Source organism: Phyllobates terribilis, unplaced genomic scaffold (genome assembly GCF_046119375.1).
Source record: "Phyllobates terribilis strain yellow unplaced genomic scaffold, ASM4611937v1 Scaffold_9__5_contigs__length_417890890, whole genome shotgun sequence".
NCBI lineage: Eukaryota > Metazoa > Chordata > Amphibia > Anura > Dendrobatidae > Phyllobates > Phyllobates terribilis.
The window spans coordinates 345,612,045-346,188,760 of NW_027362769.1; the positions used below are offsets into that span (position 1 = coordinate 345,612,045).

The 576,716-nt window shown below is 45.8% G+C and overlaps 7 protein-coding genes across 15 annotated transcripts in view; 5 read left to right on the forward strand and 2 right to left on the reverse strand.

Annotated features, from left to right (window-relative positions):
- Window positions 1-45,369: 45,369 nt before the first annotated feature.
- Window positions 45,370-83,728, forward strand: LOC141162214 (cytochrome P450 2W1-like). 3 transcript variants are annotated; one of them, XM_073648070.1, is made up of 10 exons: window positions 45,370-45,682; window positions 63,973-64,135; window positions 75,098-75,247; window positions 76,732-76,889; window positions 78,194-78,367; window positions 79,054-79,195; window positions 79,592-79,776; window positions 80,828-80,860; window positions 81,286-81,427; window positions 83,162-83,728. In XM_073648070.1, the coding sequence occupies exons 1-10, from the start codon at window positions 45,479-45,481 to the stop codon at window positions 83,347-83,349; spliced, it is 1,539 nt and encodes a 512-aa protein (XP_073504171.1). In that variant the 5' UTR covers window positions 45,370-45,478; the 3' UTR covers window positions 83,350-83,728. The 3 variants fall into 3 exon arrangements, with proteins under 3 accessions (XP_073504171.1, XP_073504172.1, XP_073504173.1); XM_073648071.1 differs by lacking the exon at window positions 80,828-80,860 and having other exon boundaries at window positions 45,372-45,682; window positions 83,162-83,706; XM_073648072.1 differs by lacking the exons at window positions 80,828-80,860; window positions 81,286-81,427 and having other exon boundaries at window positions 45,374-45,682; window positions 83,162-83,707.
- A 72,630-nt stretch (window positions 83,729-156,358) lies between these two features.
- CHLSN (cholesin) lies at window positions 156,359-435,691 on the reverse strand. 3 transcript variants are annotated; one of them, XM_073648081.1, is made up of 6 exons: window positions 435,573-435,691; window positions 434,465-434,558; window positions 329,273-329,305; window positions 201,875-202,068; window positions 179,843-179,924; window positions 156,359-157,673 (listed from the first exon to the last, which is right to left on the reverse strand). In XM_073648081.1, exons 2-6 carry the CDS (start codon window positions 434,555-434,557, stop codon window positions 157,491-157,493), a joined length of 585 nt encoding a protein of 194 aa, XP_073504182.1. In that variant the 5' UTR covers window position 434,558; window positions 435,573-435,691; the 3' UTR covers window positions 156,359-157,490. The 3 variants fall into 3 exon arrangements, with proteins under 3 accessions (XP_073504182.1, XP_073504181.1, XP_073504180.1); XM_073648080.1 differs by having other exon boundaries at window positions 435,563-435,678; XM_073648079.1 differs by having other exon boundaries at window positions 435,536-435,649.
- On the forward strand, window positions 239,248-285,919 carry GPR146 (G protein-coupled receptor 146). 3 transcript variants are annotated; one of them, XM_073648075.1, is made up of 2 exons: window positions 239,248-239,910; window positions 281,078-285,917. In XM_073648075.1, exon 2 carries the CDS (start codon window positions 281,120-281,122, stop codon window positions 282,119-282,121), a length of 1,002 nt encoding a protein of 333 aa, XP_073504176.1. In that variant the 5' UTR covers window positions 239,248-239,910; window positions 281,078-281,119; the 3' UTR covers window positions 282,122-285,917. The 3 variants fall into 3 exon arrangements, with proteins under 3 accessions (XP_073504176.1, XP_073504177.1, XP_073504175.1); XM_073648076.1 differs by lacking the exon at window positions 239,248-239,910 and adding an exon at window positions 265,456-265,622 and having other exon boundaries at window positions 281,078-285,919; XM_073648074.1 differs by lacking the exon at window positions 239,248-239,910 and adding an exon at window positions 275,930-276,153 and having other exon boundaries at window positions 281,078-285,915.
- On the forward strand, window positions 309,899-336,084 carry LOC141162217 (uncharacterized). Of its 2 annotated transcripts, XM_073648078.1 has the most exons (3): window positions 309,899-310,174; window positions 310,903-310,987; window positions 331,702-336,084. In XM_073648078.1, the coding sequence occupies exon 3, from the start codon at window positions 331,740-331,742 to the stop codon at window positions 332,700-332,702; it is 963 nt and encodes a 320-aa protein (XP_073504179.1). In that variant the 5' UTR covers window positions 309,899-310,174; window positions 310,903-310,987; window positions 331,702-331,739; the 3' UTR covers window positions 332,703-336,084. The 2 variants fall into 2 exon arrangements, with proteins under 2 accessions (XP_073504179.1, XP_073504178.1); XM_073648077.1 differs by lacking the exon at window positions 310,903-310,987 and having other exon boundaries at window positions 309,901-310,174.
- On the forward strand, window positions 367,281-389,510 carry GPER1 (G protein-coupled estrogen receptor 1). Its single transcript, XM_073648073.1, has 2 exons — window positions 367,281-367,589; window positions 384,115-389,510. Exon 2 carries the CDS (start codon window positions 384,420-384,422, stop codon window positions 385,500-385,502), a length of 1,083 nt encoding a protein of 360 aa, XP_073504174.1. The 5' UTR covers window positions 367,281-367,589; window positions 384,115-384,419; the 3' UTR covers window positions 385,503-389,510.
- Window positions 435,692-508,313: 72,622 nt separating the features above from the next.
- On the reverse strand, window positions 508,314-514,673 carry LOC141162220 (histone H3.3A). The gene is made up of 4 exons (XM_073648082.1): window positions 514,556-514,673; window positions 511,254-511,397; window positions 509,803-509,956; window positions 508,314-509,720 (listed from the first exon to the last, which is right to left on the reverse strand). The coding sequence occupies exons 2-4, from the start codon at window positions 511,379-511,381 to the stop codon at window positions 509,592-509,594; spliced, it is 411 nt and encodes a 136-aa protein (XP_073504183.1). The 5' UTR covers window positions 511,382-511,397; window positions 514,556-514,673; the 3' UTR covers window positions 508,314-509,591.
- A 13,390-nt stretch (window positions 514,674-528,063) lies between these two features.
- Window positions 528,064-576,716, forward strand: part of UNKL (unk like zinc finger) — a 79,165-nt gene continuing 30,512 nt past the window's right edge. The window contains exons 1-11 of one of the 2 annotated variants that reach the window (XM_073648084.1): window positions 528,064-528,205; window positions 530,727-530,936; window positions 554,373-554,549; window positions 555,034-555,164; window positions 556,701-556,836; window positions 557,091-557,208; window positions 558,183-558,267; window positions 558,367-558,533; window positions 561,475-561,648; window positions 571,861-571,926; window positions 575,241-575,418. In XM_073648084.1, the coding sequence (XP_073504185.1) occupies window positions 528,141-528,205; window positions 530,727-530,936; window positions 554,373-554,549; window positions 555,034-555,164; window positions 556,701-556,836; window positions 557,091-557,208; window positions 558,183-558,267; window positions 558,367-558,533; window positions 561,475-561,648; window positions 571,861-571,926; window positions 575,241-575,418 (1,507 nt within the window). In that variant the 5' untranslated portion in view covers window positions 528,064-528,140. The remainder of the gene's footprint in view (window positions 528,206-530,726; window positions 530,937-554,372; window positions 554,550-555,033; window positions 555,165-556,700; window positions 556,837-557,090; window positions 557,209-558,182; window positions 558,268-558,366; window positions 558,534-561,474; window positions 561,649-571,860; window positions 571,927-575,240; window positions 575,419-576,716) is intronic. The other variant, XM_073648085.1, reaches the window with a different exon arrangement.

Here is a 576,716-nt window from a genome sequence, read left to right on the forward strand (position 1 = left end):
CTGGCAGCTGGAGAGCTCGCCCTGATTGAAGAGTTACCACCGGACCCGGAGTCCGAGGCTGTGGGGACTAATCCTTACCCAGCAGCAGAAACCGACCGGCAGGGGATTTCAGGTCCTCTGGCCAAGAAACCCGAAGGCACGGTCACACGCGTGGGACCAGCACCGCCGTCGTGGAGCGGAAGCCACTAGAAGGCCCCGAGTCACCGGCCATACGGGTGAGCACCACACGGTACACTCAGGGACGTGGGCTACTTTTACCCGCCTCTAGCAAGGTAGCCAGAAGAGTACAATTAGTTGGGGAGGCCTACAACTCCGCCGGGCCAGGGGAAATCCCATCTGCTCAAAGACTGACCAGGCCCCGATCGCTAGCCAGTACTCCGGGAGGGTCTATCTATATCACCAGTAAAGACCCTGAACTACACCGCATCGTCTCTGAGTGGTTCCTGCTACCCCCATCATCCACGTCGGCTGCCCTGAGGCCATACCCCTCCCGTTGGGGGTTATACCATCCACGCTGCACAATCCTTCCACCGGCCTCAGCGGTCTGCCCTGCAGCGGCAGCTCCATAGCTACATTCAACGGGTGGCGTAGTCGTCCAACATCTACTGCTACTACTCAGCCACACAGTTTGACTCCCTGGGCACGGACCGGGTCACCGCCACGAGACTACTACCCCCAACAGGCCCGGCTCCGGGTAGTCCCCGCGTGCGCAACGCTACACCAAGTAGGCCCAGGGGCGCGTCACTAGAAGGCCAAATATTTTTTCAGAGCTAGATGCAGAAAAAAATTATATTCAATTTGCAACCTGATGGAGGTCAGTATAGATGGACTAATAGACCAAGTCCCACACACCGCTAGAAGGCCAAATATTTTTTCAGAGCTAGATGCAGAAAAAAAATATATTTAATATGCAACCTGATGGAGGTCAGTATAGATGGACTAATAGAACAAGTCCCACACACTGCTAGAAGGCCAAATATTTTTTCAGAGCTAGATGCAGAAAAAAATTATATTCAATTTGCAACCTGATGGAGGTCAGTATAGATGGACTAGTAGAACAAGTCCCACACACTGCTAGAAGCCCAAATATTTTTTCAGAGCTAGATGCAGAAAAAAATTATATTCAATTTGCAACCTGCTGGAGGTCAGTATAGATCGACTAATAGAACAAGTCCCACACACTGCTAGAAGGCCAAAAAATTTTTCAGAGCTAGATGCAGAAAAAAATTATATTCAATTTGCAACCTGATGGAGGTCAGTATAGATGGACTAATAGACCAAGTCCCACACACTGCTACAAGCCCAAATATTTTTTCAGAGCTAGATGCAGAAAAAAATTATATTCAATTTGCAACCTGATGGAGGTCAGTATAGATGGACTAATAGACCAAGTCCCACACACTGCTAGAAGCCCAAATATTTTTTCAGAGCTAGATGCAGAAAAAAATTATATTCAATTTGCAACCTGATGGAGGTCAGTATAGATGGACTAATAGAACAAGTCCCACACACTGCTAGAAGCCCAAATATTTTTTCAGAGCTAGATGCAGAAAAAAATTATATTCAATTTGCAACCTGATGGAGGTCAGTATAGATGGACTAATAGAACAAGTCCCACACACTGCTAGAAGGCCAAATATTTTTTCAGAGCTAGATGCAGAAAAAAATTATATTCAATTTGCAACCTGATGGAGGTCAGTATAGATGGACTAATAGAACAAGTCCCACACACTGCTAGAAGCCCAAATATTTTTTCAGAGCTAGATGCAGAAAAAAATTATATTCAATTTGCAACCTGATGGAGGTCAGTATAGATGGACTAATAGAACAAGTCCCACACACTGCTAGAAGCCCAAATATTTTTTCAGAGCTAGATGCAGAAAAAAATTATATTCAATTTGCAACCTGATGGAGGTCAGTATAGATGGACTAATAGAACAAGTCCCACACACTGCTAGAAGCCCAAATATTTTTTCAGAGCTAGATGCAGAAAAAAATTATATTCAATTTGCAACCTGATGGAGGTCAGTATAGATGGACTAATAGACCAAGTCCCACACACTGCTAGAAGGACAAATATTTTTTCAGCGTTAGATGCAGAAAAAAATTATATTCAATTTGCAACCTGATGGAGGTCAGTATAGATGGACTAATAGACCAAGTCCCACACACTGATAGAAGCCCAAATATTTTTTCAGAGCTAGATGCAGAAAAAAATTATATTCAATTTGCAACCTGATGGAGGTCAGTATAGATGGACTAATAGACCAAGTCCCACACACTGATAGAAGCCCAAATATTTTTTCAGAGCTAGATGCAGAAAAAAATTATATTCAATTTGCAACCTGATGGAGGTCAGTATAGATGGACTAATAGAACAAGTCCCACACACAGCTAGAAGCCCAAATATTTTTTCAGAGCTAGATGCAGAAAAAAATTATGTTCAATTTGCAACCTGATGGAGGTCAGTATAGATGGACTAATAGAACAAGTCCCACACACTGCTAGAAGCCCAAATATTTTTTCAGAGCTAGATGCAGAAAAAAATTATATTCAATTTGCAACCTGATGGAGGTCAGTATAGATGGACTAATAGAACAAGTCCCACACACTGCTAGAAGCCCAAATATTTTTTCAGAGCTAGATGCAGAAATTTTTTTTATTCAATTGGCAACTTGATGGAGGTCAGTATAGATGGACTAATAGAACAAGTCCCACACACTGCTAGAAGGCCAAATATTTTTTCAGCGTTAGATGCAGAAAAATATTATATTCAATTTGCAACCTGATGGAGGTCAGTATAGATGGACTAATAGACCAAGTCCCACACACTGATAGAAGCCCAAATATTTTTTCAGAGCTAGATGCAGAAAAAAATTATATTCAATTTGCAACCTGATGGAGGTCAGTATAGATGGACTAATAGAACAAGTCCCACACACAGCTAGAAGCCCAAATATTTTTTCAGAGCTAGATGCAGAAAAAAATTATGTTCAATTTGCAACCTGATGGAGGTCAGTATAGATGGACTAATAGAACAAGTCCCACACACTGCTAGAAGCCCAAATATTTTTTCAGAGCTAGATGCAGAAAAAAATTATATTCAATTTGCAACCTGATGGAGGTCAGTATAGATGGACTAATAGAACAACTCCCACAAACTGCTAGAAGCCCAAATATTTTTTCAGAGCTAGATGCAGAAAAAAATTATATTCAATTTGCTACCTGATGGAGGTCAGTATAGATGGACTAATAGAACAAGTCCCACAAACTGCTAGAAGCCCAAATATTTTTTCAGAGCTAGATGCAGAAAAAAATTATATTCAATTTGCAACCTGATGGAGGTCAGTATAGATGGACTAATAGAACAAGTCCCACAAACTGCTAGAAGCCCAAATATTTTTTAACAGCTAGATGCAGAAAAAAATTATATTCAATTTGCAACCTGATGGAGGTCAGTATAGATGGACTAATAGACCAAGTCCCACACACTGCTAGAAGGCCAAATATTTTTTCAGAGCTAGATGCAGAAAAAAATTATATTCAATTTGCTACCTGATGGAGGTCAGTATAGATGGACTAATAGACCAAGTCCCACACACTGCTAGAAGCCCAAATATTTTTTCAGAGCTAGATGCAGAAAAAAAATGTATTCAATATGCAACCTGATGGAGGTCAGTATAGATGGACTAATAGAACAAGTCCCACACACTGCTAGAAGCCCAAATATTTTTTCATAGCTAGATGCAGAAAAAAATTATATTCAATTTGCAACCTGATGGAGGTCAGTATAGATGGACTAATAGAACAAGTCCCACACACTGCTAGAAGCCCAAATATTTTTTCAGAGCTAGATGCAGAAAAAAATTATATTCAATTTGCAACCTGCTGGAGGTCAGTATAGATGGACTAATAGAACAAGTCCCACACACTGCTAGAAGCCCAAATATTTTTTCTGAGCTAGATGCAGAAAAAAATAATATTCAATTTGCAACCTGGTGGAGGTCAGTATAGATGGACTAATAGAATGATGCTATGCCCAACAGGTTTTACTTCACTAGGTGCAGTAAAAAAATTGGTATTCTATACACAGGTGGTGTAGCTTGCAACATAGATAGGCTACTCCACTGACTAACACACTCTGCAATAGGCCAAAAAGGATTAGCTTTGCTAGATTTAGCCAAATGCTGTGAAAAAAACATGCACAGCACTGGCAGAGACCTGCCTGGCAAAAACTGATAGGAACTGATCTAACTTAGTCCTGAAAAGGACTGCAATTACAATTAGTCTTTACTCCCAACCTATCTATTTAAGAGCACAGACCTGCCTGATAAAAGTCGTAGGAAATGCTGTAACTTAGTCCTTAAAAGGACTGCAATCACAACTATTCCCTACTCCCAAGCTATCTGTAGATTTGTGCGAAAATTGGCTTTAAATTAACAAGGTATAGCGCACACAGCAACAGCGGTGCCGTCTAACACGCAGCTGCAGCAGTGAGAAAATGGTGGCGACGGGGAAAATGGCTTGGTCTTATAGGGCAAGGACATGTGACATACACTGCCAATGACACATGCCCTTGCTTGTGTGAAAAAAAGCACTTCGCTCCGTGTGTGCGCTGCTGATAGGCTGACAGATTGCACCTCCCCTCTGTAAATGCGGGAAAGAGAAAAAAAAAATGGAGATCTTCATTATTCCTGCAGAGATCCATCCCCTGCCCCTCCCCCCGCCCCGCTGTACACTCAAACTGCGTATTAACATTAATTTTCAGCATTACTGAGAAAAAATCCAGTTATGATTTTGGTGCACGAACAGTTATCGAACATAACATCGAACAGCCGAATTTTTTTCAAATTGTTCGTGTTCGCCGAACGGCTCGAACACCGCCCAAAACAGCTCGAATTTGAGATTGGCGAACAGTTCGAGTCGAACAACGCTCATCTCTAGTAGCAATCATATAGTAAGGAGGGCTAGGTTCGGGGTCACCATACTTTGCTGGGTGGGTACAGTAGGGTCATCATATTGTGCATCTAGAGGGTGCTGTGTAGGAATTCACTGTGTGTGAATCATACTGAGTTGGGGGGCCCTTTTGTTGGCATCATACTTTATGGGGTCAATGAAAAAGGAATCTAGGGCTTCTGACTCACCCCCTGGGCGGTGGGCTACTCGGTAGACGTGCCGGTCGTTGCTAGGGGAGATGTCACAGTGGCGGTGACCCGGTCCATGACCCAGGGTGGTCAATAAAAGGGGATTGATAGAAAAGGATTATAGTCTTTATGTTTAGTGTTCGTGACGCCACCTGTGGTATGCAGCTATATGGAGCCACCTCTGCGGTGCAGATCTCTGGAGCTGTTGGTAATGCAGCAGAGTTGGTTCTGCTCTCCACAGGTAGAGCTAAGCTCCAGGGCGTTGCTGTGATGATTATAGATGAGGTAGATGTTGTTGTGCAGTGTAGTGCAAGGGATGATGGCGCAGCAATAATTCACAGAGACAGTGGGGTGCAGTCTTCAGGGATTACTCATGATTATCACGTTGCTCCTGGTTACAACTGCAGATTAAAACCACCCACGTCGTCCTGCATTCACCACAGGAGGGGTTCAGCAATCCCTCAGGAATTTCAAGAGCACTTAACGGAACCCCTTTCTGTGTGCCTTTCTCAGTCGTCTTCCTGCGCTGGCTCTCACCCTCCTGCCCTGCGCCTCGCAAACAGTGTCCCAAGCCGGTAACCTCAGATCTTAGCGGGCAACCTGGAGTTCCCTGGATCCTGTGTGGCTACCTTTTTGGTGATTAATTGCGGCTGTGGCAACTACACCCTGGAAATGTAGAAGCCTTCAGTTTCTAGCTGAATATTGCAATTCCCACTAGTTAGGGGCCGGTCCCCTCTGTGGCTTGATCCCTCCACGTCCTGGTAGATCCGAGTGTACGGGTGGCCTCCAGCACTTCCCATACCCCTAGGATCCCCTCTTTCTTTCTGGAGCCTTCCTTTCTGCTCCTCTCCTCAGTCTCACCTCCTGGGCCTCTCTCACTCAGGCCCCCTCCTCCTGAGCACAGCTCCTGCACAGCTCCTGCTCCTCTCACTGTCCTCCTCTCTGTTCTCTGCTCTGTTCTGTTCTCACCACACCCAAGATGGCTGCCCTTTTTATACTACTCCTGAAGTGCTCCCCTGTACCTTTTCCTCTACCCACACCCACTACAAGGTTCCGCCCTCCAGCCAGGGACCAAGGACTGTGCTCTCCCTTAGGAGCAATCTCGCCCTGCCCTCTGAAGTGGAGTGTAATGTATGTGTGTCACCCTGGCCTGGATGCCACAAGTGTAATTAAAGCTGTGTCTGAGAGCAAGGGGGAGGTTCTCTAGTCAGGGGAACATTAGCATGCAGTACCTCCTGTCTCAGGCCAGTAGGGGGAGCTGGCTGCCCCTATAAAAGCTGGTACTGAGGGCAAGGTTAGAGAGAACTGGATGGCCTGTCTCAGCACTGAGACGTGTCCCAGAGCAGAGCAGGGACAGACAGTTGTACTGCACCTAAGAGGAAGTGTGGCAGGAGGAGAGCCACAAGCCAGAGACAAGAGGCGAAGAGAGCCTGTCTTGGCATATAACGGACTTAACTTTACCAGACTTTGGTGTCTGAGGCTGGGATGATTCCACATCCTACAGCAGATAACCAGTCCGCAGGGGACTGTATATTCCTTGGCCTAAGATGCCTGGAGGCCCTGCCACAACCGAAGGGACCAGTAAAGCCGTACAAGGCTGGGAGCAGAAAGGAACCCACGTCGCAGGCCATACAGGCGAGAATACATGGAAAGCTCGGAAACGTGGGCTGTTACCCTATAAGGAGGAGATAGTCAGAAGGAGCACAGAAAGCACGGTAGGCCTACACCCTCACCCTGACCAGGGCCAATTTCCCCCTTGCTCTCAGACATCCAGGTCCCCTCCTAGCTGGGACTGTTTATGGGTCAGTTTACCTGTTTCAGTAAAGACCCTGGACTGCAACCTATTGTCTGTGTGCTCCTTCGCGCCTCCAGCACTACCGGCACTGGGACACTCACCACCATCACTCCCACCATCCACTACACTGCCCTGGGGCCGCACTCTTCCCGTGGGGAGTCACACCATCCCAGCTGCACACATCATCAGCCCCAGCGGTCTGCCTTGCAGCGGCGGTACCTAATGACCGCAAATCCACGGGTGGCGTAGTCAGACATAATCAACAACACATAACGGACTACCACTAGCCTGACCACCCTGAGCCATGGAACCGGGTTGCCACTACTACTCCCATCGTTCCCCCTATTGCCCGGATCCGAGTGCCCCACGGCCCAGGGGGTGAGTCATATGCAAGTGGTTGGGTCCCGGGCAGTACTCCATCCTCACCTGAGAGTGAGATACCACACCTCTGGATGAGATGCAGTACCTCTGTGGCCACTGAACCCGCAGGGGCGCCACACTTCAATAGGAGGAAATTTACTCTGTAAGGGCTGCAAAGTTGTGAGCTATGCTCTTCTGTGCCCACCGAATATTCTTTTTTTGGGGGAAGAGGGGTGGGCATTAGAATTTCTCCATGCTCTTGGGTAGTTCGTTCTGTAGATTACAAGATACACGATCTGAGAGATTGGACTTTATCCATAACAAACCATTTACCTGTGAAATCATTACATTATCAGGATAAGTTGAACATCCCATAATTTCCCACAGGACATGGCATGCATATTTCCGGATAAATCAATGGATAAAAGGAATATCACATTTATTTTTGTATTTTTCAGAGAAAGTTCAAGATGAAATTGAAAATGTGATTGGGCTTGAACGTCCTCCAAGATGGGATGACCAGAAAGTCCTTCCATACTGCTTGGCCGTAGTCCATGAAATTCAGCGGTTAGGAAACATCTTCTCGTATTTCCCACATTCAACATCCACCGATGTCCATTTCAGAGACTATTTTATCCCGAAGGTAATTCTTTATTTGACAGTAAATATAAATGTTGCAAAACACCATAAAACGTGTTCCAAATAGGTAATCAAGATTATAAATTATTCATCTCAATATGATGCCCTTGATGGCACTATTCTATACCATATTATACTCTGTACTCTCTACATCTCTTACACTTTTATTATCAGCACAAGATGTAACGTCACCTATTTACACTGCACAACATATTCAATGTTTGCATAAATCTTTGCTCATGGAGTATGCTGCTGCACTCTTTAGTATGAACTAGAGAAGGGGGTCTGTGCTTAGTATTGCTGTCTCTTGAGGTCCATTGGCATCAGGGGCATGGCTATAGGGAAGGGAGTGAACTTCTATTCCATTCTATGTGGGTGCCGACTGTCAGAACACTGATATATTTGGCTGTGTTCTGATGGTTTATACTTTGCAGCCATTACAAAGTCATTTTCCTCCTATTGAAGCCCCTCGATTTCCCTTTCATTGTCCCCATAAAGTATGATGCCAATTATAGTGTCCCCCTGAAACACAGTATGCCCCCACAGTGAATTTTTTCACAGTACCCTCCACATACAGTATGATGACCGCAACACAGTATGAAGCCCCAACTGTGATCGCCACAAATCCCTCCATACAATATTATACTGAATGGGCCTCCATAAAGTATAATGTGCCTCCATACAGTATAATGTCCCCCACACTCCTCCACTCAATATGATGGCCCCAATGCAACCATCCACACTGTATAATGGCCCATACTAGCCCTCCAAATAGTATAATGGTCCCTATCCCAGCCCTCCAAACAGCATACTGACCCCCACACAGCCTTCTACACAGTATTATGGACCCCACAAAAACCTTCACACTGTATAATTGCTTACATACAGTATAATGGTCTCCACACAGCCCTCCAAACAGTATAACAGTCCCCTTATCGCCCTTCAAACAGTATAACGGTCTCCACACAACCCTCCAAACAGTATAACAGTCCCCTTATAGCCCTCCAAACAGTATAATGGTCTCCACATAGCCTTCCAAACAGTAAAATGGACCTCGACATAGCCCTGTAAACAGTATAATGCTCCCCCCCACAGAGACATGCAAGCAGTATAATGACCCGCAACCAGGATGCCGATACAGTTGAAAGTACAATGTGGGGGGGGGGTGCCGACACTGGCACTGGGCCCCCCCAACTGACGGGCCCCATAGCAGATGCATGGTCTGCCGCTATTGGTGGTATGCCACTGCATGTGTGTAGTATAGGGTATCCTAGTGATGAAGCCAAAAGAGCAGATTTTACCAGAATTCCCCCAAAATAGTGTTTTTATGTTCAATATTGAGGGAGGGACTGAGTCCTTGGTGATAAAGTGTGTAGAGATGGTAAGCACCCCATTATACATGTGATATAATAATAATCTTTATTTATTTATATAGCGCCAACATATTCCGCAGCGCTTTACAATTCAGAGGTTCATATACAACAGTCATAAGTAATATAGCTAAAGATAGTACAATAATTACAGCAAAAATGATGACGACCCTGCTCGTAAGAGCTTGCAATCTATAAGTACATATGACGCGCCCCCTGGGCCTGTGTTGTGCAGGGGAACCCGGAACCGGGCCTGTTGTAGAATGCTGGGGGTTGTAGTTCTCCGTGGCGGTGACCCGGTCCGTGCCCAGGGTGGTCAAACCAGTGGCAGTCTATTTGTATTGGAATAAGTGTCCGACTACGCCACCCGTGGATTGCGGTCAGTGGGGACCGCCGCTGCGCTGCAGACCGCTGAGGCTGATGTTGTTTGTGCAGCTGAGTATGGGATGACTCCCCACGGGAGGAGTATTGCCTCAGGGCAGCTACTGTGGATAATGATGGGAGTGATGGTGTGAGTGTCCCAGTACTGATGGTGCTGGTGCGGCGATGAAACACAGAGACTTGTAATTGCAGTTTCCAAAGCTTTACTCACGGTTGTTATTCAGGTCAATGCTGCAGGCGATGACTGCCCAAGCCGTGCTGCGTCCACCAGGTGAGGGACTCGGTCAACTCCCAGGCAATTCCAGAGTGTGGTTCAGAGCTCCCTTCTCTTCCTTTCTACTGGCCGTCCCCACCAGTGACCCACCTTTGTCCAGCTTCCTCGGGCCTTCTGTTGGTGAAACCTCTCTCCGGTTTCCCTGACCCTATGCGGTATGCCTTTCTGGTGGATGTAGTGAGGGGTCGCACCAAGATGCGGTGACAACCTCCGGTTTTGGCTGAGGATTAGTCGCCTCCACCAATTTGGGTTCCGGTACCCTGCTCTGCCAACCCTTCACCCTGTATCTCCTGGGCATATGGGGTTCCTTCTGCCTTCGTGTCTCTGGGCCTTTCTCTGTGTTCCTTGCCTCCTTTCTCCTCCGTTTCAGTTCCTTTCTTACTCTCCTTGCTGTTCCTTCTCTTCTCTCCCTCTCTGCTGTCTGAGGCCTCTTCTCCAGGCCTGGCTCTGGAGCTGGGCCCAGACTGAGCCACAGCTCCCTGTCAGCCCTCTCTGGCTGAGCTCCTCTCTTCTTCTCCTCCTCCCTGAACTGGCTCCTGATCTAAGATGGTGCCCACCTTATATACCTCCCTCTATGTGTGAGCCCAGGTGACTAGCAACCAATGGGCTCCTACCTATGCCCAGAAACCCACCCCTATCTGCTCCTACACCACTGGGTTTTCCTCCCCACTCCAGCCAGGAACAGAAGCTGTCGTGCCTGCACTCTGTCTAGTGGGAGCACCGTTGGTCTGTTCCTCGGAAATGGGGTGTGTGTGGTGCATGCAGCCTACTGAGCCCCGGTCCACACTCCATCCTTACCCGGGAGTGGAATACCACACCTCTGGTTCGAGGTGCAATACCCCTGTAGCAGCCGAGCCCTCGGGGTGCTACATTCTCCCCTGGTAAATCACAGCACGTCCTCGGGCTGGAAAAGAGCAAAGACAATTTAAAACATACAAATTTTTTAAAGTGCACTCATATATAAGACATTAACTTTTCACTCATCCCTTTATGGGAGGTACTCTTCTCTCTTTAACGTTACTGGTATAAAACATTTTTATAAAACATTCTACTAATGCCACCGGAACTCTTTTTGCAAAACACCATATAAAACTTTTTGGCATTACTATTTTAGCAGCACATAAACTTTTCACATTAAGGCAGTTTCAAGTAAAACACTTTCAGAACATTTTCTTGAGTTCTGGCCGCTGTGCAACTTGCGACCAGGTAAAGGTGCAACAGTCCATTTTAATCCGCCTTGAGGTAGACGTTGCGGTTCTTGTATAAAACCAGTAGGGGGCGCTTTAAGAAGCGCAACTATGTACAAGGGTATGGCCGCTCTCAGTCCTCGGCCAGTGGGAATAGGGGAATGGCTGCTCACAGTCCTCAGCCTGGTTAGGGATTAGGGGCACACAGGTAACAGTTCACACGGTCGACAATTTTACAACAGTTCTTGTACCAGTTCTTTTACCCTGACGGGTAACTATTTACAGTTCCACTTTACCGTTCACTGGTAACGGTGTCCTCCTGATGCTTCCTCCTTGTACTCTTCAGACCCGTCCGGATCCTCAGGGTAGTATGTGTCTGGGCGATACCGCAGCTCCTCCTCAGTCAGACGGTGTACATGGAGGGCGTACAGTCCTTTGGCACCCGGGGAGTTCAGGCCTTGCGACCGGGCCTGGAGAGGGTCGCCGTTGATGACGCCCGGGGTCAGAGGGTGCGAATTTGGGCCTGGGCGCGGGCTGGTGGTGGCGGTGCCCAGGGCTGGAGGGCTCGGCTGCAGGGCTTGTTGCGGGGTCTGGAGCAGGTCGGTGTCTGCAGCGCCCGGGAGTGGCGGCTCCACCAGGGGGCCCGGAAGCAGGCTGACGCTGGGAGCATCCGGGATAGGGAGACTCCTCTTACCTGCTCCCACGACCGCTCCTGCATCTTCTCCTGGCGCTGGTCGGGGCCCGCGACGGCTGGGGTACTGCCGATGCTGGGCAGCTTAGTCTGCTGCCGGTCCGCCATCTTGCTGTCCGTTCCTGGTGTCCTCCTCCCCCCTGGTGGACCGTGGCCTACCTTGCGATGATCTTCCTCCGTAGACCGCGGCTCCGCAGCCGATCGTCGGGGTTGAGGACCTTGCGTCGCGCTCCTGTGATGTCAGCGTCGCTCCCTCTCCCTTCCAGGACCTTACGCAGCGTCAGTGCGTGGGGCGGAGCTTCAGATCTCGCGCGCTTTCGGCGTCCACGCCCCTCTTCTTCCCGCTCGGCGTCCCGAAGATGGCGTCCGATGGCGGGAAACGACCCAAGATGGCGTCCGATGGCGGGAATCGACTCCGGATAGCGGGAAACGACTCCGGACGCGGGAAACTTCTGGAAATGGCGGGAGACTTCTTTTCCAGGTACATGTACAATTTTCTTCAGGCACGCAATACCCGCTTGTGGCGGGTTGGTAAAGATCCTGCCGACTACGCCAAAGTTGACGCGCCCCCTGGGCCTGTGTTGTGCAGGGGAACCCGGAACCGGGCCTGTTGTAGAATGCTGGGGGTTGTAGTTCTCCGTGGCGGTGACCCGGTCCGTGCCCAGGGTGGTCAAACCAGTGGCAGTCTATTTGTATTGGAATAAGTGTCCGACTACGCCACCCGTGGATTGCGGTCAGTGGGGACCGCCGCTGCGCTGCAGACCGCTGAGGCTGATGTTGTTTGTGCAGCTGAGTATGGGATGACTCCCCACGGGAGGAGTATTGCCTCAGGGCAGCTACTGTGGATAATGATGGGAGTGATGGTGTGAGTGTCCCAGTACTGATGGTGCTGGTGCGGCGATGAAACACAGAAACTTGTAATTGCAGTTTCCAAAGCTTTACTCACGGTTGTTATTCAGGTCAATGCTGCAGGCGATGACTGCCCAAGCCGTGCTGCGTCCACCAGGTGAGGGACTCGGTCAACTCCCAGGCAATTCCAGAGTGTGGTTCAGAGCTCCCTTCTCTTCCTTTCTACTGGCCGTCCCCACCAGTGACCCACCTTTGTCCAGCTTCCTCGGGCCTTCTGTTGGTGAAACCTCTCTCCGGTTTCCCTGACCCTATGCGGTATGCCTTTCTGGTGGATGTAGTGAGGGGTCGCACCAAGATGTGGTGACAACCTCCGGTTTTGGCTGAGGATTAGTCGCCTCCACCAATTTGGGTTCCGGTACCCTGCTCTGCCAACCCTTCACCCTGTATCTCCTGGGCATATGGGGTTCCTTCTGCCTTCGTGTCTCTGGGCCTTTCTCGGTGTTCCTTGCCTCCTTTCTCCTCCGTTTCAGTTCCTTTCTTACTCTCCTTGCTGTTCCTTCTCTTCTCTCCCTCTCTGCTGTCTGAGGCCTCTTCTCCAGGCCTGGCTCTGGAGCTGGGCCCAGACTGAGCCACAGCTCCCTGTCAGCCCTCTCTGGCTGAGCTCCTCTCTTCTTCTCCTCCTCCCTGAACTGGCTCCTGATCTAAGATGGTGCCCACCTTATATACCTCCCTCTATGTGTGAGCCCAGGTGACTAGCAACCAATGGGCTCCTACCTATGCCCAGAAACCCACCCCTATCTGCTCCTACACCACTGGGTTTTCCTCCCCCTCCCCACTCCAGCCAGGAACAGAAGCTGTCGTGCCTGCACTCTGTCTAGTGGGAGCACCGTTGGTCTGTTCCTCGGAAATGGGGTGTGTGTGGTGCATGCAGCTTACTGAGCCCTGGTCCACACTCCATCCTTACCCGGGAGTGGAATATCACACCTCTGGTTCGAGGTGCAATACCCCTGTAGCAGCCGAGCCCTCGGGGTGCTACACATATACTTGTAATATCTGTAAAGCTTTGGCACATGTAACACGTCTGTCTTTATACATATATTAGGGAACAATAGTGATTCCACTCTTCATATCTGTTCACTATGATGAAACCCAATGGGCCACTCCCAGACAGTTTAACCCCAATCATTTCTTGGATGCTGATGGAAAGTTTTTGAAGAATGATGCCTTCTTTGCATTTTCCAAAGGTGAGTAGATTGTACTAATTTATTACTATCACCACTAAAGTCAATAGGAATTTTTGTTTTAATAGGGTAAAACACTTTTAGCAAATATGGCTTCAAGATATTTGTTCCATGTAATAATTTAGATAAAGCACTGCACTAAGTACATTGAATTAAAGCATAGACCGGGGATCAGCCACCTGGGGGACTCCAGCTATTGTGAAACTAGGACTTGGAACATTCCCTGACATCCACGAGCTGTCAGGTGGCAGTATGGACATGTTGTTAGTGCTGACGGTTGCTGATTCCTGACATAGACTTTACTATTCATTGTTTGACAGCCTTTACAGCACAGCTGTATTAATTTGCCACGACCCAGTGCCTGAAGATTCCCGTTTAAAGAAAATCTGTCAGCAAGTTTTTGCTTTGTAATCTGAAAGCAGCATGATTTAGGGGCTGAGATTCTGTTTCCAGTGATATATCACTTGCAAGGCCGTGTGTTATTTCAATAATAATAAGTGTTTTTCAACAGGAGGTTATCACTAGAGGACTAGGTGTCTCGTGCCTCTTAGTCCAACCAAGTCCAACCACTGATTAGTAGCTTTCTGTCAATATACAGAGTACACAGAAAGCAGCCAATCAGTGATATGGGCGGGGTTATACAGGGCTCAGCATTTAGAGCACTGCTAGATCTGCAGCAGAGAAAATTGTAACTTTATCAGAACTGCTGCTGCAACCACTAAAATAAGTGATACATTTCTGAAATCAGGGTCTCTGCCCATACATCATGCTGCTGTTAGATTACGTAACAAAAACCTGCTGACGGATTCCCTTTAAGGTGTTCTTCCACATGATCGCTGCTGGCACCCGAAGATTAAATTTGCTTAGACCCTCAGAGTGAACAATGGCCAGTTTTTACATTCTAGAAAAAAAAGTTCTCCTACACCTCTAGAAAAGTTTGCCTGCTACACCGCCAGAAAAAAAACAGTTCTTCTGCTTACACCCATTGCACATTAGCACATTTTATCTTCATAGAGGATTATAGACTATGTTGATGATCTTGATAAATGTTAGGACCATCTCCAATCTTGAGAACAGGGCTCTGTAGTGCCCCCTTTACATGGAATGATAGTCTTGCTCAGTGCTTCTTTGGACACCATGTCATATTTAGGTCCAAAAGTCTGTGCTGGCTTATTTCTTAATATATTTTTTTAGCAGTCAAAACTCTTTTTTTCTGTTACAGTTCTACAAATCCCCTTTCTGCATACTGATTGTACATTGAACTCAATAATAACTCTGTGTAAAGTAATGTCAGCATAGTGGTTGAAGCAGTTCTGTTGTGTTTTTTTTAGTATTAATTACAACCCCATAAGGTGACTATTTTCTGTATACACAGGGCGCAGGGTGTGTGCTGGAGAAAGCCTTGCCAGAATGGAGCTATTTATTTTCATCACTGGATTGCTGCAGAAGTTCACATTCACACCTCCTCCAGGAATGAGTACGGATGACTTGGACCTCACTCCAGAAGTGGCCTTCACCATGAGGCCTAAAAGTTACAAACTTTGTGCAACTCCCAGGCAGTAAGCAGTGTATAATATATTGCCAATATATTCCACTTACCGTATATACCGTGAGTGTGTTTAAGAAGGTCCCCCGTCCCCGCTCCATGAAGACCGCTGGGACCTCAGTGCTCCACCACTGGAGACTTAGCAGCTTTTAACATATGCTTCATCCTCTATGTTGAAGCTAATTAGGCAAATGTAAGTCTATTAACCCCTTCACGACCTTGGGATCTTCCCTTTTTGTTTTTTGCTCCCCTTCTTCCCAGAGTCATAACTTTATTTTTCTGTCAATATGGCCATGTGAAGACGAGTTGTGCTTTTGAACGACACCATTGATTTTACCATATAGTGTACTGGGAAATGGGAAAAAAATTCCAAGTGCCGTGAAATTGCAAAAAAAAGTGCAATTGCACAATTGTTTTTTTGGGTTTGTTTTTACTATGTTTAATAAATGCTAAAACTGACCTGACATTATGATTCTCCAGCTCATTACGAGTTTGTAGACACCAAACATGTATAGGTTCTTTTTTATTTAACTGTTGAAAAAAATCCCAAATTTGTAAAAAAAAAAAAAAAAAAAAAGACATTTTCCAAGATCGGTAGCGTCTCCATTTTTCGTGATCTGGGGCTGGGTGATGGTTTATTTTTTTGTGCCCTGAGCTGACGTTTTATTGATACCATTTTGGGGTAGATACAATGTTTTGATCGCCTCTTATTGCATTTTATTGCAATGTTGCGGTGACCAAAAAAAACGTAATTTTGGCTTTTTTATTTTTTTCTCGTTGCGCCGTTTGCTGGTCGGATTAATTCTTTTTATATTTTGATAAACCAGGCATTTCTGAACACGGCGATAACAAATATGTGTATATTTTATTGTTTTATTTTAAATGGGGCAAAAAGGGGGATTTTAACTTTTGTTTTTTTTTTATATATATTTTTTAAAACTTTTTTTTTTCTACTTTTTACTTGCTTCAATAGTCTCCTTAGGAGCCTTGCAGCTGCAATCTCCTGATGTCTTGTGCTACACACAGCAGCTTCAGCCCTGCTATGTGTAGCGGAAATCATCATCTCCTATGAACACCGGCCACAAGCCGGCGTTCATAGAGGATCTGCAATGACAAGCATGGGGGTCTTCTGCAGACCCCTGGTTGTAATGCCAACCCATCGGCGCCAATGGGCGGGGATTGTGACGCGCATCCAGTTTGAGTGAGTTAAATTCCGCTGTCAGAGATTGACTGCTGCATTTAACATGTTGACAGCCTTAGGTGGATCAAATCAGCTGTCATGTGCCTGAAAGGTGCGGGCTCAGTGCCGGAGCCTGCACCAAAGGGAGGTGACTCGCCCCCTGGGCCGTGGGGCACCCGGAACCGGGCTTCAGTGCGATGATGGGGGTAGTAGTGGCAACCCGATCCCGTGGCTCAGGGTGGTCAGACCAAATGCTGTGGCAGTCTATTTATAGATTTAGGAATTTCCGACTACGCCACCCGTGGATTGCGGTCAGGGATGACCGCCGCTGCAGGGCAGTCCGCTGAGGCTGATGTTGGTGAGCAGCACAGGGATAGGATAACTCCCCACGGGAAGAGTGTAGCCTCAGGGCAGCGTATGTGAATGCTGGGGGTGGTAGTGCAGGCCGCAATAATAAGGGTTCAGAGTCTGCTTCAAACAGTCCAGGGTCTTTATTGTAGGTAGAACTAATGACCCAACAGGAGTACTGGGTAGGAATGGGCCTGGGTGTCTGAGAACATTCGGGCGAGCCCCACTGGTCAGGGTGAGTGTGAAGGCCTACACGTTCTCTCTCTGCCCTTGCTGACTATCCCCCTTTTCGTGGTGTGATAGCCCACGTCCCTGAGCTGGCCATGCACTTTGCCTGTATGGCTTGCGACTCGGGCCTTAGGTACCTGTTGCTTCTCTGTGCTGTACTGGTCCCTCTGTGTGGCGGAGCCTCCAGGCTTCTTAGGCGAAGGGACCTGAAATCCCTCGTGGGTTGGTTCTCTGCTGCCGGGCTTGCAACCCTGACAGCCTCGGATCCCAGTGTCCGGTTATGTAGTTCTCTCTCTGCCAGGACCGGCTCTCGTCGCCTCTGTCCCTGGCTCGCAGCTGCTCCTCTGCCTCCCAGACTCCTCAGCTGCTGCTGACATGTCCCTCTTCTCTGGGAACCCTTCTGGATGCTTCAGAAGTGGGTCCTGGTCTCCCTAACCCTGCCCCAGTTCCAGCTTTTATAGGGGCAGCCTGCTCCCCCTACTGGCCTGGGACTGGAGGTGCTGCATGCTAATGGTCCCTGACCAGGGAACCTCCCTCCTGCTCTCAGACGCAGCCTTTAAAATTTGTGGCATCCAGGCCTGGGGTGACACATTCCCCCCTAGTAAAATTTAGCACTCCGGGACTAAACAGGAAACACAAATGCAGGGTATAAATGCATGACCATAAACACAACAGGGAAGGAAATAATAAACAACATCACATATTGAGTTCTTTAGGTCACAGTGTGGTCTGTGACCGGGTGTCCATATCACCAACAAAAGGAGTGGGTCACAGTATGATCCGTGACCGGGTGTCCATTTCACCAACACAACGAGAGCCTTAATCAGGTGGGGGTCTGTCCTTGCCCCGAGTCCTTGACAGTCTTTATTCATTCCTTTAGTTAGGCTCCGAACATATTTACAAGGAAGTCCCGGTTACTGAAAAGTTCATAACCTGTTAGTCCATATATCTAGAAAAACTGGGAAAACAGTATTAATAACCAGGGTACAAACATAAAACATTAAATATATACATTGTGCATTTAGATCTTCCAGCGAGCTGGTACTTGACCCCTAGTGCTCCGGGTTGACCTGCGTAACCCACTGTCTGGTGGTGGTCTAACCTGGCTTTTCCCACTAGTATTAAGGGCACAGCTACTAGCTGGGTTTACAGGCAGGGCAGGCTGCTGTCTGCGGGTCCTTTGGCTTACCGCAGGCATGGCAGACTCACTGTCAGCAGAGAGTTGACTCTCCTGGGCTGCTGGCATGGGTTCTTCTGCCTCCGGGGCTGCTTGTTCCTCTTGTTCTTCCTGCTCTCCTGTAGGCTCCTGCTGGGTAGGTTGAAGGAAGTGTAGGACGTGTACCACTATCGCATAATTTATCCGAGTCCAGCTCCGGGGGAACTCTCAGAGAACGGTGCTGACCATTTCTTCCTTGTCTTCTGCGGGTTCAAGGTCATCTTGTTCTTCACTTGGACTCAGCAGTTGCTCTGGGCACCGTTTTAGGTGGTCTCTGGAGACGGTGCTAGTGGTTTCTCCTCCGTCCTTGGTAATCACACATACCTTCGGGTTGTTGTGGTCGGACTGCAGTACTGTGTACGGCTCTCTCTCCTACTGGTCGTCCAGCTTGTGAAGCCTTCTCTTCCGCTTCAGGACCTGCTCACCAGGTTCCAGGGGACCAGCAGGGGCGTGTTGGTTGAAGTGCCTCTCCTGCTTTTCTCTCGCTTGAGCCAGACTCCTCTCCACACTCTCCTGTACCTTCTTGTACTGTAGCCGCCGTTCCGTATCCTAGTCTGCATCTGGGGAGGTGTCATCGGGTGTCAGGACTCCCATCTCCAGGTCTATAGGCAGCTTACCTGGTCTTCCTCGCATCAGGTAAGCCGGGGTGCAATTTGTAGCATTCACCGGGATATGGTTGTCAGTCAGGTCTGGTAGCTTCTCCCGCCACAGGCTGCGTTCTTCCAGGGGCAATGTTTTGAGGAGATCAATGACGATATTATTCATTTTCTCACACAGCCCGTTGGTTTGCGGGTGGTAAGGCGTTGTCCGAATCTTCCTACAGCCGTAGAGGTTGCAGAACTCCTGGAATACTTCAGCCTCAAATGCTGGACCTTGATCTGTCAAGATCTGTTCCGGATACCCGTGTGGATAGCAGAAGTGTTGCTGGAAGGCTCTGGCCGCTGTTTGGGCTGTCAGGTCTTTAACAGGAACCACCACCAGGAACCAGGAGTAATGGTCCACAATTGTGAGGGCATAGATGTAGCCGGACCGGCTTGAAGCCAACTTCACATGGTCCAGAGCTACCAGCTCAAGAGGCTGCCTGGTGACGATGGGCCTCAAGGGTGTTTTCTGGCTGGTACGGTCCTTCCTTCTGAGGTGGTATGGGCCGCAGTCCCTTCTCCACTTCTCTATGGCCCCTCTCATACCGACCCAGTAGAACCGCTCTCTCAGTAGGAACTCCAGTTTCTTCCACCCGAAGTGTCCCGCTCTGTCATGGTAGGCCTCCAGGACCATTGCCACATCTCGCCTTGGGACCACTACCTGCCAGGTCAGCTCGTGCGTCCGGTGGTTGACAAGCCTTCTGCACAGCTTACCCTCGTAGAGGAATAGCCTGCTTTTCTCCTTCCACAACTGCTTGGCTTCCTCTGGAGCGTCCGGGCCAGGGCTAGCGTCCACCTGGGTTAACAGGTCTTTCACCAGGCGGATTGCAGGGTAACTATCTTGCGTTTCGGCCCAGCCGTGGTGGGGTAAGGGATTGAACATGACGGTGGTTAGGTCTCTGTCTCTTACCCGGTGAGAATACTGAGTGGCCCCATACCGGTGGAACGCAGGGAGCTCTACTTCCTCTAGCTCTTCCGAGTCGTCTTCTCCTTCAGGTAGGTGGGGCATTTTCGATAGGGCGTCTGCGTTGGCGTTGGTTCTGCCTGCCCGGTATTTGATGGTGAAGTCATAATTGGATAGCCGGGCCATCCACCGCTGTACTATGGCACCTAGTCTTGCATTGTCCTGGTGTGTCAGCGGGTTGTTGTCCGTGTACACAGTGAACTTTGCGGAGGCCAGGTAATGCTTAAACCATTCTGTGATGTCCCACACCACTGCCAAGAATTCTAGCTTGAAGGAGCTGTAATTCTCTGGGTTTCTTTCAGTGGGCCTCAGCTTCCGGCTGGCGTACGCGATCACCCTTTCTCTGCCCTGTTCTGTGACAGTACGGCTCCCAGCCCCACATTGCTGGTGTCTGTGTGGAGAATGAAAGGCTGGCCATAATCGGGGTAGGCCATGATCTCATCCCCCGTGAGGGTCATCTTCAACTGGCGGAAGGACTCCTCTTCCAGCTGGTCCCACTTGAAGGGTGGCTTGTGACTTCTGTATTTAGACTGGCCTATCAGGAGATCCTGCATTGGCGCCGCCATCTTTGTGAACCCGGGGATGAACCTTCGGTAGTAGCCTACCAACCCGAGGAACTGCCTCACTTCTTTGATGTTTGAGGGGCTTGGCCAGCTCTTGATTACTGTGACCTTGTCGGGGTCGGGGGCTACTCCTTCTAGACTCACCACGTGTCCCAGGTACTGTACCTTCGGTTTTAACAGGTGACACTTTGAGGGTTTCACCTTCAGGCCATAGCCTGCCAGGGCTTCGAACACCTCGGCCAGGTGCTTTAGATGGTCCTCGTAGGTCTTCGAATAGACAATAACATCGTCCAGATAGAGTAGGACCGTCTCGAAGTTTCGGTGCCCTAGACAGCATTCCATCAGCATACAGTTGAACTCGCTTAATCCCATCGGGGTGGTGAAGGCGGTCTTCTCCTTGTCAGCCTCTGCCACAGGAATCTGCCAGTACCCGCTAGTAAGATCCAAAGTAGAGAAGAAGTTAGCTGATTTTAGTGCGGCTAAAGACTCCTCTATCCTAGGTAATGGGTACGCATCTTTATGGGTGATATGATTGATCTTTCTATAGTCCACGCACATTCTCATGGTACCGTCTTTCTTTTTTACCAAAACTAAGGGAGCTGCCCAGGGGTTACAGCTATCTCTAATGACCCCAGCTTCTTTCATTTCTCTCAGCATGCCCTTTGCGTTCTGATAATGTGCAGGGGGTACAGGTATGTGTCTCTCTTTTATTGGTGGGTGGCTCCCCGTGGGAATGTGGTGTTCTACTCCCTTTACTCGGCCGAAGTCTAGCGGGTGCTTACTAAAGATTCTCTTGTACTCCTGAACCACCCGGTAGACTCCTTGTTTTTGGTGCAGGGGAGTAGAGTCAGCACCCACATGGAGTTTCTGGCACCAGTCCTCCTTGTGTTTCTGGGAGCTATTACCCTCCACCGGGGGAGATGGAGGCAAGGGTTCCACAACCCTGATAGCATTGTGTTCGACGGCAAACAATTTGGCTAGTATAGTGTACCGGGGCAAGTGTACTTCCCTTTCCCCAATGTTTAAGATCCGGACGGGCACCCTTCCATGGCGGACATCAACCACCCCCCGGGCTGTCAAAATGGTGGGCCTGCTGTCTGAGTACACGGGTTCTACCGTGGCTTGGTAGTCTCTCCCTCTTAACCCGATTGCAGTCCGACACCAGATCATCATTTCGCTTTTGGGAGGCATGGCAATGGGGAACGGGTCGCTCATCCTCACACTACCGATCTCACCACCAGACAGTTCTACCTGTTGCTGTCTCATCAGGGCTCTTATCTCTTTCTGGAGGACCCTCTGTGGGCTGGAGCTCGCATTCATCGCCACCTGCTGCAAAATCACAATTACTTCTGAAAGACAGTTTTCAATCACATTAGTACCCAAGGTTATTTTAGGGTGACTTTCACGACGGTCAATGTCCACAATGATCACTCCCTGTGCCGGCAGTTCAACCTTACCAATCTTGATGGTCATCTCTCTGAACCCTACCTGCGGCACGGGTTGGCCATTGCTGGCGATGATGCTTAAGTTATCGTCTGGATAGCGCGTTATGTCAGCGTCACTCCAGTACCGCTTGAAAAATACGTAGGGGATGGTAGTCACTTGACACCCGGTGTTCAGCAGTGCACTCATGGGGATACCGTCCAGCACTACGGGTAAGACCGGGCATCCCCCCACGTACTTATGGCGCCAATTAGACGGGCCTGATGACCTTATGCCTGGAGGTCGGACCCATTTAAAGTACAGTACCTGGCTATGTGTCCTGGCTGGCTGCAACGGCGGCAAATCGGCTGTCCATCCTCAGTGTAACGGTCAGCCGGCCTCCCTCTGAACGATGGGATCCTCCTCTGTCGACACCACGGGACATCCTCCGGACTGGAAGCCAGCTTGATTGGTCTTGACGGTTCCACCTGCAATGACTGTACGGTCCTGGTCAATGCAGCCACACTCTTTGTTAGCTCTTGGACCTGATGGTGCAGGTTTGCAGGCTGGGATGGATTTAGGGCCTGTGCATCAGCCCCCACAAGGTCTGCGGGGTAGGGCGCCACCCCCTGGTGGTAAGTGATGGCAGGGAGCCGGGAAGCTACAGCGCCACCTGGTGCGGAATCTCGGAGCACCCGGATGGCCCTATCTTTGAACTGCGCAAAAGTCAAATCGGGGTTCTGTAGGGCCATGAGGCGCAGCTGGGTTCCGCGGGCGCTGGACAGCAGACCTTCTATGAACTGGTCAGTCAACACTTTATCGGTGTCCTGCACGCTTCCAGGGTCAGCTTGTTTAATTGCTCCCAGAGCTTCTTGCAGGTTCAAGGCATAGTCTCTGATACTATCTTGGACTTGCTGCTTACAGCCATAGAACCGCATTTTGATTTCTGCTGAGGTACGGGTATCAAAGGTACTCCGCAGCCAGGTCAGAATGTCCTTTACAGTCCTTTTCTCCTCATCTGACCATGACTTCACTTCCCGCTGGGCTGCACCGGTTAGCTGCCCCGTCAGAATGCTCACTTTCTGTTCTTCTGTCAGGGGATAAACTTTAAATAAACTGTGCAGCCTTTCCTTAAAGTCAGTTAATGTATGGGATTCCCCTGAGTATTGGGGCAGCCAGGCTGTTCCGGGGATGTAGGGCATGGAGAACGGCATCACCGCTGCTGCAGCCACGCTGGTGGTAGACGGTCCCTCCGCGTCCGTCATCTCCCCCCCCCCTAGTTAACCGTGGCCTACCTTCCGTTGATCCTCTTCCGTAGGCCGCGGCTCCGCTGTTGCTGCTCTGGGTGAGGACCTTGCGTCGCATCCTGGTGATGTCAGCGTCGCTCTCTCTCCTTCCAGGACCTTGCGCAGCGTCGGTGCGTAGGGCAGGGCTTCAGGTCTCGCACGGTTTGGACGTCCACTCCCCTCTTCTTCCCACGCGGCGTCCCGAAGATGGCGCCCGTTGGCGGGAAAACGGCTGAAGAAGGCAGGAAAACGGCTGAAGATGGCGGGAAATGGCTCTGGATGGTGGGAAACTTCACTCAGGTAAGTACAAAGTCTTTTTCAGGCACGCAATACCCGTTTGTGGCGAGTTGGTCACAATCCTGCCGACTACGCCAAAGCTGACTCGCCCCCTGGGCCGTGGGGCACCCGGAACCGGGCTTCAGTGTGATGATGGGGGTAGTAGTGGTAACCCGATCCCGTGGCTCAGGGTGGTCAGACCAAATGCTGTGGCAGTCTATTTATAGATTTAGGAATGTCCGACTACGCTACCCGTGGATTGCGGTCAGGGATGACCGCCGCTGCAGGGCAGACCGCTGAGGCTGATGTTGGTGAGCAGCACAGGGATAGGATAACTCCCCACGGGAAGAGTGTAGCCTCTGGGTAGCGTATGTGAATGCTGGGGGTGGTAGTGCAGGCCGCAATAATAAGGGTTCAGAGTCTGCTTCAAACAGTCCAGGGTCTTTATTGTAGGTAGAACTAATGACCCAACAGGAGTACTGGGTAGGAGTGGGCCTGGGTGTCTGAGAACATTCGGGCGAGCCCCACTGGTCAGGGTGAGTGTGAAGGCCTACCGTTCTCTCTCTGCCCTTGCTAACTATCCCCCTTTTCATGGTGTGATAGCTCACGTCCCTGAGCTGGCCGTGCACTTCGCCTGTATGGCTTGCGACTCGGGCCTTAGGTACATGTTGTTTCTCTGTGCTGTACTGGTCCCTCTGTGTGGAGGAGCCTCCAGACTTCTTAGGCGAAGGGACCTGAAATCCCTCGCGGGTTGGTTCTCTGCTGCCGGGCTTGCAACCCTGACAGCCTCGGATTCCAGTGTCCGGTTATGTAGTTCTCTCTCAGCCAGGACCGGCTCTCGTCGCCTCTGTCCCTGGCTCGCAGCTGCTCCTCTGCCTCCCAGACTCCTCAGCTGCTGCTGACCTGTCCCTCTTCTCTGGCAACCCTTCTGGATGCTTCAGAAGTGGGTCCTGGCCTCCCTAACCCTGCCCCAGTTCCAGCTTTTATAGGGGCAGCCTGCTCCCCCCTTCTGGCCTGGGACAGGAGGTGCTGCATGCTAATGGTCTCTGATCAGGGAACCTCCCTCCTGCTCTCAGAAACAGCCTTTAATATTTGTGGCATCCAGGCCTGGGGTGACACAGAGGGACACGATCCATGATGTACCTATACGTCATAGGTCGTGAAGGGGTGGGATTTTAATCTTTTGTAACATGGATTTACAAAAAGTAAGTGCAATTGCATTATTTGCAATGTGCAAAATGCGTTGTGTATATGAATGCATCTACTGTACTTCTGATATTACCACAAGGCTTTTAAACTGCGTGAAAATATTCATCTTCAAATTGTAATTTTTGAGCAGCCTGGCTATGGCCTAAAGATTTATTCATAAACCAAGTATGTCTGTCTAAAAATAGGGAAAAAAACTGCTATACAGGGTATAAAGCTATTTTTATTACGTATAGTAATTGTACATTATGTTTATAGCTCTGTATAGACTATATAGGTAAGATTATAATACAGCTTTAAAAATTGCACAAATGTTAATGTTGCTTCTGATTTAATGAAGACATAAGCTATAGTAATAGTACAAGTGTTTTTTACACTATAAATATGAGCTTTACATCACTATTCTGAATCTGTCTTTATTAACATATCATGTTGATAGAAAATAATTCCATATAAATTTTATTAGGAGAAATTTATAAAAATTCTCCGAAAAAATAAAGCTTGACAGGTATAGTACGTCATATGCAGGTGTCGGTTATACCCATCATGACGTTAAGCTATCACTGTGTGAAAACACATATTGACAGCTCTGTGCCGTCAGCGGTCACTGACCGCTGAGCGGCATGGCTAGAGATGCAGGGATCCATTTCAGCGGTCCCTGCTATCTCATTGGTCAGTCAAAATTCTGGTAAAATCACCCAAATTCTGGGCATTGTTCTGCTATAATGACCCCCGGTGTAATGTCCTACATCCTGGGCCCCTGCCTTGTATAATTCCCTCCTATCCTGGACCACTTCATTGTGTAATTCTACCTATTCTGGGCCCCTTCCCTATATAATGCCCCCATCCTGTGTCCCCTCCTTTTATAATGCCCCCCATCCTGGGCCCTTTACATTTATAATGCTCCCCATCCTGTCCCCCTTCCTTGTATAATGTTCCCCATCCTGGGCCCCTTCCTTGTATAATGCTTCCACCCTGTCCCCTTTCCTTGTATAATGCTCCCCATCCTGGGCCCCTTCCTTGTATAATGCTCTTCATTTTGGGCCCCTTCCATATATAATGGTCCCCATCCTGGGCCCCTTCTTTGTATAATGCTCCCCATCTTGGGCCCCTTCTTTGTAAAATGCCGCCTCTTCCTGGTATAATAATGCTCCCCATCCTGGGCCCCTTTCCTTGTATAATGCTCCTCATCCTGGGCCCCTTCCTTGTGTAATGCTCCCCATCCTCGGCCCCTTCCCTATATAATGCCCCCCATCCTGTGTCCCGTCCTTGTATAATGACCCACATCCTAGGCCCCTTCTTATTGTAATGCTCCCCATCTTGGACCCCTTCATTGTATAATGCTTCCCATCCTGTCCCCCTTCCTTGTATAATGCACCCCATCCTGGGCCCCTTACATTTATAATGCTCCCCATCCTGTCCCCCTTCCTCGTATAATGTTCCCCATCCTGGGCCCCTTCCATGTATAATGCTCCCATCCTGTCCCCTTTCCTTGTATAATGATACCCATCCTGGGCCCCTTCCTTGTATAATGCTCTTCATTCTGGGCCCCTTCCATATATAATGCTCCCCATCCTGGGTCCCTTCTTTGCATAATGCTCCCCATCTTGGGCCCCTTCTTTGTAAAATGCTCCCCATCCTGGGCCCCTTTCTGGTATAATAATGCTCCCCATCCTGGGCCCCTTTCCTTGTACAATGCTCCCCATCCTGGGCCCATTCCTTGTATAATGCTCCTCATCCTGGGCCCATTCTTTGTGTAATGCTCCGCATCCTGGGCCCATTCCTTATATAATTCTCCGCATCCTGGGCCCCTTTCTTGTATAATGATCCCCATCCAGGGCCCCTTCCGTGTATAATGCTTCCCATCCCAGGGCCCTTCCTTGTATAATGCTCCCCATCCTGGGCCCCTTCTTTGTAAAATGCCGCCTCTTCCTGGTATAATAATGCTCCCCATCCTGGGCCCCTTTCCTTGTATAATGCTCCTCATCCTGGGCCCCTTCCTTGTGTAATGCTCCCCATCTTCGGCCCCTTCCCTATATAATGCCCCCCATCCTGTGTCCCGTCCTTGTATAATGACCCACATCCTAGGCCCCTTCTTATTGTAATGCTCCCCATCTTGGACCCCTTCATTGTATAATGCTTCCCATCCTGTCCCCCTTCCTTGTATAATGCACCCCATCCTGGGCCCCTTACATTTATAATGCTCCCCATCCTGTCCCCCTTCCTCATATAATGTTCCCCATCCTGGGCCCCTTCCATGTATAATGCTCCCATCCTGTCCCCTTTCCTTGTATAATGATACCCATCCTGGGCCCCTTCCTTGTATAATGCTCTTCATTCTGGGCCCCTTCCATATATAATGCTCCCCATCCTGGGTCCCTTCTTTGTATAATGCTCCCCATCTTGGGCCCCTTCTTTGTAAAATGCTCCCCATCCTGGGCCCCTTCCTGGTATAATAATGCTCCCCATCCTGGGCCCCTTTCCTTGTATAATGCTCCCCATCCTGGGCCCATTCCTTGTATAATGCTCCTCATCCTGGGCCCATTCTTTGTATAATGATCCGCATCCTGGGCCCATTCCTTATATAATTCTCCGCATCCTGGGCCCCTTTCTTGTATAATGATCCCCATCCAGGGCCCCTTCCGTGTATAATGCTTCCCATCCCAGGGCCCTTCCTTGTATAATGCTCCCCATCCTGGGCCCCTTCCTTGTATAATGCTCCGCATCCTGGGCCCCTAGCTTCTATAATGCTCTCCATCCTGGACCCCTTCCTTGTATAATGCTCCTCATCCTGGGCACCTTCCTTGTATAATGCTCCCCATCCTGTGCCTTTTTCTTGTATAATGCTCCCCATCCTGGCCCCTTCCTTGTATAATGTGCCCCATCCTGGGCCCCTTCCTTGTATAATGCTCCCCATCTGTGGCCCCTTCCTGGTATAATGTCTCCCATCCTGAGCTCCTTCCTGGTATAATGCTCCCCTTCCTGGGTCCCATCTTTGTATAATGCTCCCCATTCTGGGCCCCTTCCTTGTATAATGCTCCCCATCCGGGGCCCCTTCCTGGTATAATGTCTCCCATCCTGGGCCCCTTCCTGGTATAATGTTCCCCTCCCTGGGTCCCTTCTTTGTATAATGCTCCCCTTCCTTGGCTCTTTCCTTGTATAATGCTCCCCATCCTGGGCCCCTTCCTTGTATAATGCTCCCCGTCCTTGGCTCTTTCCTTGTATAATGCTCCTCATCCTGGACCCCTTACTGGTATAATATTCTGCTGCTCATTTCCAACAACACATTAAAAAAAAAAGATTCTTCTCGCTTTCCTCCACTGAAAAGAAGTGCGGCGTCCTCTTCTGTAGCTGAGTTCATAGTGCCGGCACAGGCAGTGCATGATGTCACTGCCATGCGCCACTCATGACTGGCAAGCCGATGTCAGCTGCCGGTCCCTGGCAGAGAGCCGGCGGGTCCTGCCCTGCAATACACTTCAGCTGAATGTGCGTCCTGTAGTCCACCATAATTGGGTGTGCCAAACAAATACTAATAAAATTTAAAAAATATCAAATACCTCAGCTCAAATCCTGGCGAGTGTGCTGGCAGACAGGGGGTGGACCACCATGGTGAATCACATCAGGGCACGCACAGGATGTCAGAATCCCTGCTCAATTACGTCATTTTGTCCTACTCATCCAATGAGTCAACTTGCTATTTTGTAGACCACAAACCTAAAGGGACCTGTGGCCCACTGAACGGAGAGCGTTAATGCAGCGAGACCATGTACAGTTAAGGGTTGTGATTGCCCCAGGTGAGCCCCTCCTGCTGCCCCCGGTAGCTACCCCACTGCCTGCACATCTTCCATTCATACACCGTCTGATGCACTGAATGCAACGTGCTGTAGGTAAAGATCTATGATGATACCCAGTTGTCATTTCATTAATACATTTTACAGAAAATAATTATTCATGAAATTATTATTAGTTGCCCAATTAGGAAACTGAATGAAAGAGTTCAATAAAAGATTTACATCACATCATCTCTATAATATGTGACGACAGTAGAAATGATGCAGTAAGCCGGACTGGAATTTATCATTAATTTATTTACTCCAAAAACAACTAAATCATTGTAAAACCCACACATGGCCCGGATAAGGATCGTGGTGAAGAATATTCCACAACGTAGTAAGGACTTCTCGGTAAGTTTCCATATTACAATGCCAGGAAAGGAGTTGTCTTTTTAGCAGGGTAACTTGTATTTTATCACTGTAGGTAACTCACAGTATCACCTCCGCCTTGCATCTCAACCGCATCCGAGCTGGGAACTCACTGGCTTCTCAACTGCATCCGAGCTGGGGACTCACTGGTATCTCAACCGCATCCGAGCTGGGGACTCACTGGCTTCTCAACTGCATCCGGGCTGGGGACTCACTGGCATCTCAACCGCATCCGGGCTGGGGACTCACTGGCATCTCAGCCTCGCTTCATCTATGGCATGAAGAGCAGCCGATACTAGGCATACTTGCTGATAGATGGAGATGTTTTTGTTAGGCTGGTATCTGATGATGGTGATGATGATGGTAATGACAACTGCGGATATCTGATGATAGGTGGGATTTCTCACAGTTGTTTAGGGCACTTGGAGAAGACGTCTTCCTCACATGGGTGGATGGTGATGAAATTGGTAATTTGGCAGATGAAATAGGACATGAAGAGCTGCTTCCACGTCGCTATCCATGCAGGCCACATCACTGAGGACTTCCAGGAATTCATTCTTCTTTCGGTTATACTCTTCTCGGTGCCTCTTTACTTTGTCTCTATATTCCTGGTTATTAATGAGGCTTTTAAGCTTCATCAGGATATACTCTAAAGAAATGTCAATGGATGACTTAAGGATATACCTTTCCAACCAGAACATTTTTGTATCCAAAATGTAATCCAAAAAAACGCAGTCAGTTGTAAGATCCAACCAACCAAATCACTCGCTGTGCAGAAAGTGACTGTAGAACCTTGATGGAAAAGAACCTTGAGAACTCTCAGCAGTGACATCACAATGTGGGTGACATCACAATGCGGGTGACATTACAGAGACAGAAACCAAATACAGAAAAATCATATTATTTAGTAAATATGGAAACTTACCTGATCCCCAACAATATATTATAATTTTCTGTAGTTTGCCACTCTCCTGATTTTATCTCAAAAGAATACGGAGAGTCGCAGTTTCCAGCCACTATAGGATTGTTATTAAAGATGACCTGCCAACAGGTCATAAGTGGCCAGTTTTTGCTATCACTTGATCCCTGCTGATCCCCTGACTAATCAGTTTTTTATTTTTTTGTTTGTTTCCAAAGATATGGACCTTTTTTTTAAGTGCTAATTTTTATGATCTTTTTCAAGGAGGCGTGACTCATAGGCTAATAATGCAGAGTAACCTTAAAACACGCCCATAGAGATACCTGGAAGCCACGCCCTCTTGGTAAAGACCATAAAAATCAGCTCTAAATAAAAAAGCCCAAATCTCTGGACCTTCATGGTGGAAATAAAAAAAAACAACGAATAATATAAGAATAATATAAGAGTAAAAAATTGGCACTTCTGACCTAGTGACTGATTGTCTTTAGCTTTTTAGTTCAGAAAAGCATAGCAGCGATTCCTCTGTTCCTTCCAGCATGCTAAATCTTTTATCAAATGAACCAATATTAATAATAAAGCGCCAAACTTTTCTTCAAATTAGGACAAGGGCAGAGGGACAACAGAAGGCAAATGGAGGGCACCCGATAGGGTGACTATACATGAGAAATGCATAGTCACTTTTCAGTCCCAGGATGAAGGTTTACTAATTAAAGTGGATTTGTTGGGATGTAATAGTCCCCCGTCAGCTAAACTTCGCCCACTTTTCAAAAAGTTGGTGGTTGCCAACTGTTGGCACACTATGAATTGTAGAGAAGTTGCAGTCTTTTTCTCCCAAAATGTGCTTGATGAATTAACCCCATTGAGATTCATATAGTGTCAGACTGTGCTGGCATAAAAATGGCAGATAACGCCATACTTTGCTAACACAGACATGGTGCTGAGTACTGGTCAGAGTGCCAAATTTTGCGCATGTATAACTCACAAAGCAAAAAAATAGCGCACATAGAGTGCAAAAAAATTGGCCACGTACTATATTATAGTGCAAATTTATTAATTGTGTCCACATTTCCCTTATCATGGCTCAGACACCGCTTACCTCCTTCCTGCTATGACTGAACTTACTTTCCTTGTTTCACTGATATTACTATTATTATTGTACTGCTGATTTACAAGTCCCAAAGTTCTGGTAACTGTCATGATCCAATGGGATGATGAAGATAATCCTTAGCACGATGTAGGACCCACCCCCTTATAAAAACTATGATAGGTAATAAAATTTATAATACACAACTCATATAAAAATGTCACGCAAAGATTCTCACCTGGGGAGGTAAATTCTCCAACCCGTAGGTCTGGATTAGCAACATAGCCTGTAGGTGATGGTGTAGTGAAGCAGCTCTTGACGGACGACACAAGGATCAGAAAGGACTATGACAGCAAGATGGCAGACAAGCAAGGAGAGCAGATAGTACAGAAGAAGAGCTTGGTGTTCGAATACACACAAGAACAGTAAATGCATAGGAGTTTGGTATTTTCCAGCAGGTATACAGTTAATCCTTGGCATGCAGCCTGGCATCTTCCAGAAGGGCAATGGTTAATCACAGGTATAACAGAGAAATAAATTCAATCTGGTATCTTCCAGCAGGGAACTGGGACTTGTAGAGAGGAAATAGTTATATAGGATAGCAGTATAGTACAGGCAAATTGTAGATTTGCTTGAAGAGGTGTATTACCTTGATTGCAGAGGCCAGGTGTTAATAGAAGGAAAACAGTTGGAAGTAGTTTTGCTGAGCGGTAGGTGTGAACAATGCCTAGTAAACAGGACAAGAACAAGTCTGTGAGGGATTAGATGGAGACAGAAGGATTTGCACAAGCCCACATCCACAGAAGATCTGTATTTAGTTCTCCAAGATGTTTGGAACAACTGTCGGGTTCATTGAAAAACTGTGTGCAAGTGTATGTAGAAGAACTGATGCATGCTTTGATGTTATTCTGAAAGCAAAGGGCTGTCACACTAAATATTGATTTGATTTAGATGTCTCTTTTGCTCAATCATTTAGCATTTTGTTTATTGTTAAAAATAAAATATTCCTAGTTTTGAAAGCATTTTTAATTTACAGCATGTTTTCCACACCTCCCTAAATTGTTTACACCGTACTTTGGAGAAATGGCCGTACCTGGTTCCACACGCTGTTAGTGTATCTGGAATGAGGACTATAAGGAGCTGGCTACCAAGCATTATGCTACCATACACAATAATCCGTGAAAAAGGACCGGTGTGACTTTTCCTCTGTACGATCTTTTCATGGCATTGCCAGTGTGATCTCCAGGCCAATCTCAGGTTATCATCACATCCACAACAAAAGTGGGACTCATCGCTGAAGAGGATAGACCTCCATTCCAGCCTACAATGCTTGCTCTGCACTATGATAATCTTTAAGAGCAGTGGTGAAACACTTGCAGCTGGACGTCTGGTTGTAGCCCAATGTCGAACCGGCACCTTCTGATTGTTTGTGTAGACACTGTTTGACTTCTTAGGCTGAATATGTGACATCTAATTTCACTTGCAGTACACAATGGATCAATCGTTGAACGATTGATTTGGCCATTTCTCCAAAGTGTCCCAGGAGCCGTTTTTCAGCACAACAACATCAGGCCGTTTGCTCCTCGTGCTACTGTGAGCACACTGCGTAGCCTAAATGTGCTACCATGGCCTGCGGCTTCTCCTGACTTGCCTCCCATGGAGCACAAGTGTGACGTCATTAGTCAGAAATTGCAAAGACAGCTGCCAACATCTTGATGATTTGTCCAAGTGCATTCAGCATGGTAGAACATCCCACAGGCAACCAATAATAACCTAATTTATAGCAGCCGAGGCTGTAAGTGCGGGGATTCCTGCACAGGGTGCTCACACTCGATAGTGAATACATCCAAAGGTTTCGAAAATTTTGTTTCCACTTCACCATCGTTTGCATATTAGTAACGTCTATCCATCCTGTGATTTCCATAATGCCACAACTTTTCCTTCTGAGTGTTGCAATTTCAATGTTGAGAGTAGTGTACATACAGTATGTTCAGACTAAACAAGTCAGAACATCAACCAATCTTAAGAACAGAACAGGCAAGATAAGAGATGACTAAAGCCCCCGTCTCACATAGCGAGATCGCTAGCGAGATCGCTGCTGTGTCACGGTTTTGGAGACGCAACAGCGACCTCACCAGCGATGTCGCTATGTGTGACACTTTGCAGCGATCAGGCCCCTGCTGTGAGGTCGCTGATCGTTGCAAAGTGTCCTGGACCATTTTTTGGTCGTTGCTCTCCCGCTGGTCAGCCCACATCGCTGTGTGTGACCAGCGGGAGCAGCGATCAGGCTGGTAACCATGGTAAACATCGGGTTACTAGGGGCACACGCGCACCTAGTAACCCGCTGTTTATCATGGTTACGAGCCTGCTAAAGTGAGCGGTAACCTCCCGCTCACTGTAGCAGAGTGGTAACCATGATAAACAAAGGGTTACTAGGAACGCGTGTGCCCCTAGTAACCCGATGTTTACCATGGTTACCAGCCTGCTCCTGCTTCTTTCCACGATGTCGCTGCTCCCCTGATCGTTGGTGAGCCTGCCTGTTTGACAGCTCACCAGCGACCACATAATGACGCAGCAAAGATCCCTGACAGGTCGTATCGTTGTCGGGATCGTTGCAGTGTCGCTAAGTGTGACGGGGCCTTTACTTCCACACCTTGCACAGTGCACATGTACTCCTGGCCACCGAACAACTGCTTTACTGTGATTATAGTAGAGAAGAGAACCATCAGATTAAAAATCAATAAATCTTTATTGGAAAACCTATTAAAATATAATTAAAAATGACAGAGTGGGGACACCACAATATCCAGGATGATAAGTGATCAATCGCTATATTATTAAAGATGTAACACTCAAGACAATGGGATGCTTGTTTAAGATAAAGTCGAGTGACTTCCCATATAGATTTATCATATAAGTCAAAAAGATGGAATACTCAATGAATTCATTTAAAAAAGGTATGCATTAGAAAGATCTATCCAAAATGTGAAAGGTGAATAGAACACAAAATATAGCAGTATTAACTGACACAATAAACCTGCCTCTGGTATAACAGGTAAAAAAAATGTGCAAGTGGAACTAGTAATATCAAATGGCTTAATACCAATATAATGATATGAGCCCACAGACTCTAAAGAAAGTAATTATAGTCATAATGACAATCCTCATAAGATAAATTGTCCACCTAAACAGCATGCTTTTATTCAAATGCTAATAAGTATAAGGTACAGACCATATCTCAAAGATAAAGATGCAATAAATAGTATAATACCTGTTAAGAGTGATAGCAGAAGAGCAGGAACAGACAAGATGGGTAGAGTAGCACCCCCCTCCGGACCCTGACGCGCGTTTCACCTCTTGCTTCTTCCCAGGGCATGTCAGGGTGAGTGGTGACTGCCCTTTTAAGTGATGCATCTACCAATGGATAGTGAGAAGTGACCTGCTCTCCTGCTATCACCCTTAACAGGTATTATACTATTTATTGCATCTTTATCTTTAAGATATGGTCTGTACCTTATACTTATTAGCATTTCAATATCAGCATGTTGTTTAGATAGATGATTTATCTTATGAGGATTGCCATTATGACTATAATTGCTTTCTTTAGAGTCTGTGTGCTCATATCATTATATTGGTATTAAGCCATTTGATATTAATAGTTGCACATGGACATTTTTTACCTGTTATATTTTGTGTTTTATTCACTTTTTACATTGGATAGATCTTTCTAATGCATACCTTTTAAAATTAATTCATTGAGTATTCCATCTTTTTGACTTATATGATAAATCTATATGGGAAGTCACTCGACCTTATCTTACACAAGCATCCCATTGTCTTGAGTGTTACATCTTTAATAATACAGCGATTGATCACTTATCATCCTGGATATTGTGGTGTCCTCGAGTCCTGACTGGGCACTCTGTGATTGATTTTTTATTATATTTTAATAGGTTCTCCAATAAAGATTTATTGATTTTTAATCTGATAGTTCTCTTCTTTACTCCGTATGATTACTTTCTACCTGAGCATGTGTTAATTGTATTGTTCAAAGTGCCATTGACTTATTTCTTTTGGACACATTTTGATAATTAGTATCTTATTTATGTCTGGCCGCTCACTACTTATAAGTTTGTTCCTAATATTTATTAGTAGACTCATGAATTGCTGGACTTCAGGACTAGAGACCAAATTTATGGGTTAAAAGGAATCTGTGAGTACGTAAGATCAACCTCCCTAATCCAGTTATATGGGCATGGAGTTCACAGAAAGTTGACACCGTAGTAACGTCCGCCTTTCATTTACAATAAGTTCTGGAGGCAGATTCTCAGAGAGATCTATGTCCGGCCCATAGATCTTAACAGCTCATTTACATAATAAGAAAATCATGGATTTCTCTGGAATAAAACATCAGACCACAGATATCAAGGTATCATTTTATTCAGCTTCCTATGACCTACATGCCCATATAGATGCCTTAGGAGGATTGATCCTACTGACAGATTCAGAGCAGAAGGGGTAGTTGTGCCATTCAGCCCAAAGTAAAAAGTAATGAAGGCATACATATGCAGTGTCAATACTTTGTAGGACCACCTTTCATTTCAATTACTGCTGCAAGTCTTTTGGGGTATGTCTCTACCAGCTTTGCACATCTGACATTTTTGCCTATTCTTTGCAAACTAGCTGTACCTCAGTGAGATTGGATGGAGGTGTCTGTGAACATCAATTTTCAAGTCTTGCCGCAGATTCTCAATGGGATTTTCGTCTGGACTGTGACTGGTTCTGGTTCATTCACACACATGAATATGCTTTGCTCTAACCCATCGCATTGTAACTCTGGCAGTATGTTTAGGGTCGTTGTCCTGCTGGAAGATAAACCTACACCACAGACTAAAGTCTTTTGCAGCCCCTAACAGGTTTTCCTCCTGGATTGCTCTGCATTTAGCTCCTTACAACTTCCCATCTATTCTTACCATTTTCCCTGTCCCTGCTGAAGAAAAGCATCCCCACAGCATGATGCTGCCACCACCATGCTTGACGTTGGACATGGTGTTTTCAGGGTGTTGTGCAGTGTTAATTTTCCACCACACATAGCATTTTACATTTAGCCCAAAAAGTTCCAGTTTGGTCTCATCTGATCAGAGCACCTTCTTCCACATGCTAGCTGTGTCCTCTACATGGCGTTTTGCTAACTGCAAATAGGACTTCTTATGGCTTGCTTTCAAAAATAGTTTTCTTCTTGCCTCTCTTCCATAGAGACCAGATTAGTTGAGTATATGACTAATAATTGTCCTGAAAATTTCCCTGTAGACAGATTCTCCCACCTGAGTTGTGGATCTCTGAGTCTGGGCTATTTTTCATAATCCAACCCAGCTTTATTCTTCTCCACAACTTTATCCCTGACCTGTCTGATGTGTTCCTTGGTTTTCATGATGCAGTTTGATCCCTAGTGTTCTCAAACAAACTTCCGAGGCCTTCACAGAACAGCTGTAGTTAAACTGAGAATAAATTAGACACAGGTGGACTGAATTTACTAATTATGTGACTTCTGGAGGTAATAGGTCACTCGGGACCGCAGGGGGACTGAATACAAATGCATGTCACAATTTTCATATTTATATTTTTTAAATATTTTAAAAACCATGTATCATTTTCTTTACACTTCACAAATACTTGGTATTTAGTGTTGGTAGAGCACATAAAACCCCAATAATATACATTTAAGTCTGTAGGAGTAATGTGAAAAAATGTGGAAAAGTTCACAGGGTATGAATACTTTTTAGTATACATCTAAAGTAATTTTGCATAGAAAGCAATAGCTCTGCTTACTGTAGCCACATTGTCATGTTTATGTATCTAACCTTGACATAGCAAAGGTTATCTTTAGTAATGTTCTGTACATGACCTTTTTAATGTACATAATGGCCAAGCACAGTAATGTACTTTTCACAAAAACCTTTAAAAACATAGGTAATTCCTCTGATAAGCATTTTACATTTGCTATATTTAGTGTTTTTGCTTGGAAAGAGGTAGCTTATATCCCCATGAGTCTAGTTGCAAACTAATTACCTCGTTTTAATGTCAAGTGAATAAAATATCCGTTTCCCCATAACTAGTGAAGATACAATACAAAGTCACCTAAAGTTACATAGGTAGGTTCGGTAGGTTACTTAGGGAGTAGCAGACATATGGCTTTTAATCTGGCAGTATTTCTAATACCTGTTATCCAATATGTTGTAGGCAGTGTCAGACTGGGTTGGCAAAGGCCCACCAGTATCATTGATTCTTGGGGCCCACTATTCAGCTACATGCAAAAATATCCTCACCCTATTACGCAAATTTACTTTCCCTTGTATGTAATATTAACTTGACTAGCTTGTTTAATGAATTATTAAATTTTACCTTTTTCTGCAAATTGTGAATCAAGTGACTGCCCATTAGCACTCCATCACAGGGGCCTACCGGAGAATTCTCCTGTTCTCCTGTGGGCCAGTCCGAGTCTGGTTGTGGGTAAGGTAGGAAGGTGTCCAGAGGAGTTAACTGGTGGTCATAGAAGTAGGTATTTTGCATGATAGCTATTATGGAGGACATAATGGTAGTTATGTGGAAGTAACCCGGGTACTTACTGTCTTTTATACACATTATGTTGATTGAAAGATGTAAGGGACAAATAAAAGGAAGTGTGATTTCAAGATCAGACTACAAAGAGTTTGTTGCCTGTCGCCACTGAATCACAGATAGGACTGCATATTAACTGGAGACACCAAAAAGCTAGGAAATTTTTAATCTAGATTCATTGCAAAGGTTAAAGACGCTGTCCGGTCTAAAATGAAAAGTCTGCAGTCACACTGTGTGACTGCAGACTTTGGAACCCTACCAGACCACGCACCGTGTGCTGCAACGATTCACCACTCTCTGCCCTGGGAATGGTTGTCAGGTATACGATATGCATACTCCCAGCCAGAACCCGTCTAGCGGGCATGGTGTCTCTCAATAGTCGATTGAGCTAGGTCGTGCCCACTAGACGGGATCTGTCAAGGAGTGCATTGAGTAAGGCGATGCCCACTAGATGGGTTCTGTCCAGGAGTGTATTGAGTGAGGCCATGCCCACTAGACGGGTTCTGTCCAGGAGTGTATTGAGCGAGACCATGCCCAGTAGATGGGTTCTGTCCAGGAGTGTATTGAGCGAGGCCGTGCCCACTAGATGGGTTCTATCCAGGAGTGTATTGAGCGAGGCCGTACCCACTAGACGGGTTCTATCCAGGAGTGTATTGAGCGAGGCCATGCCCCCTAGACGGGTTCTGTCCAGGAGTGTATTGAGTGAGGCCATGCCCACTAGACGGGTTCTGTCCAGGAGTGTATTGAGCGAGGCCGTGCACACTAGATGGGTTCTGTCCAGGAGTGTATTGAGAGAGGCTGTGCCCACTAGACGGGTTCTGTCCAGGAGTGCATTGAGCGAGGCCGTGCACACTAGATGGGTTCTGTCCAGGAGTGTATTGAATGAGGCCGTGCCCACTAGACGGGTTCTGGCCGGGAGTATGCATATCGCATACCTGACCACCTTTCCCAGGGCAGAGAATAGCGAATCCTCGCAACGCACTCTGCGTGCACTGGGAGAATTCAGGAATCTACAGTCACACAGAGAGACCGCAGACTTTAGTCTAAAAGTCGTGCGCCGCTACCAATGGCTGTGGCGGGCATTTTGACTATGGAGGGATATATAAGGAGACAGGAGACTTCATACATACCACACCGCCCCCCGAGGAAGCCCACCACGCGAAACGCGCATCGGGGCGCGATCACAGCGGACATATATGGGTAAGCCTGACCTAACAGTGAGCGCATAGATATATCTATAGACCATTTGTTAGATTGACACTGGTAATTATACATATGGCAGTGGTACTGCCTTATGAGTTCATGCACGTTTGTGCCTTTAACTGTGAATACTGTCATTTTCTGCGTTGATCTATATAGAGGACTTCTCATGCAGTGCTTATTGAGCCCCTATGTCCCTCTGTGATCTTCTTTTTCATGTGTTTCTCACCTCATACCTATTGACCTTCTTTTTATACTTTTGTAGTGTTTCTTGTTTTTAATATACCCAAATAAAATATATACCTTTTAATTCACCTGTTTGCACTATTGTATTCTTTGGGGTGCACCATTCTTTCTTATAGGTTTATATACATTATAATATGGTGAAAAATCCCCTCTTTTCCCATGAATGGGATAATATGTGAGTTAATCACCCGCTGCGTAGGTATTATGCATATATTCATTATACTGTGTATTTTCACAGCTATCCAACCTGAACGCATGGACTATAAGGCACGTGAGAAAACGTGGCTTACTAAACTAGATGAGGTATTTGGTAGGCTCAGGCTCGGGACCTGTCAGATCGATTCTTTGAACGTGGATATAGTAGGAGAGCCGTTAAACGGGGATACCATCGTGCCAAAAAAACACCTAGAGATTTGCTATTGGTGAATAAAAGCAAAAACTGTAAGAAAGATCCTCCTTTGAGATTTATCTCAACTTTTAACAACCAATGGCTGAGAATGAGACAAATACTACAAAAACATTGGCCAATACTCACCTCAGAACCTACTTTAAGGAAAATTCTTTCTGACCACCCATTAATTACTGCAAGGAAGAGTAAAAACTTGAGAGACATCCTAGTAAGGAGCCACTATGTGGCAAATCCTCCGAATCCGTTCGGTGCTGGTCTACAGAGATGGGGCTGCTTTCCATGTGGATCCTGCATGGCATGCAGAAACATCACTAGAGCCACCAACTTTGCATCTTCTGATTGGGGTAGGGACTATCGGATTACTCACTACATTTCATGTGGTACGAGTTATATTATCTACCGGGCCACCTGCACCTGCAACCTCCACTATGTGGGACTCACGTCTCATGAGTTCCGCATACGAGTGAGGGAGCATATTAGAGACATTAAAGCTGCGAGTACAGCTGAGGATGTTTCTACATTAAAAACCATCCCAAAACATTTTAGGTTACATCACAAGTGCAATACCGATGAAATCAAATTTATTGGAATAGACAGAGTATTGTGTGGTATCAGGGGAGGTGACAGAAGGAAAATTTTAGCCCAACGAGAATGTCGTTGGATTCACATTCTGGACACCATGTCCCCATTAGGGCTTAATGAAAAACTATCATTTTCATCTTTTCTATAGAAACCAATCCGTGTTCCTCTACACCTCTCTCTCCAACTTGTTTTTTTAATTTGTATGTTGTTCTTTTAATTAATTAATTTTTTTATATATATGTTTCTCTTTCACACTTTATAGTTGGATACGTGTTATATTTGATGTCTCTATCTATATGCCCTACCTATTGATGGACGTGACCTCAACTCTATAAACCCCTATGGGATCTTGTGAGAAATGGAGCGTATATGGAGAAAAATACAGCCATACATTTGGAAACGCAGAGGAAATACAGGATTGTTTCCCTTGGGACCACATATGCTGATATATATTTTTGAGTGATGTCCCACATAATGAGAGTTACCCCTCTCCCATATGAACTGTGACTGTTTTGCTGGTTGCTCTTTTACGCTCCTCTCCGGGTTCCCTGGTTTTAAATATTTCCCACATGACATGAATTTAATATTGGCTTTCAAAGAGAGAGTAGTGAGTCCTGCCCTTCACTTTTGCCCATAAGAAAGATGGCCAATTGGATGTGCGCATGCGCAGTGAGTCCCTATAGTACCATCATCACCAAAGGCATCCGTATGATGCGACGCGGGAAGTGACGTCACAGGAAACACTTTCCTGACCCGCGCCGTCATCAGGATAGCCGGAAGTGATTCATGGACACCGGGACCTCGCTAGCGTGCGCCGCTACCAATGGCTGTGGCGAGCATTTTGACTATGGAGGGATATATAAGGAGACAGGAGACTTCATACATACCACACCGCCCCCCGAGGAAGCCCACCACGCGAAACGTGCGTCAAGGCGCGATCACAGCGGACATATATGGGTAAGCCTGACCTAACAGTGAGCGCATAGATATATCTATAGACCATTTGTTAGATTGACACTGGTAATTATACATATGGCAGTGGTACTGCCTTATGAGTTCATGCACGTTTGTGCCTTTAACTGTGAATACTGTCATTTTCTGCGTTGATCTATATAGAGGACTTCTCATGCAGTGCTTATTGAGCCCCTATGTCCCTCTGTGATCTTATTTTTCATGTGTTTCTCACCTCATACATATTGACCTTCTTTTTATACTTTTGTAGTGTTTCCTGTTTTTAATATACCCAAATAAAATATATACCTTTTAATTCACCTGTTTGCACTATTGTATTCTTTGGGGTGCACCATTCTTTCTTATAGGTTTATATAAAAGTCTAATGTGTATGGGAGCCACAGACAATTGATTGTCGGGGGAGATTAGGATCCAGCATGTCTGATTTTGTACTGACAATCCTTTTGTTCTCTTTGAGATAAGATGCCACCAGACGGGTCTTTAAGTGGCTCTCTCTGCCAAAAAAACTCAGCTCCTACTTATTCTCTCCCCTCCTATGTGCCATCAATAATATATCTGCTTGCTCTCCGCTCCCCAAAGACGCATTATCTGCCAACATTACGGTTATGCATAAAGTAGGTAAAGACCCTGCCCAGTGCTCCAGTTATCGCCCAATATGTTTACTTAATGTAGACTTGAAACTCTTTACCAAGATTCTAGCAACCAGACTAGCACCATTACTCGGAGACATTATTCTCCCTGACCAGGCGGGCTTTATGCCCGGTAGAGAAGTGAGGGACAACACCACCAAGGCCTTGAATCTTATTTATAGGGCCAAATTGGATGGCACCCCTTTGATGCTCTTATCCACAGATGCCGAAAAGGCCTTTGACCGGGTCAACTGGGTGTTCATAGAGGAGGTGTTGAAATTTATCGGGTTGCAGAGCTCCATGCTAAAGTGGATTGGTTCTCTTTACAGCACTCCCTCTGCCTGTGTGCGGGTGAATGGTGTTTTCTCCGAGAGATTTCCCATTTCAAATAGCACCTCGCTGGGCTGCCCCCTCAACCCCCTAATCTTTATCCTCACTCTTGAGCCCTTCCTTCGGTGGATCCGGTCCAACCCAGATATTATGGATCTAAAGATTCAAAATATCTCTTACAAAATTGCAGCCTATGCGGATGATCTGTTATTCTTCATGACTAACCCGATTGTATCTCTCCCTAGCTTGATGTTTGAATTTAAAAAATATGCATTTTTATCTAATTTTAAAATCAACTTAACTAAGTCGGAGGCTTTGAATATAAATCGCCCTTTGAAATTAGTTTTTCTCATTACAGAATTCATTGAAATTTTGTTGGTCAGTCCCAGAAGTATTGAGGCATTCTCCTCTCCGCTGATTAATTTCATCTTCAAACTTAATTTCTTACCATTGCTCCAGAACATTAAAGTTGATTGTTCAAAATGTTCTAAAATTTACTTTACTTGGTTTGGCAGATGTGAAATTCTTAAAATGAATATCCTCCCTCGCAAATTATATCTCTTTCTAACTCTTCCCATTAAAATCCCTAGCTCCTTTTTTAAATCTATTGTGTCCTTGCAAATAGGTTTCAAGTAGGTTTCATATGGGCTAACAAACCAGCTAGACTCCAGCGATCCCATCTATATAGACCAAAAAGTCAGGGAGACTTGGGCCTTCTGGATGTAAAAACATACTATTTATCTGCTCATATGTCTACAGTTATAGATTGGTGTAGGCATGCCTTGGCGAAGCCATGGGTACAAATAGAACAAAGCTTCTCAGAGGCCACTTTAGCTGTTCTGCCCTAGGTACCCTTCATTTTCCAATCTTCACTGAAGTCTCATCCCACAATTAGTGCTACACTCTACTGCTGCTCCAGACCAGAGATACGCAAACTTCTTCTTCCCATTCCATCTCCTTTATCGCCTATTATCTTCTCTCCGGACTTCTCCCCTGGTTTGTCAGATCCTGTCTTTAGACTTTGGATCTCTCAGGGAAGCTTTAGGCTTTCCAAATTGGCGTAGATAATGATTGGCCTTCTTTAGAGGCACTTCAAGCTATTACTGATCCCGTATCACTGGGCACATGGCGCTCTCTCCAGCTCCATCACTTTGTTCGCTCCCTTCCAAATTACGCTCAATATACACGAACCCCTTCCGCATTTGAAAATCTTTGCATGGGTAAGGGGGTGATTTGTCATGCACTTTCCTCCGTATACTCAATGCTAACTAACCCAGTGGATCAGCCTCCTCCCAGATTTTTAACACAATGGGAAGAGGACTTGGGTTTCACTCTCTCCATGGAACAAAGGAAAAAAGTGCTGTCCTTAGCACATAAATCTTCCATAAGTTCTCGGCTTCAGGAAGTGAATTTCAAACTCCTTTCAAGGTGGTACAGGGTCCCGGTTAAGTTAAATAAAATGTTCCCCTCTATTGACCCTAAGTGTTGGAGATGTGGATCAGGCGAGGGAGATTTCCTTCATATCTTCTGGTCGTGTCCGGTTTTACAACCCTTCTGCACTAAAGTGAAAAGCATTATCAGGTTGATTACAGGCATTTCATCTGAAATGGGTCCTGAACTGTTCCTTCTACAGCTTTGTGAGACTTCTGTTTCCTCCTTCAAACGGTCCCTATTAAGATTTTGGTGTTGGCTGCCAGAACTTGTATTCCGTTGTTATGGAAGAAAGTTAATCTACCTAGCCCATTCCTCTGGATTTCTAAGGTCAATGATTTAATGTACATGGAGGATTTGACAGCTTCTCTCTACAGTAGATATGAGGTCTTTTATAAAACGTGGTTCTATTGGATGGAATTTAATCAGATGAATATGGAAGCCTTGTGCAGCTCGACTCTCAGACTTGATTGCCATCGGGGGATTTTTGTTCGAACGGCTGTCTGGCCTGGGGTGTAGTTTTTTTTTTATTTTTTTTTATTTTTTTCTCCCCCTTCCCAACATCCCCCCTCAACTTTTCTCTTTTAGTCCCTTCCTTTTTGCCTGAAGTTCTTCTCCTTTCTCTCTGCTCTTCTTCTTCTTCCGGTCTTAATATGAAAAATTTGGACGAAACTAAAGTCACAATGTGGATTCTTGATTACATTGCAGATGTTTATTATATTATATTTATATTAATTGACTGTTCTGTGATACTTTTGTATTCTACTGTATTACTCTGCCAAAAATATGTTTAGCGTATGGATTTATCTATATACTGTACTTGCTGTGTTTTGTGTTTCGTTCCTAAATAAAAAAAAAAATGTAAAAAGTGTCTCTCTCGGCCAAGCAAGCGGCTCTTTGTATGGGAGAGATGGCCAAGATGCCGCCGGTCGAACATTCTTCCGACAGTCATCTGATGTTTGGGTGGAGGAGGCATCAAGATGGTCATACACTTTAGACAGCTATTCCTTAGGACAGCTCCCACCTCAGCTCTGTTTCCTTAACAGAGTGAAGGAAATAAGCTGCTGCAGACACCACTTCCAATAGTAATAAAGAATTAGGTAACCTTAAATCCAAACTGGCTAATTCTTCTTTCTCGTTACATCAGTTGTTGAGGAAATGTCAAGACACCCTTGTGTACAAGGTCCTGTAGTCCTGTCAAAATTGACACCTTCATTGAATTTGTATGTACACTATACACCTAGATAAAGCTCTAGGCAACTTTTCTCCCTTCTCCTGGCCTCTGGGGAAGGGACTGTACACCACATATTTGTAGAGTCTAACAACCAATAAAATCCTTCTGCCAGTTAACTCCCATTTATTGCAGCTGCCATAAAGCACTTTATAGCAATGTGTATACAATGTTCTTAAAGCGGTTTTCCAAGCCTCAGATATTAGATTATTGGTGGTCCGATGCAACCTCAACGAGCAGCTGATTTCAGCTCTGGTGACAGTGAATGGAGTCAGAACAACTTAGAAAACCAATCTAAAAGATTAAGCTAAAATGATTAATTACCTGTATTGTTAGGCCAGGTAATATTGATGACGTTCTTATACTTAGGATAGGAGCTGATCAGTAGTTCTCGACAATGACATCAATAGTATATGCCCACAGAACCCCTTTAATTATGAACCAGTATTTAAAAAAATATGTATTGATACATTTAACACTTGGCATGAATGGGAACATGGAGTGTAACCGCCTAAACTAGAACTAAAAATCTGTGTATTATTGCTTTATAAAAGTGAAGCGTAATATAAGCTATGGAAAGAGAGTGACTGCTGCCAAGTTTAAGGCTGCAAAGTCTAAATAGAGTTACTCATTAACTTCCTCATTGCCCTCCTGTAAAATCTTATGCAATATGAATTCATATATCATTATTGTATTGTGTCATATTTGTTCAGAAATGAATCTCCTCCTCCTCCTCCTTCTTCTTAATCCCTATATAAACCCATCAAATGTATCAAAGCCTAGACCAGCACCGATCATAAGGAGACTCAATAGCTAAAATGGCCAACTTCTTCTACTTCATAACAGATTCTGTCTCCATAAGTCTGACGCTGAGTACGTTACTAATACTGTTATTCCTGATGCACTTTATTACAAGAAGTAAGAAGACACCATATAACTTTCCTCCAGGTCCAGCACCACTACCTCTGATTGGAAATTTGCACCTGCTAGACATCAGACGACAGGACCTCTCTCTGTTGAAGGTAAAGTCAACATTTTCCAAACATTTCAAAGTTCTTTTTTTTTGCAAGGATGCAAAAATTGTTCAAAATCTCCCTGTGCCATACAGCATGACCAATACAAAATTAATTCCTCTGCCTAGAACAGTGTAAAACAAATTGCATATGTGCATATACTCTTCTGTACAGTGCAAGTGTGAGATTTCAAGCAACTTGTGGATGTAGGGGACATCATCCATATCTATCAAAGTAAGAAGGGTTGGCTTTATGGAATCCACAATCGGATAGTCCAGACAAGACCATCGGACTGTTTTAAGCTGATTAGCATGAAGTATTGCTTTTTCCAAGGTGGCACTAATAGATATAATTTTGGGAATGTATTTTTAGGCAGAATACATGGTTTACAAGGGTGATACTTGTTTGCACATTCCCCACAATTATATTTAATTTTTTTTTTATTATTATAAAACAACTTTAGGCTGTGTTCACACGTTGCTTCTTTTGTTGCTTTTATTGCAACCAAAACGCTGCAGACAAAAAGCAGGTTTTTCTGATTTTTTTTGCTGCGTTTTTCAGGATCCCAAAGTTCAGCTTTGCTTCCACCATACAAGCATGAACAATGCAAGGTGTCAGGGCACCAATGCAAGACATATGTGAAACCAGAAAACATTTTTGGAAAGAAGGGCAAATTGATCAAATTATTTAGTGTAAAAAAGATCTTTATGATTTTTATGAAAAAATAGTGAGTATTCTGAACCAAAAAGGTCATGAAAAAAATACATAATTACAAATGTAAGAACAGTACATTGGTCGGGAATAGTTTACCTAAGACACTGGCAGAGCATTTTGTAGGGCAGACACTGTTTACTCTTGAGTTGGTCAGGCATTGTTGAATTTCACACATTGGTCAGGAATTCTTCCACACATTGGTCTGCAATTGAACTGCTCATGCAATTGTTTACTTTAACACATCACTAATTTAATTAAATTGTACTAATCCTAACTGCCATTTTCAGGTGAGAACACCAAGACATTTTGGTTGAAACTTCAGAAAATCACAAAAAAAATGGATTTCACATCCTGCTGTACCTGCGTTTTTCAATAAAAACACAACAAAAACTGATGGCAATGTTTTTTGCTGCATTTTTGCTTCTTTTTTGCACTTATTCATTGCTTTCTATGGGTGAAAAAATGCTGCAAAAAACACTGAAAGAAGTGACATGCTGCAGTTTTCAAAAAAGTAGCAGTTTTCCAATTCTGTCAGGGAAAAAAAAACAATGTGTATGCATGAGATTTGTGAACTCTCATAGCTTTTGCTGGATCTGTAAAATGCGGCTTTTAATTTGCATAAAAAACCGCAGCAAAAACGCAACATAGCCTTACAAGCGAAGATAGGAAACTTATCTTAGTAGAGAAAAAAATACCTATTTTCCCAATTATCAGTCACTTTTCTGCTGCAATGATCATTCACACTCAAAATCTGCTCAAATCTGTCTTCAGTAGTGTTGAGCCACCCCCGTAGTGTTCGAGTTCGGTTCGGTTCGTCGAACACCCGTGTGTTCGCCGAACTGTTCGTCGAACTGTTCGTCGAACACCTTCGAACACCGTTAAAACCAATGGCAGGCAAACAAAAACACATAGAAACACATAGAAAACACCTTCAAAGGTGTCCAAAAGCTGACAAACTGCTCAGAAGACACAACTAACACATGGAAAAGTGACAAGTACATATAGTCATGCGAAAAGAAAAGAGGTGGAGGAGTAAAAGGAGGGGTAGACACAGATATAGGCATGTCATGCCCTTCTAAAATCCAAAAAGTGAGAAGCCGACACGTTCAGTCCGCTCCTGCCCGTGCCACCTCCGTGTCGCCGGGTTTGTGCCAGAGCCGCGGTGAACCCTGACGGCCAGCCCCCCTCTCCCAATACTGGTGCCTGTCCGCTGGTGGGTCGAGCGAGCCCCCCTGTGGTGGAGGCAGCTCTAAGCTTTTTAATTTAAATTGTCTCTCTAATTTGAATAAATACACTTTAATAAATACACTTTAAATCCATTTACAAGGATCTATTGGAGGGCAAGTCTCATGCCAGCAGCCGCGTAATTCCAGCTCCAGTAGCGTCCACTAAAGCTGCTGCAGTTAAAAAGCTTTTATAAGGATCGAGCTCGGCTGTCCACCGCAAGGCATCCTACTGCCAGTCCGAGCCCCTATGCCTTGGGGTGCCTCCTGAGGCTCTTCACTGAGTATCCCGTGGTCCCGAAGCATTTCCTTTGAAAAAATGAAGTGTCCAAACTACAGGTGGTGTAGCTTGCTTAACAGCCGGGATAATCCGCTGACTAGCAGACCCTGCTACTAGGCACAAAGTATTTCCTGGGCTAGATGCAGTTAAAAATTTGTAATTAGATACTCTCGTTGGATGCTGAGAAAGCATTCCATAGAGTCTCCTGGCACGCCATATATTATTCTCTTAAAAAGCTTGGGGTAGGGGTCTAGGGGACCCTTTTATAGCCAAAATCACCGTCCTGTATCGCAATACGTCACCTAGGCTGAAGATAAATGGAACTGTAGCACCCTGAGGGCTCGGTTGCTACAGAGGTATTGCACCTCACCCAGAGGTGTGATATCTCACTCTCAAGTAAGGATGTAGTGTGGATCAGGACCCGACACCTGCATGCATTACACCACATTGCCGTGGGGCAGGGCGACCAATATGCCCCTGAGATGGGCACGACAGTCCCTGTCCCTGGCTGGAGTGGGGGGAGGGAACACTGAGGAAGGGGAACCCTGTAGTGCAGGAGCAGGGAGGAAGCAGTTCCTGGGTGCATTGAGAAGGGAGTATAAAAGGTGGGCACCATCTTAGTTCAGTGCAGAGAAGTCTGAGCAGAAGTGGCAGGGAGCAGGGGCTCTGCATGAGCTCTGCTCCGGAGGCGGGCCTAGTAACAGAGGCCCAGGCCTGGAAGAGGGAGAAGGAAGGAAGAGGAGCGGAGAAGGCTCCAGGAACGAGGAACGAAGGGATCTCAGGGGTGCGGACGGGCGAGTCGCCACCGCACGCCCGAATCCACCTGCGTGGAGGGGTCAGGCCAAAGGGGGAGACCGGTCCCCGAAACTAGTGGAGGCAGGAAACGACGCTCAGCTAGAAACAGGAGGCTGTGACATTTTATGTGGCGCAGCCCCTCGCTACACCCGCTAGGAAGGCACCACATAGGGTCAGGGAAACTGGCGCCAAGTTTACCAAGAGGAGGCCCGAGGCAGCCGGACAGAAGGGTTGGTAAGAAAGGCCAGACAAAGGACACACAAAGGGGGTCCTGTGAAGCACTCCAAAGTTATCTGGGAGTTGTCTGAGCCCCTCACCTGGTGAGCACAGTACGACGTGGGCAGCCATTACCTGCAGACGTGGTCTGGATAATAAGAACTGTGAGTAAAGGCCCTGGACTGCATCACTGACTCCGTGTCATTACTGCTGCTGCCCTGCACCATCACCCCCATCCTCCGCATACACTGCCCTGAGGCTATACTCCTCCCGTGGGGAGTTATGCTACGCTCTGCTGCACCCACAACACCAGCCTCAGCGGTCTGCCCTGGAGCGGCGGTTCACTCTGACCGCAATCCACGGGTGGCGTAGTTGGACATTTAAACATCAAAACCACATAAATAGTTCCGCCACTGGTTTGACCGCCCTGAGCCACGGAACCAGGTTGCCGCCACGGAGACTACAACCACCAGCATCCACCAAAAAGGGTCCGGCTCCGGGTGTCCCAAGGCCCAGGGGGCGCGTCAGAACATTTTCATCACCTTTCACAATCACCAATGGGACAAGGCAGGGATGTTCTCTGTCCCCTCTCTTATACATCCTAGTGACGGAGCACCTGCTCTCATCAATTCGCCATAACCCCAATATTAGGTGGATTGAGGTGGGAGGCACCGAGTACAAGTGCTCTCTATTTGCTGATGATGTCCTAGTATATATCACTCAATCACATATATCCATCCATGCTGTTATGGCTGAAATAGATCAATTTGTTACATGGTCAAATTTTAAAATCAATGCAGCGAAGTCTGAGGCCCTCGATGTCTCCCTCCCCAAATCCATATAGGATTCCATCCAGTCCAACTTTCCCTTTGCCTGGCCCTCACAGGGTATCAAATACTTAGGAATTCCTATTCATAGAGACCTCTCCCATCTATGTTATCTTAATTTTGGGCCCTTTATTGAACAACTCCATACAGACCACGGTTGGCAAGTTAGAACTGTAAGATTCACTATGTGAACCACTGGTGTTTTGTGGAAAAGCACATGTACACTGTGTTCCAAATTATTATGCAAAAAGTGTTTAGGAGTGATAAGGGAAGAATTTGTTTGTTTGTCAGTTAAACTCATTGATGGTGATGTGTGTCAGGGCTCTTTATATCACTGTAAGCAATTGCAGACACCTGTGCTAATTAGTTTGGCAGGTGTGTCCAATGAAAGGCAAGACTACTTAAGAAGGCTGTCTCACATTATTAAGCAGCCTACATGTTCTGCCAAAATGGGAAAGAAAAAGGATGTGTCGGCTGCTGAGAAGCAACAAATTGTGGAGTGTTTAGGTCAAGGCATGACTACAATCAACATTGTGCGATGATCAGGATGAAGTGTCTTGGCAATCAAGAAGTATGTAGCTGATTCACAGTACACACGTGTGCGTGCTGATAAGGGCAAATTGAGGACTCTTTCCTACAGGCAATTACGTCAGGTTGAAAGAGCAGCGGCAAAAAAGCCTTGTCATAGCAGCAGACAAGTTTTTGAAGCTGCTTGTGCCTCCAACGTCCCCCGAACAACAAGATGCAGGGTCCTTCAGAGGTTTGCAGCTGTGCATACGCCATTCTGTCGACCTCCTCTATCCACTTCACACAAGCAGAAACGGCTCCAGTGGGCCAAACATTACATGAAGACTGATTTCAAAACTGTTTTGTTCACGGATGAGTGCCGTGCAGCGCTCGATGGTCCAGATGGATGGAGTGGAGGATGGTTGGTTGATGGACACCCCACGCAAACACGGCTACAGCGCCAACAAGGAGGAGGTGGAGTAATGTTTTGGGCTGGAATCATGGGGAGAGAGATTGTCGGCCCCTTTAGGATCCCTGAAGGCGCTAAAGATGAACTCCATAATGTATGTGGATTTTCTCAAACAGCACTTCCTGCCATGGTTCAAGAAGAAGAACCGTGTATTTCACAGCAAGATCATTTTTCTGCATGATAATGCACCATCTCATGCTGCACATAAAACATCTGCATCTCTGGCTGATATGGGCATAAAAGGGGACAAACTTATGGTGTGACCCCCATGCTCCCCTGACCTCTACCCCATTCAGAACCTTTGGAGCATCATTAAAAGGAGTGTCTATGATGGCGGGAGGCAGTTCACATCTAAGCAACAGCTCTGGGAGGGTATTCTGTCCTCATGCAAAACAATTGAAGCAGAAACCATCCAAAACCTGACAAATTCAATGGACGAGAGAGTTCAGAAGCTCCTTTCGAACAAGGGGTCCTATGTGAAAATGTAACATCACCTAGAATAAAGTTTTGAGTTGAAAACTGTTTGATTTCAGTTTCTAACAACCTGCTAATGCTTATAATTTCAAAAATGACCATTTTTTTGGTCTTTATTAAAATGAAAAGGTTGATCGAAAAGTTTGGGGGATCTAAGAGTGTGGCAACCCAGTAGTCATGATTACTTCGAATTCTGACAATATGAGGGTCATGCTGCAGGTAGTGCAGCAAGAAGGCACTTATGTGTCTTGCGCATCTCGGAGCCCCAAAATTATTTTCCGGGCTAGATGCAGCTAAAAATTATTATTAATTTTAAATCTGGTGAAGCTTTAGTATAGATGGCCTAATAGGATCAGTGCTGCACACTGCTACAAAGCCCAAATTATTTTCCAGTCAAGATACAGATAAACATGATTAGTAATTTTAAATCTGGTGGAGCTTATTATAGATGGCCTAATAGAATCAGTGCTGCACACTGCTACAAAGCCCAAATTATTTTCCAGCCAAGATACAGATAAACATGATTAGTAATTTGAAAGCTTAAAACGGTTGGTAGGGTGATTTTAACCAATCATCAAGCTTTTACTCTCCCCAGGATGACACAGGGGTAGAATAGTCATTTCGGATCCATGATTTGTTCATCTTTATGAACATGAGTCTGTCTACATTATCAGTGGAGAGCCGCGTGCGCTTATCTGTCAGCACACCACCAGCAGCGCTGAACACACGTTCAGACAGAACGCTGGCTGCGGGGCATGACAAGATCTCCAAGGCGTAAGTGGCTAGCTCTGGCCATTTATCCAGATTGGAAGCCCAAAAAGAGCAAGGGTCCAGTGACACAGTCGTGGCTTCAATGTTTACTTGGAGATACTCCTGTACCATCGTCTCTAGGCGTTGACTATGTGTCAGACTTCTTGTCTCCTGTGGCCTTGCAAAGGATGGGCTAAAAAAGTGGTGAAATGATTCCGCAATTCGAGGGTCATGTTGCAGGTAGTGCAGCAAGAAGGCACTCATGTGTGTTGCGCATCCAGGAGCACCAAGTCCCTGTTGTGTTGGTGGCGAGGTAACAATCATGCTTCCTTCCTCTGTCCTCTCCCCCCAACCTCGCACAACAGAAATGTGATCAAGGTCTCCCTCATCTGATGAGTCTTCCATCAGTTCGTCCTCCACTTCTTCCTGGGCTCCTGCACCTTCCTCACTAGTTTGGCTGCTACCATGCGCCCTGGTAAAACCATCCCCCCCACCCTCACATGCCTGCCGCCTTGGTGCTGCCGACCGTCTGGACCTTGCAGATGTTAGCCCTTCCGCATACAACTCCTCCTCCTCTACTTCCTCCACCTCCTCTTGTGCCACCACCTGACTCCGAATTCTGTTTAACATGTGCTCCAGCATGTAAATCACCGGAATAGTCATGCTGATAATGGCATCGTCAGCACTAAACATTTTCGTCGCCATTTCAAAACTGTGCAGAAGGGTGCATAGGTCCCTGATCTGAGACCACTCCTCCAGCGTGATTTGCCCCACCTCTGGATCTCGTTGGCCCAGGCTATACGTCAGAACGTATTGCACCAGGGCTTGTCGGTGCTGCCACAGTCGCTGCAACATGTGCAGAGTTGAATTCCACCGGGTAGGCACATCGCATTTTAGCCGGTGAAGTGGCAGGCCCAACGACTTCTGTAGAGATGTAAGTCGCTGAGCTGCGGGATGCGAACGGCGGAAGTGAGCACACAGCGACCGTGCCCTCTGCAGAAGGCCATCTAGTCTGGGATAGTGGGCTAAAAATTGCTGGACAACCAGGTTCAACACGTGAGCCATACAAGGCACGTGTGTGACATTGCCCCGGCGAAGGGCCGCACCCAGGTTTGCAGCATTGTCGCACACGGCCTTCCCTGGTTTCAGGTCCAGTGGAGACAACCATTCATGAAATTGGTTCTCCAGAGCTGACCACAACTCCTCAGCTGTGTGACTCACATTTCCCAGACATTTCAATGTAAAAACCGCCTGATGACGTTGAGCCCTACTGCCAGCATAGTAAGGAGGTGTGCAGGATCCCTTCTGCGCAGTTAGAAAGCTTGTGGCATGACCAGACAGGCTTTGGGTGCAGGTGGAAGACCAAGAGGAGGTTGAGGAGGCAGAAGCAGTGGAGGAACTTTGACATAAAGAGGATTGACGCACAACTCGTGGGGACGGCAAGACTTGGACAGCAGCCCCTTGTCCTGCTGTCACCATAGTTATCCAGTGCCCAGTCAGCGACATGTAACGCCCCTGTCCATGCCTACTCGTCCAAGTGTCTGTGGTGAAATGCACCCTGTCACACACAGAGTTTCTCAAAGAAGCGGTGATGTTGTGTGCGACATGCTGGTGGAGCGCAGGCACACCTTTCTTTGAGAAGTAGTGCCGACTGGGCATCTGGTACTGGGGCACTGCGACGGACATAAGATCTCGAAAATCCTCTGTGTCCACCAGGCGGAAAGGCAGCATTTCTGTAGCCAAGAATTTGCAGATGGTGAAATTCAACCTCTTAGCTTTCTCATGGCTAGGAGGAAATGGTCTTTTACTTGTCCACATCTGAGGGACCGAGGGCTGGCTATTGTGCTTAGACGGGGTTGATAAGGGTGTCCCCGGCAAACTGCCGGTCTGTGAGGAAGATGCAGGCGGACATGTTAGGTTGCCTTGATCCAAAGGTGGTGCTATCGATGTCGGACAGCGCTCAACACCAGCTGGTGTTACCACCTCCAAAGAAAATGATGACCTGCCAATCACGCTGGCTGTTGCGGGTAAAGAGGTGGCAGGTCTGCGCCCCAAAACAGGTGTGACTGCTGTCCCCCCAGTCACAGAGGATGAAGAGGCCGCGGATGCACAAGATATGGCAGACGGTGGTTGGCCCGGCCGGCTAAGCCGCATTGTAGCACACTGAGCTTCCCACTGCAACTTATGCTTCATGTCCATGTGCCGGTTCATGCATGAAGTACTCAAACTATGTATTTTTTGGCCTCTACTTAGCTTTTGCTGACAAATGTTACAGATAACACGAGTTGGGTCATCTTTATCGATCTGAAAAAATGCCCAGGCTATGCAAGGCTTAGCACCCATGCGACCTGAAGAGCCACCACGACTTGTGGTGAGAGGCAGAGTTGTGTTTGAGGATGCAGTTGTTGACGTGCTTCCAGTACTACGTCTCTGTCCAGGAAGGCGCAACCTGACCTCGTCGTCACTAGCATCTTCCTCCACCTCCTCTGCTGACCTCATCTCTTGGCTGACTGTGGGTTGACAGTAAGTGGGATCTCCAACCTCATCATCATCACCCTGTGCGTTATCACACCCGTCGTCCTCAGAGCCAACCTGTTCCTGCCCTGACAAAAAACTAAAGTTGTCGCTCCAATCAGGTATTTGAGTCTTATCATCGTCTTCCTCATTGTCTCCACCAACAGGAGTTACAGTTTGGGAATGAGGGTCTACATTATGGTCAGAACCTTCTGCGTCTGGTCCTGGATCCGACTCATAAAGATTCTGGGCATCAGTGCAGATCATTTCCTCGTCTGGATTCACAGAAGCGCTGGAGTCGACCTCTGATTCCCAGGCTATAGTATGAGTAAACAGCTCTGCAGACTCAACCATCTGTTCTACCTCATACTCAGACGGGCAGCTGGAGATTTGGGAGCTGTGAGGAAGCAAGTGCGATTGGGGTGACACCTTTGAGGACTGGAGTATTTGTGATGTTGAAGTTGATGTGGAGGAGAGCCCACTTAAAGGAGCACTTGATATCCGTTGAAGCACCTGCTGTTTTTGTGCCTCATCTGGAATTTGTAGCGATTGGCGTGGCCGTAAGAAAGGGATCTTATCACATTGTCCGCTAAAAGAAGTAGACATTTTAGTTTGGCTGGAAGATGGTCTTTCTTCTGCAGATGTTACTGTTGCTTTAACACCTACCCCACGGACACAACCTTTTTTCCCCTTCCCAACACGCCTATTCCCCTTTCCACCAGCAGCAGGCCTTTTTCCACTCATTTTGGTGGTTAACTAATTAACAACTCTGGAGTTGTTTGCACAAAAAAATAATGGATGGGAACCGAGCAGAGCTGAGTGGCCAAACTGTGGTATTAGGCCAAAACTATTGGCTGGGTTAGATGCAGAAAAAAATTATATTCAATTTGCAACCTGATGGAGGTCAGTATAGATGGACTAATAGAGAAAGTCCCACACACTGCTAGAAGGCCAAATATTTTTTCAGAGCTAGATGCAGATAAAAATTATTTTTAATTTGCAACCTGATGGAGGTCAGTATAGATGGACTAATAGAGAAAGTCCCACACACTGCTAGAAGGCCAAATATTTTTTCAGAGCTAGATACAGATAAAAATTATTTTTAATTTGCAACCTGATGGAGGTCAGTATAGATGGACTAATAGAGAAAGTCCCACACACTGCTAGAAGGCCAAATATTTTTTCAGAGGTAGATGCAGAAAAAAATATATTCAGTTTGCAACCTGATGGAGGTCTGTATAGATGGATTAATAGAACAAGTCCCACACACAGCTAGAAGCCCAATATTTTTTCAGAGGTAGATGTGTAGCACCCTGAGGATTCGGCTGCTACAGGGGTATTGCACCTCAACCCAGAGGTGTGATATTCCACTCCCGGGTAAGGATGGAGTGTGGAACTGAGCTCAGTTAGCTGCATGCACTACACACATCCCATTTCCGAGGAACAGACCGACGGTACTCCCACCAGTTTATGTGCAGGTACGACAGTGTCTGTTCCTGGCTGGAGTGGGAGGGGGGTGGAACATCCCAGTAGTGTAGGGGCAGATAGGGGGAGCAGTCTGGGTAGTGCTAGGAGCTCATTGGGTGCTGGTCACCTGAGCTCACACATAGAGGGAGTATATAAGGTGGGCACCATCTTAGGACAGGGTCAGTCTGTCAGAGCTTAGTCAGAGGAGCAGAGCAGAGAAGCTCAGCCAGAAGGGCTGACAGGGAGTTGTGGTTCCGGCTGGGCCCAGCTCCAAGGCCAAGAGAGAGAGAGGAGTCAGAAGGACCCAGAGAAAACAAGCAGGAACCCCAAGACCCCAGAATACAAACAACAGGGTGAAGGGTTGGCACCTAGGGTACCGGATCCCAAGCTGGCAGAGAGAAAAGCACACCTTAGCCAGAGACCGGAGGTCGTGGGCAGGATCTGCCACGACCCTCACCAAATCCACCAGGAAGGCAGACCAAGTATAGGGTCAGGGAACCCAGAGGAGGTGTACCCACCAAGAGACCCGAGGGAGCCGGACATAGGTGGATCCCTGGTGAGAACGGCCAGAAGAGAGGGAAAGTCAGACAGGAGCTCAGGACCACGCTCCAGAACTGCCTGGGGGTTAGCCGAGTCCAGGACCTGGTGGACGCAGCACGGCTCGGGTGGTCGCTTCAGGCCAGAGTGACCATAAGAACACCCGTAAGTAAAAACCCCTGAACTGCACAGCCCGACTCTGAGTCTTCTTGCTGATTCATCCTGCACCTTCACAACCACCATCCTCTACATCTGACCCCCTGAGGCTATACCCCTCCCGTTGGGGGTTATACTACCAAAGCTGCACACATACCAACAGCCTCAGCGGACCCTGCTGCAGCGGCGGCCTTTTGACCGCAAATCAACGGGTGGCGTAGTCGACACAAAGAACTCTAATAACATCTGTAGGACTGCCACACACTGAGTTTGACACCCTGGGCACGGACCGGGTCACAGCCACTCAGAGACTACAACCCCCATCTGATCCGGCTCCGGGTATCCCTAACAACATGGCCCAGGGGGCGCGTCAACTTTGGCGTAGTCGGCAGGATAACGTGCCCGCAACAACCGGGTACTGCGTGCCTGAAGAAAAGTTCACCGTTACCTCAAAAAGAAGTCTCCTGCCGGTTCCGGAGGGTCCCCGCCAACGGACCCCATCACAGGTCGTTTCCCGCCGGTTGTCCGCCATTTGCAGCTTTTTCCCGCCATCCATGGAGTTTCCCGCCACTGGGAGACGATTCCCGCCATTTCCGAAGATTTCCCGCCTTGGGGGAGCGGACGCCATTATGGGCGTGCCAGAGGGTGGCAAAAGGCCACCTCCCATCGTGGGCCAGGTCGAAGAATGGTGCCAAAAGCGGAAACCGCGCCCACCAACAGAGACTGTGATGCTGGAAGTGTCCATCAGCATGAGAGAACTGCCCCTGGAACTGAAGTTGCCCCGGGACCACCCTCGATGTGGGCGGAGACAGAACAAGAGAACGAAGATGGGTGCAGCCTGGAGGAGTCTGGAGAGAGCGCACCCGGAGACAAGACGTCTGGAGGAGAGTCCAGAGAGAGCATACCCGGAGATGGAGGGAGAGACAGGCAGCACCGACCCAGTGGTCAGGAGCCTGCTGCAAGCAACAACCCCACTAGGCTTAGTGGAGATCCTAGCACAGCTCCCCCGAGACCGGGAGTGTGCACAGACCGCGCTGGAGGGCCTCGCACGGAGGATGGCCCAGGTGCAGCAAGACACGCTGACGGAGTGGAGCCGTGAGATGGCCCAGCAGACCGGAACCCATCAGCGGAGCACGCCGCCCGAGACGAGGAGACAGACCGCCTCTGAGGATGGCGCAGGAGGAATGAAGGCAGGAGACGGCGCCGAGAAGGGAGCTGAACGGACGGAGGCAGGTAAAGGGGACGTCTCTACCCCGAGCCGGGAAACCGCGCGCCTGCCCCAGCTCCCCGTCGCAGAGCCCGAAGTTCCCCCTGCCGTGCCCGTCGCTGCATCGTCACCGTGCCAGACTAGGCCTCAAGTAGAAGCCGCGGCCGCGACCCCTGTGACGTCACACGCCTCGACCCTGAGCGCGACCAAACAGGAAATACCATCGGCCTGGTCGCAAGGCCTAGTACCCCCGGGCGCCGCTATTCCAACAGCGCCCCCTACCTCCGCGGAGCCACCGGCCTGGTCGCAGGGCCGAGTAACCCAGGGCGCCGCCGTTCTTACGGTGCCCTTTGCCTTTAGGGTGCCCCAAGCCTGGTCGCAAGGCCTGGTCGACCCGGGCGCAGCTACCATCAACGCGCCCTCAACATCTAGAGTGCCGCACCTGGGTGAAGACCTGTTCGCCCAGCATACGTGCCCGGATGGGCAGCCCTTTGTATGGCCCCAGGAGTATATTCAGCTGGAACTCCAGAGAGCAAGGCCCATGTGCGAGCCCCTGATTCCGGCTCCGAAGCCCGTAAGGAGGACCTCGCCCCCACTGGAGGAGATCCAGTTCGAGTGGGACCCCACCGGAGAAGACCTCATGGGGTTCACTCAGGAGACTCGGGCGGCCGCAGCGGAGCGTGCAGAGTGCTGCCGGCAGCAGCTCGAGGTCTTCAAGAGGGAGCGGAGAGAGAGGCGGGTCCGGGAACAGCAAATGCAGATAAGGAGCGCGGAGCAGAAGAGCCGGACCAGGAGGAAACCCCGTGCAGCTCATGGTCCCCGTGCCACCGGGACTGTGATAAAATTCAATATGCAGCACGGATGGGGCTTTATTAGAGACCATCAGACCCCCGGCGACGTCTTTGTAACCCGCAGAGACGTAGAAAGCCATCTGCCGGAGGGACACAGAGGTCGTGACCTGTATGTAGGGGACGAGGTCACCTTCACCCGGCACAAGTGTGCCAAAGGACCCTACGCCCTCCATGTGCATCGCCTGACGGAGGAGGAGCTGCGGTGTGAGGAGGAGCAAGAGGACCCGGACGGGTCTGAAGAATCTCAAGAAGGAGCAGGAGGACGCCGTCGTTGAAGTACGGTAGAGAGAGACTGTACATAGTTACCCGTCAGGGTATAAGAACTGTTCTAGTTAAAATATAGTCCCCGTTGGGACCAGCCAATTGAACTGAATCCCGTGTGTCCCTATTCCCACTGACCGAGGACTGAGAGCGGTCATTCCTCCCTAATACCTGGCCGAGGACTGAGAGCGGCCATATTCCCCTTGTATATAGTTGCGCTTTTTAAAGCGCCCCCTACCGGTTTTATAGGAAACTGTTTTCTTCCAAAAGAGACTGTCGCACTTTACCCGGTCACAAGTTGCACCGTGGCCGGAGGAACAAGAATGTTTCCAATGAAGAGTTTTATATGAAAAGTTTTATAATATATATATATTGTTCTATATATATATGATGTTTTATATGTTGATGTTTATGAGAAAAAAAAAAAATTGTATGTTTTGATGTTTTGTATCTTACAGCCCGAGGACGTGCTGTGGTTTACCAGGGGGGAATGTAGCACCCTGAGGATTCGGCTGCTACAGGGGTATTGCACCTCAACCCAGAGGTGTGATATTCCACTCCCGGGTAAGGATGGAGTGTGGAACTGAGCTCAGTTAGCTGCATGCACTACACACATCCCATTTCCGAGGAACAGACCGACGGTACTCCCACCAGTTTATGTGCAGGTACGACAGTGTCTGTTCCTGGCTGGAGTGGGAGGGGGGTGGAACATCCCAGTAGTGTAGGGGCAGATAGGGGGAGCAGTCTGGGTAGTGCTAGGAGCTCATTGGGTGCTGGTCACCTGAGCTCACACATAGAGGGAGTATATAAGGTGGGCACCATCTTAGGACAGGGTCAGTCTGTCAGAGCTTAGTCAGAGGAGCAGAGCAGAGAAGCTCAGCCAGAAGGGCTGACAGGGAGTTGTGGTTCCGGCTGGGCCCAGCTCCAAGGCCAAGAGAGAGAGAGGAGTCAGAAGGACCCAGAGAAAACAAGCAGGAACCCCAAGACCCCAGAATACAAACAACAGGGTGAAGGGTTGGCACCTAGGGTACCGGATCCCAAGCTGGCAGAGAGAAAAGCACACCTTAGCCAGAGACCGGAGGTCGTGGGCAGGATCTTCCACGACCCTCACCAAATCCACCAGGAAGGCAGACCAAGTATAGGGTCAGGGAACCCAGAGGAGGTGTACCCACCAAGAGACCCGAGGGAGCCGGACATAGGTGGATCCCTGGTGAGAACGGCCAGAAGAGAGGGAAAGTCAGACAGGAGCTCAGGACCACGCTCCAGAACTGCCTGGGGGTTAGCCGAGTCCAGGACCTGGTGGACGCAGCACGGCTCGGGTGGTCGCTTCAGGCCAGAGTGACCATAAGAACACCCGTAAGTAAAAACCCCTGAACTGCACAGCCCGACTCTGAGTCTTCTTGCTGATTCATCCTGCACCTTCACAACCACCATCCTCTACATCTGACCCCCTGAGGCTATACCCCTCCCGTTGGGGGTTATACTACCAAAGCTGCACACATACCAACAGCCTCAGCGGACCCTGCTGCAGCGGCGGCCTTTTGACCGCAAATCAACGGGTGGCGTAGTCGACACAAAGAACTCTAATAACATCTGTAGGACTGCCACACACTGAGTTTGACACCCTGGGCACGGACCGGGTCACAGCCACTCGGAGACTACAACCCCCATCTGATCCGGCTCCGGGTATCCCTAACAACATGGCCCAGGGGGCGCGTCAGATGCAGAAAAAAATATATTCAGTTTGCAACCTGATGGAGGTCAGCATAGATGGACTAATACAACAAGTCCCACACACTGCTAGAAGCCCAATATTTTTTCAGAGGTAGATGCAGAAAAAAATATATTCAGTTTGCAACCTGATGGAGGTCTGTATAGATGGATTAATAGAACAAGTCCCACACACAGCTAGAAGCCCAATATTTTTTCAGAGGTAGATGCAGAAAAAAATATATTCAGTTTGCAACCTGATGGAGGTCAGTATAGATGGACTAATACAACAAGTCCCACACACAGCTAGAAGCCCAATATTTTTTCAGAGGTAGATGCAGAAAAAAATATATTCAGTTTGCAACCTGATGGAGGTCTGTATAGATGGATTAATAGAACAAGTCCCACACACAGCTAGAAGCCCAATATTTTTTCAGAGGTAGATGCAGAAAAAAATATATTCAGTTTGCAACCTGATGGAGGTCAGTATAGATGGACTAATACAACAAGTCCCACACACAGCTAGAAGCCCAATATTTTTTCAGAGGTAGATGCAGAAAAAAATATATTCAGTTTGCAACCTGATGGAGGTCTGTATAGATGGATTAATAGAACAAGTCCCACACACAGCTAGATGCCCAATATTTTTTCAGAGGTAGATGCAGAAAAAAATATATTCAGTTTGCAACCTGATGGAGGTCAGTATAGATGGACTAATACAACAAGTCCCACACACAGCTAGAAGCCCAATATTTTTTCAGAGGTAGATGCAGAAAAAAATATATTCAGTTTGCAACCTGATGGAGGTCTGTATAGATGGACTAATACAACAAGTCCCACACACAGCTAGAAGCCCAATATTTTTTCAGAGGTAGATGCAGAAAAAAATATATTCAGTTTGCAACCTGATGGAGGTCAGTATAGATGGACTAATAGAATGATGCTATGCCCAAAAGATTTTACTTCACTAGGTGCAGTAAAAAAATTGGTATTCTATACACAGGTGGTATATCTTGCAACACAGATAGGCTACTCCACTGACTAACACACTCTGCAATAGGCCAAAAAGGATTAGCTTTGCTAGATTCAGCCAAATGCTGTGAAAAAAACTTGCACAGCACTGGCACAGACCTGCCTGGCAAAAACTGATAGGAACTGATGTAACCTAGTCCTGAAAAGGACTCCAATTACAATTAGTCTTTACTCCCACAATCTATCTATTTAAGAGCACAGACCTGCCTGATAAAAGTCGTAGGAAATGCTGTAACCTAGTCCTTAAAAGGACTGCAATCACAACTATTCCCTACTCCCAAGCTATCTGTAGATTTGTGCGAAAATTGGCTTGAAATTAACAAGGTATAGCGCACACAGCAACAGCGGTGCCGTCTAACACGCAGCTGCAGCAGTGAGAAAATGGTGGCAACGGGGAAAATGGCTTGGTCTTATAGGGCAAGGACATGTGACATACACTGCCAATGACACATGCCCTTGCTTGTGTGAAAAAAAGCACTTCGCTCCGTGTGTGCGCTGCTGATAGGCTGACAGATTGCACCTCCCCACTGTAAATGCGGGAAAGAGAAAAAAAAAATGGAGATCTTCATTGTTCCTGCAGAGATCCATCCCCTGCCCCTCCCCCCACCCCGCTGTATTTTGGTGCATGAACAGTTATCGAACATAACCTCGAACAGCCGAATTTTTCTCAAATTGTTCGTGTTCGCCGAACGGCTCGAACACCGCCCAAAACAGCTCGAATTTGAGATTGGCGAACAGTTCGAGTAGAACAACGCTCATCTCTAGTCTTCAGTTCTGTCTTTATTGGGAGAGATAAAATTAAAAGTTGCTGCCTATTAAAGTGTATGGAGAGGGGAGGAGAAGACGCTGGAGGGAGAGAAGGCAGAATACACAAGAAACAGTTGTGGGATCTTCCTGTGTAAGAATTGAAATGCTGTGTTTTATTTTAATGAATCACTTTTGTGCTTTTAATTGTATTATATTACTTGGTATAAATGTTAAAGGGGATTTATTTTTTTATAGAAATATATCATCTCTATTTATCATATATTATGTGTATCAATTCCTGTAAACTTTTGTCTCACTTTTTTATATGTTATAGGCACTTTAATTCTGTGCAGATCAGTGGGATTTGGGTTAATGAGACCCCCACTAATCGCTCAAAAGACCTAGAAGTGAGCAATTTAGGAGGTAGGAGCGCAGGAGCCCACAGCTCCTATCTGAGAGCTTGAACAGAGCGGACTATGGATTCAATGGCAAGTCATAATCTCGTCTAAGAGGTCTTTTGATCAGTTGGAGCCTCAGGGCCGAACCTCCACCAACCTATACAGAATTAAAGGGTGTACGACATATAAAAAATATTATTTAGTTAGATATTTGCTGTCAGTAAATTAAGAGCCAACAAAAGTTATATTCACTTTTCCTTCCAACTCTAACATTCTAGGACTCTGTAAGTATCACATCATCAAGAATGTTCATAATCCCGATTACTATATGGAACATTTACCATAGCATTTTTGCATCACTTTCTGGCCTAAAAAAGTTGCCATTTATGGACATAATTTGCAGTTTTTTAAATTCCCACCCACTCTGCATACCGCACTTTTCTGAAAAAGTGAGAGGAACTTTGCGGAAGAGGCCTGGTCACAAAAAGCAGGACAAATTTACTAAAAATTAGCGAGAAAGTTGCAAAAATTAAAGTGCAAATTTATACCAGGTTTGATTTTTTTGCGAGGATGCATGCACATCACGTGATGTACCAGATGTATTAAGGAAGAGGCGGGTATCTCTTAATAAATTTGGAAAATTTTACGCCAACAAGCTTTTTATCAAAACCAATGTAAATGGTCTTAATACATTTCCCAGTTTGTGTTCAAAATTATATAAAAAAAAATAAAGCCCTATCTGTCATTAAAAAAGTTATTCTGCATAAAGAAATTATACTCATTTATTTAACAAAAACAAGTAGAAAATGGCTAAAAATGTCCAGATTATTGAAGCTGGGATCCAGGCTGGGACTGGCTCACAGGAGAACAGGAGAATCCTCCGGTAGACCGCCCCAGTGAAGAAGTGCTAATTGTTTGAGGCTTGATTCACAATCTGCAGGATTACACAAGCTATCCAAATGAATATTACAGGTAATTTTTGCATGTAGCTGAAGAGTGAGCGCCAAGAATCAATGTTACTGGTGGGTCTTTGTCAACCCGGTCCGACACTGCTGGTATCAAGGGGTTATATATGGAAGTTTATGTTATTGCATGTCCTTTGATGTCTGTTATATGAGTTGTGCTATGTGTCTTTCATTTTTTGTGTTATATATTGTGTTCTAGCTTTCAGAGAAATATGGTCCAATATTCACTATTCACCTGGGTACGAATAAAGCCATAGTGCTCACCGGACTGGAGACAATAAAGGAAGCCCTTGTGGAGGGTGCAGATGTGTTCTCCGACAGAGCTTTTCTCCCTATATTTCATGCTATCCAAAGAGGAAATGGTATAGTAACTTTTTTTTTCTTTATTATTTTTTATAACTTTTCTGTATTGTACTTACGAATGAATAGGAGATGATCTGCAGTACCAAGCAGCAACCACTAAACAGTGTGATGGAGTGGTAGTGTTATGCTCCCTCCAATGCTTACATTTGGCCATTGCCAGAGCTGATCACAGATGATTGATGGTGGTGCTGAGAGTCAGACCCAGGGCCGGCGTCAGCACCCGGCGCACCCGGGCGAATGCCGGGGCCCTGAGCAGGCAGAGGGGCCCACTGGCGGTCGCGCACCCCGCTGGGCTATGGGCGGAGGAGAGCGGTGTCAGCACCCGCCCTTCTCCGCCGCTTGCTCAGGGCCCCAGCAGCCCGATACTTACCTCTCCCCGTGCCTCCGCAGATCCGCTGTCTTCCTGCTCTGCGCTCCCTGTGACGTCTCAGGTCAGAGGGCGCGGTGACGTCTTTTCACCGCGCCCTCCCCTGAGCCGTCACAGGGAGCTCTGAGCTGGAAGACACCGACAACGCTGGAGTTCGGAGCTGAGCAGCGGGCAGCGGGCAGCGGCAGCAGGTGAGGAGAAGGGAGGTGAGTATTTGATTTTTTTTTTTAATGTATGGAGGTATGGGGCATTATATAGAGGGGGGGCAGCCTGCATGGGGCATTATATAGAGGGGGGGCAGCCTGCATGGGGCATTATATAGAGGGGGGGGCAGCCTGCATGGGGCATTATATAGAGGGGGGGGCAGCCTGAATGGGGCATTATATAGAGGGGGGGGGACAGCCTGCATGGGGCATTATATAGAGGGGGGGGCAGCCTGCATGGGGCATTATATAGAGGGGGGGGCAGCCTGAATGGGGCATTATATAGAGGGGGGGGGACAGCCTGCATGGGGCATTATATAGAGGGGGGGGCAGCCTGCATGGGGCATTATATAGAGGGGGGGGCAGCCTGCATGGGGCATTATATAGAGGGGGGGGCAGCCTGCATGGGGCATTATATAGAGGGGGGGGACAGCCTGCATGGGGCATTATATAGAGGGGGGGGCAGCCTGCATGGGGCATTATATAGAGGGGGGGGACAGCCTGCATGGGGCATTATATAGAGGGGGGGGGACAGCCTGCATGGGGCATTATATAGAGGGGGGGCAGCCTGCATGGGGCATTATATAGAGGGGGGGCAGCCTGCATGGGGCATTATATAGAGGGGGGGGGACATCCTGCATGGGGCATTATATAGAGGGGGGGGACAGCCTGCATAGGGCATTATAAAGAGAAGGGGGGGGCATCCTTCATGGGGCATTATAAAGGGGGGGGGACATCCTGCATGGGGCATTATATAGAGGAGGGGGGGGAACAGCCTGCATGGGGCATTATAAAGAGAAGGGGGGGGCATCCTGCATGGGGCATTATATAGAGGGGGGGGCAGCCTGCATGGGGCATTATATAGAGGGGGGGGACAGCCTGCATGGGGCATTATATAGAGGGGGGGGACATCCTGCATGGGGCATTATAAAGAGAAGGGGGGGGGCATCCTGCATGGGGCATTATATAGAGGGGGGGCAGCCTGCATGGGGCATTATATAGAGGGGGGGCAGCCTGCATGGGGCATTATATAGAGGGGGGGGGACAGCCTGCATGGGGCATTATATAGAGGGGGGGGGACATCCTGCATGGGGCATTATATAGAGGGGGGGGGACAGCCTGCATGGGGCATTATAAAGAGAAGGGGGGGGCATCCTGCATGGGGCATTATAAAGGGGGGGGGGCATCCTGCATGGGGCATTATATAGAGGAGGGGGGGGGGCAGCCTGCATGGGGCATTATAAAGAGAAGGGGGGGCATCCTGCATGGGGCATTATAAAGGGGGGGGGACATCCTGCATGGGGCATTATATAGAGGAGGGGGGGGAACAGCCTGCATGGGGCATTATAAAGAGAAGGGGGGGCATCCTGCATGGGGCATTATAAAGAGAGGGGGGGACATCCTGCATGGGGCATAATAAAGGGGGGGACGACATCCTGCATGGGGCATTATAAAGGGGGGGTAGCCTGCATAGTGCATTATGTGGGGGGGAACAGCCTGCATGGAACATTATAAGGGGGGGCTGCCTGTATGGGGCATTATGTGGGGGGTAACAGCCTGCATGGAGCATTAAAAGGGGGGGGCCTGTGTGACACCCCAGGGGTCTGGTTGCCACAGTGATAGAGATATTACGTCTGAGAGCAGGTGGGAGGTCTCTTGGTCAGGAATCCTGTGCATGCCACACCTCCTGCCAAGACCTGGGAGGGGAAGAACTTCCCCTATATAAAACTGGGGCTGAGGCAGGGTTAGTTAGTTAAGAAGAGGAGCAGCTATAGGAAAGAGAGATCAGGAGCTCAGTGGGAGCAGTGCTACAAGGAATCAGGGGCTGGCAGCTGTAGAGCTCGCCCTGATTGAAGAATTATCACCGGACCCGGAGTCCGAGGCTGTGGGGACTAATCCTTACCCAGCAGCAGAAACCGACCGGCAGGGGATTTCAGGTCCTCTGGCCAAGAAACCCGAAGGCACGGTCACACGCGTGGGACCAGCACCGCCGTCGTGGAGCGGAAGCCACTAGAAGGCCCCGAGTCACCGGCCATACGGGTGAGCACCACACGGTACACTCAGGGACGTGGGCTACTTTTACCCGCCTCTAGCAAGGTAGCCAGAAGAGTACAATTAGTTGGGGAGGCCTACAACTCCGCCTGGCCAGGGGAGATCCCATCTGCTCAAGGACTGACCAGGCCCCAATCGCTAGCCAGTAGTCCGGGAGGGTCTATCTTTGTCACCAGTAAAGACCCTGAACTACACCGCATCGTCTCTGAGTGGTTCCTGCTACCCCCATCATCCACGTCGGCTGCCCTGAGGCCATACCCCTCCCGTTGGGGGTTATACCATCTACGCTGCACAATCGTACCACCGGCCTCAGCGGTCTGCCCTGCAGCGGCAGCTCCATAGCTGCATTCAACGGGTGGCGTAGTCGTCCAACATCTACTGCTAATACTAAGCCACACAGTTTGACTCCCTGGGCACGGACCGGGTCACCGCCACGAGACTACTACCCCCAACAGGCCCGGCTCCGGGTAGTCCCCGCGTGCGCAACGCTACATCAAGTAGGCCCAGGGGCGCGTCAACTTTTGGCGTAGTCGGCAGGATTTCGTGCCCGCAACCACCGGGTACTGCGTGCCTGAAAGAGACTGTTCAAACTTACCAGTGGTGAAGATTCCCGCCATCCGGCGCCATCTTCTACCTTCTTCCCGCCATCCGCGAAGTTTTTCCCGCCATCCGGCGCCATCTTCTACCTTCTTCCCGCCATCCGTGGAGTTTTCCCGCCGTTGGACGCCATCTTGAAGATGCCGCGCGGGAAGAAGAGGGGCGTGGACTCCGAAAGCGCGCGAGAACTGAAGCCCCGCCTCACGTCCGGACGTTGCGTAAGGTCCTGGAAGGAGCCCAGCAGACGCCGACGTCACAGGAGCGCGACGGAAGGTCCTCAACCCTGACGATCCACTGCGGAGCCGCGGCCTATGGAAGAGGATCATCGCAAGGTAGGCCACGGTCCACTAGGGGGGGAGAAAGATGTCGGATACGGAGGAGAGCTTCACTGCCTCAACCCCTGCCAGCGCCACCGCTGCTGCAGTCATGCCTTTCACCATGCCCTATATCCCGGGAGCAGCCTGGCTACCCCAGTACTCAGGGGAGTCACATACCCTGAATGACTTTAAAGAAAAGCTGGATAGCCTCTTCCAGGTGTACCCCCTCACAGAAGAGCAAAAAGTGAGCATCCTGGTGGCCCAACTAACCGGGGCAGCCCAAAGGGAGGTAAAGTCCTGGCCACCTGGGAGGAGGACTGTCGCAGGGATACTAACCCGGCTGAGGGACACCTTTGATACCCGCACCTCAGCCGAGATTAAGCTTAGATTCTATGGGTGCAAGCAGCGAGCACATGAGAGTATAAGGGACTATGCACTAAACCTACAAGAGGCCCTGAGAGCCATTAAGCAGACCGACCCTGACAGCGTGGGAAACGAGGACAGGCTGTTGACCGAGCAATTTATAGAGGGACTATATTGCAATGTCCACCGAACCCAGTTGCGGGCCATAGCCTTACAGGATCCTCATCTGGACTTTGCACAGTTCAAGGACAGAGCCATCCGGGTGCTCCGAGAACCGGCACCGGGTGGCGTTGTGACCCACAGGCGCCCTACTACCGCTTACCACCAGGAGGCGGCGCCCTTGTCGGTAGGGCCTGTGGGAGCTGACGCGCAGGCTTTGAACAATGACTCGGCTCCAGACCTGCACCATCAGGTCCAAGAGCTAGCTAAAAGCGTTGCTGCGCTAACCCGAACTGTGCAGTCTTTACAGGTTTCCACTCCAGGGAAGATCCAGCTGGCATCCGGACCGGAGGACATCCCGTGGCGTCGACCAAGGAGGACCCCACCGGCCAGAGGAAGACCCAGCGACCGGTACAACGAGGACGGACAACCCATCTGCCGCCGCTGCAATCAACCCGGACATATGGCAAGGTACTGTCCTTTAAACTGGCACAACCTGGGGTAGAGGGCCAACCCCCAGGAAAAAGATCACCAGGCCCATCGAACTGGCGCGACAAATATGTGGGAGGACGTCCAGTCTTGCCTGTGGTACTGGATGGCATCCCTATGAGTGCCCTACTGGACACCGGGTCACAGGTCACCACCATCCCGTACGTGCTCTTCAAGCAGTACTGGAATGACTCGGATATAACCCGCTATCCAGACGACGACTTGAGTATCATCGCCAGTAATGGTCAGCCCGTGCCACAGATCGGATTTAAAGAAATGACCATTAAAATCGGTAGAGTCGAACTGGCAGCACAGGGACTGATCATTGTAGACATTGACAAGCGCGAGAGTCACCCAAAGATAACTCTAGGAACTAATGTGATTGAAAATTGTCTTGCAGAGGTGATTTTCATTTTACAGCAGGTTGCCAAGAACGCTAGCTCCGGCCAGCAGCGAGTGCTCCAGAAAGAGATCCGGGCACTGATGCGACGGCAACAGGTGGAACTCTCTGGTGGTGAGATTGGTAGCGTAAGAATGTGTGACCCTTTCCCTATTGCCATGCCCCCGAAAAGTGAAATGATGATTTGGTGCCGGGCAGCTATTGGTCTGAGAGGTAGAGATTACCAGGCCATGGTAGAACCAGTCTACTCAGACAGTAGGCCCACCATTTTGACAGCACGGGGGGTAGTTGATGTACGCCATGGGAGGGTGCCCGTTCGTATAATAAATATCGGGAAAAGGGAAGTATACCTGCCCCGTTATGCTACGCTAGCCAAATTACATACTATCAACCAAAATTCTATACAGTCTGTGGAACCCTTGCCTCCATCTCACCCGGAGGAAGGTAACGGCTCTACGAAAATAATGGAGGATTGGTGTCAGCAACTACATTTGGGTACTGACTCCACTCCCTCCCACCAGAAACAGGGAGTCTACCGGGTGGTTCGAGAGTACGAGAGAGTGTTTAGTAAACACCCGTTAGACTTCGGGCGAGTCAAGGGGGTAGAACACCACATCCCCACGGGAGACCATCCTCCCATAAAAGAGTGGTATCGACCCGTACCCCCTGCACACTACCAACACGCCAAGGGGATGCTTAGAGACATGAAGGAGGCTGGGGTAATCAGGGATAGCTGTAGCCCCTGGGCAGCTCCACTAGTCTTGGTCAAAAAGAAAGACAACACCATGAGAATGTGTGTAGATTACCGGAAAATTAACCGTATCACACACAAAGATGCGTACCCCTTACCAAGAATAGAGGAGTCTTTGGCTGCTTTAAAATCTGCTAACTTCTTCTCCACCTTGGATCTCACTAGCGGGTACTGGCAGGTTCCTGTAGCAGAGGCGGACCGGGAGAAGACCGCATTCACCACCCCGATGGGACTTAGCGAGTTTACCTGCATGCCGTTCGGACTCTGCAACGCACCAGGAACCTTCCAGCGATTGATGGAATGCTGTCTGGGACACCGAAACTTTGAGACGGTCCTGTTATACCTGGACGATGTCATCGTCTATTCCAAGACCTACGAGGACCACCTGAAACACCTGGCGGAAGTGTTCGAAGCTCTGGCAAGTTACGGCCTAAAGGTGAAACCCTCCAAGTGTCACCTCCTGAAGCCAAAGGTGCAGTACCTGGGACACGTGGTGAGTGCTGACGGAGTGGCTCCCGACCCTGATAAGATCACCGCAATTAAGGAATGGCCAAGCCCCTCCAGCGTAAAGGAAGTGAGGCAGTTCCTCGGGTTGGTAGGCTACTACCGAAGGTTCATTCCCGGTTTCACCAAAAAGGCAGCTCCTATGCAGGACCTCCTGATAGGCCAGTCCAGGAAGGCCAAGAACCAGAAGCCACCCTTCAGATGGGAGAAGCTGGAAGAAGAGTCCTTCCGCCAGCTGAAGATGGCCCTCACGGGGGATGAAATCCTGGCGTACCCTGATTATAGCCAGCCCTTTATCCTCTACACCGACGCCAGTAACATCGGGCTAGGAGCCGTACTGTTCCAGATCCAGCAGGGGAAGGAACGGGTAATTGCTTACGCCAGCCGAAAACTGCGACCCACCGAAAGAAACCCTGAGAATTACAGCTCATTTAAGCTAGAGTTCCTGGCAGTGGTGTGGGCAGTCACCGAACGCTTTAAGCACTACCTCGCTGCTTCCCGGTTCACCGTGTACACGGATAACAACCCGTTGACACACCTGGACACTGCAAGACTCGGTGCCCTAGAGCAGAGATGGATGGCCCGCTTGTCCAACTATGAGTTTACAATCAAATACCGGGCAGGACGCTCCAATACCAACGCGGACGCCCTGTCCAGGATGCCGAACTTACCGGACGTAGGGGAAGATTCAGAGGAACTGGAAGAAGTTGAACTCCCCGCGTTCCACCGTCATGGGACTATCCAGTATTCCCACCGTGTAAGGAGTAAGCAATCCGCTACGTTCAACCCATTACCTCATTACAACTGGGCAGAGACGCAAGACAGTGACCCTGCCGTCCGACTGGTAAAGGAGATGCTGACTCGGCCAGATGCACGCCTTGACCCGGACGCTCCGGAGGAAGCCAAGCAACTGTGGGCTGAGAAGAGTCGACTGTTCCTTTACAAGGGGAAGTTGTGCCGCAGAATGGTTAACTCCCGGACGCATGAACTAATCTGGCAAGTAGTGGTGCCAAGAAGAGACGCAGCTATGGTGATGGAGGCATACCACGACGGAGCTGGGCACTTCGGATGGAAGAAGCTGGAGTTCCTCCTGCGCGGGCGGTTCCATTGGGTAGGCATGAGAGGAACCATCGAGAGGTGGTGCAGAGACTGTGGCCCATGCAACCTAAGAAGGAGGGACCGTGCCAGCCAGAAGACTCCCCTGCAGTCCATCATTACCAGACAGCCGTTGGAACTGGTAGCCTTGGATCATGTAAAACTGACCCCAAGCAGAAGTGGCTACGTCTACGCGTTAACCATCGTGGATCACTACTCCCGGTTCTTGGTTGTCGTCCCTGTCAAGGACTTAACGGCTCAAACAGCAGCTAGAGCCTTCCAGCAGCACTTCTGCCGCCCGCACGGATACCCGGAGCAGGTGCTGATGGACCAGGGGCCTGCCTTTGAAGCGGAAGTCTTCCAGGAGTTCTGCACCCTGTATGGCTGCCGGAAGATAAGAACAACACCCTATCACCCGCAAACTAATGGACTTTGTGAGAAAATGAACCAGGTGGTGATAGATCTTCTGAAAACATTGCCCCTGGAAGAACGTAGTCTGTGGCCTGAAAAGCTGCCCGACCTGGTGGACCTATACAACCACATCCCTGTAGGTTCCACCAACTGTACCCCGGCTTACCTAATGAGGGCAAGACCTGGTAAGCTTCCTGTTGATCTGGAGATGGGAGTCCTGACACCCGAGGACACTTCACCAGAAGCAGACTGGGACACAGAGAGGCAGCAGCAGTACCGGAAAGTACAGGAGAGCGTGGAGCGAAGTCTCTGTCAAGCTAGGGAAAGACAAGAGAAAACTTACAACCAGTATGCTCCCGCTGTTCCCCTGGTGCCCGGAGAGCAGGTCTTGAAGAGGAAAAGACGGCTCCACAAGTTGGACGACCAGTGGGAGAAGGACCCGTACACCGTACTGCCCTCAAGCCACGACAACCCAAAGATCTGTACAATCAGTAAAGACGGAGGGGAAACCACAGCCATTGTATCCCGGGATCACCTGAAGAAGTGTCCCGAACAGCTACGGAACCCTGAAGAGGAACAAGAAGACCCTCGACCCGTAGAGGAAAGGGAAGATATGGTTAGTACTGTGCTCAGAGACTTCCCTCGGTCTTGGACTCAAGTCAATGGTGCTGTTGTGGTACCCGTCCTCACGTTCCTCCAACCAGCATCCCAAGTGCCTACGGAGACACAGGTAGAGCTGGAAGAACAGCCGGTTCAGGAGGCAGAAGACCCCACACAAGCAGACCAGGAGAATCAACCCTCTGCTTATAGTGAGCCTGCCATACCCCTAGTGAGCCAAAGAGTCTGTAGACGGCTGCCCAGTTTACCCTTGACAGCTCCTATACCCTGTAGCTCAGGACCAGTCAGCCAGCTCCATAGGTCCACTAGGGTCACTAGAGGCCAGTTGCCCGTACGGTGGAGGATCTAAATGTTCAAGCTATTTTATTAATGTTTACCTGTTTGTTGTTGCTTGTGTATAATTATGTGTTTCTAGTTGTTTGTAGGAGTCTTTGGTGGATTTACCGGGAATCCTTTGTACATATGTTGGAGCGTAACCCAGGATGGACTAAAAGACTGTTAAGGACTCGGGGCAGGACAGACCCCTACCTGGTTACGTCTCCCTGTTTTGGTGAAATGGACACCTTGTTTTCTTCAAAGACTGCACCCGGTTGCGGACATGCCGTGACCATCCTTATGTGTTTTTCTTTATTGTACTGTTTCTGTTTTTACTTGTTATGTTTTACAAAAATATGTTTAGTCCCGGAGTACTAAATTTCACTAGGGGGGAATGTGACACCCCAGGGGTCTGGTTGCCACAGTGATAGAGATATTACGTCTGAGAGCAGGTGGGAGGTCTCTTGGTCAGGAATCCTGTGCATGCCACACCTCCTGCCCAGTCCTGGGAGGGGAAGAACTTCCCCTATATAAAACTGGGGCTGAGGCAGGGTTAGTTAGTTAAGAAGAGGAGCAGCTATAGGAAAGAGAGATCAGGAGCTCAGTGGGAGCAGTGCTACAAGGAATCAGGGGCTGGCAGCTGTAGAGCTCGCCCTGATTGAAGAATTATCACCGGACCCGGAGTCCGAGGCTGTGGGGACTAATCCTTACCCAGCAGCAGAAACCGACCGGCAGGGGATTTCAGGTCCTCTGGCCAAGAAACCCGAAGGCACGGTCACACGCGTGGGACCAGCACCGCCGTCGTGGAGCGGAAGCCACTAGAAGGCCCCGAGTCACCGGCCATACGGGTGAGCACCACACGGTACACTCAGGGACGTGGGCTACTTTTACCCGCCTCTAGCAAGGTAGCCAGAAGAGTACAATTAGTTGGGGAGGCCTACAACTCCGCCTGGCCAGGGGAGATCCCATCTGCTCAAGGACTGACCAGGCCCCAATCGCTAGCCAGTACTCCGGGAGGGTCTATCTTTGTCACCAGTAAAGACCCTGAACTACACCGCATCGTCTCTGAGTGGTTCCTGCTACCCCCATCATCCACGTCGGCTGCCCTGAGGCCATACCCCTCCCGTTGGGGGTTATACCATCTACGCTGCACAATCGTACCACCGGCCTCAGTGGTCTGCCCTGCAGCGGCAGCTCCATAGCTGCATTCAACGGGTGGCGTAGTCGTCCAACATCTACTGCTAATACTAAGCCACACAGTTTGACTCCCTGGGCACGGACCGGGTCACCGCCACGAGACTACTACCCCCAACAGGCCCGGCTCCGGGTAGTCCCCGCGTGCGCAACGCTACATCAAGTAAGCCCAGGGGCGCGTCACCTGTATGGGGCATTATGTGGGGGGTAAGAGCCTGCATGGAGCATTAAAAGGGGGGGGGCCTGTATGGGGCATTATGTGGGGGATAACAGCCTGCATGGAGCATTATAAGGGGGGGACAGCCTGTATGGGGCATTATGTGGGGGGTAACAGCCTGCATGCAGCATTATATGGGGGCCAGTATCCTGTATGGAGAGTTATAAGGGGACCGGTATCCTGTATGGAGCGTTATAAGGGGACCGGTATCCTGTATGGAGCGTTATATGGGGGCCAGTATCCTGTATGGAGTTTTATAAGGGGACCAGTATCCTGTATGGAGCGTTATATGGGGGCCAGTATCCTGTATGGAGCTTTATAAGGGGACCAGTATCCTGTATGGAGCGTTATATGGGGGCCAGTATTCTGTGTGGAGCGTTATATGGGGGCCAGTATCCTGTATGAAGCGTTATATGAGGGCCAGTATTCCGTATGGAGCCTTATATGGGGGCCAGTATTCTGTGTGGAGCGATTCACCGGTTTCTGAGCTATTGTGGAATTTACAATAGATATCACTCATGTAATGTAAGAAGTGAAATCTTTGCATTGTACTATATATATATATATATATATATATATATATATATATTTCTCCGCTGTATCTCTGCATCATGAATCGTGGTATGTGTTAAAGGGGCCCACTGAGACTCTTTCGCCCGGGGCCCAGAAAAACCTGGAGCCGGCCCTGGTCAGACCTTTGCGTCACCGGAATCATATCTACTGTACACACACGAAAATGAAAATCCCTACATACCTCTAAAGATGGAAAAAAGTAATTGTCCCATGAGCAACCATGACTGTATATTTTACATTCTGTATCTCCATCCAGTTTGATAATGCCATTGATAAATCCTTCATGTTGATGATACAAAAAAAAAGGTTCTAACTGATATTTGCTGCTTTTTTTAGGTGTGTTTTTTGCATCTGGAGAAATGTGGAGGACAACCAGACGGTTTACAATGTCCAGTATGAGGAATCTGGGCATGGGCAAGAAACATATAGAAGACAAAATCATAGAGGAACTTCAGTTCCTAACGAGCAAGGTTGAGTCTTATGAAGGTGAGATCTGTGATTATGACAACATTCATATTATCAGTTTTGCAAAAGTGTCCAAAATCAGAAATTATCCTTTATCCATAGGAACTTGCTGATCACTTTGGATCTGTCTGATAGGACACTCAGATCATCCAAGAATAAGACTATAGATCTCTGTTTTGAAAGGTGCTGTGATGCGTATGCTTGACCTCCTCTCCATTAATTGTCAATAGGACAGACGGAAATGGCTAAGCACTGTCACAACCAATGGCATAATAGTATGGCACTGGCAGGACCAGTTTTGATGCCTGGTCACTGTGAATGCACCATCATCAGCAGGACCACAAATTTCGTCAGTTGAATCCCTTAGATTCTGCAATCAATAACAAGTAGGCGACCTCTGTCAGAGCGGGCTCAGCAACTGTGCATGCACCATCAATTGTGGATCCATGCTGTATTACACAGCTGACAACCTGCTCTAATGGCGGGATCAGAGATAACACCAATCTCAGATGTTTACCCCTTAGATTCCACAGTTAATGTTGACCCCAACATCTAAGTGGTTAGAGAAAGGGAGGGAGCCCCAGATTACAATCTTGGGTTGCCACTGGGCGTCAATAGATTGCCATAGGTTAATAATGAATAAATCTAGATGTGGGGAACAGAGCGCACAATAGGGTGGCACTCTATGGAGGCAGAGCGGGTAAGTGCTGGTTATGCTCACCTGGTTGAGTTATGACTGGCACAAACCCTATGTAGGAATGAAGTAAAACAGCAGCTGCGGCCCCGTGGCTGGTGAATAAATCTTGGATCAAGTTGGATGAAACACGTAATATGGGCTGTGCTGCTCGAGTAAATTGATTCTTCAACAATTGATGATAATAATAAGGTTTTTTTTTATTCACAACGCGTTTCAATCCAGACCGGCAGCTTTATCAAGTGAAAAGAACAAATGACAGATTTATGGTAATAAACAATACACTGGAGTACAAAAGTAATGCGGCATATTATATCAGCGATCAGAGTATTGCATGTTAATATTCCCTACTGGAATCTTGGGAAGTCCAAAAAAAGCATTTACAGTAATATAAAACCTATGCAAAAAACACGTTTTGCATTTAAAATAAATACATTTTCTATGTAGAAAGAAATTAAAAAAAATACATAAATGGCATTACTGCATCTATAACAACCCGTACAATATTATGAGCACATTATTTATTTCACACAGTGGGTACTGGAAAAAATGGGCCTTTGAAAGCAGAAACACAAAAACAAATTTGATTAAAAACATTTGGAAAAAATGGAAAAACTAAAGCAAATTCAATATACAAAATATTTTATTATTTTAAATAATATTTCTATAATGGATATATTTTTTTACAATTTTGTAATCTGTCATTGTAACGATCTGCAACATAATGTTATGGTTAATATGACTTAATAAATGAACTTAAATGATTCAAGTCAAAGAAAAGTAAACACATTTCACATAATCTCTGTTGTAGGTCAACAGTTTAAACTCAGAGAATTTGCCTGCGGCCCAACAAATATCACCTTTGCCATGTTATTTGGCAATAGATTTGACTATAATGATCCAATCTACATGAAATTACTGGATCTGATTGATGAAATTGTCATTTTGCTTGGCTCGCCCTATTTACAGGTCGGTAATTTCTTGTTATACTTTTAGCTTTGTAAAGACCAATACTATTAGGATCTAGAGGACATAAATTAGACTGTAAACGAGAAGATGATTTATAAATTATCAAGAAAAGGGTTCATAAAAGTGGCGCCCAAAAGATTGCATAGTTGTAAAATAACAAGTACGGATAATATTTACCCTCCTAGGGTCCCGCACCGGCTCTCCACCTCTTCTCCGGTCTCTGTGTTTTTCTACAATGGTAACATTATGACTACAGCGCACTTCACCGATGATTGACTAATCACTGAGCTCAGTGGTTTAGGCATCTACATCAGCAGAGTTTCTAAGCTTATTGATTGGCTGCAGCGGTGATTTACACTCTAGTCAAGAAGTCACCACTGCAACCAAAATACAGAGACAGTAGAAGCGTGGGAGTTTGTTTTTTTACCAATGTGCAATCCTTTGGGCACCACTTTGGTGAAAGTGGAAAAACTCCTTAAGTTTGGCATAAGACCAAGTATCCATGTAGCTCAGGTCATAATATGTGTCTTTCTAGAACAGGGCTGGACTGTTGTGTTCGGGTCTCATCAGGGCAAACAATTCTGTGAACCATCTGTCAAAGGCGTACACACAGGTCGAATCACTATTAAATTGGCAATTAGTTAATTAGCTAGAAGTAATTAGTTCTCAATCAACCCATTAGAATTATTCGAAGCTGTAAATGATGGGCTTATAATCACCTTTGAATAGGGTTATCTCCTACTTTGCCCTTGATGTCCACCTAAGGTTCCCCTGCAGGGCAACCAGAAGAAATATCATTGAGTAATTCATAGTGAGAGGCCAATAAAAGTTTTTTTACAAGTCAATATTTCTGCAACATATGGTATAAGGTATGGGCCCATCCTGCCGTAGGAACCTCAGAACAAGGTCAATGCCCCCGAGAGTGAGAAACACATTCAGCAACCAGCCATTGTCTGCTCCAAAAGTCCAGAGCGTAGGTTGGAGAATTGTCATTGGCAAATCACAAACTATGCTCACTTTTTATCCTTGTTCATGATTGATTTTCAGCGGCAAATTGCACCAAACTGCCAAGTGCAAACACACTCTACACCAGGGTGGTAGTTTAGGAGACAACAAGCCATGTTCCAGAATCAGACCTTGGCCATCAACTCATCTTCAGGGCAGATGTTCTGGATGAGACATTTTAAGATGGAACATAACATCATCTCTTCATTAATTACTAGTATTATTAGATACTAATTTTTACATAAAATTGCGTGTTCCTTCCAGTCTGTCTTTAACAGGAACGTGACTTTGTTTTCCAGGTGTTCAACCTGTACCCAATGTTTTCAATATTTTTGAAGACTCACAAAATCATACTGGAAAAGATTGATGAAATTTGCAAGGTGCTAAAAACGGATATTCAGGCCAAAAGGGGAAAAATAGATGTCAACTGCCTGTACACGTTCATCGAAACGATAGTTGCCAAGCAAGAAGAGGTCATTATAATGTCTGTTCTAATAGCTGGGTCTTGTGGGAATAAGAAATCATTAGAATGATTGGCTGATTGGGATATATCCTCATTTTCTCTTCTTGAAGATATTAAAAAACTATACAGCCACATAAATAATGCCTACCAGAGAGTACCCCATAAGACATTAATGTACCACCATAAACAATATCAGAAAGAGACTGCCCCTAAAATTAGTATCCACCAAAGAGTACCCATAACACAGTGCCTTCAAGAGAGGACCTCCATGATGGTTTCCATACACTTTACATAATTGTCTGCTACCAATTTTCATGGGACGAGATGACCATCTAATGTGCATAGGAGTGACCTGACTATACCCAGACTGTAGATGTCAGGAGAAAGATGGATCAAGCATCTTGCTGTTGCAGATGGTGGCTTATTACTCTCTTCCCCATTGGGAACATATTCACTTGTATAGGAGAGAACATGTAATAACTTTCACAGCTCCTACACAATGTTTGGAGCTGTGCTTAACCCTTAAATCAGCTTATCATGGTGATCCTGGCAGTCAAGCACCTTTCAATCAGATATTAATGGCCTATCCTAAAAATGGGTCATTAATATGAAAGTCTCAAAGAAACCATTTAATTTCTAATTGTACTAATACAAATAAAAGTACCCTACCCAACTAAAACATTGTATGTGGTCTAGGAACGGACAAACAAAGATACCCTCTTCCATGAAGATAACGTGCTAGCTACTGTACTGGATCTGGTTATGGCCGGCACAGAGACCACCTCTACGACAGTGCAATGGGGGATCTTACTGATGATGAAATATCCTGAAGTACAGAGTAAGTTCAGTTAGTAATTTAGTTTGTTTTACTGTACCTTAATATGACAGTCCATGCACATAAGATTTTTATTCTTCTCCATGGCAGTAGTCTCCAGGAGTGTTGACCACAACTCAGCTTGCCTTGACGCCACCACCAGAAAATTTAGTTTCAGCTTGAGACCCACAGGTTGAAGAGCACTGCTCCATGGCTGTCTTTACTGTTAATTATTATGAATTATTCTTAAAACAAATCCCAAAAGATTCTATCAACAGGGTCAGCTTTTTTTGTTTGTTTTTACCAGGTAATATGGCACCGATAGTGATGTCTGTAGCTTTGTGATGAACATGAACTCTACCGTAAATCTGTGGTCAAAGACGGAAACCAAACAGTAATCTGTGTATTTTACATTTACAGAAAAAGTTCAAAAAGAAATCCATTCGGTTCTTGAATCTGGACGTCTCCCAAGATTTGAGGACAGAAATGCGATGCCCTATACCAACGCTGTGATACATGAAGTTCAGAGATTTGCCAACCTCATTCCCCATATTCCACATGCCACATCTACAGACACGAATTTCAAAGGTTACCACATCCCTAAAGTAAGTTGTCAGAGCAGAGTTTGGGTCATACACAGTTTTGGGTCATAGGAAAAAGGCAAGTTCTTTTTTAGGGCAATAGATATCGTGATTCCTGCCTTCAATCTGCAGTTGTGATGGGTTGGAGGTCTGTAGGTCTAGCCTGCTGTTTGAGGGTACATGACTGTTGGATGGAGAACACAGAGTCCAGGTGAGGAGTTTCAGTTTTTGTGGCAATTTTTGATGTAGTTTTAAGGCCACTAACCAAGATCAGCTCCTGCTTATATGAACTTCCAACGCTCGAATGTTACATGGTCGTCCATTCATTTGAATGACTAGTTAACTAAAAAGATTGCATGTTATTACAAAAAATAAAAACCATGGTTGCTTCCTTCCAAAACAATACCACTTTAGCAATACCAAAAACATACCATGGACAGGCATAACCCTTATATTTTCTAACTCTACGTAATCTTTTTAAAGAACATTTTTCGCCAGATGTCACAATACACATGTATTAGTTAATAAATCTCTTGGACCTGATAAAGCTGATGTACTTAATGTAAAAATCCATGTCAGATTAGCTGTATAATACTTTTTTAAATTTACACTCAATCTCCACCCGCTTAGCCTGAATGACAGTTACATAGTTACATAGTTTATAAGGCCGAAAAAAGACAAGCGTCCATCCAGTTCAGCCTATTTCTTGTGCACTGCAGCTATTCCGCAGCGTTGATCCAGGGGAAGGCAAAAAAAAACCATGCGGTATAGGCCAATTTACATCATTGAGGAAAAATTCACTTCCCGACTCCAATCTGGCAGTCAGATTAAATCCCTGGATTAATTAACTATCACTAAGCATAAGATGTAATTTTATTGTTCTCAAGAAAGGCGTCCAAGCCTCTCTTGAACTCATTAAGTGAGTTGGACAGTTCCTCAGCGTGCCTCCTCCCGCTGCTGAGATCTCACACTGCTCAGCACAAGCTGCAGCTGTCAGTCAGACTGAGCAGGCCGATACTAAACACACTTGAATTCATGAACTCTCTCACTACTACTGGACTCATTTTATTAATAGGTCTATACAGCCATGCTGACATGGATTTTCACAGTAAGTACACCAGACTCATCCGGTATCACAAATCTATTTAATAATGTATGCCATTTAAATTTTGAAATTTGACAGATCCGATTTAAAAATACATTCATAGAGGGCAGATTTGTTTTAACTTAAAATCAGTTTTGGAAATGGATTTGCACTCAGATGTCACCCAAGTGCAGTCCAATGGCTCCCACAGACTCATTGACTTGCATGGCTGAGTGCGATCTGAATGTTGGATCAAATTCAGGCATGCACAGATTTTTTTCCTCTGACATGTGCACAGCCCCCTAGACTAACATTGGACTCAGTGCAATCCGATGTTTTGTCGGATCACACTCAGACTGAAAATACGGCCATGTGCAAGAGGCCATATTGTGGAACCTCCGTAAAAATAAAAAAGTATACTTAATTTTTTTTTACGTATTCATTCCCAGGGAACAACTGTGATCCCACTGCTTACATCTGTGCTGTTCGACAAACGTCACTGGGAGACGCCATTCCAATTTAATCCCAACCACTTTTTAGATTGGGAGGGGAGATTTGTAAAGAAAGAAGCTTTTGTGCCCTTCTCCGCAGGTAACTCACTCCTGACTGAAGCATTATAAGAGCCAGCTACAGAGGGGGACACATCTCACCATGTTGCCCTAGTCAAAGACTTCACTTAGCCGAATGAGCTGCTTGCTTCATACAAAGAAATATATACCGAACAGTATACATTTCTTTTACATGAGGGCCTATAGGTGACACATGATGCCAGGGAGTATCATTAAAATTGATTAGGCCGCAGGCTGGCACTCAGTGGCGTAACTAAAGTGCGATGGGCCCCAGTGCAAAATTTGGACCTGGGACCCCACCTGCATGTTGGTCAGATGTATGGACCCTTATAGCGTTCTAGATCCTATAAAGACACGTGTGTTTGCTCCCATGTAATAATGTTCCCCTCCTGTCTCCTTGTAATAATCTCCCCCTTCCTAGGCCTCTTCCAATAATAATGTCCTTATTCAGGTCCCTTCTAGTAATAATGCCCCCCATCCTGGGCCACATGCCATAATACTTTCCCCCATCCTGTGCCCCTTCCTGGTATAATGTTCCCCATACTAAAATAATGTCCCCATTCTAGTATAATGCTCTCATTCTGGTATAATGTCCCCATCTTTGTATAATGTCCCCATCCTAGTATAATGCCCTCATCATTGTATATTGTTCCTATTCTGGTATAATGTCCCCCATCCTGGTATATTGTCCCTCTTCTGGTATTATGTCCTCCATCCTGGTATATTGTCTTCATCCTGATATAATGCCCTCATTCTGGTGTATTCTCCCCATTCTGGTATAATGTCCTCTATCCTGGTATATTGTCCCCATTCTGGTATAATGTCCTCCATCCTGGTATATTGTTCCCATTCTGGTATAATGCCCCCATCCTGGTATATTGTCCCCATTCTGGAATAATGTCCTCCATCCTGGTATATTGTCCCATTCTGGTATAATGCCCCCATCCTGGTATATTGTCCCCATTCTGGAATAATGTCCCCATTCAGGTATAATGCCCCCATCCTGGTATATTGTCCCCATTCTGGAATAATGTCCTCCATCCTGGTTTATTGTCCTCCATCCTGGTATATTGTCCCCATTCTGGAATAATGTCCTCCATCTGGTTATATTGTCCCCATTCTGGTATAATGCCCCCATCCTGGTATATTGTCCCCATTCTGGTATAATGTCCTCCATCCTGGTATATTGTCCCCATTCTGGAATAATGTCCTCCATCTGGTTATATTGTCCCCATTCTGGTATAATGTCCCCATTCTGGTATAATGTCCTCCATCCTGGTATATTGTTCCCATTCTGGTATAATGCCCCCATCCTGGTATATTGTCCCCATTCTGGAATAATGTCCTCCATCCTGGTATATTGTCCACATTCTGGTATAATGCCCCCATCTGGTTATATTGTCCCCATTCTGGTATAATGTCCTCCATTCGGGTATATTGTCCCCATTCTGATATAATGTTCCCCATCCTGATATAATGCCCTCATTCTGGTACATTGTTCCCATTCTGGTATAATGTTCCCATTATTTTCTCGCTGGTCTTGATGAGGGGGCGAGTTGAAATCAGACGCCCCTAATTCATTAAAACTGACCAAACACTAATCAAAAAATGACAAAAATCAGATTTAAAACGTTGATGAAGATCGGTCTGTTTTTCACATACACACAAAGCAAACAACGAATGTCTAACTGAGGCCTAACTTTTTCAGTTTTTGTCATAAATCCTACCCATAACATTTTTGTCTTTCTCCCTGTAGGACGCAGACTTTGTTTGGGAGAAAGTCTTGCAAAGATGGAGCTGTTCATATTTTTCACTGGATTACTTCAAAAGTTCACGTTTACCCCTCCAGATGGTATAAAGGAATGTCAATTAGACATTGATGCTGACCCCTGCTTCACATTAAGGCCTCAGCCTCACCTGGAGTGTTGTGCTAACCTAAAATAATTTCTCGGCAGAAGGCCTGAACTTTATCTTTGGACTTCAGAAAGCATCAGTTGTGGTCCCTGAATTCTGGCACCCTACTGATTGAAGAAAAGTCACCTGTTACCTAATTTTTGCTTACTTTTCAACTGGCTGACCGTGGCCTCATGTATAGGGAATGGAAGTAGGCAGTAGCTCCCTAGGATTTCGTTGTAGGGAGTCTTTGAAGGAGAAAATGTTGACGCTCCTGTTGGTTCTATAATTACTGAAACATCTCTAACTTAGTGTCGTATGTATTAATGGAAAAGGAGAGAACTCATTGTGCTATTATCAATAAAGACTTGTTTGTACATTATTCTGGAGAGTGCTGTGAACCTAAATTGGATGATACTCGAACCTATGTAAGCCCCACTCTTCACATATGTGACCATGAAGAGCATGGGGTCTTTTACAACTGAGCTATGAACCAACAGCTGTAATGTGTATATGGGGCACTATATTCTTCACTACTAAATCTTCCATGATGAGAAAAATAATAGGTAATAATTAGTGTTGAGCGAGCACTAAAATGCTCGGGTGCTCGAAGCTCGGGCCGAGCTCACCATGATACTCGGGTGCTCGTCCCAAGCAACGAGCCCAATGTTCGTCTATGGGAGACCTGAGAATTTTTGCAGCGGCACCCCCGGCAGTCTGTATAAAGCCTAAAAAGAGCCCAAAACGATAGTGACAGTGCTCAAATGACATGGGGACTGCATGGGGATCGCCCCAGGAAGCATTTCTGACCCCCAGGTCACTGCTGTCAACAACGTGGTCAGAGGTATTAAGCCACTTTTACGGGCTCACAATAAAATGTTCAAAAACGAAACTGAAACTGCTTTCCTGTAGAATATGTTAAGGAACTTCCTTTCCAGGGTAAAGACTTGTGTATAAGGTAAAATAAATAACCAAAAACAAAAATACTCCTCCACACCTTGGGCTATGTTCACAAGTAGCATTTTTTATGCGTTTTTGCACTTTTGTATTGCTTTCAACCGTGACAAATGCATTCACCGAGAAATGTCATTTTAACATTTTACAATCTTATCTGGCCATGTGCTGTGTGACACATGCATACAGTGCTGAAAAGACATGGGGACAGCATGGGGAAGACCCCTGGAAGCATCTTTGACACCCAGGTCACTGCCTAAAAGTGTGCCCATCAGAAGTGATCCTTGCTGCATCAGAAGATGCAGACTTGCAACTATCCCCGTCCAAGTCTTTGTCCCGGGCAGTGTTCAATTGTACCTCCCCCATTCCTTGCAATGCAAGCGCAAGTATGCAGCCTGCCAGCCACCCACCCCCAGGCTGCAATACCATACTGCTTGCTTGCTTGCACTTGAAATTGGGCCTTTTAGGCATGTGGAGGCGGAATCTGGCCACCACGTCATGGCTGCGTCGGCGGCCTGGTATCCATACTCAGCCCCCAGCCACCCGGCGGCCGGGTGTCCATACTCGGTCCCCAGTCGCCCCGCGGCCAGGTGCCCACACACGGTCCCCAGCCGCCTGGGGGCGGCCGGGTGTCCATAAACAGTCCCCAGCCGCCCCTATTTGAAGGACAGCCTAACCACAAACACATGGACAAGTGAATGTGGCCAGGAATGGTCCATCTGACTGACGCCTTCACACTGGGTTAATATTGTGGAAGCCAGGACACAGTTGGACACTGGGATGCAACACGTCCTCCAGACATAGAGGATTTCGGGTCCTGGGTCAATCAGGCTTCAACACAAAGTTCAGAAGGTAGACAGCAGCAGTGGTCGGCCTCTTACACAATGAGTAAATTATTCATGATCATGAGGCCATCCATCTCCTTAGATTTTTGTTCCATGGAATGCAAGCGCATGTATGTAGTAGCAGCTAGGCCTGAGGTGGTCAGCGTTTTGGCGCATATCCTACCTCCTCCGAGGATTGCTGGATGTTTTCCTGCTACTATCCCAGTTCTATGACTCACGTTAAAACAAAGCTTCTGGTGATGAATGATAGATGAGGTGGTGGCAAAGGAGAAAGAGCAGGAGGAACAGGGACCATTCACATCAATATCAAGCCAGTCAACCACACATGTCTTATAGGATATGTTTCTGTACCAAAAAGAGCGGTTCGGCTACACAGTTATAGGGAATACAGTGAGTGCAGTGCCTACCAAAAATTTCGAGGCACTCCAATGCCCCTTGGAAGTGACATGGAGGTCAGAGGGCCTTAACTATACCGTTTTTTCCATTTATAGCAACTGGGTCTCCTGTACTCTGTTGGCCTAAGCAGTGAATGGAAGGTTTTCCAAAAATTATGAGGAACTGCAATGCCCCTTGAAACAGACGTGGATTACAGCGTACTAAAAGCCTTGTACCCATTATTGGGGAGTGGGTCTCCCTTAGTGTTCGCCTATGCATTGAAAAGCAAAAGCTGACTAAAATTAGGAGGAAATGCAATGCCCGTTGGAAGAGTCGTGATGGTTAGAGTTAATTAAAAACAACATTTCAATGCCCCCTGGAAGAGCTGTGGAGTTCAGAGTCGTTTAACAAGACGCTTTTAATGCCCCTTGGAAGAGACGTGGAGGTCAGAGTTGTTTAACAAGACGGTTTTAATGCCCCTTGGAAGAGACGTGGAGGTCACAGTAGCTTAACAAGACAGTTTTAATGCCCCTTTGAAGACAGGTTGAGGTCACAGTAGCTTAACAAGACAGTTTTAATGCCCCTTGGAAGAGTGGTGGAGGTCACAGTAGCTTAACAAGGCAGTATTAATGCCCCTTGGAAGAGTGGTGGAGGTCACAGTAGCTTAACAAGACGGTTTTAATGCCCCTTGGAAGAGACGTGGAGGTCACAGTAGCTTAACAAGACAGTTTTAATGCCCCTTGGAAGAGACGTGGAGGTCACAGTAGCTTAACAAGACAGTTTTAATGCCCCTTGGAAGAGTGGTGGAGGTCACAGTAGCTTAACAAGACAGTTTTAATGCCCCTTGGAAGAGACGTGGAGGTCACAGTAGCTTAACAAGACAGTTTTAATGCCCCTTGGAAGGGTGGTGGAGGTCAAAGTAGCTTAAAAAGACGGTTTTAATGACCCTTGGGAGAGTGGTGGAGGTCACAGTAGCTTAACAAGATGGTTTTAATGCCACTTGGAAGAGACATGGAGGTCACAGTAGCTTAACAAGACAGTTTTAATGCCCCTTGGAAGAGTGGTGGAGGTCACAGTAGCTTAACAAGACGGTTTTAATGCCCCTTGGAAGAGTGGTGGAGGTCACAGTAGCTTAACAAGACAGTTTTAATGCCCCTTGGAAGAGAAATGTAGGTCACAGTAACTTAACAAGACAGTTTTAATGCCCCTTGGAAGAGATGTGGAGGTCACAGTAGCTTAACAAGACGGTTTTAATGCCCCTTGGAAGAGTGGTGGAGGTCACAGTAGCTTAACAAGACAGTTTTAATGCCCCTTGGAAGAGTGGTGGAGATCGCAGTGGAATAAAAAGACAATATCAATGCCCCTTCAAAGAGTGGTAGAGGTCACAGTAGCTTAACAAGATGGTTTTAGTGCCCCTTGGAAGAGTGGTGGAGGTCACAGTAGCTTAACAAGACAGTTTTAATGCCCCTTGGAAGAGACGTGGAGGTCAAAGTAGCTTAACAAGACAGTTTTAATGCCCCTTGGAAGAGTGGTGGCGGTCACAGTAGCTTAACAAGATGGTTTTAATGCCCCATGGAAGAGACGTGGAGGTCAGAGGTCACAGTAGCTTAACAAGATGGTTTAATGCCCCTCGGAAGAGACGTAGAGGTCACAGTAGCTTAACAAGACAGTTTTAATGCCCCTTGGAAGAGTGGTGGAGGTCACAGTAGCTTAACAAGACAGTTTTAATGCCCCTTGGAAGAGTGGTGGAGGTCACAGTAGCTTAACAAGACAGGTTTAATGCCCCTTGGCAGAGACGTGGAGGTCACAGTAGCTTAACAAGACAATTTTAATGCCCCTTGGAAGAGTGGTGGAGGTCACAGTAGCTTAACAAGACGGTTTTAATGCCCCTTGGAAGAGTGGTGGAGGTCACAGTAGCTTAACAAGACAGTTTTAATGCCCCTTGGAAGAGTGGTGGAGGTCACAGTGGAATAAAAAGACAATATCAATGCCCCTTCGAAGAGTGGTAGAGGTCACAGTAGCTTAACAAGACAGTTTTAACGCCCCTTGGAAAAGTGGTGGAGGTCACAGTAGCTTAACAAGACGGTTTTAATGCCCCTTGGCAGAGACGTTGGGTTCACAGTAGCTTAACAAGATGGTTTTAATGCCCCTTGGAAGAGTGGTGGAGGTCACAGTAGCTTAACAAGACAGTTTTAATGCCCCTTGGAAGAGTGGTGGAGGTCGCAGTGGAATAAAAAGACAATATCAATGCCCCTTCGAAAAGTGGTAGAGGTCACAGTAGCTTAACAAGATGGTTTTACTGCCCCTTGGAAGAGTGGTGGAGATCACAGTAGCTTAACAAGACAGTTTTAATGCCCCTTGGAAGAGACGTGGAGGTCAAAGTAGCTTAACAAGACAGTTTTAATGCCCCTTGGAAGAGTGGTGGCGGTCACAGTAGCTTAACAAGATGGTTTTAATGCCCCATGGAAGAGACGTGGAGGTCAGAGGTCACAGTAGCTTAACAAGATGGTTTAATGCCCCTCGGAAGAGACGTAGAGTTCACAGTAGCTTAACAAGACAGTTTTAATGCCCCTTGGAAGAGTGGTGGAGGTCACAGTAGCTTAACAAGACAATTTTAATGCCCCTTGGAAGAGTGGTGGAGGTCACAGTAGCTTAACAAGACAGGTTTAATGCCCCTTGGCAGAGACGTGGAGGTCACAGTAGCTTAACAAGACAATTTTAATGCCCCTTGGAAGAGTGGTGGAGGTCACAGTAGCTTAACAAGACGGTTTTAATGCCCCTTGGAAGAGTGGTGGAGGTCACAGTAGCTTAACAAGACAGTTTTAATGCCCCTTGGAAGAGTGGTGGAGGTCGCAGTGGAATAAAAAGACAATATCAATGCCCCTTCGAAGAGTGGTAGAGGTCACAGTAGCTTAGCAAGACAGTTTTAACGCCCCTTGGAAAAGTGGTGGAGGTCACAGTAGCTTAACAAGACGCTTTTAATGCCCCTTGGCAGAGACGTGGAGGTCACAGTAGCTTAACAAGACGGTTTTAATGCCCCTTGGAAGAGTGGTGGAGGTCACAGTAGCTTAACAAGACAGTTTTAATGCCCCTTGGAAGAGTGGTGGAGGTCGCAGTGGAATAAAAAGACAATATCAATGCCCCTTCGAAGAGTGGTAGAGGTCACAGTAGCTTAACAAGATGGTTTTAGTGCCCCTTGGAAGAGTGGTGGAGGTCACAGTAGCTTAACAAGACAGTTTTAATGCCCCTTGGAAGAGACGTGGAGGTCAAAGTAGCTTAACAAGACAGTTTTAATGCCCCTTGGAAGAGTGGTGGCGGTCACAGTAGCTTAACAAGATGGTTTTAATGCCCCTTGGAAGAGACGTGGAGGTGAGAGGTCACAGTAGCTTAACAAGATGGTTTAATGCCCCTTGGAAGAGACGTGGAGGTCACAGTAGCTTAACAAGACAGTTTTAATGCCCCTTGGAAGAGACGTGGAGGTCACAGTAGCTTAACAAGACAGTTTTAATGCCCCTTGGAAGAGTGGTGGAGGTCACAATAGCTTAACAAGACAGTTTTAATGCCCCTTGGAAGAGTGGTGGAGGTCACAGTAGCTTAACAAGATGGTTTTAATGCCCCTTGGAAGAGACGTGGAGGTCACAGTAGCTTAACAAGACAGTTTTAATGCCCCTTGGAAGAGTGGTGGAGGTCGCAGTGGAATAAAAAGACAATATCAATGCCCCTTCGAAGAGTGGTAGAGGTCACAGTAGCTTAACAAGACAGTTTTAATGCCCCTTGGAAGAGTGGTGGAGGTCACAGTAGCTTAACAAGACAGTTTTAATGCCCCTTGGAAGAGTGGTGGAGGTCACAGTAGCTTAACAAGACAGGTTTAATGCCCCTTGGCAGAGACGTGGAGGTCACAGTAGCTTAACAATACAATTTTAATGCCCCTTGGAAGAGTGGTGGAGGTCACAGTAGCTTAACAAGACGGTTTTAATGCCCCTTGGAAGAGTGGTGGAGGTCACAGTAGCTTAACAAGACGGTTTTAATGCCCCTTGGAAGAGTGGTGGAGGTCGCAGTGGAATAAAAAGACAATATCAATGCCCCTTCGAAGAGTGGTAGAGGTCACAGTAGCTTAGCAAGACAGTTTTAACGCCCCTTGGAAAAGTGGTGGTGGTCACAGTAGCTTAACAAGACGGTTTTAATGCCCCTTGGCAGAGACGTGGAGGTCACAGTAGCTTAACAAGACGGTTTTAATGCCCCTTGGAAGAGTGGTGGAGGTCACAGTAGCTTAACAAGACAGTTTTAATGCCCCTTGGAAGAGTGGTGGAGGTCGCAGTGGAATAAAAAGACAATATCAATGCCCCTTCGAAGAGTGGTAGAGGTCACAGTAGCTTAACAAGATGGTTTTAGTGCCCCTTGGAAGAGTGGTGGAGGTCACAGTAGCTTAACAAGACAGTTTTAATGCCCCTTGGAAGAGACGTGGAGGTCAAAGTAGCTTAACAAGACAGTTTTAATGCCCCTTGGAAGAGTGGTGGCGGTCACAGTAGCTTAACAAGATGGTTTTAATGCCCCTTGGAAGAGACGTGGAGGTGAGAGGTCACAGTAGCTTAACAAGATGGTTTAATGCCCCTTGGAAGAGACGTGGAGGTCACAGTAGCTTAACAAGACAGTTTTAATGCCCCTTGGAAGAGACGTGGAGGTCACAGTAGCTTAACAAGACAGTTTTAATGCCCCTTGGAAGAGTGGTGGAGGTCACAATAGCTTAACAAGACAGTTTTAATGCCCCTTGGAAGAGTGGTGGAGGTCACAGTAGCTTAACAAGATGGTTTTAATGCCCCTTGGAAGAGATGTGGAGGTCACAGTAGCTTAACAAGACAGTTTTAATGCCCCTTGGAAGAGTGGTGGAGGTCGCAGTGGAATAAAAAGACAATATCAATGCCCCTTCGAAGAGTGGTAGAGGTCACAGTAGCTTAACAAGACAGTTTTAATGCCCCTTGGAAGAGACGTGGAGGTTACAGTAGCTGAACAAGACAGTTTTAATGCCCCTTGGAAAAGTGGTGGAGGTCACAGTAGCTTAACAAGACGGTTTTAATGCCCCTTGGCAAAGACGTGGAGGTCACAGTAGCTTAACAAGACAGTTTTAATGCCCCTTGGAAGAGACGTGGAGGTCACAGTAGCATAACAAGACAGTTTTAATGCCCCTTGGAAGAGACGTGGAGGTCACAGTAGCTTAACAAGACAGTTTTAGTGTCCCATGGAAAAGTGGTGGAGGTCACAGTAGCTTAACAAGAGGATCTTAATGCCCCTTAGAAGAGTGGTGGAGGTCACAGTAGCTTAACAAGACGGTTTTAATGCCCCTTACAAGAGCCATGCAGTACAGCATATTAAAAACATTATTCCCATCATTGGGGAGTGGGTCTCCCATAGTCTTCGCCTATGCCTTCCAAGCAAAAGCTGCCAAAAATTAGGACGGAGGAACTTGAAATGCTGGCAACATGGACCAAGGTCACTCTGGTGGTATAGTGGTGGTGGAAGCTGAGGATAAGGAGAAGAGCAAAAAACAGCCGAAATGAGGAAGCGTATACCCATGTGTGGGTGTGAAGCGGTGCATGGGAATACACCCCCGAAATAACACAGTGGATTTGACTTTATGTTACTCTGCTGTCATTTGGTGGTGATGAGAAGTCTGACCCAATCCAGCCCTTGTTCATTTTGATAAGGGTCAGCTTGTCAGCATTGTCAGTTGACAGGCGAGTGCTCTTATCAGTTATAATTCCCCCAGCGGCACTAAAAACACGCGCCGATAACACGCTAGCGGCAGGGCAGGCCAGGACCTCCAAGGCGTACAGAGCCAGTTCATTCCAAGTGTCCAGCTTGGATACCCAATAATTAAAAGGCACAGAGGAATCACGGAGGACGCTGGTACGGTCGGCAAGGTACTCCCTCACCATCTTTTGAAACTTTCCACTCCTTGTGAGAGTACCCCGCGCCTCAGGGCCTGTAAGCTGGGCGGGTCTCATAAAACGGTCCCAGAATGTTGGCTGTGTTCCCCTGCCTCTGCTGGATTGGAGTTGCGCCTCTCTCACCTGTACGCCTTGGTTGGTCAACGAACTGTGACCTCTGCCGCTAGCGTGTTCATATGGGAATTTTTTTAACAGTTCTGCAGCAAGGGCCTTCTGGTACTGCCACATTTTTGTAGACCTCTCCACCTCAGGAATAAGAGAGTGAAAGTTCTCCTTGTAGCGGGGGTCTAAAAGTGTCACCAACCAGTAATGACTGTCACCCAACATTTTGACAACACGAGGGTCACGGTTAAGGCTTCGTAACATAAAGTCAGCCATGCGTGCCAGACTGGTAACGGGCAAGACTTCCGTGTCCTCACCAAGATGACGACTGACCATGCTCTCCTCCTCCTCCTCCTCCCCCCTGTCCTCAGGCCACCCACGCTGAACCGACGGTATGACAGTTGTACAGGTACTACCGTCTACAGCACATGATACCAGCTCCTGTTCTTCCTCCTCCTCCTCTCCCTCATTGTCCCCCAATGCACGTTGGGATGAGATGAGGTTGGGCTGTGTGTAATCGCCCACTACGGCTTCTTGATCCATCTCATCATACTCTGGCTCCAATGCCTCCTCTTTAATTCTCTGCAGAGAGCGTTGCAAAAGACAGACAAGTGGGATGCTGATGCTAATGATGGCGTCATCACCACTCACCATCTTGGTGGACTCTGACCTGAATATCGACGGCCTTGTTGCAGCTGGTACTCCACAAACTGCTCTCTTCTGCTCACAAATCCTTTGCAACATGTCGATGGTAGAGTTCCAAAATGTGGGGACATCACACATCAGTTGGTGTGCCGGAAGCTGCAAACGCTGCTGCAACACAGGAAGGGCGGCGGAAGCTGTAGCTGACTTGCGAAAATGAGCTGACAGGCGGCGTACTTTGACGAGCAGATCTGGCAACTCGGGGTACGATTTAAGAAACCGCTGAACCACGAGGTTAAGCACATGAGCCAGGCATGGTACATGTGTGATCTCGCCTCGCCTCAGAGCCGCCACCAGGTTACGGCCATTGTCACACACGACCATGCCTGGATGTAGGTTCAGCGGTCTCAGCCACAGATCTGCCTGCTCTTTCACAGCTGTCCACAACTCACAAGCAGTGTGAGGTTTATCACCTAAGCTTATGAGTTTCAGCACAGCCTGTTGCCGCTTGGCTGAGGCAGTACTGCAGTGCTTCCAGCTTGTAACTGATGTGGTGATATCTGAGATGGAGGCTGAACATGAGGAGGAGGAGGATAATGCGCAGGAGCTGTACGCTGTGGGGGCAACTCTGACTGACATAGGGCCCGCAATCCTCAGTGTGGGGAGGATGTGTTCCATCCCAAGGTCCGACAGGGTCCCGGCTTCCACTATTTTTACCCAGTGTTCCGTTAGGGAGATGTACCGTCTCTGGCCACAAGCACTTGTCCACGTGTCCTTTGTCAGGTGGACTCTCCCAGTAACTACGTTGTTGAGGGCACAGCAGATGTTTTGTGACACGTGCTTATGTAGTGCGGGGATGGCACACCGGGCAAAATAGTGTCGGCTGGGGACCGAGTACCGAGGGACGGCCACCGCCATAAGGTTGTGGAAGGATTCCGTCTCCACCAGCCTAAAAGGCAGCATTTCCAACGCAAGCAGTCGTGAAATGTGTGAATTTAGTACTGTGGCCTGTGGGGCGTTGGCTGCAAATTTGCGCTTTCGTTCAAAGCTCTGGATTATGGACAATTGAACGCTGTGGTGGGACGTGGACGTGGACGTTGATGCTGTTTCTTGAGAAACTGCCATAACAAATGAAGACTGAGAGGAGGGGGCATCTTTGCATGCAGTATGGACAGGGGATTGCCTTGCACGCACAACAGGGGGTTCTCTTACACGAACAACAGCGGAAGAAGCAGTGGTGATACCTGCTGACACTGGTCGTGGACCCTAGGGTTCGCCCCACAAAGTCGGGTGCTTTGCTGACATGTGCCTGATCATGCTGGAGGCGGTCAGGCTGATAGTTTTGTCACCCCTGCTGATGCTGGCATGGCAGGTGGTACAAATAGCCTTTTTGGGGTTATCAGCAGAGTCTTTAAAAAAATTCCAGACTCTGGAAGACCTACCGGTTGTACTGGCAACGTCCCTCGTGTTGGTGTTAAGGGGAACTGTTGCCCGCCTTCTGTGTGCGGCCACCACACTGCTTCTTCCTGCCTGTTGGGGTACTCTGCTTCCCTCCCCCTGTGTGCTGCTGGCCTCACTCTGCGTGTCCTCCTGCCACGTTGGGCCAGTTACTAGATCATCCACCACCTCCTCCTCTTCCACTTGCGCACCACGATCCTCCTCCTCACTTCGTGGCAATTGTGTCTCGTCATCGTCCACCTCTTTTGACAAAAGTGCCAGTGTCGACTTCCTCTGGCCGTGGCTGTTCAAATATTTGGGCATCGCTACATGGGATCTCCTCTTCCACCACTTCAAGCGGAGCAAGCGAGGGGCACAAATATGGAAATGGACCAGTGAACAGCTCTTCAGAGTGTCCAAGTGTGGGATCAGTTGCTGTCTGACGACACTCTGCATGGTGGGAGGAAGGAGCATCAGGGTGAAGAGGAGTATGCGGTCGAGACTCACGGCTACTAAATCTTGACCGTGTGGAAGACAGACCGGAGGTGGTGGTGCCCAGGTAACTGGAAGTATTATCTGCTATCCAATTAATAACCTGTTCACACTGATCAGTTTGCAATACTGGTGTTGTAGTGTGCTTCCCTAGTAATTCGGTCAAGAAGTGGGAGAAAGAAGATGTGGCTGCTGGTTGTGGCACATTTTCACCTTGGCCACGGCCCCGTCCTCTACACGCACCATCACCAGTACGTCCAGTTCCACGTCCCTTGCCACGCGCCTTGCCCATTGTAAATGAAGTAAAATAGCTTACACTCGCACTATCAATGGAAAAAGGGTAATAAAAAGGAGATTAGAACCGTGGAAGAGGAAAACCACAGTTTTATTTCTCTGGCTTACATCAGCATCATTTATACAGATATATTTGTGTGTGAACACTGAGCGAGACACTCAATTTTTTTAATTTTTTACGGAAAAAATGGCAAAAAGGTGGATAATACAGAGATTTGTACAGTGGAACTGCAAAACCACAGTTCTAGTTATTTGGCCTACACCAGACTATTTTAAACAGATATATTTGTGTCTTAACAGTCAGAGAGACACTATTACTGTTTTTTTTACGGAAAAAATGCCAAAAGCAGGATAATACAGAGATTTGACCTGTGGAACTGCAAAACCAAAGTGCTAGTTATCTGGCCTACACCAGACTCTTTTAAACAGATATATTGGTGTCTGAACAGTCACAGACACACTCAATTTTATTGGGGGGGTGCAAATACCAAAAGGTTAATAAGACGCGTATTTGTACAGTCTGACTGAGGAAAAAAAAAATATAGGATTTAGATGAAAAAAAAAAAGGATTTTTCCTGGCCTCTGAGACCGGGCAATAAGTCTATCAATTTGACCAGCAGGAGCACACAGGACTGTAATGCAGCGTTTGCTGGTATAACCACTGCGTCTCCTATACAGCCTGCCTGCCTGCCTGATATCTGGGATGGATATTAGTCCTGAGAAGGACTGTTTGTTTGATCTGGCAGCCTTTACAGACCCTACACTAACTATTTCGGAGTATAAATCTCTCCCTAGCTCAGCAGCACTGACCCTACACTGGCTGATCCGGAGCAACTGTGTCCAAGATGGCGGGGCCCGGTTTTAAATACTCGAGGTGACGCTGTGCGGCCAGCCAATCACTGTAATGCCCACAACCAACATGGCTGCGGCATTACAGTGACTGGCTGGCAATCCCTGCATGTTCATTGGCTCTGTAAAGAGCGCCAAACATGCAGGGTGGAGACCCGAGCTCCCGCCCGAGTAACCCGGAAATGCTCGGTGCTCGCCGAACATCCCGAGTAGTGATGACGCGCCCCTGGGCCTGTGTCGCGCACGCGGGAGCTTACCCGGAGCCGGATCTCTTGAGGGTTGTAGTCTCGTGGCGGTGACCCGGTCCGTGCCCAGGGAGTCAAACTGAGCGGCGATGTAACAGTGGTAGATGTAGGACGACTACGCCACCCGTTGAATGCAGCTATGGAGCTGCCGCTGCAGGACAGTCCGCTGAGGCCGGTGGATGGATGGTGCAGCGTAGATGGTATAACCCCCAACGGGAGGGGTATGGCCTCAGGGCAGCAGATGTGGATGATGGGGGTAGCAGGAACCACTCAGAGACGGTGCGGTGTAATTCAGGGTCTTTACTGGTAACAACGATAGACCCTCCCGGAGTACTTGCTAGTGAACGGGGCCTGGTCAGTCCTTGAGCAGATGGGATCTCCCCTGGCCAGGCGGAGTTGTAGGCCTCCCAAACTGACTGTACTCTTCTGGCTACCTTGCTAGAAGCGGATATAAGTAGCCCACGTCCCTGAGTGTACCGTGTGGTGCTCACCCGTATGGCCGGTGACTCGGGGCCTTCTAATGGCTTCCGCTCCACGATGGCGGTGCTGGTCCCACGCGTGTGACCGTGCCTTCGGGTTTCTGGGCCTGAGGACCTGAAATCCCCTGCCGGTCGGCTTCTGCTGCTGGGTAAGAGTCAGTCCCCACAGCCTCGGACGCCGGGTCCGGTAAGAAAGCTTCTCAGTCAGGGCGAGCTCTGCAGCTGCCAGCCCCTGACTCGTAGTAGTATTGCTTCTACTGAGCTCCAGCTGTTTCTTCCTATGACTGTCTCTTGTCTCTACTCTCCTTGACTGACTAACCCTGCCTCAGCCCAGGGTTTATACAGGGGAAGTTCTTCCCCTCCCAAGACTGGGCAGGAGGTGTGGCATGCACAGGATCCCTGACCAAAAGACCTCCCACCTGCTCTCAGACATAACATTACATTACTGTGGAAAACCAGACCCCTGGGGTGCCACATTCCCCCCTAGTGAAATTTAGTACTCCGGGACTAAACATATTTTAGAAAAAACATAACAAGGTATAACAACAATAATAGTACAATAAGAAGAAACACATAAAGGTGGTCACGGCATGTCCGTAACCGGGTGTAGTCTTTGAAGAAAGCAAGGTGTCCATTTCACCAAAACAGGGAGACGTAACCAGGTAGGGGTCTGTCCTACCCCGAGTCCTTAACAGTCTCTAGTCCATCCTGGGTTACGCTCCAACTATGTACAAGGATTCCCGGTAAATCCACCAAGGATTCCTAAAAATAACTGGAAACACAAAATTATACACAAGCAACAATACACAGATAAACATAAATAAAACAATTTATACACTTCAAATCCTCCAGCGTGCGGGTAACTGGCCTCTAGTGGCCCTAGTGGACCTACGGAGCTGACTGTCTGGCCCTGAACTACAGGGTGTAGGAGCTGTCAAGGGTAAACTGGGCAGCTGTCTACCGGCTCTTTGTCTCACTAGGGGTACGGCAGGCTCACTATAAGCAGAGGGTTGATCCTCCTGTTCTGCTTGTGTGGAGTCTTCTGCCTCCTGGACCGGCTGTTCTTCCAGCTCTACCTGTTGCTCCGTAGGTGCTTGGGATGCTGGTTGGAGGAAGGTGAGTACGGGTACCACAACTGCACCATTGACTTGAGTCCAAGACCGAGGGAAGTCCCCGAGCACAGTACTAACCATATCTTCCCTTTCCTCTACGGGTCGATGGTCTTCTTGTTCCTCTTCAGGGTTCCTCAGTTGTTCGGGACACTTCTTCAGGTGGTCCCGGGATACAATGGCTGTGGTTTCCCCTCCGTCTTTACTGATGGTACAAACCTTCGGGTTCTCGTGGCTTGAGGGCAGTACGGTGTACGGGTCCTTCTCCCACTGGTCATCCAACTTGTGGAGCCGTCTCTTCCTCTTCAAGACCTGCTCTCCGGGTACCAGGGGAACAGCGGGAGCATACTGGTTGTAAGTTTTCTCTTGTCTTTCCCTAGCCTGACAGAGACTTCGCTCCACGCTCTCCTGTACTCTCCGGTACTGCTGCTGCCTCTCTGTGTCCCAGTCTGTTTCTGGTGAAGTGTCCTCGGGTGTCAGGACTCCCATTTCCAGGTCAACAGGTAACTTACCAGGTCTTGCCCTCATTAGGTAAGCCGGGGTACAATTGGTGGAACCTACCGGGATGTGGTTGTATAGGTCCACCAGATCGGGCAACTTCTCAGGCCACAGACTGCGTTCTTCCAGGGGCAACGTTTTTAGAAGATCCATTACCACCTGGTTCATTTTCTCACAAAGTCCATTAGTTTGCGGATGGTAGGGTGTCGTCCTTATCTTCCGGCAGCCATACAGATTGCAGAATTCCTGGAAGACCTCCGCTTCAAAGGCAGGTCCCTGGTCCGTCAGCACTTGGTCCGGGTACCCGTGTGGACGGCAAAAGTGCTGCTGGAAGGCTCTAGCTGCTGTTTGAGCCGTTAAATCCTTGACGGGGACGACAACCAGAAACCGGGAGTAATGATCCACGATGGTTAACGCGTAGACGTAGCCACTTCTGCTTGGGGTCAGTTTTACATGATCCAAGGCTACCAGTTCCAACGGTTGCCGGGTGACGATGGACTGCTGGGGAGTCTTCTGGCTGGCACGGTCCTTCCTTCTCAGGTTGCACGGGCCACAGTCTCTGCACCACTTCTCAATGGTTCCCCTCATGCCTACCCAGTGGAACCGCTCGCGCAGCAGGAACTCCAGCTTCTTCCACCCGAAGTGCCCAGCTCCGTCGTGGTATGCCTCCATCACCATGGCTGCGTCCCTTCGTGGCACCACTACTTGCCAGAGTAATTCATGCGTCCGGGAGTTAACCATTCTGCGGCACAACTTCCCTTTGTAAAGGAACAGTCGACTCTTCTCTGCCCATAGTTGTTTGGCTTCCTCCGGAGCATCTGGTTCAAGGCGAGCCTCTGGCCGAGTCAGCATCTCCTTCACCAGTCGGACGGCAGGGTCGCTGTCTTGCGTTTCCGCCCAGTTGTAGTGGGGTAAGGGGTTCAACGTAGCAGCCTGCTTACTCCTTACCCGGTGGGAATACTGGATAGTCCCATGACGGTGGAATGCAGGGAGTTCAACTTCTTCCAGTCCCTCCGGATCTTCTCCTCCGTCCGGCAGGTTGGGCATCCTGGACAGGGCATCCGCGTTGGTATTGGAGCGTCCTGCCCGGTATTTGATTGTGAACTCGTAGTTGGACAGACGGGCCATCCACCTCTGCTCCAGGGCACCGAGTCTTGCCGTGTCCAGGTGTGTCAACGGGTTGTTATCCGTGTACACGGTGAACCGAGAAGAAGCGAGGTAATGCTTAAAGCGCTCGGTGACTGCCCATACTACGGCCAGGAACTCTAACTTAAATGAGCTGTAATTCTCGGGGTTCCTTTCGGTGGGTCGCAGTTTTCGGCTGGCGTAGGCAATTACTCGTTCCTTCCCCTGCTGGATCTGGGACAGTACGGCTCCTAGCCCGATGTTACTGGCGTCGGTGTAGAGGATAAAGGGCTGGCTATAATCCGGGTACGCCAGGATTTCGTCCCCCGTGAGGGCCATCTTCAGCTGGCGGAAGGACTCTTCTTCCAGCTCCTCCCATTTGAAGGGCGGCTTCTGGTTCTTGGCCTTCCGGGACTGGCCTATCAGGAGGTCCTGCATAGGTGCTGCCTTTTTGGTGAAACCGGGAATAAACCTTCGGTAGTAGCCTACCAACCCGAGGAACTGCCGCACTTCTTTTACGCTGGAGGGGCTTGGCCATTCCTTAATTGCGGTGATCTTATCAGGGTCGGGAGCCACTCCGTCAGCGCTCACCACGTGTCCCAGGTACTGCACCTTTGGTTTCAGGAGGTGACACTTGGAAGGTTTCACCTTTAGGCCGTAACTTGCCAGAGCTTCGAACACTTCCGCCAGGTGTTTCAGGTGGTCCTCATACGTCTTGGAATATACGATGACATCGTCCAGGTACAACAGGACCGTCTCGAAGTTTCTGTGGCCCAGACAACACTCCATTAGTCGTTGGAAGGTTCCCGGTGCGTTGCAGAGTCCGAACGGCATGCAGGTGAACTCGCTAAGTCCCATCGGGGTGGTGAATGCGGTCTTCTCCCGGTCCGCCTCTGCTACAGGAACCTGCCAGTACCCGCTAGTGAGATCCAAGGTAGAGAAGAAGTTAGCAGATCTTAAAGCAGCCAAAGACTCCTCTATCCTTGGTAAGGGGTACGCATCCTTGTGTGTGATACGGTTGATTTTCCGGTAATCTACACACATCCTCATGGTGTTGTCTTTCTTTTTGACTAAGACTAGTGGAGCTGCCCAGGGGCTACAGCTATCCCTGATCACCCCAGCCTCCTTCATGTCCCTAAGCATCCCCTTGGCGTGTTGGTAGTGTGCAGGGGGTACGGGTCGATACCTCTCTTTTATGGGAAGATGGTCTCCCGTGGGGATGCGGTGTTCTACCCCCTTGACTCGCCCGAAGTCTAACGGGTGTTTACTAAACACTCTCTCGTACTCTTGAACCACCCGATAGACTCCTTGTTTCTGGTGGGCGGGAGTGGAGTCAGTACCCAGATGTAGTTGCTGACACCAGTCCTCCATGTTTTTCTTAGAGCCGTTACCTTCCTCCGGGTGAGATGGAGGCAAGGGTTCCACAGATTGTATAGAATTTTGGTTAATGGTATATAATTTGGCTAGCGTGGCATACCGGGGCAGGTACACTTCCCTCTCCCCGATATTTATTATGCGAACGGGCACCCTCCCATGGCGTACATCAACCACCCCCCGTGCTGTCAAAATGGTGGGCCTACTGTCCGAGTAAACTGGTTCTACCATTGCCTGGTAATCTCTACCTCTCAGACCAATAGCTGCCCGGCACCAAATCATCATTTCACTTTTTGGGGGCATGGCAATAGGAAAAGGGTCACACATTCTTACGCTACCAATCTCACCGCCGGAGAGTTCCACCTGTTGCCGTCGCATCAGTGCCCGGATCTCTTTCTGGAGCACCCGCTGCTCGCCGGAGCTGGCGTTCTTGGCAACCTGCTGTAAAAGGAAAATCACCTCTGCAAGACAATTTTCAATTACATTAGTTCCTAGAGTTATTTTTGGGTGACTCTCATGTTTGTCAATATCTACAATGATCAGTCCCTGTGCTGCCAGTTCGACTCTACCGATTTTGATGGTCACCTCTTTAAATCCGATCTGTGGCACGGGCTGGCCATTGCTGGCGATGATACTCAAGTCGTCGTCAGGGTAGCGGGTAATATCCGAGTCATTCCAGTACTGCTTAAAGAGCACGTACGGGATGGTGGTGACCTGTGACCCGGTGTCCAGTAGGGCACTCATGGGAATGCCATCCAGTACCACAGGCAAGACTGGACGTCCTCCCACATATCTGTCGCGCCAGTTCGATGGGCCTGGTGATCTTTTTCCTGGGGGTTGGCCCTCTACCCCAGGTTGTGCCCGTTTAAAGAACAGTACCTTGCCATATGTCCAGGTTGATTGCAGCGGCGGCAGATGGGTCGTCCGTCCTCGCTGTATCGGTCACTGGGTCTTCCTCTGGCCGGTGGGGTCCTCCTTGGTCGACGCCACGGGATGTCCTCCGGTCCGGATGCCAGCTGGATCTTCCCTGGGGTGGAAGCCTGTAAAGACTGCACAGTTCGGGTTAGCGCAGCAACGCTCTTAGCTAGCTCTTGGACCTGATGGTGTAGGTCTGGAGCCGGGTCATTGTCCAAAGCCTGCGCATCAGCTCCCACAGGCCCTGCCGACAAGGGCGCCGCCTCCTGGTGGTAAGTGATAGCAGGGCGCTTGTGGGTCACAACGCCACCCGGTGCCGGTTCTCGGAGCACCCGGATGGCTCTGTCCTTGAACTGTGCAAAGCCCAGATGGGGATCCTGTAAGGCCATTGCCCGCAACTGGGTTCGGTGGGTATTACAATACAGTCCCTCTATAAACTGTTCGGTCAACAGCCTGTCCTCATTTCCCACTCCATCAGGGTCGGTCTGCTTAATGGCCCTCAGGGCCTCTTGTAGGTTTAGTGCATAGTCCCTTATACTCTCATGCGCTCGCTGCTTGCACCCGTAGAATCTAAGCTTAATCTCGGCTGAGGTGCGGGTATCAAAGGTGTCCTTCAGCCGGGTTAGTATCCCTGCGACAGTCTTCCTCCCAGGTGGCCAGGATTTTACTTCCCTTTTGGCTGCCCCGGTTAGTTGGGCCACCAGGATGCTCACTTTTTGCTCTTCTGTGAGGGGGTACACCTGGAAGAGGCTATCCAGCTTTTCTCTAAAGTCATGCAGGGTATGTGACTCCCCTGAGTACTGGGGTAGCCAAGCTGCTCCCGGGATATAGGGCATGGTGAAGGGCATAACTGCAGCAGCGGTAGCGCTGGCGGGGGTTGAGGCAGTGAAGCTCTCCTCCGTATCCGACATCTTCCTCCCCCCTAGTGGACCGTGGCCTACCTTGCGATGATCCTGTTCCGTAGGCCGCGGCTCCGCAGTGGATCGTCAGGGTTGAGGACCTTCCGTCGCGCTCCTGTGACGTCGGCGTCTGCTGGGCTCCTTCCAGGACCTTACGCAACGTCCGGACGTGAGGCGGGGCTTCAGTTCTCGCGCGCTTTCGGAGTCCACCCCCCTCTTCTTCCCGCGCGGCGTCCTCAAGATGGCGTCCAATGGCGGGAAAACTCCACGGATTGCGGGAAGAAGGCAGAAGATGGCGCCGGATGGCGGGAAACTTCACCGATGGCGGGAAGAAGGCTGAAGATGGCGCCGGATGGCGGGAATCTTCACCACAGGTAAGTTTGAAAAGTCTCTTTTTCAGGCACGCAGTACCCGAAGGTTGCGGGCACGAAATCCTGCCGACTACGCCAAAGTTGACGCGCCCCTGGGCCTGTGTCGCGCACGCGGGAGCTTACCCGGAGCCGGATCTCTTGAGGGTTGTAGTCTCGTGGCGGTGACCCGGTCCGTGCCCAGGGAGTCAAACTGAGCGGCGATGTAACAGTGGTAGATGTAGGACGACTACGCCACCCGTTGAATGCAGCTATGGAGCTGCCGCTGCAGGACAGTCCGCTGAGGCCGGTGGATGGATGGTGCAGCGTAGATGGTATAACCCCCAACGGGAGGGGTATGGCCTCAGGGCAGCAGATGTGGATGATGGGGGTAGCAGGAACCACTCAGAGACGGTGCGGTGTAATTCAGGGTCTTTACTGGTAACAACGATAGACCCTCCCGGAGTACTTGCTAGTGAACGGGGCCTGGTCAGTCCTTGAGCAGATGGGATCTCCCCTGGCCAGGCGGAGTTGTAGGCCTCCCAAACTGACTGTACTCTTCTGGCTACCTTGCTAGAAGCGGATATAAGTAGCCCACGTCCCTGAGTGTACCGTGTGGTGCTCACCCGTATGGCCGATGACTCGGGGCCTTCTAATGGCTTCCGCTCCACGATGGCGGTGCTGGTCCCACGCGTGTGACCGTGCCTTCGGGTTTCTGGGCCTGAGGACCTGAAATCCCCTGCCGGTCGGCTTCTGCTGCTGGGTAAGAGTCAGTCCCCACAGCCTCGGACGCCGGGTCCGGTAAGAAAGCTTCTCAGTCAGGGCGAGCTCTGCAGCTGCCAGCCCCTGACTCGTAGTAGTATTGCTTCTACTGAGCTCCAGCTGTTTCTTCCTATGACTGTCTCTTGTCTCTACTCTCCTTGACTGACTAACCCTGCCTCAGCCCAGGGTTTATACAGGGGAAGTTCTTCCCCTCCCAAGACTGGGCAGGAGGTGTGGCATGCACAGGATCCCTGACCAAAGGACCTCCCACCTGCTCTCAGACATAACATTACATTACTGTGGAAAACCAGACCCCTGGGGTGCCACAGTGAGAAGCTCGGGCGAGTAACGAGCAGTGTCGAGCATGCTCGCTCAACACTAGTAATAATACCAGGTGTATCTGGGCCATCAATACAACATGGATCCGATCTGGCCATCTGCATGAGGCCTTAGTGAAATACAATTTCAGAGCACATCATTACAAAATGCAAACAGTAAGTTGGAAATGTGGTGCCAATGCCATTGTCATGGCAGGACTGGTGCCTACTGAAGACCGCATGTCTGCCATATTTGTACATCTACAAAGCCTATAGCTGGGTTTTATAGGAAATCAGTAATTTTATAATACATTGCAATATTACAGTATAGCAACGTATTGTACAAGTGATCACAGTTTCAAGTCCCCTGGACGGACTAATGAAAAATGAAAAAAAAAAAAATATATAAAAATATATCAAAGCTTAAATCACCCTCCTTTTTTCCAAAACATTAATAAAATCTAAAAAACAATGGAATATTTAACATTGCCAAACTGTCAAAACTAATATTGTAATATTTATCCCATACAAACAAATCCTAAGATAGCAACAAAATGAACATATTTCCTGCTATAAGTACCATAAGTAAAAAGCAATAGTGCATATAAATAACATAGGGTACTTGGTAAACACTGTTTTTGTTAAAAAAAAAAAAAAAGCGTAAAAGCCATCCCACCAACGCCAAGGTGAACCCAGTTGGGACAGCCCTAAATTCTACCCTTGCGTGCACTGAGCGCAAAAACCTAAAGCAAAACCGAAAGAAATGAGCTGTAGTATATACGTTGGTATACATGCTACATGTAGGAGTATGTTCACACTGGCCACTAAACAGACAAAACCGAAGATAAAAACAAAATGAACATATACCCGGCTATAAGTAAGTAAAAAGCAATATTATTATTTATTTATATAGCACCATTGATTCCATGGTGCTGTACATAAGGGGTTACATACCAAATACAGATATCATTTACAGTAACAAACTAACAATGAGAGACCGGTACAGAGGGAGGAGGACCCTGCCCTTGCGGGCTTATATTCTACAGGCATGGGGGAGGAGACAGTAGGTTGGGGGGTTGCAGCAGCTCTGGTGGTGGTGAGGTGGCAGCGGGGTCATTGCAGGTTTTAAGCTTTCTTGAAGAGATGGGTTTTCAGGTTCCGTCTGAAGGATGCGAATGTGGTGGATAATCGGACATATTGAGTCACAGAATTCCAGAGAATGGGGGATATTCGGGAGAAGTTTTGGATGCGATTGGGTGAGGAACGAATAACTGTGAAGGAAAGAAGAAGGTCTTGGGAGGACCAGAGATTACGTGAGGGAAGATATCGGGAGATTAGTTTGGAGATGTACAGAGGAGAAAGGTTGTGGATGTCTTTGTAGGTCAGTGTTAGTAGTTTGAACTGGATACGCTGGGGAAATGGGAGCCAATGAAGGGATTTGCAAAGGGGGGAAGCAGAGGATTAGCATGGAGAGAGATGAACTAATCGGGCAGCAGAGTTAAGTACGGACTGGAGAGGTGCGAGAGTGTTAGCGGGTAGGCCACAGAGGAGGATGTTGCAGTAGTCAAGGCGAGAGATGATAAGGGCATGTGACGCGCCCCTGGGCCTGTGTCGCGCTGCGTTGCGCACGCGGGAGCTTACCCGGAGCCGGATCTCTTGAGGGTTGTAGTCTCGTGGCGGCGACCCGGTCCGTGCCCAGGGAGTCAAACTGAGCGGCGATGTATCGGCGGTAGATGTTGTACGACTACGCCACCCGTTGAATGCAGCTATGGAGCTGCCGCTGCAGGGCAGACCGCTGAGGCCGGTGGAAGGATGGTGCAGCGTGGATGGTATAACCCCCAACGGGAGGGGTATGGCCTCAGGGCAGCCGACGTGGATGATGGGGGTAGCAGGAACCACTCAGAGACGGTGCGGTGTAGTTCAGGGTCTTTACTGGTGACAAAGATAGACCCTCCCGGAGTACTTGCTAGTGATAGGGGCCTGGTCAGTCCTTGAGCAGATGGGATCTCCCCTGGCCAGGCGGAGTTGTAGGCCTTCCCAACTAACTGTACTCTTCTGGCTACCTTGCTAGAGGCGGGAATAAGTAGCCCACGTCCCTGAGTGTACCGTGTGGTGCTCACCCGTATGGCCGGTGACTCGGGGCCTTCTAATGGCTTCCGCTCCACGATGGCGGTGCTGGTCCCACGCGTGTGACTGTGCCTTCGGGCTTCTGGGCCAGAGGACCTGAAATCCTCTGCCGGACAGTTTCTGCTGCTGGGTAGGAGTTAGTCCCCACAGCCTCGGACTCCGGGTCCGGTAAGAAATCTTCTCAGTCAGGGCAAGCTCTGCAGCTGCCAGCCCCTGACTCGTTGTAACACTGCTCCCCACAGAGCTCCTGATGTTTCTTGCTATGCTGCTTCTCTTCTCTACTCTTGTTCTGTCTTCTTTCTCACTAACCCTGCCTCAGCCCCGGGTTTATATAGGGGAAGTCCTTCCCCTCCCAAGACTGGGCAGGAGGTGTGGCATGCACAGGATCCCTGACCAAAGGACCTCCCACCTGCTCTCAGACGTAATATCTCTATCACTGTGGCAACCAGACCCCTGGGGTGTCACATTCCCCCCTAGTGAAATTTAGTACTCCGGGACTAAACATATTTTTTTAGAAAAACATAACAAGGTATAACAATAACAATACAATAAGAAAAACACATAAGATGGTTACGGCGTGTCCGCAACCGGGTGCAGTTTTGAAAAGCAAGGTGTCCATTTCACCAAAACAGGGAGACGTAACCAGGTAGGGGCCTGTCCTGCCCCGAGTCCTTAACAGTCTTTAGTCCATCCTGGGTTACGCTCCAACTATGTACAAGGATTCCCGGTAAATCCACCAAGGACTCCTAAAAATAACTAGAAACACAAAATTATACACAAGCAACTATAAACAAGTAAACATTATAAGATAGCTTAAACATTTAGATCCTCCAACGTGCGGGTAGCTGGCCTCTAGTGGCCCTAGTGGACCTACGGAGCTGACTGTCTGGCCCTGAACTACAGGGTGTAGGAGCTGTCAAGGGTAAACTGGGCAGCTGTCTATGGGCCCTCTGGCTCACTAGGGGTATGGCAGGCTCACTATAAGCAGAGGGTTGATTTTCCGGGTCTGCTTGTGTAGAGTCTTCTGCCTCCTGGACCGGCTGTTCTTCCAGCTCTACCGGTTGCTCCGTAGGTTCTTGGGATGATGGTTGGAGGAAGGTGAGTACGGGTACCACAACTGCACCATTGACTTGAGTCCAAGACCGAGGGAAGTCCCCGAGCACGGTACTAACCATATCTTCCCTTTCCTCTACGGGTCGATGGTCTTCTTGTTCCTCTTCAGGGTTCCTCAGTTGTTCGGGACACTTCTTCAGGTGGTCCCGGGATACAATGGCTGTGGTTTCCCCTCCGTCTTTACTGATGGTACAGACCTTCGGGTTTTCGTGGCTTGAGGGCAGTACGGTGTACGGGTCCTTCTCCCACTGGTCGTCCAACTTGTGGAGCCGTCTCTTCCTCTTCAAGACCTGCTCTCCGGGTACCAGGGGAACAGCGGGAGCATACTGGTTGTAAGTTTTCTCTTGTCTTTCCCTAGCCTGACAGAGACTTCGCTCCACGCTCTCCTGTACTCTCCGGTACTGCTGCTGCCTCTCTGTGTCCCAGTCTGTTTCTGGTGAAGTGTCCTCGGGTGTCAGGACTCCCATTTCCAGGTCAACAGGTAACTTACCAGGTCTTGCCCTCATTAGGTAAGCCGGGGTACAGTTGGTGGAACCTACCGGGATGTGGTTGTATAGGTCCACCAGATCGGGCAACTTTTCAGGCCACAGACTGCGTTCTTCCAGGGGCAACGTTTTTAGAAGATCCATTACCACCTGGTTCATTTTTTCACAAAGTCCATTAGTCTGCGGATGGTAGGGTGTCGTCCGTCCTCGCTGTATCGGTCACTGGGTCTTCCTCTGGCCGGTGGGGTCCTCCTTGGTCGACGCCACGGGATGTCCTCCGGTCCGGATGCCAGCTGGATCTTCCCTGGGGTGGAAACCTGTAAAGACTGCACAGTTCGGGTTAGCGCAGCAACGCTTCTAGCTAGCTCTTGGACCTGATGGCGTAGGTCTGGAGCCGGGTCATTGTCCAAAGCCTGCGCATCAGCTCCCACAGGCCCTGCCGACAAGGGCGCCGCCTCCTGGTGGTAAGTGATAGCTGGGCGCCTGTGGGTCACAACGCCACCCGGTGCCGGTTCTCGGAGCACCCGGATGGCTCTGTCCTTGAACTGTGCAAAGTCCAGATGGGGATCCTGTAAGGCCATTGCCCGCAACTGGGTTCGGTGGGCATTGCAATATAAACCCTCTATAAATTGTTCAGTCAACAGCCTGTCCTCGTTTCCCACCCCATCAGGGTCGGTCTGCTTTATGGCCCTCAGGGCCTCTTGTAGGTTTAGTGCATAGTCCCTTATACTCTCATGCGCTCGCTGCTTGCACCCGTAAAATCTAAGCTTAATCTCGGCTGAGGTGCGGGTATCAAAGGTGTCCTTCAGCCGGGTTAGTATCCCTGCGACAGTCTTCCTCCCAGGTGGCCAGGATTTTACTTCCCTTTTGGCTGCCCCGGTTAGTTGGGCCACCAGGATGCTCACTTTTTGCTCTTCTGTGAGGGGGTACACCTGGAAGAGGCTATCCAGCTTTTCTCTAAAGTCATGCAGGGTATGTGACTCCCCTGAGTACTGGGGTAGCCAAGCTGCTCCCGGGATATAGGGCATGGTGAAGGGCATAACTGCAGCAGCGGTGGCGCTGGCGGGGGTTGAGGCAGTGAAGCTCTCCTCCGTATCCGACATCTTCCTCCCCCCTAGTGGACCGTGGCCTACCTTGCGATGATCCTGTTCCGTAGGCCGCGGCTCCGCAGTGGATCGTCAGGGTTGAGGACCTTCCGTCGCGCTCCGGTGACGTCGGCGTCTGCTGGGCTCCTTCCAGGACCTTACGCAACGTCCGGACGTGAGGCGGGGCTTCAGTTCTCGCGCGCTTTCGGAGTCCACGCCCCTCTTCTTCCCGCGCGGCGTCCTCAAGATGGCGTCCAATGGCGGGAAAACTCCACGGATGGCGGGAAGAAGGTCGAAGATGGCGCCGGATGGCGGGAAAACTTCGCGGATGGCGGGAAGAAGGTAGAAGATGGCGCCGGATGGCGGGAAACCTCCACGGATAGCGGGAATCTTCACCACTGGTAAGTTTGAACAGTCTTTGCTTTTCAGGCACGCAGTACCCGGTGGTTGCGGGCACGAAATCCTGCCGACTACGCCAAAGTTGACGCGCCCCTGGGCCTGTGTCGCGCTGCGTTGCGCACGCGGGAGCTTACCCGGAGCCGGATCTCTTGAGGGTTGTAGTCTCGTGGCGGCGACCCGGTCCGTGCCCAGGGAGTCAAACTGAGCGGCGATGTATCGGCGGTAGATGTTGTACGACTACGCCACCCGTTGAATGCAGCTATGGAGCTGCCGCTGCAGGGCAGACCGCTGAGGCCGGTGGAAGGATGGTGCAGCGTGGATGGTATAACCCCCAACGGGAGGGGTATGGCCTCAGGGCAGCCGACGTGGATGATGGGGGTAGCAGGAACCACTCAGAGACGGTGCGGTGTAGTTCAGGGTCTTTACTGGTGACAAAGATAGACCCTCCCGGAGTACTTGCTAGTGATAGGGGCCTGGTCAGTCCTTGAGCAGATGGGATCTCCCCTGGCCAGGCGGAGTTGTAGGCCTTCCCAACTAACTGTACTCTTCTGGCTACCTTGCTAGAGGCGGGAATAAGTAGCCCACGTCCCTGAGTGTACCGTGTGGTGCTCACCCGTATGGCCGGTGACTCGGGGCCTTCTAATGGCTTCCGCTCCACGATGGCGGTGCTGGTCCCACGCGTGTGACTGTGCCTTCGGGCTTCTGGGCCAGAGGACCTGAAATCCTCTGCCGGACGGTTTCTGCTGCTGGGTAGGAGTTAGTCCCCACAGCCTCGGACTCCGGGTCCGGTAAGAAATCTTCTCAGTCAGGGCAAGCTCTGCAGCTGCCAGCCCCTGACTCGTTGTAACACTGCTCCCCACAGAGCTCCTGATGTTTCTTGCTATGCTGCTTCTCTTCTCTACTCTTGTTCTGTCTTCTTTCTCACTAACCCTGCCTCAGCCCCGGGTTTATATAGGGGAAGTCCTTCCCCTCCCAAGACTGGGCAGGAGGTGTGGCATGCACAGGATCCCTGACCAAAGGACCTCCCACCTGCTCTCAGACGTAATATCTCTATCACTGTGGCAACCAGACCCCTGGGGTGTCACACATGCATGAGCATTTTTGTAGTTTAAGGGTTGAGGAAAGGACGGATTCTGGAAATATTTTTGAGTTGGAGGCGACAGGAGGTGTGAGAGCTTGAATGTGCAGTTTGAAGGACAGGACAGAGTCAAGAGTTACTCTGAGGCAGCGGATTTTCGGTACAGGGGAAAGTGTGATGTCATTTATTGTGATAAATAGATCAGGTAGGGAAAATACGTGGGATGGAGGCAAGCTAATGAGTTTAGATTTGTCCACATTGAGCTTGAGGAAGTGAGAGGGGAATAAGGAGGATATGGCTGATAGACTCTCTTGAATTCTGGATAGCAGAGAGGTGACATCTGAGCCAGAGAGGTAGATCTGAGTGTCATCATCGTATAGGTGGAACTGGAAGCCATGAAACTTTATGAGTTGTCCCAGGCCAAGAGTATAGATGGAGAAGAGTAGGGGTCCAAGGACAGAGCCTTGAGGGACTCCAACAGAGGGAGGACGAGATCAAAAGGTAGTGTGGGAGTGGGAGACGCTAAATGTGTGGTTGGAAAGGTATGAGATGATCCAGGATAGAGCAAGGACTTTAAAGACAAAGGAGGAGAGGATGTGTAATAGGAGGCAGTGGTCAAATGTGTCAAAGGCAGAGGACCTGTCTAGAAGAAGGAGTATAAAGAATTGTCTGGTGTCTTTCGCTGTAAGTCGTCAGTGATGTTAGTCAGGACAGTTTCAGTGGAATGGTAGGGACGGAAGCCAGATTATAGGTTGTTGAAGAGTGAGTTAGATGAGAGGTGAGAGGTAAGTTCAACATGATGATGTTGCTCGAAGAGTTTGGAAGCAAGTGGGAGAAACTATATGGGGCGATAGCTGGACATAGCGGTTGGGTCGAGGGATGGCTTTTTGAGGATGTGGCATGTTTGAAAGCAGAAGGGAAAGTACCAGAAGTTAGTGATAGGTTGAAGACATGGGTCAGGGATGGGATAAGTGTGGTGGTGAGGTTGCGGAGGAGGTGGGATGGGATGGGGTCAAGTGCACAAGTTGTGAGGAGACAAGTGAGCTCTCCTTCACTGATGATGGAGAGAAGTTTGTTTGAGAAGGGCAATGGTCGGTATACAAATTGGTTGTGGTGGTCAAACAATAAAGACTTGCCTTGTTTGGTCAATCTTATTTTTGAAATGTGTGGCAAAGTCCTCAGCAGAGATTAAGGAGGTCGAAGGAGGCAGTGGAGGGTGGAGGAGGGTGTTAAAAGTTTTGAATAACTGTTTGGGGTTGTAGGATGAGAAAGATATGAGGGTTGTGAAGTAGACCTGTTTAGCTGAGGTGAGGGCTGATTTGAATGCGAGTGCTGCTTGTTTGAATGCGGTGAAGTCATCTTGCAAATGTGTTTTCTTCCAATGCCACTCCACAACTGTGGACACTAGGCAAAGCTTTTTAGTGAGGATATTGTGCTATTGATTCATGCACGAGAGGGGCGACCGCGTCAACAGCTGATGCGAGAGTGGCATTGCTGAAAGCAGTGGCGCTGTCTGTGTCGTGGAGTGAATATATGGATGCCAGTGGTAGAATAGTGCACATCAATAACATAGGGTACTTAGTAAAGACTGTTTTTGATTAAAAAAAAAAGCGTAAAAACCATCCCACCAGCACCAAGGTGTACTCAGTTTATTCATCCCATACAATAAACATCAAAAGAAATAAAAAATACAAATGATAGGATCACTGTGGTTTTTTAGTCACCCTGCCTCTCCAAAAAATGAATTAAAAAGAAATCGGAATATGGATCCCAAACTAGTACCAATAAAAACTAAAGTTCGTATTGACATATAAAAAGTTATAGCTCTTAGAAGGAGAAGAGGAAAAATAATCGAAAGCAAAGAGGAGCCCATTGGGACTCTGTCATCCAAGGGCTTGTATAAACCTGGAACCACTCCTGGATTGTATGAGATTTATAAAATAATGAAATGGGGAAAATTTATAAAAAACAAGTTTTTGCTTTGTCCACATTGATACATTTTCCCATTGTATTTCTTATGTCAAATATCCATGATAAGTAGTGTTGAGCGATACCTTCCGATATCGGGAAATATCGGATCGGATTGGATCGGACCGATACCGAAAAAGTATCGGATATCGCCGATTCCGATACCGGAAACCAATGCAAGTCAATGGGACATAAATATCGGAATGAAAATAAACCCTTTCTTTCCTTGTAGGTTAATTCTACATGAAGTAAAACAACTAAGAATAATGTAGAATGTATTGGGGGAGGTGGGGGAGACAATAAAGGCATAGAGGTTTAGCCCAATCAAATGGAATAGCAGGAATTAATTTTTTTTTTAAGACGTTCTGAGTTATGGAAATATTGACTATGTTAAGTATTTTTATATTTTGTCAGATATTTATGTTTCACTACTTCCATGCTCTTCACCTTCTTTTTTACTTCTCCCACACTTTCTCCTTCATCATCCTCAGCATCTTTTTCATCCACTTCTTCTTCACCTTCTTCATCTTCTTCTTCTTCACCTTCTTCATATTATTCTTTTTTTTTACATTCTTCATATTCTACTTCTTCATCTTCTTCATATTCTTCTTCTTCATCATATTCTTATTTGTGGCAGGCATTCCTGTAGTTGTTATCTATAAAAGGTTGGACATTACACCTTTCGTTCTGCCCGTCACAAAAGATTTACAACAGGATTTGTCCGCGTTCAGTTTGGCCTGCAGCAGCAGGTCTTTTCCAGGGGCACCACGAGGAGGAACGGACTCACCCCCATACACTGCTTAGTCATCTTCTGCTTATAATTTAGATATTATCTTTTGCTCTGATTTTTAGTCTTATGCTTAATGTTCTTCCGCTTTTTGTTCTGCAGCTTCTTGTATTTCTGCTTCTTGGTTTTCTGTCTCTTGTTCTTCTGTATCTTGGTGCTTGCCTTCTCTTCTTTGTCCTCTTGGTCAACTTCTTCAGGGTCATCTTCTTGGTCTTCTTCGGGGTGGTCTTCAGGGTCGTCGTCTTCGGGGGTCCTCGTCTTCGGGGTCCTCGTCTTCTTCGGGGTGGTCTTCAGGGTCCTCGCCTTCTTCGGGGTGGTCTTCAGGGTCATCGTCTTCAGGGTCGTCGTCTTCGGGGTCCTCGTCTTCTTAGGGTTGGTCTTCAGGGTCCTCGTCTTCAGGGTCCTCGTCAGGGAGATCTAGAGTGATTACCAAGAACCATTTCAAAAAGCTTGAACTTGGAAATGTAGCAGAAGGTACAAGAAAGCTGAGGAACTACCGAGGACCAGCTGACGGTACTGAAACCCGGATGGGTAGCAGAAGGTACAAGAGCCAATGGAACTGCCGAAGACCAGCTGACGGTACTGGAACTCGGTTACTAAGCAGGAGGTACCTGTGCCAGAAAGCACTACCAAGGACCAGCAGACGTTGGTGGAACTTGGATACCGAGAAGGAGGCACCTAATCCAAAGGCACTGCCGAGAACCAGCTGGCGGTGCTGGAACCCAGGGTAAATACTAAAAACAGAGTGGAGCCAGAGGTGTAATTGGAGCAAGTTTTAAATCAGTAGTACAGTGGATGTGGACAAAGCAGGAGAATTTGCCGGACACACAGCAGGGGAACAGCTGACGTTACTGAACCCCAATAACACTGGAGCAAGCGTTGACTGTGCAGACGGCACTTCTGAGCAGCAACTAGCGGTATTGGAGCCCAGGGTAAATACTAAAAACAGAGGAGCCAGAGGTGTAATTGGAGCAACTTTAAAATCTGTAGTAGTGAGAATGTGGACAGAGCAGGAGAAATTGCCGTCCGCACAGCAGGGGAACAGCTGACGTTACTGAACCCCAATGACACGGCAGCAAGTGTTGACTGTGCAGACGGCACTTCCGAGCGCCAACTGGCGGTGTTGGAGCTCAGGGATAATACTGAAAACAGAGGAGCCAGAGGTGTAATTGGAGCAACTTTAAAATCTGTAGTAGTGAGAATGTGGACAGAGCAGGAGAAATTGCCGTCCGCACAGCAGGGGAACAGCTGACGTTACTAAACCCCAATGACACGGCAGCAAGTGTTGACTGTGCAGACGGCACTTCCGAGCGCCAACTGGCGGTGTTGGAGCTCAGGAATAATACTGAAAACAGAGGAGCCAGAGGTGTATTTGGAGGAGGTTTTAAATCAGTAGTACAGTGGATGTGGACAGAGCAGGAGAAATTGCCGTCCGCACAGCAGGGGAACAGCTGACGTTACCGAACCCCAATAACACGGCAGCAAGTGTTGACTGTGCAGACGGCACTTCCGAGCGCCAACTGGCGGTGTTGGAGCTCAGGGATAATACTGAAAACAGAGGAGCCAGAGGTGTATTTGGAGGAGGTTTTAAATTAGTAGTACAGTGGATGTGGACAGAGCAGGAGAAATTGCCGTCCGCACAGCAGGGGAACAGCTGACGTTACTGAACCACAATAACACGGCAGCAAGTGTTGACTGTGCAGACGGCACTTCCGAGCGCCAACTGGCGGTGTTGGAGCTCAGGGATAATACTGAAAACAGAGGAGCCAGAGGTGTATTTGGAGGAGGTTTTAAATCAGTAGTACAGTGGATGTGGACAGAGCAGGAGAAATTGCCGTCCGCACAGCAGGGGAACAGCTGACGTTACTGAACCCCAATAACACGGCAGCAAGTGTTGACTGTGCAGACGGCACTTCCGAGCGCCAACTGGCGGTGTTGGAGCTCAGGGATAATACTGAAAACAGAGGAGCCAGAGATGTAATTGGAGCTACTTTAAAATCTGTAGTAGTGAGAATGTGGACAGAGCAGGAGAAATTGCCGTCCGCACAGCAGGGGAACAGCTGACGTTACTGAACCCCAATGACACGGCAGCAAGTGTTGAATGTGCAGACGGCACTTCCGAGCGCCAACTGGCGGTGTTGGAGCTCAGGGATAATACTGAAAACAGAGGAGCCAGAGGTGTAATTGGAGCAACTTTAAAATCTGTAGTAGTGAGAATGTGGACAGAGCAGGAGAAATTGCCGTCCGCACAGCAGGGGAACAGCTGAGGTTACTGAACTCCAATAACATGGCAGCAAGTGTTGACTGTGCAGACGGCACTTCCGAGCGCCAACTGGTGGTGTTGGAGCTCAGGGATAATACTGAAAACAGAGGAGCCAGAGGTGTATTTGGAGGAGGTTTTAAATCAGTAGTACAGTGGATGTGGACAGAGCAGGAGAAATTGCCGTCCGCACAGCAGGGGAACAGCTGACATTACCGAACCCCAATAACACGGCAGCAAGTGTTGACTGTGCAGACGGCACTTCCGAGCGCCAACTGGCGGTGTTGGAGCTCAGGGATAATACTGAAAACAGAGGAGCCAGAGGTGTATTTGGAGGAGGTTTTAAATCAGCAGTACAGTGGATGTGGACAGAGCAGGAGAAATTGCCGTCCGCAAAGCAGGGGAACAGCTGACGTTACTGAACCCCAATAACATGGCAGCAAGTGTTGACTGTGCAGACGGCACTTCCGAGCACCAACTGGCGGTGTTGGAGCTCAGGGATAATACTGAAAACAGAGGAGCCAGAGGTGTAATTGGAGCAACTTTAAAATCTGTAGTAGTGAGAATGTGGACAGAGCAGGAGAAATTGCCGTCCGCACAGCAGGGAAACAGCTGACGTTACTGAACCCCAATGACACGGCAGCAAGTGTTGACTGTGCAGACGGCACTTCCGAGCGCCAACTGGCAGTGTTGGAGCTCAGGGATAATACTGAAAACAGAGGAGCCAGAGGTGTAATTGGAGCAACTTTAAAATCTGTAGTAGTGAGAATGTGGACAGAGCAGGAGAAATTGCCGTCCGCACAGCAGGAGAACAGCTGACGTTACTGAACCCCAATAACACGGCAGCAAGTGTTGACTGTGCAGACGGCACTTCCGAGCGCCAACTGGCGGTGTTGGAGCTCAGGGATTACAGTTCAGGTGGTAGAAACATGAACAGAACAGGAGACCTGGATACTGTTGCCAACCAATTATTTATTCTGGAAGAGGACTGGCAAATTCATCCGTCGTTATCGGAGGACGCGTTCTGATAATACACTAGCAGTAGGGCAAGCTAGCACCTCCAATGCATACTGACTAAGCTCTGGCCATGTATCCAGCTTACAGACCCAAAACTTGAAGGGAGAAGAGCCGTCTGGGAGTACACTAAGAGGGCAAGACATGTAGTCTGTCACCATCTGACGGAAACGTTGCCTCCTGCTGACTGGAGCCGTCTGTGATGGTGTAGACATTTGTGGCGGCGGGGACACAAAACTTTGCCACATTTCGGCCATACTAGTCTTGCCTTGTGCTGAGGCGCTGCTTCTGCTCCCTCTTTGTGCAGAGCTTCCTCCACTGCCTCGACGCACTGAGCTGCTTTGTAAAGCACTAGCAGCACTTCTCTCGGTTGGAATGGAGAACATGATGGAATGCACCAGTGCGTCTTGGTACTCCCGCATTTTACGCTCCCGGTTCAACGGTGTTATGAGGCTTTGTAAGTTGTCCCGGTAGCGAGGATCTAGGAGGGTGGACACCCAATAATCAGCCGTGTTGAGAATGTGGGCGATGCGGCGGTCGTTTCTCAGGCACTGCAGCATGAAATCAACCATGTGCTGCAGACTGCCAACTGGCCAAGAAACGCTGTCCCCTGTATGAGGCGTGATCTCTGCCTGCTCTGCATCACCCCACCCTCGCTCTAGATACTGACTACTAGAGCATTGTGTACCTCCCTCCTCTGGACAGATGTCTTCCTCATCCATTGACTCCTCCTCATCCTCCTCACAAAGTGTCCCCTGCCTAGGCCTTTGTGAGGAACCACGTTGCGCAGACTGTAGAGAAGCAGATGGCATTTGTGACTCCTCATCCTCTACCTCTTCCAAAACCTCATCCCTTAGTGCTTGCAGTGTTTTTTCAAGCAGGCAGATAAGGGGGATAGTCATGCTGACTAGTGCATCATCTGCACTCGCCATCCGCGTGGAATAATCGAAGGCACGCAAAACGTGGCAAATGTCCTTCATAGAGGCCCACTCAGTGGTGGTGAAGTGTGAACTGCACGCACTGCGACTTGTTTGCGCCTGCTGCAGCTGGTACTCCATTACTGCTGCCTGCTGCTCACACAACCTCTCCAACATATGTAACGTTGAATTCCACCTGGTGGGTAGGTCACATATGATGCGATGTTCCGGAAGACGTAATCGGCGCTGCAGAGCTGCAATGCGTGATCTTGCATTGCTGGAACGCCGCAAGTGAGCGCACTCTATGCGGACCTTGTGAAGCAGTGCATCAAGATCTGGATAGTCCCTCAAAAAACTCTGCACGACCAAGTTGAGCACATGTGCCAGACATGGGATGTGAGTGAGGTTGCCTAGGCCCAGAGCTGCCACCAGATTTCGGCCATTGTCACACACTACCATGCCTGGCTGGAGATTCGCTGGCACAAACCACACGTCGCTCTGCTGCTTGATGGCATTCCAGAGCTCCTGCGCTGTGTGGCTTCAATTCCCCAAAGAAATTAATTTTAATACGGCCTGTTGACATTTGGCCACGGCTGTGCTCATATCGGTCATCATAACAGGTAACCGTTCACGGGTCGATGTGGAGGTAGACCGTGACGGCTCCTGCAGCGCTGATTCAGAGGAACTGGAGTATGAGGAGGAGTCAATGTTTACAGACTGGATTCCTGCAATCCTTGGAGTTGGCAGAACACGTACAGCGCCACTCTCAAGATTTGTACCCAGCTCCACATTTACCCAATGGGCAGTGAGGGAAAGGTATCGTCCCTGTCCATGCTTACTGGTCCACGCATCGGTGGTCAGGTGGACCTTGCTACTGACGGCGTTTTGTAGCGCATGCTTAATTTTTCCCTCCACATGATGTTGCAGGGCAGGGACGGCTTGCCTGCTGAAATAAAAGCGGCTGGGCACGTTGTATTGTGGGACTGCCAATGCCATAAAGTTACGGAATGTGTCAGTCTCCACCAGCCTGAATGATCGAATTTCAAGGGCCAGTAGTTTAGCAATGCCAGCATTCAGAGCCTGTGCTCGGGGGTGGTTTGCCGAGTATGGACGCCTTTTCTCCCATGCCTGTGCTAACGATGGCTGTAGACTGGCCTGGGAGTGTGAGGATGACTGGGAAAGTGGTGCTGTGGGTGGAATTACACTGTGTCTCTGTACAACAGTGCCAGAGATTCTTCCATGGCGATCCTGTGAGGAAGCCGAACCAGCTGTGTGTGAGCTGGAGGAAGAGGCTACAACACGAGCTGAAGAGGTGGTAGGTGGCGCTGTAGGTTGGCCTAGGTCTTCAGTGTGTTTTTGTAACTCCACCACGTGCTTGGTCCGCACATGTTTCCACATATTTGTGGTATTGAGGTTGCTGACACTTTTCCCTCTTTTCACCTTCTGATTACACAGCTTGCATTTGACAAAGCAAATGTCATCTGTAACTGTGTCAAAAAAGGACCAGGCACTGCAAGTCTTGGGAGCGCCCGCTTTGGATTTTGGAAGAGCCATGCTCCTAATGGGTGCCGAAGTGGAGGCTACAGGCAACCAAGTCTGCCCCCTCCCTCTCCCTCCTTTTTGGGCTGTTCGGGGAATCTCTTCCTCAGAGCTGCTCCCACCACCTTCCTGTCCCTCACGCCATGATGGGTCAAGGACCTCATCATCTACACCACCCTCTTCAAACAACTGCTTCTCCTGGGTAGTCTCGACAGCACAGTACGCACCAGAAAGTGGCACCTGAGTCTCATCATCAGATGTGTACTGAGGTGTGCTGCTGACCATAGGCACTGGCCCACCCGCCTCTTCAGATTCAGAGAGTCAAAACGGTTGCGCATCACTGCATACTACCTCTTCTTTAAATTCTCGAATTCTGCTTGGCTGGCCCCCACTTTCCAAGCCAAGAGATTCAGAGAACAGAAGTAGAGATGGCTCCTGTCCAGGGCTCTCTGACTGCCTGGGCAATTTGGCAGGTGGTGAAGAGACAGATGGGTGCTCTTCAGTGCTCAGGACCTGAGAGGATCTGGAACTAATTGAAGTCGATGCGTTAGCTGCCATCCATCCGACAACGGCTTCAATTTGGTCCTCCCGCAACAGTGGGGTACGGCTAGCTCCTACAAAGCTGCGCATAAAGGACTGTTCCCTGGTAAAACTGGGGGATGCTGAGTCACTGGTGCCCGCAGCAGGCACAGAATCCCCACATCCTCTCCCTGCAGGCACAGAATCCTCACGTCCTCTCCCTGCAGAAACTCCACGCCCACGACCACATGCCTTACTCCCTGCCTTCTTCATCTTGGTAGACTGATAAAGATAGGCAGAAAAGTACTAAGAGCTTAGTGTGCTTATTCCTGAACAGCTGCTAACAGGTATAAGAAACACTAATTTTATAAAGTGTGGACTAGACTTTAATATGAGCTAATGTGGCCTACACAACTGTAAAGTGGAGTGTTTGGTGAACTTTATTTAGGTTTTTTTTGTCACAAAAAGACACTGGATGTGCCTAAAGATGTAATAACGATAGTATCACAAACTTTTTGTAACTATTACAATGTAGGAAGGTAACCTACAATGCAATAGATGAGGCTACAAAAAATAGGCTAATACTAATCTGGCTGGGGCTGCAGGGCCCAATGCTGCAGAAAGGCTCCTCTAACTACTCCTATATAGTGTGTTTGGAACCAATTTAGCTGAATACGGATGGAACCACCACACTAATAGGAGAAATCAGGAAAAATTATGAATTGGCAAAAAAGGACAATGTATGAGGCAGTGACACACACTGAGTGCACTACAACCAGACGTGGTTGAAGCACACACTACAGGGTGAGCTGCACTCACACACCAGACCTTGCAGATAGCGGTGAACAGTACAGATGCAGAGCACTGTGCACTAGCGCTGCAAGACCAAAAAAATTCTCTATCTACTCCTATATAGTGTGTTTGGAACCAATTTAGCTGAATACGGATGGAACCACCACACTAATAGGAGATATCAGGAAAAATTATGAATTGGCAAAAAAGGACAATGTATGAGGCAGTGACACACACTGAGTGCACTACAACCAGACGTGGCTGAAGCACACACTACAGGGTGAGCTGCACTCACACACAGAGACCTTGCAGAAAGCGGTGAACAGCACAGAGAACTGTGCACTAGCACTGCAAGGCACAGCGATTTATAAAGTAGCTTGGGTAAAGCAGAATAGACCAAATAGGTAGCTAAAACTGTCCCTCAGAACAACAGCGTCCTATCCCTAACTGAATTCACAGCAGAGTGAGCTCAAAATGGCGGCGGCGGCTTTTATAGTGCATCATGACATCATTTCAGCAGCCAATCACAGCCATGCCATTAGTTAAGATGCCTACATGCCTAACAGGATGTGCCCACACTTCTTAGGATCCTCATTGGCTGAATAAAATGAAAATGGCTCATTGCATTATGGGAACTTCCGATTCCGATATACGATATTGCAAAAGTATCGGAATTAAGTATCGGAATTCCGATACCGCGAATATCGGCCGATACCAGATATTTCAGTATCGGAATGCTCAACACTAATGATAAGTACAATAATACAAAACTGCAAATTCTAGAAAAGCAAAGTAAGGCTCTGTATATATTACGTTCAAGCTTAACGTTGCATGTGTAAGTCCGTCGGAGACCTGGTACAGAGTGTCACCCGTCACCCCTAGGAACCCATTGTAAAAAATACATACTTTTTTTGTGGAGGCACTCTCAATAGGAAATCAAAGTCTGCTTTCCTATACAGATAACTGTTTGGACTCCGTCTGGTGTATTGGCTCCTACGACAACTATAACATGCACACCAAGAGATTTTCCTGAGTTTTGCTAAGTGTCAGTCAGTCAATGTCATTAAGAAAATGTATACCACGCTTTAAAAATCATGAATATTTATAAAAATGTAAATCATGTAAATTTTACATTTTGTAATCACTTGGTGAAGGGGACGGATCGTCCCTGAAACACGTTGAGTGCTGAATAAATCAACCTTATCTTTTATCTGACCTGGGTGGTTCCTGACTCACAGCATGGGTGCCCTGTGGATATCCACCGCCCACCCTTTGACGTTTTTTTACTGAGTCCTGGGAGTGATAATACAGCCCCCCCATCATGATGTCAGCACAATCCTATCTGCATCCATGGAAGGTCAGTGGTTAGTTCTCCCAGATGTTTGGAACAACCTGCCTGCTGAGTTCCTTCAAAAACTGTGAGCAAGAACCTAAAAAAAAATTGATGCTCTTTAGAAGGCAAAGGGTGGTCCCTCCAAAACTTGGCTAGATTTAGATTTTTCTTTCCTTCTTTCCTGTTAATTGATAAAAATAAACTATTAGCACTTCTATTTTTTTAAAGCATTCTACCTTTTCAGCATTTTTTACACCAGGACTGTAGAAATGGAACGTTCTGCATGTCCTCATCCTAAAACAAGTGATTCACTCCTCAATTCCTTCACTTTGGATCATGGATATGGGTGATTTCCGACTTTGTTCTGTATGAAATATGGAAAGTCGAGGTGCGAAAATCCTTTGTGAAATAGCCTTGGATCAGTATACAGTGATATTTTTGGCTCTGTGTTACGGGTCCATATGGTGGAACCACTGTGCCGTGGTACAAGGAGGGGCCGGAGGAGCGTAACTAGGAACCTACCCTGGACCGATCTTGTTTATACGGCGGCTTAGTCGACTCTGTGAACCAAGGAAGGACTGGGAAGATGGACCAGGTGCTACTCCAGGATTGACCTCGTGTGAGAGCAGATGACTCCCATGGGACTGGCAACAGGCACAGACTGGCATGGCAGATAGGCACGGCTGGTGGGCAGGCAGGTGGGAATGGCTGGTAGGCAGGCAAGCGGGCACATCTGGTAGACAGGCTGGCGGGCACGGCTGGTAGACAGGCAGGTGGGCACGGCTGGTAGACAGGCAGGTGGGCACGGCTGGTAGACAGGCAGGCGGGCAGCACTGGGACCTAAGGGCTGACAAGCATGTTAAACACAAACTAACAACATTGCTTAGGCACCTCCATGTTGGGGGAGGAGCCTTATATAATAGATGCCCTCCGGCCATTGGCCGGGGACATCTTAGGACGGCATGCACACGGTGCCTTTAAGAGACAGGGAGCGCGCACGCGCCCTAAGCACAGTGCCCCGGGATCTGCGCCCCGGGCAGAGCCTGCGAGAGAAGCTGCTGGGAGAGCGGCGGGCAGAGGACCAGGGCCGTAGCAGTAAGGGGGTTGGAGTTTCAGCCGGGGGAGGGGGACGGAAGACAGAGACGCCGGAGCTACACTCTGTACCAGGTTTGTACAAAACCCACTCAGGGCACACACTGATGAAAACTTTTGTACCAAAGTTCATCTCTAGGAACATAAACATTTAAAATCCTAATGAAATCCAGTTAACATTTAACAGGCCCTATTACTGAAATATGGATCATATAAAATCTCTAAATAATAAACTTTCCATCTGTACACACTTCTATGAAGTCAGATTCTTATGATCTACGTGCATACTGTAGACGCGTGAGAGCACTTGAAATTTCAAAATTCCTGATCATCTTCAGTGCCAAAAGCAGAGGAAGTTAATAAAAAAGAGTTAATAGCTAGGGCAATCAAGAAGTGGGTTATTTAAACACCGCAACCAGATTCCAGACCAGTTTTTTGTCTAGTGCAGATTAAAATTTAAATGGATGCATCTAAATGATTGCTATAAGAACCAGCTTTGGAGGGGAAAGGTAGCATTACAGGGCGACCATTCTGATCAATAGCTGTTCATATTTTACATGGAAGACTCAAGTTCTTCAGGACAGTGCTTATCTCCCACTCATTGAGGAGAGGAATCAAACATAGTACCCCTCTATGATATCTACTTCCTAAATAGTGTATATAGATAAGGGGGAATGTGGCACCCCATGGGTGTGGTTTCCACAGTGACACTGCCTCCCTCACAAGAGGTGATGCCATGCCTGGAAGCAAGCAGGGGTCCTCTAGTCAGGTATACTAGCATACAACACTTTCCTGGCTCCAGACCAGCAAGGGGAGCTCCTCCCCTTAGCAACTGGAATCTGGAGGCGGGGTTAGTTAGAGTTAATGAGAGGAGTTGAAGTCAGGACTGCGAAGAGGAAAGACCTGGGGAGTGGAGCTGCACGGCAGCTCACCCCAGAGAGGAGCGTAGAAGAACTGGACACTGGAGTCCGAGGTTGTGGGGCACTGAAGGCCCAGCAGCAGAAACCGGAGGGCAGTAGACTGCAGGTCTCCTGGCCCCATCAGACGTCCAGTGGCTCCGCAGCACATAGGGCCCAGTACTGCCATGTGGGAGCGACACTCCAGGAAGGCCCGAGCTGCCTGCCATACGGGTGAGCACAAAAACGTTTTACTCAGGGACGAGGGCCGCAGTACAGCTACAAGCAGCAGGGCCAAAGAGATTAGCGCAAAGGGAAGGCCTCCAATTTCACCTGGCAAGGTGGATTCCCAATTTGCTTCCAGGCCGCCCGGACCTCTACTACCAGCTAGTACCCATGCCCTGGTCTGCCTAACCACCGCAAGTAAAGATAAGAGGAAACCGCCATTAAGTTGTGGACTGGTTATTATCTGCGCTATCCCCTGCATTACACTGCACAGCAACATCTATAACATCACCACTTCCTACCCTGTGGCTAAGCTCTGCCTGTGGAGAGTTGTCCCAACTCTGCTGCGTCACCATCAGCAGCAGAGGATCTGTACCTCAGCGGCGGCTCCATATAGCAGCATACCACAGGTGGCATCACGAACATTAAACTACAGTTATATGAAAAAGTTTGGGCACCTGTCACCCTAACTCGGCGTACAGGAGGTCAGGAGCCTATGCTGACCCTACACTGAGGCCCTGCCTAAACCCTCAACCTGGAGGTACTGTTGATGGTACAGAGGTCCAGGCCGCCAGCGTAAACCTACCTCCTGCGAATCCCTGAACCTCAGTAATCTAGTCCTGAGAAGGACCCTGATCACAACAATTGGGGACAGGATCGTATATGCCAAACACAGTACAAGACGAACGAGACAGTACAAGGGGCAAACCCAAAAACCACCTCGCATACAAAAACTTACACCACTACAACGGAGGGAACACCAACGGGTAAGGGGATAAAGAATAAAGCGAGGAAGGGAAAAAACCACACCGAGTACACTTAGCTCTTAACTCCACAATACCACTTATCGCTCTGATAGTCTGCATGAGAAGCTTTCACCGACAACTACCCTATCAGAACGGCAGGTATTTGAAGGAGTCCCCATACTGCAGAATTAACTGCAGCTGGGCGAGGCTGGGCCTCGTCTAGCACAGAGAGAGAGAATTAACTCCCTCCCTGCCGAAAAACACCAAGCACCAAAAACTCAGCTGCGAGAAGTCAGGCTGTGTAATCAAGACGATCTTCGTAGCGACACACCCGTGACAGCACCCCTATTAATCTTAAGCTTAATTTTTTATAAAAATTGGTGCTTTTGCAACAGCTATTTCAGTTTGATATATGTAATAACTGTTGTACACAGTAATGTTTCTGCCTTGAAATGAGGTTTATTGTACTAACAGAAAATGTTCAATCTGCATTCAAACAAAATTTGACAGAAGGGAGGAACAGCGATCGATACGACTAGGACGGACAACCCATCTACCACCGCTGTCAAAAGGCGGGGCACTACGCAAGATTCTGTAATTTAAACAAGCAACCCCTGGGGCAAAGGGCCAACCCCCCGGAGTAAGACGACCAGGCCCACAAAACTGGCGAGACAAGTACGTGGGAGGACGACCGGTCCTACCTGTCATGCTTGATGGCATCCCGATGAACTCGTTACTGGACACTGGGTACCCGGTGACAGCGATGCCATATATCCTTTATAAACAATACTGGACTGATTCAGACATTACCCACAGTCCAGATGAACATCTTAGCATCTATGCCAGTGTGACACCCCAGGGGTCTGGTTGCCACAGTGATAGAGATATTACGTCTGAGAGCAGGTGGGAGGTCTCTTGGTCAGGGATCCTATGCATGCCACACCTCCTGCCCAGTCCTGGGAGGGGAAGAACTTCCCCTATATAAAACTGGGGCTGAGGCAGGGTTAGAGTAGAGAAGAAGTAGAGACAGAGAAGAGAAGCAGATAGAGGAAAAGAACATCAGGAGCTCTGTGGGAGCAGTGCTATAAGGAGTCAGGGGCTGGCAGCTGCAGAGCTCGCCCTGACTGAGAAGCTATCACCGGACCCGGAGTCCGAGGCTGTGGGGACTAATCTTTACCCAGCAGCAGAAACCGCCCGGCAGGGGATTTCAGGTCCTCTGGTCAAGAAACCCGAAGGCACGGTCACACGCGTGGGACCAGCACCGCCGTCGTGGAGCGGACGCCACAAGAAGGCCCCGAGTCACCGGCCATACGGGTGAGCACCACACGGTACACTCAGGGACGTGGGCTACTTTTACCCGCCTATAGCAAGGTAGCCAGAAGAGTACAATTAGTTGGGGAGGCCTACAACTCCGCCTGGCCAGGGGAAATCCCATCTGCTCGAAGACTGACCAGGCCCCGATCGCTAGCCAGTACTCCGGGAGGGTCTATCTTTATCACCAGTAAAGACCCTGAACTACACCGCATCGTCTCTGAGTGATTCCTGCTTCCCCCATCAGCCACGTCGGCTGCCCTGAGGCCATACCCCTCCCGTTGGGGGTGATACTATCACGCTGCACAATCCTACCACCGGCCTCAGCGGTCTGCCCTGCAGCGGCAGCTCCTTCGCTGCATTCAACGGGTGGCGTAGTCGTCCAACATCTACCGCTAATACATCGCCGCTCAGTTTGACTCCCTGGGCACGGACCGGGTCACCGCCACGAGACTACAACCCTCAATAGATCCGGCTCCGGGTAAGCTCCCGTGCGCGCGATGCCGTGCGACGAAGGCCCAGGGGCGCGTCAACTTTTGGCGTAGTCGGCAGGATTTCGTGCCCGCAACCACCGGGTACTGCGTGCCTGAAAAAGACTGTTCAAACTTACCTGTGGTGAAGATTCCCGCCATCCAGCGCTATCTCCCGCTTCCTTCCCGCCATCGGTGGAGTTTTCCCGCCATCCGGCGCCATCTTCAGCCTTCTTCCCGCCATACGTGGAGTTTTCCCGCCATTGGACGCCATCTTGAGGACGCCGCGCGGGAAGAAGAGGGGCGTGGACTCCGAAAGCGCGCGAGAACTGAAGCCCCGCCTCACGTCCGGACGTTGCGTAAGGTCCTGGAAGGAGCCCAGCAGACGCCGACGTCACAGGAGCGCGACGGAAGGTCCTCAACCCTGACGATCCACTGCGGAGCCGCGGCCTACGGAAGAAGATCATCGCAAGGTAGGCCACGGTCCACTAGGGGGGAGAAGGATGTCGGATACGGAGGAGAGCTTCACCGCTTCAACCCCCGCCAGCGCCACCGCTGTGGCGGTCATGCCTTTCACCATGCCCTATATCCCGGGGGCAGCCTGGCTACCCCAGTACTCGGGGGAGTCACATACCCTGCATGACTTTAGAGAAAAGCTGGATAGCCTCTTCCAGGTGTACCCCCTCACAGAGGAGCAAAAAGTGAGCATCCTGGTGGCCCAATTAACCGGGGCAGCCCAAAGGGAGGTAAAGTCCTGGCCACCTGGGGGGAGGACTGTCGCAGGGATACTAACCCGGCTGAGGGACACCTTTGATACCCGCACCTCAGCCGAGATCAAGCTTAGATTCTACGGGTGCAAACAGCGGGCACATGAGAGTATAAGGGACTATGCCCTAAACCTACAAGAGGCCCTGAGAGCCATTAAGCAGACCGACCCTGACGGCGTGGGAGACGAGGACAGGCTGTTGACTGAACAATTTATAGAGGGTTTATATTGCAATGCCCACCGAACTCAGTTGCGGGCAATGGCCTTACAGGACCCTCATCTGGGATTTGCACAGTTCAAGGACAGAGCCATCCGGGTGCTTCGAGAACCGGCACCAGGTGGCGTTGTGACCCACAGACGCCCCACTACCACTTACCACCAGGAGGCGGCGCCCTTGTCGGCAGGGCCTGTGGGAGCTGATGCGCAGGCTTTGAACAATGACCCGGCTCCAGACCTGCACCATCAGGTCCAAGAGCTAGCTAAAAGCGTTGCTGCGCTAACCCGAACTGTGCAGTCTTTACAGGTTTCCACTCCAGGGAAGATCCAGCTGGCATCCGGACCGGAGGACATCCCGTGGCGTCGACCAAGGAGGACCCCACCGGCCAGAGGAAGACCCAGCGACCGATACAACGAGGACGGACGACCCATCTGCCGCCGCTGCAATCAACCCGGACATATGGCAAGGTACTGTCCTTTAAACTGGCACAACCTGGGGTAGAGGGCCAACCCCCAGGAAAAAGATCACCAGGCCCATCGAACTGGCGCGACAAATATGTGGAAGGACGTCCAGTCTTACCCGTGGTACTGGATGGCATTCCTATGAGTGCCCTGCTGGACACCGGGTCACAGGTCACCACCATCCCGTACGTGCTCTTCAAGCAGTACTGGAATGACTCGGATATCACCCGCTACCCTGACGACGACTTGAGTATCATCGCCAGCAATGGTCAGCCCGTGCCACAGATTGGATTTAAAGAGGTGACCATTAAAATCGGTAGAGTCGAATTGGCAGCACAGGGACTGATCATTGTAGACATTGACAAACACGAGAGTCACCCAAAGATAACTCTAGGAACTAATGTAATTGAAAATTGTCTTGCAGAGGTGATTTTCCTTTTACAGCAGGTTGCCAAGAACGCCAGCTCCGGCCAGCAGCGAGTGCTCCAGAAAGAGATCCGGGCACTGATGCGACGGCAACAGCTAGAACTCTCCGGTGGTGAGATTGGTAGCGTGCGAATGTGTGACCCTTTCCCTATTGCCATGCCCCGAAAAAGTGAAATGATGATTTGGTGCCGGGCAGCTATTGGTCTGAGAGGTAGAGATTACCAGGCAATGGTAGAACCAGTTTACTCAGACAGTAGGCCCACCATTTTGACAGCACGGGGGGTGGTCAATGTACACCATGGGAGGGTGCCCGTTCGCATAATAAATATCGGGAAGAGGGAAGTGTACCTGCCCCGGTATGCCACGCTAGCCAAATTGTATACCATCAATCAAAATTCCATACAGTCCGTAGAACCCTTGCCTCCATCTTCCCCGGAGGAAGGTAACGGCTCTAAGAAAACGATGGAGGACTGGTGTCAGCAACTACATTTGGGTACTGACTCCACTCCCTCACACCAGAAACAGGGAGTCTATCGGGTGGTTCAAGAGTACGAGAGAGTGTTTAGTAAACACCCGTTAGACTTCGGGCGAGTCAAGGGGGTAGAACACCACATCCCCACGGGAGACCATCCTCCCATAAAAGAGAGGTATCGACCCGTACCCCCTGCACACTACCAACACGCCAAGGGGATGCTTAGAGACATGAAGGAGGCTGGGGTGATCAGGGATAGCTGTAGCCCCTGGGCAGCTCCACTAGTCTTAGTCAAAAAGAAAGACAGCACCATGAGGATGTGTGTGGATTACCGGAAAATCAACCGTATCACACACAAGGATGCGTACCCCTTACCAAGGATAGAGGAGTCTTTGGCTGCTTTAAGATCTGCTAACTTCTTCTCTACCTTGGATCTCACTAGTGGGTACTGGCAGGTTCCTGTAGCAGAGGCGGACCGGGAGAAGACCGCATTCACCACCCCGATGGGACTTAGCGAGTTTACCTGCATGCCGTTCGGACTCTGCAACGCACCAGGAACCTTCCAACGATTAATGGAGTGCTGTCTGGGCCACAGAAACTTCGAGACGGTCTTGTTGTACCTGGACGATGTCATCGTATATTCCAAGACGTATGAGGACCACCTGAAACACCTGGCGGAAGTGTTCGAAGCTCTGGCAAGCTACGGCCTAAAGGTGAAACCCTCCAAGTGTCACCTCCTGAAACCAAAGGTGCAGTACCTGGGACACGTTTGTGAGCGCTGACGGAGTGGCTCCCGACCCTGATAAGATCACCGCAATTAAGGAATGGCCAAGTCCCTCCAGTGTAAAAGAAGTGCGGCAGTTCCTCGGGTTGGTAGGCTATTACCGCAGATTCATCCCCGGTTTCACCAAAAAGGCAGCTCCTATGCAGGACCTCCTGATAGGCCAGTCCCGGAAGGCCAAGAACCAGAAGCCACCCTTCAGATGGGAGAAGTTAGAAGAAGAGTCCTTCCGCCAGCTGAAGATGGCCCTCACGGGGGATGAAATCCTGGCGTACCCTGATTACAGCCAGCCCTTTATCCTCTACACCGACGCAAGTAACATCGGGCTAGGAGCCGTGCTGTCCCAGATCCAGCAGGGGAAAGAACGAGTAATCGCTTACGCCAGCCGAAAACTGCGACCCACCGAGAGAAACCCTGAGAATTACAGCTCATTTAAGCTAGAGTTCCTGGCAGTGGTGTGGGCAGTCACCGAACGCTTTAAGCACTACCTCGCTTCTTCCCGGTTCATCGTGTACACGGATAACAACCCGTTGACACACCTGGACACGGCAAGACTCGGTGCCCTAGAGCAGAGATGGATGGCCCGTCTGTCCAACTACGAGTTCACAATCAAATACCGGGCAGGACGCTCCAATACCAATGCGGACGCCCTGTCCAGGATGCCAAACCTACCGGACGTAGGAGAAGATCCAGAGGGACTGGAAGAAGTTGAACTCCCTGCGTTCCACCGTCATGGGACTATCCAGTATTCCCATCGGGTAAAGAGTAAGCAAGCCGCTACGTTTAACCCCTTGCCTCACTATAACTGGGAGGAAACGCAAGACAGTGACCCTGCCGTCCGACTGGTGAAGGAGATGCTGACTCGGCCAGAGGCTCGCCTTGACCCAGACGCTCCGGAGGAAGCCAAGCAACTATGGGCTGAGAAGAGTCGACTGTTCCTTTACAAGGGGAAGTTGTGCCGCAGAATGGTTAACTCCCGGACGCATGAACTAATCTAGCAAGTAGTGGTGCCACGAAGAGACGCAGCCATGGTGATGGAGGCATACCACGACGGGGCTGGACACTTCGGATGGAAGAAGCTGGAGTTCCTGCTGCGCGAGCGGTTCCACTGGGTAGGCATGAGGGGAACCATCGAGAGGTGGTGCAGAGACTGTGGCCCGTGCAACCTAAGAAGGAAGGACCGTGCCAGCCAGAAGACTCCCCTGCAGTCCATCGTCACCCGGCAGCCGTTGGAACTGGTAGCCTTGGATCATGTAAAACTGACCCCAAGCAGAAGTGGCTACGTCTACGCACTAACCATCGTGGATCACTACTCCCGGTTCTTGGTTGTCGTCCCCGTCAAGGACTTAACAGCTCGAACAGCAGCTAGAGCCTTCAAGCAGCATTTCTGCCGTCCACACGGGAACCCGGACCAAGTGTTGACAGACCAGGGACCTGCCTTTGAAGCGGAGGTCTTCCAAGAATTCTGCACTCTGTATGGCTGCCGGAAGATAAGGACAACACCCTATCATCCGCAAACTAATGGACTTTGTGAGAAAATGAACCAGGTGGTAATGGATCTTCTGAAAACGTTGCCCCTGGAAGAACGCAGTCTGTGGCCTGAGAAGCTGCCCGATCTGGTGGACCTATACAACCACATCCCGGTAGGTTCCACCAACTGTACCCCGGCTTACCTAATGAGGGCGAGACCTGGTAAGTTACCTGTTGACCTGGAAATGGGAGTCCTGACACCCGAGGACACTTCACCAGAAGCAGACTGGGACACAGAGAGGCAGCAGCAGTACCGGAGAGTACAGGAGAGCGTGGAGCGAAGTCTCTGTCAGGCTAGGGAAAGACAAGAGAAAACGTACAACCAGTATGCTCCCGCTGTTCCCCTGGTACCCGGAGAGCAGGTCTTGAAGAGAAAAAGACGGCTCCACAAGTTGGACGACCAGTGGGAGAAGGACCCGTACACCGTACTGCCCTCAAGTCACGACAACCCAAAGGTCTGTACCATCAGTAAAGACGGAGGGGAAACCACGACCATTGTATCCCGGGATCACCTGAAGAAGTGTCCCGAACAGCTACGGAACCCTGAAGAGGAACGAGAAGACCCTCGACCCGTAGAGGAAAGGGAAGACATGGTTAGTACTGTGCTCGGAGACTTCCCTCGGTCTTGGACTCAAGTCAATGGCGCAGTTGTGGTACCCGTACTCACCTTCCTCCAACCAGCATCCCAAGCACCTACGGAGCGACAGGTAGAGCTGGAAGAGCAGCCGGTCCAGGAGGCAGAAGACTCCACACAAGCAGAACAGGAGGATCAACCCTCTGCTTATAGTGAGCCTGCCGTACCCCTAGTGAGCCAAGGAGCCGGTAGACAGCTGCCCAGTTTACCCTTGACAGCTCCTACACCCTGTAGTTCAGGGCTAGACAGTCAGCTCCGTAGGTCCACTAGGGCCACTAGAGGCCAGTTACCCGCACGTTGGAGGATTTGAAGTGTATAAATTGTTTTATTTGTGGTTACCTGTTTTTCTTGTTGCTTGTGTATAATTATGTGTTTCTAGTTGTTTATAGGAGTCTTTGGTGGATTTACCGGGAATCCTGTGTACATAGTTGGAGCGTAACCCAGGACGGACTAAAGACTGTTAAGGACTCGGGGCAGGACAGACCCCTACCTGGTTACGTCTCCCTGTTTTGGTGAAATGGACACCTTGCTTTTCTTCAAAGACTGCACCCGGTTACGGACATGCCGTGACCACCTTTATGTGTTTTTCTTATTGTATCATTATTGTTATACCTTGTTATGTTTTTCCAAAAATATGTTTAGTCCCGGAGTACTAAATTTCACTAGGGGGGAATGTGACACCCCAGGGGTCTGGTTGCCACAGTGATAGAGATATTACGTCTGAGAGCAGGTGGGAGGTCTCTTGGTCAGGGATCCTATGCATGCCACACCTCCTGCCCAGTCCTGGGAGGGGAAGAACTTCCCCTATATAAAACTGGGGCTGAGGCAGGGTTAGAGTAGAGAAGAAGTAGAGACAGAGAAGAGAAGCAGATATAGGAAAAGAACATCAGGAGCTCTGTGGGAGCAGTGCTATAAGGAGTCAGGGGCTGGCAGCTGCAGAGCTCGCCCTGACTGAGAAGCTATCACCGGACCCGGAGTCCGAGGCTGTGGGGACTAATCTTTACCCAGCAGCAGAAACCGCCCGGCAGGGGATTTCAGGTCCTCTGGTCAAGAAACCCGAAGGCACGGTCACACGCGTGGGACCAGCACCGCCGTCGTGGAGCGGACGCCACAAGAAGGCCCCGAGTCACCGGCCATACGGGTGAGCACCACACGGTACACTCAGGGACGTGGGCTACTTTTACCCGCCTCTAGCAAGGTAGCCAGAAGAGTACAATTAGTTGGGGAGGCCTACAACTCCGCCTGGCCAGGGGAAATCCCATCTGCTCGAAGACTGACCAGGCCCCGATCGCTAGCCAGTACTCCGGAAGGGTCTATCTTTATCACCAGTAAAGACCCTGAACTACACCGCATCGTCTCTGAGTGATTCCTGCTTCCCCCATCAGCCACGTCGGCTGCCCTGAGGCCATACCCCTCCCGTTGGGGGTGATACTATCACGCTGCACAATCCTACCACCGGCCTCAGCGGTCTGCCCTGCAGCGGCAGCTCCTTCGCTGCATTCAACGGGTGGCGTAGTCGTCCAACATCTACCGCTAATACATCGCCGCTCAGTTTGACTCCCTGGGCACGGACCGGGTCACCGCCACGAGACTACAACCCTCAATAGATCCGGCTCCGGGTAAGCTCCCGTGCGCGCGATGCCGTGCGACGAAGGCCCAGGGGCGCGTCACCAGCAATGGTCAGCCCTTGCCTCAAGTGGGGTATAAAGAGGTGACCATAAAAGTTGGCTGAGTAGAACTGCCATCACAAGGAATGATTATTCTTGATTTTGATCGCCGAGAAAGTCATCCTATGATAACTATAGGCACCAATGTGATAGAGAATTGTCTTGGGGAAATTATTCTTTTGTTGCAACAGGTCACAGAAACTGCCAGTTCCAGTCAGCAGCGAGTTATGCAGAAGGAGATAAGAGCCCTGATGAAAAGACAACAGGTAGAGCTGTCTGGTGGAGAAGTTGGCAGTGTCAGAATAAGTGATCCATTCCCCATTGCAAAGCCCCCTATGAGTGAAATGTTAATATGGTGTCGGGCAGCAATCGGTCTCAGGGGTCAAGATTATCAGGCCCTGGTAGAACCCGTGTACTCTGATAGTAGGCCCACCATCTTGACAGCCAGGGGGGTAGTCGATGTCTGAAAGGGGAGAGTACCGATACGCATCCTGAATTATGAGGAGAAAGAGGTCCATTTACCCCGGCATGCTACCCTTGCTAAGCTATTCACTGTCAGTAACAACGTAATAAAGACAGTGGAACCGTTGCCTCCATCCAAACCGGCGGAGGATAATGGCTCCAAGGGGCAGATGGAGGATTGGTGTCAGAAGCTACAAGTGGGCACTGACTCCACCCCTTTGCACCAAAAGCATGGAGTATACCAAGTGGTCCAAGAATATGAGCAAGTCTTCAGCAAACACCCACTAAATTTTGGGCAGGTAAAAGGGGTCCAACACCATATCTCCAAGGGAGATCATCCGCCTATTAAAGAGAGTTACCGGCCTGTACCCCCAGCTCACTATCAATGTGCCAAAGGAATGTTACGGGAGATGAAGGAGGCTGGGGTGATCAGAGATAGTTGTAGCCCCTGGGCAGCTCCATTAGTTCTCGTCAGAAAGAAAGATGGTACAATGAGGATGTGTGTTGATTACAGGCAGATTAACCGCATTACACATAAGGACGCCTACCCATTACCCAAAATTGAGGAATCATTAGCAGCATTGAGATCAGCTAACTATTTCTCCACTTTGGATCTCACCAGTGGGTATTGGCAGGTTCCTGTGGCAGAGGCGGACAGAGAAAAGACCGCGTTTACAACACCAATGGGCCTCAGCGAGTTCAACTGCATGCCATTCGGGCTCTGTAACGCCCCAGGAACCTTCCAGCGGTTAATGGAGTGCTGCCTAGGACACAAAAACTTTGAAACTGTCCTGCTGTACCTAGACGACGTAATTGTCTACTCAAAGACATATGAAGACCACCTGGAGCACCTGGCCGAGGTGTTCGAAGCCCTATCTGGTTATGGCCTGAAAGTAAAGCCGTCCAAGTGCTACCTGTTAAAGCCCAAGGTGAAGTACCTAAGTCATGTGGTAAGCGCCGAAGGTGTAGCACCAGACCCTGAAAAATTACTGTGATCAAGGACTGGCCAAGACCCTCCACTATCAAGGAATGCGGCAGTTCCTCGGGCTGGTAGGCTACTACAGGAGATTCATCAAGGGTTTCACCAAGATAGCGGCACCCATACAGGACCTCTTAGTGGGCCAGTCCAAGAAGGCCGAGAATCCAAATCCTCCGTTCAAGTGGAGTAAACCAGAATATGAATCTTTCACTCGAATGAAGATGGCTCATACTGGAGACGAAGTCCTGGCCTACCCCGACTATGGCCAACCATTTTTACTCCATACGGATGCCAGCAACGTGGGATTGGGAGCGGTGCTGTCCCAGGTACAGCAGGGCAGAGAGAGAGTGATAGCCTACGCCAGCAGGAAGTTCCATCCTACAGAAAGGAACCCCGACAACTAAAGTTCCTTTAAGTTGGAGTTTTTAGCCATAGTCTGGGCTGTAACGGAGCGCTTCAAACACTACCTCGCCTCCTCCAGATTTACAGTCTTCACAGACAACAACCCGCTGACGCACCTGGAGTCTGCGAAGCTGAGTGCCCTAGAGCAACGATGGATGGCCCGACTGTCTAATTACGAGTTTACCATCAAGTATCGGGCGGGACATAAAAACACCAATGATGATGCGCTGTCCAGGATGCCCAACTTGCCAGATGGGGGAGAAGACCTGGAAGAGCTGGAGGAGATAGAGATACCCGCTTTCCATCACCACGGGGTGACCCAGTGCTCCCACTGTGTGAGGGACAAGTGCTCCGCCAACAGGGAGGCCATGTTCAACCCATTGCCCCACCATGGATGGGCAGAGACGCAGGATAGCAACCCGGCTGTCCACCAGGTAATGGAGTTGCTGAGACAAGATGACTCGCACCCTGATCCAGATGCTCCACAGGAGGTCCAACAGTTGTGGAAGGAGAAGGACAAGCTGTTCATCTACGAGGGAAAGCTGTGTCGAAGAAGTATCAACTCCCGGACACACGAACTGGTCTGGCAGGTGGTGGTCCCAAGTCGGGATGCGCCAATGGTCTTAGAAGCGTACCACGATGGAGCAGGACACTTCGGGTGGAAGAAGTTGGAAGTCCTGCTATGTGAGCGATTCTACTGGGTTGGCATGAGGAAAGCAATCGAGAGATGGTGTCGAGAATGTGGTCCATGCAACCTGAGACGAAAAGACCATGATGGCCAGAGGGCTCCCCTGCAGCCCATAATCACCAAACAACCACTTGAACTGGTAGCCTTGGACCACGTGAAGCTAGCCCCAAGCCGGTCAGGCTATGTCTACGCTCTCACCATAGTAGACCACTATTCCAGGTTCTTGGTAGTAGTGCCAGTGAAAGATCAGACGGCAGCCAAAGCGTTTCAACAACACTTTTGTTGCCCGCATGGTTACCCTGAACAAGTGCTGAAAGACAAAAGTCCAGCCTTTGAAGCAGAAGTGTTCCAGGAATTCTGTAACTTGCACGGCTGCAAGAAAATAAGGACGACACCGTATCATCCCCAGACCAACGGGTTGTGCGAGAAAATGAACCAGGTGGTAATAGACCTGTTGAAGATGTTGCCCCTTGAAGAACGTAGCCTGTGGCCAGAGAAGTTACCAGATTTGGTGGACCTACTGTATATAACCACATCCCGGTGAACTCCACCAACTGTACACCCGCTTACCTGATGAGAGCAAGACCTGGCAAGTTACCCATTGACTTAGACAAGGGAGTCTTAACACCAGAGACGGCCTCACCAGATGCAGATTGAGATACAAAGCGGCAGTAACAATACCGCAAGGTGCAAGAATGTGTGGAGAGAAGTTTGTCCCAGGCGAGACAGAGGCAGGAGAAAACTTACAATCAGCACACACCTGCAGTTCCCTTATCACCTGGAGAACAGGTACTCAAGAGGAAGAGATGAGTCCATAAATTAGATGACCAGTGGGGTTTGTGCCATACACCGTCCTACCCTTGAATTACGATAACACCAAAGTGTGCCTCATCAGTAAAGGTGGAGGGGAAACTTCAGCGGCAATCTCAAGAGACCACCTGAAGATATGTCCTGAACAGTTGAAACACAGAGAAGAAGACCATGACAGTTCTCAGCCCATAGAAAAAGTGGAGGAAACGGTCCAGACAGTCCTTGGAGAATTTCCCCAGTCTTGGACGCAGGTGAACAAAGCAATTGTGGTACTGGCCCTGACCTTTCTCCAAGCGGCCTCACCGGAAGCTGCAGAGGCTCCAGAACAGCAGAGAGACCAATCGGCCCCAGAGACAGATGCTTCATCAGCAGCAGATCAGGAGAATCTACCCTCTGCTAGCAGTGAACCTGTCGTAACCAGGGTGAGCCAAAGAATTCATAGGAGATTACTCAGCCTACCGGTGTTACCTCAGACTACTCGTAGTGTAGTTCACACTGAACCCACCACACCAGGGGTAGACACTAGGGACCAGGGTAGGTCAGTGACAACAAATGTACTAGGTAGATCGACCTGTAGTACTAAAGGTCAGCTCCCTGCCTGCTGGAGGAACTAAAGTGTATGTTATATATAGTTGTAACCGTTAAATAATCTTGGATATATATAGTTGTTAAATTTATGGACAATCGGACCACAGGACTAGGTGTGGTCAGGACAATATTGAATTGAAAATAGCTACTAAGTGGTCTTGAAAATAAACTGAAGGCGTGGCCGAAGACCGGGCCCAACGACAGAGTGCCCTGAGGCCACGCCCATGGACGATGCACAAAGTGGGTTGATGCGGTTCCCACCAGCCAAATTTCAATTATCCGGAAAAAGACAATCCCCAGATTGTGGTATAAAGACTAAGCGCCGCAGTGACTGCTATAAATTTTTGGTTGGGTTGTTTGTCAGTATCATGACAAGTCAACCATTTTAAAGTTTTTGCACCTACTCTGGGAACAGCATAATGTGGCGAAAGAGACAATCATTCCAGTAATGTGTCACTTACTGAGCTTCTGTCTGTAGTTTTAATAGAAATCACAGTTTTATGAGAAGGAGATTATCACTAGAGGACTAGTAAGCCTACCGTCATGTAGTCCTCTATATTCATGAGCGCTTTATAACCCCGCCCTCATCACTGATTGGCAGCTTTCTGACTATGCACAGTGTACACAGCTTTCAATCAGTGCTGTAGGCGGGGCTATACAGAGCACAGCATTATGAAAACTGGTAGATCTGCAGCAGGTTAAACAGTGATTTTATCAAAACAGCAGCAAGCAGCCCAGTAAGTGATACATCACTGGAATCAGGGTTTCTGCCCCTACATCTTGTAACTCTCAGGTGGGGTAGCAAAAACCTGCTGACGGATTCCCTTTAAGGGAGAAATATCACTTTGTTTTTTTCTTTTGTCTGGTGGAATGTTGCAGATGATCATAAATATGTGTTCTAAGCCATATAAACCGTACTTGACCTTTGCACATCAATGATTAAACATGGCATACGCTGCTTATTGTACCATGTTTTTGTGACATCATGAAAAACATTACAGCTGACTTTAAGATATTTTTTTTAAGTACTCTAAATTGCTTTCTGGCATAACGTGACTGACTGATATTTAACCTAATTGGCTGCAAACCACAAAGAATGAAGACTTGTGTTCAAAAATGTCAGAAATATTATTTTATGTTACGTTAAGGGATTAGAAAAAATATCTAGATTAAGTCAAGAGATATATATAAAGCATCCATGGCATATTTTTGTTTTTTAATGTCAGGTCAGGTGACCATACGACTATAATAAGATATAATAAATAAACTGTAATATACTGTATTTGCAATTTAGTAGTAAAAGATGGTTGGAGAGTGCCTAGATGACTGGATGGGTATATGTTCACACATCACATTTTCCTCTCAGAACATTTTTGTAGTGAAGAACGTAGCACTTTATTGCCCTAGCACACTGAATGAGTTTTCTGAAATCTCATGCAAATTTTGCTTATTTTTTCTTGCAGATTTGAAGAATTTTTCACACAAAAAGTCTTGTTTTTACGCAGCATTTTTCCTGCCAAGACTTTTTTGGTGCAGAAATGTCTGCATCAAATACTTAATGTGCACTTACACCAAGGGTGGCGTGTCAGTCTTATTGATGTGCTACACAGAGTTACCAACCATTAGTATCTTTACACCCCAGGGAAGATGTATATCATTTATGTACTATCCTGTGAATATGAGTAGCTGAGGGTATAGCATAATAAACCAAGCCTTATTTACCTACATATAAACACATCTGCATCAAACCACACTGATAAAGCTGTTTACAGAGTCATTACCTTGTAGATGTCCAGGGGTCCACCACACCCAACGCGCGTTTTGCATTGAAATGCTTTGTGGTGTGGGGTGTAAAGATACTAATCATTGAGTATTTTATATATAAAGCCTTGATTATCATGCTATGATTTGCTGTGTGCATAACTACACTCTATTTAAAGGCACACCCGTGTTGCTCTGTATGTATATATTGCTCTTGCCTTTGGGTATTTTTTGTTGATATTAACATCAAATGTTACATATGTATTCTCTTTATGCATATATTATGTCCAGTTGTTCTACCCGTCTTTGTCATCTGTGGTTTTTACCTGGTTATATGTATGTTTGTCATTTTATGGCTTGGTTTTATAAATTGTTTCAATAAAAACATATTTTTACATTTTATTTGGCTGAAATCCCACATGTAATCCAAAATTTTTGTTTGGACATACGGCAGGGCTCGGAAGGGAAGAAGCGACATTTGGTATTTGGAATGTAAATTGTCTGGAATAGATTGCAGACACCATGTCTCATTTGGGGAGCCAACGAGGTACTAAAACAAAAGAAACCCCCACAAGTGACACCATTTTGGAAACTAGACCCATAGAGGAATTCATCTAGGGGTGTGTTGAGCTTGTTGAATCTGTAGGTGCTTCACAGAACTTTTCAAAATGTGGATGTGAAAATTAAAATTATTTTTTTTTCTGATAAAATATTGTTTTAGTCCCAAATTTGTAATTTTTACAATGGATAATAGGAGAAAATGGACCCCATAAATTGCAACGTAAATGTGGTCAAAAACTACTGTTTGGGCATATGGCAGGGCTCGGAAAGAAAAGAGTGCTATTCGATTTTTGGAGCATAAATTTGTTTGGAAAAGATTGTGAATGCGATGTCGCATTTCCATGCCCCTGACATACCAAAACAACAGAAAACCCCCAAACAAGTGACCTTATTTTGGAAACTAGACCCCTCAAGATATATATCTATTAGTGTACTGAGCATTTTTAACCTATAGGACAAAACTTTATAACATTTAGATGTGAAAAAAAAATACTGTTTTAGCACCAAATTCATAATTTATAATAGGGTTAATAGGAGAAAATGGACCCCATAATTTGTTATGCAATTTTTACTGAATGTGGCAGTGCCCTATATGTGGTTATACACTACTGTTTGAGCATAGGGATTGAATGGGAAGGAGCACTACTTTGCTTTTCGAACACAGATTCCGGTTGAACAGATTGTGGGCTCCATTAGCCGAGCCCCTGAGGAGTCAAAACAGCAGAAACCTGCTCCAAGTGACCCCATTTTGGAAACTAGACCCCTCAAGGAATTCATCTATTGGTGTACTCAGCATTTGTAACCTACAGGTGATTCATAAAACTTTAGAACATTTAGATGTGAAAACTAAAAATTATTATTTTTCCACTAAAATACTATTTTAGCACCACATTTATAGTTTACATGAGGGATAATAGGAGAAAATGAACCCCATAATTTGCTATGCAATTTTTACTGATCGTGGCAGTACCCCACATGTGGTTGTACACTACTGTTTGAGCTCCATTAGCAAAGCCCCTGAGGTGCCAGAACAACAGAATCTCCCCCCCTCCCCAGGTGATCCCAAATTGGAAACTTCAATGCTTAAGGAATTCATCTAGGTGTGTAGTGAGTATTTTGAACCCACATGTGCCCCACAGAATTTTATAACAATGGGACGTGGAAATATAAAATTTTAATGGTAAAAATCTATTTTTTTTATTTGCTGCAAATTTGTCAGTTACACAAGGGTTAATAGGTGAAACTGGACCCCAAAATTTATTGCACTATTTTTCCCGAAAGCAGTGATGCCCGGTATGTCATCAGAAACTATTGTTAGGCCAGATATCAGGGCTGAGAAGGAAGGAGCGCTATTTGGGTTTTGGAGCACAGATTTTGGTAGAATAGTTTGTGAGGCACCATTTTCGGACCCCCTAAGGTGCCAGAACAGCAGAAAAACCTCAAAAGTGACCCCATTATAGATATTACACCTCTCAATGAATTCATCTACGGCTCTAGTGACTATTTTGTAACATCCAAGCCAGAGTTTTTTTCTTGATAATTACAAATCTGTAAATTTAGTGCCCATATATTGTGCCCCCATGCACTGTAGTGCCCCCATACTCTGTGCACCTATGCAGTGTAGTTCTGAATGGTGATAGGGAGAAGAGATAGCCTTAGGGGGTTGCCACCTGTGAGATGGCCCAAAACGCACTGGCATCCCTTGTTGCTGGGTCACTATTGGACTTGTGACTACCATTTCTTCTTATATTACCCGCAGGGCTACCACCAGGAATTTCAGGACCTCATACTGGCAACATTTTCGGGCCCCCTTGAGACTCCTACCAGGCTCCAACCCAGCTCCACCTCCACCCCTCGAACCTTCCACAGTCCCACCAGTCACTCTTGGAAAAACTCCACTTCTGCACCACGTCCCCACCAATCACACATTAACAGTTCCCATTTACACCATATCATATACAATAGTGATCAAAATAGCAGTCCCATATGACTAACCAGATTAATCACTGTTTTTGGTATAAATTATATTTCCACATGTCAAACAATTTACCAGTTGCTGCAGTAGATTCTAAGAAAACCACCAGACTTCGCATTCATGATCTGCAGGTTTTTGAGTCTGTGTATTAGAATAATTAATTGAAAGGGGGTTTGTTCAAAATAATAGCAGTGTGGAGTTCAATTAGTGAGGTCAATCATTCTGTGAAGAAACAGGTGTGAATCAGGTGGTCCTTATTTAAGGGTGAAGCCAGCACATGTTGTACCTGCATTTCTCCTTGAAAGCCTGAGAAATATGGGTCGTTCGAGACATTGTTCAGAAGAACAGTGTACTTTGATTAAAAAATTGACTGGGGAGGGTAAAACTTATAAAGAAGTGCAGACAATGATAGGCTGTTCAGATAAATGATCTCCAATGCTTTAAAATGGAAAGCAAAACCAGAGAGACGTGGAAGAAAATGGAAGACTACCATTCGAATGGATCAAAGAATAGCCAGAATGGCAAAGGCTCAGCCAATGATCAGCTCCAGGAAGATCAAAGACAGTTTCAAGTTACCTGCGAGTACTGTGACAGTTAGAAGACGCCTGTGTGAAGTTAATCTCTTTGCAAGAAGTCCCCACAAAGTCCCACTGTTAAAAAAAAAAAAAAGACATGTACTGAAGCGGATACAATTTGCCAAAGAACACATCAACTGGCCTAAAGACAAATGGAAAAACATTTTGTGAACTGATGAAAGTAAAATTGTTCTTTTTGGGTCCAAGGGCCACAGACAGTTCATCAGACGACCTCCAAACTCTGCATTCAAGCCACAGTACACTCTGACGACAGTGAAGCATGGTGGTGCAAGCATTATGATATGGGCATGTTTCTAATACTATGGTGCCGGACCTATTTGCCGCATACCAGGGATCATGGACCAGTTTGCATATATTAAAATACTTGAAGAGGTCATGTTGGCTTGCGCTGAAGAGTATATGCCCTTGAAATTGGTGTTTCAACAAGACAACGACCCTAAACACACCAGTAAACGAGCAAAATTTTGGTTCCAGTTCAACAAAATTGAGGTTATGGAGTGGCCAGCCCAATCCTCGGACCTTAATCAGATAGAACACTTGTGGGGTGACATCAAAAATGCCGTTTCTGAGGCAAAGCCAACAAATGCCAAAAAAATGTGCGATGTAGTCAAAGCATCCTGGGCTGGAATAACAGTTGACAGGTGCAAGAAGTTGGTTGACTCTATGCAACATAGATGTGAAGCAGTTCTAAAAACCTGTGGGTATACAACTAAATATTAGGTTAGTGATTCACAGGAATGCTAAATCTTCATAAAAGAGTATGACGCGCCCCCTGGGACATATTCCTTTTTGAGGGGAATACCCGGCACCGGATCAGATGGGGGGTTGTAGTCTCCGAACGGCTGTGACCCGGCCCGTGCCCAGGGCGTCAAGCTCAGTGTTATGTGGCAGTCCTACAGATGTTATTAAGAGTTCTTTTGTGTCGACTACGCCACCCGTTGTGATGCGGTCACTGTGGCCGCCGCTGCAGCAGGGTCCGCTGAGGCTGATGGTGGGTGCGCAGCTTGGTGAGATAACCCCCAACGGGAGGGGTATAGCCTCAGAGGGGACAGGCGCAGAGGATGGGGGTTGTGGTGGTGTAGTGCAGACGGCAGTGAAGACAGAGTCGGGTTGTGCAGTTAAGGGTGTTTACTTACTGCAGATGTTGTACTGGTCACTCCAGCTGCTAGTGACCACCCGAGCCGTGCTGCGTCCACCAGGTCCTGGATCCAGCCAACCCCCAAACAAGTCCGGAGCGTGGCCCTGAGCTCTCCCTCTGTCCTTTCTTCAGCCGTCCCCACCAGTGATCCACCTAGGTCCAGCTCCCTCGGGTCTTCTGTTGGGACACCCTTGGCCCTGGGTTCCCTGACCCTTCATGTGGTGTGCCTTCGGGGTGAATGTGGTGGGTGACCGTGACAGACACTGCCCACGGTCTCCGGTCTCTGGCTGGGGATTGTTTTTACCCCCACCAGCTTGGGTTCCGGTACCCTGATGCTGACTCCTCACCCGGTGCTCTGATTTGGGTTCTTGGGTCCCTTCTCTTCTGTGCTCTGGGTCTTTCTCTTTTCTCCTCTCTCACTCTGGGTCTTGGTCTTTCTTCTCTCCTCTCCTAACTTGTTTTCTGCAGCTGATCCTCTCTGCATCTAACTCTCTGCGTCTGACCCTGATCTTTGATGGTGCCCACCTTATATACACCCTCTATGTGTGAGCTCAGGTGACCAGCACCCAATGAGCTCCTAACTTTACCCAGGCTGCTCCCCCTATCTGCCCCTACACTACATGGGATGTACCACCCCCCTCCCACTCCAGCCAGGAACAGACTCGGTCGTACCTGCACATTTCTAAGTGGGAGTACCGTCGGCCTGTTCCTCGGAAATGGGATGTGTGTAGTGCATGCAGTCTATCTGAGCTCAGTTCCACACTCCATCCTTACCCGGGAGTGGAATATCACACCTCTGGGTTGAGGTGCAATACTCCTGTAGCAGCCGAATCCTCAGGGTGCTACATTCCCCCCTGGTAAATCACAGCACGTCCTCGGGCTGTAAGACATAAATAACACCAAAAACATACAAAATTTTCATATAAACATAATAAACATATAAAACACTATATAAATAACATATCTTAGCAGATAAAACTTTCTCGTCGTCTCTTGTTTCAGGTTCCTCCTCCGGACACTGTGCAACGTGTGTCCGGGAAAAGTGCGACAGTCTCTTTGAAAAACTGGTTTTCTATAAAACCGGTAGGGGGCGCTTTAGGACGCGCAACTATATACAGGGGATGTTGGCCGCTCTCAGTCCTCGGCCAGGTAGAGGGAAGGGAATGGCTGCTCACAGTCCTCAGCCTGTAGGATGAAGGGGTTAACAGGTAAACAGTTCACTGGTCCCCACGGGGACTATTTTAGCAGCAACGGTTCATTGTGCCCCGACGGGCAACTATATACAGTCTCTACTCCCGTCCTCAACGACGGCTCCCTCCTGCTTTTTCTTGGTGATATGGTGTTACTTCAGACCCGTCCGGGTCCTCTGGCTCCTCCTCCCAGATGCGGCACTTTAGGTCTTATGGGTGCGGGCGCGGTGGTGGTGGCGCCCGGGTTGCCCAGGCCTTGCGGCCAGGCCTGGGGCACCTGGAAGGTGAAGGGCACCGTTAGGACGGCGGCGCCCTGGGCTACCTGGCCTTGCGGCCAGGCCGGAGGCTCCGCGGAGGTAGGGGGCGCTGTTGGTGGTGCGGCGCCCGGGGGTACTAGGCCTTGCGACCAGGCTGGTGGTACTTCCGGCCTTGTCACGCTCCGGGTCGAGGCGCGTGACGTCACAGGGGTCGCTGCGGCGGCTTCCGGTCGGGGCCTAGTCCATAGCGGTGACATGGCGGCTACGGGCACAGCAGGGGGACTTTCGGGCTCTGCGACGGGGAGCTGGGGCAGGTAAGCGGTGTCACGGCTTGGGGTATAGGCGTTCCCTTTACCTGCCTCCATGCGTTCGGCTCCCTTCTCGGCGCCGTCTCCGGCCTTGGGTCCTCCCGCGCCATCCTCAGAGGCGGTCTGCTTCCTCTTCCAGGGTAGCGTGCTCCGTTGACTGGTCTCAGCTTGCTGGGTCATCTCCCGGCTCCACTCCGCCAGTATCTCGCGCTGTACCCGGGCCATCCTCCGTGCGAGGCCCTCCAGGGCAGTCTGTGCACACTCCCGGTCTCGGGGGAGCTGCGCTAAGATCTCCGCTAGACCTAGCGGGGTTGTGGTGTCCAGCAGGCTCCTGACCAACGGGTCGGTGCTGCTCTGCTCTTCTTCCAGCAGGCTCCTGGCCAGCGGGCCGGTGCTGCTCTGCTCTCTGGACATCTCCGGGTGAGCTTCTCTGCTACTCCTCTCCAGACTTCTTGCCTCCGGGTGCGCTCGCTCCAGACTGCTCCAAGCGACACCCATCTTTTCTCTTCTCTCGTCTCCTCCCACTTCGAGGGCGGTCCCGGGGCAACTCGGTGACTGTCAGCTCCAGGGGGAGTTCTTTCACGCTGACAGACACCTCCAGCATCACAGTCTCTGTTGGTGGGGGCGGTTTCCACTTTTGGCGCCATTTTCTGTCCCGGCCCACGATGGGAGGTGGCCTCTTGCCCTCCTTTGGCACGCCCATAATGGCGTCCGCTGCTCTTCCAAGGCGGGAAATCTGCGGTTTTGGCGGGAAGCGTCGCCCAGTGGCGGGAAACTCTGCAGATGGCGGGAACAAGTTGGAAATGGCGGACAATCGGCGGGAAACGACTGGTGATGGAGTCCGATGGCGTGGACCCTCCGGAACCGGCGGGAGACTTCTTTCTGAGGTAAACTTGCACCTTTCTTCAGGCACGCAGTACCCGGGTGTTGCGGGCACGTAATCCTGCCGACTACGCCAAAGTTGACGCGCCCCCTGGGACATATTCCTTTTTGAGGGGAATACCCGGCACCGGATCAGATGGGGGGTTGTAGTCTCCGAGCGGCTGTGACCCGGCCCGTGCCCAGGGCGTCAAGCTCAGTGTTATGTGGCAGTCCTACAGATGTTATTAAGAGTTCTTTTGTGTCGACTACGCCACCCGTTGTGATGCGGTCACTGTGGCCGCCGCTGCAGCAGGGTCCGCTGAGGCTGATGGTGGGTGCGCAGCTTGGTGAGATAACCCCCAACGGGAGGGGTATAGCCTCAGAGGGGACAGGCGCAGAGGATGGGGGTTGTGGTGGTGTAGTGCAGACGGCAGTGAAGACAGAGTCGGGTTGTGCAGTTAAGGGTGTTTACTTACTGCAGATGTTGTACTGGTCACTCCAGCTGCTAGTGACCACCCGAGCCGTGCTGCGTCCACCAGGTCCTGGATCCAGCCAACCCCCAAACAAGTCCGGAGCGTGGCCCTGAGCTCTCCCTCTGTCCTTTCTTCAGCCGTCCCCACCAGTGATCCACCTAGGTCCAGCTCCCTCGGGTCTTCTGTTGGGACACCCTTGGCCCTGGGTTCCCTGACCCTTCATGTGGTGTGCCTTCGGGGTGAATGTGGTGGGTGACCGTGACAGACACTGCCCACGGTCTCCGGTCTCTGGCTGGGGATTGTTTTTACCCCCACCAGCTTGGGTTCCGGTACCCTGATGCTGACTCCTCACCCGGTGCTCTGATTTGGGTTCTTGGGTCCCTTCTCTTCTGTGCTCTGGGTCTTTCTCTTTTCTCCTCTCTCACTCTGGGTCTTGGTCTTTCTTCTCTCCTCTCCTAACTTGTTTTCTGCAGCTGATCCTCTCTGCATCTAACTCTCTGCGTCTGACCCTGATCTTTGATGGTGCCCACCTTATATACACCCTCTATGTGTGAGCTCAGGTGACCAGCACCCAATGAGCTCCTAACTTTACCCAGGCTGCTCCCCCTATCTGCCCCTACACTACATGGGATGTACCACCCCCCTCCCACTCCAGCCAGGAACAGACTCGGTCGTACCTGCACATTTCTAAGTGGGAGTACCGTCGGCCTGTTCCTCGGAAATGGGATGTGTGTAGTGCATGCAGTCTATCTGAGCTCAGTTCCACACTCCATCCTTACCCGGGAGTGGAATATCACACCTCTGGGTTGAGGTGCAATACTCCTGTAGCAGCCGAATCCTCAGGGTGCTACAAGTACATATTGTGAGTTTGTAAAGACAAATGCAGAAACTACTATTTTTTTAGAACAGCCCAATGTTCATTTTTTGTTATTTTCTGTAAAGTAGTTAAAAATGGCACTATAGAGTTCAAGTCCTCTTTTTCTCTGAAGAGGAAATTGCATATTACATTTCCAAGAGGAGCATTGCACGACGAATAAGCCTCCTTACTTTGGCATGCCAGAGCCGGTGTGTCACTCTCCACAAGGAGAAACGTTACCCCTTAGACCTCAGTCCAGACAGCCTCTCACCTAGCCAAATCAGTTCTCATACTTTGCACTGACGAGGGCCAACAGCCCGAAACACCATGTCTGCAAATTGAGATTCTGATTTGGCTTTTATCCTAAGTCATATTGCACGACTCGTTAAACGGTTGATTGTGACTTGTAGGATTGCTGCTTCCAATAGGTGGCGCCGTAGAGTTCAAGTCCTCTTTTTCTCTCAAGAGGCAATTTGCATATTAAAAATTATATATATTTCTCTTCATGTTTTGAATTAGAAAACAGTGTGCAATGTTCTCAATGCATGAAAATAAGAACTAGTATAAAGATTTTGTGCTTAACTCATGTTTTTGAACACACTCCTATTATTTTGAACACTACTGTACACAGCCATCAGCTTTTGTTTTGGCCAAAAGTTTTTTAAGCCGCCACCACGGCCAGGCCCTACTCTAACCTATTAAACATTTCTTAAAATATTCAATACTCTTTTTAGGTATATATATATTTTTTTAAGGGAATGTGTCACATCCATTTTTTAAAATGATCAATAATAACACATACAAGGGACAAATACTGTCACACCATGGCCAGGCCACATATTACCACATACAAGGGACAAATACCGCCACACCATGACCAGACCACATTTTACCACCACATAGTGACTGTATACTACAATACTGATCATTAATTAGAAAACACAATACTAATATTACTATAAGTGCCATTATACACAGGAGCTCTGTACATAGCATACATACAGTGTATAGTGTCAGTGTACAGGTAATAAAGGGCTCACTTGTGACATTAAACACAGGAACTCTATATATAGTGTCAGTGTAAATGTAATACAAGGATCACCAGTAACGTTATACACAGGAGCGCTGTATGTAGTGTCAGTGTACAGGTAATACAGGGATCCTCAGTCATATTAAACACAGGAGCTCTGTACATAGTGTCTGTGTATAGGTAATACAGTGACTCACCAGTGACATTATACCCAGGAGCTCTGTACATAGTGCCAGTGTACAACTAATACAATGATCACTAGTGACATTATACACCGGAGCTCTGTATATAGTATATAGTGTACAAGTAATACAGTGATCACCAGTGACGTTATACACAGGAGCTCTGTATATAGTGTCAGTGTACAGGTAATACAGTGATCACTGGTGACATTATATACAGAAGATCTGTATATATTATTTAGTGTGCATGTAATACAGGGATCACCAGTAACATTATACACAGGAGCTCTCTATGTTATGGGCTTTGCAGAGGGACCCAGCAAGACTGGCACCAAATCAACAAAGGTGCAGCCACAGACACACTTAGCACAAGCTACCCAGCTAGGCGAGCCCTTGAGGGCCGGGAATACTCTTCACCCAGCTCCCAGTAAATGGAAGGGCAACTTTGGCAGAGCCCTTCCCAGGCCTACTGTTGCCGGATAGCTGGGGTCTGGTGTCGCAGCTTGTGCCTAGTCAAGAACCTGGCGAGTACCTCTGTAAGCACTCCAGTAAGTGTAACCAAAAGAGAAAATGAGAAAACCCCTGAAAAGATAGCAAAACTAATGCTAGCACCACTCACCAGTACAGCGCATAGGAACTGCAATAAACAGCAAAGGATTGAGCAGGGAGCAGGATTAAATAGCCCACCTAATAATCAGGTGCTGAATACCTCCCAATCATCCCCAGACAGCCACTCCCTGTTAGTTTGAACAGCAGAATAGACAACATCCCACCACTGCACAGTGCCAGAAACAGCAGCATCCTGCACCGCCGGGCACACAGAGAAATCAGTGAGAGACACGGCGTCCCGCATCTTCACACATCCTACAACACCAGAGCGCGATGTTCCACAAGATTGGGACAATTTCTGTGCATGCGTAGTAGCTCCATCTCCATGGTCAGGACAATCGCGGCGCCTGCGACCGGGGTAGTGCCCTACCGGACCTGCTCCATTCCCAGGTGGGAGCACAAAACCACGATTCCTAACACTCTGTACATAGTATATAGTGTATAGTTTTAGTGTACAGGTAACACACTGACTCACCGGTGATGTCTCTAGTTGAAGTCCTTCATCTTCACTTTTCTTCTTCATCCAGCACAGACCGTCATCACATCTTCCAGCCAGGAGTCGTCTCTGCAGAAAATAACACTATCTAGAGCACTGCTTCCAGAGCAAATTCTTTAATTTTTTCCAACTTCTATACTACACCAGATGAAAAAAAAAGGGACATAGTGCCACCCGGCACAGTAACAGGACACCCTCCCCCACTGAAAACAGTATCCACAAGAATAAAGTACATCACAGCAGTAATAATATCCATAATTAGCCCCTACAGTAATAATGTCCCACATCCTTGTCTCATATGTACCCATTCTCGACCCCCCCATGTCTCATTCCTAGACCCTTGTGTTTCACTCTAGTCCTTGTGTTCTACCATTCCTGGCCCCTTGTACAGAAAAAAAGGGGTGTGGGGGGGGAACAAACGCACATAGGGTGGTTTTGAAAGTTACATATGAGAAGAGAGTGATGGAGTTGCTCACCTGAAAGGGTTGTCATTGTCACAACTCCAATAATTGCCCATGAATATTACTGCTGCTGCAGTCCCGTCGGTAAGTGAAGATAATCCCTCTTTTGCATACCGAGTAATAGAAAAAGGAGATTTGACGTTTCAGAGTAGACTGCGCTGTTGTATGACGGAAGCAGATCCAGAGTTGAATAGCAATTTCGTAGTTTTTATTTTACGCGTTTCGTGCTCTTTTTCAAAAACAAACTACATTGCACAATCAGTATGACAGGGAAAAAAGCTAATTATTCCTGGCCCCTTGTGTTCTCCCATTACTGGCCCCATATGTCTCCATCCTGCCCCCATATGTTCTCCCATCTTGGCCCTATGTGACTTCATCCTGCCCCATGTGTCTCTATTCTGCCCCCATGAAGTCTCCATTCTGCCCCCCATGTCGTCTCCATTCTGCCCCCCATGTGGTCTCCATTCTGCCCCCCATGTGGTCTCCATTCTGCCCCCATGTGGTCTCCATTCTGACCCCATATGATCTTCCATACTGCCCCCATAGTGCGGCTTTACAAAAAATCAAAAAAGTTTCTTCTTACCTGGCCGCGATCTAGAGACATCCTCTCCCTCATCCATCTGAGGCGCGGACGCACCAGCGCATGGCAGTGATGTCATACTACAGCGACATGAACGCCGACGTCAGCTGTCGGCCTGTGATTGGCTGGCGGCTGTTAACTATTGCCATGCATGAAAATAGATTTCAACTGAACCGGCAGAATCCTGACCCTGGGGCCCGGTGAGCAGAAGCAGAAAGAGGGGAGGGCCTGGTCCAGGCCCCATACGCCAGTAAGGGCAGTAATGCCCTGATGGCGGCCCTGATTACCCGTGAACTTGGACAGATCAAATGTGCCTTCCTTGCAGGAGAGGACACCACCATTTAATAGCATGGTACTATCAGATTACTTTATGTATGGAGCTGTTATTTGCTTACTGTATGTTGGTATTATTTTAGTACTTTACAGTATTTGCTTAGGCACTGTATAGTGTCAATTTTACAGTGTAGGACAGTGGTGATAGCAAGTCCTGTAACAATGTGTTATATATAGCACTCTACTGATATGTAGGCACTGAATGACAGTACACCCTGTGGAGGGCACTAACAGAAGTGCTCATATGCCATCAAACACACGTTTAACCCAGGTAATGTGGTATAAAAAGTCAATAAATGCGATTGTGATCAAAGTTTATCTATTTATATGAGTTAGCAAACATCAGGCGATCGGCTATGATTATGATTTATGAAAATAAAGACAAACAGCGCAAGAATATCTAGGTGAAAAATCATCGTCTTGTACGTATTGGTCCATACATGCAATACCATTAGAATTTCAACAGAGATCTAGTAAATGTCTTACAAGCGGCTCTTTATGGCAGCACTTTCCAGTATAAATCTATGTGCTGAGCGCACACGTAACATATGGTGAGGAAAGACACAGGTTTATCAAGTTCCAGCTTTTCTCCTGCAGTTATACATCCTCTATCTCTAGATTATTTAGAAGCCATTCTCGCAATGGGGCTCATTTTTACCTATGGTTTTAGCTCCAGGATCATTTCCCCAGAAAGCTCCATGATCGCAGCCAAACCACAAGTTCATACAAGTATTTCCTCATGTGTTTTTGACTGAATGATGATGTTAAAAACGGCAATGCTTTCCTACAGCTCATCAAAGTATCAAAGTGACGCAAGACATTTTCAGCACAGTATGTCTGAGACGCCAATGCTGGTGTCCCTGCATGGTCCCTCTCCTTCCTCCTTGCAGGGACGCCGACATACTCACCGTCCCGGTCACGTGGCAGTGTCCCCATTCCCTGCTGTGGGTTCCTTCTTCTCTTGGCCTACGCATACTGCACAGGTCTCCCGGTGTGTGCCTAGTGCGCGTGTGCTCCCCGATTCATAAAGAAGCAGCGCGTACACTTTGGAAGTGCTCCCAGCCAATAGCTGGGAGACATTAGGTATATAAGGCACGCTCCCCAGCAAGGAGGAGCGTGAGCAACCTCTGTAGTTCCCTACATAGTGTGTGTAACTAGTATGTTGCCAGGTCCCTGTCCTTTAGTCCCGTGCTGCCTGAACCTCAGCCTGTTCCTGTTGCCTGTGTTACCTGAACCTGAAACCACTCCAGCGGTACCTGAACCTGAAACCACTCCAGTGGTACCTGAACCTGAAACCACTCCAGCGGTACCTGAACCTGAAATCATTCCAGCGGTACCTGAACCTGAAACCGCTCCAGCGGTACTTGAAACTGCTTCAGCAGTACCTGAACCTGAAACCGCTCCAGCGGCACCTGAATCTGAAACCGCTTTAGCGGTGCCTGATCGTGAAACCGCTTCAGTGGTACATGAACTTGAAACCATTCCAGCGGTACCTGAACCTGAGACCGCTCCATCTGTACCTGAACCTGAAACCGCTCCAGCGGTACCTGAACCAAGACCAGTACCCGTTTTGTCTGGTGATCCAGAATCCGTACCCTCTATACCGGCTCCAATGTCTGTTATACCAGTTTCCGTATCCTGTCCTGCCAGTGACTCTGAGTCCATGACTGCGATCCTGACTCTTGGGGTCAGCTGCTGCAATACAAGGAACTGCCCAGGAGCAGCACTTGGCGGCTACCTGCAGCACAAGCCTAACTCCACCATCATAGACTCTACCGAAAACCAGGTAGCCGCTTAGCCACGCACCTCCTGTGTAAGCTTGTGGCGCATTGGGTCCATGGCCAACATGTGTGACAATGTCCAGGGTGTATATAAAGAAAATGTAAATGGATCCCCTTCCTGGTGCTGGTCCCATTTATTACTCTGCACCCTCCTGGAAGAAAATGGTACAACAATGTAACACTTAAAGGGGTTATCCAGGACTATATTATTTTTTACTGGGGGTCTATTAACAGGCTGGTAGCTGCTAACTACCTGCCGGTTCTGCCCAGCACCGACCTGTACACCACGTGGAGGGCACTAACAGAAGGTCTCATACACCATAAAACATAAGTTTAACCAGGGTAATGTGGTTTAAGGCTATGTGCCCACGTTGCATTTATGAAGCAGAAAATTTCTGCTGCATAAATGCAAGTCCTCTCCCGGAAAAACGCATGCGGAATTCCGCACGCGTTTATCGCGCATTTTTCACGCGTTTATCACGCGTTTTCCACAAGCGGAATTGCCTTGCGTTTTTTATGCATTGGACAAAGGCAATTCCGCTTGCGGAAACGCAAAATTAAATGACATGCTGCGGATTTTTGAACGCGGCATAAACGCTGCGGAAAAATCCGCAGCATGTGCATAGAACTTGCGGAATCCCATTGGGGACCATGGGGTGCGGATATACATGCGTTTTTCAAGCGTTTACGCTGCGGAAATTCCGCAGCATATACGCTTGAAAAATGCTACGTGGGCACACAGCCTAAAAAGTCAATAAAGTGATTGTGATGATAGTTTATCCATTTATATGAGTTAGCATATGAAAAATCATGCAATAACATTATCAAATCAGGAGGGGTCAGTCGAGAGCTAGAAAATGTTTTTGGACCTTACATACTGCTGTAGTTTTTTTTTTTCGTGTATAAAAATGGAGATTCGGGATCTAAGGGGTAAAGTTTCTCCTTGTGGAGAGTGACAAGCCAGGCCTGGCATGTCAGAGTGAGGAGACTTATAGGCCATGTAATGCTCCTCTGGGAATTATATATGCGAATTGCCTCTTCAGAGAGGAAGAGGACTTTATTACATGGGGATTTCTCACAGTTTTCATCCTTTACATTACAAAGGGTTAAATCCGTGAAAAATATCTGCAGTATGATTTCAGCACCGCAGGTTGATTTACACTGCAGATATTTTCCCATAGCTTGTAAATGAGAAATGTTAAAATCATATCCGCTTTGGTGCTACTGTAAGACACGGTGGATTATTTGTTCACAAATCCAGACAGAAAATGTGAAGATATCTTTAATCTCCAGTATCCCAACACTCAATCACACAAGTGCTATACCATCCTAGTCTGTGGTTTTCTCTTGCCCTGCCAAGATACAAAGCGGCAATTTGCCGATAAGCATTATCAAAGTAAATAGACCCGAACTGCAATACCAAACCCCACCATCATCCAGGTGTGGAGCTGTTTTTGGAGCTATGTTTTTCTAATCCTGAATGTTTTTATGCACAAGAGTATCAAACAATCTTTTGAGTTCAATCCAAAAAAATCTGGAAGATTTTTTTTGTCATCCGTATGCAATCCAAAGAAACCAGAGCAGGCTGCAATTTTTTTTTTTTTTCACACGAAGATTCGGTCCCTAGAAAAAAAAAAAAAATCGCTCATCTGCATCGCCGTATTAAATAAAATTGGTATGAGTGCAGTCCGGGACAGCACTTGGTCTTTGCGTTTAAATTTACCAATTAAAGGGTTCATCCAGTTGCTAACTATATGCCTGTTCTACTCTGTGCCGGCTCAGAGTGGTCACGGACTGCTCCTGCCGATGATTCGGCTGCTCAATGTCAACGATGCAGCTCTTCCGGACTTCTCTTTCAAAGGGAAGGGACTGCTGTCGTCATGCTGATTGACAGCTGGCTCCCCGCAGTTAGGCAGCAGGGAGCCGGCTGTCAATCAGCATGACGTTGGCAGTCACGCCCAGCTGACAGAGAAGAGCAGAAACAAGGCCGCTGCTTTGTTGACCAGACGTCAGAAAAGACACAGGTTTATCAAGTTCCAGCTTTTTTCCTGCAGTTATACATCCTCTATCTCTAGATTATTTAGGAGCCATTCTCACAATGGGGCTCACTTTTACCTATGGTTTTAGCTCCAGCAACATTTCCCCAGAAAGCTCCATGATCGCAGCCAAACCACAAGTTCATACAAGTAGTTTCTGATGTGTTTTTGGCCGAATAATGATGTTAAAAACTGCAATAGTAACATAGGTTGAATGAAGACTTTGATCCATCAAGTTCAACCTTTCTCCCCCTATTGTGCTCCCTACACTAACACTACACTAACTTACTGCGACTAGGCCTCACAAATGTATTATTACCATTTTTATTATTGCTGCACTATTACAGTTAAAAATGCACCTGTTTATAATTTTTTAATTAGTTTTATCTTTTGTATTACTCTTGTGATTCTAGTAATGGTGTTACTAAAATCCATATGCCTAAATCTGTTGATCTAGAAGAAGGCAAAAACCCCAGGACACCTTCAGCCAATTTGCATCACGGGGAAAAATTCCTTCTTGACCCCGAGAAAAGGCGATCAGTCCTAGGACCCTGGATCAAACGTAAGTATACTAGTTATTTAATTACTATTACCGTATTAAATGTACTACTATAGGTGTAATATTTTGTCTAGTTTAACTGTAGTCCACAATGTTATGTGTATCGAGGAAGTCGTCCAGCCCTTTTTTGAAAGCTGTTATAGTGTCGGCCATTACTACCTCTTGCAGTCGGCATTCCACAGTCTTCCACAGCATTCCAATGCTTTCCTACAGCTCATCAAAGCAGTCCAAGAAATTTTCAGCACAGTATGTCTGCAATGCCAATGCCGGCGTCCCTGCATGGTCCCTCTCCCTCCTCCCGGCAGGGATGCCGACATACTCACCGCCCCGGTCGCGTGGCTGTATTCCTGTTCCCTGCTGGGGCTTACTGCTTCTCTTGGAATACGCACGCCACACAGGTCTCCCGGCGGCACGCCATGTGCGCGCGTGCTCAATTCTTAAAGGGGCAGCGCGCGCACTTTGGAAGTGCCCCCAGCCAATAGCTGGGAGGCATCAGGTATATAAGGCACACTCCCCAGTAGGGAGGTGTCTGAGCAACCGCTGTAGTTTTCCTACTAAGTGTGTGCAACTAGTATGTTGCCAGGTCCCGGTCTTTGAGTCTTGTATTGTTTGAATCTGAACCTGTTTCTATTGCCCGTGTTACCTGAACCGGTAACTGGCAGTACCTAAACCAGGACCAGTGCCCATCCTGTCTGGAATTTATACCGACTCCAATGTCTTTTATACCAGTATCCGAATCCTGACATGCCAGTGACTCATGAGTACCAGGGACTGTCTAGGAGTGGTACCTAGCAGCTACCTGGAGAGCAAGCCTAACTCCACCATCAGGAGCTCTAGCGAAAACCAGGTAGCCGCTTAGCCACGTACCTCCTGAGTAATCCTGGCTCGTGGCACAGTGGGTCCACGATCCACGTGGGTGACAGTGTCCAGGGTTTATATAAAGGAAAAGTAAATGGACCCCCCTCCCTGTGCTGGTCCCATTTATTACTCTGCGCCCTCCTGGAAGAGAATGGCACAACAATGTAACACTGAAAGGGGTTTTGTAGGGCTATATACATTTTTTACTGTGGGCCTGAGAACTAACAGGCAGGTAGCTGCTAACTACCTCTTGATTTTGCCCAGCACAGAGTGGTCAATGACCCCCCGGTGATTCTGCGGCTTCCGCTAACATCACGCTGATAGAGCAGCGGCTCCTCTTCTGCTCTTTTGATGGGCTGTGACTGCCGACGTCACGCTGATTGACAGCTGGCACCCCTCTGCCTAACTGCTGTCAATTATCACGACGTCAGCAGTCACAGTCCATCAAAAGAGCAGCCCAGAAGAAGAAGAGCTGCCCTGTTGACGTGGAGCAGCTGAATCGCGGGTAGGAGCGGCCAGTGACAACTCTGAGCTGGCATCGGGTACAACAGGCAGGTGGTTGCTAACTAGTTAGCAACTACCTGCCTGTTAGTTTTTTGGATAACTCCTTTCAAGGGGTTACCCACTACTGGACAACTTCTTATGAATGGCCCTAGAGTGCAGCATAATTACAAAAAAAATCTGATCTCACACTTGGGTCCCACGCTGGTCTCCTGACAATATAACATGACCGCTGCAGCCAATCTGTGGCTTCCTTGGCTGCCCCCACTTCTGCACAGGAACTGAACGTACCCAACACTTGTGCAGATACAAAATATTCCAAGTTCCGCCTTTTCTCAGGCGCCGGGCGCATCCAGATCCTCGGTAGAGCAAGAATAGCCAAGGAGGTGGTCATGGGACTGCGACATGTTCATCATATAAATGAAATCACTATATCCATTGCTTACACAACAGATGGGGGGTCTTTATTGGCCGGGGGAGGGGTGGGTGCGATATGCAGAACAATTTAATGCAATGCAAAAGCCCTTTACTTTTTTAGAAACATCTGTACCTAGACTGTAATATTTTGGTTCAACCAATAATGAATATGAATCTTACAATAATGACACTACTGCTTTGTATAGTCTGACTTTTTTTTTATTCAAAAACAATAAAAATATATATACGTTGTGGTCTTGTATTGAAAATCATTGTGCACAAAGGAAGAATGTACAAACTGTAAGGAGCATCTCCTATCTGGCTGCCGATTTCATGTTATGACAACTGGAGATGATGACATTTTTTGGGCGTTCTAATAAAATTCATTGTAAGAGATTAAAAATTAAAGAGGTTGTCCCAAGTTTCCATTTTACTTTCAAATTCCTAAAAAGGGGTTGACCAGGTTGATCACAAAAGTCTGCTGTCACTATGTGAATCCTCACAGTGTGTACTATGTGAATCCTCACAGTGTGTACTGTGTGCACTGTCAGGATTCTCCGGTGCAAGCAGTGAGACTGGGAGGTCACGTGACAGCATGTATTCAATATGCATACTTCTGGCCATATTCCGACTAGACGTGCGCGGCCTCACTCAATTTACTAGCACTGAGCATGTCTAGTTGGAATGTGAACGGGAGTATGCATATCTCATACTTGCAATCACATGACCGTCCCCAGCACCGGAGAATCCTAACGGCAACCACGGCTCTTCCTTTGAATAGCTGCCTCGGCGCGTCGCCATCATGTGTCAGGCCGGCTAATCAACAGGTAGCAGGCGGTTCTCATGGCTCCTCTCTGACAGCCACAGAATATTGATGAGGCCACTGGACTGTGTCCTGCAAATCAATGTGCACCACCTCCATCTAGTAGACATGAGCAGTTCTAGATGGTACTCCATGGCGGCTTGTCTTTACTTCTATGACCAGGATCTTGGGCACCTCTATTGCTTCCAAGGTCACGCAAAGTCATTAAGTCAAGGAGAGACATCATGACGTTGCATAAGGTCTACTGACTAGGTCTCATGCACCAGAGACGCCCAAAAGTCCGGCTGTAGAAGAGAAAACTGGCTGCCATGGAGGACTGACCTGGACGCGGGGAAGGGCAGCAAGAATCAATTTGCTCATGTCTACTGTCTATTCTAATTTCTAAGAATTTACATAATGGGGGTATAGGGTCATATATGGAAAGTGGATAGAACCCCTTCAAGGAGGTGCAATATGGAATAATAAATGAGGTCTGAGTGATACATCGTACAAAAATAATACTGCCACTAAGACAAAAGCTGTAAAACGTCTCGTATTCTGTTCATCCTTCGCAGGTCAGGCTCCTCCTGGGTCTCGCCTTTGTCGTACTCCTTCATGTACTCCTCGGCTTTTTGTATGGTGGTATCACGAGCGCTGCCCTTCACATTCTCCAAGTAACCCAAGAGCATCCTGAAATGTTTGTCGGAGACCTATAATGAGGAAAATGGGAAAAAGCTTGTAAGTAGTGGAGAGGAACATTACCAGCCGCCTCACCGATTTAATTTACGACATGGGCAATGGAAAGTAAATTCTTTGTCTGCATTATGTAAGACAATTTATTTTGTGCTGATAGATCAGTAACATAGGAACATCAAAGACCTAGAGTCAAAAGATAAAAATCTGAATACCTGCCACTACCACTAGAGGGAGCTTCAGAACTTGCTGAATACTGTCTATGTATTGACCTCAATTAATAAAACAGTATGCAGTAAGCTCCCCCTAGTGGTGGCTGCAGGTTGCTAGAATGTTAACTGTGAACTTTATGTCTTTGCATAGGATTTGAATCGGAAAAAAATGGAGATCTGACAGCTAGAAGATACTCTATTTATAAAAAAATGTGTAGTGATATTCAGTGAAAATGGTCTCCGGAAAAGTTAGCTTAAAGGGGATGTTCATTATAAAACATGTTTGAAAAACTTTAGTGCTACCCATGAATTTACTGTTTACTTTTGTACAGCTGATCACATGCCGTCTACCCATGTAAATGCTGCAGCCAATCACTGGCCTTAGCACTGACGCCTGTGTGTATGGCACGTGGGTAGACGGGACGAAATCAGCTGCTAGGAAGTAAACACAGACCGGCATGTGAGTAATGGGTTTTTTTGCCTTTCCTATAGTATTTGTATGTCTTGGGCAGCCCCTTTAAATTATACTGTGTGTGGGGGCATCATACTTTTTGCGGGGGTCTATAGGGGAATCCATTGTGGTGGCAAAATACTGTTTACGGAGGGCTGTGGGGGATTAATAATGTGCGTGGGGTGGTGCAGGGGTATCACTGTGTGTGGAGGTGTCACACTATGGGGGGTATCATACTTTTTGGGGGGACAGTGAGGGCATCATACACTGGGGGTGGAATAAGGGGCTTCATATTTTCTGTGTGGAACAATTGTGGAGGGCCCCCACTGTGTGGGCTTCGCTAGAAGCAATATTTCTGTATGGGCAGATATACAGGACTGGGTGAGGTTAGAGTGCTGACTTAGCATAAGATAAACATATCTGTCCCTCTTTCTTATCTGTCAGAGTTGGGAGATATGTATTACATTATGTTTTCTTATCTTCCATCTTGAAACATATTTTCTTGAATAAATAACTGCATTTCCCATCACAGCCAGCAGATGGGGCTATAGCTCAGCCAAAAAGATAAAAAAGCTACACAATGTGGACTGAATCATAGGTATACTAAATAGACACATATTTGGGGCGCGATATGACATTTAACATAAAAAATATAATTCTGTACCAAAGCACAGCACACAATATAATGGAAAAGTTCAACTATTATTAATATCATATTTCAGATTGCTGCTAAATTTTACAAATTGCCTCTTCAGAGTGGAAGAAGGCTAGAACTCTAGTGCCACCTACTGGAAGTAACAATCCTAAAAGTTAATATTGACCCTTTAATGAGCCTTGGCTCATGACTTAGGATAAAAGTCAAACCAGATTCGCTATTTGCAGACACTGTGTTTCAGGTGTTTGCCCCTCCTCAGTGCAAAGCAAGGCTATGTGATGAGGAAATTTGCATATATTAATATCCCAGAGGAGCATGGCCTATAAGTCTCCCTACACTGGCATGTTACTCTCCACAAGACTAGAAGTTACCCCTTAGACTCCATTAAAAGGCCTCTCAACCAAATCAGAACCCCTGCTTTGCATTGAGGAGGGGCAAAGCCCCCAAAACATGCGACTGCAAATAAGAGTGTATGGTTTGGTTTATATCCCAAGTCATATGGCAAGCTTGTTAATTGGTCGATATTGACTTTTAGGATTGCTACTTTCAATGGGTGGCATTAGAGTTCCTGTCCTCTTCCACTGTGAAGAGGCAATTAGAATATTTCAATTTCTAGAGGAGCACTACATGGCCTATAAGTCTCCTTACATTGGCATGTCAGGCATGTCACGCTCCGCAAAGCAAGATTTTACCTCTTAGACCCCTGCTAAACTTTGACATCTTTCATTTCTGGTGACTTTCAGAATATGCTTTTATGTATATATGAGGAATAACACTATTCCTGTCTATTATTAGACATGTTTCTGGCATTTCCCCCCTATTTTTCCCTATGTCGGTTCTAAAACGAATAGTTTTCCCTAAACTCAGAATTAGAGACTAGCTACTATGGTATCTTCCACACACAGCACACTCCCCTGTCACACTGTAGCACACCCACAAGAGCAGAATTATTTAGTAGTACTGAGCCTTGCAGCTGTGAATCTAGCACTGAGGTGAGATAAAACACTCACTAGAAATCAGCAGCTCCGACAGATTATACTCAGAGAGAGAAGGATTGGGCATGTTGAATTTTAACATGCCAAATCCTTTGTTCTCTCAGGAATGTATGGCTCCCCGTGTTGCCTGGCATTGACTTATTTTCCTCACCGTTAAAAGCACATGTATGCTCAGCTGGGCATGTGTATGGGTGAAGGTGAATTGGGAGGAACAGCTGTCAGATGAACAAGTTCTAGACCAAAAATGCGTATGAGAACCTTTAAGCTAAAATGTAACTCCAATCACATCACAGTCTACGCAATCTCTTCCCCATGCTTTACACTGCAGCCGTTATTTTTTTTTTTTTATTGTGGTTTTTCACTGCACTTCCATACTAAAAATCTGCCAAATATACTAATGCGGATTTACATGCATACTAATAAATCAATTTTAATTAAAAAAAACAAGGCTGACTTAGGCTTTGCACTGGGTGATGTCATTGCTTTTTTAGATTCTGAGTTGATGATGGTGATTTATTTTTCTATTTCCCGCCCCCATCTCCCAGAATGTAAAATCCGGATTTTTCTGCAATCGTCTCTTCTTCACTTGTGGCGTACCCAACCCGGGCGTGGTATCTGGCCACTGCTGGCATAGACTAATGGATGCCCACGAGCCCCATTTATTTGAGCCAGGTGTGGTGAATGAGCGCTGGCTTTCGGACTTAATTCCTGTTCAGCTGCGGAGAACATCTGGTCCATTGTGTGGGATGTTACGGTAGCTTGTGCTAATGAAAAGCAAAACAGTCGGAAGGGCCGTCCCAAGACATTCACTCGTATCCTTAGATATCCTGGAGTCAGAGTCAAGTGTATGATGAGATCAGCCCTTGACATGTCTGCTCGGGGGGTGTACGAGAGCGAGTGCTAATGAGGAATTGTCCAGTCATCTGCAAGTAACGAGTGCAACCCCGCTTCATCGCTCACATACAACGCCATAGTGATTCACACTGAACGCTACAGGCTGCTGTTTATGGCAGCCTGTAACATGCTGGAAGGACGGCAGGGAAATATTATATGCGGTATTACATGAATATCAAAATTACTAAATGGAGCAAATCCCGATAACATCACTCAGCACTACAGATGGAGGCTTCTTCCACACCAAGAACTGAAATACACATTGTCACAGAGAAAAATTAAAATCCAGGGAGGGGGAATGTCTCCCTCACATTGAACATTTGGGGAAGAGAGAAAACTAATTATAATGAAGGAAGGGAAATAACTAATTAAAGCAAGGGAAGTAAGAGAGAGATCTGACACTTCCATCTCCACTGAAGTAGTGACCACCTGCAGTGGCCAGGTAATTGCAGCAGGGGGATTTGCTGGGAAAGAGACAGCCAGTCTGAGATTCATTTACGCAAAGGAGGAGAACTGCCTTCCCAGGCATAAGCTTCCTCTCATCAAAGTATATTTTGTAGACGCTCTAGTCTTTGGTGTCCAGATATGAATATTGGGGTTTGCATTGATACAATAATTATGGGGGAAATATTTTCAGCGTCGTAGCGAAGGGACGAACATAACGCATTTACTCACATCACCATAAGAACGGCAGAACCCCTCCAACTTAACATTGGTCCAATGGATGATGCTATGCGGGTCATATTTGATCTCTTAGGTAAAGAACAATACAACAATATCTACCGCCTGGGACCTTCAGGGGCAAAGACATCCGGTAAGTTAGGGATCTCATAAAATTTTAAAGCATCTAGCACATTCCACAATCACACACTACAGGAGATCGTCAAGGGAGGTATGTGGGTGTAGCATTAAGCTTGATAGTGTTTTATTTTCCCAATCGGAGTGCTTCCGTCTGCTAAACTCGGAGCCATTTCCGTGACAACAGGTTTAGTAATTTTCTTTTGTTATTCCTTTTTATTCTGTGTAATTGTATATACCGTATTGTTTTGTTCCCATTTTGTATCATCTTTGTATATTTTTTTTATAAACACCTCTTACCTTTCCGTATTAAATATATAAAATGTAATAGCTCTGTTCCTCTTGCTCTGTAAACTGCACCTCTGAAGCCATATGCTACCTGTTAAGGGTGTCCAATCGGCCTATAGAAACGATTGGTAGGGCAGCTAGTAGTGGTTTCCATTTTTGTAATTGTGGAGCTGGCAGTGATCATACCGGGGTATATATATATTTCATGTGTTGGAATCAGAGGTGTATAAACCATACGATCACTATGAGTTCCCCAATAACTGGCCTAGTAGTGGAAGCAGCCGCGGCCTCATCCTTCACTCGTCAGTCAATTGAGTAATTGTCCTGACGATTGGAGGCAGCGGAGTTGCGTTCCCCTGGCAAACTGGTAGCAGCAGTGAGATCTGGGTGATCTCCGGTGTCATCTTTGACAAAGTGGTAACAGTGGCGGGATCTGCGTGACCCCTTAGGTTGTTATAATTTCCATACATTCACAAGTATTGGTAGCGTATAGGAGGAAGCTGATCTGCTACCTGGCACATTATCATACTACATTTGCACATGGCTTTGCTACGATTTTCAGCGGCAACTATTTCTGGCTTTGGAAAACCTTGTCTCCTGGCTGGAGTTTATTTTTTAAAAACGCACTTTGATCACCCTCCCCAGGTCCTGCAATGAGTCTCTACCCCTGCTTTTGCTATTCCCTGCAGCACTGATGTCACATAGACAGCCAATCAGTGAGCTCAGAGGCTCTGCCTGGATAGATGGCATGAGCAACTGAGCTCACTGATTGGCTGCTGTTCTGTCAAAGTGACATCAGCACTGCAGACAATAACAGGCAAGAGGAGCAGCAATGGAGACTCACTGATGGACCTGTGGAGGGTGAGTAAGGCTCAATTTTTTTTTTATTCATTTTTTTAAAAAAACAAACCGTGGCCAGGGGGACTGTAGATTTTTCGAAACTGGAAATGTGCACACAACGTCTTTATCAGGCGGAATCCACCTGAAAAAGCGCTGCAAGTGTTACTCTTATGTCACATCTTTCAACTGCTTCAGGGTTTGGAAATGCTGAAGCAATAAAAAGAAGGCATGTGCTCATTTTTCAGGCAGATTCCACTCGGAAGTCGCCCGCTCTCTATACATAACAGTACAGAGTAAGACGCCGGCGGCGTACCCACCGCAAGAATGATGGCAAAGCCGCTTCAGAAAAAAAGCAGCTTCTCCTAAGAAAACTTGGTGGCTTAGCCGGGGTCTAAATGACACCATGTGCACATAGCCTTAAAGGGTGTTCCCTGTTTTCGGAAAACTTTTACGTGTTGGAATAAACTTGTCCTGTGCGAATAAACTGATCACAATTTGTCCCCCTGATGGGATCCCTGGGAGCTAGCTGTAATCTGTGGGCAACACTAGCAGTGAATTTCCCTGCAGCGCCTCCAGAGGGTGAATACGGGATTACACTGTGACTGTTTAAATCAATGCGCTACAGGACAGATGTCGGATCTCTACTGATCAGATACTGATGACCTATCCTAAGAATAGGTCATCAATATCATAAATCCCTTTAAGGAACACCACCACTGGCAGAACTCTGTGCTTTGCCAAATGCAATACTTGAGAATAGTGCGTAACTCATCTATATGAATCCATGGCATGCATCAGATGATCAATAGACATAACATAGTATATCAGTTTTCTCTAATGTATCTTTATATAGACCATGCAGTTGATCGCCTCATTGCTGTCCAGCATTTATAACATTTGATCTATTCATACTGCTTTGCCGTTAATATCACAGGTAATAAACTTCCATACAGATTAAATACTGATGGTATAAAACGCCAGATAATTCGAACCTCTTACTTCTGACTTTTCTCATGCTGCAACGGTTCTCTGGAATGCACTACCCCAGGTAGTCCCATGAATTCCCAGTGTCCTCAAATTTAAGTGTGCCCTAAAAGGACATCCTTTTAGACAAGCTAGTCACTGTTACGGATCCGGGTGGTGAAACCTCTGTGCTGTGATGTAAGGAGGGACCAGAGGGGCGTAAATAAGTGCCTACCCGGACCGACCCTGGCCACACAGCGGCTTAGTCGACTCCGTGAACCAAGGAGGGACCGGGAAGGTGAACCAGGTGCCACTCTGGGACCAACCTTGTGTGAGAGCAGGCGACTCCCATGGGTCAGATGGCTGAAGCTGACAGGTACAGCAGGTGAGCATGGCCGGTAGACAGACAGGTGATACGGGTAGGCAAGCAGGTGGGCACGGCCGGTAGACTGACAGGTAACATAGTTTGTAAAGCCGAATAAAGACTTGCGTCCATCAAGTTCGACCTGTTAGTTCTGTAATTGCTAAAGTTGATCCAGAGGAGGGCAAAAAACCCAAATGATTTAGCCAATCTTCACCTGAGGAAAAATTCCCTCCCGACTCTGAAACCAGCAGTCAGAATAAATCCCTGTATCAACCTATTATTTTATTTTATTTTTAAGTATATGCTGAAATCTGCCTGGTATCTAGAAATGCATCCAGTCCCCGCTTGAACTGGTGTAGTGAATCTGACATTACCGTCTCCTCACTCAGTGAATTCCATATTCTCACTGCTCTTACCGTAAAGAACCCCTTCCTATGCTGGTGCTGAAACCTTTTCTCTTCCAGTCTTAGTGAATGCCCTCTTGTTACCGTAATATCACTCCTTTTGAACAAATCCCGGGCAAGATCTCTATACTGCCCCCTAACATATTTGCACACATTTATTATGTCCCCCCTCAACCTTCTCTTTTCCAGGCTGAATAGTCCTAGTTTTGCCAGCCTCTCTGGGTATTGCAGTCCCTCCATTCCCTTTATTAATTTTGTTGCCCTCCTTTGTACCTTTTCAAGCTCATTTATATCCTTTCTATATATTGGGGCCCATAACTGAGCACAGTATTCCAAGTGTGGTCTGACCAGTGCTTTGTACAGTGGAAGAACAATGTTCTCATCCTTTGCAGCTATACCTCTTCTGATACATCCCATTACCCTGTTGGCCCTTACAGCAGCGGCCTGACTTTGGGCACTCCAATTTAGTTTGCTATCAATTAAGATGCCCAAGTCCTTCTCCATCTCTGAATTCCCCAATGATTTCCCATTCAGTGAGTACTGGTGACTTCCATTTTTCCTTCCCATATGTATGACCTTACATTTCTCCTCGTTAAACCTCATTTGCCATTTAATGCTCCACCTACCCAGCTTATCCAAATCCCTCTGTAGGTCTGCACTGTCCTCTTTTGTATTAATTGTTTTAGATAACTTTGTGTCATCTGCAAATATTGATATTTTACTATTTATCGCGTTGACTATGTCGTTAATAAAGATATTAAATAACATTGGGTAGGCAAGCAGACGGGCTTGGCAGGCACGGCTGATAGGCAGGCGGGCACGGCTGATAGGCAGGCAGGCACGGCTGATAGAAAAGCTGGCGGGCACAGCTGATAAGACAGGCTGGCGGGCACTGGAACCTGAGGGCTGAGGAGAGTGTTAGCACACAAACAACAACCTTGCACAGGCACCTCCATTTTGGAGGAGATGCTTTAAATCAGTGGTCCCCAACCTTTTTGCACCAGGGACCGGCTTGAAGCAAGATCATTTTTCCATGGCCCAGCAAGGAGGGGGTGGGGTGGGCGGGGCTTTGGTCATATGGGGGCGGGGTAATGGAGGGATTTGGAGTTTAGTGCATACTTATCATATAGTGTAGACCAGGTCCCCGCCAGGAGCTATGCCAGGAGCCCCACATAATGTGCTGTGCCAGGAGCCGCATCACTGAGGCCCCATCACGCCCTGCAGCAGGACAGGGCAGCTGTCCTGACAGCTGCTGTTCAGCTGCATTTACTTCATCCCAGGGGCGGACACAGACTGTAGTGGGCCCCTGTGCAAGAAATTTTTGGGGGCCCCCCCCCGCCCTTCATAAGGCAACAAAGTTATGTAAACATAACCCCCCCATGTGCATCTCTCACCCCCCCATGTGCAGCTCACCCCCGTGCATCTCTCATCCCCCTCCGTGCATCTCTCATCCCCCCCGTGCATCTCTCATCCACCCCCCGTGCATCTCTCATCCCCCTCCGTGCATCTCTCATCCCCCTCCGTGCATCTCTCATCCACCCCCCCGTGCATCTCTCATCCCCTCCGTGCATCTCTCATCCCCCCCGTGCATCTCTCATCCACCCCCCGTGCATCTCTCATCCCCCCGTGCATCTCTCATCTCTCCCCTCCCTCCCATGTGCATCTCTCATCTCTCCCCTCCCCCCATGTGCATCTCTCATCTCTCCCCTCCCTCCCATGTGCATCTCTCATCTCTCCCCTCCCCCCCATGTGGATCTCTCATCTCTCCCCTCCCCCATGTGCATCTCTCCCCTCCCCCCCATGTGGATCTCTCATCTCTCCCCTCCCCCATGTGCATCTCTCATCTCTCCCCTCCCCCCCATGTGGATCTCTCATCTCTCCCCTCCCCCATGTGCATCTCTCATCTCTCCCCTCCCCCCCATGTGGATCTCTCATCTCTCCCCTCCCCCATGTGCATCTCTCATCTCTCCCCTCCCCCCATGTGCATCTCCCATTCCCCCCACTCCTAGTTAATTGTATTTAAAAAAAAATAAAACTTGTTATACTTACCCCCATGCGATCCCTGCAGAATCCTGGCGCTCGTCCAAATCGCTGACACCAGGTTCTCCTGACTTCCGGCCATGTGACGGCGCCGTCACATGACCGGAAGTCAGGGGAATCATGAAGGTGCTGCCGCAGCAGCGCAGCGCTAAGATGTCCCGGACCCGGCGCTTAGCATGCGGCCGGGGGCCCCATGAGGAGAGAGACGCACAAGAGGGGGGCTCCGAGGGGGCTCCTACCGGCCGGGCCCCATACTGGAGTCAGGGCAGTCATGCCCTGATGGCGGCCCTGCTGGAGGCTGGAGGGGCCCCCTCTCCCCGCGGACCGGCTGAAAAACCCCAACGGCCCGGTCCTGGTCCGCGGACCGGCGGTTGGGGACCTCTGCTTTAAATAGGAGCAGTCCTCCAGCCATTGGCCGGGGACTCTTTAGGACGGCGCGCGCGGCCCCTTTAAGAGGGAGACAGCGCGCGCCCCAAGTACAGTGCCCGGGAAGCTGCGCGTGGTGCGCGCATCCCGGGCAGCAGCAGGGGAGCTGGAGGACGCTGGACCGGGACCGCGGCGGTGAGGGGATCGGCGTCTCTGCCGGGCAGGAGGCAGAGACACCGACACTACAGTACCCCCCCCACCTTTACACCCCCTCTTCTTTAGGCCTACAAGAAATATTTCTAGAAGATGAGGGGCATGAATATTCTCCCTGGCCTCCCAAGACCTCTCCTCAGGACCAAACCCCTTCAAATGCACAAGAAAGAAAGTCTTTCCTCTTATCCTCTTGATGGCCAAAATATTCTCTACTTCAAAGATGTCCTCAGCGGAGACTGGAGCTGGAGTGGTACCTGGATCATCCGAGAAAGGATTAAGGACAACAGGCTTGAGGAGAGACACGTGAAAGGAATTGGGAATCCGTAAGGAGGCAGGGAGTTTCAGCTTGTAAGCCACTGGATTTATTTGGTTCAGAATCTTGAACGGACCAATGAACCGCGGACCCAACTTATATGATGGTATCTTGAGACGGACATATTTGGGGGAAAGCCAGACCTTGTCTCCTGGACGAAATAGAGGCGGATCCAGACGTCTCTTATCAGCATGCTTCTTCATCCGCTCGGATGACTGGAGAAGCGCAGATCTAGTGTCCTCCCAAATCGCTGAAAATTCACTGACGAGAGACTCCGCGGCAGGCAGAGACGGGAAACGGAATCTGGAGGTGTCGACCGTAAACAACAAAAAACGGAGATTTAGCAGATGACTCACTCACATGGTTGTTATAGGAAAACTCAATCCAAGGCAGGAGCTCTACCCAATCGCTATGGTGAGCGTTGATAAAGTGCCAAAGAAAACTGGTAAGGATCTGATTGATCCGTTCCACTCGACCATTGGACTGAGGATGATAGGCCAAGGAAAAATCCAAAGACACATTCAGCAGCTTGCACGTGGCTCTCCAGAAGTGGGAGGTGAACTGAACTCCTCGGTCCGAGATAATGTGGAGGGGTAAGCCGTGGAGACGGAAGATGTGACAGATGAAGTCCTTAGCCAGCACAGGTGCGGACGGAAGACCAGGTAGAAGGATGAAGTGAGCCATTTTGGAAAAGCGTTCGGCAACCACCCAAATGACAGTACAACCAGCCGATCTGTGATGAAATCCATTGCAATATGTTGCCACGGAGCGGAAGGCATGGGAAGAGGAAGAAGGCGACCGGCTGGAAGGTGCCTAGGTATCTTGTTACGGGCACAAGAGGAACAAGCCGCGACAAAATCCGCAACATCCTTGCGCAGGGAGGGCCACCAATAATGTCGGGCAATGAGCAGAAGCGTCTTCCTCTGGCCGTAATGACCAGCCAGTTTGGATGAATGACCCCAGAGTAAGACCCTCTTCCGATTCTGAGCCGCTACAAAGGTCTTACCAGGAGGTAGATGAGACAGGTCGAACGGAGCATCAGACATTATTCTGGAGGGATCAATGATGTGTAGAGGTTCCTCCTCTTGGTCGATGGACAAAGATGAGCGGGACAGAGTGTCGGCTTTAATGTTCTTGTCTGCCAGGCGGTAATGAAGAGTGAAGCAGAATCTAGCAAAGAACAACCACCTGGCCTGACGCGGGTTTAGTCTTTGGGCGGTCTGCAAATAAGCAAGGTTTTTAAGATCAGTGTAGATGACCACCGAGTGCAGAGCCCCCTCAAGCAAATAGTGCCACTCCTCCAGAGATAATTTGATGGCCAGCAGTTCTCGATCTCCTATGGAGTAATTGCGCTTAGACGAAGAGAAGAGTTTGGAGAAGAAGCCGCAGGTCACCATTCGCCCGGACGAGGATTTCTGGGTGAGCACTGCTCCGGCCCCGGAGGAAGAGGCATCAACCTCCAGGAAGAACGGTTTATTTATGTCAGGCCGATGTAGCACCAGAGCGGAGGAGAAGGCTTGTTTAAGAGAGACAAAGGCATTCTCCGCCTCAGAAGTCCATTCTCTGGGATTTGCTCCTTTACAGGTGAGAGCTGAGATGGGAGGAGAAATGAGGAAAGAAGAGGCGGTAATAGTTAGCGAAACCCAGAAACCGCTGAATAGCCTTCAACCCCTCAGGTCGCGGCCACTTTAAGACGGCAGACACCTTCTCGGGATCCATCCGCAGCCCGGTCTCAGAGATGATATACCCCAGAAATGGTAGGGAGGTCTGCTCAAAGAGGCATTTCTCGTACTTAGCATACAGGCGATTCTTCCGGAGCCTCAACAGGACCTGACGCACATCCCTCCGGTAAGAGAGCAGATCAGGGGAGAACACCAAGATATCGTCCAGGTACACCACTACGCAGGAATACAGGAGATCTCGTAAGATGTCATTTACTAACTCCTGGAAGACGGCTGGAGCATTACAGAGACCGAAGGGCATCACGCGGTATTCGTAGTGACCATCCCGAGTGTTGAATGCCTTCTTCCACTTGTCTCCCTGGCGAATCTGGACCAGATTGTACGCCCCACGAAGATCGAGCTTAGTGAATATCTTTGCGCCTTTTAGGCGGTCAAACAGCTCCGAGATGAGAGGCAGGGGGTACTTATTTTTGATGGTAATCTGGTTTAGGTCCCTATAGTCGATGATACAAGGACGAAGAGAACAGTCTTTCTTTTTGATGAAGAAGAATCCTGCTCCAGCCGGAGAGGTGGATTTCTGGATAAATGCCCTAGCAAGATTCTCTTCTATGTATTCAGACATAGCACGGGTCTAACAAGGGGTAGATTCGCTCGCGAGGAGGTGAAGCACCAGGTATTAGGTCGATGGGGCAATCATACAGCCTATGAGGTGGTAGTGTCTCTGCCTCCTTTATATCAAAGACATCCGCATATGACCAGTAGGGTGCCGGTAGGCCAGGTAGGTTAGCAGGAGCAGACGGGGGTTGAGCAGGATGAACTGGTACCAGACAGGACTTATGGCATTCCGGACCCCAACGGAGCACCTCCCCCGAGCTCCAATTCAGGACGGGCTCATGTCTCCGTAACCAAGGCAGGCCAAGCAAGAGGGGACAAGAGAAACCGGACAGCACGTAAAAGGAGATCCTCTCCGAGTGCAGCATTCCCACCTGAAGAGTAACAGGTTCAGTGACAAGCAAGATGGTTTCAGAGAGATGCTTTCCATCCACCGAGGAAACCGCTAAAGGATCAGCCAGACGTATGGTAGGAATCTGAAAACGCTCAACAACAGCCTGTTGAATGAGATTCCCTGCGGCTCCGGAATCCAGATAAGCAGTCTCGAAGAAGCGGGTCTCACCACTGGTAACAGAAACGGACAGAGTCAAGCCGGAGAGGAAGAACTCTGGACTAGGACGACCGCTCCGAGCGATCCTAGACACTGGAGTTTCCCGGTCTCACCGTGCAGGAGCGGATCAGATGCTCTATATTGCCACAGTAGAAGCAACTTCCCTCGGCGCGGCGGGTCTCCTGGTGAGACTTGACCATCTTAATTGGTCAATTTGCATTGCCTCTGGAGAAGACCCCTGGGAGAATGCTGGTTGCAAGACTGGACTGGAAGGATGGAGCGAGGTGCAGAGGTTTTCTCTAACGGGTCGTCTCCTTAGCAAGCTCCAGAAAACGGATGTCAGTCCGGGTAGCTAATGACACCAGGTCGTCCAGGGAGGAAGGTATGTCACGACTGGCTAGCTCATCCTTGATCCGTCCGGAAAGGCCTTCACAAAAAGTGGACACCAGAGCCTCATTGTTCCAGGCAAGTTCAGAGGCGAGGGTTTGGAAACGCACGGCATACTGTCCCACAGAGAGACTCCCTTGGCGGAGTCGGAGAAGTGAGGAGGCAGTAGAAGATCTTCGTCCAGGTTCATCGAACACATTCCGGAAAGCCGCGTGGAAGGCCTGGAGATCGGATACCAGAGGATCCCCTCTCTCCCACAGAGGGTTAAGCCACGCCAACGCCTCTCCGGTGAGGTGAGACATGATGAATGCCACCTTGGCCCAGTCGGAGGTGAACTGGTGTGCCAAGAGTTCAAAGTGCAGCGTGCACTGCTTTATGAAGCCCCGACATAGGACAGGGTCACCACCAAAACGTGGAGGAGCAGAAAGCCGGGGTCTAAAGCCGGGTGCCACAGCGCCACTGGGTTGAGGTGTTGCCGGAGCGGGTGCCGCTCGGCGAGAGGCGAACACAGTCGGGGTTGACAGCGCATCCAGGTGGGAGTTGACTGTCCGTAGATAGGACAGGATAGTATCCTGTTGGGATCTCTGGTGAGAGACCTCTTGGTACAGGTCTGAGAGCGAAGGAGCCTGGGAGCCACTGGATTCCATGGCCTGTGCAAACTGTTACGGATCCGGGTGGTGAAACCTCTGTGCTGTGATGTAAGGAGGGACCAGAGGGGCGTAAATAAGTGCCTACCCGGACCGACCCTGGCCACACAGCGGCTTAGTCGACTCCGTGAACCAAGGAGGGACCGGGAAGGTGAACCAGGTGCCACTCTGGGACCGACCTTGTGTGAGAGCAGGCGACTCCCACGGGTCAGATGGCTGAAGCTGACAGGTACAGCAGGTGAGCACGGCCGGTAGACAGACAGGTGATACGGGTAGGCAAGCAGGTGGGTACGGCCGGCAGACTGACAGGTGATACGGGTAGGCAAGCAGATGGGCTTGGCAGGCACGGCTGATAGAAAAGCTGGCGGGCACAGATGATAGACAGGCTGGCAGGCACTGGAACCTGAGGGCTGAGGAGAGTGTTAGCACACAAACAACAACCTTGCACAGGCAACTCCATTTTGGAGGAGATGCTTTAAATAGGAGCAGTCCTCCAGCCATTGGCTGGGGACTCTTTAGGACGGCGCTCGGCCCCTTTAAGAGGGAGGGAGCGCACGCCCCAAGTACAGTGCCCGGGAAACTGTGCGTGGTGCGCGCATCCCGGGCAGCAGCAGGGGAGCTGGAGGACGCCAGACCGGGACCGCGGCGATGAGGGGATCGGTGTCTCTGCCCGGCAGGAGGCAGAGACACCGACACTACAGTTGGGATCTCTGGTGAGAGACCTCTTGGTACAGGTCTGAGAGCGAAGGAGCCTGGGAGCCACTGGATTCCTTGGCCTGTGCAAACTGTTACGGATTCGGGTGGTGGAACCTCTGTGCTGTGATGCAAGGAGGGACCAGAGGGGCGTAACTAAGTGCCTACCCGGACTGACCCTGGCCACAAGGCTGCTTAGTCGACTCCGTGAACCAAGGAGGGACCGGGAAGGTGAACCAGGTGCCACTCTGTGACCGACCTTGTGTGAGAGCAGGCGACTCTTACGGGACTGATGGCCGAAGCCGACAGATACAGCAGGTGAGCAAGGCCGATAGACAGACAGGCTGGCGGACTTGGCAGGTAGACAGGCTGGCGGGCACGGCTGATAGACAGGCAGGCGGGCACGGCTAATAGGCAGGCTGGTGGGCACGGCTGATAGACAGGCTGGTGGGCACGGCTGATAGACAGGCTGGCGGGCATGGCTGATAGACAGGCTGGCGGTCACGGCTGATAGAAAGGCTGGTGGACACTGGAACCTGAGGGCTGAGGAGAGTGTTAGCACACAAACAACAACCTTGCACAGGCACCTCCATTTTGGAGGAGGTGCTTTAAATAGGTGTAGTCCTCCGACCATTGGCCGGGGACTCTTTAGGACGGCGCGTGCGGCCCCTTTAAGAGAGAGGGCGCGCGCCCCAAGTACAGTGCCCGGGAAACTGCGCGTGGTGCGCGCCACAGCAGCAGGGGAGCTGGAGGACGCCGGACCGGGACCGCGGCGGTGAGGGGAACGGCGTCTCTGCCCGGCAGGAGGCAGAGACGCCGACGCTACAGTCACATCACCTCATTAATCTAACTTTCCTATGTACTTAGTAGCACTTTGTATCTGTACATATCTCAATATTGGCTACTGACCGGATAACATTAATACTCTTATTTATCATGGCTGGATCATACAATGCAAGCACTTTTAACCTTCTTTGTCACCCCTATGTTCTCATAAATCGTAAGCCCCCCCTTCATTAACATAATATAATTTTCTCTGCTGATCCAGGTGGGGGCAGTACGGAGCTGTTCTTGCAGATATTACGTTACTGTCGCACGTGGATTCCCATCATCTTGATATTAAGAACTTTCACTAACAATCATTTTCCAAAAACACTCTCCACCCCCCATGTTTTCCGAATCCAGCAATAACCTCCTATTTCTGATTCATGCTATTACTCACGATGGTACAAACTGCAAAACCGCAAACCAACCTCGCCCCACACCAAACCCGTCGTCCCCCTATAACTGGGAAGGTGGAGGAGGGAACCAAAATTTAAGATAAAATCTATATTTATTAAGCAGCTTCATAGAGGATGCTAAGGTGTAGTAATCCATTGCAGCACGTTTCTGCAAGAACTCAGGACTGAAGATTAATTTCCCAGTTTAAGTCACAAAATTTCGAAAATTTTAGCTATAGGTTCAACAAATGTATTTTATGCAGCTAGATAACCCCTAAGGCCTTCGGAGGCTGTACTGCAATCCCCTGCGGCTCCACACCCTGTACCGACATATGGAGCACCATACAGAGCCGTAAATTGTAGATATTCTCCACTATAAGTATTGCTCTAGAATATCTTAACAATATGGCATCTGATGGTACAAAATACAAATAGGAATAATAATAATAATAATAATAAAAAAACAACAGCATGGAAAGGGACGCATATGGAATAGCATTTATATTCAGCTGTATTAAAGGGAATGTCAGTAAGTTCTGCATGTATGGGTAAGCAGGTCTTTGATAGCTAAATCCATCAACACCTTTATATCTTCAATCTGCTGCTGCATTCTTGAGAAATCAGCTTTTTAACTCATATGTAAATGAGGTTTTAAATGCTCAGGGTGTGAGCATGTCAGTCCCCTCCAAATCCATCAACACCTTTATATCTTGTATCTGTTGCTGCATTCTGGAGAAATCAGCGTTTTAACTCATATGTAAATGAGGTGTTAAATGCTCGGGGTGTGAGTATGTCAGTCCCCTTCCAAATCCAAATCCATCAACACCTTTATATCTTCTATCTGTTGCTGCTTTCCTGAGAAATTTGCATTTGAATTCTTATGCAAATTAGGCATTGTGTGCTCTCAGAGTGACAGGGCATTTCTTCAGCTTCTGCCTCCCTAGGTTATTTCCCCACGCAGCACCATCCTCTTGATTGATAACTCAATGTCTGTGAGACCTCAGGCTAGGAAATCAGACAGTGAGCTATCAATCAACCTAAAAAGGATGGGGCAAGGCAGGAAAACAACCTCAGGAGGCAGAGGCTGTAGAAGTGCTCTGTCACACCCAGAGCACATACAGTGGGTACGGAAAGTATTCAGACCCCTTTAAATTTTTTCACTCTTTGTTTCATTGCAGCCATTTGGTAAATTCTAAAAAGTTCATTTTTTTTCTCATTAAAGTACACTCTGCACCCCATCTTGACTAAAAAAAACAGAAATGCAGAAATTTTTGCAAATTTATTAAAAAGGAAAAACTGAAATATCACATGGTCGTAAGTATTCAGACCCTTTGGTCAGACACTCATATTTAAGTCACATGCTGTCCATTTCCTTGTGATCCTCCTTGAGATGGTTCTACTCCTTCATTGGAGTCCAGTTGTGTTTAATTAAACTGATAGGACTTGATTTGGAAAGGCACACACCTGTCTATATAAGACCTCACAGTTCACAGTGCATGTCAGACCAAATGAGAATCATGAGCTCAAAGGAACTGTCCAAGGAGCTCAGAGACAGAATTGTGGCAAGGCACAGATCTGGACAAGGTTACAAAAGCATTTCTGCATTACTCAAGGTTCCTAAGAGCACAGTGGCCTCCATAATCCTTAAATGGAAGAAGTTTGGGACCACCAGAAGTCTTCCTAGACCTGGCCGTCCAGCCAAACTAAGCAATCGTGGTAGAAGCGTTTGGGGAGTTCCTGTTGTGCCTAAATAGTGGAAACCACCCCCCCCCTCCTCCCAGAGACTCCATTTTGGAAACTACACCCAGCCAGGATTTTATCAAGGGGTATAATGAACATTTTGAACCCAGAGGTACGACACAGAATTTGATAACATTAGGTCATTATATTGAATAAGTTGTCATTAGTATTGAGTGCAAGTGCTCGCTATTTGAGTTTGCATCGGGTACTCAGGTATGCACCAAGTATCGCGGGTGCTCAAGTGACATACTCGAGTCCCAGCCCGCATGTTTCACGGTTATTAGACACCCAAAAAAAAAACATACGGGGATCGCTCATGCATGGCAGGCAATCCACACGAGTTTTTTTTGCCTGTATAACAGCTGCAAAACATTTGGGGCGGTGACTCGAGCATGTCACTCGAGCACCCGCTATACTCGGTGCATACCTGAGCACCCGATGCAAACTCAAGTAGCGAGCACTTGCGCTCAACATTAGTCGCCATATCGTTGTCATTTTTTTTTCTTTACTTCTGAAAAAATCCCAACCCCAACCCTAGCCCAACCCTTGCCCAACTCTAACCCTAGCTTAACCCTAGCCTAACCCTAACCTTAGCCTAACCCTAGCACAACCCTAACCCCAGCCCAACCCTAACCCCAGCCCAACCCTAACCCTAGCCCAACCCTAACCCAACCCTAGCCCAACCCTAACCCTAGCACAATCCTAACTCTAGCCCAACCTGAACCCTAGCCCAACCCTAACCCTACCCTAACCCGACCCTAACCCTAGTCCGATCCTAACCCTAGCCCAACCCTAACCCTAGCCCAAACCTAGCCCAACCCTAACCCAACCCTAATCCTAGCACAACCCTAACCTTAGCACAATCCTAACCCTAGCACAACCCTAACCCAAACTCTAGCACAACCCTAACCCTAAAGTTTATTTTTTACGCCGTTCCTCGTGCGGTATAAGTGATTAGACGTCTTTATTCTTGAGGTTGGTGCAACTACAGCGATGCCAGATTCATATCGGGTTTTTATGATTGACAGCTGTCACACACTAAAAGACGCATTTTTTTGCAAAGACTAGTTTTTAAATTGCCATATTTTGAGAGCTATAATTTTTCCATATTTCGGCCGACAGAGTCATGGGACAGCTTGTTTTTTGCGGGACAAGTTGACGTTTTTATTGGTACCATTTTCGGGCACGTGACATTTTTTGATCGCTTTCTATTCTGATTTTTAGAAGGCAGAATAAACAAAAACCAACAATTCAGGAATTGTTTTTTTTTTTTTTTTTTTTCATGCCGTTCTGCATGTGGTAAAATGGATAAAGCAGCTTTATTCTTTGAGTCAGTACGTTTACAGTGGTACTGCATTTATATATATTTTTTTATATTTTGGCACTTTTACACAATAAAAACTATTTTATAGAAAAAAGAATTGTTTTTGCATCGCTTTATTCTGAGAGCTATAACTTTTTTATTTTTTGGCCCTTGGAGCTGTATGGTGGGCGGGACAAGATGACGTTTTCAGCGGTACCATTTTTATTTACATTCGTCTTTTTGATCGCGTTTTATTCCATTTTTTTGTTTGGCGGTATGATGATAAAACATCGTTTTAGGTTTCGTTTTGTTGCTTTTTTACCGCGTTCACTAAAGGGGTTAACTAGCGGGACAGTTTTATAGGTCAGGTCATTCCGGATGCAGCGATACCAAATATGTGTACTTTTATTGTTTTTTTTTCCATAAGATTATTTATTTATGGGTACAATATATATATATATTTTTTCTTTTATTTAATATATATATATTTTTTTTTTTTTCACTTTCTGACATTTTTATTACTTTTACACTTTGTCCCACTATGGGACTTTCACTTTTTGCAGCCTGATCGGCTGTATAGCGCAGGAATGCAGCACCATCCCTGTGCTATGCAGCCTGTCAGGGCACAGTGCGCATGACCAAAGCAACTTCCTGCCTCCTGGTGACCTGGATGTTGTCATGATGACATCGGGTCACCATGGCAACATCTGGGACCGGACTCAGACGCCGCGGGACGCTGGCAGAGAAGGTAAGTATCGCGCTAACCTCCTCTTGCCACCTGAATGCTGTGATCGATTTCGATCGCAGCATTTCAGGGGTTAATGTGCCGGGAGCGGTGCAGGACCACTCCTGGCACATAGCACCGGGTGTCAGCTGTAGCAATCAGCTGACACCGCTTGTGTGCGGGCGAAATCGCCAAGGCATACTAATACGTATCAGGCCCATAAGGCCCAGGACACAGATACAGTTATATGAAAAAGTTTGGGCACCCCTGTTAATCTTAAGCTTAATGTTTTATAAAAATTGGTGTTTTTGCAACAGCTATTTCAGTTTGATATATGTAATAACTGTTGGACACAGTAATGTTTCTGCCTTGAAATGTGGTTTATTGTACTAACAGAAAATGTGCAATCTGCATTCAAACAAAATTTGACAGGTGCATAAGTATGGGCACCCTTATCATTTTCTTGTTTTAAATACTCCTACCAACTTTTTACTGACTTACTAAAGCACTTTTTTTGGTTTTGTAACCTCATTGAGCTTTGAACTTCATAGCCAGGTGTATGCAATCATGAGAAAAGCTACTTAAAGTGGCCACTTGCAAGTTGTTCTCCTGTTTGAATCTCCTCTGAAGAGTGGCATCATGGGCTCCTCAAAACAACTGTCAAATGATCTGAAAACAAAGATTATTCAACATAGTTGTTCAGGGGAAGGATACAAAAAGCTGTCTCAGCGATTTAACCTGTCAGTTTCCACTGTGAGGAACACAGTAAGGAAATGGAAGAACACAGGGACAGTTCTTGTTAAGGCCAGAAGTGGCAGGCCAAGAAAAACATCAGAAAGGCAAAGAAAAAGAATGGTGAGATCAGTCAAGGACAATCCTCAGACCACCTCCAGAGAGCTGCAGCATCAACTTGCTGCAGATGGTGTCACTGTGCATCGGTCAACTATATAACGCACTTTGCATAAGGAGAAGCTGTATGGGAGAGTGATGCGAAAGAGGCCGTTTCTGCAAGCACGCCACAAACAGAGTCGGCTGAGGTATGCAAAAGCACATTTGGAGAAGCCAATTTCTTTTTGGAAGAAGGTCCTGTGGACTGATGAAACCAAGATTGAGTTGTTTGGTCATACAAAAAGGCGTTATGCATGGCGGCAATTCCAAGAAAAACACTTGCTACCCACAGTAAAATTTGGTGGAGGTTCCATCATGCTTTGGGGCTGTGTGGCCAATGCCGGCACCCGGAATCTTGTTAAAGTTGAGGGACGCATGGATTCCACTCAGTATCAGCAGATTCTTGACAATAATGTTCAAGAATCAGTGACAAAGTTGAAGTTACGCAGGGGATGGATCTTTCAGCAAGACAATGATCCAAAACACCGCTCCAAATCTACTCAGGCATTCATGCAGAGGAACAATTACAATGTTCTGGAGTGGCCATCCCAGTCCCCAGACCTGAATATCCTTGAACATCTGTGGGATCATTTGAAGAGGGCTGTCCATGCTCGGCGACCATCAAACTTAACTGAACTGGAATTGTTTTGTAAAGAGGAATGGTCAAAAATACCTTCATCCAGGATCCAGGAAATCACTAAAAGCTACAGGAAGCGACTAGAGGCTGTTATTTTTGCAAAAGGAGGATCTACTAAATATTAATGTCACTTTTCTGGTGAGGTGCCCATACTTATGCACCTGTCAAATTTTGTTTGAATGCAGATTGCACATTTTCTGTTAGTACAATAAACCTCATTTCAAGGCAGAAACATTACTGTGTCCAACAGTTATTACATATATCAAACTGAAATAGCTGTTGCAAAAACACCAATTTTTATAAAACATTAAGCTTAAGATTAATAGGGGTGCCCAAACTTTTTCATATAACTGTACGTATTAGTACGCCTTGGGCCGGAAAGGGGTTAACCTAAAAGGGATTTAAAGAGAACATGTTGCTTGTCATAAATATGGAATATTTTACATGATCTAAATGCTGCTGTTACTTTACTTTTACGTTCCAGAAATTAAACCCCTCTTCCCTGTATGTAAATCTAGTTGATCAGTAATACACCCTTAGAGCAGCCTTGAGAACCACACCCCCTTGGCTAATATGATAAATTTACATGCCAGGGAAGAAGGGGCTAGATCTCAGGAATGGAAAAGCTTCTTCGTCGGGTGAAATTATCTTTTGGACTGCAAAAAATAACATACAGGTGCTTCTCACAAAATTAGAGTATCATCAAAAAGTTAATTTATTTCAGTTCTTCAATACAAAAAGTGAACTCATATTATATAGAGTCATTACAATCAGAGTGATCTATTTCACGTGTTTACTTCTGTTAATGTTGATGATTATGGATTACAGCCAATGAGAACACAAAAGTCATTATCTCAGTAAATCAGAATAATTAACAAAAAACACCTGCAATGGCTTCTAAGTGTTTAAAAAGGTCCCTTAGTCTGTTTCAGTAGGCTTCACAATCATGGGGAAGACTGCTGACTTGACAGATGTCCAGAAGGCAGTCATTGACACACTCCACAAGGAGGGCACTCCACATCTGTATTTCTCGGCAGCGCATCGTCCTGTGTGAACAACTCTGCTGCCAAGAACAATGGCGGTCTTTGAGCAACATCTTTTATACATTGTCAGCGCGCATCGTTAAGCGTGGTCCCCCTGTGTAAACAGGATATTAATCTATTATAGATATTGGTAGATATTTACCGATCGGCGGTCGTTTAATGCATGACCAGTTCAGCACGAGGTTACATTGGCACTGTGCCTACAGTAAAGAACAGTAAAATCCAAATGCCGGATAGTAAACAAATGATGAAGCCATGACATACCTTCTCTAGGTCATACATGTTCATGAGGAGCCAGGTTTGTCTTATCTTTTGAAACTTCCAATCTGGGTTTTTTTTGGACCAGCTGAAATCAAAGCAAAACAGGTTTATGGAAATTAAATATATTACATTGATGGGGTTGTGAAGTACTTAATATCCAGATAGGTCATCAATATCAAATCTGGGGTTGGGGGTCTGATGCACATTACCCTCTCCAATAAGATCTCTGGCAGAGGCTGAATGTAAATAGCGCATGGAACATACCAGCACAGCTGCATCACACGGTGTAGTGGTTGTTACCGGGTCCTGCAGATCAGCACCTATTCACATGCGTGAGAATTGATCTGCAGTACCCGGGAGCAACCACTACACCATGTGATGCAGCTGTGATGTTCTGCCCAATATACTATTTATATCCGGCCACTGCCGGAGCTGGCAAGAACTAATCTGCAGTACTCGGGAGGGACCAATACACCATGTAACGCAACACGACACCTGCATCACATGATGTAGTGGTCGTTTCCGGGTACCGCAGATCAGCACCTATTCAAATGAGTAAGAACTGATCTGCAGTACCTGAGAGCGACCACTTCACCATGTAACGTAACACCACAGCTGCATCACACGATGTAGTGGTCGTTCCCGGGTACTGCAGATCAGCACCTATTCAAATGAGTAAGATTTGATCTGCAGTACCTTGGCACAACCACTACACCATGTGATGCAGATGTAATATTTCGCTCCATACACTATTTACATCTGGCCAGCTGGTAATAACTGATCGATAGAGGGAGGTGCCTGCAGCCAGAACTTCACTGATCTGATATTGATGAGCTATACCATGGATAGGTCATCAAAAGCATTGTAATGTAAAACCCCTTTCATTAAAAAAACACACATTGGTTAACAAATCAGTGGGTGATATATTGATATAAAATACAGTTAGGAAGCAAAATATTTTAAAATCTGCACAAAATTTTCAAAATCTTAGTTTTCATTGATTTAATTTGGAATTAGTTTCAGGCACTAACAACATGTACCCATTCTACAAAGGCTGTAGATCGAGTCGGAGATAGTTTTGGGTGGAGCTAAAAAAAGTAGAAATGTTCTGACTCTAACTCCAGGTTTAAAAAATATATATTATACTTTAAAGGGAATCTGTCAGTAGGGTCAACCCTCCTAAGCCGTCTATATCGATATGAAAATCATTGAAGGATGAATAAAATTATATCTTGATATCTGTGATCCTATGACTTATTCCAGAAAAATCCATGTTTTTCTTAATATGAAAATTAACTTTCAATATCTATGGGCCGGACATAGATCTCCCTGACAATCTGCCTCCAGAGCTTATTTTAAATGAAAGAGGGTGTTACCAGTGTGAGACATGTAATAACTGACAGTCTGCTCTCCTGATCTCACTTCAGAGCTGTATTACAACTAACACAGGACAGCAGATCTGAGCTTTGTCTCATTACAAACACATCTGCAGTTGTACAGTAGGTTTTTTTCTCAGTGCTGTCAGCTCTGCTGCAGAGTTGTGTGTGATTATAACTTACATAGTACAGCAGAGCTTAACTTTGTCCCATTACAAACACATTTGCCGCTGTAGTTGCATAGTGCTTCATTTTGCATCTTAAAGGCTTTCAGTGTGGGGGGATGGGAAAGTATGACAGCAGAGTTGACAGCACTGTATGACACTCACTTTGTAGTGAGACAGAGTTCAACCTTGTTTTACTGTGTTAGTTGTAATCAGGCACAGCTCTGCAGCACTACGGGAGGACAACTGCAGCTACAACTGCAGGTGAAGATGTGTTTGTAATGAGACAAAGTTAAGGTCTGCTGTACTCTGTTGCTTTTTATCACACTCAGCTCTGCATCGTTGCTTGTTTTCTGTTGTGTCTTCTGGATTGGATACAGCCTTAAGTTTAACACTTGTATAACTACATGAATCGTCAGATATCAGCCACTTTTTAATTCCTAATTCCAAATCCTGGAGCCTTTTATTCCTGAATGCATACGCAATGGTAAATCTTCTGGAGCTTGAGGGTAGTAATAGAGACAGGTCTGTGAACATCAATGGCTTTTGAAAGTAAGCCTTCCTCAGTTTCCCTTTTTCAAGCACTTTGCCAAGGAAAGCTTTTAAACTGTGTCAAATTGTCTGGAAAAGTGGCTATACAAAGCCTGGCTCTATCCGAAGAGCCTGACTGAGAGCAGAACATGTGTCTTCTTTATGACTTCCAGACTGCATCTATTGCAAACAGTTCTTTCTCCATAAAGTGGAAATGGAGCGTGCGAGATGTCATGTGCTTCAGGTGCACCATGTCACGCTTCCATATGCCCAGTATGGAGAAGAATGTATACAAGACATTGTGGGTTTAGCACCGATGGTGGGGGGGAAGGGTGATATTGTGATATTGTGCACAATGATTACCCAAGTAATTTGAGATATACTGGTTACGAGTTATTTGCTGCCTGAATATTCCTTTGGGACATTAGAGTTGCGTGAGAGGTATACACTATTGATCATAAAACACAATGCCAACATTTGAGCCCTATGTTTGGATATCTGGTTATCCTAGCCCAGAATACCCCAAAATCAGAGCTGTAGCTTTTATGTTCTTTACACCCCAGGTAAACACATCTAGAAAATAAATAAATTGATCTCCCCCCAACATAAAATATAACACAACATACATATTGTTAGTATAGGTAATGCTATGTGATACATATACAAATTGAAGGGATCCACGCTCAAGCAGGCATTAGGTATTGTTCACACAGTTAATGCGGTTTGGTACAAACATGCAGTTTTATTGTTTTCATTCCAAGGAATTAAAAAAACAAAGTAACAGCCTCTTCTAGCCACAAAGATATCACAACAAAAAAAGAGCTCACTTAGCGTGCAGATATGTCAGTGCGGGCTCACTCAAACAGATTACAGTCATTTTCCCCATAGTAAACTTCATACACAGAAGAGGTACGATCCCACCAGTATCAGATTCCCCTTTAGCCCGAGCTCCAGCAGCTTCCAGGGTCCAAACAGAAATGTTCAACTCCGGGCACAATTCACACTGATCAGGCTGCAGCTTCCACATGGTTCTCTGCAGCTTCAACACACAGACTGCTCAGCTTCCCTAGCTGATCCGTGCAGCTTCCATTCAGAGAGAGACTCTGGCGTGTCACTCCTTCACCTACAGCTCACATTTTGGCTGGTCACTCATCAGCTTCAGCACACTCAACTTTGCTCCAACCAGCAGACTTACACCTAGTGAACACAGACCCTGGTTCTTAACCAAAGCAAGTCATGTGCATCTAATCAAGACCTTCAGTGCTAGGATTTAACCTTGTCCTACCTGGCTTTGCTATGACATACACACAGTGGGGAAATAAGTATTTGATCCCTTGCTGTTTTTGTAAGTTTACCCACTGACAAATACATGAACAGTCTATAATTTTAAGGGTAGGTTAATTTTAACATTGAAAGATAGAATATCCCCACAAAAAAATCAAGAAAATCACACTGTATAATTTCGATACATTTTTTTGCATTTTGCAGTGAGAAATAAGTATTTGATCCCCTACAAACCACTACGAGTTCTGGCTCCTACAGACCAGTTAGACTCTCCTAATCAACTCGTTACCTGCATTAAAGACAGCGGTCTTACATAGTCATCTGTATAAAAGACTCCTGTCCACAGACTCAATTAATCTGTCAGATTCTAACCTCTACAACATGGGCAAGACCAAAGAGCTTTCTAAGGATGTCAGGGACAAGATAATAGACCTGCACAAAGCTGGAATGGGCTACAAAACCATAAGTAAGACGCTGGGTGAAAAGGAGACAACTGTTGGTGCAATAGTAATAAAATGGAAGAAATACAACATGACTGTCAATGGACATCGATCCGGGGCACCATGCAAAATCTCACCTCGTGGGGTATCCTTGATCATGAGGAAGGTGAGAGATCAGCCTAAAACTACAGGAGGGAACTTGTTAAGGCAGCTGGGAACACAGTCACCAAGAAAACCATTGGTAACACATTACGCCTTAAAGGTATAAAATCCTGCAGTGCCCGCAAGGTCCTCCTGCTCAAGAAGGCACATGTGCAGGCCCGTCTGAAGTTTGCCAATGAACACCTGGATAATTCTGTGAGTTATTGGGAGAAGGTGCTGTGGTCAGGTGAGACAAAAATTGAGCTCTTTGGCATTAACTCAACTCAACTAGCAAGAAGTCCCAGCTGATGCAAGAACACAGACAGGAGAAAGCCGGACCTATAGATGCACTCGTTCAGCGCACACCTCCACATATAGTCATGAGTAGTGTTGAGCATTCCGATACTGAAATATCGGGTATCGGCCGATATTCGCGGTATCGGAATTACGATACTTAGTTCCGATACTTTTAGAATATCGGATACCGGAATCGGTAGTTCCCATAATGCAATGAGCCAGTTTCATTTTATTCAGCCAATGAGGATCCTAAGAAGTGTGGGCACATCCTGTTAGGAATGTAGGCATGTTAACTAATGGCATGGCTGTGATTGGCTGGTGAAATGATGTCATGATGCACTATAAAAGCCGCCGCCGCCATTTTGAGCTGTGAATTCAGTTAGGGATAGGATGCTGTTGTTCTGAGGGACAGTTTTAGCTACCTATTTGCTCTATTCTGCTTTACCAAAGCTACTTTATAAACCGCTGTGCCTTGCAGCGCTAGTGCACAGTTCTCTGAGCTGTTCACCGCTGTCTGCAAGGTCTGTGTGTGTGAGTGCAGCTCACGCTGTAGTGTGTGCTTCAACCCCGTCTGGTTGTAGTGCACTCAGTGTGTGTCACTGTCTCATACATTGTCCTTTTTTGCTAATTGATCATTTTTCCTGATTTCTCCTATTAGTGTGGTGGTTCCATCCATATCCAGCTACATTGGTTCCAAACACACTATATAGGAGTAGTTAGAGGAGCCTTTCTGCAGCATTGGGCCCTGCAGCCCCAGCCAGATTAGTATTAGCCTATTTTTTGCAGCCTCATCTATTGCATTGTAGGTTACCTTCCTGCATTGTAATAGCTACAAAAAGTTTGTGATACTATCGGTATTACATCTTTGGGCACATCCAGTGTCTTTTTGTGACAAAAAAAAACCTAAATAAAGTTCACCAAACACTCTACTTTACAGTTGTGTAGGCCACATTAGCTCATATTAAAGTCTAGTCCACACTTTATAAAATTAGTGTTTCTTATACCTGTTAGGAGCTGTTCAGGAATAAGCACACTAAGCCCTTAGTACTTTTCTGCCTATCTTTATCAGTCTACCAAGATGAAGAAGGCAGGGAGTAAGGCATGTGGACGTGGTCGTGGGTGTGGAGTTTCAGCAGGGAGAGGACGTGAGGATTCTGTGCCTGCAGGGAGAGGACGTGGGGATTCTGTGCCTGCTGCGGGCACCAGTGACTCAGCATCCCCCAGTTTTACCAGGGAACAGTCCTTTATGCGCAGCTTTGTAGGAGCTAGCCGTACCCCACTGCTGCGGGAGGACCAAATTGAAGCCGTTGTCGGATGGATGGCAGCTAACGCATCGACTTCAATTAGTTCCAGATCCTCTCAGGTCCTGAGCACTGAAGAGCACCCATCTGTCTCTTCACCACCTGCCAAATTGCCCAGGCAGTCAGAGAGCCCTGGAAAGGAGCCATCTCTACTTCTGTTCTCTGAATCTCTTGGCTTGGAAAGAGGGGGCCAGCCAAGCAGAATTCGAGAATTTAAAGAAGAGGTAGTATGCAGTGATGTGCAACCGTTTTGACTCTCTGTATCTTAAGAGGGGGGTGGGCCAGTGCCTATGGTCAGCAGCACACCTCAGTACACATCTGATGATGAGACTCAGGTACCACTTTCTGGTGCGTACTGTGCTGTCGAGACTACCCAGGAGAAGCAGTTGTTTGAAGAGGGTGGTGTAGATGATGAGGTCCTTGACCCATCATGGCGTGAGGGACAGGAAAGTGGTGGGAGCAGCTCTGAGGAAGAGATTCCCCGAACGGCCCAAAAAGGAGGGAGAGGGAGGGGGCAGACTTGGTTGCCTGTAGCCTCCACTTCGGCACCCATTAGGAGCATGGCTCTTCCAAAATCCAAAGCGGGCGCTTCCAAGACTTGCAGTGCCTGGTCCTTTTTTGACACAGTTGCAGATGACATTTGCTTTGTCAAATGCAAGCTGTGTAATCAGAAGGTGAAAAGAGGGAAAAGTGTCAGCAACCTCAATACCACAAATATGTGGAAACATGTGCGGACCAAGCACGTGGTGGAGTTACAAAAACACACTGAAGACCTAGGCCAACCTACAGCGCCACCTACCACATCTTCAGCTCGTGTTGTAGTCTCTTCCTCCAGCTCACACACAGCTGGTTCGGCTTCCTCACAGGATCGCCATGGAAGAACCTTTGGCACTGTTGTACAGAGACACAGTGTAATTCCATTCACAGCACCAAATTCCCTGTCATCCTCACACTCCCAGGCCAGTCTACAGCCATCGTTAGCACAGGCATGGGAGAAAAGGCGCCCATACTCGGCAAACCACCCCCGAGCACAGGCTCTGAATGCTGGCATTGCAAAACTACTGGCCCTTGAAATGCTATCATTCAGGCTGGTGGAGACTGACACCTTCCGTAACTTTATGGCATTGGCAGTCCCACAATACAACGTGCCCAGCAGCTTTTATTTCAGCAGGCAAGCTGTCCCTGCCCTGCAACAGCATGTGGAGGGAAAAATTAAACATGCGCTACAAAGCGCCGTCAGTAGCAAGGTCCACCTGACCACCGATGCGTGGACCAGTAAGCATGGACAGGGACGATACCTTTCCCTCACTGCCTATTGGGTAAATGTTGTGGAGCCGGGTACAGATCTTGAGAGTGGCGCTGTACGTGTTCTGCCAACTCCAAGGATTGCAGGAATCCAGTCTGCACACATTGACTCCTCCTCATACTCCAGTTCCTCTGAATCAGCGCTGCAGGAGCCATCACGGTCTACCTCCACATCGACCCGTGAACGGTTGGTTACCTGTTATGATGACCGATATGAGCACAGCTATGGCCAAACGTCAACAGGCCGTATTAAAATTAATTTCTTTGGGGAATCGAAGCCACACAGCGCAGGAGCTCTGGAATGCCATCAAGCAGCAGAGCGACGTGTGGTTTGTGCCAGCGAATCTCCAGCCAGGCATGGTAGTGTATGACAATGGCCGAAATCTGGTGGCAGCTCTGGGCCTAGGCAACCTCATTCACATCCCATGTCTGGCACATGTGCTCAACTTGGTCGTGCAGAGTTTTTTGAGGGACTATCTGGATCTTGATGCACTGCTGCACAAGGTCCGCATAGAGTGCGCTCACTTGCAGCGTTCCAGCAACGCAAGATCGCGCATTGCAGCTCTGCAGCGCCGATTACATCTTCCGGAACATCGCATCATATGTGACCTACCCACCAGGTGGAATTCAACGTTACATATGTTGGAGAGGTTGTGTGAGCAGCAGGCAGCAGTAATGGAGTACCAGCTGCAGCAGGCGCAAACAAGTCGCAGTGCGCGACGTTCACACTTCACCACCACTGAGTGGGCCTCTATGAAGGACATTTGCCACGTTTTGCGTGCCTTCGATTATTCCACGCGGATGACGAGTGCAGATGATGCACTAGTCAGCATGACTATCCCCCTTATCTGCCTGCTTGAAAAAACACTGCAAGCACTAAGGGAGGAGGTTTTGGAAGAGGTGGAGGATGAGGAGTCACACATGCCATCTGCTTCTGTACAGTCTGCGCAACTTTGTTCCTCACAAAGGCCTAGGCAGGGGACACTTTGTGAGGAGGATGAGGAGGAGTCAATGGAGGAGGAAGACATCTGTCCAGAGGAGGGAGGTACACAATGCTCTAGTAGTCAGTATCTAGAGCGAGGGTGGGGTGATGCAGAGCAGGCAGAAATCACGCCTCAAGCAGGGGACAGCGTTTCTTGGCCAGTTGGCAGTCTGCAGCACATGGTTGATTTCATGCCGCAGTGCCTGAGAAACGACCGCCGCATCGCCCACATTCTCAACACGGCTGATTATTGGGTGTCCACCCTCCTAGATCCTCGCTACCGGGACAACTTACAAAGCCTCATAACACCGTTGAACCGGGAGCGTAAAATGCGGGAGTACCAAGACGCACTGGTGCATTCCATCATGTTCTCCATTCCAACCGAGAGCAGTGCTGCTAGTGCTTTAAAAAGCAGCTCAGTGCGTCGAGGCAGTGGAGGAAGCTCTGCACAAAGAGGGAGCAGAAGCAGCGCCTCAGCACAAGGCAAGACCAGTATGGCCTAAATGTGGCAAAGTTTTGTGTCCCCGCCGCCACAAATGTCTACACCATCACAGACGGCTCCAGTCAGCAGGAGGCAACGTTTCCGTCAGATGGTGACAGACTACATGTCTTGCCCTCTCAGTGTACTCCCAGACGGCTCTTGCCCCTTCAAGTTTTGGGTCTCTAAGCTGGATACATGGCCAGAGTTTAGCCAGTGTGCATTGGAGGTGCTGGCTTGCCCTGCTGCTAGTGTATTATTGGAACGCGTCTTTAGTGCCGCAGGTGGTGTACTAACAGACCGTCGCATGCGCCTATCCTCCAATAACGTTGACCGGCTTACTTTTCTGAAAATGAGCAAGGCCTGGATCTCGCATGAATTTGCTAGCCCTCTTCCAGAATAAATAATTGGTTGGCAACAGTATCCAGGTCTCCTGTTCTGTTCATGTTTCTACCACCTGAACAATAATCCCTGAGCTCCAGCACCGCCAGTTGCCGCTCAGAAGTGCCGTCTGCACAGTCAACACTTGCTGCCGTGTTATTGTGGTTCAGTAACGTCAGCTGTTCCCCTGCTGTGTGTACGGCAATTTCTCCTGCTCTGTCCACATCCACTCTACTACTAATTTAAAACTTGCTCCAATTACACCTCTGGCTCCTCTGTTTTCAGTATTTACCCTGGGCTCCAACACCGCTAGTTGCTGCTCAGAAGTGCCGTCTGCACAGTCAACACTTGCTGCCGTGTTATTGGGGTTCAGTAACGTCAGCTGATCCCCTGCTGTGTGTCCGGCAAATTCTCCTGCTCTGTCCACATCCACTGTACTACAGATTTAAAACTTGCTCCAATTACACCTCTGGCTCCTCTCTGTTTTCAGTATTATCCCTAAGCTCTAACACCGCCAGTTGCTGCTCAGAAGTGCCGTCTGCACAGTCAACGCTTGCTGCCGAATTATTGGGGTTCAGTAACGTCAGCTGATCCCCTGCTGTGTGTCCGGCAAATTCTCCTGCTCTGTCCACATCCACTCTACTACTAATTTAAAACTTGCTCCAATTACACCTCTGGCTCCTCTGTTTTCAGTATTTACCCTGGGCTCCAACACCGCCAGTTGCCGCTCAGAAGTGCCCTCTGCACAGTCAACGCTTGCTGCCGTGTTATTGGGGTTCAGTAACGTCAGCTGATCCCCTGCTGTGTGTCCGGCAAATTCTCCTGCTCTGTCCACATCCACTGTACTACAGATTTAAAACTTGCTCCAATTACACCTCTGGCTCCTCTCTGTTTTCAGCATTATCCCTGAGCTCCAACACCGCCAGTTGCCGCTCAGAAGTGCCCTCTGCACAGTCAACACTTGCTGCCGTGTTATTGGGGTTCAGTAACGTCAGCTGTTCCCCTGCTGTGCGTCCGGAAAATTCTCCTGCTCTGTCCACATCCACTTTACTACAGATTTAAAACTTGCTCCAATTACACCTGTGGCTCCACTCTTTTTTCAGTATTTACCCTGGGTTACAGCCCCGCCAGCTGTTTCTCGGTAGTGCCTTGGCTTAGGTGCCTCCTTCTCGGTATCCAAGTTCCACCAACGTCTGCTGGTCCTTGGTAGTGCTTTCTGGCACAGGTACCTCCTGCTTAGTAACCGAGTTCCAGTACCGTCAGCTGGTCCTCGGTAGTTCCATTGGCTCTTGTACCTTCTGCTATCCATCCGGGTTCCAGTACCGTCAGCTGGTTCCTGGCAGTGCCTTTGGCACGGGTACTCCCTCCTGCCCAGCCTGGTTCCAGCATGCCAGCTGTTTCCGGGTAGTGTCAACGTCACTTTGCCTCCAATACGTTGTCCTGTCGTGTTGCGGTCGGGTTAGCCGACTCTATGGTGCCTGCAGCTTAGGTGACTCCTATGTGGGCTGCGGGAGCTGGCAATGAAGGCTGGTTCCATAGTGCCAATAGGACAAGCACCCCCTGTAGGACTGTGGGTTTCGGTAACTCAGGCCGCCTTGCGGCCTTGCAACTTTTTTTTTCATGGGTACCTTCTGCTACCCATCTGAGTTCCAGTACCGTCAGCTGGTTCTCGGCAGTGCCTTTGGCTTAGGTGCCTCCTTCTCGGTGTCCAAGTTCCACCAACGTCTGCTGGTCCTTGGTAGTGCTTTCTGGCACAGGTACCTCCTGCTTAGTAACCGAGTTCCAGTACCGTCAGCTGGTCCTCGGTAGTTCCATTGGCTCTTGTACCTTCTGCTACCCATCCGGGTTCCAGTACCGTCAGCTGGTTCTCGGTAGTTCCATTGGCTCTAGTGCCTTCTGCTACCCATCCGGGTTCCAGTACAGTCAGCTGGTTCTCGGTAGTTCCATTTGCTCTTGTACCTTCTGCTACCCATCCGGGTTCCAGTACCGTCAGCTGGTTCTCGGCAGTGCCTTTGGCTTAGGTGCCTCCTTCTCGGTATCCAAGTTCCACCAACGTCTGCTGGTCCTTGGTAGTGCTTTCTGGCACAGGTACCTCCTGCTTAGTAACCGAGTTCCAGTACTGTCAGCTGGTCCTCGGTAGTTCCATTGGCTCTTGTACCTTCTGCTACCCATCCGGGTTCCAGTACCGTCAGCTGGTTCTCGGTAGTTTCATTGGCTCTAGTGCCTTCTGCTACCCATCCGGGTTCCAGTACCGTCAGCTGGTTCTCGGCAGTGCCTTTGGCTTAGGTGCCTCCTTCTCGGTATCCAAGTTCCACCAACGTCTGCTGGTCCTTGGTAGTGCTTTCTGGCACAGGTACCTCCAGCTTAGTAACCGGGTTCCAGTACCGTCAGCTGGTCCTCGGTAGTTCCATTGGCTCTAGTGCCTTCTGCTACCCATCCGGGTTCCAGTACCGTCAGCTGGTTCTCGGTAGTTCCATTCGCTTTTGTACCTTCTGCTACCCATCCGGGTTCCAGTACCGTCAGCTGGTTCTCGGCAGTTCCTCAGCCTTCTTGTACCTTCTGCTACATTTCCAAGTTCAAGCTTTTTGAAATGGTTATTGGTAATCACTCTGGATCTCCCTGGCGACGACCCTGAAGACAAGGACCCTGAAGACCACCCCGAAGAAGACGAGGACCCCGAAGATGACGACCCTGAAGACGACGAGGACCCCGAAGACGAGGACCCTGAAGACGAGGACCCTGAAGACCACCCCGAAGAAGACGACCCCGAAGAAGACGACCCTCAAGACGACGACCCTGAAGACGACGACCCTGAAGACCACCCCGAAGAAGACCAAGAAGATGACCCTTTAGAAGATGACCAAGAGGACAAAGAACAAGAAGACAACCACCAAGATACAGAAGAACAAGAGACAGAAAACCAAGAAGCAGAAGAACAAGAAGCTGCAGAACAAAAAGCGGAAGAACATTAAGCATAAGACTAAAAATCAGAGCAAAAGATATTATCTAAATTATAAACATAAGAAGACTAAGCAGTGTGTGGGGGTGAGTCTGTTCCTCCTCGTGGTGCCCCTGGAAAAGACATGCTGCTGCAGGCCAAACTGAACGCGGACAAATCCTGTTGTAAATCTTTTGTGACGGGCAGAACGAAAGGTGTAATCTTCAAACTTTTATAGATAACAACTACAGGAATGCCTCTCACATATAAGAAAATGATGAAGAAGAAGAATATGAAGAAGATGAAGAAGTAGAATATGAAGAAGAATAATAGTTGAATAAGAAGAATATGAAGAATGTTAAAAAAAAAGAATAATACGAAGAAGGTGAAGAAGAAGAAGATGAAGAAGGTGAAGAAGAAGTGGATGAAAAAGATGCTGATGCTGAGGATGATGAAGGAGAAAGTGTGGGAGAAGTAAAAAAGAAAATGAAGAGCATGGAAGTAGTGAAACATAAATATCTGACAAAATATAAAAAAAATTAACATAGTCAATATTTCCGTAACTCAGAACGTCTTAAAAAAAATATTAATTCCTGAAATTCCATTTGATTGGGCTAAACCTCTATGCCTTTATTGTCTCCCCCACCTCCCCCAATACATTCTACATTATTCTTAGTTGTTTTCCTTCATGTAGAATTAACCTACAAGGAAAGAAAGGGTTTATTTTCATTCCGATATTTGTGTCCCATTGACTTGCATTGGTTTCCGGTATCGGAATCGGCGATATCCGATATTTTTTGGGTATCGGTCCGATACAATCCGATCCGATATTTCTCGATATCGGAAGGTATCGCTCAACACTAGTCATGAGAGAAACTAAGTACATAATTGAATTATATGTTTTTACATATTGGGACATAACAATAATAATAATAATAAAAAATCTGGTCCTTAAAAGGTCTTCAAATTAGGCAAATACAACCTCAGATGAATAACAACTCCTGACACTGTGTCATTATTTAATAACATAAGGCGAAATGCAGAAGAAGCGTGTGACAATTTAAGCACAACCTTACTGATTCCATACAAATTAAGACGGTAAGTAGCAGCTGGTGGCTACTAATCAAATGCTATTGATTAACTGTTGAACCGCAAGAGTTGACCACCTCTATAAAAGCAGAAGTTTTAGCAGTTTGCTGGTCTGAAGCATTCAGGTATGTGGAAATACAATGTCAAGGAAGAAAGACATCAGCCATAATCTTAGAGAAGCAATTGTTGATGTCCATTTATCTGTCCATCAAGTGGAAAACATTAAAGACAGTTGGCAATCTTCCCAAGAGTGGACAACACAGCAAATTCACTCCAAGACCAGACTGCACAATGCTCAGAAAATTCTCAAAAAACCCAAGAGCTACAGCTCAGACTCTAAAGGCCTCAGCATGTTAAATGTTCATGTTCATGACAGTACAATTAGAAAAAGTCTGAACAAGTATGCAAGAGCTGCCAGGAGAAAGACTCTTCTTTCTAAAAAGAATGTAAAGCAATCCATTATCTTTTAATATCAGTGATTCAGACTGCAAGTACTCATTAGATGAGTACAGTCAAGGCAAACATATTTGAAACCGATACAAATTTTGTTTTGCACATTTGCTCCTTCAGTATTTTTAGATCTTTAATCAGATGTTTCTATGGTTACTGAAATACAATTATAAGTATTTCATATTTTTTTAGACTTTTATTGACAAATACATCAAGTTTATGCAAAGACTTAATAGTTACAGTGTTGACCCTTATTTTTCCAAGACTTCTGCCCTTCACCCTCTGGCAGCTGGATATCGGCTTCTGGGCCAAATCCTGACTGATGACAGCTCATTCTTGTCTAATCAGTGCTTGGAGTTTGTCACAATTTCTGGGTTTTTGTTTCTCCTCTCACTTTTTGAGGATTGATCACAGGTTCTCAATGGGATTAATATCTGGGAATTTCCAGGCCATGGTCCCAAAATTTCACTATTTTGTTCACCGAGTCACTACTTCGTAATCACTTCTGACTTGTGACATGGTCTCCATCATGCTGGAAAAAGCCTTGTTCATCACCATAGTGCTCCTGGATGGATGGGAGAAGTTGCTCTTGGAAGATGATTAGATCCCATTCTTTATTCATGGCAGTTTTCTTAGGCAAAATTGTGAGTGAGCCCCCTCCATGGATAAAAAGCCCCCACAGTTGAATGGTCTCAGGATGATTTACTGTAGGCATGACAAAGGAATCACCTTTTCTGATATGGACAATCTAAATGTCTTAAACCAGGGGTCTCAAACTCGGCTGGGTATATGGGCCGCACACGGAAAAAAAATTAATTTGGGGGGCCGCATTCTTTGCAGGACAAAGTGACATTTTTAGTGATTCCATTTTTTTCCATACACCTTTTGAACATTTTTGCTGTTTTATTTTTTATAGCTTGGGTCGTTATGGATGTGGCGATAATAAAAGATGCACTTTTTTTGTTTACTTTAGTTTAGATATAAAGCAGCATTTTTAGTGTCAAAATATTTTTTCATGTTTTATTTTGAAGTTTTTATGCCAAAATCTTGTAGTAATGTGCCCCACCCTGGTCTGCATCTTGTAATGTCCCCCATCTTTGTCCCCATCTTGTCGTAATATTCCATACTGGGCCCCATATTGTCGTAATGTCACATACCGGTCCCCATATTGTAGATATGTCCTCATCTTGTAGTAATGCCCCATCCTGCTGTAATGCCCCATCTTCTAGGAATGTCCCCATCCTGGTCCCCCTCTTGTAGTAATGTCCCCAGCCTGGTCCCCATGTTTTAGGACTGTCCCCATCTTTTAGGACTGTCCCCAGCCTGGTCCCCATCTTTTAGGACTGTCCCCAGCCTGGTCCCCATGTTTTAGGACTGTCCCCAGCCTGGTCCCCATGTTTTAGGACTGTCCCCAGCTTGGTCCCCATCTTTTAGGACAGTCCCCAGCCTGGTCCCCATCTTTTAGGACTGTCCCCAGCCTGGTCCCCATCTTTTAGGACTGTCCCCAGCCTGGTCCCCATCTTGGAGGACTGTCCCCAGCCTGGTCCCCATCTTTTAGGACTGTCCCCAGCCTGGTCCCCATCTTGGAGGACTGTCCCTTGTGCCGTTCTACACATACAAGAGAAAAAAAAAAGATTCTTCTCACCTGTCCTCCGTTCCCTCGGCGTCCTTTCTGCACCTGTGGCCCGCAGGCACAGACCCAGTAACGATTGCGGCTCTCTCCAGCAGCTGCCGACATCAGCGCTGTAGTGCAGTGTATTGCTGCGCAGAGACCGGCTCTCTGCACAGCAATACCAGTGGCAGCCGTCGGCCTATCGGAGGCCAGCAGCTGACATTTGCACGTCAGTGACGTCATACGCCGCTGCGCTGGGATGCAGATGTCAGCTCCTGGCCTCTGATAGGCCAGCGGCTGACATTGGTATTGCTGTGCAGAGAGCCGGTCTCTGCGAGGCAATACACTGAACTGAAGCGCAGCTGCCGGCAGCTCCTGGACCGGGCCGCGATCGGGGTCTATGGTGCCTGCGGGCCGCATGAAGCAGCCTGAAGGGCCGTATGCGGCCCGCGGGCCGCGTTTTTGAGACCCCTGTCTTAAACAGTCTGAAGGAGGCTTCATCAGAGAAAATAACTTTACCCAAGTCCTCTGCAGTCCAATCCATGTGCTTCCTGCAAAGTTATTTTCTATGCAAGGGTGTAGGCCATATTTATTTCTGGATTCTAACCTAGAATGGGGTCCTGTGATCTTGATAGGATTTAGATATGGTGGTATGAGAAGAATCTGGAATGAGATGGTTATAACAAATATCCCAGTCTGTAAAATTACTATGCACAAGAAAGCAAATTTCCCACAGTTCCTCGTAGTAGCTTGTCGTTTTACATTTTCATTCAGCTTTACACATTTTGCCTCTTGGGTCCAGATATTATGATCTCATTCTAGCTTCTTGTAGTCTCCTATTAACACAGCTGGGGTCGATGTGGTCAGTTTATCTACATGAGCTAACATCAGAATCTGGAGGGTGGCCAAGAGCCGAATCAAGGTCATTGGCCTTGGAGAAAAACCTTAATGTTCTCCAATGAGAAGGTACAGTGGTGGCCAGAACAGACTTGAGTGTTGCTTGCCCCCGTGAGAGGAAGATCTCAAATAAGTTCTCCACAGTAGTCAGAAATGGCCAGTTTTATACCAAGAATATTGCATGGGAAAGGAAGATCTGTTTCAGATCTGTTTCGCAGATGGGTGGAGGCACCTGTGGAGTTTAGGACACAAATCCCTTTTTCTTTTTTTTTCCATCGCCGGATGAGACAGAAATCGTAGATTAATTTCACATCCTGTTGCTGTCGACCATTCTCCTCAATGCAGTTTTGTTAAACTGCTTGGGAAAAAAAAAAATCATAATGACATTTTAGAGGACAGTTTGATTCAATGTCATCTCCGGGGATAGGATTACAAGCCTCTCCAGATATCAAGCAAAAGCCAAGAATGTGATCAGGAATGTACAAGGACTCTCCCTGTTATTACTCAACATCTCAGTGCAGAAACAAAGACTGCACCAGGGGTAATCAGAAGTTAGAGGTGGAAACAAAACAAGGATACAGTTATTTAGGTATATATACCTCAACATATATAAACATTTTTTTCTGCACCTATCCTAAACTTTTTTCACAGTACTGTACATTCAAAAATTCCTGCTCCATATTGGATGTCATCATATTGATCTCTCCGGTACTGCCACCGGTAGGAGACCTAACCAGTCTCCAGCTAAAAGTGCAAGAATTGGTGAGAACTCCGATATCTGCAGTTTACCTTCTTATAAACCATTGACAATAGTTTTTCAACATATTATACTCAGAAATGGTAGCTAAAAAAAAAAGAGTTGTCCCACAAAAAAACACTAGTCCTCATAAGGCTACGTCCAAAGAAAAATGGCTACATAAATGAAAATCTGTATAACACAGATTTAAAAAAAAAAAATCACAGAAAATAGCTGTGTCCTGACAACTGCCTTGAAGACTAGTTAAAGTGAAGGAAGAATGGAGCACTCTAAAGGGGCGGAGGTTATTGGTGGAGGTCCCTACTGCTGGACCCCCACAATCAGCTATTGATAACCCGCTTGTATTGTATCTACGCCCAGGTTGTAGTAGGTCGCTGATAGAAATCACAGATTTTCAACATTAAGATGAAGACGACAAAGACAAACAGAGAGACCCACAGAGTGAGAGTGGACAGTGTGTACTGGATAAGAGAGTGGAACAAGCTGTGATGCCCCGATGAGGCAGTAAACACAATGATGGGGGTGGTAAACCAAGGGCGAGAAGTACAGAAAACATTTGCTCCACATGGACATGTCCTGTATAGAAGCAGCTGTAGGGGCTGTTTACTCTGCTGCTCAAATAAATACTCTTCTAAAAGTGGATTATACAAGTACATGAGTGGGAGAAGGACAGTCAGAGGATTGTGATCTTACCAGCTCCAAGCAAATATAGCAAACTAGAATTAGTACATACAAACTGAATGCATGACAAACCTGGAGATTTATTGGAAAAGGACGGAGTTTCGACCTCTTTTTGTCTGGATAAGTTCCCGAGATCTCCTCCATTTCTGCAAAAGGTTTGATGGTTGGACTTCAAGAGTTTTCAACCCCTTTCTTGTAATTAACATATGGTCCAAGCGTGCTTGAAAAAAATAAATGGTCCATACACACCTGGATTCCCTGATGCCCCTTCATACTGCTGGCCACGTTCCCCATCGGTCTCCTCTCCATCTCTTCTGGCCTGGTTGGTGTATGACCACTGCACCCAAACAGTAGTTGCAGTAGTGACCACTACTGGGGCCATTAATTTTAATTTTAAAAAAGGGGGAAACCATTTTTTAAAAAAGGTGGGGCTTATAGAGCAACGAGGAAGACTTTAGTGCTACAGCAAGTTATTTCCTGATCAGCGAATGACGCATTCATTACTTTCAAGCCTCAACCCAGGAAAACCTTGATCCACCTGGAATGTCTCCTTTTAGGTGGGGTTTGGTCAAATCTATACCCTTTACTCTCCAATTTGTGGTCCTGGAAAAATCTGTTGAGTCAAGTAAGGTCATACTGGAGGCCTCGTGAGGCACATATAGAAGAAGGAGAATAGTATGGACAGATTTGCTAACGTTTCTTCAATACTTCACACATTGACTCATATGTTAGCTCCCTTGAAGCAAGCAAAATGGTAGAGCATCTCCGTCAATTCCTGCTCTATAGGGACGTCTCTTCATTGGAACGTACTTTGAAGGGATGAGACTTCGACATATGTGCACCAAGAAGAGCGTTTCTATGTGGTTTGGGAAGTCCTCTTAATGAAGATTCCAAATTTGGGAGGTATAAGAAGCCGCAGGAAGTTTGCCATAACAATAGCTAACTCGGAGGTCCATTGATTACGAGGGGTTTATTATCCGCAGGGATAGAAGGTCTAAACACATTAACTCCACCAAGATCAGTTCAGAATGGGACCTTTAATTTAAACAACAATCCCTACAGAAGATTCCTCAATTTTAAGCAGGTTATAGGGTGTACAACTACCAAGACCACTAGCGATCACCCGTAATCAATTCAACTTGTAATAGATTGAACATTTGCAGGGTTTTCTTAAGTCACTTTTAATTTTTTGTCTTGTGGTATTTCTATACTTTTTTCCAATAAAAAATCTTCAAACTTGTTTTATGAATTTTGCAGAAAATCTAAAAATGCTCTTTATTTTGGTCTCTTCCTTTTGGTGACTTTTTAGAGTTCTACAAAAATGTCACAAAATGTGTGCCAAAAATTCAGGCATGTTATGACAAGACTGGATAACATTGGCACAAACATTTTGAGTCACAATTCATGAATCAGCTCCAAACATTTGGAAAAGACAAATCATCTCCCGTCATGAAGCCGTTCCTGTAATGCTGGCGCTGATTTTGTCAATGACATTGTTGTTTCACGTGAATGCTGCAGCCGATCAGCAGCTTATGATTGGCTGCAGCAGTCACATTACACAACAATCAGCGATGACATCGCAGGAACAACACCACTACGGTAGGTGAGTATAGACTGTATTTATTATGCTGTATGTAAGGGCATCGTAGTGATTAAGCAGAGGTTGTCCGACAGTGGACAACCCCTCAAAGCGTAAAATTTCCTTCTACCTTTTATGACAAATGATTGGTGGCCATATTGATATAACCAAAAATTTTAACAACTTGTCACATAAGAGAAGTTAATTCAAGGACTTCCAAACTGTTGAATTTTTATTTTATTTTACTAGTTTTCTTGGTGAAAGTGAAAACCTTGACTGATTTGATAACGAGTCTTCACTGCAAATCTATTCCAGTTATTATAAAACCACATGGCTCTATGCTATCTCTGATATTAGCTTTTTGGGGAAAAGAAGAAAAATCCAAGATGTTTCCTATTTGCGTTCTAACGAAAAACAGATGGTCGAGTGCGTCTTATGGGTCTGAAAACAACATCACGAAATTCCAGCTGTTGACCAGATACGAGAGGCTATTGTCATCTCCTGGAGAAGTCGCCGTCCATGATAGGGAATGTGCAGCTCATTTCCTCCCTCCCGAATCATCTGGATGGTAAGCGGTATCTTACGAGAAGAGCATACTTTCGACTTAGAGCTGCCAGTAATGGCGCAGCTTCATTCCGTCCCAAAATAGTAACTTATTATCCTAAATCTTATTGTGCAACTAGCAAAGATTTCAGAAGTTTCCGTCTTTCTTGGGAAAACAAACACGTTCTCCACAGATGTTTCACATTTACCTCGTTCTTCTTACTTGGACGTTTATTACCTAACTAAAAGCATTCAGGAATCTAAAGTTCTGATCATACCTAGTTATTCCACCGCATCTGCTACAGGTTTATTTATGGAGACTATTTGTATGCATTAATGACATTACTGGCTCTACATCTACATATCATAGATCTGGCTTACGACCCTTTCACCAAAGCCATCTCCAATAGAAATTTTGCTGAATTGTGAAATTGCTCGGACTTGACATTGATATATCAGATTTCTATAATTCATCTTTGGTTGGATCGCCCATTACGTGGACTACTGGGTTGCTAACCATCCAGAAATTCCAGGACAGTTCATAAAAATAGGACTTTTTTTTGTCCTGTCCGTAAAATTGAAGGTGTCCGTGATTTTTTTGAAGCTGAAAAAACGTATACAGATTATTTTGATTGTAATTCTCATCATTTTATAGTGAATGCAGTGGATGTCTTCCTATCAGAATTATGTAATGTAGACATCACTTATAATCATAATGATTTATTATGGTTTTACAATGTGTCTGTAAAAATAATGTCCGTCCGAGAATTTTTAAAACCGGGCAGAAAATATAATAAGTCAAGTTGGGAACCCGGTGGTGTAATTAAAAAGTTCATAAAAATAACACAGTACAAGTCCAACCTCTATTGCCAAGAATGATTGCCGACAAGACCCAATTTCGGCTTAAGACTTGGGCACTTTTGCACAACCACTATCCATAAAAATTTTTCACACCATTAGAAAAAATCGATTTCTTGCAGTCGGATGTGTCCACCACAATCAATTTCTATGAAGACAGATGATAATTTTAAGGTTTCTTGCTTACAGAAATGGTGTGGGTGGGACTCCTAAAAGTACACCCGCCCAACCAAACATGAATTTTTTTAAAGCATCAGCTACTTTAAAAGGAGATTTTCACATTTTAGCAATTGGTAACACAAGCGGAATCACAGACACAACAAATAGTCATGCAGGGGAATGTTAGCAACCGCTAATATCGCAGAAGAAATACCCCATCGAAAGAAGATTTGCATGTGCTATGGACAAAAAAAAAATCATCTTTTAATGGGGTAATTTTTTTCCATGCGTACAATTTGGGAAGGTTATGTGCAGATGGTGTCTTTTCCAGGTGGGTCCACTCTGAAACCTGCCCGAAAAAAACACTTACTAAATGCTCAAAAGAACGAACATATACATTTCTATGTAAAAACAACTTTCTGCTCATATGTTCAGTCTTTTAACAGCTTTGAGTTTCCAAAGACGCCAAGCGGGTAAAAGAATTGACATGTCCATTCTTAAGGCGTTTTCTCATCTCAAGACGCTCTAGACCTTACAAGACCAGAAGTGAACTGGAAGGCTCAAAAGATGCACTTTGCTTGAAAAAAAATATAGTGGCTTCTTTATTGTTGGATGAAAACCGTCCAGATACCGCTAGTAAAAAAAAATCCACAAAAGACGCTGTAAAAACGCTCAAGAAAAATGTCGGTGGCTAAAAACATCGAAAAAGAATTCAGGAAACGACCAAGGATGCTTCATGAAAATGCTAAAAAAAGATAATTCTGGAAAAAATCCCTGGCGTTTCCAGAAATGTCTTGCACTTAAAAAATTTGGTGTTTTCGCCCATCTAGAAAAGACATTGCGTGCACATACTCGAACACAAACATTTTTGCAATTTACTATCATAAAAAATGTTAGGGATTTCACCCCTCTTTGCCCCCTCTGTAATATAAGTTTTGTAGTTTTTTTGGCCTCAAAAATAAGAAAAAGGTTCTCCCCACTTTCTGTATCGAGACATCAGCGGAGCATGTGAAAGAAGGAGTTTGGCATTCTTTTGTGCTTTGCTCAGTGTTGCCCCACTTTGGTCCTGTCCTGTTCCATAGCCCGAGTACATGCACCATTCCAGCTCTACATCCCCAGATCTCCCAGACTGTGGGGTCTACAGTGGGGAAAAAAAGTATTTAGTCAGCCACCAATTGTACAAATTCTCCCACTTAAAAAGATGAGAGAGGCCTGTGATTGACATCATAGTTAGACCTCAACTATGAGAGACAAAGTGAGAAAACAAATCCTGAAAATCACATTGTCTGATTTGGAAAGAAAGTTTTTTCAAATTATGGTGGAAAATAAGTATTTGGTCAATTACAAAAGTTCATCTCAATACTTTGTTATATATCCTTTGTTGGCAATGACGGAGGTCAAAAGTTTTCTGTAAGTCTTCACAAGTTTGGCACACACTGTTGCTGGTATGTTGGTTAGATCCTAAAGAATTTTTAATGAAAGCAAATTACAAACATTATTGTTTAACAAATTCCCAATATAAGAAAGTTGTAATTAAAAAGACTGCTCAGTTATTCACACATCATGCCCTTCTTGTCTGTGCACGCCTCTGACCGAGCGCACTGTTTTTTTTATTGCAACACAACACAATGCAACTAGAACTGTGGACTTGTTCCCCATGATTTTGAGATTTTTTTACCACCATCAAGACAAATCTGCAAAATATTCTGAGTAAAAAATGCAAAGACAGTCTAATGTGTCTATAGATTCTGGAAATCTAAATTTAAATCCAGGAACTAAAGAATGAACACACCTTTCCAGGAACTGCAGAGCACGTTCTCCTCCTGTGAGTTTTGCTGGTTCCGCCTTTGTTTCTTCAGCAAGATTCCCTTTTTCTCTTTTAAGCCTCTTTTCTTCCTTCTTTCGTTCTTTCTTTAATTTCCTTTCCAGGACCCTGAGTTCCTCAGGGGTTAGGTCCTCAGTTTCTATAGGGTCTTGAGGTTTCACCTAAGAACAAGAATTAGAGTTTCATTATATTTGCTAAGCCATTTTATGCTTACAAGTGGGGAATGGCATAATGTATTTCAATTGTATGATTGACAGGCAATCTAGATAAACCCCTGCCCCTGTGGTTGCTTCTTTAGGTCAGTGGTCCTCACATCTACAGCATTCCAAAAACATTCGTGCATGTGACTGGTATTAGCATGTGCCCGTCTATAAAAGCTGTACCTTTAAAGGGGTAGTATATAGTTTGGAAGTTATCCCTTATTCATAGGATAGGGGATAACTTCCTGATCACTGTGATACAACTACAGGGATACCCATCAATCCCGAAAACCAGAGCTATAAAGAGTCCTGGGTGAATGGAGTGGTGGTCAATCATGGGCACCTTACACTCCATTCAATATCTATGGGATCCCAGTAGATATCCAATTGCAGAGTTCGGTTGGTCTTCGGCACTCCCATTAAGAATGAATGGAGTGAAGATTGACCACCACTTCATTTACATGAGACTCTTCTCGGGATCAGTGGGGTTCCAGTGGTCAGACCTCCAGCGATCAGGAAGTTATTCCTATACTATGGATAGGGAATAACATCCAACTTTCTTACAACCCCTTTAAGGCCCCCCATACACATAGACTAATATTGGTCAATCATGAAGACTGTGTCTAAATCAGTTGACCATCTAATGAGTGTGGATACCTCCAGACTCTCCCGATATATAACGTCAGAGAAAAAGAAGGATTGGGCATGTTAAAATTACCATGTCCAATCTTTTTATTCTCAAAGGAGATAAGCCACCACTAGTGGTGTCTGGCACCGGCTTTTTCCCTTACCACTTTGAGAACACATGTACACTCAGCTGAGGAAAAGGGGAAAGAGTGTTCAGCAGAAAGCTATCTAGGGTATATGGGCATCTCGATAGGTAGAATTTAGTTACACTGCTCTTTGAAGGGGTTGTCCAAGATGAGAAAAACATGGCTGCTTTCCTCCTTAAACAGTGCTAGACATGTCTAAAAGGTTGTGCATGGTATTACGGTTCAGCATTATTCCCTTCAATGGAGCTGAGCTGCAATACCAAATGCAACCAATCTGCAGAGGTGGCGCTGGTTCTGAAGGAAGACACACATTTTTTTCTAATCTTGGACAACTTCTTTAAGATTGCTCTTACAAACAGGGAGTGACGTATTTATTCTATCGGTACTTGGTTAACGTTGACGGGAAATCCCAAAAGCTCTCGCCCCAATAATCACAGGATAATGATTCACAAATCTTCTGATCTAACACACTACAAAAATATTCATGCATGCGTCTGATATTAGCAACCCTGAAGCTTAACATATAGTATTTAGGTTCAGTGCTCTTGTAAACAGGGAGTGAGGTATGTCATGCATAAATGCTCAATTAATGGGTGACGTATTACTTCCTCTATGGTTAACATTAGCCAAGGGTCATCTAAGGTGCTGATTCTTGGTAAAAAAAAAAGTGTTAATTAGTGTCAGACCACAGGCGTGGATCAATTTCATTTAAGGAATATTATAAAGGGTGTGATACAAAAAACAATACATATCTGCTAGAGCCTGACGCTGTCTGGTCTGAAGGGAATGTGTCACTGTGAACTCAGGGAGGACATATTACATTCCTCCGTGGAAGAAAACAATTATGTACGAACGTGTCTTAATTTAGGTATAAAGCAGGCCTATGTTCTAAGGTGGTGGCTGGATGTCCAATCAAGATGAAGTGGAAACAATTGAGATTAATATTTTTTTTCTCTATTTTTGTCCAAGAATATATATATATATATACATATATATATATATATATATATACATATATATATATATATACTAGCTGTACTACCCGGCTTCGCCCGGGTTAATAACTGCTGTTAGCAAAATAGAATGTGCTAACAAAAATGTATTCTCCACACAAAAACCACAAAACAAATAGATAGAAAGTTCATTGGCTCTTGAGGAAGCAGTTCTTGTTCTCTTGTCTGCAAGCCTCGCTTCCCTCTCCTCAGAAAGTTCATTGGCCCTTGGGGAAGCAGCTCTTGTTTTCATGTCTGCAAGCCTCGCTTCCCTCTCCTCAGAAAGTTCAATGGCCCTTGAGGAAGCAGCTCTTGTTTTGATGTCTGCAAGCCTCGCTTCCCTCTCCTCAGAAAGTTCATTGGCTCTTGAGGAAGCAGCTCTTGTTTTCATGTCTGCAAGCCTCGCTTCCCTGTCCTCAGAAAGTTCATTGGCTCTTGAAAAAGCAGCTCTTGTTTTCATGTCTGCAAGCCTCGCTTCCCTCTCCTCAGAAAGTTCATTGGCCCTTGGGGAAGCAGCTCTTGTTTTCATGTCTGCAAGCCTCGCTTCCCTCTCCTCAGAAAGTTCAATGGCCCTTGAGGAAGCAGCTCTTGTTTTGATGTCTGCAAGCCTCGCTTCCCTCTCCTCAGAAAGTTCATTGGCTCTTGAGGAAGCAGCTCTTGTTTTCATGTCTGCAAGCCTCACTTCCCTCTCCTCAGAAAGTTCATTGGCCCTTGAGGAAGCAACTCTTGTTTTCATGTCTGCAAGCCTCGCTTCCCTGTCCTCAGAAAGTTCATTGGCTCTTGAAAAAGCAGCTCTTGTTTTCATGTCTGCAAGCCTCGCTTCCCTGTCCTCAGAAAGTTCATTGGCTCTTGAGGAAGCAGCTCTTGTTTTCATGTCTGCAAGCCTCGCTCCCCTCTCCTCAGAAAGTTCATTGGCTCTTGAGGAAGCAGCTCTTGTTTTCATGTCTGCAAGCCTCGCTCCCCTCTCCTCAGAAAGTTCATTGGCCCTTGAGGAAGCAGATCTTGTTCTCTTGTCTGCAAGCCTCGCTTCCCTCTCCTCAGAAAGTTCATTGGCTCTTGAGGAAGCAGCTGCTGTTCTCATGTGTGTCAGCCTTGTTTCTCGGTCTTCACATTTTTCATTGGCCCGTAATGCAGCTTTTCTTTTCGCATCAGCTGACATTCGTGCCATGAAATTCCTTTTCTTATGAGACATTATTGTGGTAAAAATAGTCTGTAACTGGCAGTTTCTATATCCTCTCACATAGAAGTAATGTGACTGACATCAGCCTTTCCACCAACACACCCTAACTGACATCTTATTACCTTACACAAGCTTTCTTATACTGAGAATGTCCTTTGTTGCCTATATTAACCAATCACAGCTCAGATTAACTGTAGCAAAATAGAAGCTGAGCTGTGATTGGTTGCTATTGGCAGCCTGATAAATCTTTGTGAGATGAGTTTTGTGTGTGCTGAGGGTGGTATATGTGTTCAAGCACGTGGTAGTGTGTGGCGCATTTTGTGTGTGTGTTCATATCCCCGTGTGTGGTGAGTATGAGTATCCCATGTCGGGGCCCCACCTTAGCGACTGTACGGTATATACTCTTTGGTGCCATCGCTCTCATTCTTTAATTCTCCCTTGTTCACATGTGGCAGCTGTCAATTTGCCTCCAAAACTTTTCCTTTCACTTTTCCCCATTATGTAGATAGGGGCAAAATTGTTTGGTGAACTGGAACGCGCGAGGTTAAAATTTCGCCTCACAACATTGCCTATGACGCTCTCGGGGTCCAGACGTGTGACTGTGCAAAATTTTGTGGCTGTAGCTGCGACGGTGCAGATGCCAATCACGGACATACATACATACATATACACACACATTCAGCTTTATACATTAGATATATATATATATATATATATATATATATATACACATACACACACAGTGGGGCAAATAAGTATATGATACGCTGCTGATTTTGCAAGTTTCCCCACCTACAAAGAATGGAGAGATCTGTAATTTTTATTGTAGTTACACTTCACCTGTGAGACAGAATCTTGAAAAAAAATCCAGAAAATCACATTGTATGATTTTTACATAATTAATTTGCATTTTCTTGCATGAAATAAGTATTTGATACAATAGAAAAACAGAACTTAATATTTAGTACAGAAACCTTTGTTTGCAATTACAGAGGTCAGACGTTCCCTGTAGTTCTTGACCAAGTTTGCACACATTGCAGCAGGGATTTTGGCCCACTCCTCCATACAGATCTTCTCAAGATCTTTAAGGCTTCAGGTCTGGGCACCATTGAGTTTCAGCTCCCTCCAAAGATTTTCTATTGGGTTCAGTTTTGGAGACTGGCTAGGCCACTCCAGGACCTTGAAATGCTTCTTATGGGGACACTCTTTAGTTGCCCTGGCTGTGTGTTTCGGGTCATTGTCATGCTGGAAGACCCAGCCACGACCCATCTTCAATGCTCTTACTGAGAGAAGGACGTTGTTGGCCAAAATCTCGCAATACATGACCCCATCCATCCTCCCTTCAATACGGTGAAGTCGTCCTGTCCCCTTTGCAGAAAAGCACCCCCAAAGTATGATGTTTCCCCCACAATGCTTCACGGTTGGGACAGTATTCTTGGGGTTGTACACATCCCTTTTTTTCCTCCAAACAAGGCGAGTGGAGTTTATTCCAAAAAGTTCTATTTTGGTCTTATCCGACCACATGATCTTCTCCAATGCCTCCTCTGAATGATCCACATGATCATTGGTGAACTTCAAATGGGCCTGGACATGTGCTGGCGAGAGCAGGGGGACCTTGCGTGCCCTGCAGGATTTTAATCCATGACGGCGTAGTGTGTTACTAACGGTAATGTTTGAGACTGTGGTCCCAGCTCTCTTCAGGTCATTGACCAGGTCCTCCCGTGTAGTTCTAGGCTGATTCTTGACCTTTCTCAGAATCATCTTTACTCTACGAGGCGAGATCTTGCATGGAGCCCCAGACTGAGAAAGATTGACAGTCATCTTGTGTTTCTTCCATTTTCTAATAATTGTGCCAACAGTTGTTGCCTTATCACCACGCTGCTTGCCTATTCTCCTGTAGCCTATCCCAGCCTTGTGAAGGTCTACAATTTTGTTCGTGGTGTCCTTAGACAGCTATTTGGTCTTGGCCATGGTGGAAAGGTTGGAGTGTGATTGATTGATTGTGTGGACAGGTTTCTTTTATACAGGTAATGAGTTCAAACAGGTGCAATTAATACAGGTAATGAGTGCAGAGTAGGAGGGCTTCTTAAAGAAAAACTAACAGGTCTGTGAGAGCCAGAATTCTTGCTGGTTGGTAGGTGATTAAATACTTATTTCATGCAATAAAATGCAATTTAATCATTTAAAAATCATACAATGTGATTTTCTGTTTTTTTATTTTAAGATTCAGTCTCTCACAGTTGAAGTGTACCTATGATAAAAAATACAGGCCTCTCCGTTCTTTGTAGGTGGGAAAACTTGAAAAATTGGAAGGGATCAAATACTTATTTTCTCCACTGTATATATCTTACTAATTTATTCTTCAATGCAGCCATAGCCTTCTAAATCATCTCCTAATCGTCACCCAGCATCCAGTGGGATAATTGTGAAACTAGTTAAACAAATTAAAGTCTAGAAAAACCTTGTTAGTGCAGATGGCCAGTCAATCATGTCAGTGTCATAACCATTGACTATTTTACAGACATCGATAGCGCTGCTTGTTGATGAGATAACCAATGGTTCCCAAACATTATTGCTTGTTGAGGAGATAACCAATGGTTCCCCTGACAGAGTTGCCTGTCGATGAGATAGTCAATGGATCCCTAGGCATCATTGCTTGTCGATGAGATAGCCATTGGTTCCCCAGACAGCGTTGCCTGTTGATGAGATAGCCAATGGTTCCCCGGACAACATTACCTGTCTATGGAATAGCCAATGACTCCCCAGACATCATTGCCTGTTGATGAGATAGCCAATGGTTCCTCAGACAGCGTTGCCTGACGATGAGATAGAAAATGGTTCCCCAAACAGCGTCGCTTTTTCGTGACATAGTCAATGGATCACCAGACAGCATTGCCTGTCGACGGAATAGCTAATGGTTCCCTCAACAGCGTTGCCAGTTGATGAGCAAGCCAATGTTTCCCCAGACAGCACTGCATGTGAGGCTGCGTGCCCACGTAGCGTTTTTCAAGCGTTTACGCTGCGTAATTTCCGCAGCGTAAACGCTTGTTAAACGCTAGGTAATCCGCTCCCCATGGTCCCCAAGGGGATTCCGCAAGTTCTATGCCCACGCTGCGGATTTTTCCGCAGAGTTTATGCTGCGGTCAAAAATCCGCAGCATGTTCATTAATTTTGCGTTTCCGCAAGCGGAATTGCCTTTTTCAATGCATTAAAAAACGCAAGGCAATTCCGCATGTGGAAATCGCGCGATAAACGCGTGCGGAATTCCGCATGCGTTTTTACTTGCAGAAATGAAGCAGAAATTTTCTGCTTCATTTCTGCATCGTGGGCACATAGCCTTAATGAGATAGCTAACGGTCTCCCAAACACACAAGGAAACACTATTACTTGAAAGTGAAACCTTAGGTTTCAGAAGAAATACCATAGGCAACCTCCATGTCCATTCTACACAACTTCCTTTGGAAGTGCATTGAGGTGAAGGGTACATTGCTGGAAAAGGAAAAAAAAAAAAAAACTCTTTAAATCTCTTAGTTTGCGAGTGTGAACGAGCTGCGTGTGTCCGGAGTGTAAGTGCGAACGAAAGTAAGTGTGTGACTTGTTTTTCAGTGAAGAGGTATTGGGAATCCTGCAGAAAATACCTGTGTGAATTGCGGTGAGTGCTGGATTGTGACCTGCTGAGTGCTTTTCTACCTGTTTAGATTTATTGGGCTTTTTAAAACCTATTTTCTCATTACAGTTTTAGTTTCTTAGTTTACTACCTGTGTATTTAAGGGTTAACTACATTGCACTAAAATCCTGAGGTGTAGATTTACTCACAAGGGGTTAATTAAGGGGAAGGGGTCATAATTAAGGGTTTATAAGGGGCAGCTGGTTGGGCATCAAGTCCTTTGGAAGTGCATTGAGGTGAAGGGTACATTGCTGGAAAAGGAAAAAAAAAAAAAAAAAAACTCTTTAAATCTCTTAGTTTGCGAGTGTGAACGAGCTGCGTGTGTCCGGAGGTAAGTACGTTCGCAAGTACGAACGAAAGTAAGTGTTAGACTTGTTTTTCAGTGACTTTGGATTCAGGGAGTTTGGAAGGGAGGACTTAAGACTGAATTGCTGACTGTATTTCATTCTTTCTTTACTTTTTACTTAATTAATCCACCTGACCTACTTAGCTGATTCCCCCATCCATACTTGATACTTAATTGATCCCCCTTCCATACTTAACTGAACCCCACGCCGATATCTAATTGATACACTTGCACATCCCTAATTGATCCCCGTCCATACACCTATATATAAATAATTGTGTTTTGTACTTGTATATATATACTGACTGTATCCCCATATTTAGAATGACGTCCATGTTGGCCGGAGCCGTGCAGTGTACATCTTGCGCAATGTATGCATTCCGTGAGCAACCGCTCGAGGATCCATACTGCTGCGAGAGATGTGAGCATATCGTGCACTTGGAAGCCCAAATTCTGGATCTAAGTGCTCAGATAGCGATACTGAGGAGCATCGACAACATGGAACGGAGTTTGCTGCTCACCGAGCAGACACTCAATGGGTCAATATTGGGGGTGGAGCATAGAGGAGAAGTGCAGGCTGAACAGGCAGGGAGCTGGATAACAGTTAGGAGGGATAGAGGGAAGAAGTATAGGAAGGCTGGTTCAGAACCGGAATTATTGGAGCACGACAGATCCTCTGACCGCCGGGGGAGTGTATGCTCCAGTAATGAGGGGGAGGGGGGAAGTGTAGGGCAGGCAAGACAGGTTCTGGTAGTGGGTGACTCTATTATTAGGGGGACAGACAGGGCAATCTGTCACAAAGACCGGGATCGCCGAACGGTGTGCTGCCTCCCTGGCGCTCGAGTCCGGCACATCGCGGATCGGGTTGACAGGTTACTGGGTGGGGCTGGCGAAGACTCAGCAGTCATGGTCCACATCGGCACCAATGACAAAGTGAGTGGTAGATGGAGGGTCCTTAAAAATGATTTCAGGGACCTAGGTAGGAAGCTTAGGGCAAGGACCTCCAAGGTAGTTTTCTCAGAAATACTACCAATCCCGCGAGCCACACAGGAGCGCCAACGGGAAGTTAGGGAGGTGAATAAGTGGCTAAAGAGTTGGTGCAAGGCAGAAGGGTTTGGGTTCATGGAGAACTGGGCCGACTTCACGGTCGGCTACAGGCTCTACCGTAGGGACGGGCTGCACCTCAATGGGGAGGGTGCAGCGGTGCTAGGGAAGAAGATGGCTAATAGGTTGGAGGAGTTTTTAAACTAGAGACGGGGGGGGGGAACCAAGGAAATAGGTGGGATGTGAGGCAAGCAAGGGGGAAGGGGAGAAGTGAATATAATGAGGGTGGAGAGGGGGGTGGGGATAGTACAGTTAGATCGTTAAAGAAGAATAGGATGCTAAATAACCCCAAAGTTTTATCTTGCATGCTGACCAACGCAAGAAGCCTGACCAATAAGGCGGATGAGCTGCGGGCGCTTATATCGGAGGAGAGGTATGACATCGTAGGTATAACAGAGACTTGGCTAGACGATAGCTACGACTGGGCGGTAAATTTATTAGATTATAGTTTATTTAGAAGGGACCGGAAACAGGGGAAAGGCGGAGGAGTCTGCTTATATGTAAAGTCATGTCTAAAACCCAGACTAAGGGAAGATATAGGAGAGGGAGAAGAGGGGGTCGAGTCCATGTGGGTAGAGATAGAGGGGGCAAAAAATAATAATAAAATATTACTGGGGGTCTGCTATAAGCCACCAAATATAACAGAGGAGAATGAGAATCTGCTATTAGGACAAATAGACAAACTAGCAAAACATAATGAAGTGATTGTAATGGGGGATTTCAACTACCCGGATATTGACTGGGAAACAGAAACCTGTAGATCGCAGAAAGGAAAAAGGTTCTTGACAAATATTAAGGATAATTATCTCTCCCAACTAGTGCAGGAACCAACGAGAGGGAAGGCCGTGTTGGACTTAATATTGACTAATAGGCCTGATAGAATAACTGAGGTACAGATAGGGGGGCACCTAGGTAATAGCGATCATAATATTATCGACTTCAAAATGCCCTTCAGTAGGGTTATCAATAAGGGAACAACAAAAACATTAAACTTTAGGAGGGCGAAGTTTGATCAGCTGATAGAAAACCTTCAACTTATTGACTGGGACAAAGTTCTTAATCAAAGGAATACGAATAGTAAATGGGAAACCTTCAAAAGAATTCTGAATACTCAGTGGGAGAGGTATATACCGTATGGGAATAAAAGGGCCAGAAATAAGAGGAAACCAATATGGTTGAACAAGAACGTAAAAGGGGCGTTAAATAGCAAAAAAGAGGCATTCAAGAAATTAAAACAGGAAAACAGTAAGGAGGCACTAATGTGTTACAAGGAAAAAACGAGAACCTGCAAAAAGCAAATAAAAATAGCGAAGGAGGAAACCGAGAGACGTATTGCTAGGGAAAGTAGATCAAATCCCAAACTGTTCTTTACGTATATAAATAGTAAAAGGATTAAATTGGATAATATTGGACCGATAAAAAGTGAGGAAGGCAAAATCATAGAGAAAGATGAGGATAAAGCTAATCTATTAAATAATTTTTTTTCGACAACTTTCACAAAGGAAATAGAACTAACTGGAGAAATGAGAAGTGACAAGCTTAATCCTCCACTAAGTATGACAAATCTAACCCAAGCTGGGGTACAGAAACACCTCGGTAACATTAAAATAAACAAATCACCAGGACCTGATGGCATACACCCACGGGTACTAAGGGAACTAAGTAATGTGATAGACAGACCGTTATATCTTATATTTAAGGACTCTGTTGAGACTGGGTCTGTACCACTTGATTGGCGACAGGCGAATGTAGTGCCAATATTCAAAAAGGGAGCGAAAAGTGACACCGGAAACTATCGGCCGGTGAGTCTGACGTCCGTTGTGGGCAAAATTTTTGAAAGCTTCATTAAAGAGGCAATTACGGAGCATCTTGATGCTAATAATCTTTTAATCCCGAACCAGGAGGAGGTTAGCTCTCGAGTAGATCAGGGGGAACCAGTGGATGTCGTGTATCTCGACTTCTCAAAAGCGTTCGATAGCGTGCCACATAATAGGTTGGTATACAAAATGAGAATGATGGGGCTGGGGGAAAATGTCTGCAAGTGGGTAGCTAACTGGCTAAAGGATAGAAGGCAGAGGGTGGTTATAAATGGAATATACTCAGATTGGGTAAGCGTCACTAGTGGGGTACCACAGGGGTCTGTACTAGGCCCAATGTTATTTAATATCTTTATTAACGACATAGTCAACGGGATAAATAGTAAAATAACAATATTTGCAGATGACACAAAGTTATGTAAAACAATTAATACAAAAGAGGACAGTGCAGACCTACAGAGGGATTTGGATAAGCTGGGTAGGTGGAGCATTAAATGGCAAATGAGGTTTAACGAGGAGAAATGTAAGGTCATACATATGGGAAGGAAAAATGGAAGTCACCAGTACTCACTGAATGGGAAACCATTGGGGAATTCAGAGATGGAGAAGGACTTGGGCATCTTGATTGATAGCAAACTAAATTGGAGTGCCCAAAGTCAGGCCGCTGCTGTAAGGGCAAACAGGGTAATGGGATGTATCAGAAGAGGTATAGCTGCAAAGGATGAGAACATTGTTCTTCCACTGTACAAAGCACTGGTCAGACCACACTTGGAATACTGTGCTCAGTTATGGGCCCCAATATATAGAAAGGATATAAATGAGCTTGAAAAGGTACAAAGGAGGGCAACAAAATTAATAAAGGGAATGGAGGGACTGCAATACCCAGAGAGGTTGGCAAAACTAGGACTATTCAGCCTGGAAAAGAGAAGGTTGAGGGGGGACATAATAAATGTGTACAAATATGTTAGGGGACAGTATAGAGATCTTGCCCGGGATTTGTTCAAAAGGAGGGATATTACGGTAACAAGAGGGCACTCACTAAGACTGGAAGAGAAAAGGTTTCAGCACCAGCATAGGAAGGGGTTCTTTACGGTAAGAGCAGTGAGAATATGGAATTCACTGAGTGAGGAGACGGTAATGTCGGAATCACTACACCAGTTCAAGGGGGGACTGGATGCATTTCTAGATACCAGGCAGATTTCAGCATATACTTAAAAATAAAATAAAATAGTAGGTTGATACAGGGATTTATTCTGACTGCTGGTTTCAGAGTCGGGAGAGAATTTTTCCTCAGGTGAAGATTGGCTAAATCATTTGGGGTTCTTGCCCTCCTCTGGATCAACTTTAGCAATTACAGAACTAACAGGTCGAACTTGATGGACGCAAGTCTTTATTCGGCTTTACAAACTATGTTACTATGTTATGTTACAGTAGGGAAGCTTAATTAAGAGGGATTACTCACTTCTGTGGATCCCCATTAAAAGCTCAAGAGTCTACCTTAAAGGTATTCTTATCTATATTTACCAACATTCACCAAGAGAAATTTGGAAAATTTAAGCCTATTCCCTGAAAAGTCTGGGAAAGCTCCAAAACACTCACTTCTGGGAATGGATTTACTAAGCACTGGTTCCTTTGTGGTGTAGTTACTCGGATTGTCCTGGTAGAATCGGCTGGCAAGTATAATTTAGCTAAGGTTATCCCAAAAGTCCAGCAATGCAGACATCACCCATAACGCAACATAAAAAGGCTGCAGAAAGGGACAGAAACTTGTCGTTGACCATGAATAAGGCATGACCTGCCAAAACATGAAGGCCTGTTCATAGGCACCTTTACTTTTTGATACCTAATTTTATCTGTGATAGAATATAGGTTAAAGACGTTGTCCACTACTAGGACAACTCCTTATCATAACCCAATGCTTAGCCCCGATAAAATAAAAAAGCTTATACTCACCTCCCGTGCCAGTGCTGTTCCAGCGGTGTCCGCATTCGCTCTCCCTGAGGCTCTCGTGCGGTTGTTGTGACACATGACCCAGACGCCCAATCAGCACCAGCGTCACTGTCCCCGCCTTCAGACAAATTGAACATGAAGAGGAAGTCTGAGATCAGCCGCAGCCCTGACTTCCTCTTCATGTTCATGTTCAATTTGACAGAAGGCGGGAACGGTGACGCCAGCGCTGACTGGGAGCCTGGTTCATGTTTCACAACAACCGCAAGAGAGCCCTGGGAGGGGAGTATAGGCTTTTTTATTTTAACGGGGCCAAACATTTAGATCAAGAAGAGGTTATCCTAGTAGAAGACAACCCCTTTAAGTCTTATGGGATTATCTCTGCATTGCTGGACTTTTTGTAAGTTTGAGATTGAAATGTCTGTGGATCCAGGCACTTGTCCATACAAGCTGTAAGTGTTCAATACACTAGAGGTGAGCTGACTTTTGGTACATATTACGGGTTATAATGCCATGTTTTACAGTGGTCTCCAAGCTTTTTTTACCTTGAGAGCCACATTCAGCTCTGAGAGATGGTCGTGAGTCACATCCCCTTTTCCCCAGCATTGACACACAGAGTCCTCCATTATCAGTATGATAGCCATAGTTTCCCCACAGACCTTGTGCCTCACTCCCTTATAGACAGTATACTTACTTCCAAGGGTTCCCACTACTTTAGGCATATTCGGTACTCTAGCATCAAGCTCACTCACCCTTCTAACTGGCAGTATCATTCTACCTTCAGCTCACCATATTTATCTTCCCACCCTCTCACCCGTCGCCAGTATATGGGCATCCATATCTGCTCTTCTGTGCAGGTCTACTCAAAAAAAGTCACCATCTGGAGACCTGCATCAAACTTGCAAACAAAAAAAGCTACACATCATTGGCCCACAAGCCTCATGTGGCTCCCAAAGCACAGGTGAGGACCCATGCTCCAGTAGAATACCATAATTGGTGATCATCCCTCCATAAACGCTATTAACAACAGTTACGATTCTTGGCTTTGAAGACTTGTGGGATAATAATTTTTACCGGTGAAGATCCAGTTGGCATAGAAAATTAATCTTTTTCATCTAGAGTCAGTTACAGACTTTTCTCAAAGGAGCATTGCTTGTAAAAGGTGGCCTTGAACATGCGAAAGCTGTTGGTCTAACAAGCGTTCTCTCCCCCATACATATTAACGTTCAGCTCACTGGGCATGTTTGTGTTTTCAATAGGGGGAAGCAGAGAAAGACGGTCCCAGAGAACAAAAGCACCAGGCTTTAAATTCAGCCTGCCGAACCCTTATCTCAACATCTGTCATGGAAGAATTGGAGACCCAAATTCACATTAGATGATATGCCGATTCAGCCAAATTTGGCCGGTTTGGCATATGGTTACGTAATGTTAATGGGGGCTTTAGTCTTTCTATACGTTCAAGGAGAATAGGCACCCCCAAAGTGTTGCGTTCAAGGTGACTCACTCAGTCAACCAGCATATTTCTCAGCCCTGACGAGAGGCAAAACCCCCAAAAAGGTTTATGAATGTTTCTCGTTGGATGACATTCCTAATCATGTTTTAAAACTCTTATGAGACAGACATTATAGCTCTACCTATAGCTAGAGAGACAGCATTTTTCCTTCTGGAGAATAGCAATTTGGATGACTTCATATGTAACCTTGGCAAAGGCCACATGGTAACTTTCCCCACTAGTGGCCATAAAAGGGTCGCGCTCTCCAAATCGAACAGATAACCTGTGCACGGATGAGTAAAAGTCATGAGTAAAAGACAGCTGTGCAAGCTTTACATTAATTTCTTCTGATGCCCAATGGTACCCCGCCACATCAAAGTTGCTGTAGACTAGCGCTAGCTCCATCCCAGTTGCATGCAATTTTTATTTTCAGGACTTCGTATGGATGCGGCAGCAGATCTTCACATGGAATGACGTGCATGGTGGTGGCCTCGGGGTGAAGCATAAACATCTCCTTGCTTGTCAGTATAATCACATGGATGTATACACACGGACTCCCCCGGGTAATCTTATATCACACTTTGGAGAGGCACAGTACAGCTGTTACAGTTTAAGTATGAAATACGCCCAAAGAACCGTGTTTTGTTTAGCTTTTTTTTTTTCAGCTTGGACTACAATGATTAATGACATGTTACTTAATTAGGGCCCTCAACTCAGTGTATAATATAAGAACTCCGCTCAGATTTCACTAGAAAGGAAGGAGGGGGACAAATAACAAAACATAAGCAGAGGGGTCGTTTGAAGTAATGTGGACAACAGCGGTTCCAGCAGAAGTAATGTAAACACCAGCGCTCAGGAGTGTAGATGGGGCGCAAGTTAATTACTCCGCCATGACTTAAAGGTAAACATCACACTCAGACACAATTAATTCAGGAAAAGTGAAATTTGCTATGTGGAGGAATTCCTTGTCTATGTTTACAGGTTGGAGAAAGTGAAGCCACTCTGGAAACCTTGTGCAACTCAACAGCTCTTCCAGATCTTTGTCTTGGATGCCCATCGCATCTACGGCCTTGTTCTTAAATTGTTGCACAGAATTAGAAAACTAAAGCGGTCTTCCAAAATCAGTACCATGCTTCTTCACAGGTTGTAGAAGGTATTGCACCTCCACCGTAGTAACTTTTTTTTCTGATCCGGTATCTCACTCCTCAATGAACCAGCAAAGGCTATACCCACTCACATACGTATGGCAACAACATATTCGTTGTGAAGTTGACCCGGTTTGGTCATTCTGCCAACACGTCAACATTTCTCTAGTCTTGATTCTTGTGAGTCTTTCCCGGACCATTGTGTCATCTACTGCATTATCTGGTACTAGTTCTTCCTTGGGTTTTGTCTCTCGGCCATTGCTGCCTTCCCCATAGTTCTAGAGGAGTCCATACAAATAAAAGCAAAGTTGTCTGAACCTAATTTTGGTGGAACTCGCGGACTATCTTATGGTTATCTGACCTGCCTGATCCTGTTGTACTTTAATATGCCCAATCCTTTGTTCTCAGAGGAGATACAGTAAAAAGTGTCCGACACCAACTTACTTGCCTCTATCCATTGACATCACTTCACTCTTGGCTAAGCATACATATGTATGGTTGGGGTAGAGTTGAATAATTGTCAGTCGAAAAGGCGTTCATCCTAGATATCAAAAGTGTATCGTAGTCTTAACTAAGACTATACAGGGTCTCGAATTTTTAAGCTTTGCCAGTTGTCACTAATTGACACTATTCCGATGACTATGACTTGGGTGGATCTTGTAGTAGAAATACATTACTTCTTTTTTGTTTTTTTTGAAGAGGAAACAAAGTCAGTGACCAACCACAGGATGTTTGATTTCTGGGCAAGAAGTTAGTAGTATTTTAAACATGTGGTTGTTTGGGCAGTGAGGGTAAGGCCCCCATACACATTAGATTAAGGTTGGCCACACCCGCAGATATTTATGGGTTCGACGGAGACTCTAATGCAGGGATGTCAAACTCAAAGACACAGGGGGCCAAAATGAAAAACTTGGGCAAAGTCGCGGGCCAACTAGTATACAGTATAATGGGCCCCATAAAGCCCTCCATACAGAATAATGGGCCCCACATAGTCCTCCATACAGAATAATGGGCCCCACAAAGTCCTCCATACAGAATAATGGGCCCCACATAGTCCTCCATACAGAATAATGGGCCCAACAAAGTACTCCATACAGAATAATGGGCCCAACAAAGTCCTCCACACAGAATAATGGGCCCCACATAGTCCTCCATACAGTATAATGGGCCCCACATATTCCTCCATACAGTATATTTGGCCCACATATTCCTCCATACAGTATAATGTACCCACATAGTTCTCCATACAGAATAATGGACCCCACATAGTCCTCCATATAGTATAATGGGCTCACATAGTCCTCCATACAGTATAACGGGCCCACAGAGTCCTCCATACAGTATAATGGGCCCCACATAGTCCTCCATACAGTATAATGGGCCCCACATAGTCCTCCATACAGTATAATGGGCCCCACATAGTCCTCCATACAGTATAATGGGCCCCACATAGTCCTCCATACAGTATAATGGGCTCCACATAGTCCTACATACAAAATAATGGGCCCCACATAGTCCTCCATACAGAATAATGGGCCCCACATAGTCCTACATACAAAATAATGGGCCCCACATAGTCCTCCATACAGTATAATGGGCCCCACATAGTCCTCCATACAGTATAATGGGCTCCACATAGTCCTACATACAAAATAATGGGCCCCACATAGTCCTCCATACAGAATAATGGGCCCCACATAGTCCTACATACAAAATAATGGGCCCACATAGGGGTGGTGGTTCTGGATTCGCGGGCCAAATAAAACCACCCTGTAGGCCACATTTGGCTCACAGGCCAGAGTTTGACACGTATGCGCTAATGTGTATAGCTATGTCGGGCAACTGATTGTCAGGGAAGATGCTGACCGGGCATGACCGATTTCTGACGGCCGGTCTCTTTGTGCTCTTGGAAATAACCTGAGGGCAAAGATGTTGTCAACGCGTCCCTCATAGAAAACACTGGAGTGTTCGGCCGCACATGCACATCTATTTATGCGAGTGTTGTCTGATATGGCTGCCGGGCAAACTATTAACCAAAGCATCGCTCGTCCGACTGTCATATAATGTGTATGGGGACCATACTTGTCTCCTTGCAAGAAATTTTAATGTTTTGCATTATTTGGCCATGTCAACTTTTTCCCATTTTTGAAGGGTATTTTCCATTTTTTTTGCAAGAGATTTCAATGCTTTGCATAATTTTGTGGCCATGTCAACATTTATCGATGCTCTGTCTCACTTTTCATTAATAAGTACATATTGTACTAAAACACAATCTTTACAAGAACAATGGTTGTGATCTCATAGGTTGTAATATATGAAAACAAAGCCTTAAGTGTCAAAATTGGCTGCAATTTGTAGTAAAACAAGCGGGAACAACAGGTCCAAGAACCTAACGGGTTGGATTAGACCTGTGGGCGACAAGATGAAAAAAAAAACAGATCTAGATCCAAAAAATCTCAGCACCATCTGTCAAGGCTGAACTTTCCATAGTGTGATCACTAATGCTGGTTACACACCATGTGAAAGGGTAGGACAATAAAGGATTTTCTGGAGACCATCCCAGATCTTTTTGGAAGGTGTCCATTGTCTTAAAAACACATTCTGTTATTTATACAATATCAGGAATCACTTTATTGGGTTTTTTTTAAATTATGAAGGCGAGGGGGAAAGGGGCCATTATCTCAAGACACCACGAAATGGTAAAACTATTAGATTGATGCATGGACAAAAACACAATGTGCTTCGTCTGACCTTTCCCTGACTCTGAATATTGGCAGTGAATTAGGAACTGCTATTAGGAACTGCTGAGACATTTCAGCACCATGTAAAGCTATGACGTCCTGTGGCTCCTTTCCTGACAGCTGTTTTTTTTCTATTTTTTAACAAGTTTGAGAAACTTTATAAAGTTTTTAATAAATTATGACGCATAAGCCAAGTCCAGGAGAGATGGATTGGGTCCAGTGCTTGGGACGTTATCAGATCAGTCCAGTAACACTTCTGTATCAGGCAACTGCTTCAAGAATTGGCTTTCGGGGTCTTATGTCAGAAGTGTTAATTAGGTGACTGCATCGACCTGCACTCAGTCATCTTGGCTCAAGCGGAAGCCAAAGGTATCACACATACAAATCTCTCCCCCCTTCAGACTGTCAATGAAATCAGCACAATGTTCTACTTAATAAGAATTGATATAGGGATGAAAAAGACGTTAAGAAAATAATAAAATTCTTCATGTTGGCCCAACAGTTTGCAGAGCTTTACTATTGAAGAAGTAACAAACGGGTAAAATCACCAGCAATCAAATAAATTAGCATTGAGACAACAGGTGAAATGTTATAATATAAATTTGGCAAAGGTCTCCTTGAAGAAATGAAATTTAAGGCACTCCTAATTTTAGGAGCACATCTAATCGTTTAGAGCATACATGCCAAATCTGGGCCGCAGGGTGGTTTTATTTGGCCAGCGACACCAGAACCACCACCCCTATGTGGGGCCATTACTCTGTATGGAGGACTATGTGGGGCCCATTATTCTGTATGGAGGACAATTTGGGGCCCATTATTCTGTATGGAGGACTATGTGGGGCCCATTATACTGTATGGAGGACTATGTGGGGCCCACTATACTGTATGGAGGACTATGTGGGGCCCATTATACTGTATGGAGGACTATGTGGGGCCCACTATACTGTATGGAGGACTATGTGGGGCCCACTATACTGTATGGAGGACTATGTGGGGCCCATTATACTGTATGGAGGACTATGTGGGGCCATTATTCTGTATGGAGGACTATGTGGGGCCCATTATACTGTATGGAGGACAATTTGGGGCCCATTATTCTGTATGGAGGACTATGTGGGGCCCATTATACTGTATGGAGGACTATGTGGGGCCCACTATACTGTATGGAGGACTATGTGGGGCCCATTATACTGTATGGAGGACTATGTGGGGCCCACTATACTGTATGGAGGACTATGTGGGGCCCACTATACTGTATGGAGGACTATGTGGGGCCCATTATACTGTATGGAGGACTATGTGGGGCCATTATTCTGTATGGAGGACTATGTGGGGCCCATTATACTGTATGGAGGACTATGTGGGGCCCATTATACTGTATGGAGGACTATGTGGGGCCCACTATACTGTATGGAGGACTATGTGGGGCCATTATTCTGTATGGAGGACTATGTGGGGCCCATTATTCTGTATGGAGGACTATGTGGGGCTATTATTCTGTATGGAGGACTATGTGGCGCCATTATTCTGTATGGAGGACTATGTGGGGCCCATTATACTGTATGGAGGACTATGTGGGGCCCACTATACTGTATGGAGGACTATGTGGGGCCATTATTCTGTATGGAGGACTATGTGGGGCCCATTATTCTGTACGGAGGACTATGTGGGGCTATTATTCTGTATGGAGGACTATGTGGGGCCATTATTCTGTATGGAGGACTATGTGGGGCCCATTATTCTGTACGGAGGACTATGTGGGGCTATTATACTGTATGGGGGACTATGTGGGGCCATTATACTGTATGAAGGACTATGTGGAGCCATTATACTGTATGGAGCACTATGTGGGGCCCATTATTCTGTACGGAGGACTATGTGGGGCCATTATTCTGTACGGAGGACTATGTGGGGCTATTATACTGTATGGAGGACTATGTGGGGCCATTATACTGTATGGAGCACTATGTGGGGCAATTATACTGTATGGAGGACTATGTGGGGCCATTATTCTGTACGGAGGACTATGTGGGGCCATTATACTGTATGGAGGACTATGTGGTGCCAATATTCTGTATGGAGGACTATGTGGGGTCCATTATTCTGTATGGAGGACTATGTGGGGCCATTATTCTGTATGGAGGACTATGTGGGGTCCATTATATTGTACAGAGGACTATGTGTGGCCATTATACTGTATGGAGGACTATGTGGGGCCATTATACTGTATGGAGGACTATATGGGGCCATTATTCTGCATGGAGGACTATGTGGGGCCCATTATTCTGTATAGAGGACTATGTGGGACCCATTATATTGTACAGAGGACTATGTGGGGCCATTATACTGTATGGAGGACTATGTGGGGCCATTATACTGTATGGAGGACTATGTGGGGCCATTATACTGTATGGAGGACTATGTGGGGCCATTATACTGCATGGAGGACTATGTGGGGCCCATTATTCTGTATGGAGGACTATGTGGGGCCAATTATTCTATATGGAGGACTATGTGATGGCCATTATTCTGTATGGAGAACTATGTGGGGCCCATTATTCTGTATGGAAGACTATGTGGGGCCCATTATTTTGTACCTAGGACTATGTGGGGCTATTATATTGTATGGAGGACTATGTGGGGCCATTATACTGTATGGAGCACTATGTGGGGCCCATTATTCTGTACGGAGGACTATGTGGGGCCATTATTCTGTACGGAGGACTATGTGGGGCCATTATACTGTATGGAGGACTATGTGGGGCCATTATACTGTATGGAGCACTATGTGGGGCAATTATACTGTATGGAGGACTATGTGGGGCCATTATTCTGTACGGAGGACTATGTGGGGCCATTATACTGTATGGAGGACTATGTGGTGCCATTATTCTGTATGGAGGACTATGTGGGGTCCATTATATTGTACAGAGGACTATGTGGGGCCATTATACTGTATGGAGGACTATGTGGGGCCATTATACTGTATGGAGGACTATATGGGGCCATTATTCTGCATGGAGGACTATGTGGGGCCCATTATTCTGTATAGAGGACTATGTGGGACCCATTATATTGTACAGAGGACTATGTGGGGCCATTATACTGTATGGAGGACTATGTGGGGCCATTATACTGTATGGAGGACTATGTGGGGCCATTATACTGCATGGAGGACTATGTGGGGCCCATTATTCTGTATGGAGGACTATGTGGGGCCAATTATTCTATATGGAGGACTATGTGATGGCCATTATTCTGTATGGAGGACTATGTGGGGCCCATTATATTGTACAGAGGACTATGTGGGGCCCATTATTCTGTATGGAGAACTATGTGGGGTCCATTATTCTGTATGGAGGACTATGTGGGGCCAATTATTCTGTATGGAGGACTATGTGGGGCCCATTATATTGTACAGAGGACTATGTGGGGCCATTATTCTGCATGGAGGACTATGTGGGGCCCATTATTCTGTGTGGAGGACTATGTGGGGCCCATTATTCTGTGTGGAGGACTATGTGGGGCCCATTAATCTATATGGAGGACTATGTGATGGCCATTATTCTGTATGGAGGACTATGTGGGGCCCATTATATTGCACAGAGGACTATGTGGGGCCATTATTCTGCATGGAGGACTATGTGGGGCCCATTATATTGTACAGAGGACTATGTGGGGCCATTATACTGTATGGAGGACTATGTGGGGCCATTATACTGTATGGAGGACTATGTGGGGCCCATTATTCTGTATGGAGGACTATGTGGGGCCCATTATTCTGCATGGAGGACTATGTGGGGCCCATTATTCTGTATGGAGGACTATGTGGGGCCCATTATTCTATATGGAGGACTATGTGATGGCCATTATTCTGTATGGAGGACTATGTGGGGTCCATTATTCTGTATGGAGAACTATGTGGGGTCCATTATTCTGTATGGAGAACTATGTGAGGTCCATTATTCTGTATGGAGAACTATGTGGGGTCCATTATTCTGTATAGAGGACTATGTGGGACCCTTTATTCTGTATGGAGGACTATGTGGGGCCCATTATTCTGCATGGAGAACTATGTGAGGTCCATTATTCTGTATGGAGAACTATGTGGGGCCAATTATTCTGTATGGAGGACTATGTGGGGCCCATTATATTGTACAGAGGACTATGTGGAGCCATTATTCTGCATGAAGGACTATGTGGAGCCCATTATTCTGTATGGAGGACTATGTGGGACCCATTATTCTATATGGAGGACTATGTGATGGCCATTATTCTGTATGGAGGACTATGTGGGGCCCATTATTCAGTATGGAGGACTATGTGGGGCCATTATTCTGTATGGAGGACTATGTGGGGACATTACTCTGTATGGAGGACTATGTGGGGCCATTATTCTGTATGAAGGCCTATGTGGGGCCATTATACTGTATGGAGCACTATGTGAGGCCATTATTCGGTATGGAGGACTATGTGGGGCCATTATTCTGTATGGAGCACTATGTGGGCTCCATTATACAGTATGGAGGACTATGTGATGCCCATAATACTGTATGGAGGACTATGTGGGGCCCATTATTCTGTATGGAGGACTATGTGGTGCCCATAATACTGTATGGAAAACTATGTGGGGCCCATTATTTTGTATAGAGGAATATGTGGGGAACATTATTCTGTATGGAGGACTTTGTGTGGCCCGTTATACTGTATGGAGGACTATGTGGGGCCCTTTATACTGTATACTGGTTCACCTATGACTTTGTCCAAGTTTTTAACTTTGGCCCTCTGTGTGTTTGAGTTTGACATCCCTGGTCTAGAGCGATAAATTCCACTTAACAGGTGCAGCGCAAGAGAAGCTCTGCGGGAGCAAGACCAAGGTTGCATTCACACAAAGGGGACATACTCGCAGCTAAATATGACAGTGGCCCAGAGCCACAACGGTCTTTGAAATGTTTGGTGTAGAATCACAAAACAGCTGTCTCACTTCATAACCAGCAACTGATCGTAACTACCAAGCGGTTTTGTGGGTAAAACAGTTGTATACCTGCAAAATGAAAGAATTCTTGAATGAGGCTTTCATCAGACTACATTGTGTAAGCGCAACCTAAGCAATAAGAGACAACGTGAGTTGTAGACTATTGGATGAGTGAAGAACACAAGTGCTCGATAGATATAGAAGACAACTTTCAGGGGTGTTCTGGTTGCGAAAAGTTATTACCAGTTTTCACCTATCCACTAAATAGGTGATAACTGGTAGAACGGTTGGTGTCTGACCGCTGGGAGTTCCTCCAATTGACAGAATGTGGGGTCCCAAATCAGAAGCCTCCGTGTGAATGAACATCAGTGCTAACACTTCATTCATGGTCTATAGCAATGTCCTAGGCCATCTACTGCAGTCCTATAGACAGTGAATACTTCATTAGTGCACTTTCTCCACCATCATTCCTTTCACACAGTGGATCTGGATTTTGGACCCCCAGTTCTGTCAATCAGTGGAAGTGTCAATGGTGAGCCCCTCACTAATCTAACAATTAACACGGTATTTGGTGAAAATTAGTAATAACTCTTCCTAGCCAGAATATACTTTTAATAATATGATGGTGCAATATTGTGCAGAGCTATGAAGGGTACTAGTAGAGTTTACCAACTTTCACCTATGCAATAGATACTGCTTGGACATCCACTAACTGCCATAACAGAAGATCCTAAATCCCCTGTGTGAAAAGCTCCACCACCTGTCAGAGGTCACTGTGCGTAGTAGCCTGGCAGCTCTAGATAGGGCTTCCACGGACAGGCTTGGTGCTAGCTACTACAGCTATCAGATAACCTTCATCCTTTAAACCAAGTTCAAGGATCAGCACTCATAGAGGAACCCTGGGTTGAGTCAGTGAAGTAGCTGCTGGCTGATGGAGCAGCCTGTCAAGAAAGTCCGGTCGCTGGGTTAGAACCAAGAGGTCAAGGATAGGAACAGAATCGTTAGGCAGAAGAGCGGTCAAAGTACAAGCCGAGGTTAATTAAACAACATCAAACAGGGTGAAAAAAAGAGGACTGAACCAGAGAAAGTAAAACTATAACTGGCAGTCAGCGACTGACTGGTGGAGGTTTAAATAGGGAAAAACCCTGCCCATGGCTTCAGCAGAGAACTAATTACATCTGAATAATAAGTAAGGTGGCTGGAGGGACCCAAATCACAGTAAAGTTTAAAAGGAAAACACTTGTATTGTCCAGTGGAAACTGCAGTGTTAGTGTAGCGCCAAGTGGCAGAGGGGGTAAGAGCGTGTTCAGACACAATAATTACACCATCACTCCTGGGTAAACGTACTCTATGCTTGTCAAGTGAAGGGTGGTCTACAAGGGTTTACCAGTCAGACCTTGAGGGCGAAAGTCCAACAGCCATTTGTAGCTGGTCCTACTTTGCTTCCTATGAGATTGTGAGTTTATAGATTTACTTAAAGAAGCAGTCCCATCAAAGTTTTTATCCTCTTAATATATTGGAATCATCATATTATACAGCACTGTGTACTTAGAATTGCTCATTTTTCCTTTCTACCCAGTTAATTCTTCTCTTTTCCATTAGGTCTATGACATCACGTGATTGAAAACTGACTAGCTGAATCCTTCTAAGCTCTATGTAGATACAGGAAGTCTCTTTTCCATGCATGAGTCATCACTGAGCCTTCCTGTTTCTACATCAAGCTTAAAAAGATTCAGCTAGTCAGTTTTCAATCACGGGATGTCATAGACCTAATGGAAAAAAAAAGGAATTAACTGGGTACAAAGGAAAAATGAGCAATTGTAAGTACACAATGCTATATAATATGATGATTGCAATATATTAAGAGGATAAAAACTTTGATAGGGGGAGGGGTGCTTCTTTAAAATTAAATTGTAAGTTGGGGGACAAGGACTGATATAGCTACAGTTACAGATATAGGTACAGTACTCTATAGCTACAGTTACAGATATAGGTACAGTACTCTATAGCTATAGGTACAGATATATGTACAGTACTCTATAGCTAGAGTTACAGATATAGGTACAGTTCTCTCAGCAGCACTTCATAATATGTTGGCATCATACAAAAGGCATTAATGAGTATTATGGGGAGGAAACAGAAGCATGTCCAGGAGGGCTAATGGTGGAGCGTGAATGTAATTTCGTCCTAATAAATAAGTACACCGCAAAGAGGTCCGTATATCTTTAATTACTGGATTTGAAACAGCTGTTCATAGATACCAATTAAGCAGTGGGTGGTTCTGCTCTGGAGTGCGGCACCCGGGCGGAGTTCCTCTTTAATGATTGCATATGCTATTTTTATGCACTTCTCTGAACCCGGTTAAATTGGCACGCACATATTTCTGTGGTCATGAACTTTATCATTGGTTGAAGAATTTAGAAAATAATAATTACCAGTGACTGAAACATTCAATTCTGGATTTTTTTTATTTTTTTTTTACCTAGCGTAGTCAGCTGTTGGCCATATGACTTGGAAAAATAAAATGACGGCGAGATTCCAATGTCATATTTATAGGAACACTTCTAAAAAACAAAAAAAACAACCCACACCCACCTTGTTACGAGCAAATCTATAAATAGGGCATCGTGCGCAACAGTAAATTATAGCAGTATGGAAATAAACCGGATAAGGATTTTAGAACATGACACAACTATCTGCCAGGCAGGGTGGTGATAACATTGCAAGAAGCCATTCATTTCCGGTAATAACAGCCTGGAGAGGAGAAGCTCTGTAATTACTTCTAATGGCGCAGAAGGGCTTGCAAGATCAGTTTAGAAGGATTTGGGGTGAAAGGGTAGTCAGGTGGCGGACCCCCCTACAAAGGGGACGCAGAAGTCTAGAATTATTACTAAGACGCTTTTGTCTCCAGGATTTTGGATCCATCTCTCCCCTTTCCAAACAAGTTGTGCAGGAATGTAAAATTTGCTGACTGAAGTGGCTTTGTGGTTGGAGAGCGGCTTTGCTTCCCCCCCCCCCACAATCGCACAAAGGGACTTCAAAACAGTTATTCTGCATGGGACCCTGCCAGAATAAACAGGCTTGTTGTATGCATAACATGAGCACTCCTCGACATCAAACGCTGCCCCCCCAACCAGAAAGCTGCAGTAATAACACTGATAAAGCTTTCCTTTCTGGTGCCCACCGCTCCGACACCGCACTAAACCCACTCCGTGTAATGCACGACGCTGGCAACCATCAGAAATGCAGAGTTTATGTTGTATCCTCTGTAAGACCCTTCAAGAAGATTACTTCGAAACTTGGGTGGTCTCAGACAAGCTGTGTTGATGTGGATTATCCAATCTTCTCTCTGATACTATATTGTTGGGCTTCTTGCAGAAGGAGTAATAGAAGGCTGCGGATACGTTCACACATCGGCCCAGGTTAATCATTGCTGTTTCTACACTTTTTTGGGAGTCATTTCCTCCCTTTTTGTGGCTCATTCTCGATACCTACTAAGCCATTTTTTTTAAGCTGTCTTTCTTTTCTGTTATCCTTGACAACTTTGCTTATCCGGATGTTTTTTCAAACTCTGGCCCGCAGGGTGGTTATATTTGGCCCACAACACCAGAACCACCACCCCAATGTGGGGCCATTATTCTGTATGGAGGACTATGTGGGGCCCATTATACTGTATGGAGGACTTTGTGGGGCCATTATTCTGTATGGAGGACTATGTGGGGCCATTATACAGTATGGAGGACTATGTGGGGCCCATTATACTGTATGGAGGACTATGTGGGGCCATTATTCTGTGTGGAGGACTATGTGGGGCCATTATACTGTATGGAGGACTATGTGGGGCCATTATACTGTATGGAGGACTATGTGGGGCCCATTATTCTGTGTGGAGGACTATGTGGGGCCATTATACTGTATGGAGGACTATGTGGGGCCATTATACTGCATGGAGGACTATGTGGGGCCATTATACCATATGGAGGACTATGTTCGGCCCATTATTCTGTGTGGAGGACTATGTGGGGCCCATTATTCTGTGTGGAGGACTATGTGGGGCTCATTATACTGTATGGAGGACTATATGGGGCCCATTATTCTGTATGGAGGACTATGTGGGGCCCATTATACTGTAGGGAGGAGTATGTGGGGCCATTATACTGTATGGAGCACTATGTGGGGCCCTATCATACTGTATGGAGCACTATGTGGGGCCCATTATTCTGTATGGAGGACTATGTGGGGCCATTATTCTGTATGGAGGACTATGTGGGGCTCGTTATTCTGTATGGAGGACTATGTGGGGCCCATGATTCTGTATGGAGGACTATGTGGGGCCCATGATTCTGTATGGAGGACTATGTGGGGCCATTATAGACTATGTGGGCCCATTATTCTGTATGGAGGACTATGTGGGGCTCGTTATTCTGTATGGAGGACTATGTGGGGCCCATGATTCTGTATGGAGGACTATGTGGGGCCCATTATACTGTATGGAGGACTATGTGGGGCCCATTATTCTGTATGGAGGACTTTGTGGGGCCCATTATTCTGTATGGAGGACTTTGTGGGGCCCATTATACTGTATGGAGGACTATGTGGGGCCATTATACTGTATGGAGGACTATGTGGGGCCCCTTATTCTGTATGGAGGACTATGTGGGGCTCGTTATTCTGTATGGAGGACTATGTGGGGCCCATTATACTGTATGGAGGACTATGTGGGGCCCATGAGTCTGTATGGAGGACTATGTGGGGCCCATTATACTGTATGGAGAACTATGTGGGGCCCATTATTCTGTATGGAGGACTTTGTGGGGCCCATTATACTGTATGGAGGACTATGTGAGGCCCATTATACTGGTTGGCCCGTGACTATGTCCAAGTTTTTAATTTCAGCCCTCTGTGTGTTTTGAGTTTAGACATCCCTTTTTTGAAATGCGACTTTTACTAAATGTTGCATTTTTTGGTGCATCTCACACCAGTCTCCACCTGTAGTCAGAATTCATGCAGAGTTTTCAATTTGGCACATTTTTAGACAAAAGTGCAAGTTTTTTAAGGATATGCCACTATTGGTGCAAAAACCAGTTAAAGACAAATACAGAAAAGATCTTTTTATTTGGCGCCAAATTTATGAACTGTGTGAGCCATTTTCAAGAATTTAGACTAAAAAATTACAGCAAATGCCACAAAACAAAAAAAGAAAAGGAATTTCAAGGAATCACTAATGATGAATCAGAGTTTTTTTATTGTGTAATTTGAAGCGGTCTTTGATGTGAATTTTGGCGCAGATCCGTATGTTTACACAGAGATGTTATAAGGTGGAAACATCTGATGTGGTTTCCAAGAAAATACACAATAGAAATCCATGCAGTTTTTTTTAAGTGGTTTCAAATCTGACATGTTTTTTGAAGCTTTTTTTTCCCACACACTGATTTTTGCAGCGTTTTGACTTGACATTGTCATGTTTGGAGATGATTCCACAGGTAATCCACATCAAAGAAGTGACATATCACTTCTTTAAAATGTATTCCTCGTAGAATCCCTACCAAACTTGACACTGAAGTCAAAAAGGCTACAAAAGCAAAACTGTAAAACCGAAATAAAAATGTAAAAAAAGTCAAAAAATAAAAAACAGCATCAGAAGTGAAAGATGTGATAAAATAATGGCGTGGATTTCTCTTGAAAACCATACCGGATTTTTCTACCTAAAAAACACTTTGTGTGAACATACCCAGAAAGCTAAAAAGTAAAGAAAAAATGCTTCAAAAATGCTCGGGAAACTCTCCGTAGTCATTTGCATGAAAAATCTGCCTTGTTCTGGTTAGGAGCTTTTTGAGCATTTCCAATTTTTTTAGGAGTAAGTTCTGAAAAATGTAGTATAAAAAAAAAAGTAGTAGTCATATCGTTGAAGCAGATCCTGAAGGGAAAACTCTCCAAACAAGGCACTGTCAAATCAAACGACAGGAAAAAAAAAAAATCAGCTGGCACAGATCTGTTTGGTGGTGAGTAATGGTCGACTTGGCCACTCGATCGTCTAAATCCCAAGTTGTACTGGAGCTTGTCTAAGTCTTAAGACCTCTTCACGTGGGCCAAAAATCGGCAGATCCAAATAATTGCCCAGTATTAACAAGTCATCAATCGGCCAATAAATGTGCAAACGCGTCTTTTGCCTAAAATTCATGGATGGGTGGCAGCTCTTCCCCTCGGGTAACCAAAGACTGTGCGAGGACGAATGTATGAAAAATCATCCAGAAAACTTGGACGATCTTCATCCATATTGTCATCCGTGTTCCGCCCATATGGCATCTGTATTTCTACATCAACATTTTAAAATCTACATGAAAATACAGTTTTGTATGTTAATAATTGCAATACAGAATAACGAGCCCCACATAGTTCTCCATACAGAATAATGGGCCCACATAGTCTATAATGGGCCCACATAGTCCTCCATACAGAATCATGGGCCCCACATAGTCCTCCATACAGAATCATGGGCCCCACATAGTCCTCCATACAGAATAACGAGCCCCACATAGTCCTCCATACAGTATAATGGGCCCCACATAGTCCTCCATACAGAATAATGGGCCCACAGTCTATAATGGCTGTAAAAATAGGATGCTACCCGGATGATCCGTATGGGACCTAGTTATTTTTTGTGCGCCTATAGACTTAAATGGATGAGTCTCATCCGAAATAAGGAACAGACTAGTGCGTGCTTCCTGCGATTTTTTTCACACGGACGTTAGGTCATCTGAGCAGCCCTACTGAAATAAACTGGTCCTGAGCGATGTACGATCTTTACTCGGACAGCACACATCCGTATAATCCGCTCATCTGAACGAGCCCTAAAGGTAAGATGGAAATGTGTGCTACAGTCCAACTCTTGAGTGTGGCCAAGACTGGAGACGTTAAAGAAGTTGTCGCGTAGGCATAGAATTTAGAAAATGATGCAAAGGAATCAAAAAAATCAAGTATGGGAACCATCCGCGCCCAGGACAAAGCTACGGTGAGTACAGTGTGAGGCCGGGTATGGAGCGATTTCCACCAACAGAGACGAGGGCACGGAGACAGGAAGCGGAGGGCAATTTAAGAAAGATCCTTGGACTGCTAGGGGCCGTTGTCTTAAGTTATCAGTGTTAGTGGAGATTCGTAAAAGACGTCAAACTAGGGCAGCGAGAGGAAGAAGAAAGAACCTAAGGCCAAGGGCTCGAGAAGCATAATAATAAAGAACAACAATTTTTCTAAGCACACGGGAAAGAAAAATATTAGCATCCAAAAATGAAAATTTAAAGGGATGGCACAAGATTAGAAAAAGGGTATACTTCCAACCGGTACCCTCTCCCCATCAGAAGAAGCCCCACCTGTATCAAAGGCATATGTTACAAATCAGACCCTGTAAGGTGAATGGGGCTAAGATGCATTAACAAAAGTGGCTCGATTTGTAAGAAAAAAAAGCAAACTTTTTTTTTCTAGTCATCACATAACCTCATAAAAAATGCTTTGATAATTTCAAGGTCAATTTTAGTTGATGGCCTCATTTCTATAATCCATTATTGCCCTCGTTGACTATTCTTTAAAACTACTAGAAAAAAAACCTTAAACTTTATTTTTGTTGAGAAACAGTGCCAAGCTTGCCAACAGGCTATTCCTGGCATTACAGCTCCTTTCTATTCAAGTTAATTATGAAAAGCTGCAATAACAAGTACAGACTATGGATGGGAGCAGAGCAATTTTTCGGGAGAAAAAAAAAGGATGAACAGGATAAATGCACGATACTTGATAATCGCACACGCGTCTCAGCAGGTTGTAACGTCATCGGCACCAATAGTCTCCGATGCAGAAGTCAGCCGAGCTGAAAAACTCCTAAAGAGTTTTTTCCAGGAAGTTTATGGAGCAGAAACTCTCCAATTAGCATGAAAAGATCAATAATTGCGAGTTTTGTTTGGAGAGTTGGATAATTTTTGCTCCAAAAACCCCATCAAAAAACCCACCTGTAAACAGGTTTTCTTATCAATTCTGGAATATACCTGTTTAATCAGTGGCGGTCTATCTGATCTGGCAGCGTTCTGTGTACACAATGCATAGGCAGAAAGCTACCAATCGGTGGTGGGGGTGGGGTTATACAGAGCTCATGATTATGGAGGACTACCTGGCAGCAGGTTTACTAATCCCTTAGTGATAATCTCCTGCTGATTAAACAGTGATTTTATTAAAACTACAGCAAGCAGCCCAGTAAGTGATACATCACTGGAATCAGGGTCTCAGTCTCTACATCATTCTGCTGTAAGATTAGGTGACAAAAAACAAGTGACAGATTCCCTTCAAGGCAGCTATACACATAAATCGCTGTTCCCATTACATTTGACACATATGCATTGAAATCTGCCGTCACATATGTCTTATGTATTCACATGATCTGTCCATTTGGCTGTTATATATCGGTATATACATTTTTTCAGTGACCTAGAAAAGCAGAGCTAACTGCACTTTCCTTCAGGGAAAAAAAAATCCAAAAACATATTAGTATACGGTTTATACCATGGCATACGTCAAGAATTCTTCCTAATTTATTCCACTGATACAAATGTAATGTGAACAGAGCCTAATATAGCCTAAACCTTCTGAAAAACTATTGCGTTCAAACTTGCATGTTTATTTCTATGGAGTGAGACAACAAGCCTGTGCTAGGTGCTAATTTCCCTCAATATTAGATACCCATTAGATTGTTGGCATGTGTCTAGATCAGTAGTTCTCAACTCCAGTCCTCAAGATCAACCAACAGATCATGTTTTCAGGATTTCCTTAGTAATGCACAATTATTACCTGTGCAATACTAAGGACATCCTGACCACATGATCTGTTGGTGGGCCTTGAGGACTGAAGTTGAGAACCACTGGACTAGATTATGAAGATGGTGAGACTATACGCATAAACACTCCTCAAGATTGAAATTGCAACTGCAACCCAGAATTATGGAAATCACAGGATGGATAGACATCTTAATGACATGCAAATGATGAAAAAACGGAAGCAACATTTTCAGAACATCTCGATGGGAAGCAACTCCAGAAACGCTGCAGGCCATGGTAGCACAAGCAGCCTGGGGTTGTCGTGTTGATAACGTCTCCTGGGACACTTTGGAGAAATGGTTGTACCACTGGTTTCACGACCAAATCAATGTAACACCAAGCTATTAGTGTAACTGGAATGAAGACTAGAGGGGTCCGGCTACTGGACATTATACCAACCCACACCATAATCCCGGGAGTAGGACTGTTGTGACGTTCCCTCGTGAAGGTCTCTTCATAGTGTTGCCCACTTGGGTCTCCAGGCCAATGTACGGCTCTTAATGAGTCAAAAGTGACTCATCGCTGAAGATGATAGACCTCCATTCAAGCCTACATTGTGTCTTGCTCTGCACCATGATGGCCTCTGAGAACGGTGACTTGAGATCAATGGGTCACCTGTAGCTGAGTGTCCAGCTTGTAACCCAATGTCATGGGTTTATGTAGACATGTTTTGACACCTTAAGCTTGGTACATGGTACATGACATCTAATTTCACTTACAGAAGGAAACTGATCAATCGTAGAACCAGTGGTACGGCAGTTTCTCTAAAGTGTCCAAGGAACCATTTTTCAAAACAACAACAAAGCCTACGTGGCCTAAAGGTCCTACCATGGCCTGCAGCGTCCCTGGACTTGTCTCCCATTGAGTACATCTAGGATATTATCGATTGGCAATTGCAAAGGGAACTGCCAGCAACGGATCTTGATGATTTGTCCAAGTGCATTCAGTGCAACGGAACATATTTTGTCGTTTTGGACCTCATCAGCAAGTTAGAGGGGGTTCTATGCTTAGCTACAGAGTAAGCCATGTCCAGAACATTGGTCCAGGGAGCGTTGTATGATGGCTTCTTATGGCAAGTTAATACTATACTATACTAACAGCCCGTACTCTATTGAGGCTGGATTATGGAAGAAAACCATAAAAAGCCTTGAATTTACAATCGCTATGCAGATTTCCTTTCTCTAGCCGAATATGAAGATTTGGGACTCTGAATAGGGTCTTTCTTTCAGCCAGTGATTGCTGATGACTATCTTCGTTTTGGTGGAAGCACTTTTGTTTCATCTTCACTGAAGTGGGAATTTCCTTTCACTTTTGTTTTTTAAGAGCAACCGAGCTTCCATAAATAAAGTAAGCTTATCCAAGCGTAGAAAACGTAATAATTCATGTCTTGCCGACCCCGATACCTTTGGGGACTTCAGAATAATACAATTTTCAACAAAGGCTTCAAACTAGGAAGAGAGGTTCATGTATGATGCAAAGAAGCAGCCATTTTCTTATTTTTTTTTTATTCCCAAACAAAAATATATATTTTTTATTGCCAGAAAGCATCAACGGAGGAGCCCAAGGTCATCAGATGGTCTCATCTAAAGAGACTCTCCGGGTAACATCCCGAATACTTTTCTTTCTAAGAAAAACTCATCCAAATCTGCTATTTTGGCAGGATGCGATAGTTCTCAGGTGTTGAGGATCTCCTTACTGTCATGGGAAAAAAAGGGATTGGGCATGCTGAATTTCAACATGCCCAATCTTTTTTTTTTTTTTTTTTAGAGAGAGAGATAAACCATTGCCTGTGGACTTATTCTTTCTTTGTCCAATTAAATATAAGCCATAAGTACATGTTTATGGTGGGGATGGGTGATATATAGTAGCTGCTGACTTTACTTATGCACATGACCAGTCTAAAGGCTAATATATAACCAAAATACCCAGAATTACAGGAGGTTCCTATGAATAATAATTAGATTCCTATAAAATCATCCTAATGTTTGTTTCAGTAGATTCCCAGAGGTTCTGGGATTTGCGGGCCATATCACGGTCACATAAACCCAATCTAAAAGTGCTATATGCCTTCAATAGCTGTTCGTCGATCAGCTATTTCCCCCGACCCTATATTCTAACCCACCGGCACAAGCATGCATGTGTTTTCAATGGGGAGACACCTATGACTTTCTGCCTTAAGAACAAAAGGATAGGGCATAAAAACTCAACATGCCCGATCCTCCTTTCCCTTGATATCATCTGGCCAATGTCGTCTGATATTAGGCCAATGCCGTCAAAATCATCCAGTTTGGCCAATTTTGCTCTAATGTATACTTTTAGGAACAATTTCATCAAATTAACACATTGATTGACTAAACATATGACAACATCCTGAATGGGTTCAGCGTTGTGTCAATAAGGACAAAAGGACGCCACGAAAGATCTATACAACCAGTATGTGGCTTGTGTGGAACGGGGCCAGCCGAGAGCGAAATGAAATATGTATCCAATATGTGTAAGGCACCGTTAAAATAAAACCGTGAACTCATGAATGGGATTAATTTAATAGCGGTTATATTAGTTCATGTGTGTTAAAATATTATAATACAGAACATATGTATTTATTCAGCGTAATAACGATAACAAGAAGAGGACATAAGAGGGGCATTAGGCAAATCTGGGATATATTTAAGCTGAGCATAGGCACAAAAGACTTGGCCACAATCAAATGGACATATTAATATGTACTGATCGGAGAACTTGTCCAAGTGGTCATCTTCCCAAAGCAAAGTATAGTGGCGGGATGTTATTTTTACTATATGACTGTATGATATTAGTGCAGCAAACTGTTCTGTGAAGCAGAAAACAAGGTATAATGGCGCATACCAGCCCAAAGGAGGCTAATAGGGCATTCTTCTGGCTTAAGCTGTGTAAATGAGGGTCTATGGATTAATTTGACATGTGGTGGCGGATACTTGCCCGTATAGGCTACAGCACTGGGAGCAGCATCCTGTTTTCCTTCAGCCAGTACTCTTATGTTCCACCTATACACCGATTCCTCATTGCCGAGTCTACTCCTACACCTGTTGCCATAGGTTCAACTTTGCTTTCTCGGGTTGTGTGATTTCAGTTGCCGTCCTGCCACATCCGCCACCATAGCTCCATCTGGATCGCTCAACTGCACCAACACCATCTGTCCGTGCTGCACCAACACCATCGGGTCCGCGTTGCACAAACACCATCGGGTCCACACTGCACAAACACCATTGGGTCCGTGCTAACCCAACAACATCGATCCATGCTGCACCAACACCATCGGGTCCGTGCTGCACCAACACCATCGGGTCCGTGCTGCACCAACACCATCGGGTCCGTGCTGCACCAACACCATCGGGTCCGTGCTGCACCAACACCATCGGGTCCGTGCTGCACCAACACCATCGGGTCCGTGCTGCACCAACACCATCGGGTCCGTGCTGCACCAACACCATCGGGTCCGTGCTGCACCAACACCATCGGGTCCGTGCTGCACCAACACCATCGGGTCCGTGCTGCACCAACACCATCGGGTCCGTGCTGCACCAACACCATCGGGTCCGTGCTGCACCAACACCATCGGGTCCGTGCTGCACCAACACCATCGGGTCCGTGCTGCACCAACACCATCGGGTCCGTGCTGCACCAACACCATCGGGTCCGTGCTGCACCAACACCATCGGATCCGTGCTGCACCAACACCATCGGGTCCGTGCTGCACCAATACCATCGGGTCCGTGCTAACCCAACAACATCAATCCATGCTGCACCAACACCATCGGGTCCGTGCTAACCCAACAACATCGATCCATGCTGCACCAACACCATCGGGTCCGTGCTGCACCAACACCATCGGGTCCGTGCTGCACCAACACCATCGGGTCCGTGCTGCACCAACACCATCGGGTCCGTGCTGCACCAACACCATCGGGTCCGTGCTGCACCAACACCATCGGGTCCGTGCTGCACCAACACCATCGGGTCCGTGCTGCACCAACACCATCGGGTCCGTGCTGCACCAACACCATCGGGTCCGTGCTGCACCAACACCATCGGGTCCGTGCTGCACCAACACCATCGGGTCCGTGCTGCACCAACACCATCGGGTCCGTGCTGCACCAACACCATCGGGTCCGTGCTGAACCAACACCATCGGGTCCGTGCTGCACCAACACCATCGGGTCCGTGCTGCACCAACACCATCGGGTCCATGCTGCACCAACACCATCGGGTCCGTCCTGCACCAACACCATCGGGTCCGTGCTGCACCACCACCAAGAACATTCATGTTATTATCTGTTCAGAATCACATTCTAATTTCCGGATCTGCGGTAAACACCAGCCAGGGACAATATCATGAAAAGCCCATGTTGCTTTGTGAGAGGAAACCATAAAACCTAAAACCCATAAAAACACAAAGGGAACATACAAGCTCCATGCAGATATCCTCCTTTAAATTTTTTTCATGGACACTGGGGGGAAAAAGGGACCCAGGAATTTAACCCCTTAGTGACATGTGCTGTATATGTATGGTGGATGTAAGCATGGAGTATATGAAGCAGACGATGAAGGAGTTGAGCCCTGTCCATACACAGCTGATACCAACCTGCAGATGCCACAATTGGTGAGACCAAGCATCTAAACGGTTAAACATGGGGACCTTATGCCACCCCATCACCTTCCCCCTCAATGTGATCATGGTGATGGGCGATGTCTGCTATTAAGGGACATAATATGATCTGATGCGATATGATATGATGTAGCGATTAAACTGTGGTCCAAGCTCACTAATCGGTAGAGAAAGGGGAAGACTAACCTAAAATACACAGTAAAAGAATTAAAATAACTTTAAAAAACAAAATTTAAAGGCAATCTGTCATGTTGAAAATGGTATCTCACCTGCAGGCGGGATGTTACAGAGCAGGAGGTGCTGATCAGATTAATATATATTTTTGTGTAAAACTGGCATTTTCTTAATTGAAATCCCTGGTGTTTGGATGTATAGGAGTCCAGTGGGCGGGTCTACTAGTGATTGACAGTCTTCTATGTATAACTGTGCATGGAGATAGCTGTCAATCACTGAGTAGGACTGCCCACTGGACTCCTATACATACAAACACCATTGATTTCATGAATGAATGAACAAATTAGAATCTTTTCCCACAAACCTATATATCATTCTGCTCAGCTTCTCCTTCCTATCCCGTGCTGTCCACAGATCGGACAGCATGTGCAACGTGAAAGGTTCCCTTTAAAAGTTTAAATCAGTTCTCTCTTCCCATTTGTTCCAAAGAAAGATTAAAATAGAAATATAATTAATACATTTGGAAACTGATTACGGTAAATATTATAAACAAATGCCGCTTTTTGGTTACCTCGTCTCTGAAAGAAAAAAATGGAGCACAAAGTGATCAAAAAGCCCTATGTTCACCACAATGGTATCAATAAAGACTACAAGTAGGGATGAGCGGACCCTGTGGATGGTCGGGTTCGACCAAACTTTTGTTCAAAGTTATGTACACCACAATGGTACCAATAAACACTACAAGTAGGGATGAGTGGACTCTGTGGATGTTCGGGTTCGACCAAACTTTTGCCCAAAGTTCGTTTCAAGTACCAGACCTCTACCAGAACCCCACAGAAGTCAATAGGGACCCGAACTTTGGTGCTGAAAAATGGTCGTAGTAAGGGCTCTATCTTCTCTCTCTCAACACAGTTCTCCCGGAATTCCGAACACTAAAACTGACTTCCGGGAGAAGTCCGTGTTCAAAGCTCAGCGTCGGACACTAGGTGTCCGGTACGAACCCCGATCTTTACAGTTCGGGTTCGCTCATCTTTAACTACAAGTCATCCAGCTTTAAAAAAAAAAAGAACAAGTGCTTAAAATATGATGACAAGCCTACACGACAATATATAAGATAGGATAATTTAAAAGACCGGTGGATTGGTCTGTGACTTATTGTCCGGTAGTGGAAAGAATAAAGTTTTACCCAATATTCAATCTCGCTTATTCTGACCACAAGATCATAGTTCCTCGAGAAAGGGAGGAGAAAAGTGTGGCCAATCCAGCGCCCCTCCTTGGCTTCACCTTCTGCAAACCCGCTGTATGAAAATAAGAGTGTATGGGACTCCCCCACCCTCTGGTGAGAGGAGTACAGAGCGTAGGCAGGGTGCCAGTCAGCATGACCACAGTGTGCATTGACTCTGTTTAATGAAAGCCAGGAAAGAACACATTACACAGTGTTTCTTTAGAGAGCCAGCTAGCCTTCAGTGATTGCAATCAATAAAAACACTCTGCAAGGGGCCCACAGGGGGAGAGAAAGAGAGACACAGATTGAGAGAGTGCGAGAGAGGGAGAGATCTCTGCTGAGGTTGCCTGACACTCTCTCCCTTCCCCCTCCAACAAAAACAAGTGGAACTTTGGAAGTCAGAAGACAAGCTGGTCTCCTTTCAAAAGACAGAACAGCTCCGCGTTTCCCCCTCGGATGGGTCCATGCAAGTTACAGGACTGACTTGTTTTTAAGCTTGGGATGTGAAACTTCCAACAAGTGCAGCATCTCCAAAACACATCCCATTCCCAGAAAGGGTGACGACGAGAGGAAGAAGAAGAAGAAGAAGAAGAAGAAACAGCAGCCATGGGATGGGATCCAGTGAAACAATTACAGGATGGCTAATACTGGAAATCCAAAAATACAAGGTGATCTATTGGAATTTACCAGAAGAGGCTGCATGTGCCAGGAGGCTGCCGGTAAAGGTAAGCAACATATATGTAAATGATAGCATCCTATTAGTGATGTTTCTATAAATACGGTCAGTTGTACAAATTATATCACTGCTTGATGAATCCCGTAAAACTTCATGATGCCGAATATTATTAGGAGACTGTCCCTTGGGTGCGTGAAAACAATACAACTAATTATAGGGTCATGCAATAGATTCGACGTATCGAAAATTTTTACCTTTTTTTTTTTTGAAAGCCCAGTTATGGGTTACAAAGTTATACCGGATTTGGCATGGGTAAACAGTGTGTGCACATTCCCTATGCCATGCCGGTTAGGATGTACGACCTGTCACTGTTTACATGCATCATCAATGGGCGAATTACATCACCTGCGAATTATGAAGGCCGTAACCGGATTTAGTAGAAATCTCTAGAATTTACTATGCAAACAGTCTTTTCAGAGAGGAAGAGGACTTGAACTCTAGTGCCATATTATATAAATTCCCAGAGGAGAATTTCATGGCCATTAAGTCTCCTTACGCAGATTTCACACTTTCAAGAAGGATAAATGTTCCCTCTTAGAATTTACTAGGGATACATACGGTGAATGCCCTTTTCTTATGTCACATGTACAACCAAAACAAACTTTCAATGAGAACAGTGGGATGTAGTCAAAATTCAGGAAACTTCCAGGGCCCTACAGCTGCTGTGTAATCAGTACAATAATGCCTGCGATTGACAAGCCATGCTGAGACTTGCAGTACCATCATCATTTTTGCCCACCCTTTACATAGATGGCCATTTTAACCAGTACATTTCAACAATGTGCAGAAAAGAAGAGACCGCAAGGTGAAAGCTTAATACTTTTTATAGGTGCTGAAGTCACATAATATTTGCACCAATGGGGACGTACCCCAAAGATTATTGTGATACTGATGTGCCCAGTGAAAATCTCAAGATATTTGCCAGTCAACTCATGGGGGGATGGGAGATAAATGTTCAACCCATTTTTTAGAGTCCCAAAAACTTTTTTTCTCGAAAACATTATTTACTTTTCTCCCAGTTAAGAAGAAGGAGCTGCTTGCTTCAAGAATGTGAGCAGGGCTGTTTGCACTGAGCTGTGTATGTATAGCTTCGGTTTCATGCTCCAGGGGGTGGTGAGGACGGCTGATGACATGAATGCACATTGACTACGTTTTCAATGTCACTAGTGTGGGGTTGTAAGTGCCCTCCCCTGAGTGGGAAGGAACAGCAAGACAAGTAGGTCCTCTCAGTGTTATTGTAGTGTGCTGAAGATAGAGGGGAGGGAAGACAAAAAAAGGCCAAATTTCTCCGAGGCTCTACTCATTTTGAGAGTCTGCCAGATTCTAATATGTTACACATGCTTACACTAGAAATACTCTGGAGCCATTCCTCCATTCTTAAATTACACGGCTTTGCATGCAAAACATATTGTACGGGAATGATATTAGTCATATATTCGGCACAATTCTAGGTACAGACAGAGAAATATGGTTCTCCGAGACCCATACGCATTAGCAACCGATTTTGGTGAGATCGGCCAAACCATCTGTGGTGTATGAAGGCCCTTGACTTTCTCCTACAGATAATGTTCTGGAGGAGAGAAGGACTGGACATTTGGTATTGGAGTTGGTATTTCAATGCCGATTTTGGTGAGATTGGCCAAACCATCTGTAGTGCATGAGGGTCCCTGACTTCTTCCTACAGATAATGTTCTGGAGAGAAGGTTTGGACACTTGGGATTGGATTTGGTATTTCAATTCTGATTTTGGTGAGATTGGCCAAACCATCTGTAGTGTATAAGGGTCCCTGACTTCCTCCTACAGATAATGTTCTGGAGAGAAGGATTGGACACTTGTGATTGGATTTGGTATTTCAATGCTGATTTTGATGAAATTGGCCAAACCGTCTGTGGTGTTTGATGGCCCCTGACTTTCTCCTACAGATAATGTTCTGGAGGAAAGAAGGATTGGACATTTGGCATTAGAGTTGGTATTTCAATGCTCAAACCTTTTTTCAAGAAAGATAAGAAGAATCTATCAGGGGCTTTGTGAAAACACATGGATGCTTGCCAAAGTCAAGCGCTCATGTGTATGGGGGAATCGGGCCAACTTCTCACTGTTGGTTTATCGATTGATCGTTGGGTATTGCGGTCCCAGCAATGTAGGGGCTTCGCTATAGCTTACAGGTACAGTGGCTCTGAATCATAAGTGGGTATGCCTGGTCCTGCAGCCTGTCCAGATCACCAAAGCCATGGCCTCTACATTGTGTTGATCAAAAGTCAGCCTTCCACCAATGAAATATTCATGGCCTATGCAAAAGTTAGACCATCTATGTTCAAGTCCTTGAAAACCCTGTTGATACCTATTTGGTATCAATGGACCAAGATAAGAAATATTCAGAATTATAAGACATAGAATAGCATATAAAAAAAGTATATATTGATATTACTTTAAGTCAAAAGTCCAAGAAGCCAACAGAAAAATGTGTCTGTTGGGGTGATCAGGTCTCACTTCCAACAAACAGTTGATTTTAGCGTAAGAAGTCATGGAAAGCCAAACATTTCCCCTACAGAAGCTTGAGTCCTACAGAGTGCCACTATGTTATAGGTCCAAGAGGAGGGTGTCGGAGTTGGAGGACCCATCTCTATGATGTCCCTACAATCGACAGGAGCGGTCTTCATGAGACAAACCCTTTTAAAGGAATTGTACCATGACTCCTGTCATTTGCACACGTCAGAAGATTGACCATTTGGTGCACCCCCACCATGGTGACTTTGAGCAATGAAGTTTCTCATGGGTTCGGACAGTTGCTTGAATTCCTGCAGGTCGCTTTACACTTGGAATCTGGTGTTTATTCAGTCACCACAAAGCAACATAATATGGATTTTTCAGCTGCTTTAGTGTAATGGTGCAGTACATGCAATCCTGCTGACATTGCAGGGAAACGACTGGATGAAAGATGGCGTGCTTAGCTCAGCTCTGACATAGTGATCCCGCGGCAGGCCTGGCTCTTATATCATGTATTAACCTGTGAATGGAAACCTCATGTGCCTCATTCAAATACAACCCTTCCAAAAATATAAAGGGGAAATAAAATCTTTCGGAATTGTTCCCTGAAGTCTTCGCACATTTTGTTTCGCATAGCAACTCCTGCTTCCTCCTGTACACAAATATATACCGGAGCGGTTACGGTACATCTGGGGCGTCCGGCAAACTACTTTATAGGGTGAGGTCATTCTCTTTTTTTGCTTTTAATAGAAGGCCCCTCCAGTCTGTGAACGCTTTTTTAACCTTGGGACAAAACCAGATGCCACCATGAATATATCATGCTCTGCATTCTGGCATGTTGCTCACACTTTGGGCAAATATTGGTACCCATACTTATTATGATAAGAATGGAAAGCGTGATCACCAACTTTGTGAATCATATCTCACTCAAGCAGGCCAAATGTGACAAATTTCATTGGTTTTACTTTGCTTTTTTTTTTCATTTGGAGCCTTATTTATAACCAAGGAACACTAAGGATAAATTAGTGTTTTGTGCCATCTAATTCCGGTGATCAGGTGACCACCAATGGGTCCAACTTCTCAAATTCCTCGCTGAAGTTTCATCACCCCATACACATACCTTATTAACGGCCCCAGGGTGCTGCATGAATTTAAAAAAAATCTATACTTACCTCCTGGATGGGTGCTGCTCCTTCGATTTCAGCCATGTGTCCCCCATTGGTCTCCTGACATACACAATGTCACGAGACCACTGCAGCCTTCATAGTCCCTTCACAGCAGAAGAAATGTGAAGGCTGCATCTGATCACGTGACAATATGTATGTCAGGAGACCAGTGGGGGTCACAGGGCTGATAGTGGAAGAGCGGTGCTGGTCCAGGAGGTACGTATAGAAGACACCCTGAGTCATTAATAAAGGGTTGTCCACATCTAGGGGAAAAGGTAAAAACAATTAAAAAAACAAAAGAACATCAAAGAACATAATTATAGTGAACAAAAAGGAAAATACAAATTACAAAATCACCAAAATGCGATAACTATACTAGGCACAAAGTGCACAATCTCTAAAGTGCAATCCTAGTTATAAAAGTAATAAAATTACACATAATTCAATAATAAATTATAAATGCAAACAGATCAAAAAATGTGTGACACAAAAGAGGCAAATGGTTACCAACCAGGTTGGGACATTGTAAAGATAAGAGCCAGACTCAAACTCGATGTGCGTTTCGCAGTCCGCTTTCTCAAAGGTTTTAAAGGGGTTTTCCTATATTATGAAGTAATGACACGTTTGCTGTTTGTTTATGATGCCAGTGGCTAACCTTTGAGGCCTTCACTAATCCCGAGAATGAATGTGACACAGAGACAGTTTAGTATTGCAATTTCTTCTACGTTTTCCCTGCAGAGTGGTGCTTCTGGCCATTTAAGGAACTAAGGCTGAGATCGGTGGGGGGTCCCAGAGATTGGACCTCCATGATCATAAAATGGTGGCATTTTGGCGATTTGTCATCAGTCTATGTCAATAGGATGGGAACACCCCATTGGGCTTGCATTTTCTAGACTTTGATGGAAAAGTCGAACATGGCCAAAGGATTGTTAAGACAATTTTAGGGGAGATATACAAAAAAAAACTAGAGAACGGGTAGAAGTTAGCCACAGCAACCATTCTCTTCAATGGTATTAAAAAAAACACTGGAATTTGATTTGTCAGCACCACTCTTTTACATAACTTTTTTTATAAACCTTCCCTGCATCTTTCATATGTCTCTCGAAGTCTTGTATTCATTTAGGAGGAATTCTGAGTTTTACTCTACATGATCTGTGCTTGCTCATACATTTTGAATGGATGCCAGGGGAAACTCAAACTTGAGAATTGTCCAAAGAAAACCATTTTTTCTTCTTCTTAAATATATAAAGTTTATAAAAATGTAGAGGAATTTACAGCGAGGTTAATTGCAAAAGTAAACTGATTTGTGAACCGCTAGGGATTATACCTCATAATCGCACCCCTACACAGTAAACTTCCTCCGACTGCATTAGTAGAGGGACAGATGGTTGGGCGAATGGACGAGTGCATGGATTATTAAGACATGTGGCTGATGGTGGGTAAGTAGATAGATAGATAGATAGATAGATAGATAGATAGATAGATAGATAGATAGATAGATAGATAGATGAGTGGGTGGTTAAGTTGGTGGATGAATGGGTGAGTGGGTGGTTAAGTTGGTGGATGGATGGGAGAGTGGATGGATGGGTGCATGGATGGATTGAAGGATGAACAGATGGGTGAGTGGATGGGTGGATTAATGGATGGATGGGTGAGTGGATGGATGGATGGATGGATAAATGGGTGTGTGGATGGATGGGTGCATGGTTGGATTGATGGATGGATGAGTGGATGGATAAATTGGTGAGTGGATGGATGGATAGATGGGTGAATGGGCGGATAGATGGGTGAGTGGATGGATGGATAGATAGGTGGATGGGTTGATTGGGGGCTGCATAGGCCTACAGGGCCAGAATTTTAGGGAGGCAAAAACTTGAAAAACAATCTTCAGTTACGTAACCCTACGATAGTTGGATATGACCAATAAACATTCTCTAAGCAATTATCTGTATGCCACATCCAAGCGTCTGAGCCCATCAAATTCATTTTTACAATCCTTCTAAAAGGTTAAACCAGAAAACTGCTGGATGTTCACTGACCAAAAGACGAACAGAAAACATTATTTGCAATGTTTCCGTGACACGGCACAGTGGAAATATGGTGGGAATACAGAGAAGAGCATGAGTAGATGCTTTCATCGGACTCAAACTGTGGAAAGGCAGAAGCTGAGCCTTTAATGTAATCCTTTGATCACTTAAAACAACTTCTATCCACAAAACCCGTATATTTAAGTGAAGAACGAACACTTGGTTTACAGTGAAGTCTTTTTTCTCTTCTGCTTAAGGCGCATTTTAATGAAAGGGGGTGCATGTGTTCGTGAAAAAATAACCTAGATAAAAGAATAACTGCAACATAGATGTCCTTTTCCTAGTTAAAGGACCCCTAAACTGAATGAATGGCCTTATATCAAATAGCTGCTTACCTATTAGATCTAATAATTCTTTAGATGCCCCCTAGGGTATCGCTAATAGGTTAAAAAAAAACCTGCTAAGCAATGCATTTCTCTGCCATCACATCCCATAGTGCAATAGGTGGCCTGCACATCGACCTCCTATTGATTTGAAGTGCAGTACCCAGTCGCGGCCACTATACAGTCATCGGAGCTGTGGTGTGCAGGGAACAACCGATCGGCGGGGGTGCCGTGCGTCATACCCCCACCAATCGGACATTGATGACCTATCCTACGGATGTTAAATCGTGGCAACGTCTTTAAAAAAAAGTTAATAAAAAACCTACACAAAAATATAGGGTCAATTTATGGTTTCACCAGAGCCCTAGAACATGAGATTAATGCAAAGCAACATCATTCTACGAAAAGTCCTCCTGGCCATACAGTTACTCTTGAGCCCTACGTGGGGTATTAGCCCCTTAAACATTGGTGATAATTAAAAAAGAAAACCTCACCCCCATTCTTCCATGCCTACTCTTCAAGCTTCAGAACGGAGTGAGTGGGCAGAGTTGTGAGTGGTGCCACCATCTGATCTGTCTGCGACACTCACATACAGTCTTCTGACTTGAAATATAGTTTTAGACTTAGAGGGTTTTTCCATCATTGGAGAATATCTTCTTAAAAGCTAAATTGCCCATCAAAAAAAAAAAACACAAACTTGCTTCCTGGACTGGATCGCTGTCAAATAACCATTTGGGAAACCCAGTGCTGACATTGGAGATAAGGCATTTGTATAGGTGTTAAAGGGAATCTGTCAGTAGGATCAACCCTCCTAAGTCGTTTATATGGGCACGGACATCATATTAAGTTGAATAAAATGATACCTTGATATCTGCGATTCGATGTCTTATTCCCAATAAATCTACTTTTTTCTTAATATGTAAATTGGCTCTTAAGATCTATGGGCCGGACATATATCTCCCCAAGAATCTGCCTCCAGAGCTTATTTTAAATTAAAGGGGCATTACCAATGTGAGACATGTAGATCAAGAGAGCGGATTGTTAGTCAATGAAGACAGTGAATTAAAGGAGTTATCCAGTGGCTCTCGCTTCCGCATCAGGTGAGAGCTGCCACTAATCTTACGCGAGTGGCCACTTGACAGGTTTCGTCCATGATCCATCGTCCTAAATAATAGAACGAATGTATGATTTTTGCCGGCTGTGCACAAAGGCTGCCAATATCTGGAAAGTGTCAGCAGTCCCTCTGACCACCTGAGGCAACATCATATAATTAGATGTGAATTTAAGAATGGAGTCTCCCATTGTATTCTATGAACTGGAGAAACATGTAAAAACGTTGACTCTTCTCCGCGTGCCGCCTGTACCTTCACTGTGACTGCACGAAAGTGAGGAATAACACCATTTATTTTCTCTACAAAGCAGATGTTTCAACCCAGCTGAACAAGCAATGGAACAATCTATTTTCTGACCCTATTACAATATACACACTCCAAGTCTTGTTTTCCCCTAAGGCTCCTCTTTCAACACTTGCTGGGGTTTATTTAGAGGGACGATTCTCTATTGGTCTGCCAGTTAGTCGGCTGTGCTGAAAAACGGTGAAGCAAAAAGTTCGGAAATTTAAGACAATTTATTATCTCAAGTATCTCACGAGCGAACGAGAAATGACTTGGACTTTACTACTGTATACAGAGCAAGTATGCGGAGAACGCCAGTAGACTTCAGACCCTATGACGAGGGCAGAACATGAGAGCGACGTGCCAACATTCCTATATAATAGTAGTTTCCGTAGAGTACGTGGTCAGATCCTTGAATTTATAGAGAGCTCGTAAGCTTTTCTAGTACATCTAGGGTCACATGGTGATTATTGATCGTCATGGTCAAATTGCCGGATATGATGGTGGAGCGAATGTCTAGTAAATCGTAGTGTAAATCACTTGAGATTGCGATTTGCTTGTGACTTGTTGGATGTTTTTTTTTTTCATAGCCAAATCGCAACTCTAAAACAGTTGAGTGACGGTAAAATTTTTGGCCACATAACTTGTCTGAGACTCGATACCCCTATGTCAACGTGCAGCCCTAGCCTTAGAATATAACTATGTTAGTAGTGAAAGATATTACAGTTTGAGAGTCCTTAGTAGAGATGAGCGGTGTTCGACTAGAACTGTTCGCCAATCTCAAATTCGAGCTGTTTTGGGCGGTGTTCGAGTTGTTCGACGAACCCGAACGATTTGCAAAAAATTCGGCTGTTCGAGGTTATGTTCGATAACTGTTCGTGCACCAAAAGCGTGTCCTGCATGTCTGGCGCTATTTAGAGCACCAATCATGCAGGGATTGTCTGCCACTCACTGTAATGCCACAGCCATGGTGGTTGTGGCATTACAGTGATTGCCCAAATCGATGGGAACAGTGCCAACAGTGAAACATGAAAAGCCGGCAATTCAGCAGCGGCATACACCTGTACCCGACAATTTAGAACCGAAAGAATAGAGCTTCACACATAGATTAGATAGATATAAACATGTCAGCCACATATATATGAAGTACAGTGACAGTGTTGCTTACTGTACTTGTCATTTAGCGTAAAGGATTTATCAAAAAAAATATTAGTGTTTTCATGCACCGTCTCTTTAAAAAAGCCGGCCGGCAATTCAGCAGCAGTACCCGACAATTTAGAACAGACAGAATAGAGCTTCACACATAGCTTCACAGCGTGGGAAAATTCTCCTGCAATCAGCGCTTCAGCGTGAGAATTTTCCCACGCTGTCAGTGACGTGCATGAGGTGAGCCGAGTTCATTGGACATGAACTCGGCTCATCTGGATGTCGTCACAGAGAGACGCTGAGCAGCGCAAGCAAGCCTGCGCTTCTCAGTGTCTGCGGGATGACAGGCTGGATGGCAGCGTTCTGCTGCGGTCCAGCCTGTCATCTCGATGTAGCAGAGCTGAAGCTGTCGTGGGAACCATGGAAAGGTAAGGATGAGGTTGCTTTATTATTTTTCTTTTATTGCAGGAGATCGTTGGCTTCAGCTGGAATGGGCGTGATGGTAAGTATGGTTTAATTTAGAACAATAAAGGATTGTGTCTTTATTTCAATTAAAGGACTTTATTCTGGGTGTTTGTGTTTTTTTTAACTTTGACTATGGGGTTAGTAATGGGGGTGTCTTATAGACGCCTCTCCATTACTAACCTGGGCTTGATGTCAGCTGGCATTATAAGCTGACATCAACCCCAACCCTATTACCCCCTGCCACCGCACCAGGGCAGCGTGGAAGAGCGAGGCTAAGTGCCAGAATTGGCGCATCCTATGAATGCGCCATTTCTGGGGCGGCTGACGGCTGGTGTTTCTAGCCTGGGAGGGGGCCAATATTCATGGCTCCCTTCCTGGGCTATTAATATCAGCCCCCAGCTGTCTGCCTAGCCTTTGCTAGCTATTAAATTAGGGGGGACCCCACGTCATTTTTTTGGGGGGGTCCCCCATTTTAATAGCTAGTAAAGGCTATGTATTCAGCTGGGGGCTGATATTAGTAGCCTGGGAAGCTCCGTGGGTATTACCCCCTTCCCAGGCTTCAAACATCTGCCCCAGCCGTCTGCTTAACCTCCGCTAGAGCCTAAAATTAAGGGGAACCCCACGCCAATTTTTTTAATAATAAATCCTTTATTTTAATACTAAATGACAAGTACAGTAACCAACACTATCACTGTACTTCATATATATGTGACTGACATGTTTCTATCTATCTAATCTATGTGTGATGCTCTATCTTTCTGTTCTAAATTGTCGGGTACCGCTGCTGAATTGCCGGCCGGCTTTTTTAAAGAGACAGTGCATGAAAACACTATTATTTTTTTAAATAAATCCTTTACACTAAATGACAAGTATAGTAAGCAACACTATCACTGTACTTATTATATATGTGACTGACATGTTTCTATCTATCTAATCTATGTGTGAAGCTCTATTCTTTCTGTTCTAAATTGTCGGGTACCGCTGCTGAATTGCCGGCTGGCTTTTTTAAAGAGACGGTGCATGAAAACACTAATATTTTTTTTAATAAATCCTTTACACTAAATGACAAGTGCAGTAACCAACACTGTCACTGTGCTTCTTATATGTGTGACTGACATGTTTCTATCTATCTAATCTATGTGTGATGCTCTATTCCTTCTTGTCTAAATTGTCGGGTACCGGTGTATGCCGCTGCTGAATTTGCCGGCCGGCTTTTTTAAAGAGAGTGTCTTCTGAGCAGTTTGTCAGCTTTTGGACACCTTTGCAGGTGTTTTCTATGTGTTTCTATGTGTTTTTGTTTGCCTGCCATTGGTTTTAACGGTGTTCGACAGTGTTCTAAGGTGTTCGACGAACAGTTCGACGAACAGTTCCTCGAACATCCCGGTGTTCGACGAACCGAACCCGAACACTACGGGGGTGGCTCAACACTAGTCCTTAGTGGTTGATACTTTTTAATGGCTACCTGAAAAGATGGTAACAAATTGCAAGCTTTCGAGACTATTCAAGTCTTTTCACCAGGCAAAGAAGGCCTGATGAAGAGACCTGAGTAGTCTTGAAAGCTTGCAATTTGTTACCATCGTTTCAGGTAGCCATTAAACGGTATCAACCACTGAGGAGTCTCAAATTTTTAATATCTTTCTATCTACTGGCAAACACAATACAAAGATATATATTTTTCCTATATGTGAGAAGTGGGAACTAGAGTAGGTGCCAATCGATTCACACATCCCACAGCAAGGGAGCCGAAGAACCACCTCTTACCTGCCGTCATTCCCGGCTTTTCTTTTGATTAGCCGGTCTGGCATGATGTCACATGTGCATCACACCGCAAACATGACATCACACCAGGACGGTTAATTGAAAGAACTCCAAGGATGACGGCAGGTAAGAGGTGATTCTCCCGCTCCTGTGTCTTGGCTGATGGAATGGGATGTGCGAAAAAATTCACACCAACTCTAGTGGTGACAGATGTCTGTAGCATTCCCTTTAAGTACACCAGTGACACCGGACACACTGGATACGTAAGATTCTGGTCCATTTTTTGTATTGAAAAAAATCTCTGGATGTGATGGTTCTCGTTTATTTTTTAAAACCCAAAAGACTGGATCGCTGCAATGGCTTACGCAGAAAAGCTACTGTCCACAGAGAGCAGTACATGGTGAGATGAAATGCCTTCCATCAATTATGTGGTGATCATTCTTAAAGGTCATTGTACAAGAGGGGGAGGAGGTTAGCTTTGACATCGCCTACTGTGAATGGTGGATCCTGTCTTATCTACCGTTTATCTGTCACTATTATCCTGTCTGTGATGATAATGAGACTACTGAAGAGTCTTCTATAAAATATAGGAAGTGTGAGTCTAAAATAGTACAAGTGGTTAATTTGAATTTTGCAAGATTTCTATGTTTTTTTTTTTTTATGCAGACTGATATAAAAAAATAAATTTAACATTAAAACTTGATTTAAACACTACGTCATTTTCTGATGACACATTTTCTTTAAGTGCATGGAATGGTCCAGGCCACAAGCTCAGATAGTTTAATGTATATTACAGCCTTCCAACATGCATATAAACGAGTTTTATGGAATTGTATTTGGGAGAACAGACGCCAGCTTCTAATTTGTGCACATAAATAACATATTTCTTTAAGGAACATTGAGAGCTGTCTCATAAACCAGCACCTGTTGTAGACTGGGAAGCGATGGTTCCAGATGCTGTCTAAGGCACCTCTCCCTGCTCCGCACACTTCTCGCATTTGTTAGGTGTTTCATGAAACAGGCACCTTGTAAACGGGAACGAGTCCTCCAGGTGCCTCCAGCTTAAATATCCATTCTTCTAAGCACAAACTCTTGCTGATGAAGGAACCTCTTGAGATGTTTGCCGAGATGAGAATGTATTTTCATGTCTACAACAAGTGGCTTTTCAGCAGTTGCAAATCTTCTACGCTTCAGCCTGCAGCTGTCGGGGCATGCTGAGGGTTGTAGTTTTGCCACCACTGAACAGTTTTGATATAGAAGTCCAATTAGTTTTTACATAGGACAAGCTCCTGATGATGACCATCTAGAGGTGGCCTCCTAAAAGGAATGTTGAGTTACCATGAAAGTATTGTTGCTCACAATCAAGTGTATTGGCTGAATTAGCTATGGGTCGGTGACATCTTTTATGCTGCACGGCTGGAATAAGAAAAAACAGGATGTTGATATGCACAGCATGACACTAGGCAATGCAGCCGAGCAGGACTTCTGAGAGTATTTGCTGTTCTATCGAAACCATCAGAAAACCAAAACCATATGCTTATTACATGAAATAGTAAAAATTACCCCCCACCGTAACAACTGGGAATTAAGTGGTTTACGCAATGCTTAAACAAAGACGGCCTACCCATAGTCTTATTATCCTTGATATTATTCCTTTTATAGTATAAGGCTTAGAATGCACCTATAACACTAGGTATGGGAAGTACCCAGCATATAACGACGGGAAAAAGGGAGTGAGCCCTACAACTAACGACAAACCCTCGCTCCCCTTTAGACCCTAAAAAGGTTCTGCACCTATTGCCGAGCAGGAAACCTGGCCCTAGCTGACCCCAAGGCTAGGCCCTAGGTAGGGAGTGGGAGGAGTGAGCACTAAGTCAGCCCCGCTACAACTAAAGTACAAACAGGGGAATACACTTAGCTACAAGATGACACCGGAGAAAGCACGGCAACAATCCACAAAGGAACTCCAAGGTAATTCTAGCCGACTACTAGAATCCCAAACCTGAATAGGAATAACACGCTATCACCAGCAACTCTCTGAGGATCTGAATGTATTTAAGGACATAGCAAGGAAGTGCTGATTAACTGCAGAAAGGTGAGGATACCTCAGGGTCCTAAAGGGAAAGGTATAATCCCCAACCAAGCTGACGATCACCGCTGGGTCCTAAAGAGAGAGGAATCATAAAAGGCTCAGGGAGATGTTTATAAGGCCAAACGCAGTGACCTTCTACAGTCGGACACCGTATGACTGTCTGTCAACCCTGACACACCCGTGACAGCACCTTTTTGTTGCTAAAATTAAGTTTATCATTAAATGTCCTGCTACCAGGATCCCTAGGGATCAGCTGCAGTCGGTGCAGGTACCTGGCCGCAGACGTTTAAATTCTCTGCAGTGCCTCCACAGGAGAATAGAGGTATTACATGGCTTTGTTTGAATTCAGGGAACTGTACGTTTAACATATAGATGCTCATTCAGGGCCCTAAGAATATACTATTTTATGCTGTTACAAATAGATTCCGATGTATTGTCTGTAACAGTGAAAATGGAGAGCAAGTGGCTGCAACTGACTCAAGACCTGATGAGCTGCACGGCACCAAGATTTTGAGACATGAATTTTACCCTACATGTCAGTTAATGTTAATAGATGTGGTCAGAATATCATCTAGTGGCCTCCATCTAAAAAACTTTTAGATTTCACGTTGGAGGTATACATTATACAAATTAGCTCTCTTCCACAAGGAATAAAGCTGGTTGTTTTCTACTGGTGGCAGTCACCTTACTAGTCAATGTTGACCCTATAATGAGCCTTGACACTTATTTCAGCCACATCAAAGGGAAAAGCCCTCCATCTGCAGACAGCTGTTCCGGGGTTTTTACCCTTTGTCAGTGCAGAGTAGTATATTGGTTCGCTGGTTAAGAGGACTTTGATGGAGATCTAGGGGGTAAGGTTTCCAGGAGAAACTTTTAGGAGGCACTAGAGAGCCAGCTTTCTTCCTTTTGGAAGAGGGCTATTTTGCATACCTCCCCCCCTCACCCGAGACCGTTGCCTGGCCTATAAGTCTCCCTGTCGCTGCTTTCCGCTCTCCAAAAGGAGAAACTTTTAACTCCTGGAGGTACATTGAACTTTTACATATGGATAGGCTCACAGTAACCATATGAGGTCTGTTTTGTTGGTCTACGGTGGTGGTCATCAACTTGAGGTTTCCCAACTATTCCAAAACTACAATTCCCAGTATGTTCTGACAACTGGAAGCTATTGGGGCATTTTGGAAACTGTAGTTTTGCAACATTTGGTACCCTACAAATTGGTAACCACTGGTCTACAGCACTATAAGCATAGATGGACCCATGTTAATCCTCTTTTGGCAGTGAGAACTTTTTTCTTCTATTTTTGCTCAAGATATGTTATGTTCTTTGCATTGCATGATTTAATTTACCATGTGAATGTCATTCATTCCCATAAACTGATGGTGACTGGCATTTACTACATGTAGAACATGACCCCAGTATTGCCATCAGCTGAAAGTCATGGGTTTACTATGGAACTGTTCCGCCAATACAATGAAGCCCATTAACTGAGGTCTAAGTAAACTTTGTGACATCCACTTCCCCCATATACTCCTAGGGCAAAGCTCAGGGACCGATAAAAAAACACTTCTTTGTAATGCCCAGATCAGATGGCACAGCACTTCCTAAAACCTCAAGATAGAAAATCAAGGGCACCGCGGCTTCGACAGACTGTGAGAGGAGAACTGGCTGCTAGTTCTGTTATTTCCTAAAGTAGGAGGATTGTACAGTACATACGTAACTTCTTCCTGCCCACACATACTGGAAAACACACACAGCCCATCAGAACAGGATGTCTCATCAGTGCAGGCGAAGGACAGTGCTCCGGATCAAGGAATGTTCTCTGCATAACATTATGCAAGGGGCTATGCTGGTCAACATGCTAAAGGGGTCCAATGTACCGTGTTACATTGCTAAGATAGCTGTTAAAGTTCAAGCCGCTAGTAATAATCTTGGCTGCCAAAACTGCAGCGTTGCGTAAGAAGAAGATGCAAAATTATGCATACAATTCACTATTTCTGCCCATGTTGATCTTCTAATAAGCCCGTGTTGGCAGAACATCACCATACACAACGCTACTCCAAAGTTGATAGCACCACTATTCTCTTTTACTTCCACCATAACCAGGAACACTCATGATAAAGCCCTGGAAGGGTGTTGAAAATATGAAGAATGTCGCCATATCCATGTTGACTTCTGAACACCTCTCATGAGTAAAGAACCCTCTTCACTGGACAACTGGAGTGTGCAGCAGGCTCTCTTTTCTGGACATCACCGTGTCTGTCTGCCAGGAGGACTTGAACGTATGAAAGACCAGAAAAAAAACAGTTTTTTTTTCTCAGCACAACTTCTCACTCTGCGATTCGCACTCGAACCAAGTCCTTCATCAGGAAAGAAAACACCTGATGAAGGACTTGATTTGTGCCACAAAAACCTACTTCTAACAGAAAAGGGGTCCTGAGAATCCATCGGAGTGGTGCTAAGCGGAAAAAATCTAACTTTTCCTGTTTTTGACACAACTGTGCTTTTTACGAGACCCTGTTGGAAATATTGGGATGGATCAGAGGCTGTGGTTTCAAAAAGAGACATAACAGTCCTCACCAGGGTTGTGCCTCATTGCACAACCAAGCCTAAGTTTTTACAAAATACTCTCTTGGCTTGGGGTCTGGTAAATGAGCCAAGGGAGCACTTTTTATTACTATTCTTCTAGACTCCTCTGGGTGACTAATTATGATTTTTTTTTATATAGCACCAACATATTCAACATAGCTTTACAGTCATCATCATCACTGTCCCCATTGGGGCTCACAATCTAAATCCCCTATCAGTATGTCAGTATATCAGTATGGAAAGTGGAGAACCCGGAGGAAAACCACACAAACACGGGGAGAACATATAAACTCCTTGCAGATGTCCTTGGTGGGATTTGAACCCAGGGTCCCAACGCTGCAAGGCTGCCATGGTAAACACTGGGCCACCGTGTTGCCCATTATTGACTAAAACAACAGCCAACATGGCTAAAAATGACAATCATCAACTAGGGCTGTTGAGTCGATAAACCAAACCTCTGACTTCGACTCCTCAATTTCCACGACTCCGACTCCCTCATACACGGCTCATGTTTAAGTGATAAATTTACTGTAGCACAGATTCATCTCAGCTAAAAGTCTAGACCCTTAGATCAGGAATAGGACAGACATTTATAGGACATTTCATAACTTTCCCAAATTCTTATGAAAAAATATTTCCCACAAACTGCATTGAACTACTGCACCCAATTTATTATATATTTTAGGAGTTGGAGTCGGTCCATTTTATACAGACTCCACCAAAATGGACACAGACTCCACGACTCTGACTCCACAGCCCTGTCATCAACCAGCTACTGATAATGATGACCTATCCTAGTGTTTCTTAACTCCAGACCTCAAGTCCCCCCAACAGGTCATGCTTTCAAAATGTCCTTAGTATTGAATAGGTCAAGTAAACATGGTCTAGTCCCCAGAAACCGCCACAGCCGTCCCCTCCACAGGAAATCCCCAATCCACAACCCTTCGGTGGCACCCGAGGCCCTAAGATGCGAAACACCGACCTATCACATGGACATGTCATCAGTAAATTAGTCCTGGACTAAGCCTAAGCCTTTTTTATAGTGAACATATTGACCATCAATGTTTAACTGATGGGGGTCAAACATCAAGAACAGTCGGGGAGCACTAGATTTGATGAATATCTGCTCCCAAAGGTACAAAACCCAAATTTAGGGGCGCATAGGTTACAACCTAATAATCTCACATTATTAATATAATAATCAGCCACCTTTTTTTTTTTTAGACTTGTATCCTCCTATATTTTCACTTTCCAAAAGAAAGCAGGTATTTCACAATCTTCCCGAAACATTTGGTAAGTCCATTACTGCAGGAAATGATGTCCTAACAATTCAGCGTATTCCACGTAGAATTTACAACACTTTCTCTTATGCCGAGAAACATCACAAATCAGTAGGAAACCAGGGAACGATAAACAGGAATAAATCTCCGGGAAACCAGAGATGATCAGTCAATACTTGCTCTCAGCACTGGTGTAGGGTAACGGTTGGGATCCCAGAGTACAAATAGGAATTAGTTTAGGTGGCAGGGATACAGTGCGGCTTTTGTAGTTGCGCCAGAGGGGCTGTGCTGTTCTGCATTAAATCAGTACAAGGCTCCATCCTTCTTAAATATCCACTTCAAATACAATCCGTACATTGAATCCTGGATGCAAACTACTTCTCGCTGACATGAAATGGATGTCTTCCTCTTATCCACAATAAAAGGGAGCAGTGTTTTCCGGTCGGCCTCAATGAAAAAGTGCAGTTACACAGGAAACAAAAGCGACCAACATTTAGTCTAATGGGGGAAAGAAGTGGACTTAAAAAAAAATAATGTATCTAATAAGTAGAGAAATTAATACAATACGATATTGGAATAAAATGTATGCAGAGACATATTAATGAATAGGGACACTGGCTTATTCTTGGTAGAGAGGATCCTCATCTGAGGAATTTTGCAGCTAAGCGTAAAACGATTCTTTCTGCAGTTGTGCATTTTCTCTACAGTGCCGCCACAGGAGAATAAAAGTATTGCATGGTTCCTGTGAAAATCGATGTGATTCACAAAGGGACTGAGTCCTCCAGAGTCAGAGATGCTCTTTATAGCCTGCCACTTCTCATTCAGACCAACAGACAGGATCATGAATGGTGGTCCCGCATCTATTGACCCCTAATAGAGGACTTCAAATTGACGCTTTCTTTAAAGTGCACCCACATGTGTATGGACATTCCACACAAAGCTGCATTTTAGATATTATTAATGGCTTATTATTATAGAATATACTATAGTACAATTACAACGACTACAATTTTGTATTGTTCAGGCTGAAAACTAAAGAAAATTATTAAAATTTAAAGGGGTCATCTTGGATCAATCAACTAACGATCAATCATCTACATTTGCAAAAACAAAAAAGTTTTCAAATTATTCAATGTATGTTTTTTTTGTTTTTTTTTTAACTGCATCATGTGATGCCACCCCTATAGGGTATCCCGGAGTCCGCTGATGTTATGTCCACTGCCCATGCTCCTCTCTGACTTGGTCTATAAATCTTCATTACTGATGTCTGGTACAAGGGGGGACAAAAATGTTCATACCTACACTGAGCATTCATTGTACGCCATGGATGCGCAATGCAATTTGGAAAATTATATACCACTAAATGAACCTAAAAAAATGCGTTGTGCCCGCCAGTCTTAACGAAGGGGCGTGGTGGGTACGATGCATCAAATTCATTAAGAGGTGCACACCACTTAATGAATCTGCCATATCTTCTGAGCAGCATGTGCCCCGCTAGAAATGCTACTCCAGTTGAGGACTGGAGTAGCATTTCTGGCTAAAATGGAGTAACTTTTGATGAACTGAAAGGATGGGTGCCACAGTGTCCAGTCCATTCTCTGCCCATTTTGGTGGAGATGTCCAGGAAGACTGTTGAGAAAACCCAAAAAATTGCTACATTTTTAGTGCAACTACACATTGAAAAATTGCAAAATTTTTGCACAAAGTGTTTTAGTCCAGAAAACTGGTGTAAATATTTTTTTCTTTAACCTCCCAGTCCATGATTTTTTGGATTATATATGGACTTTGTAAACAACTGGATTGTACGAAAGGCGCAGTCACAACTCCCACCACACAGAGATTCAAGCACTAGATAACTTGGAAGAGAAAAGAGAGATTACAATTTGGAAGCCGTTACAGATGAACTGTTGTGATGGAAAATTTCTGACAAGCAATCACGCAAGAACTATGGCAGAAATCCCATGCTCGGCACAGACGTCAAAAGAAAAGCCTACGAAGTACTAGTCATTTATGCATGGTTTATGTGTAAGCTGTTCCCTACGTTCAAGCAGAAAGCTGTAGTCACCACAAGATAAAAATAATGGACCCCAAACCAATATCTGTAACTTCCATGTGCCCTTTATAATACTTGTATGACAGGGGGCTGGACCAAAAATGATCGTGGGAGCCTAAAGCCACAAGACGCCATCTGTCCCAGCCCAGTTGTATTCTGTCATCTTCATCCAGATATCGGAAGTATTCCGGATTGGAAGGTTGAGAAATCAGTCGAGAGGCACTGCTGACGTTGCTTCGACAGACGTCCACTAGGTATCGGCAAGTATTGTGCGCCCGTCCTATTAATTAAAATATCCACAATAACCGCCGGTTGTGTACAGGATCTGTCAATGGGCCACGAACACAATGTCAGTACTGGTTTCCACCTGCCAATGTCTCATTGAGAGTCACCGGATACCTCCTTTAGGGATACTAATCCGCCACAAGTGCAGACAAATTATTTCAGTGGATAGGTACATTTCTTTCAAATTTACATCCATTTATTCCATCCAAAAGCATTAACGGGCAACCTCATGAACAGGTGTTTGGCTTTACCAGTCTTCTGAGAGCCATCACCATCATGAAAGCTGTTTCATGTCCCAAACTTCACCCAAGCATTAGATATGGATTAGAACTACATGAAGCCCAAAAATGCCACCAATAAAAGGCTATGGGGCCGTACTGTTTGGAGGTTTCATATTACTGTGTGCACAGCGCCTATGGACTCTTTGCAAACCATAACATTTAGATATATGACTTGTCTAGGCTCCGGGATGCCAGAGATGAGGTCACATATGAGTGCTGCAGCCAATCACTAGGCTTATAAGGGTCTTGTGCTATACATGAAAAAAACACTGATAAGTTCAGTGTGATTGGTGGCAGCAGTAATGTGGATCAATGCAGCAACATACATAAAAAAAACAAGTACAAAAATCTTGAAGAATAGAAGTCACTGACTGCTACAGGAGGAGAGAGGACACTGCCCGTGAGGGCTCGCAATCTACAAGGGATGGGTGAGGATGCAGTAGGTGAGGGTAGAGCTGGTCGAGCAGCGGTATGGTGGAACGAGGGTTACTGCAGGTTGTAGGCTTGTTGGAAGAGGTGGGTCTTCAGGTTCCTTTTGAAGGTTTCCACGGTAGGTGAGAGTCTGATATGTTGGGGTAGAGAGTTCCAGAGTAGGGGGGATGCACGGGAGAAATCTTGTATGCGATTGTGGGAAGAGGAGATAAGAGGGGAGTAGAGAAGGAGATCTTGAGAGGATCGGAGGTTGCGTGTAGGTATGTACCAGACTAGGTCACAGATGTATGGAGGAGACAGGTTGTGGATGGCTTTGTATGCCATGGTTAGGGTTTTGAACTGGAGTCTCTTGGGCAATGGGGAGCCAGTGAAGGGATGGACAGAAAAAAGAGGCCAGGGAATAGCGGGGGGACAGGTGGATTAGTTGGGCAGCAGAATTTAGGATAGATTGGAGGGGTTCGAGAGCGTGGGCATCTTGTGGCACCTTAGATTATGACGTACACATTATTGCACGTCAGCCTCAAATTTTATAGGAAAATCATGACATTGCATTGTGGAGGTATTTCGGCTACATTGCGTCTAGAAAAGAATATCTATGCGGTGCCGATCGAAGACACCATACGATGGCAAACAGAGTGCCTATTCCTCTAAAGTCTACATAAGGCTCTGGAAGTAACTTTTCAAGTTTTAGCAGATAAGGAAGAGATTACATGTGGTCTACTCATGAAATGTTTAACACGCAGAAGCTGAAACACCAGCAAGAATGTGCGGTCGAAGGATGTGGACAGCAGCACTAATGAAGCGCAATGTCTGGAGCCTCCAATAAACCAGCCGGACCTGCTCAGCAGGAACCACGGCAAGATAACGTCCCATTGTGTTCGACAAGAAAATCTCTGAGACATGAGTGTGACACTTATCTACATAAGTCAGTGGTGGTTGTCAGAGATGGAGAATAAATGACGGGCTGGATGTTGTATTGTCAACCCTCCACCCACCCCATCACTCGTGCGGTGCTGAGCAGGGCAGGATGGGTGTCAGTTGGTTGTTAGCCAGAGGGAGTTTAAAGATCAAAGTTACAAAACGGGTGAATGACCGCACTAAGGAATGAATGCTGATACTGTACATTACTCACAGTGTAGAGCTATGTACATGCGGAGAGATCATCCGTGCCAATTTTTTTTTTTTTTATAAATATTATAAACTATGTGCACGCTGTATGATCCGGATGACGTAAAAGAGCTGCTCCAAAAAGAAAACAAAAAAAAATGTCTGCATAAAAGCAACAAAGACAGGTTAACAAAGACCGTCAGGAACCATCGGGGGCTGCCTGCACTTAACTTATTTTCTTCAACTAGGATACTTATTTTAAAATCCCAAACAACCCCTTTAATGGCTTAAAGGGAATCTGTCAGTAGGATCAACCCTACTAAGCCGTCTATACGGGCATGTAGGTCATAGGATGTTGAATAAAATTATACCTTAATATCTGAGATCCGATGTTTTATTCCAGAGAAATCCACGTTTTTCTTAATATGTAAATGAGCTGTTAAGATCTATGGGCCGGACATAGATCTCTCTGAGACTCTGCCTTCAGAGCTTATTGTAAAAGAAAAGGGGTGTCACCAGTGTGAGACATGTAATGACTGACAGTCTGCTCTCCTGTCTACATGTCTCACACTGGTAACGCCCATCTTCTTTAACAATAAGCTCTGGAGGCAGATTGTCGGGAAGATCTATGTCCGGACCATAGATCTTAACAGCTCATTTACATATTAAGAAAAATGTGGATTTCTCTGAAATAAGACATCGGATCACAGCTATCAAGGTGTCATTTTATTCAGTTTCCTATGACCTGCATATCCATATAGACGGCTTAGGAGGGTTGATCCTACTGACACATTCCCTTTAAAAAGGTGAGTAAGAACCAAGATGTTTGCCATTGTTGCTCCCATGGGAGAGGTATGATCAGCACTATTGCTTGTCACCAATTTTTTCTTTTTTTTAAAGTCACAACTAAAAACTTGCTATATGGATACTACACAATTTAACGACTTAAAGGGTTTGTCTACTTTCTCTCATCCTTTTTGGGGGTAAAGACTACATCACCCAGAATGCAAGTCACATGCAGATTTTGAGAAAGCAAGGAATGCTGGGAGATTTGGGTTCTGAAGCCTGGTATTGAATTGTAAATGTGACTCTGGGCCACCATACAAGTAGTAACTTGGAATACTTAACATTTTTTATTAGATTTTGATTTTCTGCTTTTTTTTTTATTATGAGGTTAAATGGTTCTTTAAAGTCACAGTGCTCTTGTATTAGAAGTGACCGCTCTGCTGCATATCAAGAAACTTAGTAGTCTGCATTAAGATGAATTATATGCTTAAAGCACCACAATAAACAGAGGAACACGCAATCCTGAGTCACACTAAGGTCTTTTTTTTTAAAGCAGCGATATTGCACAATCTGATCAGCCCGGCCGCTGGCATTCTTATGATGCTTCGCATGCTTTCCAAGTGTACAGGCGACCTCTTCATGACGAGCAAAAAAGAATAATCGGAAATCTAATAATGTGCATTAATGCCCGGCCTGAAACACCATTTTACTTTATTTTTTATTTAATATGTTCAAAATTCTGTATATTTTTGCAAAAGAAAAAAATCCCACGAATAAACACTGTTTTTCATAAGTATTTTTGGAGTTTTTTTTATTCTTATTTTGTACATGCCCAAAGCATACTGCAATTTGAGGGGGAAAGAAAAGTCACTCTGACCCCAAAATTCTGCGTTTGGAGTCATTTTAATATTCTGGATGACCTGTCACTCGCCATAAATATGTAATTTTTTTTTATCTGGTGTTAACGTCACTGTTCTTCTGAATCTAGCGATGTTTTTCTTTTGATTCTGCGCCTCTCCATTCCTGAGATATGGCCCCCTCTTCCCTGTATATAAATTTTGTATTGTTAGCCAAGTGGGCGTGATCCTCAACTGCTATATGTAGGCATCTTCATGATGACCACGCCTTGTTGGCTAAAAAGACTTGATTTATATACAGGGATGAGGCGGCCATATCTCAGTAATGGAGAGACATGGAAATAAAAGACATATAACCCAAGATTCAGGAGAAGAGTGGTATTTACAGCACGTAAAAAACAAAATACAGTATTTATGGCAAGTGACGCCCTTTTCAAACTAATTTTTAGCGTTTTAAAAATTGTTACAAACCATCATGTGTGAATTCAACCTTATAATAGTCAGCATTCAGTTTTTCTCATAGAGAACACCATTGACATAATTGGAATGACTGCAGCCACCACTAGGGGGGGCTTATGAGCTTACCGCCTACTGTTATACAGTGAATTGCTAAGCTCCCCCTAGTGGTGGGTTTTCAAACTAATTCTGTCTGATAATTTTTGCTTAACGAACCAATAAAGGCACTGGGTAGGGGACTTAAATATGAGTGGCTTTTAATCGAAAAAGTTAGTCTGCCAGCACAAAATGACCGTTCAAACAAAGCACAGGAAGTCGGTGTTCAAGTGGACATTCCTAATCTACTCGCCACTTCTTCCTTAGTTGACCATTCTTGGTTTACAGGAGCCAGAGAGGTGTAGAACCAGATGGAAAACAATTAGGTGGTAAAATGAACAGAACTGTTTGGCCACCCCAAGGGTGGTTTGAACAGTCATTCTTTGCTGACCATTCCCAAGCCTCTCACCAATAAACCTTCATCCTTTGGTGTTGATTTAAAGTTCCAACTTGCCGCAAACAATGAAATTGCAAAAAAGAAGGGGTCGTCAATCAGTGCCAAAACGGGAAGCAATAGGGAGGCTTGAGGGACAATAATTTTAAAGGAATACTCCATATCAATCCTGATGAAGGGCGTTAGGGAGTGGTAGATGGCGCGATCAGTATTCTCCTCCTGTTCCGCGCTCGTGTAAAGCCTCTTTTACACGGGACGATACAAACTATATGGGGACATACGACTGTAGGGTGGAAGCTGTCAGAGGGTTTGCTGCCACCACCTTAGGCCGGTTTAATACATCAGTGTTTCGCTGATTGGCCGGAACTCGGCTGCCTCATAGGTTTATAAGAGAGTGTAAAGATCAGGTCAGCAGACCCCGGCGGATCCATGCATCAGTGTCAGCGAAACATGGATTATGAAACCGGCCTTACGTATATGCATCGTAATACATGTCCCTACTGTTTCTCTCTTTGCCAACTGTAGAGGAACAGATCTTAGAAAAATAGTTTTATAAAGGTTGTGCCAAGAGGTCTGATTGGGTACCTATGGAATGCACTCGTCACCACCTATGGACTGCACTCGCCACCACCTATGGACTGCAATCCTCACCACCTATGGACTGCAATCCTCACCACCTATGGACTGCAATCCTCACCACCTATGGACTGCACTCGCCACCACCTATGGACTGCATTCGTCACCACCTATGGACTGCACGCACCACCACCTATGGACCGCACTCACCACCACCTCTCTGCCTGCAATCACCGCCCCTCAGTCTTTGATTGAGGTTTCCTCCAGAAGGTATAGAGACATGATCTAAGTGAATCAAAGGAGGAGGAATGGCGACAGTGGGCAGACAGGTGGTGACGAGAGCAGACCGGAGACACCCATAGGATCGCTTGGCACAGATTTGCATGCAGCGCGGGATTGTTATGAAACTAGTCAAAGGTAAATGGTGTTATTACTGCGATATAAAGGGGTTCTGCAATAAGATGCATATAATGTAGTGGTAGAAGAGGTTAAAAGGGGATGACCCCTTTCAGTTAATGTTTATCAAGTCACTTTCCTGGGGTCCACCAGCAAGTATCGCCTCTGATCCCGGTGACTGGCACTGGCTGCGGGGCTGACTTCACCTCGACAGCCAATCAGTGAGCTCGGTGGCTCTGCCAACTTAGATGGAACGCCCCAATAAGAGCAGATGAGCTCGCTGATTGGCTGTCAACGTGAAGTCAGCGCTGCAGCCAATGCCAGACACTGAGAGCAACAGCGACACTCAGTGCCGCACCCGGGAAAAGTGTGTAAAGCCCAATTTGGTTGTTTTTTATACCCAACTGCGCTCAGGGATAAATATTACCTGTAAGGGGACAACCCCTTTAAGTGAAAACTTTAACTCATTTACAGCCCAGGGCGTACTAATACGTACCTGCGCCCTGGGCTTTAATATATACTGTTTTCATATATTGCTTAAGCAATGAGATGTGCCGCTGAAAACTAGGATTTTTTTCAGGCAATGCGATCAGTTGGCAAATAATTGTCCATCATCGCCGCCATGTTTGCATGGGCCAATGATAGTGACCGTGCGTATGTACGTACGAACATCTGAAAAAAAGAGGCTTGAGGCTTGGATGTCCATCATTCACGCTACCTATCAATTAGGTCCCATCCTTAGATCATTAAAGGGCCTTCATGATGTCCTCCTGCTGTGGTTTTTCAGGAAGGGTCACATAAGCCGCCCCTCCTCTCTCATTTCTAAAGAAAACAAAAGCTTAGGCTGGCTGGAGTAACCCTAGGGCACCGATCAGCCACCATCATTAATGCCCCTTAACCCTGCTGTCACAGTCACTTAGGGCCATGATTATGAGGAGCTTGTTTTTTGTAATAAAGCTTGGAGCCAATGGGAAGGGGGCGGCTAAAGCCCTGCGAGGATTTTGTGTGTACACCAGGTCACGTGTATACACAGCAAGTTTAGCACTGCCAGGAGCAGGCTTCAGTCTCTGCCCGCCTGGTGTAAGCTGTATGACCGGGTGCCCTCTGTGCCTTAGGAGCTGAACCCTTTGTGCTCTCATGTCTAATCTGCAAAATGCTACCGTGGCCTCTGCGAAAGCCTCCGAGCGGGGAACGTCAGGTGAGTCTGCACTACCGGCTCTTCTGTTCTCCGCAATGAATGACTTATGTAACAAGAGCGGGAGCTCTCCGGTGGGAATGGAGAGACCTCCGCTGCCTTCATTGCCTTGTTTTTTACATATCATACTGATGCATGTCCTCCCTGCGGAATAGCAGACCCGAGTTGGTCATTGTGAATTGATATTATAGTACTTTGCACTATATTGAGTTTATGTACAAAGATACCGTAATTGTGGTGAACATTTAGATATTATGGGGTTTGCATGAGAGAATTCAACCCAAAAATTGGATCCCTTAAGTGGCACCCCCTTTCTCATTCTTAGTCCTTTCCTTATATAAGGAGAGGACGGCGAGTACCTTGCATGGGGTTGGGGCTACACGGAGACCGCACAATTATCAGAAAAGTCACAACTTACTGTCGCACAACTATTTTAGAGCTGCAATATTGCGGGGGGGGGGGGTCGACAGTTAAATGACAAACAATATACAATTTTCATTGAAGTCTATGGCAAAAAATGGAAACCATAGGATGCCATATTGCAATACGGCACCGAGATGTCATATTAAACTAAATATGATTTTCCAATTTTGTGTTCGTGGGTTCTCACAGCACACACATAAGATAATGTTGCAGACATACCCGCAGTCCTATGTAAAAGCATACATGTCGCACAACGAGCTCTGCTATATCAATATATTATTCCGCCCTACGCTGACAGCATTATAATTAACGTTGGGTCCCTACTGGCATGGAATTCACTGCAGCATGGCGCCGGCCAAGCTGCGTTAATCAATTTGCCTAGCTGTGAGTTGTGAAACCGGCGACTATGCTCGTGCCAATAATGATTATGTTTTAGAGTCTCCCATATGAATGCAGTTCTGTCCCCGGAAAGTTTACGGGTGTAATAAATCCCTGTGACAGGCTGGTCACCACTGACAGACACGGCTGGGATAAAGTGACTTTCTTAATGAGATGTGGAGCCGCAGGCCTGCACAGGGGCCTTTGCCCCAGCGGTCAGCCCGGACCCGTGTCTGTAAACAGATCCGGGGATTAAAGTCCTCCCTGCCACACAGTAATCATTCAAGCATTTCTAATCGCAAAAGGCTTTACAGAGATTCGGGTTTGGAAACACAGTGATCAGCTGGATGTTTCCGCTTTCATTTAACCCCTTAACAGCGGTTTACAAAAAACTACGGTTCCACTTCCCTTATTTCACTTGCAGATGTGGAGCAATTGATACACCTCAAAAACGGGTCACTGCATCTCTGGGCGTCAATGAATTTATAGTTTGCATGCTGACAAAGTGACGGACATCTCGTGATTTTAGGTAAAAAGGTTTCGTCAGATTGAGTAGACGTCAAGTAATAATGCTTTTCAGCAGGCAGGAACATAGCAAAAAGGGAGAACAGAAAAAAAAAATCAAAACAGCGTCCCTTTATGTGGGGGGTGGGTGTAGCCGCAATAGTCTTCCTTGTCCATTCTGGGAATTTTGTTAAGTTTCCACCTGTCTTACCATTCAGTAGTTATGGAACCCACTGTTTCTGAGCCTGACAGCACTTTCTTGGGTTGTCTCGAAAGTAAGTACACCCATTGCCTTAGGTTTAGCTCATACTTCATTCACATACTTTCCGTTAACATGAGAGGATTTGGTGGAGCGTAGCATCACGATACAGATATTTATGACATCTCATTTCCTCCTATCACTTTACTCGTTTCAGGGATAGACGAGTCGATCTGAAATTTCATCCAGCATTAAAGTTTTGATGAAAGGAAATCAATAAAAATGTTGATTCACATGTTTTCTATTCCCAACCAGACGTATGACAAACAATTCACTGTCGTCAGTGACACCACTACAGGTGTGACAGGATCATAAATGAGTTTAAAGGAAAACTCCAGTCGACAATTGTACAATTATCTCCCCACTCACCCACCCTTAAAAAAATAAGGATGAAAATAAAATACAAATGTATAAATCCCTATTATTTTATTAGAAGGGTCACATGATGCAAGATTTCCTAGTATGTTACATCCATGTCTATGCTCGTTCCCTCTGCTTCTGTCACCAGATGCTGCCATGCCTTTGTTGCAGGCAATAGGGGAGGGGTGGGTGACAGTGTTGCAGCTCTGTTTGATATTCTGGGACTGGTGGTGCCGTCCAGGTGGGGAGCTTGAGGATTAATTCCTCAACTTGGTCATCTTATAAACTCTCTTCTGTGAGCCTTGGGCTGGGCTTAAACTATATAAACCCTTATCTCCCAGCTTCCAGTTGCCAGTTATAGGTTATACCTGACCCTGGTTCTGTCCTTATTCCTCTACTGCCTGATCCTGTGTTTTATTCTGCTGCTGACCTCAGATTGTTTTGACCTTTGGCTGCCAATTCTGACTTCTCGGGTTTGGACCCAAGTTAAAACTACCCTTCTCTGCCAGTTTGCTCCACTGGCCAGCAGCCACTCCATGGATCCAACCCAGGAAGCTGTGTGCAAGTCCTGATCCCTGTACAGGGATTAAAGGGTGAAGTTCAGAATTTATGGGATCTGATAGACTGAGTGGTTGGCTTAAAGCCTGTCCATGCAACCCCTATTAAGAGCTATCAAGCTACCACAAGACGAGCTACTTTACATGGTACTGTCTCATATAATGGGTAGAGTGCCTCATGTTTTGGCCAGAGAGACAAGCAGCTCCCTCTATGGAAGACCTGTGCTGTCTTGTTACACAGTCAAACCATTGATTTAAATGGGCACTGCAGGGAAGTTATACCCTTAGAGCCACATTCACCCACATATTATAGCTGATAACGATGGATCAAAGCAAGGGGGACACTATGACCTACTTATTGTCAAGAGACCCTTCTAAAAAGTATGGGTTGTCTAACGTGGAAGACCTTTTTCAGTAGTAGCTGTGGCCAATCTACAGATCAATGTTTTTGGGTTCTTCCCATAGAAGTCTTATAGAGGTAACCACTTCAGATCAAAGTTTTGGGTTCTTCCCATAGAAGTCTTATAGAGGTAACCACTTCAGATCAAAGTTTTGGGTTCTTCTAGTAGAAGTCTTATAGAGGTAACTACTTCAGATCAAAGTTTTGGGTTCTTTCCATAGAAGTCTTATAGAGGTAACCACATCAGATCAAAGTTTTGGGTTCTTCCCATAGAAGTCTTATAGAAGTAACCACTTCAGATCAAAGTTTTGGGTTCTTTCAGTAGAAATCTTATAGAGGTAACCACTTCAAGCTGCTGCTACTGTAAAAAACAAAAAACAGGCAATAAGAATTGGAAAAAAATATTTCATAACATTTTTGACTAGTCATCCTGATATTTTGAAGTAATTTGAAGGTATTAATCTTGATGCATTAAGGACTTGGGATTGCTTTATGGAATTGCAGTCAGACTTGCGACACTAGGGCAATCCATGAGACGTTCATATATTTCAAGCACTTGATGGTTTATAGGAATTACTCATAATTGCAGATAAGGATTATAATGTCCTCACCTTATATAACCCAGCTTTAAATGACACTGGAACATCAGCAGCCAGTTAATAAGATGGATTAGTGGAGAAGACTGGGGGGGGAGATTCATATGAAAGGAGACAAATAGTTAGAATCCACCTCCTTCCTTTGTTGTATGTGACCTTTGTAGTTTTCATTAGTTCTCCCAATACCGGCATCAAGTCCAGACAGTTTTAACTTCTGCGCCTGACATCCCCATCCCGGCATCCATTGACATTGGGTGATGTCATGGGGACTCATAGGTACTGGGGATGTCCAGGATACCAGACACTGTAGTAATGACAGGCAGCCACAGAAGACCAAACTGGACGCCGGACCAAAGCAGTGTGAATCAAATTGCTCATCTTTAATAATAATAATTTTTATTTTTATAGCGCCAACATATTCCTCAGCACTTTACAATTTAAGACAATATCAAGAAAAGTTAAGGTTTAACTAAACCAAACCTAAACCCAATGCAAGATATTTGTGGTTTCTTGTAGACCAGGGATGTCAAACGCAAACACACAGAGGGTCAAAATAAAAAACTTGGAAAAAGTCACGGGCCAACCAGTATACAGTATAACGGGCCCTAGATAGTCCTCCATACAGAATAATGGGCCCACATAGTCCTCCATACAGTATAATGGGCCGCATATAGTCCTCCATACAGAATAATGGGCCCACATAGTCCTCCATACAGAATAATGGGCCCCACATAGTCCTCCAAACAGTATAATGGGCCCCACATAGTCCTCCATACAGAATAATGGGCCCACATAGTCTTCCATACAGAATAATGGGCCCACATAGTCCTTCATACAGTATAATGGGCCTCACATAGTCCTCCATACAGAATAATGGGCCCCACATAGTCCTCCATACAGAATAATGGGCCCACATAGTCTTCCATACACAATAATGGCCCCATATGGGGGTGGTGGTTCTGGTGTCGCGGGCCAAATAAAACCACCCCATGGGCCAGAGTTTGACATGTGTGTTCTAGACACAGCACCATTCTTGATTGCTCATTCACTTCATCAAGACTATGTTACGATACCACACATTGGAATAAAAAATTCTGGCAATAAGTTGCAAAGGGTGCTGTGTAGTAGACAATAGTTAAACCAAGTTCCGTTTTATGTCTTGCAAATTGAAGAAGTGATCTCCTAAATGAAACCTTACACTTTGCCCCCAGGAGATCCTGAGTGACTCTTCCTCTGCGCTTGATTTTCACGCTCTGTGATCTCAGCGGCCTCCACCTGCTCGTTTTCATTTCGGAGAGCATAAATGGAAGGCAGCTGATTATTACAGGGATTGTCTGAGTAGATGAGACAGAAGCTACAGGTAGCCTGGAGGTAACACAATTTGACTGAGAGAGCACATATTTAACATACTCCAGAGATCAGCGTCTCGTTCAGCTATGTGGAGCTCTTCTACAACAATATTGACTTAAACAGCGACAATGAATTTGTTGATTCTGAATTCTTCGGCAGAAGTAATCCTTCACCGCAGAGTTTGTCTCCCATTCTGCTGATCTATGAATAATGAACCTAGAAGACTTCTCCATGTTTGCTTAACAAAGTCTTTACAAAAGTATCTTTTGAAACTGAGAAGAATAAAGAATAGATGTTCCGACAAAATTAAGTTATACGTAACCATGTTCAGAAAACCATGAGACAGAAAACAACAAGGTTATGTAGATTTGTAAAGCCCCCGTCTCACATAGCGAGATCGCTAGTGAGATCGCTGCTGAGTCACGGTTTTGGTGACGCAACAGCGACCTCACCAGCGATGTCGCTATGTGTGACACTTTGCAGCGATCAGGCCCCTGCTGTGAGGTCGCTGATCGCTGCAGAATGTCCTGGACCTTTTTTTGGTCGTTGCCCTCCCGCTGGTCAGTACACATCGCTGTGTGTGACCAGCGGGACCAGCGATCAGGCTGGTAACCATGATAAACATCAGGTTACTAGGGGCACACGCGCACCTAGTAACCCGCTGTTTATCATGGTTACGAGCCCGCTAAAGTGAGCGGTAACCTCCCGCTCACCGTAGCAGAGTGGTAACCATGATAAACAGCGGGTTACTAGGAGCGCGTGTGCCCCTAGTAACCCATTGTTTACCATGGTTACCAGCCTGCTCCTGCTTCTTTCCACGATGTCGCTGCTCCCCTGATCGTTGGTGAGCCTGCCTGTTTGACAGCTCACCAGCGACCACATAGCGACGCAGCAACGATCCCTGACAGGTCGTATCGTTGTCGGGATCGTTGCAGCGTCGCTAAGTGTGACGGGGCCTTAAGGCTTTAAATCTGATTTGTATTATAATGGCCATGGGGTTTTGTGGATAGACCTACAAAAATCACCCAACCATCATCAATCAACTATGAATTTATAGTCAACATGAATACCGCAAAGACTTGTATGGCTATGTAGTTTTCTGGCACAATATGGCCACATCTCAGCCACCTGGCGGTGACTACATGATGTCATACCCGATATCTGACTCAAGGCCATCACCCTAAGGGTGCATTTACACTGGCTGATTTCTAGGAACACTCATTTCTTGATAATTGGTTAGTATCAACTGGTTGCCAATCACCCAACAAACGAGCAAAACGCTCGTTCGTTGGGTGGAATGATTATTAAGCTTGCTTGGTAGCACATTGGACTGTGCAAACAAGACATGTGCTGCCGAGAACAATGACATGCTATGCGCTCAAAACCATTGATTACCGATCATTCTCAGAGCATCGGAAGTGCGTTTGGCCTGTAGAAATGGGCTATTAACACTTACCGGTCACAGGTCAGGCAAGAACCTTAATGTTGGCCAGACATATCTCCACACATACACATGAAGGCTTTGCCAAATGTGCAAGTTAATTTTTAATGTCCAGAGGTTAATGAGCATATTTCAAATGGGAACAATAAATCTGGCATGTTGTCAGGACGCTCACACGCATATATTGCTGGCTTCGGCCGACACTCTAATATGTATGTAGGCACCGGCCAACTAATCGTTGGGTGAGATGTTGATTGGGCTGTTGATTGGGCTCGTCCAATTTGGGACTGACCATCTAATGTCTATGCGGGCGGTCCCTTAAAGGAGAAAATCAAGGGAAACCCAGGCAAACACGGGAAGAACATACAGACTCCATGCAGATGTCGCCCATGGTCAGATATGTTTTCTTTGTTTTTAATTTTAGGATTTTTGCTACTACTTTTTAGTAATTTTTCCCCCACAATTGGACAACTCCTTTAATGTCTATTGCAAATTTTCACAAATATCAATGGACACTATTAGAACTTATTCAATTATGTAAATTCAATTTTGAATTATTTTAATATTTAGATAAATAACCTTAACTAGTTTTAAAAATCTAAACCTTCACTTTGTGTTCTTATAAAAATGACTTGTTCTAACCTAAAGCAGACAATACAGCTACTTATTTTCTTAACTTGTTTAATCTTTCTTGTGTGTTTAGATTAAGGGGGGCGAGGAGCCGAAATAATGGCAATCGCAGACAGGCAGATATCTCACTGACTTTCAGGATAATGGGTGGGAAATAATCTTGGGGTCTCCAGTAAACATCATCCTTCGCTTTCATGCAGAGGACAAACTTGTGTTCACAGGTCAGATATTAATAGCATATATAGAAAATTATTATATATCGATAGAGTCTAAGCAAGTTTATTAACGCCGACGGAACAATTTTTAGATGGTCTTTCACAAGGAATCAATCTACTCTGTTACCGGTAGTAGCCATATAGATTGCAGATGCAGTGAGGCATCTACCCCTACATGTCCCAAACCTAGCATTGTCCTGTAACATTGGACCTGTATAAGAATGTTTACTAGTGACATCTTCTAGAAAATTCAATGGTCTTTTTCTGGGTCCAATATTTTAACCAACAGAGACCATGGTCAATTTTTTTTTCACAGTTGGCCTTTGAAGTTTGGCTATCGTAGATTTTGATCACCACACAATCCAATGGATAAATAATAAATTACAGATTGGTGAGTGCCCGACTTTTGGAGCCTCAACTGAACGCCAAATTTGGGGGAGCCCTGTCCCTTTCATCACAAGACCATGGCTAGGAGGAGTATACACTGAGTAGTGGTCAAGAATGTGCTCCACCACTTCATTCAAAGTTGTCAGCTTGACTGTTTTCATAAGTGCTACAGACTTAGATTGAACTGGCACAGTACTTGCTCCACTGCTGCCCCATTCAAACTCTTTCTATCAAAAGTCTTGGGATCACTTATTTTGGCGATCAGAAGGAATCCCAGAAATCGGTTGACCAGTGATGTATCATTCATCATCTATACTGATAATAAATGCTTCTGTTACACACCTGACCCAGCTTCGGAATCCTCCTTCTATGGCCACCATGGATTTCACAGAATCCAGTGATGTCATCACCTAAGGCATTTTAAGACAGACTCTCTCCCTTACGTATTTCTGATTGAGTAAGCCAGTATACAGGTACCCTGTGCTTCGAAGGTAGCCTCATCAGTTCACCCAGCTGGCCATCTTCATTGCAAACCTCTGCCTAATTCCATTATCTTCCTGGATGAGACCTGCTGATTAACCCTTCATCTCTTGTAAATATAAACCCTTTTCTGGATTTGTTAATTTTTCAAACACTGCTGGATTCAAGTGTATCTTTTTTTTTTAAACAAATTTGCTTCAGCTGCCAACAGCTATTCATTTGTTTGTTGATCAACCCTTTGACTGTTGTAAGCATAATGAACTCTCCTCTGGACTTATTCACATTACACTGTATTAACTCCTATGTTTTCATATCCCTGGCTCTGTTTCTTCTGGTGTGTCCTGCTCTCCTTGTCTACCTGCCATCCAGTTTACCCCATTGTGTTGGTCCTTACAGTTCCACATGCCACCAGGAAAGTCCTTCCCGCTGTGCCATCGCCTTTAGTCCGTGTATTCACTCAGACCTGAGGCTTAGTGAATTAACCTCACCAGATCAACTTCTGTCTGGAACACCACTTTAAAGAGTTGTTCTGATCATATCTCTTCAAGAGTGCTTTCTAGGCGGTTGCCTTCCTGGCTGGTGTGGTGGTGGGAGCAACTGATTGAGTGACAGTTCAGGTCAGCAAGATCTGAAGTGAAGTGAGGCTGAAGCTGGCCAGTATTAAGATTCAACAGCCAGCTCCAGCAAGCTTGCCTAGCCTCCATGTAATGCTGAGTAGGAAGGAGCTTGTAAGTACTGCTCATGTTCGGCAACCTGGACAAAGGAGAAGTTGTGGATATAGTATATTTAGACTTTGCAAAATCATTTGAAACTGTCCCACACAGATGCCTAATTGGTAAATTAAGGGCTATAAGTTTAGTATGTAAGATTTGTAATAGGCAATAATAAATTGTTGGTGTCATATGTTCTAGAGGATGTAAAACTAGGAGAGTAACTTGTAAAGAAGGATCTGGGTGTACTTGTAGATCACAGACTAAATAATAACATGCAATGTCATAAGCGGCTTCTAGAGCCAGCAGGATATTCTCATGTATTAAAGGAGGCATGGGCCCCCGAGACACAGACATAATACTACCACTTTACAAAGCTGGAATATGCAGTTCTTTTTTGGGCACCAGTTCTTAAAAAAAGTTTCCCTAAAGTTAGAAAAAGTTCAAAGAAGAGCGCCACGATGCATGGAGGATTTTTACTTATAACGAAATACTAAAATAATTACATTTCTTTACTCTTGGGTAGAGAAGTATAAGGGTTAACACGATTATCTTATACAAGTACATAAATGACCATAGAAAAAGTATGGTCAAAACCGGTTTCATGTAAAACGACCCTTAAAAGAGAAGAACGGGTTTCCTCCCTCTGAGGACAAGAAAGGTTCAGTCTCTAGAGGAGACAACACTTCTTTACCATGAGAAGCATTAATCTGTGGAGCAGCCTAAGGGTTCTTTCACATTGCGTTTAGGCACCCGTTCAGTGGCCCCGTCAGGGCTTACGTCTGAATAGCCCAAAAAAACAGGATTCAGACGTATGCCCTGACGGGGCTATAGACTATAATGGTGCCAACAGAGTGAATGTGCCCTCTGTCATGCATCATTTTTTGGCGTACGCGCCTACTAGAGACGGGCACCCAGATGCAGTCTACTACGTCTGTCTGCCTCCAGTAGGCGTGTACGCCCAAAAATGATGCACGGCAGAGGGCACATTCACTCTGTCGACACCATTCAGCGCAAATCCCATTTTGCAAGGGGTTCGGACATAAGCCCCGACGGGGCCACTAAACGGGTGCCTAGAAGCAGTGTGAAAAGCACCCTAAGTCAGGAGCTGGTCACAGCAGGAACTCTTGGTGGCTTAAAAAAAAAAGGGCTTACATGATTTTTTAGAAAAACCCATAAATACTTATGACTTAAATGTGTAAAATTCCTGTTCTGAATGTCGATCCAGAAGATCAACACTCGGGATCAAGAGGGAAAAAACTTGCTGTATAAGGCAGAGTGGATCATGAATTATGGTTGCAGCTATTTTTTCCCATCCTTCGGTTGAATTTGATGGACACGTCTTTTTTTTTTTTTCAACCATAAGTACTATGTCAACTATGCTGACCGATTCCCTTTAAAGAGGATTTAAACTACCCTTATTTCATCCTTTGGCCTGGATTGCGGAGAGATTGGCACTGGAGACGTCTGCGTTACATATCCACTATGGCAGGAAATGGGAGAGAGCGCTTTGGAGAGCATCAGGCACCTGTGTGTCTGCCCTTTCTTCTAATCTCATCATCGCCTATCACTTTGAGAGCCATTCCCCATTCTTGTAAACAGTCGGTAGGGAGTGGTTAGCCTTCGCTGCCAATTGAGGCTGAAACTTTGTGAGCAGCATATGGGCTGGAAAACAAGTGCAGCTCGCGTGGAGATGGTTTACCAGCAGCATGCAACAATCAGCTCCGCACTGCTCGGAAACAGAGAGGAGGACACAGTCCACTCAGGAAACGAATCCATTTCCTTCCCATATGAAACTTAATTTCACGGCAGACACTTGGAGCATGAGGAGCACTCAACACAAGGTAGGAGATCACTCATGGCTGTCTTGTAGTAAATCATCCACTCTTTAAGGAATGTGCGGCATGTCAAAGTGATAGAATTGTCTATTGACTTTCTAGAAGAACCGGACTCCAAGCAGGATTTAGGAAAGTTTCTAGTCGTACCAGATCGAACGATCACCGAATATACACCGATTCGTCCTAGGATCTAATTGTATATATATTGTGTGCACTCATCGGGAAAGGGAGATCATAGTAATTCAAGCAAGAGGGTCTAAGCTGCAATACCAGGCACTGCCTATGGAATAGAGTGGTGCTGTTTCTGTAAGGAAGCAGCCATATTTTTTTTTTCTATTCTCATAAAAGTCCTTTACGTAACGTAGTTTATTAATGTAATTTAGAATGGCTGCCGGAAAATTTGCTGTCTTTGTAGAAATATGATTCTACTCGTCAATGGATATGGAAAATTATCGTACAAAAAAAATAAACTTGACTTTATTTTTTTTTATGGACCACCTACATTTATTTATTTATATAGAGACATGAATTCCACAGCTCTTTACAGACATTATCATCACTGTCCCCATTGGGGCTCACAATCTACATTCCCTATCTGTATGTCTTTGCAGTGTGGGAGGAAACCGGAGAACCCGGGGGAAACCCACACAAACACGGGGAGAACATACAAACTCCTTGCAGATGTTGTCCTTGGTGGGATTTGTACCCAGGACCCCAGCGCTGCAAGGGTACAGTGCTAACCACTGAGCTGCCCAGGACCCGAATAACTGATTTTTGCCATACACTCTTCCATACTTCTTGACAATGACAGCTATTCCTCCCGACACTCTTATACAAAGAAGCAAATAATTCGAGACGACACCTTTCGTCGAATTATCCCCCGAGGCTTCCAGACACCTCGGGTGGCTTCTTATCTCTTGAGCACAGGATTCAATGTGTCGGATACTATTTAGCTTCTGATATTATCTGTTTGGGGAGAGTCAAGAGAATCCCATGCAGAAAATAAAGTTGGCCGATGCTGCCGAAATCAGAGTTTGGACGACTTTAATGTGTAAACTGTCTCTTAGTTATTAATTATCTTAAAACTAATAGAAGGGAATTTCCACGACTTGGATTTCTCACCACTAGTATAAATGCAACACCCGTCTGACTGCTTTCCATTATGTTTTTTTTTTTTGCTTTTTTTTGTTGTATGGTATATAGACCTACATGTGGAATTATTGTCCTACCCTTCTTAACAAGCTATAATCTGATGGGAAGAATACTGGGGTGGATGGATGGAAGGATCTTTGAGAAGATAGGGGAGGTCTGAATGGAAAAGAAGAAAAAGTGTTTAATATTAGAGTGAGGTTAATTTTGGTGGAAGGTAGTGGAAGCGAAGTGGATGAGATTTGAAGAAATCTCATCCACTCCTTCCAGGAAACAATTGATATGCGGTGTCGATTTAAAGGCCGAGGCGTGTCAATCCTTTCTGCGGATTTCTTCCTTTGCGACACGTGCAATCGGCATCGAATCAGTGACAAAATTTGCATGCAGATTTTGTTCTGCAAAATCCATGGTGGATTCTTGCCGAGTGGAAAAGCTGTGAATTTTCACCATGAATTTAACCTTTTGTAATGCAGAAGGTAAAATCCAAAATGTATCCGAAACAACATGCAGATTTTGTGGCGGAACGGTGACGAGATCCGCGGCGGATCTGGACATAAAATAATTCTGCCAATTCCATTGGATGCTGTATTGCAGAGGTATTTACTACTAGAAGTAATTCTTCTATGGGTACGAGAATATACAATGCAATTGGGTAGCGCCATACTGCCAACAGGGGCTGCGGGGCCACCCTATAGGCTTTAATCATAGGACTGCCTTGAAGGTTCCTATTCCAATTGTTCTACCCATTGTCATTGGTATGTACAAAGTAACTCGGATGTGGATATGAATTTATTAAAGCCGGCGGCCAAGCGAGGCTCCGTGAATTGCAGAACCTGAGGTCGATGTTATTACAGAACATTTTTAGCGCTACGTTAACTCTGTGACTTCATGTTCTTTCTTATTTGCAACTTGCATCATTAGCTTTGGCACGATAAAAGTGTACCAGCCGAACAGACGAGGACAGGAGTGGTATGTGGGTCAGCGCCGCATCAGCTGCGTTGTAAAAGTCCCTGTTCTTCCGAGAGATCGCATGGCACAGGTTTCCAAGTACGCATGAATTATTGAGCGCTCCTGTTGCATAATTAAATCCCTCATAGTTATATTTCTGCGAGGAAACCCACACAAACACGGGGAGAACATACAAACTCCTTGCAGATGTCGTCCTTGGTGGGATTCAAAACCAGGACCCCAGTGCTGCAAGGCTGCAGTGCTAACCACTGCGCCACCGTGCTGCCCATTAAGAGATGCTGAACCCTAAAGGGAACCTGTCCCATTGAAAAAAACAGGAGGAGATAGTCAGATTTATATAGAGGTGTGTGACAAAAATGATTCAGTAAAACTTTCATTGAGCAGTAACTCATTCTGGGTCTAGGAGTCCAGTGGGAGGTCCTACCAGGATTGGCAGCCTTTTAGTGGGCAGAGGTACCTGTCAATCATTGATTAGGACAGCCCACTGGACTCTTGAGCCCAGAATGAGCAAAGGTACAAATGAATAATGGTGATTGTATTGATTTTTTTTCCCACTCAAATCTACATCAACCTGCTCAGCTCATTTTACTCTATAACATGGAGTCTGCAGACTGGATATTATTTTTAGCTCCACATGTTTTATTAGATTTACTACTGGCACAATGGATAGATGAAAAAGATTTCTGATAAACACGTGATGAAGTGGAAGGTTCATAACTGAAATTCTACGCTTATCCCCTATAACAAACACGTTCTCTCAAGGTGAACATCAGACATCTTTTTCATTGGATAAGGTGCCGACTGGACGATACCTCTGTTCTACATCTATCCATTGTGCCACTTCTGACCAAACCCAGATGAGCAATCGGAGAGAGCTCTGGCAAGCCATTCATCATCTGGTTTATGACAGGTGCTTATGGGTAAGAGTCTCATCATAAACATAGTAGTTACCATATTTTCTTCAAAAAGGTGTTACCTCATAAATATCTATTTAAATTTACTATTATAACATCTAATAACATCTCTTTACCAACCTAAGCTGAGCCACTTTACCAACCTAAGCCGGGCCTCTTTACCGCCCTAAGTGGGGTCTCTGTACCACACTAAGCGGGGCCTCTTTACTACCCTAAGCGGGGCCTCTTTACCAACCTAAGCGGGGCCTCTTTACTACCCTAAGCGGGGCCTCTTTACCGCCCTAAGTGGGGTCTCTGTACCACACTAAGCGGGGCCTCTTTACTACCCTAAGCGGGGCCTCTTTACCAACCTAAGCGGGGCCTCTTTACCGCCCTAAGCGGGGCCTCTTTACCGCCCTAAGCGGGGCCTCTTTACTACCCTAAGTGGGGTCTCTGTACCACCCTAAACGGGGCCTCTTTACTACCCTAAGCGGGGCCTCTTTACCACCCTAAGCGGGGCCTCTTTACCAACCTAAGCGGGGCCTCTTTACTACCCTAAGCGGAGCCTCTTTACCACCCTAAGCGGGGCCTCTTTACCACCCTAAGCGGGGCCTCTTTACCACCCTAAGCGGGGCCTCTTTACTACCCTAAGCCGAGCCACTTTACCAACAAAAGCCGGGCCTCTTTACTAACCAAAGCCGGGCCTCTTTACTAACCAAAGCCGGGCCTCTTTACTAACCAAAGCCGGGCCTCTTTACTAACCAAAGCCGGGCCTCTTTACTAACCAAAGCCGGGCCTCTTTACCAACCAAAGCTGGGCCTCTTTACCAACCAAAGCCGGGCCTCTTTACCAACCAAAGCCGGGCCTCTTTACTAATCTACGCCGGGCCTCTTTACTATCCTAAACCGGGCCTTTTTACTATCCTAAGCCGGGCCTCTTTACTATCCTAAGCCGGGCCTCTTTACTATCCTAAGCCGGGCCTCTTTACTATCCTAAGCCGGGCCTCTTTACTATCCTAAGCCGGGCCTCCTTACCAATCTAAGCCGGGCCTCTTTACCAACTTAAGCCGGGTGTCAGTTTGACCTTGAGCTGATGACCTGGGAAATCTGAGACAAATTAGTTGCTAGGGACTTGGTGCCTGATTATCACAATAAAAATACCCTGGTTACTATGCAGCGAGTCCCTAGCAACCAGTCTGTCTCAAGTTACTTGGTTCAATTGTCACTGTGGTAACTGGTGAGACGTGGAAAAAAATTTGGTTGCTTGCTAAGAAACCCCCCAAAAATCTTTAATTTTTCTGATATCAGAAGAAGGAAAATGCAGACTTGAGATACGCACGTTATTGGCCATGTTAATGGAGGAAGCACAATATAAAGAGTAGTGAGATGTCTTTTTCAGGCCCTCAGCGTTCATTAGGCCGTCTTTAAAACATGGAAATAAAAATCAGCTACAAAAAGCGCCTTTCTCTCTGGAGGATCCGCTACGCCAATGACATACACAGATAGCTTGTTGCTAACAATAGTCACTGAGTAATGCTTCATTTTCCCTGTGGTGGCGCTATAGAGAAATCGAGAAACACTGCCTTCTATGCTGCTGTTTTCTGGTTACTATTACAAGCTGCAAATACATCAAGAAACTGCTATTCTAACATTAACTCCATTTATCGAGCGGTTTTCCCCCTGTAATTAGAATTAATGACCAGAAACGATGAATCAACTTTGCCAGTAGACAAATTTGCACAATTAACGATGACATTTTAAGTGAACAACAGGAAAAGGCCTTAATGGGGTGAGGCGAGTTCACTGCTGGCGAAAACCTTGTTTGCATATCAGACGGGATTAGATTTGAGTCTTCGGTATTATTCTGCTTACATACAGATATTTGTTAACCTGTTGTCGTTCTCTTCTTCTCTCTCGCAGCTCAGCTGGTGACCAGCTAAGAAGCCATTGACTTGTATCACTATGTGGAGTTGTGAAGATTTTAATTATACCGACAACAACCAAGAGCAGCGTTTGTGCCATGATTTCCACCTCGTCCTCTTCATCTTCTCCATCCTCTACCTCATCATTTGCTTCCCAACCAGTCTGTGCTACAATGTGCAGCTTGTGCTTGTTAATTTATATAACAAGGCAACTATGACTATGCCAGATGTCTATTTTGTGAACATGGCCATCGCTGGACTGATCATCAACGCCGTGGCCCCGGTCTATCTTCTGGGGCCAGAATACACCAAGTGGTCTCTATGGAGCTTCGGGAATGAGGTTTACATCACGTTACTGATTCTCTTTAACGTTTCGTCTTTGGTGATCATGTATTCTACGACTTTGCTCAGCTTGGACTATTACATAGAGTGTGCTCTACCAAGAACATATATGTCCAGCGTCTACAACACCAAGCATGTGTGTGGCTTTATCTGGGGTGGAGCAGTGTTGACTAGCTTCTCCTCACTGCTCTTCTACATCTGCAATCACATCTCCACCAAAATCATAGAGTGCTCCAAGATGCAAAATCGGGAGGCGGCCGATGCCATCATGGTGCTCATTGGATATGTGGTGCCAGTTCTTGCAGTACTTTATGCTTTGGTGCTCATTTTGCAGATACGTAAGGAAGCAACTCCTCTTGACCAGGACTCGGGTAGACTGGACCCATCAGTGCATCGGCTGTTAATTGCCACCGTCTGCACACAGTTTATTTTATGGACGCCATATTATGCCACTTTGATGGTAAACACTTTCACAGACATTCACGTGAAGTCCACTGACCACCGTTTCATGAGGACATTTCATTTCATTGAAGGACTCTCTAGCTTCTTGGCCTTTTCAAGCAGCTTCGTCATACCTCTATTACACAGACATATTAACAAAAGCTTTCATAGTAAATTACAGAGGTTGCTTAAAAAACTGCACTGTGGGAATCAGGGGTGCCCGCACGAGCGCACGGTAGTTCAGCAGGTGATGACTTAAAAAACATACCGTAAGTCCCAAATGGTATTACATGTGGTCCTCCACTAATAATGAGTGAATCAACGGCGGTATTGTTTTAGCTTCGAGCCTTACGATAATTATCCTAATTCACCGGATTATCTATATTTATTTAATCCTAATTATAAAAACTGGTATATACTGACATGTTTAACACTTGCTATGAGCCTATGGTGGAAAGGGGACCAGTATAATAAGGACTAAAAGCCTACGAGGTGCCAAACCGTTACGCTCAACACATTCTAGGCCTAGGTAGACCTCCTCCACGTATCCAAGAATTGACTTTCCAATTGGTAAAATTGAAGTTACCACCAAACATGTCTTTGCAAAGTTTTATTGGCAAAGACCGAAAAAAAAAGAAAAGAAGGACATCTCGTGGCTGAACGTTCTCCACGATTAACTGCAAAGCACTTTGATACTATAGAAAAGTATTATATTCTCATTAACAGTGTGAAGTTGTCTTATGCTAATGTATGCAACCAGCTTTCTATAGTTTGACTACTATGTGAAGAAAATGAGCTGATACCCAGTAGTTGTATCAATAACCGGATGAAAGTTGACTTTTTTTTTTTTTCAGTATTTTTAACAAAACCAGGATAAATAATAAATCGTGTTGATGAAGGACAAGTAAATGAATGAGGATTCAAATGTTATTCACGTATTGGGGGATGCCGAAATGTGGCGCACAGACTTATCCCGATCACTCACCGGAGTCTGCTATGTCTACATTTCATCTATATGAGCTGACATACAAATTACACATAATTCCCCGACCCAGTTATTGCCAGATAACGTTATTACAGTCCCAGGCAACCCGATTATTCTACATTCCTGTCCAGCAGTAAATGCCACAAGCTTGGCAGCTAGAAGAAAAATGTTAAAAAAAAACTTCAAAAGCTAAAAATCAAGTTTTACATAAAAGGGGCTGCTAACTAGTCACTCAACATAAAGATTGATGAACAAAGAAAATGTTACCTGTACATATATATTATACAAATATGCTAAAATCAGCAAATTATTGTTTTTTTTCTATACTTCAATCTAACACTGTGAGCTGAGAAAGCAAGGCCTGACACTTTTTTATATAAACTACACAAACAGATAATCCGCCTGTCTAAACAGGCGACTGATAACCCAACAAATGAGCAAAACAATCGTTCGTTGGGTGAAATGACTATTAAAGAGAACCGGTCATCACGATTTAGCATGTTAAAGTACAGGCCATAATGGCGCTGTTATACAGGTTCAATAGATATCTTTAGTGAAGAAATCCGAATCCTGATTGTTCTTTAATCAGCATTTGAAGCTTGGGTTTCATAAGTTTTTGGTGCATTGGGCAAAAGAAACCATGGGTAGGGTCTTGGGCTCCTGCCCGGCACGCGCCATTTTACTGAAGACCGCCGGGAGATCGATTTGTGCAAGCGTAGCCCGTGGCACGGACATTAACACAGAAGGAAGATATAGACACCAGAGGCAGCGAAGGAGACTGGAAGAACAATAAAAGCGTAATAGGGTCTTACCAAGCTCTGCAGGATAACAGAGTGTGATGGGGTGCTCACCTGAAGAGGTTGTGTGATATACAACCCATTGTAGATCAAAATGTCACCTGCTACAAGCCCACGAGTGGAATCTGATGAAAATCAATATTTTGCAATAGCTTAGGTATCCATGGTTATGACCACTAACAACTAACTGTCACTATAAGAGTGGTCGTAACCATGGATACCTAAGCTACTGCAATGCCCTGCACATGGTGTAAGCAACATAGCGAATCAGGAGAACTATGCAACATTTCTAAATGGAGGCATTAGCTAATATTATCATAATTACACCTGCTACATATTGGGATGAGATCTTGGGAAATGGGAATACCCCTTTAAGTCATGAACGTTGGGCCGATTAAGGGTGAACATACCTTTACTAATATGTATTGTCCTTGATGACTTGCAAGAGAAAGGGCCTTCCATAAAAGCTTCACCAAGAAGCAGTAACCATCTGCAATAAGCTCATAAATATGTACAATACTGAATTATTATCTGCTGTGTGTGATAGGTCCACGACACAATGTTACATACTGTGGACCAACGGGCAAGCTGTGGCAGTAGGAATAGGTTCTGTCCTGGGGGACCACCAATCGAGTTGATTTAGAAAAAGGCAATTGATCATCAGGTTTTTCCTACACCATCTGAGAGCAGCATAATGTAGACACAGAGACCCCCATTCCAGCAATGAGTCACTTACTGAGCTGCTTGTTGCAGTTTTGATAAAATCCCTGTTTTATCTGCTGCAGATCTCTGAATGCTGAGTTCTGTATAACCCCACCCACACCACTGATAGGCAGCTTTCTAGCATTCCGTGTATACTGTGCATAGGCAGAAAGCTGTCAATCAGTGCTCGGTGCCAGGTTATGTGCAGCTCATGAACATGGAAGACTATATGGCAGCAGATTTACTAGTCTTCTAGTGATAATCTCCTGCTGATAAAACTGTGATTTTATCAAAACAAAAGCAAGCAGCCCAGTAAGTGACACATCACTGGACTCATGCTGCTCTCAGATTAGGTGGCAAAAACTCGGTGACAGATTTCCTTTAAATGGAAACAGTATTTTCAACAAACTTTGCATAAATCAATAGTAAAGATCAATATAAGAAACTTTGTAATATATCTTATCAGAGAAATATGCTTACTCCCCTCCTTATAAGACACTTCTTCCAGTCCCCGCGACTCCTGAACTCACCATACTTTGAAAAAATTTGTTAAAATAATCCATGATCAGGCAAGACAGACTGCCAGCCAACTGTGGCGTCATGCGACAAAGCCCATTATATTTTATGGATAAAGTAAGGAAGAGTGAGGAAACAAGCAGAGGAGACAAAGAAAGACTGTGCTGACTAACAAGCATTTTCCTTCACTCCAGTGTTGGATTCACATCTACACTGATCACTACTGCTATGTAATATCCTCCAGGCTGCTGCTTGTTTCTGTGTGCTAAAAAAGTAAAGAAAAGCAGAAATCCAGCTCTGTGGTCTGTGCTGTACATGGTAGAGATCACTGCAGCTAATCTCGTCTCACCAGCTCAGAGTAGACTGTAAATCAAAGATAGAGCCTGACCAGGAAAAAAATGGGAAAAATACATGATACAAGTCATATTTTGGCCAGATACCATGTTACTGCTCATGTACACACACACATTGGGCAGCTTAATATGTAAACTTACATGAAAATATGGTTACCCTTTAAGTTGATGCCTCCTTCAAGTTGTAGCCACTACACACATTATCCACATAATACTAGTAGGCTCAGTATGACCATAATTTGCAGTCACAATAAACTTGCTGAAACTTGAAGGAGATACTGAAGACAAGAAAATCCAACTAAACAAGCAGAAGACCATGAAGGACATCAAATAAACAGACAGAAGACCGGAGAGGTTGCATTGCGTCTGGTCACCTATAAGGCAAACCTAGCCACAATGTCTCCTTGCAGCCTTTTGTGGCTCAGCGTCAATTCATTGACCATGATTTGTCTGCAATGGTTCCTTCTGGATGTCATAAAGCTCAGATCTTATAGAAGACCTTTCCTACAGGCACAAGGATTGGGCCCTTTATACTGCACTGCCGTAAACATCCAACTCCCCAAGACTTATGACTCCCCATCTAAAAAAAAATCACTTTACTACTCTACATTTCCCTTGATAAAAAAAACTGGGCTATTAAAATAAATGAAAAACAAACGGCTATGCATTTCTAATAATAATACAGTTATATGAAAAAGTTTGGGCACCCCTATTAATCTTAAGCTTAATGTTTTATAAAAATTGGTGTTTTTGCAACAGCTATTTCAGTTTGATATATGTAATAACTGTTGGACACAGTAATGATTCTGCCTTGAAATGAGGTTTATTGTACTAACAGAAAATGTGCAATCTGCATTCAAACAAAATTTGACAGGTGCATAAGTATGGGCACCTCACTAGAAAAGTGACATTAATATTTAGTAGATCCTCCTTTTGCAAAAATAACAGCCTCTAGTCGCTTCCTGTAGCTTTTAATGAGTTCCTGGATCCTGGATGAAGGTATTTTTGACCATTCCTCTTTACAAAACAATTCCAGTTCAGTTAAGTTTGATGGTCGCCGAGCATGGACAGCCCTCTTCAAATGATCCCACAGATGTTCAATGATATTCAGGTCTGGGGACTGGGATGGCCATTCCAGAACATTGTAATTGTTCCTCTGCATGAATGCCTGAGTAGATTTGGAGCGGTGTTTTGGATCATTGTCTTGCTGAAAGATCCATCCCCTGTGTAACTTCAACTTTGTCACTGATTCTTGAACATTATTGTCAAGAATCTGCTGATACTGAGTGGAATCCATGCGTCCCTCAACTTTAACATGATTCCCGGTGCCAGCATTGGCCACACAGCCCCAAAGCATGATGGAACCTCCACCAAATTTTACTGTGGGTAGCAAGTATTTTTCTTGGAATGCTGTGTTTTTTTGCCGCCATGCATAACGCCTTTTTATATGACCAAACAACTCAATCTTGGTTTCATCAGTCCACAGGACTTTCTTCCAAAAAGAAATTGGCTTCTCCAAATGTGCTTTTGCATACCTCAGCCGACTCTGTTTGTGGCGTGCTTGCAGAAAAGGCTTCTTTCGCATCACTCTCCCATACAGCTTCTCCTTGTGCAAAGTGCGTTGTATAGTTGACCGATGCACAGTGACACCATCTGCAGCAAGTTGATGCTGTAGCTCTCTGGAGGTGGTCTGAGGATTGTCCTTGACTGATCTCACCATTCTTCTTCTCTGCCTTTCTGATGTTTTTCTTGGCCTGCCACTTCTGGCCTTAACAAGAACTGTCCCTGTGTTCTTCCATTTCCTTACTATGTTCCTCACAGTGGAAACTGACAGGTTAAATCTCTGAGACAGCTTTTTGTATCCTTCCCCTGAACAACTATATTGAATAATCTTTGTTTTCAGATCATTTGACAGTTGTTTTGAGGAGCCCATGATGCCACTCTTCAGAGGAGATTCAAACAGGAGAACAACTTGCAAGTGGCCACTTTAAGTAGCTTTTCTCATGATTGCATACACCTGGCTATGAAGTTCAAAGCTCAATGAGGTTACAAAACCAAAAAAAGGACTTTAGTAAGTCAGTAAAAAGTAGGTAGGAGTATTTAAAACAAGAAAATGATAAGGGTGCCCATACTTATGCACCTGTCAAATTTTGTTTGAATGCAGATTGCACATTTTCTGCTAGTACAATAAACCTCATTTCAAGGCAGAAACATTACTGTGTCCAACAGTTATTACATATATCAAACTGAAATAGCTGTTGCAAAAACACCAATTTTTATAAAACATTAAGCTTAAGATTAATAGGGGTGCCCAAACTTTTTCATATAACTGTAAATATGAATGAAGAGGCATTATTAATATTGTTTACTGGTTTACTAAGAGACATTAGATTTTTTTTATAATTTTTACTCAGACTCATCTAACCATCAGCATCTGATTATATATGTACATATATATACGGTATATATATACAGTTATATGAAAAAGTTTGGGCACCCCTATTAATCTTAAGCTTAATGTTTTATAAAAATTGGTGTTTTTGCAACAGCTATTTCAATTTGATATATGTAATAACTGTTGGGCACAGTAATGTTTTTGCCTTGAAATGAGGTTTATTGTAATAACAGAAAATGTGTAATCTGCAGTCAAACAAAATTTGACAGGTGCATAAGTATGGGCACCCTTATCATTTTCTTGTTTTAAATACTCCTACCTACGTTTTACTGACTTACTAAAGCACTTTTTTTGGTTTTGTAACCTCATTGAGCTTTGAACTTCATAGCCAGGTGTATGCAATCATGAGAAAAGCTACTTAAAGTGGCCACTTGCAAGTTGTTCTCCTGTTTGAATCTCCTCTGAAGAGTGGCATCATGGGCTCCTCAAAACAACTGTCAAATGATCTGAAAACAAAGATTATTCAACATAGTTGTTCAGGGGAAGGATACAAAAAGCTGTCTCATCGATTTAACCTGTCAGTTTCCACTGTGAGGAACATAGTAAGGAAATGGAAGAACACAAGGACAGTTCTTGTTAAGGCCAGAAGTGGCAGGCCAAGAAAAACATCAGAAAGGCAGAGAAGAAGAATGGTGAGATCAGTCAAGGACAATCCTCAGACCACCTCCAGAGAGCTGCAGCATCAACTTGCTGCAGATGGTGTCACTGTGCACTGGTCAACTATACAACGCACTTTGCACAAGGAGAAGCTGTATAGGAGAGTGATGCGAAAGAAGCCGTTTCTGCAAGCACGCCACAAACAGAGTCGGCTGAGGTATGCAAAAGCACATTTGGAGAAGCCAATTCCTTTTTGGAAGAAGGTCCCGTGGACTGATGAAACCAAGATTGAGTTGTTTGGTCATGCAAAAAGGCGTTATGCATGGCGGCAAAAAAACACAGCATTCCAAGAAAAACACTTGCTACCCACAGTAAAATTTGGTGCAGGTTCCATCATGCTTTGGGGCTGTGTGGCCAATGCCGGCACCTGGAATCTTGTTAAAGTTGAGGGACGCATGGATTCCACTCAGTATCAGCAGATTCTTGACAATAATGTTCAAGAATCAGTGACAAAGTTGAAGTTACGCAGGGGATGGATCTTTCAGCAAGACAATGATCCAAAACACCGCTCCAAATCTACTCAGGCATTCATGCAGAGGAACAATTACAATGTTCTGGAATGGCCATCCCAGTCCCCAGACCTGAATATCATTGAACATCTGTGGGATCATTTGAAGAGGGCTGTCCATGCTCGGCGACCATCAAACTTAACTGAACTGGAATTGTTTTGTAAAGAGGAATGATCAAAAATACCTTCATCCAGGGTCCAGGAAATCATTAAAAGCTACAGGAAGCGACTAGAGGCTGTTATTTTTGCAAAAGGAGGATCTAATAAATATTAATGTCACTTTTCTGGTGAGGTGTCCATACTTATGCACCTGTCAAATTTTGTTTGAATGCAGATTGCACATTTTCTGTTAGTACAATAAACCTCATTTCAAGGCAGAAACATTACTGTGTCCAACAGTTATTACATATATCAAACTGAAATAGCTGTTGCAAAAACACCAATTTTTATAAAACATTAAGCTTAAGATTAATAGGGGTGCCCAAACTTTTTCATATAACTGTATATGTATATATATATATACACATATATACCGACAAACACACACACAGTTATTCAGTGGTGAAAATAAGTATTTGATACGCTGCTGATTTTGCAAGTTTTCCCACCTACAAAGAGTGGAGAGGTCTGTAATTTTTTCTGTAGGTCACTTCACTTGTGAGAGACAGATCTAAAAATGAGGTCAGACGTTCCCTGTAGTTCTTGACCAAGTTTACACACACTGCAGCAGGGATTTTGGCCCACTCCTCCATACAGATCTTCTCCAGATCTTTCAGGTTTCGGGGCTGTCGCTGGGCACCATTGAGTTTCAGCTCCCTCCAAAGATTTTCTATTGGGTTCAGGTCTGGAGACTGGCTAGGCCACTGCAGGACCTTGAAATGCTTCTTACAGAGCCACTCTTTAGTTGCACTGGCTGTGTGTTTCGGGTCATTGTCATGATGGAAGACTCCGCCACGACCCAACTTCAATTCTCTTACTGAGGGAAGGAGGTTGTTGGCCAAAATATCGCAATATATGACCCCATCCATCCTCCCTTCAATACAGTGCAGTCGTCCTGTCCACTTTTCATAAAAGCACCCCCAAAGTATGAGGTTTCCCCAACATGCTTCAAGGTTGGGACGGTGTTCTTGGGGTTGTACTCATCCTTCTTCCTCAAAATACGGCAAGTGGAGTTGATACCAAAAAGTTCTAGTTTGGTCTCATCTGACCACATGACCTTCTCCCATGCCTCCTCTGGATCATCCATATGGTCATTGGCGAACTTCAAACGGGCCTGGACATGTGCTGGCGTGAGCAGGGGACATTGCGTGCCCTGCAGGATTTTTTATCCATGACGGCGTAGTGTGTTACTAACGATAATGTTTGAGACTGTGGTCCCAGCTCTCTTCAGGTTACTGACCAGGTCTTCTCATGTAGTTCTGGGCTGATTCCTGACCTTTCTCAGAATCATCCTTACCCCACGAGGCCAGATCTTGCATGGAGCCCCAGACTGAGGAAGATTGACAGTCATCTTATGTTTTTTCCATTTTCTAATATTTACGCCAACAATTGTTGTTGCCTTCTCAACAAGCTGCTTGCCTATTGTCCTGAAGCCCATCCCAGCCTTGTGCAGGTCTACAATTTTGTCCCTGGTGTCCTTAGACAACTCTTTGGTCTTGGCCATGGTGGAGAGGTTGGAGTGTGATTGATTGAGTGTGTGGACAAGTGTCTTTTATACAGGTAACGAGTTCAAACAGGTGCAATTAATACAGGTAATGAGTGCAAAGTAGGAGGGCTTCTTAAAGAAAAACTAACAGGTCTGTGAAAGCCAGAATTCTAGCTGGTTGGTAGGTGATCAAATACTTATTTCATGCAATAAAATGCAATTTAATTATTTAAAAATCACACAATGTGATTTTCTCATTTTAATTTTGAGATTCTGTCTCATATTTGAAGTCTACTTACGATAAAAATTACAGACCTTTCCATTCTTTGCAGGTGGGAAAACTTGCAAAATTGGCAGATTATCAATTACTTATTTTGCCTACTGTATATATATATATATATATATATATATACATACATATATACATACAGTACAGACCAAAAGTTTGGACACACCTTCTCATTTAAAGATTTTTCTGTATTTTCTTAACTTTGAAAAGCCTTAGTTACTTACCAGTAACGGTTTTTTTCGGAGCCCATGACAGCACCACGTGAGAGAGAGGATCCGCCCATCAAGGACAGGAAACCTACAGGTTAAAAAGGGCGGCCCTCTCTTCCCACCTCAGTTTAGTTAACAGAGTATGAGAGTACCGCCAAGGTTAGTTATAACAAAACATAATCACACTAAGTACATTACTTTTCATCAATTTCCCGCAAGGGTGCACAAAAAGAAATCAACTCTACGGGAGTGCACAATACCAGTGAAGGGAGGGAATATACGCGTGCTGTCATGGGCTCCGAAAAATCCCGTTACCGGTAAGTAACTAAGGCTTTATTCGGTCTCCCATGACAGCACCACGTGAGAGAATTACAGAGACGAAGGAAATTAGGGAGGGACCACCGCTTGAAGCACCCTTCTCCCGAAAGTGAGATCTGCAGAGCCACCCAGATCCAATCTATAGTGCCTATAGAAAGTAGAGGGAGAAGACCAGGTGGCAGCCTTACAAATTTCCTCAATGGAAAGCCCTGTCTTCTCCGCCCAGAAGGTTGATACAGCTCTGGTAGAATGCGCCCTCAATCCCTCCGGTATCTCTTTATCCCCTGAGGAGTATGCGAGGGAAATGGCCTCCCTGATCCATCTAGCGATTGTAGCCTTTGAGGCCTTACAACCCCTTCTAGCCCCCTGATAGCAAATAAATAGGGACTTATCCTTTCTAAATCCACGTGATACTTCTAAGTACTTTAGTACGCACCTCCTAACGTCTAAAGTGTGAAGCCTCTCCTCTTTTTGATTTTTGGGCGGGAAGCAAAAAGTCGGGAGAACTATCTCCTGGGTTCTATGGAATCGAGTGGCCACTTTAGGAAGAAAGGCCGGATCAGGTTTTATTATAATCCTATCGTCCAGAATTTGCGTAAATGGAGGGCATATTGAAAGGGCCTGTAGGTCACTGACTCTCCTGGCTGAAGTTAGGGCCACTAACAGGACCGTCTTTAGGAAAATAATTTTGGGGGAGACTAAATCTAGTGGCTCCTCGCCGCCAGGACCTTAATCCCCCGGCGTTCAGCTGCTCGCGCGCAAAATTCAAACGAGCTCCGCCCCTTCTGGTGACGTCACAGGGACTTCCTGCCCGGCGCACCGGAAGTCACGTCAGTAGGTCGCGCCTGTCACGTGCCCCGTCGGCGCGATCTGGATCTCCTGCAAATTGTAGCGGGGGGAGGAAGCCCGCTAGCGGCCCCACACCTGGCGGACATCTACCTCCCCGTGAGGCGATGTCGCGCCCGCAAAAACGCTCACGGAGGCGCCCCACTGAGCCCTACCGTGGCGTCTCCAGAGGACCGGGACGGACCGGCTCCAACCACCTGCTGTGGCCCTCTCTGGGACAGGAGTCCATCTTCTGCAGGTAAGCCTTCGAGGTCTCCCATCATGGACAGGAAACCTAAACTGAGGCGGGAAGAGAGGGCCGCCCTTTTTAACCTGTAGGTTTCCTGTCCTTGATGGGCGGATCCTCTCTCTCACGTGGTGCTGTCATGGGAGACCGAATAAATTGTACATTCACCCTGAAGGCATCAAAACTATAAATTAACACAAGTGGAATTGTATACTTAACAAAAAAAGTGTGAAACAACTGAAAATATGTCTTATATTCTAGGTTCTTCAAAGTAGCCACCTTTTGCTTTGATGACTGCTTTGCACACTCTTGGCATTCTCTTGATGAGCTTCAAGAGGTAGTCACCGGAAATGGTTTTCACTTCACAGGTGTGCCCTGTCAGGTTTAATAAGTGGGATTTGTTGCCTAATAATTGGGGTTGGGACCATCAGTTGTGTTGTGAAGAAGTCAGGTGGATACACAGCTGATAGTCCTACTGAATAGACTGTTAGAATTTGTATTATGGCAAGAAAAAAGCAGCTAAGTAAAGAAAAACGAGTGGCCATCATTACTTTAAGAAATGAAGGTCAGTCAGTCCGAAAAATTGGGCAAACTTTGAAAGTGTCCCCAAGTGTAGTTGCAAAAACCATCAAGCGCTACAAAGAAACTGGCTCACATGAGGACCGCCCCAGGAAAGGAAGACCAAGAGTCACCTGTGCTTCTGAGGATAAGTTTATCCGACTCACCAGCCTCAGAAATCGCAGGTTAACAGCAGCTCAGATTAGAGACCAGGTCAATGCCACACAGAGTTCTAGCAGCAGACACATCTCTACATCAACTGTTAAGAGGCGACTTTGTGCAGCAGGCCTTCATGGTAAAATAGCTGCTAGGAAACCACTGCTAAGGACAGGCAACAAGCATAAGAGACTTGTTTGGGATAAAGAACACAAGGAATTGGAAATCTGTGCTTTGGTCTGATGAGTCCAAATTTGAGATCTTTGGTTGCAACCACCGTGTCTTTGTGCGACGCAGAAAAGGTGAACAGATGGACTCTACATGAAGCATGGAGGAGGAGGAGTGATGGTGTGGGGGTGCTTTGCTGGTGACACTGTTGGGGATTTATTAAAAATTGAAGGCATACTGAACCAGCATGGCTACCACAGCATCTTGCAGCGGCATGCTATTCCATCCGGTTTGCGTTTAGTTGGACCATCATTTATTTTTCAACAGGACAATGACACCAAACACACCTCCAGGCTGTGTAAGGGCTATTTGACCAAGAAGGTGAGTGATCGGGTGCTACGCTAGATGACCTGGCCTCCACAGTCACCAGACCTGAACCCAATCGAGATGGTTTGGGGTGAGCTGGACCGCAGAGTGAAGGCAAAAGGGCCAACAAGTGCTAAGCATCTCTGGGAACTCCTTCAAGATTGTTGGAAGACCATTTCCGGTGACTACCTCTTGAAGCTCATCAAGAGAATGCCAAGAGTGTGCAAAGCAGTCATCAAAGCAAAAGGTGGCTACTTTGAAGAACCTAGAATATAAGACATATTTTCAGTTGTTTCACACGTTTTTTTTAAGTATATAATTCCACATGTGTTAATTCATAGTTTTGATGCCTTCAGTGTGAATGTACAATTTTCATAGTCATGAAAATACAGAAAAATCCTTAAATGAGAAGGTGTGTCCAAACTTTTGGTCTGTACTGTGTGTATATATATATATATATGTACACACACACACACTGCTCAAAAAAATAAAGGGAACACTCAAATAACACATCCTAGATCTGAATGAATGAAATATTCTCATTGAATACTTTGTTCTGTACAAAGTTGAATGTGCTGACAACAAAGTCACACAAAAATCATCAATGGAAATCAAATTTATTAACCAATGGAGGCCTGGATTTGGAGTCACCCCCAAAATTAAAGTGGAAAAACACACTACAGGCTGATCCAACTTTGATGTAATGTCCTTAAAACAAGTCAAAATGAGGCTCAGTATTGTGTGTGGCCTCCACGTGCCTGTATGACCTCCCTACAACGCCTGGGCATGCTCCTGATGAGGTTGCGGATGGTCTCCTGTGGGATATTCTCCCAGACCTGGACTAAAGCATCCGCCAACTCCTGGACAGTCTGTGGTGCAGCGTGACATTGGTGGGTGAAGCGAGACATGATGTCCCAGATGTGCTCAATCGGATTCAGGTCTGGGGAACGGGCGGGCCAGTCCATAGCTTCAATGCCTTCATCTTGCAGGAACTGCTGACACACTCCAGCCACATGAGGTCTGGCATTGTCCTGCATTAGGAGGAACCCAGGGCCAACCGCACCGGCATATGGTCTCACAAGGGGTCTAAGGATCTCATCTCGGTACCTAATGGCAGTCAGGCTACGTCTGGCGAGCATATGGAGGGCTGTGCGGCCCTCCAAAGAAATGCCACCCCACACCATTACTGACCCACTGCCAAACCGGTCATGCTGAAGGATGCTGCAGGCAGCAGATCGCTCTCCACGGCGTCTCCAGACTCTGTCACGTCTGTCACATGTGGTCAATGTGAACCTGCTTTCATCTGTGAAGAGCACAGGGCGCCAGTGGCGACTTTGCCAATCCTGGTGTTCTGTGGCAAATGCCAAGCGTCCTGCATGGTGTTTGGCTGTGAGCACAACCCCCATCTGTGGATGTCAGGCCCTCAAACTACCCTCATGGAGTCGGTTTCTAACCGTTTGTGCAGACGCATGCACATTTGTGGCCTGCTGGAGGTCATTTTGCAGGGCTCTAGCAGTGCTCCTCCAGTTCCTCCTTGCACAAAGGTGGAGGTAGCGGTCCTGCTGCTGGGTTGTTGCCCTCCTACGGCCCCCTCCACATCTCCTGGTGTACTGGCCTGTCTCCTGGTAGCACCTCCAGCCTCTGGACACTACACTGACTGACACAGCAAACCTTCTTGCCACAGCTCGCATTGATGTGCCATCCTGGATGAGCTGCACTACCTGAGCAACTTCTGTGGGTTGTAGAGTCCATCTCATGCTACCACGAGTCTGAAAGCACAACCAACATTCAAAAGTGACCAAAACATCAGCCAGAAAGCATTGGTACTGAGATGTGGTCTGTGGTCCCCACCTGCAGAACCACTCCTTTATTGAGGGTGTCTTGATAATTGCCAATAATTTCCATCTATTGTCTATTCTATTTGCACAACAGCATGTGAAATTGATTGTCAATCAGTGTTGCTTCCTAAGTGGGCAGTTTGATCTCACAGAAGTTTGATTTACTTTGAGTTATATTCTGTTGTTTAAATGTTCCCTTTATTTTTTGAGCAGTGTATATATGCGCACACACACATACACCAACTGATAAATAAACCATGCACGGGATCCCTGTATGGTATTAAATTATCTGTTACCATGAGGAAATATGTAAGAAAATACAAAAATGTCAAGTGGTGTATTGTATGTGAAAAATTGTCTTTAGCGTGTTTCTGATCTGTACAAAACAAGCCTCTGGTCCCCAAAACACAGTGTTATATTTTCTGCTCAACAACGATGTATTATGATGTCAATCCAATTAAAATAGAGTTTCTGTGCGCCTGCGGTTTCTGCATTAATTGTGTCCGAATCACTGCTCTCTGGTAGGAAGAGAGATCGATACTGGAAACCACATGGGGGAATCAATCAGAAGAAACTAGTTATAGACGAGTATGTAACAAGATAGTGACAATCATACAAAGGATACATAGGAACAGTACAGGGGCAATTTGGATTAAAAACTCCATTTTCAAACACCCCAAAAGTATTTTCAGAGTTAATAGAGGGCGGTCTCTCCTAGGGAAGAGCATCTAAGAAAAGTTTTTTCTTATGGAGGAATCTGTTTGTCTGTGCGTATCATAGACAAATCAATGGTTTCTATAAGAACTACGTAATGCTTCATTTCCCCTGCGGAGGTGCTGTAGGAGAACTGAACTCTTGCTGTTGGTTCTTCTACAAAGTACAGATCACTGTTCATCGCAAAAGTCAAACATCCTGTCCAAAGCAGACAATCCTATACTGGAGCAAAAAAAATAAACTCACAAAATCTAGCTGTAATGTATAACAGCAATGCGGATTTCCATTGAGTTCAATAGGAAGAGCATCTGAAGTGGTGTTACATGGATTTTAAATTGGATCCACTTCAAATTCCATTTAAAAAAACCCTGCGTGAAAAATAACCAAACTGTTCAGAAACCAAAGTGTCTACATATTAAGGTAAAAAAGAGGGGGAGGAGGGGGATGCAGCTGCAGCCTTTCTGTTTCACGCTATCACGATTGCATGGTGCTCCAAATTCATTTAGCGTTACGTTACTCCTAGGGAACCTGGATTAAAGCTGATTTATAAAATCTTGATAGATTTTTAATTAAAAGGGGTGGTCTGTGTTTGGTACAGAAGTCTGCAATCACTGTGTGCGTCTGGTATTGCTGGAATAAGCAGGCACTCAAGTGACCGTATGTGTTAGATTTGCAGACTTGCGGTCATGTGCCGACTAGACGTGATTGGCTTCTCCGGTCTTAAACTACAAGTCTTTATGTGAGTACAGACTTGTGAATCCTCACATCACAGACACTGCGTGCTGTGAGGATTCTCCGGTGCCAGGACTGGGCGGTCATGCGACCGCAAGTAAGTGATTTACATACTTCCGGCCACATTCCAACTAGACTATATCCAACCTCGTCTATTTAGCACATGACCGTCTATATGCCCCGAAGAATCCTCACAGTATGCAGAGAGCGCGATGTGAGGATTCACAAGTCTGCAGTCACTTATAGTGTCCCTTATAGTGACTGCAGACTTGTAGCTTAAGACCAAACAACCCCTTTAAGAGAAGCCTATCATGTCTAGCCATATGCAAATCGCACACATACGGTCATGTGAGTGCCTGCTCACACTGGTAATACCAAATGCGCACAGTGACTGCAGACTTCTGTCCCAAGCTCAGACAACCACTTTAGTTAAAAAGATTGGCATTTTATACGTCAGCCTTAATCCAGGTTCCCTAGGAGTAACGTAACGCTTAATGAATTTGGAGCACCGTGCAATTGTGATAGCGTGAAACAGGAAAGCTGCAGCTGCATCCCCCTCCTCCCTCTCTTTTTCACCTTAATATCTACTTTGGTTTCTCAACAGTTTTAATAGTAGTTAATTGAGAGAAGCAGGATGAGATTAGTTGGCACAGGATCGCAGGTGTGCAAATCGCGCACAAGCGGTCACGTGACCGCCTGCTCACACCAGCAAAACCGGAAAAAAAAAAAGTTAAAATACCTTTTCAAACAGTTACCAGAAGTGGACTAAAAACGAGAAAAGCCGCAAAATTTACAACACAACTTTTCTAGCATAGAAGGTTTGATTATTTCTCCCCTATGTGTACAGCGCTCTGTTCCGCACAGGAACTGCTGTAGGAAAATATGACCAAAATTGAGAATTTACAGATAGTTCTAAATATTCAGGAGACAAAACACAGACTACGGTGACTCCTGGCGACTACTAATTTACAAGTACGTTTAGATGATAAAGATCTCAGAAATTCACTTTTCATAGCTCTGCTCTTCAGGTTCAGGGGAGAATGAGAAGGGGTTAATATCCTGCGAAGGCAATATATAGGGAGTAACTGGAGTCAATTCAATTAATGGTTTATGGTACAATTTACTGTATATTCTATATCTTCCTAAACTTCTGCACTAAGTTGGAGGTTCCCCAGAGAATCCACCGCGGCTTCTAGAAATTCTATTTCGAATTCTCCTTCTGGCTCTTCAAACCATCTGTCATTAAATCCCCCGCAACACGTTGCAAGTGAATGGTACCCGTTTCACATACATATTTAATGCGTAATTTCCCTGGAAACATACAGGAGAAAAAAAGAAAAAGGTCAATAGAAACTCTACTGCCATCTACGACGCGAGTCAATAATTTACTATCTGCAGGAACAGTTAATGTGATGAGTGACATGTAAATAAACAGCACCAAACGCGCTCCACTTTCCCGAAAACCATGCCAAGGAAGAAGCAAATGGTCTCCACAAATATCACCCTGTTATAAACTAGAATTAAAATGCACAAAGAGTTCCTCACATGCAGGAAAATCTCATATCCTTATTTTTCCTCTGAGATCTAAGACGTATAAAATCTCAAATGAGGTTCACAGATGGGCAGATGACACAGCCAAGCTTTTGGCCAATACTTTTATATTGATGACTTATCCGTAGGTTAGGGTGACACGTGTGCATTCGAATCGGGTCAATTATTAGACTCTGATCAGAGTGTGATCCATTTCTCTCGGATGAGGAGAAGATGGAGAAAAAAATTTCTCCATTTTCTCCATAGTGTCAAAGATGGAGAAAAAAATTCTCCATCTTCTCCATTGTGTCAAAGATGGAGAAAAAAATTCTCCATCTTCTCCATTGTGGCAAAGATGGAGAATAAATTTCTCCATTGCGTCAAAGATGGAGAAAAAATTTCTCCATCTGCTCCATTGTGTCAAAGATGGAGAAAAAATGTCTCCATCTTCTCCATTGTGTCCAAGATGGAGAAAAAAATGTCTCCATCTTCTCCATTGTGTCAGCCCGTGGAAATCAGGTGTCATCCAAGTGCAGTCTGATGTTTTCCAAGGAATCGTTCACTAGTACAGCCGAGTGCGATTTGAATATCAGATCAAACTTGGGCACACAGCAATTTTTCCTCGGGCCGGCTCAGTCCAAGGAAAAAATCTCATATGTGCATGGCCCCATATAATAATATTGGTCAGAGTGCAAGCCAATGTTTTGTCGGATCTCACTAGGACCGAAAATACGGCCTTGTGAACGAACCCTCTGGACAAATCATCAATATAAGACCAGTGGGGGTCCAATATCTGGCACCCCCATTAGTCAGCTGTTATTACCATCAGCATGGCTGGAAGTCAACAGTGGAGTCCGAGTCGTGGAGTCCGAGTCGTGGAGTCAGAGTCGTGGAAATTGAGGAGTCGGAGGTTAGGCTTACCGACTCCACAGCCCTGGAAATAATTCCTATCACTGGTGTCACTCCGTTTTACAGTTGAATAAACTAATAACAAAAAAAAAATCAAAGTCACCCCTTGTGAACTCCATCTGAATTGTAATTTTTCTACTGCCCACGATCATCATCTTATTTCTTCTATGCATGCTCCGCACCGCCGATTCATGGTTTTTAAGGTTGAAGGTAGACTTAAAGAGGTTGTCCACTACTTTTACACTGTTGACCTATCCATAGGATAGGTCATCAATGTCTGATCGGCCGGGGACCGATGACCGGTATCCCTGCCGATGAGCAGATATTGATGTCAGCGGTGGCTCACTTGCCGAGCAGCTCCGTCTACTTGTTGTGCTCAACGTAGGGTACTACACATCCGACTCGTCTTGATTTGAATAGGAGGAGGATGCGCAGTACCAAGCACCGGTCACTATAAGTAGATGGAGCAGCTCAGCAAGTGAGTACTTCCGTCCGGCAGCCGCCACCGACCGCTATTAGCTGATCGGCAGGGGTGTCGGTGTCAGACCCCGTCCTATCAAACATTGATGACCTATCATATATACTATGAACTCTTTAAGCTCAACCTATAGCCTAACATATTGATCCAGAGGAAAACAAAAGCCCCATGAGGCAGTCACTAATACCTCCATATTAGGGGAAAAATTCCTTCCTGACGCCACATACGGCAATCAGACTAGTTCCCTGGATCAACATCCCATCGCAGTATCTAGTACCCATAACTTGTAATATTATATTTTTTCAAGAAAGGCATCCAGATCCTCCTTGAATTTTAGTAATGAATCAATCATTACAACATCATGTAGCAGAGAGTTCCATAGTCTTACTGTTTTTACAGTAAAAAATGCATAGTCTCACTGCCCTTACAGTAAAGAATCCATAGTCTCACTCCTCTTACAGTAAAGAATCCATAGTCTCACTCTTACAGTAAAGAATCCATAGTCTCACTCCTCTTACAGTAAAGAATCCATAGTCTCACTCCTCTTACAGTAAAGAATCCATAGTCTCACTGCTCTTACAGTAAAGAATCCATAGTCTCACTCCTCTTACAGTAAAGAAACCATAGTCTCACTGCTCTTACAGTAAAGAAACCATAGTCTCACTGCTCTTACAGTAAATAATCCATAGTCTCACTCCTCTTACAGTAAAGAAACCATAGTCTCACTGCTCTTACAGTAAATAATCCATAGTCTCGCTCCTCTTACACTAAAGAATCCATAGTCTCACCGCAGACTTTTCATTTTAGACTTGACAACCCCTTTAAGGTCGGCCATTAATAGAGTTTACGTTCTGCATCTCTTCAGCCGCAATCACAAATAGAAGAGGGTAACGTGGTCAGTTCCAAGGGTAACCTGCACCAGATGTAAATTTACCTTCCCTTTACATTTAAAGGGTTTGCAACAAATTTTAAAGTTATCACTTATCCATCGGATAGGTCATAACTTGCTGATTTCAGGGGTTCTGACTTCTGCGACCCTCAAGGTCCCATCTGAATGAAGCAGAGGTCAAGCATGGACACCTCCGTTCCATTCATTGTCAATAGGATTGCTGGAGACAGCAGATCTCTGTTCCTGGGATCTCAGGAACCCATTAGGCTCCTTCTAGTGTTGGCTGCAGGTATCCAGAATATTATCTTCAATATCTATGCACAGAATATGGAGCTCTATATAAACCAAAGTAGCAACAACCACTACAAATCTATATTAAGAAATTAATAAGCAAAGAATTGTGACCCTATTAAGATAAAGTACAGAAAAAGGGTATTTAACAGTGGTTATCCCCTTTAAAGGGGGTTGTATGAACAGTGCCACTCATGTCCATGGGCCATGCCTGGTACTGCAACTCAGCTCCAGTCACTCAAGGAGGTATGCTGTGTTAAGAAACATTGCAGAGCCTTTAAAAATGGAAAATATCAGTTCTAGAATTAGAAAAGCGAGAGAGAAAAAGGTAAAAAAAAAAAGATGAAGAAAAAGGTGAGATTGGGTTTAAAGGAAATCTATCATTAGGATCAATCCCCTAAGAAGTCTATATGGGCATGTAGGTCATAGGAAATTGAATAAAAGGATACCTTGATATATGCGATCCGACGTCTTATTCCAGAGAAATTCACGCTTTTGTTAATATGCAAATGAGCTGTTAAGATTTATGGGCCGGACATAGATCTCCCTGAGTATCTGCCTCCAGAACATACCAGTGTGTAGATCAAGAGAGCAGACTGTCAGTCATTACATGTCTCACACTGGTAACACCCCCCTTTCACTCCTGGAGGCAGATTCTCAGGGAGATCTATGTCCGGCCCATAGATCTTAACAGCTCATTTACATATTAAGAAAAACGTGGATTTCTCAGGAATAAGAAATCAGATCGCAAATATCAAGGGATCATTTTATTCAGCTTCCTATGACCTACAAGCCCATGTAGACAGCTTAGGGGGGTTGACATTATGATCTTTTTCTATTTCGGTACAGCTGATACATAGGTAGGTGATCAGGCTTTTTTATTGATTTAGATTACTGCCCTATATAGGTTAAAATAATTCATACCTAGCAATTTCTTCTGATCCAATGGGCTGCCTTTAGCTTATAAAAAGTCATAATAATTAGATTTACCTTTAAATGATAACATTCTGATAAGGTGAGGTTACAGTTCCCATAGAGATCAATAATAAATCAGTCTTCAGTTGGTATCTCAGCTCCTCCTAGTGGTGGCTCCAAGCAATAATAATTTTATCATGTAACACGGCAGCTGTGGATTTGATCACTATACAAATACTGTGGATCTACTATCACAGGTACATTGTAGTGCACAGAGGTCACTGCATGAATTCATTCATGGAGTAAGACGTGGCACTATATCACCGGAAGATCTGCTTCATCAATACGAAACCTAAACAGGGCAATTTGATGAATACTTGCGTCTGGAATAAAAATTTACAGAACGTCTGAGGAATGCTCCAGGCCAATTAAAGCTGACAATGTCCAGGATCTACCATCAAAGTAACAACTGTATAAACACTCTGCAAGGGAGAATGAAGACCACCAGCCCAGTACTTGTAATCCAGGGCAGTGTCGGACTGGGTTGGCAAAGGCCCACCAGTAAGATTGATTCTTGGGGCCCACTGTTCAGCTACATGCAAAAATAACCTGAGCCTAGTACACAAATTTATTTTTGCTTCTATATAATATTAATTTGGCAAACTTATTTACTGAATGATAATATTATTAATATGCCTTTTTCAGCAAGTGTAATAGCATTACTCATTAGCATTCCCTCACAGGGGGCCCACCGGAGGATTTTCCTGCTCTCCAATGGTCCAGTCCGAGCATTATCCAGGACAACACCAGTATATCTCCAGCTTTGCGGAACTACAAGTCCAAGGATGACGTGGCATACATTATATTAACTCTTTACACATGACCTTGATTCCTTATCTGTAGTTTTTCAAAGGACTGCAGGTAAAGGTGCACAGAAAATAGACAGGTTTAGCTCTGCTACATCTGTACACAACAGTGTACTATGTAAACTGAGACTACACGGGAGTCCGGTAGCTGGTCCTTGCGTCCCAGTCCTTTCTACTGCAGCATAATAAATGCCATTCTCACAATAGACTTTAGAGGACACATGAAAAAAGTTAATTGTAAACTAATTTTTTAATATGCCCTTGTAAGTAAAAAAAAAAGGAATACAACTGGAATAAATGGCAGAATACGCACACTGCAAAATTACTGAATACCAACTCTACATTTAGGAATCTGCCGAAATTGCAGAAAGCTAGGAGATGAAATAAAAATGAGGGTTTAATAGCGCCATCAAGTGGCTATCTGAAGAACTACAATAAACCAAACTTTTCCAATCGGCGCAATGGTTTAAGGGTTAATGATTCCTGGATATATATTTCCTCAGAGGCGTAATATGGATTGTCAGCGACTAGGACAAGACAAGTATTTTACCCCCCCCCCCCCCCCGAACACTCCCTAAGTCCCTTCCATCAGTCCGGAATTTTAACCCCTTATCCCACAAGCACATGGTGTATTTTAAGAAAATACTGATGTAATTAAAACAAAGCTAAGATCACATTACTGTATATTCCGTTTGTCGGCTCCGGAACTCCAGAATTCATGCGCAAAAGTGTCCACTTTTATGCCGCAAAACAATAATGCAAATCGGAACCCCGACGGACCCCATAATAAATAGTGGGGCCCCCCTGCTTCCGTTTGCTTCATTAATGAAACGGATCCTGTTTGCACATGAATTTCACTTGTCTGTTACTCTAAACAGAACTAACAAACGGAATATATCCCCATATTGTGAAAGAACGAAGAAAAGGGGGTATGGGAATTCGGCGCCCCCATAGAATATGGCACCCGAGACAACCACCCCCTTCACCTATTATGCCATTGTACTTTCACATTATATACCATGAGCAGGTATATAAGAGACCGTATGAACAGGCACAGGGTGGCAAAATAATCTTAGAATTTTAAAGGGGTTATCTGAGACTAACATTGATGGCCTATTCTTGGGATAGGTCATCAATATCTGATCACTGGGGGTACGACACCCGGGACCCCTGACGATCAGCTGAATCCGTTTATTTTCCATTTTCACTTCTTTTGTATTCATGCAATTGTATGCATATTAGATTGCCGATTATTTTTATTTTCTTGTTCATTTTTTGTTAGTTTGTATCATACAGATTTACCTTGATAAAGGCCATTTAAGGGCCGAAACATTGGCTTGTTCTAATATCTGTGACACAAGATTCCATATAAAAATGTTCTTTTTATTTGCAATATGAGTGCCAGAGTAATTACTTTTTATTTACTTGCGGCTTATGTCCTACTTCTGGGCACCTCTTAAATAAAAGTTGAGCGACACCCATCATCCATTTAGCATGAATCTAATGACAGGTTATATTTGAAGGATATGGACAACTTCAAGGGCATTTTATTTTATTTTATTTTTTTAAGTATTTTCTGCTAAAAATCATTTGGGCTTGCTTTCGTGTTAATTAAAAAAGCATCAGTCAGTGAGCACAAACCGACTGGAGAGTTTTATCTTCCTTCTTCGGAGCTCCTCTCAGCTGATTCATGGCCACATGAACGTTGAGCTGCACTTTTTGGTCATAAATCAGGTGATCAGAGCTCTGAAGAAGGAAGATAAGAGCTATAAACTCTCCCAACAGAACAAGCTCACTGACCGATTCTCAGCCAGCTCACTGACCGATTCTCAGCCAGCAAGAGATATGTGCAACCGCAGAAGGCAAAGGTTGCAACATTTTTAAAGGGGTTGTCTTATCTTATTATATTTTAATTCTATAGTTTACAGCTCGTTGTCGAAATTATCGGTGTCCAGTTTCTGAAAAAAGAAGAGCGCAATTGCAAGCTGTGCAGAAGCTGACTAAACTGCTCTATCCGGGCAGCCTCAGTGAACGTTGTTCTCTTCTGAGACTCTTAGTAAAACTCCCCTAGTGCCCGTGTTTCTGCTGCTTTTTTGTGAATATCTCTGTATCGCTCCATTGAAGAGATATTCAGATTTGATGCTTTTGGAGTGCAGTATGTGAAATCTCTGCTTGGAGACCAACTAGACGTTTCTTTACAGTCTTCTCTAAGGGTTTTAGTCCTCCCTCCCAGTCGGTGGCAGTCACAGCTCAGCAGCTTCTTGAGACTGCTAGATAAGCTGCCAAACTGTTATAGGCAGGCATGAAAGTGCATATCCCCAGAGAAGAGTTTAAAGAAACTTCAAGTTGGTCTCCAAGCAGGGGTTTCACATAATGCACTCTAAAACCAACAAATGTGAATATCTCTGAATTGCAGTGACGCAGCAAAATATGGAAAAGAGCTGCAGAATCAGGGCAGCTTGGAGATTTTCACAAGGTAAATTCTTTGAGAAAATGACAGGTTATCTTTAAAGGCCTCCAAAAGTATCAATATCCTTTAAAACACTTGTGATGTCACAAAAGCTAACAAATGTTCAATTGACCGAAACCTACAAGTGATGTCACAATACAATACCATAAATGGTAAAAACACTTGTGATGTCACAGCAGTTTACTGACTGTAGCACAGTTCTTGGGGCTCTCCAGATAATCCCCTACCACTGCACCAATCCAGAAAATCTGTGAGAAATGCATAGGAAGTAGTATGGCCCTTACATATAATTAGGAGACTGTAGAAACCACTGTGCTATGTCCGCTCCTGATCTATCCTCTGGGGTCCCGGATAATTCCAAGAAAGAAAGTAACCGAATGCTTCTTTGCGTTTCCCTGAATAGTGACACCACAACGCAGGAAAAAAATAAAAAATGTCTATTTCTAAGACAGTAGAAAATTAGACTAGACAGTTATAAAATGAAACAGAGCAGGGATGGGACAAAGGGTAGGCACTCGCTTAGGGCGCTACCTCCTGCCTCCCCGAGGGTGGAGAACTTTGGGAAAAAAAAAAATACATTGCTGAATGCCTGCGGCCGCCCAGCAGCTTCCTCCGGCCGCAGGCATTCAGAGTTATGTGGTTTGATAATTCTGTCCCATTTTAAGACTATTTAGTCTTAGTTTACACACCAATTAGGTGGCTTAATTTGTGCCAGAAATGTAAGCCACAATTTTGCCGCATTGTGTCACACGTTGGAGCCTCACCCCTTTCCCCCAAAAACCATGCCCCTAGTCATAAAAAGTGTCTACAGCACATAAATGTGGCGCAAGTCAGTTGTTCTGAGTATAAGAAAGGTCTAAGGAGAATGCAGAACGGATCAGCTAGAGAACGCACACCTTAAGACATCACTTCCAACAGTCAGAAAACTTGTTTTTATTAAGTAACTTCCTTATTGCACTCTGGTTACAGCCAGTAAAACGGGACTTTCCTGTAAATTATCACCAAAGGTGGAAGCACAGTTATTCCACTATTGAGGGGATACGATGTTATGGCCGATACACCAACATGGTGCAGTAGGCAAAAAATCAACAAGAAGGGGCTTAAAAAAAAAAAAACAGCCTAAAAATCACGACTACAGAACACCCATGGCAAAGTTACTAACATCAGTATTGACAATTTAGGGACCCTTTAGAATATTCTAGTCCCTCCCAGAAACAGACATTTGTGGGCGGGGATTCTATAAACCCCTCCTCTTTTCATCATGAGACACAGCAAATTCAGGACAGTTTGTATCTGTGTCATAATAATATTAATAGCTCTTTACTGACTCATCTCAACCCTTCCACGGAGTTTCCACAGTTCCTCTGTACCGGTCTAATTTTATCCGGGAACTGTGACCAACATTTTATTCTTAACTAACTATATCATGAAATCACTGATGAGGTCTATTTAAAGGGAAAGTGTCCTTATGAAAATGCAGCTCACTCTACAGCAGGGTTCCCCAACTCCAGTCCTCAAGGCCCACCAACAGGTCATGTTTTCAGGATTTCCTTAGTATTGCACAGGTGATGGAATTATTGCCTGTGCAGGTGATGGAATTATCACCTGTGTAATACTAAGGAAATCCTGAAAACATGACCTGATGGTGGGCCTTGAGGACTGGAGTTGGGGAACCCTGCTCTACAGGTATCATGTTATAGAACAGGGGGAGCAAAGTGGATCGATATATAGTTTTGTGAGAAAATATTCACTATAACCTATGTTGTAATCATTTAAATCTCTATTCCTGGGTTTTTTGGTCCAGTAGGCGGTTCTATAAGTGACTGAGAGTTATCACAGCTAGGACTGCCCAATGGACCAAAAATCCCAGAAAAAGGATTTAACTGATTAAAACACAGATTATAGTAAATCTTTTCTCACAAAACTATATATCAATCCACTCTGCTCCCCCTGTTCTATAATACAGCCCCAGCAGATTTCAAGGTGGAAGGTTCCCTTTAAAAGAAGATGGCAACCTCAAATATAAAAGACCCTTTGGTATATGTAAAAAAAAGAATCATCACAGACAGGATTACAATGAAAGGTAGAGCTGACAATGCCCTGAGATGAAAACTGCAAGCAAGCACCCTCCCCCAACAGACTGCAGTGATAGGAAAGCTACTAGTGGTGTTTGCAATAACACATAGCTCTGCTGTGCTCCCCCTCCCCCAACAGACTGCAGTGATAGGAAAGCTACTAGTGGTGTTTGCAATAACACATAGCTCTGCTGCGCTCCCCCTCTCCTCCAACAGACTGCAGTGAGATGAAAGCTACTAGTGGTGTTTGTAATGACACATAGCTCTGATGTAGTCCACCTCTCCCCCAACAGACTGCAGTGAGATGAAAGCCACTAGTGGTGTTTGCAATGACACATAGCTCTGCTGTGCTCCCCCTCCCCAAACACATACTGCAGTGAGATGAAAGCAGACAGTGGAGTCTGTACTGACACATAGCTCTGCTGTGCTCCCCCTCCCCACACACAGACTGCAGTGAGATGAAAGCTACTAGTGGTGTTTGCAATGACACATAGCTCTGCTGTACTCCCCCTCCCCACACACAGACTGCAGTGAGATGAAAGCAGACAGTGGAGTCTGTAATGACACACAGCTCTGCTGTACTTACCCTCCCCCTACACAAATGTACTATACAAACAAATAGGGTCTGAGTCAAAGTTTAGATTGTAATTTATGCTTAGACCAAGGGGCATTACCACAGATTCTTATCTGGGGAGCGTATACTTTCTCTGATGCATAATTTTGACCAATCATAAGCAGGCAACATCATGCAGAATAAAAAAAAACACATGTCCCCGGAGGAGCTTAGAATCGGCTTTCTCTGTATGATATTGTAAGACATGTTATAACACACAACCCTGCTCTCCTCCGTGATCACAGCACCTATTGTGTAGAGTACAGCGTAGCTCTGTGTCCCTCAGGCAGTCGGTGTGGGGGGAGGAGGGGCAGCAGAACTGACAATGCCCTGAAATCCTGAAATGAAAGCTGAAAGTGATGTTTGCAACCACACCTAACTCAGCTGTACTCCCCCTCACTCCCACAGAGACTGCAGTGATAGGAAAGCTACTAGTGGTGTTTGTAATGACACATAGCTCTGCTGTACTCCCCCCTCCCCCCACAGACTGCCATGAGATGAAAGATGACAGTGGTATTTGTAATGACACATAGCTCTGCTGTACTTCCCCCTCCCCCCACACATACTGCAGTGAGATAAAAGCCACTAGTGGTGTTTGTAATGATACATAGCTCTGCTGAACTCCCCCTGCCCCCCACAGACTGCAGTGAGAGGAAAGCTACTAGTGGTGTTTGTAATGACACATAGCTCTGCTGTACTCACCCTTCCCCGACAGACTGCAGTGAGATGAAAGCTGACAGTGGTGTTTGTAATGACACATAAGCTCTGCTGTACTCCCCCCTCCCCCACACAGACTGCAGTGAGATAAAAGCCACTAGTGGTGTTTGTAATGAAACCTAGCTCAGCTGTACTCCCTCTCAAACCCACACAAACTGCAGTGAGATGAAAGCTACTAGTGGTGTTTGTAATGACACACAGCTCTGCTGTGCTCCTCTTCCCTCCAAAAAGACTGCAGAGAGATGAAAGCGGACAGTAGTGTTTGTAATGACACATAGCTCTGCTGTACTCCCCACTCACCCCACATAGATTGAAGTGAGATGAAAGCTACTAGTGGTGTTTGTAATGAGACATAGCTCAGCTGTACTCCCTCTCCCCACACACAGACTGCAGTGAGATGAAAGCTACTAGTGGTGTTTGTAATGACACATAGCTCTGCTGTACCCACCCTTCCCCCACAGACTGCAGTGAGATGAAAGCTGACAGTGGTGTTTGTAATGATACATAGCTCTGCTGTACTCCCCCCTCCCCCCACACAGACTGCAGTGAGATAAAAGCCACTAGTGGTGTTTGTGATGAAACCTAGCTCAGCTGTACTCCCTCACAAACCCACACAAACTGCAGTGAAATGAAAGCTCCTAGTGGTGTTTGTAATGAGACATAGCTCTGCTGTATTCTACACAGGTGTTGCACTGATCACAGAAGAGAGCTGTGTGCTATTACAGGTCTCAAAGAAAAAGCACCTTCTAAGCTTTTATGACGGTATGTTTTTTTTTTTTCCGTGCATGACACATCCTGTTTATGATTGGTCAAACATGGGAAAAAAGAACAATCTCTGGTAACTTCCCCTTTGGCTTAATATGAATTAGAATCTAAACATTACTAGCTAATATCTTTGCAACAGAGATGAGAAACTAAAAAATTAAAAAGACATTTTATTTGGCTCGAAGCCTCTATTTCAATGATGTGGCCTTTTCAGATCCTCTTTAAACAATAGGTCACTTTCTGATGACACATATAGGGTAGCTAACTTTCTGCCCAGAACCTGCACTTGAAATGCAAGGTAACATTTTTCACATCTTCCCGTGACCAACATCAGGACGCCGGAAAGAAAGTCACATCTAACATATAAAGTGAGAAACTGCCGATTCTGCATTTCTCTATTACATAAGTAAGAAATCCCATATCCCATCCATTTCACAACCTGAAAACGAAAGGACGTCCTTGCAGTACACCGCGTGTTATTAACACGTCACCACCACCGCTTTACAATAACAAGACACGTTTTCCTTTTGTGGTCTTCCATATTCTGTCACATGGTGCGGGAGGGAAAAAAAAACAGCCAGCTAAAAATGCAACCTGAACTTCTCAAATTGCTTGTAACTTCCGTTACTGCCCCAGGACGGTTAAATCATAGCACTGAACCTCTGGGATTCTGCAGAGAAGGATGGCAGGGATCCGAAGACCAAGCTCCGAGTAGAATGTGTGCTCGATCCTCGCCGAGAAGAGCCGCCATACAAGGTCAGTGACTAATAACAGGACCATCTGTAAGGTATTCTGCCCGGTATGATACAGGGAAAGGGAAGTATAAAAAGAGAATGTTTATTCTGGCCTCGCCTGGAATTTTAGGAAACTATCAGCAAACCTGTCCCACGTCAGCATTACAGGGCACAAACTACCGACTGACTACACAAGTGTCTCGAAACGATGGAGGCTCACCACAAAGAAAAGCTCTAAGGGGTTCTGCTAAATGAACTAAAATCATCTGTTCAAGGGGATGTTTCGGAATAGACGTCGGAGGAAAATCTCTGGGGTATGCTATGAATATCCGGTCACAACAGCCAGACGCCCCACTGGTCGTCACAATCGATAAATTAAGAGCCAACAATAGAAATGCAACCGGCCGAATTTGTCAAGCATGGCTCTTTATCATTTTTTTTTTAAAACAAGTATTCCAGAGTTAAATGTGCTAAAAGTATTAAGAATTGCACGTCTCTTAATAAATGTGGGGCACCTTGGGGTGTCCATTTCCAGAAATTGTAATATATGCTACAAAAAGTACAGTACGGATTATCGAAAAATCTGTCGGACCCTCTTTCCATCTAAATATACCCACTTTTAACACCAAGTGGTGAGAGAAGTGATAATTTGAGCACAAACATGGCTCACGGCAAAATTTGCAATTTTTGTGGTTTAGAGAGCAGGTTTAAATAATTTAATAAACTCCCTGCTTTTTTGTCTTCTTTTAGTACGGCATTGATTTTTTGGGAGCGGCAGACACCCCCATTGATGTCAGTTTCTGATGCATCTGTGTTAGGATTTCTATAACTAGAGGTAAACTTTAAAGGAGTTTTAAAATGTGTTATTTTTTTCTGTATCTTTTCCCCCAGAAGCTCAGCAGTAGGGTTGTAGTCATTCAAACAGTAGCACTACTGCCCATGATCTCGCTCATCAAAGCTTTTTATAGAACACTAAAGGCGTTCGTACATTATAGAAAAGTTGGCCAAACCCAATGTATTTTGCGGTACTAGCCATACCCGCCATAAGCTTATGGGGGGGCTTCCTGACTCTCTTGTGACAGATGATGTCAGGAGTCAAGAAATAAGGTGATAAAATCAAAAGGAAAAAAAAGGAGCAGTGGTCTCCGGGCTCTGCCATGAACTGTTGACAATGGATTGCGTTACTAGGATCTCTAATCATACAACGCGTTTCGGAACCAGGTCGACTCCTTCTTTAGGTATAATAAAATAGAAGAAACCTCCTCCGAGTGGACTTAGGTGGCGCAGTGTGAAAAGTAAGAAAGACATTTTCCACTTGGAGGAAGATTCTTCTGTATTTTATAGCTGAAGAAGGAGTCGACCCGATTCCGAAATGCGTTGTATGAATAAAGATCCATTGTCAACAATTCGTGGCAGCGCGGGGACCAGCGTTTCTTTTTTCCTTGGATTTTAGCACATCTTTTCCCTCCTGTGTGTGGGTCAGCGGCCGGAACATCAGCTTCTCACAGGTTTATGATTCACGGAGTTGTGGCTAGTCAAAACCCAGGCAGGTGACCCAACCTCTATATGTGCTCACGTAGCATTTTTTTGGGGGATAATATACTTGCAGAGCCTCTCCTTTTCTTTAGGAAAAAGAAGGATCAGGCTTGTTGAATTTCAAAGTTGTTCTGAGAAATAAGCAACAAGCAGAGACGTCTGGAGGCTAGCCTCCCTCTTCCCTTGCGTTAGCTTCTCGCTCCCCACCGCCTTGCCACCAACCACAGTCTCTTATTACAGTGACCTCTTTGTACAGGGAGTGGGGGGAGAATTATAAATATAGTTGGAAAAGTAAAAAAAAAAAAAAGAAAAAAAGAAACCATGAACACAACTAGAGACTTATTCGCTACGCCTAACCATTAGAGATGAGCAAATATTTTGTCAGATCTGAGTTTGGTCATAAGGAATTTACTGCAGGTTATTTCCAAGGTCCGAAATGCACTTTTGACAAACTTTACAGGATAAAAGACAGATTACGTTACAAGATTGAGCAGAATTTTCAAATACTTCCAAAAATGGAGTCCATAAACGTTCCTCTTTTAACTACCCAACAATCCGGATTAAGGGTAGGCTGCGGATTCTCAGGTGGGAAATCCACAGGATATTATAGTGGATAGAATAAAATCACATCCCAAAATAAATCCCAAAATTTACTTTAAATCCTTAGCATGTTAATTTATGCTGCAGATTCCCAAAGCAGAATTTACCCTTAAAGGGGTTGTTTAGGGTTAGGGAGCAAATCTGCAGTTACGCTATGTGACTGCAGACTTGTGAATCCTTACACTGCGCACACTTCACACTGTCAGGATTCTTCAGTGATGGGAGAGGGCGGTCATGTGACTGCAAGTGTATGATTTGCCTACTTCAGGCCACATTCCGACTAGACGTGTCCGGCTCGCTCAAATCACTTGTATTGAGTGAAGCTGGACAAGTCTAGTCGCCATGTGACCGCATGTATGCAAATCACATACTTGCGGTCACCCGCCCGCTCCCGGCAATAACACCGGAGAATCCTGACAGCGCGCACTGTGAGGATTCACAAGTCTACAGTCACAAAGAGTGACTGCAGACTTGAGCCCCAATCCTGGACAACCCCTTTCAGGATGAATCCACACACTGCAGATTTTGCAAAAATTTCTTTGAATGAAAATTGGTTCCAGTCATCTGATTTGGATTGCATTTGCAGAACTTTCCACAACAAAATCTGCAGCAAATTCGTAACATGTGAACACCCCCTTAGTTTGAATCCCGATGCTGCAGAAATTCACGCAACTGAACATTGGTTCCATTCACCCAGACGGGGCTGCTTACAATGATTGGGACAGCAGCAGAAATTTCTGCAACAAAATGAGCAGCGTATGAATCTACCCACATGGCATGGTTTTAAAGGGAATTTTTCAGGCAAAAAAAAATGAAATTAAAAAACACATTAGTTGTTTTTTGGTTTTTTTTGTAAGAACACACCATTTTTTATGCAGTTTTGATTTGGTTTTGGACCTTATATTCAATGTGGTATTTGAAAGTTTGAAAAATTTGTGAACATACTCTTAGGACTTGTTCACATGTAAAGTTTTTGCTTTGTTTTTTTTCCTATCTGTTTATTAGGGCAGAAAATAAACTAGCAGTGTTTTACAATAGCAATAAAATGAATAAGATTTCTAAACTGTTCAAAATGTTGATTGTTTTCAATGTGTTTACTGACCGGCAGTGCATTTTCTTAAAGGGAATCTGTCAGCAGGTTTTTGCTATGTAACCTGAGAGCAGCATGATGTAGAGGCAGAGACCCTGATTCCAGCGATGTATCACTTACCGGGCTGCTTGCTGTCATTTTGATACAATCACTGTTTTCTCTTCAAGTTTTCAAGTTCTCTGACTGTGGAGCTCTGTATAACCCTGCCCACACCACTGATTGGCAGCTTATGTACAGTGTACACAGAAATCTGCCAATCAGTGGTGGGGGTGGGGTTACACCAAACAGGTGACTAGGAGGCATGAGACGCCTAGTCCTGTAGTGATAATCTCCTGCTGATAAAACACTGATTTTATTAAAACCGCAACACAAAGCCTAGTAAGTGACACATCACTGGAATCAGGGTGCCTGTCTCTACCTCACGCTGCTGTCAGATTACATAGAAAAACATGCTGAAACATTCCCTTTAAATGCAGCATATCAATTCTTTCAGAGTTTTTACAGTTTATTTTCCGTATTGAGATCAAAGAAACAAGGGAGCATAAAAAAAAAAAGCATGAAAAATGCAGCGTGTGAAGAAGCCCTTAGGGCAGATGGCAGCAAGATAACAAAGGAATGGACAACTCTTTGAACATTTATATAGTTATTGAGCTTTATTAACAGAACACGAGAAGCCCCTGTTGGTATGAATATCGCAAACTATCTGAGCAGTACCTATGGCCAGACATCTTATAATTGAGAAACTCCTTCCTTCAGCCCAGGGAAGGGGCGGAGGGGCAGGGGCGGAGGGGCAGGGAAGGGGCGGAGGGGCAATTCCCTTTCTAAGAGGAAAGAGCTATTGCATAATGACAGATTGTTACAGAAATGTTAGAAAATCCCTTATACTGGGCCTGCTGATCATTAGAAACTCCCCTTATACAGAAGTTCATATAATTGAGTGAACAAGTATGGGCTTGTTCATACATAGAATTTCTGATGCGTTTTCCCCACGCATTTTACAAAAACAGAAGCATGAAAATCTCATTCACACTGTACGTTTATAGACCTGCGGTGATTTATTTTATTTTATTTTTTAAATGCATTGTCGATTCTTTCAGCGTTTTTATTATAGTTTTTCCCCCCATTGAGATAAAAATGGCTCCGTTGCAAAAAAAAAAAGCATTAACAAAAAATACATGAAAAAAAGTGTGTAATTACCTTAGCGGCTTTTTGGTCATAAACTGTGTTTTTCAGGCAGAAAAAAAATGCATCCAAAAATCTAACATATCCTTAGGTCGGGTTCATACGACGAAAGGTGCTGGCCGTATCTCATAAGGTTTGCAAACTGTTGAGGACTGAAGGATGGTACAATCATTCGCCCTCCTGATGTAAAAGCCTCATTAAACAATCAATTATTCACTTGTAATAATCGCTGACTGAAACGCGTGGTATCAGGAAAATTGCCGGCGTAAATGCAGCTACATATAGCGCAAATCCTGTTTTTTTTTTCTGCCGCTTTTAATCCACATATTTCTGCAGGTGTCGGCACCAAAATATTCAATAACATCCATTGGTGATGACAGTTTTTTATGCGGGTTTTTTTTATGTGACTTTTAATGTGTTTATTTTAGTACAAAAAAGCTTTGATTTTAACTACTTAAAAAAAAAATTATATATTATATATATATACTAGATGGTGGCCCGATTCTAACGCATCGGGTATTCTAGAAAATGTATGCGGCCGACCGGGCGCAATCAGCAAAACGGTGTTTAAATTTGGCGGCAATATCGCTGATTGGTCACAGGTGGAGGCCGCGACCAATCAGCAAACTGTGTTAGAGAGGACCGGAGAGCTTGTTTAAATTTGGCGATAAAATCGACCAATTAGCAGAGCGTTGTTTAAATTTGGCGGCAATCTCGCTGATTGGTCTCGGCCGGCCGGCGGCCGGGACCAATGAGCAGAGCGGTGTTTAAATTTGATGCCAAAATCAGTGATTGGTAGCGGTCGCTGGCGGCCGCGACCAATCAGCACAGCGGTGTTTACATTTGGCGCCAATCTCGCTGATTGGTAGCGGTGGCCGGCCGCGACCAATCAGCAGAGCGGTGTTTAAATTTGGCGCCAAAATCGCTGATTGGTAGCGGTGGCCGGCTGCGACCAATCAGCAGAGCGGCGTTTAAATTTGCCGCCCATCTCGCTGATTGGTCGCGGTGGCCGGCTGCGATTAATCAGCAGAGCGGCGTTTAAATTTGCCGCCCATCTCGCTCATTGGTCGCGGCCGGCCACAGCGACGAATCAGCAGAGAGGCGTTTAAATTTGCCGGCCATCTCGCTGATTGGTCGCGGCCGGCAACCGCGACCAGTCAGCGTCGTATTAGTGTGGGCCCGGGAGCGGCGCTGCTTGTGCGGCTCCGTATTAGCGAGGACCGGGGAGCGGCGCTGCATGTGCGGCTCCTTCTGCTGCGAGAAGCCGGGAGATGAGCGGCTGCTCGCAGCAGAAGCATCCCGACCGGCGGTGCCCCTCCCCGGTCCTCCGTTCACACTTGCTGTCGGGAGATCAGCGGGCCAAGCCGCTGATCTTCTGACGTTAGCCGCATGGAGGTCAGCGGCGCCTGTCGGGGTAGTTGTGCTGCTAGCGCCGCTCACCCCCCCGCTGCATCGCCGCTGACCTCCGTCCGCCAGATGAGCCGCTAACGGCTGCCATCTTTTTTCAGAAATCCCGCGGCGCTGATTTCCAGGACAGACCGAAAGACAGACAGACAGATAGATAGATAGACAGACAGACGGGATAAGACGATTATATATATATATATATATATATATATATATATATATATAGTGACAGAGTCACTGGTGTTATACGTAAGGGGAGGTATGTGCCCCTACGGCTGCTAGCCTGTGTGAACTGACCCTACAATTTTTCCCCAGCATGTTATATGTTGGGGGTGTAATCACCATTGTGAAGGGAGCGTTTTTTTTGTGAATGGCATAGAGATCGGGTGAGACGTCATTCACCATACCTCCCCTCAGGATGTGGCTGAGCAAGGTTAAATGCTCAGGCACTATTTTTTTTCTCGGGTGTGATCTGAAGAGTGAAGTCTCCAGGCTGTGTGTGGAAGCTAGAGAGCTCCACAAAAGGACTTTGCCTGAATGGCTTGTGATAACAAGAGCGGGCGGAACCCTGTGCTATACTTTATGCTTTTGTTTTGTCGTTATGCCGGAAAGGCCGTGCTTATTTTGCTGAATCTGCAGTGCTTATGCCGCAGAGGAAACTGTGTCCTGAGTCTACTTCTGGAAGCAGCCAAGTGAGTCGTCTTACCACAGTATATATAAATAAAAATACGCGTTTTTACAGGCTCCCTTAGAAAAAGCGCACTTTAGGGCTCATTCATACGTCAATATTTTCCACGTACGAGAAAAGCAGGCAGATTATTCCGATCACAGTTTTTCCTGCATGTGGAGAGGAAAAAAAAAGAAAACTATCTCCACCTTCTCCTTTCCGTCTGTCTGTGAGAATTGGACTGCACTCAGATTTCATCAGACTGCAGTTAGATTATTTTCATGGACCCATACACTTGCATTACTGACTTTGAGCCGACTCTCAGATCAAAATCAGATGTCTCCAATATTTTTCAATCAGAATCTTGAATTAAGTGTCTAAAAAACTCGGAACAATTTCTTTCTTCTTATGTCGGAACGTTCCATAACCGTCATCTACAGAACAATCCATTCTGGAGAACCTTCTACAGGCCTGAGGTTTCCACAGTTACCTTCATTAGTGCCACCTCGGTACCACGTGGAGTCAGGACTTTAACCTCCTCCTCAGGTCAACACGTGTCTTATCTGGATGTGTTATCTGAAGTCCCATCGTCCCCAATTCTGTCCATTATGGTCCATCAGACGAGGATATTGCACTGATTGGTAAACACAGCAGATGGCCAAATGTTCTATCGCAATGACTGATGGCGAGATGATGAGCCATAAAAAAACGTTTTAACCTCACGCACAAGCCTGGAATATTTTTGTCTCTAAAATCTCCCTGAAGAGCGATTTGAGCGAGACGTGAAACGCGTTGGAAAGGCAGATGTTCCTGCGTCCTGAGCTATGGTTAGAGCCTACTCCTCTCAGTGTGATGACATCTTGGAAAGCCACGAACACAAACAAATAATTACTGATAAAACACACGTAACGGCTTATCAGTCGCGCGTTATTGTATACACACTGAAATTCCATTTATTCAAGAAAAGACCAAAAAAATAGAGATTGCACTCTTAAAGATGACCTGTCACTGGCCAGAAATATAGATTTACTTTTTTCACCTGGTGTAAATGCCGCTGTTCTACTGAATCCGGCGCTACTTTTCTTTTGTTGCTGCTCCTCACCGTTCCTGAGATACGGCCTCTTCTTTCCTGCATATAAATCTACCCTTGTTAGCCAAAGGGGTGTGTCCCTGAACATTTCTCTGTAGGTGTCATCATGAGGCTCATGCCCACTCTTCCCTGAATATATTGTAATTCTACTTATAGCTAACTGGGCGCGGTACTCAAGAAGACGCCCTCATTAAAGAGATGATGACCACGCCCACTTGGCTAAAAGACTAGATTTATATGTAAGGCCATATCTCAGGAACGGAGAGGAGTAGGAACAAAAGAAAAACAACGCCGGATTCAGGAGAACAGCGGCATTTACAAAATATCTATATATTTATAGTAAATGACATGTTCTCTGTTAAGTGTGGTGATCCTTTGTCTATAGACTCTGAGGGTCTTATTCACTCTAATAGGACAACCTGTACATTACTCTCTCATTGCAGTCACTAGAAAATTTCCGACAACAAACTTGGAGCCAAAGAGTAGAAAAGGGATCCCATTGTTCAGTTTTAATAATTCGATGTTAGTCCTTAAAGGAGAAAACCTGTATAAAAACCTTGCCTTGCTGCCCTCATCCACTACAGCAAGTTAAAACTGCTTTTGGCGCACAAAGCAGTCTACGCTTTCTATCCTTCCATCAAATCTTTTTCAGTAGGCAGCTACTAGAATTCTGCCAGCACTATAAGTGCTGGAAATTTGTTCCCCCTTACTTCCCAGCATAATATCCTGTCACTGATAACTTGCTTTCCTGCCCTAATCTGAAAGCCCACCTGCAGTAGGTCTGCAATCCTCGGTCCTCCTTCCATAAAGTCTTTTTCAGTAAGCAGTTATTCTTCAGTAGAATTTTGCCAGCATTAGAGGTGCTGGAACTTCTTTTACCTTACTTTCTAGCATGGATTGCTCCTGTGATTGATAATTGGCTTGCCTGCTCTAATCGGAAAGCCCATCTGTAGTAGGTCTTGCCATCCTTGGCCCTCCTTCCATCTAGTCATTTTTTTTAGTCGGCAGTTATTCCTCACTAGAAGTTTGACAGCACTAGAGGGGCTAGAACTTCTTTTCCCTTACTTCCCAGCATAGATTACTCCTGTCATTGATAACTGGCTTGTCTGCCCTAATCTGAAAGACAACCTGTAGTAGGTCTGCGATTCTCAGTCCTACTTCCATTTAGTCTTTTTCAGTAGGCAGTTAATCTTTACTAGAATTCTGCCAGCACTAGAGGTGCTAGAACTTCTTTTCCCTTACTTCCCAGCATGCATTGCTTCTGTCATTGATAACTGGTTTGCCAGCCCTAATCTGAAAGCCCACCTGTACTAGGTCTGCCATTCTCGGTCCTCCTTACATATAGTCTTTTGCAATAGGCAGTTACTCTTCACTAGAATTCTGCCTGTACTAGAGGTACTGGAACTTATCTTGCCTTACTTCCCAGCATGCATTGCTCCTTTCATTGATAACTGGCTTGCCTGCCCTAATCTGAAAGTCCACCTGCAGTAGGTCAACCATTCTCAGTACTCCTTCCATATAGTCTTTTGCAATAGGCAGTTACTCTTCACTAGAATTCTGCCAGTACTAGAGATGCTGGAACTTCTTTTCCTTTACTTTCCAGCATACATTGCTCCTGTCATTGATAATTGGCTTGCCCGCCCTAATCTGAAAGCCAACCTGCAGTAGGTCTGCCATTCTCGGTCCTCTTTCCATCTAGTCTTTTGCAATAGACCGTTACTCTTTACTAGAATTCTGCCAGCACTACAGGTGCTGGAACTTCTTCCCCCTTACTGTCCAGCATGCATTGCTCCTGTCATTGATAACAGTCTTTCCTGCCCTAATCTGAAAGCCCACCTGCAGTAGGTCTGCCATCCTCAGGCAGTTACTCTTCACTAGAATTCTGCCAGCACTAGAGTTGCTGGAACTTCTTTTCCCTTACTTCCCAGCATGCATTGCTCCTGTCATTAATAACTGGCTTGCCTGCCCTAATATGTCACTACATATACATATAATAAAACCCGGCACTCGAAGGCTCAATTGATTTTCTTGTTTTTAATAAAGTGGATAATAATACAGAATACAAATGTTTCGGTCGCATAGGACCTTCATCAGTGTCCTAAAACAACAAAACAAAAAATTAATGACAGTCATTATGTGGTCACAATGGTCAAACGAAATATGTCATTATATATTGCATATCATATAGGTATAATGGTTGTAAAATACTTGGAATGGGGAAAGGAACGGGAGGGGACAGGGAAGGAGGGGAAGGGGGCATGAGGTTGATGCCCCAGAGATATAGAGAAGTGGAAAGAGAACATACCAGTATTCAGAGGTCAAATTGCCTGGAGTGGGCTGAGACCACAATGAAGGCTGTGGAGAGACAGGCTATTGGTTATAGGAAATAGCCTGTGGACCCAGGGAGAGGCAAAGGGATAGGCACATACCTTAGCTGAGCAAGTAGGATATAGATAGGTGTATGGGAACGCGGTGTCCACCGCTTGTTCCTTATGGTGTCAGGTATGGGATGCAAGGGGCAGGCCTTAAGTAGGCGGTGGGTGGATCCAGTGAGGAAAGATAGGATAGCATTGGTGGCTGTGAGGCGCCGAGATTCCACATGATATTGGAAGGACCTACCGGACCGGAAGTGACGTAGCGGCCGCGTCACTAGGTCCTGATGCATGGCGGCGGTCACGTGGGCGGAAGTGACGCGCCGCTTGCGTTCCAAGGCGGAGGTTGTGCATTCCACTGTGTGGCTGGATGGCATGAATGATTAGAACAAGGGATATGGTAAATATGGGAAGGAGGAATCCAAGGAGGGGACATCAGGAGGGATCAGGGAGGGAGCAGGGATCTATAGATGGTTCTAAAAGACAAGAAAAAGAATTTTAGATTGCACAAAATAGATAGAAAAAATACGTGATGCTTGTAAAAGGCAATGGCAATCATATATAAGTATACAAGTGTAATAGCGTTCTTGCATAGTATTACTTAGATTTTACTCTGTAAGCATAATGTAACACATAACATATGTAGAATAACAACAAAAAATGAGATCAAATTTTCAACTTGAACCAGTAGATCCCATCTTTATTAAAATACATCACTGGCTGGAAGCATTCTGTGTTTGTGACTGAATTGATATGGGTTCAACGCAAAACGTTATGGAGCGATACGATTATATAAATAGCTGTTAGGGTTTTAGGTGAATGAGAGAAGGTCATATTCTCGATTGAGTCCCCTGGGTGTAAGAGATTGTAATTCATGGATCCAATAGGCCTCCCGGTGCTTAAGCATGTGTATACGGTCACCACCTCGGCGTGGTAGGGGTACATGATCAATAAGTTGTGAAGTTGTGTGACCGGCTGTTATGAAATGGTTGGGTAATGGTAGTCGTAAGTTCTTGCAGCGTATGGTAGATTTGTGTTTCGATATGCGGTCCTTGACGGATTGTGTCGTTTCTCCAATGTAAATGAGCCCACATGGACATTTGATCAAATAGACCACGAAGGACGAATTGCAAGTATAGTAGTCATTAATTTGGTCTTGTTTGCCTGAGTGTGGGTGGCAGAATGTATTACCTCTGGTGACGTTATATTACATTGGTAGCACTGTAAATAAGGGAACGTGCCGGTTTTCGTGTTCGAGAGAAATCTTTGTCGGGGTAAAGTTTTAGTGGTACCAAAGTCAGCTCGGATAAGTCGATCTCTGATGTTGGGGGCTCTTTTGAAACAAGGTAGGAAGGGGCCGTTAAATTCAGGTACAGAGGGATATGCTGTTTGTAGTATTTTCCAATGTTGTCTGATTTTCTTATGGAGGATGAGTACAGCCGGATGGTACGTATGAACAAATGGAGTACGGTTAGAGGTAGTGGGGCGTGTGTTGGCCATGGGTTGCATGGATTTCTTTAGTAAATCAGGGGGATACCCTCTCTCTTCAAATTTACTTTGCATTTCTTTAAGTCTAAGGTCACGGGTGACCGGATCGCTTACTATCCGTTTCACGCGATGGAACTATGATTTGGGAACTGAAGAGACAGTAGATTTGGGGTGTAAGCTGTCAAAAAGAAGTAGCCCGTTACGGTCAGTGGGTTTGACATAGAGGTCAGTAGAAAGTGTCCCCTCTTGGTTCTTAATGACCCTTGTGTCTAGGAAGTTGATAGAATCTGTGTCAGAGGAAATAGTGAACTTTAGTCCATCCCATGCTGAATTGATGGTATTGAAAAAATCTGTGAGTGACTCGACCGGACCTCCCCATATGCAGAATATATCGTCTATATATCTTTTCCATAGAATGGCATGAGCTTTATACAGTGCGTTGGGGTAGATTATATTATCTTCAAATGTAGCCATGTTGGCATAACGAGGGGCTACATTCGAGCCCATAGCGGTCCCCTGTCTTTGGAGGTAATAGGAGTCTTGGAACAGGAAAAAGTTTTTGGTCAAAACTAAGGTAAGGAGGTCTCTGCAAAGATCTCGTACCTCTGGGGATATACCAGATTTGTCCAGTAAGTTCTCAACACACTGGATGCCTTTTTCATGTTGAATAGAAGTGTAGGGATTATTGACGTCTAAGGTCACTAAGAGGGCGTCTGGGTGGATCTGGTGAACTGTTCGAATCATACTGAGAAAGGCTCCTGTGTTAAGTATAAATGATGGGCTTTCTTTTATCAATGGGGTATGTTTTCTAGAAAGATTGACAAAGGGGACAATATGGAGTCAGTTGAAGCGACTATCGGGCGTCCTGGTAGATTGTCCAAACATTTATGGATTTTGGGAAGTGTATAAAACACGGGGGTTATGGGAAATTTTTTTATTAGATAATCTCGTGCTTTGAGATCAATTGTGCCCTTCCTCAAATGTTGGTCAATAGTCCCTGTAATGAGTGTACTAATGTTGTGTGAGGGATCATTTGATAATTTCAAGTACACTGTAGTATCGTCAAGCTGGCGCTGGATTTCTGCTAGATAGGTAGTAGTGTTGAGCGAGTATGATTGTTTCTTTTGCATTCCTCACATGTAATAAAGCTGTCAAACAGTTGCAAATCATGCACATGGGAGTGATTCAACCATATCACCTGTTAGAACCTTGCTGTTAGTTTTTTTTTCCTTTGCTGGTCACATGACCTTGTTGGCCTATTTAATCCTGCTCCGCCCTTCTGGCTTTGCTGGACTTCATTGTATATCTACTTTCTAGCTAGCCTGTGCTCTGTATCTAACTCTGTTAGTTTGCTTGGTCTACGGACCTCTATGTTCTATCTATTTTGTTTGTTCGTCTGTCTGCTACTATTTCTGTTAGGAGGTGTCCCATATTCCTCCCAGTCCTTAGTACTTGTAGGGATTCCCTCCCCACATCTATAGGTCTCCGTACAGACTAGATTAGGACTTTAGCAGGTCTGATCGCAGGATCAGGTTCCCTGTTACATCGTAGGGATTCAGCTGAGTCCTATAGTAGGGACAGATCTCCTCTCTTTCCTTAGCTTTGGTAGCAGAACATAACATCACCGAGCAGCTGTAACTACTCAGTGCTCGCCCGAGGATACTCGGAGAAAGGGTTAACAGAACATACTCGCTCAACACTAATAGGTAGTCTTGTCCATTATGCCTTTGTCAGCAGGTTTAATTATGATCGATTGGTCAGCTTGCAGAGATTTTAGGGCTTGTTTGTCCAGACTGGACATATTGTGATGGTAATGTATCCATGTCAGATCGTAGTTTTTGGAAAGAATGATCTATAAATTCGATAAAAGTTTCCACTGCATGTTGGTTGCGTGGAGGTCGATAAGTGCTTTTGCGTTTTAAACCTAGACTGGCTGGCGTAATATGGGGTGAACTCGAGGGAGTAGTGGATAGTGAAGTAGTTGTGTCCGGAGCGGACTCCTGTAAAAAGTGTGCTTTGAGTCTGATAGAGCGAAAGAATCTCTGCAGTTCCATATCTAATGTAAAAGTATTACATCTGTTAGAAGGACAGAAATTGTCTACCCCAACGCACTGTATAAAGCTCATGCCATTCTATGGAAAAGATATATAGACGATATATTCTGCATATGGGGAGGTCCGGTCGAGTCACTCACAGATTGTTTCAATACCATCAATTCAGCATGGGATGGACTTAAGTTCACTATTTCCTCTGACACAGATCCTATCAACTTCCTAGACACAAGGGTCATTAAGAACCAAGAGGGGACACTTTCTACTGACCTCTATATCAAACCCATTCACCATAACGGGCTACTTATTTTTGACAGCTTACACCCCAAATCTACTGTCTCTTCAGTTCCAAAATCACAGTTCCATCGCGTGAAACGAATAGTAAGCGATCCGGTCACCCGGGACCTTAGACAAATGCAAAGTAAATTTGAAGAGAGAGGGTATCCCCCTGATTTACTAAAGAAATCCATGCAACCCATGGCCAACACACGCCCCACTACCTCTAACCGTACTCCTTTTGTTCATACGTACCATCCGGCTGTACTCATCCTCCATAAGAAAATCAGACAACATTGGAAAATACTACAAACAGCATATCCCTCTGTACCTGAATTTAACGGCCCCTTCCTACCTTGTTTCAAAAGAGCCCCCAACATCAGAGATCGACTTATCCGAGCTGACTTTGGTGCCACTAAAACTTTACCCCGACAAAGATTTCTCTCGAACACGAAAACCGGCACGTTCCCTTATTTACAGTGCTACCAATGTAATATAACGTCACCAGAGGTAATACATTCTGCCACCCACACTCAGGCAAACAAGACCAAATTAATGACTACTATACTTGCAATTCGTCCTTCGTGGTCTATTTGATCAAATGTCCATGTGGGCTCATTTACATTGGAGAAACGACACAATCCGTCAAGGACCGCATATCGAAACACAAATCTACCATACGCTGCAAGAACTTACGACTACCATTACCCAACCATTTCATAACAGCCGGTCACACAACTTCACAACTTATTGATCATGTACCCCTACCACGCCGAGGTGGTGACCGTATACACATGCTTAAGCACCGGGAGGCCTATTGGATCCATGAATTACAATCTCTTACACCCAGGGGACTCAATCGAGAATATGACCTTCTCTCATTCACCTAAAACCCTAATAGCTATTTATATAATCATATCGCTCCATAACGTTTTGCGTTGAACCCATATCAATTCAGTCACAAACACAGAATGCTTCCAGCCAGTGATCTATTTTAATAAAGATGGGATCTACTGGTTCAAGTTGAAAATTTGATCTCATTTTTTGTTGTTATTCTACATATGTTATGTGTTACATTATGCTTACAGAGTAAAATCTAAGTAATACTATGCATGAACGCTATTACACTTGTATACTTATATATGATTGCCATTTACAAGCATCATGTATTTTTTCTATCTATTTTGTGCAATCTAACATTCTTTTTCTTGTCTTTTAGAACCATCCCTAGATCCCTGCTCCCTCCCTGATCCCTCCTGATGTCCCCTCCTTGGATTCCTCCTTCCCATCTTTACCATACTCCTTGTTCTAATCATTCATGCCATCCAGCCACACAGTGGAATGCACAACCTCCGCCTTGGAACGCAAGCGGCGCGTCACTTCCGCCCACTTGACCGCCACCATGCATCAGGACCTAGTGACGCGGCCGCTACGTCACTTCCGGTCCGGCAGGTCCTTCCAATATCATGTGGAATCTCGGCGCCTCACTGCCACCAATGCTATCCTATCTTTCCTCACTGGATCCACCCACCGCCTACTTAAGGCCTGCCCCTTGCATCCCATACCTGACACCATAAGGAACAAGCGGTGGACACCGCGTTCCCATACACCTATCTATATCCTACTTGCTCAACAAAGGTATGTGCCTATCCCTTTGCCTCTCCCTGGGTCCACAGGCTATTTCCTATAACCAATACCCTGTCTCTCCACAGCCTTCATTGTGGTCTCAGCCCACTCCAGGCAATTTCACCTCTGAATACTGGTATGTTCTCTTTCCACTTCTCTATATCTCTGGGGCATCAACCTCATGCCCCCTTCCCCTCCTTCCCTGTCCCCTCCCGTTCCTTTCCCCATTCCAAGTATTTTACAACCATTATACCTATATGATATGCAATATATAATGACATATATTTCGTTTGACCATTATGACCACATAATGACTGTCATTAATTTTTTGTTTTAGGACACTGATGAAGGTCCTATGCGACCGAAACGTTTGTATTCTGTATTATTATCCACTTTATTAAAAACAAGAAAATCAATTGAGTCTTCGAGTGCCGGGTTTTATTATATGTATATGTAGTGACAGATTAGGGCAGGCAAGCCAGTTATTAATGACAGGAGCAATGCATGCTGGGAAGTAAGGGAAAAGAAGTTCCAGCACCTCTAGTGCTGGCAGAATTCTAGTGAAGAGTAACTGCCTGAGGATGGCAGACCTACTGCAGGTGGGCTTTCAGATTAGGGAAGGCAAGTCAGTCTTTGAGTGCCGGGTTTTATTATATATTGATACTCGGTTTGGCACCTTACCCGTGCACCAACCTATACCAGGGGTGCGATAGTCTATCTACTATCTAATCTGTCACTATGTCTTATCTGGGCTTCCAGCAGTACAATGGAGCTGTCATTACATCCTCCGCTTCCAATGTTAATGAGACCACTCCGCTGACCCCCGTCAATGTCTTTATGGCCATCAAGCAGCGGTGCACAGCGCGACGTTACAGCTGAATTCTTTATCAATCATATTTTCACAAATCCATATACGTCTGTACTTTATTCTTTATTTCCAATGGTTTGATATCTAATAAAACAGCGCTATGGGCATTAAAAAAAAATCTAGATGTCACAAGCAGAAGAAAAACCCAAAAAAACGAGGGTCATTTTCAGGCCTTTATGTCCCGACTGGGTCTTAAGATTTCAGGAGAAAATGTTTGAGCAACAGATCAAGATTATTTTAAGCGGTGAAAAATCTGAAGTTTCCCTATGTGGAAAATAAGAATATTAGCAGCCATTGAACTTGATGCCTGGGGAAGAAATATTGATCCTCTATAATGAACTATATACTTCTATATAAGAGAGACAGCTGGGCCCGGAAAGGCTGAGGAAGAGCCATTATTGCCACCATAGACAATGTGCATCCAAACGACAGGGAATCCATATTCTAGAAAGCAATTCCAAGAACTAAGCAAACACCTGCGTCCCGGCCGCCCCAAGACATCGGCCATTTCTTATAGTTCGGTCGTGTCCACACCATGCAGTTGTGCTGCTAATTTTCTGCACCGAATTGGGGGCAGCGCATTTCTGCAGCAACAAAGGGGATATGATTTTACCAAATCTTATCCACAAAGCAGAAAATTAGATTTTAAATCTGCAGCGTGTCGATTTATCCGGCTGATTTTCGCCACGGATTTCCCTTTTTTTTTTGGAATATGTAGGGCGAAATCCGCGACAAGTCTGCATTCATCTCACGCAGATTTTGTCACAGACATGCAGCAAAAACCGCTGCGGATTTGTAACGCAAATTTTACATCCAAGTTCTCAGAATTCTTAGACAATGAAAAACATGCCAGTTAGTTCCTAGTTTTAAAGGGAATCCGTCACCAGGTTTTTGCTATGTAATCTGAGAGCACCATGATGTAGGGGCTGAAACCCTGATTCCAGCGATGTATCACATGCTGGGCTGCTTGCTGTCATTTTGATACAATTCCTGTTTTCACTGCTGCGGATGTTACAGAGCTCGGAATGCTGAGCACTGTATAACCCCGCCCACACCACTGATTGGCTGCTTTCTATGTACACTATATATTGTCAGTGATGGGGGCGGGGTTACACAGACCAGTTGGCACTAGTCCTGTAGTGATAATCTCCTGCTGTAAAACACTGATTTTATTGAAACAACAGCACACAAGCCCAGTAAGTGACACATCGCTGGAATCAGGATCTCAGCCCCTACATTATCCTGCCCTCAGATTACACAGCAAAACCCACTGACAGAATCCCTTTAAGCAAATTTATCCATTAAAGAGTTATTCCCAAATAGTAACTTATCCTCGATTTCCGAGAACTGGCCTTTTGAAACCAGTAAGTGGGCTTTGCATGGAGTAGAGGAGCGCATGCATGACCTCCGCTCTATTCATTGTCTATAGTACTGCTGGAATTAGCCAAGCACTGTACTTGGTTTTCTCTGGCAGTCCCATAGTCAATGAATAAAGTGGAGGTCTGAGATGTGACCCTCTTTTTAATGTATATAAATCTTGTTTTCTTATCCAAGTGGGCGTTGTCCTCAGCTCTTCTCTATGGACGTCTTCATGAAGATCAAAACTACACGAGATTTCCATACAAGGAAAAAAGGGGTCATATCTCAGGAACGGAGAGGTGTAGGAAAAAAAGAAAGACAATGCCGGATTCAGGAGAACGGCGGCATTTAGCCTACATAGATAAATAACATATTTATGGCAAGTGACAAGTCCTAGGAATATGCCTGGTGCCAGTGCTGGATCAACCTACGATAAGTTTCCACTTTAAATACAGATATTATATTAACTATATATTTCAAAAAGTTGCAATTTAACCAGTTAAATGGAAGCAAAGAACTGTCGCGCCCGGATGCAGTGGTTGAAGAGGTGACGGAAATGCCGGCCTATAGATTTTTCGATTTCTAACAGTTTCTAGTAGAGGGAATTAAATTAAAATGTCAAGTGAGATGCACACTAATAACGAAAAATCAATGCTAAATGTCAACCGAGAAGTGGTATAACACCATCCTTATATAGAAGACAATAAAAAGCCAGTCCGGGAAAACAACCGTGTGTAAGGCAGGATTTAAAGGGATCCACAAAGTAGTAAGTACAGTTATTTGTATTGTGCAGAATTGGAAAAACATGGCTGCTAATGTCCAAAAACAGTGCCACACCAGTCCATGGGTTGTGTCTGGTATTGCAGCTCAACTCTGTGAAAGTAAACAGCTGCAATACCAGTAAACACCATTGGACAGGTGTGGTGCTGTTTTTTGCAAGAAATGACTCATGTTCTTCTCATCCTAGACAACAAAAGTATACAAGAACTGACAGCAGATCCATCAATCACACTGGTATTCCCATTTTATAAAATGACAGTTTATAAGTAGGATATTCCTTCATATTTTGATCTGTGGGGGTCTATCCAGGGTGTGGTGGGTAAGCATTGTAACAGGAACTGTTGGGGACAAGCAAGAGCAAGTAAAGTATTTCATTCTTTTCAAACCAATCTGGAGCTTTTAAAATAATTCCAGTAACGAGATTGTACTTTCTCCCAGAAACAGCGCCACCCCTTTCTACAGTTTGTGTCTGGTATTGCAGCTAAACCCTATTAATTTCAATACAACCTATGGACAGGGGTGGGGTCGTTCCTGGTAGAAAGCAGCCATGTTTTTCCCATCTCGGACAACCACAAATACATCTGGACTCAAGTTCCATAGACAAGATCATACAGAACCTCATAAGCACAATGTATATAGAGTTCCGAATGCTACCAAATGCTTCACCCGACTGTATGTACGGAACGGTAGTATACTACATAAGTACATTAAAATCCAATAAATCTTACCGGAGGTTTTTCTGCTTTAAATTCTTCAGAAACCTGTAGAAGAAATAAAGAAGTCAATAATCTGTAAATTCTGGATGCTGGAAAGTCTCACAATTTTGCAAATATAGCGAGCCCCAGCCCTGCTAGTCCCTAAAATGGGTTAGAAAAAAAATTCAGAAATTGATAAAATAAAATAAAAATTTCGCTTGTGTCGCCATTTTCCAAAACTTGTTTTGTTTTTTTTTGCGTTGTGAGCTGACACTTTTATTGATACCACTATGGGGTATATACGACGTTTTGATTGTTTCTTATTGCATTTATTTGCAGAGTTGCAGCGAACAAGAAACTGCAATTCTGGAGTTTCTACTGTATTTCTAATTTTGTTGTGGTATTTACCGATTGTGTTAATTAATGTAATATTTCAAAAGATCACACTTTTTACGGCAATTCCAAATATAAATATATATTTTTTTTTTAATGGGGAAAAAATAATGGTGGTGATTGAAATTTTTATATTCATTTTTACTTCAATTTTTAAAACTTATTTTTTATTTTTTTTTATTAATTTACTTTTTTAGTCCCCTTAGGGGACTTAAAACTGTGATCATCTGATCGTTTATACTAAATAATGCAATGCCACAGTTTTGCAGTATATTGTAAAAATTGCACCTATAAAGACCAGCCACAGGCTGGTTTTCATAAAAGCACCACCATGGAAGGCACATGGGGCTTCAACAAATACCTGTCTGCCATGGCAACCCATAAGCACCCCATGATCACGTCGTGGGGGGGCCGATAGGCATGTGGAACGGCGAGCCACTCCATTCACGCACTTTAAATACTGCAGTAAGAGACTGACAGTGGCACTGGTGTGCTGAACAGCAGCGGCCTGAGCTCGGCTCCACTCACTGCTGTTAGGAGCAAATGCCGGCAATTTATCATGACAATTATCTGCCAGGAAAGATACAGACTCAGTTCCTGTGCGTGAACCAATTACGGGGACCTGACATATGAAGTAATAGCACATCCAGGCTCGGACTGGCCCGCATGAGAAATGGTGAATTCCCCGGTAGGCCCTTATGTAGTAGTTGGCACAACGCACTTGATTCATTCTGTACAGACAAAGATGACATCTAATCATTTATTTAACAAACTACCCAGATTATTATTATATAGAAGCAGAGGTAAATTTGCAAATGAGGGTAATGTAATATTTGCATGTACCCGAAAAGTGGGCCACCAGAGTCAATGCTACTGGTGGGCCTTTGGCAGTCCAGTCCGACACGCACGTCCGACGTCAGGAAGTGGTTAATCCTTGATGCCATTGATTAGTCTCTTTCTATTGTGCTCTGAAATACCGTCAAAGTTTGATAAACTGGAGGCAAGATATGAGTCACGCCGTTCCCGAAGCCATCGGAGCCTACAGCTACTCATCTGAGAAATACTATCTGATAAAAGCAGATCCGCTCCGGTCACAATTCAGAAGACCTGCTCTACGACAAAGTGATTGCTGCGCCGCTTGTAGGTCTTTTAGGTTTGACATGGACACATCATTTTCTAAGGACGGACCCTGTATTATATAGTACAATAATAGATCTTAAAGGGACCGAGTCATCAGAAAATGACTTTTTGTTTAAATCAGGTTTTTGTGTTCGGTGTTTTGTTTTTTATATAAATTTAGCAATATTTTCCTTTCTTCCCTATATCATAGTCTTTATTAAAAATAAAAATCTTGCAATTCTCACACTGACCATTGGGGCTATAGACACTAATTTAATTGATACTAATTTCATTTTGTTTAAGAAAATGCACACGCACATTAGTAGCAATGATCAGATTCTGACCCTATCTTTTGTATTGAAGCATCTAATGAGCGTGCGCAAAGGCCATTATGAAGGATGAGTGCACTTATTGTAATTGGTGGATCCTGTGTTATCAGCTGTGTATAGAGTTGCTACCTGTCATTGTAATCCTGTCTCTGATGATAAGGAGTCTGCTGAAAATTCTTTTCACTGTCAGCACTCACATAAGCAAATTATTCTGAACTAATCCAGTGAGTCCTTGCATTCACAATCTAGTCCCGCTCCACAGTCTTTAATCACTAACCCCTGGGACATGACTGACATTCTCGAATATGCAATGGCCTAAGGGTATGTTCACATAGAGTTTTTGTACATGGGTTTTGGAGGGTGATCTCCTTCAAAATCCATATAAAAAATACGTAAACCTAGCTAAGAAGTTGATGTTTGTTCGACCAGGGGGGCCAGAGAGTTTCCCTTAACATGATAAAATAAAATTTCGATGTTGTTAACCTTCTAAGGCTAAGTTCACACAAGCATATAAAAAATTGATTGAGCATGTTGGCTATATTGTATGTGGACATAAATATATATGTTTTTATTGTTCTTAGTATTTCTATAGGACTAATTTGGATATTTGTTTCCTTACAGGTATATAGTTACGAGAGTCAACGTGAAGTTGGAAAACCATGGGCCTTCAAAACATGAGTGGGCTTTTTTACCCCAGCCAAACTCTGGGGGGCCCTCACATAGACATAGAAGATATAATTACTTCTCAGAATGTCATCTCAAGGGTCATGCACAGCTACCTTGGCCTATTAGTACCCCTTGGGTTACTGGCTGGTGTCTTCTGCGTGGCCATATTAATCAGGAACAAGGTGAAGCATCAAACACTGGATAATCTGGACTTACATCTTCTAGCGTTGGTGGTTACAGACATTACAATCGTCTTCTACTCTTTCACGTCAAAGACAAGACCAGACTATCTGGAAATTTCTAATCTGAGTTGTGGGGTCTTATCATGTTTTTTCAACGCAAGTTATTTCTTCTCTCAATATCTGCTAATTCTAATGTTCTTCATCTTGCTCCTCCTGGATGACCCTAGAACATCTCAAAGTCATCTGAGATACGTCTTCCTGACTTTGACATTGTCGATAATGATGTCTGTAGGTAACGTGTCACTGTTGGGTACCTATGATAACCTTCAGAATATAATACATTGCCAGCTGGATCCATTAAATGCTAAGCCTGAATATGACTTTACAAAGTTCATTGCTGGATTTGGTGTCCCATCCCTGGTACTTCTAATTTTCACCATTCTAATCATTATTCGAGCCCGAAAAGTGGAAATGTCGGAGAAGATCCGGGCCCATCTGGTTGTTTTATGTCACATTCCCATTATGTTTATATGTCGACTGTTCTACAACATCATGCTCATCAGGAGGACGGGTTTAAAGATTCATGGATTCTACATGTCTCCAAGAGAGGAGTTGGTGCTGAACATAGCAGAACTGGCAGTATTCAGTGGGAGCTGCATCAGACTTATATTCACACTTGTCCTACATAAACCATGCCGGGATGGTCTCAAGAAATCCGTGCAATTCTTAATCAATAAGTGTAGAAGAAAGGAAACATCCAACAGTGTAATCTAGCCGAACTGGTGCTCATCAGTATTCCCAACACATGAAGAACTGAGTTGTAAAAGGTCTACATCATAAGACAAAATATCCATCATAATGAAGATATGTATAAGCTAGACATTATTTTTTTTCTGGTAGGGTAGCAAAAAAATGATACAGCTATCCTTAACGGTGTACAAATTATTGAGGCAGCCCATGAGGATGCTATGGGGCTCCTAGAGGTGACCCTGCCTAGGTTGGCCTCACTCCTGACTTTGTTTGTAAGGACGGCTTCACACGTCTGAATTTCACAGCCAATGTACAGATCACAATTAGCGGATGGGGTGAAGGTCTTTGGACCTGAACTATCAACCTTATATATACCTTTAAGGATGATCGTTAATGTCAGGAGACCTAAAGTCAGTCCTCACATTTAGTTTCGTACCAGACTACAAAATGCAAACATGTAAAGCTGGCCTTATGAACCAATAAAACAAGGGATGACGCCAATCTAGGTTGGCCATATAGCATCCTCGTGGGCTACATCAATAATTTGTACACCCATTAAAACAAGGGATTCGGTCAATCTGGACTGAGTACCCACAAGAAGCCCCATAGCATCCTCAGAGACTGCATCAAAAATTTGTATAACCATTAAATCAAGTGATGTAGTCAACCTTCATGGGTCCCCACTAGGAGCCCCGAAGCATCCTCAGGTGTTGCCTCAATAATTCATACACCCATTAAACAAATGGATTTGGTCAACCTGGACTCGGTACCCACTAGAAGCCCCATAGCATCCTCAAAGGTTGTCTCAATTCATACACAATGGATGTGGTCAACCTTGATGGGTTCCCACAGTATTCTCGTAGGCCTCCTCAATAATTTGTATACCCATTAAAACAAGGGACTTGATCAACCTGGACTGGGTCCCAGGTAGGAGCCCAATAGTATCCTAATAGACTGCCTCAATAATTCATACACCCATTAAAACAAGGGATTTGGTTAATGTGGACTGGGTCCCAACAAGGAGCCCCATAGCGTCCTCAGGTGCTGCCTCACAGGTCCTACAATCTTAGGAAAAAAGGGTACGTGGAATTAATCAACAGATCATGAAAAAAAGACAGAGGGGCAAGCTTCATGACATCCTGTCTCAGGTGGGTGATGATGTGCTGCCATTAACCAACACAAGGAGGGTCTCTCATACTTTAGGCATACTTGTCCATGAGATTCCTTGGAAAAAAAAGAAATTCAGCAAATCTTCTGGGCATCATAGAAAACTCCCATAACGTTTATAGAAAAGTGGTGCTCACTCGAAATTTTGCATTGGCTTGACACCAAGCTCTAACATCCATAGGCCCATTCAGGAGGAATAATGTGGAGTGGCCCGTCATAAAGGGATGTGGCTATGTAACTAAAAATTAAAATATGATTTTAGGTCTTGGCCATAGAGGTTTTGGAATAACATAACATACACTGACAGGCCTTGGTGCTATGGAGTATATTGAAATCATCTCCAAGTTTCCGACATTTTTTTCTCAAAAAAAATTCAAGAACGGGACTTGGCTAGAAAGAGATGAAACGGTGGGAAATATGAATCATGGGTCCACAGAACAGCTGAGAATGGACCAATCCTGCTGCTAATCCAGCAAATATGTTTCCGCTGCTTATAGTCTTATTTTTTTTATAGATCTATGTAATATGTAGTCTATTCAATATTGTTCTTGTACTGGTATTTGCTCTTATAGTCCGTGTGTGCCTTATTTAGCAATTTGCAAAGCTAAAATAATACAGCTAAAATGTTAATCAGCTAAAATGACGCCATTTTTATAATCGTGGAGTATTTTACAGCGTCAAATAATTCCATTTTGGTTTAAACTCTTGTGGAAATGCCGCCGGTCGGTCCACAGTCTAGCGGAAACACTTTGTTTTCAAGTGTCAGAGCTGTCTCGCCAAAACAAGGACCTGATCTATATCCTCATTCACAAATTTCTATAGCAATAAAATGGGTTAATTGTCGAATAAAAAAGATGCAGCCTTTGTCTGTACATAATATATTGTGCCAAGTACTGCTCATATAAAAGGGAGGGGCCCACCAGAGAATTTCCCTGTTCTCCTGCGGACCAGTCCGAGACTGTTACCATTGGAGAACCTGCCAATTTCATATGAACCAACAGGCTGGCCAATCACCTAATGTGTATAGGGGTGTCCCAATTCTCCCTACAGCAGATGTAAAGGGAAAGAAGGATCAATCCTTTGGAGTTCAACATGCCTAATCCTATGTCCTTACAGGAAAGAAACAACCACCAGGTGCTCTCCCTAAGGCAAAAACATCAACAATACTTCAGCCGATCGTTCGTCCAACAGCCATCTCGCCGTCTCTCCCATACACAGAAGTTATTTATGAGAAAGTCAATGACAGGCATTCTCTGGCAGCGGCTTATCTCGGAGAACAAAGCGATTGGTAATCCAAAAGCGGAGATGCAACAATTTTGCTGAAAATCAACTGGCCGGTGACCCCATTCACATTAGCGTGTCGGACGAACCTGTTGATGTTGGCGGGTGAAGCCAACATTAATCGTGTATGGCGGTTTCATTGTGTCACGAAGATAAAAAATAAATGCAAACTGCTAAAATGTAGAAACAATAAAGTAACATCAAATCCAGGAACCCACGGACACATTCACACTGTATGGATGAGAAAAGCACGTACAATAGGTTATAATCTAATTTACCTAATTATCCCATTTGTATTTGCTGTGATAACTGCAGAAGTATAGGGAACATAGGGCACAGGGCCAAAAAAAAGAAAAAAATCCCCTATGGTGGATAATACAATCAGAATCATTAGCAGAAACGTTGATGAAGGAGGTCAGCAAGGTGATGTTGGTGGCACCTAGTGCATTATAACAAGTCCCCTGATACCACAGCTCGTGTCTGGTTTTGCAGCTTAGGCTCATTCATCAGCACTGAATGTCATGAATTCTGAACAGTCCGAATCTACTACTCAAGAGCGACCTGACAACCCCCCTCTAGTAGACACATCAGAGCAGCCCACAGACCTGAGATGGGTTGTCTCCACGTCTTAAAGGGTGAAAATTGCAAAGCACTTGCAAAAATTAATAATTATTAAAAATCTTCTCCATTCTCAAAAATATAGGGATTTTATTGTTTAATGCTCGATGTCTCGGTTACCGACCACCACTGCAGTCTAGCAGCGATGCCGAGCATGTGCAGTGCTTACAAGCTCTAATAGACGTCGTTAGGAAGAAATCTGTCGGTGTAAATCGTCTTAAAAGAGAATGTGTCGTCAGATAATCACTGTCGTTTAAATCATGCTTTTATGTGAGATGTATTAATTTTATTATTCATCACTACTCTTGTCAAAATTGCAAAATTTGTTTTTTTTTTTAAAGAACTAGACTCAAGATTAGACTCCTTCATCCTGCTGGACATAGGATCATAAGCGGCAGACTCAGACCCTACTGGCTTGTATTGAGGTATTTAATGAGCATGTTGTCACCAAAGGAAAGGTCAATGCTAAAGAAAGGTGAGTAGGTGAGCTGTGACATCACCTATTCTGAATGGTGGATCCTGTGTTATCTACTATATATAGAGGTGATATCAGTCATTGTACAGGAGGAGGAGGTGAGCTGTGACATCACCTATTCTGAATGGTGGATCCTGTGTTATCTACTATATATAGAGGTGATATCAGTCATTGTACAGGAGGAGGAGGTGAGCTGTGACATCACCTATTCTGAATGGTGGATCCTGTGTTATCTACTATATATAGAGGTGATATCAGTCATTGTACAGGAGGAGGAGGTGAGCTGTGATATTCACCTATTGTGAATGGTAGATCCTGTGTTATCTACTGTATATAGAGGTGTTATCAGTCATTGTACAGGAGGAGAAGGTGAGCTGTGATATTCACCTATTGTGAATGTTGAATACTGTGTTATCTACTGTATATAGAGGTGCTATCAGTGATTGTACAGGAGGAGGAGGTGAGCTGTGATATTCACCTATTGTGAATAGTAGATCCTGTGTTATCTACTGTATATAGAGGTGTTATCAGTCATTGTACAGGAGGAGGAGGTGAGCTGTGATATTCACCTATTGTGAATGCTGAATACTGTGTTATCTACTGTATATAGAGGTGTTATCAGTGATTGTACAAGAGGAGGTGAGCTGTGACATCACCTATGGGGGGTCTTGTGCTATCTAATGTATATAGAGGGGTTATCAGTGATTGTACAGCAGGAGGTGTGCTGTGACATCGCCTATTGTGAATGGTGGATCCTGTGTTATCTGTTGTGTATAGAGGTGTTATCTGTCATGGTATAGGAGGGGAGGGGGTGAGCTGTGACATCACCCTTTATGAATGGTGGATTTGTGTTACCCATTTTATGTGGAGGCGATACCTATCAATGTAGTCCTGTCTGTGCTGATAAAGAGACTGTTGAAAAGTCATCTGTACAGAACAGGAAGTAGGAGTCTAGTAAAAGGCCTAGAGGTCAGTGTCAGTTTTACATAGATAGTGATATGGAAAAATAAAAATAAACAGCATCAAACATTTATAAATAAAAATATTATTTAATATTAAATGTAAGTCATTTTCTGATGACAAATTCCCTTTAGCTTTTCCCTACTAAGCAAACCAAGCCAGATACGACATCCTGTATATACATCGACAGGCAAGCAGATGAGCGAATACGTTTCATTTGCTCCTCCAGGCTCAGTCCGGGGAGGGTTTGGTTCTCCGTATATCATTATTACCAGGCTCCGCTGCTTATTATGTCATCTATTGCTAACCCTGCAGATAAGTGCTGGCACCGCTCATGGGCGCCAATCTGCTAAACAAAAAAGAGGAAGCAGGACGCAAACAACGTACGACACAGGAACATGGAGGAAAGAAGCCTTCCCAACAAAATGTCACAAGAGAAGACGACATAGAAGAGGACGGGGGACAGAGAAGAGCCATGAATGTACTAAATATATTTTTTAAAATGAGAAGTGATTTGCAAAGTTACTTGTTCTTACAATTTTACCCGTTTATGATCTCGAGATTACCCCTTTAATAGATGTAGAAACATCCACAACAACATCAATGATATCAAAGGATTCTGCAACCAATAAGAAGGTCACATAATCACATTATTATTACTGCATTTGCATATTAATAGAACACGGCAGGTGGCTAATAACTACTTCTGTAGATTCGGAGTTTAATGGTCTTTAAAGCGTATCCATAATTGTAATTTTTATTTCATAAATCAAAATCCACATGAAAATAAGCAACTGTGTAATATATCTTATTAGGGAAATCTGCTTCTTTTTCCTCCAGGGCTGATCATTACATAGGTTGAAAAAAAGAACTAGGTCCATCAAGTCTTTCTCCACTAATTATATATTTTTTTGTCAATAAATTATCTATATCCTGCTGAGGAAATCATTCAGCCCTTTTTAAATGCGGTTATAGTATCTGCTTGTGGTCGAGTATTCGACAGCCTGACTGCTCTGACTGTAAAGAACCCTTTCCTGTTTAGGTGCCGGAATCGCCTTTCTTCCACCCGTAATCAGTGCCCCCTGGTCCTTAGTATGGTCTTTAGAAGGAATAAGTCATGTGCCGTCCTTTGTACTGACCACACATATATTTATACATGTACATGAGATCTCCTCTGAGATGTCGATTTTCTAAGCTAAACAAGCTCAACTTCTCCAACCTCCACCTCATGTAATAATCTAGTTGCCGCCTTTGAACTGACTCTAACTTCTGAATATCCTGTTTAAAATGCGGAGCCCAAAACTGGATCCCATATTCCAGATGTGGCCTCAAAAGTGATTTATAAAGGGGTAACGATACGTTGGGATCGTGGGATTTTATTTATCTTTTTATACATCCTAAAATCTTCTCTGCTTTTGTAGCTGCTGCTTGACATTGAGTACTGCTGGTCAGCTTACTTGTAACCAGAATACCCAAACCCTTCTCCTGTTCTGTAGTCCCGAGTATACTCCCATTTAATGTATATGCAGCAAAAGGATTACTCCGTCCAAGGTGCATTAATCAACATTTATCTACATTTAACTTCATCTGCCAAACTTCATCTTATCCAGATCGTTCTGCAATATTGTAATGTCAAGGTCAGATTTTAATATTCTACATAGTTTGGTACTGTCAGCAAAAACTGACACTGTACTCTCAATCCCATCCATAAAATAATTAATAAAGAGGTTAAAAAGAATCGGTCTTAGCACAGATCCCTGCACCCCCCCCCCCCCACTGCTTCCAGAACAGATCCTTATGGCCCCCACTGCTTCCAGAACAGATCCCTGCCGTCCCTACTGCTGACTATATCCCATTTTGAGAATGTACCATTTACAACGACTGTGTTTCCTGATCTTTCGCTCTCAAAATCTGTTTTCAATGAGGCCCGTATTTTCACATTACTAAGACAGGAGATGACAGTTGGTGCTTATATAATTCTATGGAGTTTGGAGGAGGAGCTAGAGGCAGACACCTACATTCTAGGGAAGAGCTAGAGGCAGACAGACATTCTAGGGAGGAGCTAGAGGATGACACAGACATTCTAGGGAGGAGCTAGAGGAAGACACAGACATTCTAGGGAGGAGCTAGAGGAAGACAGACATTCTAGGGAGGAGCTAGAGGAAGACAGACATTCTAGGGAGGAGCTAGAGGAAGACAGACATTCTAGGGAGGAGCTAGAGGATGACACAGACATTCTAGGGAGGAGCTAGAGGAAGACAGACATTCTAGGGAGGAGCTAGAGGAAGACAGACATTCTAGGGAGGAGCTGGAGGCAGACACAGACATTCTAGGGAGGAGCTAGAGGAAGACACAGGCATTCTAGGGAGGAGCTAGAGGAAGACACAGGCATTCTAGGGAGGAGCTAAAGGTAGACACAGACATTCTAGGGAGGAGCTAGAGGAAGACAGACATTCTAGGGAGGAGCTAGAGGAAGACACAGACATTCTAGGGAGGAGCTAGAGGAAGACACAGACATTCTATGGAGGAGCTGAAGGCAGACAGACATTCTAGGGAGGAGCTAGAGGAAGACACAGGCATTCTAGGGAGGAGCTAAAGGCAGACAGACATTCTAGGGAGAAGCTAGAGGAAGACACAGACATTCTAGGGAGGAGCTAGAGGCAGACACAGATTCTAGGGAGGAGCTAGATGAAGACACAGACATTCTAGGGAGGAGCTAGAGGCAGACAGACATTCTAGGGACGAGCTAGAGGAAGACAGACATTCTAGGGAGGAGCTAGAGGATGACACAGACATTCTAGGGAGGAGCTAGAGGAAGACAGACATTCTAGGGAGGAGCTAGAGGAAGACAGACATTCTAGGGAGGAGCTAGAGGAAGACAGACATTCTAGGGAGGAGCTGGAGGCAGACACAGACATTCTAGGGAGGAGCTAGAGGAAGACACAGGCATTCTAGGGAGGAGCTAGAGGAAGACACAGGCATTCTAGGGAGGAGCTAGAGGAAGACACAGGCATTCTAGGGAGGAGCTAAAGGTAGACACAGACATTCTAGGGAGGAGCTAGAGGAAGACAGACATTCTAGGGAGGAGCTAGAGGAAGACACAGACATTCTAGGGAGGAGCTAGAGGAAGACACAGACATTCTATGGAGGAGCTGAAGGCAGACAGACATTCTAGGGAGGAGCTAGAGGAAGACACAGGCATTCTAGGGAGGAGCTAAAGGCAGACAGACATTCTAGGGAGAAGCTAGAGGAAGACACAGACATTCTAGGGAGGAGCTAGAGGCAGACAGATTCTAGGGAGGAGCTAGATGAAGACACAGACATTCTAGGGAGGAGCTAGAGGCAGACACAGACATTCTAGGGAGGAGCTAGAGGCAGACACAGACATTCTAGGGACGAGCTAGAGGAAGACATAGACATTCTAGGGAGGAGCTAGAGGAAGACACAGACATTCTGCTGCAAGTTCTCCTGAAACAACACTTACAGTTCTCCATAGGTCTTTAAGAGCACCAACTGTCATCTCCTATTTCGGTAATGGGAACATCTGTATTCACTGCAGACAAATTTTACCCAAGAATTGAGAATTTTGAGACTGAATGATTTTCTCAAATAAAAAAAGAAGCGGATTTCTCTGATAAAATATATTACAAAGTTTCACGTGAACTATTAATGGGAAAAAAAACAAAACAACGGTTATTCTTCATTTGGTTGTGCTTTATAGCTGCTAACACCTTGTGTGACTACCTCTGAATTGCGCCTGTGGTCATTTTTCCAGACATTCAAGTGGCAAATTCTCCCCTCTAGGTGGCGCTATGGTAGCCATAATATTAGAAGTTGTCCAGCTGTTCGAAATTTAGATATAACCTTGTGAAATTATTAAATACTGGACTGAGAGCACAACTTGGAGGACTTCTCTTTACTGTGGGGGAAGAGGGGCATTTTAAATAATTGGCACTGATCGCACTGCTAATACCATCTCTATATATAACATCTGCCCTGACTGTGCACAGATGATTGCCATGTACACCGGGCAGAGAGTTGCAGACGAGTCGAGTATGTTCTTTCATGACATAGGAATATTAGCTTTCCCATTTACTCCCGATCTATCTAATTATCGAGCACTCCATAGACGCCCGTTCTCCAGATGGTGCATGCTCCGTCCATCTGTGCGCCATGATTTGCAGGGTCTGCATGTGCTGCTAATGGGAACCAGAGCGCTATAGATGCTAATCAAGTTCAGCCCCTATAATGAAGCCGGGTCGCAGATTTTTCTATTGTGAACCAAGTAACCAGGAATGAATGTTATTGTTAGATAGAATACTGCTGATCCAGATCCCTCAGTGCTCAGCTAATTACTCTCTGGAGGATTCTTACCGCTACCAAAGTGTGTTTTTAGACCGAGAAACTGCCTGAAAAGCACGAAGCCGTAACTGAAAAACATGGGACAGTTCAGGACAAAATCTCGTCCAACATTTCAATCACAGCCATTTTTAAAGGGGCTCTCCATCTAAATGTATTCGCATTTATTCACAATACAAACTGCACACATTATTAAATATGTCTCCTTGACTTGATGAGGCTGGAGTACTTCTTGTAAAAATTTAAGCCAGCTGAATAATCCTTTTTGGGTCTTCCTCCCTGCCGCTGATGAATCTCTGCCCACCTCGTGTGACTTACAGCTCCTCAGTACATCACCAGAAGAAGAAAAAAATGAGACTTGTATGGCGCTACTGTCTGAGTTTGAGGAAGAGTCAGCGATTGAGATCCATGATGTGACCTGTGCAATGCGCCTTGTGTTCTCCCTGCTGCAGGAGGAGTACAAGGTGCTGCAGCTACCCACTCACTCACCTATATGCCTCCTGCACAACATCACCAGGTTAGCAATTCTATGTTACCTGGTTCTTCATGTACATATTTTTTGATTAATGCCCTAAGTGCAAGGGTGTTTTTATTGCTTTTTTTTTACAGCCATTATAGTGTCAAGGGTGTGTCAGAGGTGACAGACAGTCGCCCTGCAGTTGGTTGCAGAAGATCTCTTTGTTGGCATTACAGACGCCTTCTTAAATCTGTATCACTCTAGGACCCAGCGGCTACTTCCTTCCTGCTAATTGACACCCAGCCCTGGGTGTTTAAATACTTTCTGTTTGCTACAGAGGTGCCGGTGATATTCACATGTTTCCCTTGTGAAGGCTTGGAGCTACTGCAGTCTGTTTACTTCCTCTCTGGTGCTAGGAGGACGTGTGGTGTAATCTCTCTGAATTCGGCTCAAGCTAAGTTACTTTCTCCTGTGTTTGTCTCCCTCGTTGTCTTTAGTTATTAGTGGGGACTGACTAGTGCTCATCCCCCCACTTCCCTATCCAGAGCCAAGCTCTAGGGAAATTCAGAGTTTAGGTTCCTGTGCGGCGATTGGTGAAGAACCAATATAGGGACGATAGGGGAGACAGAGTGATATCAGATCAGCCCAGGAGGTCTCCACTCCCCCTTTCCCTAGTGTCTTGGCTCCCTTCCCCTCTTCCCTTCGTGTTGCACTTAGTCTTTCCCACACCTTGCGTGACATGTAGCCCCTCAGTGTCCCTCTTCCCTGCTGCTGAATATCTGCTCATATAGCCTGATTGACAGCTCCTCAGTGCCCCTCCTTCCTTTGATGAATCTCTGCTCACCAATCTTCATTGACAACTCATCAGTGTCCCTCCTTGCTGTTGCTTTAAAATCTATGCCTACCTAGCCCGATTGACAGCTCCTCAGTGTACCTCCTCCCTGTTGCTAAATCCATGAATTTCCATGATGCCCTGCAATGTTTAGGCGCTGCATTGCTTACATAGAAACAGTGCTATACATATGTGTGTGGTTGAGCCTGGTACTGCAGCTCAATCTCATTCTCTTGAATGGAATAATCAGGCTTAAAGCCGCCCGTGTGTATGAGACACCGTGTAAGAAAAATTTAAATGGATGTAGTATCTACATTCTGCTGATTTAAGGGGATTGCGGAAGTCAAACCAACACTGTTAAAAACTGATAACCCACCCTGAGGCCATTATTCACTAAGTCCCAAAAGACCAATTTAAAAGAAGTGCAGAACTCATTTATTCATATTCACTTTGCTCTGACAAGATATCATCGCATGAAGTAATTGTCCACCATGCAAGTTGATCACATCGCAGCTTTCACTTTACCAGAGTTGGAGATATCCTAAATTCAGCCATTAATATTGCATTTCCCTTGAGATTTGCAGCGGTTGATAAAAATACTGGTTAATAATAACTTGCGGGAACTTTCTCGAGTTCTAATCAAGTCAGGGGTTAAAGGGAAGCAATCGTAAGAAATGTACCTATTGTTTAATTTGAGGGAGGATGTATTTTTTTTCATTTTTGGTATTGTTTTTATTTTTCATATCACAATTAAAAAAAAATTGAAATCTTGCAATTTTCACACTGGCCACTGGGGCTATTCCAGACTCTAATTTCCTGTTGTTTCAGGAAACAACATATGTACATAGCCATAATGGTCAGGCACCCATCTCTATCTTTTGTATTGATGCATCTACTTAATGTCATTGTGAAGGGAAGGGGAGCAGGGTCAGCTGTGACATCGCCTATTGTGATTGGTGGATCCTGTTTTATCAGCTGTATATAGAGGTGTTATCAGTCATTGTACAGGAGGAGGAGGTGAGCTGTGACATCAGTTATTGTGAATGGTGGATCCTGTGTTATCAGCTGTGTATAGAGGTGTTCTCAGTAATTGTACAGGAGAAGGAGGTGAGCTGTGATATCACATATTGTGAATGCTGGACCCTGTGTTATCAGCTGAGTTAACTGTCATTTAATCCTGCCTCTGCTGATAACGAGCCTGCTGAAAACTCTTCTTGAAAGGACAGGAAGTATAAAAAAAAAGCCCTAGTGGACAGGGTGAAAATTTCAAGATTACTCATTTTGTTTTTTTTTAATAAAGATTGTGATATAAATAAAAAAATACAAAAATCTGGTTTAAACAATAATTTATTTTCAGATGATAGCGTCCCTTTAATTCATTACAAAGTTTGGGAAGGATTAAAAAAATTTGATTTTTCTAAGATTTGATTACTACATAATGTGTCCAACAATAGTCGCTGCATGTAAGTGACCCAAAGAGATTGTTTACAGACGGCGATAATTACCGTCACCATAATTGCCATTAATCTGACAGGCTCCAATCTACAGCGTCAGTCAGGCCCTATTGTGAAAATCAACTGAGACATCTTCAATTATCAGGCCGGTAATGTCTGGCGGATCCGATGTCAGATGGCGATCAGAGGCACAAAAATGAAATAAAATAACATTTTGCAATGATAATAAGAATTGGATGACAAGTCAGGTCTTCGCAAAATAGTAATAGGCAGCCACTGCTCCAACTAGTCTTACATTTCTGAAATATCTAGTCAATATGTTATAAAAGTCATTTGTCCTCATTAACCCCTGTGACAAAGTCACTGGCAAAGTACTGGAGGGGAGATATGTTGCACTGAGATTATTAGCTGCAGTAATTATACTTAGGAAAAAGGTTCCAGCACACGAGTGGGTTAAACAGCCATCTTAGGGCTAGGGTGATTAAACACCGGTAGAAAGGGAGGAGGTCAGAGGATAAAATCACAGCCTTTCAGAGCATTTGGTGTGGGGTGGGCCTGGAGGCACGAGCATTTGGTGTGGGGTGGGCCTGGAGGCATAAGCACTGGAGCCGTGCTGTGCATGTGTCACGCACAGTGTGGGAAAGACTAAGTGCCAAACGCTAGGGAAAGGGGGAGAGGAGACCCCTAGGCAGCTTAAATACCACCGTACCTGACCTACCGTCCTTATATAGGTTCTGCACCTATCGCCGAACAGGAAACCTAATCCCTGTATATCCCTAGAGCTAGGCCCTAGATAGGGAGGGGGGTGAGCATTGGTCAATCCCCACTATAAACTAAAGACAAGGGAGACAAACAAAGGGGGAAGACTTAGCTTGAGCAGACACCAGAGAGATAACACTAAAAGTCCTCCAAGGGCACCAGAGAGGAAACGACCCGACTGCTATTGCTCCAAGCCTTCAGGGTATGTGCACACGTTCAGGAATTGAAGCAGAAATTTCCTGAGTGTGTTTCCCTCTCCCTGGCAGAAAAAAACACATGCGGATTTACATGCGTTTTTGATGCGTTTTTACATGCGCTCTTTGAAGCGTTTTTGAGCATCAATGAATGATTTTTGGAGCTAAATAAAGTTGTTAGGACATTGCTTAAGCCCTTGGGATTACCATAAGAACTAGGTTGAGTATATTAGTTCATTTAAAAGATTAAATAATGGGTCTGTTGTATTTCAAATAAAGTGTTTACACTTTGTGTGTTTCTTTACTTTGTTTGGTCATGAAAAGGTCTGATTGACACCTTGACATAACCAAACAAAAGAGCTGGGTGTCAGCTAGTCCCATTCACCCAATCTTCATTAGCATTTCTATTCATTTAATTTATGCGACTGCTGTGAGCTGTTTTTTTTAGCCTGGGAATGTGCCACTAGGCAAACATTTTCCCTGGCCATAATTAACATCTCACAGGTGATTCGTTAGCCCCTACTTCCCCCCGATCAGCACTCAGCAGCGCTTTGAACACAACGTATTTATGTTGAGTCCAAAACGCGGAGTTATAATGCCGCACTTTCGTTGTCTGTACATGTGAATCCACCGCATATAATGACACTTAAATCGGTCAAAATCTGCAGCGGAGACTAGCGTGTCCGCTACAGAAATTGACATGCTGCGGGTAAGTTTGGGTACGTGGGCACAATCAGGAGCTGCAGCAGGTTTGACGCTGCGTGTCTATACAGCGTCAAACCCGCAGTGTCCAGATGTTACAGCATAGTGGATGGGATCTCTAGAAATCCCACGTCCACTATGCGTGCATCAGAGGTTGTGAATCACCCGTGGACACTGACATGCAGCGCGTCTTACAGAACCGCAGCATGTCAAATTCTCTTGTGGAGTCGCTAGTCTCCGCAACAGAAATTTGACCAGTATAATGTGCTGAATGTGGTAATTTGCATGGTTTAGTGAACACATGTGGATTTACCTGCGTTCAATAGAATGCAACGTTTTGGACGCAGAAAAAATTTAGGTCTAAATTTTGGGCACAAAGCCTAAAATTTATTAAAAAAAAATGGCGTAGGCTCCCGCGTTATTTTTATAACAAGCAGAGGGAAAGCCGACCGCTGGGGGATGATATTAGTAGCCGCGGAAGGGGTCATAAGCCAAAAATGTTCCATGGCTATTAATATCAGCCCACAGCTGTTTGTTTAGCCTTTACTGGCAAGATTACAGGGGGACCCCAGAAAAAAATCGACGTGGGATCCCCCTATAAAATCGAGCCAGCAAAGGCTAAACTAGACAGCTGCGGGCTGATATTAAGCGCTATGGAAGGGGACATGAATACTAGCCCCCTCTGCGGCTATTAATATCACCCCTCAGCAGTCCCAGAAATGGCGCATCCATAAGATGTGCCAAATCTGGCGCTTAGCCTCGCTCTTCCACACTCCCTTGTAGCGGCGGCAGGGGGTAATGGGGTTGGGGTTCACGTCAGCCTTGTATTGGTGGCTGATGTGAAACCCAGGTTAGTAATGGAGGGCGCCTATAAGATGCCCCCATTACTAACCGCATGGTAAAATGGTTGCCGTTTTTTCAATAAAAGACACGGCCAGAATAAAGTGTTTTAATGAAATAAAAAAAAACGGCGACTCCCTGAAGCAGACTGAGAGTTTATAAACACAGAGGCTAGGGTGTGTCAATCAGAGCAGGAGGGAGGTTGCCGCTGGGTCCAAAAGTCAGAAGGATTAAGAAGGCGTCTGCAATGCCAAACGCAGTGACCTTCTGCAGCCAGATCCAGAGCGACTATCTGGTACTTCTGACACACCTGTGACAGTATGTTAAAGAAAGCTAAACCTTGGCTTGTTTTTGTTCCTGAAGCAGCCGGTAACCCGTAGCAACAAGGACTGTGCCATACGTTATGTTTTCCTGTTAGGCCGGGAAGGCTGTGTTTGTTTTGCTAACAATGCTGTGGCTTATGCAGTGCTCTTAATAAACCACAGAAGATTTAAAGAGACAGTGTTCCTGTATACCTCTGGGTGCAACTAAGTGAGCTGATCTACCACATACCCAATAAGCTGTGTGTGGACTTTACATCAGGATATGCCAGCTGACAGTCCCTACAGCAGGTTACGCCAGCTGACAGTCCCTATATCAGTCCCCAAGTGTTGAAAAGTGCCAGAATATGGAGTTGCCTTTGTCCCTGTGACCCAGCTCAGAAAACGACCTGGACGCAGTGTTAGGAGGATAGTGAGAGGGTCCTTTAGCTTTCTGGCACAGAATATATATTAACCCCTCAAGGACGCAGCAATTTTTTGTATTTGTCTTCATGACTTCCAAGAAGAATACATTTTTGTAAATTTTCCATCAATGTACCCAATATGAATATTATTGGGGGGTGGGGGGGTGGAGAGGGAAGAGCCGATTTGAATTTCTATATATCGTTTTTCAGATTTTATAGAACATAATATTTTTTATTTTTCCCCCTAGTGAACTTTTTAACCTGCCTGACAGGTTTTGATAAATCACTAACATGGAAGACACAAGGACCTTCAGTATGGCTGCCATGGCAAAGGGGTGGCAGAGGGGGCAGGTCGTTATTGACCACACCACCCACAAGCCGTACACCACCCAAGAATACACCACCCTACCACTAAAAACTGTGATCACACTCAACTACGGTCCCAGCATTCATGGGTAGGTGCCGACATTTTAACAGCCGAGTCTACTCCATACATCTTGTACACATACATGTACGGCGTAAGTCGACAAAGGGTTAAAAGTGTCAAAGGTTATAAAGATATGGCTAACTTCTACCAAAAACAGTGCCACTCATGTCCACAGGTTGTGAGTGGTATTGCAGCCCAGCCCCTCATGCGGCTGTGTCGATGGAAAAAGTTATGGCTCTTGGAAGAAAGGAAAGCAAGAAAACCCATTACACTGATAGGCTTTATCATTAGGGGACATCTGGCGCGCAAAAGAAGAATTTCAGATACTTAGTCGCGGAAAGTGCAGATCTAATTTGGGGTTTGGCTGAAAGGAGAAGGATACGCACAGATGTTTATAACACCCTGGGAATTATCAGTAAAATTATCCTTTAATGTTCGTACAGTATCTTATGGCTACATGTAATCAATAATTTTTATGGAGATGGCTTTTTTAAAATATTTGCGTTGCAGGCAGTGTGATAGGTAAGATACTCCATCCTCTACCATCTGCCTCTTCCTGCGTTAACCCAAAAATCAGAGTTTTTGTGAATCATACACTAAAAAAAAAAAATCCTAAAAAGTTGAGTAATTTTGCATATACTGTATGTTACACTATATATATATCTTGTATATAGTCTTATATTATAGTTAAAGCGTACCTATCCTTTCCTCCTATGGATAGGTCATCAACAAAAAAGTAGTGGAGGAGGGAGAGAGAGAGATGGGGAGAGAGAGAGGGAGAGAGGTGGAGACAGGGGGAGAGAGAGTGGGAGAGAGAGGGGAAAAGAGGGGGAGAGGGAGAGACAGAGGGAGAGAGAGAGATAGAGAGGGAGGGAGACAGAGGGAGGGAGAGAGACAGAGGGAGGGAGGGAGAGAGACAGAGGGAGGGAGAGAGACAGAGAGAGGGAGAGAGACAGAGAGAGGGAGAGAGACAGAGAGGGTGAGAGACAGAGAGGGAGAGAGACAGAGAGGGAGGGAGAGAGACAGAGAGGGAGGGAGAGAGACAGAGAGGGAGGGAGAGAGACAGAGAGAGGGAGGGAGAGAGACAGAGAGAGGGAGGGAGAGAGACAGAGAGAGGGAGGGAGAGAGACAGAGATGGAGGGAGAGAGAGGGAGGGAGACAGAGAGAGGGAGGGAGAGAAACAGAGAGAGGGAGGAAGAAAGACAGAGAGAGGGAGGGAGAGAGACAGAGATTTTCCAGCTCCAAAGTTTTGGGTCCCAATTGATTTCAATGGGGTTCGGGTTCAGGTTAAAGTTCAGGTACAGTTCTGGTACGCGAACCAAACTTTTGACTAAAGTTTTTCCAGAACCCGAGCTTCTGCGGGTCCGCTCATCCCTAGCAATCACCAAGCTTCTTGTTCCACTCTAAATGTTTGTAACCATGAAAAGGTTATTCTCATGATTTAGTTAAAGAGCACATCGCTCCCCTGCCTCCTGCTTGCTGGGGGGAGGTGCAGTCCTGAAAACAGTTCATGCTGCAAGCAGGAGGCAGCTTTGTCTTTGCAGCATCAGAGAAGCTGTCCGGATCAGCAATGGGCACTGCTGATAGAAGGCAGAGGCTACCGGTAACATGGGTAAAGGGTAGTAAACTATATAATTAAAAGTCCCTCAGTTCTTGAGAACAGGAACAATTTTTAAAAATACGTATATTGCAAAGTTGCTGTGTAAAAAGGACACTCCCCTGAAAAAAAAAAAAAGAATTGTGAATGCGGCACAGGACTAAAAGTTACAGTCCCTGAAGTCGGCTTTAGATGAATATAATGTGACACGTCCAGCTATTAGCACTGGAGGAACACAACAGTTCCCACTCAGAAAATAGCGCACTGTGGACATCCATTGCAGGAGGAATATAGGGAAAATAAGCACAGAAATGCAGGAGAAGACATAATTTGCATTACATTTTAGTAAAAGGCTAGCAGTTTCCCAGGTAACCTAAAAGCCATGTACCAATTTAAAGTCCAAAATGGTATAGCTACAGCGATGATTGGCCACACGTCGGCCGCCTACGGGGGCTGATCCGCTATTTTAGTATAGAACTTCAGAAAGTACAGAACACTTTCAAGATATCTAATCCCATCACCATATGTGAGGCTGGCAAGTAGAAGAAAAGCTGCAGGTGGGCACCTGAGAACACATATCTGTCCTTCAGTGTAGGCCATGTCCACACACTGCGTTTTTTTTATTGCAACTAAAACCTGCTCTCTTGGCCGTGAAAAAGCTGCAAAAAGGCCATTTTTCATAATTTTCGCAGCTTTTGCTACTCTTTTTTTGCAGCGTTTTCAGGGGTGGATTACATGTGTGCTTTTGTCTACAGTAAATGTTTACTAAAGATAGTTTTATTCACCAAAAACGCCATTGCGGTTTTTGCAGCCTTTTTTTTCACCTTCTCATTGCTTTCTATGGGTGAAAAAAAGATGAGAGAATTGACATGCTGCAGATTTGAAAAACGCTGTAGTTTTCAGGGGAAAAAACCCTGTAAAAAGCAGATTTTAATTTGCATAAAAAACTGTTGAAAAAAAAGTTGCAAAAACGCAATGTGTGAACATAGCTTTATAATGGGCTCAAACTATAGTATTTTCATCACACAATGGTCATTCCTGCACCACTGTAGCTGAGGGGGGTTGTAGGATAAAATTCCGTCATGACCAATGCACAAGTTGATAGTTGGGGTTCCTACTGCTGGGACCGCCAGCGATCTGGAGAACGGGTCTCTGGACTGCCCTATAAGAATGGAACGATGGCTCCTAATGCGCTACTGCTCCATACAATGTCTATGAGAGGTCGCCTGTGAATGAGCAAAAAATAGCTTTTAAGGCAAAATCCCTTTCATGTATAAGACAACCCTTTTAAATATTTGACCCGGGAATTTAATATTCCATTACATTCCTCTAGTTAGGTGACTTTTCAGCACATACTGTCATTCGTGTACATGAGGAATAACACAATTTATGGCCATTATCTGACTTGAATACTGCAATTTTCACCAGTTTCCCCCTCTGCAGTCTCTCTCTCTCTAGTTTTCAGTTGTCTCCCAGCTAGTGAGTGGAGACTAGATGCTATGTCATCTTCTATACAGTGCACACAGAGATGAGGGATCCCTGCTCTTCTTTCCCTATATAGCATACAGACAGAAGTAGTAACAGCATGAACAGCTCACCTGTCCTAAGGAGTGCACAGGATTTTAATTAATCGCAGATAGAAAAATAAAAATAAAGAGATCCAGCAAATTGTAAAGAGCAGTGTAGATGTGAATCCAGCTCAGAAGCGAAAATTTTGAGATAATCTGTAGCTCAATCTGGTTGGTTTCTCTGTGTTGAGTGCTCCTTATTATCAAGTAGGGCATCCGGCTCACCTGTCCTGAAGAGTGCACAGGATTTTAATTCACCGCAGATAGAAAAAAATAAAAATAAAAGAGATCCAGCAAATTGTAAAGAGCAGTGTAGATGTGAATCCAGCTCAGAAGCGAAAATTTTGCGATAATCTGTAGCTCAATCTGGCTGGTCTTTCACTGTGTTGAGTGCTCCTTACTCCTTCAAAGGGAACCTGACAGCTGATACATGCTGCCTGATGCACTGGCACGGGAGACCAGTCGGATCAAAAATACATGGAGCCAGTGTCTGATACATGCTGCTGTGGATCAGGCAGCAGGTACCAGCTGTCAGGTTCCCTTTACCTCTTTACATAGACTGTAATAGGAGGTGTAACCTGACACCTCAGTGAGCTGGCAGTCTTATCTTGCTTTGACCCAGTTGAGCTTTTTCCCACAGTGGATGTTGAGTTCAGGACGCGGGAAGAGAGGGGTGTGGTGTAAGGGAAAAAAGTGACTTGTAAGTGGAGAAAGAAGGATATTTCTCTAAAAACATATATTACAAAGTTTCTTATATTCGCTTGTCCTATTGATTTATGCAAGGTTTGTCGAAACAACTAAATAATTGCCTAGATTACTTTTATTTTTCCAGTACCTGATTGACCAGTATTCTTTTGTTGATGTTCGTTTTACCCATGTATGTTATACCGGAACTAAATTATCCCATTCTCGAAAGTACTTGTGTGTTCTATGCAGGGGATCTATCAGAATAACGGGGCTCCAATTGGTAGAAAATTATCAAAAAACAGTGTACTTAAAAACATTGTGGTACATGGTGGAGATTCACATAATGTTTATTCTACACTTTCCCTGGTGGAATATAACTACATGGCCAAGGTAACGATGATGGGAGAGGTAACTAACTGGAATCTAGTCATGTGAATATCCATGCCGAATGGTCAATTATAATACAGGATGCTCAAAAAAAACTTATTTTAGTTCAACATATAATAAAGAGGATTTCTGGCATGTGCACACTATGGCAGCATTAATAATATGAAAGCAGCTGAGAACTGGAGACAATGGAAAGAAGAACCTTTGACCTCCTACATTGTCCAGAATAATAAATGCTGACCGCTAGTTAATATTTTACCGTCATAGTTTATAGCTAGAAACAAAGGAAAAATACATGAATGCATCGAAGAGGCAATCAGCCACAATTAACAGCTTCCAACCGTTGTGCAATTATTTTTTAAGAATTTGCTGTGCACCCAACCTCCTTAAGAGCAGCGTCTCGTGGAGCCATCAGAACTGACAGCTCCGATTCTCCAAGGACTCAATCTGTTGAGCTGGTTCTCGTGGCGTGACGCTCTGCGCCTTCTAATTCACTTTCAGTATAGCAGTAAACGATGTATGGAAGAAACCAAACGGTGTATAGTAAAGGTTCATTCACATTATGTAACATTGCACTGATGAGTCAGATCATGTCACTGGCGGTGCGACATCCACGGCAATGAAAGAACACAGGGTGCATCATGTCCTCTTTGTTTTAATGGAAGACCCATTGTCAGAATTTAGAGATGAGAGACTCTGAAGCAAAAAGCCATGAGAGTCCCTTCAGTACAGCCGTACCCAACGGGAGACAGCCCTACCTCATGGAAAATGGCCCTACCCCAAGGGAAACGGTCATACCTATTGGGAAACAGTCCCTCCTCGCGAAAAACAGCCCTGGCCCGTGCGCAACAAAGCCCTGGCAAGCGCGCAATAAAGCCCTGGCCCGCGCGCAACAAAGCCCTGGCCCGCGCGGAAAACAGCAATGGCCCGTGGAAAACAGCCCTGGCCCGCGGAAAACAGTCCTACCTCAGGTAAAATAGCTCTACACCAGCAGAAAACGGCCCTGCCCAGCGGAAAACAGCTGTACCCACACAAAACAGCCCTAACTCATGAAAAACAGTCCTACCCCAAGGAAGAGAAGTCCTACTCAAGGTGAAAATGGTTCTATCCTGTGAAAAACAGCCCTAAATAGGTGGAAACAATTCTACCTCATGGCATGAAAAAGGACAAAAATGTTGGCGCTCACAGTTTTGTAATTTTTTGTGTTTTTGAATGTGTGAGGAGTTTAGCAGAGAGGAGCGAGTCTTCACAGCCCAAAAGACTTACTATAATTGATGCTAGAAATTGGAGTATAATTGGCACAGATTTCATTTTCTGGCACACAGTCAGGCAAAGATGTGCGTAATGTATTAAGAGGCATACGATAAACGATTTCTAAATATTTGGCACATCTTCCTCCAGTGCACTGCTGTTTAAGACCCAGGTATGAAATGCTAGTCTTAGTAGATACCCCCAATGACACATCATGGGGTGTTTATATATGTACCCTGAGGAGGTTTTCCAAGGATATGATTTTTTTTTTTGCAAAGAAATAATACTCATCTTACCAATTTCTTGCTGCTCCCAAGCCGCTTTCCTGCCCTCACTAGTCTTTTACCAGTCTTCTTTACCTGGTTCCAGTGATGATGTAGCCTGTGACCGCTGACGGCAATCAATAGCAGCAGTGGTGACGTCAACACCACTACACCCAATGATTAGCAGCGGAGGTCATGCATAGAAATGACATTAAATTGCTGAAGAAAAACCAATGGAGACCATGGAGGCCAAAAATCAACACAAAAATGGCGAGGTTGTACTAAAATAACAAGTTCTAATCAAATCATTGAATAGGTGATAACTTTCTGATTGCTGGAGCTCATCCGGATATAGCAAACAGCTGTACTCGGCTATCTTCGGAAGTCCAACAGGCAATGACCAGAATAGTGCTCAAAATGCCGCTCCATTCAGATGGGGCACTGCAGATCTGTGCTTTCAGGATCACTCATGGGAATCCCAACGATTCTGCAAGTTTTAACCATTTCCATGTTACCTTGGTACAAAATCGTTATATTTAAAGGGGTTGTGTCAACATTTAGTTTCCGGAGTCCGCCACTCCCCTGCCTCCTGCTTGCTACTGATTGATTGACAGTTGGGGCATCATTGAGCCGTTGATCCGAACTGTGTGCTGTCCGATTCTGCAAGCAGAGGCAGCTTTGCCTCTACAACAAAGGAGGAGCTCAAGGCCACAGAAGCAGTCCGGATCCAGTGATCTTGTCAGCTTCAAAGTAGCGCTTACAATCTTTATTGCAGGCAGCTTGTAAGCGATATGCTCTTTACCTAGGAGGAGCCCCATGCTGATGGACTGCAGAGGTGGCCGGTAACCTATGCTACTAACAGTAAACAAAAAAATAAAAAATTCTTTCATTCTTGAGAATGGAGGGGATTTTTTAATAAGAAGATACATAATTACAGATGCATTTTCGAAGACGTCCTGTCATCACTATGCATGGCTGGTGTGCGTTAATTATGAATCCGTGTAAACGTTCAAGGAACAGGTAAGTGACAACCACTTTGATTAGATTTTATAGAATTATCTATCAAAATTATAGATAGTACACAGCCTCCCAAGGTCCAGCACCAACTCTCTGCCGCTGTGTTTTGGTTGCAGCAGTGTCATCGCGTCGATAGCGCACATTACAGCAGTAGCCAATCTAAGCTAGTCGTTACGTCACTGCTTACACCAGAGCAGTAGCGTTGAGCCGGTGTGGGACTGAGGGAGGGTGAGTACTATCTGTTTTTCTGTATTTTTTTTTTTTTTTATAATATCTGATGAGTGGGAATCGATTTTAAAGAGGACCTGTCTCCAAGTCAAAAGTAACCAGTTTGTGCTCTTATTTTATTCCCCCTGCTCTCATGAGAATTCCGTTTTCTAATGATGGGGGGATTAAATGCACCATACGGATCCAGAGATATGGGCCTTTCTTTTAATTTAGTGCTAATTTTTATGATCTTTATGAAAGGGGGATCCTCTGGGGCGTGTCTTTAGGCTACTCTGAATTATTAACTTGTAAGCTATGCCCCCTAGTAAAATCAGCACTAAATAAAAAGGCCTATATCTCTTTTATAGTCTATAAAAAAAATACCTGAATACTCAGGGGAGTAGCGGAAACAATAGAAGAGCAAAACATGGCTACAGGTCCTCCTTAAAGGGGTTTCCAGCCACTACAAAAAATTGACAAGTGGCAGGGACAGTTTAAAAATTATAAAGTCAGGCATGTCCTTGACCCTGCATATCCAAGACTAGCCCCTCCAGTGGCCTGCGCAGTGATGACTTCCTGTTCGTAGGTTTCCTGACCACTGCAGACAATCAGAGAGGTCAGTAGTCAGGTGACCAAATAACAGGACATCATCACTTACTGTCCAAACGAGGACCACCGGAGGAGAGTATATTAGATTTTAGTATTTTTAACCCATCCCTGCCACTTGGCAATTTTGTGTACAAGCTGGACAACTCCCGAAGATGAACAAAAATATCAAAAAAGGACCATTTTCAAATAAAAAAAAAACCTATCAGTGGATATATTCACTGCTGGGAACGGGTCATTATTGGGTCCAATAGCTACATCACATATATCATGTAGACCCTAATCAAGTCTTTTTTCTGCTTTCTGTCATTAGGGGGTGATCAACATTAATTAGGGACATTATACATAATAGAAATCAGCCTGAATTATGGCGCTCAACAACGGCAAATGCAAAATCAATAGGAATATCCTCCGCTCCAGACTGTGTGATAATCAAATGTGAGAGACAGAAATGGAGAGAACGAGGGAGACGCAATGGAAATACAAAAGCAGCAAAAGAAGATGAAAAGACATAAAAAGAGGAAACCTGATGTTTTACTGGAAGGGATCACAAATATAAAAATGGAAGGTATAGGAGGACTACTTTTTTACACCCGCTTAGGAAAAAACAGACTACCATCATTTTATAGACCATCATCTTGGCTATTCCATACATAAATCTGACTGGTTACTATTTAGCATATGATTAGTTATGCAGATTCTTGTCATGTCACTACATTGTTACTGTTTTGCTCCTGGTGATGGAAAAAAAATTTTCTTCCTGTATACTACAAATTATAACCAAAATATAGCACATTCCCTAAAAGATCAGTGTATTATTAGGTTGATTCCCAAGTGAAAGGTCACTGCTTCGAATTGAGGAGCGTCCATGAAGATTTCCCAAGAAAAGAAAAACAGCATCATCCAGCTCATTGATAGCTGACTCTCGGCCAAGAAAATCGCCAAACTGCATCATGTGAGTGCCACGATAGCTGGAAGAATCCGAAATGAAGTCCGTCCATCCATTCAAAAGCCAAGAGGTGGAAGACCAGGCAAAATATCGGAGTCAACAAGTCGGCTCATCTATCAATTCTGGTGCGAAAAACACAAAAGTGGAGGTGGCTCGTATGCTTCGTAATAGTGGGATCACAGACGTCCACCGTGCGATGCATGTTACACAAGTCTGGAATGGTGGCACCAAAAAAGGTGAAGGCGCCTAGACTTCAATATCATCATAAGAAGTGGCAGCTCAAGTTTGTAAAAAAAAGTACGAAAAGTGAGTAGAGAATTGGAAAAGGGTGATTTGGAGCGATGAGATGAAAGTCAATAGACAAGGCTCTGATGGGTGCAAATGGGTCTGGAAGAAACAAGGGGAAAAGGGGCTATTGCACAGAGAAGTTGAAGGAACCGGTGGAGGAAGCCTGATGTTATGGGGTTGTGTCACAGCCAAAGGCGTTGGATACTTGACCAGGATCGATGGTGTCCTCAATGTTGAAAAATATGTGAGTATCCTACAAGACGAGCTACTTTGTACACTCGAGTACTATGGGGTATGAAAAGGATGACATAGTGTTTCAGCAGGACAACGACCCGAAGCATAAGTCGAGATTGGCGAAGAAATGGTTCAATAACAATGAAGTAGAGGTGCAGGATTGGCCTCCACAGTCCCCAGATCTCAACCCAATCGAACACTTGTGGGTAGAGTTGAAGAAAAAGCTGTATCCATGCCCAAGTGAGTCAGCCAGTATGCACCAGCGTTGGGATGGTGTAGAAAAGACCTGGGATCAGATTTCGGTGGAGACATGTTTGAATCTGATCTAGAACAGCCCAGAAGTATTCAGGCAGTGTTGAAAGCCAAAGGTGGATTTACAAAATACTAAAAATTAAAAATTTGATTTTTATGAGCAAAACAGTAATGATGCAGTGACATGACAATAATCTGCATAACGAATCATATGCTAAATAGTTGGAAGTCAAATTTATGTATGAGACAGCCAAGATGGTCGTCTATAAAATGATGGTAGTCTCACATTCAAAGCAGAATTAGATGATGAGATATGGAGCCAGAAAGTCAAAAGTTCAAAACATTGTTACTAGTGTTGAGCGAGCATGCTCGACACTGCTCGGTACTCGCCCGAGCATCTCACTACTCGGGATGTTCGGCGAGCACCGAGCATTTTCGGGTTACTCGGGCGGGAGCTCGAGTCTCCGCCCTGCATGTTTGGCACTCTTTACAGAGCCAATGAACATGCAGGGATTGCCAGCCAGTCACTGTAATGCCGCAGCCATGTTGGTTGTGGGCATTACAGTGATTGGCTGGCCGCACAGCGTCACCTCGAGTATTTAAAACCGGGCGCCGCCATCTTGGACACAGTCGCTCCGGATCAGACAATGTAGGGAGAGTGCTGCTGAGCTAGGGAGAGATTTATACTGCGAGGACTAATATCCATCCCAGATATCAGGCAGGCAGGCTGTATAGGAGACGCAGTGGTTATACCAACAAACACTGCTTTACAGTCCTGTGTGCTGCTGCTGCTGCTGCTCAAATTGCTAGACTTAGCCCCAGGTCTCAGGGGCCAGGAAAAATCCTTTTTTTTTTAATCTAAATCCTCTTTTTTTATTTTTTTTTACTCAGTCAGACTGTACAAATACCCGTCTTATTAACCTTTTGGTATCCCCCCCCCTCCCAAAAAAAAAATATTGAGTGTGTCTGTGAGTGTTCAGACACAAATATATCTGTTTAAAAGAGTCTGGTTTCGGCCAGATAACTAGAACTATGGATTTGCAGTTCCACGGTTAAAATCTCTGTATTATCCACTTTTTTGCCTTTTTTCCATAAAAAAAAAAAAAAACAGTTTGAGTGTCTCGCTGACTGTTCAGACACAAATATATCTGTTTAAAAGATTCTGGTGTAGGCTAGAGAACTAGAACTGTGGTTTTCCTCTTCCACGGTTCAAATCTGTGTGTAATCCACCTTTTCGCCTTTTTTCCATAAAAAAAACCCCAGTTTGAGTGTCTCGCTGACTGTTCAGACACAAATATATCTGTATCTGTTTAAAAGATTCTGGTCTAGGCCAGAGAACTAGAACTGTGGTTTTCCTCTTCCACGGTTCTAATATCTTTTTTATTACCCTTTTGCCATTGATAGTGAAAGTGTAAGCTATTTTACTTCATTTAGAATGGGCAAGGCGCGTGGCAAGGGATGTGGAACTGGACGTTCTGGTGATGGTGCGTGCAGAGGACGGGGCCGTGGCAAAGGTGAAAATGTGCCACAACCAACAGCCACATCTTCTCGCTCCCAGTTCTTGACCGAATTACTAGGGAAGCACACTACAACACCAGTATTGCGAACTGATCAGTGTGAACAGGTTATTAATTGGATAGCAGACAATACTTCCAGTCACCTGGGCACCACCACCTCCGGCCTGTCTTCCACACGGTCAAGTCTTAGTAGCCATGAGTCTCGACCGCATACTCCTCCTCACCCTGATGCTCCTTCCTCTCACCATGCAGAGTGTCGTCAGACAGCAACTGATCCCACAGTTGGACACTCTGAAGAGCTGTTCACTGGTCCTGTTCACTGGTCCATTTCCATATTTGGGCCCCTCGCCTGCTCCGCTTGTAGTGGTGGAGGAGGAGATCCCATGTAGCGATGGCCAAATATTTGAACAGCCACGGCCACAGGAAGGCGACGCTGGCAATTTGTCACAAGAGGTGGACGATGACGAGACACAATTGCCATGAAGTGAGGAGGAGGAGGACAGTGGTGCGAAAGTGGAAGAGGAGGAGGTGGTGGATGATCTAGTAACTGACCCAACGTGGAAGGAGGACACACAGAGCGAGGCCAGCAGCACACAGGGGGAGGGAGGCAGAGTACCCCAACAGGCAGGAAGAAGCAGTGTGGTGGCCGCAGAGAGAAGGCGGGCAACCCTTCACCGTAACACCAACACGAGGGACGTTGCCAGTACAACCGGTAGGTCTTCCAGAGTCTGGAATTTTTTAAAGACTCTGCTGATAACCCCAAAAAGGCCATTTGTACCACCTGCCAGGCCAGCATCAGCAGGGGTGACAAAACTACCAGCCTGACCACCACCAGCATGATCAGGCACATGGCAGCAAAGCACCCAACTTTGTGGGGCGAACCCCAGGGTCCACGACCAGTGTCAGCGGGTGTCACCACTGCTTTTTCCGCTGTTGTGCATGTAAGAGAACCCCCTGTTGTGCGTGCAAAGCAATCCCCTGTCCATACTGCATGCAAAGATGCCCCCTCCTCTCAATCTTCACTTGTTATTGCAGTTTCTCAAGAAACAGCATCAACGTCCACGTCCCACCGCAGCGGTCCATATCCCAGACCTTTGAACGAAAGCGCAAATTCGCAGCCAATGCCCCACAGGCCACAGTCCTAAATTCGCACATTTCATGACTGCTTGCATTGGAAATGCTGCCTTTTAGGCTGGTGGAGACGGAATCCTTCCGCAACCTTATAGCGGTGGCCGTCCCTCGGTACTCGGTCCCCAGCCGACACTATTTTGCCCGGTGTGCCATCCCCGCACTACACAAGCACGTGTCCCAAAACATCTGCCGTGCCCTCAACAACGCAGTTACTGGGAGAGTTCACCTGACAACGGACAAGTGGACAAGTGCTTGCGGCCAGGGACGGTACATCTCCCTGAAGGCACACTGGGTAAACAAAGTGGAAGCCGGGACCCAGTCGGACCGTGGGACAAAACACATCCTCCCCACACCCAGGATTGCGGGCCCTATGTCAGTCAGAGTTGCCCCCACAATGTACTGCTCCTGCGCATCATCCTCCTCCTCCTCCTCATGTTCAGCCTCCATCTCAGATATCACCACATCAGTTACAAGCTGGAAGCACTACAGTACTGCCTCAGCCAAGCGGCAACAGGCTGTGCTGAAACTAATAAGCTTAAGTGATAAACCTCACACTGCTTGTGAGTTGTGGACAGCTGTGAAAGAGCAGGCAGATCTGTGGCTGAGACCGCTGAACCTACATCCAGGCATGGTCGTGTGTGACAATGGCCGTAACCTGGTGGCGGCTCTATGGCGAGGCGAGATAACACACGTACCATGCCTGGCTCATGTGCTTAACCTCGTGGTTCAGCAGTTTCTTAAATCGTACCCCGAGTTGCCAGATCTGCTCGTCAAAGTACGCCGCCTGTCAGCTCATTTTCGGAAGTCGGCTACAGCTTCCGCCGCCCTTGCTGTGCTGCAGCAGCATTTGCAGCTTCCGGCACACCGACTGGTGTGTGATGTCCCCACACGTTGGAACTCTACCCTCCACATGTTGCAAAGGATTTGTGAGCAGAAGAGAGCAGTTGTGGAGTACCAGCTGCAACAAGGCCGTCGATATTCAGGTCAGACTCCACATATAAGAGTACCAGAAGGCCCTTGCTGCAGAACGGTTAAAAAAATTCCCATCTGAACACGCTAGCGGCAGAGGTCACAGTTCGCTGCCCAACCAAGGCGTACAGGCCAGAGAGAAGCAACTCTGATCCAGCAGAGGCAGGGGAACACTGTCAACGTTCTGGAACAGTTTTCTGAGACCCGCCCAGCTTATAGGCCCTGAGGCGCGGGGTACTCTCACAAGGAGTGGAAAGTTTCAAAAGATGGTGAGGGAGTTCCTTGCCGACCGTAACAGCGTCCTCCGTGATTCCTCTGTGCCTTTTAATTATTGGGTATCCAAGCTGGACACTGGGAATGAACTCGCTCTGTACACCTTCGAGGTCCTGGCCTGCCCTGTCGCTAGCGTGTTATCGGAGCGTGTTTTTAGTGCCGCTGGGGGAATTATAACTGATAAGCGCACTCGCCTGTCAACTGACAATGCGGACAAGCTGACCCTTATCAAAATGAACAAGGGCTGGATTGGGCCAGACTTCTCATCAGCACCAAATGACAGCAGAGTAACATAAAGTCAAATCCACTGTGTTATTTCGGGAGGTGTATTCCCATGTACCCATGCATACGCTTCCTCATTTCGGCTGTTTTTTGCTCTTCTCCTTATCCTCCGCCACCACTATACCACCAGGGTGACCGTGGTCCGTGTTGCCAGCATTGCAAGTTCCTCCGTCCTAATTTTTGGCAGCTTTTGCTTGGAAGGCATAGGCAAAGACTATGGGAGACCCACTCCCCAATAATGGGAATAATGTTTTTAATATGCTGTACTGCATGGCTCTTGTAAGGGGCATTAAAATCGTCTTGTTAAGCTACTGTGACCTCCACGTCTCTTCCAAGGGGCATTAAAACCGTCTTGGTAAGCCACTCTGAACTCCACAGCTCTTCCAAGGGGCATTGAAATGTTGTTTTTAATTACCTCTAACCTCCACGACTCTTCCAACGGGCATTGCATTTCCTCCTAATTTTAGTCAGCTTTTGCTTTTCAATGCATAGGCGAACACTAAGGGAGACCCACTACCCAATAATGGGTAGAAGGTTTTTAGTACGCTGTTATCCACGTCTATTTCAAGGAGCATTGCAGTTCCTCATAATTTTTGGAAAGCCTTCCATTGACTGCTTAGGCCAACAGTGTACAGGAGACCCAGTTGCTATAAATGGAAAAAACGGTTTAGTTAAGGCCCTCTGACCTTCATGTCACTTCCAAGGGGAATTGGAGTGCCTTGAAATTTTTGGTAGGCATTGCACTCACTGTATGCCCTATAACTGTGTAGCCAAACCGCTCCTTTTGGTACAGAAACATATCCTACAAGACATGTGTGGTTGACTGGCTTGATATTGATGTGAATGGTCCCTGTTCCTCCTGCTCTTTCTCCTTTGCCACCACCTCATCCATCATTCATCACCTGAAGCTTTGTTTTAACGGGAGTCATAGAACTGGGATAGTAGCAGGAAAACATCCAGCAATCCTCGGAGGAGGTAGGATATGCGCCAAAACGCTGACCACCTCAGGCCTAGCTGCTACTACATACAAGGAACAGAAAGCTAAGGAGATGGATGGCCTCATGATCATGAATAATTTACTCGTTGTGTAGGAGGCTGTCCACTGCTGCTGTCTACCTTCTGAACTTTGTGTTGAAGCCTGATTGACCCAGGACACGCAATCCTCTATGTCTGGAGGACGTGTTGCATCCCAGATTCCAACTGTGTCCCGGCTTCCACAATATTGACCCAGTGTGAAGGCATCAGTGAGATGGACCATCCCTGGCCACATTCACTTGTCCACGTGTTTGTGGTTAGGCTGTCCTTCCCACTCAATGCACTGGGGAGGGCACAGGTAATGTTTTGGTATGCGCGCTTGTGTATAAGGTGCACCGGGACAAATAGGGGTGGCTGGGGACAGAATATGGACACCCGGCCACCCCCTGGCGGCTGGGGACCGAGTGTGGACACCCGGCCGCCGGGCGGCTGGGGACTGAGTATGGATACCAGGCCGCCGACGCAGCCATGACATGGTGGCCGGCGTCTGCCCCCACAAGCTTAAAAGGCCTCATTTCAAGTGCAAGCAAGCTAGCAGTATGGTATTGCAGCCTGGGGGTGGGTGGGTGGCAGGCTGCACACTTACGCTTGCATTCCAAGAAAACAAAGCAGATGCTAACTTCTATCATCATCATCATGCTCCTCACCTTGGCACTCTCAACTCCCCAGATGGAGAAGCCAGGGCCCACCGGAGGAGTCTAGTTGTCTGTTGGGCTCGTCCAATGCTGCCCTATGCAGGCCAGGCTAAGAAAAGTGTGGGGAAGGTTCCCGGGACAAATAGTGGCGGCTGGGGACTGAGTATAGAGACCTCGCCGCCGACGCAGCCATGAGGTAGTGGCCAGCTTCGGCCTCCTCCAAACTAAAAGGCCCCATTTCAAGTGCAAGCTAGCAGTATGGTATTGCAGCCTGCGGGTGGGTGGGTGGTTGGCTGCATATTTGCGCTTGCATTGCAAGTAATGGGGGAGGTACAATTGAACACTGCCCTGAGACAAGGACTTGCACGGGGATAGTTGCAAGTCTGCATCTTCTGATGCGGAAAGGATCACTTCTGATGGGCACACTTTTAGGCAGTGACCTGTGTGTCAGAGATGCTTCCAGGGGTCTTCCCCATGCTGTTCCCATGTCTTTTCAGCACTGTATGCATGTGTCACACAGCACATGGCCAGATAAGATTGTAAAATGTTAAAATGACATTTCCCGGTGAATGCATTTGTCACGGTTGAAAGCAATACAAAAGTGCAAAAACGCATAAAAAATGCTACTTGTGAACATAGCCCAAGGTGAGGAGGAGTATTTTTGTTTTTGCTTATTTATTTTACATTATACACAAGTCTTTACCCTGGAAAGGAAGTTCCTTAACATATTACACAGGAAAAAAGTTTCACTTTTGTTTTTGAACGTTTTATTGTGAGCCCGTACAAGTGGCTTAATACCTCTGACCACGTTGTTGACAGCAGTGACCTGGGGGTCAGAAATGCTTCCTGGGGCGATGCCCATGCTGTCCCCATGTCATTTGAACACTGTCACTATCGTTTTGGGCACTTTTTAGGCTTTCTACAGACTGCCGGGGGTGCCGCCGCAAAAATGCTCGGGTCTCCCATAGACTAACATTGAGCTCGTTGCTCGGGTCGAGCACCCGAGTATCACGGTGAGCTCGGCCCGAGCTTCGAGCACCCGAGCATTTTAGTGCTCGCTCATCTCTAATTGTTACCCTTTTGCTCATCAGTGTAATTTATGTTAAATTTATAAAAGTCATGCAGTACTAATACATTTGGCACAGTTTTACACTATCCTAAAGTGAGAAAATGAAATACACACCTACTGTGAACAGGTGGATATTTGTGCCAAAATTTGTGACCTCTTCTGGTGTAAAGCTCAAGAAAAGTGTCTAAGGTTATGTTCACATGTGGCATTTTATGCCAAGTTTTTTTTTTTTTAGCGCATTTTTGCTGCAGAAAAAATGTAGCGTTTTACAGTAATAGCGACGTGAATAAGATTTCTGAAATCTCATGCACACGCTGCTTACTTTATCCCTGCAGATTTGAACCATCAAAGTGTTTATTCAGGTCAATTCTTTCAGCACTTTTGCAGCATTTTTCACTCATACAAATGGCTGGGGAAAAAAAAAATAGAAGAAAATAAAAAATAAAAAAAAGCAAGTATTTTTTGCTGCCACTCTGGTTTTTGGTGCAAAAAAAAGAAATGCTGCAAAAATTCCACGTGTGAACATTCCCTATGGCTATGTTCACACCATGTTTTTTTTTTGTGTCAATTTTCTGCAGCAAAACCTAATCCCTCAAGGGAGGTTTGTTCAGGATTTTTCTTGCAGATTTGGTGATTTTTGGTGCGTTTTTCCAGCGTTTTTTTCACTGTCCTTCTGTCTCTTTTTATGCTTGTACTTAAAGTTCAGTGAAAAGAAAAACCCCATTCTATTTTTGCATCAAAAACACTGAAAACAATTTTGGTGCGTTTTTTTTCACCACCCATTACTTCCTACGGGTGAAAAAAAGCTGAAAAAGTGACATGCTCTATTTTCCAAAAAAACATGCAAGGCATAAAATACTGGAGAAAAAAACATGATGTGTGAACTAAGAATTCTGGAATCTCATAGACTTTGCTGGTACTGCAAAAGGCAGCTGAAAACTTGCATAAAAAACGCATCAAAAAATGCTGAAAAAAACATGATGTGTGAACATAGCCTAAGGGTATTCAGTTGGGAAAAAAAAAACTGTGTGTCCATTAAACTCAACTTTAAAGCAACTAACCAGTCGGACAGTCACTATATGATGTCAGGAATGAATAGTGATATTCACAGATGACATCCTTATATCAGTACAGTGGGACCTAGATCCAGAGGGACTCGTGGTGGCAGCGGCAATATGGGGCAAATGGTAGCCGGATACCAGATAACGAGATCATTCTCTGCTTACTAAGCCCTGGAGAAGAGGGTTATCGTTCTTGGATCAGAATATACTATATAGCTTTAAAGAAAATACTTATATAGCTTAGCTAAAATAAAAAGAAGACAGAGAACAAAAGAAAAAAGGAAAGCAAGAAAGAAAGAGGAGAGCAAGACAAAGAAGAGAAAGAACAGAAGAAAAAAGAAAGAAGGAGGAAGCAAAAAAAGGATATAATGGGGAGAGATCGAAAAAAGAGAGAAAGAATGTTTAGAAAGGAAGTGTATAAAGTAGTGATGAGGGAGCATGCTCGTTACTCGAGATTTACGAGCATGCTCGGGTGGATTCCGAGTATCTTCGGTGTACTCAGTGATATGTTTGAGTCACTCCTGCACATGATTTGCGACTGTTTGACAGCTTTAATACATGTGAGGATTGTATGTTTCTTAGGCATTCCTCACATGTATTAAAGCTGTCAAACAGTCAAAAATCATGTGCAGGAGTGACTCAAACATAACACCCAAGTATGCTCCCCGAAAGGGTTAACAGAACACGCTCGCTCATCACTAGTATAAAGCAGAGAAGGAAAAAACAGAGACAGAAAGACAAAAGAGATACAGATATAGATATAAAGGCGTGTTCACATGGAGTGTTCTTTGAGTGTATTTGCTTCAAAATCCATGTAAAAACAACTTGTTGGACAAAACATGAGAAAGAGAAAAAGAGAGAAAGAAAGAAAGAAAGAAAGAAGGAAAGAAAGTGAAAAAGAAGGGAAGAAAGAAGAGAGAAAGGAAAGAAAGAGAAAGAAGGAAAGAAAGAAAGAAGGAAAGAAAGAGAAAGAAGGAAAGAAAGTGAAAAAGAAGGAAAGAAAGTGAAAAAGAAGGAAAGAAAGTGAAAAAGAAGGAAAGAAAGTGAGAAAGAAGGAAAGAAAGTGAGAAAGAAGGAAAGAAAGAAGAGAGAAAGGAAAGAAAGAGAAAGAAGGAAAGAAAGATAGAAAAAGAGAGAAAGGAAAGAACGATAAAAAGAAGAAAAGAAAAAAATAGAAAGAAGAAAAAGGAAAGACAGAAAGAAGAGAGAAAAAGGAAAGATAGAAAAAGAGAAAGGAAAGAACGATAATAAGGAAAGAAAAAGATAGAAAGAAAAAAAGAGAAAAAGGAAAAAGGAAAAAGATAAAAAGGAAAGAGAATGAAAAAGAAAGAAGGAAAGAAAAAAAGAAAACTATACAGAGAATTAATATATGATAAAAAGAAGAGTGTGGGTGAAGGAAAAGAGAGAGGATAAGAAATAAGAGGGATAGGAGTGAGAAGATGAGAAGGATAAAGAGGCAATGGACCATGGAAGAGAGGGAATGAGCAGACAAGATAAGGAATGAGCTCAGAGAAAGGGAATGAGCTTGTGAAGGAGAAAGAGATGTAAAAAATGAGGGACTGTGGTCAGGGAATACAAAGAAATTAGCAGAAAATGAGCACGGGCAGGTGGAATTCATAGAAAACATCAATGGGAGAAGAATGAATTAATAAAATAATAAGCAGAAAAAATGATGGAATGAGCAATAAAAAGTTTACAAAAAGATACAAGTATTCATTGTGAGCAAAGTTTCTAAAAAAATATATATACAGTATGAAGGAATCCAATTACTGTTATCACTCCATTTAACAATGTATGTACAAATGTATTCATCACTGGCAAATAAACACAAAAGTGCAAAAAACAATGGCAGCTATAACATGCAATGAAAAAAAAACTATGCAAATACACGACAACAACTAAAAAGACAAGTGCAAGATGTCACTAATGATCCGAAACCTCAGCCGCAAAGGACACATTACAGACAAGGAGAAGGAATCTGAGACATGGACAGAAACCTGGGCTGTCTCCAGGCAGCAGAGGAAGGGTTAACCTTCGCCTTTAAAGGAAGCCTGTTCAGCAGCACTTCCACCAAACACAAATTAGAACAACCCTGGGAATCTATGAAGCACCAGACTGTTGCCAAGGACATAAGGAATGAACTCCTCCACACTGCTCCTAAAATCACAGTCATCAAGGAGGAGATGTCTCTATTCCAGCCGAATGTCCCACCAAGTTTTTTTCATGGCTACTGAATCATACAAATAGGTGACATCTGAGCAACGTGCGTTATAAGGCAGCGAGGAGCCGAGAGGGAGAAAGCTCCACATCTATGATCTGGGATGTCTTTTAAGGATCTTCTAGACTCTTGACAAGGAACCTAAGAGGCGATATAAAGCTGAAAGGTAATCTACCCGATTTTCTTGAAGTGGGGGTCTGGGGAAGCTCTTTTATTTTTAAGAAGGTAGCCCATCACCTTGTACTAGCTGTATAATTTGTTCCTTATCTGTATATTACCTATCGAATCACCTATCCACTGGGTACTGGGGACAACTTATTGGAAAGGAAGCCTGTAGAGCAAAAGACACCATCTCTCATTTATGCAACAAGCTGTAGAATGAGCATATTTAATATATATGAGGAAAGTCCAAAAATGGGATATAAACTTCTACCTGCAGTCTATATTTTCTAAGAAGGTGTCCTTTCTGGTTAATCCGACTTGTCGCTGTCATTATGTGTTGTCTGCCACCACTTGTTATTATTCTGCTTACAGCCCGGCTAATAATACAGCTCGAACAAGGTCTTGGAAGGAGAGGGTGCACCTCCAATTAAGCATATAATCCAATAATGCAGAGAAAATGATAGCCCTTGGTCAATATCTTCAGCCTCCTCAGAGACATTATTTGTGATATGCATTGTCTGGGAGATATCTCTCCCTACACACAATAGTCACAAGATTCTAAGTGACCTGCAGTCAAAATATGACCATGGGTTGGATAGACACTTGCATCATAATCAAGTCATCGATGGCAATTAATTTATCTTTTCCTAATGTTTCCTCCTAACCCAAAGCTTATTGATACTTGTGGCTTAATATGATCAGTCGCCAGCAGGAGCGAAAGCTCGGAAATTCTGCTTTTGACATTAGTTCTTCAGTAGGTGCACAAAGATCAGTAGAAGAAAACCACTCAACGAGTCTAAGGGTAGAAATCTGAACATGAGTAGCATCCAGTTCTTCAGTAGGTGCCCAGTAGAAGAAAATCACTCAGTGAGTCTAAGGGTAGAAATCTGATCATGAGTAGCATATACTTCTTCAGTAGGTGCCCAGTGACCAGTAGAAGAAAATTACTCAATGAGTCTAAGGGTAGAAATCTGATCACGAGTAGCACATACTTCTTCAGTAGGTGCCCAGTAGAAGAAAATTACTCAATAAGTCTAAGGGTAGAAATCTGATCATGAGTAGCATATACTTCAGTAGGTGCACAGTGACCAGTTGAAAAAAAACACTCAATGAGTCTAAGAGTAGAGGCAGCTTTCGAAATCTGATCATGAGTAGCATCTAGTTCTTCAGTAGGTGCCCAGTGACCAGCAGAAGAAAACCACTCAACCAGTCTAAGGGTAGAGGCTGCTTTCAAAATCTGATCATGAGTAGCATCTAGTTCTTCAGTAGGTGCCCAGTGACCAGTAGAAGAAAACCACTCAACGAGTCTAAGGGTAGAGGCTGCTTTCAAAATCTGATCATGAGTAGCATCTAGTTCTTCAGTAGGTGCCCAGTGACCAGCAGAAGAAAACTACTCAACCAGTCTAAGGGTAGAGGCTGCTTTCAAAATCTGATCATGAGTAGCATCTAGTTCTTCAGTAGGTGCCCAGTGACCAGTAGAAGAAAACCACTCAACGAGTCTAAGGGTAGAGGCTGCTTTCAAAATCTGATCATGAGTAGCATCTAGTTCTTCAGTAGGTGCCCAGTGACCAGTAGAAGAAAACCACTCAACGAGTCTAAGGGTAGAGGCTGCTTTCAAAATCTGATCATGAGTAGCATCTAGTTCTTCAGTAGGTGCCCAGTGACCAGTAGAAGAAAACCACTCAACGAGTCTAAGGGTAGAGGCTGCTTTCGAAATCTGATCATGAGTAGCATCTAGGTGATGATCAAACTGTCTCAAAAGCAAAATTGGACTTATACAAATTGGATTTGGGGGTCATAAAATGTATCAAACTTGACGAGATAATTATTGAAGTTCAATTTTTATTTATTGACCAAGAGTAATTCTGATGATGATTTCTCTAATGGTTCCATCACCAAGAAATCGGCACTTGTGGTACCATATTCCCCAGAAGGAGCAGTTAGGACACGCGGGGGACTTATGTTTCCAAAGCTGCTGCTGTGCCACCTACTGCGAGAGGTTGAGCTACTGAAGATCGATCCCTGTAAGCAGCAACAAACACAATTTCATTGCCTAAGGGCTCATGCAGACTAGACTATAAATCGGACGTGTGCTATCAGATTTTTAGTAGTATAGCTCATGGACAGCAGACTGACTCAATAGGGCTGTTCAGATGAGCAATTTTTTTCTGAGTCCGACTGTCCGTGAGAAAAAAATCACAGCATCCATTCGAATGAGACGCACCCATTCATGTCTATGGGTGCATAAAAAAAACGAATCCCACATGGAACATCCGAGTTGTATCCGATTTGTATGGATACATTTCTATTATTAACTTAGGAAACTGTATTTGATCACGTACATTTTTTAGTGTAGCTGTATGAAAACAGATCGCACACGGGCGTAAAAAACGGACACCCGGATGGCAAAAATTTGTTGATAATTTCTGGATGAAACTCAGATTTTTTATCTGCTCTTCTTCAGTTTATTCATGATACAAATGTCATATAATATCAGGTCAGGAGAGCGGCATTTAACCTAATATCTGTTGATTGTGCCAACGGAATGCCAGTCTTTACCATTTATACCAACTGTATTGGTGCATCTTACTTAGGCGCGGGCTACTCAGCGACTTTGGTCTCGACATCTGTCGCACGACCAAGGTTTGCTCTGTGTTGCTGCTACATCGCAGCACAATACAAGCGATCGGAGTCGCACTGTGATGCCGACGGCACTGTGACAAGTCACTTAATGGACTGCTTGCTGTCATTTTGATAAAATTACTGTTTTACCTGCTGCACATTTAGCAGTTCTCTGAATGCTGAGCTCTGTATAACCCCACCCACACTACTGATTGGCTGATTTTTGTATGCACTGTGCATAGGCAGAAAGCTAACAATCAGTGGTGAAAGCGGAGTTACATAGAGCTCAGCAATATGGAGGACTACATGGCAGCAGGTTTACTAGTCCTCTAGTGATAATCTCCAGCTGATAAAACAGGGATTTTATCAAAACTACAGCACGCAGCCCAGTAAGTGATACCTCTCTGGAATCAGGGTCTCTGCCCCTTATCAGATTAAGTGGCAATAACCTGGTGAGAGATTCCCTTTAATGACATCTGTGTCTGGAAAAAGATAGGTGACAATCAATATGTCCGCCATGCAGTTTTACACAACTTTCCATGCTCTTTGCCTGCAAATCTGCATTGACGCATCCCTCAATTCCAAAGCCAGCACCCTTTGGGTTTTGGGAGGCATGATATCTGGGTAAATATATTCTATGCGTGTGAAGTAGGTGGTAGAAAGGGAACCCGCAATAGGTGCAATTTAGCTTTATGGGGCTGCACAGGGGTGAATATATATCATTGGTGCAACCGCGCCGGGGCCAGAGAGGTAACGGGGCCACTATCACCTCCAAAGCAGGTGGAATTGTGCATTATGAAGATCTATTGGACTGCAAAGGGCCCCTATATTGTTCCTGTGTCTATCCCTGGGGCTGCGTGCATGAAATATCCCTTCACAGACGCTTTCCCTACAGTCCTATGTAATAATACACACAGGACATCAATATTACATCACTTTTTAATGGTCAGGCAAAAAAAAAATTAAATGCCAGCAGCAAATTTTTAACAAGTGGCTACCGGGCTCCTGGGATTTGTGCAGCCCTACTTTATATAGTGATTTCTATGGACAAGTATGAAGATGGATACTGATATATGGAGATAACGGGAGGCATCTTCCCCTCCTACAGCTGAATTTTATCTTTCCTAATACATGATTACTGCCCGCTAATCTACTAATTAGATTTGATGGAGAAGAGGGAATTTCGGAATAATGTATGGACCCTGGCTTATATCCATGATACTCAAGCCAGACGTCCATATACACGTCTGATTGTGATCGCTGCAATTATGTCAGACAAATGTATGTATAACTCTACTGTGATGTGAATATTAGGTCATAGGATTGTAAAGGGTGAATTCCACCGGGAAAATTCGCTGCATCTTTTCAAAAATTGCATTCGCGGCCAATTTTGGAAAATCTCATCCACAATGCTGCTACTGTAAGGGCTCGTTCAGACATCCGTACAAATCGGACGGCAATGCACAGACTGGCCGCAGATTTTCTGTCCAGAAAAAAAAATATCCTACCAATTTCAGTTTACAGCTTCTATACAGACTCATGTGTCTCCATAGTAACAGACTACTAACAAACAGATTCCGTAGTCATACTCTCTTAGAATCCTTCTCCAACTTGCTGCGAATAGTCCATAGCTTTTAGGCTAAATCAAACTTTATTGGTTTTCCTCAAGTACAGAAAATGCAAAAGTCTCAAATTAAAGACCCGATCGTGGAGCTAAAAGGTCCAACAACTTTCCCCATACAGATACATGAACGATCGAACAGTCATAGGTATGGGGGAGTCGGGAGACATAGCTGTCGAGCGATTGGCCAACAGACATCTCAGGTGTATGGATACCTATAGATGAACAATGAGATACACAATGAATATTGGCCGAACCAAGCCCACCAACCATCTGATGTGTATGAGGGCCTCCTGATGTTAGAGAAGAGATGGATCGGGCAGTCGGAATTTCAAAGGCCAATGGTTTTGTTTTAAGGGAAGATCATCCGCTGCCAGGGGAGTATGTCAGCGACTGACTTCTCTCTCCCCATCGAAAACATATGAACTCTTGGCCAAGTTAATGTGTATGGAGGAGTCGGGAGAGATAGCTTTCTCTTAAAGGCAGGTGTCGCTGGCAGTTATCTCATGTGTATGGCCAACTTAAAGTGGTTCTCCACTACTAGGACAACCCCTTCTTGATCAAAATGTTTGGCCCCGATAAAATAAAAAAGCCTATACTCCCCTCCCGTGCCAGCACGGTTCCAGCAGTGTTGGCACTCGCAGTCCCGGGGCTTCCATGTTGTGACACTCAGCACCGGCGTCACTGTCTCAACCTTCTGTCGAATTTAATATGAAGAGGAAGTCCGCGCTCCAGCTGATCTCTGACTTCCTCTTCATCTTCAATTTGTCTGAAGGTGGAGACAGTGACGCCATAGCTGACTGGGCGCCGGGCACCACGTGTCACAACAACCGCATGGGAGCTCCGGGACCACGAGTGCCGACAGCGCGGGAACGGCGCCGGCACGGGAGGCGAGTATAAGCTTTTTTTTATTTTATCGGGGCCAAGCGTGGTATGACAAGGAGCTGTCCAACTAGTGAACAACTTCTTTAACAACTGATGCTCTGAGATGTGGAGCAAACCCAGTCTCCCATTAAAATGCTGCACGATAGGATCAAATTATTAAAGGGGCAGCTGCCATAAGATTCGTGCTGCCCGAACCACCAGCACCATGAATCAGACCACGGCTGCACAATTGCAGCTAAAGTATGTTTTAAGGTTTTTAATTCTGAAAATATTTTCTGAGACCTGTAACTTATTGAAGTTTGTGGGAAAACTGCGGTCACTAAAAAAAAAAAAAACACACACAAATCTGGAGTTTCAAAAGATATATTATTTTATATTTTCATAGATTGGACTGTTACGGATACCAATTATGTTTATCATTTATCATTTTTTCCCATTATTTTATTTTAAAAATGTGAGAAAGCGGTGATTTAAACTTTAAAACATTTTTTAAAAATATATAAAAAAAAGTAACTATTTTTCAGTCCTTCTAGGGGACTTGAACCTGTAAATCTTTGATAGCTTTTACTATATACCGCAATACCACAGTATTACAGTATATAGTGAAAATTGCGGTCTCCTATGAAGCTTTGCCTGGCCCCCGGCTGCCATAACCCAGTGGCACCTCATGATTGCATCGTGGGAAACTGATGGGAGCTAGTGAGCGCGTGCACCAGTGATCAGTGATTGACAGCGGCATTTAAATAGTTAAACTGCAGGAATTGAGGCTGTCAGCTATATGATTGCTGTCCTTACAGGCAGATTCTTGCTGTGTATTATAGGCAGAATCTGCCGGGTATGGTGCAGGCTCAGCTCCTGAGCCCCTTCTCTACATGTGAAAAGGTCATTGTACAGGAGGAGGAGGTGAGCTGTGACACCAGCTATTGTGAGTGATGGATCCTGTGTTCTCTACTGTATATAGAGGTGTTATCAGTCATTGTACAGGAGGAGGAGGAGGTGAGCTGTGACATCACCTATTGTGAATAGTGAATCCAGCATATATAAAGAGGTGCTACCTTTCATTGTAGTCTTGTCTGCAATGATAATGAGACTGACGAAAACACTTCTGTACAGAACAGGAAGCATGTGTCTCAAATTAGGCCTAGTGGAAAATGACAAAATTGCAAGATCTCTGTGTTTTTTATGTAGTGTTATGGAAAATTCAAAAGAAAAGATTATCAATATATTTTTTTAAATATTTTATCATAAAAATCTGATTTAAACAATTTACTGATGACACATTGCCTTTAAATGTCTGATTTTGTCCCAATCTTTCTCTAAGGGAGAGAGGATTGGAATTTTACATACCTCCATCCATAATGAAAAGACACATAAAGGCAAACACTACAGACCCTGCAACAACAGTCCCAAAGAATCAAAGCACTGACGCGCCCTGGGTATAACACCAATATCGATCCATTGTTCGAGAACCCCTTTAATGTGCGATAATAGCCAGTGGCTTTGCACTAATCAACATCTTTCTTGCTGAAGCAATATTCGGATTATCATTCTCCTTTGAAATCCACACATGAAACCATTGAGGCATGAAATGAAAAAGCGTGTTAGAAAAAGATGCAGTGGATTAAAATAAAAGCGGAAATTCCATGGGAAAAGAAAATATTCAACCAATCAATGAGCAAAACACGACCAGGATCGATCCGATACCGCTGAGAAAGACAAGGAACTTAGTCGCTCTCCATTTGAGCTACTTTCGAGAAAGCTTTACTTTAGATCACCAACACTAATAGAGTGCCAGTATTGACTCATTTAAAGGGCTTGTCCAGAATTGGAGTAAAAGGATGCTGTGCAGTGCAGACTGGGACATGTTTTGCAGGTGTCATGTTTTTCAATGGGCGACCTCAGATTTAATGTGACTGCAATTCCAGACACAGCCATAGACAGATGTGGCTGTGTCTGGAATTGCAGTCACATTAGATCTGAGGTCGCCCATTGAAAAACATGACACCTGCAAAACATGTTCCAGTCTGCACTGCACAGCATCCTCTCTCATCATGCATTGCACAGTTTAGGATTCTGAGATATGTGTAGGACAAGATTAATTCGCAATCCTGCACCCCTCCCTGACTTTAAAGTGGTCTGTCCCTCTCACCATCGGTATAAATAAAAAGTCAGTACTTGCCCTCATCGGTGATTGACTGCAGCGCTGTTGACGTTGCAGTTGAGCAGGGGTGGAGATGCTGGACCCGGGGAATGTGAGAAAAGTCGGCGACCGCTAATCATTATGTCACGTGAGCACTGCAGCCAATGTCATTCGAGTGTCAGGAGACACAACACCGACACCGCTGCAATGGCGCCAGTGGGATAAGCTTGTCCTATTTTACTCCAGGAACTTGGGTATTTAAGAAGCTGTTGTCCAAGTAGAAGACAACCCCTTTAAATTTGTTTTTATCACATTTTTGGTGATTTTTTGTCCATAGTACAATCTTTATTAAAAATAAAAAAAAAATACAAATCTTGCAATTTTCACATTGACCACTGGGGGTGTTCTAGACTCTAACTTCCTTTTGCGTCCGGAAATAATACATGTACATTAGCCATAATGAACAGACTCAGACCCTATGAAGCATCTAATGAGCGTGTGCAAAGGTCATTGTGAAAAGAGGGGGAGGAGGTGAGATGTGACATCTCCTGTTGTGATTGGTGGATCCGGTGTTATCAGCTGTTACCTGTCATTGTAATGCTGCCTCTGATAAGAAAACTACTTTAAACTTCCTTAAGGGGCAGGTAAGTATGAGTGTAAAATAACCCCAGGGGCAAGTGTGAAAATTGTGAAAACCTGATTGAAAGGGAATCTGTCACCATGTTTTTTTTACCCCATACGAGAGCAGCATGATGTAGGGGAGGAGACCCTGATTCCAGTGATGTGACATGACCCCAGCTGGGCTGCTTGCTATCATTTTGATTAAATCACAGTTTTAGCTGCTGCAGATCTACCAGTTCTCTGAATGCTGAGCTCTGTATAACCCCGCCCACACCACTGCTGGCAGCAGTACACTGTGCATAGGCAGAAAGCTGCCAATCAGTGGTGGGGGCGGGGTTATACAAAGATCATGAATATAGAGGACTACATGGCAGCAGGTTTACTAGTCTTCTAGTTATAATCTCCTTCTGACAAAATGGTGATTGTACGAAAACTACAGAAAGATACATCGCTGGAATCAGGATCTCTGCCCCTACATTATGCTGCTCTCAGATTAGGTGGCAAAAACTTGCTGACAGATTTCCTTAGCTCATTAAATTGCCTTTAAAAGAGTAAGTTAAATATACCAAACCTCTATAGCTGCTCCCAGCCTTGCCGCTTTATTCCTGGACCTGTGCTTGACACAGGACAGCATTTTCAGTGTCAGCATGGGACTGAAGCTGTGTAAGGGGCAGCCTGCTCATTTTAATATTTAAGTCAGACCCCTTCCTTATCTACTCATTGATTGAGACACAGAAGGGGGCTGGCTTACTTACTAAAAAAAGCAACCAGACCCCTTGGAAACACCGCTGTATGTCAAGCACAAGGCCGGAAGAGAATCTACTGGACCCCAGTAGGATCGGGACATCAGGCACTTTTATTCTAATTATTTCTTATTTTTGGGGGGATGGACAACCCCCTTTAAAATAGTCTGCCATAGTTATGTATGTTTACTTTTATTTTTTTTTAATTCAGGGATGGGAGTCATAAACTTTGTGAGAAATCTTGGTCTATTGTGTATCAGATGTGCTAATAATTGCTATGTTCCATCTTTAACAATGTAATTTTTCGTGAGAATACAAGAATAACGCTAGTGCACAATGCACAGGAGTGAGGCCAGCCGAGGCTACACGTAGCCTCAAGAACCTTGTTTCCTGTATTTTTAGCTTCGGATAGGCCTTTAAGTGTTCTCTTCCAGTGCTGTATACATGTATATCTCTCTGTGGGCATTCCTACGACTGCACTGACAATTCTCAGGTTTATTTTTGATATTTATACAGAATGTGTTTTCCTCTTTAATAAAGAACAATATCAATCCCCTCCCTTCCTCATAAAATGCATCGACTGCCAGATTATTGTTAAACGGTACAAAACCAAAAATAGGGCGTCGTGCACATAAAGGTATCAACTCTACATAACCACTCGACCCCATATAGTTTGCATCAAAGAGCGAAAACAAATGTCAATCAACTTGTTATACTTTGGATCGGAGCCATAGAGCTGAAAATACACCTTTGTGAATGCAGATTTTGGCAAGAGTTAGAGTTGGCGCGAATCGATTTGAAGGAACCAGACCATTGGCCATATCTGTAAACTGTGGCTGGTGGATGGGAGCCCGGAGGACAGCCTCTTACTTAACGACTCTCCTTTTGATTACAAAAAAAAAGCAAGAAAGAAGGCTGAAAAGGAGCGCTTCTGACGAAGGAGGAGGGGGAAGAAAAACCAACAAAACACAATAAATAGATATCTTGAATGTGGACAACTTTGTTAGAGTTCAATCAGCCTGCTGATACCAGGTCTGGGCATCCTAAACAGGTGATGTATTGTAAGACAGCTGAAGAAACAAAAAAAGGAGCGCCAACCTACCATGCTCGTCGGCTGGCGCTCCTTTTTTTGTGTTTTTTCAGCTGTCTCCTTTTGATTAGTCAGCCTGGCGCAACGTCATCATTGAGGCGTGAAGCACATGCAACGTCTTGCCTGGCAAATTAATCGAAAGGCAAACCGGGGATGCCGTCATATCGAATCGATTCGCAGTAACTCTAATTAAAGGTTAATATATCTTTAATTCGGCACTGTACAGAGACACAAAGAATACTTAATACATAGAATAGTACAGAGCTGCAGGAACTCAGTGTGCCTCCATGTGCTAGCAGACATAACTGTAGAATAGATCGGATTAACCATACATAGGATGCCATGGGCTCAACTAGATTTTATGCACAGGGACTTCACGGTCCATAACAGAGATATTCTGGTGCTGTACAACGGCACCATGTGTATATGTCTATTACTTTATATTATGAATCATATTGACTTCAGGAAATGTATATACAGTGTATTGAAAAAGTATTCATACCTTGTGAACTTTTCCACATTTTTTCACGTTACACTCACAAACAAAATGTATTTTATTGGGATTTTATGTGATATACCAACACACAGTAGCACGTATTTCTGACGTGTAATGAAAATCATACATGGTACCTGGAAATGATGACATGCGTTTTTATTCAGCCCCCTGTAGTCTGACACCGCTAAATAAAATCCTGAGTGACCAATTGCCACCAGAACGTGTACGTCACAATTTTCAGATTTATTTCTTTTAAATAATTACAAAACCATGTATCATCTCCATTACACTTCACAAATACTTGGTACTTTGTGTTGGTATATCACATAGAATACCAACAAAATACATTTAATGGTGTGGGTGTAACGTCCAAAAAATGTGGAAAGGTTCATACAGTATGAATACTTTTCAAGGCACTGTATGCATGTAAATATATATATATATATATATATATATATATATATATATATATATATATATTATGCAAATTAGTAGTCCTCCAAGAAGAAAGCTCTGGTGCCCACTATAGAAAGTAGTAGTTCCCAATCTCCTAATTAAGTAATAACGCAATTGACACGACTCCAATATAAAGGATATCTCGTGTCACATTAGCAGGTGAAATTTGCACAACTACTAAACGCACACCTAGAACTGAGAAGAGTCAAACATTGACATGCAGCCCCATTCAGATAGGGGCACTTACGTAGAGGAGCACTTATCCTAACAATAGAGCACCTGGCATCCCACATTCGCTCAGGAAACCGCAATAAAAGCCCAGAACAAGCCGGTGAGATGAGTGCTGTCAATAGATCAATGCGCTGAAATCACATTGTCAAGAGGCCAAAAATTAATGTCTCTGAAAATTCTGTGCCCAATACAGAATGATGTGCTCTCCATATTAGGTGGGCATGATTCCATTTCCAGAGTATCACAGAGTGGTTAAGCCGGCATTAGATTCAGTCATATGAAAAGCGGTTGAACAAATGTAATAGGGATTATAATCAATACTCATCTGTTCAATCCTCCGATGTTCTAGCGGTCCCCACTGTGATTGCTTCCGTCGCTACATCGATGACGTTACATACATTATCTTAATCGCTGCAGGCAACCACTGGCTTTAAGAATCTAGTTCCACATATGCTGGTGTTGCCATTGAAGCCAGTGATTGGCTGCAGTGGTCACGTGACTGTACAGTGCTGCAGGGAAGTAACAAGAGGCAGCATGGTGGCTCAGTGGTTAGCACTACAGCCTTGCAGAATTGGGGTCCTGTGTTCAAATCCCACCAAGGACAACATCTGCAAGGAGTTTGTATGTTCTCCCCATGTTTGAGTGGGTTTCCTCCAGGTTCTCTGGTTTCCTTCCAAACTCAAAAGACATACTCATAGGGAATGTAGATTGTGAGCCCCAATGGGGACAGCAATGATGATGTCTGTAAAGCGCTGCTGCCTATGTCGGTGCTATATAAATAAGTAAGACTTTTTTGCCTATCAGACTGCTATCTATCCTACGTACATTAGTACCTACAGTGCTGGCCAAAAGTATTGGCTCCCCTGCAATTCTGTCAGATAATACTCAGTTTCTTCCTGAAAATGATTGCAATCACAAATTCTTTGGTATTATTATCTTCATTTAATTTGTCTTCAATGAAAAAAACACAAAAAGAATTGTCCTAAAGCCAAATTGGATATAATTCCACACCAAACCTAAAAAAGGGGGTGGACAAAAGTATTGGCACCCTTTGAAAAATCATGTGATGCTTCTCTAATTCATGTAATTAACAGCACCTGTAACTTACCTGTGGCACCTAACATGTGTTGGCAATAACTAAATCACACTTGCAGCCAGTTAACATGGATTAAAGTTGACTCAACCTCTGTCCTGTGTCCTTGTGTGTACCACATTGAGCATGGAGAAAAGAAAGAAGACCAAAGAACTGTCTGAGGACTTGAGAAACCAAATTGTGAGGAAGCATGAGCAATCTCAAGGCTACAAGTCCATCTCCAAAGACCTGAATGTTCCTGTGTCTTCCGTGCGCAGTGTCATCAAGAAGTTTAAAGCCCATGGCACTGTGGCTAACCTCCCTAGATGTGGACGGAAAAGAAAAATTGACGAGAGATTTCAACGCAAGATTGTGCGGATGGTGGATAAAGAACCTCAACTAACATCCAAACAAGTTCAAGCTGCCCTGCAGTCCGAGGGTGGGTACAACAGTGTCAACCCGTACTATCCATCGGCGTCTGAATGAAAAGGGACTGTATGGTAGGATACCCAGGAAGACCCAACTTCTTACCCCGAGACATAAAAAAGCCAGGCTGGAGTTTGCCAAAACTTACCTGAGAAAGCCTAAAACGTTTTGGAAGAATGTTCTTTGGTCAGATGAGACAAAAGTAGAGCTTTTTGGGAAAAAGCATCAACATAGAGTGTGCAGGGAAAAAAAAAATTCAAAGAAAAGAACACTGTCCCTACAGTCAAACATGGCGGAGGTTCCCTGATGTTTTGGGGCTGCTTTGCTGCCTCTGGCACTGGACTGCTTGACCGTGTGCATGGCATTATGAAGTCTGAAGACTACCAACAGATTTTGCAGCATAATGTAGGGCCCAGTGTGAGAAAGCTGGGTCTCCCTCAGAGGTCATGGGTCTTCCAGCAGGACAATGACCCAAAACACACTTCCAAAAGCACTATAAAATGGTTTTAGAGAAAGCACTGGAGACTTCTAAGGTGGCCAGCAATGAGTCCAGACCTGAATCCCATAGAACACCTGTGGAGAGATCTCAAAATGGCAGTTTGGAGAAGGCACCCTTCAAATATCAGTGACCTGGAGCAGTTTGCCAAAGAAGAATGGTCTACAATTCCAGCAGAGCATTGTAAGGAACTCATTGATGGTTACCAAAAGCGGTTGGTCGCAGTTATTTTGGCTAAAGGTTGTGCAACCAAGTATTAGGCTGAGGGTGCCAATACTTTTGTCCGGCCCTTTTTTGGAGTTTTGTGTGAAATGATCAATGATTTGATTTTTGCTTCATTCTCTTTTGTGTTTTTTCCTTGCAAGCAAATTAAATGAAGATAATAATACCAAAGAATTTGTGATTGCAATAATTTTCAGGAAGAAACTGAGTATTATCTGACAGAATTGCAGGGGTGCCAATACTTTTGGCCAGCACTGTACGTTAATTGCCCATCATTGAACTACCCATCTCCCGTCCAAAAAAAGCTTATTTTCAAGGCCGCTCCCGAAAAAAAATAACCATTTATCAGCTGACAAGTCCAACTAATAAACACTCTTTAATATAAAAAAAACTCCTTAGTCAACCAAAATGGCAAAAGTAATTAGTTATGGGCTACTTTTATAGGATAATAACGGCCAGCTGGGTAGCGTAGGTGGGTCCATTGCGTCTGCCACCGGTATCCAGGAACACCCCCACGCCTTAAGAAGGACTACTATATACCCTGGTAATATGCTCGTTAGCTGTAGTCATCAAATAAAAAAAAAATAACTGTTCTTTAAAGGGAATCTGACTTTATAGGTCCTACTACAGCCACAAAAATTATACCGATGTGCCAGCACTGAGAAATCAAGCTTTGATGAAATATGCAAATAAGCTTGGAAGTGCAATGGGGAAGTGTCAATCTACTCAGAGTGCCTCAACACGCCCCCAATGCCCCTCCAGGCTCATTTGAAAGATCTTTAAAGCTTGATTTCTCATTGTTGACACATCACATTACCAGGAATCATTTTTATTTTTGTCGTATGACCTTTACAGTCTTTAAAATCACTAATTTCAGTAGTAAAATCGACCCAACAGATTCTGTTATAAGGCATAACCTAGGAACAAAAACAGACAGCATGTCGCTTGGGTACATCCTAATTAAATATGCTGCTCTCGGTTATGCTTGACTGGTCCCATGACAGAAGAACCTGAGAAGCCAATCTAAACAAACCACCAAAAGGTCCCGCGGGTATTTAGGGGTTAAAGATTAAACAATAAGTTTGATGTGTTGGGATTTAAGAAGAAAATAAAAGATACAGGGGGTGAAGTGCGCCCCAGTCCAATGTAAATAATCGGAGGAAGAAGACAAATAGTCCACTCCACCGCGGCCAAGTGATTCGGGACGACAGATCCAGAGGTCTCATTCTCAGGGCACATGGGCTGCAGCTGAAGCATTACTGAGCAGTATCTCACAGGCTTTCTGAGAAGAAGGGGACAAAGCTATTTTATAAAAAATAAATATATTTATATATTGGCTAGTGTATAGCCCCGAGGATTTGGTTTTAAAAAAAAATCTAAATCCCCCCAAAAGAATTACATTTAGCTTGAAATTTTTTCCAATTAATATGTCATAATTATACATCACCAGACTTTACAGCTCATTTCAACAGCCAAGTACAAGTCAAGATGTGTTTTATAGACATTAGACATGACTTTACAGGGGATGTCCACGATTTGAGAAATATTTTCAAGAATCTGACCCTTTCTCACCGTTGAAACTACAAATACTCTTATTGTCGCTCATATTCATTCTCATCTGGACTACTGAATCTCTCTACTGATCAGTCTCCCCCTTACCAGACCCTCTCCTCTCCAATCCTTCCTGAATGCGGCAGCCAGGTTCACATTTTTTCCAACTACTACACCGATGCCTCCACCCTGTGCCAGTCATTGCACTGGTTACCCATCTGCTATAGAATACAATATAAACTTATCTCTCTCACACAGTTATACGCCATCCTACATCTCCTCCTTCATCTCTGTCTACCACCCTACCCGTGCCCTCTGTTCTGCAACTGATCGAACGTCAACTTCCTCCGTAATCCGAACCTTGCACTTCTGTCTCCAAGACTTCTCTTGTACTGCACCAGTTTTCTGGAATGCACTACCCCGAATCATACCACTAATACATAATCTCCACATTTTTAAGTGTGCTTTAATAACACATCTCTTTATTGTCTGTACATGTCCCCACTTAATTGTAGTGTGCCGCGGAATATGCTGGTGCTATAGAAATAAAATAATTATTATTTTCTTAATGTGTCCATGTTGGGGAGAACAAAAGTAAAAAAACAAAACAATGAAAACAAAAAAAAGATACTCACCCATCGTAGCAGCGTTGCTCCTTTGCACTCAATACTGTGACCCCTGCTCGTCTCTTGGCATCAACAACCGGTAGGGAGCGTCATGTGACTGCTGCAGCCATTCAGCGGTGTCCGATCTGGTGAAACCCTCACATTCTGTCCAACCAGAAGAAGCTGGCTCAGGTGGAATGTGAAGGCTGCAGTCAATCAGCAGCCGCTGATTAACTATGACAGTCATGTAAGGGTCCCGGGAGATGTTGGTGCTGGAGATCAGTGGGGGACAACGTATCGAGTACGGCTTTACCTCTCTAGAAATGTTCAGTTGAGGGAGAATCTGGAGGTCAGATGTTTGGCCAGTCCCATCAAAAAAGGGTCTTATGATATTGTCTTATGGTACATTATATACTAACATAGTTGATGGGATCGAACAAAAAGGCACAAATCCATCAAATCCAACCTATAATCCCAGTAAGGCAAGAATTGCTTCCTAATCCAGAATAAGTCCCTGGATCAATTACCCAAGTTTCCACAACGAATAAGATATCTGTCTATAGTTGCTTACAGTCTAATGTTGGCAGGACTCGCCGATATCGACAGGCATGGCCAACAGTCTAAAGAATATGGTGGTGCTGGATGACTGAGATTGGGGAAGATGATGATTGCACATGTCCAATTTCTGACTGTTGATCGCATTGTTCTCCCCGAGATAAGCCACCAGCCGATGTTTCTCATGGAGAACACAGAAGAGCTCGGACAAATTAGCGTTACTGTGTATGGGAGAATTGGCTGAGATGGCTGTTGGCCGAATGATTGGCCAAAGCATCATTCTACCCACAGCCATCTAATATGTATGGCCAATTATAAGGTGGCCATACCCATTTGGGGTTTAGATTGTTTTTTGCCAACAATAAGTTTTTGTTCCATGAACGGGCATGACAGATGCTGGCTGATGGAAGATATGTCAAAAAGTTGATCATATGGGGAAAACGGGGGTAATTGTCAATCTTGACGAACAACAGATCTGCAGCCAGTTAATGAAAACCAAGACAGGAGCAAAGACCACACCCGAGATTAATCGGCTATTTTTTGGAACAGTCATTTCAAAATAGGGTAATGACTACCTTCACAGACCAATCGTTCAGAAAAAGGTCAAGTCTGAGGTCCAGTCCAGAAATTAAGTCCTTGCTTCAAAGCAACCAATATTAGACTAATGGTCGATTTAATTAATCCTTCTGTTTTTCAGGTACTGGACATCTTGAAGATTGAGAAATCCAGATACCCTAGTCAACTTGAGACAGCAGCCAAGGTTTGGAAATGCTCTTAGCCCAGGAATATAAAGGATGCTTTCTGGCTTGTGGTGATCTGACATTTATATTTGTGTACCGAGCTTCCGATGTGATAAAAGAAGGCTCCTCATGAGAAATGAACTTCTGTAATTGACTACGACGAGGAGGTCACGGCAAAGCCATAAATGCTGACCACACTATGGATCTTGACCTGTCAAATTTTGTTTTATTGCACATATTCTCCTTTAATTAAAGTCTCAGAATGGATGTATACAACACGGCAAAGCCATCAATTACTTGCAATTTCTCATTACTGGAGCTAAATGAATCATATTATTGCAATGAAAACTTGACCAGCGGTGGCCTTCTGGACATCAACAGGCATTATTTCATCGGGCTCCTCTTATCTTGCCTCTACACAGTTCTTCTTTTCCCTATAGGATTCATTGGAAACATCGTAATTTTGGTCGTAAACATCCGTTTCCGAGAAAAGATGACCATCCCGGACTTGTATTTCATCAACTTAGCCGCAGCCGACCTCATCTTGGTGGCGGACTCCCTAATTGAAGTCTTCAATCTCAACGAGAAATATTATGATATTACCATACTTTGCACCTTTATGTCACTTTTTCTACAAATCAATATGTACAGCAGCATATTCTTCCTTACGTGGATGAGTTTTGACAGATATATTGCACTGACCAAAGTGATGAAATCCAATATATTTCGAACTAAAGAGCATGCGCGACTGAGCTGCGGACTGATCTGGATGGCCTCCATATCGGCAACATTGCTCCCATTCACTGCAGTCCAAGTGCAGCACACGGAGGACGGTCACTTCTGCTTTGCTGATGTCAAAGAAATCCAATGGTTGGAAATTACGCTGGGGTTTATCATTCCTTTTGTGATTATTGGTCTCTGCTATTCTTTGATTATTCGGGTGTTGATCAAGGCGCACAAGCACCGAAACCTGCGTCCAAGGAGGCAAAAGGCGTTGAGGATGATTGTTGTGGTCGTCTTGGTCTTTTTTATCTGCTGGCTACCAGAAAACGTATTTATTAGTATTGGACTCCTGCAAAACACGGACCGACAGCAGGACAATGAGTCTTTCAGGCACAGCCACCCTCTTACAGGACATATTGTCAATCTTGCAGCTTTTTCTAATAGCTGCCTAAACCCCCTGATTTACAGCTTTCTGGGTGAAACCTTCAGAGACAAGCTTCGACTGTACATCAAGGACAAGAGGAGCATGTCTGCCCTCAATAGGTTCTGCCAAGCATCACTTAAGTCGGTCATTCCGGACAGCATGGAACAGTCTGACGGCAAATATAACAGCGGGGTGTAAAGAATAATATAACCAGTTAAGAAGAGTGAGGGATCTGTGTGATTTAAAGGGAACCTGTCTCATTAAATATGAGGCAGGATCTGCTAAGAACATATCGAGAAGATTGATATATAGTTTTGTAAGAAAGGATTGAAGTATAACTTGTATTTTATTTATTTAAAGGGAACCTGTCATCACCTCAACAGAATACATAGCCGTGTTGTTCTTGAAAACAGAACTTATTTGACACCTGCCTAGTGCCCAAGTGCAGCTCCAGTGCTGAGAAATTGCGATCTGAAAGTATATGCTAATTAAGCTGTTTGGGGGCGTGTCAATACACCGAGAATGCATCAGTCAACTTTACTGTTCCCCCCGCACCTGTTCCTGATTTACAAGTGACTAAATGGCTAAAGTTGAAAAAGGCAGCGCTGTCTATCAAGGAGAGGAAGGTGGCGCTGTGAGGGGAGCAATGAAGAAGATTGAAGCTCTTTCTGTGCATTAACATACTCCAAATGCACTACCAGCCTCATTAGCATACACTTTCATAACAGGATTTCACAGTGCTGGAGCCATATGGGTATTGAATAACTTGTACCTTCAAGATCTACATGTGCAAGTATTCTTTTGGGGAAGGGTAAAAAGTTGATGACAGATTCCCTTTCAATTCTGGGATTAGGAATTCAGTGGGCGGGTCTATCAATGATTGACAGCTCTCTCTGTATGATTGCGTTAACAAACATAACTTTCGAAAACTCAGACCGCCCTCTAGCCTCATAGCTAAATCAGAGCAGAGATTTAAATGAATAAAACGTGTTATACAGTAGGACCGCCCACCGGACTCCTAAGCATAGAAAGAGCAGGGATTTAAATGAATAAAACTTGTTATACAGTAGGACCGCCCACAGGACTCCTAAGCATAGAAAGAGCAGGGATTTAAATTGATACAACCTGTTATACAGTAGGACCGCCCACCGGACTCCTAAGCATAGAAAGAGCAAGGATTTAAATGAATAAAACGTGTTATACAGTAGGACCGCCCACCGGACTCCTAAGCATAGAAAGAGCAGGGATTTAAATTGATACAACCTGTTATACAGTAGGACCGCCCACCGGACTCCTAAGCATAGAAAGAGCAGGGATTTAAATTAGTAAAACTTAAGTTATTATGAATCTTTTTCGAAAAAAAAAACCAAAATATTCAGTTCAATTCCTTCTGCTAGTAACACCCTGTTCTCAGGTAGGACAGCATGTACGATGTGACATGTTCCCTATAAGCCACCGGCTTTCAGCGAGGATCCAATCTTTGTAGAAAATCTACAATTCATTCCTGGTAGAAATCATGAAGTTCAGTAAAAGGACACCCTGTAAGCTCGGATACACGTAAACTGTAAAAATATCAAAATGGTTTATCAGGGTAGTGTACATTTCTTCATATAATGTATCGCCATATCATAGCAGTGTCTGACATCATTCCAGTGAATAGTAAAGCAAATATCATGGTTCACACAGAGTCTGACCGGCTTCTTCTTATGCTCCAAATGACACCAAAAACTAAATATAGTCACACCAAAGTGTCAGCAAGTTTGTGTTATTTAATGTAAGAGAAGCATGATGTAGTGGCGGAGATCCTGATTCCAGGGATGTGTCACTTACTGGGCTGAGTGCTGTAGTTTCAATATAATCAGTGTTTTATAAGCAGGAGATCACTCCAGGACTAGGTGTCAAGTGCCAGGCAGTCCAGCTAATCTGTGTAACCCCGCCCCCAGCACTAATTGGCAGCTGGCTGACAGTGTACACAGAAAGCAACCAATCAGTGGTGTGGGCGGGGTTATCCACAGCTCAGCATGCAAAGCACTGCTATATCTACAGCGGAGAAAACAGGGATTTAATCAAAACTGCACCAAGTAGTCCAGTAAGTGACACATCGCTGGAATCAGGGTCTTTGCCCCATCATCATGCTGCTCTCAGATTCCATAGCAAAAACTTTCTGACAGATTCCTTTAAAATATTACTTACTTTACGTGTTATGCAATTAGTAACTTTCTCCAAACCCTAATGGGACCCTATAGTTCCCACTGAAGTGTAGAAATCACACTTGGCCTTCTGAACCCGCTCGCTTTACGCGATAAAGTCAAACTTAAGACACTTATGTAATTAAAAAGTAAAAACAGGAAAACCCTTATTACAAAGGGAGAACGAAGATATCACTAAAGATTATGGTTCCAAGAAAAAAAAAATCCCAATCTCTCCAGGCAGCTGTAGATGGATGTTAGATGTAGTGCGGCCAGAAATGTTGAGTCTCATAGCGACGAGTTGTTTTTTTCCATGCAGCCTTCCTTCTTAAAGCAGATTTGTTACCAGATTTTACAATATAAACAGCATACAATATTTATTAGATCTCTTTGGCCTGGTGGGGCTAGTGTACTTTCTTTGAAAATCCATATCAGAATGGCTATATAATCCCGTTATTAGAAAGAGCATTTTATGAGTCCAACTACAGAGTGAGAGAGCTCATGGGTAAAAGTGTACTCCGTGTCTGTCCACAAAGCCGGACTGACAGCTGCAGTTTGTATTGAGCAGCATTAGATCTGAGCGGGGAGGAGGGACATTGAGGAGCCATCAATCAGGCTTGTTGGAAGGAGATTGAGGTTAAATTTTAAAAAAATAGATCACCGTTCTGACATGAATTTTAAGGGTAAGTACACCAGCTTCATCAAGTCTAAGAAATCTATTTAATAATGCATTCAGTTTATATACTATGAAATGATAGCTGATCCACTTTAAACTATTACATGATTACTCCCTCATAAGGAGCTAAAACCATATATATACACACACACACACACACACACACATATATATATTTATTTATTTTTTTCAATTAATGGGTAAAATCAATCTATATTCGGTGAAGTCAGATTTCCCTATTACAGAGACAGGAGATGGTGGTTGGTGTTTATAAGATTCTATGAAGGTCAGAGGAAGGAGGGATTAGAGGCAGACCCAGACATTCTACTGAAACAACAGTTACAGTACTGCATAGAACCTTATGAGCACCAACTGTCATCTCCAATCTTAGTAACAGGGAAGTCTATGAATTGAGAATGTTGAGAATGATCATTCCAGGAGGAGGTAAAAAAGCAAAAAGGAGAAAAGTTTCTTATCTTCAGTTTTCTCATCTGTACTACTGATTTACGAAAAAAGAAATAAAATAATGGTTACTTTTTAAAGGGGTTGTCCAGCCTTGGGGTACAAGTCTGCAGTCACTCTATGTAACGTAAGACTTGTGAATCCTCACAGGACGCACGGATTCTCCGATGCTGATGCTGGTGAAAGTATGTGATTTGCATACATGTGGTCACATGCCGACTAGAAGTGCATGACCTAGCTCAATGCAAGTTTATTGAGATCTAGTGGGTATGTCTAGTGGGAATGTGACCACGAGTATGACAGCCTGCTCCCGGCATCAGGGAACCCTCATAGTGTGCATGCTGTGAGGATTCAAAGGTCTGCAGTCACATAGGATGACCGCAGACTTGTACCCAAAGGCCTGATAACCCCTTTAACTCCAGCAGCAATGAGGAAGGGGGCTATGACCGTCGGAGCCATTTGAAAACATAAAAAAGTCTACTGACCTGACAGAGGGCAAAAGGAAACACAGTCTCCATTGTGTGAATGGGGGCTTATCATTATGACTGCCTATGCAGAGAGGGGCTTCTCTGGCGCATAATGCAAATGGACAAAGTCATACATAGTGAGAAACTAGCCAAAAACTGAGCCGACACCTGTATTAGACTTCATCACAGTCTAAGTAGATGGAGCGGCTGATGAAAATGCCTAATTTCAATCTGAACCATGTGGCTAGAAGAAGAGGAGCCACCATTATGAAACCCACCCTATGGGGGGCTATAGTGTCTGTTCTATCAGGGGACATAACAGAATGATGTATGTAGTAGAGACATATGAATACGAAGTAGAAAATTTTAAACAAAAAAACTTATTAGAATACTTAAAGGGGTATTCCCATCTCAATATATAGTAGGTATAATAATATTAGAACTGTAGTATAGTTCTTCTGATTCGCAGTGTCACTTACCCCATGTGCAGGGCATTGCAGTAGCTTAGATATTCATTTTTACGACCACTCATATAGTGACAGTAGCTTAGATATCCATAGCTATGACCTCTAGTAACTGTCACTATATGAGTGGTTGTAATAATGAATATCTAAGCTACTGCAATGCCCTGCACATGGGGTAAAAGACACAGCTAATCAAAAGAACTATGCTACATTTCTAATTGGAGGTATTTGCTAATATTATTATTATTACACCTACTATATATTGGGATAGGATCTTGGAGAAGGGAATACCCCTTTAACCCAATTTAATATGTATATATGGCCAAGAAGGCTCTTGTATGTGTGCATTGTAATCTGCAAGGGTGTGCCAAGTGTTTATCCTACTCCTTCCTGCCTGGCAACAAAACAACTCCACCAGTGCCAGAACGCACCCCACACCCGGACCCTTCACTCTGCAGTTGGAAGATAAAAGATCCTACATACGAAATTGCAGTGACATCATATGGTGTCCTGGAAAGATCCTACATGACCGCTCCAAGGACTTTGGGGTTTTTTGAAGAACTTACTGGCTAACTGCCTTGAGTCAACTGAAGGAAAAAAAAAAAACTCCAAAAAAGGCATCAAAAACAAACCCTAAACTTTTTTTTCCTCATGAATTTTTCATCTAGAAAAATCAACATTAAAAAAAACAAAAAAAAACAAACTGTGTGAACATGGCTTAAGATTTAGCAGGTTTCCCAAGTGTGAAATCCATAGTCTAATGAGAAATGGCTAACGGGTAATGAGCTGTGAGCCAGTGATTCTTAGTATCATGCAAGATCTACGAGGTTCATTATTTTTAATGTGTTAATATAAAAGGAAATGAGGCAGAAAACATAATATATATCACATTCGTCTCATGTACTACACATCAAAAAATATTCAGCCGGAAAAATAAAAAATAACATATAGGCCACACACCTATCTACATATGACTGTCACTATCGGTGGTTTTCAAACTTTGGGTTTTCTAGCCGGCTTCCAACTAGACTACTAAAATGGTCATTTTTTTTTTTTTTTTATTAAAGTAGTAGTTCTTTCCAAAAGGATTATACAACCATTCTGACATGGATTTTCAAAGTAAGTACACCAGCCTCATCTGACATCTGACATCTAATTAATAATGTATGTAGTTTCTATTAAAGTAGTTCTTTCTAAAAGGATTACACAACCATTCTGACTTGGATTTTCATAGTAAGTACACCAGCCTCATCAGACATCTGACATCTAATTAATCTAATTAATAATGTATGTAGTTTCTATTAAAGTAGTTCTTTCTAAAAGGATTACACAACCATTCTGACATGGATTTTCAAAGAAAGTACACCAGCCTCATTAGACATCTGACATCTAATTAATAATGTATGTAGTTTCTATTAAAGTAGCTCTTTCTAAAAGGATTACACAACCATTCTGACATGGATTTTCAAAGTAAGTACACCAGCCTCATTAGACATCTGACATCTAATTAATAATGTATGTAGTTTCTATTAAAGTAGCTCTTTCTAAAAGGATTACACAACCATTCTGACATGGATTTTCATAGTAAGTACACCAGCCTCATTAGACATCTGACATCTAATTACTAATGTATGTAGTTTCTATTAAAGCAGTACTTTCTAAAAGGATTCCACAACAATTCAGACATGGCTTTTCATAGTAAGTACACCAGCCTCATCAGAGATTTGACATCTAATTAATAATGTATGTAGCTGTGGAATCCCTCTGTTTCTGTGTGCTGTGCATGGGAGACATCATTGCAGCTAGTTTCCAAGCACTGGCTTAAAAGAAAATGAAAAATAGAGTAAGAGCCTGCAAAACATAAAAACCTGGTGAAAAATGCAACAAACAAGCGACATAATGGCCAGAAATTGTGTTAGCTACCAGAAATGAGAGCTTGAAGATATTTTTAAGTCTCATAGTGAGTAATCTGAAAGTTTGTTAACAACCTAACAGCAGGTGGTGGTTACGGAGGATGAAGTCCCGAGCAGGTCCGGAGCAGAGGGGAGCCCGCCGATGGCCAGAGCGTATGTGGATGTACATCAGGTTGAAATCTTTGAGGGCCTCTGGCTTCCTGCCCTGCAATACCTATGTAGGGCACAGATTTATCAGAAGCCAGCAGCTGCAGCTGACGTTGGGTGTCCCGTCACAAGAAGGAGCCGAGCCGCTTGTTTTGGAAGTGGGGACAGGCAAATGGCATGGTTGGGCTTTTTAAACTGTTAGTTGAGAGGACCATTGAGGAGACATTTTTAGTGTAATGGAGTCACAACAGGGGTCATTATTAGGGAATGGAGGCCACAATGAGGACATTGTTAAAAAAAAAAAATCGGTCACCATGAAAATGCAGACGGCATGTTATACATAGCGAGGAGCTGAGCGGATTGATATATTGTTTGTGAGAAAAGATTAAGTATGACCTGAGTTTTCATCATTTAATCCTCGGCTCTTTCTGGGAGGTTCAGTCCAGTGGGCGGAGCTACCAGTGACTGACAGCTACCTCTGTCTGCAAGCTTTCAGTCACTGATTGATTAAAGCTCAGGTTTATACTGAATCTCTTCTCACAAACAATATATCAATCTGCTCAGCGTCCCCTGTCCTACAACATGATGCCTGCAAGTTGGACTGCACAATAATAAAAATAATAATAAATTAAAAATCTATGAAAACAAACAAATGAAAGTCAGACATTGCTTTTCAACCCTACTTGACCACATGTGTATAACGGTGTGTGGCGGATGAAGAAAAAAAGAGAAAATTAATGACTTCAACTGGAAACGTCACTGGTGATCACTATATTACCTGTATGTATACGTGTATACTATTTACAGACCTCTTGTGTACAACTGGTATCAACTATTATCTGATCCCTGCATGGGGGTAATATTGGTCTTAGTACAGTGGTTTTTATTAATGATCAGTATGGTGGTATTATTCGGTCATCACTGAATATGTCGGTAACATTTAGCTAGAAAATTAATTTAAAATGAAGATAGTTAGCGCATAAATTGGATAATTCATGTCTGCCCAGTAGCCAACGACAAGTCGATCCTCTTTGCTGGGAACCTAACCTAATGTGATACCTCTCCTGGGCTGCCGGGCTCATTAGCCTACAATTATATGGAAATGTAGCATCATAGCAGGATCCTACCTACCCATATAATTGTAGGCTATTCAGTCCAGGAGAGGTATCGCATTAGGCTAGGCTCCCAACAAAGAGGATCGACTTGTCGTTGGTTGCTAGGCAGACATGAATTGGCCATTGAATTTTAATCTATTTTCTAGAGCAGTAATGCAATTCCAATTTCATGTTTGCATGGTATAGCATTACAGAGTGCAGCTTTATTTACTATTTAGAAGTATCACTTAGAAAATTATGTTATTGCTGGGTTTTCTGTGAGATTTATACATTTTATTTATTATTCTTCCGCTTAAAGGGGCTTAGGCTTTCCCAATCATTCTCTACATTGGGTACCCCAATACTAACTCTCTGGCGGGGTATTCAAGAACAGGATTTCTATATCAGAAAGCCGCATTGAATTGGATTGGCGCTACGCGGACTGTAGAGAAGAGTGAAAAGCGCTTGGGGTCAGCGATAGTATCCCATTGACTATCCTATACCTAAACCTCTTCGATCATCTGCCGGCCAGGATATGATAAATATTACTTGTATAGTATAATTAGTAGTTATTGGGGGTGTCCTGGTGGGACGCTGCTCCAGCGTAAGAACAGTTATTAAAAATGGCCATTAGGGATAGAAGTTGTTGATCTTCTAAGACTGGTAGTCCGAAGCTAAAAGCAGAACACATTCAGGGTGAACTTTTCAACCCCCCATTTTCTCAGGTTATTCCTGTCCAATTATAACAAACATGAATTAGGCAATCCTCTTTATCTCGGACCTCGTAATTGGTTCCAGAGACACGGACTTAAAATAGCGATCTGGATGTCCACAGCAACTAGAATTTCTCACGTAAAGATCTGAATATGCAAAAATGTCCTCGGTAGCAAATATGAAATGTTCTCTGCAGAAAAACAAAAATGTGCAGTTCTGGAACAATGAATTGTGAGTATCTGAAAATCAGATTTACATAGAGAAAACACATTTAAAAGGGGTCGTCTCAAGAAGAAGCTTCAGAAGCGCACCGCTTCCAGCTCCCAGCTTCGCTATGGGCGGTGCGCTCCTGAAGATTGACAGCGGCAAGGTCGCACCGCTGCTCCGAACTGTTCACTCACCCAGGCTGCTAGCACAGGCGTATTTGTCGAATGGGAGACGCGCAGGCTGGATCCATCTTCAGGAGAGGTGCGAGCAGGCTGCTAACACAGCTCACTCCTTGACTAGGTAACGGACCATGCAAAATTCTTAAAAAAAAAAGGTTTTCCCATCTCCAAGATCCTATCCCAATATGTATTAGGTGAAATAATAATAATATGAGCAAATAATTTGAAATGTAATATAGTTCTTCTGATAAGCTATGTCTCTTACCCCATGTCCAGGGCATAGCAGTAGCTTCGATATCCATGGTTAAGACCACTAGCTAACTGTCACTGTATGAGTGGTCGCAATCTTGGATATTTAAGCTCCTACAATGCCCTGCACATGGGGTAAGCGACATAGCGAATCAGAAGAACTATACCTCTTTTCTAATTGAAGGTATACTATCATTATTACACCTACAACATATTGGGATAGGATCTCTTAGATGGGAATACCCCTTTAAGCGTCGTTCTACAAAGGCAGTTAAATGGTTCATGGTGTGCACGGGGGTCAGTTGGTGCTCGTTAAGGGTATACCCATAATTAACAGGATAAGTGAAATCTTGCAGAACAATGAGGGTCGGAACGCTGTGACTCCCCCCATAGATCTCGAGAACAGATCTCTGAAAAGCCACTTCAGAATGGAGCAGTGGCCATGTATGCATGTGACCGTGCCATTCATTCTCTATGGGTCTGCTGGAAAACTCTCCAGTTTCCCCTAAAAACAGATGATTGCAACCTATGAAAACTTGCAAAAGTTTTTAAAAGGCAGATAAATAAGATCTGAAACTAATTAATTGCCCTGCATTACGGTAATTGTGCCCTGCAGTCACATGGAGTGACTGCAGACTTGCACCTCAAGCCTAGACAACCCCTTTAACTGCTCCATGCTTCGCCTAGATCTCTGGAAACGAGTGACGGCAGGAAGACTATAACTTCATTTTTTTCTCCGTTGCTGCTGCTCCAGTAAGGCAGCCAGACATGATTAAAATGCTATTTATCTGCAGATTTCTATTTTAAATTGCTTTTCTGGAGATGACAGGTTCCCTTTAAATTCCTTGCAGAGCGATGGGGGTACAGGTCCCAAGAGCCCTAAAGATTGATTGCTCAAAACACATCACAGAAGTGTACAGGTTCAGGCGGCAGAAGCGTATACTCTGATTTGCAGGCATTTAAAGGGGTTGTCCAGTCTTGGGGTATAAATTTGAAGTCACTCTATGTGCAATCACTCATGTGCGCTCTGTAAGGATTCTCCGGTGCCGGCAGCCGGCGGTCATGTGACCACAAGTAAGCGATTTGCCTACTTCCAGACACATTCCGACTAGACGTGTTCTGCCTTGCTCAATTCACGTCTAGTCGGAATGAAACTGCACGTAAGCAAATTGCACGCTTGTGTTCATGCACCCAAATGCTCCTGCAGCGGTACTGGAGAATCCTCACAGCTCAAACAGAGTGACTGCAGTCTTGTACCTTAAGATCAGACAATCCCTTTATGGACCTAAAAATATAAAAAAATCAATCTTATCAATTGTCAATATATCATCTGTTAGCCAATTTTTTATAAAGTGGACAACCCCTTTAAAAACAAAGTTGGTGTTCCCTACATATCATGAGAAGCTGAAGCAGAGAAAGAAGGCGTCTGTTCTCATCATAGAGGACACATAGAAATTATTCTTTTTGTTCCAGTTTTTTTTCCCCCACAATGTAACCCTGCTCCCCTGGGAATATCTATATCTGACATCCACAGTCAATATGTCGCCACTTTTTTTTAGCTGCGCATTAATATATATATATATATATATATATATATATATATATATATATATATATATATATATATATATATATATATACACTAGGAAAACATTCCCAAGACGGCAGAATCTTCACATCATAACTTATATTTGTGCACGGTGCAGACATTTTATTTATCGATTCTCAATAACAACATTAACAATAAGATCCATAAAGAACATTTATCATCATATCATATACCCAAGAGCCCGCTGAACATGGAGCATTAGTAAAGTATGTCCTAGAGGGAGAACAGGATAATAAGAAAAAATTCAGTGTAAACATAAAAACCAGCAAGAAGCTTAAGGGGGGTTGTGGGGGCAAAAAGGAAGTTTCCCAGGGGCTCACAGCTGTAAAAAATAAACTAAGCGATCCTCACCTACTGGCAACTATCTGAATCCAATGCAGGTAGTTCTGCTGTCAGCGCTGATACTGGAAGAGGAGACGTCACCGTTCCCCTAGCAGCAGGAGGAGTCGTCACCGTTCCCCTAGCAGCAGGAGGAGACGTCACCGTTCCCCTAGCAGCAGGAGGAGACGTCACCGTTCCACTAGCAGCAGGAGGAGACGTCACCGTTCCACTAGCAGCAGGAGGAGACGTCACCGTTCCACTAGCAGCAGGAGGAGACGTCACCGTTCCACTAGCAGCAGGAGGAGACGTCACCGTTCCACTAGCAGCAGGAAGAGACGTCACCGTTCCACTAGCAGCAGCAGGAGGAGGAGACGTCACCGTTCCACTAGCAGCAGGAGGAGACGTCACCGTTCCACTAGCAGCAGGAGGAGACGTCACCGTTCCACTAGAGGTAGGAGAAGACGTCACCGTTCCATTAGCAGCAGGAAGAGACGTCACAGTTCCACTAGCAGCAGGAAGAGAAGTCACCGTTCCACTAGCAGCAGGAAGAGACGTCACCGTTCCATTAGCAGAAGGAGGAGACGTCCCCGTTCCACTAGAAGCATGAAGAGCTGTCACCATTCCACTAGCAGCAGAAGACGTCACCGTTCCATTAGCAGCAGGAGGAGACGTCACCATTCCACTAGAAGCATGAAGAGCTGTCACCATTCCACTAGCAGCAGAAGACGTCACCATTCCACTAGCAGCAGGAAGATACGTCACCGTTCCACTATCAGCAGGAAGATACGTCACCGTTCCACTATCAGCAGGAAGAGATGTCACTGTTCCACTAGCAGCAGGAAGAGACGTCACCGTTCCACTATCAGCAGGAAGAGATGTCACCGTTCCACTAGCAGCAGGAAGAGACGTCACCGTTCCACTAGCAGCAGAAAGAGACGTCACCGTTCCACTAGCAGCAGAAAGAGACGTCACCGTTCCACTAGCAGCAGAAAGAGACGTCACCGTTCCACTAGCAGCAGAAAGAGACGTCACCGTTCCACTAGCAGCAGAAAGAGACGTCACCGTTCCACTAGCAGCAGAAAGAGACGTCACCGTTCCACTAGCAGCAGAAAGAGACGTCACCGTTCCACTAGCAGCAGAAAGAGACGTCACCGTTCCACTAGCAGCAGAAAGAGACGTCACCGTTCCACTAGCAGCAGAAAGAGACGTCACCGTTCCACTAGCAGCAGAAAGAGACGTCACCGTTCCACTAGCAGCAGAAAGAGACGTCACCGTTCCACTAGCAGCAGAAAGAGACGTCACCGTTCCACTAGTAGCAGAAAGAGACGTCACCGTTCCACTAGCAGCAGAAAGAGACGTCACCCTTCCACTAGCAGCAGAAAGAGACGTCACCGTTCCACTAGCAGCAGAAAGAGACGTCAGCGTTCCACTAGCAGCAGGAAGAGACGTCACCGTTCCATTAGCAGAAGGAGACGTCACCGTTCCATTAGCAGAAGGAGGAGACGTCACCGTTACACTAGAAGCATGAAGAGCTGTCACCATTCCACTAGCAGCAGAAGACGTCACAGTTCCATTAGCAGCAGGAGGAGACGTCACCGTTCCACTAGAAGCATGAAAAGTTGTCACCATTCCACTAGCAGCAGAAGACCTCACCGTTCCATTAGTAGGAGGAGGAGACGTCACCGTTCCACTAGAGATGAAGACGTCACCGTTACATCTGTTTTATGGTCCTCTGTATTGATGTAGAAATTACTTTAAATTAATGGAGTCGTCAAATCATAATTAGTTAAGCATACGCGCTTTGGCTAGGAAACCGGCCACTCTGATAGACTACAGAGGTGGCCGGAGACCTAAGCAATGAGCTGTAAAGTATAGAATTAAAAATCTCTCTTTTCTTGAGAACATAGAGGATTTTTTAAAAAACCTAAATTGCAAAGTTACTTGTTTTTACCAGCATTATGCAGTGTTACCCATTTCCCCGTCCAAATTTACCCATTGAGACAATCCCTTTAACTTTACTGTTTTCTGCCAAAGACATTATCAATCAACTTTACAATACAACTCTATACATAATCACACCGATGTATACTCTCCTATCTCTATTATCAATACAACTATCATATAAGCAGTCAGAATACAAATATTTAAAATGAGTTTGTCAGCACAAAATGACTGTTCAAACCAAGCACATGCTCTTGGTGCACCTTTGGAGTGGCCCAACAGTTCGGTGCACCTTCCATCTTACTTGTTTATCATTTATTTCCACACTCCACTGACTCGTGTCAGTGAAGGAAGATCTGGGTGGAGATAGATGAAAGACAAGTAGGTAGGAAGATGCCCTGAACTGTTCGGCCACACCAAGTGTGCACCGAGTGCCTGTGCTTTGAACAGTCATTTTGTGCTGACAGTCTCTCCTTAATAATGAAAATATAACCAACACAGTCAATCCGCTTAAGAAAGTTATGCAACTTTCCTGCAATTTCAACCATTTAGATGACATTTTCTCATTTTTTTGTGGGCATATTTATCACGATTGTCTAATTTTTAGACAGTGAAAACTTTAAACTAGATGGTCTTAAAATACGCCAAATTTAATCACAGTGATTCATTCAACTGAATGCATTTTTAGTCTGTTTAGTCTAACTTTACACTAACAATTAGTTGAATTATTTTCTGCCACAAATTTGCACTAAAAATGTGTCACGGGTGCATCAAGTGTGACAGACAGTCGTTCTGGATCCGGTTGTAGAAGGTCACTGAGCTTGGCATTGCAGACGCCTTCTTGATCCTCTCATCTCTGTAGTGTAATGATAGCCTTCTTCCTTTAGGACCCAGCAGCGACCTCCACCTTCTACTGCTAATTGACACACTCTAGCTAGGTAGTTAAAAACTGTCGGTGTCTCCAGAGAGTCGCCTGTGATAGTTCTATGTTCCACTGTCCATGCCTGTAGTGCAAGTAGTCGGCTAGTGTCTTCTTGGAGTTCCCTTGGAGGACAGTTGGTGTTATCTCTCTGGTGTCTTCTCAAGCTAAGTGTATCCCCTTTGTTTGTTTACCTTGTTGTCTTTAGTTATAGTGGGGCCTGATTAGTGCTCACCCCATTCCCTCCCTACCTAGGGCCTAGCTCTAGGGACATTCAGGGATTAGGTTTCCTGATCGGCGATAGGTAAAGAACCTATATAGGGATGGTAGGGTAGACAGGGTGATATCAGATATGCCTAGCGGTCTCCACTCCCCCCTTCCCTAGTTGTTGGGCTCCCTTCTCCCTCTTCCCATCGTTGTACACTTGTTCCTTCCCTCACCTTGCGTGAAAAAATTTTCTCATAGTTTTTGGTGTCACATATCATGCCCCCTTGTCAGAAAAGGCACAGGAAGTGTCTAAAAAAGTGAATGGGGCCAAAATCCTCAACGCACGTTAGTGAAACGCCTGCGACCAGTTCAATAAACCGAAGGCGGACATTGTCCCTTTTTCTCACGACAGCTTTTATAAATCACATAACGAAATGGTCAATTCTGGAGAAATAAAGTATTAAAAAGTGTTTTCTCAAGGGGTATAAAATGGTACCTGTCACTGAGATGTTGCCTTAGAAACTGGTGATTTAGCACAAGCGGTAAACACTTCAATATCAATTTGGCTTTAGAAACAGCAGACACGCGGCGCTCCATGACGCATGCTTCAGTATGGATTTTCTTCTAAACATCTCCTTCTATTAACATAAGAAGTTGTCAAATGAATCTACATTTCTACATGCAAATTAAATAGATGAGAGCGTAAATATCATGAAAAATTGTCAAAATGTAACAAAACATCAAGGTGTTTTACGACATTTTTACAACTTTTAGATGCCTTACTAACAGCAAGCTAGTGCATGATGATCGACCCATCCTCCAAGACTAAAATCCTGATAAGAGAAAGGACGAAGTTATAGAAAAAAGCATACAGAGGTTTATCTTAGAACACAGCTCCAACGCTACAGCAGAGCAATGAAAAACTCGCTCAGCTTTTAATAACAATGAGATTGCTCTGTTCACTCTGTCCCAGCCTACACAGCAAAGCAGACAAGTGATCTACAGAAAACAGGAAGTGTGGTCTTATTGTGTCTGTCCTAATACTCTGCAAGAAAGCTGGAGAATTTCAAGTGTTTTTTCATGGTAAATACACACCGTAAGATGCCCATGAAGTGTAAAAGGGTTTTTTCTCATGTCCTTCTTTAGAAGTGCCAAATTATTCTAGTTTCCTGCTTGCCAGGGGGCGGAGAGCTCCTTCTTGATTGACAGTCTGGCTCAGCGGCATGGATGTACCACTAGCCCAAATTGTACATTCTCTGACACAGAAAGCAGAGGCAGCTTTCCCTCTAAAGCATACATGTTGAACCCTGGCCCATGGGACAAATCTGACCCGCAGGGTGGTTTTATTTGGTTAGCGACACCAAAGCCACCACCCCTACGTGGGGCCATTATTATGTATGTAGGACTATGTGGTGCTCATAATACTATATGGAGGACTATCTCGGGCCCAATATTCTGTATGGAGGACTATGTGGGGCCCATTATACTGTACACTAGCTGGCCCGCGACTTTGTCCAAGTTTTTAATTTTGGACCTCTGTGTGTTTGAGCTTGACATCTCTGCTCTAAAGTAGCAAAGCACTGAAGATGGCCTGATCCAGTCAGCTTCAGAGAAGCACTTACAAGCTCTATTGGAAACAGCTCGTAAGAGCTGAACACCTTCTCTGGGAGACTGGCCACTGTTTTAGCCCCATTAAAGAGATTGAGAATAATTTTTTAAGCCACTATCCTTGCAGATTTGTAGGAGAGCCACGACTCAGGACTGATGTCCAGACCTCTCCAGGTCAAACTCTTTACAGTACCCTAAAGAAGCCTCATGAGACACTCTCCCCGGACAATGGCACAGTACTTGGTCCTCACTATAACCAATGTAGCAGGTTGTTATACCAAAATATGCTCCCTGGACACACAGCTATTTCGAGGCCTTGAGGAGATCCTAATACGTCCATTCAAGAAGCCCAATATGAATAAGTTCCACCAACATAAACATAGTGAGAATGAAACTCTGCCCTAGACGATGGATGTCCTTGATTTTTACATAATTACTTCCAAGAAGTCTTCGCTTAATTGCATTCTAGCTTTTGTATGGCATTTGAAAAAAAAACAAAACAACACTAATGCATTTCCTCGAAAAGATTCAAAAACCATTAGAGGCTTCACTATAAACTAAACTCAGCTCCAGATTTCAAAGAACCGTCTTTGGAAAACTGATGAGGTCCTTGATATTATGTCAAAGGAGTACAAGTTTCATGACCATGTATAAATTTAAGGTAAATCAACTTCGGTAAAGTAAGTCATAGTTTCAGTTCTTCTAGGCTGTGATGGACCCTTACAGCAAATTCAACACTATTCGACACACACCACCAATTGGGTTGCATGATGGACTCCATCTTTTGGTTGGCATGTATAACACTGCTGTGCTAATCTTTTCGTCAAATGTGGTATACATGCTGACTGAAGCTCCAACGGCAGTGCAAATTAAGTCTACCTGTATGGTCTACTTGGAATGAAAAGTATATTGAATGTAAGATCTACAAGCATGGTGCCGGTCCTAGACCACAGTTCCTCAGGAGCCATCAACACTGGCATATGCCAACACATTATCAAAACACCAAGTATTAAGGTCATTTGGTACCATGATGAGAACCATCAACTGGTCATGACTATTGGCAAAAATTTTGTCATTGCAGAAGAATGTGGATCATGGTTTTGACTAGTAGGACCAGAACATGGAAAATAAAAATGTTATGAACCTGGACCTTTAAAAGCCCATTTCAAAGACAAAAATGATCATTTAAGTCACGTTCACACAAAAAAGTCCTGCAGTGGGAAATATTGTCGCCATCCATCAGAGGATTATCAGGAGATTCTCACAACATATACTGTAGCTCAGATTTAGATTCAAAACAAGATTATGAACAGTCTCTGTTATTTCATTATAGTAAAAAAAAACTACAAAACTATCACAAATGTTATATACTATATTGTATATTGTCTTTGGTGCCCAATGGGTGAACTCTATGTCTATAAGGGAAAATGGAAGTCTGTCAACATAGATGTATTGGGATCTTTAGGAGTATCCCATAAATATAAATTACCAATAACATATATGCAATCACACACATATCTTGCAGGAATTTAAAGAGGACCTATCAATTGCTGAAAAAAATGTTAGACATATCCTCAACTACCTTTGATTCTGCCATTTTTTTCCCTCCATTGCAGGGATATTCAAATTTGTTTCTTCTGGAGCGCAGTATGTGAAATCTTTGCTTGCTTCTCTGGGGAAGGGGTACTTTAAACCCACCCAGACACTGACAATCACAGCTCAACAGCTGATCTAGGAGTCTCAGATACTGCTGAGCTGTAAGTGGCAGCATCTGGGAGAGAGGGGTAAAAGTGCAGGCCCCCCGAAAAGACTCTGAAGAAATGCAGAGTTGGACTACAAGCAGAGATTTCCCATATTGAGCTCCAAAAGCAACAAATATGAATGTCTCTGCAAAGGAGAGGCACAAAACAGAAGCGTGGCAGAATCATGGCAACTAAAAGATTTTTACAAAGTATTTAACAGACCTTTTGAGCAAGTGACAAGTCCTCTTTAACTGTACATACATTATATATATATATATACACACACACACACACATACATATACGCATATACATATACACACAGTGCCTTGAAAGTATTTATATTCCACTAGATGGTGGCCCGATTCTAAAGCATAGGGTATTCTAGAATATGTATGCGGCCGACCGGGCGCAATCAGCAGAGCGGTGTTTAAATTTGGCGGCAATATCGGTGATTGGTCGCGGGGGGCGGCCGCAACCAATCAGATAACCGTGTTAGTGAGGACTGGAGAGCGTGTTTAAATTTGGCGCCAATATCGCTGACTGGTCACGGCCGGCGAACGCGACCTATCAGCAGAGCGGGTTTAAATTTGGCGCTAATAATGCTGATTGGTCGCGGCCAGCGACCGCGACCAATCAGCAGAGAGGGGTTTAAATTTGACGCCAATACTGCTGATTACTGCTGACAACTACGAGCGGTGGATGCCGCGTTGTGATGTCCAAGCCCCCATGTGCTTCGTAGCAGGCAGCCCGACTGGGACCCTATTCCTCCTCATACTATCCGCAGAACTAACTTTCAACTGAAGAAGGTCATTAAGACCGAAACGTTTTGTGTTATTTCTGTGTGCAGATTTAGTTCCACAATAAATCTTCACTTACAAAGGACATTTGAGTGCCAAGGCTTTTTGAACTGTATACCAGGGTTCGGCCCCTACTCGAGCACCCACATAGGGAGTGCAGTGATTTCGTATTTCTAAATACTGCTGATTGGTCGCGGCCGGCGACCGCGACCAATCAGCAGAGCGGGGTTTAAATTTGGCGCCAATACTGCTGATTGGTCGCGGCCGGCGGCCGCGACCAATCAGCGAATCTTATTAGTGAGGACTGGGGAGCGGCACTGCCTGTGCGGGTACTTACGCTGCGAGTAGCCGGGAGATGAGCACTTGCCGTCGGGAGATCAGCGGCCCTAGGCGCTGATCTCCCGACGGTAGCCGAATGGAGGGCAGCGGCGCCGCCGGTCGGGGTCCTTCTGCTGCTAGCAGCCGAGAGATGACCGGCTGGCGCCGCTCATCTCCCGGCTGCATCGCCGCTGACCTCCGTGAAGCAGATGAGCCGCTAACGGCCGCCATCTTTTTCTGAAATCCCACGTCGCTGATTGGCCGCGACCGGACCAATCAGCGACAAGGGATTTCCTGGACAGAAGGACAGACAGACAGACAGACGGGATAAGACGATTATATATATTAGATGAACGTTTTCACATTATTCCAAGTTACACCCACAAACTTATATGCATTTTATTGGGATTTTATGTGATATACCAATAGAAAGTAGAAAGGATTTGTGAAGTGTAGAGGAAATGATACATAGTTTTTTAAGTATTTTAAAAATATAAATCTGAAAATTGTAACATGCATTTGTATTCAGCCCTGAGTCAATACTTTGTAGGACCACCTTTCGCTGCAAGTGTTTTGGGGCATTTCTTTATCAGCTTTGCACATCTAGAGGCTGAAATTTTTGCCCATTCTTTGCACACTCGCTCTACCTCAGTGAGATTGGATGGAGGCGTCCTTGAACAGCAATTTTCAAGTCTTGTCACAGATTCTCAATGGGATTTAGATCTGGACTGTGACTGGTCCATTCACACACATGAATATGCTTTGATCTAAGCCATCACATTGTAGCTCTGGCAGTATGTTTAGGGTTGGTGTCTTCCCACTGGAAGACGAACCTAAGCCCCAGTCTTTTGCATCTTCTAACAAGTTGTCCTCCAGGATTGCTCAGTATGTAGCTCCATCCATCTTCCCAACAACTCTGACAAGCCTCCCTGTCCCTGCTGAAGAAAAGCCTCCCCATAGCATGATGCTGCCACCACCATGTGTGACAGTGGGGATGGTGTTTTCAGGGTGATGTGCAGTGCTAGTTTTCCGCCACATATCGTTTTGCATTTAGCCCAAAAAAGTTCTACTTTGGTCTCATCTGACCAGAGCACCTTCTTCCACATACTAGCTGTCTCCCCTACATGGCTTTTTGCAAGCTGCAAATGGGACTTATTATGGCTTGCTTTCAAAAATGGCTTTCCTCTTTCCAGTCTTCCATGCAGGCCAGATTTGCGGAGTATATGACTAATAGTTGTCCTGTGGACAGATTATCTCACCTGTGCTGTGGATCCCTACAGCATCTCCAGAGTGACCATGGGTCTCTTGGCTGCTCCTCTAATTAGTCCTCCCCTTGCTTGGGATGTCAATTCAGGTGGACGGCCACGTCTTGGTAAGTCTGCAGTTGTGTCATACTCCTTCCATGTCTTGATGATGGATTGAACAGTGCTCCGTGAGATGTTCAAGCTTGGGCTATTTTTCTTATAGCCTAACCCTGCTTTACTCTTCTCTACAGCTTTATCCCTGACATGTCTGGTGTGTTCCTTGGTTTTCATGATGCTATTTGATTCCTAATGTTCTCAAACAAACCTCTGAGGCCTTCACAGAACAGCTGTAGTTATACTGAGAAGAAATTAGACACACGGTGGACTCAATTTACAAATTATGTGACTTTTGGAGGCAATTGGTCACTCAGGATTTTACTTGGGGGACTCAGACTATGGGGAGTTGAGTAGGAATGAACATCAAATATTTTTATATTTTTAAAATATTTAAATAAAAACACGTATCATTTCCTTTACAGTTCTCAAATACTTTGTGTTGGTATCTTACATAGAATCCCAATAAAATACAATTAAATTTGTGGGTGTAACATGAAAAATGTTAAGTAGTTCACAGGGTGTGAATACTTTTTTTCTGGCACTGTATAGACTAGAAGGCAACCATTCTAGAACTCTCAACGGAACGTTCAAGCGATACATGTCCCTGGTAAATAAACACATCACTCTCTTTAATTTCTCACTCTTGTATTTTTTTTTATGGAATCATTTTGTGAATTTCTACCCAAATCGTTAAACATTTCCAAAAAGGAAAAATGCAGAATGGGGCTGCTTCGATCACAAATAAGTCATGCTCCTGCTGAGAAATTTACATAATTTCTCATACAATAAAAATGTGGTGGCTTTGAAAGCAGCTGAGCAAATAATTTTATATTAAGGATAAATAAATCTGCGCAACGGAAATTCCTTGTGGTTCCTTTGTCGTCGTTCGAGGTACCGCATCCTTGGCGACACTAGGCAGAAGTGTATTGCCCAAAACGCAGCTCTTCATCCGGGACGATTACATGAGCCAGTTCTTGGAAATCCACCTTTAACCGAGGTTGAAAACAAAGCGCTACAACAACAGCATTGTGGAAGTGAAAAGAAACGTGGCAAGTTCATTAATCCTGACAGATGTTCCCACTTCAAGTGTTAAAGGTTACAAAAGGGACTTGAACGTCTGTATACACAATTCTCCACTGATCCTTCAAGAACATTCAAGTCTTCCGTCCCCTTAATAGATATTTTTCATATTCTCGCTAAATTGCTTTTTACAATGTGAACACTGTCATAAGTTCTATACAGGCCTTGACCCATTAATACTTTTAGATTAAGACTCCATTTATGAGCAGGAAAAGGAATCATGGGGGACATCAAATTCCTAGCGATCCCCTATCATCCCATTAGAAAACAGATGTGTTCTTTATTAGTCTGTGTCGCTGCACAGAATGACTGTTCAAACAAAGCACAGGTGCTCGGTGCACCCTTGGTGTGGCCAAACATTTTAGTGCACCTTCCCACCTGCTTTTTTTTCCATTCATCTCTGCCTTTTCTTGCTCTATAATGCCAGAGCTGTCAATCAAAGAAGAGCAGGAGAGGTGGAGATAAAGGGAAAAAAAAGTAGGTGCCCTTAAATGTTTGGCCACACTAAGGGTGCACCAAGTGCCTGTATGTGGTTTGGATGGTGATTCTATGCTGACAGACTCTTGTTAAAATGCCTGGGGTGAGGATGTCACAGGAGTTCGGTGGGTTACTCAAGAACCTTGGCATGGACTACTCCAAAGGGAAATGGCCACAGAAGGAGCTAGGCTCGTCGCTCGTGCCAGGACACTTGAATAAAATTAGGATGAGGTTTGGGGGAGAGGGGTCAGATGGGAATTCTGTGTATCTTCACAAAAATACAATATCAAAGTTGCCTAAATTTAAAAATCCAGGAAAAACAACTTAATAGTTCAACCGGTGTGGTTCTGACTGATGGGAACCCCACTGGTCGCCAAAATGGGGGACTTGTATCCCACGTTCCCCATGGTGAGGTGGAGTTAAAATGTGCTTCTGGTCACCTATGCATCCTGCTGCACAATTCACATCGATGACAATAAAGATACCTGTACATTTCTTTGCTCAGATCATAGACTTGAATGTTGTGACAAGACGTATGAGTCACATTTTGCACCATTTACCATGACTATAGTCTGGCAATCAGTGGGGGGGGTCGGCCCAGCTATGGGACCCACACCGAACTAACAACTGTCATCTATCCATTGCATAGGTGATAACTTGCTTAGGCTGGAACACCCCTTTAAAAAAATTGAGAGCGGTTTTAAAGAGTGTCTCTAACTCTGGAGAACCTGTTCTGCCTGGCATTACAAAGGCAACCCACTGTCTTGAATTGGCATCTATGTTATGCATAATTCCCCTATAGGTGGCGCTGCAAAAAAAATTGAACATTTGCGGTTAGGTTTCCCCACAGAACATAGCTGTTCTTTGGCGGTCAGTGAACCCCTCTAAAATGTACTCACCCTCCCCAGGTATAGTGCTAAGTCTCCACTGATGCTCCCGGGGTCTGTTATGTTCTGTGAGCGTGAGCTCAGCGCTGTTCAGCTTGTGCCGCCAACGTGGGCAGAGCAGATGAGATCAGTGGCTGGGTGTTGTGCTGTAAGCGTGACATCAGAATATACCAGACAACAGGGAGCAATGGCAGAGACTTAATTATGGACCTGGGAAGGGTAAGCGAAGCACAATTAGTTTGTTATTGCAGCAAACTGCAGCCAGGGAAGAGGGGTTTTCCTAAGCTGAAAAACTCTTAAAAAAAAGAATCTGTAAGCTCTGACAACGCCTGTATTCGGCCACCAGGTGTTTCACTTCTGTCTAACTTGCTGTCCACTGCCTGTTGCCAAGTGTAATCTGACTTTAACAGCAGAGATGTAGAGAAGGATTACAGGAAGTGGAGACAGGTCTCTGCTGTCTGCTACACTGCATACAGGCATAACAGAGAGGCGGGCTTCCAGTTCATTCAATACATGCCAGGAAGTGAGGGAAAGGAAGTTCCAGCACCTATAGTACTAGTAGAATGCTGATGAAGAGAATGATGACAGAGCATGAGCATCGGAGCAGTTCCTGGACATATAAGACTGATATGAGTACCAAAAGTTGTTTTAACTTGTTGAATCCTTTTTTTTTTTCATGTTTTGTGTTAAGGCACAGGTACACTTTAGACACTGCATCGTCATCATCAGGGTTATATCCAAAACCATTATTTGGGACACAAAGAGATACAAAATGGCAGTTGATCCAGAAAACTGGCAATCGGCTACACAGCATATAAGAAATGCATCTCACCGACATTCATGTAACATTCAGTATCAGCTCTGACAATCAGAACCTATACGGACCAGAACCGTTTTCCCGGAGCGATATTCGTGCTGTTTCGCCATTCCTCCATGTCAAAGCCAATGCTAAGAGACTCACATATTTACAAAATGACCCAGACTATGGAAAAGACTATGGAAATAGTGGAGAGAAATACTAGGACTCTCCCAAGTGCTGCACTTACAGCGCCCCTCTTGCTGCACCTCCCTGCTGCAGCTCCCCATTAGCTTCTGTGCAGCAAAGTTGAGTCTCAGGCCTGTGGCGTTCACTTATGTCATCGCTATTTTAAAAGAAAGAAAAAAAATGAAAAGAATTCTAGTGCCGGAGAAGTGATGTATAACGAGTGAGAGACATCGGCAGCTCTACAGCCAAAACACAATGTCAGAGAGGAGGGCGATCGCTGTATCTGCGGTAACAAATACATTATTATGGAGACTGAACTCATCAGAAGTACATCCATTTTAACTCATTGGGCATCTAGTGAGAAGCTTTCAGCCCGTTGTAATTAAAGGCTTTAAGTAATGATGTCTTAACGGAAAACTCTACTTTTAAGATTTTCATAAAAATGTAGAAAAACTTTGCAAAGGTTCCGCTTAAAGGGGAGTTCCAATAGTGGACACCTCTGGGATATTAGGTCCCTAGCTGGAACCTTCTGACCCTGGGTGTACTTATAAGTCTACAGACACAGATTCTTCCTTATTCTACACATTTTTAAGGGGTTGCACGGTCTCAGAAGAAAAGTCTGCAGTCAATCTATGTGACTCCACATTGCCGAATTGTGACATTGAGCACACTGTCAAGATTCCCCTATATTCCCGTGTGAGCAGAAGGTCACCTGACCACATGTAAGCGATTTGCATACTTGCAGTCATGGGTTAAGTAGTCTCTCCACCATTTCCTTATGTTCTAGCGGAAGGGAGTCTAGTTGGCACATGATCTCAAATCACTAGCACATGGAATAAAAAGGAATCATGAAGAGGCCCCCGGAGGCGGCAGACGGGCGGAAGAGGCCCCCGGAGGCGGCAGACGGGCGGAAGAGGCCACCGGAGGCGGCAGACGGGCGGAAGAGGCCACCGGAGGCGGCAGACGGGCGGAAGAGGCCACCGGAGGCGGCAGACGGGCGGAAGAGGCCACCGGAGGCGGCAGACGGGCGGAAGAGGCCACCGGAGGCGGCAGACGGGCGGAAGAGGCCCCCGGAGGCGGCAGACGGGCGGAAGAGGCCCCCGGAGGCGGCAGACGGGCGGAAGAGGCCCCCGGAGGCGGCAGACGGGCGGAAGAGGCCCCGGAGGCGGCAGACGGGCGGAAGAGGCCACCGGAGGCGGCAGACGGGCGGAAGAGGCCCCCGGAGGCGGCAGAAGGGCGGAAGAGGCCCCCGGAGGCGGCAGAAGGGCGGAAGAGGCCCCCGGAGGTGGCAGACGGGCGGAAGAGGCCCCCGGAGGCGGCAGACGGGCGGAAGAGGCCCCCGGAGGCGGCAGACGGGCGGAAGAGGCCCCCGGAGACGGCAGACGGGCGGAAGAGGCCCCCGGAGGCGGCAGACGGGCAGAAGAAGCCCTCGGAGGCGGCAGACGGGCGGAAGAGGCCCCCGGAGGCGGCAGACGGGCGGAAGAGGCCCCGGAGGCGGCAGACGGGCGGAAGAGGCCCCGGAGGCGGCAGACGGGCGGAAGAGGCCCCGGAGGCGGCAGACGGGCGGAAGAGGCCCCGGAGGCGGCAGACGGGCGGAAGAGGCCCCGGAGACTGCAAACGGGCGGAAGAGGCCCCGGAGACGGCAAACGAAGCCTTGGAGATGGGCAGAAGAGGCCCCAGAGATGGCAGACGGGCAGAAGAGGTCCCGGAGATGGCAGACGAAGCCCTGGAGATGGGCAGAAGAGGCCCCGGAGACAGCAGACAAGGCCCCGGGGACGGCAATCGAAGCCCTGGAGATGGGCAGAAGAGGCCCCGGAGATGGCAGACGAGGCCCCGGAAGCGGCAGACGGGCAGAAGAGGCCCCGGAGACGGCAGACGAAGCCCTTGAGATGGGCAGAAGAGGCCCCGGAGATGGGCAGAAGAGGCCCCGGAGACGGTAGAAGAGGCCCCGGAGACGGCAATCGAAGCCCTGGAGATAGGCAGAAGAGGCCCCAGAGATGGCAAAAGGGCAGAAGAGGCCCCGGAGGCGACAGACGGGCAGAAGAGGCCCTGGAAGCGGCAGACGGGTACTGAGCAGGTTGTGGTGCACAGACAAACTAGCGGACCGGGGTGAAAGGAGCATAGCCCGTACTTGGGACAGGTGTGTAACACTCTTTGCTAGTACTGTAATAGACTGAGGATTTTCTGCAAGCTATTCTGCGGCTGAATATCTGCAGCACATTTACTGCGTGTAAAAATGTTCTAAGGCTATGCTCACATGTCCAGTAAGCAGAAATCCGTAGGCAAAAACGCTGTGCAGACTACTTTTTTGTCCGTTTTTAAATAACTGATCTCTGCTGGATCGGTTAATTAGCCATCCATTCTATGTAAGCAAAAAAATGGATCCTTCTCAAAGGGAAAAAAAAACGGATGACTAATTAACAGATCCGTTTTCCATAGACTTCAATGTTAAAAAAAACAGATCCCGCTAAATGGATCAGTCACTTAAAAACGGACAAAAAAGTTGAGTCTGCACAACTTTTTTGTCAATGGATTGCTGCTGGATCCATTCTAATGGATGATTACTGGACATGTGAACACAGCCTAAGTGTGTAGTACCGTGCCAGGTGCTATACATTGTACAGGATGTGATGCATCTACAGCTTCAATCCATGATGGGGGCGACAATTATAGCGCTGAGATGAAGACGGTGCTAAACTGCGAAACAGCAAAACTTTACAAATGGAGTGCGAAGTACCCCTAACTTGTTTAGCTAAAGAACAGTCGGGGGTGGAATGTCTGGGAAAACTGTCTTCAAAGTTGGAGCTATTTTCCCAGCTGCAAATACTTTGTCCTGGGAAATCAGCTCAGCCTGCTGCCTATGTCTGTAAGCAAATGCAGTAATATAGGAGCTCACATGTGCAGCAGTCAGCAGCCATCTTTACTACACCACCGGCGGAGGCGATGGTGCCCCCCACTGCAACGCACAAGGCATAGGTAATGCAAAACAAGAGGAACAGGTATTCCAAAAACTAACATTACCAAGTCATGCCACAATCAGTGGGGTCTGGCTTCTGCCTAGACGAGGGGTGCTCAGCCTCTTCTGGTCCAGGGACCACATGACCATAAAGAACCACTCGCAAGGGCCACAATGAAAATTAAAGGGGCAGTCACATTTTTTGCAAGAATGGAGGTCCTCCTCTCTTCTTTTCAGCATTCCAGTGAGGAGAAGGTCATGAATGCATATGGCCCCCTCCATTGAAGATTACAGAGGTTGTGCAAAGGCGTAATGATCATGGTCGCAGAAAATGGGACAGCGACCAGGCCTGTGTGGGAGAGGGGCCCACCGATGCCAATTTCATCTGGATGTGTGCCCTTGAGTAGGGGCCAGGATGGAGGACATTATTACAGTATAGGGTCCAGGAAGGGGGACATTATTAAAGAAAGGGGTCAGGAAAGGGAAATATTACAGGATAGGGGCCAGGTTGGACAACATTATTACAGTATAGGGTCCAGGAAGGGGGACATTATAAAAGAAAGGGGCCAGGATAGAGAAATTATTACAGGCCAGGTTGGAGAACATTATTACAGTAGATGGTCCAGGAAGAGGAACATTATAAAAGAAAGGGGCCAGGATGGGGAAATTATTACAGGATCAGGGCCAGGGTGGGGAACATTATTACAGTATAGGGTCCAGGAAGGGGAACATTATCAAAGAAAATGGTCAGGAAAGGGAAATATTACAGGATAGGGGCCAGTTGGAGAACATTATTACAGTATAGGGTCCAGGAAGGGGGACATTATAAAAGAAAGGGGCCTGAACGGGGAAATTATTACAGGATGGGGGCCAGGTTGGAGAACATTATTACAGTATATGGTCCAGGAAGGGGAACATTATAAAAGAAAGGGGCCAGGACGGGGAAATTATTACAGGCCTGGTTGGAGAACATTATTACAGTACTAGATGGTGGCCCGATTTGAACGCATCGGGTATTCTAGAATAGGTATGCGGCCGACGGGGCGCAATTAGCAGAGCGGCGTTTAAATTTGGCACCAAAATCGCTGATTGGTCGCGTTAGGCAACCGCGACCAATCAGCAAAGCGGTGTTTAAATTTGGCGGCAATATTGGTGATTGGTCGCGGGCAGCGGCCGCGACCAATCTGCGAACCGCGTTAGTGAGGACTGGAGAGTGTGTTTAAATTTGGCACCAAAATCGCTGATTAGTCGCGACCAATCAGCAGAGCGGTGTTTAAATTTGGCCCCAATACTGCTGATTGGTCGCGGCCGCCGACCGCGACCAATCAGCAGAGCGGGGTTTAAATTTGGCGCCAAAATCGCTGATTGGTCGCCGGCCGCGACCAATCAGCAGAGCGGTGTTTAAATTTGGCGCCAAAATCGCTGATTAGTCGCGGCTGACGGCCGTGACCAATCAGCATAGCGTTGTTTAAATTTTGCGCCAATACTGCTGATTGATCTCGGCCAGCGACCGCGATCAATCAGCAGAGCGTTGTTTAAATTTGGCGCCAATCTCGCTGATTGGTCGCGGCTGGCGTCCGCGACCAATTAGCACAGCAGTGTTTAAATGTGGCGGCAAGATCGGTGATTGGTCGCGGCCGCTATTTAAATGTGGCGCCAAAATCGGTGATTGGTCGCGGGCAGCGGCCGCGACCAATCAGCAGAGCGGTGTTTAACTTTAGCGCCAAGATCACTGATTGGTCGCGTGCGGAGAGCGCGACCAATCAGCGAATAGTATTGGTGAGGAGCGGGGAGCGGAATAGTATTAGTGAGGACCGGGGAGCGCCGCTGCCTGTGCACATTTAAATAGCGGCCGAGACCAATCAGTACAGCGGTGTTTAAATGTGGAGCCAAGATCGGTGATTGGTCGCGGCCGATATTTAAATTTGGCGCCCAAATCGGTGATTGGTCGCGGGCACCGCCAGCGACCAATCAGCGATTTTTAACACAAATGTCCGGATCTTTGTAACACCATGCGGATACTGTGGGGACATCAGCGGTTAGGGTGTGAAGGGAGGACCGGGGAGCGGTGCTGCGGGTCGGGATACTTCAGCTGCGAGCGCCCGCTCATGTCCCGGGTTGTCGCAGCAGAAGTATCCGCACAGGCAGCGCCGCTGACATCCATGCGGCAAGGGTGTGAAGGGAGGACCGGGGAGCGGCGCTGACATCCAATTGGTCGCGGCCGCTATTTAAATGTGCCGCACAAATCGGTGATTGGTCGCGGTCTTGGCCCGCGACCAATCACTGATCTTGCGGCTAAAGTTAACCACTACTGTGCTGATTGGTCGCGGCCGATATTTAAATTTGGCGCTCAAATCGGTGATTGGTCCTTCGGGCGCTCAAATCGGTGATTGGTCCTTCCGCTGCTACCGGCCGGGACATGAGCGCCTCGCGCCGCTCATCTCCCGGCTGCATCTCCGTCCCGCAGATGGGTCCGGCGGTCGGGGTCCTTCTGCTGTTACCGGCCGGGAGATGAGCGCCTCGCGCCGCTCATCTCCCGGCTGCAACGCCGCTGACCTCCGTCCCGCAGATGAGCCGCTAACGGCCGCCATCTTTTTTCTGAAATCCCGCGGCGCTGATTGGCCGCTGCCGGACCAATGAGCGACGCGGGATTTCCTGGACAGACAGACAGACAGACGGGATAAGACAATTATATAGTAGATGTGGTCCAGGAAGGGTAACATTATAAAAGAAAGGGGCCAGGATGGGGAAATTATTACAGGATCAGGGCCAGGATGGGGAACATTATTACAGTATAGGGTCCAGGAAGGGGAACATTATTACAGTATAGGGTCCAGGAAGGGGAACATTATAAAAGAAAAGGGTCAGGAAAGGGAAATATTACAGGATAGGGGCCATGATGGAGAATATTATTACAGTATAGGGAACAGGAACAGGGACAGGGACATTATAAAAGAAAGGGGCCTGAACGGGGAAATTATTACAGGATGGGGGCCAGGTTGGAGGATATTATTACAGTATAGGGTCCAGGAAGGGGAACATTATAAAATAAAGGGGTCAGGAAAGGGAAATATTACAGGATAGGGGCCAGGTTGGAAAACATTATTATAGTATAGGGCCCAGGAACAGGGACATTATAAAAGAAAGGGGCCAGGAAGGGGAAATTATTACAGGATCAGGGCCAGGATGGGGAACATTATTACAGTATAGGATCCAGGAAGGGGGACATTATAAAAGAAAGGGGCCTGAAGGGGGAAATTATTACAGGATGGGGGCCAGGATGGAGAACATTCTTACATTATAGGATCCAGGAAGGGAGACATTATAAAAGAAAGGGGTCAGGAAAGGGAAATATTACAGGATGGGGGCCACGATGGGGAACATTATTACAGTATAGGGTCCAGGAAGGGGGACATTATAAAAGAAAGGGGTCAAGAAAGGGAAATATTACAGGATGGGGCCCAGGATGAGGAACATTACTACAGTATAGGGTCCAGGAAGGGGGATATTATAAAATAAAGGGGAAAGGACAGGGAAATATTACAGGATAGGGGCCAGGATGGAGGACATTATAAAAGAAAGGGGCCTGAACGGGGAAATTATTACAGGATCAAGGCCAGGATGGATAACATCATTACAGTATAGGGTCCAGGAACAGGGACATTATAAAAGAAAGGGGCCACGACGGGGAAATTATTACAGGATGGGGGCCAGGATGGAGGACATTATTACAGTATCATTGTCCATCTGACCAACATGCTGGCAGGCGCCCAGTTCTACATTTTTCCCCGGGACCCATAGGACGGTAGTTACGTCACTGATGTTGGGTTAACAGGTTAGCAAGGCACAGCTCCCATAAACTATAATGGAGTGTCACAAGCATAGATAGCTTGATAACAGTCTCCACACGGGGGTCAAGGGACTGCATTTTTCAGATATAAGGAGACCCATAGACATCTGCACAGGGCACCATAGTACATACCTCTCCTCTCTCCGACTACATGTAAGCAGCCAGCCCAACATGCATTTTTGTGTCCATAGGAGCGGAGGCAGCACTGCACAGCCCATGTGGCCCCCCAGGCCTAGTACACAGTCTCTTGATTTTTAGGACATACCGCTGATCCAAAAGTATTAGTAAATCCTAAGTGATGACATCCAAAGTGCCTATAATTATCCTCGCAGAAACATGCCATAAAGGTCTCCCAGACAACAGACATTAAAATCAGATTTGTCAAAGCGAGTAAACAACAGTGCCATTAAAATGGAGATTTCAATAATTTCAGCTAATTGAATGTTCTTAACGGGAATTAAAGGTCAGGAGCAACTCATTACAAAAAGTATTACACCTAGATAAAGCCTGTGCGCAGTGCTCCCTCCTCAGGCAGCCTCATGTAGGACGACGTGTAGGAAAGTGCATGAATTATGCATTTCTAATAAACTGGAATCACACATTCAGTTTTTGATGCAGCTTTTTGTTTCCTATATAAGTTTTCTTGATTTTAGATCCATTCCTAAATGTAGCAATGACTGATTTTTCTCCTCTCCCTTGTATCAATCTCTTTATTTTACTTAAAAAGGAACTGTCACTTGCTCAAAATATTGAGCAAAATACCTTGTAAAAATCCCTGAGCTCCCCTGATTCGGCCGCTTTTTTCCGTTTTGCGCTGTGTCATTCCTTTGCAGAGATATTCACACTTGTTTCTTCTGGGGCGCAGCATGTGAAATCTCTGCTTGCAGACCAACTGGGCGTTTCTTCACAGTCTTCTCTGGTGGTGTGTGCTTCCACCCCTCCGTCCTAGACACTGCCAATCACAGCTCAAACACAGTCTAGCAGTATTAGACACTGCCAAATTGTTATTGGCAATGTCTGAGAGGGGTGACAATGCACGCACCCCCAGAGAAGACTCTGAAGGAACGCCCTGCTGAACTACAAGCAGAGATTTCACGTAGTGCTATACAAAAGCAACAAATGTGAATATCTCTGCAATGGAGCGACGCAGTGCAAAACAATAAAAAGCGGTAGATTCAGGGGAGCACAGCGATATTTATAAGGAATTTAAACTTTTTGAGGATGTAACATGTCCTCTTTAAAAATATGCATAAACTAGATGGTGGCCCGATTCTAAAGCATCGGGTATTCTAGAATATGTATGCGGCCGACCGGACGCAATCAGCAGAGCGGTGTTTTTATTTGGCGCCAAAATCGCTGATTGTTCGCGGCCGGCGGTCGCGACCAATCAGCAGAGCGGTGTTTAAATTTGGCGTCAATAATGCTGATTGGTCGCGGCCGGCAACCGCGACCAATCAGCAAAGCGGTGTTTAAATTTGGCGGCAATATCGGTGATTGGTCGCGGGCGGCAGCCGCGACCAATCAGCGAACCGTGTTAGTGAGGACTGGAGAGCGTGTTTAAATTTGGCGCCAAAATGGCTGATTAGTCGCGACCAATCAGCAGAGCGTTGTTTAAATTTGGCTCCAACCTCGCTGATTGGTCGCGGCCGGCCGGCGGCCGCGACCAATCAGCAGAGCGTTGTTTAAATCTGGCGCTAATCTCGCTGATTGGTCGCGGCTGGCGGGCGCGACCAATTAGCAGAGTGTTGTTTAAATTTGGCGTCAAAATCGCTGATTGTTCGAGGCCGGCGGTCGCGACCAATCAGCAGAGCGGGGTTTAAATGTGGCGCCAATCTCGCTGATTGGTCGCGGTCTCCGACCGCGACCAATCAGCAGAGCGGCGTTTAAATTTTCCGCCCATATCGACCGCGACCAATCAGCGTCGTATTAGTGAGGACCGGGGAGCGGCGCTGCCTGTGCGGCTCCGTATTAGTGAGGACCGGGGAGCGGCGCTGCCTGTGCGGCTACTTTCGCTGCGAGAAACCGGGAGATGAGCGGCTGCTCGCAGCAGAAGCATCCCGACCGGCGGCGCCGCTCCCCGGTCCTCCGTTCACACTTGCCGTCCGGAGATCAGCGGGCCAAGCTGCTGATCTTCAGACGTTAGCCGCATGGAGGTGAGCGGCGCCGTCTGTCGGGGTACTTGTGCTGCCAGCAGCGGGGAGATGAGCGTCTCGCGACGGTCATCTCCCTGCTGCATCGCCGCTGACCTCCGTCCGGCAGATGAGCCGCTAACGGCCGCCATCTTTTTCAGAAATCCCGCGGCGCTGATTGGCCGCGGCCGGACCAATCAGCGACGCGTGATTTCCTAGACAGAAAGACAGACGGGATAAGACGATTATATATATAGATAATGCATGTGTCATTCCATCCATCTCCGGATATTCTTCCCTGAGAAAGTTGCAGTTTGCAACTGACCAAATAGCCCTTGGTATTTAGATTTTGTATTTATCTGTTTTAGTGTATTGCCTCGCGTCTGCCAAGTTCTAGATTTGTGCTTTTATATATGCATATGGCAAGCATTTATCTTGGGGCCCATGTAAACGTTCTGCTGAATAACTTTCCGACATGGCATATCTTTATGTGTAATCCTGTGTCCATTAAAATCTTGTTCTTTGGGATCAATACATTTTTCTTAAAGGGGTTGTACCAAGTTTGGAATTTATCCTGTAGCCATAGAATTCCCATAGGGACCCGCATAGACCCTGAGATGCGGTGGTCGATCATGCGCAACACTGCCCTATTCATTCTTAATGGGAATGCCTAAGCTGAACGCTGCGCTCGGCTATCTCCATAAGTCCCATAGAGAATTAATGGAGCAGAGGTGCTCATGATTGACCTACGTATCATTCCCACCGGACTCTTCAGAGTCCCAGTTCTTAGGAAAGACGAGACCACCACTGAGCCCATCGATCGGGCATAACTTCCAAACTTTGCACAACCCCTTTAATTGACTTTGGTCTTGATTATTTACTAATTGCATGTTGAGGACTAGACTTATTTCAACATGGAATGTACAGTTATCTTTAAGGTGGTATTTTCAAGTTTGGAAGTTATCCCCTATCCATAACTTCATGATTGGTGGGGTTCCAACTGCTGAGTCCCCATCGATCCCGAGAACGGAGCGGTGGTTGATCCTGCGCTGCGTGCTGAACACTGACTCATCAAAACTGTGCCGCTACGCTGATCAATGAAGTGAGCGGCTGCAGGGAGAATATTACTTAAAATTTTCTCCCTGAAGCCACACTTCCAATCAGGCTGCCACACTCTATATTTAAAATCGTATTAACCTGCAGATTACCAGTATAGCTATAAATAAATAAATAAATATTGTTTTTGGGGGATAAGTTCCCTTTAAAAATAAAAAAATAATATATATTATATTATATATATATATATATATATATATAATATAACGCTGCAAGCATCCCTCTGTTTGAAGCCTCTATAGACTGCGCAAGCGCGACATGCCTGCACAGTCTGGCTCCAGACAGAATCACCCATCCAGCCGTTACAGGTAAGAGGAGTGTATGGCGCTGGAGATCGCAGCATGAGTAGACACTGAACGCATACCGCGATCTCCGGCGCCATACTTACATACTTACCTGACCGGGAGGAGAGTTGCCGCGGTGCCTCTGTTCGGTCCGGACGTCAGGGGAGGAGTGAAGGCGTCGGATCGGCGCATGCGCATAGCGCTATCCGGCGCCATTTTACTGAAGAAACATTTGAGGTGTCTTCAGCAAAATCGCGCAGGACAGCGTGGTATGGGCACACGTGTACTCCGGCACCACACTCCTCCCCCCAGCCTCCGGTGAGTAGAAGTGTTTATTTTTCTTGTATGTGTGCAGAGTAAAAGGGATGAGGGGTGCCATGCATACCAGGATAAGGATGGGGTACCATGCATACCAGGATAAGGATGGGGTACCATGCATACCAGGATAGGGATGAGGGGTGCCATGCATACCAGGATAGGTATGAGGGGTGCCATACATACCAGGATAGGTATGAGGGGGTACCATGCATACCAGGATTGGGGATGAGGGGTGCCATACATACCAGGATAAGGATGAGGGGTGCCGTACATACCAGGATAAGGGATGAGGGGGTACCATGCATACCAGGATAAGGGATGAGGGGGTACCATCCATACCAGGATAGGGATGAGGGGGTACCATCCATAACAGGATAGGGATGAGGGGTGCCATGCATACCAGGATAGGGATGAGGGGTGCCATGCATACCAGGAAAGGGATGAGGGGTGTCATGCATACAAGGATAGGGATGGGGTACCCTGCATACCAGGATAGGGTTGAGTGGTGCCATACATACCAGGATTGGGGATGAGGGGTGGCATACATACCAGGATTGGGGATGAGGGGTTCCATACATACCAGGATAGGGATGGGGTACCATGCATAGCAGGATAGGGATGGGGGTGCCATGCATACCAGGATAGGAATGAGGAGTGCCATACATACCAGGATAGGGATGAGGGGGTACCATGCATACCAGGATAGGGATGAGGGGGTACCATGCATACCAGGATAGGGGATGAGGGGTATCATCCATACCAGGATAGGGGATGAGGGGTACCATCCATACCAGGATAGGGATGAGGGGTGCCATGCATACCAGGATAGGGATGAGGGGGTATCATGCATACCAGGATGAGGGATAGGGTGCCATGCATACCAGGATAGGGATGAGGGGGTACCATGCATACCAGGATAGGGATGAGGGGGTACCATGCATACCAGGATTGGGATGAGGGGACACCATGCATACCAGGATTGGGATGAGGGGACACCATGCATACCAGGATTGGGATGAGGGGACACCATGCATACCAGGATTGGGATAAGGGGTGCCATGCATACAAGGATAGGGATGAAGGGTGCCATGCATACCAGGATAGGGATGAGGGGTGCCATGCATACCAGGATAGGGATGAGGGGTGCCATGCATACCAGGATAGGGATGAGGGGGGCCATGCATACCAGGATAGGGATGAGGGGGGCCATGCATACCAGGATAGGGATGAGGGAGTACCATGCATACCAGGATACGGATGAGGGGATACCATGCATACCAGGATACGGATGAGGGGGTACCATGCATACCATGATTGGGGAAGAGGGGGTACCATGCATACCAGGATAAGGATGAGGGGTGCCATGTATACCAGGATACGGATGAGGGGTGCTATACATACCAGGATAGGGATGAGGGGGTACCATGCATACCAGGATAGGGATGAGGGGGGCCATGCATACCAGGATACGGATAAGGGGGTACCATGCATTCCATGATTGGGGATGAGGGGGTACCATGCATACCAGGATTGGGGGATGAGGAGTGCCATGCATACCAGAATGAGGGAAGGGGTGCCATGCATACCAGAAGTGGGATGAGGGGTGCCATATATAACAGGATTGGTGATAAGGGGTGCCATGCATACCAGGATTGGGTATAAGGGGTGCCATACATACCAGGATAGGTATGAGGGTGCCATACATACCAGGATAGGGATGAGGGTGCCATACATACCAGGATAGGGATGAGGGATACCATACATACCAGGATAGGGATGATGGGTGCCATGCATATTGGGATAGGATGGGGGCAGCACATAAAAGGATGGGGAAACAGGATTGAGCAGCACAAATACCAGGATGGGGGCGCAGGATGGGGAAAGCACATAACAGGATGGGAGACCATATACCAATAAAAATGCTCGCCACCCGGGCGTCGTAGAACAGGCTCAATAGCTAGTGTATGTGTATATATGTATATATGTATATACAGTACAGAGCAAAAGTTTGGACACACCTTCTCATTTAAAGATTTTTCTGTATTTTCATGACTTTGAAAATTGTACATTCACACTGAAGGCATCAAAACTATGAATTAACACATGTGGAATTATATACTTAACAAAAAAGTGTGAAACAACTGAATATATGTCTTATATTCTAGGTTCTTCAAAGTAGCCACCTTTTGCTTTGATGACTGCTTTGCACACTCTTGGCATTCTCTTGATGAGCTTCAAGAGGTAGTCACCGGAAATGGTTTTCACTTCACAGGTGTGCCCTGTCAGGTTTAATAAGTTGGATTTCTTGCCTTATAAATGGGATTGGGACCATCAGTTGTGTTGTGCAGAAGTCAGGTGGATACACAGCTGATAGTCCTACTGAATAGACTGTTAGAATTTGTATTATGGCAAGAAAAAACGCAGCTAAGTAAAGAAAAATGAGTGGCCATCATTAGTTTAAGAAATGAAGGTCAGTCAGTCCGAAAAATTGGGAAAACTTTGAATGTGTCCCCAATTGCAGTTGCAAAAACCATCAAGGGCTACAAAGAAACTGGCTCACATGAGGACCGCCCCAGGAAAGGAAGACCAAGAGTCACCTCTGCTTCTGAGGATAAGTTTATCCGACTCACCAGCCTCAGAAATCGCAGGTTAACAGCAGCTCAGATTAGAGACCAGGTCACACAGAGTTCTAGCAGCAGATACATCTCTTCAACAACTGTTAAGAGGAGAAATTTGTGCAGCAGGTAAAATAGCTGCTAGGAAACCACTGCTAAGGACAGGCAACAAGCAGAAGAAACTTGCTTGGGCTAAAGAACACAAGGAATGGACATTAGACCAGTGGAAATATGTGCTTTGGTCTGATGAGTCCAAATTGGAGATCTTTGGTTCCAACCACCGTGTCTTTGTGAGACGCAGAAAAGGTGAACGGATGGACTCTACATGCCTGGTTCCCACCGTGAAGCATGGAGGAGGAGGTGTGATGGTGTGGAGGTGGTTCGCTGGTGACACCGTTGGGGATTTATTCAAAATTTAAGGCATACTGAACCAGCATGGCTGCCACAGCATCTTGCAGCGGCATGCTATTCCATACGGTTTGCGTTTAGTTGGACCATCATTTATTTTTCAACAGGACAATGACCCCAAACACATCTCCAGGCTGTGTAAGGGCTATTTGATCAAGAAAGAGAGTGATGGGGTGCTACGCCAGATGACCTGGCCTTCACAGTCACCAGACCTGAACCCAATCGAGATGGTTTGGGGTGAGCTGGACCGCAGAGTGAAGGCAAAAGGGCCAACAAGTGCTAAGCATCTCTGGGAACTCCTTCAAGATTGTTGGAAGACCATTTCCGGTGACTACCTCTTGAAGCTCATCAAGAGAATGCCAAGAGTGTGCAAAGCAGTCATCAAAGCAAACGGTGGCTACTTTGAAGAACCTAGAATAGAAGACATATTTTCAGTTGTTTCACACTTTTTTGTTAAGTATATAATTCCACATGTGGTAATTCATAGTTTTGATGCCTTCAGTGTGAATGTACAATTTTCATAGTCATGAAAATACAGAAAAATCTTTAAATGAGGCGTGTCCAAACTTTTGGTCTGTACTGTGTATATATATATATATATATATATATATATATATATATATACACATATATACACAAATAATATATATATAAACATTTGTGTTCTATTTTTTATTTACAGGGGACATTTCTTTTTTTCAGTTGGGACACCTTCCTCAACAGGTCTCTGTCCTATAATTTTGTAAGAGGAAACGCAGGGAGCCTTTGTAATCTCAGTAACTGCCTATGCAGAGTGCAGCACTCAAGAGCTTGTCATCGGCTTCTGCGCTCTGCATAGGCAACAACCATGATGACAAGGCTCACTTAATCATAAAGAGAGCTTTGTCATGCTGTCTATGTTTAGCACAGCAGCACACCATGGAAAACTCATCTTGACCGCTGCGCTTTGCTTTACTCATCAAAGTCACTGGCGGACACTCAATGTGCCCCTGCACCACTCAAAAAAAGCAACAGCAATGGTGGAGAGGGCAAAATTTTGAGTAACAATTTAATTTAGCATTCAATTCCAACACCATTTTACACCACTGGGAACTACACAATCCTTTTAAAGGGTTCTTGCCTGGTACGTCAGCTTGCACCACCCATGAACAGACTGATCGGCAGTGCAGGGCTCATCCACACCAGATCTCTGCAGTGATCCGTGGTGTTGCTGCAGGCACGGATGTCCCTTTATGGTCAAAACAGAGGCCATCAGTGTAAAATCACAGATAAACCGATTTAAAAGAATTGCACTCTGACAAAATATGCATCAGATACCAGTTTCTTTATTAAGTCAAGTCACTGCTGAAAAGTTCTTAAAGTGAAGGCTTAGACAGAGCAATAAATGACTGGCGGAAATCAAAGAACCACATGTAAACAATGGTGGCTTCTCCAATGAACACGGGCCTGGGAGATTAATTAAATTGCATAGCTGACATTTTTTTTTGTGAGAAAAGGGCTTAAACATAGAAATCCAGCAGGAAAGCGAGGGTCTCTATGTAGCACCCTGAGGATTCGGCTGCTACAGGGGTATTGCACCTCAACCCAGAGGTGTGATATTCCACTCCCGGGTAAGGATGGAGTGTGGAACTGAGCTCAGATAGACTGCATGCACTACATACATCCCATTCCAGAGGAGCAGGCCGACGGTACTCCCACTTAGAAATGTGCAGGTACGACCGAGTCTGTTCCTGGCTGGAGTGGGAGGGGGGTGGAACATCCCATGCAGTGTAGGGGCAGATAGGGGGAGCAGTCTGGGTAGTGATAGGAGCTCATTGGGTGCTGGTCACCTGAGCTCACACATAGAGGGTGTATATAAGGTGGGCACCAACTAAGATCAGGGTCAGACGCAGAGAGGCAGTCAGACGCAGAGAGTCAGTCAGCTGCAGAGGACAAGTCTGATGCAGAGAGCAGGAAACAGCAGCCCTGGAGAGAGAGGAGAAAGAAAGAGAAAGACCCAGAGGGGAAAGACTGAAGGGACCCAAGAACCCAAATTAGAGCACCGGGTGAGGAGTCAGCATCAGGGTACCGGAACCCAAGCTGGTGGGGGCAAAAACAATCCCCAGCCAGAGACCGGAGACCGTGGGCAGAGTCTGTCACGGTCACCCACCACATTCACCCCGAAGGCACACCACATGCAGGGTCAGGGAACCCAGGGCCAAGGGTGTCCCAAAAGAAGGCCCGAGGGAGCTGGACCTAGGTGAATCCCTGGTGGGGACGGCTGAAGAAAGGACAGAGGGAGAGCTCAGGGCCACGCTCCGGACTTGTTTGGGGGTTGGCTGGATCCAGGACCTGGTGGACGCAGCACGGCTCGGGTGGTCACTAGCAGCTGGAGTGACCGAAACATCAGCAGTAAGTAAACTCCCTTAACTGCACAACCCGAGTCTGTCTTCATTGCCGGCTGCACCACACCACCACAACCCCCATCCTCTGCGCCTGTCCCCTCTGAGGCTATACCCCTCCCGTTGGGGGTTATCCCACCAAGCTGCGCATCCACCATCAGCCTCAGCGGACCCTGCTGCAGCGGCGGCCACAGTGACCGCATCACAACGGGTGGCGTAGTCGACACAAAAGAACTTTAGTAACATCTGTAGAACTGCCACATCACACTGAGCTTGACGCCCTGGGCACGGGACCGGGTCACAGCCGCTCGGAGACTACAACCCCCCATCTGATCCGGTGCCGGGTATTCCCCTCAAAAAGGAATATGGCCCAGGGGGCGCGTCAACTTTGGCGTAGTCGGCAGGATTACGTGCCCGCAACACCCGGGTACTGCGTGCCTGAAGAAAAGTGCAAGTTTACCTCAGAAAGAAGTCTCCTGCCGGTTCCGGAGGGTCCACGCCATCGGACTCCATCACCAGTCGTTTCCCGCCGATTGTCCGCCATTTCCAACTTGTTCCCGCCATCTGCAGAGTTTCCCGCCACTGGGCGACGCTTCCCGCCAAAACCGCAGATTTCCCGCCTTGGAAGAGCAGCGGACGCCATTATGGGCGTGCCAAAGGAGGGCAAGAGGCCACCTCCCATCGTGGGCCAGGACAGAAAATGGCGCTAAAAGTGGAAACCGCCCCCACCAACAGAGACTGTGATGCTGGAGGTGTCTGTCAGCGTGAAAGAACTACCCCTGGAGCTGACAGTCACCGAGTTGCCCCGGGACCGCCCTCGAAGGGGGAGGAGACGAAAGAGAAGAGAAAAGATGGGTGTCGCTTGGAGCAGTCTGGAGCAAGCGCACCCGGAGGCAAGAGGTCTAACAAGGAGTAGCGGAGGAGCTCACCCGGAGATGGAGAGAAAGCAGAACAGCACCGGCCCGCTGGCCAGGAGTCTGCTAGAGACCGAGGAAGGAGGGCAGAGCAGCACCGGCCCGCTGGCCAGGAGCCTGCCGGAAGCCGAGCAGAGCAGCACCGACCCGATGGTCAGGAGCCTGCTAGAGTCCACAACCCCGCTAGGTCTAGCGGAGATCCTAGCGCAGCTCCCCCGAGACCGGGAGTGTGCACAAACTGCCCTGGAGGGCCTCGCAAGGAGGATGGCCCGGGTACAGCGCGAGATACTGGCGGAGTGGAGCCGGGAGATGGCCCAGCAACCAGAGACCAGTCAACGGAGCACGCTACCCTGGAAGAGGAAGCAGACCGCCTCTGAGGATGGCGCAGGAGGACCCAAGGCCGGAGACGGCGCCGAGGAGGGAGCCGAACGCATGGAGGCAGGTAAAGGGGATGCCTATACCCCAAGCCGTGACACCGCTTACCTGCCCCAGCTCCCCGTCGCAGAGCCCGAAAGTCCCCCTGCTGTGCCCGTAGCCGCCAGGTCACCGCCATGGACTAGGCCCCGACCGGAAGCCGCCGCCGCGACCCCTGTGACGTCACACGCACCGACCCGGAGCGTGACAAAGCAGGAATTACCACCAGCCTGGTCGCAAGGCCTAGTACCCCTGGGCGCCGCATCACCAACAGCGCCCCCTACCTCCGCGGAGCCTCCGGCCTGGCCGCAAGGCCAGGTAACCCAGGGCGCCGCCGTCCTAACGGTGCCCTTCACCTTCCAGGTGCCCCAGGCCTGGCCGCAAGGCCTGGGCAACCCGGGCGCCATCACCACCGCGCCCGCGCCCGCAATACCAAGGGTGCCACACCTGGGGGAGGACCTCTTCAGCCAGCTCACATGGCCGGACGGGCAGCCCTTCATCTGGCCCGAAGGATACCATGAGCTGGGGCGGCAACAGAGACGAGGGCCCTTGTGTGAGCCCCTGATCCCGGCTCCGAAGCCCGTGACTCGGGTCTCGCCTCCTTTGGAAGACGCACAGTTTGAGTGGGACCCCACCGGAGAAGAGCTAATGGGGTTCACTCAGGAAACTCGGGCAGTCGCCGCTGAGCGGACTGAGTGTTGTCGTCAGCAGCTAGCAGAGTTTACGAGAGAACGGGAGGAGAGGCGGGCCAGAGAACAACAGGCCCAAATCCGGAGCGCGGAGCAGAAGAGCCGGACTAGGAGGAACCCCCGTGCAGCGCATTGTCCCCGCACCATCGGGACAGTGATAAAGTTCAACCCGCAGCATGGGTGGGGCTTTATTCGGGACCGTAACAACCGCGGTGACGTTTTTGTGACTCGCAGAGACGTCGAGTCCCACCTGCCGGAAGGTCACAAAGGCCGTGACCTCTACGTCGGAGACGAGGTCACTTTCACCCGGCACAAGTGTGCCAAAGGACCTTACGCCCTCCACGTACACCGCTTGACGGAGGAGGAGTTGCGGTACGGAGAGGAGGAGCCAGAGGACCCGGACGGGTCTGAAGCAACACCATATCAAGAAAGAGCAGGAGGAAGACGCCGTTGAGTGCGGCCGAGAAGTGATGTAAATAGTTACCCAATCGGGGTATAAAGGAACTGAAACTGGAACTGTTGCTGCTGCTAAAATAGTCCCCGTTGGGACCAGTGAACTGTTTACCCGTTAACCCCTTCATCCTACAGGCTGAGGACTGTGAGCAGCCATTCCCTTTCCTCTAACTGGCCGAGGACTGAGAGCGGCCAACTTCCAACTCCCCTGTATATAGTTGCGCGTCCTAAAGCGCCCCCTACCGGTTTTATAGAAAACCAGTTTTTCTAAGAGACTGTCGCACTTTTCCCGGACACACGTTGCACAGTGTCCGGAGGAGGAGGAACCAGAGACAAGAGAAGTCTACGAGAAAGTTTTATATGTTATATATATAATGTTTTATATGTTTTATTATGTTTATATGAAAAATTTTGTATGTTTTGGTGTTTTTGTCTTTACAGCCCGAGGACGTGCTGTGATTTACCAGGGGGGAATGTAGCACCCTGAGGATTCGGCTGCTACAGAGGTATTGCACCTCAACCCAGAGGTGTGATATTCCACTCCCGGGTAAGGATGGAGTGTGGAACTGAGCTCAGATAGACTGCATGCACTACATACATCCCATTCCAGAGGAGCAGGCCGACGGTACTCCCACTTAGAAATGTGCAGGTACGACCGAGTCTGTTCCTGGCTGGAGTGGGAGGGGGGTGGAACATCCCATGCAGTGTAGGGGCAGATAGGGGGAGCAGTCTGGGTAGTGATAGGAGCTCATTGGGTGCTGGTCACCTGAGCTCACACATAGAGGGTGTATATAAGGTGGGCACCAACTAAGATCAGGGTCAGACGCAGAGAGGCAGTCAGACGCAGAGAGTCAGTCAGCTGCAGAGGACAAGTCTGATGCAGAGAGCAGGAAACAGCAGCCCTGGAGAGAGAGGAGAAAGAAAGAGAAAGACCCAGAGGGGAAAGACTGAAGGGACCCAAGAACCCAAATTAGAGCACCGGGTGAGGAGTCAGCATCAGGGTACCGGAACCCAAGCTGGTGGGGGCAAAAACAATCCCCAGCCAGAGACCGGAGACCGTGGGCAGAGTCTGTCACGGTCACCCACCACATTCACCCCGAAGGCACACCACATGCAGGGTCAGGGAACCCAGGGCCAAGGGTGTCCCAAAAGAAGGCCCGAGGGAGCTGGACCTAGGTGAATCCCTGGTGGGGACGGCTGAAGAAAGGACAGAGGGAGAGCTCAGGGCCACGCTCCGGACTTGTTTGGGGGTTGGCTGGATCCAGGACCTGGTGGACGCAGCACGGCTCGGGTGGTCACTAGCAGCTGGAGTGACCGAAACATCAGCAGTAAGTAAACTCCCTTAACTGCACAACCCGAGTCTGTCTTCATTGCCGGCTGCACCACACCACCACAACCCCCATCCTCTGCGCCTGTCCCCTCTGAGGCTATACCCCTCCCGTTGGGGGTTATCCCACCAAGCTGCGCATCCACCATCAGCCTCAGCGGACCCTGCTGCAGCGGCGGCCACAGTGACCGCATCACAACGGGTGGCGTAGTCGACACAAAAGAACTTTAGTAACATCTGTAGAACTGCCACATCACACTGAGCTTGACGCCCTGGGCACGGGACCGGGTCACAGCCGCTCGGAGACTACAACCCCCCATCTGATCCGGTGCCGGGTATTCCCCTCAAAAAGGAATATGGCCCAGGGGGCGCGTCAACTTTGGCGTAGTCGGCAGGATTACGTGCCCGCAACACCCGGGTACTGCGTGCCTGAAGAAAAGTGCAAGTTTACCTCAGAAAGAAGTCTCCTGCCGGTTCCGGAGGGTCCACGCCATCGGACTCCATCACCAGTCGTTTCCCGCCGATTGTCCGCCATTTCCAACTTGTTCCCGCCATCTGCAGAGTTTCCCGCCACTGGGCGACGCTTCCCGCCAAAACCGCAGATTTCCCGCCTTGGAAGAGCAGCGGACGCCATTATGGGCGTGCCAAAGGAGGGCAAGAGGCCACCTCCCATCGTGGGCCAGGACAGAAAATGGCGCTAAAAGTGGAAACCGCCCCCACCAACAGAGACTGTGATGCTGGAGGTGTCTGTCAGCGTGAAAGAACTACCCCTGGAGCTGACAGTCACCGAGTTGCCCCGGGACCGCCCTCGAAGGGGGAGGAGACGAAAGAGAAGAGAAAAGATGGGTGTCGCTTGGAGCAGTCTGGAGCGAGCGCACCCGGAGGCAAGAGGTCTAACAAGGAGTAGCGGAGGAGCTCACCCGGAGATGGAGAGAAAGCAGAACAGCACCGGCCCGCTGGCCAGGAGTCTGCTAGAGACCGAGGAAGGAGGGCAGAGCAGCACCGGCCCGCTGGCCAGGAGCCTGCCGGAAGCCGAGCAGAGCAGCACCGACCCGATGGTCAGGAGCCTGCTAGAGTCCACAACCCCGCTAGGTCTAGCGGAGATCCTAGCGCAGCTCCCCCGAGACCGGGAGTGTGCACAAACTGCCCTGGAGGGCCTCGCAAGGAGGATGGCCCGGGTACAGCGCGAGATACTGGCGGAGTGGAGCCGGGAGATGGCCCAGCAACCAGAGACCAGTCAACGGAGCACGCTACCCTGGAAGAGGAAGCAGACCGCCTCTGAGGATGGCGCAGGAGGACCCAAGGCCGGAGACGGCGCCGAGGAGGGAGCCGAACGCATGGAGGCAGGTAAAGGGGATGCCTATACCCCAAGCCGTGACACCGCTTACCTGCCCCAGCTCCCCGTCGCAGAGCCCGAAAGTCCCCCTGCTGTGCCCGTAGCCGCCAGGTCACCGCCATGGACTAGGCCCCGACCGGAAGCCGCCGCCGCGACCCCTGTGACGTCACACGCACCGACCCGGAGCGTGACAAAGCAGGAATTACCACCAGCCTGGTCGCAAGGCCTAGTACCCCTGGGCGCCGCATCACCAACAGCGCCCCCTACCTCCGCGGAGCCTCCGGCCTGGCCGCAAGGCCAGGTAACCCAGGGCGCCGCCGTCCTAACGGTGCCCTTCACCTTCCAGGTGCCCCAGGCCTGGCCGCAAGGCCTGGGCAACCCGGGCGCCATCACCACCGCGCCCGCGCCCGCAATACCAAGGGTGCCACACCTGGGGGAGGACCTCTTCAGCCAGCTCACATGGCCGGACGGGCAGCCCTTCATCTGGCCCGAAGGATACCATGAGCTGGGGCGGCAACAGAGACGAGGGCCCTTGTGTGAGCCCCTGATCCCGGCTCCGAAGCCCGTGACTCGGGTCTCGCCTCCTTTGGAAGACGCACAGTTTGAGTGGGACCCCACCGGAGAAGAGCTAATGGGGTTCACTCAGGAAACTCGGGCAGTCGCCGCTGAGCGGACTGAGTGTTGTCGTCAGCAGCTAGCAGAGTTTACGAGAGAACGGGAGGAGAGGCGGGCCAGAGAACAACAGGCCCAAATCCGGAGCGCGGAGCAGAAGAGCCGGACTAGGAGGAACCCCCGTGCAGCGCATTGTCCCCGCACCATCGGGACAGTGATAAAGTTCAACCCGCAGCATGGGTGGGGCTTTATTCGGGACCGTAACAACCGCGGTGACGTTTTTGTGACTCGCAGAGACGTCGAGTCCCACCTGCCGGAAGGTCACAAAGGCCGTGACCTCTACGTCGGAGACGAGGTCACTTTCACCCGGCACAAGTGTGCCAAAGGACCTTACGCCCTCCACGTACACCGCTTGACGGAGGAGGAGTTGCGGTACGGAGAGGAGGAGCCAGAGGACCCGGACGGGTCTGAAGCAACACCATATCAAGAAAGAGCAGGAGGAAGACGCCGTTGAGTGCGGCCGAGAAGTGATGTAAATAGTTACCCAATCGGGGTATAAAGGAACTGAAACTGGAACTGTTGCTGCTGCTAAAATAGTCCCCGTTGGGACCAGTGAACTGTTTACCCGTTAACCCCTTCATCCTACAGGCTGAGGACTGTGAGCAGCCATTCCCTTTCCTCTAACTGGCCGAGGACTGAGAGCGGCCAACTTCCAACTCCCCTGTATATAGTTGCGCGTCCTAAAGCGCCCCCTACCGGTTTTATAGAAAACCAGTTTTTCTAAGAGACTGTCGCACTTTTCCCGGACACACGTTGCACAGTGTCCGGAGGAGGAGGAACCAGAGACAAGAGAAGTCTACGAGAAAGTTTTATATGTTATATATATAATGTTTTATATGTTTTATTATGTTTATATGAAAAATTTTGTATGTTTTGGTGTTTTTGTCTTTACAGCCCGAGGACGTGCTGTGATTTACCAGGGGGGAATGTAGCACCCTGAGGATTCGGCTGCTACAGAGGTATTGCACCTCAACCCAGAGGTGTGATATTCCACTCCCGGGTAAGGATGGAGTGTGGAACTGAGCTCAGATAGACTGCATGCACTACATACATCCCATTCCAGAGGAGCAGGCCGACGGTACTCCCACTTAGAAATGTGCAGGTACGACCGAGTCTGTTCCTGGCTGGAGTGGGAGGGGGGTGGAACATCCCATGCAGTGTAGGGGCAGATAGGGGGAGCAGTCTGGGTAGTGATAGGAGCTCATTGGGTGCTGGTCACCTGAGCTCACACATAGAGGGTGTATATAAGGTGGGCACCAACTAAGATCAGGGTCAGACGCAGAGAGGCAGTCAGACGCAGAGAGTCAGTCAGCTGCAGAGGACAAGTCTGATGCAGAGAGCAGGAAACAGCAGCCCTGGAGAGAGAGGAGAAAGAAAGAGAAAGACCCAGAGGGGAAAGACTGAAGGGACCCAAGAACCCAAATTAGAGCACCGGGTGAGGAGTCAGCATCAGGGTACCGGAACCCAAGCTGGTGGGGGCAAAAACAATCCCCAGCCAGAGACCGGAGACCGTGGGCAGAGTCTGTCACGGTCACCCACCACATTCACCCCGAAGGCACACCACATGCAGGGTCAGGGAACCCAGGGCCAAGGGTGTCCCAAAAGAAGGCCCGAGGGAGCTGGACCTAGGTGAATCCCTGGTGGGGACGGCTGAAGAAAGGACAGAGGGAGAGCTCAGGGCCACGCTCCGGACTTGTTTGGGGGTTGGCTGGATCCAGGACCTGGTGGACGCAGCACGGCTCGGGTGGTCACTAGCAGCTGGAGTGACCGAAACATCAGCAGTAAGTAAACTCCCTTAACTGCACAACCCGAGTCTGTCTTCATTGCCGGCTGCACCACACCACCACAACCCCCATCCTCTGCGCCTGTCCCCTCTGAGGCTATACCCCTCCCGTTGGGGGTTATCCCACCAAGCTGCGCATCCACCATCAGCCTCAGCGGACCCTGCTGCAGCGGCGGCCACAGTGACCGCATCACAACGGGTGGCGTAGTCGACACAAAAGAACTTTAGTAACATCTGTAGAACTGCCACATCACACTGAGCTTGACGCCCTGGGCACGGGACCGGGTCACAGCCGCTCGGAGACTACAACCCCCCATCTGATCCGGTGCCGGGTATTCCCCTCAAAAAGGAATATGGCCCAGGGGGCGCGCCATCTAACTTCAGCCTTTTAGGTGCATGCAAATGCACCTAAACGTTTTTAGTGTTTTGAGTGCAAAGTCTACCTTAAGTGGTGCCGTCACTTTAAAATGTTATTGTGTTGGCTATTATTGATTAGCAAAGTTCTGACTTCTAGGTCTCCACTGATCCTTAATAATTAAGGGCCCTTGGCGCTGATTTGGTATGTGGCTCCTTTAGCCTTTCCTTGCACTGTGGTACCCCGCCACCCCATTGTGCAGTGAAGCTAGCCAAGCAAATTGGGAAGGGTGCAATCCCCTGAACAACACAGGATGGGGGGCACAGGATTGGTGGAGGTCCCAGAGTTCAGATCCCCGCCAAACATACCATATCCTTTAAAGGGTTAATCCTAAAATTATATTGTAGTTTGTACATACAGAATTAATTATATGTCCAATATACAACCTATTTTAAATCTGACCTGATTTGCAGCTATCGCCTCCCCTCTCCAAATGATGCTCCCCAAAACTATCTTTACCATCTGTTGCCATTGGATCCAACCCTCAGAAGTTCTAATGCTCTTGGTCGAGCCTTCGCAGATGCACCTAAAGACCCTGTCTAATAAAACAGTGTCCAGACACCCTCACAACATCCTCATTGATCTGACAGCCAGGTTGAAGAACAGCTCAGCTATGCTTTGTCAGCTGGAGGGAGCTTGATCATGCTCCGAAGAGCCCACCGATATCAGCTGCAGATGCACATAACAACCCTCTCTAACTCACGAAAAACAGAGATTCTAATGACCCTGTCTAATAGAACAGTCCCCAAACAGTCTCAATGCATCACAACTGCTCTGACAACCAGGTTGTAGCACACCTCAGTTATGCTCGGCTCTGCATGCAGGGAAAGAGACGATCATGCTCTGAAGATCCCCATGAACCACCAATGAAATGTAGAGTTTGTAAATAGTTATGAATATTGGTCAAATACAGGGTCACAGTCACTGCAGACATACCATTAGTGCAACCTGTGCAGCCTCATAGGGGCTCATGAAGTTTATGCATTTAGCTGCAAAGCAATATACTGTAATTATATGTTCCAGTTTCCGTGTGGAGATATCGGGGTTGGTACCAGGCACAGTGCACTTGCTCTGGTTTACTGATGACGCACTCCCCTATGATGCGTCTCGGGGGGCATGTCCTGGCGCCACTGGATGCCATACCCGTAACTTTCCGGGCTTTAGGATTCCAGCAGAAGCGTCACACACATGTGCCAATTATGACCCTTACGCCTGAAAGGACGAGAGGGGTATTTAACACCCTACTCATTCAACAAACCCCTTCTGATGAAGTCAGATGCGAAACGCGCGTCAAGGTGCACTAGGTGACGCATGATTGACGGTGCGTTTGCTTGATATTTTTTCTAGGTGCAGTTATATAGACCTTGTTTTCAGGATACGTACTTATGATTACTATGCCCTTTATTCTTTTTTATTCTGAGTGGTCATATAGGTCATTATGTTCCCTTTATTTACCTCTTGAACCATTAGTATCACATAAGTCTATTATCTATAGGCATTATGCACCTTGCATATTTGCAACGATTCTATCAATGGGTTCCACCATCATGGATGATGTCTTGTTCTGACATGTTTATGATTCCTTTTCTCACAAATGTACATGTGCACTGGCATTTTGTAAAAACATGCCTTACATGTAGCAATTTGAAGTTCTTCAAAGGGAATCACTTTCATAGGAGAACCTTTACTGCCAAGTAGCTGTACTGGTCATTGTTTGACATGTACTCTCTCATTGATTGTTAGGGAATATTAAGATTACCATTGTTTCTTTATTTCTCCTTATACCGTCATGAATAGAAAATCATATATTTCATCTATGTAATTGAATTGTTGATCGTGTGTTATTTTCAGTGTCACAATTACTCCCCAATATCTGTTTTTAAACATTTTTTTGATATTCAATAAAGATTATTTATGTTTATACATTCTTGTTAGGGGTCTTTTTTCATTGTTGGATTAATACCAGTGCAACCTCACAGGGGCCCATGAGGTAAGCTGGCCCATTTCTACTATATTTTTGACACATTAGCACACAATTTTTTTTAATTTTTGCTGCAAATCTCCATCACAAAGTAAATGACTGACCTTCTTCTTTTTCGTCACAGGGGCTTCAGATGCCTCCTCGGCCAGCTTCTTCTTTTTCTCTCTTTTCTCGGATTTATTCTTGTTTTTTGCCATCCTGCATTATAAAAGTGCAAATTAGACCCAACCCTGTTCCTACTCTGTGCTTATATACAGTAGCCTCATATATAGAGCCATATTGTAATGGATGTGGTATGGGCCAGAATACAGTGGTAATGTACTCATATGGAGGCTCGAGAGCTGTACTTTCATACAGAGTTATACAAGGTTTTTTTACACGCAAAGTGCATATACAAAAAAGTGTACAGTACATCCACGTGACCGCTGCAGCCAATCACTGGCCTCTTGAGACCAATGATTGACTGCAATAGTCAGCTGGATGTATGTGACATGATCACTGCCGGGAAGTAAACAAATACAATCACAAACAACTGTGAATGGGTGATTTTTTTTTATATTTCATGCTTTTAGACAAATTATTAAACCCTGGAAAAGTTTGAGTCTCCAAACCGCCCTTATACACATGCACGCTCAATTCAGCAGAGCATGCATGTGTTCTTAGAGGGGTTGTCTGACAGTGGATGGGTGGTTTTAAAATAAAAGCTGAAGGCATATTCACCTCCCAGCGACCACATGGTTAGGAGCACCAGCGGAAGCAGTGTCTGATCCGTTCAAAAGTCATAGCAACACTGCAACCAATCACAGGCTGCAGCAGTCCTGTGACTTCCGACACTGAATCTGGACTGAAAAATGGACTGGACTGGATCTGTGGGGGCGCTGGAAGGCGAGTATACTAGGAATCAAGATTGTAAACACCTGGACTTATTCTGATCCAGTTGATCTCCTCTGATACACTGTAGCAGATGATCAGCTCTGGGTCAGAGGTCTGGCAGGAAATATGGACCACAAATATTACAATTATGAAGAAATCTCTATGTCTATTAGCAGCAAAGATGCTCAGATCATCTGAAGTTGATCTGGAACATCACACAATCCAAGACCAGGGACAGATACACAACTGCTCCATTACACAAACTCACATAACACAGGAAGGACTGACAAATAATCACACACATGAATATCCCCATGTTCGTCACCCACGTTGTCTTACTGTAAGCACGAACTTCCGCCTCCTCCACGCTGCAATCAGTACTGATCTCCGCTTATTCCCAATCGTGACCGCTAGGGGCGCACAGAACCAGAATCTCTTGAGCTAGGATGCGCGTGCGCAGTAGCTTGGAACGTTCAGCGTTTTGGAACGTTCGGCGGCGCTGGTTGCTAGGTTACGTCAGAACGTTGCTCTGCATTATATAAATATGTATTGCTATTTGTTCTGATGGCTGCAGAAACAGCAGCAAATGTTCTGGCATTTCAATTTTGTACAGTAATGATACCAATTATGCGGCACAGAAAAAGAAATAAGGAGGTTATCTGCTGTCGGTGCTTTTTATTTTACAGTAATACTAGATTTAGTAGCTTTAATCCAGAGGTAAACAGGTTTTTAGTTGCAGCTCTTCAGCTTGAGAGGTTTTCAGGGAAGTTGTGTTACCAGGTGCAATTTATTTAAAAAAAAACGGCACCTTACTCCCCTTCCAGGGTCCAGTGCTGAAACTCCGCCACCGCTCCTCGTGATCGTCTGCAGCGCTGAAGTGGCAACGACAGCGCTGCAGCCAATAACTGAGCTCAAGAGCTCTTCCTAAGTTAACCGCACGAGACGCTGAGCTCACTGATTGGCTGCAGTGCTGTCAATGTGATGTCAGCGCCGCAGACAATAAGAAACCGGGAGCAGCACTGGAGACTCAGCGCTGAACCTGGGAAGGGTGGCTTCATGACCGGGGCATTTTCCGTTTTTGAGTTTTCGATTTTTGCTCCCCTTCTTCCCCGAGCCAAAGCCTTTTAATTTTTCAGTCAATATGGCCGTGTGAGGGTTTATTTTTTGCGGGACAAGTTGTACTTTTAAACGCCAGCACTGGTTTTACCGTATCGTGTACTGGAAAACGGGAAAAAAATTCCAAGTGCGGTGAAATTGCAAAAAAAATGCAAGTCCACAGTTGTTGTTTTTTTGTTTTTTTTTCCACGTTCACTGGATGCTAAACCTGGCCTGCCATTATTACTCTCCAGGTTATTACGAGTTCATAGACACCAAACATGAATAGTTTTTTTTTTTTTTATTTAAGTGGTGAAAAAAAATTCCAAAAGTATGCTTTTAAAAAAAAAAAAAAAAAAGCGGCATTTTCCGAGTCTCCATTTTTCAGGATCTGGGGCCGGGTGAGGGCTTATTTTTTGCATGCTGACGTTTTTATTGATACCATTTTGGGGTAGATCCGATGTTTTGATCGCCCGTTATTGCATTTTATTGCAATGTTGCGGCGACCAAAAAAATGTAATTCTGGCGTTTGGAATTTTTTTCTCATTACGCTGTTTACCAATCGGATTAATCCTTTTTTTATATTGATCGGGCGATTCTGAACACGGCGATAACAAATATGTGTATGTGGGGTTTATTTTTTATTATTTTATTTCAAACTAGATGGTAGCCCGATTCTAACGCATCGGGTATTCTAGAATATGTATGCGGCCGACCGGGCGCAATCAGCAGAGCGGTGTTTAAATTTGGCGCCAAAATCGCTGATTGGTCGAGGCCGGCAACCGTGACCAATCAGCAAAGCGGTGTTAAAATTTGGCGCCTATATCGCAGATTGGTCACGGCCGGCGGTCGCGACTAATCAGCAGAGCGGGGTTTAAATTTGGCGCCAATAATGCTGATTGCTCGCGGCCAGCGAACGCGACTAATCAGCAGAGCAGTATTTAAATTTGGCGCCAATAATGGTGATTGGTCACGGCCGCGACCAATCAGCAGAGCAGTGTTTAAATTTGGCGCCAATAATGCTGATTATTCGTGACCGGTGACCGCGACTAATCAGCAGAGCTGTCTTTAAATTTGGCGCCAATATCGCTGATTGGTCGCAGCCGGCCACCACGACAAATCAGTAAAGCTGTGTTTAAATTTGGCGCCAATAATGCTGATTAGTCGCGGCCGGCAACCGCGACCAATCAGCAGAGCGGTTTTTAAATTTGGCGCCAATATTGCTGCTTGGTCGCGGCCGGCCACCGCGACCAATCAGCGAAGCGGTGTTTAAATTTGGCGCCAATATCGCTGATTGGTCACGGCCGGTGGTTGCGACTAATCAGCAGAGCGGGGTTTCAATTTGGCGCCAATACTGCTGATTGGTCGCGGTCGCCGGCCGCGACCAATCAGCAGAGCGGTGTATAAAATTTTGCACCAATATTTCTGATTGATCGCGGCCGGCCACCGCGATCAATCAGCAGAGCGGGGTTTAAATTTGGCTCCAATAATGCTGATTGGTCGCGGCCGGCGACCACGACCACTCAGCAGAGCGGTGTTTCAATTTGGCACCAAAATTGCTGATTGGTGGCGGCCGGCCACCGCGACCAATCAGCGGAGCAGGGTTTAAATTTGCCGCCCATATCGCTGATTGGTCGCGGCCGGCGGCTGCAACTAATCAGCGTCGTATTAGTGAGGACCGGCGAGCGGCGCTGCCTGTGCGGGTACTTCCGCTGCGAGCAGCTGGGAGATGAGCGGCTGCTCGCAGCAGAAGCATCCCGACCGGCGGCGCCGCTACTCGGTCCTCCGTTCACACTTGCCGTCGGGAGATCAGAGCGTTGTTTAAATTTGGCGCCAATCTCGCTGATTGGTCGCGGCTGGAGTCCGCGACCAATCAGCAGAGCGTTGTTTAAATTTGGCGCCAATCTCACTGATTGGTCGCGACCAATCAGCACAGCAGTGTTTAAATGTGGCGCCAAAATCGCTGATTGGTCGCGGCAGCTATTTAAATGTGGTGGCCAAATCGGTGATTGGTCGCGGGCAGCGTCCGCGACCAATCAGCACAGCGGTGTTTAACTTTTGCGCCAAGATCGGTGATTGGTCGCGGCCGGAGACCGCGACCAATCATTGAATCGTATTGGTGAGGACCGGGGAGCGGAATTGTATTGGTGAGGACCGGGGAGCGTCGCTGCCTGTGCGGCTACTTCCACTGCGAGAAGCCGGGAGATGAGCGGCTTCTTGCAGCAGAAGTATCCCGACCCGCAGCGCCGCTCCCCAGTCCTCCCTTGACACCCTAGCCGCATGGATGTCAGCGGCGCTGCCTGTGCTGATACTTGCGCTGCGAGAAGCCGACAGATGTGCGGCTGCTCGCAGCAGAAGTATCCCGACCCGCAGCGCCGCTCCCCGGTCCTCCCTTGACACCCTAGCCGCATGGAGGTCAGCGGCGCCAGCAGTCGAGGTCCTTCTGCTGCTAGCGGCCGGGAGATGAGCGCCTCGCGTCGGTCATCTCCTGGCTGCATCTCCGTCCCGTAGATGAGCCGCTAATGGCCGCCATCTTTTTTCTGAAATCCCGCGTCGCTGATTGGCCGCTGCCGGACCAATGAGCGACGCGGGATTTCCTGGACAGACAGACAGACAGACGGGATAAGACGATTATTTATATAGACTAGATGGTGGCCCGATTCTAACGCATCGGGTATTCTAGAATATGTATGCGGCAGACCGGGCGCAATCAGCAGAGCGGTGTTTAAATTTGGCGCCAAAATCGCTGATTGGTCGCGGCCGGCAACCGCGACCAATCAGCAAAGCGGTCTTGAAATTTGGCGACTATATCGCTGATTGATCACGGCCGGCGGTCGCGACTAATCAGCAGAGCGGGGTTTAAATTTTGCGCCAATAATGCTGATTTGTTGCGGCCGGCGGTCACGACTAATCAGCAGAGCGGGGTTTAAATTTTGCGCCAATAATGCTGATTTGTTGCGGCCGGCGGTCGCGACCAATCAGCAAAGTGGTGTTTAAATTTGGCGCCAATAATGGTGATTAGTCACGGCCGGCAATTTGGAGCCAACAATGCTGATTAGTCGCGGCCGGCAACCGCGACCAATCAGCAGAGCGAGGTTTAAATTTGGCGCCAAAATCGCTGATTGGTGGCGGTCGCGACCAATCAGCAGAGCGGTGTTTAAATTTGGCGCCAAAATCGCTGATTGGTCGCGGCTGGCCACCGCGACTAATCAGCAGAGCGGTGTTTAAATTTGGCGCCAATAATGCTGATTAGTTGCGGCCGGCATCCGCGACCAATTAGCAGAGCGGGGTTTAAATTTGGCGCCAAAATCGCTGATTGGTCGCGGCCAGCGGCCTCGATCAATCAGCAGAGCGTTGTTTAAATTTGGCGCCAATCTCGCTGATTGGTCGCGGCTGGAGTCCGCGACCAATCAGCAGAGTGTTGTTTAAATTTGGCGCCAAGCTCGCTGATTGGTCGTGTCTGGCGTCCGCGACCAATCAGCACAGCAGTGTTTAAATGAGGCGGCAAGATCGGTGATTGGTCGCGGCCGCTATTTAAATGTGGCGCCCAAATCGGTGATTGGTCGCGGGCAGCGGCCGCGACCAATCAGCAGAGCGGTGTTTAACTTTAGTGCCAAGATCACTGATTGGTCGCGTGCGGAGAGCGCGACCAATCAGCGAATCGTATTGGTGAGGACCGGGGAGCGGAATCGTATTAGTGAGGACCGGGGAGCGCCGCTGCCTGTGCGGATACTTCCACTGCGAGAAGCCGGGAGATGAGCGACTGCTCGCAGCAGAAGTATCCCGACCCGCAGCGCCGCTCCCCGGTCCTCCCTTGACACCCTAGCCGCTGATGTCCCCACAGTATCCGCATGGTGTTACAAAGGTCCGGACATTTGTGTTAAAAATCGCTGATTGGTCGCTGGCGCTCATCTCCCGGCTGCATCGCCGCTGAGCTCCGTCCCGCAGATGAGCCGCTAACGGCCGCCATATTTTTTCAGAAATCCCGCGGCGCTGATTGGCCGCTGCCGGACCAATGAGCGACTCGGGATTTCCAGGACAGACAGACAGACAGATAGACAGACAGACAGACAGACTGGATAAGACAATTATATAGTAGATGGGGCAAAAGGGGGGTGATTTAAACTTCTATATTTTTTAAGTTTTTTTTATATTTTGAAAAACATTTTTTTTACACTTTTTTCTTGCTTCTATAGTTTCCATAGGAGACTAGAAGCAACAACTGTCCAATCGCCTCTGCTACATAGAGGTGATGAGCAGATCGCCTCTATGTAGCAGAAATGCTCCTGTGCTATGAGCGCCGACCACTAGGTGGTGCTCATAGCAATCTTTACATGACAACCACTGGGGTCTGCTGCAGACCCCGGGTTGTCATGCCCACGCATCGGTGATCCGCGATCACATGATGGGGTCACCGATGGGCGGGGTAAGTGATGCGCTTGCGGCGCTGTTAAATGCCGCTGTCAGAGATTATTCCATGGCGCTTTACATGTGGAAGGGATATACATAGCACAAACAATTACAATAAATTTTGAACAATACAATTTGGCGACTGGTACAGGAGGAGAGAGGACCCTGCCCGCGAGGGTTCACAGTCTACAGGGGATGGGGGAGGATACAATAGGTGAGGGTAGAGCTGGTCATGCAGCGGTATGGTGGAGCGAGGGTTATGCTTCATCTGTGCCTGCAGATCACACGCAGACATGGACATGCGGCACGTCTTTCCGGACCGCAGCATTTCTCTTGCGGAGTCGCTAGTCTCCGCAATAGAAATTAGATTACTACAATGTATTGAATGCGGTGAATCCGCATGGTTCAATGAACACATGCGGATTCATCTGTGTTCAATATAACGCAGCGCTTTGAACGCAACATAAAGTATGCTGCGTCCAAAGTGCTACTTGTCCGGATCGTGTTCACATACCCTATGACTGAAAGGCGGAGGCTGCCAGGAGGAATAAGTTAATTTCCTCCCGGAAGGGGGGCTCCCCATGCGCGCGCCACACGGTGTCAGAACACCATTAAAGAGGTTGTCCACTACTTTTTCATTGATGACCTATCCTTAGGATAGGTCATCAATGTCTGATCAGTTGGGGTCTGACACCCGGCACCCCCGCCGATCAGCTGGGGGTAGTGGACAACATCTTTACCTTCAAATTAGCCCCTTATTGGATCACACCAGGCTGACACTCCAATCAGAGTTTGATCAGAGTGCCATTAGCATAATTGACCCTATTCTCTCTAATGAAAGAATATATGGTCTCGTGACTGTTAACAATGATTTTCAGCCATTCAAAGAGCTGTTGTCACAAAATGGCAGAGAAGGACCAGAGCAGCACTGGAAACAGTGGAAGATGGTGGCTGGTAAGTATTCTACTATGGGCAGCAGTGGCGTACCGCCAATGGCGGCAGACCACGCGACTGCTATGGGGCCCGTGAGCTGGGGGGGCCCCATAGCAGTCCAGGGGTGAACATACCGCCGCCGGTGCAGCTGCGCCGGGTCCCCACCATGCAGCTGCACCAAGGGGCCCGCAAGGTGCAGCTGCTCCCAGCACGCGGCAGTCAGGGAGCGATCCCTGCAGCTCCGCTGCTGTCAGGAGGAGAAGAGCAGCGGAGCTGGAGGGTTCGTCCTCTGCTTCCTCCCTGACCCAGGCGCGCGCAGCTTGATGACGTCATCATACAGCGCGCGCCTGGGTCAGGAAGAAAGCTGCCGGCAACCAGGAGGATGCTGCTGCAGGGGAGCGAGCTGAGGTAAGTTGTTTTTTTTTTTATTGAAATGCTGGGGAGGGGAGGTGGAGGTGGAGGGAGAGCAATGGTGGGATGGTGGGGCTGGGGAGAGGAATGATGGGGCTGGGAAGAGCAATAATGGGGCTGATGGGACTGGGGAGAACAATGATGGGGCTGGGGAGAGAGCTGATGGGGCTGGGGAGAGCAATAATGGGGTTGATGGGGCTGGGGAGAGCAATAATGGGGTTGATGGGGCTGGGGAGAGCAATAATGGGGCTGATGGGGCTGGGGAGAGCAATAATGGGGCTGGGGAGAGGAATGATGGGACTGGGGAGAGGAATAATGGGGTTGATGGGGCTGGGGAGAGGAATAATGGGATGGTAGGGCTAGGGAGAGCAATGATGGGGCTGGGGAGAGCAATGATGGCGATGGTGGGGCTGGGGAGAGCAATGATGGGATGGTGGGGCTGGAGTGAGCAATAATGGGGCTGATGGGGCTGGGGAGAGGAATAATGGAGTTGATGGGGCTGGGGAGAGGAATGATGGGGCTGGGGAGAGCAATAATGGGGCTGATGGGGCTGGGAAGAGGAATGATGGGGCTGGGAAGAGCAATAATGGGGCTGATGGGGCTGGGGAGAGGAATGATGGGGCTGGGAAGAGCAATAATGGGGCTGATAGGGCTGGGGAGAGCAATGGCGTGTTGCTGGGAGAGAGCAATGATGGGGGTGCTGGGAGAGAGCAATGATGGGGGTGCTGGGACAGAGCAATGGTGGGGGGCTGGGAGAGAGCGATAATGTGGGGCTGAGAGAGAGCAATGATGGAGGTGCTGAGACAGAGTAATGATGGGGGTGCTGAGAGGAAATGATGGGGGTGCTGGGAGAGCGCAATGATGGGGGTGCTGGGAGAGAGCAATGATGGGGGCGCTGGCAGAAGCAATGATGGGGGTGCTGGGACAGAGCAATGATGGGGGTGCTGGGACAGAGCAATGATGGGGGTGCTGGTACAGAGCAATGATGGGGGTGATGGGACAGAGCAATGATGGGGGTGCTGGGAGAGAGCAATGATGGGGGTGCTGGGAGAGAGCAACGATGAGGGTGCTGGGACAGAGCAATGACGGGGTGCTGGGAGAGAGTAATGATGGGGGTGCTTGGAGAGAGCAATGACGAGGGTGCTGGGAGAGAGCAATGGGGGTTTCACTTTGCTTGTACTGTGAAGCCTTGTATGTTTTCCGTGTGCACATAGTCTTACAGTTAATTGGGGAGAGTCACAGAGACTAAATCTAATATATATAATCGTCTTATCCCGTCTGTCTGTCCAGGAAATCCCGCGTTGCTGATTGGTCCGGCTGCAGCCAATCAGCGACGCGGGATTTCAGAAAAGATGGCGGCCATTAGCGGCTCATCTGCCGCACGGAGGTCAGCGGCGATGCAGCCGGGAGATGAGCGGCGCTAGCCGCTCATCTCCTGGCTGCTCGCAGCAGAAGTACCCCGACCGGCGGCGCCGCTGACCTCCATGCGGCTACCGTCGGAGATCAGCGGCTAGGGCCGTTGATCTCCCGACGGCAAGTATGAAGGGAGGATCGGGGAGCGACGCCGCCGGTCGGCATACTTCGGCTGCGAGCAGCCAGCCATCTCCCGGCTCCTCGCAGCGGAGGTACCCGCACAAGCAGCGCCGCTGCCCTGTCCTCACTAATATGATTCGCTGATTGGTCGCGGCCGGCGACCACGACCAATCAGTAATTTTGGTGCCAAATTTAAACACGCTCTCCGGTCTTCACTAACACGGTTCACTGATTGGTCGCAGCCGGTGACCAAATCAGCAATATTGGCGCCAAATTTAAACACCGCTTTGCTGATTGGTCGCGGTCGGCGGTTTGACCAATCAGCAATATTGGCGCCAAATTTAAACACTGCTTTGCTGATTGGTCGCGGACGATCAACGATATTGGCGCCAAATTTAAACACCGCTTTGCTGATTGGTCGCGGTCGCCGCTGGCCGGGACCAATCAGCGATTTTGGCGACAAATTTAAACACCACTTTGCTGATTGGTCGCGGTCGCCGGCCGCGACCAATCAGCGATTTTGGCGCCAAATTTAAACACTGCTTTGCTGATTGGTCGCTGGCCGCGACCAATCAGCGATATTGGCGTCAAATTTAAACACCGCTTTGCTAATTGCGTCGGGTCGGCCACATGCATATTCTAGAATACCCGATGCATTAGAATCGGGCCAACATCTAATAATTTATATTATTGGCCGGTGCAGATCATAGTTAATGGGGGGGCACAGTGGTGCTTATCACTTTATATATTGATTACTAAGTGGCTGATAGTATATTAATGGGGGGGTTATGACGCGCCCCCAGGGCCGTGGGGTACTCGGCAGCCGGGCCTCTTATGGATGCCGGTGGGGGATATCACGGTGGCTGGCCTGGTCCTTGACCCAGGGCGGTCAATCAAAAGGGGAATATCATTTATAGGGGATTTGGAAAGGGTTCGTGATGCCACCTGTGGATTGCGGCTAAAGGGTGCCGCCGCTGCGGAGCAGTCCTCTGAAGCTGATGTTACGACAGCAGGGATGGTGTGGCTCTCCACAGGTAAAGCTAGCTCCAGGGCAGTGTGGGGGTGAATGGTGGATGCTGGTGAGAGACGGCAGGACAGTCCCAGAGGAAAGACCGACACTCACACCGGGGTAAGCTTCAGTACCTTTACTGGTGATGATGCAGGCACGGTACAGGGCACTCCGGACGAAGGGCGCACTTTTGGACTCTCCCCAGTGAGCGGTTATAGGGCCTCCTAATCCGTGGCTTTACTCGCTAAGCTTCTGACCTGCCTGGAGCTAGGCCTAGCTTGGTTACTGTCTCTCTCTCTCCCTTGCACCTGCTGACCTGGTGGTAGGGCTTTCTCCTGGAGATCACTCTCCCTGGTCGCTGGGGCCTCTGTGACTCCTAGCCCTGTTACTGTAGTCAGCGTTGGTTGGCCTGGGACTTGTAGTCCTCCAGGTGTCCGGTGGTCCCTACTGGGTGTAAAGGGTCCCTGTAGGCGCGGACCCGGTGTCCGGTGTATACTTCGGGGTGAGCCTGGTACGCTCCTCTGCCCCCTCAACTCCTCTCTCCTCTCCTCTTCTCTCCTTTCGCCTTCGGCCACACTCGGGACCCTCACTAGGCTTCAGTGCGTGCTGTAGGACTCAACTTGCCTCACACAGCAGCCTGCGTGCTGCTCTCTCACTGAGCACACTAAACTCTAAACTGAAAACTGAGCTGCCTGGCTCCACCCTCCCTATATATATCCCTATTGGGCTCCATCTGCTGGTCTGAGGCGGTAGGGTGGAGGTGTGTGAATGTGTGAGGGCCTCTTGTGGAGAAGTCCATCCATGCACCCTTCTGGGTTCTGTGGCACCAATGCGCAGCAGGGCGCCACAGGTTACATATCTGTAGTCAGGGGGGCAGTGCGGGGGAGACACATGTATGCATACAATATATGTGACCTTGTTATTATCTAGGCTGGAGATCATCGTGACAAGACGAGTCGTGACTGGGAGATGTCAACATGAAAGTCTGACCAGATGGAGAAGAAGCAGCAGAAACCGGCTCTGATCAGATGAGACATCAGCGGTAAGTGCCTGGATGTAAATATTATTCTGTATCTGCGATGTGTGACTTGGAGTGATAATGTTATCTGTAAAATCCATTAGGCTGCATTCTCACATTTGTGTGAAATGTCCGTGTGCTGCCAGATCTTTTTATCGGATGGTCCACGGACTCGTACAGTTTTATAGATCCATTCACACATCCATGAAAATCACGGATCTGAGAATGAGATCTAAGAGGGTCAGAGAATGTCCTGTTCTGATCCGATTTTGAGGATTAGAATAGGACATGCTGAATACGTCAGTAAAACAGGACAGCACACCGACACTGCACACAGATGCAGGAATGTAGCCGTATTATGTATAGCACAGTCCCTTAGTATATAGTGTACTCACTTATTATGTATAGCGCCATCCTTAGTTATATAGTTTCCTCTTTTATTATGTATAGCGCCGTCCCTTATTATGTACCATCCTCTCTAGCGGCTCACAGTTGGGGGATCATACTTTGTTGGGGTCAGCATACTTTACCCTGGGAGTTGAGGTGGGGTACAGTAGGGTCATTATACTGTGCATGTGGAGGAATTCACCATGGGGGTTTCATACTGTGTTTGGGGGGCCCTTTTATTGGCATCACACTTTATGGGGCAATGAAAGAGAGATCTAGGACCTCAGCAGGAGGAAAATTACTATGTAAAGATGGAAAGTTGTGAGACCTGATCTTTGGTGACCCCGACAATTATTTAAATTTTTTTGTTGGGGGGGGGGGGGGCCCAATTAGAGCTTCTGCTATGGGGCCCCATGATTCCTATGTACGCCCCTGACAGGCAGGGAAATTACATTAGTGATACCACTCCGGCAGTGAAAGAAAAAAGGAAGGGTTGTCTAATAGTGGACAAGCCCTTTAATTCAGAACCTAGATCAGATCCCTCAATAACTAAAGGAGTTGTCCTGGAACTAGTATCTCCCATTCTATTTATCACAAAAGTGTTGTGGTTGCATCAAACCTAAACATGCGATCTTCATATTCAATGTGTGAATGGGGTTTAATAAAAAAGAATTCAATAAAAACATAATACGGAGAATAAAAAATAATGCAACAAAATCATGTCAGGCACAAACTCTGCAGTTAATAAAATAATACCGGAATGCACTCCTATACATTACACAGGTCTGTATGTATGTGTATGATATAGAGAGATAAATAAATATATATATATAATCTCATATGTAGTATTCAGCGCACAGATTATTACCATGTAGTCTATAATAAGTTATAATACAGTACACACGGCAATTATAGATGTGAGTATTAGTGTTGAGCCACCCCCGTAGTGTTCGAGTTCGGTTCGGTTCGTCGAACACCCGTGTGTTCGCCGAACTGTTCGTCGAACTGTTCGTCGAACACCTTCGAACACCGTTAAAACCAATGGCAGGCAAACAAAAACACATAGAAACACATAGAAAACACCTTCAAAGGTGTCCAAAAGCTGACAAACTGCTCAGAAGACATAACTAACACATGGAAAAGTGACAAGTACATATAGTCATGCGAAAATAAAAGAGGTGGAGGAGTAAAAGGAGGGGGAGACACAGATATAGGCATGTCATGCCCTTCTAAAATCCAAAAAGTGAGAAGCCGACACGGCCAGTCCGCTCCTGCCCGTGCCACCTCCGTGTCGCCGGGTTTGTGCCAGAGCCGCGGTGAACCCTGATGGCCAGCCCCCCTCTCCCAATACTGGTGCCTGTCCGCTGGTGGGTCGAGCGAGCCCCCCTGTGGTGGAGGCAGCTCTAAGCTTTTTAATTTAAATTGTCCCTCTAATTTGAATGAATACACTTTAAATCCATTTACAAGGATCTATTGGAGGGCAAGTCTCATGCCAGCAGCCGCGTAATTCCAGCTCCAGTAGCGTCCACTAAAGCTGCTGCAGTTAAAAAGCTTTTATAAGGATCGAGCTCGGCTGTCCACCGCAAGGCATCCTACTGCCAGTCCCAGCCCCTATGCCTTGGGGTGCCTCCTGATGCTCTTCACTGAGTATCCCATGGTCCCGAAGCATTTCCTTTGAAAAAATGAAGTGTCCAAACTACAGGTGGTGTAGCTTGCTTAACAGCCGGGATAATCCGCTGACTAGCAGACCCTGCTACTAGGCACAAAGTATTTCCTGGGCTAGATGCAGTTAAAAATTTGTAATTAGATACTCTCGTTGGATGCTGAGAAAGCATTCCATAGAGTCTCCTGGCACGCCATATATGATTCTCTTAAAAAGCTTGGGGTAGGGGTCTAGGGGACCCTTTTATAGCCAAAATCACGGCCCTCTATCGCAATACGTCACCTAGGCTGAAGATAAATGGAACTGTAGCACCCTGAGGGCTCGGTTGCTACAGACGTATTGCACCTCACCCAGAGGTGTGATATCTCACTCTCAGGTAAGGATGTAGTGTGGATCAGGACCCGACACCTGCATGCATTACACCACATTGCCGTGGGGCAGGGCGACCAATATGCCCCTGAGATGGGCACGACAGTCCCTGTCCCTGGCTGGAGTGGGGGGAGGGAACACTGAGGAAGGGGAACCCTGTAGTGCAGGAGCAGGGAGGAAGCAGTTCCTGGGTGCATTGAGAAGGGAGTATAAAAGGTGGGCACCATCTTAGTTCAGTGCAGAGAAGTCTGAGCAGAAGTGGCAGGGAGCAGGGGCTCTGCATGAGCTCTGCTCCGGAGGCGGGCCTAGTAACAGAGGCCCAGGCCTGGAAGAGGGAGAAGGAAGGAAGAGGAGCGGAGAAGGCTCCAGGAACGAGGAACGAAGGGATCTCAGGGGTGCGGACGGGCGAGTCGCCACCGCACGCCAGAATCCACCTGCGTGGAGGGGTCAGGCCAAAGGGGGAGACCGGTCCCCGAAACTAGTGGAGGCAGGAAACGACCCTCAGCTAGAAACAGGAGGCTGTGACATTTTATGTGGCGCAGCCCCTCGCTACACCCGCTAGGAAGGCACCACATAGGGTCAGGGAAACTGGCGCCAAGTTTACCAAGAGGAGGCCCGAGGCAGCCGGACAGAAGGGTTGGTAAGAAAGGCCAGACAAAGGACACACAAAGGGGGTCCTGTGAAGCGCTCCAAAGTTATCTGGGAGTTGTCTGAGCCCCTCACCTGGTGAGCACAGTACGACGTGGGCAGCCATTACCTGCAGACGTGGTCTGGATAATAAGAACTGTGAGTAAAGGCCCTGGACTGCATCACTGACTCCGTGTCATTACTGCTGCTGCCCTGCACCATCACCCCCATCCTCCGCATACACTGCCCTGAGGCTATACTCCTCCCGTGGGGAGTTATGCTACGCTCTGCTGCACCCACAACACCAGCCTCAGCGGTCTGCCCTGGAGCGGCGGTTCACTCTGACCGCAATCCACGGGTGGCGTAGTCGGACATTTAAACATCAAAACCACATAAATAGTTCCGCCACTGGTTTGACCGCCCTGAGCCACGGAACCGGGTTGCCGCCACGGAGACTACAACCACCAGCATCCACCAAAAAGGGTCCGGCTCCGGGTGTCCCAAGGCCCAGGGGGCGCGTCAGAACATTTTCATCACCTTTCACAATCACCAATGGGACAAGGCAGGGATGTTCTCTGTCCCCTCTCTTATACATCCTAGTGACGGAGCACCTGCTCTCATCAATTCGCCATAACCCCAATATTAGGTGGATTGAGGTGGGAGGCACCGAGTACAAGTGCTCTCTATTTGCTGATGATGTCCTAGTATATATCACTCAATCACATATATCCATCCATGCTGTTATGGCTGAAATAGATCACTTTGTTACATGGTCAAATTTTAAAATCAATGCAGCGAAGTCTGAGGCCCTCGATGTCTCCCTCCCCAAATCCATATAGGATTCCATCCAGTCCAACTTTCCCTTTGCCTGGCCCTCACAGGGTATCAAATACTTAGGAATTCCTATTCATAGAGACCTCTCCCATCTATGTTATCTTAATTTTGGGCCCTTTATTGAACAATTCCATACAGACCACGGTTGGCAAGTTAGAACTGTAAGATTCACTACGTGAACCACTGGTGTTTTGTGGAAAAGCACATGTACACTGTGTTCCAAATTATTATGCAAAAAGTGTTTAGGAGTGATAAGGGAAGAATTTGTTTGTTTGTCAGTTAAACTCATTGATGGTGATGTGTGTCAGGGCTCTTTATATCACTGTAAGCAATTGCAGACACCTGTGCTAATTAGTTTGGCAGGTGTGTCCAATGAAAGGCAAGACTACTTAAGAAGGCTCTCTCACATTATTCAGCAGCCTACATTTTCTGCCAAAATGGGAAAGAAAAAGGATGTGTCGGCTGCTGAGAAGCAACAAATTGTGGAGTGTTTAGGTCAAGGCATGACTACAATCAACATTGTGCGATGATCAGGATGAAGTGTCTTGGCAATCAAGAAGTATGTAGCTGATTCACAGTACACATGTGTGCGTGCTGATAAGGGCAAATTGAGGACTCTTTCCTACAGGCAATTACGTCAGGTTGAAAGAGCAGCGGCAAAAAAGCCTTGTCATAGCAGCAGACAAGTTTTTGAAGCTGCTTGTGCCTCCAACGTCCCCCGAACAACAAGATGCAGGGTCCTTCAGAGGTTTGCAGCTGTGCATACGCCATTCTGTCGACCTCCTCTATCCACTTCACACAAGCAGAAACGGCTCCAGTGGGCCAAACATTACATGAAGACTGATTTCAAAACTGTTTTGTTCACGGATGAGTGCCGTGCAGCGCTCGATGGTCCAGATGGATGGAGTGGAGGATGGCTGGTTGATGGACACCCCACGCAAACACGGCTACAGCGCCAATAAGGAGGAGGTGGAGTAATGTTTTGGGCTGGAATCATGGGGAGAGAGATTGTCGGCCCCTTTAGGATCCCTGAAGGCGCTAAAGATGAACTCCATAATGTATGTGGATTTTCTCAAACAGCACTTCCTGCCATGGTTCAAGAAGAAGAACCGTGTATTTCACAGCAAGATCATTTTTCTGCATGATAATGCACCATCTCATGCTGCACATAAAACATCTGCATCTCTGGCTGATATGGGCATAAAAGGGGACAAACTTATGGTGTGGCACCCATGCTCCCCTGACCTCTACCCCATTCAGAACCTTTGGAGCATCATTAAAAGGAGTGTCTATGATGGCGGGAGGCAGTTCACATCTAAGCAACAGCTCTGGGAGGGTATTCTGTCCTCATGCAAAACAATTGAAGCAGAAACCATCCAAAACCTGACAAATTCAATGGACGAGAGAGTTCAGAAGCTCCTTTCGAACAAGGGGTCCTATGTGAAATTGTAACATCACCTACAATAAAGTTTTGAGTTGAAAACTGTTTGATTTCAGTTTCTAACAACCTGCTAATGCTTATAATTTCAAAAATTACCATTTTTTTGGTCTTTATTAAAATGAAAAGGTTGATCGAAAAGTTTGGGGGATCTAAGAGTGTGGCAACCCAGTAGTCATGATTACTTCGAATTCTGACAATATGAGGGTCATGCTGCAGGTAGTGCAGCAAGAAGGCACTTATGTGTCTTGCGCATCTCGGAGCCCCAAAATTATTTTCCGGGCTAGATGCAGCTAAAAATTATTTTTAATTTTAAATCTGGTGGAGCTTATTATAGATGGCCTAATAGGATCAGTGCTGCACACTGCTACAAAGCCCAAATTATTTTCCAGTCAAGATACAGATAAACATGATTAGTAATTTGAAAGCTTAAAACGGTTGGTAGGGTGATTTTAACCAATCATCAAGCTTTTACTCTCCCCAGGATGACACAGGGGTAGAAAAGTCGTTTCGGATCCATGATTTGTTCATCTTTATGAACGTGAGTCTGTCTACATTATCAGTGGAGAGCCGCGTGCGCTTATCTGTCAGCACACCACCAGCAGCGCTGAACACACGTTCAGACAGAACGCTGGCTGCGGGGCATGACAAGATCTCCAAGGCGTAAGTGGCTAGCTCCGGCCATTTATCCAGATTGGAAGCCCAAAAAGAGCAAGGGTCCAGTGACACAGTCGTGGCTTCAATGTTTACTTGGAGATACTCCTGTACCATCGTCTCTAGGCGTTGACTATGTGTCAGACTTCTTGTCTCCTGTGGCCTTGCAAAGGATGGGCTAAAAAAGTGGTGAAATGATTCCGCAAAATTGATGTTACCAGCAGATACTGTGGTTCTGTTACGGTTTGAGTGCTGAACACTTGACGGTCCCACGGTTGGCAAGTTGGAACTGTGAGATTCACTACGTGCACCACTGGTGTTTTGTGGAAAAGCACATGTAAGATTCTGCAACAGTCTCTGCTGATACTCCTGCATGCGTGCATCCCTTTCTATGGCAGGAATAATTTCTGCAAATTTACTTTTGTACCGGGGATCTAACAGTGTGGCAACCCAGTAGTCAGGATTATTTCTAATTCTCACAATTCGAGGGTCATGTTGCAGGTAGTGCAGCAAGAAGGCACTCATGTGTGTTGCGCATCCAGGAGCACCAAGTCCCTGTTGTGTTGGTGGCGAGGTAACAATCATCCTCTGTCCTCTCCCCCCAACCTCGCACAACAGAAATGTGATCAAGGTCTCCCTCATCTGATGAGTCTTCCATCAGTTCGTCCTCCACTTCTTCCTGGGCTCCTGCACCTTCCTCACTAGTTTGGCTGCTACCATGCGCCCTGGTAAAACCATCTCCCCCACCCTCACATGCCTGCCGCCTTGGTGCTGCCGACCGTCTGGACCTTGCAGATGTTAGCCCTTCCGCATACAACTCCTCCTCTACTTCCTCCACCTCCTCTTGTGCCACCACCTGACTCCGAATTCTGTTTAACATGTGCTCCAGCATGTAAATCACCGGAATAGTCATGCTGATAATGGCATCGTCAGCACTAAATATCTTCGTCGCCATTTCAAAACTGTGCAGAAGGGTGCATAGGTCCCTGATCTGAGACCACTCCTCCAGCGTGATTTGCCCCACCTCTGAATCTCGTTGGCCCAGGCTATACGTCAGAACGTATTGCACGAGGGCTTGTCGGTGCTGCCACAGTCGCTGCAACATGTGCAGAGTTGAATTCCACCGGGTAGGCACATCGCATTTTAGCCGGTGAAGTGGCAGGCCCAACGACTTCTGTAGAGATGTAAGTCGCTGAGCTGCGGGATGCGAACGGCGGAAGTGAGCACACAGCGACCGTGCCCTCTGCAGAAGGCCATCTAGTCTGGGATAGTGGGCTAAAAATTGCTGGACAACCAGGTTCAACACGTGAGCCATACAAGGCACGTGTGTGACATTGCCCCGGCGAAGGGCCGCACCCAGGTTTGCAGCATTGTCGCACACGGCCTTCCCTGGTTTCAGGTCCAGTGGAGACAACCATTCATGAAATTGGTTCTCCAGAGCTGACCACAACTCCTCAGCTGTGTGACTCACATTTCCCAGACATTTCAATGTAAAAACCGCCTGATGACGTTGAGCCCTACTGCCAGCATAGTAAGGAGGTGTGCAGGATCCCTTCTGCGCAGTTAGAAAGCTTGTGGCATGACCAGACAGGCTTTGGGTGCAGGTGGAAGACCGAGAGGAGGTTGAGGAGGCAGAAGCAGTGGAGGAACTTTGACATAAAGAGGATTGACGCACAACTCGTGGGGACGGCAAGACTTGGACAGCAGCCCCTTGTCCTGCTGTCACCATAGTTACCCAGTGCCCAGTCAGCGACATGTAACGCCCCTGTCCATGCCTACTCGTCCAAGTGTCTGTGGTGAAATGCACCCTGTCACACACAGAGTTTCTCAAAGAAGCGGTGATGTTGTGTGCGACATGCTGGTGGAGCGCAGGCACACCTTTCTTTGAGAAGTAGTGCCGACTGGGCATCTGGTACTGGGGCACTGCGACGGACATAAGGTCTCGAAAATCCTCTGTGTCCACCAGGCGGAAAGGCAGCATTTCTGTAGCCAAGAGCTTGCAGATGGTGAAATTCAACCTCTTAGCTTTCTCATGGCTAGGAGGAAATGGTCTTTTACTTGTCCACATCTGAGGGACCGAGGGCTGGCTATTGTGCTTAGACGGGGTTGATAAGGGTGTCCCCGGCAAACTGCCGGTCTGTGAGGAAGATGCAGGCGGACATGTTAGGTTGCCTTGATCCAAAGGTGGTGCTATCGATGTCGGACAGCGCTCAACACCAGCTGCTGTTACCACCTCCAAAGAAAATGATGACCTGCCAATCACGCTGGCTGTTGTGGGTAAAGAGGTGGCAGGTCTGCGCCCCAAAACAGGTGTGACTGCTGTCCCCCCAGTCACAGAGGATGAAGAGGCCGCGGATGCACAAGATATGGCAGACGGTGGTTGGCCCGGCCGGCTAGGCCGCATTGTAGCACACTGAGCTTCCCACTGCAACTTATGCTTCATGTCCATGTGCCGGTTCATGCATGAAGTACTCAAACTATGTATTTTTTGGCCTCTACTTAGCTTTTGCTGACAAATGTTACAGATAACACGAGTTGGGTCATCTTTATCGATCTGAAAAAATGCCCAGGCTATGCAAGGCTTAGCACCCATGCGACCTGAAGAGCCACCACGACTTGTGGTGAGAGGCAGAGTTGTGTTTGAGGATGCAGTTGTTGACGTGCTTCCAGTACTACGTCTCTGTCCAGGAAGGCGCAACCTGACCTCGTCGTCACTAGCATCTTCCTCCACCTCCTCTGCTGACCTCATCTCTTGGCTGACTGTGGGTTGACAGTAAGTGGGATCTCCAACCTCATCATCATCACCCTGTGCGTTATCACACCCGTCGTCCTCAGAGCCAACCTGTTCCTGCCCTGACAAAAAACTAAAGTTGTCGCTCCAATCAGGTATTTGAGTCTTATCATCGTCTTCCTCATTGTCTCCACCAACAGGAGTTACAGTTTGGGAATGAGGGTCTACATTATGGTCAGAACCTTCTGCGTCTGGTCCTGGATCCGACTCATAAAGATTCTGGGCATCAGTGCAGATCATTTCCTCGTCTGGATTCACAGAAGCGCTGGAGTCGACCTCTGATTCCCAGGCTATAGTATGAGTAAACAGCTCTGCAGACTCAACCATCTGTTCTACCTCATACTCAGACGGGCAGCTGGAGATTTGGGAGCTGTGAGGAAGCAAGTGCGATTTGGGTGACACCTTTGAGGACTGGAGTATTTGTGATGTTGAAGTTGATGTGGAGGAGAGCCCACTTAAAGGAGCACTTGATATCCGTTGAAGCACCTGCTGTTTTTGTGCCTCATCTGGAATTTGTAGCGATTGGCGTGGCCGTAAGAAAGGGATCTTATCACATTGTCCGCTAAAAGAAGTAGACATTTTAGTTTGGCTGGAAGATGGTCTTTCTTCTGCAGATGTTACTGTTGCTTTAACACCTACCCCACGGACACAACCTTTTTTCCCCTTCCCAACACGCCTATTCCCCTTTCCACCAGCAGCAGGCCTTTTTCCACTCATTTTGGTGGTTAACTAATTCACAACTCTGGAGTTGTTTGCACAAAAAAACAATGGATGGTAACCGAGCAGAGCTGAGTGGCCAAACTGTGGTATTAGGCCAAAACTATTGGCTGGGTTAGATGCAGAAAAAAATTATATTCAATTTGCAACCTGATGGAGGTCAGTATAGATGGACTAATACAACAAGTCCCACACACAGCTAGAAGCCCAAATATTTTTTCAGAGGTACTGTAGATGCAGATAAAAATTATTTTTAATTTGCAACCTGATGGAGGTCAGTATAGATGGACTAATAGAGAAAGTCCGACACACTGCTACAAGGCCAAATATTTTTTCAGAGGTAGATGCAGAAAAAAATTATATTCAGTTTGCAACCTGATGGAGGTCAGTATAGATGGATTAATAGAACAAGTCCCACACACAGCTAGAAGCCCAATATTTTTTCAGAGGTAGATGCAGAAAAAAATATATTCAGTTTGCAACCTGATGGAGGTCAGTATAGATGGACTAATACAACAAGTCCCACACACAGCTAGAAGCCCAAATATTTTTTCAGAGGTAGATGCAGAAAAAAATATATTCAGTTTGCAACCTGATGGAGGTCAGTATAGATGGATTAATAGAACAAGACCCACACACAGCTAGAAGCCCAATATTTTTTCAGAGGTAGATGCAGAAAAAAATATATTCAGTTTGCAACCTGATGGAGGTCAGTATAGATGGATTAATAGAACAAGACCCACACACAGCTAGAAGCCCAATATTTTTTCAGAGGTAGATGCAGAAAAAAATATATTCAGTTTGCAACCTGATGGAGGTCTGTATAGATGGACTAATACAACAAGTCCCACACACAGCTAGAAGCCCAATATTTTTTCAGAGGTAGATGCAGAAAAAAATATATTCAGTTTGCAACCTGATGGAGGTCAGTATAGATGGACTAATAGAATGATGCTATGCCCAAAAGATTTTACTTCACTAGATGCAGTAAAAAAATTGGTATTCTATACACAGGTGGTATATCTTGCAACACAGATAGGCTACTCCACTGACTAACACACTCTGCAATAGGCCAAAAAGGATTAGCTTTGCTAGATTCAGCCAAATGCTGTGAAAAAAACTTGCACAGCACTGGCACAGACCTGCCTGGCAAAAACTGATAGGAACTGATGTAACCTAGTCCTGAAAAGGACTCCAATTACAATTAGTCTTTACTCCCACAATCTATCTATTTAAGAGCACAGACCTCCCTGATAAAAGTCGTAGGAAATGCTGTAACCTAGTCCTTAAAAGGACTGCAATCACAACTATTCCCTACTCCCAAGCTATCTGTAGATTTGTGTGAAAATTGGCTTGAAATTAACAAGGTATAGCGCACACAGCAACAGCGGTGCCGTCTAACACGCAGCTGCAGCAGTGAGAAAATGGTGGCGACGGGGAAAATGGCTTGGTCTTATAGGGCAAGGACATGTGACATACACTGCCAATCACACATGCCCTTGCTTGTGTGAAAAAAAGCACTTCGCTCCGTGTGTGCGCTGCTGATAGGCTGACAGATTGCACCTCCCCACTGTAAATGCGGGAAAGAGAAAAAAAAATGGAGATCTTCATTATTCCTGCAGAGATCCATCCCCTGCCCCTCCCCCCACCCCGCTGTACACTCAAACTGCGTATTAACATTAATTTTCATCATTACTGAGAAAAAATCCAGTTATGATTTTGGTGCACGAACAGTTATCGAACATAACCTCGAACAGCCAAATTTTTCTCAAATTGTTCGTGTTCGCCGAACGGCTCGAACACCGCCCAAAACAGCTCGAATTTGAGATTGGCGAACAGTTCGAGTAGAACAATGCTCATCTCTAGTGAGTATATATTTAAAAGTGGAAAGTCTCCCTCTAGTGGACAATGCAGATTCTGCAGGCAATAAAATAATGTCACTGTCTTTCAAGTTGTCACCACTAGAGGGCGACATAAGGCAATCACATGGCTGCCCGGTAACGTTACGTCAGCGCCCGCGGCTGCAGACAGAATTCAATGTAAATCTCTAGCAGATGATTAAGCTTCTTCCTGTGAACGTGTTTTTTTCCTTTTCCCTCACGACAATTATTTTGCCCAAAGTTAAAATGGCGTCTCGATGCTGTGGCTTGAATTTTTTTGTTGAGTGTTGCTTCCGCTTCCGGCGACCTTCAGAGCATGTGTAACCAGGCAGCCGGTGTTGTGCGCGCTTTGTCCGTCAGGGTCGGAGCAGCACCATGTACCGGAGCCTGTGCCCCGGGACTGTGCGCAGGTAACGGAGAGGATGATAGTGCTGGAAGCCGGAGGATGCACTGCGGCATGGGTGTGATGGGTCCTGCGTCTGGCCCTCTATAAGGGGGGCACTGGGTCCTGCGTCTGGCCCTCTAGTAGGGGGGGCACTGGGTCCTGCGTCTGGCCCTCTATAAGGGGGGCACTGGGTCCTGCGTCTGGCCCTCTAGTAGGGGGGGCACTGGGTCCTGCGTCTGGCCCTCTAGTAGGGGGGGCACTGGGTCCTGCTTCTGGCCCTCTTGTAGGGGGGGGCACTGGGTCCTGCGTCTGGCCCTCTAGTAGGGGGGGCACTGGGTCCTGCTTCTGGCCCTTTTGTAGGGGGGGGGGCACTGGATCCTGCTTCTGGCCCTTTTGTAGGGGGGGCACTGGGTCCTGCTTCTGACCCTCTAGTAGGGGGGGCACTGGGTCCTGCGTCTGGCCCTCTAGTAGGGGGGGCACTGGGTCCTGCTTCTGGCCCTTTTGTAGGGGGGGGCACTGGATCCTGCTTCTGGCCCTCTTGTATGGGGAGGGCACTGGATCCTGCTTCTGGCCCTCTAGTAGGGGGTGCACTGGGTCCTGCTTCTGGCCCTCTAGTAGGGGGTGCACTGGGTCCTGCTTCTGGCCCTCTTGTAGGGAGGGCACTGGATCCTGCTTCTGGCCCTTTTGTAGGGGGGGGGGCACTGGATCCTGCTTCTGGCCCTTTTGTAGGGGGGGCACTGGATCCTGCTTCTGGCCCTTTTGTAGGGGGGGGGGCACTGGATCCTGCTTCTGGCCCTTTTGTAGGGGGGGGCACTGGGTCCTGCTTCTGGCCCTTTTGTAGGGGGGGGCACTGGGTCCTGCTTCTGGCCCTTTTGTAGGAGGGGGCACTGGGTCCTGCTTCTGGCCCTTTTGTAGGGGGGGGGGCACTGGGTCCTGCTTCTGGCCCTTTTGTAGGGGGGGGGGGGCACTGGGTCCTGCTTCTGGCCCTTTTGTAGGGGGGGGGCACTGGGTCCTGCTTCTGGCCCTCTTGTATGGGGAGGGCACTGGGTCCTGCTTCTGGCCCTCTTGTATGGGGGGGCACTGGGTCCTGCTTCTGGTCCACTTGTATGGGGGGGGGGGGGCACTGGGTCCTGCTTCTGGCCCACTTGTATGGGGGGGGGGCACTGGATCCTGCTTCTGGCCCTCTTGTATGGGGGGGCACTGGGTCCTGCTTCTGGCCCTCTTGTATGGGGGGGGGCACTGGGTCCTGCTTCTGGCTCTCTTGTATGGGGGGGGCACTGGGTCCTGCTTCTGGCCCTCTTGTGGGGGGGGCACTGGGTCCTGCTTCTGGCCCTCTTGTATGGGGGGGCACTGGGTCCTGCTTCTGGCCCTCTTGTATGGGGGGGGGGGCACTGGATCCTGCTTCTGGCCCTCTTGTATGGGGGGGGCACTGGGTCCTGCTTCTGGTCCTCTTGTAGGGGGGGGCACTGGGTCCTGCTTCTGGCCCTCTTGTATGGGGGGGGCACTGGGTCCTGCTTCTGGCCCTCTTGTAGGGGGCGGGCACTGGGTCCTGCTTCTGGCCCTCTTGTAGGGGGGGCACTGGGTCCTGCGTCTGGCCCTCTAATAGGGGGGAACTGGGTCCTGCATCTGGCCCTCTAGTGGGGGGGGGGCACTGGGTCCTGCGTCTGACCCTCTTGTAGGGGGGGCACTGGGTCCTGCTTCTGGCCCTCTTGTATGGGGGGGGCACTGGGTCCTTCTTCTGGCCTTCTTGTAGGGAGGGCACTGGGTCCTTCTTCTGGCCCTCTTGTATGGGGGGGGCACTGGATCCTGCTTCTGTCCCTCTTGTATGGGGGGGGGCACTGGGTCCTGCTTCTGGCCCTCTTGTAAGGGGGGAGAGCACTGGGTCCTGCGTCTGGCCCTCTTGCAAGGGGGGGAAACTGGGTCCTGCGTCTGGCCCTCTTGCAAGGGGGGGGCACTGGGTCCTGCTTCTGGCCCTCTTGTAGGGGGGGGCACTGGGTCCTGCTTCTGGCCCTCTTTTAAGGGGGGGCACTGGGTCCTGCTTCTGGCCCTCTTTTAGGGGAGGGGCACTGGGTCCTGCTTCTGGCCCTCTTTTAGGGGAGGGGCACTGGTCCTGCGTCTGGCCCTCTTTTAGGGGAGGGGCACTGGGTCCTGCGTCTGGCCCTCTTTTAGGGGAGGGGCACTGGGTCCTGCGTCTGGCCCTCTTTTAAGGGAGGGGCACTGGGTCCTGCGTCTGGCCCTCTTTTAGGGCAGGGGCACTGGGTCCTGCGTCTGGCCCTCTTTTAGGGCAGGGGCACTGGGTCCTGCGTCTGGCCCTCTTTTAGGGCAGGGGCACTGGGTCCTGCGTCTGGCCCTCTTTTAGGGCAGGGGCACTGGGTCCTGCGTCTGGCCCTCTTTTAGGGCAGGGGCACTGGGTCCTGCGTCTGGCCCTCTTTTAGGGGAGGGGCACTGGGTCCTGCGTCTGGCCCTCTAGTGGGGGGGGGGCACTGGGTCCTGCGTCTGACCCTCTTGTAGGGGGGGCACTGGGTCCTGCTTCTGGCCCTCTTGTATGGGGGGGGCACTGGATCCTGCTTCTGGCCCTCTTGTAGGGAGGGGCACTGGGTCCTGCGTCTGGCCCTCTTTTAGGGCAGGGGCACTGGGTCCTGCGTCTGGCCCTCTTTTAGGGCAGGGGCACTGGGTCCTGCGTCTGGCCCTCTTTTAGGGCAGGGGCACTGGGTCCTGCGTCTGGCCCTCTTTTAGGGCAGGGGCACTGGGTCCTGCGTCTGGCCCTCTTTTAGGGCAGGGGCACTGGGTCCTGCGTCTGGCCCTCTTTTAGGGCAGGGGCACTGGGTCCTGCGTCTGGCCCTCTAGTGGGGGGGGGGGCACTGGGTCCTGCGTCTGACCCTCTTGTAGGGGGGGCACTGGGTCCTGCTTCTGGCCCTCTTGTATGGGGGGGGCACTGGATCCTGCTTCTGGCCCTCTTGTAGGGAGGGCACTGGATCCTGCTTCTGGCCCTCTTTTAGGGAGGGCACTGGGTCCTTCTTCTGGCCCTCTTGTAGGGAGGGCACTGGGTCCTGCTTCTGGCCCTCTTTTAGGGGAGGGGCACTGGGTCCTGCGTCTGGCCCTCTTTTAGGGGAGGGGCACTGGGTCCTGCGTCTGGCCCTCTTTTAGGGGAGGGGCACTGGGTCCTGCGTCTGGCCCTCTTTTAGGGGAGGGGCACTGGGTCCTGCGTCTGGCCCTCTTTTAGGGGAGGGGCACTGGGTCCTGCGTCTGGCCCTCTTTTAGGGGAGGGGCACTGGGTCCTGCGTCTGGCCCTCTTTTAGGGCAGGGGCACTGGGTCCTGCGTCTGGCCCTCTTTTAGGGCAGGGGCACTGGGTCCTGCGTCTGGCCCTCTTTTAGGGCAGGGGCACTGGGTCCTGCGTCTGGCCCTCTTTTAGGGCAGGGGCACTGGGTCCTGCGTCTGGCCCTCTTTTAGGGCAGGGGCACTGGGTCCTGCGTCTGGCCCTCTTTTAGGGCAGGGGCACTGGGTCCTGCGTCTGGCCCTCTTTTAGGGCAGGGGCACTGGGTCCTGCGTCTGGCCCTCTTTTAGGGCAGGGGCACTGGGTCCTGCGTCTGGCCCTCTTTTAGGGCAGGGGCACTGGGTCCTGCGTCTGGCCCTCTTTTAGGGCAGGGGCACTGGGTCCTGCGTCTGGCCCTCTTTTAGGGCAGGGGCACTGGGTCCTGCGTCTGGCCCTCTTTTAGGGGAGGGGCACTGGGTCCTGCGTCTGGCCCTCTTTTAGGGGAGGGGCACTGGGTCCTGCGTCTGGCCCTCTTTTAGGGGAGGGGCACTGGGTCCTGCGTCTGGCCCTCTTTTAGGGGAGGGGCACTGGGTCCTGCGTCTGGCCCTCTTTTAGGGGAGGGGCACTGGGTCCTGCGTCTGGCCCTCTTTTAGGGGAGGGGCACTGGGTCCTGCGTCTGGCCCTCTTTTAGGGGAGGGGCACTGGGTCCTGCGTCTGGCCCTCTTTTAGGGGAGGGGCACTGGGTCCTGCGTCTGGCCCTCTTTTAGGGGAGGGGCACTGGGTCCTGCGTCTGGCCCTCTTTTAGGGGAGGGGCACTGGGTCCTGCGTCTGGCCCTCTTTTAGGGGAGGGGCACTGGGTCCTGCGTCTGGCCCTCTTTTAGGGGAGGGGCGCTGGGTCCTGCGTCTGGCCCTCTTTTAGGGGAGGGGCGCTGGGCCCTGCGTCTGGCCCTCTTTTAGGGGAGGGGCGCTGGGCCCTGCGTCTGGCTTTCTTTTAGGCGAGGGGCGCTGGGCCCTGCGTCTGGCTTTATTTTAGCGGAGGGGCGCTGGGTCCTGCGTCTGGCCCTCTTTTAGGGGAGGGGCGCTGGGTCCTGCTTCTGGCCGTCTTTTAGGGGGAGGGGCGCTGGGTCCTGCGTCTGGCCCTCTTTTAGGGGGAGGGGCGCTGGGTCCTGCGTCTGGCCCTCTTTTAGGGGAGGGGCGCTGGGTCCTGCGTCTGGCCCTCTTTTAGGGGAGGGGCGCTGGGTCCTGCGTCTGGCCCTCTTTTAGGGGAGGGGCGCTGGGTCCTGCGTCTGGCCCTCTTTTAGGGGAGGGGCGCTGGGTCCTGCGTCTGGCCCTCTTTTAGGGGAGGGGCGCTGGGTCCTGCGTCTGGCCCTCTTTTAGGGGAGGGGCGCTGGGTCCTGCGTCTGGCCCTCTTTTAGGGGAGGGGCGCTGGGTCCTGCGTCTGGCCCTCTTTTAGGGGAGGGGCGCTGGGTCCTGCGTCTGGCCCTCTTGTAGGGGAGGGGCGCTGGGTCCTGCGTCTGGCCCTCTTGTAGGGGAGGGGCGCTGGGTCCTGCGTCTGGCCCTCTTGTAGGGGAGGGGCGCTGGGTCCTGCGTCTGGCCCTCTTGTAGGGGGGGGGCTCTGGGTCCTGCGTCTGGCCCTCTTTTGGTGGGGGCAGGGTGCCAGGTCCTGCGGGGGGCACTGTGGCTGACCCTCTTGGGCTGTGTACTACACCAGTTCCCTTGCCCTCCCATACCAGTAAATATTATACAGCTCGGGATTCTCGAGGTGATGTGGGACTACACCCCCAGCAGGGTAACATAATATTATTTTTTTGGATGGACGAGATCTTTTCCAGTTTTGACAGATCTCCTCCATATCCCTGTATGATGACAGTACCCTGTGGCTGTGTGATGACAGTACCCTGTGGCTGTGTGGTGACAGTACCCTGTGGCTGTGTGGTGACAGTACCCTGTGGCTGTGTGGTGACAGTACCCTGTGGCTTATACGCCCAATCCTTCAGGTCTCTGATTGCTGTCAGTGGGTGGTAATGTTCTCTTACATCACAGATCGGTTCATGTTCTGCCCATTCTGGAGGTTTGTTACACTGTATCAGCGCGTTCTCAGTGAATCTGTTGGGTTGTGATTTGTATATAGACTTTCTGAATGTACCATTTACTGCCCAGAATCTCATGGCAAGCTCCTCTGTTCCTCAGCGTGTGGCACAATGTGCACTAGGCCTTTGGATAACGCTGCTGCTTCTGTATTTCAGGGTTTTGCAGCCGTCGCTTGTTACTTATAAAACTCGAACGATTCATCTACAGAAACATCCGGATTGCACAGAGGAGAAAGAAGATGACAAGCCCTTAAAGTTTTCTACAAGTAAAGGCAGCCATCGGCGATGGACTGTGGCCCAGTCTTTTGGCAGTGACTACCAGCGGCCGTTGTGGAAGGTGCTGCCAGTAAGCTTCTTGCTCACGGCGGTGCTGCTATGGGCGTGCTTTAGAGAAGAGACGGAGATTGATGAAATCCTCTATAGACCGATTTCTGAACTACTTGGAGAGATTGACGAAAAGGAAAAAAAGGATAACAATGAGTAAAAGTTACTAAAACTGGAGACTTGGTGATGTGATCATGTCCGGCTACCTGCTGACCTCAGACTGGCGGAGTATAGGCGTGGACTGGTCTACAAGGATTATTCCAGTATGAATGCCTTAAAATGATATTGCCATCGGCATGGGAATTGCGGTGCACCACCACCTCTTCCACGCAGGCAGGAACATCATGTGTATTGGAGGAACTGGCCTCCTGTGGAGGATCTTCTGTAACCTACCTTTTAATAAGAGGAAATAACATTTTCTCCCGGACAAACTTGTTGGCAACAATTCAGATCGAGTATGTCATGTATTAATTTTATACAGGTTTATAGATGTAAGAGAATAATTTGCATTATTTGTTATACCCAAATCTTGTGGATGAATGGCCAGGAGGTCTCGATCGGTGGGGGTCTCCATATGTAGACCATTAACAGGGGAGGCCTGTAGCTGTTTGAATTGAGAAGAAACTAGGCAGCAAAAAACAGCACAATAGGGTCTTATCCAGGAGAAAATAAACAACGTTTAAAAAAAAGTTACGCTAACCTGATTTAGTTGTGTATACACAACATTTTCATGACATATAATTCCTGCTGCTGCAGGTCCAACGGGTCATCACACATGAAGAAGAACAACTGTGGATAATCTGCGCTGCTGGTGATCGATGTAATAGATCCAAGTCCAGACTGGTGAGAATGGCGGTTTCTGGACACCACATGCAGGGTTGTACTTGTGACCGTGCAGTCCAGATTTTGGTTCATATATTTTTTGGGTACTTCAAAACGCGTTGACTAAAGTCACCGCCATCACCACTAATCTGGACTTGGATTTATTACATTGATTACCAGCAGCGCGGTTATCCACAGATCCTCTTTCCCATAGATGTTTGGTGCTCCATTCAGTCTGGCCACGTTCAGTATTTGGTCAGTATTTTACCTCAGTATTTGTAAACCAAAACCAGGAGTGGGTGATAAATACAGAAGTGGTGACGTGTTTCTATTATACTTTTCCTCTGATTGTTCCATTCCTGGTTTTGGCTACAAATACTGAGGTAAAATACTGACCAAATACTGCAAGTGGCCTAAAAGAAACACGTCACCACTAATGCATTTTAGCTTAAAAATACTGGTGTAAAATCAGGGCTGTGGAGTCGATAAACCAAACCTCAGACTCCTCAATTTCCCTGACTGTGACGTCAAAGCCCTATCTCACTACTGAGCGAGTACATAAAGTGCAGCACAGATTCATCTCACTACTGAGCGAGTACATAAAGTGCAGCACAGATTCATCTCACTACTGAGCGAGTACATAAAGTGCAGCACAGATTCATCTCACTACTGAGCGAGTACATAAAGTGCAGCACAGATTCATCTCACTACTGAGCGAGTACATAAAGTGCAGCACAGATTCATCTCACTACTGAGCGAGTACATAAAGTGCAGCACAGATTCATCTCACTATTGAGCGAGTACATAAAGTGCAGCACAGATTCATCTCACTACTGAGCGAGTACATAAAGTGCAGCACAGATTCATCTCACTGCTGAGCGAGTACATAAAGTGCAGCACAGATTCATCTCACTGCTGAGCGAGTACATAAAGTGCAGCACAGATTCATCTCACTGCTGAGCGAGTACATAAAGTGCAGCACAGATTCATCTCACTGCTGAGCGAGTACATAAAGTGCAGCACAGATTCATCTCACTACTGAGCGAGTACATAAAGTGCAGCACAGATTCATCTCACTACTGAGCGAGTACATAAAGTGCAGCACAGATTCATCTCACTACTGAGCGAGTACATAAAGTGCAGCACAGATTCATCTCACTACTGAGCGAGTACATAAAGTGCAGCACAGATTCATCTCACTACTGAGCGAGTACATAAAGTGCAGCACAGATTCATCTCACTACTGAGCGAGTACATAAAGTGCAGCACAGATTCATCTCACTACTGAGCGAGTACATAAAGTGCAGCACAGATTCATCTCACTACTGAGCGAGTACATAAAGTGCAGCACAGATTCATCTCACTGCCTCACTACTGAGCGAGTACATAAAGTGCAGCACAGATTCATCTCACTACTGAGCGAGTACATAAAGTGCAGCACAGATTCATCTCACTACTGAGCGAGTACATAAAGTGCAGCACAGATTCATCTCACTACTGAGTACATAAAGTGCAGCACAGATTCATCTCACTACTGAGCGAGTACATAAAGTGCAGCACAAATTCATCTCACTACTGAGCGAGTACATAAAGTGCAGCACAGATTCATCTCACTACTGAGCGAGTACATAAAGTGCAGCACAGATTCATCTCACTACTGAGCGAGTACATAAAGTGCAGCACAGATTCATCTCACTACTGAGCGAGTACATAAAGTGCAGCACAGATTCATCTCACTACTGAGCGAGTACATAAAGTGCAGCACAGATTCATCTCACTACTGAGCGAGTACATAAAGTGCAGCACAGATTCATCTCACTACTGAGCGAGTACATAAAGTGCAGCACAGATTCATCTCACTACTGAGCGAGTACATAAAGTGCAGCACAGATTCATCTCACTACTGAGCGAGTACATAAAGTGCAGCACAGATTCATCTCACTACTGAGCGAGTACATAAAGTGCAGCACAGATTCATCTCACTACTGAGCGAGTACATAAAGTGCAGCACAGATTCATCTCACTACTGAGCGAGTACATAAAGTGCAGCACAGATTCATCTCACTACTGAGCGAGTACATAAAGTGCAGCACAGATTCATCTCACTACTGAGCGAGTACATAAAGTGCAGCACAGATTCATCTCAACTAAAAGCCGAGACCCTTAGATCAGGAACAGGACAGACATTGATAGAACACTTCATAACTTTCCCAAATTCTTAAGAAAAATTTACAGCACATCCTGCGTTGTACTACTGTACCCAGTTTATTATATATTTTAGGAGTCCGTCCATTGTATACCAACTTCACCAAAATGGACTCGGACTCCACAGCCCAGTGTAAAATACTGAATGTGTGCACGTGGCCTATCAAGGACCCTTGGGTCCATTCATGCCCTGGAGTTCAGCTTTCTGGAAGTGGCACAGAAAATAAATGTGATTTCAGCAAGTGGGTGTCGTTTCACTGACTCACTAGCAAAAGTGAACACAGAGGGAATTGTAAATGCATGTGAAGTAAAATGCACGCATGGGGGGCTGATTTAGCAAACCACTTTCAACAGAATTCACCCATAAAAGGTTTGAGCGTTTTTGCGCAACTATACAGCTTTAAAAAAAGATTCCAGCACCAAATAAAGCGTCTTCAGTCATGTCAAACGGCTGTGGTGGCGAGCCAGGGGAAGCCAGCCTGATGTAAGGCTACTCCAGTTTTGACTAATAAAGGAAACGTTTCTTTGCATTTATAGTGAGTGCTGCATTTTTGCTTTTCTTACAGTATGACGTTAATAGTCACAATGGCCACAAAAATGCCCACTGAATGCTTCTCCTGGAGCTTAAAGATACTAAATCAATTTAGAGATGCACGCCTGCTTGCTGCTCCTGCTTGCTGCTCCTGCACGCCTGCTTGCTGCTCCTGCTTGCTGCTCCTGCACGCCTGCTTGCTGCTCCTGCACGCCTGCTTGCTGCTCCTGCTTGCTGCTCCTGCACGCCTGGCAAGCAAAACACCACTGTTGTTTAATCTGCATCCATGGCTTTTGTGTATTTTGGGCGCCTTTGTGTCCCTAAATTAAATCTTTGCCCTCTCATAGCCTTTCTGCTTATTCTGGAATAAATTGTAGCAGAGCTCCCCCACTATTTTTAAAAGTTATATATTTGTCTGTAAAACCGGCGGTCAACAAAATTTGCGACTTTATGCCAGAAATAGCTTCTTCTCTATACATTTTCATTGCTTTCAGTAATGTTCCAGAAGGAAGATTAATCACCTGATCAGAGGTTTGCCATAGAAGAAGATCCAATAACCCCTTCTTTTTACGGTGAATGTATTGCAGTTATATATGAAGAATAAAGGCCAAGTTCTGCACGTGGCTCATGTACAAGTTTGAGACTGAAAATTTGTCATACAGTCATGGCCGAAAGTGTTGGCACTCTTGAAATTGTTCCAGAAAATGAAGTATTTCTAGAAAATTATAGCAATTACTCATGTTTTGTTATACATATGTATATTTCCTTTGTTTGTATTGGAAAAACGCAAAAAAAAAAACCGAGGGGGGAAAAAAGTCAAATTGGACATAATTTCACAAAAAAGGTGAAGACGCCGGAATGTGAGTATAAGGCTGTGTGCCCACGTAGCATTTTTCAAGCGTATATGCTGCGGAATTTCCGCAGCGTAAACGCTTGAAAAACGCATGTATATCCGCACCCCATGGTCCCCAATGGGATTCCGCAAGTTCTATGCACATGTTGCGGATTTTTCCGCAGCGTTTATGCCGCGTTCAAAAATCCGCAGCATGTCATTTAATTTTGCCTTTCCGCAAGCGGAATTGCCTTAGTCCAATGCATAAAAAAACGCAAGGCAATTCCGCATGTGGAAAACGCGTGATAAACGCGCGAAAAATGCGCGATAAACGCGTGCGGAATTCCGCATGCGTTTTTCCGGGAGAGGACTTGCATTTATGCAGCAGAAATTTTCTGCTGCATAAATGCAACGTGGGCACATAGCCTAAGAGTTGGGGCAGGGACCTTAGATTTAAAGCAGCACTCCAACAAAATGCAGGGTAAGCCAAACCTGCGACTCCGACGCCTCAATTTCCCTTACACCGAATCCACGACGCCGACTCCCACATATATTGCTTATATTTAAGTGAAAAATTTATTGTACTACAATGTGAACATCAGACATTTAATCATTTTTATGATACAAAAATCAAGATAATAAGATAGAACATAATATATATTTATTGGAATACAACTTTAGAACACAAAAAACTGTAATAAATTGTAAATATGTAATATCGATTACATATATACAGTACAGACCAAAAGTTTGGACACACCTTCTCATTTAAAGATTTTTCTGTATTTTCATGACTATGAAAATTGTACATTCACACTGAAGGCATCAAAACTATGAATTAACACATGTGGAATTATATACTTAACAAAAAAGTGTGAAACAACTGAAAATATGTCTTATATTTTAGGTTCTTCAAAGTAGCCACCTTTTGCTTTGATGACTGCTTTGCACACTCTTGGCATTCTCTTGATGAGCTTCAAGAGGTAGTCACCGGAAATGGTCTTCACTTCACAGGTGTGCCCTGTCAGGTTTAATAAGTGGGATTTCTTGCCTTATAAATGGGGTTGGGACCATCAGTTCTGTTGTGCAGAAGTCAGGTGGATACACAGCTGATAGTCCTACTGAATAGACTGTTAGCTGCTTTTTTTCTTGCCATAATACAAATTCTAAGTAAAGAAAAACGAGTGGCCATCATTGCTTTAAAAACCTCAAAAACCTTTCAGGTGATGCGTTTTTTTTAAAAAGCTGATCTGCTTTTGCAGATGAAAAACGTATCCTCAAAAAATGCAGCAAAAACGCTGTGTGTGAATGTAGCCTTAGATCAGGAATAGAACAGCCATTTATAGGACATTTCATAACTTTCCCAAATTTCTATGAAAAAATATTCACCACAAACTGCATTGAACTACTGTACCCAATTTATTACATATTTTAGGAGTCGTAGTCGGTCCATTTTATTCCGACTCCACCAAAATGAGCGCCGACTCCACAGCCCTGACAAAATGTAAGCTTTGTTTGTTTGTTTTTTTCCTTAAAACCATAGCTGTGACCTGTTCCTGATTAGGTCGGCTGGTCAACATATTAAGGCTTGCTCCCCTCCTTCTAGACAACTCTTGTGATCTACAAGTACACTCAGATCCTTCTTTACAAGTGACTCTCCTAGTTCTATTCCCCTAGAACAGGTGATGCCTGTATGCTAGTGTCCATGTGCAGAGCGTTACATTTATCCACCTCATCTACCAACATTGTAACCTCTGAATATCCTCCGTACACTGCACTATACTACATAGATTATTGTAATCTGCATAACCAGAAACACTACCAATCCCATGTTCTATATCATTACTTAATGAGTTAAATAGCGGACCAAGAACTTTGGGGTGACCACTTCCAACTGGAGACCAGTCAAAGTAGGAGTCGTTCACCGCAGCTCTCCATGCATGGTTTTGAGCCAGTTTTTGATCCATTTACACACCTAACTTGCGAAGTTTAGACATTAAAGAGGTTGTCTGATACATAAAATGCCTTTATTAGGCTGCGTGTCCACGATGCGTTTTTTCAAGCGTTTTTGCTGCGGAATTTCTGCTGCGGAAACGCTTTAAAAACGCTTGGTAATACGTGCCCCATGGTCCCCAATGATAATCTGCATGTTCTGTGCACATGCTGCGGATTTTTCCGCAGTGTATTTTATGTGCAGAAAAATCCGCAGCATGTCCATTATTTGTGCGTTTACGCATGCGGAATTGCCTACTCAATGCATTAGAAAAACGCACGGCAAATCGGCATGTCAAAAAACGCTTCAAAAACGCATCGTGGGCACATAGCCTTATTATTATTATTTTTTTTTTAACCATTAACCCCTTTCCGACATTGTCCGTAATAATACGTCTTACGACCTGGGCCTATTGGACCAGGTGCGTACTATTACGCACAAAGTGATCGCGCCCGCACACAAGTGGTGCGGGGCGATCGCCGCAGGGTGTCAGCTGATTGTCACAGCTGACACCCACTGGTACAGGTGCTTCTCAGAAAATTAGAATATCATCAAAAAGTTAATTTATTTCAGTTCTTCATTACAAAAATTGAATCTCATATATTATATAGAGTCATTACAAACAGAGTGATCTATTTCAAGTGTTTATTTCTGTTAATGTTGATGATTATGGCTTACAGCCAATGAAAACACAAACGTCATTATCTCAGTAAATTAGAATACTTTATAACAACAGCTTGAAAAATGTTTTTAAAATCCGAAATGTTCGCCTACTGAAATGTATGTTCAGTAAATGCCCTCAATACTTGGTCGGGGCTCCTTTTGCATCAATAACTGCATCAATGCGGCAATGTGGCATGGAGGCGATCAGCCTGTGGCACTGCTGAGGTGTTATGGAAGCCCAGGTTGCTTTGATAGCAGCCTTCAGCTCGTCTGCATTGTTGGGTCTGGTGTCTCTCATCTTCCTCTTGACAATACTCCATAGATTCTCTATAATAGATTCTCTATGGGGTTAAGATCAGGCGAGTTTGCTGCCAATCAAGCACAGTGATACTGTTGTTTGTAAACCAGGTATTGGTACTTTTGGCAGTGTGGACAGGGGCCAAGTCCTGCTGGAGAATGACATTTCCATCTCCAAAAAGCTTGTCGGCAGAGGGAAGCATGAAGTGCTCTAAAATGTCCTGGTAGACGGCTGCGCTGACTTTGGTCTTGATAAAACACAGTGGACCTACACCAGCAGATGACATGGCTCCCCAAACCATCACTGATTGTGGAAACTTCACACTAGACCTCAAGCAGCTTGGATTGTGTCCTCTCCACTCTTCCTCCAGACTCTGGGACCTTGATTTCCAAATGAAAATTGGAACTCTGGGACCTTGTGGAGTGAGTCAATGATTGCCTTCTGGACATCTGTCAAGTCAGCAGTCTTTCCCATGATGTGGAGCCTACTGAAACAGACTAAGGGACCTTTTAAAACGAATTGGAAGCCTTTGCAGGTGTTAATTATTCTAATTTACTGAGATAATGACTTTTGTGTTTTCATTGGCTGTAAGCCATAATCATCAACATTAACAGAAATAAACACGTGAAATAGATCCCTCTGTAATGACTCTATATAATATAGGAGTTTCACTTTTTGTATTGAAGAACTGAAATAAATTAACTTTTTGATGATATTATAATTTTGTGAGAAGCACCTGTATGTGCCAGGAGCGGTCCTGCACCGCTCCCAGCACATTAATCCCTGAAATGCTTCAATCGAAGTCGATCACAGCATTCCGGGAGCAATGGGGGGGGGGGGTAAGCGCTGCTTGCTTACCTCTTGTCCGGCGTCCCGCGCTGTCTGTGCCGGGTCCCGGTGGTTGTCATGGTGACCCGATGTCGTCATGACGACATCCGGGTCAGCAGGAAGTTAAGTAGATCGTGCTCACTGCGCGGTCTAACTAAATTGTGTGTGCAGGGGCTGCAGCCCGCATAGCATAGAGATGCTGCTGCAGCATTTCTATGCTATGCAAGCGACCTGGGTTAAAAAAAATAAAAGTCCCATAGTGGGACAAAGTGTAAAAGTAAAAAAAAAGATTCAGAAAGTGAAAAAAAAAATTGTAAAAATATTTTTGAAAAAAATAATCCAAAAAAATATATACTGTACCCATAAATATTATTATGAAAAAAAAACCAATAAAAGTACAAATATTTGGTATCGCCACATCCAGAATGACCTGACCTATAAAACTGTCCCTCTAGTTAACCCCTTTAGTGAACACGGTAAAAAAAAACAACAAAAAAAAATGATGCTTAATCATCATACCGCCAAACAAAAAATGGAATAAAACGCGAACAAAAAGTCGAACTTAAATAAAAATGGTACCGCTGAAATGTCATCTTGTTCTGCAAAAAACAAACTGCCATACAGCTCCATCTGCCGAAAAATAAAAAAGTTATAGCTCTCAGAATAAAATTATTTTTTCTATAAAATAGTTTTTATTGTGTAAAAGCACCAAAACATAAAAAAACGATATAAATGCGGTACCGCTGTAAACGTACTGAGCCGAAGAATAAAGCTGCCTTATAAATTTTACCACACATACAAAAAAACATTTTGGAATTGTTGGTTTTTGTTTATTCTGCCTCCCAAAAATCGGAATAGAAAGCAATCAAAAAATGGCACGTGCCTGAACATGGTACCAATAAAAACGTCAATTTGTCCCGCAAAAAACAAGCCGTCACATGACTCTGTCGGCCAAAATATGGAAAAATTATTGCTCTCAACATAAGGTGATGCAAAAACTAGTCTTTGCAAAAAAAAAATGTTTTTTTAGTGTGTGACAGCTGTCAGTCATAAAAACCCGATATGAATCTGGCATCACTGTAATTGCACCGACCCGAAGAATAAAGTCGTCTAATCACTTATACCACATGAGGAGTGGGAGCCAAAACCGGGAGTGGGTGATAAATGCAGAATTGGTGACTTGTTTCTATTATACCTTTTCTCTGATTGTTCCTCACCTGGTTTTGGCTCCGACTCCTGAGAAAAAATACTGACCGAATACTGACCAAATACTGATAGTGTGGCCGTGGGCCTTAGGGTTGTGCTAGTGACGATGATGTGGCGACTAGTGAGTGCAAGAGCTCACTACTTGAGTTTGCATCGGGTGCTCAGGAATGCACAGAGTGTCACGGGTGCTCGAGTCTCTGCCCCATATGCTTCGCTGCCAATAAAACTGGCAGGGATTGCCTGCCATGCACGAGCGATCCCCGCATGTTTTTTTTTTGGGTGTCTAATAACCATGAAACATGCGGGTGGGGACTCGAGCATGTCACTCGAGCACCCGCGATACTTGGTGCATACCCGAGCACCCGATGCAAACTCAAAAAGCGAGCACTTGCGCTCAAGACTAATGACAACTTATTCAATATGATAACATTAGGTTATCAAATTCGGTGTCGTACCTCTGGGTTCAAAATGTTCACTATACCCCTTGATAAAATCCTTGAGGGGTCTAGTTTCCAAAATGGGGTCACTTGTGGGGGGTTTCCACTCTTTAGGCGAATCAGGGGCTCTCCAAACTCGACATGGCGTCCACTAATTATTCAAGCAAATTTTACATTCAAAAAGTCAAATGGCGCTCCTTCCCTTCCGAGCCCTGCCGTGCGCCCAAACAGTGGTTTTCCCCCACATATGGGGGTATCAGCGTGCACAACAAATTTTGGGGTCCATTTTTTCCTGATCTCCTTGCGAAAATAAAAAAAATTGGGGTCTAAAGTAACATTTTTGTGAAAAAAAAAGTTAAATGTTCATTTTTTTTCTTCCACCTTCCAAAAATTCCTGTGAAGTATCTGAAGGGTTAATAAACTTCTTGAATGTGGTTTTGAGCACCTTGAGGGGTGCAGTTTTTAGAATGGTATCACTTTTGGGTATTTTCATAAAGGCCCCTCAAAGTCACTTCAAATGTGATGTGGTCCCTAAAAAAATGTTTTTTTAAATTTTGTTGGAAAAATGAAAAATCGCTGACCAACTTTTATCTCTTATAACTTCCTAACCCCAAAAAAAATTGTTTCCAAAATTGTGCTGATGTAAAGTAGACATGTGGGAAATTATTAACTATTTTGTGTGACATCTCTCTGATTTAAGGGCATGGAAATTCTAAGTTTCAAAATTGCAAAATTTTCGCCAAATTTCCGATCTTTTCACAAATAAACGCAAGTGATATCGAAGAGATTTTATCATATCATGAAGTACAATATGTCACGAAAAAACATTCTCAGCATCAGGGGGATCCGTTGAAGCGTTCCAGAGTAATTACTTCATAAAGATAAAGTGACAGTGGTCAAAATTTTAAAAATTGGCCGTGTTATTAACGTGCAAACCACCTTCGGGGATAAAGGGGTTAACCACTTTTGTAATTTGCTTTATTTTAAAATACCCTACTCTTCTCCCTATACAGCAATTCCAAATGTGTTTTTTTTTATTTAGGGGCATCTCAAAGGGACGTCACAGCAGGATGGCCCTGCAGTCACTTCTCCCATCTATCACCCTGCTAGGTACAGGACATCAAGGGGTCACACACTACATCTTCTATTAGGGCCCCGTTGATGACGACCTGTTTCAGAAAAACAAAGTGCAAGTGAGCCGGTGCTGCACTCGCCTCTCCGACAGATTATCACCCTCATTGAATCCAGATGTTATGAAGGTGGTGATGAAAACTCTGGTTACGTTCACATGTCCAGTAATCATCCATTAGAACGGATCCAGCAGTAATCAGTTGGCTAAAAAGTTGTTTCAGTTGGATCTCTTTTAACATTGAAGTCTATGGAAAACGGATCCGTTAATTAGCCAACCCCTTTAACCCATTGTGTTTGTCTTTTTGGGATTTAAAGGGGTTATGTTTCCTTGTGGAGAATGACATGCCCATTTAACTCAATGCCGCGATCAATAAGTGAATATTTATCCCCAGCATCAGAAAATCTGAGGTTTCAGCTGAGACAGTGGAGAACACGATCGGGGCTGGTAATTACGATCCGCAATCACGATTGCCATCGATCACGTTTAAAAAAAAGAAAAAAAAGTGAAGTTTCATTTAAAAATCATTTCTCCCATCTGACATGATCTAATATGTCAGAGGGGAGAGAAATGGTGTCCCCAGGCCCCCACGGTACCAGAACCGCCATTCCCCCCGGCTCCTGTTCTCTAAGCAAAATGGTGGGCGCATGCACTGTGCGCCGGCTAAGATCTTCCTGCCGGCACCCAGCAACGTCAGGAACCAATTTCATTGGTACCTGACGTTTGATCACTGTGATTAACCCTGCGTTTTTTAAAATAGCCTCACTTTTGGGGAGTTTCCAATATATACGTCAATTAAAGTCAATTTAAATTTTTTAAGGTCCCTAAAAAAACAGGTTTTGTAAATTTCTTAAAAAAAATTAGAAGCTGCACTATGTGGGGCCCATTATACTGTATGGAGGACTATGTGGGGCCCATTATTCTGTATGGAGGACTATGTGGGGCCCATTATACTGTATGGAGGACTATGTGGGGCCCATTATACTGTATGGAGGACTATGTGGGGCCCATTATACTGTATGGAGGACTATGTGGGGCCATTATTCTGTATGAAGGACTATGTGGGGCCATTATACTGTATGGAGGACCATGTGGGGCCCATTATACTGTATGGAGGACTATGTGGGGCCGTTATTCTGTATGTAGGACTATGTGGGCCCATTATTCTGTATGGAGGACTATGTGGGGCCATTATACTGTATGGAGGACTATGTGGGGCCCATTATACTGTATGGAGGACTATGTGGGGCCATTATTCTGTATGGAGGACTATGTGGGGCCCATTATTCTGTATGGAGGACTATGTGGGGCCCATTATACTGTATGGAGGACTATGTGGGGCCCATTATTCTGTATGGAGGACTATGTGGGCCCATTATTCTGTATGGAGGACTATGTGGGGCCATTATTCTGTATGGAGGACTATGTGGGGCCATTATACTGTATGGAGGACTATGTGGGGCCCATTATTCTGTATGGAGGACTATGTGGGGCCCATTATTCTGTATGGAGGACTATGTGGGGCCCATTATACTGTATGGAGGACTATGTGGGGCCCATTATACTGTATGGAGGACTATGTGGGGCCATTATTCTGTATGGAGGACTATGTGGGGCCATTATACTGTATGGAGGACCATGTGGGGCCCATTATACTGTATGGAGGACTATGTGGGGCCGTTATTCTGTATGGAGGACTATGTGGGCCCATTATTCTGTATGGAGGACTATGTGGGGCCATTATACTGTATGGAGGACTATGTGGGGCCCATTATACTGTATGGAGGACTATGTGGGCCCATTATTCTGTATGGAGGACTATGTGGGGCCATTATTCTGTATGGAGGACTATGTGGGGCCATTATACTGTATGGAGGACTATGTGGGGCCCATTATTCTGTATGGAGGACTATGTGGGGCCCATTATTCTGTATGGAGGACTATGTGGGGCCCATTATTCTGTATGGAGGACTATGTGGGGCCCATTGTATGGAGGACTATGTGGTGCCCATAATACTGTATGGACTACTATGTGGGGCCATTATTCTGTATGGAGGACTATGTGGGGCCCATTATTCTGTATGGAGGACTATGTGGGGCCATTATACTGTATAGAGGACTATGTGGGCCCATTATTCTGTATGGAGGACTATGTGGTGCCCATAATACTGTATGGACTACTATGTGGGGCCATTATTCTGTATGGAGGACTATGTGGGGCCCATTATTCTGTATGGAGGACTATGTGGGGCCCATTATTCTGTATGGAGGACTATGTGGGGCCATTATTCTGTATGGAGGACTATGTGGGGCCATTATTCTGTATGGAGGACTATGTGGGGCCCATTATTCTGTATGGAGGACTATGTGGGGCCCATTATTCTGTATGGAGGACTATGTGGGCCCATTATTCTGTATGGAGGACTATGTGGGGCCATTATTCTGTATGGAGGACTATGTGGGGCCATTATACTGTATGGAGGACTATGTGGGGCCCATTATTCTATATGGAGGACTATGTGGGGCCCATTATTCTGTATGGAGGACTATGTGGGGCCCATTATACTGTATGGACTACTATGTGGGGCCATTATACTGTATAGAGGACTATGTGGGGCCATTATTCTGTATGGAGGACTATGTGGGGCCATTATACTGTATGGAGGACTATGTGGGGCCATTATTCTGTATGGAGGACTATGTGGGGCCCATTATACTGTATGGAGGACTATGTGGGGCCCATTATACTGTATGGAGGACTATGTAGGGCCCATTATACTGTATGGAGGACTATTTGGGGCCATTATACTGTATAGAGGACTATGTGGGGCCCATTATACTGTATGAAGGACTATGTGGGGCCATTATTCTGTATGGAGGACTATGTGGGGGGGGCATTATTCTGTAAGGAGGACTATGTGGGGCCCATTATACTGTATGGAGGACTATGTGGGGCCCATTATACTGTATGGAGGACTATGTGGGGCCCATTATACTGTATGGAGGACTATGTGGGGCCCATTATACTGTATGGAGGACTATGTGGGGCCCATTATACTGTATGGAGGACTATGTGGGGCCCATTATACTGTGTGGAGGACTATGTGGGGCCCATTATACTGTGTGGAGGACTATGTGGGGACCATTATACTGTGTGGAGGACTATGTGGGGCCCATTATTCTGTGTGGAGGACTATGTGGGGCCCATTATACTGTATGGAGGACTATGTGGGGCCCATTATACGGTATGGAGGACTATGTGGGGCCCATTATACTGTATGGAGGACTATGTGGGGACCATTATACTGTGTGGAGGACTATGTGGGGCCCATTATACTGTGTGGAGGACTATGTGGGGCCCATTATACTGTGTGGAGGACTATGTGGGGCCCATTATACTGTATGGAGGACTATGTGGGGCCATTATTCTGTATTGAGGACTATGTGGGGCCATTATTCTGTATGGAGGACTATGTTGGGGCCCATTATTCTGTATGGAGGACTATGTGGGGCCCATTATACTGTATGGACTACTATGTGGGGCCATTATACTGTATAAAGGACTATGTGGGGCCATTATTCTGTATGGAGGACTATGTGGGGCCCATTATACTGTATGGAGGACTATGTGGGGCCCATTATACTGTATGGAGGACTATGTGGGGCCCATTATACTGTGTGGAGGACTATGTGGGGCCCATTATACTGTGTGGAGGACTATGTGGGGCCCATTATTCTGTGTGGAGGACTATGTGGGGCCCATTATACTGTATGGAGGCCTATGTGGGGCCCATTATTCTGTATGGAGGACTATGTGGGGCCCATTATACTGTATGGAGGCCTATGTGGGGCCCATTATTCTGTGTGGAGGACTATGTGGGGCCCATTATTCTGTGTGGAGGCCTATGTGGGGCCCATTATTCTGTGTGGAGGACTATGTGGGGCCCATTATTCTGTGTGGAGGACTATGTGGGGCCCATTATACTGTGTGGAGGCCTATGTGGGGCCCATTATTCTGTGTGGAGGCCTATGTGGGGCCCATTATTCTGTATGGAGGACTATGTGGGGCCCATTATTCTGTATGGAGGACTATGTGGAGCCCATTATTCTGTATGGAGGACTATGTGGGGCCCATTATACTGTATGGAGGACTATGTGGGGCCCATTATACTGTATGGAGGACTATGTGGGGCCCATTATACTGTATGGAGGACTATGTGGGGCCCATTATACTGTATGGAGGACTATGTGGGGCCCATTATACTGTATGGAGGACTATGTGGGGCCCATTATACTGTATGGAGGACTATGTGGGGCCCATTATACTGTATGGAGGACTATGTGGGGCCCATTATACTGTATGGAGGACTATGTGGGGCCCATTATACTGTATGGAGGACTATGTGGGGCCCATTATACTGTATGGAGGACTATGTGGGGCCCATTATACTGTGTGGAGGACTATGTGGGGCCCATTATACTGTGTGGAGGACTATGTGGGGCCCATTATACTGTGTGGAGGACTATGTGGGGCCCATTATACTGTGTGGAGGACTATGTGGGGCCCATTATTCTGTATGGAGGACTATGTGGTGCCCATAATACTGTATGGACTACTATGTGGGGCCATTATTCTGTATGGAGGACTATGTGGGGCCCATTATTCTGTATGGAGGACTATGTGGGCCCATTATTCTGTATGGAGGACTATGTGGGGCCATTATTCTGTATGGAGGACTATGTGGGGCCATTATTCTGTATGGAGGACTATGTGGGGCCATTATTCTGTATGGAGGACTATGTGGGGCCATTATTCTGTATGGAGGACTATGTGGGGCCCATTATTCTGTATGGAGGACTATGTGGGGCCCATTATTCTGTATGGAGGACTATGTGGGGCCCATTATTCTGTATGGAGGACTATGTGGGGCCCATTATTCTGTATGGAGGACTATGTGGGGCCCATTATTCTGTATGGAGGACTAAGTGGGGCCCATTATTCTGTATGGAGGACTATGTGGGCCCATTATTCTGTATGGAGGACTATGTGGGCCCATTATTCTGTATGGAGGACTATGTGGGGCCATTATACTGTATGGAGGACTATGTGGGGCCCATTATTCTGTATGGAGGACTATGTGGGGCCCATTATTCTGTATGGAGGACTATGTGGGGCCCATTATTCTGTATGGAGGACTATGTGGGGCCCATTATTCTGTATGGAGGACTATGTGGGGCCCATTATTCTGTATGGAGGACTTTGTGGGGCCCATTATACTGTATGGACTACTATGTGGGGCCATTATACTGTATAGAGGACTATGTGGGGCCATTATTCTGTATGGAGGACTATGTGGGGCCATTATACTGTATGGAGGACTATGTGGGGCCATTATTCTGTATGGAGGACTATGTGGGGCCCATTATACTGTATGGAGGACTATGTGGGGCCCATTATACAGTATGGAGGACTATGTAGGGCGCATTATACTGTATGGAGGACTATGTGGGGCCAATATACTGTATAGAGGACTATGTGGGGCCCATTATACTGTATGGAGGACTATGTGGGGCCATTATTCTGTATGGAGGACTATGTGGGGGGGCATTATTCTGTATGGAGGACTATGTGGGGCCCATTATACTGTATGGAGGACTATGTGGGGCCCATTATACTGTATGGAAGACTATGTGGGGCCCATTATACTGTGTGGAGGACTATGTGGGGCCCATTATACTGTGTGGAGGACTATGTGGGGCCCATTATTCTGTGTGGAGGACTATGTGGGGCCCATTATTCTGTGTGGAGGACTATGTGGGGCCCATTATTCTGTGTGGAGGACTATGTGGGGCCCATTATTCTGTGTGGAGGACTATGTGGGGCCCATTATTCTGTGTGTGGAGGACTATGTGGGGCCCATTATACTGTATGGAGGTCTATGTGGGGCCCATTATTCTGTATGGAGGACTATGTGGGGCCCATTATACTGTGTGGAGGACTATGTGGGGCCCATTATTCTGTGTGGAGGACTATGTGGGACCCATTATACTGTGTGGAGGCCTATGTGGGGCCCATTATTCTGTATGGAGGACTATGTGGGGCCATTATACTGTATGGAAGACTATGTGGGGCCCATTATACTGTATGGAGGACTATGTGGGGCCCATTATACTGTATGGAGGCCTATGTGGGGCCAATTATTCTGTATGGAGGACTATGTGGGGCCATTATACTGTATGGAGGACTATGTGGGGCCATTATTCTGTATGGAGGACTATGTTGAGGCCCATTATTCTGTATGGAGGACTATGTTGGGGCCCATTATTCTGTATGGAGGACTATGTTGGGGCCCATTATTCTGTATGGAGGACTATGTGGGGCCCATTATACTGTATGGACTACTATGTGGGGCCATTATACTGTATAGAGGACTATGTGGGGCCATTATTCTGTATGGAGGACTATGTGGGGCCATTATACTGTATGGAGGACTATGTGGGGCCATTATTCTGTATGGAGGACTATGTGGGGCCCATTATACTGTATGGAGGACTATGTGGGGCCCATTATACTGTATGGAGGACTATGTAGGGCCCATTATACTGTATGGAGGACTATGTGGGGCCATTACACTGTATAGAGGACTATGTGGGGCCCATTATACTGTATGGAGGACTATGTGGGGCCATTATTCTGTATGGAGGACTATGTGGGGGGAGGGGCATTATTCTGTATGGAGGACTATGTGGGGCCCATTATACTGTGTGGAGGACTATGTGGGGCCCATTATACTGTGTGGAGGACTATGTGGGGCCCATTATACTGTGTGGAGGACTATGTGGGGCCCATTATTCTGTATGGAGGACTATGTGGTGCCCATAATACTGTATGGACTACTATGTGGGGCCATTATTCTGTATGGAGGACTATGTGGGGCCCATTATTCTGTATGGAGGACTATGTGGGCCCATTATTCTGTATGGAGGACTATGTGGGGCCATTATTCTGTATGGAGGACTATGTGGGGCCATTATTCTGTATGGAGGACTATGTGGGGCCATTATTCTGTATGGAGGACTATGTGGGGCCATTATTCTGTATGGAGGACTATGTGGGGCCCATTATTCTGTATGGAGGACTATGTGGGGCCCATTATTCTGTATGGAGGACTATGTGGGGCCCATTATTCTGTATGGAGGACTATGTGGGGCCCATTATTCTGTATGGAGGACTATGTGGGGCCCATTATTCTGTATGGAGGACTAAGTGGGGCCCATTATTCTGTATGGAGGACTATGTGGGCCCATTATTCTGTATGGAGGACTATGTGGGCCCATTATTCTGTATGGAGGACTATGTGGGGCCATTATACTGTATGGAGGACTATGTGGGGCCCATTATTCTGTATGGAGGACTATGTGGGGCCCATTATTCTGTATGGAGGACTATGTGGGGCCCATTATTCTGTATGGAGGACTATGTGGGGCCCATTATTCTGTATGGAGGACTATGTGGGGCCCATTATTCTGTATGGAGGACTTTGTGGGGCCCATTATACTGTATGGACTACTATGTGGGGCCATTATACTGTATAGAGGACTATGTGGGGCCATTATTCTGTATGGAGGACTATGTGGGGCCATTATACTGTATGGAGGACTATGTGGGGCCATTATTCTGTATGGAGGACTATGTGGGGCCCATTATACTGTATGGAGGACTATGTGGGGCCCATTATACAGTATGGAGGACTATGTAGGGCGCATTATACTGTATGGAGGACTATGTGGGGCCAATATCCTGTATAGAGGACTATGTGGGGCCCATTATACTGTATGGAGGACTATGTGGGGCCATTATTCTGTATGGAGGACTATGTGGGGGGGCATTATTCTGTATGGAGGACTAGGTGGGGCCCATTATACTGTATGGAGGACTATGTGGGGCCCATTATACTGTATGGAAGACTATGTGGGGCCCATTATACTGTGTGGAGGACTATGTGGGGCCCATTATACTGTGTGGAGGACTATGTGGGGCCCATTATTCTGTGTGGAGGACTATGTGGGGCCCATTATTCTGTGTGGAGGACTATGTGGGGCCCATTATTCTGTGTGGAGGACTATGTGGGGCCCATTATTCTGTGTGGAGGACTATGTGGGGCCCATTATTCTGTGTGTGGAGGACTATGTGGGGCCCATTATACTGTATGGAGGTCTATGTGGGGCCCATTATTCTGTATGGAGGACTATGTGGGGCCCATTATACTGTGTGGAGGACTATGTGGGGCCCATTATTCTGTGTGGAGGACTATGTGGGACCCATTATACTGTGTGGAGGCCTATGTGGGGCCCATTATTCTGTATGGAGGACTATGTGGGGCCATTATACTGTATGGAAGACTATGTGGGGCCCATTATACTGTATGGAGGACTATGTGGGGCCCATTATACTGTATGGAGGCCTATGTGGGGCCAATTATTCTGTATGGAGGACTATGTGGGGCCATTATACTGTATGGAGGACTATGTGGGGCCATTATTCTGTATGGAGGACTATGTTGAGGCCCATTATTCTGTATGGAGGACTATGTTGGGGCCCATTATTCTGTATGGAGGACTATGTTGGGGCCCATTATTCTGTATGGAGGACTATGTGGGGCCCATTATACTGTATGGACTACTATGTGGGGCCATTATACTGTATAGAGGACTATGTGGGGCCATTATTCTGTATGGAGGACTATGTGGGGCCATTATACTGTATGGAGGACTATGTGGGGCCATTATTCTGTATGGAGGACTATGTGGGGCCCATTATACTGTATGGAGGACTATGTGGGGCCCATTATACTGTATGGAGGACTATGTAGGGCCCATTATACTGTATGGAGGACTATGTGGGGCCATTACACTGTATAGAGGACTATGTGGGGCCCATTATACTGTATGGAGGACTATGTGGGGCCATTATTCTGTATGGAGGACTATGTGGGGGGAGGGGCATTATTCTGTATGGAGGACTATGTGGGGCCCATTATACTGTATGGAGGACTATGTGGGGCCCATTATACTGTATGGAGGACTATGTGGGGCCCATTATACTGTATGGAGGACTATGTGGGGCCCATTATACTGTGTGGAGGACTATGTGGGGCCCATTATACTGTGTGGAGGACTATGTGGGGCCCATTATACTGTGTGGAGGACTATGTGGGGCCCATTATACTGTGTGGAGGACTATGTGGGGCCCATTATACTGTGTGGAGGACTATGTGGGGCCCATTATACTGTGTGGAGGACTATGTGGGGCCCATTATACTGTGTGGAGGACTATGTGGGGCCCATTATTCTGTGTGGAGGACTATGTGGGGCCCATTATACTGTGTGGAGGACTATGTGGGGCCCATTATACTGTATGGAGGCCTATGTGGGGCCCATTATACTGTATGGAGGACTATGTGGGGCCCATTATTCTGTAAGGAGGACTATGTGGGGCCCATTATTCTGTGTGGAGGACTATGTGGGGCCCATTATTCTGTGTGGAGGACTATGTGGGGCCCATTATACTGTGTGGAGGCCTATGTGGGGCCCATTATTCTGTGTGGAGGCCTATGTGGGGCCCATTATTCTGTGTGGAGGCCTATGTGGGGCCCATTATTCTGTATGGAGGACTATGTGGGGCCCATTATTCTGTATGGAGGACTATGTGGGGCCCATTATTCTGTATGGAGGACTATGTGGGGCCCATTATACTGTATGGAGGACTATGTGGGGCCCATTATACTGTATGGAGGACTATGTGGGGCCCATTATACTGTATGGAGGACTATGTGGGGCCCATTATACTGTATGGAGGACTATGTGGGGCCCATTATACTGTATGGAGGACTATGTGGGGCCCATTATACTGTATGGAGGACTATGTGGGGCCCATTATACTGTATGGAGGACTATGTGGGGCCCATTATACTGTATGGAGGACTATGTGGGGCCCATTATACTGTATGGAGGACTATGTGGGGCCCATTATACTGTATGGAGGACTATGTGGGGCCCATTATACTGTATGGAGGACTATGTGGGGCCCATTATACTGTATGGAGGACTATGTGGGGCCCATTATACTGTATGGAGGACTATGTGGGGCCCATTATACTGTGTGGACGACTATGTGGGGCCCATTATACTGTGTGGAGGACTATGTGGGGCCCATTATTCTGTATGGAGGACTATGTGGTGCCTATAATACTGTATGGACTACTATGTGGGGCCATTATTCTGTATGGAGGACTATGTGGGGCCCATTATTCTGTATGGAGGACTATGTGGGGCCATTATTCTGTATGGAGGACTATGTGGGGCCATTATTCTGTATGGAGGACTATGTGGGGCCATTATTCTGTATGGAGGACTATGTGGGGCCCATTATTCTGTATGGAGGACTATGTGGGACCCATTATTCTGTATGGGGGACTATGTGGGGCCCATTATTCTGTATGGAGGACTATGTGGGGCCCATTATTCTGTATGGAGGACTATGTGGGGCCCATTATTCTGTATGGAGGACTAAGTGGGGCCCATTATGCTGTATGGAGGACTATGTGGGGTCATTATTCTGTATGGAGGACTATGTGGGGGGGGCATTATTCTGTATGGAGGACTATGTGGGGCCCATTATACTGTATGGAGGACTATGTGGGGCCCATTATACTGTATGGAGGACTATGTGGGGCCCATTATACTGTATGGAGGACTATGTGGGGCCCATTATACTGTATGGAAGACTATGTGGGGCCCATTATACTGTGTGGAGGACTATGTGGGGCCCATTATTCTGTGTGGAGGACTATGTGGGGCCCATTATTCTGTGTGGAGGACTATGTGGGGCCCATTATTCTGTGTGGAGGACTATGTGGGGCCCATTATTCTGTGTGGAGGACTATGTGGGGCCCATTATTCTGTGTGGAGGACTATGTGGGGCCCATTATTCTGTGTGGAGGACTATGTGGGGCCCATTATACTGTATGGAGGTCTATGCGGGGCCCATTATTCTGTATGGAGGACTATGCGGGGCCCATTATACTGTATGGAGGACTATGCGGGGCCCATTATTCTGTGTGGAGGACTATGTGGGGCCCATTATACTGTATGGAAGACTATGTGGGGCCCATTATACTGTGTGGAGGACTATGTGGGGCCCATTATTCTGTGTGGAGGACTATGTGGGGCCCATTATTCTGTGTGGAGGACTATGTGGGGCCCATTATTCTGTGTGGAGGACTATGTGGGGCCCATTATTCTGTGTGGAGGACTATGTGGGGCCCATTATTCTGTGTGGAGGACTATGTGGGGCCCATTATTCTGTGTGGAGGACTATGTGGGGCCCATTATTCTGTGTGGAGGACTATGTGGGGCCCATTATACTGTATGGAGGTCTATGCGGGGCCCATTATTCTGTATGGAGGACTATGCGGGGCCCATTATACTGTATGGAGGACTATGCGGGGCCCATTATTCTGTGTGGAGGACTATGCGGGACCCATTATACTGTGTGGAGGCCTATGTGGGGCCCATTATTCTGTATGGAGGACTATGTGGGGCCATTATACTGTATGGAAGACTATGTGGGGCCCATTATACTGTATGGAGGACTATGTGGGGCCCATTATACTGTATGGAGGCCTATGTGGGGCCCATTATTCTGTATGGAGGCCTATGTGGGGCCCATTATTCTGTATGGAGGACTATGTGGGGCCATTATACTGTATGGAGGACTATGTTGGGGCCCATTATTCTGTATGGAGGACTATGTTGGGGCCCATTATTCTGTATGGAGGACTATGTTGGGGCCCATTATTCTGTATGGAGGACTATGTGGGGCCCATTATACTGTATAGAGGACTATGTGGGGCCATTATTCTGTATGGAGGACTATGTGGGGCCATTATACTGTATGGAGGACTATGTGGGGCCATTATTCTGTATGGAGGACTATGTGGGGCCCATTATACTGTATGGAGGACTATGTGGGGCCCATTATACTGTATGGAGGACTATGTGGGGCCCATTATACTGTATGGAGGACTATGTTGGGGCCCATTATACTGTATGGAGGACTATGTGGGGCCCATTATTCTGTGTGGAGGACTATGTGGGGCCCATTATACTGTATGGAGGACTATGTTGGGCCCATTATTCTGTGTGGAGGACTATGTGGGGCCCATTATTCTGTGTGGAGGACTATGTGGGGCCCATTATTCTGTGTGGAGGACTATGTGGGGCCCATTATACTGTGTGGAGGCCTATGTGGGGCCCATTATTCTGTGTGGAGGACTATGTGGGGCCCATTATACTGTGTGGAGGCCTATGTGGGGCCCATTATTCTGTGTGGAGGCCTATGTGGGGCCCATTATTCTGTATGGAGGACTATGTGGGGCCCATTATTCTGTATGGAAGACTATGTGGGGCCCATTATTCTGTATGGAGGACTATGTGGGGCCCATTATACTGTATGGAGGACTATGTGGGGCCCATTATACTGTATGGAGGACTATGTGGGGCCCATTATACTGTATGGAGGACTATGTGGGGCCCATTATACTGTATGGAGGACTATGTGGGGCCCATTATACTGTATGGAGGACTATGTGGGGCCCATTATACTGTATGGAGGACTCTGTGGGGCCCATTATACTGTATGGAGGACTATGTGGGGCCCATTATACTGTATGGAGGACTATGTGGGGCCCATTATACTGTATGGAGGACTATGTGGGGCCCATTATACTGTATGGAGGACTATGTGGGGCCCATTATACTGTATGGAGGACTATGTGGGGCCCATTATACTGTATGGAGGACTATGTGGGGCCCATTATACTGTATGGAGGACTATGTGGGGCCCATTATACTGTATGGAGGACTATGTGGGGCCCATTATACTGTATGGAGGACTATGTGGGGCCCATTATACTGTATGGAGGACTATGTGGGGCCCATTATACTGTATGGAGGACTATGTGGGGCCCATTATACTGTGTGGAGGACTATGTGGGGCCCATTATACTGTGTGGAGGACTATGTGGGGCCCATTATACTGTGTGGAGGACTATGTGGGGCCCATTATTCTGTATGGAGGACTATGTGGTGCCCATAATACTGTATGGACTACTATGTGGGGCCATTATTCTGTATGGAGGACTATGTGGGGCCCATTATTCTGTATGGAGGACTATGTGGGGCCATTATTCTGTATGGAGGACTATGTGGCCCATTATTCTGTATGGAGGACTATGTGGGGCCCATTATTCTGTATGGAGGACTATGTGGGGCCCATTATTCTGTATGGAGGACTATGTGGGGCCCATTATTCTGTATGGAGGACTATGTGGGGCCCATTATTCTGTATGGAGTACTAAGTGGGGCCCATTATGCTGTATGGAGGACTATGTGGGGTCATTATTCTGTATGGAGGACTATGTGGGGGGGGCATTATTCTGTATGGAGGACTATGTGGGGCCCATTATACTGTATGGAGGACTATGTGGGGCCCATTATACTGTATGGAGGACTATGTGGGGCCCATTATACTGTATGGAGGACTATGTGGGGCCCATTATACTGTATGGAGGACTATGTGGGGCCCATTATACTGTATGGAAGACTATGTGGGGCCCATTATACTGTGTGGAGGACTATGTGGGGCCCATTATTCTGTGTGGAGGACTATGTGGGGCCCATTATTCTGTGTGGAGGACTATGTGGGGCCCATTATTCTGTGTGGAGGACTATGTGGGGCCCATTATTCTGTGTGGAGGACTATGTGGGGCCCATTATTCTGTGTGGAGGACTATGTGGGGCCCATTATACTGTATGGAGGTCTATGTGGGGCCCATTATTCTGTATGGAGGACTATGCGGGGCCCATTATACTGTATGGAGGACTATGCGGGGCCCATTATTCTGTGTGGAGGACTATGTGGGACCCATTATACTGTGTGGAGGCCTATGTGGGGCCCATTATTCTGTATGGAGGACTATGTGGGGCCATTATACTGTATGGAAGACTATGTGGGGCCCATTATACTGTATGGAGGACTATGTGGGGCCCATTATACTGTATGGAGGCCTATGTGGGGCCCATTATTCTGTATGGAGGCCTATGTGGGGCCCATTATTCTGTATGGAGGACTATGTGGGGCCATTATACTGTATGGAGGACTATGTGGGGCCATTATTCTGTATAGAGGACTATGTTGGGGCCCATTATTCTGTATGGAGGACTATGTTGGGGCCCATTATTCTGTATGGAAGACTATGTTGGGGCCCATTATTCTGTATGGAGGACTATGTTGGGGCCCATTATTCTGTATGGAGGACTATGTGGGGCCCATTATACTGTATAGAGGACTATGTGGGGCCATTATTCTGTATGGAGGACTATGTGGGGCCATTATACTGTATGGAGGACTATGTGGGGCCATTATTCTGTATGGAGGACTATGTGGGGCCCATTATACTGTATGGAGGACTATGTGGGGCCCATTATACTGTATGGAGGACTATGTGGGGCCCATTATACTGTATGGAGGACTATGTTGGGGCCCATTATACTGTATGGAGGACTATGTGGGGCCCATTATTCTGTGTGGAGGACTATGTGGGGCCCATTATACTGTATGGAGGACTATGTGGGGCCCATTATTCTGTGTGGAGGACTATGTGGGGCCCATTATTCTGTGTGGAGGACTATGTGGGGCCCATTATTCTGTGTGGAGGACTATGTGGGGCCCATTATACTGTGTGGAGGCCTATGTGGGGCCCATTATTCTGTGTGGAGGACTATGTGGGGCCCATTATACTGTGTGGAGGCCTATGTGGGGCCCATTATTCTGTGTGGAGGCCTATGTGGGGCCCATTATTCTGTATGGAGGACTATGTGGGGCCCATTATTCTGTATGGAGGACTATGTGGGGCCCATTATTCTGTATGGAGGACTATGTGGGGCCCATTATTCTGTATAGAGGACTATGTGGGGCCCATTATACTGTATGGAGGACTATGTGGGGCCCATTATACTGTATGAAGGACTATGTGGGGCCCATTATACTGTATGGAGGAGTATGTGGGGCCCATTATACTGTATGGAGGACTATGTGGGGCCCATTATACTGTATGGAGGACTATGTGGGGCCCATTATACTGTATGGAGGACTATGTGGGGCCCATTATACTGTATGGAGGACTATGTGGGGCCCATTATACAGTATGGAGGACTATGTGGGGCCCATTATACTGTATGGAGGACTATGTGGGGCCCATTATACTGTATGGAGGACTATGTGGGGCCCATTATACTGTATGGAGGACTATGTGGGGCCCATTATACTGTATGGAGGACTATGTGGGGCCCATTATACTGTATGGAGGACTATGTGGGGCCCATTATACTGTATGGAGGACTATGTGGGGCCCATTATACTGTATGGAGGACTATGTGGGGCCCATTATACTGTATGGAGGACTATGTGGGGCCCATTATACTGTGTGGAGGACTATGTGGGGCCCATTATACTGTGTGGAGGACTATGTGGGGCCCATTATACTGTGTGGAGGACTATGTGGGGCCCATTATTCTGTATTGAGGACTATGTGGTGCCCATAATACTGTATGGACTACTATGTGGGGCCATTATTCTGTATGGAGGACTATGTGGGGCCCATTATTCTGTATGGAGGACTATGTGGGGCCATTATTCTGTATGGAGGACTATGTGGGGCCATTATTCTGTATGGAGGACTATGTGGGGCCATTATTCTGTATGGAGGACTATGTGGGGCCCATTATTCTGTATGGAGGACTATGTGGGGCCCATTATTCTGTATGGAGGACTATGTGGGGCCCATTATTCTGTATGGAGGACTATGTGGGGCCCATTATTCTGTATGGAGGACTATGTGGGGCCCATTATTCTGTATGGAGGACTATGTGGGGCCCATTATTCTGTATGGAGGACTATGTGGGGCCCATTATTCTGTATGGAGGACTAAGTGGGGCCCATTATTCTGTATGGAGGACTATGTGGGCCCATTATTCTGTATGGAGGACTATGTGGGGCCATTATTCTGTATGGAGGACTATGTGGGGCCATTATACTGTATGGAGGACTATGTGGGGCCCATTATTCTGTATGGAGGACTATGTGGGGCCCATTATTCTGTATGGAGGACTATGTGGGGCCCATTATACTGTATGGACTACTATGTGGGGCCCATTATACTGTATGGAGGACTATGTGGGGCCCATTATACTGTATGGAGGACTATGTGGGGCCCATTATACTGTATGGAGGACTATGTGGGGCCCATTATACTGTATGGAGGACTATGTGGGGCCCATTATACTGTATGGAGGACTATGTGGGGCCCATTATACTGTATGGAGGACTATGTGGGGCTCATTATACTGTATGGAGGACTATGTGGGGCCCATTATACTGTATGGAGGACTATGTGGGGCCCATTATACTGTATGGAGGACTATGTGGGGCCCATTATACTGTATGGAGGACTATGTGGGGCCCATTATACTGTGTGGAGGACTATGTGGGGCCCATTATACTGTGTGGAGGACTATGTGGGGCCCATTATACTGTGTGGAGGACTATGTGGGGCCCATTATTCTGTATTGAGGACTATGTGGTGCCCATAATACTGTATGGACTACTATGTGGGGCCATTATTCTGTATGGAGGACTATGTGGGGCCCATTATTCTGTATGGAGGACTATGTGGGGCCATTATTCTGTATGGAGGACTATGTGGGGCCATTATTCTGTATGGAGGACTATGTGGGGCCATTATTCTGTATGGAGGACTATGTGGGGCCCATTATTCTGTATGGAGGACTATGTGGGGCCCATTATTCTGTATGGAGGACTATGTGGGGCCCATTATTCTGTATGGAGGACTATGTGGGGCCCATTATTCTGTATGGAGGACTATGTGGGGCCCATTATTCTGTATGGAGGACTATGTGGGGCCCATTATTCTGTATGGAGGACTATGTGGGGCCCATTATTCTGTATGGAGGACTAAGTGGGGCCCATTATTCTGTATGGAGGACTATGTGGGCCCATTATTCTGTATGGAGGACTATGTGGGGCCATTATTCTGTATGGAGGACTATGTGGGGCCATTATACTGTATGGAGGACTATGTGGGGCCCATTATTCTGTATGGAGGACTATGTGGGGCCCATTATTCTGTATGGAGGACTATGTGGGGCCCATTATACTGTATGGACTACTATGTGGGGCCATTATTCTGTATGGAGGACTATGTGGGGCCCATTATACTGTATGGAGGACTATGTGGGGCCCATTATACTGTATGGAGGACTATGTGGGGCCCATTATACTGTATGGAGGACTATGTGGGGCCCATTATACAGTATGGAGGACTATGTAGGGCCCATTATACTGTATGGAGGACTATGTGGGGCCATTATCTGTATAGAGGACTATGTGGGGCCCATTATACTGTATGGAGGACTATGTGGGGCCCATTATACTGTATGGAGGACTATGTGGGGCCATTATTCTGTATGGAGGACTATGTTGGGGCCCATTATTCTGTATGGAGGACTATGTTGGGGCCCATTATTCTGTATGGAGGACTATGTGGGGCCCATTATATTGTATGGAGGACTATGTTAGGGCCCATTATACTGTATGGAGGACTATGTTGGGGCCCATTATACTGTATGGAGGACTATGTTGGGGCCCATTATACTGTATGGAGGACTATGGTGGGGCCCATTATACTGTATGGAGGACTATGGTGGGGCCCATTATACTGTATGGAGGACTATGTTGGGGCCCATTATACTGTATGGAGGACTATGTTGGGGCCCATTATTCTGTATGGAGGACTATGTTGGGGTCCATTATTCTGTATGGAGGACTATGTTGGGGCCCATTATTCTGTATGGAGGACTATGTTGGGGCCCATTATTCTGTATGGAGGACTATGTTGGGGCCCATTATACTGTATGGAGGACTATGTTGGGGCCCATTATACTGTATGGAGGACTATGTTGGGGCCCATTATACTGTATGGAGGACTATGTTGGGGCCCATTATACTGTATGGAGGACTATGTGGGCCCATTATACTGTATGGAGGACTATGTGGGGCCCATTATACTGTATGGAGGACTATGTGGGGCCATTATTCTGTATGGAGGACTATGTTGGGGCCCATTATTCTGTATGGAGGACTATGTTGGGGCCCATTATTCTGTATGGAGGACTATGTGGGGCCCATTATATTGTATGGAGGACTATGTTAGGGCCCACTATACTGTATGGAGGACTATGTGGGGCCCATTATTCTGTTTGGAGGACTATGTGGGGCCCATTATACTGTGTGGAGGACTATGTGGGGCCCATTATACTGTATGGAGGACTATGTTGGGGCCCATTATACTGTATGGAGGACTATGGTGGGGCCCATTATACTGTATGGAGGACTATGGTGGGGCCCATTATACTGTATGGAAGACTATGTGGGGCCCATTATACTGTATGGAGGACTATGTGGGGCCCATTATACTGTATGGAGGACTATGTGGGGCCCATTATACTGTATGGAGGACTATGTGGGGCCCATTATACTGTATGGAGGCCTATGTGGGGCCCATTATTCTGTATGGAGGACTATGTGGGGCCATTATACTGTATGGAGGACTATGTGGGGCCATTATTCTGTATGGAGGACTAAGTTGGGGCCCATTATTCTGTAGGGAGGACTTTGTTGGGGCCCATTATTCTGTATGGAGGACTATGTGGGGCCCATTATATTGTATGGAGGACTATGTTAGGGCCCATTATACTGTATGGAGGACTATGTTGGGGCCCATTATACTGTATGGAGGACTATGTTGGGGCCCTTTATACTGTATGGAGGACTATGTTGGGGCCCATTATACTGTATGGAGGACTATGTTGGGGCCCATTATACTGTATGGAGGACTATGGTGGGGCCCATTATACTGTATGGAGGACTATGTTGGGGCCCATTATACTGTATGGAGGACTATGTTGGGGCCCATTATACTGTATGGAGGACTATGTTGAGGCCCATTATACTATATGGAGGACTATGTTGGGGCCCATTATACTGTATGGAGGACTATGTTGGGGCCCATTATGCTGTATGGAGGACTATGTTGGGGCCCATTATGCTGTATGGAGGACTATGTTGGGGCCCATTATACTGTATGGAGGACTATGTTGGGGCCCATTATACTGTATGGAGGACTATGTTGGGGCCCATTATACTGTATGGAGGACTATGTTGGGGCCCATTATACTGTATGGAGGACTATGTTGGGGCCCATTATACTGTATGGAGGACTATGTTGGGGCCCATTATACTGTATGGAGGACTATGTTGGGGCCCATTATACTGTATGGAGGACTATGTTGGGTCCCATTATACTGTATGGAGGACTATGTTGGGGCCCATTATACTGTATGGAGGACTATGTGGGGCCCATTATACTGTGTGGAGGCCTATGTGGGGCCCATTATTCTGTATGGAGGACTATGTGGGGCCATTATACTGTATGGAAGACTATGTGGGGCCCATTATACTGTATGGAGGACTATGTGGGGCCCATTATACTGTATGGAGGCCTATGTGGGGCCCATTATTCTGTATGGAGGACTATGTGGGGCCATTATACTGTATGGAGGACTATGTGGGGCCATTATTCTGTATGGAGGACTATGTGGGGCCATTATTCTGTATGGAGGACTATGTTGGGGCCCATTATTCTGTATGGAGGACTATGTTGGGGCCCATTATTCTGTATGGAGGACTATGTGGGGCCCATTATATTGTATGGAGGACTATGTTGGGGCCCATTATACTGTATGGAGGACTATGTTGGGGCCCATTATACTGTATGGAGGACTATGTTGGGGCCCATTATACTGTATGGAGGACTATGTTGGGGCCCATTATACTGTATGGAGGACTATGGTGGGGCCCATTATACTGTATGGAGGACTATGGTGGGGCCCATTATACTGTATGGAAGACTATGTGGGGCCCATTATACTGTGTGGAGGACTATGTGGGGCCCATTATTCTGTGTGGAGGACTATGTGGGGCCCATTATTCTGTGTGGAGGACTATGTGGGGCCCATTATTCTGTGTGGAGGACTATGTGGGGCCCATTATTCTGTGTGGAGGACTATGTGGGGCCCATTATTCTGTGTGGAGGACTATGTGGGGCCCATTATACTGTATGGAGGTCTATGTGGGGCCCATTATTCTGTATGGAGGACTATGCGGGGCCCATTATACTGTATGGAGGACTATGCGGGGCCCATTATTCTGTGTGGAGGACTATGTGGGACCCATTATACTGTGTGGAGGCCTATGTGGGGCCCATTATTCTGTATGGAGGACTATGTGGGGCCATTATACTGTATGGAAGACTATGTGGGGCCCATTATACTGTATGGAGGACTATGTGGGGCCCATTATACTGTATGGAGGCCTATGTGGGGCCCATTATTCTGTATGGAGGCCTATGTGGGGCCCATTATTCTGTATGGAGGACTATGTGGGGCCATTATACTGTATGGAGGACTATGTGGGGCCATTATTCTGTATGGAGGACTATGTGGGGCCATTATTCTGTATGGAGGACTATGTTGGGGCCCATTATTCTGTATGGAGGACTATGTTGGGGCCCATTATTCTGTATGGAGGACTATGTGGGGCCCATTATATTGTATGGAGGACTATGTTGGGGCCCATTATACTGTATGGAGGACTATGTTGGGGCCCATTATACTGTATGGAGGACTATGTTGGGGCCCATTATACTGTATGGAGGATTATGTTGGGGCCCATTATACTGTATGGAGGACTATGGTGGGGCCCATTATACTGTATGGAGGACTATGGTGGGGCCCATTATACTGTATGGAGGACTATGGTGGGGCCCATTATACTGTATGGAGGACTATGTTGGGGCCCATTATACTGTATGGAGGACTATGTTGGGGCCCATTATACTGTATGGAGGACTATGGTGGGGCCCATTATACTGTATGGAGGACTATGTTGGGGCCCATTATACTGTATGGAGGACTATGTGGGGCCCATTATACTGTATGGAAGACTATGTGGGGCTCATTATACTGTGTGGAGGACTATGTGGGGCCCATTATTCTGTGTGGAGGACTATGAGGGGCCCATTATTCTGTGTGGAGGACTATGTGGGGCCCATTATTCTGTGTGGAGGACTATGTGGGGCCCATTATTCTGTGTGGAGGACTATGTGGGGCCCATTATTCTGTGTGGAGGACTATGTGGGGCCCATTATACTGTATGGAGGTCTATGCGGGGCCCATTATTCTGTATGGAGGACTATGCGGGGCCCATTATACTGTATGGAGGACTATGCGGGGCCCATTATTCTGTGTGGAGGACTATGTGGGACCCATTATACTGTGTGGAGGCCTATGTGGGGCCCATTATTCTGTATGGAGGACTATGTGGGGCCATTATACTGTATGGAAGACTATGTGGGGCCCATTATACTGTATGGAGGACTATGTGGGGCCCATTATACTGTATGGAGGCCTATGTGGGGCCCATTATTCTGTATGGAGGCCTATGTGGGGCCCATTATTCTGTATGGAGGACTATGTGGGGCCATTATACTGTATGGAGGACTATGTGGGGCCATTATTCTGTATAGAGGACTATGTTGGGGCCCATTATTCTGTATGGAGGACTATGTTGGGGCCCATTATTCTGTATGGAGGACTATGTTGGGGCCCATTATTCTGTATGGAGGACTATGTTGGGGCCCATTATTCTGTATGGAGGACTATGTGGGGCCCATTATACTGTATAGAGGACTATGTGGGGCCATTATTCTGTATGGAGGACTATGTGGGGCCATTATACTGTATGGAGGACTATGTGGGGCCATTATTCTGTATGGAGGACTATGTGGGGCCCATTATACTGTATGGAGGACTATGTGGGGCCCATTATACTGTATGGAGGACTATGTGGGGCCCATTATACTGTATGGAGGACTATGTTGGGGCCCATTATACTGTATGGAGGACTATGTGGGGCCCATTATTCTGTGTGGAGGACTATGTGGGGCTCATTATACTGTATGGAGGACTATGTTGGGCCCATTATTCTGTGTGGAGGACTATGTGGGGCCCATTATTCTGTGTGGAGGCTATGTGGGGCCCATTATTCTGTGTGGAGGACTATGTGGGGCCCATTATACTGTGTGGAGGCCTATGTGGGGCCCATTATTCTGTGTGGAGGACTATGTGGGGCCCATTATACTGTGTGGAGGCCTATGTGGGGCCCATTATTCTGTGTGGAGGCCTATGTGGGGCCCATTATTCTGTATGGAGGACTATGTGGGGCCCATTATTCTGTATGGAGGACTATGTGGGGCCCATTATTCTGTATGCAGGACTATGTGGGGCCCATTATTCTGTATGGAGGACTATGTGGGGCCCATTATACTGTATGGAGGACTATGTGGGGCCCATTATACTGTATGGAGGACTATGTGGGGCCCATTATACTGTATGGAGGACTATGTGGGGCCCATTATACTGTATGGAGGACTATGTGGGGCCCATTATACTGTATGGAGGACTATGTGGGGCCCATTATACTGTATGGAGGACTATGTGGGGCCCATTATACTGTATGGAGGACTATGTGGGGCCCATTATACTGTATGGAGGACTATGTGGGGCCCATTATACTGTATGGAGGACTATGTGGGGCCCATTATACTGTATGGAGGACTATGTGGGGCCCATTATACTGTATGGAGGACTATGTGGGGCCCATTATACTGTATGGAGGACTATGTGGGGCCCATTATACTGTATGGAGGACTATGTGGGGCCCATTATACTGTATGGAGGACTATGTGGGGCCCATTATACTGTATGGAGGACTATGTGGGGCCCATTATACTGTATGGAGGACTATGTGGGGCCCATTATACTGTGTGGAGGACTATGTGGGGCCCATTATACTGTGTGGAGGACTATGTGGGGCCCATTATACTGTGTGGAGGACTATGTGGGGCCCATTATTCTGTATTGAGGACTATGTGGTGCCCATAATACTGTATGGACTACTATGTGGGGCCATTATTCTGTATGGAGGACTATGTGGGGCCCATTATTCTGTATGGACGACTATGTGGGGCCATTATTCTGTATGGAGGACTATGTGGGGCCATTATTCTGTATGGAGGACTATGTGGGGCCATTATTCTGTATGGAGGACTATGTGGGGCCCATTATTCTGTATGGAGGACTATGTGGGGCCCATTATTCTGTATGGAGGACTATGTGGGGCCCATTATTCTGTATGGAGGACTATGTGGGGCCCATTATTCTGTATGGAGGACTATGTGGGGCCCATTATTCTGTATGGAGGACTATGTGGGGCCCATTATTCTGTATGGAGGACTATGTGGGGCCCATTATTCTGTATGGAGGACTATGTGGGGCCCATTATTCTGTATGGAGGACTAAGTGGGGCCCATTATTCTGTATGGAGGACTATGTGGGCCCATTATTCTGTATGGAGGACTATGTGGGGCCATTATTCTGTATGGAGGACTATGTGGGGCCATTATACTGTATGGAGGACTATGTGGGGCCCATTATTCTGTATGGAGGACTATGTGGGGCCCATTATTCTGTATGGAGGACTATGTGGGGCCCATTATACTGTATGGACTACTATGTGGGGCCATTATTCTGTATGGAGGACTATGTGGGGCCCATTATACTGTATGGAGGACTATGTGGGGCCCATTATACTGTATGGAGGACTATGTGGGGCCCATTATACAGTATGGAGGACTATGTAGGGCCCATTATACTGTATGGAGGACTATGTGGGGCCATTATCTGTATAGAGGACTATGTGGGGCCCATTATACTGTATGGAGGACTATGTGGGGCCCATTATACTGTATGGAGGACTATGTGGGGCCATTATTCTGTATGGAGGACTATGTTGGGGCCCATTATTCTGTATGGAGGACTATGTTGGGGCCCATTATTCTGTATGGAGGACTATGTGGGGCCCATTATATTGTATGGAGGACTATGTTAGGGCCCATTATACTGTATGGAGGACTATGTTGGGGCCCATTATACTGTATGGAGGACTATGTTGGGGCCCATTATACTGTATGGAGGACTATGGTGGGGCCCATTATACTGTATGGAGGACTATGGTGGGGCCCATTATACTGTATGGAGGACTATGTTGGGGCCCATTATACTGTATGGAGGACTATGTTGGGGCCCATTATTCTGTATGGAGGACTATGTTGGGGTCCATTATTCTGTATGGAGGACTATGTTGGGGCCCATTATTCTGTATGGAGGACTATGTTGGGGCCCATTATACTGTATGGAGGACTATGTTGGGGCCCATTATACTGTATGGAGGACTATGTTGGGGCCCATTATACTGTATGGAGGACTATGTTGGGGCCCATTATACTGTATGGAGGACTATGTTGGGGCCCATTATACTGTATGGAGGACTATGTGGGCCCATTATACTGTATGGAGGACTATGTGGGGCCCATTATACTGTATGGAGGACTATGTGGGGCCATTATTCTGTATGGAGGACTATGTTGGGGCCCATTATTCTGTATGGAGGACTATGTTGGGGCCCATTATTCTGTATGGAGGACTATGTGGGGCCCATTATATTGTATGGAGGACTATGTTAGGGCCCATTATACTGTATGGAGGACTATGTGGGGCCCATTATTCTGTATGGAGGACTATGTGGGGCCCATTATACTGTGTGGAGGACTATGTGGGGCCCATTATACTGTATGGAGGACTATGGTGGGGCCCATTATACTGTATGGAGGACTATGGTGGGGCCCATTATACTGTATGGAGGACTATGGTGGGGCCCATTATACTGTATGGAAGACTATGTGGGGCCCATTATACTGTATGGAGGACTATGTGGGGCCCATTATACTGTATGGAGGACTATGTGGGGCCCATTATACTGTATGGAGGACTATGTGGGGCCCATTATACTGTATGGAGGCCTATGTGGGGCCCATTATTCTGTATGGAGGACTATGTGGGGCCCATTATTCTGTATGGAGGACTATGTGGGGCCATTATACTGTATGGAGGACTATGTGGGGCCATTATTCTGTATGGAGGACTATGTTGGGGCCCATTATTCTGTATGGAGGACTATGTTGGGGCCCATTATACTGTATGGAGGACTATGTGGGGCCCATTATATTGTATGGAGGACTATGTTAGGGTCCATTATACTGTATGGAGGACTATGTTGTGGCCCATTATACTGTATGGAGGACTATGTTGGGGCCCTTTATACTGTATGGAGGACTATGTTGGGGCCCATTATACTGTATGGAGGACTATGTTGGGGCCCATTATACTCTATGGAGGACTATGGTGGGGCCCATTATACTGTATGGAGGACTATGTTGGGGCCCATTATACTGTATGGAGGACTATGTTGGGGCCCATTATACTGTATGGAGGACTATGTTGAGGCCCATTATACTGTATGGAGGACTATGTTGGGGCCCATTATACTGTATGGAGGACTATGTTGGGGCCCATTATGCTGTATGGAGGACTATGTTGGGGCCCATTATGCTGTATGGAGGACTATGTTGGGGCCCATTATACTGTATGGAGGACTATGTTGGGGCCCATTATACTGTATGGAGGACTATGTTGGGGCCCATTATACTGTATGGAGGACTATGTTGGGGCCCATTATACTGTATGGAGGACTATGTTGGGGCCCATTATACTGTATGGAGGACTATGTTGGGGCCCATTATACTGTATGGAGGACTATGTTGGGGCCCATTATACTGTATGGAGGACTATGTGGGGCCCATTATACTGTGTGGAGGCCTATGTGGGGCCCATTATTCTGTATGGAGGACTATGTGGGGCCATTATACTGTATGGAAGACTATGTGGGGCCCATTATACTGTATGGAGGACTATGTGGGGCCCATTATACTGTATGGAGGCCTATGTGGGGCCCATTATTCTGTATGGAGGACTATGTGGGGCCATTATACTGTATGGAGGACTATGTGGGGCCCATTATTCTGTATGGAGGACTATGTGGGGCCCATTATTCTGTATGGAGGACTATGTGGGGCCCATTATTCTGTATGGAGGACTAAGTGGGGCCCATTATTCTGTATGGAGGACTATGTGGGCCCATTATTCTGTATGGAGGACTATGTGGGGCCATTATTCTGTATGGAGGACTATGTGGGGCCATTATACTGTATGGAGGACTATGTGGGGCCCATTATTCTGTATGGAGGACTATGTGGGGCCCATTATTCTGTATGGAGGACTATGTGGGGCCCATTATACTGTATGGACTACTATGTGGGGCCATTATTCTGTATGGAGGACTATGTGGGGCCCATTATACTGTATGGAGGACTATGTGGGGCCCATTATACTGTATGGAGGACTATGTGGGGCCCATTATACAGTATGGAGGACTATGTAGGGCCCATTATACTGTATGCAGGACTATGTGGGGCCATTATCTGTATAGAAGACTATGTGGGGCCCATTATACTGTATGGAGGACTATGTGGGGCCATTATTCTGTATGGAGGACTATGTTGGGGCCCATTATTCTGTATGGAGGACTATGTTGGGGCCCATTATTCTGTATGGAGGACTATGTGGGGCCCATTATATTGTATGGAGGACTATGTTAGGGCCCATTATACTGTATGGAGGACTATGTTGGGGCCCATTATACTGTATGGAGGACTATGTTGGGGCCCATTATACTGTATGGAGGACTATGTTGGGGCCCATTATACTGTATGGAGGACTATGGTGGGGCCCATTATACTGTATGGAGGACTATGGTGGGGCCCATTATACTGTATGGAGGACTATGTTGGGGCCCATTATTCTGTATGGAGGACTATGTTGGGGTCCATTATTCTGTATGGAGGACTATGTTGGGGCCCATTATTCTGTATGGAGGACTATGTTGGGGCCCATTATACTGTATGGAGGACTATGTTGGGGCCCATTATACTGTATGGAGGACTATGTTGGGGCCCATTATACTGTATGGAGGACTATGTTGGGGCCCATTATACTGTATGGAGGACTATGTTGGGGCCCATTATACTGTATGGAGGACTATGTTGGGGCCCATTATACTGTATGGAGGACTATGTGGGCCCATTATACCGTATGGAGGACTATGTGGGGCCCATTATACTGTATGGAGGACTATGTGGGGCCATTATTCTGTATGGAGGACTATGTTGGGGCCCATTATTCTGTATGGAGGACTATGTTGGGGCCCATTATTCTGTATGGAGGACTATGTGGGGCCCATTATATTGTATGGAGGACTATGTTAGGGCCCATTATACTGTATGGAGGACTATGTGGGGCCCATTATTCTGTATGGAGGACTATGTGGGGCCCATTATACTGTGTGGAGGACTATGTGGGGCCCATTATACTGTATGGAGGACTATGTTGGGGCCCATTATACTGTATGGAGGACTATGGTGGGGCCCATTATACTGTATGGAGGACTATGGTGGGGCCCATTATACTGTATGGAGGACTATGGTGGGGCCCATTATACTGTATGGAAGACTATGTGGGGCCCATTATACTGTATGGAGGACTATGTGGGGCCCATTATACTGTATGGAGGACTATGTGGGGCCCATTATACTGTATGGAGGACTATGTGGGGCCCATTATACTGTATGGAGGCCTATGTGGGGCCCATTATTCTGTATGGAGGACTATGTGGGGCCATTATACTGTATGGAGGACTATGTGGGGCCATTATTCTGTATGGAGGACTATGTTGGGGCCCATTATTCTGTATGGAGGACTATGTTGGGGCCCATTATTCTGTATGGAGGACTATGTGGGGCCCATTATATTGTATGGAGGACTATGTGGGGCCCATTATATTGTATGGAGGACTATGTTAGGGCCCATTATACTGTATGGAGGACTATGTTGGGGCCCTTTATACTGTATGGAGGACTATGTTGGGGCCCATTATACTGTATGGAGGACTATGTTGGGGCCCATTATACTGTATGGAGGACTATGTTGGGGCCCATTATACTGTATGGAGGACTATGGTGGGGCCCATTATACTGTATGGAGGACTATGTTGGGGCCCATTATACTGTATGGAGGACTATGTTGGGGCCCATTATACTGTATGGAGGACTATGTTGGGGCCCATTATACTGTATGGAGGACTATGTTGGGGCCCATTATACTGTATGGAGGACTATGTTGGGGCCCATTATGCTGTATGGAGGACTATGTTGGGGCCCATTATGCTGTATGGAGGACTATGTTGGGGCCCATTATACTGTATGGAGGACTATGTTGGGGCCCATTATACTGTATGGAGGACTATGTTGGGGCCCATTATACTGTATGGAGGACTATGTTGGGGCCCATTATACTGTATGGAGGACTATGTTGGGGCCCATTATACTGTATGGAGGACTATGTTGGGGCCCATTATACTGTATGGAGGACTATGTGGGGCCCATTATACTGTGTGGAGGCCTATGTGGGGCCCATTATTCTGTATGGAGGACTATGTGGGGCCATTATACTGTATGGAAGACTATGTGGGGCCCATTATACTGTATGGAGGACTATGTGGGGCCCATTATACTGTATGGAGGCCTATGTGGGGCCCATTATTCTGTATGGAGGACTATGTGGGGCCATTATACTGTATGGAGGACTATGTGGGGCCATTATTCTGTATGGAGGACTATGTTGGGGCCCATTATTCTGTATGGAGGACTATGTTGGGGCCCATTATTCTGTATGGAGGACTATGTGGGGCCCATTATATTGTATGGAGGACTATGTTGGGGCCCATTATACTGTATGGAGGACTATGTTGGGGCCCATTATACTGTATGGAGGACTATGTTGGGGCCCATTATACTGTATGGAGGACTATGTTGGGGCCCATTATACTGTATGGAGGACTATGGTGGGGCCCATTATACTGTATGGAGGACTATGTTGGGGCCCATTATACTGTATGGAGGATTATGTTGGGGCCCATTATACTGTATGGAGGACTATGTTGGGGCCCATTATACTGTATGGAGGACTATGTTGGGGCCCATTATACTGTATGGAGGACTATGTGGGCCCATTATACTGTATGGAGGACTATATGGGGCCCATTATACTGTATGGAGGACTATGTGGGCCCCATTATACTGTATGGAGGACTATGTTGGGGCCCATTATACTGTATGGAGGACTATGTTGGGGCCCATTATACTGTGGGTGCTGGGTGGGGATCAAAGTTGGGTCATCATACTGTGTTGGGGGTCGCCATACTTTACGTACAGTAAGGTCATCAAACCGTGCGTGCGACAGAATATACTGTTTGGGGGCACTTTTGTTGGCATCAAGCCTTATGGGGGCAATGAAAGGGGGCATCACTAGGAAGAAACTGATAATTACTTACAGGTAATTGGATTTTCCAGACCCACAACAGCACCATGGAGCGAGAGGATCTGCCCCAAAGGACAGAAAACCTCCAGCTTTAAAAGGCGAAATCTCGCTATACGCTTCAGTGGTTTACCGAGCATGAGAGGAACTCCGTTTAGTTTAAGAGCCATATACATATTGTTTTTGTTTTCCTGTGAGTCATTTGTGCAGCGCACCACCACAGGAAAAAAGGAAGAGTAAGAAGAGAAGGAAAAATAAAGGGTGCTGTCATGGTTCTGGAAAATTACTGGTAAGTAATTATCACATTTCCCTTCCCCACGGCAGCACCATGGAGACCTTACTGCTTCCAGGACTTTACTCCCAAAAGAAAGGTCGTTAGAGCCCAAATCCAACCTATAGTGCCTAAAAAAAAAGGTGAAATCTGCTCTAGAGACGAATTAGCCTTCTCTGCCCAAGATACGGATACAGCTCTGGTGGAGTGTGCTTTCAAGTTTGTAGGAGGGTCCAGACGCCCTGACGTGTATGCCAGTGACATCCCCATTTTAACCAATCTGGCCTCAGACCCTTTTGACATGGTCTGGCCTCTCCTGGCCAGAGAATAAAAAGGGAGGTAGACTTCCTGAAACTCCCTGTTGATTTTATATATTGTAGAAGACAACTCCTAACATCTAGGTTGTGAAATTCCCTTTCCTTTTCATTCTTGGGGTTATCCCAGAGTGAAGGTAGTAGAGTCTCCTGGGACCTATGGAATACTGAGGAAACTTTAGTGAGGAAGGCTGGATCAGGTCTAAGTATGACTATCAGCAAGGAACTTTGAAAAAAGTTTATTCGCTGACAGCCTGCAATTCTCCAATCCCACTGGCCGATGTAAAAGCTACTAAAAGAGCAGTCTTAATGGTTAGTATCCTAACTGAGCATTCTGACAATGGGTCAAAAGGGGATCTAGTCAAGGATTTCAGGACTAGCTTGAGATCCCAAAGGGGAATTCGTGGCTCCGATAGTGCACTAGGACAACCCGCTGCTTTAATTAATCTTATTATAACAGGGTGATCTGCTATTTTATAATTGAGAAGAACCCCCAAGGCCAAAATCTGGATTTTAAGGGTATTTAATTAAACACCCCTTTCTAGGAATTCCAGAATTGACTGACCAAGAAACTGGTTATTTTTAAAAGTATCTAACCCTGAAAAAATTAGGTATTTCCTCCAAACTCTAGTATAGATATTAGTAATGATCTTTTTCCTAGAGTTCATTAGGGTAGAGATTAGGCTTTTTGAGAACCCACTGGCAGCTAACAGGTGCCGCTCAAATACCACACAGTCAGATATAGAGCACTCACGTTGGGATGCAGGATTAGCCCTAGAAAGTAGTTTGGGACCCCTGCTGCCATCAGACATAGCCACATGAACCAGGTCCTTCTGGGACAGAAAGGTGCAAGAGTATTACATCTTCCTCAGCACTATTGGGATCAGTGAATTGGGAGGGAAGGCCCCCTGGGCCATTTCAAGAGTAGGGCATCCAACTCATTGGGGAATTCCCTTGGGTCTAGGGAGAAAAATGCACAAACTTTTGTTTACTGTTGGCAAACCGGTCTAATAATGGTTCCCCCCATCTGCAAGTAATTTTTCGGCATATCACTGGATTTAGAGAACACTCGTCCTGGTTTATTTCATGTTGGCTGAGGTAGTCTGTTTTTAGGTTTTATTTCCCATTTATGTAACTTGCTGACAGATCAAAAATTTTCTTTGGCTAAGGCTGTGTGCCCATGATGAGTTTAAGCAGCGGCAATTCCGCCGCAGAAACACTTAAAAAATGTTTGGTAGGCCTGCCATGTTCCCCAATGATAATCCGCAGAAATTTCCGCTGCGGATTATCATTGCGGAAAAATCAGCAGCACAACCATTAATTTTGCGGAATCGCTGCGTTTTCGCCGCCATTGACTTGCATTGAATCGCTTAATATCTGCCTGACTACATGTGCACATGCGGATATTAAGCGATTCAATGTGCGAATGGTACACGGGTCTGGAGAAGAGGAGACTCTCCTCCAGACCTGGTACCATAGAACCTGTAGTTAAAAAAAAAAACATACTCACCTTCTGATGGCCCACGGTCTTCTATCCTGTACTGCGAGTCCTGGCTCCCCGGCGGCTCGCAATGGTGTAAAAGGACTTTCCATGAGGTCATTTAGTCATGTGACAGGTGACACAACCGTTGACGGTCATGTGACCCGTCACATAACTAAATGACATCATGGAAGGTCCTTTTACACCACTGCAAGCCGCCCAAGACACCGGGGACCATTGGAAGGTGAGTATAATTTTTTTTTTTTTTTTACCTATTACTTGGTCACACTATGTAAATCCATGCCGTTTGCATGGATTTATATAGTGTGACCAAGCTGTCAAACACTTTTCCAAGTGATGCTAAAATCGCTTGGAAAAGTGCTTGACAACCCGCATGCAAAATCGCATGTGCAAAACACTTGACATGCGTTTTTTTTTTTTCAGCCAAGGACAAGCGTATGCGCTTTTCCTGCCAGGCAGATGCAGAAACGCTCAGGAAGAAATCTGGAGCATTTCTGCATCAGGGGCACATAGCCTAAAGCTATTATCTTCCTTGCCTTGTTAAAATGGTTTTGGACCTTGCACCCCTTTGCTTGTTCATGTATGCTACTACTGTCCTGTTGGCTAACAGCACTTATACGTGGTGGCCCCTTAATTCCAGTAGAGCTTCCAGTTCTTTCCTTTTATGATTAATTTTGCAACTTCACCCCCTGTGTGGGCCCCCCATCCAAAAGGACTTGAATTTGTAGTGATTTTTTATTTCTGTAACTGGATCCCCCGGAGAGGTTTATTTTGTAAAGGCACCAGCTTAAGGATTTCTATGTACTTCTTGAGATGATTTTACCAGCTAAGGTTCCCTTTAAGATTTCTCACCGAAGACTCTGAAAGTGGATTCGGGCCAAAGTTACCACAGGAATACAAGATGTTAAGGTTCCTAGTATAGACATTTCATTCCTCAGTGGTCAATTGGTGTTTTTATTCATTTCGGATGCAGACTTGCCCACTTCCTTATTTTCTCCAATAGAAGAAAGGATGTTTGTTTGAGTCTAGTAGTATTTCCAGAAAATTTTGCCTGTGTTCTGGGATTGTTTTTGATCTTAACCACCCTAGCAAAGTTAATGCCTTTGACTTGATGTATTACCCTCCTGCAATATGACTTTGATTTTCCTATTAGGAAATCGTACAGGTATGGGATGTTTTTCTCCCTGATATGAGCAGACATTTCTGCCATTAACTTTGTGACTACCCTTAGGGCCATAGAGAGGACCGCTTAGAAGTCCCTGAATGTTATCGCCATTGAGATTTGTTTTTTCTGAAATATTGCAACGTGATAATAGGCATCCTGGAGATCTGAGGTTGCTTTAAAACATCTGAAACGGGTTTTACTGCCAACCCATTTCAAAATGTATGAAGAATTTTACATTTATCATCGTCCTGAATGATTTCCATGTCTCCCTCTAGGAATGAGAGTACTCCCTTTTACATTAGTGACAAGACCTCCCATTCTAGGGCTTGTCCATGATGATGAACCTTTCTGGGCGGAGGGTACCAAACTCTAGCTTCAATCCCTGGCCTGTGATGTTCAAGACCCACTGGCTTAAAAGATCTTTTCCCAGGCAGGAAGGAACATATTTAGTCTCATCTACCTGGGATCTGTCATCATCTGGATCTTTAGGGGAACCTCGATTTAAAAAAAAAAAAAAAAAAACACACAAACCTCCTTCGGGCATGGGTGGGGAACAATTTTTTTTGGTGAAACATTTAATTAACTCACTTCTAATGTGATGGCTGAAGCTTCTTCTCTTTGGTGCAGCTGTGATTTTAGGATTATTTACATACCACCTAGGTTCCCTACCACTAGCCTGGGGCATTCTTCCACGTTTCTGGACCCCTTCCATTTCTGGTCCGTTTAAGGGGCATGACTGCTTTTCCTTGACTGTTGACAGGGCTTTGTGAATGGTGGTCTGCAGCCTTGTACAGGGGTGAGTTCAAAGAGGAACTCTCCCTCACAAGGGATACCACAAAGTCTGAATTTAGAATGAAAAAAAAAAAAAAAATACCCTGTCCAGTTTAAGTCAAAGAGCCCTTCTGGCTCAGTCCAAAAACAAACATGTGCGAGTCATAACCCTAACTGCATCTGACAATGTGTCTGCTTTTTTTTTTTTCCTTCCAGCAGACTTGAGTATTCCCATCTACAAGATCTTATCCCAATATGTAGTAGGTATAATAGCAAATACCTCCAATTAGAAATTTTGTATAGTTTGATTCGAAATGTGTGTCCTTTTGTGCAGGACCTTAGGCATCTATGGTTATAGCCACTAGTAACTACCCAGCTCACTATATAGTGGTTGTAACTATGGATACTTAAGGTCCTGCAATACCTGCACATGAGTAAAGAAACAGAAAATCATAGAAAATACTCTATATACTGGAATAGGCTTGTGGAGATGAGAATAGCCCCTTGAAATCTGCAGCATGTGGATTCTTTAAGCATTTTTGCTGCACATACCCTTAGGAGGGCTTTAGTGAAGCAGATTTATTCTCAGAAATAAAAAAAAAAAACATTGCTTTATAGTAGTGAAAAACAGCTTAGAGATCATAATGTGTTGACATTTGCATTTATTAGAAAGTCTGTACCATTACAGTTTACCCTTTCACTGCTATAAAGAGAAGCCAAAAACACTAATGATCCATGTGTTACACCCCCAACCCTCCAAAACTGTTGGTAATAAAAATAAAGATCTGCACACATTAAGGGTGCGGTCAGATGGCTGTACAATTTGGATGGCGATTGCATTGTATGGACTGGCCAGAGCCTCTCCTGAACAGAGTGGACCACATGCATTTCTACAGCCGGCTGACTGCACCCTAATAGTGACCATCACAAAGCCTCCAGATCACTGATGGCATGAACATCCCTCATCCCAGGTACAGGACAGCCTGATATTTAATATAAAAGCTGCCTCCAACAGAAGTCACATTACTCATCCAGGCCAATTACCACAGATTTGTTAACTAGCCTTCAGAGGAACTAGTTGCCAGGTTTCTTTATAAACTAAATCCACAAGTTATGGCATTTTGAACATCAGTCCAACTCCCTTACATAAGCATTATAAAAGGTAGTTTCTTGGCTATGTTATTGTGCACAGTTCAGTCTGATGTGTTGTTGGTCTATACTCAGCACCAGTCCCTGCAAACTCCTGGCTCTTCAGCCTTGATTGATGTGGCAATCTCCTACATCTAGTCTGTGGCATCTGATGGGTAGGAGATCAGACTGAAGGCAGATGATTAAGTACGAGGTGCTGAGTAGACCAGGGACACCCATTGGACCGATTGGCATATTGCATGAGGGGGGTGGAATTATAAAAAGGTGTTCCTTATGTGGTTGATTCAGTTTATATATTTAGGAAAGACCTCCCTTTAACACAGAAAATGTTCTCTATTGTAAACTACAATAACTACCTTGCCACAATGGCTGCTACCAGAGTCAAGAGCCTTGGTCCCCGAACACCCAGCAAACCACTGACATGTTAATGGACGTTTGCCTTGACCCACATGTCAATCTAAAGACAGCGAAGACCATTGAGGTAGTGGAAAGTTTATTTACAATGGAGTTACACTTAGAGATACCAAAGTATGGAGAGAATTGAGCTGAGGCATGCAAACTCTGAAGAGGGGAGGTCACAGAAGACTAGCTGTAAATACAAATTTTTCTGAAAAACCTGAGGATTGAGGGAATGTCATATAAAATGTGTACTACCCATTTACTGTCGACTACTCTACAGTTAACAAACCCTTTATAAAATAAAGAGACATCACACTTATGTACAGTTTGTAAAAAAAAGAAAATTTAAGAACAAAATCAAATTGCCCCGCAAAATTAAGCACGTTCTCCACGGATTCTCCTTGCTAGCTGGATGTCCTTGGGCATGATGGTTACTCTTTTTGCATGGATGGCACAAAGGTTGGTGTCTTCAAACAGACCAACCAAATAAGCCTCACTGGCTTCCTAAAAAAATGAAGTAATGAAGAGTCAATATGTAGCCATAAACTACTAAATAAAGTCACAATTACTGATACCCTTAACCTACCTGCAGAGCACCAATTGCCGCACTCTGGAACCTCAGGTCAGTCTTGAAATCTTGCGCAATTTCCCTCACAAGACGCTGGAAGGGAAGCTTGCGGATCAGCAACTCAGTTGACTTCTGGTACCTCCTGATCTCTCTTAAAGCCACAGTACCAGGCCTGGGGGAAAAAAAAAAAAAAAAGTGTTTAATAGATGTACAAGGTAGAATTGCATATAGTCTTAAAATTCAGGTCTCAAAATGTAAACAGGTTTTATGCATTTCTCATGTCTATCAAAGAAACCATAATGGAGCAATGAACACGGCCTAACCGTGACAGATCTAATACAATATTATGCCCACGTAAGGAAATAAAAAGATCATGGACTCAGCGTTTAATGTGACACTTCATGCACACCAGAACCAGCTGCTACAGGTACATGTACAGCATTCATTCAATGCTACACAAAGGCAGGGATGGGGCCATTTATGCAGCCCCAGGTAGATTACTGGGGACCACAGTTCTTGGGCCAGTAGCTGTGTTTTGATGGCCACTGGCCTTTTAACTTCTTCCTGCTCTGTGAGCACACGCATGCAGTGTTTACTACTGAACACTGAGTGTGCAATGAAAAATGACATCCAGACACCCAGGGCAGTGGAGTCGGTAAGCCAAACCCTTGACTCCAACTCCCTCATACATGATTCATGTGTAAGTGATAAATTTACTGTAGCACAGATTAATCTCAGCCAAGTCTAGACCCTTAGATCAGGAAAAAGACATTTCATAACTTTCCCAAGTTCTTATAAAAAAAATTGCTACAAACAATATATCTTAGGAGTTGGTCCATTTTATACCAACTGCACCAAAATGAGCTCCGACTCCACAGCCATGCTGCCAGGATGTACTTTGTGGGCATAGTAATTTGTATGGCTCCTGAAGGATGATACAAGTATCAAAATTACCCTTGGCAGAGAGGTTCCCCACCCCTGCCGACCTCCATGCAGAGCTAGTGTCAAGGGCATGGATACCACCACTGCACCTGTGCATTGCTGGGGGGAATAAAGTTAATTTTCTCCATAAAGTGTTCAGCTAAGCAGGGCTGTGGAGTTGGTAAGCCAAACCTGACGCCACAGCACAGCCTCAAAACCGAGCATGTACATGAAGTGCAGTACATAGTCATCTCAACTAAAAGCCTAGATCAGGAATAGGACATTACATAACTTTTTCAAGTTCTATGAAAAACTTTACAGCACATGCATTGAACTACTGTACCCAATTATATATTTTAGGAGTTGATCCATTTTATACAGACTCCACAGCCCTGCGGCTAAGTGCAGGCAGGTTAGTAAAGCCATTAACCAGTAGATTATCCCCATATGTGCAGGCCAATAGTGTTTTTTGCTGGTGACAGGATCCCTTTAAAGTTGCTATATAAATAGAATAGTTTAACGCTTATGAGTAACATGTTATCCATTACCTGTATCTGTGAGGCTTCTTAACTCCTCCAGTGGATGGAGCACTTTTCCTTGCAGCTTTGGTGGCCAGCTGCTTCCTAGGAGCCTTTCCTCCAGTAGACTTACGGGCAGTCTGCTTTGTACGAGCCATTGTTTAGGAATGTGATCTAAAGCAAAAATAAAAATTATTTTTTGTGCCAAATTTTCTATATTACATTTTTAAAGTCACCATTGCCCTGTTAGCAAGCATTTCAGGCTGGTGAGATGTTAACTAGTATTTCATGGTTGTCTTCTACTATAACAGGTTTCCATTCAAGACAAGTGTTCACTGCTTATAACCTAAAGCTTCAGTAATATTAGCAGATCACTGCAGATCTAAAGGCTGAAGGACACAACTGCTTCTAACAATGAAAGCTGTGGGCAGCTGCACATCTAACCTGGAGACCCCTACAGGAAAAGTGTGGCATTACACACTACTTGGGGAGTGTTGAGTGAGGCATTAAAACAGGTATATGCACTGCTGAATCAACAGCAAACTGGTTGTGTGGATGAAGGACATAGGATCACCATTCTAGTGGAAGCTTATTAAAGTCTTATTGTTCATTGAGGAATTCAGTATAGCATCTCCTCAGCTCTTGGCCAGCTGTCAAGACCTACCCTGTATTAGATAACCCACAGATATAATGGATTTTCTGTAAGATTGAATGGCAGAGCATTGTGATCCCCACATTTTATGGGAAAGTATTAAAGGACAGGCCTTTAGTTTCTCTTGAGCAGTGCTGCAGAAAATCTGAACATACCCTAAAACCGATTCTGCGACATTACTTTGGCCAATTCCTACTTGTTTAAAAAAAAAAAAAAAAACTGCTTGTCAAGAGTTTTTTTTTACTAAATTGACATCAACTATCCTTGAAATAAGTAAACATTAGATCAATGATTTCTTCTGCCAGAGGCCTGAGTGTGTGGAGAAACCATTCAGTTGCCACTCTGGTATTGTAGCTCAGCCATTATTTGAGTAAGCTATACAGAGTAAAGAAAAACAAAAACACTAGATTAATGATACTTCGAGCATTTGTTAGAATGAATTTGAGCAGGAGCTGATGTGCAGTGCATGAGAGCAGCCACTAAACATTGTTCTAAGGGGCAGTGTTACTCCACTCACTTTACAACAGCTGCTGCAAGAAATGACCACAGATCTGACAAACCCCCTTCTAGAATAGTCCATATAAGTGTAGTGGAAAACGCATTGTACATCAATGAAACGGTTACGTGTAAAAACCCACTTTAAGAGGGAGCCAAAAGCATGCACACTGGGTGCACAATTTCAGCCATACTACTACAGAGTCAGTCAAAGGTGTTGTCAACTACTAAGAATGCTTTCTCAATCTGAAGGTTTACCTCTTAAAGCCTCAGTGCCCTCTGGTGCCAGCACTCACATGTGGTTATGGCACAAAAGCCCAGTGCCCATTCAGTTCTGGTGCCACTGTCTCCTCCTTTGTAAGTATTAGTAATAAAGGGGAGTGAGCAGTCATAGCTCTCACTTACTCTTGTTTATGTAAGCTTCCTGATTTGGTGCCAGGCTCTTGTGCCATAACTGCATGTGAGCCCAGTAGAACTAGTGCTGGCACAAGAGGAGAATACAAGCTTGACTTATCAGAGCCAAACATAGCAAATGAGAAGTGGTTGTCCACTACTAGGAGAATATTTGGCCTCAATAAAATAAAAAATTCACCTCTGGTGCTGGGCGCCATTCCAGCAGTGCTGGCACTTGTGGTCCGATGGAATAACACATGATGCCTGGTGCCCAATCAGCACTGGAGTCACTGTGCCTACCTTCAGAGGAAATTGAACATGAAGAGGAAGTCAGATCAGCTGCAGCCCAGTCTGCCTCTTCAGGTTCAAAATGTACAAAGGTGGAGACAGTGATGCCAGTGTTGATTGGGCACTGGGCATCACATGTCATTCCACTGCCTGAGAGTGCAAGTACCAACACTGCTGGAATGGTGCCCAGCACCAGAGGAGAGTACAGTTCTTTAAATTTTTATCAGGGCTTGGTCCCCAGCTGGCTTTAAAGCATGTTCTCTGAAACACAGTAGTGTTCACAACATGCATACAGCCTGCATCAGCCATCAGTGTCCCATTAAACAAAAAAAAAATCTCTATCATTTTTTCAAGCGGTATAGTGACTAAGCAAAAAAAAAAAACCAAAACACAATCATATGGAACAATTCACCCATTGATGGGACAAGCAACTGGTGAAAGTCACAGCACCATTGGGGTCTATGCAGCAATAGGTCATTATGCCAGATGGACCCATCACCATGGGGTATTAATCATTTAATAAAATTATAAAAAAAAATTAACCATTGACAGTCCATAAGCCACATGCCATCAATACATGATTGATTACACACCAAGCCGTGCGATCCAGAGATGACAAATAGTGACTAAGAAAAGCAGCCTCTGAGCCCAGTTCCGATGACCTCAAAACTTGGGGAGTTCCCCGCCAGCCGCTGGTTAACCCTTCCCTCCGCAGCGCGCACATCTCCAGCAGCACATGTCGCAGTGATAGTAGTGCTCCGCTCTGCCCCCGGCGGCCGCTGAGCGCACTGCACCTCAGACACCCGCCATTATGTGATCTTGATCATCCAGCACAAAAAAAAAAACATATTCACACAAACAACAAATGTAGAAATCAGAGAACGGAGCAAAAATGTCATAACCGGCAGAAGACGTCTCCATATACTTACCTGGCGCCATAATCACAGCGGCTGGGCCGCTCATGGAGGATCTCATTGTGGGGTTGTCAGTCCTCACCAGGGAGGGAGAAAAATGCGGGAGCCATTACCGAGCGGAGGAGAGGCTGCCGTGAGCGGCCCTGCCGCCCGGTATCACCGCTGCAGACGGCGGGAGACCTCTCCGGGGGCGTCACACAGCGGAGCCCGGGCAGGGGGCTCATCCCGGGGCGCCGGCCTCCATTACACGGCGGCTTCTCCTCACGTCCTGTCTCCTCTTCCCCCAAGCGACGAGACAACATGGCGCCCGGCGAGCTCCGGGAAATTGGTGGGGGAGGGGTGAACTTACCGCCCGACCTTATCACCGGAAAAACGAAAACTAACAAGATTTTCCCGTCACTGCACTAACGGCTGTTAACGTCACCAACCGTAAAAAATGGCGGTTACCGGATATTCACGGTAACATACCGAATCGGTAAATGACGTCGCCACTACTAACCTAAGACCGGAAAAAAATACACCCTATTGAATAAACAGCTACAAATGGTTACCGGATCAGTTGAGAGAGGAGATGATAACGAGCCACTTACCGAACGATCCGGGAGCGCGATGACTTTACAACCGACGAGGCGAGTAATAACGTCCGTCTGCGCCCGCCACCCCGCTTTATATAGTCTGCGCCACGTCATCCTCTGATTCGTCGCCTTTGTTTCCCTGGGAGCGGATGGTGATTGGCTGCGGGGCAGAGAGGCGAACGGTGATTGGTAGATTGGAAAAAGACGGGGAAACCTGCCCCCGCCCCCCGCTCTGTCTGTGCGGCGCGCGCTCTCACAATGTACAATAATAATACGATGAGGTAAAAAGATGAGAGCCACCATAACAATAATACCCCGCACATGTGGACGGAAACACCCCAATAATAAACATGTCTCCCCCATGTAGGGCTGACTGGCCTCCTCATAGTCACTTTAAACATGACCTGCTATAAAGCCACTGAGGATGACAAATGGCTTCCATTTTCTAGCGCCAAAGTCACCCAAAAAATAAGGGGTCACATGACTTGTTGCCATGTAGCCCCCCGCAGCCTTATGGTCGCATTCCTTATAAGTGATGAGCCAATCTTCCAAAATATGTTTTCAGGCAGATTCGACCACCAGAGTCCATTCGTTCAGACTAAAACCGGCGCTCAGAGGTCTAGAAATACGTTTATCGCGCCAAAGCGTGACAGGAGTGGCAGGGAAGGGGTTAATATATATATAATAAAAAAATAAATCTATAAAATACATGATTATCACCCGTCCCCCGCACGGTTACATGCGGCGCTGCCTGTGAGACGCGCTAAGGCTAATCACAAGGACAGGACGGCCTAGGACAGGGGAGACGCATGTATATTAGGATTGATCCCCAAAATGGCGACCTGTTGTTTTTTATGTTCTCCATTGCGGATGCAAAAAAGAAGCAGACGGGACGTGTGCACAGCGGTGTAGTTTTGCGTCATGTTCATTTTTCAGGCGCCTTTTCAAGCGGACACCAGCCTGAAGAAGACGTCGTGTGCACAAAGCCTAATCATCCTCAAAAACTTTGAATTTCCGCCCTGAAAACGCTCAGTTTTTGGAGAATTCTGATCAGTTTCTGCTAAAAAAAACAAACAAAAAAACTCCTTAAACAAGTTAGACTGAACATCCCCCAAAAGGGGCAACTCACTGAACGGGCTCCTGCACATGACCGATTTTCTCAGACAGGTGCTATCCGCCGTGTTCACAGATAGCACTCGTACCTATGATATTCTACGGGGTCCGCCTTTTTCATTGGACCGAGGAAGAAGGAGAAGCCAGGGCCCACCAGAGAATTCCCCGGTTCTCCGATGGGCCAGTCCAACTTTGGATGCACCTTGTCTAGCTTTCAGCCTATTGGTCATGCCCATACTATTTGATCAGATGAGTTGCCCTCCCCACAGGAATAGATAGCCAAATTTCCCCCAGCCAATACTAAGGGCCCATGGATTGCGAGTTTGTGTTTTTTAGCCAAAATATCAATTAAGACCTCATGTGGTTTTTTTTACATTTTTTTGTTGTTGCACTTTTTTTCATTTTTTGTGGGATTCAGCCTATACGTCTCCATAACAATCCACCAGTAATTACAGTACGTATGAGCTATTACATTCATTAGCTCAGGGATTGTCTATCTCTGGAGGCATTCATTGTGTTTTTTTTCCTAATGCCACAGCCTCACTATCAGTATTTGGTCAGTATTCGGTCAGTATTTTTTCTCAGGAGTGGGAGCCAAAACCAGGAGTGGGTGATAAATGCAGAATTGGTCACTTGTTTCTATTATACCTTTTCTCTAATTGTTCCTCACCTGGTTTTGTCTCCCACTCCTGAGAAAAAATACTGACCGAATACTGATAGTGGGGCCGTGGCCTAAAAATCATTTCCTGCACACTCTATTTTGATGTGGTCTGTGGCCATAAATCAGCCAAGAGGGGATTAGAAAAAGACAGATAATAATGGTTTTAAACTCTCCTATTGATCTGTCAGAACCAGTTCACTGACAGATTATCAGTTAGCCCATTCAGTATCCAGCAATGCACAGAGCTAGGCCACATTCACACGCTCAGTATTTGGTCAGTATTTTCCATCAGTATTTGTAAGCCAAAACCAGGAGTGGGTGATAAATACAGAAGTGGTGACGTGTTTCTATTATACTTTTCCTCTGATTGTTCCACTCCTGATTTTAGCTTAAAAATACTAATGTGAAATACTGAACGTGGCCTTAAAGTCCTTTTACACAGGTTAAAAAACAGCTAAACAAGCACTTTAAAAGGATCTTTATCCAATGTAAACATGTCAGCCAAAGAATGAGCACCCGATCACATCCTTTATGAGGCTTAAAAGATCTCTTCTGACCTTGTAAATAGGCATTCATATACCATGTAAGGCCTCGTTCACACGTGCAGTATTTGGACAGTATTTTACATCAGTATTTGTAAGCCCAAACCAGGAGTGGAACAATCAGAGGAAAAGTATAATAGAAACACGTCACCACTTCTGTATTTATCACCCACTCCTGGTTTTGGGTCAAAGATACTGATGTAACATGGTGACCAAATACTGAACGTGTGAACGTGGCCTTAGGGTATGTTCATACTGTGACTTTTCTATTGTAAACCGGAAAAAAACACTGAAAAGAATGGACCTGTTCATTTCTATGCAAAAATGACTTCAAATGTTCATCTATTCAGGCTTGGATGAAGCAGATTAGGTGATGTGTATTTGTGTAACGAGGAGGTGAGGCCTAGTACAAGGTGCTCAGTGACATGGCCGAGGCAGGGAAGGCTGTATCCTGACCACCGCCGAGCAAGACACAGAAGTGGAAATGTCAAGAAATATCTGAAGACAGATTTTCCAAAAACTGATGAGATGAGAACGACTCTTGATGGACCAGATGGATGGGCCGTGGTTGGATCAAGTAACAGTGCAGACCTCCTCATCAACTCAAGACACCAGCAAGATGGAGGTGGGTACTGCTATGGACAGGTATTATTAAAGATGGGCTACTTGGACCCTTTCAGGTTGAAAATGGACTCGAAATCATCTCCCAAACCTACTGACAGTTTTTAGAAGACATTTTCTTCAAGCAGGCACAGAAAGAAGTCTGCAACTTTCAAGAAAAGCCTAAACCCTACTGAGAACTTGTGAGTCCTTCTTACACAGGAGATTTACGGTAATTGAAATTTTTCACCTCTATGATCAGTGTCTGGGAGGCTGTGGATTGTGCTGTCCAAGAAATTGATCGACAGATTAAGAAAGTGACAGACTGCATGGATGATCCTGAAAAGAAGGGAGGAGTATATTCATCACTGATATTTTTTGGGGAAATTTCAGAAATTAATTTTTATACATTTTGAGTTGTTTGCTTATTATTCTCACTTTAATAGATGAGAATAAAAATTAGAGATGGGAAAAGTTACATCTTTCATTTAGTTGCATAACAATACTGCACACTTAGGCCACGTTCACACATTCAGTATTTGTAAGCCAAAACCAGGAGTGGAACAATCAGAGGAAAAGTATAATGGAAACACCTCACCATTTCTGCATTTATCACCCACTCCTGGTTTTGCCTTACAAATACTGAGGGGAAAAAACTCCCCAAATACTGAACGTGTGAGTCTAGCCTATTAATTGCCCAATAATTCTGCACACAGATATTCTGTCCGATGTCACGCTGATGGTTGTGGAACCACTGCGTGATGGACCGGGGAGACCCTGGAGAGGCATAACTAAGCGACCAGCTGGTTCTTCACTAGAGCCCCTGATGGTGGGGTTAGACTTTAACCCAGGTGGATGCCAGGTGCTACTCCAGGACAGACCCCGGAGCTGCCGCAGCTGACCCCTGATGTGCAGGGACTAGGAGAGTCAGGCTGGCCTGGAACTGGTTAACAGGAGGAATGGATGATGTATGGCTGGTTAGACAGAGCAGGTTCTGTATAGCACTGCACAGCTGGTAGACAGAATGGATACAGGATCGAGCACGAAAAGGATAGGTTCAGAAACACAGGGTGGACTCTGGTGCAGCAGCACAGGTGCTGGTTCAGACTGGATAGGTGAGAGTAGCGGTACCAGTGCGGACTAGGTGGGTCAGGCTCAGAGCTAGGTAAAAGCAGGATGGGTTCAGGAACAGGTTCAAAAGGATAGACAGAATCAGATTCAGGGGGTACAGGGTAAACACACTGATCACTACTGTTACTAAGGCACCTCCCAATAGGGGAGGGTGCCTTAAATATTAAACTTCTAGTGGCTGGGGACATTTCAGAAATGTGCGCTGCCCCTATTAAGAAGCGGAGAGCATGCACGTGGGTGCCCGAAGCACAGTCCCAGGAGACCTTTGCCCAGTGCGCAATTCCTGGGAGGAAGCAGGGACCAGAGCAAAGCAGGTGAGTGAGCGAGCATGTCTGCGTCCCTGCCAGGAGGAGAAAGAGGGATCATGCAGGGACGCCGGCTCTGCCATTACATCAGATCAACATCTCTCCCAACAATCAGTTGGCCGGCAACCCCATGCACATTAACGTGTCAGCCAAATCCATCGATATCTGTGGGTGTGGGCAAAAGTGGACTGATGTGTATGGGGGGCTTTAGACTTGGGGCCTGCAACTTAAAGTGATCCTACAATATGTCAGAATTGTGCTTATGCAAAGCAGATAAAATTCTCTTGCTTGGTCTAATATCTGTCAGCAGAGGTATAAGGTGCACACTGGGTATTACGGTTACAGAGGCCACAGTAGCACCCTCCTGTGCATAGTCCTATAACTTAGTATGTGACCATTGCAGGAGGTCGTGCTTCCCGCACCTCTCCATGTCCAGTGTCAGATCATGTGGAAGAATGGATTTAGAGGGAAACATTAATGTCTGACTACAGCTTAGCATTTACTATCATTATAAGTACGGATGTGATACTCTGAAGGGAATTTCAAGTTTAGTAGTAAATCCAGCTGACGTAGAAAGACCGCAATTTGCCAAGTACCTTTATTGCAGCTGGCGTGGTGCCCTCATCCCGAGAGCGATGCAATAAAGTGTACTTTACTCCATTTACTCCAGTTCTGTGCTCCTGATGAATTAATTACAAGGGCCAGAGCACACCGTTTACATCGGGGCCGCTGTTCATTCATATGGGGGAAGACTGGAGGATTATACATTACAGAGCTAGAACAATCAACGCTGCATCCCCAAGGGCAGTGAGAGGCAACCAAGAAATGGAAAAAGTAAGCTCTCCCTTGTCCATAGGGGATAATTTACTGATTTCGGTGAGACCCTGATGCCCAAAAAAATTAAAAATCCAATTAATAGGCTGCAGATTGATACATCGATGTTCTGAAATGGCGTACCATCCTGTCACCGGCTTTTGCTACTTCATCTGAGAACAGCATGATGTAGGAGCAAAGACCCAGATTCCAGCGATGTGTCACTTACTGGGCTGCTTGCTGAAGTTTTGATAAAATCTCTTATTTTCTCTGCTGCAGATGTAGCAATTCTCTGAATGCTGAGCCCTGTATAACCCCGCCCCCACCACTGATTGGAAGCTTTCTGCCTATTCACAGTGTACACAAAAGGCAGCCAATTAGTGGATGGGGTGTGGTTAGACTACTTGGCAGCAGGCAAAGTAGTGCTTTAATGATAATCTTCTGCTGATAAGACAGTGATTTTATAAAAATTACCCTAAACTGCCCAGTAAGTGATACATCACTGGAATCAGGGTCTCTGCCTCGACATAATGCTGCTTTCAGATTAGGTAGCAAAAAACTGGTGACAGATTCCCTTTAAGGCCCCCACAAACATTGAATTTATCCATATGCTGAAGATTTCGCCAGGATCAGCCAATGCTCTAATGCTTCTGACTTTCCCCTGACAGATGATATTGGGAAGATAAGAATTTGGTGGTTGGAATTAGACGCTCAGCCCTTTTTATTTTTTTGAGAGATAAGACAGGAGCCTGCATTGAATACACATGAGCGCCTGGGGGAGACGGATGTTTATGTGTATTATGGGGGATAAGCCAGAGATGACTGATCTTTAGACTGTACTCAACAAGGGGGGTGGCACTTCACAAATGAGGCCCCCTCTCCGCTCTGGTAATAACATTATATTAGCAATGTGGATTAAATGTCTGTTTCCCCCACATTAGTAAAAAAATAATTATAAAGTGGCTGCAGCAGTCACATGTCCATTACAGTGATGGACGCTGGAAGACCCCTTTAAGCATCAGGGGTTTAAGCAGTAGCTTAGGAACCCAAACATCTGGTGGAGGTGACTTTTTACGGTTCACTAGAAGAAAGAGACTGACAAAGAAGAAAAACCACGATAGAATCAAGTTAAGCCCCCCAAACACATTAGACTAATGATGGCATTATCAATGGGTCTGATCGACACGCTAACGTGTATAGGGGTGCCGGCCAACTGATCGTCGGGGGAAATATCGATCGGGCATGTCCTATATCGGAATGCGATCGCTTTGTTCTTCTGGAGATAAGGCAGCAATAGACATGTCTCATGATGGCTCTCTCATAGAGAACATAGGAGCGTTCGGCCGAACGAGCGCTCCTGTGTAAAAAATTCCTAAAGAATATGGCGCTAAATGTGTCACGCAGTGTCGGAGTAACCAACTCCAGGACCCCACTTTTCAGCTACATGCAAATGTGACATTATCCTCAATCACATATTTTTATAAGAATGAACTGGGTAGATTGTTAAATGAATAAGATGCTGCCTTTGTCTGTACATAGTGATTCAAGTATATTGTGCCAAGTCTTGCTCATATAAGAGGGTGGTGGCCACTCCTGCAGGGGGGCCCACTGGAGGATTCACCTGTTCTCCTGTGAGCCAGTCCAAGCCTGAGTGTGTTCTCAAGCAGGATCCAAACCCCAATCCAATGCAAAGGAAGAACTTGGACACTCAGAATTTATAAGTGATTTCTTATTTTCTAATGCAATCTAAACACAATTGACGTTTTGGTCTAACAATAAGACCTTTTACAGATTAATTGATTGCGTACGACCATATAGTGAATGAGACAAAGCAGAGATCTTGTGAGTAAATGACACAAATTCTTCCTTTGTATTATCCAGACTATAGACGGCCTAAGATAGTATTTAGAATTAACTGTTGATCATAAAGTTCTATATGTTTTAATTAAAGGGTGTAAAGATTTATTTATTTTTACATTAAGTTACATTACTCAGATAATAATATGAAATTAATTGAGAACCATGTTGGAAATATTTTCAAAAATCTGAAGTCCCTTTGCAATAACCACCCAATCAATATTTGTTCACAATCACTGCCCAATGCCCATGGCAGAGTGTATGCCTGTTGTGGTCGCGGTACATGAAGGGTCGCAATGCTTATCAGAGCTTTGCAGTTCCAATAACTTCTATTTAGTGTGATGTAAAGTAATAGTCATTATGTGAAAACCTCCCTCCCACAAATAGGGGCACAGAATCCTATTTTTAAAAAGAATCTGTCAGCACCTTTTTACATATGGAAGTTCCTCAATAACAATAATGTCTTTAATTTTCAGTGATTCGATGTGGCAGTCAAGAGAAATCTAATGTAAAAGCCATATGCAAATCAGGCTGGATGTGCACTGGGGGCGTGTCAATGCACATGGAATAAGCAGGTCAAGTACACTGACCCGCCCCCAGTGCAATCTAAGTGTGACCTGCATTAACTTTTATGCTAGATTTTTCATGTCTGGCACATTGTATCTCTGCAGAAAAAAAAGATAACATTTGTATTGGGGAACATGCACCTATACCACTAATTCCACATGTAAAAAAAAATGTACTGACGGGTTCCCTTTATAGTGTTAGTGGAGATTTCATGAGCCAGGATCCTACGCAGGGGGGTAACTACAATAGGAGCAGGGGTGGCAATCGAACTAGGGCCCAGGAGCATAAGGGGGCCCGAAAAGTCCCTTTGGCTGATATAAAAAGAAAAATGCCATGAAAGACTTGCAATAATTGTAGGCCCCATTAGAACTTTTGCATTGGGGCCCATGAGCTTTAAGTTACGCCACCGACCCCCACGGTCAAACATTTATGGCAAAACCAATTGATATGCCATATGTGTGATAAATATACAATCCCTTTGTTGAGGGGGATTACCAATCAGAGACCACCCCTCTTAATGCGCCATATACCTGCTGATAAGTTTTTTCTCCCTGAGATAAGAGGCCGCCAGAAATGTCTTGCAGTTGCTCTCTCAAACAGAACGCAGGCGCGCTCGACAGAGTGAGAGCTCCTGTGTATGGGACAATCTGGCGAGATAGCTGATGGATGAAAGATTGGACAAATTATCGCTTGTAGTGGGGGCCGGGAGTGTTGCCCCGTTATGGCTTGTAGAGGGGGGCCGGGAGTGTTGCCCCGTTATGGCTTGTAGAGGGGGGCCGGGAGTGTTGCCCCGTTATGGCTCGTAGAGGGGGGCCGGGAGTGTTGCCCCGTTATGGCCGGGAGTGGGACCCTCGTTAGGATATTGAAGTGTGGACTTTATCAGTAATGTCGTAGCTAGATCACTCAATATTTTCCCATGGTCTGGGGTGTTAATAGTATGTATTATAGTGTACAGATGATACAGGAATAGAAATAGAGTCCGAATCTGCAGAAAGACCACTTTTGGGTAATATGCCGCCCCCACTCCATGTACAATGTGTTCTCACATGGAATCTTTCGCAGGCATGATTTATGGCCTGGCATTATAAAACAACATAGATAGTTCTGAAGGTCTCTTCAATAAAACAATATTTCCTCCCGTCATTTGTAGAGCCCATAGTCAGGGAAGTGTTCTTCGTTAAGCACTGTGAACAGAAATCTTTGTGCTTGTTGCATTGTTCTGGAAGAATGGGGGCGATGGTTAACAATGAGGGGGAGTAATGTCTGGCAAGAAGTGAGAATGAGATCTGCTGGGGTCAGAGCAGGCGGAGAAGTGAAAAGGGTGGGAATGTAAGAGCAGAAGGGGAAGGGTATGTAACAATAGAGGAGCCGGAGGCAACATGGAGGCGGAGAGGCGTGCTTCCGTAATAGAGGAGTGTCAGGGATAGGGGAGTGATTGAGGCTGTGTATATCCAGACATGTGAACAAAACCAATGTCAGTAATTGTACCACCAGCATGCTCATACCGGATTACTCCTCCATTGTTGGCAAAGCCGGATGCACACTGGTCAGTTTGCCTTTGATTTAAGAAGCGTGCCCTGATGGGCGATGAAAACTGAGTACAAGACAGGGACGCATGCATCACAATGGCGCCCGCTGCACTCCACTAAGTATGAGGTCCGCCAGGTTTCCGTTATTTCATGGGAAGCCGTAGTGTTGCGCTACTAATTTCCTGCATTTTGAGCAATCTGTAACGGAACCTTCAATGCACATGTGAACAAAGCCATAAGATGTGAGCCTCCTGACAGATGATGTCGGTGGAGAGAAAGATCCAACCTGCTAAATTTCAGCAACTGCAGCGATAAGCCTCTACCACCGAAGTCTGGTCGCTGCTCCCTCACTCCGAGCGTTCCTGTGTATGGGGGAGTCAGGAGCGGACAATCCTCACAGTGCCAAAAATTACCCCAGGTTTCAGGATTTATGCTATGTGCACATGGAGTTTTTGGAGCGGAAATTCTCCAAATCCTTAGCAAAAACTCAACAAAAAGACTCAGTGTGCACATACCCTTATATTTCTCCTTCTTGCTGGATCTCCTTTTGACTTTGGTTAAAAAAAACTGCACCTCAAACCACAAGGGTACTGTTCTGCCCTGGGGTGGATTCGCCTACGGGTGGAGTAAAGGTGACTGGAAATGGGAAAATGCATCCTTCTTCGACCCATTAACTTATTTTTGAAATCACTATGAACTTCATATTTTTTTTTTCTAATTCGGGCATGCTTTTTATTTCAGGCATTTTTCAAGTCCTATTAAAAAAAAAAAAACATGAAAAAAAGAATTAAAAAAAAAAATGCTGCACCTTCAGCATGCCATGTTTCGAAAAAACATAAAATAAAAATACAATGGATCCAAGTCATGAACCAGAAGTGAGAAAAAACACCAGAAACAAGAGGAAAAAAAAACACTTCCTAAGCGGTGTTTTGTATTTCTTCTATTAAACACTTAGCAAAAAAAAAATGCTGGAAAAACACTGCAAAAAATGCTGTGTATGAAACCGCCCCAATAAAATGTGATGTGCATTGGATTACAGTATTTGTATTGTGGATGTAATTTAAAATGTAAATGGTGAAATGTGCGATAAATCTGCAGCATTTCTGCAACAGAATCTGCTGCTTTTTCAGAATTCTGCAGAAGATAACTTGTGCGTTGTCCCCCGAGGGTATCTATACATGGGGTGCATTTATGAGTGGTCAGTCTGCTGTGGATTTAACCCTGTGCGTTGGTAGAAACCTGTCGTGAATTGTGCACTCATAATTGACAGGCTGTGGGTTTCCGCACAGAAAATTTCCGACTGAAGTTCTGACTCTCCGGATCACACTGGATCGATGGGTGAGGCAGAGCTTGCTTTCACACTGTAAGTCTATGGAGCATGAGGGCGAGGTGCCATAGACTTAAATTGTAAAAGTGACTTCTGGCTCACCTATAGATCCCAGTGTGGTCCGGAGAGTGGGAATTGCTGTTAAGTGACCAGAAGGGGAGCGGGAAGGTGCTGGAAATCAGAGAAGATGGCAATCAGTGAGTATATTAGTACACTGACACTACACTGCATACACATTCACACGGGTTGTTTTTTTTTAATGAGTGTTCCTTGAAAGTACATCTGTCACCAGATTTCATAATACAAACTGCATATGTTATTACATAGATCTTTCAGACCTGATGAGGCTTGTGTACAGGGCTGGCGTCAGCACCCGGGCAAATGCCGGGGCCCTGAGCAGGCAGAGGGGCCCACTGGCGGTCGCGCACCCCGCTGGGCTATGGACGGAGGAGAGCGGTGTCAGCGCCCGCCCTTCCCCCCGCTTGCTCAGGGCCCCGGCAGCCGGATACTTACCTCTCCCCGTGCCTCCGCAGATCAGCTGTCTTCCTGCTCTGCGCTCCCTGTGATGTCTCAGGTCAGAGGGCGCGGTGACGTCTTTACACCGCGCCCTCCCCTGAGCCGTCACAGGGAGCGCTGAGCGGGAAGACGCCGACAACGCTGGAGTTCGGACCCGAGCAGCGGGCAGCAGGCAGCATGTAGCAGGTGAGGAGAAGGGAGGTGAGTATTTGATTTTTTTTTTTAATGTATGGAGGCATGGGGCAGTATAAAGAGAAGGGCGGGGGGCATCCTGCATGGGGCATTATAAGGTGGGGAACAGCCTGCATGGGGCATTATAAAGGGGGGCAGCCTGCATAGTGCATTATGTGGGGGGGGGCAGCCTGTATGGGGCATTATGTGGGGGGTAACAGCCTGCATGGAGCATTATAAGGGGGGGACAGCCTGTATGGGGCATTATGTGGGGGGTAACAGCCTGCATGCAGCATTATATGGGGGCCAGTATCCTGTATGGAGCGTTATAAGGGGACCGGTATCCTGTATGGAGCGTTATATGGGGGCCGGTATCCTGTATGGAGTTTTATAAGGGGACCAGTATCCTGTATGGAGCATTATATGGAGGCCAGTATCCTGTATGGAGCTTTATAAGGGGGCCAGTATCCTGTATGGAGCGTTATATGGGGGCCAGTATTCTGTATGGAGCCTTATATGGGGGCCAGTATTCCGAATGGACCCTTATATGGGGGCCAGTATTCCGTATGGGGCCTTATATGGGGGCCAGTATTCCGTATGGAGCCTTATATGGGGGCCAGTATTCCGTATGGGGCCTTATATGGGGGCCAGTATTCCGTATGGGGCCTTATATGGGGGCCAGTATTCCGTATGGGGCCTTATATGGGGGCCAGTATTCCGTATGGGGCCTTATATGGGGGCCAGTATTCCGTATGGGGCCTTATATGGGGGCCAGTATTCCGTATGGAGCCTTATATGGGGGCCAGTATTCTGTATGGAGCGTTATATGGGGGCCAGTATTCTGTGTGGAGTGATTCACCGGTTTCTGAGCTATTGTGGAATTTACAATAGATATCACTCATGTAATGCATTGTACTATATATATATTTCTCTGCGGTATCTCTGCATCATGAATCGTGGTATGTGTTAAAGGGGCCCACTGAGACTCTTTCGCCCAGGGCCCACAAAAACCTGGAGCCGGCCCTGCTTGTGTACCTACTTTGAAAATCTATGTTTGGGTGGCTGTATAATCGTAACATTAAAAGGGGTTGTCCAGACTTGGAGCTCAAGTCTGCAGCCGCTCTGTGTGTCCCCAGTCGGCAGCCGCTCTGTGTGACCCCAGACTTGTGAATCCTCAAAGCACGCACAATGCACGCTTAAACCCCCAAGCCTGGACAACCCCTTTAAGATGGGCATCTTAGGAGTTCAGCTAAAGAGTGAAAGTGCTCATGAGTCCAAGTGTATTTAGCCTCTGTACATCCAACCCGTCTCACAGCTGCAGCTTGTACTGAGCAATGTGAGATCCCAGTGGGGAGGAGGGACACTGAGGAGCCATCAATCAGGCTGGCTGGGTGGAAATGTCGTTAAACTTTCATAAAGGATTACACAGCCATTCTGAATTGGATTTTCAAAGTAAGCGCAAGAGCCTCATCAACCTAAGAGATCTGACTAATGTGTGCAGTTTGTATGGTGAAATCTGGGACAGATGCATTTTAAAGGGCTATTCCAAACAATCACCTATGTACATGGGATAGGTGATGACTTGTGTACCAGCGGAGGTTCGGTTGCTAAAACCATCAGAACGGAGCGGTGTAATCAGCCACATTAGAAATGATTGGAGTGGTGGTGCAGATGCAGAGGCGGACACAGACAGAGGAGGGCCCCTGTGTGGGAGCGCTATAGTGGGCCCCTGTGCGGGAGCGCTATAGTGGGCCCCTGTGCGGGAGCGCTATAGTGGGCCCCTGTGCGGGAGCGCTATAGTGGGCCCCTGTGCGGGAGCGCTATAGTGGGCCCCTGTGCGGGAGCGCTATAGTGGGCTCCTGTGCGGGAGCGCTATAGTGGGCCCCTGTATCTCATAATGCACACTTGCACCAGCTATGGATTTAGATGTGGTCCCTGAGAGCTTGGGCCCCTCTGTGGCTACACAACATGTCCGCCCCTGGGGTGCCACATATGCTTTATGCCCACCGCAGTCTCAATCCAGGGGCCGGTCTGCTGGATTGGAGGGGTGATTACACTATCTGTTGTAAGCATTGTCCCCCTAAAGTCGCAAAAAGAACTCATATAGGCCCTGACGCTACCGCATGTATACCCTATACGAAAGAATCCCCGTACAGCTCTATACCACAGATCTGCAGACTCTCGTGGACGTGACCGTGGACCTATGAGCTGCCAGCGCGCCGCGTCAGAAAACCAATCACACAGGGGCGGAGCCAGACAGAAGAGGGCGGGGCTCACTGTTCTCTCGCAAATATCAGAGAGGCTGTGGGTGGAGCTTTTACCCAGAAAGTGGGCGTGTCCTATCTAATACTGTCATTCAGAGAGGGCAGTGCCCGGGGGCGGGGTCCTGTCACTCAGAGACGGAGGGCGTGACTAGAGATGGCTCTCTCGGATTCCCGCGCATGCGCTCATGTTTGTTTTGACTGAAAATGCCGTCGGTTTCGAAAACGGCGCTGAGCGGCTCCCCGCAGACCGAGAAACCGACTCACTACACGTAAGTGGCGGGCACGGGGCGGGAGGCAGTGGCTGCTGGTATTGAAGGGGGCAGCATTGTCTGGTCGTGTAACGAGAGGGCTGTTTTTCCTGCACTTTGGTCAGTGAAGCTGTGTGCGGCTTTAGGCTGCGGCTCGGGAGCTGCTGGGACGTCGCTGGCCGCTTTCCGCTGCTCCGGGCGCGTTTTTCTCCCAGCTCGCGTGCCCCTTCTGCTGTTTGCAGAGCCGTTACGTCGGTTGCGTAGCGCAGGGTGTCGCCTCCTGGCTGTGCGCTACGCTCCGCTAGAGCGCAGGGCGCGTCTGAGAATAGCGCTGCGAGCGGCGCCTGCTCATTCCCGGACGGCTGCTCCCTTCACATAAAAGCCTTTCCCTCCTTCTGTGTAATGCAGAATGTCAGCGCCCTGCAGCCTCCTGCCCGCGGGCTCCTCTGGTACCGCTGCTGCCGGTCCGCACCTTCCCCGGGTCTGCACGCCACATTCCTCTGGTGGAGAACATGCGGCTGCGCTCCATCCCCGGAGTGTGCAGCTGCCTCTATGTACTGACCATGTGGCTAGCAGCGATCAGTCCGGGGCTAGCTGCAGTAGTGCACCCCATAGAGACAAGGGGGTCATAATGTGGCAGAGGCCCCTCTTATGTGCCAATATCTCCTTGTCGTCGAAGCCCTTTAACTTTTTGTTTCCTGGTCGATCAGAGTTGCATGGGGCTGTTTTATTGTGTCTCAACTTTTTATTTTGGGAGGTCAGTGACCATGAAACAGCCATTCTGCCATTTCTAAATATTTTTTTCTATTTTTATTCTTTTCTGGGGGGGGGGGATAGAATATAATAATACATCAGATTGCAAGCATAGGTGTGCACCAGTGCAAAATGACTCAATTTTACTAACGTTATGGGAGATTTTTAACTTTTAAGTTATTGCTAGATGATTCTCTGGGGGGATTGAACCTGCAATTGCTTGTGCAATACTTTAGGGAAGCCTGGCCATACAGGGGCGGACATGGCAAAGGGGCAATCTATGCAGCAGCGCAGGTGGCTACTACCACCTCCGAAGACGGTGCAGTTGTGCATTATGAGGCGCTATTGAACTGCAAACAGCTCACATACATGGTTCTTGCACAGGGGCCCTCATCTGTCTGTGTCCTCTGCTGCAGCTATCGGCACAGCTTCATAGGTGTATGATAATCACAGGCGTGGGGGTCCTTCACTAGCACGGCTTCATAGGTGTATGATAATCACAGGCGTGGGGGTCCTTCACTAGCACGGCTTCATAGGTGTATGATAATCACAGGCGTGGGGGTCCTTCACTAGCACGGCTTCATAGGTGTATGATAATCACAGGCGTGGGGGTCCTTCACAAAAACCCTAGCTGCGATGAGAGTGCCACCTTCGCCACATTTCCAACTCCCCAAATGCAGCTGTCACAATTGATAAAGTGGTTTCCAACTACTCTGACAACCCCTTTTAAAATATCACCTATACTCCCCTCAGGTGCCGGTGCCATTCCAGCAGTGTTGGCACTGACTCTCCCAGGGATTGCTTGGGGACAGTCAGGCATGCATCCCCCCTGTTTTTTCCAGTGGAAGCAACATTTTGTTGCTTGATTGTTGACATACCACTATACACACAAAATCAATGCTCAGTTGTATGGGGGTGTACTGACTTTTTTTTGCCCCCAATTAGTGAAAAGAAGGATTGGACATGTTGAGTATCAACATGCCTGATCCTTTATTTTCAGGGTGTCTGACTGCTGCTTATTCCACTCAGTCCATTCACAACTTTTGCACACTCAGCCAAACCAAAAATGCATGTGTTTTAAGGGCGGGTGGGTGGTAACTATCGGCCGAATAAGTGTGTTTGACAGCGATCGTGATTTTTTTTGGACACAGTAAGAAGAGCAGTTGGCTGCACCTTGTCTGCGATCCAACACTTTGCATAAAAGGCAATGGATCCTGACACATTTCTATCAGGAGGAAATATGGGAAGTGCTTGCTGTGTCTTAAAGAGGGTCTGTAAGAATTCCTCACATGTCTCCCTTTAACAAATGACAAATCAGGAGCCTTTAATTATACCTTTGCATTGTGCCAATCCTCAGTTATTCCTCCTGGAAATGTATGATACAGATTGACAGCTTGATGTACCAGGAGGGACGTGTCCCTGCTCAGTCTGAAGCTATCCAATCAGCACTGCAGGTTTCACACTCTGTAGAGGCGTGTCCCTGCTCAGTCTGAAGCTGTCCAATCAGCACTTCCAGTTTCACACTCTGTAGGGACACGCCCATGTGACAATAGGAATAGCGAATTGTCAATTATATTCATATGTTTCCAGGAGAAACAACAGATGTAGAATTCTAAGAAAAGCGGGTTCAGAACTAGACAATTCTCGCTTCCTCTTACCTATTATGAGCTGCCTCTCTCTCTTGTGGATTATGGGTTGCCTTCCTTTTTCTGGAGACTCTTTAAATCTTGTCTAGTAAGGCATAGAAACTGTCTAAACACTTCATTTCTCCCCCTCCTCCTTTTTAAAGGTATCTGAAGGAGTTTCGGACCGAGCAGTGCCCGCTGTTTTTGCAGCACAAATGTACTCAGCATAGACCCTTCACCTGCTTTCACTGGCATTTCCTAAACCAACGACGTCGCAGACCCATCCGAAGACGAGATGGGACGTTTAACTACAGTCCGGACGTTTACTGTACAAAATACGATGAAACCACAGGAATGTGTCCCGATGGAGATGAGTGAGTATTTAGATCTTATTTTTTTTTTTTTTAATAAAATTGTGTTGTAGATACTTTTCACTTGTATGAGAAGTTTTCTGCATGGCTCCTGTAATGGCGAAAAGCAGTAGGGCAGTTTAGCGTGGCCTCAGTTCTATCATCAAGGTTTTTTGGGGGTCACAGAAGTCGGACCCTCGCCTGACAAAGTAGCGGCGTCACTTTATGATATGAGAATACCCATTTAAGCAATTTTCTTATCCAGTCATAAAAGCCACTGTAGTAAAACTTGTGCTTGTATTTTGTTTGCTCAGCGTTCCATATAGAAGAATGAAGGCTGAAAACAACTGTGAAAGTGGGCCAAGTACCCCGCTAGTGGTGTGATGGTGCCCATACCCATTAGATGGTTATCAGTTAAGCCCACTAATCCTGGCGGGAGCTGCCAACCATCTTGCTGCTGATATGGGAAGAAGGGTCGAGATGTAATACTTAAGGGGTGTTCTCAAAATCACAAGTGTCAGAGTGCTGGGGTTTCTGCCAGTCATGATAACTGAGATCCTATGTACTTTGTTTAAATTGAGCCGTGGTTGTGACTGCTCGGTTTCACACGGTCAGAGTACGGACCTTGACGGCCGGACCTTGACGGCCGGACCTTGACGGCCGGACCTTGACGGCCGGACCTTGACGGCCGGACCTTGACGGCCGGACCTTGACGGCCGGACCTTGACGGCCGGACCTTGACGGCCGGACCTTGACGGCCGGACCTTGACGGCCGGACCTTGACGGCCGGACCTTGACGGCCGGACCTTGACGGCCGGACCTTGACGGCCGGACCTTGACACATGTCTCCTGACTCAAACTCCGCCGCCTCGTTTCTTCCTATGAAGGTGTTGCTTTCTGGCTAGGAGATACGTGTCCAGTCCTTATATCTTAGTCCTGTATTCAAACACTGATGTATAAAAGTGGTTGTAAAGTTTATGGGACTGATGGAGATGGCAGCGTAACACCACTGTATTAAATATGGGAACTCCCCTTTAAGGACGCGTCTGATATCAACCAGTCAACTGCAAACTGTGGCTCTATGGTAAAACTATAGAGAGTGAAAACGACAACTCCTGCCGGCTGTCAGGGCATGCTGGTGGGGGTTGTATCACAACAACTATAGAGCTGCAGGTTTCAGATAACTGGTAAAGACCGATAATGAATGAACTCATGAGGTCGGATCGTAGCGGCGGGGTATGGATTACGTTCTTGGCACAAAGCGTTTCCATGGAGACAGAACGCTTGGTGCTCGCAGCGCTCCGAGGAACCTATTTTGTGATACTGATTTTTGCGTCTGTAATTAATTTAATTGCCACTTTTATTTTGTTATGTGTTGTTTTGTCACCAGTTAATTAGCTACTAAAATTAGGCTTATCTAGCGCCGTACTAGTAATAAAATGCCAAGATTGTTTTCTCCTAGATTATTATTATTTTTTTTTTTTATTAACGATCTGGGACTAAAAATATATTTTTGATCCACTTTTAGGGTATGTTCACACAGTGCTCTACTGCAGCCTTTTTTTCTTTTTCCACTTGAAAAACGCTGAGTACATTATGTGCGTTTTGATTTGTTGGTGATGTGTGTATTTAATGTGTTTTTTTTTTTTTTTATGCATTGAATGGGTAAAAAATGCAGCAAAAACATTGAAAGAAATTGTTACGCTGCAGATAAAAAAAACCCCTAAAGTAATGACATTTTAAAAATCTAATTTACATCTGCTGCTACTGTAAAACGCTGCTTTTATTTCGCCCGGAAAAAAAACTCCAAAAATGCTACATGTAGACAAGTCCTTACACGCCATGTGGTTTTATTCAGGATTTTTTTTTCTCTCTCTGATTACTAGTGAAAGTGTGGTCTGCACCCATTGGGGTCCTTACGCTCCCCGGTTTCTTGGCGTTTTAGAGAAATGTTACAGTATTTACTCAGGACATTTGCAAAGATTATAGTTATTATTTGCACAGGTTCCTGACCTGAGGTTTAAAGGGGTATTCCCATCTCCAAGATCCTATCCCAATATGTAATAGGTGTAATATTATCAAATACCTCCAATTAGAAATGTAGTATATTTTTCTGATTTGCTGTGTTTCTTTCGTCATGTGCAGGCATTGCAGGACCTTGGGTATCCATGGTTATGTCCACTGATAGTTATTTAGCTAGTTGCTAGTGGTCGTAACCATGGATACCTAAGGTCCTGCGATGCCTGCACATGAGGAAAGAGACACAGCAAATCAGAAAAATATACTATATTTCTAATTGGAGATATTTGTTAATATTACTATTATTGCACCTATTGCATATTGGGATAGGATCTTTAAGGCAAGCTGCAGTAGCTGAAGATTTGGTGAAATCTGAAGGGGGGGGGGGGGACTTCTGCATTTATCCGGAGTGTGACTTTAGGTTATTTCTTCTTCTTCTCTTTTTTTTTTTTTTTTTTTTTTTTTTGAATAAATTTTCGTAGAAGAAATATATATTTTTTCTGTCTCCTGATTCCCTAACTGCAAGAGGTGTTCCCTTCTGGACTGCTACCGTAACGCTGCTGTAATATTAATTGTTTTAGTGTCTCTTCCTGCGGCATTTTGGGCGAACACGCTGAAAATTGTAGTATTGCAGCAATATATTACAGTTGTGCTCAAAAGTTTACATACCCCGGCAGAATTTTTGCTTTCTTGACCTTGTTTCCGAGAATATGAATGATAACAAAATTTGTGTCAAATTCTGTGCATGTTTTCAGACCAAAATCACCAGGATATGTGAACTTTTGATCAGGGTCATTTGGATGTTTTTGGTTGTCATTAAGATTTAAAAAGAGAAAACACAGTAGTTTGACAATAAATGGCTTCACCCAACCAATAACCATGGGTGGAGAAAAAGGTTTGTTATTATTCATATTCTCTGAAACAAGGCCAAGAAGGGAAAAATTCTGCCGGGGTATGTAAACTTTTGAGCACAACTGTATATATATTTTATTAAAAAATATATGTTAAAAAAAGTAATAATAAAATATATATATATATGTATATGTTTGTGTGTGTATTATATAATGTTATATCATTACTGTACAGAGCTTGCTAAGAATAAGTCTTTGTGTGGAGTAGTTTGCAGCTGTTATTTCTTCCTTCTGGATGGGTTACAGGGATTGCCATAAACCTTTCTGCATTCTCTCGCTGGATTGCTTCATAGTTTTGGCATGAATTCCTGTTTTAGCAGTAATGGGTTCTTTCTGAGCGGTCTGTACTTTGTTTGCAGTGGCAGGGCAGGCGCACACCCCCCGGAGCACACACCCCTTCAGCCATGCTTTCTACGTGTTTGAAAATAGAGAAGTAGGAAGTCGGGCAGGACGTGCAGGAGCCACCCTCTAATACCTCCCTCCGGCTAGCCTACCCCCTCCGTCTACTAGTGGCCGCTCGGAGGCTCGCTCCTCTCCAGGCACATGTTCACCACTACTTTTGCAATTAGCAGCTTAGAGGTCTGACTTTCTTCATCCATTGCCTCTGATGAAGCTTGTCTTATCAAGTATATATACTAAAGGGGGTCCGTAAGTACGTTGGTCCCTGTAAATAAGCAAAAATAAGAAAAGCAAGCTCTTGGTCCCTGTCTGGTTGCAGGTCTAAAAATCAACAGGGTGTGCTGCAACCCACAATATCCAAACTATATGGGGACCTAATGATTGTTCCGTCCCAATACCGTTTGCATTGGCCTGTGTAAAAGGGCTTTAAAGGGGTAATCGCATCCACAACGGAGCAGGTGACGTCATGTCAGCAGATATCCGCCAGGACTTGTGCAGAGGTGTCCTAATGAATAGGACAGGTGCACCATACCTGACCGGCCCCGCTCGCCTCCGATGGAGTGAGTGCAGTCTGGATATCCCTTGACTTGAGCACTGATCAGCACATTATAGTGAGAAGATGTTTGTGTAAAGCCAACTTTAAGTCACCGTTCACATCACACTAAAAAAAAAAAAAAAAGCCCTGATTATACTGGGGAAAAAAATGTGCGTATTTTACTCTGTTTTTCCTGCCAACTCAGCAGAAATGTCTGCAGCTAACACTTAAGCTAAGGGCATGTGCACACATTAAGTAGGAGGCTTTTTGTTTTAGCTGATCCACTGCAAAAAAAAAACCCCAAAGCAAATGTCACAAAAAATGTTTGAAAGACTCCTAGTTTCAGGTTTTGCAAAATGCCTGGTTGCAATAATAAAAGAAAAAAAGTACGTCACTTCCTTAAAGTGGATCCTGATGGAGTCTGTGCCAAAGTAGACAGTATCCAATCAAAAGGCTGCCCAAAATGTTTTTGGGGAAAAAAAAAACTTTTCTAAAGCGCTTTAGGGAAAAAAACTAAAAAAAATTCCACTTGGAACACCTAATAAAATAAAATCTCTCAGCTCGTAGCTTATATATCTAACAATTGATAAAATGCTTGATTTCCCGGCGTTCAAACGGGCCACATTGCTCCAAGCAACCAATCAGAGTGCAGCTCTCATTTTTCCAGAGCTATTTATCACAAGAAAGCTGGGCTCTGATTGGCTGCCATGGACAAGGAGACCAGTCTGTATGATAAGCGAGGCTTCCGTTCAGTATTATTGCCCCTACTAGTTTGTAAACTTAATCAATCTGCTCCAGCCACATCAGGAGGGTCTCTGCTGCCGTGCAGTTAAACAGTACATCCCCCCCCCCTCCTGCCTTGTCTTGTGTCCGCTTTTAAGCCTGTGATAAAGTGTGAGCGCTTTTTCTGCAGTTCTATGAATAATTAACGTTGCAGTCGGCATCTTATCTTAATTGCTCCATTAGAGCGATTGTATGACTAATGGGGATGTCATGTTTACATTCAGCATAGCTGAAGAGTGTGTGTGTGTGTGTGTGCGCGCGCGCGTGCAGGACGGGGGACGTGTCGCCTTTCCTTGTGCTTGGTACAGTTTGGTTGAAAAAAATTTATAGAATTTTAAGATTTTCTAGAATAGGGGGAAAAAGTGTTTGTAAAAAAATTTTAACCTCTACTGTACCTTTTTTTTTTTGTTTTGTTTTTTGCTGGGACACCATAAAGCCTTTCACTTAGAAAAAGTCTGTTTTTCAGTTCCCCTGCACGGAGAATGGCTCACTCAGGGGAAAAAAACCCCGGGGATGGGTGCCGCACCAATCCGGGATATGCTTTATGATTGGTGGTTTCCTAATGAAGGAGCTGCAGAACTAATTTGGCACCGCTTCCCCTTTAAAGTTTTCATTCTATACAGAGGTTCCTTCCTACGTACACAGGGATATTCACTTTTAATAAGCCGCGCTGCAGTTCCCCTGCACAGCAGATGACTGGGGTGCAGTGCTAAACTAGTGCTGCATCACCTTCATTTGGATTGGTGGGAGTCACATAAAGTTGGGAGCTGTACCCCTTCACATTTTTTTTTTGCACAGAGGCAACCAGACTGTGCAGGGGAGCTGCAGCAAAAAGCTATAAAAGTGATGGTTAGTATGACAGCTGTCAGAACAAGTTGTTGTTTTTTTTTAAAGTTAATATTGCTGACTATTACAGTATGTGCAGAACGGCAGAGAGCAAAAGTGATCACAATTAAGCAGAAGTGATCTGCGTTCTTTATTTTCATGATATGTTTTTTCTAAAAATGGTGAGTGGACGATAGTAGACTTTTTTTTTTTTTTTTTTCAATTCTTCAATAAAGTAAAGGTCTTATCAGCCCTGTACGGTGTAAGCCGGAGAAAAACCTCCTAATGCATAGAAAGCAAAAAGCAACACACTTCGGCAAACGTGGTAGGTGCACGGCATGAGTATGAGGCCTTTATACTGCAAGATAATCGTTCTTAATAACACACTTGTTCCACAATTATCTTGCAGTGTTAACAGGCTGCCGATGACCCCATGAGCTCAATCATTGGGTGAAATGATCTTTTGCACAATGCAAAAAAATATTGTTCTCGGCGGTGCATCGTCCCGTGTAAACGGCATTCGCGCTGCTGAGAACTATGGTTGCACTGAGCAATATTACGGATTGCTCAGTGCGCTTCGTTTTACTTTGATCTGCCTGTGCTGATTGGTAAAGGTTTACTGACCGGCACTTGTATTGTGCCGCCGGTTGATCCGTGTGAATGGACCCTTAGGTTATGAGCACACATTAAGTATTTGTTGCAGAAATTTCTGCACCTCTTATCAAGAAAAACACAGCGTAAAATACACACTTTTTTTTTTTTATATGCAAATTGCCTCTTTGGAGAGGAAGAGGACTTAAACTTCTGTGCCACCTACTGGAAGTAGCAATCCCTAAAGTCGGTATCGACCCTTTAACAAGCCTTGCCATATAACTTAGATAAAAGCCAAATCAAAATCTCAGTTTGCAGACAGTGTTTTGGGATATTGCCCCTCATCAGTGCAAAGTATGAGATCTGATTTGGCTAGGTGAGAGGATCACCCAGCCAAATTAGTTCTCATACTTTGCACTGATGAGGGGCAATATCCCAAAACACCGTGTCTGCAAATTGAGATTCTGATTTGGCTTTTATCCCAAGTTATATGGCAAGGTTCAGTATTGATGTTTAGGATTGCTACTTCCAATAGGTGACATTAGAGTTCTAGTCTTCTCCCTCTCTAAAGAGGCAATTTACATATTTAATTTCCCAAAGGAGCATGCATGGCCTATAAGTCTCCTCACGCTGACATCAGGAAACCCTTCAGGTTTTATTACAAATCTTCACAGCAAAAAGCTCATCAAAAACGCAACAAATCTGCCACATGTGCACACTGCCTTAGTCTCCCAATCAATACTTGAGTTCCAGGAAAAAACCAGAACTCTCTGGTCTAAAATCATCCAGATTTATTAGTCTTCAGATTAAAAAAATCCAAACAGTGGTTACAGTACAATCAGCATATTCCTCCGATAAATGGCACGGTACTGTGCACACAGTGGGTGGGATCCTTCTCCCACAGGCCCCCATGTTGGAAGAATTTGTACCATGTGATAAATATATTTATATATTCTGTATATTTTTCTTTTTCGTGGAATAGCGCGGCAGGCTGTACTATTTTATAAAGTTGATTGTAAAATAAGCGTACTGACACATACCGGCATGACACAGGCCAAAAGGACACTGTTTTTGTCTTCTGTCAGATATAGGAGCCTTAGGATACTTTTCACTCGCGCATCGGGAGCTTTGCAAGCACAATGTGAATTTAGTCTTTAGGCGATGGTTTCCGGACGTTCTTTAAAAGCGTAACCATTTTGGTAGTCATACAGGTTCACTCTCTTCCCACGGAGCAAAACGTTTATAACAATCAATTTTATTGCTCTTTTACTGTTTTTTATTACTGCTATTTTTTTTATAAATGTTTAATATAACTTTTTTTTTTTTATTTTCAAATTTTTATTTAAAATTGCCAATTACCCTTTCTGTACATGATCTCACTTTGGTAAGTGTTTTGTATGGTTACACGCATTATAATCCTGCATTGTGCTGTCCGTTTCGGGTCAGTGGTTCTTGCTCAGAACGTATCGCAAGAAAAAAGCTCAATAAATCCTGCCGCTTCGTATGGGAGTTGAATAAAACATTTTTTTTTTTTTTTTCTTTTAATGGCTTTTCTGACAGGTGGTTCAGCGAGTAACTATACACCGATTGGAGTAGAAATCCTGTGGAAATTTTGATACGATTCCTTTTTAGTGCAAGAGTCTAGTCTGGTAGGGTTTTAATTGTGCACTAGTGCTGCACGCCACCTAATATCCACAGAATTGCACCGCTTTAGCATCTTGTCTCACTTGGAGCATAATGTAAAACAACTAGGATGCATTACTCTCATTAAACATGACCATTTTGACCCTGATCTGACAACCTTTGTTTCATTAGTATCAGGATGTTGGTTGGTAAAGGGCACACATGCAAAGATATTTGCAAATGTGGAAATTTTATTTTTCCATGCAAATCTTGTTCTTTGCTCAATTTTATGTACATGTGGTTCAAAGGGTTTCGGATTCCTCTATATACTGTATAGTTCTGTTTATTGTGGTTTTATTTATTCTCTGGACCACTTCTTAGTGGAGTATGAAGACTGCTGGTCTGGGATGTCATTAGCTTTTTCTACCGACTCCATTTGCTGAAAAGGCTGACTCACAATTTAAAATTACAGCTTAAAGGGATTGTCCGAGAGCTGAAAGTAACCATTACATAGTTAATCCATCTCGTGACTAGCACCTCTGATCCAATGGTCCTCGCTTGTCCTGCAACAATGACGCCATTTCTATCAATTGCCTCAGCGGCCATGTCTTTCATGTAGATGAGGCCAGTGATTGGCTGCAGTGGTCACCTTTTAAAGGGGGTCTACTCCCCGAATACGAATTTTACAGTCGTATTAGCCCCTGTGAAAAGCATTCCTTTAGGGTAACAATCCTTGCCTTTTAGTGTCCAGAAACCGCTGTATAATCAATATGCAGATTAAAGTGGTTGATGCATCCTTGTCGTGGCCCAGATCTCTTTTCATCCTTCCACTCCTGAATTAGCATCACACGGCCCCTTCCTGTATCCTAATTGACAGCGCTTGCTTGCACAGTTGTGGTGGTGCACGCGCGCGCTGGCACAGTAGGTAGTGGTGGTGGTGGTGCGCGCGCGCTGGCACAGTAGTGGTGGTGGTGGTGCGCGCGCGCTGGCACAGTAGTGGTGGTGGTGCGCGCGCGCTGGCACAGTAGTGGTGGTGGTGGTGGTGCGCGCGCGCTGGCACAGTAGTGGTGGTGGTGGTGCGCGCGCGCTGGCACAGTAGTGGTGGTGGTGGTGGTGCGCGCCGCTGGCACAGTAGTGGTGGTGGTGGTGGTGCGCGCGCGCTGGCACAGTAGTGGTGGTGGTGGTGGTGCGCGCGCGCTGGCACAGTAGTGGTGGTGGTGCGCGCGCGCTGGCACAGTTGTGGTGGTGGTGCGCGCGCGCTGGCACAGTTGTGGTGGCGCGCGCTGGCACAGTTGTGGTGGCGCGCGCTGGCACAGTTGTGGTGGCGCGCGCTGGCACAGTTGTGGTGGCGCGCGCGCTGGCACAGTTGTGGTGGCGCGCGCGCGCGCTGGCACAGTTGCGGTGGCGCGCGCGCTGGCACAGTTGCGGTGGCGCGCGCGCGCGCTGGCACAGTTGCGGTGGCGCGCGCGCGCGCTGGCACAATTGCGGTGGCGCGCGCGCTGGCACAATTGCGGTGGCGCGCGCGCGCTGGCACAGTTGCGGTGGCGCGCTCGCGCGCTGGCACAGTTGCGGTGGCGCGCGCGCGCTGGCACAGTTGCGGTGGCGCGCGCGCGCTGGCACAGTTGCGGTGGCGCGCGCGCGCTGGCACAGTTTTGATGCAGAAGCCATCGTGTTTGCTTACACAGACTAATGCTGTGGCAGCTCTCTATACTAATATACTTGGATGAGTAGCAAGCGGCTGCAGCAGAGAGGTGTGTGAGCGCATGCAGGAGGGTTCTGATCAGGCAGCAATCGCTCAAGACAAGCTAGCAATGTCAAGTTACTGGGAGGATCCTTGGTGTGCTTATTCAGGGGGCAGAACAGTGTAGTTACCTCCAGGCCATACTAAGGGCACACAGAGTCCCCCCCCAAGTTGCATTTTCTGGACAGTAAAGGTTTATGGAAACCTAAGTCCACCTATACGACCATATACTTGTTTTAGTTAGTGTTTGGGGGGTGACGGACACCTTGTTGATGTGATGTAGTCGCTGCAGGATCGGCGGGGGCAGAGACAGTAGCCTAAATGTCATAGTTTGTTGTGCCTGGTGAAGACCAGTGGCATTGCAGCTAAAATGATCATCCGACCAGACAGTGGCAATAGCAGCCACAAGAGCAGAGATGACTTAATTCTTGGCCAATTAGACAGTCTTGGGTAGGGTTCCCATCTCTGGATCCCACCCCCCCCCTCTGTTAGACCTTAGTCTGACTGCTGGTGGTTTTGGTGAGAGTTGTAATAATACATTGCAGCGGCTGCGTACGGGATGGATGTGCGTCGGTATCTGTTCGTTATAATCTGTCCCCGCGCACAGATCACAGTGCGGAATAACGCTCAACTCTGGAGCTGCCATAAAGATCTTACGGAGGCAGCGAAATTGTGCAGACAATAATCCTCAATCGGAATGTCTCCCCGAGTGAGGCTTCCGGCAGTCCTATGTAAGAGCACCGCCAGCTTCATCTGCTCTTTTATAGATGTCATTCTGCTTTATTAGGTGATGAGATACTACACAGACGCTACTGGTGAAGCCTTCAGGAATCATTCGCCTTTTATTTCTGCTTCCACAGACTGCAGCCCGTATTAAAGGGAGATGGCTGGCAGCATGCCAGCGCCGGGCTCATGCTCTGTTGCCATGACAACAGATGTGATGAAAATGTAATGCAGCTCCGTCTACACTCACCTGTTTAATGCTGATGTATTATGCAAGCCACTTAGAGCAGCCGCTGCCAGATGTATGTGTAAAAAAAAAATATATATATATATATATATATATATATATACAGTTATATGAAAAAGTTTGGGCACCCCTATTAATCTTAAGCTTAATGTTTTATAAAAATTGGTGTTTTTGCAACAGCTATTTCAGTTTGATATATGTAATAACTGTTGGACACAGTAATGTTTCTGCCTTGAAATGAGGTTTATTGTACTAACAGAAAATGTGCAATCTGCATTCAAGCAAAATTTGACAGGTGCATAAGTATGGGCACCCTTATCATTTTCTTGTTTTAAATACTCCTACCTACTTTTTACTGACTTACTAAAGCACTTTTTTTGGGTTTTGTAACCTCATTGAGCTTTGAACTTCATAGCCAGGTGTATGCAATCATGAGAAAAGCTACTTATAGTGGCCACTTGCAAGTTGTTCTCCTGTTTGAATCTCCTCTGAAGAGTGGCATCATGGGCTCCTCAAAACAACTGTTAAATGATCTGAAAACAAACATTATTCAACATAGTTGTTCAGGGGAAGGATACAAAAAGCTGTCTCAGAGATTTAACCTGTCAGTTTCCACTGTGAGGAACATAGTAAGGAAATGGAAGAACACAGGGACAGTTCTTGTTAAGGCCAGAAGTGGCAGGCCAAGAAAAACATCAGAAAGGCAGAGAAGAAGAATGGTGAGATCAGTTAAGGACAATCCTCAGACCACCTCCAGAGAGCTGCAGCATCAACTTGCTGCAGATGGTGTCACTGTGCATCGGTCAACTATACAACGCACTTTGCACAAGGAGAAGCTGTATGGGAGAGTGATGCGAAAGTAGCCGTTTCTGCAAGCACGCCACAAACAGAGTTGGCTGAGGTATGCAAAAGCACATTTGGAGAAGCCAATTTCTTTTTGGAAGAAGGTCCTGTGGACTGATGAAACCAGGATTGAGTTGTTTGGTCATACAAAAAGGCATTATGCATGGCGGCAAAAAAACACAGCATTCCAAGAAAAACACTTGCTACCCACAGTAAAATTTGATGGAGGTTCCATCATGCTTTGGGTCTGTGTGGCCAATGCCGGCACCGGGAATCTTGTTAAAGTTGAGGGACGCATGGATTCCACTCAGTATCAGCAGATTCTTGACAATCATGTTCAAGAATCAGTGACAAAGTTGAAGTTACGCAGGGGATGGATCTTTCAGCAAGACAATGATCCAAAACACCGCTCCAAATCTACTCAGGCATTCATGCAGAGGAACAATTACAATGTTCTGGAATGGCCATCCCAGTCCCCAGACCTGAATATCATTGAACATCTGTGGGATCATTTGAAGAGGGCTGTCCATGCTCGGCGACCATCAAACTTAACTGAACTGGAATTGTTTTGTAAAGAGGAATGGTCAAAAATACCTTCATCCAGGATCCAGGAAATCATTAAAAGCTACAGGAAGCGACTAGAGGCTGTTATTTTTGCAAAAGGAGGATCTACTAAATATTAATGTCCCTTTTCTGGTGAGGTGCCCATACTTATGCACCTGTCAAATTTTGTTTGAATGCAGATTGCACATTTTCTGTTAGTACAATAAACCTCATTTCAAGGCAGAAACATTACTGTGTCCAACAGTTATTACATATATCAAACTGAAATAGCTGTTGCAAAAACACCAATTTTTATAAAACATTAAGCTTAAGATTAATAGGGGTGCCCAAACTTTTTCATATAACTGTATATATATCTATATCTAAATATATAATCGTCTTATCCTGTCTGTCTGTCCAGGAAATTCCGCGTCGCTCATTGGTCCGTCAGCGGCCAATCAGCTCCGCGGGATTTCTGAAAAAAGATGGCGGCCGTTAGCGGCTCATCTGCGGGACGGAGCTGAGCGGCGATGCAGCCGGGAGATGAGCGGCGCGAGGCGCTCATCTCCCGGCTGGTAGCAGCGGATGGACCGCCGGCGCCGCTGACCTCCATGCGGAAGGGAGGACCGGGGAGCGGCGCTGCTGGTCGGGATACTTCTCCTGCGAGCGCCCGCTATGTCCCGGGTTCTCGCAGCGGAAGTATCCGCACAGGCAGCGCCGCTGACATCCTTGCGGCTAGGGCGTGAAGGGAGGACCGGGGAGCGGCGCTGACATCCAATTGGGTCGCGGCCGCTATTTAAATCTGCCGCACAAATCGGTGATTGGTCGCGGTCTTGGCCCGCGACCAATCACTGATCTTGCGGCTAAAGTTAACCACTACTGTGCTGATTGTTCGCGGACGCTGCCCGCGACCAATCACCGATTTGGGCGCCAAATTTAAATATCGGCCGCGACCAATCACCGATCTTGGCTCCACATTTAAACACAGCTGTGCTGATTGGTCGCCGACGCTGGGCACATTTAAATAGCGTCGGCGACCAATCAGCGATTTTTAACACAAATGTCCGGACCTTTGTTACACCATGCGGATACTGTGGGGACATCAGCGGCTAGGGTGTGAAGGGAGGACCGAGGAGCGGCGCTGCGGGTCGGGATACTTCTGCTGCGAGCAGTCGCTCATCTCCCGGCATCTGAGTGGAAGTATCCGCACAGGCAGCGGCGCTCCCCGGTCCTCATTAATACGATTCCGCTCCCCGCTCCTCACCAATACGATTCGCTGATTGGTCGTGCTCTCCGCACGCGACCAATCAGTGATCTTGGCGCTAAAGTTAAACACCGCTCTGCTGATTGGTCGCGGCCTTTGCCTGCGACCAATCACCGATCTTGGCTCCACATTTCAACACCGCTGTACTGATTGGTCGCGGACGCTATTTAAATGTGGCGCCCAAATCGGTGATTGGTCGCGGGCAATGCCAGCGACCAATCAGCGATTTTTAACACACATGTCCGGACCGGGGAGCGGTGCTGCGGGTCGGGATACTTCTGCTGCGAGCGCCCGCTCATGTCCCGGCTTCTCGGAGCGGAAGTACCCGCACAGGCAGTGGCGCTACCCGGTCCTCACCAAGACGATTCGATGATTGGTCGCGGTCTTCAGACCCGACCAATCACCGATCTTAGCGCAAAAGTTAAACACCGCTGTGCTTATTGGTCGCGGGCAGCGTCTGCGACCAATCACCGATTTGGGCGCCACATTTAAATATCGGCCGTGACAAATCAGCACAGCGGTGTTTAAATCTGGAGCCAAGATCGGTGATTGGTCGTGGCCGATATTTAAATTTGGCGCCCAAATCGGTGATTGGTTGTGGGCCAAGACCGCGACCAATCACCGATTTGTGCGGCACATTTAAATAGCGGCCGCGACCAATTGGATGTCAGCGCCGCTCCCCGGTCCTCCCTTCACACCCTAGCCACATGGATGTCAGCGGCGCTGCCTGTGCGGATACTTCTGCTGCGAGAACCCGGGACATGAGCGGGCGCTCGCAGCAGAAATATCCCGACCCGCAGCGCCGCTCCCCGATCCTCCCTTCACACCGTAGCCGCTGATGTCCCCACAGTATCCGCATGGTGTTACAAAGGTCCGGACATTTGTGATAAAAATCGCTGATTGGTCGCTGGCCGCGACATCACCGATTTGGGCGCCAAATTTAAACACCTCTTTGCTGATTGGTCGCGACTAATCAGCGAGATTGGTGCCAAATTTAAACAACGCTCTGCTGATTGGTCGAGGCCGGCGACAGCGATCAGCAGAGCGTTGTTTAAATTTGGCCCCAAAGTCGCTGATTAGTCGCGTCTGACGTCTGCTGATTGGTCGCGACTAATCAGCGATATTGCCGCCAAATTTAAACACCGCTTTGCTAATTGCGCCCCGTCGGCTGCATACCTATTCTAGAATACCCGTTGCGTTCGAATCGGGCCACCATCTAGTGTGTGTGTGTACATACATATATATACCGTATATTCCGGCGTATAAGACGACCTGGTGTATAAGACGACCCCCCTACTTTCCTGTTAAAATATAGAGTTTAAGATATATTCACCGTATAAGACTACCCCTTTTCCAACGCATACCAAACACCGGTAAAAAAAAAAAAAAAAAAAACAGATTTGAATTTAACATGGTCCTTTTTTAATTTAAATTCTTATGACATGCAGGTATATAGCAGGAAAACTGTCACTCATAAACATATTAAAATAGGGGGGACCCCACGTCATTTTTTGGGGGGGTCCCCCATTCTAATAGCTAGTAAAGGCTAGGTATTCAGCTGGGGGCTGATATTAGTAGCCTGGGAAGCTCCGTGGGTATTACCCCCTTCCCAGACTTCAAACATCTGCCCCAGCCGTCTGCTTAACCTCCGCTAGAGACTATAATGATGGTGGATCCCACGCCAATTTTTTTTAAAAAATCCTTTATTTTAACACTAAATGACAATTGAGGGGTTAATAAAGATGCAGTCCCTAAATTATTATTAATTTTGTAATTAATTTTTCCCAAAAATGTTGACTTGGGCTTCGCCATATTTTTGTGTCCAGCCAGGTACAGCAGGCAGGAACGGGCTGCCCCCAACCACCAGCTGCCTATTTGTACCTGGCCGGACACAACAATATAGGGAAGCCCTTTTTTTTTTTTTTAATTATTTCATGAAATAATTAAAAAAAAAAAGACGTGGGGCTTCGCCCTATTTTTGTGTCCAGCCAGGTACAACTAGGCAGCTGGGGGCTGGAATCTGCAGCGCAGGGAGGCCCAAGCTTTCTGGGCCCCACCCGCTGCAAATTGCAGTCCGCAGCCACCCCGGAAAATGGCGCGTTCATAGAAGCGCCATCTTCTGGCGTTGTACCCAACTCATCCAGGGCCCTGGTGCCGTGGCTCACTGGGTAATAAAGGGGTTAAGGCCAGCTTGGCATTATCAGCTGGCCCTAAGCCCGAAATTCATGGGGTCACGCCAATATTAGACATGACCACCATGAATTTCTAGTAAAGTAATTAAAAAAAACACAAACACCCAGAATAAAGTCCTTTAATTGAAATAAAGACACAATCCTTTATTGTTCTAAATTAAACCATACTTACCATCACGCCCATTCCAGCTGAAGCCAACGATCTCCTGCAATAAAAGTAAAATAATAAAGCAACCTCATCCTTACCTTTCCATGGTTCCCAGGACCGGTCCAGCTCTGCTACATTCACATGACAGGCTGCACCGCAGCAGAACGCTGCCGTTCAGCTTGCCATCCCGCAGACACTGAGAAGCGCAGGCATGCTTGTGCTCCTCAGTGTCTGACTGTGACGGCATCCAGATGAGCCGAGATCATGTCCAATGAACTCGGCTCACCTCATGCACGTCACTGACAGCGTGGGAAAATTCTCCTGCTCCCCGCATGCGCAGTAGAAGTTTCCCACGCTGTCAGTGACGGACGTCCAGGAGGTGAGCTGAGTTCATTGTCTTCTCATCTGGATGCCGTCACAGCGAGACACTGAGGAGCGCAAGCATGCCTGCGCTTCTCAGTGTCTGCGGGATGACAGGCTGGATGGCAGCGTTCTGCTGCGGTCCAGCCTGTCATCTCGATGTAGCAGAGCTGAAGCTGTCATGGGAACCATGGAAAGGTAAGGATGAGGTTGCTTTATTATTTTTCTTTTATTGCAGGAGATCGTTGGCTTCAGCTGGAATGGGCGTGATGGTAAGTATGGTTTAATTTAGAACAATAAAGAATTGTGTGTTTATTTCAATTAAAGGACTTTATTCTGGGTGTTTGTGTTTTTTTTAACTTTTCCTATGGGGTTAGTAATGGGGGTGTCTTATAGACGCCTCTCCATTACTAACCTGGGCTTGATGTCAGCTGGCATTATAAGCTGACATCAACCCCAGCCCTATTACCCCCTGCCACCGCACCAGGGCAGCGTGGAAGAGCGAGGCTAAGTGCCAGAATTGGCGCATCCTATGAATGCGCCATTTCTGGGGCGGCTGACGGCTGGTGTTTCTAGCCTGGGAGGGGGCCAATATTCATGACTCCCTTCCTGGGCTATTAATATCAGCCCCCAGCTGTCTGCCTAGCCTTTGCTAGCTATTAAATTAGGGGGGACCCCACGTCATTTTTTTTGGGGGGTCCCCCATTTTAATAGCTAGTAAAGGCTATGTATTCAGCTGGGGGCTGATATTAGTAGCCTGGGAAGCTCCGTGGGTATTACCCCCTTCCCAGGCTTCAAACATCTGCCCCAGCCGTCTGCTTAACCTCCGCTAGAGACTAAAATTAAGGGGAACCCCACGCCAATTTTTTTTTAAATAAATCCGTTATTTTAACACTAGATGACAAGCACAGTAACCAGCACTGTCACTGTACTTCATATATATGTGACTGACATGTTTCTATCTATCTAATCTATGTGTGAAGCTCTATTCTTTCTATTCTAAATTGTCGGGTGCCGGCTTATGCCGCTGCTGAATTGCCGGCTTTTCATATATTGTCACAGAAGCGATGCGAACTTCCCTGCTCCGGACACAGCGCAGCGCTTCTGTGACAAGTGAAAGCTGTCGGCACAGAAGCCCTGCGCTGTGTCCGGAGCTGGGAATACGCAGCGATGTGTCCGTTTCAGCACAGAAGCGCTGACTGTGTGGACCTACCGCCGCCGTATTTTAACTCCCTCCACCTTATATTAACTCCGACATGGCAGGGATACGGCCACGGCAGCTTATTAACACCCCCAGAGTATCCCCGCATGTCAATTTCTGAAAGTTCAAAAGCATTACCGGCGTATAAGACGACCCCAGACTAGACAGAAGATTTTTCAGTCTTCAAAAGTCGTCTTATACGCCGGAATATATTATATATATATATATATATACACATACACACACACACACACACACACACACACACACACACACACACACACACACACACACACACACACACACACACACACACACACACACACACACACTATAAAATTATATTTACTAACACAAGCATAACATTGCCAATTACATTTTATTCTGAACAATAATACAAAAGCCCTTAAATTTTATCAATGCTGGGGCTCAAACTGTTTTCCATTACAATTTGCACAGCTTTGAAGTCGCCTCTTACGCTTCAACAAACTTTTTTGCACAAGTCTCTTTGGGTATTAATTTCTTGAAATGCATCTCTTATGTCATTTTTCATATCACTGACACTTTTTGGTTTTCAACTATAAGCTTTGTCCTTGAGTGCTCCCCAAAAGAAAAAATCCATTGGGGTCAAGTCTGGTGAACGTGCCGGCCAATCAAGTGGGCCTCTTCGGCCAATCCATTTATTAGGAAATGTTTCATCAAGATACTCGCGGACCACTCTTGAATAATGTGGAGGGGCCCCATCTTGTTGGAAATAAAGGTCATTTGAATTAGGCTGTTGCTTTAACTGGGGAACAACTTGATTCATTAGAATTTCGAGATACTTATCTCCTGTGACTGTATCATCAAAAAATATTGGTCCTAAAACACCAAAACTTGAAATACCACCCCGAACATTGACACCAGGCTCATTTAGTTGTTGCTCTAATGTTAAATGCATGTTCTCATTATACCAGTAAATACAATTATGTCTGTTAATATGGCCGGATAATTTGAAAGAAGCTTCATCACTCCACATAATGTTATCTAAAATTACTTTGTTTTCTTCAATTTTGTTAAGCTTAATCTCACTAAATTGCAGCCGCCTGTCTGGATCATTCTCCAATAAACCATGAATTAGACGTGGACGATAAGCTTTCCACCCAATAGATTTCAGGATTCACATGATAGAAGCTCGTGAAATTCAGAATTCCAAAGAGGCTCTTCTGGTGGACCTTTTTGGACTCTGAACAAATGTTTCAGCAACAAGTTGTTTATTATCTTCTGTACAGACTGTTTTGGGTCGAGCAGTTTTTGGAGCATTAAGGATTGAGCCAGTGGTATTGAATTTGTCACGAATGCGGTAAATGGTTTGTCTCTTTGGGGCTTGAGTACCAAATGTTTCAACCCAATTTGCTCTAACGGTTTCAGCATTTTGAGATTTCCAATACTCTGTTAAAATCCATTTTCTTTGATCTGTATTTAAATTATTTGCCATTATGTGTTATCTGAATTATCTGAAAAGAAAACAGATTTGGGGGAGATCTATCTGTGAAAACTAGATCTGTGAAACTGGCTCAGTTGCCCTTAGCAATCAGATTCCACCTTTCATTTTCCAAAGAGTCTGTGAGGAATGAAAAGTGGAATCTGATTGGTTGCTAAGGGCAACTGAGCCAGTTTCACTTTACACCATGTTTGATAAATCTCCCCCTTCATAACCTTATTACACTTTCATGACTGAAAATTGTACTTTAACACTGAAGGCATCAAAACTATGAATTAACACATGTGGAATTATATACTTAACAAAAAAGTGTGAAACAACTGAAAATATGTCTTATATTCTAGGTTCTTCAAAGTAGCCACCTTTTGCTTTGATGACTGCTTTGCACACTCTTGGCATTCTCTTGATGAGCTTCAAGAGGTAGTCACCGGAAATGGTTTTCACTTCACAGGTGTGCCCTGTCAGGTTTAATAAGTGGGATTTCTTGCCTTATAACTGGGGTTGGGACCAGCAGTTGTGTTGTGCAGAAGTGTGGTGGATACACAGCTGATAGTCCTACTGAATAGACTGTTAGCTGCTTTTTTCTTGCCATAATACAAATTCTAAGTAAAGAAAAACGAGTGGTCATCCATTACTTTAAGAAATGAAGGTCAGTCAGTGCGAAAAATTGGGCAAACTTTGAATGTGTCCCCAAGTGCCGTCGCAAAAACCATCAAGAGCTACAAAGAAACTGGCTCACATGAGGACCGCCCCAGGAAAGGAAGACCAAGAGTCACCTCTGCTTCTGAGGATGTCTATCCGAGTCACCAGCCTCAGAAATCGCAGGTTAACAGCAGCTCAGATTAGAGACCAGGTCAATGCCACACAGAGTTCTAGCAGCAGACACATCTCTACAACAACTGTTAAGAGGAGACTTTGTGCAGCAGGGCTTCATGGTAAAATAGCTGCTAGGAAACCACTGCTAAGGACAGGCAAGAAGCAGAAGAGACTTGTTTGGGCTAAAGAACACAAGGAATGGACATTAGGCCAGTGGAAATCTGTGCTTTGATCTGAGGAGTCCAAATTTGAGATCTTTGGTTCCAACCACCGTGTCTTTGTGCAACGCAGAAAAGGTGAACGGATGGACTCTACATGCCTGGTTCCCACCGTGAAGCATGGAGGAGGAGGTGTGATGGTGTGGGGGTGCTTTGCTGGTGACACTGTTGGAGATTTATTCAAAATTGAAGGCATACTGGACCAGCATGGCTACCACAGCATCTTGCAGCGGCATGCTATTCCATCCGGTTTGCGTTTAGTTGGACCATCATTTATTTTTCAACAGGACAATGACCCCAAATACACCTCCAGGCTGTGTAAGGGCTATTTGACCAAGAAAGAGAGTGATGGGGTGCTACGCCAGATGACCTGGCCTCCACAGTCACCAGACCTGAACCCAATCGAGATGGTTTGGGGTGAGCTGGACCGCAGAGCGAAGGCAAAAGGGCCAACAAGTGCTAAGCATCTCTGGGAACTCCTTCAAGATTGTTGGAAGACCATTTCCGGTGACTACCTCTTGAAGCTCATCTAGAGAATGCCAAGAGTGTGCAAAGCAGTCATCAAAGCAAAAGGTGGCTACTTTGAAGAACCTAGAATATAAGACATATTTTCAGTTGTTTCACACTTTTTTGTTAAGTATATCATTCCACATGTGTCAATTCATAGTTTTGATGCCTTCAGTGTGAATGTACAATTTTCATAGTCATGAAAATACAGAAAAATCTTTAAATGAGAAGGTGTCCAAACTTTTATATTACACACACTGTTAAAAAAATAAAGGGAACACTTAAACAACAGAATATAACTCCAAGTAAATCAAACTTCTGTGAAATCAAACTGCCCACTTAGGAAGCAACACTGATTGACAATCAATTTCACATGCTGTTGTGCAAATGGAATAGAGAATAGATGGAAATTTATTGGTAATTATGAAGACACCCTCAATAAAGGAGTGGTTCTGCAGGTGGGGACCACAGACCACATCTCAGTACCAATGCTTTCTGGCTGATGTTTTAGTCACTTTTGAATGTTGGTTGTGGTTTCACACTCGTGGTAGCATGAGACGGACTCTACAACCCACAGAAGTTGCTCAGGTAGTACAGCTCATCCAGGATGGCACATCAATGCGAGCTGTGGCAAGAAGGTTTGCTGTGTCTGTCGGCGTAGTGTCCAGAGGCTGGAGGCGCTACCAGGAGACGTGGAGGGGGTGTCCAAACTTTTGGTCTGTACTGTATATTTATTCATATTACACATAATAATATTATATTATAATCTCATCTGCTCCAATTTCTGGAAGTGGTTCCCTCTTCTGAGACGGACGGTGTAATTATACAGCTCGGATAAGGAGATGATGATTGAGGTCCTCACATAATTAGGAAAGAAATGTAAAAATGTAGCCCTCCCGATGTTTCCCTGCTTGGCTGGTCGTCTTCGGGGCTTTTGTTCTGCTGTTACTGCAAATTTTTAAAAATTGCATGGGAGGTTTAATGGTCACTGTAGCTTTAACCATGAGGTCCTTTTAATAATTTGACAAATTATTCCAAAGCCCCGGCCACAAAGTGACTCTTTACTCTTTAACTTGCTATTCACACCCAGATGCTTTACTGACAGAGCAGAGAAGCCAGGGTTTCAGTTTAGGGCATTGGATAATGGCAGATGCAGTGCTGGGATATGAGGAGTAAGAAAGTTTGTGCACCTATAGTACTTGCAGAATGCTGATGAGAGGAACTGCCCACTCACAATGAGGGAGTGGCAAGTTAGAGCATGAGAATTGGGCTCTCTGGGCCCGCCCGCCCGCTCTCTGGGCCCGCCCGCCCGCTCTCTGGGCCCGCCCGCCTTCTCTCGCTCCTTGTGTGGGCTGTAACTATTCCTGACTACATGAAAGTCATCCATACAATAAAAGTTTTCACGTTTGTACAGACTAATTTCTCTTCTCTTACTGCTTTTTATGTCTGGCTGGAATTAGTGATTGATTCTTGTTTTTGGACCTGATGGAGCAGGGATTTTTAGCCCTTTTTTTGTGGGGGTTATTCATCTTGTTTTAGGGAAAGCTGGACTAGATCGCGGTAAGGACCTCTGTGAATTACTGTAGCCATATTACGGGTTGGAGTTTAGCATGGCACAGTCATAGAGATACTTGTATCTACCACTTTATCGCTGAATGGCTCCAATTTCATATGGATGCCGCATACTGAGATTTTATTTATTTTAATATCAAACCAATCTGAAATAAAAATAAATAAATTATATATTGTGTCACGTGTGGATGGAGTAAGACATCTGTCCATAGAAGGCTGCAGGAGACCTTATTATTTATCATGTATTTATTATATGTCCTTTTGTAATATAAACAATATTCAGTTTCATCTTCTAGTCACTGACGGCGAGCACTCTTATTGCCATCCCAAGAATATAAGAAGACAGACATGGGGGCCGATTCGGGGGACTAGAGGTACCATTTTTGTTGTAAGAATCGAGGGCACTTCTGCTGATTATGACAGGTGGGCAGAGCCCCGTCCTGTCCCGGCAGAGTTGCTGCAAGTAGCGTGAAACCGCCAAAAGTTGCAAAACTTTACGACTTTTCTGGCTTAAAAGCTTTTATAAATCGGGCCCATAGTATTTCTTCTGAATGACTTCTTATACCTAGTGCAGACCGTCCTCTATGTGCTAAATAACATTTGACTCCAGGCTGATACACTGTAGCAAACTGCCAGCTTTGGAGAGGGATTTGTGCTACTGAATGTATTAAGTGTATATACATGCTACATCTTTTTCAGGCGAATTCACATAAAACGCTTAAAAGAATGAACATAAGCATTTCCAAGTAATTAGACTTGCTTCGCACATGTACAGGGATACAAAATCCCCTTTCATCCCCCCTTTCTCATGATCAGTCGGACCCCTTGGTGATCATACACTAATCACCACGTAACGAAGTCTCTAGTTTAGATCCACTTTAGCCTAGGACTTCCTTGTAATGCTGTATTCCTGTCATGGCAGAAGAAAGCAATTTAATATTACATTAGAAAATGGCTATATAAGCGATTGCATTCACATTTTTTTAATGTATAATTATTTTTAACGAAGTGCCTTTTGGCTAGATTGGCGCAGGTGACTACACAGAACAGCGAGGTATACCAGCCTGACGGAGGCCATCAGGACTAGTCTAGGCCTCTACACGGAGAACTGGGATCTGTGGGTGGGTGTAATTTATACACGGGGAGCAATCCTGGCCTTTTAAAGCGGTTGTCCCGGTTTGGCACGAAATTCTACCGTCACTCTAACTGCAGACTTACGAATCCAGGATTCTCCGGTGCGAGCGGCGAGGCCGGGCGGTGACGTGACCTCAAGTATGCGATATGCATAGTTGCGTACTCCCGGATACATGCCGGCTGGACGTGTCCGTCCTCGCTCAATACACTTTGTTTCTCCGCTGGCATCGGAGAATCCTGACTGTGCGCGCTGCGAGGATTCACAAGTCTGCAGTCTACTGTGCCAAACCGTTTAATACAGTGTTAAACAAATGTATTTTAAATAATTTTTTTTTTTTATGTATGTAATTTTTTTTATTCCGGACCAAGGGGAAACTCTCTTTAAGGTTATTCTGGCTTATTGGTTTTTAGTAACAGAAGTGAACCCAGCCGGTGATTGCCGCTCAGTAGTATTTTTACACTTTGGCGAGTAAGATCTTGCGTTTTGATAAAGGCAAAATAACAAGAACTAGGTTAATTTAGCTTTATATGTGTAAGTGAAACTGACACCTCCGACAACACCTTTGCGAAGGCTTCAGTGTCTCAATAATTTTCTGAAATACATGAACTCTGCTGATTAAATATATACAGCTTTTGTATTTTTTTAATCAATTTTAGTGTCTGGGACAGTTGCTGTGTATCAATCGTTCAGTATAAGTAGTTATCTTACATTTGTGTGGTGGTTGTCATTATCATTCAAATATATATATATTTATATTATATTATATTTTTTTCTATTTCAGTTGTCCATATTTACATAGGACAACAGGTGACACTGAGAGAAAGTACCATCTCCGCTATTACAAGACCGGTACTTGTATTCACGAAACCGATGCTCGAGGACATTGTGTGAAGAACGGACCCCATTGTGCCTTTGCCCATGGTCCTCACGACCTTAGACCTCCTGTCTATGACATAAGGTGAGACAGCGCTTTGCGTTCGCTTTGTTTCTGATGTGTCAGTGCGCCGTTGGATTTTGGGGGGGCCACACATTGTTTGTAATGTTGTTGTTGGCCGAATGTCCGGTTGTATACTTTTGATCTGACACTTCTAGTAGTGGCCGATCTCTCAGGAATAAGTATTTGACAACTTTTGGGTCCTCGAATAACATTGTACTGGTGGCCTATAATGCTGAAATTGGATGGTTTGGCCTAAATCATAAGGGTGGTCTCATCAGGGCAAACGCATCACACAGTGATCGTACAAATAAGTTGATGTGATACAAAGACGACTTGAGCCGAGAGCCGCTCTGTACATTAGATTGGTGAATGTGTTGTCGTCGTCTCAATGTGGCTGGCTTTATCCATGTTTATGCCCCTCATAGGTACCAGGGTGGTATTAAAACCCTGTCACTTTTTCTTATGGGTGCACTAAGTAATGAGAAATGTTGTTTTTGTGACCCAGGGAAATCCAAGCACAGGAAGCCTTACAGAACGGGCAACTTGGGAGTGATGGCATCCCTGACCTGCAGCCGGGAGTGTTAGCCAGCCAGGCAATGATAGAGAAGATTCTAGGAGAGGACCCCAGGTGGCAAGGTAAGCCCCCGAGGAGGCATAAAGCAAAAGCTCACACGATTATATAGATATTGGATTCCGCGGGAAGCAGAATCGCATGGTCAATTTCTAGGGTTAGAAAGCATTAACCACGACTATCTATTCCGAGAACAGGTTAAAGAAGTGAAGAATCTGTTCCGTCAGGGTTATCCTGAGCCGTGCAAATAGGATAGATTTATTAGGGGAAAAAAAAAAGGGGTACAAGGTTCACACACTTTCTTTTCAATATAGTCCTTATTCAAGGCCTCATCCAGATGTCCGATTTTCTCACGTAGGAGAAAAGTGATCAGAGTTTGGTCTGAGTGCCATCAGTTTTTCTCATACATGGAGTGAAAAAAAAGTTTTTTTTTCCATCTTTTCCTTTCTGACAGTCCGTGCCACCCAAGTGCGGTCTGATATTTTTCATGAATTTATACACTTGCATTGCCAGTTTTGATCCTGCTCTCAGATCAAAATCGTACAAAATTGGCAACTTTCCCCTGACCGCTCACTATGCGAAATATCACGGGCCCCATATACTATCACAGGTACGAGTCTGATCTGTGAAAACCACGGAGGAGAAAAATGGATGTCTGAGGCCTAACCAAAATCAAAACTGACCCACATCGAGAGAAATGGCAGCTGGAAAACATACTACTTGCATTTAGACAGAACAAGAATCTGAAGTACCATATTTTTTGGACTGTAAGATGCTCTTTTTTCCCCCCTAATTTGGGAGGAAAATGTGGGTCTGTCTTATAGTTAAGATAAGACATTAAAAATTCATTTTTTTCCTATTTTCCTCCTCTAAATTTGGGATGCTACTTATGGTCCGGTGTCTTACAGTCCAAAAAATACGATATATGTTAGTAAAAAAGTAAATTAGAACCGGCTCGTGAAAATAGCAAGACAAAAATCCAGTTTTTTGTTTTTTTTCTTCCTTTTTTTGGAAAGTTGAACCTGGTTATCAGTGATAGTACTAAGCGTTCAATGAGTGTGGAATTGACATTGATTCATCCAGTGCAGAAGTCTATTCAAAAACTGTCGAGACGTCCAGATGGTACTGCGCAGATGACGACAACGGAGACCCGGGCCCCATGCAGGGCAGAAGATGCGGGGTACAGCTGGAAGCCGGTTACGTTCCCATTCTTTCCATATATTCACAGTGAAGCGGCTGAGATGCGCTCCCATTGTGCGGTTAAAGGGTCATGCACATTTATAATCTGCGTGCATTGTTTGATCCAATCAATCTCCATAGATTTATGGAAGAATATAAAAACAATAAAAACTCTGCAAGCATATAATTATGCATTTAGCACTCGCATCTGTATCCTAAAAAAAAGCCAACGTCTGAATGGGTGTGTGCCAGGCTCCTCAAGCTGCCTCCTGGTGGCGATGTTTGAAAGTGCAGCACATGTTACATTTGATACTTGCACATCATTTAAATGTTCTTATAAACATATTAAAGGGCTATTTCTGGCTGCTAGCTTGGGAATTTTTTTTTATTTTTTTCTTAATATTTTTTTTCTTTCTCCACAGATACAAACTTTGTACTTGCCAGCTATAAAACGGAGCAGTGTACTAAACCACCCAGGCTCTGTCGCCAAGGATATGCCTGCCCTCACTACCACAATAGCAGGGACAGGAGACGCAACCCAAGGAAATTCAAATACAGGTGACTGCGTCATTATGTTTGTGCACAGTGTCGGTTTATAGGGTTAAATATACCCACCTACATCACCCATGTGTAATGGTGCATCACAGAGGCCTCATCATAAGGCCAGGGGTCGAGATGAGCAGTACAATTGCAGCATTACCGCAACTCGAATGCAAGTTTCCATTCAAACATGGCATTTACTAACGGGTGTATTTATTTATTTTTTACATTTATTTTATTTTTTAATATTATTGGGCGTTATTCTGTTCTAGATCCACACCGTGCCCAAGCGTGAAACATGGGGATGAGTGGGGAGAGCCTTCAAAGTGTGAAAGTGGGGACAGTTGTCAGTACTGCCATTCCCGCACTGAGCAGCAGTTCCATCCAGAGGTGAGATGTTCTCCCGGTCAAATTTCAGAATCCCTTTAAGAATACTTTGTCATTTTTGGGCATAAAAGTATTTACATAGAATCCCTTTAAGAGTTTTTTAGTTTTTTATTTTACAAGCTTTAAGATGAATTCTGAACTCTTCATATAATGAACATATTTTCTCTGTGTATCCTACATGTTGAATAGAGGCAGAGACTCCGTGTATCCTATGTGATGTAAAGTTTTGAGACTGACAAATTTTGGTTTTGTCGACGTTTGCTCCTTCAGTCTTTATAATGGCAAATTGCTTTAAGTGGTCCAAAACGAATTTTAATCCTAAATCTATTTAATGCCGTAATCTAATCTCTATTCTATTATGCACTAATTAAAAATTCCCTATCGTTCCCTCACTACGCTAACTGCTTTTTTTTCCCCCCTACTTCCTGTTTGACCCTTCATTTGAGAATCCTCATTGCATGCTGGGATACTCAAATGAGTCATCATCAGGAGGCAGAGTCTGTGGTCATAGCCACAGCAGCCTCTGCACGCACCTTGAAAAGAAGTGTCATCAGTGGTGTCCATTTCGGGGGGCTGGGCTAGTCCCTGCTCTACTGAGTTTACGTCAGTTGTCCTTTCCGTCGTAGGATCTTGTCACTGTGGAATATTTTTTTTTTTTTAAATGCACAGTTACAGTGCGCTCCCTCGCCAGCTCTTATGAGAAGAGAGATCACTGTCAGTGCGCATCGTAATGAGAAAATCTGGCTAGCCGTGACACTGTCTATCCTATGTGATGTACCGTCACTATCACTACTCTCATAGATGGGTAGATATATGAAGAAAAAATACCCTAAAAAAATCTGACTGGAGATCACATGACCCAATTTTTCTGTAATGAAGAGTATAAAAATGTCTAGATGTAAATGAGGTGGAATGAATGTGAGAATATGAATGTTGTGCAAAAATAAAAAAAAATTTTACTTTTGTTTTCCTCCTAGATCTACAAATCTACAAAGTGCAATGATGTGAGGCAAACTGGGTACTGCCCAAGAGGACCCTTTTGTGCATTTGCACATGTTGAACGTAAGTAGCGAGCATCCTGTATGTGGTGGAGCTGTGCGGTCCCCCTTTCCTCCAGCACATGATGGTTGTAACCCAGCATGGTAACTCTTCCTTTTGCAGGGATTCCCTCTGCTGAAGAGACTCTGAATGTCATGATGCAATCAAGCTGTCATCTAAAACAAGCCCCGTCTCTGTATTCGTCAGACTGTATCGGCCTCTCCGGCGACTGGAGCACTGCGATGAGTTGTACCAATAGTCTCCTGAACCACAGCGAACAAACCATAAATGTAAGTATGGCCACCAGTAGTCACTTTTCAATGGTTTTATTTGCGGACGTCCCGGATATCCACAGTACACGATCACACAGCGCTTAGATCATAGGTGATGTAGTAGTTTGCACCAGGATATCCTTTGCCGCAGACCTCATACACTGCCACAAGAGCTAAAATCACAACGGTGTCCCCATTTTTGGATTCCCTTTGAATATAAGGTACGGGCGCGTCGTCTTCCTCTCTGAGCTGCCTCCTAAGATGTCCTCCTTGGCATGAATAATTTATTACACTTTATTTTATTTTAGGGATCTTAAAAATAAACTACTTTTATTCCTTTCGTGTTTTCAGGATCTTCTGATGGGATGGCTTGACCTGCAATATTCTCTCCCTTATTAATCCGTCTTCATCTTATTCATTATTTTTCTAAACCCTAAATTGGCATTGCAATTAAAGTGGAAACCTTCTGATGATGGGGTGTGACTGTTAAAAGGGGACTTTTCATCCATTACACTATGTAATAGTGGCTGCAGAGTTGAATAAAAGGTTGTGTTTTTTTTGTGTGTTTTTTTTTTTTTTTGTTTTTGTTTTTAATTTCGCCTTTCCGTTTTTGAGATATTGGCAATCATATATTTGGCACCTGATGAGTTACCTAAAATAAAGTCCAAGTGGGTGTTAACATATAGTTTTCACTAGGGGCGTGTCCTTCTTCTCCCTGTATGATGCTTACCAGTCATAAGCAGGGAGCAACATAGAAGTGCAGAAGGATTTGTGATGTCATTACGGTCACTGAGAGGCAAAATTAATAAAAAAAAAAAAATAGAAATGTTTTATTACGCTCTGCAGCCACTATTATATGATGTGTCCAGTTCAACATGAGAAATTTGATGAAAGGTCCTCTTAAATTAAGGGGTAATCAGTCCTATCGCACAAAACCTGTAGAGAAGCATGGTCCCACTGCCCTCATCCCGCACAAAAAGATAAAATTAGTTTTGGTGCACATATAGGACCCTATTCATTAAGATGTCAATTTTTGCAGAACTGAGAAGTTGTGCAAAATTTTTGCAACTTCTGGAGTTTTACCGCCAGCTTCTGCCAAATGGGCAGAAAATGAAAGAAGCGCAGCTACGCCTGCCTATCTAATTCATGAAAAGTTATGCCATGGAGGCACACGGCACTGTAAGATGTGCCTAATTAATCAAATGCTGTACACCTCTTAACTAATTAGGTGCCTCTTACTCCACTACAACCCTTCATTTACAATGACTTGTACAACGCCAGTCTAATGAATCAGCCCCATAGTCTAATATGTTCAGGAACTGTGGCTGTTCTTATGCTTTTGTCTACTATCCACTGTTTGCTGATGCCGATCCACTCAATCTGCCAGCACTATAGGTGCTGAAACTTCCTTTCCTTTACTTTCCAGCATGCATTTCCTCTGCAATTTAAAGTTAGAGACCCGCCTCCACTTCCTGTGTTTCTTCTGGTAGAGACTGATTCACAGGTCACTAGTTAGACATTTTGGAGTAACTTTTCTTATTTTTTTAAGCAAAGTCTATTTGTAAGTAATGTGATTTACAGATTTTCTGTTTATCACATTATCTCTCAAATGAGATCAAGTTTGTCTGAAAGCCCTCTTAAGTGTAGACCTTAAACAGAGAGTCCTTTTTAATCCAGTAATGTCACATCTCATGTCTGATCACCACTTTCTCAGGGGCAAATACTGCGATTTTAGGTGGAAGTTTCATAATTTTAATGGCAGAGGAGACAACATTCTCCTGGAACCCCTTAATCTGGATTAAGCATTCCTAAGGAACATTTCTTCAGTTCCTTTCTAGAAGGGTTGTCCTATAGTCTACATTTATGGCACAGGTTATCAAATGAATAGATAGGTCAGCACGACTAGTAATTGCAATCAAATTAATGGCGATAAATAGCATTAAGTCCTGAGTCAGTAATAACATAGACACATGTAATGCTCACCCGGAGACAGGCAATATCCAGATTAGGAACAGAGAAAAAACTGTGGCTAAAAAGTTATTCCTTTATTACATACCGGGTGGAGGATACAGACAGAAAAAAGCGCAACGGCCGTTTCGCTCTTCCGAGGGCTTCATCCAGAGCTCTGTTATCAGCTTCACCCAACCCCTGGCTGGGGTTCGATCCCCTGATAAGAGAGCGGATTTACATAGTAACACACAATTTACATTAAATAACATTGTTTTTTTTTTATGATGTCTCCTCCCACCTGGCAAAACAGGATATAACGGGTTGGGTGGAGCTGATAACCGAGCCTGGATGAAGCGCTTGGCAGAGCGAAACGCCCGTTGCTCTTTTTTCTGTCTGTCTGTCTGTATCCTCCACCTGGTATGTAATAAAGAAATAACTTTTTAACCACTGGGAGAGGGCCACAGTTTTGTTTTTTTTCCCCTCTTTTTAGTTTCGATAACACCCACAAGTTTATGCCATGAATATCCGGGACTCGCATCGATCTCGAACGGGGTTCTGGCGCACACAGCGGGGGGCGGTAAAGTTCATTCACTTGTATGGGAGTTTCTGCTTTGAAATCCCACTGGCGGGGTCCTCATTTTTCACAGATATGCCATAAATGTATGAGATTGGGGGGGGGGGGGGAGAACCCTGTTCTGTTTTTTGTGTTTTTTGTTTTATTTTCTGGCTGCAAATTATTATATCACATTCTTTGCTTGCAAGGAGAAAATAAACTTTTTTACAATGTATTGAAGTCAATGGCAATCAGTTCTTTTCTTGTGAATGGGGCTGATGTGTAGATCGCTGATGCCAATGTATTGTACTAAGCACCCGCTAAAGAACAAGACGTAGCTCAGACGACATTAGGGCTGGGGCAACGTACTGGGATTATTGAAGTTGATGTACGCTGAGACTAAACCATCAGGCACATCCATTATTTGTTTTCTGTATCCATATTCTTCCTCTACAGATTTCATGCTGTAGTAGTCCAACAGTTACCTCCAGCTCAGGGAGCAGTAGCTCCTTCTCGCCTGTTGGATCCATAGGCAGGCCAAAAACATTAGCAAATGCTTTGTGTTGTGAATCTACCACTCCAGGTGACTCTACCTATCCAAGAGCACCAGGTCATGAGCGAGAAGACCAGGTACGTGGCAAAAATTGGGATTGACTTCATTTTTTTTTCTTTCTTTTCACCGCTTGGAAAATACATGTTTGTAACAACCTCCTTTATTAATGTGTTTTTTTTTTTTTTTTTTTCTTTTTTTTTTCTTTTTTATAACAAACCCAAAAAAATCTTTACTAACTTATTTTCACTGTTTCTGCCGATTTTTAGTATATATCAAGGAAAATTGTTTCATGCTGAGGGTATATACAGTGGGGTGAGAAGTTTGTCCCCTTCCTGATTTCTTATTCATTTGCATGTTGGTCACACTTGAATGTTTCAGATCATAAAACAAATTTAAATATTAGACAAAGATAAAACAAAATGCAGTTTTTAATTGAAGGTCTTTATTATTAAAGGAAAAGAAATCCAAACCTACAAGGCCCTTTGTGAAAAAGTGATTGTCTCCCCCCCTCCCCACAAAACATAAATGAACTGTGGTTTATCATATTTTTGGGATGCGGAGTTCAATTTCCCCAGCCACACACAGGCCTGATAACTGCCACACCTGTTCTCAATTAAGAAATCACTTAAATAGGACCTGCCTGACAAAGTGAAGTAGACCAAAGGATCCTCAAAAGCTAGACATCATGCTGCGATCCAAAGAAATTCAGGTACAAATGAGAAACAAAGTACCGTATATACTCATGTATAAGCTGACTTTTTCAGCACATTTTTTATGCTGAAAAAGCCCCCCTCAGCTTACACCTGAGTGACCAGGGGTGGACATACCACCGGTGCAGCTGCACCAGGGCCCAGAGGTGGAGAGGGGCCCTTGCAGGGTGGCTAATAATGAGGGCAATCTGACCTGCTTCTTGGAACCAGAGGCTCCGGGGGACCCATGGCCAGATTGCCCTCATCGTGTGCGACGGGCAGGGAGCGATCCCTGCAGCTCCGCTGCCTACAGGAGAAAATGGCAGCGGAGCAGAGTTGCAGGGATCCGTCCTCTGCTTCCTGCCTGGCGCTTTCTCCCTGACACAGGCACATTGTCATAAAGTGCGAGCCTATGTCAGAGAGACGATGCTGCGGGGGAACTGGCTGAGAGGTGAGTGTTTTTTTTTTTTTTGTTTTTGTTTTGTTTTTACTAATACACTGATGAGAGGTCCAGGACAATGCTTGGTGGTGGGGGAGAGCAATGATGGAGGTGACCCTCTTTTCCACTTACAGAGCTAGTTCACTGTTTTTCTTTGAAATGTTCAAAAACATTTAACGTACTGATGTCATTTTATTGGTATCTATTTTTATTTTTGACATTTACCAGTCGCTGCTGTATTTCCCACCCTCGGCTTATACTCTAGTCAATAAGTTTTCCCAGTTTTTTGTGGTAAAATTAGGTGCCTCTGCTTATATTCGGGTCGGCTTATACTCGAGTAAGGGAAAGGTTATAAAGCCATTTATAAAGCTTTAGGACTCCAGCGAACCACAGTGAGAGCCATTATCCATAAATGGCGAAAACATAGAACAGTGGTGAACCTTCCCAGGAGTGGCCGGCCGACCAAAATTACCCCAAGAGCGCAGCGACAACTCATCCAAGAGGTCAGAAAAGACCACACAAGAACATCCAAAGTACTGCAGGCCTCACTTGCCTCAGTTAAAGGGAACCTGTCATGTCAGTTGGAGCATGTAAACTGCCCCAGGTTGTTGTTAGTGATGCAATGTGCATTACTAACAATCTTTTTGCATTAAAATCTGTGCTGTGATCTTTTGTAAAATCCACTTTATAAACTTGTATCTTACTTACTCGTTTAGGCATAGGGGTGTTCTTCACTTTATTCAGTCTGGCATATCGCGTTCTACTCAATTTGAATTGTCCCTGGTTTGCGTCGAGGTCACATGAATAGGCTTGTTGTGGTCCTGCGCTTGCGCACTGCATATGACTAAACGAGCAAGTAAGATATACCGTATATCATCGAGTATAAGCCGACTTTTTCAGCCCATTTTTTAGGCTGAAAAATCCTCTCCTTGGCATATACTCGAGTATATACATATTCCAGTGGTGTGGGGGGTTGCGCCGGCAGAGGAGCGGGGCACACGTAGTAGCAGCTGCTGCAGCTACCGCGTGTGCCTGCTGCTAAAGGACAATAAATATTCAACCTTCTTCACGCCCATGGGAGTGGAGAGGGGTGAATATTAATTTCTTTAATAGAGCGCACACAGTGTCAGCAGCGCCGCAGCTAACGCTGCGGCTCAGTGATCCTCTGTGCCCGCTACTAAAAAGAATACATATTCACCCTTCTCCACGCCAATGTGCTGACCGTGTGCGCACGCTATTAAAGAACAGGGGTATTCACCCCTCTCCACTACCATAGTCCCGGCGTGGAGAGGAGTGAATATCCCCACAGCTCTCCTCTGCATCTGAGGGTGTATGTCAGTGATGTGATGCACTGTCCAGATGCTGATATGAGCTGCTGCTGGCAGAACAGGACACAGCGCTGAAGGCAAGGTGAAGTGTTTTATTTTTTTTAATGTGTGCAGTGATGAAGGGGTGCCACGCATACCAGGATTGGGGATGAGGGAGCCAAGCCTACCAAGATTGGGGTTGAGGGGGCCACGCCTACCAAGATTGGGGATGAGGGGACCACGCCTACCAAGATTGGGGATGAGGGGACCACGCCTACCAAGATTGGGGATGAGGGGACAATACGTAATAGGATGGGGAAATTATCCAGTAGCTGCTGCATTTCCAACCCTAGGCTTGTACGCGAGTCAATAAGTTTTCTCAGTTTTTTGTGGTAAAATTAGGTGCCTCGGCTTATACTCGAGTATATACAGTAAGTATATAAAGTGGATTTTTACAAAAGATTACAGCACCGATTTTATAATGCAAAAAGCATGTTAGTGATGCATATTGCATCACTAACAACAACCTGGGGGCAGTTTACATGCTCCAACTGACATGACAGGTCCCCTTTAAGGTCAGTATTCATGACTCCACCATAAGAAAGAGACTGGGCACAAATGGCATGCATAGCAGGAAAACATCTTGATGCTCGCCAAGACTTTTGGGAGAATACTCTGTGGACTGATGAGACAAAAGTTGAACTTTTCGGAAGGTGTATGTCCCATTACATATCAGTAACACAGCATTTCAGAAAAGGAACATCATACCAACAGTAAAATATGGTGGTGGTAGTGTGATGGTCCGGGGCTGTTCTGCTGCTTCAGGACCTGGAAGGCTTGTTGTGGTAAATGCAGCCATTAATTCTGCTGTCTACCAAAAAATCCTGAAGGAGGATGTCCGGCTATCTGTTTGACCTCCATCTGAAGCGCACTTGGGTTATTCAGCAGGGCAATAATCCAAAACACACCTGCAAGTCCACCTCTGAATGGCTTAAGAAAAACTAAATTAAGACTTTGGAGTGGCCTAGTCAAAGTCCTGACCTTAATCCGGTTGAGCTGCTGTGGCATGACCTTAAAAAGGCGGTTCATGCTCGGAAACCCTCCAATGTGGCTGAATTACAACAATTTTGCAAAGATGAATGGCCAAAATTCCTCCAGAGCGTTGTAAAAGACTCACTGCCAGTTATCACAAACGCTTGATTGCAGTTGTTGCTGATAAGGGTAGCCCAACCACTTATTTGGTTTAGGGGGCAATCACTTTTTCACACAGGGCCCTGTAGGTTTGGATTTCCTTTCCCCTTAATAATAAAGATCTTCATTTAAAAACTGCATTTTGTGTTCACTTGTGTTATCTTTGTCTAATATTTACATTTGTTTTGTGATCTGAAACATTTAAGTGTGACAAGGATGCAAAAGAATAAGAAATCAAAAAAGGGGGCAAACACCTTTTCACACCAATGTAGATCTTTTTAGTACTTTTTTTTTTTAACTGTACAAATACATTTAGTGGAGTTTCAATCCATTACGGATATTGTGGCTATTAAATGTTCATTTCATTACCTTTTTGATTTTTCTTCTTGTTTCCCTTTTATTTATTTTTTTCGTTTTTTGATCCTTTCCCCCCCCCCCCCCTGAAGTTTTATTTGTAACTTTTTAACTTGACGTCTCCAGTAGCAATACTCCCAACATGGGGGGTGGAATCAAAATGCTTAACGTATTGAACTGAGCGTAGCCTTGACAGTAAGCAGTGACCGCACTCTAGTGGTAGAATGCCACCATGAACCTGTCAGCTGTCACATGCTGCGCTGCTCCAACCTTTGCAGCATGAAACACGGACTGACTCCGTCATTACTAAAACAGTGGGGCGTGTTTAACTATATTGTCTAATTTTTACACAGTGCAGACTCAGACTAGACAGACAAAAAGGGCCAAATTTACACACGTGGTCAAAATTGTTGGTACCCCTCGTTTAATGAAAGAAAAACCCACAATGGTCACAGAAATAACTTGAATCTGACAAAAGTAATAATAAATTAAAAATCTATGGAAATGAACAAATGAAGGTCAGACATTGCTTTTCTGCTTCCACAGAAGTTTTAAAAATTTGAAACTCATGAGATCGGCCTGGACAGAAATGATGGTTCTTCTTAACTTAACATTTTGTTGCACAACCTTTTGCGACAATCACTGCAATCAAACGATTCCTCTAACTGTCAATGAGACTTCTGCACCTCTCGACAGGTATTTTGGCCCACTCCTCATGAGCAAACTGCTCCAGTTCTCTTGTGTGTGAAGGTTGCCTTTTCCAGACGGCATGTTTCAACTCTTTCCAAAGATGCTCCATAGGATTTAGGTCAGGGCTCATAGAAGGCCACTTCAGAATAGTTAATGTTTTCCTCTTAGCCATTCTTGGGTGTTTTTAGCTGTGTGTTTTGGGTCATTATCCTGTGGCAAGACCCATGACCTGCGACTGAGACCAAGCTTTCTGACAGTGGGCAGCATATTTCTCTCTAGAATCCTTTGATAGTCTTGGGATTTCATTGTACTCTGCACAAATTCAAGACATCCTTTGCCAGATGCAGCAAAGCAGCCCCAGGACATAACAGAGCCTCCTTCATGTTTCACAGTAGGGACAGTGTTCTCTTCTTGATATGCTTCATTTTTCCGTCTGTGAACATAGAGCTGATGTGCCTTTCCAAAAACTTCCATTTTTGTCTCATCTGTCCATAGGACATTCTCCAAGAAGATTTGTGGCTTGTCAACATTTAGTTTGGCAAATTCCAGTCTGGCTTTTTTATGATTTTATTTTTTTTTTCAACAATGGTGTTCTCCTTGGTCATCTCTCATGAAGTCCACTTTGGATCAAACAACGATGGATGGTGCGATCTGACACTGATGTTCCTTGAGCTTGAAGTTCACCTTTAATCTCTTTAGAAGTTATCCTGGGCTCTTTTGTTACCATTCGTATTATCCGTCTTTGATTTGTCATCAATTTTCCTCCTGCGGCCACGTCCAGGGAGGTTGGCTACAGTCCCATGGATCTTAAATTTCTGAATAATATGTGCAAGCTGCTTGAAGATGGTCTTATAACCTTTACCTTTAACATGCTTGTCTATAATTTTCTTTCTAATCTCCTGAGACAACTGTTTCCTTTGCTTCCTCTGGTCCATGTTGAGTGTGGTACACACCATGTCACCAAACAGCACAGTGAGTATCTGTAGCCCTATATACAAGCCCACTGACTGATTACAAGATTGTAGACACCTGTGATGCTAATTAGTGGACACAACTTGATTTAACATGTCCCTTTTGTCACATTATTTTCAGGGGTACCATCATTTCTGCCCAGGCCTATTTCATGAGTTTATTTTTTTTTTTAAATTTTGTGGTAGCAGGGTTGAAAAGCAATGTCTGACTTTCATTTGTTCATTTTCATAGATTTTTAATTTATTATTACTTTTGTCAGATTCAAGTTATTTCTGTGACCATTGTGGGATTTTTCTTTCATTAAACGAGAGGTACCAACAATTTTGACCACATGTGTAAGTGGTTTGGAAATTTTGATGAATTTGTATAGTCTAAGTTTACACCGCCACCAATTTTTTTTCTGTGGATATAACACATACAGACTTTCTTCTTCCTTATTATAACTATATATCTCCTGTTACTGTAAGCCATGTGCATCCATAATCTCACCCACCAGCTATCCCAAAGCTTCTACACAACAGTTATACTTCAGTTGGTAGTTTCTTATCTTAAAGGGGTTGTCCACCTTTTGTGGACAATTTTTTTTTGTTACTTATATGCATGCAATTTGGGCTAACAATCATTTTTGCAATAGGGTTTCATTAAAAATTTTGCATCGTTTGCCACCTATAGCCTCTATATATTAGACTGTCTATTGCTGGGAAACTGTGTAATACAGGGTCTATGGGAAGCAAGCAGTGCAAAATTTTTAACAAAACCCAATTGCAAAAAAGATTTTTAGCCCCAATCGCTTTCATTGAAGTAAGAAAAAAAAAATGTTCCCAAAGGTGGACAACCCCTTTAAGTATAAAGAATTGCATCTTTCTCCTCATATTGGATCATTTAGTTTTTGTACGTCTTCTGTTTTAATTGTTATCTTTTGGTCAGTGTATTACTACTCTAAATCAGCTTTTGTAATTCCATGGCTAATCCATAATGATCTATAATGTACCATCTTGGGCAATCATTTGTCAACTTCAAAATAAAGTAAATGTCCATCTTTTTATTACCATGTCTTGTCATGTTTTTAGATCCTACATTATGTGATAATTAATATTGAAAAATATTTTTACTGTAATCGGAGCTGTAGTTTTTACAGTGTGGATCTGCAGAATCCCTCAAATGGAGATCGTTAGTGACACTGTGTCAGCCAGCAGCCTCCACTAGAGGGAGCTAAAGAGCTTACTGCATACTGTTCTCGTGTTTGGTCTATAGCAGTATGCGGTAACCCCTCTTTCCTCTGGTAGCTGCAGGTAACCAGAAATTTAGCTTTTCCTCCCTAGGTTTTATTACAGTAATGACAGATATTTTAATAAACTTAGTGTAGATGTAAACTTTTTTTTTTTTGAGATTTTATAAACAGGTAGTGAAGAGCAAGGAATGGGTTAAATACAAAATTACCAATATACTGTGCATTTTGAAAGTATTTGGCCCCCTTGAACTTTTCTACCTTTTGCCACATTTCTGTCTTCAAACATAAATATATAAAATTCTAATTTTTGGGGGAAGAATCAATAACAAGTGGGACACAATCGTAAAGCGGAACGAAATTTATTGGATATTTTAAACTTTTTTAACAAATTGAAAAGTGGGGCGTGCAATATTATTCACCCCCCTTGAGTTAATACTTTGTAGCACCACCTTTTGCTGATATTACAGCTGCAAGTCACTTGGGGTAAGTCTCTATCAGTTTTGCACATCGAGAGGCTGAAATTCTTGCTCATTCTTCCTTGCAAAACAGCTCGAGCTCATTGAGGTTGGATGGAGAGTGTTTGTGAACAGCAGTTTTCAGCTCTTTCCACAGATTCTCGATTGGATTCGGGTCTGGACTTTGACTTGGCCATTCTAACACCTGGATATGTTTATTTTTGAGCCATTCCATTGTAGATTTTGCTTTTATGTTTGGGATCATTGTCTTGTTGAAAGATAAATCTCCGTCCCAGTCTCAGGTCTTTTGCAGACTCCAACAGGTTTTCTTCCAGAATGGTCCTGTATTTGGCTTCGTCCATCTTCCCATCAATTTTAACCATCTTCCCTGTCCCTGCTGAAGAAAAGCAGGCCCAAACCATGATGCTGCCACCACCATGTTTGACAGAGGGGATGAGATGTTTAAAACTTGGGAAATCTTTTTGTATCCAAATCCGGCTTTAAACTTCGCCACAACAGTTTCTCGGACCTGCCTGGTGTGTTCCTTGGTCTTCATGATGCTCTCTGCACTTGAAAGAGAACCCTGGGACTATCACAGAGCAGGTGCATTTATACGGAGACTTGATTACACACAGGTGGATTCTAGTTATCATTACCAGTCATTTAGGACAACATTGGATCATTCAGAGATCCTCACTGAACTATTGCACTGAAAGTAAAGGGGCTGAATACTATTGCACGCCCCACTTTTCAGTTTTTAATTTGTTAAAGTTTAAAATATCCAATAAATTTCTTTCCACTTCACGATTGTGTCCCACTTGTTGTTGATTCTTCCCCAAAAAATTAGAATTGTATATCTTTGTTTGAAGCCAGAAATGTGGCAAAAGGTAAAAAAGTTCAAGGGGGCCAAATACTTTCACAATGCACTGTTTTACCCCCTTTTTAATCTGCTGCCAATTTTAGTACTGCAACAATCACGTACCATACATCAATTATGTGAAGAATGTCGCCAAACTGGGTCTCAACAGTCACCTGCTGTACAAACTAATGCCGTTATGGGCCGTTGATTGGTTGCAGCAGTTACATGATTGATGTGAGGCACATGATCGCTGCAGAATGTAAGTAGGGAATCGCTGGGGTCCGACCGCTAGATGCAGAATAATTTTTCATTTTGGGGAAACCCCTTTCATCGCAAAAGCGATGAGGAAAATGTGGCAAAGGGTCTTTTTGTGTTATGTGAACTGTTTTTATGGGGTTTATGCTACTTGGATGTAATGAAGAGTGTGAAATAGTAGCTTTCAATGACAGGGGGAAATGAGTGTTAATGTGCAGTTATAAATTAACGGGAGCCCGACACCAGATTTTTTCTCCTCCATCTGAGAGTAACCTGATGTAGAGACAGACACCATGATTCCAACGATGTGTCAATTACTGGGCTTCTTGCTGCAGTTTTGATAAAATTACAGTTTACCCTGCTGCAGATCTAGCAGTTCTCTGAATGCTGAGCTCTGTATAACCCCGCCTACACCACTGATTGGTAGCTTTCCGCCTATGCACAGTGTATACCGAAAGCTGCCAATTAGTGGTTGGAGCTCATGAATATGGTGGACTTTACTAGTTATCTGATGATCTCTTAAGTCCAGTGATTCTTATCAAAACATAACTTTGGCCGCCCTCCTCTGCAACTAGTTCAGGTGTTCAAAATTATCAAATAATTACATGGTATAAATATATGGACAGACAGTGGAGAGATCTTTATTATAATCAGTTTTTTTTCCCAGAACTGAGACTATTCGTTTAGATGAAAGAAGTTTTATCATTATGACCAATGGTTATTTTTTCCTGTAAATGTCAGTGAGACTATGGATTCTTTACTGTGTGAGGAGGGAGACGGTGGACTCTTTACTGTATGGGGAGGGAGACGGTGGACTCTTTACTGTATGGGGAGGGAGACGGTGGGCTCTTTACTGTATGAGGAGGGAGACGGTGGGCTCTTTAATGTATGGGGAGGGAGACGGTGGGCTCTGTACTGTATGGGGAGGGAGACGGTGGGCTCTGTACTGTATGGGGAGGGAGACGGTGGGCTCTGTACTGTATGGGGAGGGAGACGGTGGGCTCTGTACTGTATGGGGAGGGAGACGGTGGGCTCTGTACTGTATGGGGAGGGAGACGGTGGGCTCTGTACTGTATGGGGAGGGAGACGGTGGGCTCTGTACTGTATGGGGAGGGAGACGGTGGGCTCTGTACTGTATGGGGAGGGAGACGGTGGGCTCTGTACTGTACTATAGAAGGCTCTGCCACTTGATGGTGCGATGATGGATTCATTGAACAGACCCTATAAATATAACTTTACAGCTTGTGTGTATTACACTTCTGGAAATGGGATGTTGATCCGGGGATTTTTTTTTTTTCTGATTGCAATATTTAGGGTCTGGAAGCATTTTTTGGGGGGGAAATTGGCTTCTACCTCATAGGGGCTTTTGCTTTCCTTTCCTTTGAATGAACACTGTAGGATTGATGGACCGATTGTCAACAATATAAAGAGTGAGACCAGCTGCACTAATAGTCACAGCGGCTTGCGCAGACATGCTGATGTGCCTGTGTATACAGTGAGTGGGGGCCTTACCTGGCAGAAGGTTCAAAAGTCAGACCCCTACTAATCAAGCATTTAATCTTAGGATAGGTTATAAAAAAACATCAGTGTTAACGTACCGGTCCCCTTTCTTAAGAATTTTGAGGTGCAGTTTTGCTTATAATTCTGACTTATACCGGTGCTTTTTAGGATGACTTTTTGGCAGAGCGCTCCCCAGCCGGCAGTGCTCTTACCATTTGTAACTCTGATCTGATCGTCACATACAGATATTCCTGTAGCAGATGGAGCTGATCTCTAATGCCGTGTCCATGTATTTGCTGATAAATGCACGTCATTCTCTTGTTACAAGTGTTTTCCTTGCTTTATAGGCAAAACACAAGTGCCTGTCTTTGGATCATAATAATCATAAATTGAATGACCAAGAAAACAAACAGGTATGAACTACACGTGGTGTGATTGACATGCAATATTGGAGTAATCTTATGCTAACATTTATACATCTGCTCAATGATTCACTTGAGTTCGGATTGAAAGTTGGTTTATGGGTGGAGAAATAGAAAATGCTTGATATGTGTCATGTTTGCATGCACGGAAATCTCCTTGCTCTAAAAGCGTGGAACGAAAAAAAGCAACAGCAAAAATGTATATTCCATTGCATCACCTGGTCCTGTTTTGATGAGGCTGCTTAAATGTAAAATTAGCTGTAATTTTTCCCTGCAGCGCCACCACAGGGGAAAAGAAGTATTACAACAGTCCTAGTGAAAGCAGTGGGTGGTCTTTATAATGCATGGGTGTGTCGGGGTCCTCTTAGGGTGAGAGATGCTCTTTGTAGTGGTCTCTTTTCTGGCTAAAAGGTGAGGGTTTCTTAGTTGAGGATCTCAATCTGGTAACAGATAATTTTTTTTTTTTTCTAATTTAGACTGTTAATTTACTGCACACTTTAGCATTGATATCACTATTAATATAAGCAGGAATCTAAATATGCAGATTTCTAAATAACCCTTTAAATCACAATTTTTTTGCTTTTTTTTGAAAACGCAGCCATTTTTGGGGGGAAAATACACAATGTGAAGCCACTCTTGAAGGATTATTCCCATCTTCCTAGATGGGTATTGTTGGATAGTACTTGTAAAAACAAGCACTTTTGCAACATACGGGTTTGTTCAAGTTTGCAGCTTTTTTTGCGATATTAACATTTTTTCTTTGTTTACAGCCCGTTGCCTTGGAGACCGACCACTGATGAGCACTGCAATGAAGCTGGCTGAGATTAGGAGGTGAATTCCTACTCCATTGATCCTGGGCAGCTTCATGCAGCACTTACAATCTCATTAAAAAGAACTTGTAAGGACCACAAATGTTCTGTTGTCTAGCAGCGGTGGTCTGTCTCCATGGGAACGATCTGTAAATAAGTGTTTAATATCTCAAAAAGGGCTGAAAAATTTTAATGAGCAGTAAATTGCTTGCATTTACAAACACTATTTGACAAGACCAATCTATGGAAATGTGTTATAAGCCTTTTATATAGCAGAAACTTATACTTTACAGTATAGTCATAAGGAATCTGCTGAGCAGGGCTGTATTACCAAGCATAGTTCTTGTGAATTGGAAATTTTTTGCCGACTGGGTAATACAGATGTCACAAAAGGAAGAAGAGCCCCCCACCCATCCTCCTATAAGCCAGAGCAAGGGGTCACTAACAATAAGTGTCTTTTGATTTTGCATACACTGTAATACTTCATTTTCCCTGCAGGTTTCTTTGTTCCTAGTGTAATAATGCACTTCTATAAAACAGAAAAATTTGGTAAAATTTTACTTTAAAATCCATAATTTTTGTATTGGAGTCTTTTTTGCCTTTTCAATATGGGCCATGCTGATAATGTGTATTTATTCGTTTGAATGTTACTAAATGTCTTCTGTAGTTTTATCATCTCTCTTATTTGAGTTTCTTATTGTAGAAGAGACCTGTTTAAAGGATTTGGATACCTTTGCACTGACTTCTTATTCTTCTTTTCTTTTATTCCTAAAAAGAATATTAATCGGTTTCCTAAATGGTATTCATTAAATGTTTACTACCGTTTTGTTGTTGTAGAGTCTGTAACTCCTTCACATAGCTGGCTGTCCTGTTGCTTCCAACATAAGTCCCAAACTGTTTCTGACTCTGCAGATTCACTACACTTTAACTATCCTCCGTTTTAAGCTGGCTGTACACACATCAGATAAATGGCAACTGAATTTTGGCAGGACCCGGCTCACAAAGGGAGGGTTGGGGGAGGGGGGGCTTCCTTACTGTACCTTGATACATGATGCCAGTGTAAAAAGGATTAGGCATGTGAAATTCCAAAGAATGATGATTTATTTATTTTTTTTACAGAGGAGATAAGCTACTGACTTCTGTTAACTTCTACAACCACTTGCGTGCTCTGCTTAACCTAGCGAGTGTTTTTATGGGGTGGTCAGGAGAGATGGCTATAGGCTGATTATATAGAAAAGGTGTATAGGTGGCAGCAGGGATGGAGGAGATGATTGTAGTTAGGGGACAAAGGTACAAATAAGACTGCATGAAGGGTAGATAACACAAGCTTGGGTATCGGCAGAGAAAGTAGAGCAGCCAGTGCAGGCAGAAAGGAGGAGAAAGTCGGTACAGGAATAAAGCTGTGCCCCAACATGAGAGCCAGTGGAGACTACAGAATCGAGCATGTATTACTGAGAGTCATTCGCCCACATGAGAAATGACTGAAACTAGGAACAGGTTGCAAACTATTTATCAGGGGGATATCTGAAAATGAATGCTGGAGTTGCACCAACTTCTGTATAAAAAAAGTTTCTGGTCAAAGGTGTCCATTGTCTTTACATGTCTTGGTGAGTTGGAACTTCTACTGAACAATGATATTCAAACAGCCTTTATCCTGATGCTTTTTAGGGTCCATATTACTGTTGCTTCTTAACTTATGAGGACTTAAAAGAAGTCTGCCAGCTCAAAATGACTGTTCAAACTAAGCACAAGTGCTCGGTTCCCCGCTGGCATGGCTTAGCAGTTCAGTGCATCTTTGCACTGATTTGTCTTCCATCTATCTTCACCCTCCTTTTGGCTTCTGTAAAGCCAGAGCTTCCAAAGAATGGGGCAGAGTTAGATGGATAATAAGTAGGTGGGAAGGTGCAGTGATCCCCTGAGCTTGGTTTGGACAGTCATTTTGTGACCGCACTCCCATTAAATGTTTGTCCATGCTGTCGCCTGCATGAAGCTGGTGACTTCAGTGGTGACCTATGTGGTCACCCAAGGTTCTGCAGAAGAGCTCGCACTGATGACCGATGTCCAGGAGTGTAACGTGCTGTATATTTTTGTGGGATCTGGCTATTATTTATTTTTATTTAGTGAACTTCCAACTCGCCAGTTCCGTCTGTCCAATCTCCGATGACTTTATCTTTTGCTCATATGTGAAATGTTTAGTTTGTGATTTACTTTTTCTTCAATAAGCATATGATACAAAGGAGACCCGTGCAGCCACATTTACACGAAGCCCACCGACTTCAAGGGGATATTTGGAATTCATGGCTTTTGGGAGTCTCCTTTGTATGACATGTTTCCAGGAATGGATGATGTAGACCTTGAGTCGGTTTGACATGTTCTTAATCCCCTTACATGAATCAGATAATTAGTGTCTTTTTTTATTATTTTTTTTTTTATTATTTGTATGCAAAAATAAAACCTGCACCTTTTGCTTATTTAATGTATATATTCTTTAAACAGAGCCATCTCAGTGTTTTTTCAGTGGTAAACCCACTGGCTTCCAGTATAACATCCAGTATAACTTCTAGTCTGGCATCCAGTATTGGCTCAGATAGTTCATCCCCTACTGCGCTATCAAGTGTTAATGCCAAAGCACTCCCATTCTACCCTGCTAGTAATACTGTTGAATCAGTCATAGGTAAGCCTACGTGTTTCGTCTTTTACTTTGCTATATGGTCACTTGTATTTAAAACACTTTTTTTTTTTTTCCGGAGGGTTTTAGGCATTTTGTCAGATGAGAAATAAATCTGTTATATAATATGTTAAAACATTGCCTTTTTATGTTGACTTTTTTCACTTGTGTTCTGGGTAAGTCAATGATATTTAAGTGTTTCTTGGAACGTTCATTGAATTAAAATGGAGATGTGTGTTGCTAAGATCAAATGGGTTGTACAGGACTGTGATACTTATGAGCTATCCATGGGGTAAGATCATCAATATCAGATCGCTTAATGTCTAAGTTTAAGAAGCCAGAAAAGCACAGCTTTGTATACTGTGTAGTGTCTGGGCCCTGCAGCTCCACTCCTGCGCCCTGCAGCTCCACTCCTGCGCCCTGCAGCTCCACTTCTGTTCACTTCAATAAGTTTTTTTAGGATTTTACATTGATGACCTATCCTTGGGGTACATAATCAATTTATAATGGAGGAAGACCTATTAGACCCTTACAAACAGCAAAACAAAGGTGTAGTGACTTGTTCTTGAGCACTATGGCTTTATTTATGGCAGTATGTATGTCTATAGTACATAACTACAGCTGCTTATAAGGGATTGTCAGACAGCACCTTCTCAGAAACCAGTCTGTCTTGGATTGCTTAAAGCAACATTTTTGAAGTGGAAACCACTCTAGGAAACATTTAAAAAAAAATTTTTTCAAAACTGTTGTTTCAAGAAAATAAAATAAAGTGTTTCCTAGAGTTGTTTCCACTTGAAAAATTTGTGGTTTCAAAAAATTTATGCCTTTTTTGATAGAACAGTGCCTAATTTTGGAACGGATTTCACCAGTATCCGCATCAAAGAAGACATGCATGGGTTTTTTTCACCCCTCCTCCAAAAAAATAAAACTTCAACTCCCCATATGAACACCAATTTTTTTTTTGAGAATTTTGGAGTGAATTTGTTGGAAAAACACAAAAAGCCTCAATGTGAACATAGCTGGAATTGATAGAATCTCATGTTCCCAACACCACCTGAGAGTTGGAAGGCCTCCATATGCATTAAATAAATCTAGTGGTTGGCTAGCTTTGGGCACTGTTCACATTGCATTTTCATTTTACACATTATTCAGGTGCTTTTTCTATATGGTGGGGGGAAAAAAAATATCAGCCCAAGGGATAATTTTTTGGCATCTGCATGTTTACACTTGGTGCAGGTGTCAGGAATATATTGAGGTGCAGCCTTTCTGACATTCCCCAGAGGGGCCCATACCCTATATTTAGG

Bases quoted from the DNA above. Each gene is read 5' to 3' on its own strand.
- GPR146 (XM_073648075.1), top strand. From the start codon at position 281,120: ATGTGGAGTTGTGAAGATTTTAATTATACCGACAACAACCAAGAGCAG.
- CHLSN (XM_073648079.1), bottom strand. The intron at 202,069-329,272 runs GTAAGATTTATT...TCTTGTTCTTAG, and splicing joins TTAAAGCAGAAAAACCTCCG to GTGAAACCTCAAGACCCTAT. The intron at 179,925-201,874 runs GTGTGTTCATTC...CTTTGATTTCAG, and splicing joins GCTCTGCAGTTCCTGGAAAG to CTGGTCCAAAAAAAACCCAG.
- GPER1 (XM_073648073.1), top strand. From the start codon at position 384,420: ATGGATGTATACAACACGGCAAAGCCATCAATTACTTGCAATTTCTCA.
- LOC141162217 (XM_073648078.1), top strand. From the start codon at position 331,740: ATGGGCCTTCAAAACATGAGTGGGCTTTTTTACCCCAGCCAAACTCTG.
- LOC141162220 (XM_073648082.1), bottom strand. From the start codon at position 511,381: ATGGCTCGTACAAAGCAGACTGCCCGTAAGTCTACTGGAGGAAAGGCT. The intron at 509,957-511,253 runs GTAATGGATAAC...TTTTTCCCCCAG, and splicing joins AAGAAGCCTCACAGATACAG to GCCTGGTACTGTGGCTTTAA. The intron at 509,721-509,802 runs GTAGGTTAAGGG...TCATTTTTTTAG, and splicing joins CGGCAATTGGTGCTCTGCAG to GAAGCCAGTGAGGCTTATTT.
- LOC141162214 (XM_073648070.1), top strand. From the start codon at position 45,479: ATGGCCAACTTCTTCTACTTCATAACAGATTCTGTCTCCATAAGTCTG. The intron at 75,248-76,731 runs GTGAGATCTGTG...TCTCTGTTGTAG, and splicing joins CAAGGTTGAGTCTTATGAAG to GTCAACAGTTTAAACTCAGA. The intron at 78,368-79,053 runs GTCATTATAATG...TATGTGGTCTAG, and splicing joins TAGTTGCCAAGCAAGAAGAG to GAACGGACAAACAAAGATAC.